General features: G+C 43.7%; 2 protein-coding genes and 1 long non-coding RNA gene across 16 annotated transcripts; 1 reads left to right on the forward strand and 2 right to left on the reverse strand.

The window, feature by feature from the left end:
- Positions 1-97,315: 97,315 nt before the first annotated feature.
- Positions 97,316-117,635, reverse strand: LOC120758126 (uncharacterized). 2 transcript variants are annotated; one of them, XR_005702779.1, is made up of 4 exons: positions 117,186-117,635; positions 114,783-114,862; positions 114,544-114,667; positions 113,336-113,570 (listed from the first exon to the last, which is right to left on the reverse strand). It is a non-coding gene; the product is annotated as an uncharacterized LOC120758126 (long non-coding RNA). The 2 variants fall into 2 exon arrangements; XR_005702778.1 differs by lacking the exons at positions 113,336-113,570; positions 114,544-114,667 and adding an exon at positions 97,316-98,326.
- Positions 117,636-150,965: 33,330 nt separating this feature from the next.
- Positions 150,966-209,010, forward strand: SLC6A6 (solute carrier family 6 member 6). 8 transcript variants are annotated; one of them, XM_040075995.2, is made up of 17 exons: positions 150,967-151,126; positions 155,665-155,700; positions 158,212-158,277; positions 162,660-162,716; positions 175,296-175,535; positions 176,128-176,262; positions 178,125-178,359; positions 184,209-184,341; positions 187,645-187,779; positions 189,699-189,802; positions 189,916-190,040; positions 194,774-194,886; positions 197,253-197,390; positions 198,426-198,528; positions 199,419-199,519; positions 200,213-200,383; positions 201,818-209,010. In XM_040075995.2, exons 3-17 carry the CDS (start codon positions 158,223-158,225, stop codon positions 201,956-201,958), a joined length of 1,986 nt encoding a protein of 661 aa, XP_039931929.1. In that variant the 5' UTR covers positions 150,967-151,126; positions 155,665-155,700; positions 158,212-158,222; the 3' UTR covers positions 201,959-209,010. The 8 variants fall into 8 exon arrangements, with proteins under 8 accessions (XP_039931930.1, XP_039931931.1, XP_039931932.1 ...); XM_040075993.2 differs by lacking the exon at positions 150,967-151,126 and adding an exon at positions 151,632-151,725; XM_040075996.2 differs by lacking the exon at positions 162,660-162,716 and having other exon boundaries at positions 150,966-151,126.
- A 2,115-nt stretch (positions 209,011-211,125) lies between these two features.
- GRIP2 (glutamate receptor interacting protein 2) lies at positions 211,126-479,090 on the reverse strand. 6 transcript variants are annotated; one of them, XM_040076226.1, is made up of 25 exons: positions 478,982-479,079; positions 272,566-272,594; positions 272,353-272,433; positions 268,702-268,837; positions 267,793-267,938; positions 264,919-265,005; positions 264,576-264,651; positions 263,836-263,981; positions 257,690-257,837; positions 255,359-255,528; positions 251,572-251,697; positions 250,764-250,916; positions 250,361-250,547; positions 244,593-244,738; positions 243,885-243,965; positions 235,442-235,508; positions 234,478-234,623; positions 234,050-234,194; positions 229,671-229,810; positions 227,207-227,383; positions 224,285-224,438; positions 221,293-221,413; positions 217,602-217,838; positions 215,780-215,926; positions 211,126-213,304 (listed from the first exon to the last, which is right to left on the reverse strand). In XM_040076226.1, exons 2-25 carry the CDS (start codon positions 272,579-272,581, stop codon positions 213,107-213,109), a joined length of 3,231 nt encoding a protein of 1,076 aa, XP_039932160.1. In that variant the 5' UTR covers positions 272,582-272,594; positions 478,982-479,079; the 3' UTR covers positions 211,126-213,106. The 6 variants fall into 6 exon arrangements, with proteins under 6 accessions (XP_039932160.1, XP_058278200.1, XP_039932157.1 ...); XM_058422217.1 differs by lacking the exon at positions 272,566-272,594 and having other exon boundaries at positions 268,702-268,834; positions 478,982-479,090; XM_040076223.1 differs by lacking the exon at positions 272,566-272,594 and having other exon boundaries at positions 478,982-479,090.
- Between the last annotated feature and the right edge of the window lie 8,553 nt (positions 479,091-487,643).

A 487,643-nucleotide genomic window follows, 5' to 3' on the forward strand; every position in this document is an offset into this window, starting at 1 on the left:
TATACTATCAGTGAGGTTGTTGCAGCTCTATTGTGTAAGCTAGTGCCATACAATTTTTAATGTTGTTCTCTAATGGCAGAGTTTTGCCCATTTGAACGGGCACCCAGACAGGGCACAAGCTTCTGAATGGCAATTTCTAGTCATAGGAGTGTAAATTGCCTGCAGCATTAATGTAACACCAACTAAAACATCTCCTTTGCAATGTTGTTAGGGTGGGAAATGGATTGTAAATGCAAGTCTGGAGGGAACAGAAGTGATGCTGTTTGAATGTGTAATTTTAAGGGGGAACAACGTTGTGCTAGACTAAGGTTATTGATAATAGCATTTTAAATGTGAAATTCTGTGGAAAGCTGTTCTGAAGAGAGGTGGCCTATGGACATCAACAGCATTATGATATGTGAGATGTAACAAGAAAATGATTTCAAGTCTGCAGGGAGAAGGAACAATGTCCCTTTACATGGAAAAGTAATTTCAGTGCAAGTCCACAGAGACCTGTAACAATACTGTTTGGGTGTGAGATTCTATGGGAAATGAATTTCAGTACCACTCTGTTAGGTCGAATAAGGTTATTAGATTATGATGAGAAAATTATTTGTTGAAGGCTCAAACAATAGCCACAGAACAGATCATCAGCATCAGTGAGCTTCCATTTGAGGCAGCAAAGATACCCAGCCTTTCCTGTTCCTTAAGAAATGGAGGCTCAGCTTCAGCTCCCAAAGTTTTAGTTCTTTAGTTTTTTAGTTCTTGGTGATCTCACCGGGCCTCTGGGATGGCTGAGGAGCAGGTACAGCACGGGACATTGACTTTTACTTTTTCTCCCCTGGCCTGCCCACTCCCCAAGCTCTGCCACGGGGGTGAGGAGTGCAAGAACCGATTCCAAGGATTCACAACTGTGCTCTTAGGCAGTGACTGTTCTGTTTTGCTCTGCAAAGCTCAGCCGGAAACAGTCCCAAATAGGGGCACAGGAGTGAGCACCTGTCGTGTCAGGAACATGTTTTTTCTTACTCACTTCCTGCAGATACGGTGGTAGCAGGCCCAGGTGGTCATGCTCGATCCAGATTTGTTTCAACAACTCCTGCTCTTATTACACAAGTCTGTTACTCTCCCTGTGTCCAAACATAATCACAGTTTAGGGAAATTTGAGCTCAAGTCATCCTATCTGTCTATTAACCTTGGGATTTCAACAGCCTATAATGTAGTTGGGGTTTGCATTCAAATCTAAATTTCACAGTTCCAGCCAAACTATCTCAGCATAAGAGTGCACCAAAACAAGATTCCCATTTTAAGAAAAGAAGGACAATTTCCAGGCAAATGATTCACCTTGAGTCTCATAAGCACAAATTCTTGGAATATTGCATTAAGTAACATCTTCAGCAGATGAGATTATGATGACACAACTTGAACATGCTTCTGTGTTTCTTATGTATTAAGTATACAGAAATAGCTTTTAACTGCCAAGGTCGTCAGCATCCAAGAAATACCATAGATAGGTGGGAAGAGGAGGTGTGAATGAGTAGCCTGATTCAGTTACATGTTTTGAGAATATGATAAGCCATATTTATATAACTTATAGGCAATAATTTCCATGATACAACTGTAAGAAGCTGTTGGAAAATGTAGTAATTATTGTACTAATATGAAGAAAATAGTTACTAACAGAACAATGATCTAAAGCATTACTGGCTTGCTAGTCAAAGTGGAACCTTTTCTGAAATTACAGCTCTGTGTGGTCCCACTGTATTCACCGAACCATGGTTGGTCTCTCTGATTGATGCAGTCTTCTTCATGGCAATTAATTTTTTTCTTCAGCTCTTTCCACTGTCATTCCAGAGACAGACCTAAACTACTTCCCATTTGTCATGAATTTCTGAAAACAATTAGCCGTATTCTGGGCAAATGTGATGTCCCTCTTCTAAGTGTTCACAGCAAAGACAAGGAATTGCTGTGATAGGGTCCAGAAAGCTATTTGTCTAAAAGGAAGAAATTGATATTTCTGAGCCAATTTGCCCCTCTCTTCAGGTCTGTGTCACAACCTGTCTCCCACATTTCTCTTGTAGCACAGGAAAATGTGTCCAGCAAATAGAAAGGGAGATTAATATCAGAGGGATGTTCAGATGCAAAATCAGTTTACATCCATCTCTAGTTCCCAGGATATGTTGGTATGAAATTTAAGGAAGGCTCTGTGCACTGGTTTGTGGGTTTTTTTCTGTAATGAACTGCAGAAGCAGTAAATCATATCCAGAAGCATGTAGTCATGGCAAATGACTCAGTTCTTTTTACTAATAAAAGCAGAGGCTTCAGTTCCTGTTTTACAGGGTAGCTGATTGATTTACAATATAACAGCTTCTCTTTCAGGTTTCCTAGTATTTGTGTTCAAATAGATTTGGAAATCGAACTGATGAAACCCAAAGATAGGGATCAGATTGTGATCTTAATTGCTTCTGAGAATGGATCTGTTCAGACTTTCTAGATTGTAAAGGAGGAAAAGCCAATTTATAAAATCTTGTAACAATCCAGTGGAATTTTTTATCGTTGTTTGAATTAATCATCTGCCTATTATTAATCTTAATCCTTTGGAGAACACAGACAGCCTGTGTCACATTATCTTCCATAATCCTTTGGAGAACACAGCCAGCCTGTGTCACATTATCTTCCAGCAGAGCTCCCTGGTCTTTCAAACTTTCTCTTAAAAGGGCGAAGGAAATCTTATCTGTTGCATTTCCTCACAGCCATGTTGGCAAAGGATCTTGAGGATGGTCACAGCATGGTTGGAAGCAACATAAAAGCAGAACCCCTTATTATTGTAGATGTTTTGGGTTTGGATGTATCTTCCCAAAATCTTGGAGCAGCCACAGCTTATTCTTGCTTTGATCAGCTTTGAGCTGATTTTTGCTTCTTGTGTATGGGAAAGCAGCAGCAAATCTGGTTTCCTTGGGGACGTATTTGGTGGATACTGCATGTGAGAACCCTGGGAGACTTTCCTCTCATGTACTATGAGCCACTGAACTTCATTCACACAAAGGGTCATTCCACACAGAGAAACTACAGAGACTTAATAAAATTATTTCCCAAATCCCTGCTGTAGATGGGTATATCCCTGTTACCTGGATTTACTTACACTCATTCGGCTTAACTGAGTAGCAGACCACTGCAGTGGGTAGAAACTTGCTGAAGAAACAAAGCTTCATTAAAAAAAAAAACCAACCAAATCTCTGTATTTTTTACAACAGTGTAGACTGCAATTCAGTTTCTCAGCCTGGCAAATCTTCGCCAGAGATTTCTTTGTAATTAATGGAGTCACTGAATTCACATTCAAAGAAGGGCAGAAACAGAATATAGTTCCTTTGGAATTCCTGAGTCTCTCCTACTTGATTTCCCAGTTTTTGCAGTGCACTAATTTAATTGCTTACCTTAAATTGTTTATTGCTCTTTATTTTAATACCCAGCCCATCATGTTACAACACAGTATATTGGGAAACAGTTTATGCAACCTTCTATTACTGCTCAGAGAAGGAAATGTAGCATCAGTTATATTTGTTAGCCAGAGAAGAAGGAACAGAAATAAATCAGCTTGGGCTGTAGCAAGGTAATTTAAGCAAAAGGTAAACTTTTATGTAGTGTACTTTAGCTGTGTATCAAGATGCCCAGGACCAGTATGGAATCAGCATATCAGGACATCAGAACTTGACCAGAGAGCTGCATCTCATGGAATAGTAGGAAATAGAGAAATCAGTTGTGCTGTGCTTGATTAAATACTTTGGACCAGATGACAAGCTAATATTTCAGTTCCCTTTAAATGACCTTATATCCATTCCTCTGTAAAATGAAGTATCCTTGGGTTAAAAAACACAATGGCTACACAGGGAATTGCACACACAGGAAATCAGGTGAACAGCAGAAATGACCAGATCTTCTCAGTGCCGGAAATGTCCCATTTCTCTTTCCCCCGAAGCAGACACATAAGAGCATCAGAGATATACACTTTGATGTCAACTCACATCTGTACATTCTATTGCACACACACAAATCCAGTAATCCTCTGTGAGTCTGAAACACAGATTCCTTCTCATTTCCCAGTGATAGAACAAAGAATCTTGATGGATGTCAGGGACCCATCACAATGGACCCTGCAGATCAGACTTGTTCTGTTCACTGGATACCACACACAGGCCATCACACTGGGAGCACATGCAGCCATTTCTTTCCTTTAAAAAGCCAGCATTATTTTATTATTTCAGAGTCTTACATAACTGCGTGGTGAAAATGAGAACACAGATCTGGGCCACAAAACATTCCAACAATTCTCATTGCAAAAGAAACATAAACTTCAGCATCCATCAAACAATTCTCCCTGCAAATGAATAGTGAACATACAAACCCACCATCTCAGCTTGAGTTCCTTTGCAAAAGAAAGCCCTCTGGAGTTATTAAAAATAATAATAAAATAATCCAGGCTCCCAACAGACAGCATTTGAACATCATGTCAAGTTCCTATAAAGTAATGCAGCAACACCTCCTTTTACTAATTTCCCTGAATCCCCAGTGGCTTTCCACTGCCACAAATTAAGCTTACATTCCTTTCTGTAAGCCTAGCAAAAATTGCAGACCCGACATCCCCTGTGCACAGCTCTTTGAGGTCGGATGCTTTGGGTTGTCTGGTTGTTACTCATGCCTCCCACTGTGAGGTCCAATATTTCCCTGCCCCATCATTTTCCTTTCACCCCCCAGCGTGTTACAAATCACTGTTCCTCTGCAGGGTGTCCTGGAGAACGACTTTGCCGGGACAATGCCGGGTCAGTGACAGCATCAGGCGCGTGTTGAGTGATCTCATAGGGAGCAGTGCTCTGCTGAAGGCACCAGTCTTCTGCCTTTCATTTTATCTGGATACTCATTCTGATGCCTTGGCAAAGCTCAATGATGTGTCTAGTGCAGATGTGGCCATCTGTGTCCAGTTTCTCTTTGTGTCTGTAGTTCTCCTTCCTTTTGATCTCAGTTTTATCTTCCTACTTGTTCAGAGCTCCCTCTTTATTTTGTTGTTGCCCTCTTCTCTGCATATTCCTGATCAGCTTATTCCCTTCCTTCCTTCGCTCAGAAGCACCACACTGCTTGGCTTGGCTCGGCTCACAGAACCCCAGCACGTGGCTGCTCAACATGTCCAAGGCAAGTCTCCGTGGCTGCTGAACCAGATCCAGAGAAAGCAGAGGAGCATGGCTAAAATGTGGGGGTACATGTCACTCCTCACCTCCAAGAGACACTAACTGCCCTGTGGATCAGCAGCTTAGTCCTGGAAGCACATGGGTTCTTAGGTGGCTTTTGGGGACCATAAAGCAGCTTCTTGGCAGGAAGGTCATTCCTGTGATCAGATAAAGGTCAGCCTTTCAGTTGTCCTAATTAAGGGCCTCACGCTTTTGATTAGGCTACAGACACAGCCACGGCACTGTTTGTACTCTTTATTTCAGTGACAGGAAGAGAACAGTGATGGTGTTGATATTCTCTTAAGAGAGCAGCACACTTTGAGCTTAGGTCTAGGGGCACCCATTTTGTATTTGTCAGCTGTAGTAGTCAGAGCCAGAGTCTGGCAGTGTTTCCCACTGAGCTCTGCTCCCTTGTCTCTACCAATGTCTTCTGCAGGAGATTCACCTTTTTATACTTCAATTTTTTCCACACTTAACTTCATAAACATAAATAAAATTTTCCCTCTTTGTGAAGCATTGTCAAGGCATTGGGTGAAAGACACAGTATTAGAATAAAGTGTTATTGTCATTTCTATTCATTCAGTGAGCAAGTTCAAGGGAAGTTTGTTTAAACTGTGCCACTTTGCCTAATTAAACAGTCAGCCGTGAATGAAGCCACTCGGAGATAGATCTTTGTCCTGGTGCCACAGTTACCAAAGGTCAAAGCAAGGGCAAGCAGGGCTCCTCTTTCCCCACATTGAACTACAGCACAGCAGTAAATATTCATAAAAAACTAGCATTCCATTCACAGGCACGTGGCAAATGTATGTAAGAAAGCCAGTTTCCAAACAGCATGGTTTTCAAAAACCCTTGATGACAGGAAAAATATTTAAAGTGGGAGGAAGAGTGATCAACACAAAATGTTAAAGGCATTAGCACAGGTAGAATTGGTGACAGAGTTGTGGCTGGCACCGCAGGCACAGAATAAATTTGCTCATATTTTCACATGAAAGAAACCTGTGAGTGAGAGTGTCCATACATGACTTCTCTTCCCTTATCTTCCCAACAACTTCATTTGCTTACCATCCATGTTTTTTTTTTCCCCAAGATCTGGGTAAGCCATGTGGAGTAGAGTTCTGGTGAACCACTGGTGAAATGGAGTCATGGGTGGGACAGAGGTGTGCAGACAAGTCAGGCCAGACCTTCCAGAAGCTATTAGGAAAGGAGATTGATACATCTGCTTGCTGGGAGGATTGGTCCAGTGAGTGCTTTCTGTGTGGTGTGCCCACCAGTAATCCATGGAAGGACAGTTTGGAAGAATATGCTCTGAGCCCAGGCTAGGATGGACAATGCATGGATGCAACATCACAGTGCCAGCAGCACAGGGGGCTTTGGTGGGATGAAGTAGTTCAGACCTTTCTCCCAAGCAGCTAGAATTTGCAGGGGCGGGGGCTGTCATCAGGAGAGGCCCTTTCTGGATGTCAAGTGGCGGCAGTAAAGCTTTGCCATCCCTCTGACCACCTCTGCTTAGGGCCCACAGACTCAACTGTGCTCCCAGCACACAAAGGTTCTGCTTTGTGTGCAGCAGCTATCACTTCATCTCTTGCTCTGAACCTCCAGGGACTTAAACACAGTTATTCTACAAGTGCATTCACTGCAAAAGGAGTCTGTAAGCCTCCTCTGTGTGCCTACTCCTCCACCCCTTCTCGCCCTTTTGACACAAGGCAGAACATATTTCATCCTATAGCCCCAAAGCTGATTTGCCATGCGCAGCAGCTCCAGTTAGATCTCTTTCTTGGACAGATTCCCTGGCATGACTTAGGTGCCCGGAATGTGTGTTGTAGGCTCAGCAGAACCCACCCAGGCAGTGATTTAATCTGACAGTTGTACTTATTCACGGTGACATCCCGGGCAGCAGCAGCACAGAATGTTCAGGCGGTGCAGGGAGGAGGAGGAGGGACGGGTGGGTGCCACCAGCACAGCCAGAGCCCGGCTGAGGGGAGCTGAGGCTGCCTCTGCGTTCATCCTGTACCAGTCCAGCTGCTCCCACAAGGAGCTTGTTACAGATACCCACTCGCCAGGCTCCCTCAAGCAGAGTAAATTATGTATCTGGAGAAAAAAGGGAGGGAAAAAAAAGAAGTGTAAAGCAGTCAGCATGATGGAGCTGTCCCCTGGCTGCTCTTTTTGGGGAGCACAAGCGTGCAATTAGCCTGGAGTAACAGAATGTTATTCTTTGCCATGAGACACCCACTAGAAGTTCCTGGTGGGAGCCTGGGCCTGTAACTTGTTTTCACACGTGTGGGTCTGTGGCAGGCTCACGTAACTGAGCTGTGGTAGGGCAGCACTGGCTGGGCTAAAAGACCTGAGGATCGTGTGCTCTTCCAAAGGCAGAAGCAGAGTATGCACACACGTGCCTGAAAATGGGGCTTTCATTGCAAGGTCTGAGCAACATCAGCATCTCCCTATTTCTTCAGGTCCCTGGTGCAGGCTTTTGGCATTAATGAGAGTTTGTGGTACTTACCATCCCTATGATTCTTCAGGGCTCTCCCTGAGCTGGGCATTCATTTATGGAAATACTGTAACCTGAAAAATTTAATGCAAAATGGTGCTGTAGACATGCTCTGGCACAGAAATAGGAATACTAAGCTGAAACAAAATGTCCAGCTGTGTATCTGCTGCGCACAGAAGCGCAGAGCTGCAGCTTCTGCTGGGGTGAGCAGTTGCTCACAAATGTCTCAGAGCAAAAATAAGGGTGTTAGCGTGTCCCCCCATAAATGCTGTTTGTTTCCAGCCTGTTTAATGCCACTCCCAGGATCTCAGTGTTCCTCCAGGATCCCAGACTGCTGGGTTGCACAAGTGCCCATGATGTGATGAATAAGTTGGCTTTTGTCTATCCAAGCAGATCCAAGCAGATCTGCAGAAATTTCTGTATTCCATCTGTAGCCTAAATTGTGAGAGGACAGGAGTGTTTTCCTCTTGAAGCACTTGCCAAAAGATCTGGCTATCAGAAATGTATTTTATGCTGCACTCTTGGTCTGAATATGTTATGTTAGAGTTGTTATGTTTCAATAAATTGGAACAGTTCTGATTTCTCATTTTGACCCATGTTTAAGGTAAATCCTAAACATCTGGATTTGTTGTCCTCTGCATCTGACAGCCTACAAAGATCAGATGGCTGTGAAGCTGGGACCTGGTCTCAACAAACTCGGTTTTGTTTTCTTTTTCAAGTTCCTGCTGGGATTTTTAAAGGGGTTGTGCTCTGTGAAAGCTGACTTAAAAATCAAAAGGAAAAAAAAGGGTAAAAAAAAAAAAAAAAAAGGAAAAGAAAAAGAAAAGGAAAAGAAAGTTCTTGTACAGACAGTGTCCTGAAGCTGCATCCATTTGTACATGTGATTTGACAACCCACTTCTTCTGCTTCTCTTAAAGCAAAGTCCAGGTGCATTTAGGACTTTTCTCTGTTATCTGTGCAAGTGTGCAAGGAGATTGGCTGCAAAGCAAACTTCTGAAGACACAGGCAAATGTTGTTAGGCACATTCTTTGTTCCAGCAAAGCATTTATGATTTAATCAGGATCCTGAAAGGGGATCTGTGCAGTGAAACAATCAAATGTTTGCTGTCTTCTTAGACGTGGAGAGAGGGAGTGAATATTTTCCCCTAAAATAGAAATTATATACAAGATAGTCAAGAAACACTGCAGGTTGGGATGGTTTTGCAAAAATTATTATGTCTGCTCTTTTAAAATTGTTACTAATTTTTAGAGCTGCTGATCTTCATAAGATATCACATAAAGTGTAGCATGTTTGGATGTGCCTCTCTTTCAGGTCAGAGTCAAGGCCAGGTTTTGCTGAGGGTCTGTTTTCAGGGGAGATGGATACCTTCACTTCCCTTCACCCCTTTTTTATCTGAGTGTCATGATGTTTGGGTGGCAGCCTCCTCCTCCTCCCATCTATGAGGGGGACTGTCCTGAGTGCTCCCTTCTTTCTTGAGAAGATCGCTCATGTTGTTGCTATTCAGATCCTCCCATGACTCACTTCACAGTTGACATCAGTAATTGGAAATATATAATCCCAGCCTGAGGATCGAACTTGGCCTGAAAGGCAAGGGGTAGGTGACAGGGAGGGTATTGGACACAGTGTGTGCATTCTCAGACAGCAGCAAGAAGGACACTTCTGCCCAAAAACTGCTCCTCCAAACCCCATCACCTCCCAGAAAAGTAGTTCCTGCCTGTAAACTTGAATTGAGAAATTAGCTAATTCAAGATGTGCAAGAAAACCTTGTTTGTCAGTAAGATGTTTGGGAAACAGCTTAATTCATTCAACTCCCAGCACTCGTGGCATCATGCATGGAGATCTAGACAATTTGAGATTTGCATTTGCATTTTAAAAATAAAGAGTTTTTACTTATTTTTATTTGTTGTCTGGTGTTCTGCCCTCCAGAGTTCATAACTTGAAGCAGCACTTTGCAATCAGGAGAGGTAAAATATTTTCTTCCTGTTTTACCCAAGCAGAATTTTTCAGTTTATCACATGAATTTAGAAGCTGGGGATTAGAAAAACTATCAAATATTAAGGAGGCTGTAGATAAAAGCCTGACATTTGGCGAGCTTCTATTCTGCAGCTGTAACCACTATCACTTTCAGAAGTGGGAAAGATCAAGGAGATTATAGAAATTGTTTCACAGGGGCAGTTTCCTAAGTTTGTGTGCTCTGGAACTGTTTGAAAGATTTGTATAAAATTTTTCACATCACAAAATGAGAGGATGCTTTCCCTAAATCATTCTGAATTCATAGAAATGGCATCTCTTTGCTAAGAACAATAAGAAGTTTGATAGAATACTTTTGGCTCAATAACGGGCTGATTTGGCAAAGAAAGTAGGTCAGTTCCAGACTTCTTTTTTCTATCCTTTCTTTTCTGGGTGTTAGAAAGAAAATATATTTTTGATATTAAAAATACAACATTGTGAAATCTTGCTCTGGCATAGGTCAGTTCCTCTTGATGTTTATTAAACAAGTGATCTAATTTCAGCTTCCAGCATTCATTATAAAACTACCAGCTTTAACTTTTCTGTCAAGGGAGCAGTTTTTATATCAATGAAAACTACTATTCCTAGTCCATTGGAAAGATACCATTTCTGATATTAAGGTGGTAATGCCTTATAAGGAGTGGATAGATAGATACCCTTGGAATTTTCCAAAAAGGACTTGTTACTGTGGGAAAAAAAATCAAACAGATGGTTAAGATGAGCTAAAAACCCATTGTAGAAGACAGAAAGATTTTTCTTATTTGTGTGTTAGCCAGCCAAGTACAGGCAGTTGGAGACTGGGCTGTGTCATGACTTGTTGATACGTGAGAATTTCAAACTGCCTTCTCCTCAGTAATATTTTTCATGTGAGAGGACTACATATGCCTTTATGGAGTAGTGAATGCACAGTGGACAACACAGACAGTATCTGTGTTAGACTGCTGGGATCTGAACGTGAGGTGTTCAGAGCAACGCCTGGCCCCACAGGAATTATCAGAAAAGGAGCTGAATAGTTCATGGTGGACTGATGGGATCCTCTGGATGCCACAAAATGTGACCACCATGCTTGTGATTTGTAATGGCAGCGTGTGCTTTCCTCTCTCCTCCAGTACCAGGTATCAGGGAATTTTTTCAGATCCCTTACGTTGGAAGTCTGGTGCCAGTCCTTGAACTGAGCTTGGGGACATCAGTCTAAGCGTGTTTTGGGGACGTCAGTTTCCACATGCCAGCAAACCCCATCTCACACTGCAGATTTCTCACGTGGTGCTACATGTGTGACTGCTTTGAAATCCTGAGTGTCCACATGAGCATTCCTGCTTGTCTGTGAGTGGAACCTGTGCCTGTGGACTTGGCTGGAGATCTAGAGTAAAGGATATGTTGCCCTTTCAGCTCCACTCCTTATTGCTGCTTAGAAACAGGGAGGCATGTGTGGAGCCAGCAGCTGTTCAGGCACTAAAATATATCCCTTTATTCATTATAAGAACAGGCTTTCTGGGCCAGGCTAAAAACCTTACTGCTTTGTATCCTGTCTTTAGGATACAGGGCAGCCACTGGTGAAGACAGATCAGATGAAGCACAGAGTGATCCTTTGACTGGTACGGCCTTCAGCCCTCCAGCAGTCTGAGATTAGAGATCTGCTGAGTCAGAAGTCAGGAAATGTTGGCCTTTCTTAACTTAGGGGTTTCAGGGAAGCAATATCCTCTTACCGCGGTGGTTATTTTTTTTCAGGATGGCTTGCAAAAGCTTTGAATATGCTCATGTGCAAATAGGGAGGAAACACATACCAGAGTGATGAGCATACCAAACTGCACCTTTGGCATAATACTGCAGGGAAATTGGAGAAGGGGTTTGTTTTGCCCCAGATGGAAAATCCTGGCTGACATCTCTTACCATGTGGCTCCAAACTGATCCATAGGAGGAATTTGAGGGACAGTGTGGTTGGGCAACGTGGTTTGTTTGCACCTGGTGCACGGTCTTGGTGGGAGCCATCCCAGTGACTATACCAGTGTTGGTAGGACTGTGCAGGGAGGGCATGCCCAGAGCCCAGGATCCAGCCCTCAGAACCCAAAGGCTCAGAAGTTAAAACAGTAAATGATAAAGCAGATCTCCAGATAAAGTGCTGTGCGTCACCATCCCTTCTGCCCAGCTGCTGAACTCACAGCTGCCCTCGTGCCAGCTGGTCCAGGGGACTTAGGGCAGAGCTGCTGCTGGCAGCCCACACATTTTGTGCCTTTGAGAGGTTTGGCTTATCCAGGCCGGGACTGGGTGAAACTGTGTGGGCTGACAAAGAGCGCTTGTCCCTTCCCCCATCCATGATCTGCCAGGAAATGAGTTTGTGAGACACTGGCTTCTGCCTCCAATCTGCTGCCATGTGGGAGCCTGGCACTCACAGCCACCAGCACACACACGTGTGCACACAGAGGGCACAAGGACTGGGGCACAGCTACTGGGGCAACTGTGATCTTACATGGACCAGGGCAAGCAAAAGCCACAGCAGGGCACGGAGCATCCTGGCTGTGCTGAGTGTGGGGTGGGGAGCTCCAGTCAGTGAGAGGCTGCTTGTGTTGTGGGTTTGGGTCTCTCATAGATGGGTCCCAGCCTGCAGAAATTCCTTGGGCAGATCATCAGGGAAGTTTTCTTACCCTGAGAGCAACTGGGGATGCTAGGCCACCTGGAGGCACAAGCAGCAGGGTTAGAGGAGGCTTCCCAGCTGGGAAGGCAGGGCAGGGGAAGTGACCCCAGCAGCCCTGAGCACGGACATCTGTCATCACAAGGACCACTGCAACTCGGCACAGAGCTGCCTGCACTCAGAGAGGGGAATGTCACCGTGCTTTGTTCCTCACATCTTAGCACCTGCTGAACGTTTGCAGTGCCTTAGGACTTGGGGTTAGGGAGGATCTTAAACTCCTGAGAGTCAGGAGATGTGGACTGTGTACACTGCTTGCTCGAGGTCTGTGTTGGCAACGCAGTAAACAAAGCACTTCCAGCCTGTATAAAATACAGCATGTTTCCCTGAAACTGAATTAGTGCAAATCAGATGGAGTCAAATACTTAAGTCCTTCCTTTATATTTCTGTAGTTTTTCTTGAGAATTAAAAGCGATCAGTTTTCATCCGGAGTTTTGCTGGGATTATTGGAAAAGACTATAGGACAAGACCTGTGTAGTTTGATTCAGAGACGGGTACTCCCCCATTAGCACATTGTCTAAAAAATGGCACACAAGTACCTCCAGGTACACATTTCAGGACAGATGATTTAAGATTATATAAAATCAGCTACTACAGAAAGAGTTAATACTGCGAGATGTGGAGGGGGAGGCTTTGGGGAAAGTCAGGGTATCAGGTTTTCCTCTGAGGGGCTCTCAAATGATTCTCAGCCCTGCCAGAAGTCAAACATCTCCTCCCAGTGAAGCCAAGGATGTCTGTCTTTTTGACTCAGCTGCCAGAGTCACATTGCAGAATTTGATCCTTCTGCAGTGCCCCTTCTCCTCCCTTCTGATCAGTCTCTGCCCACTGCTCTAGTGAAGCCTGAAGCGCTTCAGGACGGTGAAGGTGCAAGCGATCTCCTGCGGGCCGTGGGCAGTGCGGCAGGTTCTGTCTCCAGCCTCCACGTCCGATCCAGTGTCAGCCTCCGTGCTGTCCCCTGCTGTAATGCTAGACGGGCTGAACAGATGGGGAGGTCCTGTGGCAGGGCTCAGGCTGACAGCTGCTTTGCAATTATAAGTCTGGAATGCGATTTGAGGGGCGTAAGGTACTTAGTGCTGGGGCCTTAGTGCAGGAACACGTATCAAGTAGGTCAGGCTCTGCACCAGGGGAAGAGTGTGAGGAGGAGCTCGGCTGTGATCAGCAGCGCTGCTCCTTCTTTAGTAGGTTTACGTTTTCACGTAATTTTGATCGCTAAGATTTTACCTCCCCTTTTTTTACCATTTATTTATGTGTCTTATTCTTAGATTTATTATGAAGACTAAACAGTTGTGGAGTGGAACCGAATTTCTTACTGATTTTACAGCTTTTGGTGATTGGTGTCCATTGGGAGTGTAAGAGGGCTTACCAAGCTGGTCCCTCTCTGAGGAGAGGGAGCGTTTATACCCTGCTTTCTTATGTGAGACAACTTTGGCCCTACTAGAAATTCACCTGGAGTTCAGCAAAGCATCCTCCTCCTCCCTTTAAGCACACACTTTAGACTGACTTTAATCCATCTGAATCTGATTTTTCACTGCAATAGACTCTCTTCTGAGGAGAATTATGGCGTGTTGGGATAATGTCTTAGCTCTATCCTTGCCCTGCCCAGTCTCAGCCAGGTGAGAGGTCTCTGCATGGTTCCCCATCCCAAGGTGTGGGTATGGGGCCAAGCTGTGCTGCAAGAAGGTGCAGTGTGCACATGGGGGACCATGGAATGAGGATAGGATGAGTTTTAACTGTGGGCAAAAAAAGAGCTTAGCGTTCACAAAGCCAAAAAAACCATGCAAAATGGGCAAATAACCGACTCAAGCAAGTGAAAGCCATGCTAGAGAACATGATAGCCAAATACTTTTTTTTTCTATTTTCATGCAGCAGCTGAGATAATTTACTGCTGCTGCTGCTGCTGCTCCCTTTTTATGGCTCTCCAGCTTTGGCACAGTCATGTAATTAGGCCCTGGTTTGTCTGTGGACGTTTTTGTTTTGTTGATCTGTCTCATTACTGAGGAGAGGCAATCAGGGACTTACATACCCCAATGTGCAGTACACTCTTGACCTTTATGGGTAAAGTTCATCTATGTAAACCCAACTATGTATATATATATTTAGCTGACAGAGTTTTCATCTTCCATCCTTTTGTGTTCTGACAACCTGTGCCCCTGGGAACAGAATCAGATAGTCAGGAAAATGGCAGTGAGCAGCGCCTGAAAAAATCAGGGCGAAGTCAGCAAAAACAAGTGGTGTTGGCAAAGTCACTGGTACCAGGCCTTCTCACAGAGGGATCATTACTCACTCTTCTGATATTTTCTGACCTTGAAAAGCTCCTTTTACAGCTTCAGTCCAAAGAATTGGTGTGACTGCACTGTTTCCCAGCTTCCACAGGCAGCCATGAGGAATGGGGGATGATGCCCAATGAGGTGTCCTGGTGTAGGGCTGTGCTCAGAGATGCCTGGGAGGAAAAAATGGGGAAACTCTGTAGTTTGGATGTAAAAACTACTGGTAAAACATAGATCCAAAGAATGTTCATTGCCATTCTTAGACACAGAATACTCACAATGTCTGAGCTACTGCCTCTAGAGCACAGCAGAGCTATGTCTGTGAGAATCAGTGTGTGGAGCAGAAGCTCATTCTGTAAACTTTTGTGACAATAATCCTTAAATATTCCTCTTCCAAGATCTCTGAGAAGATGGACTTGTTTGGATCACCCAGAAGTGGAAGTACTCATTTTTTTATGTTTCCATCAGACCTAGAAATAATCCCATTTTTACTGGAGCAAAGTCCTTTTTCAAGCACCTATTTACGAAGTGTGTTTCCAATATTAATATGTCTGTCTAATTTCTGACCTTTTAACAATGATCAGCAAATTCAAATCTTGAGATTTTTTGCTTTTCCTTGTAAACATTTTGTCCTTTCAAATTATGGGAATCCTGTAGAATGGCAAGGCTTCCTGAGTCAGTGGAAAGTCTCCATTTTGTGTGTATAAATTTCAAGGGAATTGTGTGGGAGATTAATGTGGTCTAACTTACAGGGAGAAGTCAGTTTTTGCCCTTATCATACGTGGATAAATATTGCTGTCTCATAGTAATGGCACTGAACTATTACTAACATCAAGTACTTAAATCTTGCAGGTTGTGCCTTCAAAAATGTAATGAAGTGGACATAAAAACCACAAATTTGTTTTTAAGAACAAATGTGGGTTTTATTACTCTTATGACAACTCAATTTTATGTTGTATTTTCAAGCTTTTTACCCAATCTTTTGGGTAGAACTAGAAAATTGATTTTAAAAAATGTATTAATGTCTTCCCAAGGAACTGGAAACATTCACAGTGTAGAAACTTAATTTCTGTATTACCTCCAGTCATTTTATGCTTGATTGCTCCTTCCAGTAGCAGATGTGGAAAGTGCTTCCTTTGGTCCCTCAGTCTGAACCTCGTGTTCATGGGATTTCTTTAAAAGCTTGAAATCAGGTCAGGCTTCTGGTAAAATTATAGGACAAATACAAATTTTAGCATGTGGTGAGATACTGCATCAGAACATTGACCTCTTATTTTGAGGTGGGCAAAAAAATAATATTTGTTTCACAAGAGATACTGAGTGTTATGAAACGTGTATCCATGGCCTGGCTGACCGTGCCTGTCCCTGATGCAGCTCTGGGGTGCTCAGCAGGGTCACTGTGTCTAGTCCGTGTGATCAGCTCTGCTTTCCAAAGCCAATCTTTGCTCTACTTCAATATGTGGCGGGATCAATCTTGCAGTGACCTCTGGAATGGTGTCTGTGCTCCTCCAAACTGCGTGCTGAGTCCTGCTCCTGTCCAGTGTCGCTGCCAGGTGCTCCTTGTCCCCAGATCAGGACAAGTTTTTTGCAGCACAAATGCATAAACAGCTCTGAAAACTCAGCAGGATTTTTGCCATAAGGAACAGCAGATGGTGCCAGACTTTGCTGCACACGGACTTCCCAGCTCCTGTTTTGATTTTCAGGAGTTTAGCTTGAAAAATTTGCATCAGTTTTGCCATGGTGGTACTGATCATATACCTGATCGAAAGGGTTTACCTTGAGCAGTCAGGGACAGGGTAATGGTTGGAAAGGTTGAATATTAATTCATGAAGTTAAATAACTGTAGATTAAAGTGTTGGAAGCGTAGCAAGAGTAACAGCATAACCCCTGCTAGTGTAACAGACTGAGGTTTTTGGGAGGATATTTCCAGTGTCTCTGTGAACTGTATGAAACAGCAGCTGCCTGATCAGCTTTGGACACAGGATAGGAAGGTTTGCTTTCCAGGATCATGGGAGAAGTTTATCTCAGATTAGAATGTGTGCATTAGCCCGAGTGCAGGGTGACCAACCAGCTTCTAAGCCTTTGAGATGCCCCATTTCTGTACTTTCCCATACCCTTCCTCCCCTGTGCCAGCCTCGAGTTCTCACTGCACAAAGGCTCTGTGTGACTGGAGGGGGCACTGGCTGTGCCAGCCTCCATTTTGCCCTCTGCTTTAGAGAGCTGAGGTGCTGCAGGAAATGAGGCAGACCTGAGGTGATGGTTACTATTGCTGGAAGAGCTCTCCCTGTTTCATGTCTTGCCTCTGACATTTCTTCCATTTCCCTAGTAAGCAGCAGGCCAGGCCCTCTCAGTGTTGTGGCGGACACTGAAGAATTTGCTTATTCAGGTTGCCATTCCATCAGGCATTCCCTTCCCCTCCAGGAAGAGGCCACAGGGAGGCAACCTGAGGACTTGTTTCCAGCTCCCTCACCCCTACAAGACACGTCCTGCGAACAGCAGCACAAACTGGTCTTGTCCGCGATCCTTCTGTCGATTCTTTGACTCCATTCCCCACCATCCCTTATTCTCACAGTAAAAGCATGAATATGGCCTTTTCTCAGTGCAAGGGGGAAGCAGAACAATTCTTTGGGAACAGTAAAGCCTTCCATTGGTAATGGTCAGAAGTAGATCTGAGAATATCAGGTCGCCCCAAAGTCAAGTTCTCAGATTTTTTTGTACATTTGTTGCAAGATATTCTTCATCCTTTTCCTCCCTGCAATGATCAAAGAATTTTTCCCACTCTCAAGACATCACCACTTTCTTATATCAAATTCAGAGGGACTAAATCTGCTCTGTATCCTCCCTTGACCATGGAAATCTGGGGTAGCTCCATTACTTTCAATGAATTTGCTCATGATTTGCATTGATGCAAATGCAGAAACAAGTCTGGTCCAGAGATGTGAACTGCAGTTGCCACGGCAACAGGCAGCCATTTAGGAATCATAAGACAGAAGGTATGTTCAGTGTTAAAGTGGGGACTCCTGCATTTAGTTTTCAGCCATGGGATGAGAATGTCATCTGTATTTGGAGTCAAAGTCCAGGTCTCTATTTCTGACACTGCCAATGAGCCCTTGGGAAAATTGCCTCCCACTGCCTTGGTTCTGCTTCCAGTAAAATTGGGATAGTGTTACATAGGAGTGTTTTGAAAATTGATTCAGTGTCCTAAAATGCTTTGTGAGAGATCCTCAGATGAAAAGCGCAGTAGATCACAAACTATTAATAACGTCACTTTATGAGTGCATTAAAAAAAAATTAAAAAAAGAAAAAGGGGCTGTATTGTAAATGAGAGTAGGTTCTTATACAGCTGCAGACATCTCCACAGGACCACTGGGAATGCAGAGCATGAAATCTGCAGTGGAGCAGAGCTTTTGTCCAGGTGTGCTGACATATCTTGGGTTATTTCGGTCTGACCCAGTGGAAGGTTCTCACAGAGTTTAGTCCCAGCTCGGGTTCAGAAGCAGCCAGTAAGCAACCTAATTGAGCTCAAAATCCTCTTCTTAAATTGGATCGAGCTGTGAGTATTAACTGGGTCCTCTGAATCCTCGCCTAACACCAGGAAGGAAGAAGTAGGTTTGCAGAAGTATTAACAGCTGATGACTTAAATTCATTATGAGAAGAGTTTTAAAACCAATTCACTGAGGAAGGCCAGGTGTGACCTTGGTCTGAGCTGAAATAAAAAAAGTCTCAGTCCAGGATCTTGATTTGCATATTCACAAGAAGCAAATAGACAGGTTGCAGGGAAAAGGAAAAACCCTGACAAATCCACCTTGCCTTGCCCTGGGCATGCAAAACTCTGTTTCCATGGCTATAGGAAGGCACAGCTGAGGGATTTCAGAGCATGTGCTTTTCCTGTGTTTTAGTTACAGCAGAGATTTGTGGTAACAAAGGAAATTAAGTATTTGCAAAAGGAGGAAAAAAAAGTATCAGTAGTTTCCAATGAATTCAAGCAGCTTTTGTAGATTACTAAGTTTTAATATCAGAGGGGACTGTTTTGGCTGCCTGCAGAGCTTTCACCAGAGAGCTTTGCTGCTATACTTCTTCCACCAGTGCTAGAAACACATTTAAATATTTCCTGCCTTTGATGAGTTTAGCTGAGGTCTCCTTACCTTAGTGTTGAAAGCTTCTTGCAAACTTGCAAATTTGGTCACTCACTGTTTTCACGATGGGCTATATTATACTGACACTCCTCTGTGATACAAAGAGTAGGAATATACACTAGAATGAATTTTAAAAGACATCAGAAGGTTTATGATTTTCTCCCCATTTTGTTAGTGATTTTAAATTAAAAAACTGCTTCAATTCATTGTGAATGAAGAAACCCATTCTTTTCTTTTCTTTTCTTTTCTTTTCTTTTCTTTTCTTTTCTTTTCTTTTCTTTTCTTTTCTTTTCTTTTCTTTTCTTTTCTTTTCTTTTCTTTTCTTTTCTTTTCTTTTCTTTTCTTCCTCCCCCCAGCCAAGAAAAAGGCAGGTAATGGAACAAAATACTTTCCTTTTTCACCACCATAGGTTTTCCCAGAAAATCCAGAATCCTCTCATTATCCTTCTAATTAAAATACAACTTAACATTGAAAATTTTTATTGATTTATTTTTAAAAAATCATTTGGAAGTGCTTACTGAAAACAAGCTCACTATAAAAAAACACAAGGCCACTTTTCAAACACATTTTTGATCAGCCATAGTTGGATGACAAGTGCTGGTGCCAGACCATTTGCTCTAGGGTTCCCATTGTTAACACTGCTGGAACTGTACTGGTAACAATGGAGGAAAATATGTAGTAAATTTTGTTAATGAGAAGGCGACATTCTCACACAGTCATTTTTTAACATTTAAAAGAACATTCAAAAGCACAATATGTAAAGCAAATTCCAAAAAGATTTATCCTGGGAGAGAAGGCTGAAGCAGAGAAGAAAGCCTTTTCATTCCACCAATATTAATTCAGAGAAATGTGTTTGGCACCAGGATTAAAAGTCCTGATCACTGAAGGAGTGGAAGTTTTTTTTTTCCCAGGAGAAAACTGTCAGAGCAGCCAGACTAGTTAACTTTCCTTCTTTAGAGGATGTATACAGTATTTCTAAAAGCAAAAAGGATTATTTTGTATGGTCTCCCTATATTTCGAAGCTGCAAAGTGGGGTGAAACGCTCTCCTCCATCATCCTGGCCTGCACATTCCTCTGGAGCACCCTGGACTGCAGAGGTGACCAGTCCCTCTGGGACTGAGATTCCTACAGAGCCAGGAAGGTGAAGGGTTATTTGATGGGAGCATCTTGCCCTGCAGTATGGCAGCTAAATAAAGTAAGATTAATGGAGCTAAGTATAAGTGCCCTGGCTGGACAAGGTGATTAAAAGGTGACTTAAAACAATCTATAAATGTTTGAAAGGTATCAAAATCATTATCAGGAAGGGGAAGAGTTATCAAAAAAAGGAAAATAGAACTCAGGTCTTGATGCTGAGCAAAGGAAAACATACACTGGGCACTAACACCTTGTTTTCTGGACATAAATCCAGTGTAATTAGGGAAAACCATAAATAGTTACTGTGGAATTTTGAGTGCAAGAGTCAAGTCAATCAGTTTTTCCTCTGACACAGAAAGAACATGCAAAGAAGAATCTGCAGCTGATAAAAGCAGTACCATTGATGATCTTGAAAGCTTTTCCCCTCTGAAGCTCCAGCGGTTCATTCAGACACAAACGTCAGGGAATGCATAAGATCTGAAGATACATCTTTATGAATGCAGGTAAGTGTGCAGGGCTGAGGGACTACGAGTCCTCATCATTCAGAGGCCACTCCAAGCATGGGACACACCCTGGGAATGGTGTAAGATGCAGAATCTGGAACCTCTAGGCTTGGTATCAAGGACCTGAAACGCACACTGAGGTACCTGAGCATCCATCAAACCTGACCAGGAAGAGCAGTGCCTGGGTCTGAATGGCCAAAGCTTCTGGGAGCGATCACACATTTGCACAGAACCATCTCAAACTTCTTCCTACTATTTGCTTAATCTCAGAAATACCATTGATAGCATAGAATTCCAGGAAAAAGTAGTCCTTAAGTGTTGTATCAGTGTGGTAGGCTGTTTCCTGCCCTTGTCCTGGTTGTGTTATCCTAATAGGAAGATTAAGCAGGGACAGTGTGGTTCTTCCTAGCTGTTAAGTCCCATCATTTAATTCCACTTTCCAGTGGATTTGTAGATGAGGAACTGCTCCAGTAATTCTTCTAATGCTTTCAGGTGGAATCTTTCTGCACATCAGCTACACCCACAAAGTCCAAGGTTCTGTTTTTCCTGGGCATAGCTCCTCATAGTTTGTTTGGGAAGGTCCCTGTGGCAGTACTTGTGAGATGCAGAACAGTGGTGCTCCAAGAAAAAATTAAAAAATTAAAAACCCTTGCAACATCAGATGCTCAGGTAAGGTAAAGACATTTAAGTGCGGCTGCTTCAGCAAGTCATTTTATAGTGACAGGTGTAATTTAATTCTGGGTTCTGAAAATGTGTCAGTGCATTTGCTTTCAAATGCTGCCTTTGAATCTGCAGGTGCAAAAGAGCCTACACACATGAGGGCAGCAGCAGGTGAGGGCAAGGAAAGAGCAGCTGCAGAGAGGCTGCCAGCACCCCCTGAGGTGCACTGTTGGAGGGGTGCTCGCTGAAACTGGCATCCAAAAATCAGCACAGCATCCTGCCGTGTGTCCTTGCTGTGGGCTGTGATGGTGTCACAGTGGTACCCATCATCTGAAGGAGGCGCTCCTGGGACTGGAATTATTTCCCCTCTGCCTGTGGAGTTCCCTTGTGCCTAGAATAATTAGCAGGGCCAGTAGCATTTAAAAGCAAGCACACATGACTGTGCCTCTGATAATGACACTGGAAAAGTAACAGAATCTAATTATAATTAGAAAGCGGCCCCAGCAATGTTCCAGCATCACAACGACCATCCTGACTTTGCCACAACAAGTGTAAAAATACATCAGCATATTTATAGCTTGGCAACTCCGTCCACTTGCAGCCTGGTGACCAGCCCCCTCCTGCCCTATTCTGTGTTCCCTGCTGTGCTTCACAAACAGTAAATAACAGTGACTGATTGGCTACTGTTTATATGGTGTCTGCTGCCCAAAGATCCTGATTCTGTTTTTCATATTACTTGATCCACCTCTTATCCTAATCTTCCCAGCCTGAGAAACTGTAAATTGATGTAGATTATTAGCAATCCCTGAGTCTTGTAGGACACAGCAGCAAGCCAGGTGAGAGTGACAGCAGAAACTTGAAAGGTGCTTTAGACTAAAACTTGCAGCTTTTTAAGATTCCCTTATTATTGCTCACCTAATTTGATCAAGTAATTAATTCCTCATTTCATCTGCTACACTGAGATTCAAAAGGTAGTTTTCAGGACTATTCTGTGAGATCAGCTTGGGCAAGGCATGGTTTTGGGAAAGAAGTTGTGGTGAGAGTGGGATGTGAATTCGGTAGGTGAAAGTTCTGCCTGCAGGGTAGGAGGAGGGAGATGTTTTGCTGGAGTTTGTCTGAATGAGTTGCAACAGGACCAGATATTCCACCTTAGATAATTGTCCTTTATTATCTCTTAGCCTGCCCTGCGGTGTTGCCATAAGCCCCCACACAGCTGCCATGCTCCCTTTTGGAGGTGTCTGCATTCTGCAGGGGAGAATTGATGATCTATAGAAACACAGATTTGCACAGAGCCAGTGCAGGCATCACTCCTGAGCAGGAGGCAGGAGTGGAGGCACTGCAGCTCAGGGGTCAGCTTCTAGATATTTCCAGTGGAAGGCCCCAGAGCATCCCTTGAACCCACAGGTAGTTTGTTGATTCCTTATCTCCAGCTTTAGTTGTTCTCAGCTGTGCTCTAAGGCTCCTTTCAGCTGCTCTTCAGTGGTCAAGGTATCTCTGCACTTTTAGTTTCCTTACTGGTGACATGTTTGATTTTCTCACTGTTTTCATTTCACTGCTTGTTATAACAGATTAAACAAAATTCTAGCTAAAAGAGTAAATGACGAGCAACTCAAGACCTTCAATGCTTTCCCTCCTATATTTTTTTCCAACTGACAATTTTTTAAATTAGTTGCATGGAAAGAAAGGGTCAGTTCTGACACCCTTTCCTGTGTGAATGACTCCCCTGGAATCATTGCTGAAAGTCTGATGGCATGTTTTTCCTACAGTTCTTGGGAAAATTTCCTCTAAAGTCAGTGGTCAAGTTCTTTTTGTGGGTTAGAGCAAATGTTGTCTCATGGAAAAAACAGAATTATCCTGAACTTGTCAATGATATAACTGATACCTGAGTCTCATCTAGGAAATATTCCATATTTTACGGGGTTTTTTTTCTTGACCTAGTAAAGGTTTGACTGTCTGTGAAGCAATTCCCAACTTTTCCCAGCCAATTGTCTTTACAAACACTGTCAGTTGGGAAAGGTTGACTGGCTCCTAACGTACCTAAACCGGGCTGGGGGTGAGTTGGGTTGGTTCAGCGTCAGGCGTTTTTATTCCAAAATAGAAGTGATCACAGGGGGAATTAATCAGGAATAACTCCTCTGCTTTTAATCCATACTGCTTGAAACCAAATTAACCTCTCTGTGCACACAAGCCTGAAGGATTTAGCCGAAATTGCTGAAAAGCCTCCAGATTTGCATGATAATTTCAAAGAGGCTGCTCCTCTGAGTGAACACCCTGTAGAACTGAGCTACAAGTTGTCCCCCATCCCCAAATATCGGTTTCCCCTCTTGCACTTAATAGCTTTTTTTTTTTTTTTTTTGATGCTAAAGGCCATCACAGAACAGGTGTGTCCCAAAAATTTATTTTCTGCCTGTATAGCCTATGGGGTGAGCTTGAAGTTAGAGGCAGTGCTGGTTTGTGATAAATTAATACTAATGCAGTGACAGCTTGGGACTGGACACAGCTCTGGCAGATGGGATGGAGGCAGCTTCCTGACCTTCCTGCCTCAGGAGCAGCTGCTACTATGAGCCACTGACACCAGCTGATGACATCCCACCTGTGCTGCCCTGCCCTGTCCCTGCACCCCAGCCAGCACCCCTTCTCTCTCATCCTCAGTTTAGTTTCATTTCCCTACTGCTTGAAATTTCAGGGTGAGCACAGGTGTAAAGTGACTGCAGTGTTTGTGCTTGTGCTGTATTTTGGCAGCAGGAGAGCGTTTCTCCTCCTTCCTCCCCTGCCTCCTGCACCAGCTTCAGCTGGAACCTGGTGGGCGAGTGGACACTGCTCTGCCCAGGGCCAGGCTGCCATTCCCAGGTCACTTTGTGCAGCTGGCTCCAGACAAGAGGCACTGAACTCTCATGGCCCCTCCATCCACGCAGCAGAATGGGCTTGTGTTGAAGAACCACATAGGGAACACTTAATCAATATTGGCAGCAAACAGCTTTTGAGCACTGAAAGCAAGAATACCTGAAACATCAATCAATATGGGAGAAGCCTGAAATCCTTAAGCACTCAATTCACAATCTTATACAAGTAGAGGCAAATCTGGGTAGGCTTAAAGAGTGATTTACTTTGCTTGGTTCAGTCCCACCCAGCTTTCAGAAATGTTTCTATTAGCCAAGAGTTGGCTTGAGAGCAGCCTTCAGACACTGCTGCCTGCATGGCCCTGGGGTGAGGAGCAGGAAGGAGTATTGGTGTGAGGAAACACAAAAGCCAGGAACACTTGCAATTTTACTGTGATCTGTATTTTCCATGTAAGGCATTCCCCAGATTTTGAGGTTAGATGTTATGAAAAGCTCAATAATAAAAGTTCTTCATCTAAGCAATCAGGATCCTTGCCAAACAGGAACGATTCTGGGAAATAACCCTTTTATCTTTGGTACCTAACTGTATTAAAAAAAATTAAAAGCCTTTTTATTATGATTAATTTCTTGTGCTCAGGATGTTTATGCAGCTGTTCTTGATATGGGGTGCTTGTCCCTTGGTTTGTCAGGTCCTGCAAAGTCCAGCAGTCAAAGAAAAATGGCTTTCAAGCACAGCTTTTTTATTTCTCCTCTGGGTACCTTAACTCAGTGGCAGAATTAACTGAAAGAACTCACTGTGAGAAATACAGAATACTGTAAAGGGATTTAGAGGGATTTGGGAGATTTAAAGATTTTTCATCATCCTGATTTGCAATGATCGATTTATTTTTGTACATATTTTCCCATGTTAAGCTCATGAGGAATATGAAAATCCTGTTAGGAGGCTGGAGCAGATCCTAGCTGATGCAATAGTGTACCTCCTGTGAGGGCTGGGCTGTGAAGGGCTCCTCATTTCTCTTGTTTCACCCCTAGCACTGGAGTCCTTGGCTGCCATTGCACTGATCATCACATCTGTATCTGTGTCTTACTAAGGATCCAGCTTTGAAACTTGGCATGAAGCTGTTGTAGTGGGGGAAAAAGTGGTACAGATTGAAACGGTTCACCCAGGGACTGACCTCCTGTTGGTTCTCAAGCCATTGCTCTGTCCTCACATTGCAGAAGGCATTTCTTTTTTTTAATCCCTCTTCGTTTGTTCTGTGAGAAATAATCTATTTTATTATCTTTTCTTCATTATTTTCTACCTGCTATTATATTTATTACATCTATTATGTAATGTTTACCATCAGTTTTAATAGTGTGGATGCCATTTGACTCAAGGGTTTAAGAAATTCTTCAAACTGACCACACACAGCAGCCCAGGATATCTCCAAACCATCTTGATTTGAAATGGAAATTGCCAGTACTGGCTGTCTGCTTTCTGTGGGTAGGATAGAGCTGAGTCTGCCTCAGTTTTGTTTCCTTGTATGGGGAAGGTCCAGGAGAAACAGGATCTGAGGTGCAGATTTTGGAACTGTCTCCACCCATATCCTGAGGTTCTCCAGAAACAAACTCTGTTCTTTCTCACAGAGGAGAATATGGGAAACATAATGAACTAAAACTTTGAAATACTAAAATTGTCCCAGACCTGGCCTTGCTTTTACTTATCAAGAGACAGGTGGAGCAATGTGGAGCTGAAGAGAACTCATGAGCATGGCTGGAGCAGAGTCCAGGAATTAGTCACAGAAGTCATGGCCAGACTCAAAAGTAGCTGGTGAAGTAAGCATGAAACTCAGAAGCTGGGAGGGAATGAGTGACTCTGGACAAGGCAGCTGCTGGTCTGAGGGACACAGGGAGAAATAAGAGATGGAATTAAGGTAACGAGGGAATCAGGTAATGTGTTATTAAGTATTTCTGCCCAAAAATCTCCCTCTGGTTGAGCCATTGAAAGACCTGTAAGCTAAAATATGGTTTATTTCTTTAAAACCACAGATCTGGAGTTGATGAGCAGAAATGACAATGCAACCTGCTTTTCAAAGGATCCCCAGTCACCAGCAAGTACTGCCCTTCACATTCCAAGGATGTTCCTCTTCCAGCAGTGCAAGGTTCCGCGGGATTTCTAGTTTTAGCATCCAAAAACGCCACAGATTCTGTCTGTAACTTCAGTTCAAGAAGATACTGTGTTGGCATATGAAGGTGAAAACACTTCCATGTGAGAGGTTCCGTGGGCTGAATGCAGTGCTTTGAACCATTTAAATGGAAAGTGTGACACAAATTGTCATTTAGATCATCCCAGAAGGTCCTTTAAGAGAGGAATGCAGTTATGGGGTGACACAAAGGCAAAAACTGTTTGAGGGAACCTGTTTATTTGAAAAACGTGCCTTGCTGCTCCAGCCTGAATTGTTTGTCTTCCTTGGAATGAAAGAATGTAGGACATGGGGGGGAGCCTTGCCAGAAAAGCCTCTTGGAATTGCAATGAAATGGCTGTGTTTGTGCTCAGAAGGGTCTCAGGCTTGCGTTCACATCTGCTTTAAGTTATCCTGATGTTGGTTTTCTTTATTTTTTTTTAATTGAGTTTAACATACTGAGAAACACACAAAGCTCTCTGGCCCCCAGGCGCAAGAGGAAAAAACCTCAACAACATGCGCTGACCCTGCCACCATGTGCTCCCCAACAAACGCTCCCAAACAAACGCTGGCGATGACAAACCGGCCCAGGAGCAAGGGGATGGCGGGTGCCTAATGGAGCGCTCCAGCGCCCGGCGCCTCGGCCTGGCGAGGACGGGGGGCAGATAAAGAGGGTGGCGTTTGCTAACAGTGGCCATCGGCCACGCTTGGCAGGTTTGGGGAGCACAGAGCAAGACCATCATTGCGTTTTGCTGTGTGATGGACGCTCGGCTGAACCAGCCGGCTGCTGACCGGGGCCAGAGGGGAGCTCTTCTCAGGCCTTCCGTCTGACTTTTAAGCAAAGGTGGCTCTTAGCGACACCTGAATTCCTCCCTCATGCAGAGATTCTTCAGGTCTATAACATTTGTGGGATAAATTGCCTACAGGCTCCCTGTGGCACCCAGGCAGCTGAGGACGGCTGTGAAACACCACGGTGTGACCGTGTCTTTTCCTCCCTGCCTGCTGCATTCCCCATTCCCGAGGGGCAGGCAGGCAACCAGCCATGAGCCCTTCAGGGAGCTCAGCTCTGGCCTAAAAATACCAGAGGTTTTCACAGAGATGATTTCTACCCAGTTCAAAGAGGGAGAGCACAAAAGGGATTGGGCCCTGTGGGTGTTGGTTGGCCCAGACAACAATTCAGCTGGCATGGGCTTGGTCTGCAGGCAGCAGCTTTATCATGTGAGCCTAAAAGATGGCAAGGGCAAGCGTAGCACCTGGCTGTCCTGGAGGAAACTCGAGGTCTCCACCCTCTCCTTTTGCACCAGGGAACAGAAACTGGAGAGAGACCTCTGTGTGGGGCTCTTGGATCCAGCTTTGTGCATGCACTAACCCTGGAAAATTCAGGGCAAGGTGCAGTTCTCTTTTCATATACAAATGTGGGGTTTGCTCTCTCACTCACTGTGGGAGAGCCCCTAGATGCGTATCACAGAGCCCAGGGGGCTGGAAGAGGGACTGGAGCCTTCACTGAAAGGTGGATATAGTGTCTTCTCTTCCCAGCTTTGGGCAGGTGAACCAGAGCTGCCGTGTTTTAAGGAAAACTGTTTCTGAGCTTGTTTTCCTGAAAGCACCAGGTTGTAACCTCCAGAAGGAACTCCCTGGTAGCTCAGATGCCCAGGCAGCAGGCCCAGGGCAGAGAGCTGGAGGTGCCATGTGGATCACGGCGCGGCACGGCGTAAGGCAGCCCTGCCAAGCCAGCGCTCTGGGGACACGGGGCAGTGCCCCGTTGGCACTCCTGGCGTGTGTGGGCATCAGGGGCAGCTCTGCTGCTGTGTGCGTGGCTGTGCTGCTGTGGCTGCCTGCAGGAATCGCAGACACTGCTTTAATGATGTCAGCCTGGGCACAGCTGTGTACCCGGACAGGGGCGGGCAGAGCTGCCAGGGCGCCCATGTGAGAGGACTCCTTGTGCTGCACACACCTCCAGGTGTGTCTGTGCAGCTCCTCAGTGTGTCTAACGTGCCTCTAAAGGTTCCTCCTGCCCAGTTCTGCACATTATTGGACTCACTGGTCTGTTCTCAGGTACTGTTTGCCAAGGAAAGGGGCTGTCTAGACATGATGTCAAATTGACCAGCTTCAAATCTCACTCAGCCCTGGGGGTAATCACAAAACCAGGAGAAACATTATCAATAAAACATCTTCCCTGCAGGAGGGTAAAGAAAATATGTAGTGGGTAATTCAGGCTTGTGGGAGTGGGGGAGCTCTGTGTCTCTGTCCTGCTAGGATGGCCCTAATTTTCTGTGTCATGAAGGTGGCCAACGCTTGCTGTACCTTTTTTGCTGGATTATTTGTTGTTAATGATTGTTTGGGTTTAGACGGCAAATCTCAATCTGTCATGCTGTTTTGGTTTTGCTCGTCAGTGAGGCTTGCTTTCCTTCTGAAGAGGTTGCAATTCACCAGTAAGCTTTTTTGGTATCTGAGGGACAACTTCAGTGAAATACAAAAAAAAAAAAAAAAAAAAAAAATTCAATCAGCAAATAAAGCAGGATGTTATGTAAGAGGAATAATATTGACACGGGGCTCCCAAGCCTCAGTGCATCACCCCCTCCTTAGATGATTAAAGGTTTCAGCACTCCCAGGGTGGGGGCTGGCATTGCATAATTTGCAATTGCTTCAAAGCATTTCCCCCTTTTTTAAATCTAAGGGATCCAGTGGATTTATGACCAGACTGGGCTTTTTAAGCAGATGGCTGGCTGGGTTTGTTATCTTTTTTTTTTTAATTATTATTTTTTTATAATAATGATAACTCTGCAGGCTCAGAGGATTAATGCAAGAAATGGAAAGCACTAACACTTTTTTTCTGCCACGGTGTTTTCCCACACTAAAAGGGCAAAACACACAGCACCAAATCTTTGCCTGACTTAAAGCAAGGTGTCTGCTCTGACAAGTGCTACAGAGCTTGTGTGATTTTCCATAGGCTGGTTAAAGAAAAAAAGTCTGGACACTTTTTAACCTTTTATTCTTTATGGAGTCAAGTCACAGTGGGTTTTTTTATCAGTTTTTAGAATTTTTTTCAATATATACTCATGGCTTATGCTCTCCCTACTTTATATTTCACAAAAATAATGAGGACAACCTGTAGACAGAGAAAACCACGACCCTCAAGAGAGGAAGTGAGTTATATTCAGTATATATTTTCTAACTGCAGTAACATCTCCCTTTTGTAAGCATCTTTGTTGAGCTCAACAAAAATCTTTTCTTATTAAAGAATACTTCAATCTGCCATTGTGGGGAAAAAGAGCACACTCTCCTCATCTCTACTGCACACTGTTTAAAACATTGAAAATCTGCCCTCTTTGCTATGGGAAAATTGTGTTCAAAATACTGACATGGAAAAGAAGTGTTTCCATAAGCACAAGAACTAATGGAATCTGGTGGATTTTCACCTGTGTTCCACCATCTGATATGGTTTGAACCCTGCTACAACTTCCCCTCAGAGAGAACTAAATGTCCCTATCACTCAGCATCCGTTTATTTGCAAAAACTGTATGAAGTTCTTGCCTTTGAGACCTTTACAAGCCCTACTTCTTTAGACTAGCAGCCTCAGGACCTGGAGCTTTCTCTTTTTTTAAAATTTTCTCTCATTTTTGCCATTCAATCATCACATCTTTTTTCTACTATCATGCAGGATCAAAAGTAAAAGAAAGTGAAAATTTGTATTTATCACATTGCTCTGGTTGCTGGAGCTGTATGAAAACCAGATTTTAAAAACTTGTGACAAAACTGTGGCAGCTGCCAACACTTTCTGACTTTTGAGGTCCCCAGCCAATCTGCTATCTCAGAAAAGAGTAAACCAGCCATGCCACTGTGCTTCTGGAGGGAGATGGAAGATTTAAGGCAGGGATAAGTGCTGCAGAAAAAAAAAAAAAAAAAGATGAAGGGATGAGCTAGAGAAGTTAAATCACCAGTTAAACCCAGTTTCCAAGTGTGTCTCCTCTCCATGGGTTCTATGTTCTCCAGTGCTGCTGGACTGCAGCAAGGCCCCTGTGCCCCGAAGGGACCTTCACAGTGGCAAATGCTGCCAGAGAGTTTTGTGAGCAGAGGAGGGAGAGGGCATCCGAGCTGAGTTTGAGCTTCTCTGCTGAAATCTAGAATGTGAATTTGCTGGGAATTCCCTGACAAGATGTTTTCTTCATTGGAAAGCAATGATTAACTAAAAACAAACAACCCCTGTTTCATCTAAATGAATAAATTCCCTCTGAAATACAGGCTAAATTCCACTGGATCTGTGCCTTGTCACTACTATGACTGGCAGAAAGCCAGGCAGAGACTGAGGGTCTGCAGCTCCCAAATACCTCTGCTGTGCTGACCTGGGGCTCCCAGGGCTTCCATGGTCTCACCTGCACATCCAAGAGGCCAAGCAGATTTGGGAGTTCTGCAGCTTACAGCATGGGTTAGGGCTCCAAACTTCTCCCCTTCTGCCGGAGAGGCAGTTCATTGACACCAAATGCTGTGGTGCCCAAAAATAACTTGCAGTGTTTCCACTTCTTGTATAATGGGTGTTGGTTGCTCCTCATTCTCACATTGTCCTCCACCAGAGAGAAATTGTCTGGTCAATTTGAGCCATCAAACCTTGCTGGGAAAAAAGTTTTTCCTCTGCAGGACGTTCTAGGCACACATCACATCTTCTTTAGGATGAGGAAGATTTGAAGAAGCCAGGCCTTCGAATGAAGAATGTTGGGGGCAGCTGAACTCCAGAGCCAGGTCACTGTGGTAGCAGGGCAGCAGTGGTGCCAGAATTGTTACCTGGGGAAAGCCTGGCAGAGAGCAAGAACACTCTTATGCCAGATGATCTCCTAGTCTCTATCTTCCCTGAAGCTCTGGGGCATAGCTTGGGAGCAAACATCAGTTTAATGGGTTCACGGTACAGTTAGCAAAATGTAGCAGGAAAGCAATGACCCTCCTGTAGCAGAATCCAAAGGGGATGCATTCCCTTGTTTTGGAGGAGATGTGCTGCTCAGCAGCTGCACAGAGCCCGTTTATATAAACTGCTCTCCAGGAAACACATTTTCTGACTGAAGGGATCTCTGTAGAACCACCCTAAGCTTGGAAAAGGCTGTTAAAGGTGAGGTTTTTCCAAAGATCTGATGTAGGTTGTTATTCATCAGAAAGCCAATGCTATCCCCTTATACATGTACTCTTCCCAGTGTTAAAAGTTAAAAAAAAAAAAACCTCTTCACAGTGTTAAAGTTAAATGCTCTTACAAGGTTAAACCATAATTTACAAAATTTGTCCTTCATTGCTGTTAAAATGCTTGACATATTTAAAGCACTTTGAATTCCCATGCTGAAAGGTATTGTGAAAGCAGTGTTCATATTTATTATTAGAATGAGGTTAGAAAGCAATCTTAGCTGTGGAGACATCTGGCAACAACCTCACTGAACTGAGTGAAGGCCACTTACTGGTAAGGCTTCTAAGCAGGGAAAGGGACAGGGTGTTCTCAAAGATTCTGCAGCTGGAATTAAAACATGGAGATTGACCTTATCTGCATGATTTACACATCTCACTCCAGGACCCTTTCTGGACATTACTGCACATACAGCTGAAATTAAATAGTTGTCTAATATAACACTGGTTTCAACCTAGGGATCTAGAAATGAACTCCCTATGGACAGTCCAGAAGTGCTGCAGGGAGGCATTGTCAGCAGACAGAACGTTTCTTTCCTGTCAGAGTGGATAATCAGAATCAGTTTTTCCTGCTTGCTCTAGGAGTTACTCTGCTCTCTCTCAGTACAAATGTCAGGTGACCTGAGCACATACGAACAAACAGACAGCAAAGGAAGTTTGTTGGAGATACAGAGAGGTTTTTTCCTACATCTTCTTTTAAAAGCAGAGAGGAGGAAATACAAGGGAGGAGAAGGAGAAAGGAGTCTGGTTTGCAGACACAGTAACAATTATCTGCTATAGAAAATGGTGGGGGTACCCCAATTATTTTTCTTTAAGGAATTCAGGGATAACCCAAACTTGTAATAGGTACTTTTAAAAGATACTGAAAATGGTGGGGGTACCCCAATTATTTTTCTTTAAGGAATTCAGGGATAACCCAAACTTGTAATAGGTACTTTTAAAAGATACTGAATGTAGAAAAAATGCAGTGTGACCAATGGGAAAGAAAACACAAGGTGTTTAATAGACATGTGCAGGGAACCAAAATATCTTCCCTCTCAAAATCTGGGAGACCTGGCAAATGAAACTGCAAGTTTATAGAAGCTATTTTACTAATTCATCAAGTCAAAGGTAGTGCTGTATGGTTAGAGAATAGAAAATGTAGTATCTGTACTTAAGATGGAGAGAGGAAGCCATCTGGAAAATTATAAATGGATCATTCTGACTGCTGTACCATACAGGGGTATCAGAACAATTGTTGAAAGAAACAGTGATTAAATACAAGGAAGAAATAGAAAAATGAGATAAACCACAAGTGTTGATAAAGGATAAATCATGTCTGACTAACTTCATGGTTTTCTTTGATAGATAACTGATCTGGACAAAGGAGATGTGATAGACCACATCTGTCTAAATTTCAGTGAAACAATAAAGATATAAGGTCATGATGGGGAATTTTTAACAGAGCTTAAGAAATTTGGGATTATCACAAAAGTGGAAAAAAATGGGGAAGGAGCAGGCCAGAGGGGAGGTGAGAGACGGTAATGCTGAAAAAGTTTGAAGAGAAGTTGTCAGTTGCTGAAAAGATGAGGCTAAGATGTTCTGGCACACAGAACCAGGGTGTTAAAACCCATTTAAAGGAAAGATCAGCTTCAGCACAGAAATGGAAGGGCATGAACTGGTCAGTGGGATGGCTATATTCTACTGAAAATATCTGATTAGCCCAGGAATTAGAGAAGTTTTCAGGCTTCTGACAGAAAAGCCCAGTTCTGGAGTGACTATTCAAAAGTAAATCATCTGTTTCTGAGACATTTGATCATTTTATGGAAGGATTCTTTGTGATAAGTGAGGAATGTTCCTGCATAGTTGTCCATATTGTCTGTCCTTGCCTTGCCTTCCCTCCTAGGGAGGCTGAAATCCTGAGGAACTTTAGGTCACAGTAGGTCTGGAAACATTCTTTAATTTACTGGGGTGTGTTGGTTCACTTCTGACACTGTAGATATGAGTCACATGCACTGTGTCTGTGAGGAATGACGATCTGGTAAATAGAACCCTGGGACACGGGGAATCTGGGTTTCATTCCCATTTCAGCTTGTTTGCATACTCTCAATAACTCACTCAGGATCTAAGCAGCTGAAAGAGAATTTTAGTGAACTGAAGGCTCACTTCTGAACCCGCTGCCCTCAGTGAGGGGTCACCTAAGGCAGCAGTTAAACCTCCCTTTATTGTTTGTTCTGAAGATACCTGAGATACCCTACGCTCTTTCTAAATATGCTTCCATCAGAACATCTCAGCGTTCATTTTCCATCTCTGCCCAGCCACCAATTAAGTATTTGTCAATGTTCTCCACCAGCTCTCCCCGGGGAGTTTCAGCTAACATGCTGTTGGGAAAGTTTCTCATCTGCAGGCTGGAGGGAAGGAGAGAAGAGCCCCCAAAACTGTATACCACAGAGGCATGGCACGCTCTGCTTTGAGCCTCTGGGACATTTCCTTGCAGGAAACTGAAAGAATAATGCTGCAGCCTGATTTGGAAGAGCTCCAGCACCTTGGGGCTCTTCCCAGCTGTGAAGGCACTCACCTGGCATGGGGTCTCCTCTCAGTAAAGGATAAACTCATTTTCCAGGGAAGATTTACACATCTCATTTCATTCTAGTACAGCATAAAAACTGTTACTGAAACCTCACTTTTAAGATTATTTTTATTATTTATTTTTTTATTTTATTTTATTTTATTTTTTTATTTATTTACACCAACTTCGCCTAAGTTCCCTCAGGACTCCTCCCTACTAAGAGTTAATAACATGTAAGAGGGCTATCCTCTGTGCCAGTGAGAACAGGGGAAGCAACTTGCTTTGGTCTCCACCTGAGGGGTCAGGGAGGCTGAAGGAAGCAGCTGTTTTAGCTGTGGCTTTTCATTTTTCTCCCCACGTTTGAAACAGTGAGTCTGTGATTTCCTCCAAGTCCAGCCAAATGCTGGCTTTGTGTGACAAACCCTGCAAAGAACAGCAAGGTCGTGGGATGTTTTTGCAGTTTTCAGCCTTAACCTGAAGCAAAATCAGTGAGGCAGCTGCAATTTCTTGGCCCTGCAGCTACCCAAACTCCAGCATCCTTTCCTCTTCCAAAGCGGAAGGCTTGCATTGGCTCTGCTGGCTGTGCTGACTGCACAGCCTGTCTGATTTGCCTTGGCATTTTGGGAATCCTGCCATGTCACGGCACATATGGTCCCTGCAAGGCTCCATGGGCAGTGCAGCTCCTCATCTCGCTATCCTCAGAGTGGGTATTCTCTCAGTGCCCACAGCTGCCTCTTCCACTTGTCCTTTGATCAATATCATCATGATGGCCACGGTTACCATTGTGGTTGGTCACAAAGGCGTTTGCTGTTCCCCCTTTAAGGCTTCCAGTCTCCTGGTTAAGCCAGTGGTTTGGGATTATGGCTGAGGTCTAATTTTCTTTGTGAAACTTTGCATGATGTAAACAGTGTTGCAAATGGTGATGGGCACAGCAGCTGGCAAAGGCTCCCAGCAGCCCTGTGATATATGAACCTGCTTCTGTAGCTGGAGGACAGCACAGCAAGAATGGGATTCAGCTCAGGTGCTCAGCCAAGTGCAATATACAATGCTTACATGGGCACATTGGTACTAAGCTGAGAAGAAATACCAGGCTTTGTGATATTATGCTTCTCTAATCATTAGGCTACTCTGCAAGCCCTTAATGCATGGGGAATTTCAATGCAGGCCCTGGAAATAAACCAAGGGAATATCCTCTAGACCTTGATTATTAACTGACTGCTCTTCCTAAATACTTAAACATGGTCATTTAAAGTCATGGTCATTTAAAGTCACTGGTTATTCCTAATTGACTATAAGCTTGCCTCAGATATGATTCAGGACCCTAAGAGAGGCCAGGTAAAATTAACAAAAACAAATTCTTTTTTGTATGAATACTAAATGCTGTGGCAAGACCAGTACATTGATACAGTCCGTACATGCATTTCAGAGAGAAAATTCCGAGAGAATAACATTATGCAACATAATTCTGTCCTCCTAGAGTCAGGAATATTCATGAATTCTCTGAGTCAGGATTAGGGAAGGCCACCTGAAACCTCATAAAAAGACTCTGCAAAACATCTTTCTTTACAGATATTTTGTCTTGGATTCTATTGGTTTTCCCTTTTTTTGTTTTGTTTTGTTTCCCTTTTATCATTGATTTATATCTATCAAGATAAATCACCAGCAAGTGCAGCTTTGGTTTCATCCATCTAGTTCTTGCTGTTCATTACTCCTGGTAAAATCCCAGATATGAGCTGTATCCAGAGCAGAAGAACCAAGCAGCTGCTGCACACTTTAACCTGTTGTTTGCTAATGATGACCAACATTTTCAAAGGGGATAAGGATTCTGGGTGCTCTGACAGCAATGAAAGGTCTTGCATAGCTACACGGTGTTCCCAGAAATTGAGCTCCTTTCCAGAGGCTTCACTGGAGCACCAGAGATTAGAAAATTATTCTGAAAGGCAAGGAAGTCTTGCAATAAATAATTAATTTGCTTTTCACTGCTGAGACCACACGTATGCTTTTACCTGTTAAGGAGAAATGGAGAGAAAGTATATTTCCCCAGTTCATTAATAATCTCATGAATCTGCTTCTGAGTTTGTCTAAGTTTGAGTTTCCAGGTCTATGTGAACAGGACATCAGAGTGCCTTTCTTTATCCTTATGCAGAGAAATGTGTGCAGCAGAATGGAGGGAGTGTGGCATAAAGGTCCACCCACAGCACTTTGGGATGCAGTCTGATTTTCACCACTGTTTTTCTGGAGCACCCTGTGGACCCCCAGTTATCTCTCTGCATCAGTAACAAAAGAACCCAATTACAAGGCAAGAGTCTCTCACTGTGTCAATGGTTGTGAGGGCTCCTAAATGATGGTGTGCAAAGAGCTCAGAGGGCCTGAATGCTGGAGGCACGGAGAGCATTGGCCATGTGGTACTTATTAAGGAAGTCAGAGAAAGATTCTGTGTTTAGTGTTCATTTGTACCAGCTGAGATGAAGACAGGCAAGCTGACTGGAGCTGTGCACTGACCCATGAAAGTGCTGTGGCCTCTGAGGAAATGCTGGGAGCCCTGGGATAGTTTGTACCACGGAGGAGACAGGCTGGCTGTGCTCAGATATATTAAGGGATGTTCTGAGGAAGAGCACACATCAAACACTCTCATTAGTAAAATGACAGAAAATGCTGTTATGGCTTGAGGCTGCAGCAGGGAACGTTTAGTATAAATATTAGGAAAAAACCTCATCATTCCAAGAAGAGTTACAGCAATTGGAACAAACTATCAGGGGACACTGTGGAATCTCTTCTAAGCTTCCAGCCATTGCTTTGGGAAGATTAAATAAATCCCAGTCCATGACAGTAGTTGGGGTGGTCTGCATGATCCCCAGCACTCCCTTCAACCTCAAACAATCCTCTGAATGGGCGGGATGCCTTGTTCGGAGAGCCCGCACTTGGATAATGCACTGGCTGCTCTTTCAATTATACATGGCCCTCCAGGGCAGGGCCCATGTTTCTCTCTGCCTTTGGAATGCACCCAGAACATATTAGGCAGCACCACAACATAAATAATAACAACCCACTGTCCCCATCTCAGCAGTGGAACAGCCGCTCTCTTCAGCTCCCCTCCTGTGCTGTGAGCTGCAAGGCCAGACAGTAGCCCACTCCTGCTGAGCAGTCATTTGCGAGCCACCCCAAGGGCAAAATCCCATGGCCGCAGCGCATGGCACACGGAGCGGGTGTCAGAACAGCTCTGGCAACTCTCCACCCTCTTCCTCTTCCATCTTCTCAGGCAGGTAGGAGCGTCATGGGCAGGACTGGCACTATCCTTTAGCACCTGACCTGGGAGGAATGCTGTCCCGCCTGGCAGAGGCTGTGCTGGAGAAGATGGAATGGTCGGCGGTTAGACTGGCACGAACTTACTCACCTGGCCTGCAGCAGGGGGTAGGATGGGGCTGCAGCTGCTGTGGGTGGGAGCAGTAGTTAGTGGAGCAGACAGGCCTAGGAGAGGGCATTTTACAGCTTTTGGCACAGTGCTAATTATTGCTGCAGAGCTATTGTAGGTATTGCTGCCACTGTAACGCTGCCACCTGCTCTACGAGAGCTGTCCTCTGCAGCAGGCTGAATTGTACTGAATAAATTTGAGTTCCCCCTGCTGAAGCACCTCCCTTCCTGCCAGACTGCGGGGTTTTGGAAAGAGGCAGAATAGCATCTGAAGCCAGAGTTTCTCTCATTCACACCAAGCAGCAGAGCAGCCGGCTGAGAACCTGGGAGGGTGCCAAGAGAGAGCATCCCCGGGGTTCCCAGCTCTCTCCTGCAGTTGTTGCACAGATGGGAAGGTGGGTTTTGCAGCACTGCGAAGTCCCTTTGGCCCCATCAGCTTGGATTGATGTTCTCTTTGTTCTGCTCCATGAAGAGATTGTTTTTCCTGCAGTAAGTGGTCCTCCAGTGGGCTGCTACCCTCTCCATGCTTCAAAGGAAAGCCTGGGAGCTGATTTGGCAGGGGAGGAGAGGAAGACTGAGAAGACACAGACACCCCCAGTGACTGTCAGCTATACCTCTTTGGGCCTAGGTCCTAGAAGTACTAATATGCAACATCTCCTGTTTATTTTTCATTCATCTGCTGTACCATTTGAACAGAAAACAGTCATTTCAGTAGAGAGACATGCAGAAATCCCTCCCCAGTTACCAGGTTTTATCAGGTGTTCAGGATGTCATGTCTGTCTAGTTGTATTGCTCCAGCATGTGTTCCCAAACTGGAAGCAGAGCAGAGAACTCTGCAGTTTTTTGGCACTACACTCCTGCTGCAGAGTGTCTGCAGATTTATAGAGCTATAGCAATAGTGTTGGCCACATAACAATACTGGCTACAGGACACACTTATGATACCTAAATAAGAACAGCTTCAAGCCAGAGAGAACATTCCCAGGGATGTCAATAGAATCCAATTTCTTAGTTGGAGGGTGTAGAATGAATTACAGCTTCTGACTCAAGTGCCAGCAGATAATTCTTATAAACATAGGTTTACAAAGCACTGTCAAAACATGGTCCTCCTGCAGGGATGGATAACTGGGGACAATGGCTTTATGTTCAAAATGGCAACGATATTCCAGAGGAGAAGGTTGAGACATTAACTGATTTTCTCAGTGATACCAGAATGATACTTTAAGTTCAGTGAAGAGCATAGCAGAGCTTCATTCCCAGCACTGTGCTTAGGCCATAGGCCTGAGTTTCTTCCTGATATTTCCCGAGCTAATACCCGGTAGACTCTCTTGCCTACCTTAATGAAACTACAGGGCAGGAGCCACTTTTGATGACAGACAACATCTGTTTGATATGCTAATAACAGACAGGTGATAGTACTAATTAGAAGACAGAGAACCACAGTTTAATTCTGAGTTAGAGTTCACAGCTGATTAAGATTTAAAGCCAGGGTTTCCAAGATAAGAAATATTTTTCCCCAGAAGTCCCTCAACCAAGCTGGAAATAGTATACAGGCTCTTTCTGGTTTCTACTGTAGTTGTAAACCACAGAGCCTCGCAGAAGAGTTAGCTGTGGATGAAGAGTCCTCCCAGGATTTGTGAGGGGAGGCCAGAGCACACCTGACCAGCCCAGTGAGAGGCACCTTGGCAGCCTTGTTACTCTGATGAGGTGCAGCTTCAAGAGGCCTTGCTTCTATTTCCTCTCTCATGGCTGAGAGTTTTTTATTAGGAAGCTTGGCTTGACATCGGACATGCCATTAAATGAGGAGAGGTGGCTGTATTGTGAAGGGTGAGTGATACAGAGAATTTACTATGTATTTTTAATCATCATTGAAGTTATCTCATGGCTGGTAGCTGACTATTTGTTAATAGTGAGTACAAAAGACTAATTGCCTAGAAACTGGGGGATGGATGGTGGTCACGGTGAGGTCTCCAAAAGTTGTTTCTTGCTATTGCACCCTACAGGAGTTTTATCTATAAGCATCAGAGGTGTGGTGGTTCACTCTCCAGGTTTGAACTCATTGCTGTTTTCTAGGTGATATGAATGTGAGACTATAGTATTGGTGCACACTGTTTTAGTGCTAAGTGATCCCAGCCTTTACAGCTTCCAGATATTCAAAAAGCTTTTCTATCAAAATCCTTGCAAAAAGAAAGGGACCAAACTATGTTTTGTGACAAACTGTAAAGAAGGAATTGGATTTATGCTGCTGAAGAAGCAGATTTTGATAGGATTTCAAGGCAGTGAAGTTCTGGGACAGATAGTTTAGGAGGGTACAGAGCCCTCAGAAGTGCAAAATTCTAAGAGCAATTGGAAAAATGCTGACAAGGCATGACAAAGGTAGAGCTAATCCTGTGGCATGGAAATAGGATGAGCTGAGGTTTGGGATTGGGGTGGGTTTTTTATTGCTTTTGGAGCTGGAACATAAAATTGAGCTTTTCGTAAATTTATGTCACTTTTCACTGAAACCTATCTGTAGTTTGCCCCTAATGTCACTGGGAGCAGAGTTAAACTAGTTTTTCAAGTCCTGTACTTACTAGCCACTTCAAATGGCTACTGTCATGGTGAAGCTTTTTTGCCTGGGGTATATTTGTTCCCTCCAGAATGACTGAGTACTGCCCTGAACGGCAGATTAGTTTGTTTTCTTCCCTTCTTCCTCTTCTATTATTTTTGTGGTTCTGAAGGATGCCTTGTGACAGATGTTAAAGTCCATCTCTTGCTTATTAATATTCCCATACTACTCAGCAACACATTTCTACTGCTACAGTGCTGCCTGTCAGCTTACACTTGCAGTATGTCGAGCCAAAATGTGTAGAAGTCCTGTCTGGCTCTATTCCTTCCTTATGGCCTGATTCAGAGGGAGGTTAGCTTGGCAGGGGGAGGAGGAGAGAGGAATAATTATGCTCAGACAATATTTTTGGCAAGAGGCTTCTGTCTTCCTCCCATTAAAAAGTACATAAAATGTTTGTAAGTGAGCAGGAGCAAGTTTGGGTTGGGTTTCGGTTTTGGGGTGTTTTTTTGGGGGGTTTGTTTGTTTGGGGGTTTTTTTGTTTGTTTTTTGGGGTTTTTTTGGGGTGTTTTTTTTCCCCATATTCAGGCGTCTTCCTTTCTTTGGATCCTTTTCTGCAGTTGGGATTAAGCTAAGTGTGTTTTTCTGCTTCTCATCAGAAGCACCAAAGTTAAGACTTGTGTTTCCAAAATTAGTGCCTGTTTTTGAGAGGCAGGACACTGGCTGCAGAAAACCTGACAGAGCACAGCCAGCTGACTCAGATTTTCACCTTATGCCAGGCAGAATAGAAATAGCTGAAGTATCTGGACATTTTTCAGACATGCCAACCTTTTGAGTGACAGCTTGGAGCTGAACTGCATATGGGGAGCTGGGAGTGGAGGAAAGTCAGAGCACTGCTAAATATAGGAGTGAAAACAAAGCAGAAATAATAGATTCAGATGAGGCAAGCTGGGAAGGGGAGCGGAGGTGCAAATGAACTTTTCTCTTCACCCTCACTGGTGCTGGACCTGCCACCAGTGTGAAAATCATATTTGAGACTCTCCCCTAGTTCTCTGGGTACCCAGGGCTGGGAAGATGGCTTGGGGCCATCTGATCTAATTCTGGTACAGTTCTCAGGTTTTCTTTCCTTGGCTTCCCGAGTCTGTCAGGGGAGGCACACAGGCACATATTGACCCTGGGACAAGAGCTACTTGCCAGTCCCAGCTGTGCTTCTCCAGCAGAGCTCTCCAGACTGCTGAGCCTGGCAGCTGAGGAAATACCGGTGTGACAACACGACCCCACCTCCGGGTGCCTGGCCAGGCGAGAAATGGAAGTGTCACTGCAGCTGAGGCTGTGCCTTACACTGATCTGTTTGTTTGGCTCCCCTGACTCCAGGGCAGCGCCTTCTGGGTTAGCTGCTGTTTCTGATAAGCCCTAAAGAGGGAGAAAGACCTTGAGGCCTGGCTTCCTTCCAAGCTGACCCGTCTCTTCCAAGAAACAGGAATTTTCTGTGCTGTATAAAGCAACTGGCCCTCACCTTGTTTACAGGGTCTCTTGTGTAACTCCACGTGCTGGGTTTTACAGGACATAAATAAAAAGCAGGTAACAAGCTTTCATCTCCCATCTCCCTTAGCTATTGCTGTATCCACCTGTGTGGGGAATACCTGTTGTGTACAGCAGACAAGAGAGGAGAATTAAAGGGAATAGGACAAAATTAGAAGTGGTTTGAAGGGAAAGGTTATGAGGCTGGTTTTTTGGTTTTTTTTTTTTTTTTAACAAATTTCAGTCTTAATGTGCACTCTGAGAATGGGTCTTGCCATCCAACATGCAGATAAAGTATCATAGTCCTCCTTAATACAAACATATCTTATATCTGTATAATAAAGGGTGGATATGGAAGGAAGGGGGGCAGAAGAAGAAAATATATGGAAATGAGAAGAGGGAAAAGGGCTGAGTGTAAACAAATTAATGGGGAAAAAAGGAGATTAAGATAATTTCTTATTTAAAATGTTGCATTTTCCATCCTCCACTTCCTGCTTGAATTTTTCTGGAGAAAAAGTTGCTGCTGAAACCTGTGATCTAAAAGGTGTTTTATCACTGCCAAGTAAATGCAGATTTATTTTTCTTTATATTTGCAAATATCAACATTAAAATGATGCTATCACCCAGCCTGAAATAACTTCCCATGCCAGGCTGATATTCAAGGGATTGCAAGCCATTTAAACACTTGGTTGATAAAGAGATTTCTGCCAGAGTTGAAGGTGACCGATCTGTTTTTGGTAGGTGGTGGCAGGTGGGCCTGACATCTTTCTTGAAGAACAACCAGTTCCTTCCTTGTATAAAGCAGAAAGAGAAGACTGCCTGCCTCAGTAGCTGTAGCTGGCTGGAAACTGGAGAGGTGTGTTTATCTTTGGCTGCAAAATCCTTTTGGCCATTGCATGGGCAGTGCAGGGATTAGACAGTTCCTTGTTCTAGATGCCTGGATGACTGCAAGTACCTCCAGCCTTCCAAGTTTTGTCACCAACTCGGACTTTGCATGGGATGGGATCAGAGGAATTATAGGTCAGCACTCTGACAGCTGTTTAAAGGCCTGGGGAGATAGAAATGTTGGGTACAGTCCAGTTTCCAAAGGGTCATATGTCAGCCCTGCAGATCCTGCCATCCCAAATGACACTACTTGCACTCTTTTTGGCAGCCTCAGCAGAATGGACAGGGATGGGGGAAACCTTGAAGGTTAAAGTTGAGGTGTGCTGTCAGGTTGGCGTGGCAAAAGGTTAGAGTTGCTTCCTCTGCTGCAGTTATTTCTGTAGAAAGGAGTGCTCAGGCTCCCGTGTTGCTGCTCTGGGAGTGTCACCTTTGTTGGACTATGAGGTGTAGGCAGGTGGCTTGGTTGATGTCTTCTGTATCTGCTTTCTGGGGAGTGAAACAGGTAAAATACCTGGAGCAAAGCAGTGTAGTGCTTAGGTGTCCAGACTCAGGTGGGACAGTAGAGTGGAGGGCCCCAGTTAGAGGTGTAAAGCAGAGGTTTGCTTTACAGCCTTTTAAATGCTCAGGTTAGTTTGCTCAAGGTGTGTGATGGTAAAAGCGGGGCAGCTCCCCACAGGCTCCATAATTCATCCGTTTTCACCATGTCCTTAGCTTTGGAAACATCCTCTCTCCTGCACAGAGAAGCGCAATGAAGATTTAGTGTAGCTACACACTTTAACCTGTACAGAGAGCTTCCAGGACTTGGGAGCAAGTGGGAAGAGGCAATATGAATCACTAATTAAATTTAAAATGTTCTGGTAACTGGGTGGAGCAGATGACACATATGGTCTGTAAAAACCTTTGATCCAGGCATTTCTGCTACAGAGAACTGCAGAGCTGAGACGTTGCGAAGTTGTTGGTTTGGACATTGCAATGTTATAAGAGGAAAGATGATGGATGACAAAACTTGGGAGTATTTGTTGAGTGCAGAATGTGATTGTTTTCATAATGCAAATAGAGGCTTTCAAATGGGCAATGTGTGAAAGATATTTGTTTCCTGTTTTTATTTGCATGAAACTCATGGGAAGAGACCATACAAAGCTGTCTTTCATGGGGATGTTATTTATTTTCCCAAAAGATGCCATGAATGCAATAATTATCTGGGAGTGCCTATACTGTGAGATGCTTGGAGTTTAATCATAATCAATGGGATTCACATATAGCTTTATTCTAGAAGTCCTTAGGCTTCAAATTTGTAGCACTTAGGTGCTATTTTGTACAGGTATGTGTAGTCATATGTGTAAATTATGAGGTTCGGCATTGTTTGGTGGGGGTTGGTTGGTTTGTGGGAGTTTGGGGAGTGCAAGGGGACAGGTCGTCTTCCAGGGAACAGGGAAGTCCCTGTTCAACTCTTCCATTCCTTGTGTCTGAAATTTTCAGGTTGTTGTTTACAAATTGTTTCTGCTGAAAGGAGACGTTACTTTAAAAAGTATAAGTGTTCTGCTTCAGTGTTTTCAGAATCAAATATTACAGAAATGCTTAAACAGCTTAACATTTTTGCAATTCAGTGATGAATTGGTCTAAATTTAGAATGAGGAACAAACAGCTTCTCCTTTCTGCTATCCATTCCCATTTCCACCAAAATCCCCCCTAAAAAAAATCCAGCAAGCTTTCAATATGGTTAAATAACCTGAAGAGAGAACTTTTGGAGGCACTGGAGATATTTTTCACTTTAAAAAGCCATTGAACAATTGATCATTTTTAATAACATGTTTTGAGTCAATGCAAATGGCATTTCTCAGTTTTGTGCTGGACTTAAGACTTGGCTATTTGCCCAGCTGTGGTCATTGTCAGGTGGAAGTGAAACACTTGAGTCAAAGTTTTTGCAAGATTTGAGACTTGAATACTGTGAAACTCTGCTACTGGGAGTGGCACTGTTAAACCTGAGCAAGTTTTGTACTTATAGGCAGATGGAGTAAGATTTTGTAACTTGGGAAAGGAGCTTAAATGGGACTCTTTACAAATTTGGCATTTTATGCCAGTTCATTGCTTACCTTTAGAGATGGGTAGAAGGTTAGGCCTCAAATACCTTGTTTTCCTATTCATTGGCTGGAATAAAAGTGCCACACTGAAATAACTGTGGGCCCTAAAGTAAATACCTGAAGCTGCTATGCAAACCACTCTTAACAGGACTTATTTTGAACTTCCAAGCTCTAATAATATTTTTAACTCTCATCAAAAATATAATCCACTTCTTTTTTATTTTAAGATTAGGTACTTATGAACAACCCTACAGTAATAAACCTCTATGTGCAGCAAATATTAGTCAACAAAACACTCTGCTTCAGAATAGCTCCACAATAAAAAGCCAGTTCATCTGTAAAGTGTCATCTCAGTGATGAAGGGCAAACACCTTAGGAAGGAGGCAAATAATATTGTTGGTTTTGGCAGTAGCATGACTATTAGTAGTAGTATACCTTTTAAAATAATCATAATATGTTTTGGTGCTTGAGGGGGTGTAGCAAAGCCCACTGAAACACTGTCTGTCAGTGACTTCTTATTTCCCAGTCATCTCTGTACTCCTTTAACGATTGTCCAGCTCTTTAAATGCTCTGTCATTGTGCTCTATTACTTTTTTCTCTATCGTGTTAGTTCCAATGACATTTGTGACCTGCCATAGGGCTCCAAATCCAATACACTTAATGTGAGCCCCCTCAGAGTCATGCTATGCACAGGGCAGTGGGGTTTGATGGATGTGCTGCTATGAAACAAAATCTACCCACGCCCAGACTGCAAATATGGAACAGCGTGGTCATGCCTCAAAATAATGGTTATGATTATTTGTGTTGGAAATTTCCCACACCATACGATTCTCTTCCTCACCATAATGAACATCTTGAACCTCAGTTTGGGGATTTATTTTATCATGTCAACAGTTCAGAACCATAAAAGGGAGGAGATGCCAAAGTCTTACACAGCAGAAGATCCTAATATTCCCATCTAATGTGACACTTAGGCTCTAAATACTGAGCTTGTGGTGGTTTGCCTTACGTAAAGAATTGTTTCACTAAATGGGGACCAGAGGAGAAGGCTGTGCTGTCTGTCACCGATAAAATGCTGTCAGATGCCTCCTGGCTCTTGGTGCAAGTTCATGTCAAAACAGTAAATATTCCAGTGAGACAGAGACATGAGCACAGAGGAAAGAATGGAAGGGGTGGGAGTGAAGGTCCCCAGGTTGGGAGAAGGCTTTTTTTCTTTGACACGGAATACAGGCAGTGCCTTTTTGCCAAAAGCAAAAATTTTGACAGAAGCAGAAGTATCCTGCTGTGGGGCTGCCAGTAGCTGGGCTGGAGGACTATGTCCAGGTTGTTATACCTTCACCTCCTTCCTCACTAGTGTGCTCTGCCATGGAGCTGATTAAAATGGCTATTCTAGAGTGGATTCAGCAGCAGTTGCTGAGAATTCCAGCCTTGGGGAGCCCAGAATCTTAGCTGTGGTAGGCAGGGCCAGTTCATGAGCTGGGCTGGTGGGTAGATGCAGTCTCATGGGTTCTGCTGAGAGAGCTACAGTTGTGTTCCTTGCAGGTAACTCACTCTGGCTGCTGTACTTGGTGCCCTCTAGGATTCTGGTGGACTCTGGCAGAATCATCTCAAGACTTGGAATCCATTTTTTAAGAAAATAAATTTTGAAAGGATCATTCTAACATTAACAAAAGCAAGAAGAAATGCCGGTGATGGGGAAAATAACTGGTCTGAGGTCAAGATGTGCTGGTCTTCCAGGAAGAGTTTATGGCTGGATCCAGGGGAGCCCCTTGTGTTGATCCATGACTCAGGGAGGCTGTTTGTGGAGGCAGGGGCAAGGGGGGAGGCCGCAGCTCTGAAGCGGTGCCAGCGGCCCGGTATTTTCAGCTCCTGCTGATGAGGCTGCGATCTCTGCTGGAGCCACGTGTGGGTCGCTCTCCTCCCTCCTGCCTGCACAACAGGAAATTTCCTGCTGCAGTGTCCTGGGGATGGAGAGCCGTGGCAGCGGGAGTTTGCCCGGGCCTGTGTGGAGCGGCCGCTTCCTGCGGGCTGGCTCCAGCTCGGCACGGGAGGAGCTGCGGTGTTGCTCATGCCACTGCCAGCAGATTGATGGAGAGGACTGACCTTGGCTCTCAGGAAAAGATACCGTTTTCTTTTCTGAGTTTTCATTTTTCAGCCTGGCTGCAGTGGCACTGGTCCGACCGATAACCCGAGGGCTGCAGTTCCCACTCCCTGTGCCGTGACGCAGCTGCTCGGCCTCGGTGCGTGGAATGAGGGCCCATCAAAACCAGTCTGTGGAGACTGGTTGTGCTGGTGGCCAATCCCACCCGCAGTCACCGTGCACACAAGCCGTGCACGGTAGAGAGGGCTCGCTGCGTTTCCAGGCAAAATTAGAACCACGTTACAGACCATGCACTTCGGACTGAAATCAAGTCCGGTCTGAGTCTTCAAGCTGGAACAGAATGAATAGCCCACATCTTTGGGGAGTGTGGGCCAGCCAATGGTTTGAAAACCACAACCCAAAACATAGCCAAAGGACTCTAAAGCAACTCTGCTTTGTGTCCAGAGACTGAAACATAATTCGAAGTGACTTGCTCAAAATCCCTTCATGGTGTGGGCAGCTAAAGCCATTGGGTGTCTTGTTTACTTGTCTATAGAACACGTTTCTGTTGTGTCCTGGCACCGTGTGCTGCTGCTTGTTTAAACATGCCTGGGAGGAGAGCCAATGTGAAAACACTCTTTGAATCAATAAATGTAGTTGTAAAATTGAACAAACACTCCAGATAGAAACAGTTCAGGATCAAGATGTGATTTGGGTTTATTGTTTGTTTGCTGTGGGTCTTTTTGTTTGGGGTGGGGGGTTTTTTTGTGAACTGGGGACCTCTTTAGCTTCCATGGAGATCAGGAAAATATGCCTAACCACGGATGGAAACAAGCTGAGAGAAAATCCAGACTGAAGAACACATTTAGTGTCTTGGACCCGTTTTTATTTGATTCAGTGCTGCTGTTTGATAAATTAGTTAACTAGCAGAAGTATTACTACATTATCACTTTTTAAGTGGTTTTCAAATTCTTATTATGAACTTTCAAAGCTTCAGAGGAAAGAATAAATTAAAGATTTTATTTTGGTAAAAGTAGTTTGCACTCTTTCAAAATGAACTATTTTAAAACTGATTAATTTTTAGAGCATCCTGGAGTAAACTGTCTTGTGCCATTTTTACTGAAATTATTTTATTGATTACTTTTTATCTATTTGTTTATATACAGTCTTTGATAACAATTCTAATGTAAACTACTAATGTAGGATGAAGCTTCTTTCAAAGATTCTCCAATGTTTTTCAGGATGAAATTTCAAACCTCTGAAATATGGGTAACTTCATGTTTTACCAGTTCTGAATTAGGGAGATTGTTAAAAGGATTTTGAATCTGTGAAGCCTTCCATGGTGAAAAAATCACTTGTTAGACAAATCTGAAATTTTTTCCTGTATGTTTTATTTATTTATTTATTATTCCTCTTTCAAATCTGTTCTGATTTTTCCACTTGCTGTGGTACTTTCAGGTAACTGTGTTTGAAGCATTTTGTTCTGTGTTGAATTAATATTTTCCCATACTGAGCTTTAGATGTTAAAAAAAAATGCAAAGTAGAGGAAAAATCAGAAGGAGTGTGAAGTCTCTGCAAACAAGGTGCTATGTATGACACAGAGCTACCCAAATCCAAATACCAGTGCAAGACTTACAGCTGGATCACAAGGTTTTGGAGCTGCAAAATTCCCTGCAATTTTCTCTTACTTCATCCACAGGAAGGAGTTGGGAGTTGTGTGTTGTCACACCCATATGGGGAGAGCACAGGCCAGGTCTTTATGTGCAACATGAAGAAAAAACAAGCTGGGAAATGAAACAAGGAGTAAGTGAAGGAAAGTCTTACCTATATTTCTGGTAGTGAATTGTCATCTAAACACAAAATCCAGCCAGGCAACTTGATTTCCTCACAGCCAAGCATTCTCCTTTGCATTTTGCATAAATAAAGAAAAAATGTAAATTCCCTGCCCATAAAAACACCTGATTCTAAGAATGAGAACACCTTGGTCATCTGACAGTTGGGGCTGGAAGGTGTCCCACTAGATTGGTGCCTCTCCTGCTACAATACAGCATGGTTTGGAAATAGCTCTTGATTAACAGTGCTTGCTGGAGTGGAAGCAAAAATAATTAGAAAATATTTTGAAGCTCCCTCTGAATATAATCCATGGGCAATGATTTTAAACAACCGGTCAGCTTCAACCATCTCATAGTTGACTCAGACAAGGGTAAGTTCAAGGGTAGTGATATCAGTGCTACACCTGGTTGTGCTGTTAGAATGAGGAGGAGCTTGCTCCATCTTTAAACAAGCATGTACTTTTTCCTGGGAGATGTAACTTGTCTCTTCAGCTTGTTTTAAATGAGCACAAAGAGGCATTTAGCATGAAATCCTCAGGTGCTGAAAATAAAATCGTGCCTGTTCTGATTCATCTCAGCTACACCTGTACCCAGAGCATGGTTTGGGCTTTGCAGAAGCACTGCCATGAGCCAGGTGGTGTTTCTGTCTACACAGGTTTAGGCACTTGTGGACAGCTCTACGCATGTGTGCGTACAGCTCTGAAGTCGGAAGCTATATTTTGGAAAAAGTAAAGGTTTTATCCCTGAGCAATCACAGAGAGTGGTCAAAGCTGGTCTGTGTATTCTGGGAGAAGGAGGAGAAGCCCAAGAAACATTCATACTCGTGAGGGCCCTCAGCCACAACATTTGGATAGAACTCCATCTTTCTGCATCTTGATTGCTTCTAGGAGCAACTGGTGACTTATATAGCTTGAGTGTAGAAGGCTCTTATTATGCATCAGAAGTATGCTTTTCTCTCACACTGTTTCTACAGGCTGAGTAGCATTGGTTGATCCTGATCTGGTGAGTGTTGGCTTTTTCTGCTTCATTCCCCTTCTAAAAGATTCTGTGGGGGCAACTGTCAACAGACTGGTTGTGAGGGCCTGTGTGAGTGGATGCTGCACGCTGGTGCCTTTCAACACAAGCTTGAGAGTGCATAAGGGGAGATGCTCTTGTCATAAAACACTGACAGGAGACACGATGAGGCTGCTTGGGGAAACAGCTATCAGAGATATTGTGGTTGTGTCACTGACATCCAGTGTCAGATCTTGGGAGATGCTGAGCTCTCTAGCGTTTCCTCCTTGTGTCCATTTTCCACTTTCACTTGGTTTTATTTATGCATCCCATTTCAGAGTGGCTGCCACATAATAAAGGTTTAGTCTCCTGTTCTGTTCCTTGGTATTTGAAGTAATTTGATGCCTGCTCGTATTTTTATTTATTCCATTGATTAGCGTTTCTCAGAATCATGTGGACTGCAGTATTTGCCTAAACCCACCAAGTTATACTTGATTCAGTGGGCGTCCTGGTTTATTGTGTATGAGATTGCAAAAGGTCGGTGTATGGATCATGTATTGTTTGGTCTACAGAACAAACACTGTGCAATTATGGAAACAGATTAACTAATCTGCCTTTTCTCCTTGCATGGCTGTAACATTGTGCCAGTTCTTCCACTGTCTCATGCAATAACTCTGTAGTCTCTAACTACTGCCTGGTCAGAGAGAGCTTTAAACACAGAAATCTGCTCTTCCGACTAGCTTTTAGCAGCCTGGAGCATAGGATCACTTTCAAATATGCAGTGACTGTAATCAGTTACATGGCAGTTATAGATCTGCTTTTTATGCCTAAGCTGTGAGGAAAGGCTGGGAGGGAACTGCCAGCTGGTAATTCTATAAATAGTCCCAAGCACACCTTAGATGCTCCTGTTGTTAGCACCTGGCTGAAAATTAGGTGTCTTCACACAGTGACCTATGACTTGTATGCCCTGCCATATTTTTACCTTCAGAGACAAGTATAAGAAGTTGTGTCTAAAGGTTTCCAAGAGGGCTTAGTCACTTGAATGCTTGAATGGAGCCTCGCTGACATTTGTTCTGCTTTTTTTTCCAAGGCAGAAGGCATGTTACCTTCAGTCAAGCGAGCCTCTGGCTTATTTTCCTCCACCTGTTTCATTGCCATGTAAAGTAACTAACCACTTCAATAATGCTGGCGAAGCAGTCCAGGGGGAGTTAAGTTACTGAGAAAATGTGCCCTGAAGCTCCTCTCCATTTCTGGATCCTGCAGATACAAACACAAAGAATCTGTTAGAAAATGCGCAGGTTTGTGTCTGACTTCTCTAGTAAATATCCATATTAACATCCATGCTCTGATCTCTCTCTGAAAAAAATTAGAGACTCATTTCTCAGCCTCACTGCAATCTTCTGCTTGTCCTGTTCTTCCTCTCCCTGTTGCCAGTTTGCGCTGTAAGCATTTGAGGCACAGTTTGTCCACATGATGTTTGTGTAACACCCTGGCCTGTGGTTACATGTCCACATCTGTGCCCAATCTGCAGAGGATATTGGTCTGTTATAGCTCCCAGCTGCTGGCCTGGCTTCCCACCTCAAGCTGCAGAGAATCCTGCTTTTATTGCTCTGCTGGTCCCTGTTTCAACCCTGGTACTTGCCAAGATGGCATCTGCCATATTTGTGCAGAGCAGGACAAAACTGGCCCTGATAACTGCAAGAAATGTTACAGCAGTTAAAATAAGATGAAAAGTAGAAAGTGAGAGTCCAGCCTGGGAGGCCTGACTTTGCTATAAGTCAACAAAGGGAGTGTGCATCATCTGCTCTGCCAAGTGGTAGTTTTCCAGCATCCTTCGCTACTCCTTTTCTTCCCCCCTTATCAGCGTTACACTGCACTTATAGGAATTCCCTCCCCTTGCCTCTGATGCTTTCAGACATCAGCTCATCCCCAGCCCCTTCTGATGGGCAGCTCCTTTTATGTTTGCTCTCTCAGCCTTACCGTTTCAACAGAGCAGAATGCCGGTGTTGGTTTTCTCACTGGGAGTGACTCAGAAAGGGATTTGTGCGTGGCTGGGTGCCAGGGAAGAAAACACACTGTCAATGTACATTAGTACAGTGCCAAGCCCTTTCTGGGCACAGTAACTTTCCTCTCAAGGCTGCTGTGTGCCAGGAGGGGCAGACACACTGGACAGGGGAGAAGAAGAAAAATGGGAGCAGCTCATGCTAAAAACTGACCTGGCAAGCTTGGATAACTACCTGCCCAGCTTCTGGCACTTGGAAGGTGCTTCTCTAGAAAATAAATAAAGGTCTTTGGTGTTGTCTGATGATTGTTCATGTTCCACCTGGTTAAGGCCGTGCCTGCAGATTTCAAAAAAAATGCCCTTATTATCTTGTACACTTGTGTAACATCCTGGAATTGCTTTAGGTGGAAGATAGGTTAAATTACTCAGATGAGAAAAAGATATTTTATGATGATAAAAGGCTGTTTCTCCAAGTCCAGTTCTCTGCCCCTGCCTCACAGCCTTTGAAACTCCTGAGTGAGTGGATGGGAATAGGAGGAAGAGAATGAAGGCTGGAAGCAAAGTAATCTGCAGGACAAACAAAGCGTGGGAATTTTTCCTGGTGTGTGTGACAGGTTTTTACTCTCCCTGTGTGTAAGTTCCACATTCAGAACTCACTGCTGGGATGTTAATTATGTTCTAGTGTTGTGTAATGTAGTGTAGTTTCTTACTGGGAGATGTGTACTTAAAGAGCAAGCTAATTCATCTTGGAACCACCTGCTACCATTATATGGACACCTGGTCTGACCTGCTGGAGGACCTGAGATCAGTGAGTTATGGGAAGCATAGCTGAGTTTAACTCTGAGCTTTCTTTGGGGTTAGTCCATTCAAATTCAGGTCTCAGGTGCTTGGAACTCAGGGCCGAATTCAGGTACTCTTGTAAACACTGTTTAGTGCCTTCCCTTTTCAGGCAAGGGCGTGTTCTGTGTGTGTGACATGGCCAAGCCTCCCACCTGCACATAATATGCAGCAGGGACATCACTGACAGCCCCAAGTGAACAGTCATCAGGAAAAGGACTTGTTTCTGGAAGAGGATTAACCTGTGTTTCCAAAGGTATCATTTGTGGTGTTTACAGCTGTGAGAAAGACAAAGCCAGGAAAGAGAGGATGATATTTTTCACTGAGCCCTGCTGGGAAGGAGACAGGCAGGAAAGTGGGGCTGTTCATCGGTGCCTCATGGCTCACAGGCAGCAGAAGTGAGGCTGAGACTTGGGTTTTTTCTCACCTGCACCCTGAAGATGTATAACCTTGAACCGGTTGGTGAATCCGAGGTTGCATATCTTGAGAAAACCATATTCTAACATTTGCCAGCTTCAGGAATGAAGAAACTGAATTATGTTTTCAAAGTTCTGAAAAATCCTCAGGAGGGAAACTGCCATGAACATTCCTAAATAGAGAGTGCTTAGGTAGGGGAGCGTGTGCAAAATTGGTTTGCTTAGACTTCAAGCAAACATGATGACATGTAGTATGTTGTGTCCAGCAAATAGAGGAGTGGAGAAAGAAAGCAATTTTAGTACCAATGGATCTTAGTGGTGTAGGCTGTGAGCTACCAGTGTTGTCCATGTAGAAAGAGATCAGAAGAGAGGGATGACTTCACTTGCATACAGAGTTTTCAGGACTCTTCTGCAAGAATGGTAGGGAGGGAGTGTGTGCCAGCTTGGAGATGTCCTCGGGGGGAGACAGGGGATGCTCCACACTAAGCCAGCAGGCTGGGGACAGGAGTGGGACTGACAGGACAAAAGGAACCATGCATAAGCACCTCAGATTCTTACAGATCAAGAGAAGCATAATAATTGCAAATAGCAGATTCACAGTTGTTTCACACAGCTGTGAATACTTGTGTCTGAAACCAGCCATGAGATGAAAGTGTGTGAGAAACAAGAGTTTTCCAAAACTGTTCTCCAACTCATGCAGAGAGGAAATGCACAGTGTGTTTTAGAAGCTGGCTGAAGGAAATGTTCTTAACTTTTTCCTGCCTTTTCCCCTAGTGGCTTCTTTCCTTAACATCCCAGCCTTTTAAGAAAAATTCATGTTCTAATGTAAAAAATATAATTGCTCTCTATTTTTAGAACTTACATAAACAAGTCTAATAACCAGGGAATTATGGTGATCAGGAAGCTCAAATTGGCTTTGGATATCAAGCAGAAATAGATGTGGACTTAACCAACAAAAGATCCCATAAAGTGCATTTCTTTTTTCCTGGAACTATTATGATTTCAGGAGTTTGGGACCATGTAAAAATAAACCTGGCCAGCAGACTTGGCCAGCAGACTTGGCCAGAGGCTTGGAAAGACCATTTTTTGAAGAATTACTAAAATTAAGAATTAGAAGTTTTACTGATATCTGTAAAATATTAATGTGTGAAATATTTTATTATTTTGAAGCTTCCCAAATACAAAGCTAGGGTTCAGTAGTCATTGGCAAAACAAGTTCCACTCTGCGGAGAAAAAAAGAAAGCATTAAAAAAATAATCCTTGAGGGATAAACAATTGGAACAAGAGTAGTCAGATGATAAAAATGAGGCAAAAGAAATATGTGAGCTGGCTTTTGGTAAAGAGTTTCCTAATTGCTGGCTTCTTGGTCTATCTAAACTCAAGGAGCTTCAATGCTCGAGGCATTTAAAGCCAGACTGCCAAAGCACTGGAGAGCAGATAAATACTGTGCAGAGTTTAGAAGGAGGATAAATGCTGCAGGAGGTCAGAGAGGTTCCTCCATTTTTAAGTTGGCATCAGTGACCTGCTCCTTGGCACAGCTTTTCTCAATCTCAGCAAAAGGCTGGGGTGAGTGGGATGCTCACCAGCCAGGAGGCCTCTTGTCTTACCTGGTAAAAGAAAGGTCCTTTGAGTGCAATAACTCTTGTCTTGCAGGATATAGATTCTAGCTTGACTGGGGTACTGGTCTGTAGGAGGTAGTAAAGCATGTACTGTGTAAAAAGGCTCCTGTGTGGGCAGCCACAAATAAAATGTGAAGGAAGATACCAGCCAGCAGTGATCCCAAGAGCACCAGGAGGGCGTGGCTGCAGCAGGACCCAGGCTGTGTTATGCCAAGTGTATAAGCAGACACTGCAAAGCTCTGGTCCCAAACTAGGAAGCCCGGGGATGAATTCTGCTTTCCCACATCCTGTAATATGCTTTTGGCCACAAAATCACTGGCTGAAATAGGAACAGAAGCCAGTCAGTGCTCTGCCTATTGTCCTCTTAGCTGGTTTATTTTGTTGGAGGGTTTTTTTTGTGGTGGGCCCAACTTGAGAGGCTTTCACAGTATTTGATAGATGAGGTTTTATAGGTGGAATTTTTGGGCAAGCACATGCTTTTTAGGTTTTAAAAGAGCCTTGGAGGCTCATAGGTGGATCTATGGTGCAAGGATTTAAAGCATGTGTGACAGCAGAGACCTGTGTTCTTAAGGCAGTTGATGGCTACTAACACACACTGAGCTTCTGAGTCCTGCGTGGCACTGAGGTACAGTTCAACTGACCCCTAGACGAGGAAGAGACTATTTATACATATGCAGTGGAAAAGAAGAGATTGTACTGTATGGAACAGCTCGGCAAAATATTTGAGATATAATCATTCCATTGGGTCCTTCTTCCAAAATGACAGCTCCCTGCTGAAAGCTGTGTTCATGTCAGGGTCTGCAGATCAAAGACATATATAGAAAGGTTAGACCAAGGTTGCATTTGGAGAGAAAGTTCCTATGTGGACACTTTCAAAAAGGCCAAATCAGACAGAGGCTCCTTCTCTTTAGCTAGTATTCAGAAATACCTGGAGAGAAGTGTATTGTGTATATTCAATCAATTGGGACAAAAGGATAACACCAAAAGCATCTCTTTCTCTTTTTTACAAGTGGGCCTGGCCTGGCTGAAAGGATCCATTGGGAATGCAAATGACTTCACTTAAATGTCCCTCAGTGTTTCCACGTCTCTGGCCAGCTGATACATGTTCCCTCAAATGCAGACCCAGCCTTGAGTGATGGAGCAATTTCTTTAAAGATGCTCTGCTGGTAGGTAGGAAAGGACCTTATGGCAGTTGGTGCTCTTGAACTGGCCCTTTGTTGCAAAGGCATCCTCCGGTGAGGATTAGCTTCTGATACATCTTTTTTGCTTCCAGTATTCACTACGTTGTTTGTGCAAGGAGCTCATATGCCATGGAGTCAGCTCTGCCAAATACCCTCCAATGAATGGCTCTTCCTAGGTTTTTACTTTCTTTAAAACCCAAGTCCACTTTTGACACTTTTGCCCTCCCATGGAATTCCACCTTTCTTGGCACGGTTTTTAGCTGAGATCAGGAGTGATGAGTGGGCAGCAGTACCCAGTACCACTGGCTTCAGGACCAGTGTCTTGTTGGGCCATAGATACCCTCTAGAGGGCATTGGTCATACACCCCTCCACGTACCTGCCCACAGATGGAGAGACCCAAGCATGGCCTTCCAGATTCTGAAGTGGTTGGCAGGAAGTGGAAAAGAGAGGTTTTGTGGCTCACATGTCTTGAAAGGTGCCAGGCAAGCTCAATTTCGGCTCTTAACAGGTATAATATGGATCAAGTGTAAGGCTTTGGGACCTCTCAGTCCTTCTCCAAAAAGAAATTGCAAAGCCAATGAAGCACATCAGGTGATGTGGCTCTGTTAGGCTAGAAGCCAAGCTTTACAAGCACCTGTATTTTACTCCTGCAGTGTGTGTGAGTTGGACAGATGTCATCTGTGTGCTCTTCTTTATGCTAAGCAGAGCAAGGAGTCCCAGGGTGACCAGCACAGAACTGCTGAGTGCTGCTACAAATTTGAGTATCTCTTTAAAGTGTCTTTTGTACCTAGTTATAAGGAAATGATAGATTCCTTATGAACTCAGATGCTAAATTGCTGGAGAGGTTTTGAAGACCTTGGCATCCAAGATTAAGGAAAATGAATAGGTGCACGTTCCTAATAGCAGTAGGATCCATGGCCTCTGCTTTTGCTAGACAGTAGGACCATGGTGTATTTATACAATACCAGCATAAACAGTGTTTCAAACCCCGTAAAAGTCAGTAGGGATCCTTGCTTCCCTGAGTACTTTGGTGAGAGTGTGCTTTAATCAGTCCCCAGGTCAGAACACACCTGAATTTTCAGATGCTCTAATTGCAGCTTTCACTTTATTGAATTTCTGAACCTACCTTCCCTCTACATCTAACCAATGCAGCACAGGAATGTATTACAGGAAGTCCTAAACAAGACAGGCCAGTGACCAGAAGATGAGCATCCCCTCTCCAAAGCACTAATTTTGGAGATAGACACAAGGAATCCTGTAGATAACAGCAGTACAGCCAGGCTAAAGGTGGGATTATCTTTAAAAATCAAATTATTATTTGTAGGATCTAATGTATCCAAAGTTACAACCTCACTAACTTTTTCTGACATATATTGCTTATTTCTGAATTATTATCCATGTGTCTAACTCTTGGTTTTGGAGAAGATAATTTAATTTTTGACTGCAGACAAATGCTTGTGGAATAAGTAAAGACTTTGATTGTTCTTGCTTCCCTCATGGGTGCATGACACTATCAGCTTTCCCTGTGCTATTGTCCAGTCTGTGTAGCCCTCCCATATCCTCTGGGATTTGTCTTCACCTTGAAGTGTGCTGGCCTTTTCTTCATGCCTTTGTGTGTCGGAATGTCTCACATTTTCATTGCCTATTTCTAGACCCTTTCCAGGTTTGTCACAGGATTGAAACATGATGTTTTAGGCAGGATAAACTGTTGCTAAGAATAGAAGCTTCACTATTTAATACAGTGATGAATTGAACTAGAGTGCTGGGCAGCAAAGAGAGATGCCAGCAGTTTCAGTAGTTCTTATTATCTCTAATTACTGCTATCAGTTTATATCTAGATGGATCAATTTGGCCCCCAGGCCGAAACTATTCTTTGCATAATCCAGATGAAAGCAATGAAGTTGTGCCTTGGATGAATCTCACACCTCAGTGCAGACTGCTCTGCAGTTGGCAAGGTCTGTCTATTTGTCTTGCATGTTGGCTGTGTCTCTGTCAAACCACATGGCTAGATCCTGCTCATTTTTTTAATGGAGAAGGGTTGAAAATTCAGGGTGTACATTATGGACACCTGAGAATCCTGAAGAGAAGATTTGGTGGAAAGGGAAGGATTGCTCTTGTGGGAGTCATTGTTGTCTCACACAGGGAAAGCAGGGTGGGAGTGCACCTACTAGTGCTACTTGGTTCTGAAAGGGAGAAAGGAATGTGCAGTTGTGTGGTGGTTTGGGGCAATAGAGATGTATAATGATTGCTGATGACAGCAATTGCATTTTCCTAGCAGATAAGTCAGTTCCAGATTGCTGGCTGAGTGTACAAAGACAGTGTCTAGTCTGATTTTCGTTTCTCTAAATGTCTCTTGCTTCCTCTCCAAGTTTTATTCCATCTACCAAGTATGTATTTTGAAAGAGCCATCCCATTCAGAGGAAAAGTAGCTCTGCAACCTGTTGGAAGTCCTGGCAGAGCTTGCAAGGACACTTCTTTCTTACTTCTGACTTCACAGTCCTTCCACAGGGGTGGACCAGGAAAGCATTTGACCTCCATTCTCCTGCTAACAGTGGCTGTGCTCTGTTAATGTTCTCTTGAGTGACAGCCATTCCCTAAAGAGGACATTTTTGTGATTAAAGCCAACCTAATCTGGCTGTAGTTTGCTGCTCTAAAATATGAATATTTAAAATTTCAGATCCCTCACATTGTATAAGTTGACGTGGTAGTATCCAAGCCACACTGCTGATCTAGCCCATCTGTTTTAAGCAGCTGCCCCTTGGATTCACCTCCATTTACGAGAGTTCTATGAATTTTACTTTTTACTTTCAGAAGCTGGCTTTAGTTTCACAGAATGGGTGAGCTTGGAAGGGACCACAGGGCATCATCTGGACCCACCTTCCTGCTCAAGCAGTATCATTTTAGAGCACATAGCACAGGATTATGTTCAGACATTTCTGGAATATCTCCACTGAGGGAAACTCCACAACCCCTCTGGGCAATCTGCTACAGTGTACGGTAATCCCACAGTAAAGAAGTTCCTGCTCATGTTCGGGTGGGACTTCCTGTTCATCAGTTTCTGCCTCTTGTCCTGTTGCTTGGCACTATGGAGCAGAGCCTGGTCCATCCTCTTGACACCATCCCGGCAGACAGTGACAAATATTTGTGAGGTTCCCTTTATCATCTCTTCTCCAGGCTGAACAGGCCCTGCTCCTTCAGCCTTTCCTCATAAGAGAGTTGCTCTTGTCCCCTCATCATCTTTGTCACCTTCCACTTGTCTCAGCCCAGGAGCTCCATGTCGCTCTTGTACTGAGGAGCCCAGAGCTGGACACTCTGGCCGTGGCCTCCCCGGGACTGAGTGAAGGGGCCAGATCACCTTCCTTGGCCTGCTGCCAATGCTCTTGCTGATGCATCCCAGGATCCCATTGGCCTTCTTGACCCCCAGACCACTGCTAGCTCATGGACAGCTCTGTGTCCACCAGTCCTTTCTCCCCAGAGCTGCTTCCCAGCAGGTCAGCCCCAGCCTGTGCTGGTGCCTGGGAGTTTTCTTCCCCAGGTGCAGGAACTGCATTTGCCTTGGTTGAACTTCAGGCAGTTCTCCTCTGCCAGTCTCTCCAACCTGTCAAAGTCCTTCTGAAGGGTTGTACGGCAAACACCAACATCCTGCAATCACAGCAGTTGTTTTTTCATGATTTCTTTGTGATCCTACAAAGTTGACACACTTCTAGGAGCATCTATCAACAGCAGCTGTGAAATTAGAGTGGGAAAGGAGTCAGTCCCCTTGCTAAAAACTAGATCATCTTTCCCACACTTTCACTCTTGCTAAACACTGGGCTGTTCTATGCCTAGGATTTCATTTCTACTTGGCCTTTTGTAGTAAGTGTGGGCCAAAATAATTGAAGGTCATTCATTATTTCACTGGGCTTTAGAGGAAACCCTTGCTTGAGGACCAGATCCTATTTTTAGACAGCAGACCATGCTGTCTGTGGACAGGAGTGTTGGAAGTGGGGAGACACTTGGCTCCAGAACAGTACCTGACACCACTGCTGGATGTGGAAGTGCCTGTCTGCAAGAAAGGGAGGAATGACACCCATGGCTTATGGAGGGTGGCTCTTCCCTCCCTTGCCCACCTGGGTGATGCAAGATAACTTCTGAGGTGTGGGACAGTAATACTGGCTGAGTTCAGATAACTGGAAGAGCACTGGTCCTGTCCCACAAGACCTTTGGTGCTGAATTGCCATTTCCCTTTGGAAAAGTTCACCCCTTCATTCTTGGCTTGTGCCTGAATTATTTTTCTGTTTATACCCAACTTTCAGGGGATGAGAAGAGGGAAAAAAGCAGAGCTAATCACCAAACCAGCTCCTATCCCCATCTAACTACTTTTTGCTTTTAAGGGAATGAAGTCATTTATGTGCAGATGGAATCCAGAAGTGTGAGCTCCTGCAAAGACATTTATTTACACAAAGCTTAAAAGGAGGTGATATTTGTCTGTGCCCAAAGCTTGGGCAGCCACCTTACATTAGAAGGAAGGTGGGAAATGTTTCAATGCTGATAACATCAAGACAAAAGCTCATCACCAGCAAAACCAATATTCCTTGTCACCCTGAGAGCACACAGGGCAGTCTGTACTCACCCAGACTTGTTGCTGCAAGTAATGCTATGAATTGTTGTCCAGATGAGATGGAAAAGTATTTAAAAACACCTTTTGAACTGTTTCCTTTCTATTCTGGCTAGTTTTTTCAGTATGACTATTTTTGTTTTAAAGGGGTGGCGGGGGGGGACCAACAAAAACACAGGGGAGGAAAAAAAAAGAAAAGAAAAAAAAAAAAGAAGAGGGAGAAATCAAAACAAAGAGAAAGTTCTGTTGCACCGGAAGCATGAGCAGCACTGTTGACTTTCTGTCTGAGTCCTGTATTTTATAACCATGAGAAGTTGTTCCTTTTAACTATTGCTTGCCTTGATGTATGGGAGCATTGAAATAGGAACTGTGTTACGGTGCTTAACCAGATATTTGACATATTTCAGAGACTTTTGGTAACTTGCTGGAAATGTTTTGCTTTCTTTGGTTATATTTCTTTTTTTTTTTAAATTGGTAAATAACAGGAAAATGGGATCAACACACTTATAGTTGTTTTTACTGTTTTTTTAGTATTTTATCACTGTTGTAATCAGGGCCTGGAAAACCGATGTGTTTTAACATGTTTCTTGATCTTTATTAGCTGTTTTATTTGCCAGGTACTTTATTTGTTCAAGTACTTTACAACTGAACTTAAGAAATTATTGATGTCCTCCTAGTGTTACCATTGGGAGAGACAGTTATAATGTAGCATCAAAAACCTCGGGGTTAAGTTTTATGGGGTGCCACTGGCAAGTGAAAATCACTTAACCGAAAGTTTTGTTTCACCAGTCCCCTCAGTTTTAGTGGAATCCTGCATATCCTCTAGAGAAACTGCTGGAATTAAGGAATTCTTCAAAATGAGAAGATATTTGTGGTGGGCCTTACCTACTGCCTTTGTTTTCAGACACCACCTTTTGGGCTCAAGCAGTCAGTAAAGACCCAAGACCTTTGCCTGTTCAAGGAAAACAAAACAAAACTAGATGTAGCACTGAAGTGAGGAAAAACTGTGGCAGAAGTTTCCTCTGGATACTAAGACTTGGAAGACAAATTACACAGCAACCCTGAGGCAAAATTATTAACTATATTCCCTTGCTGACCTCAGCTTCTCGAAGTCATCTGTCTACATAAACAACTTCAGGAAAAGCCACTTGCCTAATAGGAGTCTGTGCTTACTAAATCAGCATCTGCCCTCGTGCCCATTGCTTCCTTTTTAGTAAATTGAGGAGCAAAACACTTTGGAAAAGGCGTTTTGCTGGAAGTTGAAGTTGCCTGGAAAAGGCAACAGAAGTTCATTCTCAAATGCTTGAGATGTGCAAGCTAGTCTGTACTTCATAAATGTAGCACACTAATTTCCAGTTCTTCCTTGTGTCAGGCTCATTTTCCTAGCTGATCTACATGACCCCATATCTGCAGATTCTGTAAAGGCAAAACCCATCATTTGGGAAATGGGATTTGCTTCTCTAAAGGAAGTAAGAGTTGATTTCATAACTTTAGTGTCACCCACGCTATAGTTTGTTGGCATATGAAGATGGCTGGAAAACACTGAAGTAGCCGTGCAAAAGATGGCATGGGAATGCTATTGCCGAAATATATTGTTACATCTCCAGACACTTTTCTTTAGGTTGAGTGGAGAGGAAGAATAAAGGCAGAAAAAAATAAATGTTTTCAATTTTTTTTTTCAAAATGTGCAGTATTTAATTGACTGTTATTCTGATTAAAAAAATGTCAACTATGTACTGTAGCACTTCATGAGAAAAGAATGGCACCAAAATCAGGGAATGTTCAGCAGACATTTTTAGCTGAAGAAAATTTTATTAATCAGGAAAAATTGTTTCTCATCAGAATAGAAAGCAAAAGTTGAATTCTTGAGCCATATTTTGAAGACGTTTTCAAATAAGAAACAGCATAAAACATCAACATTGCCTACCAAAATAAAGGTGTCCAATATGACAAAGCAATATTTTTCATTTTGAATTGACATTTTGAAGTGAAAAACATTTCCTGCTGAGATGCTGGGGTTCTTACTTCAAAGAGCTCTCAATTGAAAAATTTAATAAAAATTGATATTCTTCCTTTAGAAAAAATTTAGTTCAGCTGACCTTTGCTATCTTAGGAAACATGTTTTATTCTGAAACCTTCCACTAGTGTTAGTTAAGATGCAGTAAACCACATTTTCAGCTTGCTTTAATGTTTGTGTAAGTGGAGTTTTCTTCCTTTCTTACAGCATTCTGATTTTCTTAGTATTTGGAAATTATCTTCTATCCAGAGTTACCACAGCTTGTGACAAAGGAGTTTTGTTCAAGTGTTCTTGTGAAACTTTTGCTATTTTTCTTTCATTTGTCACAAACTAAATCAAGCTTTATTATAAGCTAAATGTCTATGCCTTGCTGCTCTTAAAACAAGCTGTTATAAAGTTTTTAAAAAGGAAATAGGGAACAGAATCTCCAGATGATAAATACAAGTAGTGCCTAGTGGAAAAAGTCAAGGGGGGTGGGGGGAAGAGGAAATAGCTGTAAAAACACTTTTTGAACAAATAGCTGCGCTTTAACTTTGTATTGCAAGGTTGCCTGGATACACTGAAAGAACAGGCATCCTTCTATATATATATTAGATAGTTTAATGTTTATTGCTGAAACTTGGAATGTAACTCCAAGCACTATTTACAAATGTTTGGGATGAAATAGTTCCAGAAAACCAAACAAAGAGAGGAGGGAGGGAAATTAACCCAAACTTGCTGTTTCTGTTTTCATCATCATGTTGCTATGTATAATCTAAAATAGCAGGTAGTAGGTTATGTAACAGAGTTGGAGGAAAGGGGAAAGTTTTGTAGGAGCTGTCATGGAGCTGGACTAGTGCAAGGAAGGCTCCATGGCAGGTGAACCTGAGGGAGGTTCTCAGAGGAGAGTGGGACAATGTAAGGGAGAGAGAGATTTTTGCTGGAAGACTCCTGCTCTGGTTTTTTGATGGGTTTATGGAAATACACACTGCTCTGGACTAGGACTTAGAAGCTCCTATCTGCTTCCGCTTGGCCATTCCCTCTATCCCAAGCACCAGTGATGTGACAAGTCCTGTTTGTCACGTGTCACCGCCTCTCCCTTTGTGCTCCTTGCAGGGATGGATTGCGTGGGCCATGTTAGAATTGAGGGATGTGCATGTAATGTGTATTTGTATAATCCTCTGTGCTTAGGGCTCTGCAAGCCACTGAAAGGGTTATGTTTTGGATCAGCAAGAGGGAGGTTTGTCAGCCTTTATTTCCTGGGAGGTTTATCTCCATTTCTGGTTTCAGAGTGTGCTCATGCTCTGTGGTGTAAAGAGGATATCCCAATTGATCCAGAAAGCAGATTGTACAATGCTTTGAAGGCAGAAGGGAACAGTTCTGCAATTTAGATCTAGGGCACTGTTCTTTGTTCTTTTTCTTTCTTTCTTTCTTTCTTTTTCTTATATGGATGCTTTGAATCTCTTTAGTTATGTTCTGCTGTGATTGTATCTACCCGTAGAGTAGGGAGGCATTTCTGAGATGAGAAAATCTTTGATCTTGACATCACTTAATATTTCATTTAATCTGATTTTATTGAGTGTTCTTCCTTGATCTGAAAAGGAACATGTTCTTCCATCTAGCTGTTAAATTCACATTCAAATTGAGATTCTGTGAAAAACATTTAAATAAAAAACGCCAAACTCCAGGGTAATGTGGGAGTGTTACAAATGGTTTGTGTTGTATGTCACAGCCATGTGTGATTTCCCAGTGGACAGAACTGTGAAGCAGAGTAATTCCTCATGCTCTGAAGCCACAGATCCCTAGCACCTCACCCATGATGAGTCACCATGTGCTTTCTTCCTGTCGTGGTGGATGACATGGGATGAAATATTCTAATTCTGCCCAGAATGGGGCAATGATACATCTTCACTGACTACTTCATTGTCGTTTTTTGTAAACCTTTGGGAAATGCTGTTTCAGGAGCCCCTAACAGCCAGATTTTAAAGTTTCTTTGCAAGACAAACTCAGTCAACACATATTTTAGTTCTGCCAGTCGTTTCTGTGATGCTGGGGCATATCTTGTACCTCTCTGACTTGAAGAGTTAGCAAGTGGTGTCAAACGCATTCAGTGCAGAGACAGCTCATTTCACCTGTCCCTGCTTGGCTGTGATACGCATTGAGATCTGAATATTATCCTCATAATGAGGTCTACTTGGTGCCAGGAGAAATTCACAGTGAATTTGTGCATGGGCCACGAGTTTTAGTTGGATTCCGTCCTCTTGTGCTTGCTGGAGAGGAGTTTGCTTTTGATCTACTTACGAGGACTGCTCATGGCTTAAGGGGTTGCTCACTGCCAGCCTGTGGAATAAAATCCACTAAAGGTCCGACACAGACCCTCAGACTGATCTTCAGATCATGCAGCTTCCACCACTGCCTCCAATTCTCTGGCTGTTTTGTGTGTAAAATGAAAGGCTTCATTTTTCAGACTCTTAAAAAATGTTTTTCATCAGTCCTTAAGCTAGAAAAATTGGTAGCCAGTGAAAGCCAAGTATTTGAGTTGTTAACCTCTGATGGGAAAGCACATGCTGTGAAAAGTGGCTCTTATCAGTGCTTTTTCTGTAAGAGCAGAACACGTCTTCTTGGGTTGTATAAGTATGTCTCGCCTACATCCCCCCAGCATATCTATGCCTGCCCACACTGCAGGCTGCAGCCTCAGGGGGAGATGTTCAGGATGTCTGGTTACAGTGGCAGGGCGTTTGCTGTGCCCTCATTTACCCTGCACAGTTTTCTGCAGATAGCTGTGGCTGAAGACCCTGGAGGGCTCTCAGAGGTCACAAACCAGGCAGCTCTGGACAGCTGGTGCACACAGCATCAGTCAGAGCTGTGGCATGGTAACCTCTCAGCTGGGCACAGTTCTGTTGGCAGGCACCTAAAAGGCAGGTGAAATTACCCTGACAGAAGTGCGCTTTTAATGGTAGCCCTTACAATGCTGCAGGACATAGGAAATGTAGGGAGAGGATGGGATGGTTTTAGCAGATCAATACCAAGTGTAGCTTTGCTGTCATCAGAGGGACATTAGCAGCTGCCACAGAGTGATGTCCTTCTGCCAGGTGTGTGTTTTACATCTGGCATCTTGACTGATATTGCTCTGGTAATGAAGTGTTTCTTTTTATTTTCATTTCCATGTGGATGTTTGTGGCATGTACTGTCCCAGCACTAGAAAAGACGATCAAATTAGAAAATACATCACAGAAAGCATTGAAGGGTCTTTATTCATTCACAGAGGCATTGAAACACTGCGGTTGGATTTATTTTGCCATAACTCAGTTTTTAGATGAAGGGATTTTGGACACTGGCGATACAGATTTGAAAGGCTGCAAGCAAGAAAAGAGTGAGCTGGTAGGAGGTAGAGCAAGTAGGCTTCTGTTCAATGCTTGGGGAATTACTTCAGTTATATTTTGGTCTTCAGATTAATTGTTTGTTCTGATCTGAACAGTTATTTGCCTTTCACTGTATCAGCTGAAGTGTTTGCCTGCCTCAAAGTTCATATCACCTTGTGAGCAAGTTCACCTAGAGAAAACATCAGCCTTAGCCAAGTCAGTACAAAAGGGAAAAAGGGGGGGAAGAAATGAAGAGAACAGAAAAGGAATGTGTTTGGGGGAAGTCAGTTCTGCATGTAAGCCAGTGAATCTTAAACAATATTAACTTCTTAGCAACAATGATTCTGTTTTGTTTAACTAACAAAGGATATTGTAAGCAGATATGTGCATCTCAGGCAGATAAGGTTTGTGTTGGACAGTTCTTTTATTGGTCCAACATTTGGTAATTCACTCAAATTCAGCTATGGAATAAGAATTATGCATATTTGCTTCTGAGGCAGAGGTTAGACATAAGGCTCCCAGGAATTTTCCAGTTCCTTGCTAAATTTAAATCTTAATAGAAGGGGGCCCAGCCTGTCATCTTTATGTTTTCATGCCAATCCCAATAGAGTGTCTTCCTCTCAATAGAAGAGTAGCACTTTTGTGTTTGCATTTCTTTTCCATCCAGGATCTCAAAGCATGTGAATATTCTCTTTATGTCAGTGGAAAACCAAGGCATGGAGCAATTCAGGCACTATTCAGCCCACGATGTCAATGCACAGGCTGGTGCATTGCAGCCCTCATAATGAATTGTAGGAACACATCCTCTGTGAAGTCCTGCATTTAAGTCCCATAACATCCTATAAAGAAGAATAAACTGAAGAAAAAGCTGTTGAGTGATTACCTCCTAGTTTCACAGGAGGCCAGTGGCAAGGCTGGGAACAGACCATGGGAATCCTGGATTCCATCCCCAAATCAAATTGCTTCCTTTGAACAATCATTTCTCTTGCTAAGGTAACATCTTTTAAAGTATTTGAATTTTCAGATGTCAAGTGTAGACCAAATTTATTTCATCTGGATGGATGAGGACTCCCTCAGTTCTACTGCACTAAACTGGGTCATAGCTGCCCCACTTCATTCCAAGCCACTGGATTTTGTAGGATTAGAGGCCAAACATCTTCTCTTGTGGCTTTCTGTCTGTCTCATAATTCAGGCAGGAAAGTTGGATAAAACTGGCCATGTTCTTGTTGCCAATGAAAACTTTTTCTATCAAAAAGGAAGAAAAAAGCCATTTCTCTGTTCTCACCAGCTCAAATAAGGAATGGAATTCATTCCTTAGTAATCAGGGAAATTAAATAAAGTGAGGAGACAGAAGGGTGTAAATTTAGTTATTGAAGTGCTGCATTAAATCCCTGGATTAGACACACAAGGAGGGTATGCCTTTCATGGGAAAATGCCTTTTAGCTTGTCAGTCTTAGTGCTGAGAATTCTCTAAATGAAGAATTTCTTTGATGTCTGTGTGGATGTAAATGCCATGTATGCAAATTTTACTGAGTCACACCTGGAAGAAACTCAAAATTTCCAAAGCTGAGCTGAAATGGCCAGCCTTTCTCTTAATTCCTTCTCCCAACCCTTTAAAACAGCTCCCATCCCATAATCCCAGCACAGATTTCCATTAAATGTTATGTCCCAGCTTGTCTGAGAGGGTTGGGCCATGCTTGGACCTTTAACATGATGCTGGTTATATTTTCTGATGACACTGAAGCCAATAGACTAGAGAAAGCTGGAAGATGTTTGACTGACCTACTCCAGTTCCTGAGTCGCTGACAAAGCATCCAGGCAGGTTCTGGACACTCTTGTTGTTTGTTTGCCTACATATAAATGGTTTATATTAACTTGTCTCAAGGGTTTCATGAGGATTAGTTAATATTTGCAAGTTATTCATGGACATGCAACATGTGAAGCATCGAGAGCCACTTCCTTCCTCCTTAACTTGTATGACCTGATAAAGGATGCTGGGTTTCCTCTCTAATCTACATCTTGTAACACAGAAACCTTCTTCTGTTTTCCTTCCCCTGTCTGCAGCTCTTGGACAGGAACAACAAAGTCTGAACTCTATTCTTCATGATTTGCTCTTTCAGAAGGCAGGGGTAAGGGGAAGTGTGTGATGCTGCTTAGGACTTGAGCAGAAAGTTGCCTACAAAAGAAAACAAGTACAGAACTTTCAAAAAGGTGGATTTCTAAGCATAAATATAAGCTCAGGCCTCCCTAGCCTCTGCTTAGTGTCAAGTTAGAGACTTCTGCCTTCGAGTTGAAGGGTTTGTTTGAAAGCTTGGTTGCTTTTCCACATATATCAAATGATCAGTTACTATCACTGCCCAAAAATCTGTTTGATTTCTACTATCTTTGTTTTGATAATCTCATTGAAGAATACCTGCCAGGGAAATGGATTTCAATAGTCCTTTTTATTTCCTCATTCACTGTAGAGTGCAGCATCGAAGGCTGAATTTGCTCCCCATTTAGCTTCTGCCCTGGTATTATAAAGGTTATTACTGATCTGTGCAATTTTTGCATGTAAAATACATTTCTTCTAATTAAATTTCTACTACCTTTTTTAAGCCAGGGTCTGATTTTATTTTTTTCATTTTTCTCTCCACCCCCCTTGTCTGGAATGGGGTGAATGCCCTTTTTCTGGGACAGCTGTGGTCAGGCCAGTCTCGTGAGGCTTCCACCTCCCCTGGCATGACCTCTGTTCTATATTGCTCACTGTGCTAATGCTTTTCAGAGCTTCCCAAAATCATTAACCCTGTGAAAAACCCATTGGTGGTGACCTAGGGCAAGTTAGGCACCACTGAAGGTGGAGGATGGTACTCTGGCCTAGTGAAAGGTCATTCAATTTTGCCTTCTGAAAATATGTGGAAAGGCTGGAATGGGGAGGGATGAGAGCTCTTTGCTGATATGAACTTAGGATGGGGGAGGAATTTTGGTGCAGAGGAGCAGTGGCAGATGCCACGTGCATCTGAGATGTGCAGATGCAAGAGAATCATCATCAGTGGCAGAACCAATGCTGACTTCATCTGGATCAGGGTTTCAGTCTGCTGTCTCCAGCCACTCAATACTGTTGACTTTCCAAAAAAAGTAAACAGAATATTGTCATGACTGGTCATGGCAATCCCTTCTGGGGCCATGTGAGTATGGTCCATTTCAAAGCACCACCTATGAAAATGATCCCAAAGAATCCATGCAGTAACATCTTTAGTTCTTTTATAAAAATCATCATTCCCCTAATTTATCATCTGTAATTAGAATTTACCCCTCTTTCACTATGGTGAGTTGAACACCAGAGTAAGAGAAGAACATTGTTAACAAAGAAAGAGGGAGAGGTTTTAAATGGATTCTGTTATTTTAGATGCTAAGTTAGGTTCTTTGACAAGTTATACAGGGGACTTTTTCTACAAAGAGCAGTGGAAGCAAGCAACCGCAGTCATTTTGCAGTTTGTCTGCTGGAGCAGTTATGGCTCACTGTAACAGCTAAAGACAGGATCAGACAATCCAAAAAGTCCTTTCAACCCTGTTTTCCTAAAGCATGTGTTGACTAACAAATATGAAGGGCAAGGGAACTCTGCTGGGTGGAGGCAGGGTTGATTACAGTTTGCAATCCAGCATGTGAATTATGATAGGTATGCCAGACCTTGGCTGGTGTAAACTGACAGACTTTGGTGCAGCTGTAGTGGCCTAGTCCAGCTGAGGATTTATCCTTTGCTGCTTAAAAAAATGTAGCTGTTTTATGCACAAAAAATAAATGTCTTTTTGTTTTTCTAGTGCCCTTTAGCCCATTCCCGATTTACATCAGTCATCATACTTACTTCCCTGGAGAATGTATTTTAGGTGAACAGATGTCTCAACTTCACCATTTTCTGAACAGTAACCCTGGACCCTCCTTTATTTCAAAGTCTGACTCTTTTTTTTTTTTTTTTTTTTTTTCCCCTAGCTGAGCCCCTTGAGCTTTTGCAAATTCCTTCCTTCCATGGTAGTTTTCCCAGCAGGTTCCTGACAATCTTTTTACTCCTCCCCATCCATTTGCCTGTACCACTCACATTTAGTCCTTAAGATCTATCCTTATAAATCATTTTTGGTTTTCCTCTCACACTTTGGCTTTTATGGTTGCAGTTGTGGCCTGTAGCAACCTGTGAGTAAATTGAATATAGAAATGTGTTCTGCCTCTGATGAAGGAAACTTCCCTAATCATGTGTTGTTTTCATTAATGCCATATTGTACTTCAAGCTTTGATCTGATTTACTTTCTACAATCCATTTAACATCAAAATTTTGCAATGATTCTGTTGTGAAAGTATCTTTCATGTTATTTCTCTTTACCCAAACATTTCTGTTTGCATTCTGAGAAATTTTTCCATTTAGTCCCAGGGGCTATGAATTCCTTTTGAACTGTGTTTTCCCTGCCTTCCCAGGCATTTGCAGCACCTCCTGATTTAGATTCAATATCTGAATTTAATTAGTATGCTCTCTGCCCTCACTCAGATCACTAAATCTGTCCACCAGGAGCAAAGGGAAAGGATGAGCCTGGAGCAATGTTTGCCATTGCAGAGGATCAGTGAATGGCAATAAGCATGAACAGAGGAATTGTTAATATCAATACACCACTTTCCTGGGGAGAGAATTGATGGGTTCTAAAGTCAGGCAAAATGATACATGAATGTTTAATCTCAGGTGACATCTTTTGCAGATAAATTTGAATTAAGCTACAATAAATTCATGGCCCTGCTTGTTAAAGCTGTCAGCAAAACATGTGAGGAGCCCAGCCAAGACGTAACACGAGAATGGATTAGGGACATCTCCCAATCTTCCTGGGATAAGGCAAATCCTAATCTAGCTGCATTCCTAGGATAGAAGTAGGACATCTGAATGACAGAATGCAGTTTGTCATCAATGCATAAATCTTGATTAAAGATAACTCAGAGGTTCTGGACAAACATAAATGAATGCACCAAAAACCCACTGAGTGAGAATGACAGAAGCAATGGAACCTAAAAGATTCTTGGCTAAGATTTGTCATATAGTTTGGTCTTTTAGCCCCTGGCCAGAGCAGTGCCAGTGCTAGGAGATCAGTTCCTATTGATTGGATCAGTTCCTTGATCCAATTCCATGAAAATCAATAGATTGCAAGGGCGTATTTTTTATCTTCAACAAATCAGCAGGTGCCACTTGGAGATGGATTGCTCTGCCCCTTCTATCCACATGTGCTTGGCATATGTTCCATTGTTTATATTCTCCCCAGATAGATCAATAGATCTATCGATCTACTGAACAGGCTAATTTTTTTCTCCCCATCACCGCCATAATCTGAGAGCTGACTGATGACTCCCTTACTTTGTTTTGCTTGCAACTTCTTTAACTTCACCCCAGAATTAAAACAAAGACTAATCCAAACACACCTGTTTTTCACCTGGAAGTTTGTGCACAAATGTTGTGAACAATGACATACTGACAGATAACCTCCCACCTCCTGATGAATACAGTAAATATTATCTCAACTGCAGCAAAAAGGCTCAGATGCCCATAGAATACTGAAGTCCAAGGCACAGGGAAATACTGACAGCATGCACATTGTGCCCTTGTCCTTTTGATACAGATCAGATAGTGAGTGACAACACGAGGTCATACGAGAAAAATATCAGTGTCCCAGTTTTGTAGCCACCAAGCTCCTTTACAGGAGCATCTGCTATACCAAAGTTACTGTTGGTTGGGAGCTACAAATCTCTGTGGGGTTTTGTGTCTGTTCTGGCTAAGTGCAGATGATGAGGCAGCAATCCCCTGGTCCTGGGTTAGCAGAGGGGAAGTATGGCTTGCTCTCTTGTGTTGGGGAGAGGAATGGTGGCGCTCAGAAAGACCCAGGGACTTGCTGAGGTAGCCAGTTATAGGCATTATTCAAAGTAATATAAGAGATCTACTGTGCTGATATGAGGAAAAATTAAATCAGGCTCTTTTGTATGATTGTTCAGTGGGCATGACTGAGGACTTCTTTCTGTGCTTCATGGAAGGCAGTAGTTAAGAAAGCCACTGTGGCTTGTTGGATGTTCAAATGAGGGAAGCAAAGGATTTTTTATTCAGTGGTTATGTCAGGGGAAGGATCTGGCAGCAGACAGGCATGCTGGAAAATTGTAAAATGCTGGAGACAAAGCTCTACTGACAACATAAAGTGAGTTGAAGGAAATTTTCCTTTAGGCTTACTGAAAAAAAAATAGAAAATAAGTTTGACAGTTATGTCTCTATTTGCTTCTTTCTAAAATATATTGATTTTTCATCCAGAAATTCTGCAAAAGATATAGGCATAAGCAGCAGACAGTTCAATTCACAAATTTGCAGGGCAATCTGTCTACCTTATGATTCTTATTCTAGATCCAGTGCCACAAAGTACCCATTTGCAGAAACATTTCAAATTTTTAGCACATCTTCTTTCAAAACTTACCATTGGAGAAAACTTTCCAGGCTCGGAGTTCAGTTTGCAGCACAACAGAGGAGTGGAGTAAGAGCTGAGGGGGGGAAAGCATGATATGTGTAGACAAGAAGAAACAAGCTGGAGGTTCTCCACCTGCCTGTTGTTAACTGACACGCTGAGCAAAACCAAACCACAAACAGCATCTAGAGACTTGAATCCTGCTGCACTACTTTTTTGTCCTCCCTAGAGTTTGGAGAGGCTGCACCTGACCTTTGTATGCACTGACTCTAGTTGTGCCAAGCAAGCAGTTCAGTAGCAAACTAAGTGGAAATAATTATTTTAATTAGTGTAATTGGATTACACTGAAGTGTTTTTGGGGACTGCTGTTCTGCTTCAGATGTTGTTCAAACTGTACATCATTTCTAAATCAACACATTACATAGGGGTTTAGGCAAAGAAAAGGGAATTGGCCAGAAAAAGGCTTGATTTACTTCAGATTTGATATTTGATAACACAAGGAATGTAGAGTGGATTGCATTAGGTTTTTACTAGGACAGCAGATATTTTTGTAAGCTGTCATCATGTGCACCTTATTTTCTCAGGAAGTCATGAGGTTACAGGTATTTTTTTAACTTTTGTTTCTTGCTTGTCATCAACAGCTAAAATCCCATCACCATCCACTTTTTGAACAGAAAAAAACAGGAAAAAAAGCCCTGTTTTCCACAGGACCTTACCTTTTAATGGGAGTAGGTCATCACTCAGCTACCCAAAGCACTGAAGGCTCTCAGTCAGTGTAAATTAGAGAGAAGTTGTGGTGATCAGATTGAGACATGCCCAAAAACTTGCGTATCATTGGCTATATAGTTGCATCTCAAAAGGTATTTGACTGCAGCTGATTACATCTGCTCTCAATTAGTAGAGGGAATGACAAGCAAATCATCAGCATTATTTCCCCCCACAGCAGCTTTTTTTGAGGCAGCCTTCCATAACCTTATGTACTTGACAGCATATTTTACCACTAACACTTGATATGGCTGTTTCTTCTCCTGAGAGAAACTGTGATTCTCACTAAGGAAACCCCTTGAATGCAATAAATCATTTACTGGAGCATAGTCCACTACATTTCAAGAGATCAGCATTTGGTACTGGGAATTAGTGGCTGAGATCAGACAGCATCAACGGTAAGGAAATTCAAATTCCAAATTTCAGCATTGGTTTCATTACTGGGCTTCTGCCTGTGTGTTGTGCAGGCTAAGACTGAACTGGACTTTCATGTAGACTCTTCTTTCATTCCTGTAGATCCTCTAAACGAGATTAAAAGGGATGATAGGGCCAATACCTCCTGCCTTCAGTGAGATCATAGCAGGCTTCTTGAACACTACCTGAAAGTCAGATTATGATGGCCAGAGTAAATGTTTGGTGAAGATAAGTAACTGGATGACAAAACTAAATGCCTGTGGGTTATCCAAGGAAACTGAAAGGGAAAACAGGCTGGGAGAAACTGTAAAAATAGTTTATTCACATGAACATCCAGTATTATATTAAACATGCTAAGTTTGGGATATACTAGAGCTTCTCTTTTTATTACATCCTTAACAGTCAAGTGAACATGGTTTTAGAAGAGTGGAATGTTTTAAGCAAACATTGCTGACCTAGATTTTCAAAATGGGTGAGCTTGAGGACACAGTCTTCATTTTATGCCTCATTAACTTAGCCTGTTCTTCAGAGTTTCCATGGAAACTACCTCTTTGGTGACAGATAGAAACTTTTGATGGGTCAAGTCAAAAAAAGGTAACAAGAGGTATTAGGGCAGAGAATATGTTACGGAGCCCTAATGGAAGAAGGCAGTGAATGAACTTTGAACATAAACAAAGGGATGATAGTAGAAGACCATAAATGTCAGTGAATTGACAGTGAGGATGATTCAAAGTTACTATGGGATGTGAAATACAAACTTAACAGAGCGTGACCTTGTTCTGATAGTTAATGAAGTTAAGCTGGGCTCAGGATAAAATAACAGAGATCAGTCTGACTTTGTCATTATGGATGAATAAGCACAGCTCCAACCCATAATTTCAAACGTGATGGTGCTGAGAGAGTCTTCAAAGAGCACCAAGCCTGATGCAGCTTTGTACTTAAGGCACCTGTGGTAAGAACACTTGTGGTAAAAACGCACTTCTGCCCTACAGATGTATTCCATCCAAACCATTTCTAGGCTACTGTACATCCTGCAATGTCCCTGTCACTATGGGAAGGTATAATTAATGTAACTACGTGAGTGTATTGCAGATTGAACTACTCTTTGCCAGTATTTTAAGTTAATTATAGGTTGGTGTTTTCTAAGGACTTCAGAAAATGCTATCAGCAGCTTAGCTAGTGGACCTATCTGTACAAGTGTGCTTTGTGATTGGAATTCAGTTATTAGCAATCTCTAGAGCCCCATAAGGAAGAGGCACAATAAAAATAAGTGCTCATCCTGGGTATAGGGTGAGGATCAACAGTCAAAGTTAAGAAATCCATTGTCAAGTTGAATGTGTCTACCTTGAATAAGAAGAACTTTCTTACAGTAAGCCCACCCCATCCATTCTGCTTTGAGAAAACTTTAAATTTGCACGCATTACATTGTCAGTTTTACATCTGACAATATGATCTCATAGTTTGTAAGTCAGAACTGATAAAAAGTGTTTAGATTCTTGTCACAACATAAGTTTTCAGCAGAACCAGACTAAGAAATATGCCGACAGTTGGACGTTAGAAAATGGAGAGCTGTAGGTGTGATTCTGGCTCTAGTTTTGTGGGATTCTGGCTCTAGTTTTGTGGGATTCTGGATGATTTTTCTGATATTTTTCCCAAGCCTGTGTTTTCCAGTCTCTAAAGTAATATGATGATATCTATATTTTCATAAGTATCTCTTCTAAGGTCTAGGAGTTGGAAGGTCTGCATATATACTGGGGGAACATATGCCTATTACTGTCCAAACAATAGTATTAACTACAAGTGCCTTTTTATTGCCCGAATACAAAATTCCTTGTAACCAGAGCTGAATTGGGCTCCTGAGAGAGGGACAGGGTGATGGATCTTGTCTTTCTCTTCCTTTTTGCTTGCAGGTTTAAGTTGGGGTCACGTAGTTGGTACATGAGAGATACAGAATGAAGGTGAGTCTGGCACAACAGCCTGTCTTGGACACAAGCATCTATTCCATGAGGCACAGTTGGTATGAAGAGTCAGTGCTCATCAAGTTGAATTAAAAATCTGGAGTGTAAATTTGGCAAGCTTCAGAACAGTGTCTCAAAGTTTAAAATAAGGCTAGTCCCCTGCCCTGTCATTGCTCTCTGTTGGGAGCCAGCAAAGCATGAGATGAATTGTGATGAGATGAGGCTTTAGATGGGTTGCTGGTGAGGCTCTGATTGGAATTCTGGACTAGAGTTATGGACCATCTCCAGTCCCAAGGAGCCCTCCCAAAACAAAGACCCCAAACCTGAAGACTAGCGTGCAGCAAGTCAGCTTTGTTCCTTGGGCTTTGTTTGTGACATGATGTTCATTGCTGAGAGCATCCTTGTGAACTCACCACCTGCCTTTTCACAGGACTTGGTCATGGTGACAAGGTAGACTGAGCTAGAGCTGAGGAATCCTGCCTGGCTTGGCTGGCTTGTGTGTGCATTTGTATATATACAGAGAGAGAGAGAGTAAGCACAGAAAGCAGAGACAATTTGTGTCATCTCAAACAACGACACTGCTCTCTTCACTTTCTATGATGTGGCCTTGCTGTTGTTTCCAGTGAAATGGTGAGCCCATCCCTCAGCTCCTTGGTTTGTGATGCCTGTGTGGGCTCTAGGCCCCGTCCATCCCTAAGCTTGACTGCACTAGAGCTGACTGAGACAGAGATCCAGGCTCCTTCGCTCCTCTCATTTCCCAGGCGTAGGAGTTTGGAGCTGGCTGCCGTTTGTGCCCATTGTGTCAGCAGACAGAAGCGAGGTAAGGCCATCGGGAAGGTGGCTGGCTGGACCTTCTGTCCCCCTGGCAGTAACCAGGCCTTGGAGCTTGCACTGGTGCATGGATTTACAAGGCTGTCTGAGACTTCATGAAAATGTACAATAAGGGAACTGAGGTGAGTCCATCCACACGTGAAGTGACGTGAAGAGGGTAGTGGGGGTGAACCTGCTTTGGGGAGAGGTTTCTTGCTGCTATGGACAATTTGACTGGCCTAACCCTGCAAGGGTTTTCCCTTTGCCTATTCTTTGATCTGTAGACAGGTCATTTCAGGGGACTCTTGTTTATCTCTGAACTTTCAAAAGGTCATGAAAGCACTGAGCAGAACAGACATAAAATAAAATAACATGCATTTGTTTAATGCAGTGAAGTATGTAGAACTGCAGAGTTACCTGGACAGCAAGGCCTCTTTCAATTCTTATTTTCATAATTATGTGGGTATGGTAATTTGTAGAAGTTCAATTGCCATACGCAGCCTTGAGCATCAAATTCTGCTCACAATCACATCAGCTTAATTAAAATAAAGTTATATGCTGATACATTGAAAGTATTGCTGGAGCTGCTCAAGTGCTGCAGCAACGTGCCTGGATGTAAAGAGCTGGACCCACCAAGGCACAGCAAAGGGAATTTCTGGGTCAGGAGTGCTACAAATGGCTCAGTTGTAACAGTGATCTCTTAGTGGCTGTGTTGCCACATGTTTTTCCAATGTTTTGGATCAGCCTTTCTGAAGAAATTACTGAACTTTTCTCTTGCATGAGCACAGGCCCATTGGCCTCCTCTTGTTGGTGGTCCTTCACCTTCTCAGCATCCTGCTCATTGTGGCATAAGACAGATATTTCCAAGGAATATTCTTCCTTCACAGGAGCGGGGAACTGCTGTTGCTCTTATTTCTCGGTAACTGGGCTTTTGCGTACCCAAGTATTGCGAAAAAGAGGCTGGAACATGCCTTTTTCTCAGACCTCCTCTGGTTTCAGTTGTCACATCTACAAGCAGAAGACATCATGTAACACGTGCCCTCTCAAATCTTGTCAGCTGGGGAATAGTGGGATCTTTCAAGAGCAGGAATTGGTCAGTCCCAACTTTACCACTTCACCAGCAATGCAAATGTCTGGCTATTTAGGAAGAAACCTGTCATGATAATGACTGGATATCCAAAACAATATCTTATGACCAAATATTATGAAATCATCAGATTAAACACAGAAAAAATAGCAGAAGTTGCTAGGGCAGATTCCTCTGTTGCTTTCATGTGACTATCCAATCTACCCTGACCTGTCAAGTTGCGTGAAAGGATGTTAGTGTCTGAGCTAGGGACATTGGTATTATAGCACCTCTCTGCATTTGCTAGCATGAGAACAGTAAGGAAAGCATGTACCAGAAGGAGATTGATGCTGGTAATGTAATTTACTGTTATGGCTCCTTAGAGACAGAATTCACTGTAATGATCGTGTCTAAATTTTGAGAAGATTAAATCGAGGAAACCTTTAGGATCTAGACAGGGGTTTTTATTATTACTTTTTCTGAGAAACAAATACCTCCTCTTAATGGGAGCTGCCTGACTTCATCACATCTGAAAAGGAAAGAGAGTACCTGACCTTCTTTGTAAGACACCTAAAGCAGAGATTATCCTTAATTATCCTCAATATTTGTCCTACAAATTGTCCTGTGGCAGTCAGAGACATGCCCTGGCTTTGGGAGCAGAGTGCCCTGGAGGCATACTTCCCTGGGGTGGCCTTGGGAGGCACTGTGTGCCTGTGCCAGCTGACTGAGAGGCACCGCCGGATTAAAATCCTTCCTCTGCTTCCCCCTTATTTTCAGAGATGAGTAAGCAAGTTGCTGAGCTTTACCACAAATAACCTTACTGTCACCTGAGGTTTTGCTCCGGGTGCTGCCGCTCCGGTCAAGAACAGGGTAGGATCCAAGTCTGCCCTTTGCTCTTGTGTGCCAGCAGGGAAGAGGGATGGGTTCTGTTCGTTTGCCCAAGGTCCAGGCAGCAGGGGTGAGGAGGGAGGCAGTGCTAGATTTCTCCAATTATCCCTTTCCTGGGTGGAGAGTCCAAGTTGCAACTGAGTAATCGCAGCCTCCTCAGACAACACCCTCCTTCCTGAAGCTCTGGCAAAGTGTGATTAATTACATGATAAGGATGGAGAATGGGTTGCAAGTGAGCAATAGCTTTGTGCAGGGGTTAACTGTGCCTGGGACCTTTGCATGGCCCAGTGCTGCTCATGCTCCCCAGCTGCCACAGACACGTGAACTCCAAGACCCTGCTGATACTGGGCCTCTTGAGATCTGTAAACCTTCGGACTTGTTATAATTCCCTGGAAGTGCACTGTAACTTGCTTTGCTTACTGAGGTTGTGGTGGGTTTAGAGTAAAATTGTTTTCATCTGCCACCACCAAACATCCACACTTTTGGTGCCCAACATGGATGGAAGGTGGGGGCCAGGCAACAAGAAGCAAATGTGTGACCACAGTCTAATGAGTTGTAATCATCAGTGTGATAACATCATCTTGATATTGATAATTAACGTTATGAAAATAGGCAGATTTGTTATCTTAAAAGGCATTTCAATCACTAGAAGGTTTGGTTTTACACATTTAATTTCTTTTGAGGTAGTGTTTCTCCTTATTGTAGAAGTGTCCTGACAAAACCTCTGTCTTCTCATACTTATGTGGATATTATGCAAATGTCATCTCCTAAACTATCATGAAAGTATCCTCCCTTTCGTGTCTGGAAATCAACCCTGTCCTGATGAAGCAGGAAGTCCCATTCTGCAGAGCCAGGGAACAACAGTTTTATTATAAGTTTATGTAACTTGAAATACGAAAGGGCCCTAAAATTTGCAGTGTGGAAAACTTCACAACATTATAAACCACCCAGGCTTCAGCACAGAGAACAATTTATCAATGTCATATGACTCCATAGAGCCAGGAAACAATGCACATCTCTTCAGCCTTTCATGAACTTATTGGTCAATGTGATGAGTTTCTTAAGAAATAAAATATCCCGTCATCACTCAGGAAGAGGTATTTTAGACCAGATGTAAGACACAAACTTAATCAGAATTTACCAACTTCCTTCTGCAAGTAGAGTTGTCTGGTAGGGAAGGGGTTTCCTTACCGAGTAGTTCCACCTAAGTTCTACTGAAGTCTGCATACTCTTAAAACATGCAAGTTGTACTCTTCAGGCCTAGAAACCAAAATCCAGTTGGCAGCCTGCAGTTGAAGGATAAGTTTTCAAGGGCAGAGGGAATTCCTTTTTATTTATGAAGTAATTGCTATGTGCCCTGAAGCATGAGGTAGTCTTACTAGGCTGCTCAATTTTTATGAAGGTCCAGTGAGTTAATTATACCAAGTTCCACTGTTTTCTTTATGAGGAATTTATTGAACAATTTCCCCAAAGTTTGCTAAAATCTACCTAGCTCAATGGGTAATGGCAATTGTAATCAGCTCCTCTCAGTCTTACCTGTCAAATTTATTTTGCAGATTGTCTCAACATGCAAGGTGTGGTAAAATCCACTTCTGCAAGGCCAGCTAGAAATTGCCTCAGGTTTTCATTATCAGGAAGAAAATACAATGTATAGGAACTCTTGAAAAATATAAGAAATGCATTTTATGCTTTCAGGTGCTCTGGGACAAACAGATGAGTTTGAGATCAGGGTCTCACCCTTTCAAGTAGCCACAATGTATAACTTAAGAGGCAATATTATTTACAGTAGATAAATACCACCCTCTAAGTATTTGCAAGATAAAAGCAGAGGCTAAAGAAAGGTGAATTATTCTCATAGTGCAGAGAAAGTGCACCCAGGACTCTGATGTATTCATCCAAGTCACCAGTTCAATCAATCCTAATACAGCACATTGTCATCACTGCTTCCCACAAAATAATTCTGCCACTTCTATACCACCCTGCTGCGCAACCCTCAGCTGTGCCAACACTGTGGGCTCAAAAGTAGACATCCCACAGGGTGACCAGTGCCTGTGAGAACCCACCTCGTCTGTGGCCCCTTGATCCACTGCCCCAGTGGATGCCAGAGGACAGGTTGTGTCCTTCAGAAGAGCAGATCTACCTGTCTTTGTCCTTCTGCTTCAAACTAAACCAACTCAAAGGAAAATGTGAGGGTCCTCATGAGGCATTCCTTGGGAGCAGGGACTGCAGCCCGAGCTCTCCTCTGTGTGAGCTAAGTCCCGGGTCAAGCCCCAGGACGCAGGCCCTTCGGATCAGCTCGATGTGCGTGCGCTGGCAAAGCATCATGGATGCTTAGGCAACTGTTATCAGATCTCTGTTTATAAATACAAGATTTTGAATTTGGCTTGAGTGCTTAAGCTTACTAGCAGGCAGGCTTCCCCCCCAACAAAAGCACAATAACAACCAGAACGAACAATCACTGTTTCACCTCTCCCACATTAGCTATTAATAATGTTAATTTACTTCCTTTGAGAGATACCATATGGTCCCCTTCCTGATCCCTCTACAGGCATAAGAAAAAACTAAGGAAATTAGAGAGACTCCATAACACTGATGGCCACATCCAATGTCTTATCAGGCTTCCTGTTGTTGGGAGTATTGTTTTCCTTTAAAGATTAATATTTACAATGGTTACTTAGTTATCTTAGTTCATTTGGTGACTATTAAAGATTCCAGCCCTGAATGCAATGAATGAACCTCCTTTTATTTGTCCTTGATGACTTATTTGTCTTGTGCCTTGTCTGGCTGAAAATCAAGGAAAATAATTATTGGGTTGGGTTTTTACTGCAATTTCATATGAGGGCTCAAAGTGCATATTTCTGTTTGTTTTAGAGTGGGAGCCCTTACCTAGTGTTTCTGCTGATGCATGCATATTTAAGAATATATGTTTTCTGATTAGAAGTGAAGTTTAAATAGTATTTTCACCAATTTTTCTTAAGCTGAATGCCTGGTTTAGGTACTCCTTGGGGGAAAAAAGAGGATGTTTCACATTTCATCCACAATAGGTTGTACAGCAGCGATAAAGGGTGTCACCAAAGGGGTCTTTGATGGGACAGAAAAGGCAGCATGTGCACAGGCTAAAGGAACAATAACCCAGTTCAGGGCCTGTCCATAGTTTTCCCCTGTGCGTCAGCTGAAGTTCAAGGGATTTCTCAGCAAGGGCTAAAGACAGAATTATTTTTCTCCTGTATTTTTTTTTTTAATAAAAGGCTAAAGGGAAAGAAGGAAGCACTTGCTCAGTGTGACACAGATGGGGATCTCAAGCTACAGAGGCATTCCTAGGCATGAGGGATTTTGAAGTCACCTTGAGTTGTCTTTGTTCCTGCTAAAGAGGAGTCCGAAAATATCCTTGTACTCACAGGGATACTAGACCCAGCCCAGTTCTCTGGAGAACACCATCAGAGGAAAATATGGTCCATACTGTCAGTTGTTCTAACTTTGTGCTATGTGCAGCATTAGTGCAGGGATGAACGTAGGTGCATGATCTTGCCCTGTTCTTCCCCTCAGCTTGGACTAGAGGAGCATCTTTCCTTCCCTGGAAGTGGAAGCTCCTACCAGCTCATCCTCAGCTGCCCTTAAAATGGATTCATTTCCATCTTTGTGAGCAGAGCCCCTGCAAGTATAATTCTGGTGGTAATCTCCATGCTGGCCACCTCTCCACGCATCCTTCCTACCCCAGCCCATTGGTGTTTTATTGAGTAATGTCCTCTGAACCACAAAGGCCAGGATTCAGCCAGGTCTGCTTATGATGTGATAATGATTTTGCAGCATGAACCACCAGACCCTCAGAAGTGAGCCAGTTCCCAGGCACAGTTGGCTCCTAGAGAAAGGATAATTTATAATCATGACACTTCTAAGGTCTCTCTCTTTTTCTCCCCCTTCCCCCTCCCAGTCCTTGCTCCCATCCCAACTGGTGAATATGGGACAGATCATCCCAGCATTTGCAGGGGGAGGCTGCTTTTCTGATTCCCTTGCAGTATGCTGTCTCATCCTGAAACCGCATATTTGATGCACTTTTATATTGAACTCATTTGCAAAATGACAGATGTTTCTGATACGATAAGAAACGTGGCCCAGCGGCACTGCAGAGCTGCTCGTGTTCCTCACCTGAATCGCAAATGAGATAATGCTTTCTTATCTGTTAAAAAACACGAGCAACTGCACATATAAATAACATGTCACCAAGTGCCAGCTGTTTGTGCCAATGACATTTTTCTTAAAAGAATAGCTCCCCCCATCATCTGCTTTCCCTCTTGCAGAAAATCTGGAGCTCTTTTGCAAGCACAGCAGAAAAGATTTTTTTTTTTCTTTTTTAAGCTGCAGTTATTTTAAAATAATTCTATATGAGAAAAAAAACAGCATTTATGACTCGGGTACTTTTTTTTTTTTTTTTTTTTTTTTGGTACTTCCTCATCCTTTTTCTGCATCTCTCTCTGAGTGCTGCTTTCTGTCTCTTAGGAAATCATTCTTGAAGACCCTGCTGGCTTTCCATGATTTCAGGGCTTCTGTTCTGAATGGTATGGAACAAAGTGACTTAGTGTTTAAAAAAATTTTTTTCTGATATTGAAAATGTGAAAGAAATCACTTTTCTTGAGGTTTGTAAAAGGCTTTTTTGATACCTTGAATTTAGATTGAAGATAAAGCCACATCTAGAATCCCAGACATAGAAACAAGTAGGTCTGCTCACTCAGTAACCTTTACTATTAATTCTTGCAGACAGCAGAACTTAAAAATCCTACCAGGTGAAGTTGTTCTGGTAATTGATCTGCTCGGTGTTTTATTAGGATAAAACTGAGCAACACTTTTCAGCATTTTGCCAGCTCAGACAGGGATGTATTTCTGTTACAAATGACCTTCTGGGAGAACTTGACTGCAGGGACATGATTCATTGGCAGCCTGCTGGTGACAGCCTTGCTTCTATTGTTCTAAAACTCTGGTTTCACATTTCTCCTGTTAGATAAGCTGCAAACATTAACTACACAGTGAGCTACAAATAAAGTGTGATGTAAGAATTAAGCCCATTATCTGATTGGCAGTGCAGGGCCACTCTTCCAGGTTAAGGGTTTGTGCACAGGTTTTGTTTGTTTGGTTTTTTTTTAAAGCAAAACTTTGGCTTCTTACATTACTGAAAGCATTGTCCTCCCAAAAGATAAAATATTCCTTTGGAAGCTGCAGTGTGTATATATAGAGTGAGCTATAAATAGTCTGGAGCTAGTTCTGCACAGTACTAGTGTACAGAGATATTAAGGACAGATTCTGATTTTTATGGCTACACTGGGATCAATGAGAAAAAACAGTCTGAAATGGTGGCTTTTAAATTTTATTCACTGTGTTCAGATTCACATCAAGATAAGAATCTTGCTGGGGCTTTCATATGTGTTTTAAAGAATAAAGGAGCTTGGTAGCCTCAGTTTAATCTTCATTTGAGTTGGAGATTACATATCAATTTCTGGTATTCTTATTTAGGACTAATATCAAGGCAAATGAATTCATTCTTAAATGAGGAATGGCTTGATTATCATGCTAGCTGAAAAATAGGTCTATATACTCCCACAGCTCAGCTGCTGTTAGTGGATGTGCATCAGGACTGAGAAATGGTTGCTATCCAGCTCCTTCTGATGTTAGGATGACTTTCAGCAATTGAATGATTTATGATAATGTTGATACTCATGCAGGCTATTCGACTGCCAGGATAAAGACCAAAATGCCTGATCAGTCTCTTTTTCTGCAGGTGTATGGTGGTTACAGGCTGACTTTGGAACCAAATTCTCTGGCTGAGGCAGTATCTTCCCTGCTGCAATGGGTTGGAGGCTGTGGGCAAGGGGACAAGAAGAAAAGTACCTGTTTATAATGGATTATTGACCATGTGTTATCTCTCCTGCTGTAAAATCTTAACAGGACGAAGCATAATAATGTTATTAAGGGGATATGAGGCAGGGTCAATGCCAGGGTACTAAGCTTACTTAGCAAATTTGTGATAAATATAATAGATCTCATGTTTCTTCAAGGACTTTTACAGCAGCTTCTGACCATGCATTAAAACTTGGTGCCCTCTATTGCATCCTTTCTTAGATTTGGACAGCAAGGGGAAGGGCTGCTTGTGCTGTTTGCTTGTCCCTTTTAACATCTGCACAGTTTTGAGGCATCATTCTGGGTTTCTAAATCTTTTTTTTTCAGTCAGGTACACCTGAAAGAATGAGTTAGGCCATCCACACAGAGATGCCTGATGGAGGAGGCTGCTGGGTCTCGGTGGTACATGATGGGCTCCCATGGAGCACTTTGGGGTTCAGTTCCATGGCAATTTGCTGTGCAGTGGATTGTGGGATTCAGTGGAGCAGCTTTTATTCAGACTGGTGATTTTCTGGAGACTTGTAGAGTGTTTGTTGAGGTCTGTGATGATCTTATGCATCATAACTGAAGTTGTGCAGTTTCCTTCCAAAGATGATCTGTTCTGTAAGACTTAATGCATCAGACTTCCTGGCCAGCTTTACCAACCAGTTTATTTAACAGACTTCTCAATCACTTCTGGAGCAGGACTTTACTCTTGCTTACACTTAGCCTCCTATATGCTGTCCTGGCCACTCTCAGGGGCTGTAGAACGGGGGCAGGAGAGACAAGAGCAACCTCTTTTGTGTGTTCCTTTCAGCTCATGACTCACTGCACAGGGACCCTGGAAATGGGCCAAGCTGAAGTGCACTGCAGGCAGGACCCATTGCAGACCCTGGGAAACATCTCAGAGCTGCCCTCAAGTGCTCTAGTGCATGCCAGAAAAAACAAAGGACCTGCAAGGACCCCAAAATCACTCCATCCCTCTAAAACGGCTGTGCCTCCTTCTGTCTGTGCCGTGTATATTCAGCTGGGACAGCTGGGAACAGGGAACTGTCTTTCTACAGATACGCTGATGTTCCCAGGCCAGTGACAAGTAAATATGAAAATTAGTAAAGCCCAAGCACTAAAAGCACACCAGTGCAGCTCACTCAAATCCCACTGCTGTGAGCTCCTTTCACACCCAAGGAAAGTCCCCATTGCTCTTCCCAAGCGGTGACAGAGCCCACCCAATAACCTCTGCCACCCTCTTGAGTTCAGCTCTGGCTCTGCCGGTCCCTCTTGGTGTTCTTATCTTCTTTCCTTCATCCCTGTCCCTGTCCATGTCTCTGTCTGTATGGTCAAACCAGTCTGTTACTTCTGCAGAGAAGCATTTATTTATACAACAGGAGCTGGCCAGATAAAATCCCAGCCTTCCTTTTCAATTCTGCACCCTCATGTGGTAAATGTCTTCACTTGTGTCATTCCACTGACCTTTTATATTGGTAGTTCTTGTTAGCAATAGCTCAAGAGCTCAAACTTACTGGTGAGCACCTTTTACTCCTTAGTCTTAGCTCTGGTGCTGACTGTGGAAACATCTCCCCCTATCTTCATCTGGTTCCAGGTAGAGAATGGAGTTTGTGACAGGCCTAGCTCTGTTATTTATCTAGGCTGGTCTGAGTATTTTCCCATAGAATTTGTGAAATGTTCTCTGAATGATCAAATGCACAAGCATATGACTCCAGGTCACTGGAGAGGAAGCTATTTAAAAAGCACTAATAAAAAGCAAATCTGAAAGACTATCTGTCACTAGAAAGCACTTAATTTAGAGAAGTGTCCATGTCATGAGTGAATGTCATGTCATTAGGCAATATTGCAGCATTCCTCAGGGCTAGCGCAGGTCCCGCTTTTGTGTGTGACACGTGGATAGTGCCATACTGAAAGTAAATGTGTCCACATACAGTTCAAATACCCTTGGCCTGCAGTCTTTTTGTCTTTTTTTCCTCCCATCTGTTTGACCCTTGCATCACTGGGCTATTTGTTTGATTCATATAATCTTGTGCACTATCAGTTTCAGCTTCCCTGATCTTGTTTCAGCATCTGTGCCTTTCAGCATCTTTGAAGAAAGCTATTGTAATTCCATGAGCCTCCACGTTTGTAGAATCATTGTCATTTCTCAGATGCAGATAAAATGTTTCTATCTTTGGGACTGAAGATTTAGTGTCTCAGATGAAATTGGTTTATCATCATATAATAGAGTTAAGCTTCTTACTTTGACAATTGGTGGAGTAAGGCTTGCTGCTCTCATGGCAATACTTACTTGCACTTATTTTCCACGTCTCTGTTTCTTGGTGGGCTGGTTTAGGGAATAATATTCTAATGAAGGGCAAAAAGAAACAAAGCGTGGTGAATTATTCCCTTTGCACTCTTTTTATTTGGAAGAGTTCATCTCCTTTCAAGGACTATGTGGATTTTTCAGTTTCACAAATAAAACCTTGTCTAGATCCTTTCCTTTGACAGGTACAGGATCACAGAAGAAGCCCTATGAACTTTCTGACAGTCATTCACACTTAGAATTACAGATTTTTCGTGAATTCCCTTGCTGCTTTATAGGATTATTTCACTAGCTATTTTATCCCCTCTACAGTTTGTATGGTTAATGGGCAAACATTCAGAATTGATAAATTATTAAAATGAGCAAACATGATTATCTTTCCTGTAATAAATTGAGCAGAGTGGGTCCTTTAGCATCATTTTGTGTACAGTCCTTGGCACTGGGAGACACTGAGATGTACCAGTTCAACTCTCCTCATTCAGCTCCCTGGGGAGGCTGTCAGAGTGGCCAGCAGAGTTCACTTTAGACTTTCTCTTCATCCCTTGCTCTGCAGCTGTTATGTGATTTGCAAGCAAAGTTTCTCTTTCTTCAAAAGCACTTTCATCTTTTGAAAACCTTCCCAAGAAAGGTCCCCTTCCCTAAATTATTCATATTTAGGGTAGGCCTTCTGGTACCCTGAGGTCTGCAATACATATGCTGATGATACCTGCTGGAATTTTGTCTGTGTTGGCAGTGGTAGGAGAGACCTGTGGACCTTTAATGACATGAAACACTGTGGTTATATGTGTCTTTCAAAGCCAGGATGGAGATGCAGCTGAACTCCACTCCTTTACCCTTTGATATCTACTTTTTCTGAAAAATATTTTCCAGTGTCATATTTCAATGGATCAGTAAAACATATGGCCTTTCTACTTAAAAAAAAACAACAGAAACCTGAAAGTACCTTTGACAAGATTAAACCCATGATCTTCCAACATTTCCATGTGCTGTTTGGTTTCTTTGGATCAGCAAGAATAGCCCAAATATCAATATTAGCTGAATAGTCTTGTCATCCCAAAGAGAAGAATTTTTCCTAGCGGAGGGAGTCGCTCTCTTAAAAGGGCCCTTTGTATTTTCTTGGATGTTTTACAAATGCTGCACCTGTACATGAGAGCTTCATCCAGATATGAAATACACACTTCAAAGTGTGCTCCCATACACTCCTGAAACGAGAGCCCCTGTACATTTGATAAATCAAATGGGAGTCTGATCTGATTATACACATATCATGTAGCTACAATGGCTGTGTTCTAATTAGTTTTTCAGCCATGAACCTTTGATAGCATCCCTTTTCTTCAAAAGGAGATTTTTATCTCCTATACTGGTCAAAATATTTTTAGTAGTCAACCTGTTCACGAAATTCCATCTAGTCCATGCATATTACAAATCCTTCTCTAATGTGCATTAACAAGATGAATAAGATTATTCTAATTTTGGAATCTCTTTTACATTTAACAGTACAGTTTTTCCTTTAGGTAGGACATTATTCATGAAGACATATTTTCTAAGCATGAGGTCGGATTAGTTTTTGTAAATCTCAGATCAGTCCAGTTCTCTGTCCTCTCTGGTAAAATTTTTAATTCCCTCCTAGCTGAAGCAAATCCAAATACATAAATTTAAAAAGAAGGAAAAAGCAAAATCCAACAACAACCAGACAATCGCCCACAAACCTTCAAAGTTCTGTCCATCTGAATCCCCCTGGCTGGATTTGGAGATGCCACAGGCAGAGATATTTCAGGTACACTCAACTCAGTAGCAATAATCACACCAGCTTCTCAAGTCCATGACTTAAGTCCATCACTTTGATATCTTCAGCAGCTTTCTATTTCATAAAATGAAGGCAGAAGGCAGACCTGACCTCTGTGCACTCTTGTAAGCACAGAGTGCCAACAAAAAATAGGAAGGAAATGAAAACCATTTGCAATTCAGCAAGGATCTGCAACACTTCTGCAAGTGTGGTACAGTGACAAAGAAGTGATGGTCTTGTGCACATCATTACAGGAATTTCACTGTGCTGATGATGTGCTCTGATGCTCACCAAGTCTCATTCTAACAAAGCGTGACTTTGTTTTTCCCCACCTGCTGGCCTGCACTGCCAGGCCATGGGGTTTGCCCTCATACTTGAAGAAGAGAGAAGCCCTGATGTTGGCTTCAGTGGTTGCCTTTCATGCTGAAACATTTTCAGCCTATTCTCTTTTATTAGCAGCATCCAAAGTCAGATGCTTAAACCTCATATGGAGACTGAATAATTACAAAACGGGATGGTATCCAACTGCCCCATGTACTCACGTGTGCCTGAGTGGTGAAAAGTCACAAATGCCTTCTTCTCTCTCCCTCCTTGAGTGATCTTAACTTTATCCCTCTCAAGTGCAGGGGTGGTGTTGTGTCCTTTCATACATTTTAATACACAATAACTGGTTTCCCTTAGTTAATACTCAGTATTACCTGGTTTCCCTTTGACTCAAGATTTATGTTTTCCCAAGGCAGGTATGAACGCTGGCTGCACCCAGGTGCTACTGCCACTGCTAAGCTTCCACTTGACATTCCCCAAATTCCAGCCTGGTGTGTCTAGGCAGACATCTCTTGACTGTTTAAATTGAAAAATACACTGAGGTTAAAGAAATACACTGAAATACACTGAGGTTAAAGAAAAAGCCAAACAACTGCTTTAAGCTTAGGGTAAGAGAGTACCAGGTGAGAGAGATTTTGTGGGCAGGAAAGCTAAAGGAACTAGTCTTTAATGCAGAAGCAGAACCACCTTTACAGACAGGTAGGCTGAATAAGCATATGATGTGAAAATGGAAGAAACAGGTAGTTGAAAAATGGCCAGTTTTTTTACTTCCAGGGAAATTCCAAAGCGGGACTTGCTGTAGCACATCCAAACTGCAAATGTTCTGACAGTTTGAGCATTTTTAGTGGTGTTTTCAAGATGTCTTCAAACCACTGTTGATTGTCTGCCTCCCACCACCCTTTTACCAGCAAGCAAAGATGACAAAGCAGAGTGGGAAATTAGAATATTACAATGTTTACTACCCACACAGTCTCGATGACCATAAAGAGAAAAACAACAAGACGTGCAGAAAACCAGCTGTGAGAATTCAGCTGCCTGCATGCGTGTGTACAGCAGAGAGGGTGCAGGGTGTGGGGGATGAAATCATGTCACTGCATGAGGAGTGGTTTAGGCACAGTAATTGTTATATTTGAATGATCGTGACATGCAAGCAGGGAAGACAATGATGTTTTCAGGCTCTGCAGAGAAGCAAAACCTTTGCTTCTTCCAAGTATGGCTGAACTTTGCGACCAAGAGCTTAATGCCATACCAGGTCAGTTGGGATATAATTGTCTCTAACCAGAACAGTCAAAAGTTGGAGTTTGCTATCAACTGGCTGAATGACACCCAGAAATTCTTTCCAAACTTACAAACAAGTAAAGAGACAAGTTTGAACCTGAACTCCAGGGTAATCACACCACTAAGGAGCATAAACAAGCATGGCACCAGCTAGAAAATTATTCTTGAGGCGTCACTTTTGACTGATCCAGATGAGAACTTTCCAAAGTTGGGGTCATGACCCCGAGGAGCACTGTTAGAAGGGAGGTCATGAGGCTGGAAATGAAGGTGGGAGCCGACAGGCTTGGGAACTTCTGATGGAGGCAGATGAATGGTCACGTCAAAGGGGTCCCCTTGGAATACCCTTTTTCCACTCTCCTGGCTTAGAAACAGTAACTAGTGAAGTTTAAAGCTGAGATTGCCTGTTTATGGCACGCTATGCTATTTTTACAAGTATCCCTGGAAATTAGCCCAAGAGGATTAGGGAGATGGGAGCAAGGAAAGCTCTTGAGGGAAGGATGTGGGACAAAGAGAAGGGGATGAGAGGCAGGTCTCTGGGAAACAGGATCTGCCAAGCAAAATAAGATTCATCAGTTTCAATGGGAAGAGAACAGAGGCTTTTTAATGTTGTAGTTAAGTTTTAAAGTCTAACTTGGAAGGTCAAATTCTTCTTCCTTAAGAAGTTTGAGGAATATTCCATTGCTCCTTCTCTGTGAGAAGTCCCTGGTGCTGAACTGGGTACCTTGATGTGGAAGTTAGCACAAGGTGGGATTAATGTGTGGCCAGAGTAAGGTAATATATACACAGAATGAGATAATTACCTCTAAGTGAGTCTCCAAATGGCCTCCTTTACTGTTTTCGTGTTTCAAAATCTACCAAAGCTAGGCCCTGCATTTATGTGTGTTGAGAGCGAGACACTGTTATTGGGACTTGGGTGGCTTTCGTACAATGGAAGAAAGTGGAACAGACCAGCAAATTATTGTAGGTTACTTTACTAATTTTGTATCATATCATTATTAAGAAAAGCATTTTAAGTTTTAGTAATGTCATCTTTTGTAATATCAAACTGGCTTCAATACAAGAGGAGCATCAGCCCCATGAAATGGATACCTTGAACAATCCCGAGGCATGGAGGAGACAAGCAATTTTTGGCAATTAGGAGGGAGTATAGCAATAGCACAGGCTCAAGTCGGGTGGGAAATGGGCCTGGAGGGGATAAGCCAGTAGAGGCCATCACTGAAAAGCAAACATTAGGTGTGTGTGGTGCAATAATGAGCTGCAGCTACGTGCTGGGTACAACGCAGAGGTAAAGTCAACACCACTGCATGCTATTTATTTAATAGTGTTATGTTGAGAGGTGTTCACTGACAGGAAGGTTTTTGTAACCATGCAGCTACAGGGTTTCCTGGGTGCTGTCTTTTAGGCTCAAAGATGGCTGGGATGAGTCCTGGTCAGGGCTGAACAAGATTCTGTGAGCCACAAGGCAAGGCAGAGCCAAGTCGCCTGTCTACCCCAACTGCTACTACAGAGACTGAAATAAATTCTGGAGAGAGAGGAAAGGTGAGTGAGACCCTGAGAAAAAGGAGATATAGGAGATCCACTGGCAGGGCAGACCTGGGGATTTCTGCACAGGGAAACTCTCTGCCTCTGCATGTTTCTAATAAGTTAAAGACTTTGTAGACCTTTTCATGATTAAATGAATTAATGTCAAGCATGTACAACTTCAAATAACACCTAATTGGTCAAGCAAGTAATGCCTAATCTTACATTCTCTGTTGAAGGCCTTGGGAGCTTTTTTCTTGAAGGCACGTATTTTAGCAGGATGGTCCAGACTGAATCTGCAGGTGAGATTCAGTTAAGCCTTTTACGTGAATATCTCCTCAGTGCCAGCCTTAGAGATTTTTCACAGATTCACTTCAGGTGTGGCCAGATGAGTGTGGAACCAGTCCATGTATCCAGTTCTGGTGAACCACCATGGACCAGTCTCCACAAGTTTCTTTTCAGGATTTAAACCAAACCTTTGGTTTGTTTGAGAAATTCAAAGTTTTATTTTCATAATTACCTTTAGTTTTGGGGCTGCTTTTAGGGCTATCTGGAATCTACTGAAACATGCTGAACTCTGAATCAAAGGTTTATGTATTTCATGTCAAATACACAGAAATCAAGTATGAGGTTTCTGCTCCAATCATGTGGAAGTTCATTTTAATTCCAAAGCATACTGTATTTTCTTTTAAGTAACTGATGAGTTCTGTTTAATGCTGAGGTCAGGATATATAATTTCAGGCTGGTTGTTTTTTCACATCAAAGCATGTGACTTCTGTTTCCAAAACATTTTTCCCCAAATATCTTTTTCCAGTCTGGAAAATAACCCATGGGAAAACAGTACAAATCTCATCATGATGCTTGAAATTGTCATGGCTTTCACATGTGACTGATGACCATGGAAAGTAAAGAAAGGGTCTAATGTTACAGGATATTTATGGTTAGTTTGTGTTGTGATTTAAGTGTTTGGTGCCTTTAGTGAAGTAATAATCTAGTCCTACAGCTGACCCAGTCCATCTCTTCAAGCACACCTAATCTCCAATGTGATTCAGTAAATAGGTTTGTTTGAGGTTTTTTTCCTTGATACTACCTGGAAGCAATTTAAGGTATATGGCATCCTGCTTGCAAGGAAATTTTTCAGGGGACTGTCAGGAATTTCTGATTCTCACATGCAGGCTGACTATTCCCATTCTTAATTCTTCCCGTTACTGCTGGTTATAGAGCTCATCTCTGTGATGGCACCCTTAAAATAAACTGTTATCAGGTTCATAAGTCAATTGCTGATACACAATGTAAAGGATCATCACTGTCCTCCTACTGGAGCTCCTAAATACCAACGGGAATTCTTCCTGAATAAAAAACCCAACAAAACAAAACTTAACTGGTTTCAGCCTATTAGGAATCTAAGCCTTCAGAATAAATCCTTTATCCAAAATATAATTCTCCCAATTGAAAGCCAGGCATGATAAAAATGTTAGATTTTTTTAAAAACAAAACAAACAAAAAAAATGAGGGGAAAACATTAAAACAGATAAATTATGGGCTTTTCTTGCTGGAGGGCAGAGGTCTAGAAATAGATCAATCCACTCAATGAAGGGCCTTTGGATTTTAAGTTTTCTGTTTGTAGAGAGCAGAATTTCTTTGTATTTCTGTATTAACAGGGTTTCTCCTAAGGAGCTGTGACCTTTAATCTCATTCTGTATGGATCTGTATATGCGAATGTGACATACGAATTTGTTACCAAGATACTATTTGAAGCAAACATCCTAAGGCCTTCCAAGCTGGCAAGTTGATGCTGATTTCTGAGTCATCCCAGCCTAAACTATTATTTTGTATTTTTGCAACATTTTGGACTGTAGAGGGAACATCAGCCATCTTACCTGACTGATGCTATCAGGTGCTTTGCATTATTTTCCTAATGTATGTCCTAGAGACAGCCAGACACACACATCAGCCTGGATACAAATGGCACTGCAATTGAATGGGATTCAGTTTATCAGAAAGGTGGATCAGCTCAATTAACTGTATCAACTTATCTATAGCAGGATAAGGACTTGACAGGTTCTTTCAAGCTTGATGGAATTTGCATCACCTCATATGTTGCTTTCCTCACCTTCCTTCTCCTTCCTTCTTCTCTGGACATTGCCATCTCTTCTTGGTTTCTACAAACACACAGTGCTACTGACAGCTTTTTCTGCTGTGCTGGTTCAGCAGTGGGGCTGGGCAGAGTTGTGGCTGATCCAGGCATGGGCAGCACAGAGACTATTTGTGAAATGGGCTGGGGGGCTCCAGTCTGTTCCACAGTGTCTGGGCTCCTGTTAGTCCCTTGGTTCTAATTTATATAGTAGTGACTACTAATTAACAACCTGTTAGCTAGTTCTGAGAGTTATTCTGGAATGTGGCCTTTGGTAATAGGGGATTGATAAATGGCAAGGGATTCACTTCCAGTCCTGCACTCATTCCAAGAATCCTTTAACAGTGAACAATATCTCTTGGTGCTGCATAATATCTATTTCTGAATTCTAGCTGCAGCTGAGGCTTTCTTTTTTTGTCCTGCCAGAGTTGCTGAGATTGTTTCATTTGTCAGGGGAGTATGTTCAAAGAAGAAATACTAAAATATGTTGAATATAAATATATTTCAAGTATTCTACCCTATCTGAAATATGATTTCTCAAGATCTTGCAGAGTGTCTGTAGCTTAGCCAGCTGCAATATTAACGGCTATTTATGAAAAAGTGCCAGAGCCCTATAACTTTTATATAATTAATGAATTATAGATACCACTCTCAGCACAAATAATTAGCAGGATTTATTCTGCGTTCCCTTCATGAAGAATGAGTCACTTCTCCCACACTCAAAGCATGCAGAAATTCTCAGGGAAAATGCAGCTAAGTACATTTAATTATTATAATTTCATTTAGCTATTTTTTGAGTTTGATGACAATGTCATCACAAATGAAACTAGGACATTTCATATCTTCATGCCAGAAAGCTATAACTTGTAAAGCGAGGACATAGCAGTTATAAATTAGTATAACCAATGAAAATTATTTCCATAATTTTTTTTGTAGAGCAAAGTTTACTCTACGGTTTTTGTAGAGCAAAAGTTTACTGAGTAATTTTTTTGCAGAGCAAAGGTTTACTGAGTAGCACCTCACTTTTATTTTCCAGCAATCCAAAAGTGAAAGTCTTAAACACGTTACAAGCAGAGGAGCTGATTTCAGGAATTCACATTATTCCCAGCAACACCCCATATATAGAACTGAGATAATGAAAGCAATGAAAAAGAACTTGCCATTACAAGTCTCCTGAAGCTGGCAGGTGTTATCTCTGTGTAGCCATGCTCCCATATGTGTGGCATAAGGCACCCTTCCCTTGTGTTCCAAGAATTTACATTACTAAATAGTTCAGAGAAGTCACAGTCCTGAATTTTAGGTGTGGTAGATGATACTGTGGGGACTTTGGAAACTCACAATTACTGTATCCAGTTGAACAAAATGTACACCCCCTGCCCCGCGCAGCTAACTTTTAATAGCAAAGTAAATAAGTAAACCTGGGGTAAATAATAGTGTAACACAAGTAACAAATTTACCAGGATCAAAAAAGTAGACTCTAGGAAAGGAAGGGTCTTCATGGGCTGAGATCCTTTTTCAGCTGCAATGAAATAGGTCAATTCCTCCAGCCTAATGTGTTCCTGCTGTCTCATCTTAACTTGTCCTTGCTGTCTCTGAGCCAGGTTATGTGTCCTGCGCTGCACGTGCCCTTTTTCTCTGGGTACCTATGAAAGCACTATGGAGGAGTTTGGGCAGCTCAGTTAGATTTATCTCTTTTGCTGTCTTGCTAGTATGGTTAAAGGAGAGTTTGGAAACTATGAATAGAATCATTATTTCAAATATGGTCCAAAAGTTTGTATTTTCACAACCATGTCTTTTCAGAGAAGAGAACTGAGCTGTCAGAATAAAAGAAATTGTGGGATTTTTGGAAGGGAGTAGATGGCACAGGGAAAGCAATGTGTTGCAAGTGGGTAGATCCAGCCCATGGGTACCATATGTTTTGTAATCCTTGTGGTCTGGATAGTGACCAGCTAGATTTTTCGGCCTGAGGCTTCCAGCTCCACCCCACTGAGGAAGGATTTCCTGCTGCTGTGGAGCCCAAAAAGTGCCTGAGCACCCTGAAGTCCCTCTGTCACTTATCAGCATAAATACAATTAAACCACCTTTGCAACAGAGTGTTTGCAAAGAGAACTGGAGATCACTGCTGTCTATACCATGCTTTTCTACAGGGTGCTGTCTTGATACATTTCTGTATCATGGAATTCCACCAAAATCCATATTTGAAGTGCAGATTTTCTCCAGACAAATTGTGGGCTGATGAGCTCTGCAGAGGAGGGAGCCTGGCCTATGCAAAAGTGTCAGCATTGACTGCTGGATGCCAAATGGGATCTGAAGTACAAGGGTCTGGAAGGCAGAAACTTTGTGTTATGTGGCCTTTCTGTTCTTATAATTAGGATATTATTACGGTTGAGCTCTTTCTTTCATAATACACTCCTGTGATGATTCCCAACCATACTCCTTCAGAGATGGTCTGCAGGCAGTTATCCAGATACTGAAGGGCAGGGAGAGGGAGGGGGAAGATTGCCCACAGCTAATGTGAAACATGTGCCAGTGAGACAGTAACTAGTCAGTGTGTCCATCTTTTAATATGCAGAAAATGCATCTCCTTAGAGCCACAGATAACCTGAGGCTCCTGGAAACCATAAGCAGGTGAGAGTCTCTGTTGGCCAAAGCTGTAGGGAAAAGACAGAATGGGCCAATCCATGGCTCAGGTAATCCATCTGTGGATAATCAAACACTGTGTCTGACATGGTTTGACTCTTCTCCTTGTTAAAGTTTCCATTGCCAGTCTGACATGATGAGATTCCTGCCATTTATATTGATAATTTTCCTTATTCTAATTAGTAACTCGACTTGGAGCACACCTTAAGATTAGCTGAGCTATATAATGTAATATAATGTAGTTTTTTTACAAAGCATACAGGAAGTGGAAAGACTGTACAAAACTGCAGAGTGCAGGGCAATACAGCTCAGTCATCTTTTGAAGATTACTTGACTTCAGTGAAAAAGGCTTATCAATTCCTCTGGGTAGAGACATTCTTCTACTGTGACATAATCTCACATTTTATCTTTTTTTCTCCTTTATCGTTTCTGGAAAAATTATAAGAGAAGGATAAAATACCCTCTGGTGACCCCTGCACCTCCAGACTCCTTATTGCCTTGTGTCTTTTGTGACAGGTAACTCTCTAATGAGTGTTGCTAGAGGAGTTTCACAGTTAAAATTATTTGTTGGCTTTAGGACTTCAATTTGCAAGATGGAATCCCTTACCATTGAAAAGATGCAGACCCTGCAAGTGTCATTTAGCATTACCTTCAGGATCAGCCCCTTGCTGCTTCATCCAGCACTGTTGATGCCAGTGGAAGTTTTACCCTGGATTTCAAACCTAATTGGCCCTGAGATCCTTTCATCCCTTGGGCACTTAAGATGCTTATGACCTTGCATAGGGTCTGCAGACACTGCAGTGGAGGGTGGGCTTCGTGCCACAAACGGTGGGAGCTTTGCCCTGAAGTACTGACACTTTTAAGCTTAGATGTGGTGCAATGAGTGGGAGTAATAAGCAAAAGTTGGGAGTAGGCACAGTGAAGGTCATGGCAGTGAGACCAAGGTTGCTCTGATTTGGCAGGTGAATATCCTGATGGCTGCACTGATTAAATACTGAATCACCAGCTGCAGGATGGAAGGAAGAAGTGAGACATTAGAAGGATGTGGCTGTGGGGAGACCTGGAGAGCAAACATTGGGAGGACAGTTCATGCCCAGAGGACTAAAATAGCTTGTCCACTAGCCTAATTGGTTTTTTGAGTTTAAAATACACTGGGTAAATCACTGACAAGAATGTCCAAAAGAACAATGTTACATCAGTTATCTTCCTGATCATTTGACTGGATTGATTTTTATTTATACTGGACAAAATAGGGTTGTGATGCTTCATCTTTAGTCTGAATGTCTTTAATTTGGGCATCCATTTAATTTGGAAGTTTTCCATGTGATGCCAGTGAGACTGTTGGATTGTAGTCATGACTTATAACCAAACATCTTTCTTGCTCCATGTTGCTGACCGCAGTTTTGGTTATGAAATGTGAAAGAATGTTAAAATCCAGAGTATTTTTCTCTGTGGATTTTGTTCACTTTTATTTTTAACAGTTTGATTGGACAATGAAAATTGTCAGTGATGCCAGTTGCAAGTCTTTAGGTATAAGTTTGCCTTTCAGCCATTGCATGGGAGTGATTATTTGCTTTTAAAAACTGACAGCTGTGGATTTTTTGTTCCTTTTTCTTAATATTCTCTGGGAAAATATGGCTTTCCATCTTTCCATAAAAGGCTGCCGTATGAAAATCTAAAACCATGGCCAGGTTGGGATGAAGACATCTTTTTCATGTGTTGCTAACTTTTTCAGAGAGCAGCAGCAACAAGCTGAGCAAAGTTTGGAAACAGCATCACTGCTGCTGTTTCCCTCGAATTCCTTTCATCAGTCCAGTGACTACACGAGTCCTGATGACACATTTCTGGGTCATATGTGCCAGAAAGATGGGCTATATGGAGATACATGGCATGGAAACTATTCCAGCTCCAGACTGGTTATGTACCCAAGTTTCACACGTGCTGTAAATGTGTATATTCCTCACATGGACTTTATTAATAGCGCAAAACTGAGACAAGGAGAGCCAGTTACATTGCTCCATATGTAAGTAAAGCAACAGAAATACAATCTTTCTTGTTCCTTATTGCATTAAAACTGCAAATGGCATATTAGACTCATAGAATGGCTTAGATTGGAAGGGACCTTAAAGATCATCCAGGTCCATGCCCCTGCCATGGTCAGAAACAGCTTCCACTATCCCAGTTTGCTCCAAACCCTGTCCAACCTGGCCTTGAACACTTCCAGGAATGGGGTATCCATAGCCTCTCTGGGTAATCAGTACCAGACCCTCACCACCCTCAGAGTAAAGAGTTTATTTCTAATATCTAATCTAATTCTCTCCTCTTTCAGTTAATTATCCTATAAGGCAGCTTAGACCAGCACAGGCCCATTAGGAAATGCAGAGCAGCACAAATCAGAGCACAGAGTACCCAAGCCCAGCTGGGGGGCTGCAGGAGAGAAGCAAAGGCATGAAGCTGCAGCATCCAGAGCTGAAGAAAGACTAGGAGGCCCAGATGAGTATTTAAAGAGCCAGTCTCATGCATGACCAAACTGAATGCTTGTTTTGCTTTTGGTCCAGTGGAAACTTTGCAATGGAAGAGTTAGTTTTCTCCCTTGGCTCTGCCATCGAAGGGGTGCTGCTGCCGTTGCCAGCCAACTTTCTCACATTCAGTGGGATCTAGATTTCTCTCTGCAGGATATTGCTCTGGTTAGGAGATCAGAGGGAAAAATGCTGGAACTGTAGCTTCTCTTTATTTGGATTTTTTCAGGTTTGTCAGTGGCTTCCACTGCAATTCTTTCAGCTAGTGGTAGTAGCAAGCTGTTGTCCTGGTACATGGATTAAATAGAGTTGGAGACACAAACTGGAGTGGTTGAAGATTGCATATCCAGTCCTCTGGGTTCCCACTAACAGGAAAAACTGAGAAATGCGTCTAGAGAAACTTGATCCAGGTATTCACATCCCTCAGACACTGAATAAAACCACCTGGAAGGAAAGAGCTTTCATTAATGACACTCCTGTGTTAATCACGACCAATTAATTTAATATTCAGCGACATGGAGAAGCATGGAAAGGTTAACCCAATTTGATACCTGTAATGAATATGAACTAAATTCCAAATTCCAAAATAATCATAGCCTGGGCTATGCTTTAAGTTCCTATTTATAGCTATAAAAGGGATACTCTGACATGCTTCAGAGATGTGGTGAGTTCAGATGAAAACACAGACATCAGGTGCTGACTATTGAGGAACTTAGGGTAAATTAAAAATGAGAGCTATTTTAAAATACAGGAGGGTGAAACTTATCTGCCAATGAAAGTATTACACAAATTATGTAATAATTCACACAATTTTCATTTGAAAAACAAGTAGAAATTCTTCAAATGTAAAAGCAAGGGGTTTCAAACCATTCTAAGAATGCAAGTGGTCTTGCATTCACCGCCTTTTATATGGATGGGACATCCCAATAATGTATTCCTAAATGCCAGCAAGGAAAAGAATACCAGCAAACTGGCAGAGATGACAATTAGGAACCTGGATCAGGATTTCTCTCCCCAGCTCTGTACCTAACATGCATTTTGACCCTGGTAACTTTCTGATTTTCAAGCCTCATTTTAACCATGTATTTAACACATAAAGCAAAATGTATCCTGTGAGGATACTCTAAAAGTTAGAGGGTTTGGAGGGGTGAGATACTGAGTGTAGTATAATTTGAGCTGTATTTTTACAGGGTTCACTCTCAGAAGTATGTATCATATGTACAATTCAAAACATTCCTGCATGTCCTTAGGTTCAAATGATGGACATAAATGAGAAAAACTGTATTTTAAGTGCAAAGCAGTATAGAGCAATAGGACTATTGCATTTCTATTTGCACTGCAAGCAAAGAATTCATCATAAATGTGCTAGGCCTGCATGGCTTTCTATCACATTTATTAGGATGATTTACCTTCTGCAGACAAAGTTAGCCACATTAGTGTCTAAGAATACTTACTAAGCTGTAGGGAAGACATCAGTTTTAAATTCTACTGGTTTCTTTTCATCTGTGTATCAATTAAACACTCTACATTGAATTCCTGAAATTTCTGTGCTGCTTGTAATGGGTCAGAAATGTCAGAGTATCCTTGAAGTGGAGCACTCCTCTCCAAGGCACTCTGCATAGCTTAATTAGCACATTTATTTCTTTCCCTGTGCCTTCTCTAAGGGCTTTCATTATGTCAGATGTTTCCAGTTATTAGAAATCAGAGCCAGAAGTCAACTGATGAGCTACTGATCGCTCAAGCTAAATGTAATTTAATGCAAGTTATCTAAGCAGTTTGCAAAGCCCCTCTAGGGACTGTATGTGCAGGGATGCTCCAGGATGTACATCCCTACAAACTCTGCGCAGTGCAGCACAAGACATGTGCACATCAAAGGACCTGATCCTTTAATGGCCCAAAGTCATCACTATGGTACTTTCTTTTATTTTGCTGTAGCAAGAAATCAAGCTAACAAGCTTTAAAACTGTCAAAAAATAGATGTTTTGTTGGCATGTAATTGGGGTTTTTCTCAACAGGCAGTGAGGGACCTTCCCAATTTCTTTGAGTAACTTTGTTGTCTGTTTGCCCCAGACTTGGCTGTGTGATTGCCATAGCTGGACAGTGAGGGAAATGGTCCTCATGTAAAGTCCTGGAGCCAGATCATGTCTCAGAGTCTCTGGCTGAATGTTTTTCATCCAACGTAACTGGCTAAGCAGAACTAGTTATTCTGGCTAATGATATGTCATTAATATACAAGTCCTCTAAAATGTTTGCCTATGGATTGTGAGACTTTGACCCCCAGATATCAGAAATCATTCCAATTATACTAAACACACATAATGCACATAGTTCAGTATATGGTGAGGTCTCTTACCAACCCTTTTCTGATCATAGCCATTGTGTGAATGACAGCATGTGGATGTCGTACTGGGATTTACCACTTGGCCTTTGTTCAGTACCAAGCTGATAATGGGATGAAAAGTGGACTTGAGGAATGCAGTTCAAAGGACTTGCACCATTGAACCTGTGTACCAAGCTGGCTATATGGGTCGTAGCAATGAATTGTGACGCTATCATAAACTGGAGACAGCCCATGCAGGGCCATGAAACAGAAGATATATAGCCCACAGGTGGGACAGTGAGGAGGAGGAGCCAGGCAAGGGCCACTTAGGGAGAGGAAGGCAGCCAAAGGATGCTACAGGAAATAACAGTCATGGCAGTACTGTTCTGACAGTCCTCCATTTCCCTGTAGAGGTCTTGCTAAGGTGAAATTCTCATTTTGGTTATCTCTGCCCTTGAAAAGGCTGCAGTTACATTTTTAAAGACCTGATGCTAAAATTGCTCCCAAATTCTGGAATGCAAAAGGAGTAAGGAATTACATAAGTAAAAAATCTATCCAGATTACTGGATCTTTTTATATTAGGAAGTATGAGGGTGCTGATACAATGCAATGTACAATAAGATTGGTCCTGGTTTATTTCCATATTTCATGCAGACACTGAAATAATTTTCTGAAGAACAGTCTTATGTCTTATGTGGTATCTGTTGGTATAGTTTACTCTACATGTTAACAGCGCAGTAAAACATTACTGCTGGCTGACATCTTATTAAAAACAAAAACCTACCTTCTCCAAAAAAACTTTTCAGTCCCCATCTGGGATGTTGTAAACTAACCCTTTTTGTTAAGGCAAACTTGATAGCCACATGTATTAATTCAGAGTCAAAGACACTTGACCACCTCTCTGTCTGTATTGTCTGCTCGCAGTAGTTCTCCTTTCATCAAATCCCACTGTACATGCTGCTGGACCCTCAAAGGTACTGTGGTTTTAAATGCCCAGCTTTTTATTGAGAAAATCAGTGCAGGTGAATAAACAATACAGTGACAGCCAACGAGGCTGGGATGTACTGCAGTATCTCAGGAAGGAGCAGCCAGATCTGGGATGCAGCACAGTAGGTGGTAGAATCTCATTGTTCCTGTAATACTTCTTGAGACTTCAGATATTATGATTTGTGAGGGTATTCCTACTTTAGCCAGCAGGCTGATCAAGGAAAAAAAACTATAGGTGCTGCTTTTTTTTTTTTTTTTTTTTTTTTCCATCCTTTTAGGGACAAAATACTGTGCAACTGTGAACACATCTAGTGATCTAGTTGTTCATATTCCACATATGCTCCTCTTGAACTGCCTATAGCAATATGCAATACTTCTCAGCTTGTCTGAGTTTGGGGATTTCAAAGGCCTTCCTGGCTCTAATGAAAGAGAAGGGCATTGTATGGGTTTTTTTCTGTAAGGTTGAACTCCATGCTGGAAATGCAGGGAACAACTTGTTCCATTGCCTTCGTTTAATATGTTGACAAACCAAGGCTTAGACAAGGCAAGTGTTTTGACCTAGTTCACCTAGAGAGTAATAAGGAAGTACGCTAAAAAATACCGAGGAAATCACCCAGGAAATTCTCCAACAAGGCAATAAAGTACAAATGAGTCTTTTTGCTGTGAATTGTCTGCAGTGCCCTCCACCTCCACTGGCTTTGCACAGAGCTGACTTTGTTACTTAGTGCTTTTTGGAACGAACAGCTTTTAAAATGTCCCTTTTCGGTGAGTCTAAGCAGAGGAAAGGTAATTGGTCACGTGCTGTGAGTGCTTCAGATGGGCTCTGGATGCTGTCTCAGGCAGCACATGACTTAACATGCTGAGCAGGTGAAGGGTGGGTGCGGCTCTGCCAGGGGTGCCTGGGCTTGTTGGAAGGATTGTTGCCATTCCTACCCACTTCTCTCCCTGTGGTCTTTCTGAAACAACATGTGTAGGTATTACAGGGTATGTAATTCATTTAGGGGGGAAAACTCCCTCATGAAGTTTGTGATGCTATTCTCTTTGAGACAAGACTTATGTGGGGAGATCAGCTGGTGAGCTGAAAATTCAGTGGGACACTGTCATCCATCCTGTGATCCAAGGTTCAAACAGATCTTCCACTGGAAGGTCCCGAGTCTTATCCATGTGCAAAAGCACAGACACTGTAGCAGCCTGCAGTGCCCTGGGCTGGCTGTGCACAGGCTGCAGGGTTGGCATGGCAACACCAGCTTCCAGTGGGTGCAGGAGCATCCCTGAATCACAGCTCTACCTGCCATCCCATTGCACTTCCCAAGTGCTGAAGGGGAGTGTCATGGGAGCCAGCAAAAGGCTTTCTCTCCCAAAAATAACTGCTGAGAATAGGGAATACTTATCTGACAGGGCCTGCTATTGAAAAACGGATCTTGGTTCATATAAGCAGGAAAACGACATTGAGGCTTATTTGTATTTCTGCCCCTGAGCACAAAGGGGTTGGAAAGCAGGCGGATCCCACCGATTGTGTGCTCCTCCTGTTTGGAGATGTAATCGGCGTCCACATACTGTGCCACAGCCTTTCCTCATCTCTAGGGGTTGGGTTGGGGCTGGGAATGATGTTTGGGGATACACCACCTCCAGGGTAAAGATGAAGATTCCAGCATCAGGGTGGAGGAGGGCTGGTCCCTGATGCAGAATCTCTCCCCATCTTCTGACATGTGGCACACACTGCTGGGAGCAGCATTTGTGAGGCATGGAAGAAAACACAGGGTCACCCTGTTAGCTGAATCCCAACTTACCAACTGGAGAAAAAGCCTCTGTGCAAACAGCTCAAATAAAACGGATGTTTCACTGCTACTGATAAGTTTATCAGCAAATCCAATGTGCACTGTGGACCCCAGGAAAATACAAAGAAAAAATGTTAAAGAAAGAGATGTAGAGGGTCCTCAGCTTACCTCCAGCTTACCACACCCTGGGGATCAGGGTGCTCTGGTCTGTGCTCTGGCACATGTCAATCATTGCTCAGCCAATGCGACTACAAGGCTGGGGCTTTGTCATTTGTAACCATGAGGTCCAGTCTTTTCCAGGCTTCAGCTGGTTTAGGTGCTATTGAGGTAAATGAACCAGGACTATGCAGAGGCTGTAGGGAAGATGGAAGAAGAGCAGGGACAGCCAGGGAACACAGCTGATGCTGGGGAGTACTGTGAAAGGCTCTGCTGGACCTTGGGTGAGAGGTGCAGCCATGGCCTCTCCAGCTGATATTGTCTGTGAATAGACCATTGTCCTCTGAAAGGAAACAAAGAGAAAAGTGTCTCTTCTGCTTCCTTGACTGTGGCTCTGAGCCAGTATTTCCTCACCAAGGGCCCGGCACCAGCTCCGAGGTCTCACAGCTCCAAAATGCCTCGCCCAAGTTGCCTCAAATGCCTGCTCCGGTGTCCTGTTACACATGGATCATTTTGGCTGACTGGATTTTGTTCCCTGCAAGTGAGTGGCTGGGAAGGAGATGTGTTTCACAGAGCTTATAATAGAACTCTTGCTTTGACCTCCACGACCGGGAGATTAACGCCATTCCAGAATGATAGGGTGCATGGTTTTTAAGGGTCCAAAGGCAATTCCTGTTTACAGAGCTGGTCTGGAAGAGCCTCATAGTACTCAGGCTGGGGCAGTGGCTGTGTAATTCTTTCCCTATCACTACTCTTTCAGGTGGACTTATGCCCTGCTGAAGGAAAACTTGAAACATCTTGTGGATGGCTGAGCCAGGCTGTTGGGGTTGGTGCAAAATCCCATTGCCTGTCTCTGAGACAAGAGAATGAGGAAATTCTTGTACCTATCCCTTCTCTTTAAGGGAAATCACTTCAGAGGTTCTTTGGGGTAATTCTTTCTGGGTTTGGACTTTAAAAATTTCTTTTAGGACCTATTTTGATGAGATCCAGAGAAAGGTTGCCAATACCAATGGAAAATTTTGTCATTGACAGTAAAAATGCATTTGCAATAGCCTTGGACTTCCTTCAGTTTTTCAGCTCTGCAGATACAGTCTTAAATGCTTTGATCTATTGAGGTCCAACCTGCTAATCCTAATTATGTGCTCATGCCCAGCATCTTTACCTCTAATAGGCACTGAGAGCTGGGTCTGTGGTACTGCTCCCACCGTGCCCACTTTTCCAATAAGTACGACACACTGAAAGCACTCTGAACGGGAAAAGTCTCCATCTGATAATAGCATCAACCCTTGTGTTTTCAGTTACATTTCCAGAAACCAGAGCATGCAAGATCTTCTTTCTGGGTAAATGTATTTTCACATCCATGAGGAGCTTGGTGCAAGTCAACCATGTGAGGCCCTGTGAGACAGTGAGCATTCAGAAGTGGTAGGAGCCTGGAATTCACTGTCTCCAGTGGCACAGTCCTAAAGAGAAAATTGTTTATATGTCTTTAGTCAAAGGAGTTGTACATTGACTCATTGTCATGGCCCAAAATTTAAGGTCCTTTTCGGGGAAAGTGTCCTTTAATAAGCTCTCATGTTTACTTATAAGGTGTAGACTGACACCATGACCCTCTAGGTCCTCTAGGTGGGACATATTTAGCTTGTTATTAACTATGACCTTATTGAAAGTCACACACTGGTAGGGAACAGCTAAGACTAGAGTCAGAGGCAGGGATTTTAGTTGGTTTTGGAAACTTAAATTTAGATTGTTAGGTTCCAGCAGCACCAAAATGAGGATATCTGGATGTGGAAATCCACCATTTAAGATATAAACAATACAGAGCTCTTCTTGAAGGAAAGGGCGAGGCACACTGAGCGCATGCAAAGCTGTATTTACTCCAGAAGGATCATGCTGTGAAGTGATGACATGCCTTCCTTCCCCTCTCTACTTCTCATTTTATCTCTGCATCAAGGGCCCCTGACCTTGGAAATTACTTACTTCTCCTCTGCAAACCATGACTCTCCTTTCTTCTCCCTCATGGACTCTTTTTGCGCAAAGCTTTTGATGTGTTTCAGCCAGTTGACTTCAGCCTCTCTGACCCACGCACACAAGCAGTGATGCTGCACATCCCTGCTGCCTTTACTGGCACCGGCCATATCCCAGTACAGCTGGTGTCTGCTGGGCTGGGATTTTCCTGCAGCGGAACAGGTTACAGACCGATTGAGACATGTTAGGTGGCTCAGCCACGTTTGCCACAAGGGGGGGCGAAGAACAGAAACTGTCTGTGGAAATTTACTGACTCTGAAGACCGCATGGCTTCTTGCTAAATCTGAAAATTCCCTGTACAATTGCTTCTAAACCACCTGTGCAACCTTTCATTAACTACCTCAATATTGCAGGGTCAGAGGTATTTTTTTGTCAGTGATAGCAGTCCATCATTTGCCATAGGGGTGATAGTTAAAGAATTAATTAGTCAAGGCACCAATTTCTAATACAAGGACTTCCACAGAGATGTTGAATTTCAATTTTTTTTTTTTTTTTTTTTTCCAACAAATCAGCATGGCAGTGTGCCATCTCTTGTGAAATACGGACTCATTAGGTGTATGAATGGGAGCAAGTAAGGTTGTAAGGAATCTTTCTGCAGCTTCTGTTTTCAAACAGTGGTTTCCAAAGAAGCCATTTTCTTTTCTTCTTTATTTGAAAGGTCAATATGTGCGAAGCTCTTAAAATCATCTGAGGTGGATCAGGGTTATGACTAAGAGATAAGGAGGGACTTGTCTGTCTGACCAACTTCCCCCCTGCTTATAGAGAAGGTTGGTATGTTCAAGAGTGGCAAAGTACCACTGAATGCAAAATACAGGGTGTAGTGTGAACTGGAATTTTGTCAGTTTATGGGCTGAGCAAAACCCATTGAAATGCAAGATGATGTGAGGCCCAGCTCTGTGTCCTGCACAAGAAAAGGCTCCAGTGTTACCCATAAGAAAAGTGCTCAGTCTCCAGACCACAATAGATCAATGTAATGCCTACTACAGAGCTGATAAGAATTTTACTGTTATGACAATTAACGTACTTAGTCATTTTTATACTGGATCATGTTGTCAGTATTAATGCTGCTTATTTTAACAACTGAGTAGGGAGAGGGGAATAAGACAAGAGAAAAAATTGCCCAGAGTCTCTGTTATGCCTTCAGGCAGGGCACAAAGTCAATCTGCAGTAATGTAATTTCTAAGCAAGCCATACCTAGGAGTAAAAACTGCAATGGTGATCAGAGATGACCAGTGCAGTAAACTCAAGCATGGCCAAAGGCAATGGCATCAGATCCTGCAAAGCTCATCCAGGGCACAATGCAAGACCCTGATAAGTGCCTGCAGTGCAGTACAGGCTGGTTTTGCTTTAATAGTTTATAGATAAAGACAATGGACTGGTTCAGGTGCAGCTGAAGTTATGTGAATAAAGATCTGTCTACTTAGGGTTTTAGCACTGAGGATGAAGGGACACAGTGTATGTTCCATATGATGTTCCTTATAGTGGGTCCAGTTTCTAAGCTGGCACTCTACTGTGTTAAAATCCTAATTCAAATAAAAGATACCTCTAGCAGTTTAGGGCAGAAATAAGATGTTTGCAGATGGATAACAATGATGATGTGTTCTTTGCAGCCAGAATCTTGATTTGGTACATTTAGTGTAAGACAAAATGTCTTGAGATTTGACATATTGTAAATTTTCTGCCTCTGTCCAGGAGAGGGTAAAGGAGATAATAAATAGATAATCCCAAAGACCCCAAGAAAATTCATAAAACACTTGAGATCAGAAAATGAAACCCATGGAGAAAAACAGATGCATAACAGGCAGCAAGACGGCAGATTGCACATCACATAAAATGAATGCAGTTCATCACATTAAATTGTTCATGCCCAGAGCATATATGTTCAGTTTTTGACAAAGTAATCTCTTTACAAAGATCCACAATGCAGCAGAGTCAGCTAAGAACAAGTTATAAAGAAAGAAGCTATTCAGCTGTCAAAGCAATTTTCAGCTATATTAAAGCAGAATGGGATGGAAGGAGTTCTGCCGAGCCTTCTGCTGTCCGGGGAGCCGGTGGCTGTGCATGTGTGTGCCTCGTGTGACGAGGGGACAGCGCGTGCGTGCAGGGCCAGCCGCCCACGCTCACACGTGCGCACACACGCGTGGGGCCATCACCCGTCGCCTTCCCCGGCTCGTGGCAGAAACTGCAAAGCGCTTATTTAAACCCTGTTTTCGGTCTGCACGTGGGAACGTCACCGAGTTCTGTCCATTCTGATGATGTGTTTTGTTCCCATAGAAACCGGTGTACTTTGGAGGGGGAAAGGCAGAAGGAGACAGAGGAAAGCAGAAAAATGAGGCAGACCAGAAATGTGCAGTGTGAATAGATTCAGGTTGTGGGGCTCTTTCACAAAGTGGCTAAAGCCTGAAGCCAGTGAGCTGCCTTATTTATTTGTGGATATGTCATTCAAGAATAATTCAAATCTTTTCAAATGTACGTCAGTTAAATGAACACAGCATCCTATTTCTTCATGTGCACTATCCCCCACCAGATAGGCTGTGTCAGTACTGCCGGGGCCAGGTTTCCAGGGTGCTTTCTACTGACACATGACTTTGATGTTTGCTGTGTCTCTGGTGTCATTAGCAGGTGTTTCCTATCTTCTTCCCCAAACTTGGGAAGGAGGCAGGGCCTGGGGAACCTACTGATTTCAACTAAGGTTCAATGAAATACCTGTCAAGTCTCCCATTAAAAAAGCTGTGCATGATCTGAACCTCCCAAAGGGTAGGCAGGACAGGCAGAGGCATGCTGGAGCTATTCTATTTTTTTTTTCTTTCGTGCCTTAAACCAGCCAACTTGCCATTGAATCATTTAACAACTAATTAAAAGTCCTGGATAAAACACACTGTCTACAGCTTTCTGGCAAACATCCCAATGACTTCAGTAGAGCCAAGATTTTACCCTTTCCTTGACTCCAGAGCTTGTTTGTTGTCACTTCTTTTTCTTTAGTTGCTTGTTGTAGTTTTCATCAGATGTGGGGGGATTTTTCCTTTTGTCAAATATTCTCACTTCAGCTCGAGAACACAGACTCAACACAATGGACCTCAAGAGTTAGTTCATGACCAGGTAGCTGTCTTTTGCCCATTTTCTTTTCTGCTGTGATCTAAGAGATGACAAAGGGTAGAGGAGAGGGCAGTAGAATTTTCAGTAGCTAAAGACCATCTCAAGCATTTGTGTGTAGGCATCAACTTGACTTGCAAGTCCTTGTTGCCAGAGCAATGTGGTGCTTACAGAGGTCCCTCAGCTACTATCTGACCAGCTGAGAAAAGGATGGACCACTATAAACTAGAGCATCAGCTGTTTCACCAGCCAGGGCTGAATGCCAGGAGGAGAAACAGAATCCTACACACGTGTATTCTATACGTGTAAAGGTTGTGGTGACAGGACGATGTTCCCATTCTGCCTGTGCATGTTCTTTGGTACGTGTTTCTCTGTCTTCCCCTTTTGTGTTTGCCACTTGTATCCTCTGTAATTTTGCTTTCAAGATCTTTCTTGGAAGAAATCATTTTTGCCTGAAGCTGAATAACCCCAAGATGCACCTCTGCTGCCTGCTTGCTTGAAGGTAATGGTGTGCCAACAAACCCTGCTTCCCAGGGACTTTTTGGCAGAGCATGCTCAAGTTTCTGCTAAGTTCTTCATGAGAAGTTGCTCTTGGTCACACGTGGCCCTTGTAGAAGGGATCTGAGCTGACAAAAATTGCCAGAACTTATTACACTGTTCAAAGTTTTGGGCTGAAATGACAGCAAACACCCTAAGCCCTCACCAATGCATCAGGTGGGAAAACTCGCAGCAGTTGCCTGTGGTGCTGGAATCATTCAAGCCCATGCTGTTCAATTTATTTTTGTGTACCTAAAGCCATGGCACCTAACAGTATCGATAGCTGAGAGTCTCATTTGTTAGTTTATTGACAAATTATAAGAAGAAAAAGACACTTTGTGAAAGGAGATAGGATTCTGTTGAACGGCTCTAATCTTGGTTGTTTTCCTAAGCTTTAAACTTTGAATTTTACCAGGCATATATTAAACACCCCGTTTCAGTCCTTTGTATCCAGACAGAAAGAAACAGATTGTAAAAAAATGTACTTTGTGGGTGATGTAGAATTTTTCTCTTCTGGTAATCCATCAGGGAGGATGTTTGCTATATATTTATGAGGTCCCTTGCAGATCTCTCAGATGTTCATTCTCTTGACCTTTTTATTGCTAACATTGATTTGTCTTTTAATGGTAAGCTCTCAGAACAATGCAGAGGGTTCAGTTCAAACTCCAAGCAAATCTGACATCAGTCTTGGCTTTCAACAGGGCTCCACACAGAACTCAGCAAGATTTCATTGAGACTTTTCTATAGTGTTGGTTATAGTTCTCTAGGGGAATACAGGGAAAATTACTTTGGGCTTTAATGTTCTGTATTCATTAGTCTGTGATTTGTTTGTTCCAGAGGCTGGTTATTATCTTTGATACTGTGTCATTCTGTAAAGCAGCACTGCCTATCAGAGAGTCACAGAGCATCTCTCGTGCTGCTGCTGATTCATGGCATGAACTTCTGCAGAGTGATGAAATACCTTGATCACGTCAAGACGGCTCATTTCTAGATAGTAGCTAATATCCAAATACTAGATGTTATGCAGCAAGGTTGAAGGCCAGAAGATACTGTTCAGGAGTGATGTCTGTACTCAAAAATGAAATCTGTTGGAAGCCAATGGAGCCTTACATGTGAGGGTGGAGAATACGCATGACTGTAAATTCAGGAACATGCTGTTATTCAAGTACAAGGTTGAATAAGAAAGGTTAAAAAACCTGTTTTAAAAAAAGCCTCTGAAATCCAAGTGTACTGTTAGTCATCTTGTTGTACCAAAACAAAATGTGTGCTTTGTGATGTACTGTGATGCACTGTGATGTACTTTTACTTGGAATTCATCAGTGTGGTGTTGGTTTTCATCTTTTTTCGTCTTGCTGTTTTCTGACTTCCTTTTCCAGGTTTTGAAATTTTTATCCTGAATTTCTTCTTTTGCTTATAATTAAATAAAAAAGATTAGTGTTTTGTCCTCAGAGTCTAGACTAGAGAATTTGAAATTCTCAGGTGAGAGTCAGCAGGAGATTATGATAGTCAGTTTAATTTCCTTAGAAATGTTGTAGCTGAAGTATTTATAATAATAAGGCCTTGTTCCTCGAACTGCTGAATGCTATAACTCTGAAACAGGTAACTGAACCAGAAAGTTCTGGAAATATTTCCTAGAGAGAGACATAGGAGGAAAAAGAAGAACAGGGACACCAGCAATGTAATCGTGTAACTCAGCATGCGATTTCAGCAAAAGAATTTCCTTGTCAAGTGTAATGTTTTTTCTTTTGACAAATTGCTTGTGTAGAAACTGAAGTTTTTCAGTTCCTCCACTATTCCAAATTCTGAGGTTTTGGTTTACTTGATGTGGTTACTTTTTGACATCACTTAGGGGTGATGAGTCGGTGTTCATGTAGTGTGACTGGTCAGCTCGGTCATACCTAATGCCTTAAGCCTTGTAAACTGCATTTCTCTCAGAAAAATATAATTTAGTTGCTGGAAAGAGAGGCTGCCACATTGCTCAGGGAAATTTACTTCTAATCAAAAGGTTTTGACATGGTAGGAATCAGCAAAACTCAAATGGTGTATGATTCTTCTGATATAACAGCCATAAACAAATTTTGGTCTCATGCTATTCCCAAAAATAATTAAAATTGGATGCAAAGGAAGTTCCATCTGATAATAATCTAACACATTCCCAATATTTTCTCACTATTTCTCTATCCCTTGTCAGTTCTCCCTTTTTTTCTTTTATTCCCTCCTACTTTTTCTTAGGTTTGTATTTTGATGATGCTTGGTTTGATCCAAGAATTCATCTTTGAATTTAGAGTAGATGTTTTTGAACATTGATGAATCTACATATACAAATGTAGATATATAAAGTGGTTTATTTTTTATGGAGGTTGACTTCTTTCGCAAAGCAAGAGAGCAGATCTGGTCAGAGACATTGCAAGTACATGTATGACCAGTCAATTGGTGCAGTTGCACCAAGCAACTTGACCATACAACTCGTGCTGTGAAATATTACTTGAAGCCTCAATTCTTACTGGGTAATAGTCGCTTGTATCATAATGGTGAGATATTTCCCTTTTTCTAAGAGATTTTAGGATATGTTCATTGATTTGTTTTGTTCTGGTTTTCCCTAAGATGTTCATCACTGAGTAGATTCACCTTCAAAAACCTGGTGCCCTCTCACGCGTTATGTCTGGAATATCTGGCAGCTGGATTAGAAGCAGGTCACAGTACAACTTGTCCTGTATAAACACTGTAAATCAGCCTTTGGGAAAAGTTCCCCTGAATACACAAAACCCGTGAGTTACAGGTTGTGTTTCATCAGGAGGTGTTTTTGTTAAAGAATAGCCGGAAACAATCCAAAAATTAATCTTGGTCATAGTATAGCCCTGGTACAAAATGCATCATTTCTTCTTGGCAACTGAAGTGTTTGGCATCATGAACTATTTACATTTGCATTGTACTCAAGCTTCTGCTGGAAGGTAGAGTGAAATATTTCCTAGATGGCCAGACTATTGCTAAGAAAAGATACCCAAGGGAGCAGAAATTCAAATGTTCTGTTTCAAAGGTTGTTACACAAGCAGTACAACTAGGCTGGAGTTTTACTAGATGTCCAGAGAACATCTTTCATTGGCTTTGCATAGGTTACACCTCGATTTTATTTCTTTTATGTCACAACATTCAAATTTTCTATTGTATCAGTAGCTGCATGAGTTACTTTCCTTGCGTTCCTGCTCTGACACATTCCTATTCATCCATGTTCATAAGGGATTCTTTTTCCTCAGTGTACAAGAAGTGCCAGAAGCTCCTGTTGGTTAACTCATTACACTGTGATTGCACACGTACCTTAGCTCAAATCACTAAGTAAATATAAATAATATGTGTCATACTTCTTCGTAAGTATATATGACTCTTACTTCCACTTTTCCTGGTACTTGAGCATGGAAAAATTGCTAAGCGCTGAGAGAATATTGCTGTATGTGAAATAAATTGCATGGACCTTGATTCCAGGAAGAGCATATACACATGCTGATAAATAGTTTCTTATCTAATAAATACTGAAGAGAGTGTTTCTTGAATGACAGTTCTTCTCTGAAATCAAGATTTTGATTGCTGGGTTGTTGGTTTGTTGTTTTGGGGTTTTTTTTTTTTAGTATTTCATCACCCTGCTGATAGTGTTGTGAAATTTTTGCTGGGCCTTAGCCAATTAACTGAATAACCTTTTACTTGCTTAATGGTTTTATATCACTTCTATTTGAGATAAACTTACCATTTGTTCATTTAACGTCTCTCCTGTATTTTGTGTGCAAATACTATCTAATCTCATGGAGATTCCAAGTCTCTGAGACTTAGGTTCTTGCAGAGTTGTCAAATACAGCAATCAGAACACATCTGGGCACTTAAAAAAGGTCTCTTATTATTTTTCACTGATAGTTTTAGTATTATTTAAGATAATTAGTGTTATGATTAACTACATTGAGCTCTCATATTCTGTGATAAATACTTTCATATTTACAGTTATTAGTACACATTCCATTTAATGTCATCTTTCATTGCTCAATGTGTGACATACTTCAAAAACTGAGATTTTCCAAATCTGCATCCCATAACCTGTCTGCAAAATACTCTTTCTTTCTAATGGCTAGCCAGCCCCCAAAACTTAACTGGAAGGTTAAGATCAGAAGTATGATAATGCCACTAAAGATACTAAATGATTGAGTAGAATTTCTTTAATTACAAAAGGATTGAAAAGAAAAGAAATATTCCCTACACACTGCAGATTTTCTTGCTCTGTGACTTATGGTATTGTATTTTATGTTTTTAAACATCCAAGTGTTGGACACAAAATTGGAAGCAGAAGGAAAGGTATAGACATCATTACCTGGAGGCAGTGAAAGAACGGAGATTTTTCATCCAGTATTGGAGAAATAAATTTGTGTCCACAGGGCATAGGCATTGAGAGGAAAATAACTTATATGAAACCAAGGCCTGTAACAGCCTAATTTTGTTCTCTGGACCCAGGTAAATTTCATCCTAACACTATTAAATAAATACGTAATATGAAGTGCAGTGGTATTTCCTGATTGATGATCTTGTTAGACTCCAAATAAACATATATTGTGCTCACACTGTAATAACACAAGGTTAGTACATATAGAGGGAATTGCATCCAGCTACTAAATATGAAGAAAATGTACTAAAAGAGAATGATTTGGAGGAGAATTAAATTTTCTTTTAGACTTCGGGATGATTCTGCTGAGCTTTCCCCTGGAAGATGGTCCTCAGGACTGTACAGACATTTTTACATAATTTGTTTCTCAAGCTAATTAAAAAAAAAAAAAAAAAAAGTCTTAGTGGTATAGAAACAGACTTCAGGCATTTAGCTTTATACTATCATTATGCTAGGAGAGCCCATATTTGTCAAACATTGTGGGAATAGGAGAAAGAATAATAACAGCAACAAATTACTTAATCACTACAGTTATCATTGCTATTATTGTTTGTTATTATGAATATAATTTGTTGTAACACCTGTGATGTGGCTGGCAGTTTTCAGACACTTCAGTGCTTTCATTTTTTTCTACAGAGTTCATAATCTAAGGACTGATGATGGGGCAGAAAATATCAATCAACAGTTTATGGACAGCACATCCATAAATCAGCAAGCTACCTTATAGCAACAGAATCACACTCTTAGGGGATTTATATGGAAGGCATGAAACAGATGAGCCCTGGATGACTGGACAGGGCATAGAGTTTGGACTATGGTGTGATGGCCTAAAGCACAGAAGGAGTGTGGTGCCGTGAAATGCAGAGCTTGGAGCAGGTGTCTGGAAGCCTCTCATGGTTGAGACGTGATAGTAAATGCATGGAAAGTGCACCAGAGTTTAGAAAGCTAAAATTTATTCCATGCAGAATGGGAGACCAGTTGAGGAATTCAGAACCCCACAAAGGGAGGTTCTTCATGAGCCTTTTTCAGTGAACCTCATGCAGATTTCAGCATCACTCAGCTGAAAATTTGACCAGCGATTTCCAAATCCCCAATGCTACCCATGTTGGAATCCCAAACAACTGCTCTTTCAGACTCTTGTGTAATTGTGAGTCTTAACCTTTCCTTGAGGATGATCCAGCTACCTAGTCAAGGAACTGCAACAAAATGGTGCATGTCAGCTGACTTAGTTATACAACCTGGAAAACAAATTCTCTCTGCTCGTGAGTGTCCCTAAGGCAATTTTTGGTGCCACATCCTGAGTTTCTCCCCGTAGAAAGGCCAGATATGTAAAATTACTCCTTACCCAAGCTTAAATCCCATTTAAGACCCCAGAATAGATTTGGGAGGATTGTGCTGAATGGGTGATTTTCACTTTTGATGACTGAATCACAGCAGCATATGCGTTGAACTATGGCACAGCTCAAACACTGAGGAACAAAGGTGAAAATAAGAAATGAGTAGCCAATACCTCTTTAGGAATCTACAGGAGTGAACTAATGAAAAATAAATACAATAACTAAGATAATAAAAACATTATCTTACAGATTTTGTAGAAACTTTGCCTTAGGGATGCCACCTGGATGTGTTCCACCGACACAGCTGTTCAGATTTTTCTCCCTTTGCTGCATAAAAAATAGAGGCATCTTAACAGCTGTTTGGGTTAATTTTTTAATGCCTTCAGTAAGTAAAAATAAAGGCAAATTACATTATTGAGCAAAGCGAAACTGCATCCACAGATGCTTTTAAAACTTTTCAGAATACTTCCTGGACCTCATCCACAGTAAATAAAGGTCTGCTGTCCATGGAAGGAGTTGAGTCAGAAGGGCAAGTGGGGCATTTCCATTAGTTTGCTGACCAGGTGTAGCATTATCTGTCCAGCTTCTCTTCGCTGTACAAAGGAAAGACACCTTTTGATCCGGGCAAATTGGCACACCTGGTCATATGGAAATCAGTCCCCATTGGCTTCACTGACATCACTAAGAATGTAATTAATTAAAACAAGCAAACAAACAAAAAAAAATCCTAATTTTGCTTAAATCCAGTCATCCATTCTGGAGCTGTCAGTTCCATTGCCTGCCAGGGAACTACTCCCTAAATAAGTAGCTGAAGGGACAGTGGGAACAGAGCTTGTAAGGGTGTCTGGATATACATCTTTTTCCAATGAAAAATGTCATTTTTTGTTATTTTCAAAATCACTGTGTGGGGGAAGGGGGCAGGCAGAGGAGTCTGTGCTGATTTGTGCTGCCCCTCCTGACACACAGCACACTGAAAGCATTCCAGGTTGAAAAGGAGTCAGGTTTAAAAGGGTGATGGAATGAAACAAGTGGGAGTCGTGTTGTTTTTTGTTACCCAGTGTTTCACACACCTCTAGCGGCAAACCCTCTTCGTTGCCAAGACAACCCCGAAGAAATACGAAATCCAGAACAATACCCTGTGTACAAGGAGCCTCGTATTCTCTGGTGCACGCGTTCGTTGTGAATGTCAAGGGAAACACTGCCCTACCCTCCACAGCGACCCAGGTAAGCCCAGGTAAAGTTATAGGTGATGTCTGTGAGATTATAATGACTTACATTTAGAGACTGTCGTTTGTCCTGGCAGCTACCAAAGCTCAAGGGCTGGCTCTGAGAGCCTGGGCACTGTATTCCTGCAGTGCAGCATTACCCGAGGCTGGCCAGGCAGCACCAGGATTCCTGAGGCTGTCACGCAAGTAAGTCTGGGCTGGGGCTCTGGCTATCCCCAGCCTGTGCTGCATGTGTCTGCAGCAAGCAGGGAATGCCAGGCTGTGGTGATCTGCCTTTACAGCAATTTCTAAAGATTTCTCAGGCAGCTGAATGCAAGGTTGTGCAGCCATAAAGGTCTTTTTGCTCCATAGCTGGGTTATACCGAGCTGTGCTCTGTCTCTAGGTCAAAGGAAATATAAATGTGACTTAAACCTCTTTGCTTAAGAACTTGGCTCAATGCAGGACAGTGGAAGATCTGGAGCCTTGGGTTTGTTAATGCGTATTTATTTAAACCCAATGAATGAACCTCGGACAAAGGTCCAGGAGGTCAGAATAAATATCTGCAGGGATGCTCTCGCAGGCAGAAGCCTCAGGAACTTTCTTGTTTCTCTGAGAAATGTTATGTGCACTTTGCAAATTATAAGTTTTGCTTTTCCAAATAATCTCCAAGTCATCTTTAAGATTCCCATTGTATTCCCAGTGACAGGTAATAAGTGATAACCTTTTTCTGAAGGAATGCTCTTTTTTTCTATGCTTGAAGTTGTCACTGACCTCCTTGTTAGGAATGGCTGTACCCTTAGGAAGCAATGTCAGCTCCCCATTTGGTTAAAGCTCTGTTAAATAGGGGAGCAGCACTTGGAGCAGAGGACACTGGATTCCACATAGCAATGCATCCATTTTGCTGTGCACCCAGTGTGAGGACAAACCCATTTTAGCCTGCATTGAATCATAGCAGCATCCCAAAAGTAAGCAGGAGAAATGTCTACATCTTTTGCATCCTTTCGTTCTTTGGCTCTCTGCTGCCTCAGTTCTGTCCTTTTGTATTAGCTGCCTGTCAGATGTTCCCAGCAGGAAACTTGGCAGTGTTACAGGTGTATCCTGGTGAACGTGGTCTTTATGTGGGCAGGAAACCCTGGGGGACTGCAGCTTCCTCTCTTCTGCTACACTTCTAGAACCACAGCACATTCCTCCTTTTGCTGAGATAGAGCAACTCTGGGACTTTGGGCTCTGAAAGACAGGTAGCAAGCAGTAGTAGTTTGGTATGACAGGAGCACCAAGCCAGCAGAACAAACCAGATGGTGTTGACAACTCCATGTCTATACTATTGACACTTGGGGCTTTTAAGCTGAGGCTAGTATGAGTTTAGTCTTGTAGGCTGAGCTCTGAAACTATGTGAAATTAAGTGAAGCACAGTCAGCCAGGGATTCACTTCAGAAACACTTACCTGTTCCAGAATAAGACACAGATGTAGGTTAGCATTTGTGGAGCAGAGGGTCAAACTAATCAGTGCTGAAAAACAAGTGTTGCATGTTTGAGCATCATAGCAGGACACTCTGAAGCAGAGCTGGTTCTGTTTTCATGGCTCCATCAGCATGTCCAGAGCTTCAGCTTCCATGTCCATGACAGTCTCTCCCTGGCTATGGGAGAAACCCCAGAAGCAACAGTTCTGCACTGTTTGTCTTTCTTTGTCTTCCTGAAGAACACTGTCCTTTGTCTTCTTGAAGAACAAACTCTACAGTGCACTGAGAACCATCACACCTTCATCCTGTTAAAAGACACATCCTGCTAGAGCTTCGAGTGAGGCATCCCTGAGCTCAGGCCACTCTGATCCTCTTTTAGCACCTTAGAAACAAACTGAAAACTCCTAGCTGCTCAGGAACAAAGGAGTATGTGAAAGAACTGCAATTTCATAAACTATCGAGTGGGAGTTGGACCTATTATAGAACATCCCGTTCCAAAAGGAAACAAATGACAGCCTGACGCTGCTGGGTAGTAGTGACGTGTGCAGCCACAGAGTGAGTCAGTCTGTGTGAGATTCAGATATGGACCTAGAGGGAAAACATTTGTGGCAGGAGGACCGATCACATGGTCATAGATAGAATTACCTCAGCTCATTTTTCATGCGTGTGTTAATGTATTTGCTGCACTTCTTCAGCAAAAGGCAAATGGTACAGAGGAAAAAGTCACGTGTAGGAGCTGCTCTGTCTCTTCTTGCAGCCTCCTGCTTCCCACCCACACTCCTGCACAGCCGGTGATAATGTATCACGAGCTGTGTTTTGGTATAGCACTGTTTCGTTCAGTAAGATGCAATGCGCTGCTGTTATTTTTGTTATTATTTGTGTGATCTGGAATCCCAAAACATTGGTCTAAAGGCATAGATGAATCAGACAATTAAGTGAACTATTGTGAAATTATCCGTGATGTCTTGCTTTAATAGAGCTCAGTTGAATGCTTGTATTCATTTAAAAATGAAAACTGAAGTCTAAGGATCCTTTTAAGGCCTGAAAGGAGTCTGCAGAGATGATTCTCTGGTACATGGGGGATGTGCAATGATGTAAAAATTATGAAATGAATTAGCTGCATACTGCAAAATTATAGTGATCTCCTGGTTGTGGTCCAAGATAAGAAACCTTGGCCATGGTTTAAGGGCAAGGAAGCTTTAGTAGTAATTCTACCTTGAGATTTTCCCATCTCAGCTTTTTTCCACACTGTTTTACTCCAGCTCAGCCTCTTCCCAGTCATATCTAAACAACTCTTCATGTGACTTTGCAGCAAGCCACATCAGGAACTGCTGGCAGTTAAGACTGTGAATAAAAAACCCTGTAAAATAGAAAAGGTTTTGCTTTTTTTCTTTTTTTTTGTGTATATGGTTTGGTTTGGTTTTCTGCTTTTTGCTTCAACTAGATGGGTGCCTGATCAGCATTGCCCCCGGGAACAACTGCTCTGGCCCAGCTGAAAGGCCTGAGTGTTGTGTGGCAGGGGGGACACTGGCAGGGGCTGATGGTGGGAACTCTGTGACAGCGCCGCCACCAAAATCTGCAAATCAGGAAACTGTAGCTGGTAAAACGTTGCTTCATTCAGCAGCAAAACAGAACAGCTGCTGTGTCTCCAGAAGTAAAAAAAAAAAAAAAAAAAAGGGGGGGGAATGTTATTTGGCTAGAGAATATGTAGCCAGGGTTGGAGGACAAACTGGAGGAAGGATTTGGGTTCAGGGTATAGAAGCCTCATGGATGAAAAATGCCTCAGAAAGCAATATCAGAGATATTTTCAGGTGTTTTCCATCTCTTGTGCTGAAATCCCATAAGTGTACATGACATTCCATGGAGTTTCAGCCAAATCTAAAGCAGAATTGCAGGTCTGAGTTGTAGCCTAACCCTCAAATGGCACCAAAGTAGAGAGCTGAGAGCAAAAGCAGAACTCTCCTTGCAGTGGAACTAAGAAATTTGGTTTTTCCTCTCTGTTTACAATTGCCTTATTCATGTTTCAAAGCAATGTTAGACTGGGGGAGTTCCACTGTCACCCCTCCCCACTAGACATGGAGGCTCTGTGCTGGTGTAGTTGAAGTCCATTGGTGAGCAAACTGCTCTGGGATGGCTCTGACCTCCAGCAGCACTAGAAGAAACTGGCTAGAAAAATACTTCATTAGACATTTTGTTTATAGTAAAGCCTTGGCAAACGAGGCTGGCTGCTTCTGCCACAGAAGGAAAGGGACTGGCCTGAAGTATGTGGGGTGCCTATCTCCCCAAAACGGCAAGCTGAGAGCTGGAGTTGTCACCCTGAGCCACCATTATCTGCTGCATCCTTACATGTCCCCCCCTCTACCCTGGCATGGGTACTCTCCCCTCTTATCAGTGAGGTGCCAGCATTTCATTTGCACAGCTGAGTGCTCTTGAACTGACTGTTCATCCATCAAGGTCATGAAGTCATTCAATCCCTTGCTGAAGTAGCCTCTGGTCAGGAATACAGGGCTGCCTGTGATGCTGCTGGGGCGGCTTACAACACCAGAGGGATAACTTTCCTGCAGTACTACAAGGTAGCTTTCCTGGAAGACGTAATGGTTCGCCAGTATTGCAGAATGGCAATTTTAAACCCATAAAGAGCTCTTATTGTAGTCTCAATGCAGACTTGAGAACCGGCCGCGCCCTCTTTGTCCTGGCTCAGATGCAGTGCCAACGCCATCAAAGAAAAAGGCGTTTGCAGCATGTGCCGTGTCCCGGGGTAGCTGGCACAGCTAGCGGCGGCCAGCAGCGCTTTAGCACCAGGCCGGCGATTCTAGGAGAGGGTCTGCCTGCTGGCAAGCGTGAGAAACAGGGCATCTGCAGCTGCTCCTCGGCGGCTCACGGATGGCATCCCCCACGACTGACCGCTTGATGCAGCCGCGCCGAGCGATGCTCCCACGACAGCCCCGGCCCTTTTCCTCAGCACACAGCCCCGCTCCCAGCGAATGCCAAGGGCGGCCCGAGGAGGCTGCGAGGGGCTGATGTCACTGCCCAGCCTGCGGGCGTGACTCATGAGGGCAACAGAGAGCTCTTCATGGGCCGCGGAAAACACGAGCCCGTGGGAGGGCCTTGCTCCAGGAGAGAAGGAGACAAAGGTGCGGGAATAACCCAGGGAGCTCGAGGAGGGGGCCACATCTCAGTCCCAGCACCGAGGGTCGGAATGAGGTCACCTCCTACTTCGGATTTCTTCCCTTGGGTTGTTTTGAAGAATTCTGCCCTTGCTTTAAGAAAGGATCAGGGCGGAGGAGGATGGATTTACTTGAGAGGAATTCCCTGCACCTTGAGCTGCCTGGATTAGTCAGGAGCAGGGACGATGGAGCAGAGGAGGACGGTGCGTGTCCTGAAAGGTGCGTGGGCAGGGAGCTCAGGCTCCCGCAGCAGCACGAGCAGTCGTGGCTGAGCCGTGTCCCTCAATAAGGTGCCTCTGTAGGATGTCTCGCTGCCCCTGATTCGCACTGCTGGAGGCGCACAGCAACAGGGCAGCGTTTTAGCAAGGCCCAGGTGAAGCAAATTCCGTGAGTGAGAACAGGAGGAACCAAACCTGCTGCCACCAGACAAGGGAGGGCAATCACCGTGCCTGCCAGTGGTGTTAGGATGGAGGGGAAAGGGAGTCAGCTGCAGAGCTGGTGCTGCTGCCGCACCGGGAACGGGCTCATGGCACTTCTCTGTTTGTAAAGTCGAATTTCTAAAAGTGAGAGCACTTGTGGTCATGGTAACATGGACAGTGGTTTCTGAGCACTTCCAAAAGTCTTAAGATTGCCTAAAGCAAAGGTTCAAGTACTGATGAAGATAGAATGTGTTGTATCAAATTATATGAGCCCTGAAACTGGCCATTTCCCCTTTCTTCTGTCATTCTGATATAACTGGGTTCAGGAACACACACAAAAGAAATACTGTTTCTGTGAACAGCCCCATGCAACCTATTTTTGCAGTTTTTCATTGAAGGTCCAGAAACAGCAAATTGAAATAATCCTACAAATTTATATAGAGTCTAAACTGGCCACTGCATCTGATTTTTCTAAATTGTTCTTTTATATCCACAAGGAACCGAGTGAAATCTTCAGATTTAAATACAATTGAACTGTAGGATTAGGGAAATACAGATTCTACTGTACATCAGCTTCTGAGCCTGAAATTAAGATTTGTTATTGTGACTGCACATGCTTGAAACCAGGATGAATAGCAAACATGCAAATTCAGTCCTTAATTATGAACCACATGGAATCAAAAATAGACAAGCCACTTCCATTAATGGAGAGGCAAGCAGAAGCACAGAGTGTGATTTCCTACGCACTTGAGGTCACACTTCAATGTGGATATGGTTGTCAGGATTTTGTAAAGATGGTCACAAACTGCAAGATTTCATGGATTTTCTCGTGACCAGAGATTTGCACTATGTTTACTATTTGCTATTCACTACTATCACTTTTCACTAATAGAGTCAGGAAAACAATGTCAGGTGACTGGTACAATTGATCAACATATCTAATGAATAGCCAGGACTGAATAGAGGGGTAAAGGGACAGTGAATCTGTTCAGGTGGGAAAGTGATGGCCCATGAGTTTTCTGGGGAACAAATACATTTTGAAAAGTATTAGCTTTAGTTTTTGAACTAAGATAGGGTCATGTGCTAAATTTGCAATTAATACTATTTTAAAGAATAGATCAAACAGCTCAAGCAGATTTCCTCTAACTGACAAGTTCCATTAAACAAGAAAGCTCATTCTTAGTAGGAGATTTTAATATAACACTGAGAACAGAGAACAAAACAATGAATGGAAACATATCAGCAGTCAATTTCCTGAGTATTCAAGCCTGCATTATACTTTGTTCTTTGCTACAGCCACGGCTCTGTAATTATCGAGCGTATTCATGGGACTTTTTCCTATTGACACTCAGCGTGAGCGTGGCTGGAAAGAGATTAAGCTTTTGTGGCAGCCATTTGAATTTGTCTAACTAAAAACAACCTGCAAGGCTGTGGGGAGTTGTGTGTCTCAGGGGATTTATGATGGTCTGCAGAAGCTGTGGGTCGCAGGTTCAGACCTGTGTGTTGGTGTGTGTAGGTCTTGTAGCACTGGACCCCTGTGGCTGCAGTCACTGGCACAGCCACGAAGCAGTGACTGATGATGGAGCAGATGCTTCAGGTTGTGCCTCTGTTATTTGACTAAGATATGTTTGTTGGACCATCCATGGCATCACTGGGTAAGCCACTGCCTATCGGTTTTTCCTCAGAAATGGAACCTTGTTCTTGCAGGACTTCGTCTAATCATTCTTGTAGACACTATCACTGCTTCTCAAGCGATACTCCAAAATAACTCTAGGACAGGTTATACCCTCTCCATGCTGCCAGTGGAGCCTCATTTTATTATCAACTATTGTCTTTGTGCCTCTCATGCACTCCTTGCCTGGGAATCCACTTCTCTGGGTATTCTGAGAACCAGCCTCTTGGCAGCTTTCTGTGCAGGTTTGCCTCTCTGCAGGTGATATGGAGAGATGTAGAGGTGAGTGAGGAGCAGTGTCTGGAGCCTGCTGCTGATGGCTGTGAGGAAGGAATAAGAATAGTATGTGGCAAGTGGACTGCAGGGACAGGGAACTATAAACTGGTAGCATCTTTAATCTAAGGAAATCCAGAATGTTCACGTTAACTCTTCTAGAGCCTTGATTTCATTTGTAGTAACCTGGAGTTTCCTTTCCACAGCTGGTCACAGCTGTGCCCATCCACTATCCAGGCAGGAAATATCTCTTCGAGGGAGCACCATATCTTTTTGCCGTTTTGTGCAAGTGCGGGCAGCAATTCAGCTCCTCAGCTTGTGGCCTTACTTCAGTCCTCAGATTTGGGCAGGCACCATGTCTTTTTACACAGTTCCCTGTTTCTGCATAAACAACCATTTCAGCCAAAGATGGAAAACCAGAATCTTGTTTACTTAGGCTCCTTTTCAGCCCCATAGAGCAGGAGCAGCAGTGCTGGTGTTGTGGCTCAGCTCCAAATCAGGTAAGTGCTGTGCATTCTGCCCTACTTACACACCCCCCATAGTTTCAATTAGAACAATTGTTTTCATTTTTCTTTCCTGCTCTGTCAAATATTAATATAGTTGCTGTTAAGCTGCTCGTGTGGTCCCTCACTTAGGTGTTGTGTTTCCATGGTAAAGACAGACATCCTCGTATGCATACCTGGAGCAAATCCCCATTGGCACAGACTGATGTAATTCCATAATAGAGCTGTGTGGATTTGTACCACATAAAGACACAGCTTTCCTATGCAGAGAACCACATCCCTCTCTCTAATTAAAGGCCCTGTATGAATGCCTATGATCTATTTATTTTTCTACTCGCTCTTCAGCTTTGCAAATAACATGAGTTTTGGGTAGTCGTTCACACTTCTGTGGTGGTCTCTGGAGAATATAACATGCCTCCTTTTAATGTGCTTCCCCCCAGCTGTTCAAGCGTGGATCTATAGGGATATATGAGCTCTTTCGCTCTTGGCTGTAGTGTGGTAGATAGAGTTCATGATGTGTGATATTTTATGTTATGAATTGCTGGAAAATGTGTTCTTTGGAAATAAATCTCTCTAAATTTATCAGGAGAATTAAGAACATGGAAGAACGCCTGAAAGGTACAAAGCTACAGAGCAACAGGAGATTACATGCTTACAGATTAAGCCACCTGGCATATTGAGCATTCATGTTCATAGCTGAGGGCTCCAGCACTTATTATGCTGTTTATGCGATCAGGAGAGCCTTCCTTGCAGCTGATAAAGAACTAGGCTTGAAATGGCACGTGTTTGGGCTGGTGGGCTCTGTGTCACACACTGGGGTGAGGTTTGCTGTCTGACTTCTAGTTTGTCATGTGGCCCATAAGATGGTAATCAGCATCAAATACATGTGCTGAAAGGATTGATGTTTGTGTACATGAAGGCTTGAGCAGATCATGGCTTGAGTTGCTCTGCTGCTCAAGGCTCTGGTGGCTGGCACGGAGACCTTTCTAGTGACTTTGCAGGGAATACAAGTAAGCTGTTATGTTTTGTATAAAATAAGCAGGCATTGCCTTTCTCAGCAATCCTTTTGGACAGTTTTCTGAAATGCACAGAATGCATTCATGGCTTGGTTCTCAGCAGACAAAGAAGCTGGGAACAGATCCTTCGCAAGCATTGAGTTGACTCACATAGGAGGCAGTTGAGTTGCCTACCTGTACGAAGCAAAGCAACACAGAGTCCTCAGGCAGTGCAAAGGAGAGTGGCTTTATTGCAAAAACCAGGCCTTTTAAAGCAGTTAGCCACTTATCAGTTTAGACAGTTTTAAGGCACAACAAGCCCAAGTGAACCAACCACCACGCACCACGATGTGGACGTGCGGCAGCCACGCAGCACATCTCACACATCTCTCGTCTATCACGTGTCTCTACCCTATTCTTCCTGCTGAGTCACTCTCCCATAGTTCCCTTCTACTTAGCCTAAGTAGCATGTCTGAGCCATGATTTTACAAGGGTAACAAGGTCCTTATTTTATAAGGCTTTACCAATATGCAACACCTACCCATATGTGTCTGGCACTCCACAGGATATGTGATATACTACAGTGCCTCTGTGTGTCCCACATGAGCTCCGTCTGTCCCTAAAACAGGATGTGAATCTCCTGTAGGCCCTGACTTTTACTTGCCTTAGGGGAGTCACAAACTTTTCAAATAGCCCTAGATGCCTCTATTCAGGTATGTAGAGCCCACCCACTGGTGAAGTGCTCCAGCTGAACAAATACTGATAAAATTTGTCTTTATTATTAACTGTTGGGAAATTAAAATATGTAAAATTTTCATTCTAGATTTAAGCTAAGGCTATACCTCAGTACTAGTGGGGCTTGGACTGGCACCTTCACAGTTTGGTTTGGAGAAACCTGGAAATTAAATGAATGGGCAACTGACAGGTGTCCACCAGCATCTCTCATAAGCAGCAGCATGCTCAAGGCAGCACTGAGGAAGGGCTTTATCAAAGTGCTGGGTTTACATTGTGGTAGCTCCTGCCCTTGAAGCTGCTCTCGGGGTGGCGCAGGCTGCAGTAATCCCAAAGCCCTTCTCACTTTATCTCCTGTGTTAAAATGGCCAAACATCTGGTCCACCAGGACATGGTTTATAAAAGTGGTACAAAAAGTTGCTATATACTTCTCAGTCCCATAGGTAATGCAGAACAGTATAGAACAAGGTGCAGAGACCATTTTATCTCAACTTCAAATTCTTATGATTTCAAGTAAACTTTGTCTGTTCTGTCACATTGCTGGGATTTTTTTCTTAAATTTTTTGTTTTATCCATATGAGGAAATATTTTTGTGCCTTCAGCTTCCCAAGGCTTCTGAATTTCTAAAATGATAGTGGCACTCTAGGTCTAAAATGACAGTCAGCATGCCCTGGATCTGACCACCAGTTGTACTTCCTTGTGCAGTAGCTGTTTGCAGAGTCAGGGCAATTCTTTATATACAGGTTTGTTCACCCCCTTCATGCAAAACAAAAGGGTTTGGTTGTTTTTCCAAAGCAAACAGTCTGTGTCAGCTGTCTTGCACTAACAGAAAAAACAACCAACCAAAACAGCATGAGCTTTTATATCCACGTCCATGAGTGGCAGGTCACAGGTTCCCTGCAGAAGTGATGGGGAAGGTAAACAGCTTAGAGCACACTGTGTTTGCCATGCCATTCCAGTGCACAGCAAAAGCTGTCCCCAGCCCTTCTCCCCCTTATGCAGCAAATCACATTCTGCTGTGTAAATAGCAGTTAATAAAAAGGGGCCAAATGATCATTCTTTACTAGATTTTAATTACAGCCCACCCAAGGTGTTTCCCTTGCACGAAAGGCCTGTAGGAGTTTAGGCACTATGAGCTAAATCGGGGAAGGTTTTAACTCTTAGGCACAATATGAAAACAAATCAAATGAGAAGGAATACATCTTTCATATCATGCTCTTCCAGAAAGGGAAAGTTCTAAAAAGACAAAAGCCCAAAACACCGGAAGGTTTTATTTGTGCTGGTCTGTATTAAGCCAGTTATTATCCTATGAATTGTTTGTGTAGCCACTGTTTACACAAAGTGGAAGATGGCACATAGGAACACGTACCAGCAGTCTGTGTTTTCTGATGAGACCCTGCAGTGCTAGAGCAGGAGCAGGGAGCTGGCTGCTGTCCACGTGTCCCCTTGGTGGCTCACAATGGGGTTGGGCTCACAATGGGCTCACAAAGTGCTTTAGTGATGTGCTGCATTTAGATGGCTGCCTCTGTGGGATAAGGTTGGCATTGCCATTTCTCCCCAGCCATGCCAGAGGAGGGCTATTGTTTGGTGCCTCATGCTTGGAGGCAGGTGGCCAGGAGCAGGTGTCTTTAGGCTGCAGTTTTGGTTAGGGCAGTTCACTAAGAGCAGCTCATCAATCCTTGACACTGTGATGTTTGCAAAGGGTGTAATTGCGGTATCCCACCCAGCTTTTGCACAGAATATAGAGTAGAATAAGCAGATGGAAATCAGGTTTATACTTCCCTCACTTTTTTGAAATGACTCCTCAGAGAATTATTTACTAGGTAGTGTGAGACTGGACCATAACGAATCACAATATTGCTGAGAGGGACCTGGTCTCAGCTGGGCACAGAGGGGAAAAGGATAGGTTTGAAATCAGTTTGCTGTCTAACCAGTTGCCAAGGTGGAGGTTTTAACAGAATGGATGATACTGTCCCTTCTTAACTCAAATCCTGCTGGCCATATTTCACACCATCTGGAGTTTGTGCAGACCCCCGTTTGGGAAGGCAGCCAATAAAGAATTACAATAATCTAATCTTGCAGTGATAAAAGTGTGAATAACCATTTCAGAGTCTGACTGGAAAACTACCACAACCTGTCAGTGCTCCTTAGATGGTGACCAAAAGGGCACCCGATGACACCCTGGAAAGTGTGGCTCAGGAGATAAGCAGGAGTTGGCTCATACCAGACACCAAGCTGAAAACAGTCGGATTTTCACCAGCTGAAACAAAGGATAGAAGGAGAATGTAACTGCTGGGCTTGGGAGAGGTGACTCCCCCATCCACACTGATTCCCATGGACATTAGGGCACTTGGCACTTTTTGGGAGGGCTGGGGCTATGTTTTACAGCAGTTGCTCCAGAGCCACTATCTTTTAAAGGCTTTGCAGCAGTCTCTGCTGGAAACCTTTGGTTTAATGTTTTTAATTGTTTCTCAGATGGAATGAAAGTTGGTCCGGTCTTTGTTTTCCAGGGTTGTGGAGTTCCTATTGGCATTTTTTTCATCCCACCCTGAAAAAGAATTTTCACATAGCTTTCCCCACATTGTTTGCCATCAATGATTCCGCTGTAATGGATACTAAAAATTTTAAATGGCAACTTTGGGGACTCACTTGTGCTTGGGAGACAAGAAATGTGCTTTAGTGATGTGCATGGCTTGACATAAACTTGCTTCTTAACACCACCTAGGAAGAATCCTAGGTTTCACTAGGTATTCTCTTTGTCATCACTTAAGTCTCCTTGCACCACATTTTGCCTTGGCTTAGTCTGGTGCATTATAGATGCTTCCAATTTCCGTCCATTCTCTTCTTTCAGTCTGGCTGCTACAGGGAGTGAGGATAACCACAGTAACCTCTGTCTAACTGTCTGAATAAAATCTGTATTTCACACTGCAGTACAGCAAAATTATGCTTCTTTTTTCAAGGGATGTTCCCAAAGTAGGCATAACTTGAGAAACAAAACCAAATTATTCCCCTTGGCAAACAGGTGCTTTTATGCTGCTCCACAGCACCAAAGAATGATGTTCTGTGGCCCTTTTACACATATTCACAGGTGAAAGAGTGGGATTAACTTACCCAAAATTCCCATCAGCAAAAGCTCCCCTAGCCTGGTTTCATCTTTATGCAAGTATTTAATTTACTTTAAAATTCTCCAACAGCCCATAGCAGGTGTTGCTGCTGGGTAAGTGTTGTGAAGGGGTCCCAGAGCAGGGCTTGCTGTGGCTCTCTGTTTAGGTGAAGGGGTTTTCCTGCTGTTACTGGCACTGAGATGTGTAGACTCTTCCAAAGTAGGCTGCTTGGTACATGAGAAGTGATGCAAGTTGTGGAATCATGCAGGAGCCTTGTTGTCACTCCCTAAGTGGACAAAAGGGACTAGTGGTCAACCTGTCTAACCAGCAGCCTGGTTTCTGCTTTGTCCTGGGAGTTGGTGCTTTGGCTACCTGGAAACTACTTTGGGGTAAGGTACAAGGATCTTGGTAGGATTTAGTCATTTACTTGAGTAATTTCAGCACTATTTTGCACCTCTCCCATTTTTATTTCTATCTCCATGGCCTTTTGGAACCATCTTTTAGGCAGCACGTTTATTAGGGATGTGACTTTTAGAAAACTTGTATTTGTTTCAAACCAGAACTAACTTCAGTTTTGCTAGTTCAGGTAAGTGGAGTTACAGCCCTAAATCACAGAGAAATAGGATAGAGGTAGCCCCTGTAGCACGTTCTCTCTGCAGTACCTTGCACAAAGACAAGAGTTATAAAATAAGTCAGGTGAAGTTTTTGGAGTGGTTATCTTCAAGTCACATACTGATGGGCTGATGGTTTAAATTCATTGCAAACTGTGGACTTCAGGGCAAACAGCCCCAGCATCACTGCCTGGGACTTTTAAAGAATGCCATTGCTTGATAACCAAAAGCCCAGTGACAAACTCTTCAGTCCCTTTATTGAGAGTCTGCAGAACAACTACCATCATTTAAATCACCATCTTAGGTTAATCAGTGCTTCAGAAAAGGGCAGTTTGCTTTCATTGCCCAGGGAAAGATGAGCCCTGATGTGCCATTCCAAAACATGTGTCTTTATGGACCCTGCTGTAGGCAAAGGCTGGGGTGAAGCATGTCGTGGGAAGGCAGATAACACAAACATGAAAGCAGCACAAAACATGAGAGCCTATAAATAGCAGGAAATAAAGAACAATACTGTGATAAAATCCATAAGACAATAAAGACCAATGTGGGAGAGACCATTTCCCCCCCACCCTCCTCCAGAGTTTCTCCTATTTCCCAAAGCTGCAGAGATCATCTGACTGTAGTGTGGTACATGCCAGTCAGCTAAGAACCAACTCAAGTGCTGGGAGCCTTGCACAAAGTATTTCAAAACTCTGTTCCTTTTTCTTTCTTGATGTCCTGCCATGACTATTGTGGTATTTAAAGCCATTCCCAACTCACCAGCTCATCAGAGCAAGGAGAAAAGAGGGAACAGGAAGGGGAGGAAAAGCCCTATGGAGATTTATGGTCATTAACAGCCTTTATAGGGTTTCAGACATTTTTGTGGTAATTCTTTGGAAAGGACACATCCATGATGAGCTGGGGTTTATTTTGCCACTGGCATAAGAAATTAGACTGTTTCCAAGAAAATATTTGCTGTTTACCAAGAAGAGGGCAAATGTAACTAGAAATGGCAATGGATATGAACTAGGAATCTTGTTTAAATTTTGGGTTGCTCCCACCTCCTGACCTGGCCCCTTTGAACTGGATCCTGCACAAAGCAAATCTCTGGAAGCTTCTCTGCAGAGTGAACCTATGGGTGTGCAGTGGCAACTGCAAATCTCCCTCCCTTCACTGGCAGCAGCAATTGAAAATGGTTAATTACCCTGAGAGATAGCCATCCCTCGTAAACCTGCATCTCACAGGAACATGTCCTGTCAGGAGTCAACCACATTGTAGGCCCAAAATGTCATGGGGACAGCTCACAAGCATATATATTCCTAGTCTGGAGTGTAAACTTCCCTGGGGAACAGATTTTCCTGGGTATTTTGGCATGGTCCTCTCCTGTGGTGCCCTAATTTCTGAACCAAATCTTCCAATGGGGTAACACTAACTTGTGTGAATGGCGTTAGGCTGATTTACAGCAGGGGAGGATTGAGGTCCTATTGTAAGGAACAAGAGGATTATATTGGCCTCAGAGTTCATGTTAGAGCTGGGACTGGAACTCAGGAATTACCAAGCAGTTTTCTCAATTGCTTCTGTTAGCTTTTAAGCGGGAGTTGTGTTGAGGAAAACCTCCAAGAATATCCGATTTAATGGCAAATCCACTCTCTTTTTTTCCATGACTGTTTCTAAGATGTCTGCCTACTAATGAACGTGGCTTTTTGTGCTCACACAATGGAGTTGCTCCCTCGTGGCCCACCCAATCCTCTTACAGGATCCCACCAGGGAGATGCGAGGACAAGTTTGGAGGTGACGCAGAGAGAGGTGCATTATGCAAAAGGTGACTTTTAATTCAGAGGATTCAGAGGCAATAGCAAGGTCTGAGAAGCTCTAGCTAAAATGTTGACTGGCTACCACTAGCACTATGTCACACTCCATCATGTGGCATGGCAAACAAATGGGAGATTTATATCCCTCCACAGCTAAGGGGCTGGATTTCTGCCTACAGGGAAGCCCGTCCCACAGTATGCTCTACAGCTTTAGGTCCCTTCATGCTCTGTTGCACAGTTTTCAACTCTGTTTTATGGAGGCAGAAAACCTCAGATGATCTCCCCTCAACCCCATGGGCTACCTCTTCCTTCTGAGATCATGTTTTGATCTTAACTAATGTTCACAATTTCCTCCTGTAGGGTAGTGGGTCAAATATTCATGTTCCACCTTTTTTTTCCCCTTTTTTTTGGTCAGATATGAACATTTTGTCCAGGGAGATGAAGCAATCCAGCCAATTCTTATCTTCTGACTCCTACTCAGTGCTTTAACCCATGTCCACCATCTTTCCTGGACTACTGCAGTGTTTATAGGACATTTGACTTCATTTGGTTTGTTAGATTTTGCTTATTCTGCCTTTCTTGATCATTAGCCCACAAGGCAGCTTGCACGCTTTTCTGTATCCAACATTTCTTTCTGCTTTTTTTTTCCTCATTTCCAGAAGGACTTGTTCCTTAGAACAGATGAACCACATACTGAGAAAATGAACAGGCCAGATTGTCTAGTGCTCCGCACCTACCGCTGAAGACAGATTTTCCGGAGAACTCAGTTTCCAAGGAGGCATCTAAATAAGTGACAGATATTCTGAAGTGGAAATGTGCCCGCTTCTTTTGGTCCTCAACTATTGCTAGAGCTGCTCTGAAAAAACTTGCTCTGATATGGCTGTTCTCCTTCACTTATGCCACAACCCTTCCATATCTCCTTTTTCTGCTCTCTACCATGCTTACCCTTATGCCATACTCCCTCCCATAAGTCTCACCTGACCTTCTCCTTGTTGCCATGTCCTTCTGCACCATTAAAAGGTCAGCATATATATATACACTCACGTTTCTGTCAAGGGGCCATCAGGGCTAATGCCCCCAAATGCAAAATATATGTGCAACATAAATTAATTGTTAAGGCTAATGCTGATTGAAGTTTGGTAATTCAACATGCAGGATATGCCATATGTTTGAAGTGTATTGTCCAAGTTTAGATTTTAAAATCCCAAGGGCAGGGACCACTCCTTCCTCTATGTTTACATAGCACCAATGAGACCAACAGTGCTTGGGTCTGATATACATTAACCTCAGCCAATACATTGTTAAGTTTAATAATGACTAGTTAACATTAAAGCACAATGGATAAAATATATAGACAAAGACTTTTCTTGGCAGAGATTTTTGTCATGTTTTTGATGTCAGGTTCCTACCCAAGTAAATAGTCCCTGGTCATCTGAATCATTGGCATTTTCTTGAAAAATTCACCCCTTATATTGCACCATCCTGGTTTTCCCTTGTTCAGCAATTGACACTAAGCCATGAATCACTATTTAGTGTAAATAAGCCAGAGCCCACCTAAGTGAAAAGTCTAGAATAGGAAGGCACCTAAATGACATGCCAGACAGTGAACTCAGGGAATCACAGTGCCAGGGTGTTAACCGGGCAAAGGAAAATAAAGGTTTTGAATGTAAGAATTTAATGTCATTTCGTATTATTTATCTCATTACTTTGTAGTTCCCAGAAACCACATTCAAAGGTTTCTTTACACAGGCCCTCCAGCGGGAGCATAAGAGAGCTATAGGAATAAATCCAAACTCCATCTGAACTGACAGGCTGTTTTTCAGTGCTAGTTATGCAACATGTTAGTACCTCTAGGTATTGGACCAGTGGGATTAAAACTTGTACAGCAGATGGTCCATGCATCATTGCTGGAATGCGCCTGCTGACCCTAGGGCAGAGCCTGAATGGACTTCAAAAGAGAGATAGAGCGTGCTTCAAAGTGTTATTGTTTAAATGTTCCACTAAATGGGGACTCCGGAACAAAATATCTAGCTGAGGTCAGTCTCAAAAATGTCAACACACATAATGAGAAAACAGTATGTTGTGTGAGAAAGAATATTTTATAGGGGTATTCTGGCTATTCTGAGCTGAAAAAAAACCCACTTTTTTCATGTGTGTCAGCAGATTGTCATAATCTAGGTGTCTTTCTTCATGAGCTTCATTTATTTTTGTTGGAAAGAACAAGGTCTGTATATGAAAGTCACAAATAGCTTTGGAAAATGTATTTTGTCCACAGACAGGTACACTGGGAGAACTGTCAACCACAGTTATGGCAAAGGTGTGCTGCAATACAGCTATATTGTTATAGCTCTGAAAGCCACCCTCCCACTCATTTCAGAGGACCTTGTGCTTGGTTTGAGAGTGTGATCCTATGATTTCTAATCATTACTGTGTTCTATTTTGTTCCTCCCAAAGCCCATAATGCCTTCTCATAGCATGTTCTTTCATTGGGGTAATCCATAAGTTTTGGCTTCTCCTAATGCCATTCAGGGAGGATTTCAGTAGGAAAGAGATTGGGCTTATGTCTAAATCGGTAGGTTTAACGTCATGAAGGAAGATTTCTTGGGCAAGTCAAGCTTAACAAGATCAAGACTTCAGTAGAAAATTCAAGATTCAGCCTTTGACTTGCTGGTCCCCGAGCTGCATCTTGGGCATTGCAAATATCAATGGTCTGGTAGCTTTTAGTTTACAAAAGTTTCCGTGTTGGCCACTGGCAATTCAACGTGGGTGGCTAAAACATTGTTTCCTCTGCTGGAAGCAAAGAGCAGCAACCTGAACTTTCATAGCATCTTGTCCTGCTGGGGCATGCCTCTATCTTGATGGAGACGCATTGCAGTAACACAGATTAAAAGCCAACCCTCCCTGCAGACGTAATAAAGATCCAATGCCAGGAAGAGCAAACAAGACTCATGTTAAATAAAGGGGAGGGTTGTTTCTTTCGCATATCAATATTCAGGAAGATCAGCCAACTTGGCATGCTTGGGTGAAAAGAAAGCCACCAGGCAAGGTAAAAAACTGAAGGGCTCTGAAGTGAGGTGTTGTTAAACCAAGAAGGTAACTTGGCCTTGTTTGTAGATTCTCTGTGTCTTTGTAACATGTTGTAACTGACATAAAACTTGAATAACAATCAATGTAAGTGGGTCAAAAATAGCATCCACACCCTCCCTGGAGTCCCGGTTTTTGCACCCAGTATCACTACTCAGCTGTTAGCTGTGGCTCAGATTAAGCAAAACCCTGTAACCTTACCTGAGTGTGAACTCAGCAAAGCTTTCAGGCTTTTGCTTATCTTCGGTGTATGCTTAACTTCAGAAAGTATAGAAACTCTTTGTTAAATAAGACTTATAAACCTGCAGAGAGCTGATAAAAACTGAGTTTCACCTTTTTTATCCTGTTTGCCAAGTGCTACACATAGCTGATACTCGATGTGTAGATTGTTGCAACTATTCAGTGGCCAAAACTCAAAAGTGTGTCAGTAAGTTAAAGGTGATCTGTTATCTCAGTGTTCCCAAAGCTAAGAAGTTACAACATATTTCTTATTAACATAATTTGTTTTAGGAATTCTGGTTCCCTGGAAATGTTGTTGCTCCAAAACAAATGTACTCTGCAAACATTCTGAACTTCAGCTTGTTAAACTGCTCGTGGAGAACAAAAGTTATGAGACAAGACAAAGTTATTTTGTGACAAAACTTTACACAACAGGGAAATAAACTCCAGTAAACCAAAGGAAAAATATTACATCTACTACTCAGCTTGCATTTTTACTCGAGTATAATAGGACTATAACCATTTTCTGTCAACAGCTTACAAAGAAACTTGGTCTGAAAGTGATGTAGGGTGAGAACTTGCATCTAAATCGAGTACATCTAAATTAGACTGAATACAGAACACTCCTAAAGGTGGCTTTTGGTTAGAGCTAACCAAGGAATACAGAAAAGAGTTCACAAATATTGAAAGAAAAATCACCACCAAACCACAGAGGCTCCTCCCTCCATATGCTTATTGTATGGGAGTATTTTGGGGGTAGCATGTTTATTTGGGTTTGCACTTTGGAGGCAAGTGGTACCCAGGTCTTGCTCAGAATGTGCTATTTGGTATTCTCCTCTTGGATTGCGAAACATGGCCAAGTGTTTTGCTGAACAAGGAAGGACTTATAAATGCACTGGGCAAGGCCTATAACACTGAAGCTCTGGCTTCAGTAGGTGGCAGGGATTCTTTAAATTCTCTTGCTCATTTACATTAAGCAAACAAACAAAAGTCCCAAACCATGAAGTCCACAAATTATGTATGTAGCCAGGCTGTGTAATCACAAGTTCCCCTTTTGGTTACTTTCATCTTCCCTCTCACTCAAGCTTTCCTCTGCGTATATTGCTGCTGGTCTTTATTAAGCCCCACATTCTACAAACATTTATGCTCATGATTTACTTCATGCTTTTAAGCAGTTGCAGAGTGGTCAATAGGCGTTAGATAGATAATGAGCTAGAACACAATAGAACTGCATATCTGCACAGGTCAAACTAAAGCTGGTGAAGTTACAGCTGTGCAGAAGGTTCAGTACATGGGGAAGAGTTCACAGCATCTTAGCTTGTAGGGTCTACCAGAGCTGACATTTGTGTTTGTGCAGCACCTGGCACAAAGGGACTCCAAAATTGATCAGGATCCCTAGATCCCAATACGCTGCAAGTAATGAACTGCTCCAGGGAGCATAATTGGGCACCAAACAGCAAGTACTCAGAGTTCACCAAGACTTTAGCATGTGGTATTGCCAATAAATCTGCTGCCATTCGCATCTGTAGATTGTTCATTCAAACACTGCCTGTTTTGGAATACTAAAACCTTCCTGCCACCCATCAGCTGCTACCTGACCTCTTTAAAATAAACTTTCTTAATGGGCCTGTGCCTGTATCACCAAAGCAACTATCAAACTTGGCACTGCAGAGGGAAAGCCAAGCTCGGTGCTAGTGATGGCTCTGCATTCTTCTTCTCAGACATCCTGTCATCAGATCAAGGTTGTGGCACAGTGACATGGGGCATGAGCACACTGCCTGCCTGCACACTGCTGTCCAACATTCAAATCATCATTATTCCAGGAATTTGTTGCACACTATGGTACAGGGGTACATATAATATCAGCTAAGGGAAAAGTGAATGACTATAAGCACTTTGTCATGGATTCAGTGGATATTCAGCAGTGACAACAGTGTGCCAGGCTGAGGGGCCCAGCTGGCAGCTGGCAAAGCATGTTTTATGTGGCTTTGTGAGCACAGACTATGCAAATGTATTCAAAGGATGTTCTCAAGGCAAATTGATTTGAGCTAAATTTGCCCAGATGCTCTTGAATCTGCTTATTAGAGTCCTTAGCTTGAAAATTAGCTGGAACTGATGAGTCAAACCAGAGCTGACTTTAGGATCCTTGTATGTTAAGGAAACAACAACCGGACTAAATGTGTGCATGTCTATGCAGCATGGAATTTCAGCTCTCAATGCCTGATCCTACTATTCCCAAGATGAGGACTTCACAATGCTTAATATGTGTAGAGATTCTGGAGAGCCCTGGGCAACTATTTTGCCTTGAGTTTTTGGTTAAGAGAAAATGAAAAAAATATTTTTCTCTTCCATCATGGCTTTTGATTTTTGTACTTGTATCTCATTTTGCCTGCAGAGGCACTCCTTGGCAGTGAACTCATGCCTTCCCACTCCTGTTACATGTTCCATTACCAAAGGTGAATAATCAAGACAAATATGAAGAATGAGTGAAGTATGTACTCATTTATTCAGATAATGAATGTGAAGGATGAAATCATCTTAATCCTGAACTAAAAACAACTACTTCAGGATCCTGTTATGGTAGTAAAAAATACTGGAAGGAGGTGGGATTGTGTTGTGTCAGTGACAGGGGTATTTCTCTTTCCTTGGACTTCTTTCCTATATAAGACTATTAAGGGAAATTATTGGAACCTTTCTTTCACCTGAGTATTGACTTTAAGAAAAAAAAAATGTGTCTTGAGCAGTGGTTTAAGCCAGTTTCTTCAAGACAACTGGTAGAAAGTATCTGCTTGCCCACAGGGCATTTTCACAGATTGACCATATGTTCTGCCCATTTGTGCCACCTCTGTAGTCACTGGCAGAGCCCCGGGGCAGCAGCTCTGCCATCCCCCTGCCTCTGTTACCCTGTGTCAGACACTAGTTTGGATCAGCCTTGCCCTTGTGGCAGCTACACTGTGTCTGACCCCTGCCTGGGTGTACAAAGGTGGGAAAAGGGTGGGCCATTTCCTGCGCTTAAACAACTGCACACTGTTAGCTCAGGGACAATTGAGCCTCTGGTGTTTATACTGTCTTTGTCTGGATAAACTGTATGGACACAGTTCCAATGCAGCCACCAGGAGATTTTCTTGCTGATATTCATGGTGCCAGTATTCCAGCCTTAAATGTGTGGTTTGGGCATCCCCATCTTGAATCAATACCTCGAGCCTCCTAAAATTTCATTGTGGTTACGTTTCGATTTATTCTTTAATATTTTTTTACTGAGGAAACCAAAGCTGAACACAGTTTTATGACATATGGTCTTCTCCATGCTCTGTAGAAGGTAAACGTCACCTCGCTGTGATGCATTTAGTCTACTCAATTATTCTCAAAGAATTTGACAGCAAGGATGTCCTAATGGATTGGCCTCCCAATGCCACCTTCTGGGATTTGAGCACTCAGCTCAATGTAAAATTCCAAATATTGCTGAGGCAGACAGAAATAATGAGTATCTCACATTTCACAGTACCTGAATACATTTTGCACACACTAGCTATCTGTGTAAGGAACTCAGGTTAAATTAGAGAATTTCTCTTCTTTCAGCCTCTACCTTTTCTACCTGTGTTGCAACGATAGGTCTCCAGCTGTGAGGAAATACAGAAAGCTTCCTAATTAATAAGTTTTGAGTAATCCTAAAGAAGCCAATTTCTCTGTCCCCAAAACAGCACAGTCTGTGTTCCTTCAGAAACGTCTTTGTAAATAACACCAGAACCTGAAAACACTTTTCTGGTCCCATAGGCTGGGATAGGACTTATAGTATAGTTGCACTGACATTCAGTCCATATATACTTGTCATTTCCTCCTGAATTCCTCTCTGCCTTCTTGATGGGGTGTTGGATCCACTAACAGTGGAGAAGGTCCTGTAGAGGTAAGACCATCTTGTGCCCAGGAGATACCAAGAGTTAAACATATTTGGATATTTTTCTTCCCTTTGCATTCAGTTTGTACAACATCCTGGGATAGCATGCAATTTTTTATCATGAAAAACATTTGGAAAAAAGCTTACAGAAAACTACGGATTTAAAATAAAAACAAAAATAAGCCCTACAAAAAAACCAACCCTTGTATTTGTCCATAGAGCTTACTGACTAAATGATAGTAGCATAGAAGGTTCCTGGATTTATAGCTCCTCAAAAATCTTTTTCTTCCTCAATGGCAATTATATTCCCAAGAAAAAGTCAGATGCCAGATATAGCCCTGGCATCTTTCAGTGGATTTTTCCTAAAATCAGGAGGCTTTTCCAAGCCTGATGATTTCAGATGTTATGATTGATGTTTATTGATTTGTCCTCTCTTCCCATGGAACTGGCAATGGCTGTTATTTCTGTATCCAATACCACTGTTATGTCTGTTGCTCTAATCTAGTTATATGGTCTCCACCATCGCAGTGTTTGAGCATATCCCAAGAATTAATTTTAAAAACCTACATAAACCCCTTAGAACAATAACAAACTCTCCTTCCTTCCAGCCTTATCCTAGGCAAGAGTCTTGAGTTTTTGACCTTGTATGTGTGTGAGTAACTTACTGAGGCAAAGCTGAATTGAAGAAATGGGTCCTGTCTTCAGCTGGGAAAACAGTGTGAAAGGCTGGCACAGGAGAGGCCACAGTGGTGACCTGAGCTGTTACAAGAGTTTGCCAGGGCTCAATGTGCTTTCCCTAGATTTTCTGCTCCTTGGCCCTGGCTCAGTAGAATTTTCTATGATTCCTGGAATCTGGCAAGTTGTAAAATTTTTGAGGGGCAGAGGGTAGACATGGGTTTTTCTTTTGACAAAGAGAAGTGCTAGTTCTGCCTGGAGATGAGCTGATCAGCTGTCACTGGAGATGTTCCTTCTATTTATTCTGACTGCATTTGGATCAAAATCAGTGTTTCTGTGTGTCCCTTCTCCATCTTTGTCTGGGGGTTGTTGTCTGTTATTGCTGTGGACACTGTAGTCCCCCAAGACAAAATTCATCCTGCAAATTCAGTCTCTGTTTTAGACAGCCTCTCCAGAGGCTGTGAGTAATTTTTAATGGCTTGTTGGGAGCCTGGTCTTACCTGTTACCCAGTTTCTGTGCTTTGGAAAGGCAGTCCAGGGGAAGGAAAGGTTGATGAGTCTGTGGGTTCAACAGCTTTGGGGAAGAGGGCAAATCCCATGTGCTTGAGATGGTCAAGGTGGTGGTGAAGATTTAAGTGCATTAAATCCTACGTGAATAAGAACAAGCTGAAGCTCTTGCCAAGAGCTCTGAATCCAAGAACAGCAAATGGAAGAATTACCAATGTATAAAAATATAAATAAACACATGCCAACATTAATTTCAGGAACATGTCCTTCACACTGACCTTAGCCCATGTGACTCTACCTTGGCTGTAAGGGACATGAGCCCTTGATTTCTCTGTAACCAATAGACATAACCCTTGTTTCCAGCTGAGGGATTAAACTGCACGTGAGGGAATAATTTAGTACTGGATGGCATTTTTCACACACCTCTTTTTAGACTGTATCAACAAAAAGAAATATCATTATATCTCATATTTGTGCTAGAAATGAAGTGATCTGCGTACTTGCAGGAATGAGATACAGTTGTCTCAGAAGTTTGTGTTGGCAATAGAACAGGCAGCTGTCAACGCTTCAGCCTAGAAGTAGATGCAGCTCATTAGGACAGTTGGATGTCATCAGATTAGCTGGGCTTGGAGATAGGGTGAGACAGGAAAACATATGACAAGAACTGGCATCGCAAAACCTCCCCCTTCAGAAATACTACCTCAAAACCAAGGAATGTTGTGGCTGATCACAGCCAATATCAATACAATATATCCTAATTTAAGGGCAGACTTGCCAAGTATTTCAGCATGGGTTTCAGTGCCCCTGGTACACATAAAAGTTATGGCATTGGTTCTGGATTATTTACTGGGACTCCAGTAATGATGTTCCTGGCATAGCACTCCTTGCAAACACGTACTTTGGAGGAGTTCCCATACATTTTTTTATTGTCCTCTAGAGCTGTGGTGGCAAGCTGTGTGAAATCTATCCAGAAAACTGGAAGAAATCAAAACTAAAGGGAAAAAAGCAACCAGACCCGATTAAAGATGTCAAAGCCTTTCTTGTGTAGACCTAAAACAAGGTCTGAAATCAAAAGGATATGTGTTGACTGTGTAAGAGTTGTGGGGGAGGGAGTTTTAGATTTTCTTTCAGTGCCCCTAGAGGATTGCCTGATATATTCTGTACAGTTCTGGGACCAGAAAGATGCTTTCAGACTGGAAACAGTTCAAAGATGACTAACAAACAAAAGCAACGGCAAAAAAATACCTGAATGGCAGCAGGGATTAATTTTGAAGAAAGCTTAAACAGACTTGTCGGTGACAGGTCAAGGTGACCAAGGCCCTCAGCAGTGCTCCATGGATATGTAAAAAATGTAAATGGCAACAGGCAGATGAAGCGTTTGTCAGCATGCATTGCCATGGTTTGTTTTTGTGTTCAAAAGCTCTTTGTTCCAAGCACACTTCTCTTTTCAGAGCATGAGCTTTAGCTTTGCAACCCAAGCAGCAGGGATGCCTTGTGTCTCTTCAGGACTTTTCGTCAGATGATCCCCAATTGCTTTAAAAGGGTGAGTTAAAGGAGCTTCACATTTAGAAAAAAAAATAGTAAAAGATTAATTTCTGTCTTCCAAAATGCAGTCAGCTCTGGTATAAAGTAAAAGAGGATCTGGATTCTCCAGTGGGTGAGATCCTTTTCCCTTTACATTGCTGCAGAGTCACAAAGGAGTCATTGCCCAACCTTAATTCCAATCTGGGGACACTTCGAGCAAAGGAAAGAAGGGCTCCCCAGTTAGGGAGAGTGTGCTGCAGCAAGCAGCACCAGGAATAGAAGTTGTATCAAATTAAAACATAGGGAAGGAATAAAAGAATTTCAATTTCCTTGAAGGGTATTAGGCTTGATCATCATAACTGCTGCCTCACTTCTTAATAGCAGTGAGGATGTACAGACATCTGTGTGATTTCTCTGCTGAGCAGCACCTCTGCTTACTCAGTGCTGATTTGGGGTTGCTAGAGCAACACCAAAACCACTTCCTATAGAGCTTGGATGTGCTCTGCAGGCCTCCTAGGCCTACATGGTTAGCAGAAGTTAGGAAACTTCACAGAGGAAATACAATGCAATACTAAGAGATGTGTAAACCTTAAATAGGGATGTAAATTTGACCATTATTTAGTCAATGCTAAGGGAAAATAGGAGCATGATGGCCTTGGAACCTCTTTAAGGTGGCTTTTAGCCTGTTAGTAATCGAGATTACTTTATAAAAAATATAAACCATTTCGGTTTTATTTGAACAGCTCCTTTCAAATATTATTTTTGTGCACACTAACATGTGACACCCATGTGAAATTGTTTTAAGCCTTATACTTGTATTCAACATTCATTTAGCTTTCATTACTGACAAAATTTCAAATGCCAGGGGATGTACAAAACCTGCTGGCTGATTTTCAAAATCTTCTGGTGTTGGAAAAATTTTAATGATTAAATACTTTATTAATTGTTTCTATTTTATCTGATTCCTGGATATTGCCACAGGAATCTTGAGGGTTTGCAATAAGGAAGATCTGTACTCCCTATATTATAATTTCTGGGATTATGCTAAAGCACAGTGAAAATACAAGTATTAATTATTATTCAGACAATTCTCTGTTACAAACATCTAATTGAGAAAAAACAAGGAATACATCTCTAGGCTGTTTACTAATAAAATACCCAAATCCTTCTGGAGAATTTGATTTGCTACTCAACTGGCGTGTTCCTGGGAAAGAAAGTTCAAGGTCTACCTAGCCTGGAGATTTTTCTCCAGCATACTTTCTACTGAATTGGGAATTGTTTGAGTAGTTTTTGTGCTAAAAGTATTCCAAATGCTTTTGATGTTGAGCTTTTGCTTGTTGGCTGTTGTGTCTCCTTGGCTGTAGCAATAATGCAGCAACTTCTCATTTCCCTCATATTCTCAGAACAATTGAGATTTCGGTCCATGCCCAGAGAATCATAAAACCATGGATCACAAGTTTAGGGGAGTGTTTCTACAGGCACTGGTGATGAAATTACTCCTGGAATATAGCAGTTATTTAAAATTTCACCTTGCTGGAAAGTACTGGCTGCCTAAAAGAAGGAAAAAAACACCAGACAGCTTGAGAGCCTCACACATAACAAAAGATTAGAAGAATGGATTTTGAGCCAAAAGACAAGTGGTGATTTTGACATGAGCACAAACACAAAGGTCAACGTGGATGTTAATAGAGAAACATGGGAGAGATCTCATCTACTTTGTAGCTGAATCAAGGGCTGTAGTTCCTATACATTTATTCCCTAATCTAGATGCAACACAGCTAAAATGATGTGTTGTGTAGCTGGGCTGCAGCCAGGTCAGAGTCTCACACAACCAGCCAGCGTGCCCTGGCCACAGCATCTCCTTGGGGAGCACCCCAGAGCAGTGGCAACCAATGTTTGGCAACTACAAGTGGTAACCATGTCCCCAGGCCACCAACACACACAGGGAGTGTTGGGCTAATGTATGACATTGTTGCAGAGAAAATGCCCTTTGACTATTAGACAACAAATTCCAGTAGTGTGACTGGCTAGGAGGCAGGTACCCACAACAGACCCACGGCCAACAGCTGGGGGGTGCCTAAATCTAGGTCGGGCAAAATATTAGAGACTATGCAGAGTCTGCAGTGGCCCAGCACAGGCAGGGAGACAGCTGACTTGTGGGATGTTGGAAGTCTGCAGAGATCTCAATAGGTCTTGGCCTTCTCTTCCATCTCTGATTGCTGTCCTGCCAGCCTTGGAGTACATTATTGTTTATTACCCAGAGGGAACAGCTGAATTCCTTCTACAGCAACAATATTTTTTTGTGATGCCAATGCCATGACCTTTATTCATGAAAAACAAAGTACAAATGGGGAAAGCAGGGTGGAGCTGTGTGAGAAATGTGATGTAAACAGCTACAAAGATGTGGCTGTGGTCCTCCAAAGCCATTTCCCACCAGGTAAGGATCAGAGCAACAGGCATTGCAAACAGCAGAGATCCTATCTGATATTGTGTTAAGCTAATTGCCTATACCTAACAGCAATAAAAATTGCCGAATTGAACTTTCGGTCAGATTAGACAACATCAACAACAATAGTTTCCAAAGGACTTATGGAAACAAATTCCTATTCCAGGTATCTGCTGACATTTAAAAAAGCCAGCCTCTTTTCTAGCACTCATGAAAGTAACATGAACAATTCAGTAGGAGAAGAGCTCCTGTTTTGTTGTGGAAACAGTCACTGCAGTACCCTTGAAAATTCATCCTGAGGCAAGTTTGAAATAATTCATGCTTTTGCTCTTACAAAAATATCTTCATGTTTAGAGCAAACAGCTGTTTTGCTGGTGGACAACAGCGGAAACATGACCTGTATTTAACCTGTATCTTACTGGAAGAACTGGGAGCTTAGTCTCCCAGCAGGGACGCAAAATTCAGGCAGTGACACATGCAAAGGCTTCTGGGTTGGCATGAATTCAGCTTGAGGGGAAACCTGAGTCGAAGCCAGGTGGAGTGGGCAGGTGGCAGCATCCTCTGCTCTGGCTGGAGACGGTGCATGTGTCCTGAGCTCCAGCAGGCCAGAGGATGTGCCTGATAGATGCTGTACTCCTCCCCACATGGCATCACAGGGTCTCCGGAGGCACTGGATGGAAAAGCTCTGAGGAGTCCATCACACTCTCCACTGTGTGCCTCTGCTCCATGACTTATTCAGCCCTGTCACCAGGCAGCCCCAGGCCCTGCTGCTCAGGATGATGCCTGGTCACTGCCACAGCCCAGCCTGGCCATGCAGCTCCTCCATGATGCCAATAGGCCAAAGAGATTTAGAGGCCTAAGTCTGGATAATTTGTGCTTCATGCTGAGCCTATTCCACCTCTCCCCTTTCCCCACCTTCTCATGTACAGAAAACAAAGCAGGATTGCTCCGGCTGGGAGAGACAGGCAGAAATCACTCTCTGCAAGGATGTACTGCTGGGTGGTGGTGTTGCTGCACCCAAATAGACTTTCCAAAACCGGTCTCTGCCCAGGTTGGGACATAAGCGTCAGGCATCCCAAAAGACAAGTGCAGGGATGCCGCAGCGAATATTGCTGAATTTATTTTAGGCCACGGAGATTCTGGCTGAAAGATCACTTGGGAGCTTGCCAAAGGTCCAGAAAAGGTAACTGCTTCGGGCGGCTCAAGGTCACCCACGCCTGGGAGCCACTGGCATCCCGTCGGTGACACTGCTGCCTTACGGAGCGACGTGCTGCCAGCGGAGGTGGAAGCCCAGGCATCTCCTCGGAGCACGCGGGCAATGCTTCAAGTGTTTGTGGCCCGGCTGTGCCAGGGGCTGGCGGGCAGCGATGTGCCCTCCGTGGTCAGCGTGGTGGATGCTGCTGTGTCACTCGGTCGGGCAAGCAGCTCTGCCTCCCTGCCACCAGATGCAAGCAATTTGTTTTGCGTTTGGACTGGTAGTCTGGAAAACCGAAGCGCTGTGTTTTTCGGTTTATATTATACGCTTGCTTTCCAGTTCTGTTAATTAAAATCATGATACTGGATGAGCAGTTGCTGGATAGATTGCAGGGTTAATTTTATATGTCTTCTTTTTTCTAAACGCTCAGGCATTCAGAGCCCTTTCTCTGCTTGCAGTGCATTAATTCACCTAGCTAGAAATCCTATCTGTCTGAACTCGTACATGCGTGCGTTTGGGAATGGTTTTGTTTTTTACAGTATTTTCTCCCAGTGTTTGCCTATATCTACCAATGTAATTTGTCAGAATAAATGAAGCAATTGAAAATTATCTACTCCTCATAACTGTTTCACCATCACTTTGAGAGGGAAGGGAGCAGAGGGACCCATAAGCAAACAGAAAGAAATATGAGCATGTATGAATATACTCAAGTGATCACTCTTCTTCTTTGGTGAGTTTAATCCGTCAGCTTTTCTGGAGCTGTTGTGTAAGTCACAAAGGCCCAACTGCCTCAGCAAGCTCTCCACTGTACATTTTGGGACTATTTTCCACTGTGTTGTCTACTGTTACTCGGGATGTGGTTAGGCCAAATCTGTCCAGCTCAATAATCAGCTCCAAATGGAAATGGAAGTGGTTCTGCAGGGCAGCCTCAGACTCTATTGACCTTTCACTGCTTTCAGAGTGGGTCTGCCACAACTTATTCCCTGTCTCGCAACTTACATCTCCTGTGGCTTCCCAGATTCTATATCACCTTTGCTGCACTCATGAAACCATCTTGACTCGGCAGGACCTGTTGTGCTTGTGAGGCCCAGGAAATCTCTGCAGGCTGTGCAGCAGCAGAATATTTAGCTGCAGCATGGCAGGTGTGTTACTAGCAGGGAAAGATGCATATTCAGCACACACATTATCTGCAAGGACAACTTGTGCTACTGGAGTAGTGCTAACAGAGGACTTGGTCCAGTGAGGGAACATCACTTAAACTGCGCAGATGTGAAGCTTTGCTTTCAGGCCTGAAAACGTTGAGTGGGGACATGTGCAAGGATGGGCCAACATCTGCAGGGTTTACTTTGGTCCGCAGACAAAGCTCCAAGTCACTCAGTAAAGCTCACACGAGCTTCTTCCATGCGTGAGCGAACATCACCTGAGCTCAGCAAAGCTTTTCTATGCAAATCCCAACTGCTCTGCATTGTGTCAAACAATGACTCCAGAATTAGATCCAACAAGATGTCTTTTTTTTTTTTTTTTTTTTCCCCCCAGCAAGTACATTCAGCAATGTAGCCTTTTCAGGGCTTATATCTCGGTTATTAATACTACCATTTGCATTCTTTTGGAAAATTGAACTCATGTGATAGAGGAACTTTATGTGTCAAATTCTGATACAGAAATTCTGGTATGAGTGCTTCTGTAAAATACAGAAGTGGTAAATGGAGGTTCTATGGTAGGAAATTATTTTCTTTGGTGGTTTTTGAAATAAATTTTATATGATTGAGCCAGCAAAGAACAACGACAATATAAAAAAAAAAATCCATTACCTGTTTTTGGCAAACTTAGGCAGGCAAGATTTTATAAGAACTGTTATGAAATAGCTAGTTCAGGCAAAAAAAAAAATCTTAAAAGAAATAAGTTACCATATATCTAGTACTAGGTAATCAGATTAAAAAGAAAAAAAAAAAAAGCAAACAACTAGGAAGTGCAATAACTGGATTTGCTAATGCCACATAAAGTAAAAAGATGAGCACATATTTGGATTTTTGCACAGGGCAAGTGCCACAGAATTTTCCCTAGGGAAGAATCCTCTATTGGCAAAGTGTGGTCAAATGCAACAAACAAATCTTTTTTGTCTTTAATTATTGTGATTGTGTTTAAAAGTTAGAAGATGTCAATTTTAGAATGTGGAATGCAATTGTGAAAGAAAATGGGTTTCCTGAATTTTCAGTGATTGACTAAAATTCACACACATACTAGTTATTTCAATTTAAGGAAAAAGGGATTTTGTTTCTTTATCCTGTTACATAACACTGGATCTATTCTCCCTTGAACACACAAGTATGATTATCATTAATCTTAAAGGGAAACAGTCGTCTTTCAAAATACTTTCTGAATTTCTGAATTTTTATCTTTTTTTTTTTTAAACTTAGATCCCAAATGACTGGATATGAATTGAAGATGAAAGCACATTGTTTATTTTTTAAATTAGATTACTTTAATCTCATTTATGCATAGTTCTTCTACTGTTCTTCCCAACAGCAATAGTGAAGAAAAAGCTCTTGTTTTAGAGTGACTTCCAAAATACAAAACATACGGTTCATACAGCATACAGCAGGAGACAGAGTACCTGTTATTACTTTTTTTAGCTCATTTTTATGAAGCTGGCTGGCTTTCAGTTCAGAGACATTCTTTAATAATACTTATATTTTTTCATTCTATAGTGCATTCCTTTCAAGGATTTTAAATTGCTCAGGAGATCTTGAAAATCCCAGTGAAAACCTTTGGATATATGAGAGGTTTTTATTTCCAGGTAGATGTCAGTTAACTTGAGACGCTCACTTTTTTCAAAAGTCAGTGTGACCACTTTGGTTCCAGGCTGTTTGGTTCCTCTGTGTTTGGCCCTCACTTTAGGAATCAGCCCCTGGAAAGCAACACGCGTTTCCAAGCTCAACCAGAGTTCAGAAAGGACCAGCTCTGGCCTCTCAGCCTTGCTAAGTGCCTCAAGTTAATTTGTAATTAGCTAGATGCAAGGAAAGGACCAGTGCATGCAATCCCGTAATTGCTAGGCAGTCTCAAATATAAGCAAAATAGGCCACCCAGAGCATTAAAGCAAGAGAATTTAATGGCAACTGGCTACTTTTCAAGAAGACCTGTGGTTTTTCACTGCCTTTGTGTTTGATTTGTAAACTGGGTGCAGGGCTCTATCACTAGCAGGTTCACATGATGGGGAGTGTACCAAAGACACAGGTCATGTTTTGATTTCTGTTTGATACCTTATTTATATATGATTTATATGGATAAATTAACAAAAATTAACTGTCCAGGCCATTATTTCGTCTAAAATAAACACAGACTAAAACTACAGCAACTTAGTGGATTGCGTGGATTAGTGAGATATCCTGGTATGTAACAGCAATAGCAACAATTTATTCCCCAATCTAGTAATGCTTAAAATCTGCAATCCAGAGTCACTCCATGATATGCAAATCCCTTACAAAATCTGCTTCCTCTTTTCAGGTTCAGGATCCTCTGCTATACAGAGGAACTCCAAAGACTGACCCCATATAACTTTGTATAGGAAATTCATGTGTAGAAAATGGTTAATGCAAAAGACTTATTCAGACCATCTTTTTGCCATTCTTGCTTACACAATCCTTTACAGACAGTGCTGTCCCTTTCTCTCTTACATTTCTGCTGGACTTTGTGCCTGGATGAACTTTGCTTTTTTAAAAATTTTAATGTTTATTTGTAAAATCTTCCCAATCCCTGCAAAATCTCCTCTTTGTCCATGCCCCATCTTGGTCCTGAATCCATGAAACATCATGTTCCCTCTAGCAGCCAAACAATGAAAACAAGGTTTCTCCCGAAAAATGAAGACATTTAATCAGTTACCATTTAAAAATTAATGAGAATTTGCTGACAAGCATATTTTAGGTCCTGGTATAATATCCCTCCCTACACCTCACCTTATGGAAACCTGAATTAGCTGTGCCATACCCTTGGGTTAATATTCATCCATCTGAAATCTGGCACTCACATCCCTGCCCCTTGAGACCTCTTTACCCAAGTGCAAATACAGTGAATCTCTCCTGACTTTCGTGCCATCACAGTAGATTTCCACACATTGTAGCCAAGCTGGGGATTTGGCCCAGTGTCTTTTTTAAACCCTGTGACCCAGACGTGGAGATTAAGAAAGAGTTGTTATCGGATTAAAGAGATACAAGAAGCACTCGCTGTATCAGCATCCAACACCTCGGAACTCCAACAAGAAGATCAGCATGGTAATGGCAAAAATAGTCTCTGAGAAAGAGGGAAAACTCAAAGGAATGTGATGGCTAACCCGTGCCTTGTGCTGGGGTACAAAAACCTGCCACTCTGACTGGTTGCCAAAGCAGCCACAGGGATATGGTGTTCTGCTTGCTATAGCATCTTGATACAGGATACAATTGAGGTATAAAAGTCATTTGAACTCACCTACCTGTAGCCAGAGTGATTTTGGCCTTAGTTAAGTTTGGGTTAATGTCTTCACAGTGGGGTTTTTAAGGGGTTAGGTTTGATTGCTTTATGAACTGCATCAGCAGACACTGAAATCAATAAAGCTGCAGAAGCAAAAAATTCTAATAGATTAAAAACAGACCTACATGAAAAGTATAGTAATTTCAGGCACCATTTGTATGCTTAATATTATACACATGCTTATGCTTTGTAAATTGGGCTCTACCTTGTGATTTCGGTTACGTAAGAGAATGGAGAAGCCAGAAGCATTAGTGCTGCCGTATGCCACTGCAGCTGAAGGCAGTTCCCCCAAATATTCATCAGGCACATTCTCAGAAGTTGTGCTGTCTCATAATGAAATAGCAGATAGCAATGTGCATATTTATGACATAAAAGGACTAATTATTATTACTATTAATATTATTATACTTAGTTCCAGGTACTGTCTACATGCCTCTGCCTTCAAAACAGCTTTGGCTGTAGGTCTTTTACCCCAATTTTATTTTTTTTTTTAAACACAGAGAGCAACCATGTGCTTTGTGTGGCTGACTTTTAATGAGCGAGGAGCAACAAAAGAAGAGAGAGCCAAAGACAAAATACAGACTTTGATTCCTCTAGAGAACTAGAGCAAAATATTCCACTGCTGTCACTGATACAGCTGTGCTGGCAGGATCCTTCACACAGACAAGGCTCCAGCCACTGCTTACATTTCACTGATGTGACTGCTGGTTCCTAATCTGCATCTAGGCATCCTCACTGCAACCAAACAAGTGGCTGAGCCAGTGAGAAACTTTTTGCTTCATTCCCTAGTGCAGCCAAAGCTGCCTGTTTGTGGTCCCTCGTGGAGCCTCACAAAATGTGAGCTGCTTTCTGCAAAGGATGCCTGTGAATCAAAGCTGCAGTACACAAGAAACCTGAATCAGAAGACGTAGGTGGCAGCATGGACTACATCGGTATGAGTTTAAACGAGGCTGTTCAGTGGAGATATGTCATAAATTAGCTGTGTATATCCTGTATCTCTATCTGGTTTTCTGCTAAAAACCTACTCACGTTCCAAATCAGCTCAGATACTGAAAATCACAGAACGCACTGGAGTAATGGAAAATCGGATGTGTGACTGTGGCACAGTGTTTTTTGCATCCTGTATTGCCATCAAAAAGTGTGCAGAATGGTGCAGCTTTTGCAAGGACCAGCTAAGGAAATCGACCTTTTCTGAGACCTCCCTGGAGTCTGCTGGGATGGCATTTGATCCCCCCAGCAGCCTATTGCATAGGTGATGGGTTCTGGAAGTGGTCTCCCGGTAACTGCTGTCCTAGTTCGTGGTGTAGAAAGGTAAGGTAGCATCTTGTATCCAGGGACACCTAGAGAGCAGAGGTGACAGGACTATTCATTCTCTTTTGGTCCATCCCTGCTGTTCCCAGTGCAAGGTTAGCACCACGGGACTTTCTGTGAAACACAGATGGCCCAAAATCTTCTTTCACCACAATTGTACTCCCACAATGCAAATGGTATTTTGCAGTACAGAGGATCTTACTAAGTCTTCAGCAGGGGTTATATGAAAATGCCTCTCGATCCTGTCTGCTGCTGTACCCTTTCATTAAGAGAACCAGAGGGGATGCAGGTAGGAGAGCAAGGACATGTTTGAGTCATGTACCCGTTCGCCTGCAGGGGAAGAGGACCGGCTTTCGGTTCTGTGAACCCCGACGCAAAACAAAACGGTGCCCGGCTCATTTTCCTCGCCGATGGCCCCGGCCGTACTTTGTTCTCCAGCTGCGATCGGGACTTTCCGATGCCGGGGATTGCGCTTTTGGGAGGCGGCAGGGCAGAGCAGGGACATCCCAGCCTCCCAGGCACCTGCCAGCCCACGCTCCCGTGTTGCCTCCTCCAGCAGCAGTCGGCTGCGGGACCAAACCTGTCCCCAAAGCCTGGAAGATCGCAGCGGGTCCAGAGTCCAGTCCCCGGGGGGCGGGGGAGAAAAGTGGCCGCGGAGGAGCAGAGCCGGGGCCCAGACACAAGGACGGGCAGCGGCGGTGACAGCGCCGTGGGATGCTTTTTCTGTGAGAAGGGCACTCTTTGTGTAAAGATTTAAAAAAAAATACTTAAAAAATGTACGAAAATAAAAAATACGGAGACGAGATCAGCGGCTGGGAGCCCTCGCTCCGCTTCCTGCCCGCCGCGGGCCGGGTCCCTCGGGCCAGCTCGGGGCGGCCCCGCTGCCGCTCCCGCCGCCCGCGGCAGCCGCGGGGGAGGGCGGGCGGCCCGGGGCGGCCCCCCCGAGGCGGCGGCCGCTGCCCCGCACCCGCCCGCCCCTCCCCGCCGGCCCGCGGCCGCCTGCCAGCCCGAGCTCCGCCGCCGTGTCTGCGGCATGGCCCCTCCTCCCCCACACCCCTTCCTTTAGGCTCCCCCCTCCCCAGCAAAGAAGAGGCCGTGCCGGTGTTTTTCCACTCAGCAGGATGGGTGATGCTCAAAGCTCCCTCATTAGACAACAGACACGAGAGGTCAGGAAGAAAGCGCTTATAAATTACCGTTTCCTCCTGCTCGGCGCTGCTAGTCGCGCCGCACCGCTCCGCCGGACGCGCCGCACCGCCGCAGGGGCTCAGCGGCGCGCAGGCACCGCGGCCAGCGGACACAGGTACCGGCACCTCCCGGGCGGGACGGCGGGCGGGCGGGCGGTGGGGCTGCCGCTGCCGCCGCCGCCGCCGCCGCTGCCGTTGCGGTGCTGGCGGTGGCGGGGCTGGCGCGGAGCGGCGCGGATCGCCCCTCGCTGCCGCGGCGAACAAAGGGGCGGCCGCTGCGCGGCCAGCGGAGCCGAACCGAGCCGGGCCGGTGGCGGCGGCATCGTCCTCCCTTTGTCCGCCTCGACTCGGGGTGCCCCCGGGCGCGCTTTCCCTTCCCCCCTTCCATTTATTTATTAATTCATCCTTCTCCTTAAAGCCCTCTCCTCCCCAGCTCTCGCATTACCCCGGCGGTGGTTTTCCTCCCCAGTGGTTATTTACCCCACACTCCCCCACACCTTGCGTTAACTTTTTTTGGCGATAACATTCTCAGCCATTCCCCGTTGGCGGCCCTCCAGCACATCAACGGCGCACGCTTCTCTCCCCGGCTATTTTTGCCCATTTTTTCTCTCCTTCCCACCCCTCCCCGCTGTGCTTTCTCTGTCTGTCGTGCGCTAACCTCGAGTGAAGAGACTGGTACAGGCAATGCTACATCTGATGCTAATGGGCCTACCTGGTGGGTAATACCGCTGCTGCTGCTTTCTTGTTATTTCCCTCATGTTTCTTTTTATTCCCTTCCTTTTCCTTTTATTTTTGGGGTTCTTGACATGCTAAAATCAAAGTAGTGAGGGGCTTGGAAATAAAACACAGGGACTGCATAGGGCAGGTTACCAAGCTCAGCGTGGTGCAAAGGGGTGATAATTCTGGGTTCTTCTGGGGGTAACTTGGATCCAAAATTCGCCCGCTGGCTTTAAGATAATGAATGCCCATTGCTGCCTGGTATTATAGCAGGAGGTATGTGGGAGGACTCACAAGCTTTCCTTATAAGAACATGGGAGAATTTATTTCACCCAGGCAAAGAAATGTGCAGAGTATGTGTTATTTATGACGCTGAAGGCAAGCTGTGTTGTCCTTAGGCAGCTCCAAGAGTGGCAAAACTTGGTATTTAGAAATTGTAAAAGCTGATTTCTGCTGTTTAATGAGAGCTATGTTTAAAGGAAAGCATGGATGAAAATAAAAAAAGGAAAAAGTAGTGGGAGAGGATCCAGATAAATACGAAGAAAAACAACCCCACGCTTATTCCAGCACAGTTTGTGCCAAGGTGTAAAGATGGAGGTTTTTGATTAGCTCCCATGTTTTTTAACCGTATTGGGAAAGGCATTAAGAAAATGTGCCGAGAGGAGCTGGTTACGTTGATAGTGCTATTTTGGTAACTGCTTTTTTTTTTTTTGCTTTTTTTTTTTTTTTTTTTTGGGTTTTTTTTGCCCCCCGGCGTGTTGTTTTTTTTTTTTTTTTTTTGTTTTTTTTTTAATTGCTTGCATGTGAAAGTGTTTTGAGTTTTGGACCAGCAAAACAATGAAGGCAGTCCTGACGGGGACACATGTCATCGGCTGTGTAATTCAGGGCTCGGATGACAGTTGCTACCGGTTTAGATTTTATGGCTTTAGGTTTGAGGGTGAATCAGCCCGTTAAAACCTGCTGCTGTGGAATTTAGATGGAGGAGACTTTGGTGAGAGCTCTGATGGTTGTTGACAGCCGGGTGCTTACCTCTGGGTCTGTGTTCAGCCAAGCTGACTGCTTTCTGGCATTGCCTACCTTTGCCACAAGTGTTACAGAAGGGTTTCCTTGAAGGTTATTGGGGCTTTTTTAAGCAAAATGTGTGAGCAGCTGAGGCAGCCAGCAGCATGACAAGTGACAGTGTTCGCTCACCCGCACCAAGTCAAATCTGAAGCACAAGTGTTGAAGTAGGATGTCGGTGTTGCCCTGGTTAAATTGACATTGGAAACTTTATTTTTGGTACTTTCACAGATAGTATCTTCCTGTTTCCCCTTCAACTGTCTCTTACCTGCTTTGCATGTTCTTCTTTTTTGTCTTTTTTTCTCTGTAATTGCCTTTCACCTCTGTCCCTTCCCACCTCGGACGCAGCTCCCGCTGGAGGGCGGCAGACACCTTTCCCCTGCCTGCTGCTGCCCAGGGGACCCCGACCCCTCGGCCCGGAGAGGAAAGGCCGCTTCTTACTGTCATTTATTAACCTGCTGCTTTCACTGCGTGCTCTGAGGGTTATTTTCTGTCATACTCTGCAAAAAGCAGGAGGTCGCAGGGGGCACCGTGATATCTGTAAGCCCCGAGAAGGTGGATGTGTGCTAGCAGGTGCTGCATCCAAAATGTGGGGCGTTTGGTTGGTTTGCGCAAGGAATCTTGGTCTGGAATCTGGTAGAAATTTGGAATCTTTCAAGTGCTGCCGATTTCTGTTTTATTTTCTTCTGCTGTAACCAGGAACAAAGTTTGGCGTACAGCTCTTGATTGGTAGTTTCAAATGTGGAGCTTTTGGGTGGGTTGCCTGGAGCTTTCATGTCAGAGGTGAAATCCTGGGGCAGTGGCAGAAGGCTTCAGTCGGTGTAAAATGCTGGCAGAAAAGAGGTGCCACATTGCCCTGGAAAACTAGGAAGACACTTTAGGTTGGCTTGCTCTTGCTGCAGAGATCTTGGGAAACCTCCCTTACCTGAGTGGACTTCTATTTGTAAAGCCTTGGTGAGGATCCTGTCGTACAGCTAAACATTGCCAATATTTTAAGTGAGGGGATTTTTAAAATCAGTACTCTTAGTGTATCTTAGTAGCTTCCAGCCAGGTCCTATGGGCTGGATGTTTCCAAAGAGACTCTTAGGCACTTTCCAGACAGCGATATTCCTAGGATTTTCCACAGTGCACAAGGCTTAGCAGCAGCCCCCTATTATTTTAATTTTGCTCCTTGTACATTTTCCAATGCCCCATATTTTTATCCCAGTGGGCAGTGGGACAACATTGCGCCAGTGCCCCCATGGCAGTGCTGCCAGTTCCACCTGTAAGGGGAGTCTCTGCAGTGGTGCCGTACCTGGGGTTTTAATCATGCTGGCAAACAGCTCTGAAAAGATGATGCTGATTAGTTTCTTTTAAATTTAACCATATTAAAACTCTTAAAAATGGATGGGAAAGCCATGGTAGTCACAGCCTTTTGTAAGTAATGTTTATTTGATTGGTCATATGAATAAACGGTAGAGCATTTAAGAAGTGAGGCTTTGAATAGATTACCCAGTCGGATTAGTGCCTTCAACTTCTTCTCATCACTAACTTAATTTACGTGACCAGAATGGATCAGGGCTATTTTTTAAAAAAGTAATCCTCTGTCTACTCCAGTAAGACCTCTATGCACAGAACTAAAATTTATTCTAATGGCACTCTAGGGGGGCTGCTTGCAGGATTGGGTCCTTGGCCCTTAGAAGAAAAGCATGAGGATGGAAATGCAGTGATTTAATATTTGTTGAATTTCTTCCATACATGCCTATTTAATTGAACCCTCAGCTGCTGTAGTGCCATGGATTTAATTGATTTGTGTGAGCTGAGTATCATCCCAAGGCACGTAAACTTCAGGAAAAACCCTTTAAATTGCTTACATTGCTTACCTGGATAAAAGGTAATACAGTAGAAATTAATAGAACATGCCACTCTTCACTGTCCTTTTTTCCCCAAAAACCTGCTCTCGGAAGGGCTGCTGTGCCACTAGTCCGTGGCTCTGAAACCATGGCTGGTGTCCTGCAGTGTCTTCTGTATTTGTCAGTCTTTTTTTTTTTTTCAATGTGTCCAGATTTACACCAGCAAAAAGCCATTTAGTGCCAGCCCTAAACCTTGTTCCAAGAGCATCCACCAAACCCACCAGCTTGGCTGGTGGGAGTGTGAATCAAATGCCAAGCAAGCTTCGGGTGGGTGGCAGCCGGGTGGCAGTGCCATGGCCACAGGAGGTGGCTGTTGGGAAGGTTCTGCATTTTAGCAGTTACTGGGTTTCCTGTTGTGGTTCTCTATCACTCAGAGTTGTCAGAGCCTCGAAGGACGCCTTCACTGCCGTGGCTGCCCAGCCTGGGCTTGAATGCCGTCAGTGCTTGAGCACTGGCATGGAAAAACAGCCCTGCTGCTCCAAAATGCAGCAGCAGGGCCCTGCTTCATGGTGTTGGTGTAAGTCCCATGTCCATAGGTAGGAGAACAACCCATACACTGAGCCACAGGGTTATCTCTGGGCTGGAATGTAGTTAAAAATTCTTTATTTTTTTTTCATTTTTTTCATCCATATCACATGGCATTTGTATTTTATTTCACTGCTGCAGTGAATTGTCCTGCTATTTAGAGGGATATAGTCATATCTACTGTGATGTTCTACATAGGATGAAGCGCACGAGAAAAGATCTGTTTTGGTATTGGTACTACATTCCATATCTTGGTGTTCTTCAAATAGGAGCTTTTACTGATGAAATTCAGAAAATGCGATGCATTATAGCATTGAAACATGTCTGACTTATATTGCTGGATCTGGTTTTAGTTTGGGGTTTTTTTTGGTGTTTTTTTTGGTTTTTGGTTTGTTTTTTTTTTTTCCCTTTAAAATGTTTTTCCCTTTTCTTTTTCTCTTTTTTTTTTTTTTTCCAAACAGGAAAAGAAAATACATTCAGCAGAGACTCTTCTTCATGTAAGTGTTGTTTATGCTTATTTATGAAATTACAAAAAGGCTTTAAAAGCTCATTAAAACATTCAAATACTGAACACTTACCATCTGTTTGTAGAAACCAAGTATAGAGCATGTAAAAATTTGCTGTAGTTATACAGTAATAATGGTCAGCAACTGATACCTTAAATCTGTCTGTGCAGTTCTGTGTCTGTCACCACAGAATTTAGAAAACATTGCAGAGCGCTTTGCAGACATTTAAGCAGCATGCCCATAAAGTTGGTGCGTAAATCCTGGAGGGATAACGTTAAAATGGTTTGCTCAAAGCAGAGGAGACACTTAAGTGAGAGCTTGGTTTCGCACCCCAGACTCCCTGATCGCCAAACGCTGTGACAAAGCCAGCTTTTCTGCCTTGGATCCTACAGAATCCAAGTTCTGTCCATAGAGCCATTTGTTGTGTGCAAGTGTGTGCATGTGTACGTATGGGTGAGAGAGAGTATCTGTACATGTACCTGGCCTCAAATAGCCTGTAGGTATTTCAGGCCTTCTCTATAACCTATGGTGATGCCCATTAAAGTAAGAGCAGGTGCCACCAGCCATTGGTGGATACTGTTGCGAATGTTTTGTGAAAGCATTTGGCTCCAGCCTGGCTCTCGGACTGGGGGAGCCTATTAAAGTACTCTTCGTGGGACTGAGGAAGCTGAATGTCATAAAAACACCACAGGTTTTTTTTCCACACCATCTAGCGACCTGTTTTGTTTTGGTTTTTCTCGCAGATCTCAGCTTTGAAAACCATTGACTAGTATAGAATGCTTTGCTCTGGTATTTCTTCCTAGTAAATAAATCTGATTAAATGTTTTATGGGGCCGCATAGATGAGGATTCTCATTGCCTTTATGCAAAATTAGCTTAGCAAGGAAAATGACTGCATTGTTCCCAATGCAGGGCCTGCTTTGCATAACTTCTGAGCATGTACTGTGTCCAGTGGCATGGCAAGTCCACGAGCACTCACCTCAGGCTGATTTCCCATAAGTCAATTTTTTTTTTTTTTTTTTAACATGTATCTCGGAATTGCAGCACTCCATTATGCTTGCGTAGCAACTTGCTGGTTAATATGTAGCAAAATGCCGTGTGGTAACAAATGTTTTTTTGCTATTGTTGAGCTGGAATGTTAGTTCAGCTTCTAGATAAAAGTGTCTTGCGCAAGGCGTCCCGGTAGACCATGATTTCTGTGGCTTGTACAGTAGTTCTGTAGGCAACCATGTTCTGCTCTTCCTCTCCTCTGTGCTTCCCTTCATCTTCCACTTGAGCGAGGGGTGGGCTGACGGAAAGGCAGGAGCTGGCAGCCCTTTGCATCCTGCAAAACACCAGCGTGGGGTTCATATTATGTCTGTTACCAGTCAAGCATCTGTTGAAAACACTCTTTGTTCTGGTTGCGTTGCTAGCAGAAACATTGTTAGATGCTTTATTTAATAGCTTTAAACCACAAGTGTTCTTTGGCTGGTTTTATGGATAAGAATCTTTAAAAAAAAATAAAAATAAAAAAATCCAGTACTAAGTGAAGGATACCCCCCAAAGGATTAAAGAATCCTCCTTTCCTGATGCTGGGAATCCTAGCTGAGACTAGGTTAAGTGTTTGTATCTTTGAGAACGTACATCATCATTTTAAAAAGGTAACAGAGACGAAAAAATCCAGAAGGTTTTTGAGTATGAACATTTTCCACATTTGTAGCTCATTATTATTATTTTGTTCTAGAATGGGAAATTCAAATCTCTTAAAAATCCTATGAAGCATATGCTTCCCAGAGATTATAAAGGGGAAATGGTGAAGCAAAAACCCCTTTAAGGGAAGACGCTCCCAAATAAAGAAGAACCCAAACAGACAAACCCTACAGCAGTGACTGCATGGTGTCTGGAAACTGCAGAATAACCACGCAGTGCAAATCTGGAGAGTTTTGCTTGGAGATTGCAGTACCCCAAAGAAAATTCCTAAGTCAAATACATATGCTCTAAAATGAGTAATGAAAAGTCAGTGGTCCTGAGGCCATTTGCAGTGCAGCCTTCCATCACCTGCTGTGGCTTTTCAACAGCTAACAGCAAGCTTTGAGCATCAGAGCCTCTCTCCTCTGGTTCTGTGCATGAAATATTATGACTTTGACTCGATAACTCTGTTTGTGCCTGTCTGTGCATTGGCTTCCCTTGGCTTCTACAATGGTGTGAGTTTCCAAAAGAGAGTTAAGCTCGACGGGTTAGGAGTATTGAGGTTCTAGTGAAATGGCAGGATGGTGAAACATCCAGGACAGGGATCTCTCCCAGGCCCCTGTCCAGAGAGAGTTGACTCCTGTGGCAGTGAATGCTTGGTGGGGATAAACCCCTCAGACCATGACTTGGGCTGGTCTCTGTGACAGGAGGTGACCACTTTGAGAAGGGGCTCTTTGTGATAGTAACCAGCCATAAGTAGTTGTAATAAGAAAGGGACCATCTTATTTTAGTCACTTTGCGACAAATACTACCACAATTCATTACTTTCCATCAGTGCCTCATCCTATGGAGGAATCACCACTGCCCATCTACATTGAGGAGGGGACAGAAGTCCCGATTGGTGAGTGCAGTTGGGATGGGATTTGTTTAAGGGAGGGTATTAAGGGTACTGGGGTTTTATATTCCTCACATTTGTGTGTACCCATTTGTCATTGAAAATGGAAAGGTCTGTTGCAAATGTTTTGGGGATTTTATTTTATATTCTTCTTTATTTTATATTTAGAGCTCCTGACAGTTATTAAACACTGCTAGCATTGGTTTTCAGCTAATCATAAAGTACATAAATTATGTAGTCACATTGAAAGCTTCTGTGCAGGATGTCTTAACACAAGGCTGAGGAAGACCACGAGTATCACAAGAGGTAGTTCCCACTTTGGCTTTTGACCTCAGTGTTGAGATACTCAGAATAATCTGAGGTCTGGGTCAGTGTTTTTGTTCTTGCTGACCCTCTCATGCCCAGCATCCAACAGACTCACAATGTCCACACCACTGCATAGCCAGAAGAGAGGCAGAGAGGTTTGCCATGCACCTTGGAGTGCTGCACACCGCCAGCTCTGTACTCTGGTGTAGATGTATTGTCACTACCTGGATGTATAGGTTGAGTGCTGTTGTGTTTTGTTTTGTTTTGTTTTTTAATAGAGAAGCAGTCTTGAAGATAACCCATAAAAGAACACAACTAAAAGATCAGTAAGTTGGACTGTGGTAGTGGTAGTGGTTTTGGACAGTAGAAAGTTGTGATGGCAAAATTTCTCAGAGCCCCATCCTTATACAATCTGTTCTGGACTGCATACAGTAAGTGTGCCTTTAGCTCTCACTTTGATAATCTGCCTTGTTGAGCAGATGTGTCTCTTCAAACAACTTTTTCTTTCTTGTATATCCTGAATTTTTCCATTCCTAAATTCAAGCAATTCCTTCTTGTCCTACTATCTTTTGAGCTAGATTAATTACCTTCCTCTACACACAGTACCTGGAAGGTATTTATAGCTGGATCTCAGCCCAGGAGTCTTCTCATTTATAGAACATATTAATTTTAGCTCTCTTGCTCTCTCCTTAGATCACTTTTGTTGTCTTTATTTGTATTCCCTTTAATTTCCCTATCTCCTTTCTAATCTGTAGAGACTTGAACAACTCATAATTTGTTCACTGTGGCTGTTTTGACATAGCATTATGCTTTAGATTTCCATATCATCCCTTCCCTTGTCCACATCCAGAAGTAGCTTAGCCTTTGAGCCCTCCGCATCACTCAGAAGCATCACACAGAGAAACTCTGTTATTTGGCTAATCTTACGTGCAGTCACCTTTTATGTCCTTCTGGGATTCATGGGTTTGCTAGCTGCTCCTCAGGCAATGTTACTGCTCTCCTGGGACGCTGGGCTTTATATTTCCTAACACTAAATCCCCATCCCATTGCATGCCACTGATTTTATCCGGGAATATTTTGAAACCGTATGCCATTGTTTATTTTAATGCCCTGGGATTTTATCATTTACATAGAAGTTGTCACTGTTTTACTATATGTATAGAAAAGTTAAAATTTTAATATTTTGATATCTATTACAGCTGTCTTTTGCTTGTTAGTCCAGATTCCTTTCCCAGCTTCATCGTTCTTGTTTGTATATCTTCCCTGATTTTCCTTCCTCTAGTTAAAAAAGTTCATAAGAACTGGCAGGTTTAGCCTCCTCCTTGTCTTCATTTTGTACCTTTCCTCATTATTGGAGAAGAATATTGCTTCTGTACCTCTTCTGTGCATGGCATGATGTGGTCTTTCCCACAGCAGATCATCTTTTCCTCCCCTCTCCTGGGGTTGTAGTTAGCTGAACATCTGCTGGACATTAGACCTCTCGTGTAGAACTGTTAAGGTTCTGTCCTGGCCCCAGGATTTCATCCTGTCTTTCCCACTGCACTGAGGAAACCTGGACAGCTGAGGTGGTGGCACCTACACCAAGAAAAATACTGTAAGGCTGATGAGTCACAGAACTGACCAACCAACCAGCCAAAAAAACCCCAACTATGGGTGGAAAGCTTTTTAGAGGATGTTTGTTCAGTGCTGTCATGAAGCAGGTTTGTTGGATCAGGCTCTGAAGTGCAGCACCAGCTGTGAAACAACCAAATTGGGTTGGAGAGGGCACCATGTTTACTTATTCTAAATAAGTGTCAGGACTGTCAATATAGCAAGCTGTGGTTGAGGGGCAATGAGTGGAAAAAGTAAATGATGCAGAGATGAGGGCAAACCACAAGCTCTGAGTTTGGTATCTGAATGTCTGACGTGAGCTAGGGCTTTTTGATGCAGCATAAATCCAGGTAGGAAGCAGCTGCAAAATTCTGGTCTGGATCTGGGTCTTGGTATTGATCCTGCTTTCCATTGAGCTCACGGGTGTGATTCACATCCAGGGTGCCCATTTGTACCTGTACAGACCAGAACAGGAATAAAATAAAGTCCTGTCTGCATTTGGGCTCGAGAAAAATAGCACACAGTACAGTTGTTAAAACAGTTCATTCAGTATAACCATAATTTACTTTTAAAAGATTGTTTGGAGAACTTAATCTATTTCCTCATCTGAAACACATTTTGTCTGCTATATGGCATACATACAATTCTGACCCAGGCCTGACTGGCAGTGGTAGATTGCTTTGTAGCTTCTGTAATGATTAAAAGAAAATAGAAAAATCAGTAGATTTTTTTTTTTTTTTCAGAGACCAAATTTAACAGCGCTAATTATTTCAAGCAAATTTAAAAGGAACATAGATCTCACTTCTTTATTATGGCTATTTCATGAAAACAGCAGCTACAAATAATACTCTTTAATGAAAATCTAGCTAACACTGTCATGAATTAGCCAACAAGAGAATGAATGTTTGGGATCTGGACAAGGGCAGCACTTCCTTCTCCGGCAGGAGTGTCACTGCATTGAGGAGAAGGTGGTTATTACCTAAAGGCTGGTTTTATCTCCTTGGGTGAAATTAAGACTTTGACATTACTGCATAGATGAATATGACTTTTGATTGGAAAAAGGCCTGAGCTCTGCTTAATTTTTATGTATTTTTGCCCTTTCTCAAATGCATTCCTTGAGCAAGGTAGCTGAGTGAGACGCAGCAAATATTTTAATAAATCAAAGATATTTATGAGGAGATGGGGAATATATTGTTACCATTAGCAAAGAACCTCCAGAGCAGTAACAAAAAAGTGAAGGTCAGTTGCTGGGAGTCTTGGTTCAGGTACAATTTCAACTATCTCCTACTCAACTAAACAGTTCAGGCGATTCAAGGTGAAGAAATAGGCAGACCAGGTCCTTATTCCCCATCACCATTCATGGTAAAGTCATGACCATATTCTTCCATCACTGTTGTGTTAAATACTAAAGAAAACACCTGAGAAGACACAGTCCAAATTGCCATTTTGTAAAGCAAAAACACAGGGAAAAGTATTTGTATTGGTAATCATTGCATTTGGTCTATACTGGAAACCACCGAAGAGATAATTGCATCCTTGGGGATCAGGAACAGTAGAGCTTTAGGCTGAAGTGTTTATGTTTCGCCTTCCAAGTGACATTTGAGATGTTAATGTTGTTTGATACCTGTGAAATTAGCTCAAAGACATACAAATTCAAGATATAATTCTCAACTGATTTATGCCAGCATAGTTTTGTTGATTCCAGAAGCATTGCTGCTGCTTTATGGTGTAAATTATGTCAAGTCAGGCGCCCTTTTTCAGGAATCAGCCCTGCTGACATTCAACCCCACTGCACTTCTGCTGTAGCTCGGAGTCCTTACAGGGACAAAATCTGAATTAGCCACTTCCGTCTTTCTGACCCACTTTTGCTATTGAATAGCACTGGCTTCAGTGCACTTTTGCCAAATGTATACAAGTGTTAAGTAGACCTTACCTCTACAGGATTCTTACCCCTGTGAAATCGTCTGGGTACGGTGGAAAGCTCCATTAGCACTCCTGAAGCCCTGTTTTCTTGATTGTACTCACAAGTCATGGTGCAGCCTGCACTCATTTGGGGCATCTTGATTACAGGAGAAGAATTTTCTTGTAATTACAGGAGAAGAATTTTCTTGTAATTGCACCCAGTTTCTTCTGCCACTACTCAGTCCCTGCTTTTAATCATCTCTGATGTTTTCTTCATGATAAAAACTGGATTTCAAGTCTACTGCTCTTGGGCAGATTCACTCAAAGACAGAAGCTTTGTTACATTTTATGTCTCCTTTTATAAGAGAAAATGCTCCTTTTCCAGCCCAGAAGAGTATTTGAGACCCTACAGGGAGCTGGCTCTGTGTCTCTCTAGGAGATTGCCCTCCCTTGCAAGAGAAGAGAACCTTTTCTGTTGCACGTGCTTCAAGGTTTACTCTTTCCTGGGGAGCTGGCACACAGAAAGCTTGATTTTTGCCAGGTACTGAGTGCCTTCTGCAAGGTATTGAGTGCCCTCCTATCCTTTGCAGCCAAAAAGGAGTTGATTGCTCTTGGCATCAGTCAAATCTGGACCCAGAAGACCACAGGTAGTATTTACCAATTATTTATGTGCTTTCGCATGCCAGAGTTTGTCTGAAGTGATTTTCATTGCATATGAGAGATTTGAGGCGTTAATGACACTTGCCACTAAAACCTTTTTTTTTAATATAATAATAATACAATAATAAGCATGACATTTATTGCATTTCCATGGGGAAATTAAAAACCCCCAAAATTAACTAGAGTCCAAGTAACTATTAGCTCTTCAGAGCTAATGTGTGAGTTATATACCCTGAATAAGCACCATATGCCAGTTCATTGTGGCACAGTGAGTCACAGGACACATTGTGGAAAGCAATAATTGCTTGGCATGCACTGAAGCACTCAGTAGGGCTTTTTGTTTGGTTTTCTTAAAGGAATATGTTTTACTCTGACAATAAAAAGGGTATTGTGTGATATGCTGCCACCAGGGACTGTTGCTTATTTTGTAGTTAACCTGGAGCTTACCCATTTGTCACTCACCACCCACCCCCTCAGTATCTTATGCTTTCCAACTGCTTGTATTGTATGTGTGCAGTACCAGAAGAGTGAAAACTGAGCCTTCCATTTGGTATCTTGTCCTTTTGTATTAATCCTCCTCACCCTTTTCTTCCTCATCTTCTTTCTTTGACCAACAGAGACATTCAGATTGTTTACAGATTCACAGAATCACTAGGTTGGAAGAGACCTCCAAGATCATGAAGTCCAACCCAGCCCTAACCTCAACTAAACCATGGCACCAAGTGCCACATCCAGTCTTTTCTTAAACACATCCAGAGATGGTGAATCCACCACCTCCCCAAGCAGACAATTCCAGGACTTTATCACCCTTTCTGTAAAAAACTTTTTCCTGATATCCAGCCTATATTTCCCTTGGCGCAGCTTAAGACTGTGTCCTCTCGTTCTGTTAGTTCCTGCCTGAAGAACAGGGAATAAATGTTCATCCTGAGCAGAGTGAAGCAGTGGGGCAAGATGCACAGGGATTGTGTGGTCTCCACTCTTGGCCAGAGCTTGACCAGATAAGGCCATCAGCAAGCCAGTCTGATTTTGATATTGGCCCTTCTTTGAGCAGGAGGCTGGGCTATGTGACCTCCAGAAATCCCTTCTAACCTGAATTACTTTATGGTTCTCTTTAATAGCAACTTCCTGTACTGATTCAGCCATAGTGCTGTGCATGTCATTAACTCCTCACTCCCTGTCATTATCACTCACTCATACCAGCATAGAACAGGAGCTATCAATATGTAAATGGTGACCTCAGATGAGATTAGTAGGTGAAATTTGGGTGTCTCTGAAATTATTTGAAATTTGTAACAGGATTTCACTTGAATTCTCTTCAAATCTTCAGTAAGTTCCAACTGAAGTTACCAGCGTGATTATATCAGGATGATAAGTATTTAAAAGTAAATATCATGTTTTTTTCCTTTTCAGTGACAAATCTCATCCTTTAGCAGCCTTGAAGAGAGCTTTGGGGTATTCAGGATTTAGTGAGTCACCAACTGCCCTTGCTGGGCCGTTACGTGCTGGTTTCCTCATGCGGCCGTAACCACGTGAGGGAGTTAATGCTGCACAGAGCATCTGCTCCTCTGCTCAAGGCCCTCCCAGCCCTGCAGCTGTCTGCCAGAAGGCTGGGACGTGCACAGGGGCATCTGCGAGCTCCATCGGGTAGCAAATTTTCATGGTTGGCCCATATGCTAGCCAAAAAACACGCTTGGTCAGAACAATGTTATTTTAGTTGTGCTGAGAAAAAGCAAGATCACACTCAGATTCACCGTATCGGCCTAGGGGATTTTGTACAATGCTGTAGCTATTCTAGGGCAAAAAAAACCCTTCAAAGACTCCCTTGGTGGGAAAAAGAAATGGGGATATTTCATAGGGTTTCTCTTTCAAGTCTGGCAAGATAAGGTGCTTTTTCTCCATCTCTCTACTTTATCAACGAGAAGTATATTACTTATGCAAACACCTGATTTCCCATCAGGTTCTATCAAAAGTAAAGTTTACAAATGGGGCTACCATAGTGAATTGAAGAAAAGACCAACCAAAGGGGTTTTTTGTCCCCTTTTATACTAGGCAGTATTCTAAAATCAAGATTTAACAGGATAGACTTGCTTTCCATTGCTGTCCTTCCTTTTCTGTAGCCACATAAATACTCTAACCTCATATAGATCCTGCTTAAATGATGCAGAGTACTGCTCTTTCAAGTGTGAAAAGGGTTTTGTGCCTGGTAGAGGGAATATAGTAATGGAAGACACTGTTGCTCAGTAGGGTTGAAGTTCCTTTCTCCTCTGCTCTTTGTTCAGTACACAAGCAATAGGTTACAAGTCAAATTTCATGGGCAGATAGTATCCAAATATGGAACTTCAAGCAGTACATCTGACTTTGAATCACCTAGGTGATTTCTCCTTCTGTAAAGTTCATATAGCAAGTTCATATAGCTCTTGTACAAAAATTCAAGACAAGTCAACCAAGGGAAGTCTCTCACTACCTACCATCAGTTTGCATGTGAAATGTTTTTGCTATCTCAGCTCTTTGTCAAGTGTCTGTTGTTTATAGTGGAACTGCAACTCCTGCCCATTATTAACTTTTGCATAAGAAAACCAAGTAGTGAAAAACAATTGTAGTCACGATGAAGACAGCTTTAGATACTAAAGTTAATGTGCCATATTGGTGTCCTATTTAAGTGTGTCCACAAAGATGACATTGCACGAAGAAAAATCCTCAGCTGGTTACAGGAGTAAGTTCAGCTTATAGTAATCAGGCCAGGACTATAAAAGCAACCTGCAGTGAAACCATCAGCTAGCACTTGTTTGAAAAGGTAAGAAGAGACGCAGAAAAATAGTCAGGCTCTTCGCATATTGTCATACTGTATTTGGGGAAGCTTACCTGCGAAAGCCAACAGAAAAACAAGCAAACAAGTACCTGCAGCCTGTGGGATTGACCCTGGTGTGAGGGTGGGACTGCAAATACCTGTGTCTTGTATTGGAGTCAGCCTTTGCTCTAACACAATTCCCTTCAGAGGCAGCAATTTGAGAGTGAGTTCTGTGGGGCTTTTGTCCAAGTAGTGTGTGGGCCCAGGGTTTTGTTCCTGTTTGGTGTGTGCTCTGCACTTTGCAGACCGTGGTATGCAGAAGTGGTTTATGTGTTAGCTTCCTTGGAAAAGTGGAGTATTTGTTCTGGCGCTGTTTGGTTTTCATATCTCTTGACATAAAAACGAGCGCAGCTCTCGGTCTGTGAAAGCAAATGTCAGAGACCCATGGCAAAACTGAACTGAAAACACACCTCTGGTGGGGAATCAGACTGAATCACACGGTATTTAAAAGCATGGTCATTTAGTGGTCAGTACAAAAGGTTCTATTTGAAACTCAGAACTTCAAAGCAGATGTGCAGTGATCAAATTAATGATTTTTTTTAAATCAAATAATGCCCATTGCAAGGCCTGTAGGACATAGTGGTATTCCTTCTCAAATGCCCTCCAGGAGCACAGCTAGTGGCTCTGGGCAGCCAGGGAAATTGAGAGAACGGGGCTGCAGCTGGAGACAGAGCCAAGGCTGTTCTGGGATTAAACAAAACATGCCATTGTCCGGCTGTGCAAGCCAGCACCTGGCACCAGCTGCATGAGAGCAAATAAATATCATGGTGTCTACAGAGCTTCACTTTTTTGTGTGTGTGAAAGTCTATGTTTCACTAACCTGTTTTGCAGAGTTGTACTCTCCCTGAGCTTGTTCATCAGCTTTGCCACTTCTTCTTTTTGCACGTCTCCTGCAGATCCGCCTGCACTGCTTCGCTGCCGTGTCAGTGGTTTCAATTTCATTTCCTGTGCGAAACTTCATACGCCTAAAGTTTTTGTTCCTTTTTTTTTTTTTTTTTTTTTTTTTTTTTTTCTTGAAGGAAAGAAAACAACAACAGTAAATTAAATCTCAGGGTACTTAGGAAATTTCTGTGGCTGAAGGCCTGTGAGCAGAGGTGCCCTAGCAGAACACCCCAGTCACCTGAGTACCCTGGCTCATCAGCAAAGGGTTGACACTCCACTTCTTAAAATTACAGGTCATTTCTGTCACTGAGTCGTATTTTTGCTGATGTTTACTGCCAGCATGGAGGAGAAGTCAAGGCTAAAATCAAAAGTAGCTCATTCTCACCATTAAGTTTCGGTGCTCATGGCCCAGCCCTGAGGGCTTTGTAACCTGCTCAGATTTTATAGCCCTGTAATGGGACTAACACTGCGGATCGCGTGCATGTAATAGTTGTTTTCCTGGTACAGGCTGGCTGGCTGCTTTCCACCCACACTGCCGTGTTGCACAACTTTTCCTTCCATTAATGTATTCTAGAAAAAAAAAAAATCAGGTGTTGGGCAGATGGGGCACAGGAACAAAGAAGAAGAAAGGATTGTTCCCTTCCACTGATGGTGTGGGGATCTAGATTTCTGGGAATAAGGTACTGTATGACATGTTTATACAGCTGCCACCGGTGGGATAAAAATCTGTCCTCACTTATTGTTTAAGGTGAATGGATAAAAGCAGTAAAAACACAACTCTGGCTTTGTGTGGAGGTGGCCTAGGCAGGTATGGCAACAGCGGATCGAAGCCATTGCTCGGTATAGAAGACTCTACTTGTTTCTCCAAAAATGTGTAGTGTTACACATCCATCTGGTTTTTACTTAGTTAGAAAACATAATGAAGAAGTACGGTACTCCTCAATTGCGAGAAAGCCCTGAACATTAGCATTAGTAAACTCAGTTAATTTAAGGCTAATTTTAGAATTAGTGTGAAAGAAAAAACAGGTGAGGGTGAAATGATTTATCACCAAGAAAAAATTACTTTGAAATAATGAATTCATATGTTTTATTGCACATTTGCCTCACTAAATGACTACTTTATTGTTTCTCTTCCCTGCACGGTGGCACTGCTTCATTATCATAGTGTGGAAATTGCTGTCTGACATTATCATGTGTTGCAAGTGCCTTGCAGAAGTGTCACATAGGATCAATACACTATTAATCACATGCAAAAAATTCAATAGGCACAGTGCACACCACTGACTGTTTGAGTTCATAAACTTTGTGAGCTTTAGGGGATTTGCCTTTTTTTTTTTTATAGCAGGATGAAGGACACCCCTCAGTTGATTTTGATGTGGTTCATTTCTGGCAATAGAACTTACTTAATTGACACGAAGGCTTGATGGAGAATTGCAATCCATTCAGAAGCAGATCTTCAGAATTGAAAGCAAAATACGACAATGCTTGTTCCCTTGGTCAAAAAGTGTATAAATTCAGGGTACAAGGATGCTGAAGAGTTGAGGATGTGCACAGCTTGTTGAATCTTCAGCAATGCTCGGAAAAGCTCGGAAAGCCATCAGCTTGCTACACCACATGGATAGAACGCATTTTGTTAAGAGCCCTCTCATAAGGAAAAAGGCCTCCAGAGGTGGTGTCACCCAGTAAAGTAATGGTTTTCCACTTTCACAGTGGGTGAGCTGGTAGAGCAGAGGAAGCAGGCAGGGCTGGCAGTGGGAAGCTGGTGCTTCTTTCCACCCTGTTGACAGTCAGGAGGCTGTGAGCTGGCACAACCAGAGGCATTAAATTGGGTCAGCAGTTGGCTTCACGTGAACAAATCCAAGAACTGGTTGTTCTCCTGCACGGAGTTACCAGCACAATGTGCAAAGGATGAGCGGTTTCCCCTCAGTCTCTCTGCCTCTGCCACCCCCCCGCTCCTTCCCCTTGGTTGTCTTTGCAAGAGCAACCCCTGGGCTTGCTTCTCTGAGGAGGGGACAGAGCAGGAGCACCATGGCTCTCCAGGCAGGACACTTGGTTTTGCGCTGGGATACAGGAGACACTGTGCCCACAGGAGATTTTGGTAGGACAGAGTCATAACGGGTGTGACAATGTGCCAGACCTCTGCTTCACTGCATCCCATGCTCTGCCCTACTGACTGCCACGACTGCCCTGTGCCAGCTCCCTGCAGAATCAGGCTCCATCCCTGAGGCTAGGGAGCATCATCCTTGCTTCAGCCCCTGCTTGGGGTCAGGGTCATACTCCTTCTGAAATCCTTTGGAATTTGTGGGTATTCATTTTCCCCCTTTCCACCCCTCACAATGGAAAAGCAGTTTTTCATTTCCTCCTATACTGGGTTTAGTTGTAACTGCTTTGTTCTTTGACACAAATAAGTAGAAAAAAATGAGCATCTAGAGTATTATGTGACTGCAGGTTTTCTGCTGCTGAAATCTGAGCAAAGATGCAGGATTTTATAACAGCTCGGTGCTGTGACATGGTGCCTATTTGAAGCATTTGAAGAGCATGAATGGAAACAGCAGCAAGAAAAAAAAAAAAAAAAAAAAAAAAAACCCAAAAAAAACATGTAGGGAAAAAAGATACCTTTTGTCCAGACCACAACTGATGAAAAAGAAATTGCATTAAGCCCTGGGCTTTTCTTTCAGAGTGGGCTTCAGCTTTATAAAGAAGTTCATTTTCCTCCTAGAAGATTTTCAGTAGCAGATTTTCCAGTCAATCTTAGAAGACTAAAAAAAGCATCACAGTGAAAGAAAAGGAAATAATGAAGAAGTGAGAAGGGAGATGGAGAAAACTGGAGTGAAAGCTGAGAAAGAAGAAAAGACAAATGGATTCTAGGGTTTAAATAACAAACCAAACCCAGGGAAAAGTATGCAGAAAAAGAGGAGTTCATTAAAGACAGAACAGTGAGCTGTAGTTCAGGGAAGTTTTAGAAGCACTTTTTAAGAGGCAGTGTGTACAGTAAAGGGAGTTGTATTGTTTTTTTAGAAATCATAGGTATCTTGTTCAATGAAGCAGAATGAACTTGGATATGAATTAGGAACAATAAGTGAAGTCAGGTGCTCCTTGGATACTAGTGGGGCTTTGAGGGCTGGGAGACATGAAGGGGGTTTTTTCCTCCAGATCAGAAAGACTTGCACTAAAGCCATGAATTTGATCAAGGGGCTGTTTATTTTAATCATGTATCGATTGGCTTAACCACACTGCCCTGGGAGGGAGGGAGGGAGAGCTGTCAACATCAAGAATTACAGCTTTTAAAGTTCCAAGTAATCCTAGGAAATGAGCCAAACATAATAAATGCAGTTTTATTTGGGACCTGATCCTACTACTGTTGAAATCAATAGCAGTTTTTCCATTGCTCTCAATGAAAATGGAAGCTGCTTATTTGAAGACTCAGCTCTGATCCAGCAATCAGGGCATCTAATTTTGAAATATTCATGAATGTGAATGTAAAATAATAATTTTTTTTTTAAAGAGCCAACCCACAAATAGATTGGCAGTTCTAGGAGAGCTCAGTTTTTAAAGGAGTGTTGACTTCAATTTGCAGGATACAAAATAAGTGACAGAAAAATAAGAGAGATGGCAATGTCTAAAAAGGCAGTGAGCTTAAACAGGGTTAGAAAAATTAATTATAATGTGGTAAACTGATGCCTTTCCAAAGTCATTGAGGCAGAAAAAACATGAGAGAGCACTGAAAAGCTCGAGATATACAGTCTGCACAGGCTGAACTTAGTAGAGAATGGTCCTTGAAAGCAGAAGTAATGATGATACACATCATACTGCTAAAATAGTCCATAAAATCAGTGGGATAGCCATACAGTCATTCTTCAACCAGCATTCCCATCAAGGTCAAAGACACTCTGAATGTGTACTTTGCTTTTAGTTTTCTAACAGAAGAAGAAGCTAGACAAAAACACATTCTAGTTACCATTCTAGTCAGCAATTCAGTATGCTGAATCTTTAATCAAAGTTTATATGCATTGGCCAAAAAAAGAAGTATCTGTTTTCCTGTGGTTTCTGGTGTTCAGATGCAAGACAGGGCACGCATTTTAGCATGTGTAAATATTTACAAACATATCTGTATGTACAGGCAGACTTTGATTTTCCCATTTCCATCAGCATTTGGAAAAACACTGTTTGAAAGGTTGGATTTTTAGTGACTATGAAATGAGGTGGCATCCGCGATGGATTTATCCTCAGGGCTCCTCTTGGAAGGTGTTGCTGTGCATTGGTCACTTGTCTTCAGCTGTAAGAAGCTTGGAGCGGATCATTACTGTAATCCCAAAGCAAAAACTGAACACAGTGTATTTTCAGATGTGTAATCCATGGGTTGTCTGTCAAAAAAAGTCAGTGGTTCATCAGTACTGGGAGTTGTGTCTGTTCTGACAAGCAGCAGGTCCTGGCTGTGCTGGCAGCCTTCTCTCATGGGCATCACTCACAGTCTGCCCCCTCTGTGCAGCGTCTCCCCCTTCCTCTACCCCTCACTTTTTTGCATGTTATGAGGGATTACATTTCAATGCCAGTATTTTTTTAAAGGGTATGGGTTATCTGAGGTGCAGGCTCTCTGTGGGAAGATCCGATAGCTGTAACCGAGGGGATGGTCCCAGCCGAGCTGGCTGTGAAAGTGCTCCTCTTATGGCCAGTCTTGTGGTATTTCACCCGTGCCCCAAAGACTGCTCAGTTGTGGAGGGCAGCAAGAGAGCCTGGGGTATTGCAGGGTATTTCACCTGAGGAAATTTGTGCAAGGGACAGACACGTGACTTTTCTGTGGAAGGGCCAAATGGCCACCCCAGCGAGCAGATACTTGAGAAGTGCAAAGTGCCCATGCTTGATCCCTTGTTTTATTTTCCCATATTTTACCAGCATCGATTTGATAATCGATTACTCCATCCTCAATTAATGAGGGTTTGTACCAGTGTATGTGAGAGCAGTTCTGGGCCTGGCCAAGTCTGGATTTTTTTCTCCCCTTGCTTTTGGATCAGGCTCTTGCAGTGTGACTGGGCTCAGCCTAGGGGCACACCATAAATAGCAGGCATGACTGCTGCTTTTTATTTATCCATATTGAGTTCATCAGATGAAGCCAAAGCTTCCTGGGGCATCTGAAGCTTCCTGGAGGGGGTACTCTCACAGTCAGATGTGGCTCCTGGAAGGCAGACGTGTCTGTGGGAGGCAGACATATGCCTCAGACTTAGATGGCTCCTTTTGGACTATGTGATTGTAAGAGCATTTTTTCACAATATATTTCCTTGGGGGAATCTGATGGACTTAGATCTCAGATACCATCCCCACTAAGTGATACAGTAAAAATAACCTATTATTCTCTGGTTCTGACCTGGGCGGTGACAACATATTGTTTCAGCATCTCTGTCAGACTATTTCCCCTAAGAGCCATTTTAGCCTCACCCAGTGGGACATAGCTAAAGGAAATGAAACTCCAACCCCATTAAGGAAAAAGACAATGCCTTTCACTAAACAAACTTACTTTTCTTGGCTTTTCTTCACCAGGGAGAATCGCCCGTACCCCCCACCCTTGCAGCCTTTGTAGACAGTTCCTGTAATTGGGAATGGCTGGGTGGACACCAATGGCTGGCAGCAAAGGGGGATAAATGCGACATCCCTTGAACGTGACTTGGGCTGGGACCACAGTCCCAGGTGGCTGCTTAGCGACTGTGGTACTGTTGGGCTGTACGTGCCTGCCAGCGACAGCTGCCGGCCCTCCAGACACAATCGGGATTTTAGCAAGTCTCTACACAGTAAAGCTGGGCTGTTACTAATTCTGGGCAAGGCTTGGATAGGTAGTGTGCCCCACTGTTGAGAGCTGGTGACTTGCACCAAAGTTGTGGTGGCTCATCTCCTGCCACCCTGTACAGTGAAACGACCCCAAAAGCAAGCATGACCTTGAGGGTTCATGGACTAAGGGACAGATCATACTCCGTCATCACGCTCCAGCTAAGGCTGAAGCAAAATTTGTGCTTACTAATCAGGTTTTCAAGCACAGCCATTAATTTGGGGTATCTTAAGACAAATTAGAGATCCCATTTTATAATGCAGTTCCACTCAGTTACAAAGAAAAGAGTCTGGAAAGGCACATTTCACATTTTGTGTGCAGGTAATTGGGAGAAACCACAGGATGATCGCCTTGTCCCAGGGCAAGTCAGGGTTTACAGAATGCAATCAACTGGTCAGCCTTGCAAACTCTGGGTAGAACTGACTAACACCTGGGTCAAAGTAAATCCACAGGCAAGAGGATTAGAGCTGGCAGAAAAATAAAGAACTCTGTGTCATGAGATAAAAGTAGATTGCAAAAAATTGCAATCATGAAGAGTTTTCAATCTTAGAGGTGGCTAATGCTGCAGACCCATTTAGGTTTTTTTATATAAGGGTTGCCTGTGTTCCCAGTGTTCTGTTTCGGGGTATTTCCAGTATCAGTCTCCATGGGGAGCAGTTAAGCTCCTATTTCAAACCTAATCCTGCAGGACTCTATAAATCTATGTATCTTTGTGCCCTCTTAAGCAGGTTTATGGCTGTCCCACCAGTTCACCAAAAAATTGTGTGAAAATAAGAGCATACCCTAAACACTAGCTGTGAGCCTCTCGCTTTAACACTTTCTCCCTCTGTTGATGTTTCAATAACCCCTTGTGAAGAACAGCTTCCATGAGGCGATCCAAATGCCCTCCATTCCTCAGCCCAGAATAGCCTGTTGCCTGATGGTTATGACATGCTCCTACAAGATCAAAGATAGGGATTCAAGCAGCACAAATAGCAAAAGGAAGCCAAAATGAGCTTTCTCCATACCTGGTAGCTGTTGCAGTGAGAGCAGGACATCAACCTCCTCTTTGAAGAAAAACAGTTACGTCCACTTATTTTTTTTTCTCCCTCAAGAGAAGAGGGGTTTATGCAGGATGATGCCTGTTTGGGGCTTGGTGTGAGATGCAGATGTCTCAGGGAGGTTGAGGTTGCTGTGAATCCCTTTTAGAGGCACCTCCGTTAATCTCTATTCCTGACGCTCAACTCAAGTTAGGTACTGTGAATTAAGCCCCAAAAGCAGCTAAGTGCCTAAGGGCTGTCACAGAGCTGGCCCTGCCATTTTTCATTCCGTTACTGCTTTCTCTCATACCATGTCCCTAACAGTGACCAACAGGAGATATCTTAGTGGAATATGTCCTGCCTTCATCCCCCTGCAGTGGTGATGGTCCATCACCCTGGGATTCACTTTCTCCTTCTGTGAGCTCTCTCTGCTGTTGATCACGAGGTATTGCAGTGCTCGTGTCACCCAGTGCCCTCACCAGTGGCCTTGTTTAAAAGCCAGTAGAAAGTCATAATGATTAACATTGTGGAGATTAAAGTCCCTCTTTAGATCACGGCCCGATAGGCAGCTGCTGTCACAGTGCCTGCTTTGCGAAGGCCACCAATGTGCCAGTGAGGCGAGTGTGGAGCTGCTGTGCTTTGTGGCAGCGTTAGCCCTCCGAAACTTTCCGTGGTGAATGGAAAGCATTACAGGTACAGTGATGCATATCTATCTCAAAATCATGTGCAGATTAAAAGCTTCCTGCAGAGCTAATGGCAGCTCAATCTTCGGGTCACTGCCACAAGCTCAGTCAGGTTAGAGAGCAAAACCAGTTCGCAGGTACAGGGGAGGTTGGCAGCTATCAAACAGGATAATCTGCAGCATGAGTTTTTTATGATTGTACTCATAATAACATGCATAAGCAGCGAGTGGTTGTGATCTGGAATAAACTCGCTGGTTTGCCTGGTTCTGGTAAAAATTTCAGTATCAATACCCTGTGCAAAAATAACTGGTCAGATCCAGCTGAAATCACTTGAGTTATGTGGGGAGTTGGCCACATATGCCTGAGACTTCAGTTAACGTAATAGCTACGAGTTACTCCTCAACTGTTTTCATCAGAAAATCTTGGTTAAAAAGGCACTTGTTAGAAAAATTATTTCTATCTTATTTTTGAAAGTCTATGAATTTGATAATTTATATATATATATATATATAAATTATAAATAATAAACCAGCTATGATTTAATATGACTCATGCCACTGACTTTTTAATTAACTAAGGAGCCATCATTTTCAGCAAACTGTTCCATTTCATAGGTGTGCATTTCACAATAATTGAATATAAAGCCTTATTTTTGTCCCTTTATTGTTGTCAAGGGAAAAGAGTGCAGTTATGAAAATGGAATAAACTGAAAAGATTCCTTCAGTTCCTGCAGGCTGATTAGAACAAATGACTTGCCATTGCAGTTTTTATGAATGTATAGTTTTCTGAAAGGTTTGTAGTTCTTCAGGGAATAGAAATTGCAGGCAGTAAATAATAAAGGATCGCTCGGGTTATTGGGTAGGAGAGGAATGGGTTTTATCTGGACAGGTGATATTTACTATTCTGTATTTCACATAAATGTTTTAGAAGGACCCAGACGCGGTGATTTGTACTTTATTTTGGGCACGGAAGCAGCATTAGACACTTGCCCAGGAGCCCCACGTGCAGTAGCCAGCACGGGAAATGCTCCTGGGTGCCCCTTCCCTGCAGGCAGCAGGTCAGCAGCGAGCAGTGCCAGAGCTTCACGGTGCTCTGCGCTGCTCTGGCTGCAGACAGGTGACCACACAGTCATGGGGATTTTGTCTGAAGTGAAGTCATCAGATGTATTTCCCTATCTCAGCTTCAAAAACAGCACTGTTTTGTATGGAATGAGTTTGGCTAAACAGTTCTTGCAGTGTTAGAGAGCTCAGGTGGAAGAGATTGTTTAATATTACCCCTCTTTTTTTTTTTTTTTTTTTTCTTCTTTTTCTGTGTAGAAAGCAGAAATATGGCAACAAAGGAAAAGCTTCAGTGCTTGAAAGATTTCCACAAGGACATCCTCAAACCTTCCCCCGGCAAGAGCCCGGGGACACGGCCTGAGGACGAGGCCGAGGGAAAGCCACCGCAGCGGGAGAAGTGGGCGAGCAAGATCGACTTCTTGCTGTCTGTGGCAGGTGGATTCATTGGTTTAGGCAACGTCTGGCGGTTCCCGTATCTCTGCTACAAGAATGGCGGAGGTGAGTTTTTATTCCATCCCCAGGAATCTGTCTGTCTGCCCTGCACCCACTAGTTTTCTGTGCCTTCATCCAGTTTTTAAGAGGATTGTTCATGCATCTGTTTTCTGCCTCCCTCACCAGTCTTCAGGAGAGGTTGTTTCATCGTTGAATCGTTTTTATTAAAACTTTATTAGGGAAAAAAATCCAGCAATTTCAAATGTTGTGCTAGTGAACCTTTCCTGCTCTTTACTTCTGCTACAACTAAGTTTGAGTTTTAACCAAAAGATATGCTATTAATATAGACCAGTAGGAATTCAGACCAGGGAATTTCAGAGTAAGAGCAGTCTGAGCCATGTGAAAGTATTGTGTGCCTAACAATCTGCCATTGTTGTTGGAGATACTCACTTTAAAGAGGTAAGAAAATGCCCTTTCCAGCCTATACTCATCCTTTTTGCAGAGAAAATAAGCAAAAATAACCCAGAATAAGATTATTGCACAGTGGTATTAAAGTATCAAATACCTTTGTTTATATGTGTCCGTTGCCACTTTTTTGATGATCTTGCGTAAGTTAATTCATTTCATCTCATTATGTACTATTGTATTTTCTCAACAGGTGCATTTCTTATACCTTATTTCATTTTCCTGTTTGGGGGAGGTCTTCCCGTGTTTTTCCTGGAGGTGGTGCTAGGACAGTATACCTCCGAAGGTGGAATTACCTGCTGGGAAAAGATCTGCCCTATTTTCACTGGTTAGTACATGTTGTTGTGCTTTACTGCTTAAAGACCCCTTTGTAAACCATATGAAGCGGCACCATTCCCCTCATGTCCATTAACTCAGCTATTTGCCATAGTAATTAAAGGTATGATATTGGTTCCTGGAAAGGTAGAAGTCAGAGAGTCTGAAGAACAAAGTGAGGTATTGATTCTGATGCTATCAGCTTGTTAACTGGCAAAACTGCCAATAACCAAGAAAGAAATGGCATATTATGCCTTTTAAGGCAATTGCACATTTTGTTTACAGGTATCAGAGAAAGTGTTGTCTTGGAAGGTTAGATGGCATTAATGAAATCATCTTTGAAATGTTATTTTGGTCTGGAAATCAAAATCCCTCTTCCATGTGCAAGCTTATCATTGGCATCATCCGTCTGCTACTGATACAGTCAAAACCTTGACAGCATTTTTTGGTGGGATTCAGGAATAGGGCGTTGATCATAACTGAGCAGGTCCAGGCAAATGTTGGCCTGATATTATCAAAGGGCCTTTGCCTGCTCAATGCTCACAGGAACAGTATGGAGGCTGCTCTGGAAGTTAACTAGAAGGAACAATGAAAGTTTAGAAAAATGACAGAGGATGCTTGTGTGTAGATTACCCTTTACAGCTGGACAGCACAAGCAGAATCATTTGAAATAACCACACTAAACATGTGGCCCTGTTCAAATTGCGTTTGGATGTGGGCGCTTCACACTGACATGTCTCTAGGTCTGCCACTGTTGCTTTTCTAGGCATCTCTCTCCCCTGATGTCACCCCAAGCAGAAGTGGGGGTTTTCTCTGAGGCTCACCCTCCCACCTGGTACTCAAAATGCTGCTGCAGCAGATGTAACTGTGCTGCTTTAGCTTAATTTTCTTCCTTCTCCTCCCACTTCTGTGAAAATTTTTTTGGAGGAGGAGGAGGAAGGAATATTCCTTGTTTAAATAGCAATCTCCCAGCCATCCATAAAGAGAAAGTGTAGCAAATGTGACTAGCTGCATATGCTGAAAGAAATGCGGATGTACAGAATAAATAGCACTTACTTTGCTTGTTTCCATCAGACATGAAAATAATCTTTGGTGATAAAGGCTCCTGCTGCAATAAGGTTTTAGATTGTAAGATATGAAGCAGGTATCCCAGGTGCTGGAATATCCATCAGAGTGATGTTTAAGGGAGCCTTAGAGGTTCTTGTGAGAGGCAGCTCTAAATTTTTAAGTTTTTATTTTGCCTGTGGTTCGTAACTGGCAAACTGTATAAGCAGAGATTGATCCAGGTAATCATAAGAGCCACAAATACCGTGCTTCCTTTGCACAAGTGAAATCGAGGCAGAAACAACCACTTTCACATTGATTCCTTTTTAACTCATCCAAGAAATGTATTTTTTTTTTTTTTTTTTTTTTTCATTTTTCCCACATAGGCTGAGCCCAGACGGTTGATAATTGAGTGGTGCAGGTGCTGTCCTGCTAGCTGCTGCCAGGAAAGTTGGCTTGGGGAACAGTGTGGCAAGAATGAGGTTGCCCACATAAGATACCTAAGAAGTGAGATGCTGCAGCAAACAAGCAAAGCCTGATGCCTTGACTTTTCTCTACTAAAACTTTAAATAGCTGGGTTAGTGTTAAGTTATGTAGATTCCTTCAGTCCTCCTCTCAGTGTCAGCAAACCATAGTCAGAAACTCAGCCCTGAGTGCCAGAGATGGTGGCAGGTCTGTGCTTATGTGTGGTGGAGCTGAGTTTCCATCAGCAGTAGGGTAGGGCAGGATACAAGCCCACAACGCAGTGGGAATGGCACCAGCCCCAGCAGATCACAGGGTGCAGCAGCTGTCACATCTGCACGTTCTTCTTTTCTCTTCCCTTCTTTCCAGGAATTGGTTATGCTTCCATAGTGATTGTGTCCCTTCTGAACGTGTACTACATTGTGATCCTGGCCTGGGGACTCTATTACCTGTTCCAGTCGTTCCAGAGCGTCCTGCCATGGGCACACTGCCACCAGAAGTGGAACACGCCGACCTGTGTGGAAGACACTCTCAGGAAGAACAAAACACTTTGGATATCGCTGAATGCCACTAACTTCACATCTCCTGTCACAGAGTTTTGGGAGTAAGTACCCCCTCTTCATGGTGACTTCAGGGAGCTTTTGGTGGCGTGCCAGAGGTCAGTCCTGAGATTTTTTGGAAGCCCAGTGGGGAGTGTGAGACAGGAAAAGAAAATTGCTCTGCATGTCAGTTTTTTGACTAGTGTTTGCTACTGGTTCTCACCTACCTTGGGACAGGCTGCTAAGTCTGGGCATGGTGGAGGCAGGTGATAGATGTGTAAGTGTATTTATCCTAGACCCTACAGGGAGCTTTAAAAGCCCAGTACAGCTGCTTCTTCGGAAGAAAACTTGTTTCCTTCTTGGCTGGATTCTCTAAGTGCGGTGGGAGAACACAAACAAGTCACTGCAGATGCCCTGATAGCAGGGATTTACAGTGGAAACAATGACAAATCATCGCCTTTGTGGTTGCCTCTTCACCAGCTGTTAGCATTTGCAGTACACTTTGTGAAACTAACACATCTCTCTTGAGTCTGACAGCAATGTAAGGCTTTTACCTCAGTAATAAATCTGACAGAGGTGCTGAATGTTGTCCTGTATTCTAGGTTTCTCAGGTCATCCCTATCACATTTTCCTCTGCAGTCTCTGAGGAGACTGTTTTGCCAGATGCCTGAATTTCATCAGTCATAAGCTTCTTATTCTCATTTCTCTGTTATTTTTCAAGTTTTAAATCGTATTGCATAATGTGATCTCTGAACAGGCATGACCTCAAAACTCTGTTTATGTAAGTGTCAAAACATAGCAGCAGAGGAAGACACCTGTAGGGAAACTTAAATTCAAAGTATCTTCAAATAGCTTACTAATAATTTTTTTGCTTGCTTGCTTGCTTGCTTGCTCAGATAGTCACTTATGGGTGGAATCAGTTTCTGGCACAGCTTGGCTTTTTCAGCATGTTTAAAGTGCAGTTTCATCTCTGATCAACTTGTACCTACTTCTCTATTTTTAAAAATAAGCATCAGCCAAAGCCCCAGCAGGAATCATGTTCATGCTGAAGATCTTTGGCATGCATTAGGTTTAGAAAAAAATAGTCTTAAGAACTGTGCTAAAATTTGTAACATGAGAGCCAAAATATAAAGGGACAGATTGAATCTTAGGTTGGTAGTTTGTCAAAAGGCTCTGGTGGCTGGTGTGAGAGAGACGGGGTGCAGGCTCTGAGAGCAGAATTTTCACCACGAACACTGCACTGCTGCTTTCCCAGGTGCCTTCCTCCCTTGTAAATATGGAAGTCGGAAAACAATTGTTGAATGGTACCTTGGGATAATTTGGGGGAACTGAGAGGCAAGTTGCAGTAGAAGAGAAAGCAGCTCTCGCTCCACTGGGCTCCCCCACAATGACTTGGGACTGAAGGCTTGAATCCAATTGAGTGGCTGGTTTCGTTATGTGTTCCACAGTCTTGTCAAGGCCTCCAAGGAAGCAGAGGTCCACAGTGCTGCCCCTGAAATAGTTGCTCCCCCAGACTCCCAAAGCACTGTGTTCATCGCTGCTTCTGTGCAGTAATTTTGCTGACAGTCCTCTTGTACCTGGGACAGCTGTAAGCTTGGCAGCTCCTGATGTGGCCATGGGATTGTCCTGCTGCTCTGGAAGCTCCTACTCCTGCACTACACAGACTTGTGGGCCAGGTTATCTCCCTGGAGGCCCCAGGCAGCATGTTCACTTTGGGAGACTGAAGATACCGCAGCAGAAAGGAAAAGGGCGGGGGGCTGGGAAAGGGATTGTAAAAGAGTGAGGTCTCCAGCACACTGGGGAACAGTATAGCTCTCAGTGGGTAACAACACAGCAGCCGTGTGATAAAGAGTTGTATGGCCATGTGTAAGGGGAATGATGTCCCTGTGGGAGCACGTTAGTGATGGAGCTTTTAGTTAACTTCCCTCTAAGTGAAACCTAGTCAGAAGGCTCTGCAAGCTGAGCCAATTCCTCCTGTAGATGGAGTCAGGCTGGATCAGCCTGAGGCTGGACGACAAATCCTTGATCCTCTCACACTTTGCTGTGTTCAGCTGTGCCCTCACTGTGTCTGTAGCAGAGTTGGAGCAAAGGTTGCTCAGCGATTAGGGCTTCTGGAGTAGCTCTCTCTGCACTTTGCAGCCCCTTTAGCCTGTGTCCTCAACAGTTTTAGACATCATAAGCTGAACTCTTCCCTGGAGTCTTGCTAGGGAGGAGTTTGGCTTTGTAATCCTACTAGGACAGACATACTGCCCATAATTCACTGTTTCATAATGGGCAAAACTGCCCTTAACAGAGCAAGCTGCCTTCAGGAGTCATGACACTTAGAGGAGTATTAAAAATAGCTGCTGTCTCTGCATAAATAACTATTGATGTCTTAAAGTAAGAGCAGAGATCATGCAGCACTCTTGTAATTAAAGTAGCATAGCTTTCACGTGGTACGAGGGCTGAATATCCCCTTATTTTTTTATTTTTTTTTCCCAGCCATGCTACTATTCTTTACAATTCTGAAATCAAAAATAGTTTTAAGAACTCTCAGGTACCATGCTGCCATAGACAATGCTGGCTGCCAGCCAGCCAGCTACCGACATTGAAAGGACAGGTAAATAATTAGTCTTTAACTGAAGATATCCATCTGCTTTGTGGCATAATTCATTCCAGTTTAATTCAGAGGTTTGTGAGTATTTGGTTTCTGAAACCCAATGCCATTTTTATTGTGTGACATTTATATAGGGTCCTCATGAGTACTGCTTTGTAAAACTCGTGCTGCCCAGGTATAATTGACCCCATAGGTGCATTAACCTCTTCACGCTGAACTTCTCAGCCTGGCTGGACGGACAGCGCAGCCTGACGTTTCAGTTCATTTGAATTAATGTTTTGTGCAAATCATATGCTTGCTTGAGCAGTAGTAAAAGAGGGTTAAGAAAATCAGGCTTTATATCAGGAGACTTATCTCTTGGTATCACATGCTTCAGGTCTTATTTCTGAAGGTTTTATTTTGAAGTTCAAAACCTTAAAGGCTTACACACATATTAATACATAAGGGATAAGTGTAATAGGGTAATTATGGTTGAACAAAACCTCTGATTGTCTGGTGCTGGCCAAGTGTTTATAAATATTTTGTAATCAGCAGACTTTATTCGTCCAAATCCTGAGAAAGACCATCACATGCTAATGGCATGTAATCCTAAAGGGAGCAACACACAAAAAAAAAAAAAAAAAGAAACAAAATCTAGAGCAGCTGTCTCTGCCTTTAAGAGCAAACTTGAGAGTTTTTAAAATTGTTTCATATTCTGCTTTTAATATTCTTCTGTACAAGCTCTTCAGTGTTAACACTTCTTGTCCATCCAACATGAAAGGGTGCTTCACCTTTCCTGGTTTGAAAGGTCTTGTCTGCATTCACTTGATTAATGAGCTGGAATATCCCCCAGGGATTGCATAACTCTCTTCATTTTATTTTTGTTTATGTTGTAGAGCCAGTTGCAGCTCCTGTTACATTTCCATATTGCACACACTAGAACATATTAGTGTTCAAGGGTCAAGAACTCCTGTTTACAACGAACTCAGACCCAGCCTGTTGTCCCATTGATTATATATGAGTGATAGCTAATGACAGCATCAGACTGTAAATCTGAATGAGTAACAGCTCCGTGTGTCAGTGGTGTGAAGGTAGCTGAGTGGGCTTGGCTGAATCTCAGTAGCATGGAGGTTAAGTAACAAAATTGAAGAGTTATCAGCACAGCCCAGCTCATGCTCCTTCCTGAACTTGAATTTACAGGGTCACAAATCCAGGTTGAGTGCTTCTGCAAAAATATGCAGGGCTAGAAGTTACAAAACAATTGTAATGCTGAAGTTCCCCTGGTAATTCTGAGGAATTGTTCCTTGAGGAAGTCAGTCTTGGTGAGATGGGATAGGCAAGAAAAGCATAGAAAAGCAAGATGTCTGGCTCTCAGTTGCCCGCTGGGATGTCCTCCAAAAAATCTTGAAAGAATTGCTGGGGCAAACTCTAGGAGAGATGGCCACTTACTTTTAGAACCACAGTAAAAAGCAAAGAAGTCTTAGCTGAATGCATTAAAAAAGCTCCCCGTTCCAAAAGGCATTTGCAGTTAATTATTCACGGTTTCCTGAGAGCCAACTCTAGAGACTGCCTTTTTAATATGGACTGCCCCTTTGACTGGAAAATTGCCGTTTATTTTTTAAAAGGCACAAAAGGTTGCAGCTGAACTTTGTCATCTTATAAATGTATTTTCTTCTTTTGTATATGTGCAGCAGGTTTTTCCTTTGTTTCTTTAGGCTCAGGTGAAGCAGGACTGCAGCTTTATGCCAAATATTCATTACTGAGGGGTTTCTCGTAACTATTGAATAGCTGTGCTGATTAGGGCAGGCTTACCCTGTCTGGTGCCATTAGTCCTTTTCCATAACAAAATACACACATGTTCAGAGAGAATAAAGCATTTGGTGTGAGAACACGGTCACACAGGTAATCCAAGTGAGTTTGGCAAACAGCGACTCAAAAACAGATGGGCGAGGGTTTGAGTCTTATTAAACTGGTCAATCCAGGGCTTTTTCCAAAAACTAATTGCAGATTTTCCATTAGTGACTTCATTCACTATTATTTCCATGGTAATAGCAAAAAAAAAAAAAAAAAAAAAAAAAAAAGAAAAAAAAATCATTAGTTCAGGGGAAAACCAAACCACCATGGTCTGTCTTGATCCCCACACAAAGCTGTGCATGCCATACACATGGGCCTGACCCAGTACAGCACCCAGACTCCTCTGGGCTCTGCTCTCCATGACTCTGGTGAATGAAAGTGGCTGACTTTTGCAGCTGTCTGAAAGTAAAATTTAACTAATGATTAATAAAAAAAATTATTAGGTAGCAAGTTCACTTCTGTAGTCTTGGGGCAAGGGATTTCTGTGGTAATTGAAGTCAAAACTTTTCCTTGACTCAAAAAACCTTGCAGAAACTCTTCAGAGTTTACTGGGTTTGTTTGCAGAGGAGTTTCAGCTCAGTGAACAGTAAGAAATAGTTTGTTCTTTTACATATTTGACAAATGAAGTGTTGAGCGTGACAAGGTCTGTGCAGTGTGTGAGGACAGTGTATGTTGCATGAAATTATTTGAAAAATAGTTTAAACTAAGTATTTAATGGTAAGCCATGGGAATTTTGAAAAGAGAGAAGCCTTAATGAGTATTTCCCCTCTGGATCAGAGTCTTTTAAAGGTCAGATGACGGTCCCTTAAAACACAGCTCAGGAATTACTTTTTATTTATTAACCTAAGTAAGGGAATCAAGTTTCCCAAATAATCTGGTGTTAGCTAAATGAGACCCCAGTGCTGGAGGTGCTTGAGAGCAGGCGGCAGCACTAGGGCAGTGTTTGTTTGGGGGCTTCAAGGGGAGAACAGATAATGCCTCCAGCCTTCACCCTGCAAAGCTGCATGCCCTGCCACTTCCCTGCACTGCTTTTTCCCTTTCCTCCTTGTGGCAGCCTTGCTAATAAACTGAAAAGGAGCAGAAACATGTGGATACAGATCAGCTGCCAGTGTCCATGCTGGGGACATGGTGTGTACTGCTGCCTGGCAGCTTCACTGGGGCAAGTTGGTCTTCGATTTTCAAAAAAGCAGATACTTTTTAATCTCATATTGGGGTGGTCATAGGCTGCTAAAAAGAGCTTAATTTTTTTAAATGTTGTTCAGTATATTGAATTAAGGAGTCCCACAGACGTAGGGGAGATGTAGGGTTCCAAAGCACAGCTTTGGTTACAAAAGCCACTGACTTAGCAAGTGTTTTGAGAGCAGAGATCTGTCTGTGCATCAGCTGCCCTGCACACCATCGTGTATTCTCAGCCATCACAGCCAGAGTCTGCATCAACTGAGCTCCTGCATTCCTCTCTTGTTTTGTTTCCTTTCACGTATTCAGGCGCAATGTGCTGAGCTTGTCCTCGGGAATTGAAGATATTGGTATTATCAAGTGGGATCTAGCACTGTGTCTCCTCCTTGTCTGGGTGATATGTTTCTTCTGCATTTGGAAAGGAGTCAAATCTACTGGGAAGGTAAGTGCTCTTTTACCCATTCTACAATCATTGCAGTTAGAGGTGTTAGGAATACTAAAGTAATGCTGTTCTTGAAGATATTCACCATTTCCTGGGAAAACTGTATTTTTCCATTGAGTAAGAGAGGAATTCATATTCAAGTGACTTTTGAAGGTCATTACCAATATTCAAAATGCCTCTGAGTCAAGTAGAATTTACTGGAAGGGCATCAAGAAGCAGATACAAGCACAGATTGTGCCCCACTTCTCATCTCAGCGGACGAACATGCCACTGATGTCCTGAGTGCAGGTCTCAGGCTTGTGATGGGTTGTGTTCTGCTCTGTGTGCCTGTGTTCTCACTCCAGTAAAGTGCAGCAGGATGGATGTTAACATAGCTGTGGTAGGGGCGTTGTGGATGCACATTTTCGAAATTTCTCTCGCTTAAGGAAGAGCTCTGTGTAGACACACAAGACAGAACTTAGGTGCTCGTTCAGGAGCATTATCACTAACAAAGATCCTGCATAGCTTGTGGGTTTGGTCCCGTCACACGCTCTTCAGAGTCATGTTTTCTTGTAAAGGATAACAGTTGCATCACTTCTGAACATCCTTCTCTATTGCAATTCTTGGTCAGTCACTTGTTGTGAAACATAATACTATTCCCCTAGCATTCAGTAGAGGTTTTATACCTATTTTCCTAGGTTTTGAAGCTGTTGTGTTTGTGTAATTCTTAGCTTTCAAACTTGTTGCTTGCGGCAGTGTTCAGATAAGTCTGACAGAGGAGGAGGGATCTCAAGGTACTAAGTTCCCCACATTTCTTCTCATCTAGGTGGAAGGAAGTGACCCCATTAGCGCCCTTCCTAAGAAAAAGGGCACAGTGTGAACTCATCTTTATGTCCCCAAAGAAGTCAGGGGAAGAAATTCCAAGTGCCTCAGCTGTAGAGAGAGCATCATTTAGCAGTTTTAGCTTGTTGCATACTGCAGAATCAGCCAGGAGATAAAACTTTGTAGGAAGCCAGACATCAGGAGTTCCACTGTTGACTAAACCACTTGCTTTACTGCAGTTTCTGCTTTGCTTTCTGTGATTTTTATCAATGAGCCTCATTTAAAAGCTGGTGCCTTACCCTGGATTCCTGCCGCCTTTCCCCTGAAGAGCAGCTTCCACACCTCTAAAGCTTGCATTGACAAAAATGTTTGTTTCTCTATTCCTTCCGACTGATGTGACTCAGTGAGGAGATTGTACAAGTTTTATAGTAAGGGTGGGTGCAGTAAATCTGCAGCAGCAGGGTGGAAGTGAACATTTCTGCAGCACCTTTGGCAACCCTGGTGTCTGCTCAGTAAAGGCTCCGGTAGCACAGAGCAGCATTCCAAGCTCCCTGTGGTACTATTTCCACCACCCATGAAGATAAAAGGTTGAAAACTGGCCTGTTAAGATTAGTTATCTAAAATTCTGTTGTTCTCTGCAAATGCTGCAAAATGGTCTCATGTCTAGAACAGGGTGGTTGGTAGGAATTCTCGCGCCGCTCTCTGCGGCGTCGGAGCTCGTGCGGGTGTGCAGCCAAAGACCAACAAAACCATTGGACGGTCTCCGGTTGACTCCATTAGCTTTGGGGTCAAACAAAAGTAAACTGTAAACTCTAATGGAGGACTTGAATTATTTGAGAAGTCTAGTTTACTTTACTAGAGGTTGTTTATAGCACTTCCCTGCTTTCCAGCGTGTTAATGGATCTTTGGAGAGCAGGGTGGAGATGCGGGGAAGATGTAGTTTTAAAATCTTTTAGTAAAGCATTGGACAAATAAGTATGAAATCATGATGAAAAATATTCAGTTATGCTTAAGCTTTAGATAATGTGCTTAAAAATTCCTGCGGCATTGTGAGAGAATCTCTACCTGAAGTGCAAAGACCTCTCTGTGAGTTTGTGTTCATTCAGTTCCTGCAAATATGTCAAAGTTTTTTTTTTTTCCTAAGAAAACTTTTATTTTTTCATAGTCCTGGCCTTTTTTCATAGTCCTGGCCTATTTAAAAAAAAAAAAAAAAAAAAAAGAAGATGCAGGAATCCCCCTTTTTTCCTGGTTCTGGTGAAACTAGGCTAATGTGCCATACAATTTATTTGTGGAAAATATACAGAAAATTCAAAGAGAGAATTTAAAAGGGCAAGTATGAAAAAAACTCCTTTCATTCTGTGAAATGAACCCAGCTCTGTGAATTTTTATGGCAATGCAGGCTTTGAGTTCTCCTCATTATTCTCAGAGGACACACTTATGAAGAAAAACAGAGCATCCTGGGAGCCTTGGAGTAGTTAAGCAAATTCTGGAAAACAAAAATACATTTTAACTCATGGCAGAGAGCTGTAATTACCTGGGGGAATCATCTGACTCCAAGAAAAATGCCCTTTCTTGGACAGTAGTGACCGTAGCACAGCAGTTATATAAAAAATGAGAAAGCACTGATGAGCAAAGAAAGCAAAATGTTAGAGGTCAAAAAGTGTGGGTCTAAAGATAGAACTGTCCAAATGCAAGCTCAATTAACCCTCGTGCTGGAGATGAAAGCAAAGGGCTCTTTCATCAAATGAATGAGGAGATAACAAGAAGAGAAGAAGTAGGCTGTTATTCAAAGAGAGTGGGAATAGAGGTTAAAGATAATGAAGACATATTTTCAAACTGGATGAATAGCGCCTTAGTTCCCAGTAATGATGTTGCTGAATAGGCAGCAAGGGCAAGAATGAAGTTACAGGACTGGGAATTACCACTTTTGAGGCTGATGCCAACCTGAAGGGCTTGATGTGTTCAAGGAGATGGGAAGGGGGACACAGGAGCCCAGACTAAATTACCTTTATCTCTGAACACAGTCCCTGGGGAAGCTGACTGTAGGAGCAGTAGTGGGGCTGCAGAGCAAGGTCAGAAGTAGCAGCAGAGCTTACGAAACAGTTTGTAGTTTGTAAGTTTTAAAGTTCCAATAGAGAATGAGGTAATAATGTTTCAGGGGCCCTCAGTGAGGAAACCTTTTCACTTTCCTGGCAGAGGTGCTCTTGTCATGTGAGGAGGACAAATGCAAAGGCAGAATTTGAACAAAAGTCATGAATTGTATAAAATCATGTCTGAGTGATGTGACCATTGACTGGCCCCTCTGGAGGGATTCATGCATTGCCTTCAGGCCTAAGGCAATAAGGTGTTAGAGACCATTAAACTAAAAGTAGACACAGAAACTCAGGTTGGACCGTTTTTAGGTATGAGGGGGCTTTGAATTCCCACTGTTAGACCTCTCTTGGTTCTGGAGCTTTGGCTACCACAGACTAAACATTCCTTTTTTTCTTTTCTTATTTTCAGGTAGTGTACATCACTGCCACATTCCCATTCATCATGCTCCTTGTTCTACTCATCCGTGGCGTGACCCTGCCTGGAGCTGCAGAAGGCATCAAATTTTATCTCTACCCTGATATCTCACGGTTAGCTGACCCACAGGTACAGAACCAGGAGTGGGGAGCGGGATGATTTCCTGTGCAAAGGGGGACTGTGGAGGGTGATGGTGCTGATGCAATGGCAATCAGGTTTTTTTCCACAGTCTTTAGAGGTCCAAATATAGCATGAACTTTAATGTTGGGTTATATTTTCCAGAGATCTGCTTGAGAAGGTCACTGTTAAATGTGTTAATGCATCTTTCCACATGTATGTTTGTGTGTGTATGCGTGTGTATTTTTTTTTGTGTCAAAGGACTCTGAGGCTGTAGACTCTGTCCCGTAATACAATCTCAGCTTTCTTGTTGGTAAGGTAAGAGAGATGCATTTTTTTAATGAGGATAGTCTTTAGTTTCAAAGGAGAGACACGTGAGCTTCACAGATGGAACAACAAGCGACAACTGTGAGTACCAGTGTCACTTACCTCCCACTGCTCAATAGGAGGAGATTGGGAGAGAAGTGAATGAAATTATAGAAGAATGAAAAGCCACGCAAAGGTGGAGAAAATGCTTTCTGAGGCACAGGAACTACTGTTTGCTGGCTAGTGGGAGCCAGGCTTCCTCTTTCTGTATAGATAGAAATTCTGTCTGTGCTCAGAGAGTGCGAGTATGGGACGTTTGAGCAGATCAGCATTGTTTCATCCGACAGTGTTCATGTGAGAAATGAAAAAAGAAAAAAAAAATAGAATACTCCCCCATGAAAAAAAGAAAAGAAAACAAGGGATCTTTGAAAATAGTAAAATGTTGGTCAGAGTGATAAGAAATAACATCTGTCTTGGCTATTTCTAATGAGTATTTGGCTAAAATAAAACTCTAATGGTTTCTAAAGAACTGAAGTAGGAAAAGGGTAATTGAAAGAAATATCATGAAAATCTGGTTTATTGTCTAGTCTTGTCCTCTTTTACAAGACACCCTTTTCACAGGAGACATTATATTTTATGATTTAATCTTACTTTATGGGAACCTATCATTTTTATGATCTACTGTTAGACCTAACCAGAGTGTCAGCAGATAATGTAGGAGAGGTTCATGTGAGCTGGCCAGCTCCCGCCCGCAGTCTAGCAAAAGCATCACTCTGAGGAGACAGGAGTCAGCAAGGTGCTGGGAAGTGATGGTGGGAGGGAGGAGGTAATGGTCCTCAGTCTACATTCTCACTTACTCAAATTCCTTGGTGGTTTCCACTAGTGTTAGCAGACTTGAATTTGCAGAAAGAAGAGAGCAGATGGGATTCAGAAGATGTGTTTTGATAGCTTGCTATGTATTTACTAGCCAAGAAGTTCATCGTGTACGGTTATTGCACTCTGTATGTGTTTTTTATAATGTAATCAAGACAAAGAATCATGAGACCAAGATCAGATATGTATCTTATAAAATGCATTGTATTTTGCTTGTTTTTCCCCCATCCCTTTGACTTTTTATCTCACATTTGAACAGGTACAAAAACCAACCAGAAAGCTAGAAAAATAAACAAACCAAATACACAAACCTGTTTCTCAAGCTTTTCACATCCTCAGTTTAAGGAATCTATCGGCTGACTCTAAGTGAAATGAGTTAAAAGAGAAATGAGCAATGTTATAAATACTTCTGCATTTCCTATTGCACTGAAACATGTTTATTGTTGTGCCAACAGGAAGGATCAGCTGAATGACTAAGAAACTAGAAATATTGAGCATCTCTGGGGAGGGGAAACAGAAACTATTGTAGAGATTATGTTCTTCTGGGTTCTGATGCTAACAATTTTATTTTCCTTGTGAAAGCCAAACTTGCAAATGTGTTGCTCTCTTTCTCTGTCTCCCTAATCCTTTAGCTCTCGCCCTCAATGGAAACAATTATTTTGTTGATTTTGCTTAGTTTGAATTGTGTGTTTGCATTGGTTGTTGCAATGCAACAATGCTGGTAATAACAGTGTTTCTATCTTTCCCTTTAGGTCTGGATAGACGCAGGGACACAAATCTTCTTCTCATATGCAATCTGCTTAGGAGCAATGACTTCCCTGGGGAGCTACAACAAGTACAAATACAACTGCTATAGGCAAGTTTCCGTCCAAGGGGGTTTAGTGTTTTAGCTAAATGATGTAAATAAAGTAGGGACAATGGGTTAATTTTTTTTTAATTAACTTGCTCCATGACATATGTGTGACTTAGGGACTGTTTGCTGCTGGGATGCCTGAACAGTGGTACCAGTTTTGTGTCTGGCTTCGCAATTTTTTCCGTCCTGGGCTTCATGGCACAAGAGCAAGGGGTGAACATTGCTGATGTGGCAGAGTCAGGTACGATGGTGTTGGTGGCAGTGGTGGTGGGCACTGCCGCCCAGCGTGTGAGCAAAGTTCTGCAGACCCAATCAGCTAACATCTAAGTGATAAAACAGAACAAGATTTCCCATAACTGCCAGAAACAATAAGCACATTGTTGATTTGGGCTTTAATCTAGAGCAGTGAGGGTTAGCTGGGGTTGTACTGTCTACTCTGTCTTGATTAACAGGACAGCAAACGCGTTTCCTAGAGTGTACTAATCAATTTGAGTTGAGATTAGAACAAAGATAACTACACCATTATCCAGGGTCCAGAATGTCATCGATTCAATAATTTATTCCATCCTTCTTTTCAGACTACCTTTATTTTCATTCAAATGCAAATTGCCAGTGTTTATGTATTTTTCATAGCTTAGCGTTGCTTGCTCACAGCACTAGAATAGGATTAGTATCTTGGCCTTTTGAAGGGACACACACACATACATTCCCAAATCTCACTGAAAGGCAAGAGAAGTTGGAGAACTCCATCTCCAGGATTTTGTGGACCATTTCACCTGCAGGAGTTCTAGGTGTTGCAGTCCTGATTTGTGCTCTGTAACTTCAGTGTGAGGTTGACAGGACTGTCAAAGTCCATTTTGAAACCTGATGTATACTTAAGTTCCTCCCCTGTTTCAGAAGTGTCCTTCCCATTAACATCCAGCTATGCACATGTAGAGGTAGAAGCTCAGTCCTCATAGCTTGTGACTGTATCTCAAACAAAACAGATGACAGTTTTCCTCTGGTCTATAGGGGCAGGTGTAACCATGTGTTTGCACATAGAACAGACAGATTAGTTGGGAATTACCATGGAAAAATAATGTATCAGGCCTTGACAGCCATGAGGCTTAAAGCTAATCAGATTCTAGTAATAACAGTGTCACCTGAGTGCACTTTTGATATTTCCTTCTAATTTTTCGAGCCCTTTTAATTCACCTGCGTAGTATTTGAAAGCTTTATTCTGCAAACATGCTATTAAAACGCAAAGGTCAATATATCTTCTAATCACATGGCTCTAGGAGTTAAGTCTTTAAGAAAAATGTCTCTCTTCACAAGGGCTAATGAAAAACTAATGACACTGATGGCACATTGATTCTTGGGTGGCTGCAATTGGCATAGCTCTTACAAGTGCAACTAGTAACAGTCTTGGCCATAATGCTTATTTTGATCGGAGGTTGATGACTTTGTTTGGAAACAGGAAGCAAGGGAATAATCCTATTGAATGAATCATAAATAGCCCTATTATTTTTATTTATATGTAGGTGGACCAACTCCAAGAGTAGTATTTTTAAGTATTTGTACATTACTTTTTTATCTGGGAAATATTTATTCTGATTTTTAATATTATATCTCTGATAGAGGCAGGTACATTCCTGTCACTTAACATTTCTAGAATTAAACAATTCTATAGTGACACTGGATTGTTAAGATCTTTAAACACAAATTAACTCACTTAGTGTTTAAATAGCCTTTTTCCAACACCTCCATAAGAATTTTTGTAAAGGAGGGTTTTAATAGCTTATTATAGGGACAGCAAGGGCAGGTATTAGCTTCTGAACTCAGCTTTTGATTTTTTTCCATATTTTGTTGTCTCCTCCTTTATTTATGTCCATGTCACCAATGGCCAGAGATTGCAACTGTCTCACCATTGCCGTGGGTGCCCATCGCTGCTGGTCCTTGGCTAAGTCCTAGGGAACTTTTTTACATGACAGTAAACACTACTGAAATTATCCAAAAGTATCCAAACCACTTCCCTTGTGTTTTCATGCTGCCTTTCTCAGAGAGAGAAGTGCAGAGCTACTAAAGACACTTGGTCCCCCTGGGATGAGTGTCCCCGGACCTGCACGGGGCTCTGGGAGAAGTTCTCGTTGCTTCTTCTCAGCACAGAAGGATTCAGCAGGTGCTTGAGCCTCTCTTTTCTGGCCCTGCCTTTTTTGGTTTCTTTTGATGCAAGGTCAGAGCTGCTCCCCTGGGTCAGGACAAAGCAAGCAGAGGTGCTGCCACTTGGCTGCAGCACTTGGCAGAAGATGTTGTCCGCAGGGCTGAGACCCCATCTCTGCCCAGCAAGTTAAATTCCTCCTGCCCTATCCATGACACCATTTGTTTACCCTCCTGAAAGCCACAGGAACATCAACAAATTTGCTGACAGCAGAATCTCATGGCCACATTTTTTCCCAGTGCCAAATTCAGTGTTGGTGCCATGTGCCTGGGACGCTCCTGTCAGCCAGGGCTGGCTCCTGCTGAAAGCACTGGTCACTGCTGGCCTTCACTGGCTTTAGCAGGTTACTCAACAGTAAACTCAGACTTCTCTGACTGCTCAGTGAAAACAGATTTTAAATAAATGGCTTTTTTTTTTTTTTTTTTTTTTTGTCTCAGAAATTCTTTTAAAGGTAGAGAGGAAAGCAGTGGGGGCTCAACGAAACCATAGTGAGTCCTGTCAAATCCATGTGACCTCTGTTTGGCTGGAAAAAACACTTTTCTACCCATGCAATTTGTAGCACTGTTACACCAGCACAAGATTTGCTGGGGGGGTGGTTTTTGTTGGTTTTTTTTGTTTGTTTTTTGGTTGTTTTGGTTTTTGGTTTTTGTTTTTTGGTTTTATTTTTTTAATTCCATCTGCAAACAAATTCAGATTAAGTATGTCTGACAGTAATGCTTTGGGTTTCCTGGTGCCTGCCTGGTGTCTGCCTCTGCAGCTCTCCAGCCATGCCACAGCACCCCATGGCAATCGGCCAGTGTGTGGGCTGGGATCATGGCAGTCCTCACTGGCTTTTAATAGCAGCCACAAGTGCTTCACTTTTGCAAAACACCCTTCAAAACAACAGGGTTTCAAATTAAATACAATTCTTAGATTATTTATGTTTCGGTTGAGGGCTTGCCAGGAACATTTTCTTTCACATGGATTTTTCTTTTTATATTTCAACACTTAGTTTCAAAGGAAAATCAAAATGAGCTCAGGGCTTAGGGTACTTGGTATTAGTTGATATCACAGTGCAAGAACAGTTTCACTGGCCAAAGCTTACAGAATTGCAGCAAATTTTGAAGAGAGCAGTTTTACATCTGTCTCATCAATTGCACAGATCAGCTGCAAATGCCATCTGTTAGCAGCTCTCCCTCAGAGAGGATCTACTGTATCCACTGATACAAGGGGGAAAAAAAGAAAAGCTCCCCGAAATTTGAGACATTCATCAATTTTTGGTATCTTTTGTCGTATAAAATCATAGTTGTGCTTAATTTAAAATAAAATTAGTTGTTTGATTGTTGGCTAATTTGTATTTATTTATGTTCAAATACTTCCAGTGACTTAAGGTTTTCTTTAGTTTGAAAAAAAGTCATCTCGTTATACCTTTTTCTCTTGCTTCTTTTTCCATCTTTCTTGTTGGAAAGGAAAAGTGGGAGGTAGGAAGAGCAGTGGTAGAGATTTTTCCATACAAATCAGAGATAAGAATGTTTGGCCACACACTGCAGCACCTTTAAAAAAATTCCTTTTCCCATTGAAAATTACATGAATCCACTTGAAAACTGGCACTTTGAAGGCTCCTCAAAGTAAACAAGCAGATGAGCCGGGCATTCCTGGTTTCAGTCTGAAGTGTAGTCTGCCCTTAGAATTTTTTGTCAGCCTCACCAAATTTCTTCATCGCCTCTGAGAGCTGCCATAAATGCCGGGTTGCCAGTGTTCCTGTCTCCCACTGGTGGAGGGCTCTTCCTCTCCCCACAAAAGCTCTCACAAAGGACAGCTGATAGCACCTGGCTCCGGGTGAGGGTGCCTCTGGAGACGAGCACTGCTCCTGTGCTCCGTTTTTGGGTACAAGTGAGGTGACACTTGGTCACAGGGCAGGCGAGACCCCCCTAGGGAGGAGCACTCCACACTTTGGGTTCCAGTGCAGAGAACCTGGGCACTCAGCCCCAAGCACTCAGCCCCGGCCCCACTGGTGCTCCTACACTTGCAGCCCATCCTGCAGTTGGGGGGGATGATGGTCATGCTCAGTGTCACCGTGGCAGGTCCATGTAAGCTGGCCTGGATAGGGACAGATGGTGTAAAAGCATGGGGAAGCAATTTTACACAGAGTGATTTTACACCCCAGCAGTTCCTAACAGCCGTTTTCTCAATTTTCAGTCGATAAATTTTAGAGTACCTGATCACTCAGTGCAGCAGGGAGAGTTTGCAGAAGAGAAGGAGGAAACTCCTTGGAGTGCAAACCCCAGTTTAGAAAAGCCGTGCAGGGTTTGGAGGTTGCATACAGAGGGAGGCAGTGGTTGCATTCGTGGAAATCCCAGGGAATGTTTGTAGCAGAGTCGCCTTCCCTGCATGCAAAAGAGTTTCATCATCATCATCTTCATCATGACCATGTGGGCTAGCAGTGGGATTCTGCCATTCCCTTGGGTCACCCCTGTCCCCCAGTCCCCAAGACTGTTCTGTGTCCATGCAGGGCAGGTGTAGGGCACCTCCATTACTGGCACGTTTGAGACAGATGTTAAAACTGGAGATCTGTTAGCACTGGCCTTGGGGGTTTGCCTGTGGTTTCTGCTGTAGTCATGCGTGCTTCGATTTCAGATAAAAGAGCCAAACTGTTTCATTTCTGGTATTTCCAGCTGCGTTTGGATTTATCTGAACGGAACCAGGCATTCCTGAAATTGAGGGTGGCTACCTTTACCAAAGAGCTGGTACTTATTACTTTTCTTCCCTTCCCCCCTCCCTATTTTCTCTTTCTCTAGGTCCAGGCCTGGCCTTCATTGCCTACCCAAAAGCAGTGTCCATGATGCCACTGCCCACCTTTTGGGCAATCCTTTTTTTTATTATGCTTCTGTTGCTTGGACTGGATAGCCAGGTTAGTACAATGGATAAGGGATGTGTGACTTACTGTGTCAGCACTGCTGACTGAAAGAAGCATTAATTAAGAAGAGGATAACTCTAATGCTGCTTGAGAGGAATTCATCTGGGTTACTTTTTAGTGTAGGGGCTGCACTTGATGAATCTACAACTGTTGATTCATAATATTGTGTTGTTCAGGAAGTCCTTGTCAAATCAAGTGATAGTGGGGTCTACCACGCTAGGGCAGTTCTCCCTAACCTAAATTTCAGTCCTAGTCTGGCCACAAAATACCACCATTTTGGTCACAGTATTTTCTTACTTTGGAAAAAAAAAAAGCCTAATCATTTTAAAACATAAAGGACTGCAGCAGTCTGTTCCACAGAGTACTTTGTGCCATTGCAAACACCTGCAGGGTGTATACACCATCATTAAAAAACTAACAATTAATAACTACTAGCAGTATGGGTTTTGATGGTTGCCAAGTGCCAAAAAAGAAAAGCAAAGTCAGCACGAGGTACAGAAAAGCACATTATGTTTTGTACAGTATGTCCAGGGTGGCTTCAAGAACAGTGAGAGGACAAAGCTGCAGCCTTTTTTGGTTGCCTTGGGCTTGGAGGTGCTGAGCAATGTGGGATCCTGCTGACTTGTACGTCAGCAGCATGCATTCAATACCTCCAAACAGGCCAGAAAGCATCTCAGATTCCAGCTGTACTAATTTTATAGCACACACTGCTATTAATTAGTGAGCATGAAAAAAATCAAAAAGTTCAGTCAGGAGTTAGGTTGTTTTTCCCAGTGCTTACTTGTAGGAATGTTGGACTAAATACTGCCGAGGAACCTCTTTATGGCTTAATCTTTGAACTCTAGCAAGCAACTCTCAATTGCTCCTAAGTAAATGTGAAAGTACCCAATGCTGTGGTTCAGCAACCCTATGCTTATGCAAATTGGAAGCTGTCTAGTAATTTTAAAAAGCTCCTCACTGCGCAGAATGATTAAAACTAATTGGAGCGCTTAATTTCTCTCCTCCACCCCTCTGGTTTTTTGGAGTGCAGTCAAGCAGGTTTCTGGAATGCCAAAGCAGTTTCAGATCAAATCAGCTCAAAGGAAAGCATTTAAAAAGAAAACCAGTTTTACAAAAGTCAAAGTAACAAGACAGGAGGCAATAAAATTTGGTGGAGGACAAAATCTGTTTGCAGGACAGTCTGTATTTCCAAAACAGAGCTTCAGGAAGAGGGTAGAGTTGTTACAGGACGTTTCTGGGCACTGTAAGAGCAAAGAGGTGCCAGGTAGGAAAATGCAGCTTTTTCTGAAATAATCTCTGTCTTAAGTTCTCCGTGATAAGTTATTTGTTAAGATGATGTGTCTACTTAAAGTGAAGATCTTTTCTACAGAGGCAGCCTTGTTGGATACCTCCAATCCATGTCCTCATGTCTTCAGTGAGATGGGTGCTTTTGTACCTTGCAATGTTGGAAGTACAGATCAGTCAAAAGATCCCTTCCATGGTTTTACTTGGGGAAGTTCAGTAGTTGCCTTCCTCCAGGTGCAGAAAGATCTGGTTTTAGATTAACTTTAAACTTTTATTCAAATCCAGTCTGGGTTATTTGCTTAACTCAAGTTACACAGTTGTATAGTTTTTCAAAGGCAGATAAGTATAAATACAGTTATCATGAAGTGAGATAAAGACTTTTAGCTCATTTATTCGGTTTCATTTTTGTTTTGCAAATGCAAATAGTCAGATCATTGAATGAAGACTGTATGAACAGCTCCATAATTGCTGCAGAAGTACCCAGAGCCTCAGCCAGAGATACTCCACTCACAGCTCCATAAAGGACATGTTCAGTCAAGCTGTTTCACATCACAGCCTGCTTTCCCTTGGCTGGATTTTCACTGACAAACCCAAGAGCAGAATTATATCAAATTGTGGAATTAACCTAACTAGTATCTCTGACGTTTCACTGGCACATCAGAAAAAGTCTGGGAGGTGCTCTCCTAGCTTGGACTTTTTTGAGTGTTTTCCCCTCTGCCTCTTCTCTAGCATACATCCTGTGTTCATCTGGAACAGTGACAGCAAAAAAGCTACATAAATGCCTTCCTGTCATCAGGCACATAAGTGCCTCCTTCATCCTTACGGCTTGCATTTACAGAGCCCCTTTTTAGCTCATAAGGCTTCTAGGTAATAAAAAGAAATTCTAAAATCTTGTTCTGAAAGCTAACCACACACTCCAACCTCGGGGTTACAAAGGAATGGCTTCTATTTCTTTACTGAGAGCAGCACAGAACATGGGGCTGGGGAGTTGCTGGGGAGGGTTTGTTCAAGCAGGAGCCTAGGTGAATTTCATGGCAGGTAACCTTTAAGTCATTGATGTTGTTTTCCCCCCGTAGTTTGTTGAAGTTGAAGGACAGATCACGTCATTAGTTGATCTGCACCCATCCTTCCTAAGGAAGGGTTACCGACGGGAAATCTTCATCGCTATAGTGTGTTTCCTTAGCTATCTTCTGGGACTAACTATGGTGACTGAGGTAAGTAGTACCAGTGATGCAAATTGCCTTCTTTTTTAGCCATTTTTCAGGCTAGTTTTAGCTATGATTGAGACTGCAAAGAGTTAGCCAGTCAGAAGAGAAGTGCTTTTCAGATGGACAGAGCGTCTTTCATCCCTAGATCTGAAAGCATTTTGAATGGGAGTTATATATCCCTTCCCTTTTCAGTCACAGGAACAGAAATGTGAAGTCTCATTAAAGTCAATCTGATCTCAGGTACCAGTCAACATGAGTCTTAATATTAACATCTAGTTCTAAATGATGAAACTTATAGGAAAGCTTCTGCAGGACACATTAAGAACCCATCCAGTGGCATGCAGGGAAAGAGATTTTTATCTTAGTTACACAGATTTGAATTAATTAAATACCACTGGATTTATTCTAGTATAAACAAGACAGGAATATGTTCCAGTGCCTGCACTGTTATGATATTTATCTTCAAAATAAAATCCAAGTCAGATTTTAAAAACAACTGGAAGAGCGTGACTGTGGGAGGTAAAATAGCACCTGCAACAAAGATGCCCAAACCCCACAGTTTTTCAAGGGAAAGTGCAGTATAGTAAATGCAGAGTCTAACAACAGAGTATAAATAGTTATAAAACGAAAAAATGAACTATTTTCATGAAAGTAGCCCTTTCACTCAATAAATAAATGAAGACCTTAATGATGAACTGACTTCAATTTTCAGTCTTTTTAAGGTGTTAATGTTAGGAGGCAACCATTTGTTTCTTTAAATGCCCATCCTAAAATGCTTGTAAGAAGGAAAGATTTAAGTGTTTCAGTAGTTATATTAAGTGGCTTAATTTTGTTTAATCATTTTCTTGTTTGAAGTGTAGTAAACATGCATATTCCCTGGGGAGGGTAATGCCAAATATTTACCTTACCTATTTGCTAGGTGCTGCATCTTGTTGGACAGGAGTCATTGGGATATGTTGGTAGATGTAACTGGGAGCTGGGCCTGAATTCTTGGGGGTTTTTTCCTGTTGGATCTTAACCAATTATGTCTGTCTTTTACAGGGTGGCATGTATGTTTTTCAACTCTTTGACTACTATGCAGCTAGTGGTGTATGCCTTTTGTGGGTTGCATTCTTTGAATGTATTGCTGTAGCCTGGGTTTATGGTAAGTGAGAATCCTTTCATCTGATACCTTTTGATGAGTCAGTGACAATTTTGCTAGCCAAATATTTAATCATCAGCCACCCCAGAGTCTTCTTCCCAGCAACAGACACATGCCATTAATATAAATTTGCCCTGACCTCTTGGAGACAAAATTGCATCTGGGATGAATCCAACCTCCAATGTTTTTTCCACAAAAAATGAGTATTTTTCCATTGCTAATTAATAAAGGCACAATTAAGCATTTTAGTGTGTTAAGTTTAGAGGTGAGAGTTGAAAGTGTGGCCAGCCATGAAAATTTCTGTTTGTCTCTCAGATAATTTCCTTTCAGACCTGCAATGTCTGCAGGGACAAGCCAACCAAACAGAAAATACAAAAGAGAGCTGAAAGTATATTCTACCCCATTACTTTTGACAATGCCAAGCACCATGGTCTGACAGTGGCCCCTGTAGCTGCCTGAGCTGTGGAATAATCAGATGTTTGTTGATTAGGACTGGTTATTTCTCTGATTTTCCATGTATTCCATCTCCTCAGAAAAGCAAAACAAACAAAGTCAGATTTCTGTAGAAGCAGGCGCACCATTTGCTGTCAAGTCTTTCCCGTGGTGATCCCTCTGGGAAGTTCAGAGAGAGTCTGGAGAGAGAGGGGGTGTGATGGGAGCAGGAGAGATTAGCATCACACTCCTGCAGCCAAATAATGAGGGGAGGATGGGACAAGAGGTTCCCCCAAACTTTGAGCTTTTCAAGAAAATCATCTTGGACTTCACAGCTGTGGGAAGCATTTGAAGAGTACATCTGACACCCTCATCTTCCCTTTAAATACCCCTTGGGAAGCCTAGGAAAGCAGCTTTAACCTACAGTGCTTACATGGCTTTTATTTGCTCAATTCTTACAGGCGCTGATAATATTTATGATGCCATTGAGGATATGATTGGATACAGACCTGGTCCCTGGATGAAATGGAGCTGGATTGTGATCACACCAGTTCTTTGCGTGGTGCGTACTGACCCGTGCTCTTTCAAGTCTTAGGCTTGGCAGTGCTGAGCCACCTCTTACTGCTTCTCTTCAGGGGAAGGCTGTTGCATTCAGAGGCCGATTTGCAAAGAGAAGCTGAAGGCTTGAACATACTCTCAAAGACATCATGTTCTCAGATGTCAGCTGTTAACGTGACATCTGTCTAGTCTCTATTGTGCCTGCACAAATTGTTGGCTGCGTTTAAGTGGATTTTTCTTAGGATTGGCAAAATTCTACATGCACAAAGAGAAAACTCACTCTCCAGAGAGCAGTCGCTTACTTTAAGACATAGGACTGCTAGGTGATTGTAATAAAAGGACTTGAGCAGTCTGAGGCAGACCTTGGCTTGAAGTATTTCATTGGGTGGGAAGAATATCCTGGTAATCTTGCAATGTACATCAAATAGTTGAGCCCTGAAGAAATTGGCAGCGTACTGCAGCTGTTCAGCACCATCTCTTAGGACTCTGTCATCACACAGCAGATGCTATAAGCAGATGTAGTTGCTCTTCCCGTGATTGAAATGGAAGAACAATTCCCCCATTGGTTTAAAATACATATGGTATCCATCAGCTCTGCCTTTCACTGCCTGTCTTCCTCGGGGCCAGTGGTTACACCAGAGCCCTACTGGTTTTAGCAGGTTTTGACCCTCACTTTGTTTTCCTTTCTCATCCACAGGGGTGCTTTATCTTTTCTTTGGCCAAGTATAAACCACTGACCTACAACAAGGTCTACACATACCCAGACTGGGCAATTGGCCTGGGCTGGGTTCTCGCCCTTTCCTCCATGATCTGCATCCCTATGGTGATGGTCATCCGCATCATTCAGTCAGATGGGTCACTCATTGAGGTAAGAACAACCAGTTGTCTCTCTAGAGAAGGGGAGCTTTAACCTGTTGTGTTTTATACAAAGTAATGCTTGGAAAACTGCCACCTTGCCCAGGTAAGGCAAATAAGACGGTTAAAGATCACCTGTCCTCTAGGCAAACAGTAGAAAGAGAACAAACACAGAGCCTTCTGTCCTCAGATAAACACCGAGTGATTTTACTCGTGTCCCACTTGTGCAGCTTCCCGCTTGGCCAATCATTACCTCCACGTGCAGACAAACATTCAAGGCCTGGGGTGTTTCTGAGCCTCAGGTTTCTCTTCTCCAGCCCCCAAGGACACAGAAGCACCATCCTGAAAATTGCTGGGAAAAAAAAATAGAGAGAGACCTGCATCAAACCTACTTGTGTGAAAACCTATTGGATTTCAAGGAAATTCAGATACACCTTTGAATTGTGTATCTCTCAGGCATGGCCTTCAGCCTTCACTGTGGGAGACTAAATAAAAGTCAGACCCTCTTGGCAGAGGGCTTCAATTTTTTGCTTTTTAAATTTGTGTTTATTTTATTTCAAACTGAAACAATGGATCCAGATTGCCCTGGTATTTGGAAAACTTCAGGTCTCATTTAGATTTGACAGTGCAAATTCCCTCAGGTTTGGATTTGCAGGAAATCTCTTGCCCTTTGCAGTTCAGTCTCAGCTCCTCTAACTTTTTTTCTTGAGGTGGAAAGGTTTTAGAGGCTGTGCAAGCATGAAACTTTGCAATTCTCTTCAAAGTTTTCAGATTCGTTTTTTTGCCTAACAAGTTGATCTTAAATGCAGCTCAGGGTATTCTTGGAGAAGAAAGTAGGACACTTTGGCTTAGGAAAAAAGAGAATAGAATCTAAAAAAACACCAAACCCAAACATTTCCCAGAGCACAAACACTTGCATTTGTTTTTGTCCAAGTGTTAATGGCCTTTTTCAGCTGCGGCCGGGGCATAAGTGTTAATTTTCCTGCCTACATTGTCACCATGAGAGACGAATCTAAAAGTAGCCAAAACACTGCTCAAAGGCCAAGTTAGGAAAGGAAAGAGAGTAAACACTGGTCAGATGCCATTCAGTTCTTCCTTTGTGAACTAAGATGTAGGATAGAAGTTGCAACTTGGCAGCGAAGGCTGGGCTGAGAGGCAGAGCTGTTTGTAAATGAGGAACGAGGGCGCACATCATCTGCAGCACGGAAAGCCCAACGTGCAGGGTGCTGCATGATGCTGGGACTTCCCTCCTGTCTGACTTCCCTGCCTCAAGTCAGGCTCTGCAGCTGAGCAGGAGCTGAAGGCTCCACAGATCCCCACATCCTTACAGAGACACGGGCACACATCTCCGACAGCCGCCGTCCCTGTCCTTGGAATGCCGCGTCCTGCGCGTGGAGACGCAGAGGCCTTCTGGTCATCTCACCTCTGCTTTCCTTCTCTCTTGCAGAGGATAAAGGCAGTGGCTGCCCCCAAGGAAGTGAATCGATGGTCCAAAGAAACGGAGAGTGGCACCCCCTTCTGCCCCAATGGAACTTCGAATGGCGGATTAATCAAGCCAACTCATATCATTGTGGAAACCATGATGTGAGCTCTCTCTGTGAGAGGATAAACCTGCTTTAACTGCCGTTTACTAACCATAGATTCTCATAGGACCAGGTTTACAGAGCTTTATATTTGCACTAGGATTTATTTTTATTTCTCACAGAGAAAGTTATTTTTTGTGTGTGTTTTTGTTTTTGTTTTTTTTTTTAATATTTTGTAAGGTAATCACAGCAGACGTCTCTCTGTAGAGGGAGAGCTTTCATATCAGACTAGACATATTACAAGAATTTACTATTATTGGGTTTTTTTAAATATATATATCTTTATCTCTAAATATTATACATCTTACCACTTGAATTGATTGTCTTGCCAGCAATACATTCAAGTCTCAGAAAGCAATTTTAGGTGCTGGTATGGTTGGGAGCAGGGTAACCTACAGAACACACAAAAGAAGCTCTGTCGAGAGATACATTTTTTTAAAAAATGCTGTTTCAAGAGAATTTTCAAAGGTGTAGTATTTCCACCCTCTGGTTCAACTGTGGTGAATAACAGGCATCAGGGTCCTTTAGGGAGTGTGGACAGTTTTGTTTAGTGCCGTCCCTGGCTAAGGGTATAGCCAAACAGCTGGAGTGGAGAGTTTGCAAGGGATGCAGAGAAGCTGGGTGTGAACAGTCTTGTGGCTCTCCCTCCCAGGGACAGCACTGGGACCCTGTCACACCAACCAAGGAGAATTTGAGGAAGGCATTTGTAGGATTTGGCGTGGTTCAGTCTTTTGTTGTTGTTGTATTTAAGATTTTTGAGGTTTTTTTTTACTTAAGTGAAATGCCTGCTGTTTGTGTGTGAGCAGGGAGGTTGAGTACCTGCTCCTGAGTTTTCCAGCAAACCGTATTTTGGTGTGGTGGCACTGGTGTAAACATGAATTCTGCAAACTGGGAGGGCAGCCTGTCCCCAGGGCAGCAGGGGTGAGCGCAGAGTAGCCAAGAGGGGAAAAGCAGTACCTACTCTCTGGGTGCTTTAGGTGTTCCCTTCCTCATCTGGACTTTGGGCAGGAAAATAAAGGAATCGCTTCTGGACTCTGACTGTCCAGGGCTGAACACCAAGCAGGTCATCTCTGACAGGAGAAACAAAACCACTCACCTGATGTAACTGGTATTGATAACAGACACGATGTTAATAATAATAGTAATGATGATAATAATATCACACAGCAAACAGGTGCTTTTCATCCCTCTCAAAAATGCTTTTCCAAGTTTGGTAACCAGGATTTGCTTTATTTATTTATTTGGGGAAGGGAGGTCATTGCTGTTGGAGGAGCAGACAAAAGGACTAAGTGAGTCCCTTGCCCTGTGTTACTAAATAGCAGTAGTGGACCTAGAGCCCCCAGTCTCCTTGCTCATCATTGGACTAAACCATGATTTGATTTTATTTTACTTTCTTTTATTCTATTTTACTTTATTTTTAGGGGGGCTGGAGGGTGGCAAACATATTTATGAATCTTATAAGAAACAGGGCTGTTTGGAATTTAAATTAAAGCAAAGGGAACATGTAACACTGAAATATTTTGTGTTGGTCAGATGGAATTGGGTACCATTCCAGGTGAGACTGGGAAGTGAAGAGAAATGACTACAAGGAGTATAGAAATGGGGGTTCCACTTCATGTAGTGAAGGTGAACATTTCTGTGGGGAATTGGATGCCTGAAAACTGTCCAAAACATGGACAAAAGACTTCTTTTCTTTTTTTTTTTTTTTTTTTTTTTTCTTTTTTTTTTTTTCCTCTCTTTTTTTAATTGAGCAGGTTGTGCTGGGAACAGGTTCTCTGGCAAAACTCAGCCTTGTCTTGTGGGCATTGTATTAGAGGGAGAGAGGTTTTTTCTTATGATATCACAGGTAGTCTATCCAAAGGTATTTAGAAGAAATGCTTGATAAAAGCAGAGTTTGTATCTGCTTATTCTGCTGTCAACTTAGTCTTTCAGGGCAGAGGTTGTCATTTAAACAGGAACATAAACAGTTCTTAACATTCCTACACAGTAGCTTTATTTCATTTTTTCTCGCCCTGTGTGCTAACGGGCTACAGCAGCACAAACATTTCTTAACTTGTTGGTTTCCTTGTAACAGAAACAGGGAGATTTAAAACCAAGAGATGGACCAAAATAATTACTAAATATTAATTATTAAAGAAAAACATCACTGCATCTATAACTTCCAAATCTTTTTAGTTTGAATTTGTAGATTCTTTTACAACAAAGAGCTGAGTTGCAGCAACAAAACCAGCCATGATAGAATTGTGTTTTCTTTTTTCTGGTTGCTGTATTATGAGAGTTCTGAAGGAAACTTTTGCACAGCTGGAGATGACAGATATCTTAATGACACCTGCTGGGCCAGTGGCAGAAACCATCCAAGGTCACAGGAGGAATTCTGAGAGCCAGTGGGTATCATCAAATGTGCCCAAAATAAAGAAATATGCATACAGCAATTTTATTTTTTAACAAGCAAAGGCAAGGAAATGTAACCAAAAATAACTCTCTTAGTGGGCTTCAGCTTGGACTCTCATTTTTAAGTTACAGTCAGAGTCTGCAGTAAACAGACACAGGTGAAGAGGAAGTAGAAGGTTAAGGGGGTCTAAATTAATGGTTTTTGTGAGTGCAGATGAAACACTGATGCTTCATTTATTTCTTTTTTTAATATACATATATTGTCATACAACTGTGTTTGAGCTTATATAGTTTGCATGTGACTTTTTTGCTACAGAGCTGAGATAAGCTTTAGTTAGGGGGAAAAATGGTTTGGCTACATCAAAGATGTCTCCAGCAAGTCAGCTGGGTGTTTAGGCATCTCCTGTGTTATGGAGCGTGTCTTAATGGGAAGAACCAGAGGGATAATACTACACCTTTCAAAATACAACTACCAGAGAATAGAACCCAGCCCCATTTCAATACGAACTGTGCCATTCAAATCAGTCGCTTCCATGTTCCAAGTGAAAAGGTCTCGCACATATGCAACAACCTCTTTGAAGATTCTCTCTGTCAGCTTCCCTGGCCCTGCTGTGCTCAGCATGACTGCAAGGGAGGGCTGGGACTCACCAAGAGCCAAGAAATCATTGTTTCTGGAAAACAGTTCCCCTATCCCCTGCTCCATTCCCGGACAGAAAAAAAAAGAAAAAAAAAAAAAAAAAAAAGAAAAGAAAAAGAAAAAAAAAAAAGTACTTAATTCTTCTTGGTTTGTCTGGGGTTTGAGTTCCAGTGAGCTCATTTGCATTTTTAAAGTTTGGGGTTTTTAACCTAACGATTTTATCAGATTTCTAAAGTTTTCTTGGTGATAAATTTGCATTTCAACATGATCCTCTGCCAAATTTATTAAAAAATAATTTTTAAAGAAAGTTTGTGTTTTCTACCTATTTTAACTGCAAAGACAACTGATTTTTTCCTATATTTACTTGTTTAAACTCTTATGACCTATTTTACCTGTTTTGTGTAAATGAGGAACTCTATGTTAAAGCATCATGACTAGTTGTAGATGAACGGGTTTGGATCTGGGGAAAACAGTGCAGTTTTGGCATGAGCTCTTTAGAACCAGATCCCTGAGATTTAAGCCAGCATAAACCAAGACAAAACGCACACTTTTTCATGTTTCATATACCTTTGTATTCATGGGGTCTTCTGGGCTTGCAAACAGCAGAGTTTCAGCAGCATTTATTTCCAGCTGAACTGAAATCAACAGATAGTAGAAATGTAAGGGGGAACATTTCCCCATAAGATTTTTCTGACCTGTTTCTTATTTTTCTCAATTTTCCAAACCTTTTCAGTTCACCTGTCACTAGTGATGATCTCTCTGAATGAGCATCAATTCTAAGGGACTTTACCAGTAGTCTGTATCTCAGTGTTTAAACAGTATGATTTCATAAATAGAACTGGTTTTTTATTGTTGTTGTTGTTATTATTCTATTTTTCCTTCTCATCTATAGCTTTCCTTTTCATCTGGTCCAAACAGATCCACACATTTAGAAAAGTCCTCTTTCAAGTTTGACATAATAGGTCCACAATGGGTTTGTTCTTGTGTTGTAAATGAAAATACAGAAGCCTGGCAGCTGTATTTGCCATCTAGAACAGTGCTGGTGGCCACCCCACAGCAGCAGTGCAGCTCCTGGAATTGGGGGTGCAGGGGAGTTCAGTATGAACTGATGAAACAGCTCAGCAAAATTGATTTTCACTGCTGTTCCTGGGGAGAGGAGGAAATGAGAAAAAGTAGCGGGGAGGGGGGAAAGATAGTGCAGCCTTAAAGTTGCTGTAACACCGAAAAAAGCCCAACAACATCAGCAGAGCTTTTATTGTCACCACCAGAACAGCACCTCCTGCATCTGTTTCCCGTCCTGTGTTCATCCTCCTTTTCCAACTGCAGATGCTCCTGGTTCCTCTTCTTTGTCTCAGTGTTAGATAACTCAAGTAGATCTGAAGACACATGGACATCTCCATTCAATAGATCTTTTCCAAGTCTCCTCCTGGTCTGTTTTTATTTGCTAAGGAGACTTCCAGTTTTGTTGAGGTTGTGCTTGTCACACTTGGGTTCAAAGCTCCCACTTGTTGAATCACTGGCAAACTTCCAGCTGTGGGAGAAGGATTTGAACACTTTTGAATAACTGATTATTAGCTTCCATGTCTTGTGGTCCCTGCAGGATCACTCATGGAAGCACAATGTATATAAAATGTTAAATAAGCTGTGCATTGAATGCAGTGGACAAGTTAGTTAAGCAGCTCAAGTACACTTGGAAGAAAGATGACCCTGACATCATTTCCAAGGAGAGTCAATGGAATTTGCTCACTTTCAGTAAAAAGAGTAAAAATAAATCTGTGTTTAAGTAGACTAGTAGATGAAATCTTCCACCCTCATATGCACGCACACAGTGGGGACATTGCTTCTATTCCTAGGCTGCAAATCACGTGTGTAAATCTTGCCAAGCTGTTCAGGATGAGGATTGAGGAGGTTTAGGCACCACTTGCCTGCAAAGAGCCAACCAAAGAGCCAGGGTGTCCAGATGGTCTTTCCTAAATGGGGATGGTGGAAGAGGGGAAGTAATAACAAACTCCTGGACCGTGGCCCCTCCACAGAAGCCTTAAGGTTTGATTTGTAAGCTCTCCTGGCTCCTTGTAGGCATCACATGTCTCCTGGCATGGGAGGTTGGGTGTGGTGTGGGTTCAGGCAGCTGCCCTGGACTTGTTTTCTCCGAAATCAGCATCCAAAGCCTTGTGGTTAGGATTGACGTGTAGTTGTGTATTTGTATATTTGCATGAGCAAAGGTCAGGAACTGTCAGACCCTGATAGCTTGTTTTATTTCTTATAATCAAAGATAAGCTTAAGAAACAAAGTATTAGTTGATTTGGTGACACTTGACATTTAAGAGACCATTGAATTGGTGCAAAAGAGGTGCCCTGAGCTCCATATTTTGGTCACAAAAATTTCCTTATGGTGTTAGCAGTCAATTTGAGTCTATGGGGAAGATTGCTCAAGTGAGACTTGAATATAACCAGCACCAGCACCCACTGGAAAACTGCCTGATCCAGCCCCACACCCTCCCCCAGATTGTGGCTCTTTTCTGCCAGCCCAAAAAAATGTGTACATGGACAATGCTTCTCTGAAAAAAAAAAAAAAAAAATCTCAATTTGTTCATTTCTATTAAAAAATAAACAGAAAAAGTCACATCCTTTGTGTGGTTTTTTTCCAGTTGTCATTGGAATTGGTAATTTCAATTTACCCATGCCCTATAACAAGAGCAGAAATAGCTTGAGTCACCATTTCATCAAAAATGGGGACAAGCTCAAAATTTTACAGGTTGAGAACTTTAAGAAAGCAAATCACCCACCCATCCTCATCAGAGGTGGAAAACTTTGGTGACAGGGTTTGTACCTGCAAAAGAGCCTGACCCTGCTGGTAATGTTGGGCAATTGAATGGCAGACACAGACAGCCTTTTTGTATTGCTGCTGTGTCCTCATTTGAAATAATCAGTGAAAGTGTCAGAATTTAATTACCACGAGCTTTAGGAGTAAAGTAAATTGAAGATAATTTCAAAGGGGCAAGTTTGGGAGGTTCGTTCCCCGTGGATCTGCAGTGCACAGCGGGGTGGTGCTGCTCACTTTCACATTTGCAGCACGGGGAAAAAACATGGCCTGACTTGAGAAATCAGAAGAAATAAGGGGAAAAAATAAAGCTATTAGAAAAAAAAAAGAAAAAAAAAAAAAAGTAAAACTCGATGATGCTAAGGAGCTGTGCACGTGCTCTGTAAGGCTTCAGCCCTGTAGCACAGTGAGCACGATACTGTTCCTCAATGTACCTGCTTCTGCAGCTGAGGTGGTAGAAAGGGTTGAATTTTTGTTCAATATATAAAGGAAAAAAAAAAAAAAAAAAAAAGAAGAAAAAAAAAAGAAAAAAACAAACAGTGGCAAAATTATGTTGAGAGGCTGATAAAAAAAACAAAACCTGAAGGGGCAAGTTGAGTTAGTTCATGATCTGCTCCTGTCCTGGAAGCCAGCGCTGGTCTCTCAGCATCACAGCATCCCAGTACTGTTCTGAAGTGCTCGTTGTTCAATAGGATGTTATTTTTTCTCCAGTGTAATGTTGTGATTGTTACCTGATAATGTTGCCAGGGACTTCACATTGTAAGAGGTGGTCCATCTTGTTTGATGTATTTGGCTAAAAAACAGTGGTGTTTTTTTAATTATTTAAATTCCTAGCAACTGTGACTACAGTAATGTGATAATGAGTAGCACATGCAGTGAGGAGGCGAGGGCGATGATAGCCTCCTTAAAAATGTCATCTGAACTTTTTTTAAAGAAAACAAAAAACCTTAAAAATATTTTTAAAACATTTTAAAACAGTTTTTGTGTGTTCCAAAACGGAACATTTGTATTTGAAAAAAATCCTGGAGTGTAATTTAATCCTAAAACCCCCTAGCCTTTGTGTATATGGTAAATGTTTGTATTTTGCAGTTTCTGTTTTGCTTTTTAGATAAATGAAATGTATATGGATATTTTTAAGTCATCTTTGCTTTTTTAGATGAGTTTGTAATCACCTTATAACTGAAAATAAAACTTTCCTTTATAAACCAACAATGCTCTCGGATGGTGGGTTTTTTTGGTTGTTTTTTTTTTTTTTTTTTTTTGGTCTTTGAGTAGCTTCATTTTTTCTTTAAGCTTATTACTTATTTTGGGGTTGTTGGTATGGGGGTTTTTTGCCCTTACAAAACACTATATATATAAAATATATGTAATCACTATCTAAGTTCACATCTGCCTTGGTTTCACCCTGGTTGGCAGCACAGCCCCACACACAGCCACTCACTCACCCCCTCATTCAGTGGGATGGGGAGAGAGTCAGAAGGGTAAAAGTGCAAAATTTCATGGGATACAAGTTAATAAGTAGCAAAAAAATGGGGTGAGGAAAAAAAAAAAATAACCACAACAAAACACATCAAAGAGGTAGAAAACAAAATAAAAACCCCCAAGTGTCGCAAAAGAAAGCCATTTCTCACCAGCCAGTGCCCAGCCCATGCATGGCACCACTACTGTGAGAGTTCAAATATATCAGAAAAGCCCAGTAGGAAGAAAAAGAAAGGAAAAAACCCACCCTAACACTTATTTTTCTAGTGTATGGGACTGGTTATTTCAAGCTTGCTGACAGCCTCTTCAGTCAAGCAGATGGAGGTTGAACCAGAGTGTCCATTCCTGAAGTCCTGATTTGAGGCAGGGAAAGAAAAAAACCGACATGTTTCACAAGGCTACTCCTTGTGAAAATAAAACATTCAAGTATCACTGCTGAGCCTCCAGCACCCCATGCCCAGGATCAGTCCCACAGCTGTCTTTAGTTGGGGGTTTTTTGGCTTAGTTGGTTATTTTACTGGGTGTGATTGGTGACTTTGTCAGGGGTTTCTCCTCTCATCAGCACAGCCCGCAATGGCTGGGCTAAGCAGCCTCCTAAGAGCACAGACAGCAAATGCAGTGTGTCCCAGGTTAAAATAAAATAAACAGGAAATTTAAAAAGCCACTGAGTGCCACAAGCTGCTGCTGAAGGGTTTCGGCTGCCTGCTCTGGTGGCCATCACCTGCCCAGGGCTGCAGCTGCTGGCCATCAGCCAAGGCCCATGGGATGAGAGGTGGCACCAGGAGGGGGATGTGGTGCCCACTGAGGCACATCCCAGGGAGCAGCTCCGTTCTGACCTTTTACCTGGGACACACAGAAGCCCTGGGCACACCCTGAGCCCCGAGGCTCGCATTTCACGGGCGCTCATTCAGCCTCCTGCAGCCCCCGCTGGCTCCAATGGTTTTGGCAAGGCCTCGGGCCGGGGCCTGTTCTGAAGGACAGCAGCCAGAGATGGCAGATAAGGGTTGTTTATGCGGCAGTGGTTCCCCCAATCTAACCAGGAGCATTCCTACACCCTGCTCAGTCTCTGAAAATTCCTGCATGACCCACCTGGCAAAGAAGGGTTGCCAAACGCAGCTCGTCCCCTCTGTGCTGGTAAGCAGATTCCCTGTGGCCTTATCCAGGGAGCATTCCAGCCTGTGCTGCCCACGCTGGGAGCACAGGGAAGAAATCCTCGATGCATGGACACAAGAACTGTGTTTTGGGCTCATGGCAGTCATTTCTTGGGGCGTCTGGTTTCAGAGGTGGGGTAATTTGGTTACCACAGTGCAGATCCCCAAGGCACCCCGCTGGAGCTGCAGGGTTCTGAGCGCCAGATGGGACATCTCCTGCCAGCACATCATTCTCCAGGAGTTTTCTAACCCATCCCCAGGGATCAACCACAGCTCTGCAAATGCTGCCACGTCACGGCTGCCATGTGCTTTGCTGCGTCAGTGTTTTGTCACGGAGCAGCCCAGCTTTAAGCCAAGATTCCCAGTGTGGAAAAGCTGCAAGCAGTGCTGGAACCACATGTATGAACATCTCCAGCCCTTCCTGTAAGCAGCTACAGAAAAATTGCCTCCAAGGGCACAGGGAGGGGAGCAACCCCAGTCCTGCTGCCTATAGTGGGGGGCAAGGGACAACCCCAGGCACACCCTGGTAGCCCTACAAACAGTGACCTCCCAGCAAAACCGTCTGCGTGATCTCCCCCTTGTCCTCCAAGGTGTCTTACAAACAGGGTCCCCTGGCAAGTTAAAATGTTGCTGGAAGCAAAGCATTGCCTCACTATCATCCTCCAGCAGAAAGCAACCAAACCCAAAACAAACACATTTCAATTGCTTTTATTTAATTTTAAAAAAAGTCAAAGTCATTCCAATCCCATTTAAATACAGAGATTTACAAATAGGTCCAAAACAGGACTAAAATAGTCTTTGAAATGCTGTACTTTTAAATATTGTGCTTTCATAGATACATAAGAAAATTAGCATATAAAAATACTTTACAAGGAATACACTCTAATATATGGATAAAAATACACATTTAAGTAATGCATTTCATCTTCATATCATTCAAAATGCATAGGAAGGGATACAAGGACCAAGTCTTTCTTCCTCCTTTTTTTTTTTTGTCGTTTTTTTTTAAAGCCTTTATTAAAAGTCTTCATTAAAAACCTATGAGAAGCCCCAGTGAGCTTCCACTACTCAGAATATTGCATATAAAAACACTTCCGGCTGCACTGTCAATGCTCCACAGTATCAATTATGGCACGTTATCTAGCTGTGGCAGCAATGGTATGGGATATTGCATACTCAAAGAGAAAATGGCTACAACGACAAAGAGCTGGATGGAGCCGTGCCTGGAAGAAACACCCAGGGTACACCCAGGATGCACCCAGGATACACCCAGGATGCACCCAGGGTACACCCAGGATGCACCCAGGATACACCCAGGATACACCATGCTGTCACAGGGGGCTGTCGAGCACAGACAGTGCGGGGACAAGTCCTGGCTCAGCAAAGCGACGCACACGTGCTGTACATCCACCCAAGCGTCTCCACTGGCGTGCAGGGCGGGATGGAGGAACGGGGAGGGCAAGCAGGGAACGGAGGCAGTGGGCTCCAGAGCTGCCGTGTCTGACTGAGTCAGCTCTTCAGCTCCATGGCCCAGGCCTTCCCGGGGAAAGCGAGCCCGGCCTCACGCTTCCACCAGGACACAAACATCATCAAAAAGTGCTGATATGGGAAACAGGGCAGGCGATGCGAACATCGCAGCCCCTCTGCCACGCGGGCCGGCGGCTCTCGGGCTGGAGGGGAGCGGCCGCAGAGCTACAAGAGGCCAGCAACAAGCAAAGGGGTGCACACCACCCAGGCCACAGGGACACACGACACAACCCCCACCCAAGGGCTTGTCATGCCTCAGAGGAGACAGCAAGGTCTCGTTGATCCAAAACATAAGGGGCAGTCCTGGGAATTTCGCTATTCTGCTATTTACTTCCAGGCACGGGCCAGGTTTGCAAGCAAGACATCTCCGTAAAGCTCAGACGAACAAGGGGAATTCAAGCAGGTACTCAAGGCCTTTAGCCTTGGGTAAGGCCTCTACTCTGTAGTCACTACTGAGCGCAGGTATCAACACTGCTCACAGGAATCAGCCACACAAGGTGCCTGATCCCACTACAGGATGAGCCAGACCTGGAGGGGAGTGCGGATAGGGCTGGTAGGAGACAGCTGCAAATACCAATTTTTGCACAAGAATTGCATTTAGCCACTCCCAAGCACATTTTGACTTGTTTTTTAACCGGCTCTCTCCACAGCCCTGCGCTGGGAGTGCAAGGGGCTGCAGGAATTGATTTGCCAGGAGTGTTGAAAGGATGGAGCTGGGCACAACATAAAAGGAAGGCATTTCAGTCCTGCTGTATGTGATTAACTGAGCAAACAAAGAACATAATAGCACCATGTGTGTTTGTAGGATGGCCAAGGCCTTTCAGGGTGAGGAGGATGTCTGAGGCAGGACCCTGCACACTCGATGGCAGGAGCACAGGGGGATGCCCTGCCACGGCAGATGGCTGTGGATGCTCCTTCCTCCTGTGGGCAGTCTGTCCCACTGCCATCACTGCCACAGCCTCAAATGCACATCCAGCTCTGACCTTTCCAGCAATACTTGGTGGTCTACAGGCTCACTGCAGACCCGTCTCCCCTCTTGTAGGTTATGGTACACAGAGCATTCACAAATACCAGTGCAAGAAAACAGGAAAAACACCCCAAATACCACAAGAGCTCAGCAGGGGCACCATCTGCTCTGCTCCTGCTGCTCAGAGCGTCTGGACACTCGCCTTGACCGCGGCGCTGCGGGGCACCTGCGCCAGGAGCTCTCTGTTCCCTTCCGAGGGAGCATTGGCAGCCAGTGCCAAGGGGTTCCGGCTAATCACCAGGTCCAGCTTATCTCCAGCCTCTGAAATCAAGGGAACGGCCAGACAGCAGTCAAAGTCTCTCGTTCGGATGCGGTTTACCTGCCGGGATGGATTTAGGACATGCCATGGGGAGGAACAACAGAAAGATCATGTTTGTTAGTCAGCAAATGCAAGATTAGTGCTAAACCCCAGTTGAAAAAAAATACACAACTCTTGAGGGTCCCTGATTCCAGGTTCACAATGGAGAAGAAGAGAAGCACCCCTTGAGAATGAGCATCCATGCGTAGCTGAGGAACGATGCAGTAACTGATAGAGGAAGGGAGAAAAAAGTCTGGACCAGGCATGAACCATGACCCTCAGTGTCTGGGCCAGTATTACAAGTTTTAAACACTGCAGGGCTCAAAACCAATTCTCCTGTTCAAGCCTGTAGAAAAAAAAATGTTGCTGTTTTCCATTCTTTTTTTGCCATAATGGCTTTTACTGGCCTTAAATTTGTGGTGCCAAGTATTCAGCACATAGAAAACAAATAAAGGCCTGAGGCTTCTGGCAACCATTTTCCAGCTCAGCCAGAGGTAAACCCAGACTATACCAACAGTTTCTGCTTCCCCTCTACCCATTTATATCCTTCATTTCACAGGAGTCTGGACGCATTTCATGTGGGCTCAGGAGGCAGCTGCAAACTCTCTCTGTAGGATTCAACAGTGAAAGCAGTTACTGCTGGCTCATGCAGATATCCAAGCACATTTCTAGGCTAGGTGATCTGGAGAAACCACCCCAGATCTCTTGCCTACAGCTACCAGAACACCTGGGCTTGGTGCCATGACAGCTCTGGGACAAAGTAGGCTGGAAAATGGCACAGGGATGGGAATTGTGGAAGGGGAAAAGGAATGTCCCATACACTTCAGAGTGAACCTAAGCCCTGGGGCCAAGTATTGCTTCCTTCTTACGGTAAGGGCTTGGTATTTGGCTCCATACAACCCTTGCATCCCAAGCCCCTCACCAGGATTAATGCATGCCCACAGTGCTGAGTCTGTGAAAGCAGTAGTATCCCCCCACCCTAGCTGGTGTCCACACAAAAACTCCAGTACTGCTCTTTACAGCAGAGGGACAATTTCTAGCCCACTTGTGGACAAGGAGAGATAAACCATGAGCTTGCTCTGGCCCTGCCCTGTGCCAGCCAGGCAGCTCCAGTGCAGAAGTGCCACTAGTGCAATGCCATGCTCCAGTTAATCCATGCAGCCAAGAGGCGGAGGGTCTGTGACGGCAGGGACGAGGTGTTTCGCTGGCTTTCAGGCAGATCATCATGCTCACAATCAGCAACACGGTGCAGCATCCTCAGCAATTCATCTCTGCACTTCTTGAGGGGAGTCACCTCTAGCACGTCTGCAATCCCTCATTCCCAACATGTCAGCGCCATGGCAGTCGCCTCGTGTGCCCGTAGGTGTGAGCTGTGCGGCACAGTGTGTGGAAAAAGGGTGTCCAAAGTCTCCATGCCGCTCCGTTTAGGATTTTGGGCACACCTCCCAGAGCACTTGGCACTCGCAAAAGGCAACGCATCCAACACTGTACAGAAAGGCAGCCCAGAGCCTAATTAGCTTCTTGTTCATTCTTGCACCATCTTTTATTTGAAGCTGAGAAGGAATAATTGTATAGCGGCCAACTGGCTAGAGACCATAACAAGCTTAAACAAGGTTCCCCACGGTGCTGCCAGTCCTCCAGTTACCTGATGTACATAAAGTATTGGCTCTAATCCGACTGCTAAGAACCCCCGCCTAGAAATTAGTAAAACTAAACATCTGAGTGTTTCCAAATATGGTCACAATATCTGATTTCCAAATGGTGGCGATTTTTCCACAGAAATTGCACTTCCTTCAGTTGCTGTTTCAGTTGCCTCAAAGTTAAAATAGTTGGTTTTCATCCACACAGAGCTTCTCTCCAATCTCCCAAATTCACCAGGCTTTTTCTGTCCCTCTGGTAGTCCAAAATGCCCAGGGCACATTTATTACATACTGTGCTTTTGACCAGAGTTTTTATTCTGTTTCTCCATCAGCTATTTCAGATGAAGCATTTTTCAAAGAAGAATATCCATTAAAAAAATACCTTGCTTGAAGGATGTGTTTCCTAGAAAACTCTTCTAGTTGTCAAAGGCATGCACAGAATTTCATGAACATCACTTAATTCCACAAGGGGCTTCACAGGAACAGATACTGGTCAATACAGTCTGGTTCATCCAAAAAACAGGAATAGTACTGAGGGTGAGGAAAGGAAGCAACACAGCTTTTTGCTTGTTTTGAGCTGTCCAAGCTCAAAAAGGCCAGTGCCAGAACAGGCTGTGCCCTAGACCAGTGTAACCTAGGAGTACCACCTGGCATACCACCTGAAGGTACTACCTAGTGATTTCTTATTATAAAACACAGGTCCCATTGAGAGTTGGTGGCTAAGAGCTCACCTAGTTGGCTAACTATTACCTTTCATTAAAGTTAGTGCTGCCATGGATGGGTCTCACTTCTCTCTTCCTCTCAGCCACTCATTCACTCCGTCCCAGCCTCCAGAACTGCATTTTGCATTTATTACCTGAAGCACTCTGTCATATGGCTTGAGGCCACACTGATCTGCTGGCCCATCCGGCCGGACCATATTTACATAGACACCTTTTTCTAACAGGCCATCCGACAAACTGAATCCAAAGTCTTCGCTCTCCGGGTCTTTATGGAGTGTCATCTGGAGAGGCAGAAAGAGAAGAAGCAGGTTTCAATGCAGCAGAGTAAGGAGGGGATGTACAGGGTTGCCAGAATGGGAGCACCACAAGTAATGTGTACAGACCTACAGCAATTCTGCTCTGGGTCTCCTGGGCAGGTTTTTCTGGGCAGGTAACACAGACTGAGCCTTATTTACCTGACACCATCATCACAGGAGAATTGCTTTGGTGACTGGCATAAAACCAACCCCCCGACAGTCCCTGGCTCTTGGATGTGGAAGGAAACACAAGCAGTGCAATACAGAGAGCACTCATGTTCCACCCAAAGAGTAGCAAACAAGTGTTTTTAATGGAGCATCACCTTCCCTGGCCCAGGTTATGCGGTGTGTCCTCTGTGTGTGCCAGACCAGCACATGAAAAATCAACATGTTTACTGGGAATTTTTAATGCAGTGAGTCAAATGCGAAGACAGCTCATTCTTAATACATCACTCAGCAGGAACATCAAAAATTCTCCATATTAATCACAAGTTATTTTCAGAAAATTCATATCAGTAAGTGCTGATGCTCTGAGTACAAGAAATGGGCAACCTCATCATCCTTCCCTTGGGCACGTCTCACTTTGGCCTCATCCAAAGGAGGAGAGCACTGCTGGAAGTGTGTCTTGCCATGGGATAACACTGGGAACCAGGGACAACTGATGCCCCAACACTACCAAAATCTCCCCTTTCCTCCCATGAGCTGGTAGTGAATCTCTACCAAGGCTCACAGTCCATGACTGTGCTCCTGGCTGGGTGAGCCTCACGGATCTGTGGTCCTGGGGAAGCACAATGCTCATGACAACACACAGGAGCATTCCACCTGGCCTCAACCTCATTTCCAAACACAGCCAACACCAGATGGTCCAGCAGAATAAAGAGTAACCCTATAACATGCTTAATTACACAGCTCTCCTCCTTCAGGTACCAAGGAGTTTTATTTAAAGACACATTTGCCATGCCCTGAAGAGCAAAAGTAGATCAAACATGAAAAAAGTTATTTTTTCCAGCTAGCATAACTGCAGGTTTCATTCTGAAGTCACAATAGGAAAGAAGAAGGCAATCAAATTTTTGAAACCTCTCCAGCTCCCTTCCCTGCTTGCATTCTACATCAGCAGCTTCTAAAGTTAATTACTTTTCCTAATTACCATTGCCTTGCACAATGGTTAAACTGACTACATTCAGCTGGATGCTGAAATCAAACCAGTATCCCATCACAGGAGTGGAAGTGGAGGGAAAACAAGTCATTTTTTATTTGAGAAGTGGCCTACTAAATGGAGTGTACCACAGGAAAAGAGCTGATGGGTCTCCAGGGGGGCATATTTTGAGCTCTCTCACTTTTATCTGTAGCACCAATTAACAAACTCCAGAACACAAGGACCTGAAAATCTCATATAAAGAGAAATAGCAAAGCCCAGGTTTGAATCTCACTGAATGATGGCAGCTAAATCCCATCACTCTTCTGAAGGGGCCCCTTCATCTTAATCTGACCTTCTGGAAACCTTTTATGCAGACCTTGGTGAAGGCCGGCTTTTACGAGGACCAATTTCTGGGGGTCCCTCAGAGCAAAGCAGATTTTTTACAAGGTTGCAAAGGTTCTACAGCTTTAACCATTGAGGCAGTGCAGTGCCACAGTTATACCCACCCTTGGCGACACAGACCTTGTGAAACTCAAGGGGGGTCGGGGACATGATTTCCTGCATCTCCTTCTCGATCTTCTTCATGTCCAGGTTCCTCTCGTTCTTCTTGGCAGGGGAGCCGCTGCCCTCAGTCTGTCCGTCGGTGCAGCTGGAGTTGGCTTTCCTCAGTGGGCTCATTCCTGAGGGGCTGACAGAGTCCAGGAGCAGCTTGCTGCCCTCCAGGCCCAGGTTGTGCACGCTCCCTGTCATGATGGACGCCTGCAGGGCAAAGGCACAACGTCACTCTGCTGAGTCAGCAGCAGGAAGAAATGGACCACGCGGCCGCTAAAGCGCCACGGACAACACGGTGGCACCGCTGCTCTCATTAATCAGAAAGGAAGTACTGAGAAGCTCTTCCTGTTGGCTGCAAGAACCATCCCCAGACCTCGAGAGCCTGCTTCCAGGTCTATGGCTGAGCCACTTCATGCTCTCCCCCCCCACCCCAACAGGGAGCTTAATCTCAGAAAGAAGCATTTGTTAAGCGCTGCCTTGTTTTTCCATGACCCTTTCTACACAGACAGGGCCAGGCAGGCCTCATCTTGTGCATGAACCATTTTGATAGTCAAGGAGGACGAATGTACCATTCTCAGGGAGCTCCCAGAAGAACCAGTGTCTGCCTGGTTCTCCAGCCTACCCCTGCAGGCTGCAGCTCCTCTCCAGCATCACACAGTGCTGGCAATGGCCCAGGAGGGTCAATGCGTTGGACCCCACTGAGGCCAATTCAGCACAAAAATTAGGATTCTATCTGTCAGTAAATAGGAGCTGTCACTGAGCAAAACTGCGTTAAAAATATGAAATTAAGTAGTATTTAAGCCTCACCATCCTTGATAGCATACATTAAAAGATGCCCCTAAGTAGATTCCACTCCATTTGGCAATGTTTTTCACTAATGAGATTACGTTGATCAAAGCTAATGAAGGGGTCAAGAATCCAATCTGTGGAACCTCAGCTGGCTCCAGGTCATGGAGTCCATTTAAACAGCGTAATGAAACCTATAATTTCAAAGTTCAAGTTCAAAGGGTCTGCAGCCCAAATAAATGTCAAAAGGTAGAAGAAATGAAAGGAAAGGTAGGGAGCAGACAGCAAGATTCTTCAACACTAAATGTGGCAAGTCAAAGAGCAATTGCTCCTGTGCACAGGGGAAATATCATCCAACTAATTCTCTAATCAAGACCCTCCAGCTCTTTGCACCAAGGTGGAACCAAGCCAAATAAAGTGAATTATGGTGGCAGTAGGAAAATGCCAGCACTACCAAAAAGGGTTGGACAAAATACAGAAAAGCTTTCAGCTTTGCACTTTTCAGGTCTTCACACGACTTTATCAGCTCAAGTTTGGGCAAAACTCAAATAACCTGCTACATGGAAGGACACTGACTTACCACATACTTGAAAGGCAGGCTAACAAACAACAGCACAGCCAACCAGGGTACATTTGGTCACTGCCCTCAGGTAGCCTCAGCCCCCAGGATGTTGTGCTGTGTGTCCCAGCACCAGCACTCCAGAGCCAGGGAGAACGGAATGGTCTGTGTATATCATGGCACTGCCCTCCCCCAAAAAGGCTGCAAATACCACAACCAACCAGGACCCAACAGCATTAGACCCCTTCTCCATCTTCACAGCATTTAAACCCTCCTTGAAGCACCATTAGCAATTTCCCAAAGTTTTTCCATAAGCTTTAGGTTTAGTGCAAGCAGCAAAAATTCCAGATTTCTCCAGCCTGTGGCAGCTCTGCATTATCTTTCCCATGTCTTGGCTGCCCTCAAAGCAAAGCAGAGGCACACACTTTACTGGAAAAAGACTTTTTCTTCCCATATTCATAGCCTGGATTCCGACTGTGTGTGAACCTGTTTCTAGGCTATCATGGGTCACCTTGCACAACTCTTCTTATTTAAAAGCAAAGTATGATGTGCCAATCTAAAAAAAAGAATACAAACAAATCAAATCCCTGACTGTCATAAAAACACAGGAGGCGGAGTGTTGGGGATAAGAAAGCTGAAATACAGCAAAGGCCCCAGTAAGCACTGCACATCCCACAGCACGCTTCACAAAGGCTGAGCACATGGAGAGAGAGGAATGGGTCAGTCGTATCTTGGATTCGATAAAAGGGGAGTTGAACCCAACAGATTCCTGCTAAAAACAGAGCACTTCCCTTCTGTCCCCAAAACTTTCAAAATATTCTAGAAATGTACTCAATACACAGAAACCCTGCAAGTGTTCAGCTTTCAGTAAGATTCATTTACACATTTAAAAACATTTCTGTAACTGTCAAAGCACCAAAGAGCAAAGAACAGCAATTACAGCACGGTTCCCTGGAAAACAAAAGAGAGTCCAGCAAATCCCTTCTTTAGCATTTAGATACCAGCAGAAAAGAAATATTTATGCATCATTTTAGAGAGGTACTTTCTCTTAAGCAGTCAACAACTGTTCAGAAAGGTTGCGAACAGCTGCCTGAACTCGTTCCTAATTGCATTCAGATCCAGGAAATAAGTGATTAAGAGAAAAAGTTATAGTCTGGGAGGGCTGGGGATTCGGGATTTTGAGTGTGTTGTGGGTTTTTTTTAAGTCAGCATTTTCTTAAGCAGTCAAGATAATAAAAACAGCATTCCATGCTTCAGCACAATAAATTTAATTGAGATTTCCTCCTCTACTTACAGTTGCTAAGAATCAAGGAGGAAAGGACTATTAGCAAGTCCCTTGTCACAATACAAACCAAAACAGGACCTTCCTCTCTGACCTTCAATTGGTCAGAAGACGCCTCTTTTTCTCTGAAGCCTCAGCAATATGCAACTGTACATAAAACCAGTCCCACTGGGAGTGATTATAGGGCATGACCCAGAGAGTTCTCCCCAGTCCACTGCACCTGGAGGACACAGGGAGAGATGGTCTTATGGGGTCATCCTCCTTCATTCAGGCTGTGGGAGTTGAACTAGGGAAGGGAGCAACACAGGCCCCATCCTGCCAGGCAGGTTTGCTTCCTGCTGCTCACAGTCTCAAGGGGGCCCTTTACTTGCATCCCATGACTTAGAAGTCCAGGCTCCTCATCCTATAACCGGACACAATAACATGACCTCCAAAGCATTTTGGATAAAGAAAAGAGAAAGTGGTTTGTGAAGAGAGGAAACACCTTTATTTCTGCAGGAAGCAATTACTTTCTCAAATTTTTCCATGGGGAAGGCTGGCTGAAGAGCTTCCAATTACCTATTTCACTAAAACAGTTGCCGGCAGAGTGACAGCTGCATGCAAGATTCGTGTGCCTGTCGGCTCTTGAGGCAAGCCAAGGCTTCAGTCCCAGTGGGGTTCTGTGGGGCTCCTTTTGCTTGGCCTTCAAGTGCTTTAGACAGACAATATCTTTCCAAGCAGAGGGTTTGTCACTGGATAGGGAAGGCTTGCCAAAAGTCATGTGAAGGTTATCGGCCAGCAATGGTTCATGAAAAGGGCGAAGAGTTCCTGGCAGGCAAGACATGGTCTCAGGGAAAGACCTGAGATGCAAGCAGCTGTCTAATGAGGCAGAGTTACCCGTTAGCACAAAGCCTGACAGGAATTAAACCCAAACCCTTCTTCACACCACCAGCAGCTCAGGGATGCTATGGGCAAGTAACATCTGGGGAAACGGTCTAACATTTATGATAAGAGCAAAACAGTCAGGTCAGCAGCAAATTCAGAAAGTGATTTACCTCAATCTCCCTCAAAAGTTCAGACTGGCCGCATGTTTCCAAATCTTCCAAAGCTTCTCCAAAAACACGCCAAAAATTGTCCTCGTGAGTGGTCTCAAGGCCATTTTGGCGGTTGGGGTATCTGTTGTAACGTAGGAACCAAATATTGTCAGCACTCTTCTGCAGCGGGGTGAAAGCTGCAAGGCTACAGCAAGTGTCTCACCAGTAAAAGCAGACTTGAAGAATCTTCATATACAAAAGCAAACAATATGAATTTTTCAAACAAGAGTCCACATACGAGACCTCCATGCATTTACTAACGGGGCAAGTGTCCTTCAAAGGAAGCATTAAGTTGGTGTAGTAATGTCAAAGTTCAAAGGGTAAATTAAGAAGTGCCTGTAGGAAGATTGTAGGTTTAGGAAGACTTTTTGGTGAAATAGAGAAGTGAAAGAAAAAAGGATGCGTTATGGGTAAACCAGGAGCCTCAGAGACTGTTAGTACAAAGGCTGATGGGATAGAGCTCAGATCTGAGACACAGAACACCTGAGAAGAGAGAGAAAAACACAGAGGGTAACAGACATGGTGAGAAAATGATAAATACATTTGGTCTCTATGAGAGTAAATAATGCAAAGATGTATATAAAAATGACTGCCTTGGGCTGGAAAAGCAAATGCACACTACAGCCAGCAGTATCAACAGTGTCATGTACAACCCATACAAACCAAGTTTCATTTGCTTAGGGATGGCCAGGGAACTGAGCTGTTACTTTCAGGAGGTCTCTCTTTTTTGCTGTATAGCAGTCTTGGCAATTACAGCTGTGTAAATTTTGCCATCAGTTCTGTCTACAACAGAGAGTAAGGTTAGAAAGAACCTCTCTCAAGCTGGTACAAACACATGTTAATGTGAACATCGTGTGCTGGGGATTCTGCAACTCCCCACCTTGGCAGATTCAGCACTTTTTATCTCTGACCACAAGCCAGGGTCAATTCTCATACCTCTAAATCAAACAGCAATTAAACATGGTGAAATCCTCTGAACAAAAAAGCTGGTGATGCTGGACACCACTTACTGAACATCCGACTGCAAAACTCAGACCACTGGTGCTCTGTTTAACAGAAGCCTCTTGAAGGAAACTCTCTGTGGTGTTAAATCAAGATCATAATAAACCCACTAATGTGTAATGGGAAGGGCCCCAAGGGGACAGTAATATTAGAGCAGACCTAGTGCATCTTATACATATCTTATAAGGAGCTGCATGGATGATGCTCCAGCTCTGCACCATCTGGTAGTATCTTGCATAGTTTAATGGTCTTCAGCTCCACAGACAGGAAGAAACACTTATTCACCAAAGCCACTCAGCAAAGTCAAAATATTTTACTTGAGTACATGTCACAGAAAGCTTGGTCTCCACTAAATATATAATGACCCCTTGGTCTTTTTTCAGATGTTTAACTGCAAAGACTTTAACACACACTTTCCCTTTGATCCATTGGTTTAAATGGGAGTCAATAGCAGGCAGAAACTCACTCACACACCCTTTTGCTCCTTGTGGGATCATGGACTTCCTGAAGAGAGCAGTACATGACACGGCTTATTGTATTTTAAATTCACCCCTATCTTTCGTCAGCTTTTAAAGGACAGTAGCCTTTACGCCAGGCAGAAAGGTCAAATAAACACCCAGCAAGACTTTATAAAAACAAACCAAAATTTCCCCCAAAAAGGAATTTTTGATTTTTTCCCCCTTACTCATTTCCTTCCTCTGCTCCCAGGTTCCCAAAGCGGCAAATGTTCCTTCTAGTTACCAGTGTCTTGCCTCTCAGAGCAGCAATACACAAACACATCCAGGACACAGATGAATCAGACTGAGCTCCCACATCACTGGGTCAGCAGGTTCTACCAGGCTAAAGGCTGTCAGGGTTTGTTTTTCTCTCTAATAAAGAGGGCATGAACCATCTCACTTGCACTTTGACATCAGGGCTCCGAGTCCTCATTAGGGACACAGGGGTTTCGAGGGGTCAGATTTGCCAACTTCAGCTGCCAGCAGCCTCACCAGGAGAGCCACGAGGGATCAGTGACCTCTGTGAGCTGGCTCTCGCTGAGAGGCAAAACAAGAACAATGTCTCCAGTGCTGCCAGCCTTCCTGCCAGCTTGATCATCTTTAAATAGGTGGAAATGGCCATGAGATGTTCTAAGGGTTTTGTTTGGACAAACAAAAGTTAAGGAAAAAAAATAGGAGAAAAAAGAACCGACAGTAACAACACGACACACACAACTATGGGGACTCTGGAGGATGTCGAGGGGAGGGGAAGTTTTGAAGCAATGGGGCTTTTCCATTACGTGTGGCTCAGTGAGGCACAGCCTCTGGCCAAGGCAGATCCAGCAGGATTTTCACCCAAAGCACAAGGCAGTTGCAGCTGCCCCCGTGGCCTCAGGAGGTGAGCTAGCATTTTCCCCATGCTGGCTGAGCTGGGGGATTAACTTGACCACATTCACTCAGTGTAGCTTTGTTTGAGGTGTTGGAAGGGCCAAAGTGTGATGGAGAGAGAATCCAGCCACATTTCTGGTAGATTTTAATATCGGTATGCAGCCTCACACTGGTCCTCCAAGGGTTTGGTTGGCCTCTTTGTGGCACTGAGCTGTTGTGAAGCTGCATCCTTACTCAAAAAAGGCTGGCCAACACACAGAGGGACAGCCCTGACCGTATCTATTTATTTCACCTAAACTACAAAAATACTGCAGCCTTTACATGGCAGGACTAAGAAACATGGTAGGAACTTGTGGTCCATGCAGTTGAGACCACCCTAACTCCGGTCACAAATGTCGCCTGGCCACTGCAGAGGTGTTACAGAGCTCCACTCAGGGTAACCTGGCAATGGGGAGGTGGCCCAACACAGCTGGTTGTTGATGGAGGGGACATTACTGGCCCTTCCATCACATTTCCATGCCCCTCTTGTCCCTGTGCAGTGACTCATACTTCCAAACACCTCCCTGCCTCCTCCCACCTCTCCGTACCTGCTGGGCTTGTCCCAGTCATCTTCACTGAAGCTTCCATCCATGTAGGGGTATTTTTTCCTGGGGTCTGCTGGAGGGGTGCTGCTCTTTTGCCTGCTGTGTCTCCACTCGTGTGGATGGAGGGCTATGCTGGCAGCCTGCGGTATGTACGTGCCTAGGGAAGGCAAGAAGGAGAGGAGGAAGAGAGAGGGCAATACCTGGTCAGAAATCCCAGATGGAGTAGGACACACAGAGACAAGGGACGCTGCTTCCTTAGGTCCCAAATGTGAGGTCACATGTATTGTACACTTTCCATCTCAGTCATGCAAAAGCAGTTCTTCCAATCTCTTCTGGCTTTAACCAAAGCAGCTTCTCAGGATGTTGACATGGAATGCTCCATTTCTCCTTTTCTCCCCTGCTTCTCAGTAGGTTTATGGTGTGGGTCTGGGATCTGCTCCTGGGAGTACACATACCCACACATGCAGATCCTGCCTCCAGCCAGTTCCAGCTGTGGTTAACAGCTCCTGACTCCACACTGTACCCAGCAGAAATAGTGTTGTTGCATCAGTCACCTTTAAATACAACAAGTTCTTCAAAGGGCAAAGTGAGGATCCTGAAAAGCTCCCCTCAGCGGTAGTAATGAGGAAGAGTCAGCTCTGATCCTAAGAGCTGCCAGCCAGTTCTCTCAGGATTCCCACACCTTTGGGATCAGCTGGTGCAGGTACAGGAAGCTGCTTCAAAGAGGTGTGTGTGTAAAAGGCAAGGAGTAGGATGAAAAACTCTGCTGGCTTGAGAGCAGAGGAGGCCCATCTATATCACATTTGACCAATACAGGAGATCAATACAGACTGTTAGTATGAAATCCAGCAAGTTTCACTACATCTGCCCCCATGGCCTTTTCCATACTGCAGTGTCTTACCCCAGAGATGAAAATCCATCACTATCAAGTCACAAGTCCCTCAAGTCTCATGAGAAGCTGCCTAAACAGAAAACTTCCAAAACAGACCATTCCTCAGCAGTGTCAGTGCCTTCTGCAGTAGAAATAAATCTCCTGAGTCCCCTGCCCACCTCTGAGTGCCCATTCAGTGTTTTGGAGAAATCCTCAGAGCCTTTCCAAGAAACATCATACACTCCCATCACTCTTTGCTGCGCCAAGCAAAGAGAAGAAAGTAATGGAGAAAAAGGTAATTAAAGGAGACTTGATGTCCTAAACAGCTAAGAGCACTGGAAATACCCAAAGACAATGCCAACACTTTTTCTGAAAATGCCAAGACCTGTTATTTCACTTAACTGATTGTTTCCTCTGTGTGTTTTTAAAGGTTAGACTTCTCTGGAAGAAGCCCCAGGAAAATTGCTTGCCAACATCTTACAGCAAGCACTCACTGCCTGCCAGAGCAGGACAAGGGCCCTGGATTCAGGTCCTTGCAGCAGGTGGGCAGCACATCTGGGCCAGGCACAGGGGCATGTGTCCAGAGCAGTCACTTGGCATCGTAACAGATTCACCTCCTCCTTCCAGAGAGAAGGGCTGGATCCCTGGGATTCAGAGCCACCTGGTGGCATGTTCCCACCCTGCCCAGCACAGCTTCCCTGCCAAAATCCTTCCTTGAGCCATCTCCTACTGCTGTGGATGAACCTAAAAGCCCACAAAGCTGCAGATCCTGATCTATAGTTCTCATTTGGGGTTTAACCCCTAATCTCCAGGCTCTTTGATTCTCAGGTTTCCCTGCACCCTGCCTTCCATGCCCATCCCATGGGCAACCCCCCATGCCCTACCTTCCAGTACCCCCTTTTCCAGCCAGCACCACTGCACCACCATGCAGCCAAATGCAATTACCAGGGAAGACAAGAGAGCCCCTGAAGCAAAGTTGCAGTGTGTGGATCTTGGGCAACTTGGCACCAGCCCTGCTCCCTGGGGTGCTGTGCTCAATTACTTGTTCTCAATTTACTAGCAAAGCAATCACTTCCCAGCGTCCAACTTGTGTTAACATTCAATTAGATGGAGAAGGATTGCAGCATTATGAAGGCCAGGGGATTCCTCCTTAATGAAGCCTCCAGTCCCAACTGTGCTCCCAAATTAAGACTTCAGACAAACAGAAGCTGAAGGAAGACACAGAGATGGGCAAGGAGACCCCCGGGCAGTGCTGTCCCTTGAACTTGGCCAGAATGCAGTGAGCACAACACACACACTTCGCAGCAGCACCCTGCAGCATCCCTCCCTGTTTTCACACTCTGTTCTGGACAGGAGTGTTTCCACACCAGTCTCCTCTTGCAGCATTGATTCAGGATTTTGGTTTGCTTCAACATGGGCTAATGATAGCTTACATCACTAAATCTGAACTGGTATAACTATTGTCCACTGCATTTCTCCAAGTAAAAATATATTCCCATGACTACAGTATCCTCCATTCCAGTTCCACATCTGCTAGAAGCCACAGCTGAATAAACCTGACCTCGAAGACATGTGTTCATCTGATCACTCACCAGAGAGTTAGAGATACTTTCTTGTAGTATTACCTTAATTATTTTGTTAAGCAAGTGCTTCTAGTCACAAGATATTCTTGTGGATTTTAAAATACCCTGAAGTGGATTATTTTGTCCTACAAGGTCTCTCTGGAGAAATAAAAGTGAGCTATGGGCCAAATACTCTGTAAAACATACAGCCAGTGAATACTGTCTCTGATTATGCGAATTATAAAGTGCTGTAATGGTTTTGAAAATGATGAGAACAGTATGATGCCATATAAGCCAGAACAAACGTGCCAATAAAAGCCTAAACAGATACACCAACTCAAAGCACCACATGAGTGCATTCTAAAATACATTTTGTTCCTTGCTGGAAGCAAGAGGCCATACAAATGTGATCAGGCCACAGGCTTTGGCTCACGTTCAGAGACAAGACCCAGAGAGAGCAGAGACACCTAAGAAAACACAGCCTTGGCTTACCTTGGCTTCCATACCCAGCATCAATGGCAGAGCCATCCCAGGACTCCACAGTGTTGTCCACACTCGGAATTGTGTTGGAGTATATCTCAGACAGCTTGCTAGTTTTCTGGGAGTCTGGCAGTTCATCTTCTGGGTCGCTTATTTCGTTTATGCTCCCCGACTTCTTGGGGTAGGATTCTGCAACAAGAACATCCTGCTTTAGCAGGCATGAAGAGCAAGCCTCAGGGAAAAGCCTATGCTGACACAGGAGCAAGCCCAGGTACTGTAAGTCTTTAAAGTACCTCTTTAGCTTTTCAAAAGTAGCTGAGAAAGGCATGTGCAATGAAGCTGAAAGGATTTAATGCATTACTCTTATCTCGAGCTGAATCAAGAAAAATGCCTGAGTTTTTAGCACATGGAATACAAGGAGCAGCCATGGGGATTTGAGGATTACCACATATGAGAGAGCTGGGACCTAAAGCAATTCACAAGCACATCTTCCTGTGTCTTTGGAAACTTCCTCGAAACAACCCCACCCAGAGAAGTGTTGGCTCCTGCAAGCAATACCCTGTAGCTTCTCTGGTCTCAGAGGGCCTCCTTTATACTCAGAGCAGCACCAGGGCAGGTGCTGGCTGCAGACTTGGCTACAGACAGATGTTTTAATTGGACTCCAATGACAACCACCACTGCTGAAGTTATAGCCCTTTTCCATGACTGTACAACCTCATAAGGACTCAAAGCTAACCACCACCGCTCCAGAGTCTCCCACACATGTGACAACAGTGGAATTCCTGGGTGTGGTATTTTGAGGCTGAATTTCCCCTGATCAGTGATCAGAAAATGGGAGCTGAATGCGAATGATGAAGCCCAGACCTTCCCTTTCATTATTTTAGTTATATTTAGCCCATTATTTAGGGCTAACAGGCCCTTATTATCATTATATCAAATTTCCTTTCAGGCAAAAGCTATGCAAAGAATGATTTCTCAGCACAAGCACTCTTTGTGCTGAATATTTTTAAGTCCTTGCTGACTAGATATCTTGCTAGCAGTCCACACCCTAGATCTCTGACCTGAGGGATAAAAAGCTCTCTGAAAGCCTGCATTTGTCAATGAAGACAGATTATTTTACCAAACAAAGCCCAGTGTCCTGAAAGTCCCTATTTTCCAAGCCTTCAGAAGATTGCTCACTATGATTAACTCTAGATTACCTTGAAATTTCAATTACACCTGCTTCATTCTCAGAATGATTAATGAGTCTCCAACAGGCACTTGCATGTCAATTACTTCACCAAGTGCTGTGACAATGCTAAGTGTCAGCAGGTGGAAAAAATGAGCATTTCAGACCAAAGACCAAGACATTTGGCTACAGGGGAAGACACTGGGGCTTCTTGAAAAGGAATCAATTCCCCAGTTCTACCTCTATGTGCTATGTAAGAGGTCCATTGCCACTCATCTGCAAACTGCTTTGAGGTCTATAGAAGTTCTATGTTTAAGAGTGATGCCACTTTTTCAGATGCAGGACAGGCATCCCAAGGGCTATGCTTGCTTGGAAAAGCTTTATCTCTTGATTTCTTCTGATTACCACAGCACTCTGGGCCACTGGCTGGGTAAGTCCAGCCAAATCTACAGACTGCAGCAGCATTGCACCAAAAAAAAAAAAAAAAAAAAATTATATATATATATAAAATAATGGGGATGAGAGACACTGGAATGAAGCCAGACTGCACCTGGTACTTTCTGAATGTAACGAAATTTTGTTTGGCTGTGGTCATGCAATTGGGGAGAAAAGTTTCAATGATCCTGCTTTTTTTCCAATTATCCTTCTGTCCCCAAAAAAACTGTGACCTGCCAGTACTAAGTATGCTTCTGCTTTTTTACACTGTGTCAACAACAGCTTCAGAGGCACAGGAAGTTTGGCAGGGAAACCAGCAGGGAATGCCTAGAATAAAGTTAGATACTTTGAAAGATGATCTTAGAACCCCAAGCCAGGAAAAGAGGTGTAACAGATTTATTGCCAATTGTTGTCAAAAAGTTGAATTAAAGATGGGGGGAGGGGTGGGAATTCATGGATTCTATCAACTCAGAATCTCCTTGCTCATTTCACAGGGTCTATTTTTAAAAGATCCCACATTCTTATACTTCCAAAAGTAACTTCTGCTTCACTTCTGTGTGAAATACCAACAGAGACAGGGAATGGCAACAACAGTACAAAGCATCAATCTGAATTAAAAATTGCCATTGTCAATCAACCTGCTGTTTCATCTCTTACCATCACCACAGAGAGGCTTTGGGTTGCCTTTTCATCATCTGTGAGTCCAAAGTTCAAGAAACTCACGTTTTCCCACAGTGCCCAGCCGTGCCCATGACCACACTGTCTCATCTCACCTTCCACAACATGACAGCAACCCCAGGAGTGCCTGCTCCATGGCCCAGGGTCCCTGCTGGGATGAGCCTTCCCCCTCCCCACCCCAGCTCCTCAACTCACTCTCTGTCTGCTTCTTGATCTTGAGGGTGACGGTCTCTCCCGCCATCTGCAGCAGGTGAATGGCCTCGCTCAGCGGTTTGCCCTTGAGGCTCACGTTGTTGATCGCTAAGATCCGGTCCCCGATGTGGATGGCTCCGGTTCTGGAGGGAAAAGGCACTGTCAGAAACTCCAGAGAAGCAATCCTCTGGAAGAGAGGACACTCAGCTGTCGCTTGAAGAAATTAACTCTCAGCACTTTAAAATATGTCTTTGTTGCCTCTTGGTACACTCTATTCCCGTGCAGTATACCCTTGGTACACTCTATACCACATACCAGGAATGTGGGTCCTCCCCAGCTTCCATGGGCACAGACATACAAATACACATCAGAACACATGAACTCCTCAAATCCCAGGCCCCTCAGGAAATGGGACTGCAGATGAGCTTAGAGACAAAACACTTCAAAGCAACAGGGTTAAAGCAAAAGCATTTTCAGTACATGGAGTCCAACACAGGGTTGAACTGAAGGACATGTTCACCCTGATGGAAAGAAATTATCCAACAAACCTAGAAACTTATTGGGAAAAAAAAAAAAAAAGAAACAAAATAGTTCAATAAAATTGCTTGTGTGTGCAAGCATGAGCTGAACCAGCTGCAGTTAATGATATGCTTAAAGCTCACCCTACTCAGCTACATCCCTGTGACTTTCTCCAGCAGCTCAGGAAGAGGTTGTGTTTTATTGCTCAGACACGTTCCAGCACTGGCTATTGCTCTCACCTAGATAAATCCTCAGGCTTCAGCAACAGGCATGAACAAACTAACAAGTCACGGCAATTCTGCCCTCGTCCATCCTTTCCCTCTGTCTGCTCACAGGCAAAGACTCACTTCACCTCTTCCCAGTGAAGCTCTGGGATGTGTCACAGCCACTGCCAAGGCTGGAGTTCATGCTAGCCACTGGCTGCGCTGAGCTTCCCAAACTCACACTACAGCTCCCAAAGTCCAGCACACAAGAACAGCAACCACCTCCTCCTCCAGTACTGTGGGAAGTTCTGCTATCAGGAACCTCTGTGATGGAGCCAGGAGGAGATGCAAATCTGGACTGCAATATCTTTTTGTCCATGGCAACTTGTCTCCCTCAGGTTGCATCTCCAAACAGGACTGCAGCTCCTGCAGAACTGGAATTTGATATACAAATGCAGGCAAAACAGCTGCTTGGCTTTCCCCAAAATATCAAAGTTCTGTAGACACACTGCTGTGAAACATCCACTATAAGTATATCAAATCAGGAAAAGCAGCCAAGTAGCAGGCAGGATTACTCAGGCTGTGGCTTCTGTTGCTGCTGAGGTACTCAGCAGTGCCATGATGGTCCCAGCAGCCACTAGATGTCCGTCTTGTCCCACCCAAATCATCCTGGAAAAGCTGTCAGGGAAACATTTGTGCGTTCAAACAAATTGCAGTTCAAACTGGGACTGGAGTATTTGTCTTAAAAATTTCACCTAATGTAGTCAAAAAAATCAAGCTAAACTGCTGGCAGTTTACAGTTGATCCTTTTCTCACTGCAGTGCTTCTGCATTCAAGGGTTTCCTGCTGTATCCCTGAACCCAGCATGGGGACACATCCATCTAAGACACCAGCCCAACCAGCCAGCCCTGAACAACATGACGGCTCTGCAGTAACTGTGAAAGTCTCTCAGCAGGGAAAAATGCAGAAAAAATTAAAGAGAGAGGTCACTTTTAGCCAGGTATTTTTCTTTAGGGGGGAGAAAGCAACCCAAGTCTGTTTCTCTCAGGGTCCCCCTGGGAGGCCAGGCACACAGAAGCTGAGCAGGACTGACAGAGAAAGCAGTTTCCAGCTAGTGACCCTTGTGCCTCTCTATTACTACCAACAGTCATTAATTCACCTCAAACACAAAGCAGCCCAAGGAGCCATGGGCTGCATGTCTCTTTTTGCTCAGAGGGGACACGCAAGAACAGAACTGAGTAACAGGTAAGTGGAAAGGTGTAAAAGGGGCTGCAGCCACTTCTCAGCAAGCACTGGGGAAGAGGTGGCTGCCTACATCTGGTAGGGATTAACTTGGTACATGGGCAGGGTCCCTGTCCCTTTTCCTCCCCGCCAATATTGCTTGGTGCTGGATACTTCTGGACCAGACTCTCCTGTAGCCACCCCTATCTACTTGAACAGGTGGCACTAAAGGAGGCTGGTCTGGCACTTTGAAATGTCAGCAACAGCCGAAAATTGCTCCTGGAGAATCATTGCACCTCAACCATAATTGAACAATATTGTTCAGGCACGCTCCCTTGGTCAAGAAGAAGGAAAACACAAGTCCTGTGGCACAGGCTTAAGCTATCTGCAGGCACTCAAGGAGGGGACACAGACAGCAACATCAGAGAATCACAGCTCAACACCAATCTAAGCCTGAGCTGCTTTTGTAGTTTTCTATAGGATCAAACATGAGGAAAAAAGAGTTCAAGTTCAAGATAAAACCTAAATCATCTGACTCTGAAGCCTTTTTGACTTAGGCAGCCTGTGACCCATAGACAGATGTGTGACTGATCCCTGCCTCCCCCACTGCCAGCAGCCCAAGATGCAGGGCAGACTTTCACCTGTGCCTCTGCAAGAATGGCCTGTGGATTGCTCTTATCAGACACTGGGATCAGGTCCATCCTATGTCAGTGCTGCCGAACCATGTCCTGTATTCCAGCAAGAGCATGGATTTGGATTTAAATCTCCATCCTTCAATGAGAGCCTGGCTAAGGGCCTCTGGGGCATGGATAAAGGTAGAGACGTCAGGAAAGGGACAATTTAGGATAATACTAGGAGCACCCTTCTTCCCTTGACAAGGTCGAATCACCCCCTTCTCTCACTTGCAGGAGAAAAAAAAAAATGCACCTTTCCTGCAAGCAGCCTTCATCCCAGTGCCCCTTGCCCTCCCCACAGGAGCCAAGGTTATCCCTGTGCTGCTCTGTCCCCATGGAGTTATCTGCTACTCAGCCACAGTGAACGTGCTGAACATCTCCATCACTCTTCTCACAAGGCTTTTCATTCCTCACTGCCTGCTCGCTCCTGATCAAAATTCAGCAGTACTGCAGCACTCGCCTGCACTACATTCCTGGCCGTAGCAGAATGTGCATCCGAGTTCAAAGGAGGACAGCTGTGGAATTGCAAAGGGAACTGAGATCAACAAAGGTACAAGACTGTCTTCTGACACCTGACAGCATTTGAGCTGGCTATTCTTAACCTCTCTCATGCTGGGTTGCAGGTACAGTAAAAAAGTGTTACATAAAAAAGCCTTGGATACTCTGTGACTATTATTTTATAAGAAAAAAGACCAAATCCTACAGTGGCAGGCAGTGATGTAAAATCCCCAAAGAGAAGAATCACTAATGACTAAGTCCATCCCCTCCTTTCCCAGGAGACACAGACCTTCTGCATTCTGCACCAAAGGGAAGCAATGGAAATGCACAGCAGTGTGCTGAGAGCTCTGGGAGCCCAATGCAGAAAATGACACAAAGCTGTTTCACAGACCAGCTAAGAGGAAGTGAGGTCTTGAAACAGAAAAAAACAAAGGCCAGATTTGCTGTCAAACATCCCCAAGGTCTTGCACTTTAAACCGGTTTGTTCAGGGTATTTTTGTGGCTGTTCTGCCTGTCAGGCAGCACAAAGTAAGGGACCCTTAGAGAAGCGTGAGTCAGGGCTGCCAAAATGATCTATTTACAAGTCACAGCTCCCATATAGAAAGATTAATTAAGATAGAGTGTATGACTCAGTTCCACCTTATACTCTCAGGAATGTCCTGATCCTTTAAATCCCACACATCCACATATATTCAGACCCAGGCACACAGTAACCTCCCTGGAGGCTGAAGGTAAATCTGCTCCTACATTTATTCACTATAAATGCCTGATGTTTTGGCACACCAACCTGCACTGAGATCCCACACATGTAACTGAGCAACAAGGAAGAAGAGGTCGCAAGACACCTGAGATCCCTGGTTTCAGCAGGACACACCACTGCAATGGCCATAAGCCAGTTTAGCAACAGAGGAGTCCTGAACAGAGTCTATGGTGGTTCCACAGGCAGGCTGGGCACTCTCCTGACACAGGGTGTGCATGGCAAATCCCAGACCAGGAAGCACCCCTGTGGAAGAGGGGAAAATATATATGTATTCCCAGCTGCAGAATTCACCTGACTCACTGGATCTGACTTTTCCTGATGTGCCTCTCTCATTGCCCCAGCAACACAGCGGCCACCATCCTGCTTCATGTCACTTGGTACCTTCAGAGCACCTTTCCTCCTTAGCAGACTAAGACACCAAAGGAGAGTTTATGACAGCAGAGGAAATTTGGCATGGTTCAAGACCCCTTCTGAAATCAATTCAGCTGCTCTGCCCCCAAACCTCACCTCTCTGCCAGCCCTCGTTTAGTCAAGCCCGAAATGACAATAGGATCAAAAGGTTCCTCTGTCCCAGAGATGGTTATTCCCAAAGGGCCCCCATATCGCTTCAGCTCCACCGTGTAGATAATTGCACCAGTTGTCTCCTGCTCATCTGAAAGAGAAAACAGGAATTCTTTTCATTTCCCAAATAAAAGTAGTCATAGGAAAGACTTGCAGCATCTAGAAGCATAAGCCAGAAGTCTTCAGTGACACTTGTACCAAATAGGATTTTAACCTTCCAGACATCACTTAAGGGCAGAATAACAAAAATAGACTATAATCAATTGGAAAGTGGTGACGGGGCAGCAGCAGCCCTTATCTTTGTTAGTTTGCACTACCTATTGAGAAATGTCATTACAGTGGACAGGCACCAGTTTGCATCAGGATTTCTGTACCAGAGTTATCTTCATCCTTCCTAATCTTCAATTTGACCAGGTCTTCACACTGCCTTAAAATCTGCACAGCATCCTCCATTGAGCAATTGTCGAGTCGGATGTTATCAATGGCTAACAGCTTGTCTCCCGGCTCCAAGGTGCCAGTTCTACATGGAGAGGAAAAGAAAACTAAGAGTACATTTATATTTGTCTTTCAGATGCCACAACACATTCATTTCTGCAGTGGAAATGACATTATTAACTTTTTACTGTCCTTGATCTTTTCTGGAAAACAACTGTGGCCTGAGTCTGGGACACCTGCAATTTTAGAGAGAGGAAGTTTATGTAAAGCATGTATCCAGACAGAACCAGCCAGGAAGATTAGATAAATATCCTGGGTAACATACAGCCCTGAAAATGCCTGATGTTTAACTGACAGATATTCTACCCCTTCTGGAAACTCCTGTGTGAGCACTCTTAGAAATAAGCCATGCAGCCACACTAAATTCCTCTGAACACCTTGCTATGAGGTATTGGGATCAGAGGGGAAGTCGATAAATGCTGAGTTATTTGCACAGTTCTCCATCAGTGCCCACAATTCACTCAATCTGTTCACCAAAGCAGGAGCTGAGACATGGCAAACTACCTGATGAGCCAGAGCACCTCCCAGGATATATGAAGCCCTTTACCACATGCTCTTAAATGCTAAAGATCCATCTCCTAGAGACTCAGCAGACATCTAAACCAGTACCCTGGTCACCTTCTCCATTAGCTCAATTCTCTTGGCTTCAATACAGATAACTTTTATTGCAAACCCTACTGTGGTCTAAGAAAAACCTCTAGTGCTGAGATCTCCTTGGATCCTGGAAATATCCAGGCACAAGTGTGACTGCTTTGGCTCCATTCAATTTCTCCAGTAGACATTCTAACTGTCATGGAGGGCCATTTTGCAGTGGGTTTGACAGATGGAAAATCCTGCACTCACCTGTGTGCTACACTCCCCTTTTTGATGTCAGAGATGATCAAAGGATCCCCAAGTTTTCTGCTTGTAGCTGCAAAAGAGACACATGGTACAAAGCCTGGTATTGAGTTTGCTGTCCAGGACAGGGATGGTGGATGGTTAATGGGGAGAAGCAGCCATAAGGAAAGAGGATTTATATTCCCATCACAAAATGATGCTTCACAGTTGAACTCCGGAAGCCTCTCCAGGAAGAAAGAAAGAAAAAAAACCATAAATCCCTGCAAAGTTTGTTGGTTCCCCTTTGCCCAGGTTAATTTTCTTTGTACTCCTGAAGGAGAGGACATGTGTCTAGCAGCAAGAGGCTTCCAGCAGCAAGAGGTGGCACTGCCAATCCCAGCACTGTCAAGCACCCCTCACCATCCCTCACACACAAGTCAAGGGAGCCAAAGCCCATGGCTGCAGTCAGAATTAGCAGTGCTGCCTGGAGAGCATCCAGCTCAGCCCCATGCTCCATACAAGCATTTCCATGTTCTTCAAGTAAAGCGGGCAGTGAAATTTTCCAGGTGGAAAACAACCCAAGGAAAAAGCATATTTTTCCAGCTGGTTCAGCTCTCCAGGGCACTTAATCATACAACCAGATGAATCAGGGGTGGTTTGTGCTAGAGCTGGAAGGGGTGAGTGGTTTCCAACTCTTATCTCCTGGCTGACCCTGATAACTTTTTCAGCCCATGAGATGTAAGTACACATCTCTGGGAGCATTTACATTTGCAAACTTGACTGCAAGACCTGCTGCTCTCCTGAGATACCCAAGAGAGATTCATGACTCAAACTCCTCCTGACCTCCTTGTCAATCGCATGCCAAACATACACCAAGAAAGAGCATCCATTCCACCCTGCATCTTTCCCTCCTGCCGTGCTATGGGAATTGCATTGCCTCATTTAAAGCTGACAGAGCTCCTCAGCTTCTCACAAAAACTGTGTGGGAAGAAAGAAACTCACAGCCTCTGAACATATCAGGTGCAGGGCAGAGATTAAAATATCTGTGAGGCACATGGCACCAAATACACAGAGATCCACCTGCCGGAACAGCAGTTAGAGAGCACCCAGAGTCAGACATAATGAGTGTTTACCAGCTTCTCTGCTCTAGATTTTTCTGTTGTTTACATTCATTTATGAGATTTAAAAATACATATCTAACCCAACAGCTTTAAGGATATCCTCTCCCTGAAATAACCAAACCTTCTGTACTAAGAAAGTGAAAAGACAGCCAATCTCAGTTGTGGCAGTGCTGAGAACCACAGTGAGGTCACATAGCATAGAGCAGATTTTATAATAGTCACAGCAATGTGGCTGCTGAATGGTACAGAGCCTGGAGGAGTTCTTTTCCCCGTGTCTTACTGGAGCCTGATACCAGACAGTTTGGGACTGGACACTCATGTTTTTCTTCTGTCCAAAGATCTAAGGGAAGGGGATGTGTTGTGGAGATTCCCAGAGGTCTTGTCCCTATATTCAACCTGTCCCCAGCATGGACCAGACTGCAGACAGGATGAGACACACTGGGCAGAGCTGAGCAGTGGGAATAAGGATGGGGTTCAGGGAAAAACAATGCAGAAATCCCCACCCTGACTGAGAAGGCCACGCACCATGGACTAACAGCACAGGGATTGAGATGTATCACTCTGATAATTATTACTGTTGCTCTGCTTTTCAGTATAGGACATAAGAGTTGCTGCTGACAGAGGTGTACAGAGTGGTGACCGAGCAGTGGTGAGGGGAGGCACTGTGAGCACACCCCTAGCCCTGGGTCAGGTGGCACTGCTGCATGTTCAATCACTCCCTAGCCTGGTTCTGTCAAAACAATCCAGGTTACCAGAAATACTTTTTGCTGCAAGGTTTGTTTACTAGTTTCAAAGCAGAGGCAGTGTGACAGAAAGGGGTTAGGAAGGATCCTAACCTGTCCTGTTGGTGGGCTGGGATGGCCATCTCTAACCTGACCAAGCCACAGCTGAACAACATGTCCAGAGACCCTGAACACCAAGAGAGCAAAGAGAGAGGGGGGAAAAGAAAAAAGAAAAAAAGAAAAGAAAAAAAAAAAAAAAAAAAAAAAAAAAGAAAGAAAAAAAAAGGAAGTATAGACGACAACATGCCTTGAGCTCTGCAGAATTTATGTGCATGCCATCATCCGCCTTGCAAGTCCTGTGACACGTGGGGGGATCCTGCACGCAGTCAGTCTCCGAGCAGAGAATGAGACCTTGTCCTTCTGAAGCTCCACAGTTGGTGTCAGCACTGAACACAGCACAAGCTTCCCATGACAGAAGCAAGGGTAACAAACCAAGTGCTTCATCCAAGTGCTTTAGAGAACAAAGCAAGTTTTAAGGAAAAATCATTCTGGGTTTTGTTTGCAGGTTTTTTTTAGAAGCTTTGCTCTCCGACCAGATTTTGTTGAGATCTGAGTTAAATGGAAGAGCCATATACTACTGCATACAACTGTTCCTACAACAGAGAACTTAAACTTTAATTAATGGCAGCCCTTGTAAATGTAAAATGTTCAAAATATCACAGAATCATCATAGAATTGCTTGGATTGGAAGGGATCTTAAAGATCATCTAGTTCCAGTCACGGAACAGGGACACCTTCCACTAGACAGGTTGCTTAAAGCCCCACTGAACCTGTCCTTGAACACTTCAAGGGATAGGAGATCATCACATTACATAATTACTTAATGTAAAATGCAAAGGCTTTATAAAACCATCAAATCTGAAGGGTAAGTTAGAGAGACTTAATGAATAACCATGTCCTCTCAAGAGGCATAAGAGACAAGGTTAAGATAATGAAATCTCACAGCACAGAACAGAGGCTTGCTGTTCATTCTATACACCTGTAGTTACTGAGTCCATTAATTAACATTTGGCATCCCAAAGCCCTTCCTGGCACCCCAGCAGAGTGTCCAGGTGGGCTTCCTGCCTGTCTGCTGGGATCAGCTTGCCCTGTGCACCCCTGAGATTCACATTTTTAACCATCCTGGGCTGTTCACGCAGGGTGACGATGTTTCTCTGTGCAACAGCTGCCTGACAGTGAGAGAGCTGCAATTTCACTGAAGAAGTGGCTCAGTTGAGGTCAGAGCCATTAGATACATGAATCCCTGAGATTTTGAATAGACCATTTCCAATTTGCCTGCAATTAAAACAGCACCAGCCTAAACTATGTTATCAGGGCTGTGGTCTTTGGCATTAAGACACTTGCACAGATGAGTAAAGCCTCCTTATCCATTCCTTTCTGCTGTAAATGTGGTTATTTCTCTTCAAAGGGCATTGTCTTGGGAACTCTGCTGCAGGAAGACACAGTTTAGACACTCAGCCTTGCCTCTGGGTTTTGCTTTCCTGTGTGTGAAATGGAGATGGCAGCAATGGAGGTCAAGGGAAGAAGTGGAGGCAGGAGCTGGAGTGCAGAAACCCACGCTCACTCTCAGCAGGCATCCTGGCTGTGTGGCCTCCATCTTCCAGAGCAAGCCACTTCATGTGGAAACAGAACCTTTTTCAGACACATTTGTATTTTGGGGGGATTTACCAGTGCAAAATATAGTTTAAATTTGCTCTAGTGGCCCAGAGAAAGCTCCATAAATCAACAGCTGGTGAAGGTAGAAGCATGCGGTGGGGGAGAAACTCAAAACGAAAACGCTGCTTGGCAGTGGTGACAGGGCAGTGATAAAAAGGTGAAATGATCAATACTGTTATTTACTTTTTATAAATTGCTTTCAGTCTCTCTGCTGGGATTGTGGCTCACTCAGTGTTTACACTGTGATGGATGATGAGGCCAGGAACACATGTCCAGTTTGTGTTTTTAATAGAATGCATAATGACTTGTACTGGTAAATTATTCCCCTCCAAAGAGCACCAGAACATATTTCACAGGCATCAACCCATTAAAAATGCCCTTTGTCATTGACCAAGCCAAAGCAACACTGCCAATGTGTAATTAAAGAAAATGTAACAATGTTATAAGAAGAAATTTTAAATTGGAAATAATAAAATCAGAAACCAGATAATCTCAGGATAGCTAAGGAATGAGAAGAGGAAAAAAAAAAGTGAATCAGAATTGATTACAAAGAGCAGCAGTGAAAATCAAATCCTCAGTACCCAACTTTTTCCTCTGTCATTCATTAAGTTTAGCAGCAGGTGCATAAATTATCAGTGCCTCCAGCAGATCCTTTTCCTTTCACGATCTCCAGGCAGCAAAACCAGATCAGGATATCCCACCAGGATAAAAGCACCAGAGTGAATCAGCTGTAGTGTGAGTGAGGGGGTAGGACAGGTGGCTGCTGAGCTTGCCCCACCTGCAGACATGCTCAGCTGGGCTGGTGGCAGGGCACAGGCTAATACAGAGACAGCAAAACTAGATTTGCTTGGCTCAGAGATCCATCTTCTCCCTAGGACAGTGATCACACTGCTTAAGCAACTTAATCGAAGTTATCTATCTACCCAAATTCCGGTTTTATCACCTGCAAGCAGATATACTGCCTACTCCTTATCTGCAGTACTTCACACCAAGGGCATAGGAATTGATTTGGTAAGATATATAAAGGTAATTTGATAAACAAGCTATATAAAGCATTAATGCATATCTAAAATTAATAGCAATTTCCGTATCCCTTTAAACAGCAACATCAACACACCTCTACCCTACAGTGAATGTCACAAACAGCCCTTGGCGAAGATATTGGCAACAGAAAATAAAAAAAGAAACTCTCAATACAAAAGGCAATCTTTTATGTAATCAACTATCATTTACCAGAGGGTAATAACAAATCCATATCTTATTTTAAGAGGTGAGGTATTGAACGTACAAGAATACGTGACTATTAGCTTCTCACAGCTGGAGATTTTAATTTGTAAGAGATTTTCAGAAAACCTACAAAGGCGTAACTGCGTCATTAGAACTGGATGCAGCCAGCAAGATCAGAACATTTGAGGCATGTGTTCTGCTAATGGAGGTGGGTAACTCAGGCTAACAAGGGTCAGATCTTCACACCCCTGTGTCAAAACTCTCAGTTTCCCTGTATTTGCATCCTCACCACTCACAGCCTCAGAGGTTGCTGCAAACAGGTAAGCTTAAGAGCCCTTGGAGCAGAAAGGACCATGCTCTGCTCTTCTTCAGGCAGAACAGCTGTTCTACAAGCAAATGCCCTTCTCTCTGAGACAGAGGCTGAGGTACTGGAGTATGGAGAAAATGAGAGTTTAGCTGGCTTCGTGTTCCTTCACCCCTGGACAAAATGTGTGGAGCAGCACACACATGGCAGCTTCAGTATGCTTCATTTGGCATATGGAGGAGACCGAAATGAAGCTTGAGGGCATAGAGATCTCTCAGGAGTATAATGCACTGTCAGTGAGAGGCTCACCCCTTGGATTTTGTACTCATCCTTTGGGGAATGGAAATAGGGCTATATGCACATATTTCCACCATGCATCTTGATTTGCTGTATCCCTTTGCACACTGTGTTTGAGCAGGGGGAAGAAACCCATCCATGCTCTCAGACCACAACTGGAGACTCACCCAGCCAAAGCCTTCTCTTTCTAGAAGACCCTGAGATCTCTGAGAAGATTAAATGCCCTCAGCAAACATCTGCCCCTCACCAGGAGCAAGTACAGCCCCTCTCTCTATGCTCATCCCAGAACCAGAAGCATCTGCCTTCCTCTTACACAAATCTCCTGGGTCTTCTGCCTTTTTATGAGCATTTCGAGCAGATTTATGGTTCCTCCTGCAGCCAGCTCCGTTACATGAATTCTTCTAACACATCCATCAAGAATCCTGCTCTCCCCCCACCCTTTACTTAGTCCATCTCCCAATTAGCTCTGAGAGCCACAGGACAGCAAGACCTCGATCACATTTACTTCTGTAGCGCTCCTCTGATGAGGTCGTAACACCTTCTGCCCACTTAAGAAGGCAGAGGCAAATCTTCCTAGGCAGAGGAATTAACTACAGAGAAGCCAGCTGAAGCCAAGAGGTAAAACTCAATGAAAGCAACTCATTTTACATCTGTTGGGCAGCTAGACTATAAAGTTCATGAATAAACCAAATTCTGTGGCCACGACAGCGCAGTGGGTCTTCTACTGACCCCTTCACCTTGTTACCTCCTTAAGCTGTTCCAGTTTTACAGAGCAGGGAACAAGAATCCAATGCAAGAGGATTCTTATAATCCAGTAAACCAAGTCATCTCCTTTAAAACAGTAGTTATATACTTTTCCATATCAGAAGGAAAGCTGTAAAAGCTGTTTCTAGATCTACACAAGCACTCAAGTCAGCAGAACTGAGAGGAAGGGAACTGAGCAAAACTGGGAAGGGTTATTTTTACCTCTTTTCTTTTGCTGCTTGCATCATACTCCTGCATGCACATCATGTCTCTGCAGGAAGGACTTAACATAAGGCTGCTGGCTTTGGTTTTAATGTTTAAAACTGGTAAATTTATTTGCCTGGTCAGAGGCAAAGTGAAAAAATTATGATCTAATTTGCTAAGGATCACGTGGACATAGGTTTATATAGACTAATATATGCAAACAAAATTGGGATTAAACTTGAATTTCATCCTTGCCACCACATTTTCTGAGTGCCTTTTTCTCCATTTGTAAATATCATTTTGGCTTTGACTGAGGAAACAACTGCAATATATTTTAGATTTATGCATGTGCGTTACTAAAACAATATCCTACAAACATATTCAGCAATCAAAAAGATCAAATCAATTATAGTGTTATAAAGCTGCTTTGTAGTTGGATAATGGGCATCTATTTAAAACCCAGGGGTCAGTTTCTTTCTACTAGCAGTGATTTCAAAAAAGTGTGTGAAATCACTTTTTTTAACAAATTTGAAAACCTTTCCAACATAAAAATATGTTTGAAGAGTAAATGCACATCAGAAGCAGATCCCATTCAAATAAGACTTCACAAATAAAACTTATGCTCTTGCCAACAGCTCCCACGTTCATTTTACTCTGCAACTCCAGACACAAACTAAACTGTGAAACTTAATAGGGCCTTGCTCAAGCCAGTTTTTGCTACCAGATCCATTATCCTGGGTTGCTCCCTGAGGCTGGGATGCCAAGGCAGTGGCAGGGCAGCAGGCTGGAACCCAGCACAGTCTGCACTATGCACTGCTCCCTGCCAGTGAAATGCCATTATAGACAGCCTGCTGCTTTCAGAAAGCATTTTGATGTCTTCAGACAGTAACTGCTACCAAGCCAAATGTTAAATACTGTGCTGTTATTTCTCAGGATTGTCCTTGTGGCACAAATAGGGGAAGCTGAGAGGAGGGAGAAGAAATATCACAAGGTGCAAAGGCATCATCCTGTCAATGTTCCAGTGACTCCTGAGAATCTCCCCACTTCGACCAGAACACCTCCAATTAACTCTCTAAGTAATTCTGTAAATGTCAAGAGGTAATTACCATAGCTTATCTCTTTTAATGAAACCTCGGTTTTCAAGTGTCCCTTGCTCTCCATTCCCCAGACACAGCTGGCTCCATGCTCCTGAGGGCTTAGACAAGAGGTCCCATTATTGCAGTTTCACAAGCTGCTTTGTTTCAGAGGGGTGGCAGTCTCGGGGCATGGCAAACCTGAGATGTTTCAGCTCACTTTACCCAGAATTGAAGGAGGGATGAGTGACCCAAGACTGGTATGTGTTTGCCATACAGGAAAAATTCACTGACACAAAGTGGAAGACCCCAAGTTAGCCAGAAATTTGGGATGAATCTGCCTATATCATCCCCATACAGCATCTTCTCCAAAGAGGCCAAAAGATCATTAAATAAAAAACTATGTTCAGAAGAGAAACAGAGATTAATAATTAATCAAGAGTGAGCAGAGAAGAGAGAAGAGAAAAAAGAAGGAAAAAGGTTTATGTTCTCTTCTTTCAGTGCACACCAAGTCCTGGCACATGCCTTTCCTTCTGCATGGCTTGAGTTTGCCAATGAAACAATTCCTGGCAAACCCTGGAATTTAAACTGCCCTCCCTTGTCTCTAAGACCCACCACCCTCCTCATGCTCCTTCTCTGGGCAGTTTCCTCTCTCTACCCTTCAAGCTGTGGCATTCACCTCTCACTTGCTCTCCTTCCTCCACCTCTTTTTGCAAGGGTCCCACCAGACCCAGGCAATTCTTTTTAAAAAGAACATAATAAAAGCATGATCACGGAAATAAAAATAATATTACTAATAATATAATATTCCTCTGCACTACAGATCAAGTGATCAGTTGAGACACATCCTTTGTCCCAACCTGGATGCAGCTGCTTTTCTCTGTGGCTGCCAGTTCACAGAGGCAGGAACCACAAATCTGATTCATTCTGGGATAAATCACAAGTACCGGAGTGCTCCAGAGACCCCACATGATCTTATCTCTCTCCATTGAGTCCTCTAAAATGCCTGTGTGAAAAGCAGAGGCTCTTGCAACTGCTACTGCAAGTCTGAGCAATACTTACAGCTGATTGTAATTCCAAGCTCTACACCTCTTTTCTTGGGCAATTTAACGTGGAAAGTACCGCTGCTGGGTATGACAGACTCTATAAAGTCAAAGACAAACAAAAAAGAAGAAAAGGAGAAAAAAGAGAGTTTTCAGTTGCATGTATGGTTTCTTTGGAACCAAGAAAACAAGCCCATAAAGCACTGCTTTACTGGTTCAAATAAGGTTATCTGAGGCCCTGTGGACTTCAGCTTGAAATTTGGATTCTCATTAAAAATACATGCTCTGAACATCAAGTTAAGTGCTCACATCACACTGTATTTCAAGACTGAAGCAGCTCTGTCAATGTAAAAGGAAAAATAAAAGTTCTTTTTTAACACAAAGGTGCACTTTACCCTTAGCCTATAGCTTTGGCTCCCTCCTGGCTTCAGGGCCATAAATGAATATAAATACTATTCCTATTAATGGGCAAATATTTAAAGTGTGCCCTCTTTATCTAATCCCTAGGCTTATCTCAGCCAAGCAATGAGCACAGAACATTTATGAAAGGATCAGAAGAACCCTCCACTCGGTGCACGTTAGAGAACAACAAGAAATGGAGAAGGTCCTCGCAGGGTTTCTCACTCCTCCCTCTGAGCCTTGTGAATATGCTCCCTCCTACAGGTTAGCAAAGGCACTGGCAGAGCCCTGCGGGCAGAGAGGAGCAGCAGCTCCTTTGGGAAGGTACCTGCGACATCAAATTCGATCTCGAGCACCACTTTGTTGGTGAGCGCCGCGTCCCGCAGGAGCTGGTTGGCTTCCTCCATGGTCCCGTCCTCCGTCGCGATGCCATTGATGGAAAGGACTCTGTCTCCTACTTGCAGCAGTCCACACCTGCAGTTCACAGTGGGAAAAGAGGGAACGGGAACAAGGAGACAAGGAAAAAGAGGAAAGGAGGAAAAAAACAACCCCATAACCAGCCATGAGTTACTTTTGCCAGGCAAATCTGTTACAAGACGCATAAAGTACTGATATATTCTGCAGAAGTGGCCCCAAAGAGAAAATAACTCATTTTGCTGTACCCGTCCGCATGTCCCTGGAAGGGCACAAGGAAGCACACCTTTGTGGGTTTCTAAAGTTCAAACACAGTTTGCTTCTAAATAACCATTTCTGGTCACATTTTTTGCAACAACCAAGGTGGGGAAAAAGTAACCCTCACCTTTCTAAAAATCAACACCGTGCCTGAGAGATGAGAATGATAAATACAAGGGAATGTGACTTCCTTCCTGATCTAACCACAAACGGCTCTTCCCATGCACTTGCACCCTCTAGAACACAAACTAATGGCATTGAATATTGCACAGATTCCTCTGCTAAGTTCATGGCAAATACTGAAGCTACAATCCAATAAATTCACCAAAATATCTCAGCAAATTAGATAATCATTTATCCCTTCTAATTACATTTCTGAAAGCCAAATGTACAGTGCTACTGTTTAACTGCCTTGAAAGGCCAATGTGATGGCCTGACAATATAACCACAACTGACACTTGAGGGGAATTGGTTTAGACCCACTTTTTCCAGGAACAGAGATCAGCACGATTTTTACTTTGGAAGGAGAACATGATAACATGGACATGTTGGAGATGTGCTGGTACAGTACAGTTTGCTCTTGGGACCCCCCAGCCTTTATAAGCAAGGTGTTTTTCACACATTCCTTCATTCAGTATCCACCCACAGTCCCTTCTTTTTTACATATATTGCAACACCAGCAAGATGATCCTCCAAGTTATCTCCCACATTATCTCAGTCAGTTCCCACCTGGGCTGGCCCATGGCTCTACAAAAACAAGACTGCAGTGTTCCCTGAAACCATGGGAAATTGCTCATTTTCCTTCTCCTCTATCAGTTGCTCACTTTAACAACATCTTTTTAGACTTTCCACTTATCACCTGGCTACCCATTAGACCAGACCTTCACCCATCACTAAGCAACAGAGTCATCTCCAAAAGAGATTTAGGGTTATGGCATCAAGCATAAGGTTCCCCTCAAAATGTGGAGTTATTTTACCAAAAAGATTTGCCAAAAGACATTAGTTATCCTGTTTTAAGCCTCCTCCAGAGAATCTTTATTCCCTTCCTATTAAATGATCAAACACATCTTTGTCTTCCCCTTTCTTTCTCAGATACCTCACAGAAGACAGCTCGTTTTTTACTCAACCTTCCAGTCACTCGTCATCACTCACACCCAATTCAGTTGTAAGAAAACACAGCACCACAGCTTCCAGGCACACAAAGGCATCAAAGGCAACAGACACTTGGCTGTATTATTCACATCCAAACAACAGGATATATATGAAAGGCCGAGTTATCAAGAAAAAGTACACACATCTGAATTCAAGAAAAATGAGCAAGCACAACAGTTTGTGCCAGTGGCCCACCAAAAGCTGAGATATGAACAAGTGTGGAGAGAGCCCAAGAAGGTTATTTTACTGGTAGGAAAGCATATTCACACTTTTGCCTGAGCTCATGCCATCCATGGAAAAACACTGGCTACTTTATGAGATGCAAATTCAGAGCTGTTTGTTCAAGGAGCCTTGGATTAGGACAGACAACTCCATGTTGTATATATAAATGAACACACTCTTGCAAATAAATTACATCAAGTTTAATTACAGTCCTTGACTGGACTTGTGGCTATGCAGCCACGTAGACACACTTCGAAATATCAGCTTATAAATACAAAGATGGCACTGAGTACAACAGTGATTACTCCTCTGTTATCTGGAGGTCTCTTGTTATGGCTGCAGTGCACCTTTTGCAAAGGAGGGACCAACAGCCCATCACTCAGACATCACTGCCATCTCAAGGTCACACAGGGCCACAGTCCACTTTGGCACCACTGTTTCAGCCACAAGGGCTGGGAAGATACTTTCATAGGATATTTTTACACTGCATCAAAGCAAACTTTGGTCACCTTTCCCACCAGAGCTCCTTCTCCCAAAACAGCCGTTTCTTGTGTTTCTTCACTCAAGGTGCATTTGCTTGAGTCTTTTACAGACAACAGCTCTGTTAGGTCAGAGGTATTTTATTTCTTTCATTATTAGCCTCACTCAATCACAGTTGTTTAAGCCCTGGTCTTGCAGGTTTGTAAAAATTTGTGGTGTTATGCCACAACATGTTTCCTCTACCAAGTACAAGGAGGCCTGACATGTCTTGTTAACACTTCAAAATCACTCCAGAGACATCCATTTCCAGCTGTTATGTGTCCTTGCATTGGGAGTGGAGCCTGGGGAGCCAAGGGTCCTGCAGAGCTCTCCTTGGCTCTGCCATGGGAACCTACAAGAATCTTCAGGAAGTTTTTCCCAAAGAGAAGGCATTCGTCTCAGAGATGCTTAGTTTAACATTAATGCCTAAAAAGTGCTTTCAGACTATGGGAGCAGAAGTCTGTTAAAATCAGAAAGAACAGGAGTACAGGCATCTCCTGGAGTGAAAGACAGCCCTATAGATATGTTGGAGTCCATGATGGGAATATCTCCCTGCGGCAGAACAGATTTGCATTTTGCCATGACTCATTCCCTCGGCTTAAAGACAGCAACAGAGCAGCGGAGGTGTTTTGCTTGATACAGAGCAGCACATACTCAAGCCTTAGGCAGGATACACACTGAAGAGCTCATCCACACTCAGCATCATCCACATCTGCGTGGTCAATCCAGCTGTGGGGGGAGCAGCTGTGACCGTGGCCACACTGCTGGATGCAGGAACTCATCTGTTGTGCCCTTACATGCCCCTGAGCTGGCCTGCACAGGTCAGACATGCACATCTCTGTGTGTGTGTGTGCACATCTGTGCCTGCACATTGGTGGGTGGGTCTCAGCCACTAATGGGTCAAAACTCTGCTGACAGCTTCAGCCAGCTGCTAAACTCTGCTTTTGCAAACTATTCATACCCGAAAAGCAGAAACACAATGATCAAACAACTGTGTCTGAGCAGAGCTAGAAAACATGTAGCTCAGCAGGAAGCATTGATTTTGGATACCGGGATGGAGAAGTCAGATACTCTCGCTCTGCTGCCAATGACAGCCGGGGGAGGAAGGACACAAAAGCTGTGTGCTTCAAGGCAGCCAAGAGGGGATGTTAGGCTTCTTCCCCTTCCACCCTCCCTGCTGATAACAGGGGCTGAATCACTGTCTCATTCAGAACCCAAAGGCTTCATCATGCACCCTGGAAACAAAACAACAGGTGAGGAGGGAGGTCTATTAGAGGCTATTTGCAGTAAAATAAATCACAAGTCAGATAGGTGAGAATTTTTGCATCAAATTGCTTCCCACAAGCTAGCACAAAGCAGACAATAAACGTGAGGCAGCCCGACATCCCTGAAAAGAGGGTGATGCCATGCTCCTCCCTGGAAGTACTCACACTTGCTGGGCACCCCAGAGGCAGCTCCTCCACAACAGTCCAGATGGACAAAGCCAGTGTGGATCATGCACTTGTACAACAGCATGTTCAGATCCACAGGCTCTGCAGAGTGTGTGAACATCCAGGTAGGATCCAGGCTGTTAAACCTGATCTCTGTATCCCCAGAGCTCACCTTTTTGGCAAAGAGCAAGAACTGCAGCACAAGAAAGAGCACAGCCCAGCCTCAGCTGGGAGCCCAGTCTGGTAAATGGGATGAGAAGGGCTCTAATGTCTTGGGCTGCAGCTACAGCAGAACCTCTGAAGAGCAGGGAATAACATATCTTGAATGATAGAGCAAAGAGCTCTGTGAAACAGCAAGAAACAAGAAGTGAAATGAAAACATAAAACTGCCTTTTCGACTTCACTGCAAACCCAGTGCACTTATTGCTTCAAGACTGGGAGGAAACACGGTGTTTTCTTGCCAGCCAGGAAGAGCAGTATAGGAAAGAACAAAATACACAGCAGAGATTTAATCGCCAAATCAAATCCAGGATGCAAATGCAGAGAGGATTGCTTCCGGTCTCAAGAAAGCCGCAGCCAGAAGAGCGTGAATGCTGCCAGGTGGGCAGCGCAAGGGCGAGCAGCGAGGGTAACACATCAGAGCCAGGCAAGGCTGCACCGCCAGTCACTGCTTTTCCTCCAGACTTGGCAAGAGGATAAAGCAAAGCCAGGCAGATTTCAGCACATCTCCCACATCCCCTGGGACAGCAGGTTTTGTTGCTGCCTGATTACGAAAGGAGTTTGGTGCTTTATAACATGAGCCAAGTTCACGCACAATAGAGAATTAAAAAAAACCGTAACACCATCACCTTAATTTTTAAACCCTGTTTGGAAACAATCAAACAAACAAAAAGCATAACAGGGTTTTGAAATCTTGCCTAACCTGTATCAAGACAGCTCTTTTTCCTGTGCCAGCCCCTTGTCACTGTCCTCCCACAGACACAAGCATCAGGTACTCCTGTTCCACCTTGCCTCTGCATCAGCTGACTGTAGAGGCTACAACACAGAAACTGGTCTGCACAGCAAGGACTTGCTTTTCATTTTGCAGACACTTCCCCTGCCATAGAAGTCTACAACTCCCCCATGTGCTCTTTCTTGGGCTGGCTTGGAGACACCAAACCTTCAGCACATGCTGATGGGGCCATCAGAGACTTCCAAGAAAGGGTCTACAGCAGGCACTGAGTACTGTCACATTGCTGCACCTTTGTCACCCTTAGGAAGGACAGACCACAGTGGTAGTCACAGGTGGGAAGAGAAATGAGCACAGGGACATTAAGTTCCAGCCTAATTAAATCAGCTCTCCTTTAAACCCCTCAAGAGATCAAGCCATGCTAGGACTTGACCTGTTTAGTAACAAAAGCCTTGCCAGAAGACACCTACATCATAGTGCACAGGCACTCAAGCAGGCTCTAAATTCCGCCAGCAAGGTATTGGGAACAGCTGAACTCCAGGACTGAGGCTCACCACTGGAGGAGTCACTGGTCCCAGTGTCCTTAGGGATGACAGAGAGCAGTTAATGCTGTTCCCGCCTTCTGCGCTTTTCCCGGTATTACACAGCCAAAAGCAGGAGGCATTACCCACAGCACCTACCTGCTTCTCAACTAGAGCCTCAACTCTGCAGTTCAAAGCCTTGCCTTTATAGCCACTTTACATAGCTGGGCTCTGCTACAATGAAATCAGTCAGAAAACATTTTGCAGGGGCCACTTATTTAGACCTTTCCCATTTTTGCACCTACATAAATTATTTATCTTTCAAAGAGCAATTAAAAAAAAAAAAAAGGGGGAATGGGAATGGCACTCTCACACAGACACACACTCCCTTCCTCCTCCTCCCAGACCAGCCGCAGCCTGGTGCCAAGACGTTCACCTGGGGTGCGAGGGAGGCCGCGGTCAGCCGACGAGTGCAGAAATGGCAGTGACAGTAAACCATGCCCAGTGAAGAATGGGAGATATTACAAGGATGATAGTAAATATCTAAATGAGCCTCTGAGGAGAGAAAACAAACCAAACCATGAAATGTTCAGCAGCAGCACCATCAGCATCCAAGGGCAAGGTCTCTAACCTCTCTGCCGGGCTGTCAGGCTCAATAAAACGGACGAGAGGTGGGGAAGACAGCGTTTCAGTAGCAAAGATGCCTCCCTGGAGCTGAAGTCCGAAGCCATTCAAAGGGTCTCCCCTGAGGACCACCTCTGTCGTCTCCGTGTGGACTATCTGCCCGCCAGGACCCACCGTGCTGGAGGCCAGCGACACTGAGAGGATGAGAGAGGCAGAAGGTCAGGGCAGCCACGGCCTACATAACAGCCTGGGTCATAGACCTTGGTCTGGTGGTGGTGGGGACAGTGACCAAGGAGGAGGGAGGCACTGACAGTGATGAGTGGTTCTACCCTGGCTAACAGTTGCAACAAGGACAGCAAGGCAAGCATGCATACCCCCTCCAACCCAGCCATGCCCAAGGCTGCTCTTACATGAGCTCTTGTGCTCCTTCTTCTTCTGCCTCCTCCTCAGCATGGTGGTGCGGGGGCTCATGGGGTGGGAGCTGCGAGGTAGCGTGTTCGAGTTCTGGCACGGGAATCCCTGCGCGTTCATGGTGGGAGATGAGAAGTTGGCAGCCACCAGAGCTGGGGAAACACAGAGGGCGTTAGGGACGTGCACAGGGGGCTGCAGCAGTGGGCTCACTCACCAACAGTGTCACCAAACACCTCACGGGTTTGGAGCAGCTCGCCCTTTCCAGCTCCGGGGCTCAAGACCCAAGGAATGTTTGCTTCCCACAGTCTGGACACAGTCCGGTGTGTCCTCTTCCCTATCTTACTGCCACAAGACAAGAAACCTGGGGAAGCACAGAGCCCACCCCTGACCAGAAGTGCATCTACCAGATTTTGAAGTAGCCATAACCATGTTGTTAACAAGCTGTATGGCACTAGGGCTGAGCTGGATGTGTTGCTGTATCACATGCCGACACAACACCAGAGACACCCTTCCCTGTCCCACAGCAACTCGTTTTTGCTGTAGGAAACCAGGCACAGGAACAGGGGGTTGGAGGATGGGTGCATGGGTCTGTCCAGCACACTGCTCCTGTCCCAGTTATCAGATCTGCGTGTGCTGGGCTGCAGATAATGATTTTGTACCTCAGCACTGGGCTGTGGAAACAGAACCAGATGACTGGGGAGGAAACAAGTGACAAGCCACACTATGGGCCTGAATATTAAGGAAATGGAGGGGTACAACAAGAATGAACACGGGCAGGATGAGGGCAATGCCATGCACTGAGGTTACATTTGCAGTAATCCTGCCCAGACGTCTGGTTCCAAGTGGGTGTCTTGCAGTGTCCAGGGTGGTGGGTGTGACAGTAGTTGACACAGGGGTCCCAGCAGTGATGGTGGTCACTCTTCTGCACCTTGACTGAAGGCATCCAGGGGAGCAGAAATCACCACAGGCAGGAAGGAGAAATGACAGAAAGAAAAGGTAAGAACCATAAACCAGGAGATTGTAGAAAAGGGACTTATTGACTCTGAACAAGGCAGGACCCAACCACAGCATGGCAAGCATCAGCAGCAAAAGCACAACCCCACGTAACCTCGCGACACTTGATGCAAAGTGGCAGAAATCCACCCCTTTCCACAAAAAACTCTGCATCCTGTGCCAGCGGCCTGACTCAGCCACGCTGGCAGTGCACACATCATTACCATTTGCAGTCTGTTGTGTGACGGGCAGAAGCTCCATCCAGCCATGAGTTTCCTGCAGAGGCCATTAGCACTCTCACACAGCAGCACGGAAGCCTCCTTGTGCTGTTTCCCACCTTGCTGCCAGAGCTGCCCTCCCTGTGACAAGGCTCAATGCTTTCCCCAGCTGCCAAGAACTGCTGTGAGCACTTTGCTTGGCTTCAGCATTTGGTTGTTTAGCAGCTGCTCTGGCACAGGAATGCACACATAGATGAAAGACACGAGTAGGAGAGAGCCACGTCCAGCTCACCACAACAAAAGGGGGTTTATACACCACTGCTTAAAGCCAATTAAGGAGGTCACCAGCACAGGAAATATGCCAGTGCTGTGGCAAACAGCAAATGAAAGCATAGCACCAATAAGGCAGAGCCTGTTCAAGGGCACACCACTATTTTAACCTCAACCCGAACCCCAACACATGCTGGCAGAAATCTGTTGCAGTGCAAAATCCACCATCTGGAAAACCCTTGTCCAGGAACTGCAGTTTTGCAATACCGAGTCACGAAGCCACAAGTCTCTTCTGAAGTGCCTCAAACAGTCCCCAGGCACATGTCCCTTGTCTGTTCTCGTTGACACTCCTTTTGCCCCTGGGCAGCACAGGGTCAGTTTGGTTTTCTTTGCCCAACACCAGGTGTTCTGTCCCAAATCTCTGCACCATGCTGCATGGATCTCTTTCCTTCCAAGAGGAATTTTGGGCTAACAAGTACGATTTCAAGCTTTTTTATTCAGCTAAGCATGGAGAGCATCCTGCAGCAGAGCATCACTGCAACCACACATTATCCCAGACTTCTTAACCTCACAGCCACTTGCATTGACAGGCCAGCACCTTCCCAGGATGACACCTCCTCCTGCCTCTGGGTCCTCTGAGCAGGCAGAAATGCCACCAGCACTGGCACTACCAGAACCTTCTGAGGGTGCAAACCTGGGAGAGGGACTTATTTTGTTTACTGAGCCCACCCAGAGATCTCTAAAGGTCGTCTGTTAGTGCCTTGAACAGCAGACATCCATTTTCTGTGCGTGCATCACAGGCATTAAATCATTTAGGTCAGATTTTATACAGACAATATAGTCATCATATTTAGTCTTTGCTAAACATTTAGTGAGTTTAGCACTTAGTCTATCAAATTTTTAAAAATACTCTTCCAGCTCTGGAGTTTCTATTTTGTGTATTTTCAAAAGTTAATTTTCAGCAAGGCAGCTTTTAAAAACAACAATCAAATTAGCCATAGCTAGACAAAATTACATACTTGAACATAAGGGACAGAGCTTATGGGCATATATACAAAATAATTTAATCCACTTACAACAACTAAAACTCTCCCATTTGTCTATTAATTCTTAGCTTACATCTGGCAGCAGAAAAAAATGAGCCTTTGAAACTCAGCTGTCAGCAAACTGGGGGAGAGAAAGCATTTTTGACAATTCTGTGAAAAAACTCCTACAACAGCCTTCTCCAATCTTTCACATATTTTTGCCTTTCCCTGCCTGAGGAAACCCATCCATCTCAGCACTGTTTCTGGGCACCATCTGCCCCCATTGATCCTGTGAGCAGGGCTCCAAGTGCCCCCAGAACCACAGAGAAAGCCAACTCAGTTTGACAAATCCCATGCTTCAGCATTAGGCCAAATTTTTGCATGGCCACTGATCCAGCTTCAGATCCCTCTCTCCTTCCTCCAACCAGATGCTGATTGCACAGGAAACCACTTTAAAAAAATATGACAAACACCATGCAGACACAGGCTGAAAGGACTCAGTAATGCAAATGCTGAATATGGATGGATCTGCATCATATCCTCTCCTTAGCTTCTTTCCCTGGGCTCCACTCTCTTGACAGCCACAACAGCTTGTTTTTGGAGGGTCCATGTTTCCTCAGTATCCCTGTTTGCTAAACTCAGAAAGAGCAGCATGTGGAGTTGGCACAGCATCCTTCCCTATGAACCCTCATGTGTTAGAGAGTTTAATCAAAAGTGGGAACAATTGTTAGATCCCTGAGTTTTCATACTCAAGTGTTAAAATTATTGTCCCATGTTTGTGTTCTATATTTCTGCCACAGCAAACTGATCTGTGAATGGCTTGAATAAACAGGTTTTGATCACATCGAGCTGTCCTTCCACAGAGCCTCCTTCTCCTGAGCAGCTGCTCAATGCACATATTCTCATCAAGATTAGGAACAGGGCACTAATGGAAGGAGGAGAATACTTCATTTCAACAGTTATTGAAAAAGGATTATAGCTTTCCATTTTTGCTTGGGCACAAAGGTCAAGTCATCCATTCACTTTGTTAAACTGCTTCAATTCTGCACAAACTGGACTGGACATGTAAGGAATTTATTTCTAGACATGGAGATGGTTTTAGGTTTTAGGTTTCACTGTATCAGTTTAAGGAAGACCAAAAGATATTTTCCTCCTTTCCCCAAATTGCCCTAGAAGAGAGTGGAAAGAACAGATGTGCCCAGGGTTACTGTGCATCAGTATTATTAAAATGCATGTCTCTGAGAGACAAGTGACTGAAAATGGGAAAAGGGACTGGCACTGAACAGTCACACCCAAAACACCTGAATTGCAAGACTGCCAGTACAGAGTGTAACAAAACTGTAGGCAAGATCTACAACAAATATATTGAGACCATGGTCACAGTGAATTTTATAGGAGAGCCTGAGACAGCTTCCCATGTGGAGGGAGGAACTAAAAGTGTGCAAAAAAAATGCTCACCAGGGTGAGTTCCTAATGACATTTTACAGGCATTTTGGGCTTGATCTTACTGGAGCCAGAATTTACTTCTTTGGTATTTCTTTTGTATGGGTGGTGGAAACCAGCAGCTACAGATGGATTCGCTCTAGCCCTGGCTGCCCAGACACAGCTGCCTCTCAAGCAGGCTGGTTTGAAAGATGAACACTTACATTCCAGCTTTGAAAGTCCATCAGAACCCTGTCCAGCTACTGAACACATCTTTTACAAAGCCATACAAAGCATCAGCAAATAAAAACTGAGCTTGGAAATATATTTGCCAGCAGCAAGGTTGTTTTCCTCCCTCTCAATTAAAGTCTCTTATGTGACGCACTAAGGAAGTGGCTTGCACAGCACTCATCACTGCAAAACCCTGGGATCCCCATCTCCAATTTCCCTATTCAAGCACAGATGTTCAGATGTTGCCTTTTTTTCCTTTTCACATGCTTGAAGAACATCATCTAATCACATGCATTTCATCAAAACATCCATTTTTTTTCCCTCTACAGATGTCTCTCTTTGGAATCTGTTGCCAGCACTCAAAAGCAAGAACCCCTTGTAGGGACCTAAAGTGAGTTTTGAGGGTGACCAGCAGCGTAGGCCCAGAAGACACACCTGTTTCTGGGGGCTTCAAAGGCAGCCTGCTTTGGTGAACAGGTAATATCTCCAGCTTGACATTTTCAGAAGTGGCAGCTAAAAGCTGAGTTGCCTCTAACAAGGAGCAGTGCTCTGTGCTTGTGCCATCAATGGAGAGAATGTGGTCACCAATGTGCAATGCGCCACATCTGCAAAGGAAACAGCAGGAGAGGTAATTACTCACACGGCCAAAATCCATGTCCTTGCAGTAAGGAGAACATACATAAAATCCAACTGCAAATTAGTGTTCAAATTCTTGCTAATTTCTCTTCATATATATTTTTTTTTTTTCATTCCAGTTTGAACCTCAGGTTCAAGCATTACCCAACTAGGACGGTGGTTGTGGTGGCTTGATGCTGGCCCAATGCCAGGCAACCATGATAGCCACTCACTTGCCCTCCCCTTCCACAGCTGGGCAGAGGAGAGAAAAAAAAATTAAACAAAGGATTCATGAGTTGAGATAAGAACTGGGAAAAAAAAACTCCAAGGACAAAACAGCCTCAACTTCAAGGTACAAAGTGAGTTTATTACTAAGAAAATCAGAGGAGAGTAATGAGAATTAAAATAAGCCCTTAAAGCACCTTTCCTCCCCCTAATCCCTCCCTCTTTCCCACCAGGGAGGGATTAGACAGGGAGGCAGGGGGTGGGGGTTTTGGTCAGTTCATCACTCGAGGTTTTCTTCCACTGCACAGGGAGAGGTATGCCGTGAGCTCCCTCCCATGGGACACACTTCCCTGTGAACTTCTCCAACATGGTTCCAATCTCATGAGCAGCAGTCCTCCCTAAACAGCTGCAATGTGTATCCCTCCCACAGGCACACAACCCTCCCAAAACTGCTGTGACATGGTTCCCTCTTCCCTGGGGTGCAGTCCTCCAAGGACAGGCTGCTCCGGACTGGAAGCAAGGGTCCTCTCTCTCCACCAGGATCACAGCCTCCTCCAGGCTGTGGGTGGATCTCTGCACCCTTTGTGGATCCCCATGGGCTGTGGGTGGATCTCTGCATCCCCCCTGGATCCCCAGGGGCTGTGGGTGGATCTCTGCACCCCTGTGGATCCCCAGGGGCTGTGGGTGGATCTCTGCATCCCTCTTGGATCCCTGGGGGCTGTGGGTGGATCTCTGCATCCTCCATGGATCCCCAGGGGCTGTGGGTGGATCTCTGCATCCCCTGTGGATCCCCAGGGGCTGTGGGTGGATCTCTGCACCCCTGTGGATCCCCAAGGGCTGCGGGTGGATCTCTGCATCCCTCTTGGATCCCTGGGGGCTGTGGGTGGATCTCTGCATCCTCCATGGATCCCCAGGGGCTGTGAGTGGATCTCTGCATCCCCCCTGGATCCCCATGGGCTGTGGGTGGATCTCTGCATCCTCCATGGATCCCCATGGGCTGGGAGTGGATCTCTGCATCCCCTGTGGATCCCCACGGGCTGCAGGGGCACAGCTGCTTCACCACGGCTGCAGAGGAATCTCGGCTCCAGTGCCTGGAGCACCTCCTCCCCCGCTTCTGCACTGACCATGGTGTCTCCATGTTGTTTCCCTCACATATTCTCACCTCCTCCTCTTCTCTAGCTGGAATTAACACTGTGCACAACACTTTGTTTTGGTTTTCTTCCTAAATCTGTTATCACAGAGGTGTTACCACCATCTCTAATTGGCCCAGCCTTGGCCAGCAGCCTGTCCATCCTCAGAGCCATTTGGTATGGGTTCTGCCAGACATGGTGGAAGCTTCCAGCAGCTTCACACAGAAGCCACCTCAGCACCCTTCCTGCTACCAAAAACCAGGCCGTGCAAAACCAATACATTCATGTTCAAGTCAGTGCTGTTGGTGGCTTGGCAAAAAACCTTTTAAGTTTGTAAGAGTGCCCCCACATAGCCAGCCTGGATGGCTAATGCTCACCCAGCAGTGTAGTAAAGTTCTGGGAGCCAGAAGCTCAGCTCAGCACCACAAGTGAACACAGCTCGTGCTGCACAGCCCCCTGTCTGTGAGTCCCCATGTAAAGGGTTTCCTGCCTTGTCCATCAGGAAGAGGCTCCTGCCAGGAGTTTTCTATTATAAGCTTTAGCCCATTTCACAGCTCCAAGGCAATCAGACCTAAAGTTTTTAAAGCTTAGCTTTCACATGCACCGAGTTACCTGCATTCCTGGTGAGGACTGTCCACTGTGGGTCAGATATTTTTAGTACAAACAGTGCTAAGAACATGTGGACATGAAGATTTCAAGGCAAGCCTGAGAAGAATGGATTTATAACTAACTAGAGGACAAAAAAGCAGCAGAAAATGGAAAAGCAGAGCTAGGAGCAGCCTGTTCAGATCTGTACCTGTCCACCACGCTAGCTGGCTTGATCTTGTCGATGACAATGACCTGCTTGTTCCGGTGCATGGCTGTGGTCAGTGTGATTCCCAGCGTAGATCCTGGAGTCTTTGCTATTTCAACTAGTAAAGGACCAGAAGCATTTGCTACAGTATCTGCAAAACAAGAGAGCACCTGAAGACACTCCTCATACAGCTTTTTCCATCTCTAAATGCAGGGGCTGGCCAACAGTGCTGACTTGCCATGTGAAGCAGCAAATCTTTAGCTTGGACACCTATGGTCCATGTCACATGGTGACTTAACAAAGAACACTCAAGAGGCAAAATTGCCTCTGCACAAAACCTACATGATAATGAAGAGTATTACAACAATTCACTGATGGAAAGAACTCTCCCCTCTTTTTGCTTTGGATTAAATAGCAATATCAAGGAATAGATTGTTCAAAGGCTCTGCGATAGTCACGTCAATGGTATTACAAGCACAAAAAAGGAAGATCATTAGGACATCACTGTTACTGCCTTTTCCCCAAACAAACCAAAAAGAAAAGGCACAAGGATACAGGATCCCACTTTCTGAAGTACTCAGAAGTCTTGTGGCTGATGAGAAGACAGTCAATCCCTCTGTGCTTCAGCACCAGCTTCAAAATACCACCTCAACTCCTTGTTTGAGCTCCTCCAGTGTGACAGTGGGAAGAGACACAGCACTGCCAACCCCCTGCTCACAACATCCTCCTCTCCCATCAGACAATACAGAGGCAGCTCATTTTTAAAATATGCATCTCTGCAATAAGCTTAATAAATGCTGTAAGTGAGACTATGAAACTCCTACAAAATTGCACCTGTTAGCATAAGCCTGCACCAAACCTATCCATCTCTTCTGAGGAAAGAGGAGGACAAAGAAAGCCTGTGTTTCTGGCTTATTAGACAGAAATTCCCTCCAGCTCTGTTACACACATTTGCTTCCAGATTACCTAAAGGCATCACAAAGAGGTGAGATTCAGAAATGCGTTACCACCATCAGACATCCAATAACCGGCACCCCCCATGTGCAGGTGACAGCCCCCACAAAAGCACTCATGAAGACTCAGCCATCCACTTCAAAGGAAAGGCCAGCAGAGCCCTCTAAGCACCTGATGCCTCCTCAACCCTTAATTATTCATTGTAAAGCTCTTCCTTTCCAAAGAAATGCTCCACTAAAAATGCTGACGCTACTTGGCTCCAAACCCGACGCATGGCTCATTCTTGCTCTCTGATAAACGGGAGCATTAATGCAGATCTGGGAAGCTAAGCTGCAGCAAAGTCTTTTCTGAGATTTGTTGAAGATGCTCAGTCTCTGGAGACAGAAATTTACCTTGGAAATTCCCCTTGGGGATCAGCCAAGGGATGTTCAGCTCTGGTCTACTCACTGTGACATTTTTCACAGGGGAGGAAGCAGGAGGAATGAGCCGCATTAAAGGTTATGCAGACTTCACATAAAACTTTGTTTATTCTCTGATGAAAAGGACCACTGGGGAGATTGGCAGGCCCTGGTAAAAAGCACAGTCCCAGTTTAATCAAAAGATACACAAAGCACCCAGCTAAAGCCTGCGGAAGGTGCACTTAAGCGTTTGTTAGCAAAGGAAGCACCAGGAGATTGAGGATCTCTTCCAACAGCAAACACCAGGTAGACGTCAGTTTTGTAACCTAGCAGATTTTCTCTGAAGGATATGGATTTATATCCCTTCAGCTGAACGGAAGAAGTTAAGGAAAATAAAAAGAGCTTGCTGGACCATCAGACCTTTCTTTGCAAGGAAATTACCTGCTTCTCTCCAGTTTACCCAGCATCCAAGCTTCTCAGCTTTGCCAGGTGCTTCCCAGGGGGTATCAGCACGATGGTGAGAAGGAAGAGCCCCAGCACCTCAGGACCAGGGTTATTAGTAAGACTGTCGGAAACCACAGTCCTGCCTCCAGCCCATGGTCACTCATCCTGCCACACACAGCGTGGACCACCTCCCTGTCCCTTTTAATTCTCATCTCCATCACAGACGAGAATTGCTCCAAATCCATTTTATAGAGGCATTTATTAAGGAAATACCAGCCAAGCCTCTATTAATTATTCTAGGAGAAGATTTGCCTCAAATCAAAGGTCAGCAGTCAGCAATCCAGCAATATTTGCGAGGTGTGATTAACATGTAGCTATTATACCCGAGCTAATTTTAAAAGAAACACGGGAGGGACAGAGCAGGCTATGCAGTAACTTTACTGTAAGGAGTCAATCGGCATTGTTGCACTGGCATCAGGAGCTGTTTCTGCACCATCATGCCCAGCTACAGCCTCACAGGAGGATACAAAGGGCTGTGCAACACCTGGTCACACCCATACACTTGCAGGATACTCAGCAACATAGTGATGGATACAAGGGAAACAAAGCCTGCTCCGGGTTCTCACTCATGCCACCACTGAAGCTGTGGGAAAGGCAATCACCCCACCACTCAAAACAGGGAGGTTTTCTAGAAGATCTTTCTCTCAGCAGCTTCTTTTTAAGGAAGTACTGCGGGGGCGTTTCATTCTTGCACCAGGTTTCTGAGCCTCACTTGGCTTTGCTCACCTCTCTAAGGAGGAATGGCTCTAATAACCAGCCTGGAAAGTGCAATTGCTTGGGGAATAACCCAAGTGTAATGGTAGGGAAAATTTTTTCCTGCTCTGATGCGCTTTGGGAGAGAGGAGGGAATAGAAAATTAAAAGATGGGAAAGGGAAAAGGAAAGGGAAAATGATGAGAAGGGAAGGGGAAATGGGGAAATGGGGAAAAGGGGGGAAATGGGGGAAAGGGGGGAAAAGGGGAAATGGGGAAATGGGGAAAAGGGGGAAAGGGGGAAAGGGGGAAAGGGGGAAAGGGGGAAAGGGGGAAAGGGGAAGGGACCTCCCTTGCAAATGCAAACAAAATAAACCAAAAACTCTTAGAAGAACCAAACTAGGGAGCTACCCCCTTCCTGACACAGCCCAGCAGCATTTGTCACCTGCAGCTTTACAAGCACATGGAGGCATTTGACTTCCTGGGCCCCCTCTTCAGGCTCCAGCCCCTGCCACTCCTCACTGACAAGCCACCCACTTGTGGGACACTGCCAGCCCTCCACGCAGCAAGAGAGCTCCACAGGCTTAAAAAGCTTCAGCATAAAACTGAATGGGTGGAGGGGCAACCAGGGGAAGGGAGAGGAGGAAAAGGACACAGCAAACCGCTTTGCTTCATCCATCACCTCCGGCAGCAACCTTCCCCTCTTCAGGAGGCAACCCTAAAGGCTTGCAGCCCAGATCCTTGGTACCTGGCACACACAGATTACTTACAAAGTAACTATTCAAATACCATTTTATTGCTAGTCAATTTATTTCAAATGGGTTTGGGTTTGTTGTTTTTTTGGTTTTTTTTCCCATCCTCCCCTGGGTTTTAAAAGGCCCATAAGATAATGTGCAGCCATGGGAAAGCATCTGTCCATTGCAAAGATCATCTGGCATCAGCAAAGGGCAGAGATTTTCCCACTGCCCCAGGAGTGTGCAGGCCCAGTTGGCACTCCTTTTAAAGGGAAATAGCAGATTATTTTAATTCCTTCAGTGGCTTTAAGAAATCTCAGCCAACCTGAAAAAAAGCCTGCCATGGTCCCATCCTATGCCAGCCTCCCTGGTGAAATCCCAACAGCTGGCAGATGCTTGGTGGCTATGGCAGGCAGCTGCCACATCCCTCACACCAAGAGCAGGGCTGGCCCCATGCAGATCATCCCCAGTGCACAATTTTGGCTGGAAAACCACAGAGACAGCTGGGGAATGCCATGATTCAATGCTCCCCCACAGCAACCCTGGTTTCTCACCAACAGACGCAGAAAAACAACTTTCCCTCCTCAAGGGTCAGCCCACACCACCCCAGCACATACAGCTGCAGAGAGTGAGCACCATGTAAAAACCTCTGTTTTCCTGAGGATGAACAGGACAAGCACCACTTCATTGTGGTGTCCCCAGCCCCTTCACCAGGTTTTCAAAATGGGAATTAAGAGTCCTTCTTTTAGGCTGAAAATATTACCAGACCACTTTCAGCACCAGCTCTTCCCTTCCGTCATCGTCTTCCAGGGGCTGTAATAGTTGTGAACCGGGGACAATGCACTCATCTCCCACTGCAATTATTGGCTGCTGCCTGGCAAAACTGTCTGCAGAGACTGTTGTAAGCTACATGTTCTGTATCATCTTGCCTTAAAAGAAAGCAGGACAAATACATTCCTTTATGGGGTTGTGGAGAGCACTCTCTAGGAAGAAATATAAGAAAGGAGCAGGTTTTACATTTTTGGGAAGTATCTAGTTCTGGCCCACAGATTAGCAATACAAAATGGAGAGTCACTGCATAAAACCCTGCTGTCCCCCCACGTTCACTCAACCCTCACAGTTTTAGGTGAGAGAGTTACCCAAGAAGAAACACCAAGACACCAAATCACCTTCATGGCTATTTTTGCTCCAAGTCAGGTTTTAAAACAAGCAGCTTTCTGCAACACAGACACCATGGACTGCAAAAACAATAAACCCTCCAAAGACCCATCTCCTATGCACAATTAATTGCTTACTATTGTTCAGACTTGACAGCTCCATGCAAAATCCCTCCTTACCTCCATTTGCCCCCCTCCCTGGAGCAGCTTGTAAAAAGAGGAATAGTCATCCCCTACTGCCCAGTTACCCCAAAAAGATCACAGAAAGGTAGAAAATAGGTTTTGGGTAGTATCTGTTTCCTCTTTATCATGAGCAGCAGCCAGTTTCCAAAGAGTAGCTGCTCCTGTGGTGCGGCAGCAGCCAGGCAGCATGCAGGCAACCACTGAGGCATCAGCTTTTCCTTCCAGCTCCTCCATGGAGACCTTGTCTGTGTGGCACACACTGCCCAGCTCCTGGGAGCCACCCCCCAGGAGAGAGCCACGGTGTCCATGCTTATGGAGCTTCTACCAAAAGGAAGGGGAAAGCTTGTGGTGAGGAGACTCAAAAGGAAGCAGAAACCCCTCAGGGCTGTCACAAGGAGCTCCTTTATCCTGGTGCACATTGCATGGGTCAGCTCTGGTGTTCTCAGCTCTCTTTCCTCAGGGCTGATCTGGCATCAAACTCTCTCAGTTTCAGATTCTTTTTATTTTCCTCCACACTGACAAATCAGAAAACAACCTGATATCATGGACTCCATTCCTAACTGAATCCTAGGCTCAAGCATGTTGGATTGCTTTGTGAGATTTGTGGAAAAGACTCCAACCTAGTCCAGCTCATGGCTCCAGGAAGGCAGAAACCCCTCTGGAGATGTGTATGAACTATCACAATCCACTACACAGCTCAACAAACTTCCAGAACCAACACAGCTTCAAATTCTGTGGTAACCTTAAACTCATTAACAATGCTCCCTGCATTAACAGCTGTATGTCACAAAGCTGGCTCAAAATGACTTTACAGTAGCTAATAATAAACCCTTTCCCTAGGCTTGAAACTTAAAATCAAATGAAAAAAAAGAAGAAAAAAAGAAAAAAAAAGAAAAAAAGAAAGAAAAAAGAAAAAAAGAAAAAAAAAAAAAAAAAAAAAAAAAAAACACCACCACCATCAACACACCAAACACCCTCAAACTGTGTAAAATGCCTTTTAGAAATACTCATCCTCCGCCTTCCAGTAAATTCTGTCTTATTTGGGGTCAAGCATTTGACCACCCCTCATTTATTTCAGAGGCAGATCTGAAGTAATATTTCTAAGAAAAGAAATTGCTCCAGAATTAAGCAGGGTCAAAATTCAGAACCAAAGCCACAGCAAGTCTCTGCCTGCATGCAGCTCACTCCTCTGCACATATTTAATAGCGCTATTTGCAGTGCTGGCAGAGCGCTCCAGCCCCCTTTAGCTCTGACTTCTCCTGTGCCCTCTCTGCCTGCATTACAAAGTCCCCTTTTGCCCTCTCCTCTAAAGCCACTCGTCATTCCTATCAAGACACATCACTGCATAAGGGCATTTCAAATGCATTTAACGAAGCCAGCTTTGAACTTTACCCCCTACATCCATGCTGCCAGCACATTGCTCAGCAATTTTTCCACTGAAACTGAGTATCTCAATTACTGTCTCTAGTCTCACATACTTGCCAGGCAATCAGAGAAAAAAATGCCATCACAACCATCTTGTCCTTACCCATGATGGTCACATCATACTCGATCTGGAAAAGTGCCTCCTGGCTGCACTGCCGCAGGATGTTGAGGGCATCAGCGTGGGTCATGCTGTGCAGAGGAATCCCATCCACACTCAGCAGTCTGTCCCCAATTTTCAAGGACCCTTCCCTGTAAGAAGCCAAAGGCAATTCTCTTTTTTATGTATATATATTTATTTATACTTAGATAATCTATATATCTTTATAGAAATATCTATATTTATATACATAAATTTGCTATATATCTATATTATCTATATGTAAATATATAAGCATATATTATTTGTGTGTGTGCACACCATGTATGTAGGTGTATATATATGCACACACATATTAGGAAGTCAATTATTTTCATCCTGTAGGATGGAAGAACACTCCTTGGACAATAGTCTGGACTATTTATAGTACCAGGCCCATCATATTAAATTATCAGCTCAAGAGTAGATAGACTGGCTCCTGCTTTCCACCACAGAATCAGTAATTCAGCAGCACAGGGCTAACAAAGGGGCTGCCTCTGCAAGAGCAGCTTCTGCCTTTAATCACAACATCTGCCCTGGGAGCACCACGCCCACCTCCCCACACAGCACAGGTGCCACACCACCAGCATCCACACCACCAGCACGAAGCCTCGGGGAGGCACCAGAAAGAGGACAGGAAGGGGACACATCCAGGAGCCAGGCACAGCGCTGGTGAAGGCAGATGTGGAGGTGTGGCTGAGCAGTACCTGTCTGCAGGGCCGCCCGGCCTCACGTAGGTGAGCACCAGGGGCCTGGACTTGTGCCAGTCTTCATGGGCTCCCCCTGTAATCAAACCAGGAGAGCCGTAAGTCACCGGGGCTTTGAAAGTCTGACTGAGAGCGCTGAGAAAGAGACATTTATCACATAACAGCTGACACAGCCTGCCAGCAAAATGACTGCCCTAGATTAGGCAGCCGGCAGTCCTTAGAGGCAGCAGGGGATGCTCTCCAGGACATGCTTTGACTGCTTAGCTGAGGTTTTTGTCATTCACCTTCTTACTTTTCCCACTCTCCACCTCTGTTTCTGCTTTTCACTGGAGAAGCTACTAACCTCTCATCACAAAACCAAAGCTGTTGCCTTCCTTGTAGAGGGACACTTCAATGGTCTTGGGAATAATGCCAGCACTGCTTTCTGGCACTAAAAGGAAGAGAGAAAGACCCAGTCACCCCAAATTAGCCTTTTCCAACCACAGTGCAAAACAGCATCAAAACAACACTGAAATTAAAGTCCTGCCCAAAGCCCATGTTTTATTTTCCCTGCTTGGAAGCAAAAAGAGCCCAACCTGGACACGTGAACCTTTATCGGGGCCAACCAGCAGGTCTTAGGATGATTTCACCAGCTCAGTGTTGTGCATCTCCCCTCAAATTTGTCTTGGTTAATACCCTGACATTCAAGTAAAACCATCTCGTTTATCAACTGGCTTTAATGCATTCAGCTTTTCTCAAAAGCTCCTGCCACAGATAGAAACTTATTAAAAAAAAAAAAAAAACAGCAGCAGCACAAGGAAGCAAGTCACCAGCTGACCTTAAAGAAAATGAAAATCCCAAATCCTCAATGCATAAAGTTGTTTTTTTTTCCCTTACCTCTCATATTTTGGATTTTAAAAAAGATTAAGCGAATCCTTTAAACTGATCCTAGGGGCAATTCAGTATTTTTATGTTAAATACACAGTACTATTTGTACAAAACACAAAACGTACAAAGTAAAGAGAAAAAGAAAGAATTTGTTTCCATCTTTTGACATCCCCTACTGTTTAGTGATTTATTGCACTACTGCACTGAATATGGGAAGATTTCCCAGTCTTCTTCACCCAGAAGTGCATGTGACAATTCAGCCTGGTCCACTCCAAAAATTCCTAATTTTCAAACTAAGTGCCATGAATGGCCACAAGGGTAATCAGGAAAAAAAGGCCAAGAACTTGACTTGGAGATGAAGGCTGCCCTAGGCACATCCATGCTGCCATTTCCCTTGGCTCAGCAGGGGAGTTTTGAAGCAAATCTCCCCACTGTCCTCACTGACCACACTCATCCTTTCTGCCAAGCACCCCTCAGGGTTTCCAACCTCCAGCCAAATTAGGCTTAGCCCATCCCTTAAGCTAACCCAAAAGACATACAATGGAGGCATGGTACTGCCTGCAGGCAGACAGCCCTGGGGACCAGCTACAGTGAGGCCAAATAAACCTCCAAACACTGTCCCCACTTTGCTCCTGCTGCTGTGCACAGGCAGCTAACAGGGACACAGCCTAGAAATACTCCAGAAGGGAGTGCTCAGGGCACAGGAAAGTTCCCAGTCAAGGGATGAGACTCAAATACCAAGAAAAAGGTATAAACTATCTAAAAATGAGTCCAGAAGCCGTCCAATTTCCGTCCTAAGCATTGAAGTATGAAGTGCTGCAACAGGCTCTCATAAGGTCAGTGAGAGCTGGGAAACTAAAGCCAGTGTTAACACAGGGCTTGGTTTATTTATGAAAGAGATGATATGACACAGAAGCCTGAAAACTAGACTTGGACTTGCAAGATCTCTTTCAAAGCAGGAAATTACAAAGTGAGGAGAAAAAGTCAAACCCACAAGCACAAGCTGTTGAATTGCACTGTATTTCTGCTCTTTGCCCAGAGAAAGTGGGGTGGGGGGGGGCAAGCATACACAGCAATAACAAACCCTCACAGCAGATAAAAGTCCACAATGAATTGGAATCAGGCAATAATTGACAATTACCTGTATTTTGCTAGGCTTCTTTGTTTGGACCATTCATAAACAGCCCCAATAATCTCACTGGAGGGAAGTCACTATCTCAGAGTGCTCTTCCTGCTCATTTAAAGCTGAGAACATCTCGCATTGCTGCTATTGATTGAGCTGGCATCTCTCCTTGGCTAGTAAGTACAGTTTAGCAGATTCCAGATAAGGAATATTACAGAGTATAAGGAATACCATGGAGAAAGGTTAAGAGTGGTCATCTCTAGGGAACATGAGAGCATGGAAGACTTGAACCACAGCTGGCTTTACCAGAGGTGTATGCAAAAGCTCACTAACATTTACAGCAGAAGAGAGGGGAAAGATGGATACAAATCCATCTATTCCAGATTAGATTTTACTCTTTTAGGCTTTACACCGTCATTTCTAAATTCAATATTTTTTTCATCTAAAGGCAGCAGCTACAGCAAAGCTCTGAAGTGTAAAATATCTTCCTATGTGGGGCAAAACTTTAGATTTCATTAATTTTGTTTTTCCCATAATTTTATTTTTAGTTGTTCTATTTCTTCTGCCCAACAATCATCTGATTGATCTGGGTAAACAAATGAGTAACTACTGGGGACATTGTATTCACAGCGGAAAGACTGTGATTAGAAACTGTACCAAAGAATTTGTTTTAACCAGAAACATCAAAATCATCAAAACAAATGGGGGCAAGAGCATATAGTCTCCCACAACAGGACACAAGTCCTGATAGTTGGGCTTGCCATCTTCTGCCAGGGCCCCTCAGCTGGAAGGCAGATTGCTTCAGTTTCCCCTCTAAAAAGACTTAACACTTCAAAGAATACGGAGGACTAACAGTACTTGCCACAGTTCAGGAAAGGGCATCTGGTAATACACGTTTAAGACTGAACTAAACCTCCCATAACCACACTCTAAAAGAGAAAATGAGAAGCTGAAGCAGCATGAGGAGGCAGATTGGCCTGTGCTGTTAAGTCACTCCGAGGCAAGACAGACCTAATCAGCCATCCCCTGCCGGTGTGCATGAGCAGGCACCCACTGCACTGGAAAAAGTGCTCTGCTCCAACTGCACACAGCTCAGCAGCCTCCACCGCCCGCGCGAGCAGATGAAGGAAACGACAGAACGCCCCCAGACACCCTCCCAGATCCGTCTGCAGCCCAGGACAAAGTGCAGCCAAGAAGAGAGAGCAGTGCTGTCCAAGAGGCACCCACCGGCTGGAGGGAGCTCGTACTCTACTTCCAGCACTACCCTCTCGCCCACGTTCTTCAGCAGGCTGATGATCTCGTCGTGCCGCAGCTTGGTCAGGTTAATGCCATTCACCGACTTGATGTAATCCCCCACGTTCAGCTGGTCACTCCTGAAAAGAAATAAAATAAAAAGCAGTGGTAGCACAGTCTCCAGCTGGCTAGTAACTGAAGGACTTTCTGAACAAGCCAGCAATGCTGGACGGATCTCTGCTGTCTGATGACATGTGTCTGCTATCAGAGGGAAGTGCTAAAATTGAAGCCATCTATCTTTCCCAGTGGCAAGTCTTCAGAGCCGTACATATAGCAACAATCGCAGCATATATGTTCACAACCTCTCTGCTGTTGCTCAATTTTCATTCACGCAGAGCAATCGGTCAAAGAAAATCACACCAAGAGCTGTCTGAAAAAAATCCAGCGGGGAAAGAGAAAACTTCTTTCCTTTTGCCTGTTTTCAGCAAAATTGTTCAATTATTCTTTCCTTTTTCCTGCTTCTTGGAGCCTTTCTTTGCCCATTCGTTTTCTGGGCCAATAATGTTACTTATACACTCGGTATTCAGAACAGATACAATATTAAACCACTTAGCTTGATCAAGATGTATTGTACCATGCAGCTCTCCTGACAAGGCTGCCTAATTTCATAGAATCCCAAATATCCCTACCCAAAATTTCAGAGCATAATTGCACAGAGCATAGGAAATAACTCAAAATAGAAGATGTTCTACTTCCTGAAGCAACAACTTTGCATTCTGGAGCACTTGAAAATAGGGTCTCGGGTGCCAACTATTTTAATTATAACTCCATTCAGTAGCTGGAACATGCAACTATTCCTCTCCATTCCTGCTGTGCTATCTGCACCCCATTTCCATTTCTCACCTTGCAGCCAGTCCTCCTGGCCTCAGATTGGAGACTCTTGGCTTTCCATCTTTGTCTGTGCCACCTGAAATGGTTAAACCAAGGGTGCTTCCTTCTTTCTTAATCAGCTCCACAATTGTGACCCCTCTGAACTCTTCTGAAAGATCAGGAATAAAGACAAACAACTTAGAGAAAGGAACATTCCTCCCAATCACAACAAAACATTTTTCCTACAGGTCGTGGGGAAGTAGAACTGGGATGATTTAAAAAACTAGCATGAAGAAAAAACCTCAAATTTTTTGAAGTTAAGTTGTAAAACAGAAGTGTGTCCTGGTAGACCCACAGCAGTGTTTGCATGCAGGTCTGGCAGGCAGGACCAAGGAAAACAGGCAGAGTAATAAGGGCTTATGAGCGAGAAAAAATCTTGTGTTTCAAGTTGCTGGAGGCAGTAAAAAAATTCAAAACCAGGCTGATGGGAGCTCAGCAATGGTCCAGGGAGGCCTCCTCAGGAACTATGTTTGATATATGGGGAGGGCATTAACAGAGCTATCAGGCGGTCACAGTTATACAGGAGGAGGATGCTCCTGCATCCAGGTCCAGGAGATGTGGACCTGCAGTAGTTGCTTGGATGGACCAAACTGGGTGGATCTCAAAATACAGTGATTAAAAAAACTATCATGAGACATCAATACAGTTGGGAGATACAGAACACAATGTGGAGAGGGGTGGGATCCTGCCATCATCAGGGAACAGAGAGGGAGCTTCCTTCCTTCACAGCAGTTTGCACCTAGTCCAAGTCAAACTCCCTACTACCACCTCATCTACAGCTGGAATTGAAGACACGAGTCACACTGGCACTGTGACTTGTTCCACTGCCTGCCATCAGACACAGGTCCAAGTCCAGGGGATGCCCACCCCACACCTGCTGCACCAGTACTGCTTCTCTGGGTGCTGCAGGCAGTGCACAATTTACCTTTTCTAGCCCAAGACAACATTCCTGTCTGTCCACCACCTACACATAAGCCCAGCCTGGCATCGGTTTTGATCTCCTCACAGATCATGCCTGGGTTTTACAACAACAGGGTACCTAAATTATTCCAGCTTTTGGATTTGGCATGGAAAGGTCAATAAGTGAGCAGGAGAGTCAGTCCTGGCCTAAGGAAAAGATCAAGAGGATCAAGAGTTCCAAAGACTTGGCAAAACACAGCTCTGTAATACTGCACACCACAGACCTCACACTGTGCTCAAAGGGGGACTAGCCCTGGGGCAAATAGGATGACATCCACACCTTGTCAGAGCCTCCTCTCAGTAGCTTTTACACAATTTGTCTATAGCATTATCCATCCATATCCACTATCTCAGGGTACTGAAATCTTCCATGATTTTACAGGAGGAAATCGGTCACCCTCATACAGGATTCCTTTCTCCAAGGCTGCGCAGGAGAAGGTGGTGATGGGCACTGGCAGCACACAACAAACAGCAGCCCCACAGATGTGGACAAAACCCCCATGTTGCAAATGGCCCGGGTGCTTGTTTGCACAGTAAACCTTACCAGGCTCAAATGAGATGCTCTGGAGAGAGAACATTTGAAACCTCTTGCACACTGACTTCCCAGAGCAAAGCAGGGCCCCTTAAACAGCATATTGACATAGATGATCCATGCTGGTGCAGGGCCTCCTCCACCCATGCAAAACACGGAGTCATTTGGCACTGTGATGCCTCATCACCAGCACTTTGCTCCTGTTCAAAGGCACCAGGACACCAGAAATTGCAGCTTACTTAGAACCCTGCCCTACCTGTTTTGAAAAGCACTTCCAATAATAATCTGTGCACTCGATTAATGTGAGTAGGGAACCTCTTTGCAATCTAACTCCAGTCTGGCAGGCATTTAGGCACTGCTGGGTATCCATTTAATGTGGCACTGGCAACTCCTCATAAAAATGTCAGCTCCATAATACTTCTGCTCTTCAAATTCAGCTTTGATCCCTTGCCAACTGCAGTAAGTTAATTTTCAATTCACCAACCTGGGAGCCCAGGGGCTGCCAGAAACTGGGGGGATCTCTCGACTGTGCTGGAGAGAACAACATCCGGCACCATCCTGCAAATTTCCTCTCAACTACTGACACAATTGATCAACACAGATGGTGCCACAAGGGGAGATTATTAACTTTTCGATGGGGTTTAATTTTGATCCTTGATAAGTGTTTAAAATGAGAACTCCCAGAATGCAATTATCCATTGTTATGGGTTCAAGGAGAAATTTCTCCAAAAAAGTCTAAGATAAAAGGCCTGAGATAAACCAATCAAGGTCAGTGATAAGGAATTCTGACCCATGCCTCTATAAATCTACTGCCATTGTCACAGGCCCACACAGTGTAAAAGTGAGCTGGTTAAGGAGGCTCTGGTCCTTCAAAACATAGTCTTTAAGCACCATATATGAGCAGTCTTGGATTTTTTCTACTGGCGTATATGATTGGATTTTGCATCCCAGGGTAGGAAGAGTACACCTGAATTTTTCCCTCCCCATTGAGATGCCTTGAGCTGGGGTTGCTGGACACACTGGCTCTTGTGAGCTTCTCCCCATCAGGGTTGCACTACAGTGGTAATGTGATGCAGAATATCCTCTGGAACAAGTGCTGAAGGATGAAGCAACAGCAAAAGGGCCCCACTTCCTCCCCACTACCTAGAACACACTAAACCAACCCTGTGACTGGGTCATTAGAAGCCAGCAGTCAAAATCAAGCCCCTGGCTTTCCTAGGAAGGAGATGAGCTGTGCCAGGCAGCCCACCCAGACTTGCTGGAATGCTGCTGGCACATGAAGTCCAAGACCAACACAGGAAAATGAACTACCACTTCTCCACTTCCTCTTCAGCCCCCAGGGTGTCTCTGCATGGGAAGGTTTATCTCACACAAAAAATTGCTGTGACTGACTAACTATCAAAACAAACTTAGTCAGACGTGGGAAATCTGAAGCTTGCCAGACACTGCCAGTCTCTCTCCCTGCCTGATGAGCTCAGCTATGGCAGTGTTTCTTCCCTTTCTCCTTTGCTGCTGTTTTCTTCTTTGTCAGTGTCAGTCCAGTGCCGGAGTAAGTCCATTCCTAGCTCCCTGTAACTACTGTCAAAAGCCCCACAACACCAGTAATACACCACTCACTGAGACCAGTAACCACCATCCATTTCTGTCCTCCAGCAAAAGCCCTGCTCGTTGTAATGCATTAACTGGGTTTATATTTCATCGGACTTGCAATGTTTTTTCCATGTACCTGTCCTTGCCCAGCAGTGCCCACCCCCCACAATGAAACGTAACCTAACTCTTCCCCTCCCACTTCTCCCGATTGGGTGGTGCCTCTGGGCCCTGCCTCTGGGCCCTGCCCCCTGGGGAAAAGCCACGACAAGGGATAGGGGGAGGTCTCTCTCGCATCGGTGAACCATTGGGACAGTCCAGCAAAGCAGGCAGGACTTGAGAATAAAAGCTGTAAAATCCCACCAGAAGCCAGAGAGCAGACTCTTTTACTTTTGCCATTGGCGGTCGTCCTCCTGGGGAAATACTACACCTGCTGATACATGCACCAAAATTAGTGTTTTGAGGGGTTTTACCCATTTTAGGGGTATCCAGGTAAAGTGTAATGGATGCCCCAATGTTTTGGAGCAGGAGATGATCTCCTTTACCTGGGATGCTTTGCCTCCTGGAGACCAGGGCTGTGTCCATCCCACCAGAGTCCTTGCTCCCCTTTGAGTAAGGGCCATCATCTGTGAGCAGAGCAAACACAGAAACTGAAATTAGTACCAAAAGCTACAAGCAGATGGACAAGAGCACCTTAAGAAGTTGTCCTGGTGACACCAAAATTGAAATCATATCTGTATCACAGACTGCAGCCCCACCTTTGCGCTGCGCCATGTGGGCTGTCACCCTGTAGAGAGGGAAACAGGAAGGCAGTAACATTATCTGATGTATTCTTCTTGGAGCTAATCTGCTAGGAGAGAACAAAATTCCCTTACTCCTGTAATTAGGTGACAGCTGAGGATAGAGGAAGCTGGGACTTCAGCCTCACAAGTTTCAAGCCCATCATTATGCTTATGAAGAAACTTATGGTCTTTGGAAATGTAGTTATACATCAGGACACTAACAGGGCACTAAATCACGATGCTTGAGTGAAATTGCCTATTCTTACAGATCCCATTATTTCAAAATCACATTTTTCTGCTGCAGTTTCAGCCTCTGTACAATATAGAGAGCACCTTCTTTTAAGTGATTAAAAGAAAAAAAAGTCAGAGAGAAGACAGAATAGCATTATACGCTGTAAATACACTGTCCAGCATAAGCTGAAATTTAAAGCATCTAAATATCTTTGTATTGTCCTATTGGAAGACTGCTACAGAGTTATCACACAGCTTATCTGCAGAGAAGGCAGCATGCTTCTACAGATCTCATTTCCATCCATCTAAAATGTCTATTTTTATGGCATTTCATAAAAAGCTGGCACTTTTCCAATCAATAATTTCCAGTAACCATGTAGTACCAAATAACACCCATTCTCAGTGACCATATCCTTGAATTTTTCAGCAGCTGTGAAGCTTTAGAAGTTGTACATGATAGTATATGATTGTACATGATAGTATAAATATAGGTTACTGAAAACCCCATCCATTTATTCCATCCACAGCCCTTAAGTTACATTTAAGTTACAAAGAGGTTTTTGTCCCACTCAATACAAAGTGAACAAAAATTTTAGTTCAGCCTCATTCAAGACAAGGGTCTGTACAGAGAGGACTCAATCCCAATGCTCAGTTTGTTGGCAGCCCACTTTCCCCATAAACAGAAAAAAGATGGTGTAAACCTTAAGTCTCTCTCACCAGGAGGTTTTTCCTAATATCCTGGTTTACCCTCTCTCTGTCACCTCCTCCCTGGCAGAACTGCAGAGTCAGATAACAGGGATGGTTTGGGAGTATAAAGGAAGGGGGCAATTCCCAGGGAAGCAGCAGGACAATGCCAATCCAACTGCTCCCTGCCCACATTCCCAACAGATACAACCACCCTTTATTTCTTTCCCAAATGCAGCAGCACGTTGGAAGTAGAACCCCAAAGCTCAGGAAACCCAGCACAAGGTTCCTTTGTCAACTCTGGAGGTAACTGTGCAAAAGGCACCTGCAACACACCCCAGGCCACCCAGGACTGGAGCTTCTCGCTGCCACTGGAGCATCAGTGTGCCTTGGGTGCCACAGGCCCCTGTGGATGGCAAGGGCCACCCCAGCATGCAGCTGCCTTCCACATGAGAGCAGTGCTGCCACCTCTGCCCCCAGGTAACGTGCTCGAGGCACCGGCGTTCTGCTGTGGATGGGATTCCTTCATTCCTGGGAAACCACGCAAGATGGTTCAAAGCCAGCTCCATAATCTGCTGGCAAACTGAAGCAGAGAACCATCTGTTTCACATAAACACACCACCCTGGACCAGGCAGCCACCAGCACCCTTCTGCGCTTCATTTCCCCATCACAACCCCAATCAATGCTGATAGGAAACCCCAATTCGCTACTGGTTGCCCTCCCTACCCCAACAGCTGTTGGTAAACATGCCTTGGCTTCCCTTTGAGCAAGAAACCGGGTTGCCTGTGCATTAACAACAGCTTCCAGCAGCAGCCAAGAGGCCAAGAGCAGTGACCTGAGCTACAGACCCTGCTGGCAATTAGCAACACCGCCCCGCGCCATCCCACTGCTCCTGACAGCCACGTCAGCCAGCAAATAATCAGCAGCATAGCCCCCCTTCTCCTATTGCTCCTCCCTTCCAAACTCAGTTGATTATGTGAAAAATGTTTGGGTTTTTCCCCTCATTATCTGGCTAAAATGTTTGAACAGGAAAGGAGGCTGCCACATGCTGTTTGCTGAAATGGGAACTGGCATTTCCTTGCAGGAGCACCCCTGTCGCGTGCACAGCTCTTTGTTCATTTGCAGCCAATTTCCTGCTCTGCCACTCAAGATGGTAATAATGGAACCACTTTTTATGAACTTTTTGTTGGTCTGTGCAAGGGGTTACATTGATTTTTTTTTTTTTTTTTTTTTTTTTTTTTAAAAAGGAACCCTTTGTGCTCTCAGTTATTTCCTCTGCCTAGCACAGCACCAGTCTGGAGATGAGGCTGGTAACCAGCCCAATTTCTCAGCTGGCCAAAATTGCTGCACAAACCCAAGCACTAAAAATCCATGAACCTCTCTTCTCCTTAAAATTGGGAAATTAATTCTCTTTTTTAACCCCATGCAGGTTCTTTTTGCAAGCAATCCGTGCTGGAGCTATTATAGTTGTACTTATCAAGCTTTTTCTCTCACACCAAGAGGGCCAGAAATCTTCCAAAAAAAGATTGTGTAATTGATGGTTTTCAAGCAGTGATGGAAATGCTGGCTCTAGACCTTTCAGAAAAGCTCACCAAGTACATAAGACCCTCAATAAAACTGAGATTGCAACACTTCCCATATATTGATCCCATGGGAATCTGTGGCAATATACAAAGTTCCTGTAAGTCTTTGACAATAGTTTTTACTATTTACATAACACCAGGGAGAGAAGAACTTCTGAGTCCCTACAGCTTCACACAGAGCCTTGAAGTCTCCTCCCCTGCAGAAGCAGTGCAGAACATCGACACACGTCAGGGTACAGTGTACCATGTACAGTGACAGTAAATAAGAGATAGTCCCCATCTCATTCCTTCAAAAACAAACTGGACAGATGAAGGAGCAGGAAAATCTCCATGCTTTAGCTGGGGGACAGGAATAAAGGGAGGTCAGGGCAGACTCCACTACCCTTGCAAGCACAGGCACCAGGATCTCTTGACATCAGTTATCTGCCAAGCCAAACTCCATTAAAATGAGGGGAAAAGGCTTCCTTTGAAAGAGCACTGATTTAGGAGGTCATTACCCCTGCGTGTGGGGGGAAAAAGGAAGGTTTGGTTTTGGTTTGTTTTTTTTTTTTGTCATTTAGAAGAGCTATTAGTCTCTGTTATTAGCAGAGATCACCTCTTAATGAAAATGAGCATTGGCTAAATCAGATTCTGTGACTATTAGGCTGCTGTCTGCAAGATTCCTGGATCATTTTAAGACAGTTCCTGCAGAGAATGTGCATTAATCTTATGGGAAGACCAAGAGGTAAAACCTCCCATTTGTTTAATGGAAAAAAGACAGTTGGAGACAGTTATTTTGCTACAGGGTAATTGCATTCCTTGTTTAGAGAAATGAATACCAAACCAGCATTAAGAACCAAAACTGTTCACACAAAGGCAAGCCGGTATTCTTTCTAAAATAAAAGCATGAGGCTGGAAGCAGAAATCCAAATGACTAAAACTAATTGTGATTTGATCCATTTTGAGGAGCATTATTTCTGTAAGTCTGGGGAGGTATTTATCTGTAGCCAGGCAAAGGACAGCCAGGGGTACACAAGCGTGGGTCAGGCAGCTAGTGATGATTCAAAATGCGGCCCTGGGAACAAACCTCCAGTGCCTGGGATTTTAAAGATCTCTGAGTCCCTGAAGATGCAGACGTACTTCAAAAACAGACTATAATCATCTAGTTGCATCTTTAGGAATCTCGTCACCTTTAAAAAGTTGATACGTTACCAGAAGGAGGGGAGGAGAAAAGTGATATATCCATGCACCCTCATTCAGAATCCAAAATTGGTTTTTAGCTCCCACATGACACAACCCCCACTACAGCATGGCCAGGGGCTGGACCATCATCAGAGGAGGACAGTAACACAATCCTTCCCACTCTCCCCAGGCTGGCATTTCAAATGGCAGCACACCAGGGGCATCTCATGCACCAATGATGGATTTGGGCTTGATTGCAAGACTGTACCCAACTGCCTCTCCAGCACAACTCCCCGAGGGCAGTTTGGGTGATTTCAGCACCACCACAGCAGATTGGAGACAGCGGTGTCAGTGTCAGCTCTGCACAAGGGCAGCACAGCGGTGGGCTCCCATCTTCAAAGCACGTAGCCTTTCACAAGGGAGACAAGTAGATCCAGAGAGCCCAGCACAGGAAAACAAAAAGCCCATTGAATATTGTTACAATCAGCATGATTTCCTGAAATGACTTAATTATGAACTTCCCTGCAGAGCGAAAGCTCCTCCCACACGTCTGCTTCAGAGAGGGGGCTGTTTGCATGAAGGATCCCACCCTCCCCAAGCCTTCCTCAATAGGTGGCTTGAATTTTCTCCTGCCCATCTAAATCCACAGCTCCTCAGACCCTTGGAAAATCTGTACATGAGTTCACTATAACCAGTACAGCTGCTCAGTTCTTTTCCCATCTCTAGAAATACAGTGCTCTGGCTCTGTATCATTAAACTTGAAGAAAATAAATAAATAGAGTCCCAAGAAACAGATGAAGCACATTTATCAGTGACTTCTAGACTGCCTTTCCTAGAATACTGCAAAAGTTGAGCTAAAGTATAATCCTGCCCTACATAAAACTAATCCAAGCATATAACAACAAATACACTAAATCCTTAGACAAGATAGTCCATGTTCCTGTGCTTTAAACAAGAAAACAGAAAGTCACTTTTGTTTTGCGATTCTGCACCACAATTTCATTTTCATTACACTGATTTTAGCTTGCTACATAAATAAATAATTTTTTTAAATAAATAAATAAATAAATAAATAAATAAATAAATAAAATATCCCAACCCTGAAAGGGCCCAGTGTTTCCTCACTTTCTAATCTCCAGAAGGTTGGGTAGGCTTTTGAAAGAATGCCAGTGAGAAACCCAGTGCCCACCGCAGCTCTACCCCTTTTCTCAGTCCAGGACTTCCATGTGACTCTCCAACAGCACTAATCCAAAGTCAACCAGCATTTTGAAACGCTTTCCCCTTTCTTTGTGCCACGAAGATTAAAAAAATTCTCCTTAACCAATGAGCTCAGGCTGGAACAGACCAAGTTATTTAGGGAGCAGCTCCTCCCTAATTTCATAAATACATGTATCAACAAATCTGACAAAAATTGCAGATGTTGCCTTTTGTGAAGAAAAGCTTCTTATTTATCCCTTTACTGGCAATAAATCCCCTCCCAGCTCATACTCAGGAGATACTCAGAGACAAATGGGAAGTTGGGGAAGTTTCCTCTTAACTTCTTTAATCAAAAATTTCGGAGTGAACAGCCCAGGAAAACAGTCATGCTATACAAGAACCATTCTTGTTGGAAACAAAGCTCTTGCCCCTAAAACAACAACTGAGCTTTATCCCATTTTCCCAGATAATTCTGGGGAAAAAATTGTTGTCAACCTGCTGCCAGTCTCTGTGCCAACCCTAGCCTGGGAACCTGTTCCATCAACTGCAGCTTCTTGTGCCACCAGAGGCTGATATGGCAGCTCTTCCATCCACTTGTGTAGTTGTTGCTCCTTGCTTTTGAGCCAGGAAGAACTCATCCAAACTTCGAGGGTATTCCAAGAGGAAGTTGTACTTCTTAATTTCTTCTGCTCAATAGACACAGCATGAAATTCATCTCCCCACACCCTCCAAGTCTCCTTCTTTTCTTCTGTATTCATTCACCTACCATCCCTTCTCAGGCATGTACAATTTCATAACACCTGCTGCTGTATTCACAGGAATCAGATCTAGGAAAATACAATAACCTATTGTTCAACAGAAACACTGTGCTTTGTTCTTCTGGGTTTTTTTCTTTTTAATAAGAAACCAAAATTACTTTTAAAGGAACGATTTGTTTCAAGCAATCATTTTCAGCTGAAATGCTGTAGATAATTATTTGCATTGCAGCGGCCTTTGTGGGACCAAGATATGAGCCAGAACATGTCTCTGTAACCAAGCAGGTTGGCCTCCAAGGGAGACAAGAGCATATTTCCTACCCCCTGCAAGACTGTAGCAGATAACACTGATGGAAGATTCCTGCTTCGCACGAAGATATGGGAAGAGTTTCTGCATTTAGTAAACAAGTTTTGTGTGAACAAAACCTATTTAAGTTGGCCCCGCAGAAAAGCCACACTTGGGTAAGGTTTAACTCACATCAACTTTCACAGGATATTAAACACCTCTCAAGGACTGATCCAAGTCCCATCTGATAAGAATGAATGCTGGACTCAGCTTGCAGCGCCAGCATCTGGTACTCCTCATGTTTCATTAAATACGTTACATTCCAGAAAAAGAGAAAAAAGAAAAAAAAAAAAAAAGGGGGGGGGGGGAGGAAAAAAAAAAAGAAAAAAAAAGGGGGAGTGGGGGCAGGAAGGTGGGGAAGAAAGGGAAAAACCCCCACAATTTAAGAATCTACAATCAACCTGCCATTACACTCATGTCTTATATATACCAGAGCCCTTGTTACAACGCTTTGTTTGTTCCCATTATTACTTTGGAAGCCAACACAGAGTGTCACTTTATCTAATCAGCACATCCAAGGGACTCTGCAATAGAGTAGCGGGAAGCAGTTCTTAATTTCCACTCAAGCTGTACTGAGAGATGGAAGAAAAAATACTTGAAAATGTGACTAATTTTTTTATTATTATTAAAGCCAGCTTTTTTTGTCTCTCCTGGCTCTGTATGAAAATTAAATTCCCATGCTGTTCATCTAATATCTTCTGCACCTCTGGAACCCAGTGGCCAATATCCATCAGCCTGGAGAGGAGAGAGAGAGTGCAGCCTGAAAGAGGTTTATAATCTTGTAACTTTCAATAAAAATGCATTTTGAGTAGAAAAGACTCAAGTTAATGCTCTCAGAAAAGCGAAGAGCTGTTATGCAAACCAGCTCTAGACCAACTTCACCACTCATTTTCCTCTGCATGGTAGGGAGGAGACCAAGGGATAGTGGCTGCAGAACTGCTGGAACGTCAGCATTCTTTTGGTCTCCTGTTCACAGAGGAGCTTATGTTGTTCTGCTGAAGTAGCCTGTGATTTAGTTTCTTTCATTCCAAAGTATCAGGGATGACTCCTTCCTTATTCTCTGATTTCGTGCATTAAGTTAGGTTTATTAAGAGCTGCCTGAGGGATTTCACAGGCTGGATCTTCAGCACAAATAGCTTTCCCCAAACAAAATCCAAGAATCCTCACTTCTTTCCATCTCATCCAAACATCTCTAACAACATCCACACCAAGAAGATCCCTCTTCACTCACTGAGCCCTCTCCAGTTCACCTTTCTTAAGCAGTCCCCAGCAAGATTGCATTTCTAGTGTTAAAAAATAGAGAGAAATGGAGAGAGACTTCCCTTCCTGCAATCCTTCTCATCCTCCAAGGCATTTTCAGACAGCTTCATCAGTTTATATTTGTGGCTGACCCAGTGGCAGAGGAACCCCTGCAGTGCCTCACCCCCTTGCAGGTCGTTTGCACGCACAGACTCACACAGAGCACTCACAGTAATTTTATGCACAAGAGACAAGAATAGCGCAGAAACCAACTCCATGAGATTATTATTTCTCAATGGTTCTAGTGCCTGAAATGATGTTATTAAAGTTACATTTTCCAGTCAATCTGGCAATTTCTCTTATTAAGCAGCATAGAGTGTTCTGGGGAGAGTCCAACACTAAGCTAGAAAGACGAAATATTGCTGATATACTGATTGTGTTATCTGAAGAAACTAACTTTCAAGAGTAAAAATGAAAGAGGAATAAGATACATTTTCAGACTGATCTTTCATGAAAGTTATCCAAGTTAGCAATTGTAATATGGTGAGAAATGACCAATAATGTCTAACATCATTCCCAAGGAAGAATGCCCCACTAGATACAACTGGATTTATTAATCTAAGCAGCAGGCAGCAGTAAATCCTAGCTGACAAGGGAATCAATTCTCCCTATTACCTCCATGTAAGCTTCCAAACTCTTTCTTAAATATGGAGGTGGAAAATAAATGCAGCCTGCTGGATTCAAGCCCTGAGGACTTACCTTCTTTCAAGCACCAAATGCCATGCTAAGTGATTGTGGAGTAAAAGCAAATTTAAAAAGACAGCTCTGTTGTTGGTTTTCAATCAAATGAAATTAAGTACTGTCAGTTTATTAGACTTTAGCACTCAAATCACCACCTAAGTCTAAAGGCCACAATCACTTACTTGTTTAAAAATGCTGGAGTTAGTCAAAAAAGGAAAATGAGCTTTGTTTCAAGGAAAGCCATCATGAATGTTTTCACAGCACAGGGTTTGGCTCCAAGCTGCCTTCCAACAAAGGCAGCTTGTCAAAAGGTTACACCCTAGCAGGCAAAAGCTTTTATTTGTGATATATCAATAGTTCAAGCCAAAAACATTATCAATGTCCATATTAAAAGATATTTCACCTTAGTGTTTTGTTGGGGTTTTTACTGTCTTACCTAATGCCAGGGTTGGACTCACAGAGGTCCATGGAGAAGGTGGGGACTCAGGACTCAAGAGCCATTGGTGGTGCCAAGAACTGGGCACCCTCATGGACAGCCTGGGTGGGAACATGAAGCACAAATCAACAGCTTGGGGGTGACAGAACAGGGGGAAGTCAGGACTTCCAACTTCTGAAATGGAGATCAATTTCCTGCAGTGATAATGATAGTAAATTTTTGCACCTATTTTGATTTTTACAAGCTTCCTTTTGATCCCTATTATGATTGCTTTAAAAACGGTACTCTTGTCTTTCATCCTCCAAGATCTTACAAAAGAACTGTTAAATCAAGAGGCTGTTAACTTTCCAAGGAGCAAAGGAATTTAAGAAGTACAAGGTGGCACTGTGCTGAAGAGAAGGGGGAAGGCAATCTGGTCTGGTGCGCAAGCCAGGCAGGAGAGCACAGAACCCTTCAGAGCAGAGGCAGAGAGCCAGAATTTGAGAAGGAAAGCTATAGATGCATCCTAGATGTTGGAACATGTGCATGTCCCCTCTTTCCACTGAATGCAAAGAATTAACCACCTGGACACTGCGTTACAGAATGTCTTGTCATGATGGATGGGCATCTTCCTCAGAAGCATTTGGCACCCCTTAGGCAATTCAGTTCACAGGAATTAAGCTCTTTGACCTGTATTATGCATTATTAGATGTTGAATGGCTCACTCTCAACCCAGTCTTACAAAAAAAAAACCAAAACAAAACAGGTGAAGGTACCATTTGGGATTAAATTGGCTGAAAAGAAATATCACTGTTCAGTGAAAGGGTAATTTTTGCCTGTAATAAGTCTTTTCTGCAGTTTTGACCGGCTCAAAGCTTGAGATCTCACCTCAAATGAAGCAGAAGGATACATCAATATTACTGCAGCAGAGACAAAAAAGCAGTGACTGACAGGGTTCCCTGAGCTACCTTTTTCTGGTGAAAAGATGTTTCAAGTAGAGGAAAACTGGAATACCCACTTCCCAATATATTCCTGGATAGGAAGTAAAAAAATAGAGCATGAGTTCTGAAATAGAAGCAGAAGTAATAAAAACTATCATTGGATATCCTTGAGTCTGTAAATTAGGGGCTTGAGAAAACATTCTAATTCTGGGCTTTGCTACAGACAGATAATTTTTCCCAGTTCAGCAGGTAAATTGTCAAGAGCAAATCTCTTGTGACAGGCAGTAGACAAAGCAAAGGAAAAACCATTGGATTCACCAGACAGGGAAGATGACGTGGCAAAAAGACATTATGCTAACATTTAGCCTCGTAATCCTTTACAAAGAGGGACTTAGCTACAGTTGTAATGCCTTTTTTTTTTTTTTTCATTTTATTTCTATAGTACTTTAAAGAGAGTCTTTGTTACAAAAGTAAATTATGTTCCCTAAAGAACACATGCAAAATTTTTGCAGCTCTAAACTTTCAGCAGTCCATACGAAACTAGCTAAAAAGAGGTAAACCAAGTTTAAGGAAACCTTTTAGAAAACACAGCGCCTTAGATGAGTTGGGAAAAGCCCCTTGTTACAGCAAATCACATCCTGCTTCCCTGCTGATCTCATCAGTCTGACAAAAGCAACACTTGTACCAGCAAGATATAACAAGGGGTGGGCAAAGGGAGCCCAGGAGGGCTTTTTCAAGGAGGTCACCCCCCACATGTCCAGGTCAGCACCCTCTCTCTGCTCCCATTACAAGTCTGTTCTGACTCAGGGTAAAGGCACAACAAATTAAATGAAGGATCAAATCTGGGAGATTTACAGTGCCAGTCCAAGAGGTGGCTGAGATTGATACAGGTCCGTGTGTGGTATGCATCAATCTCAGTGCCAACAGCAATAAGAAAATCCTTGCAAGCCACAGGAAAACAAGAACAGCAGGGAAAAAAAAACACAATAATAATCACCCACCGGCAAATCAGGCAAGATAAGAGACGCATTTCGGTGCAGTAACATTTAATATAAGCACAAGCCAGAGATCAAGGTTTGAAGTGAGCAAAGAGATTTAGGTAAAACTTATCTCCAACAGTTTTTTGCATCATCCCATGGGCCAGTGCACCAAGGCATCTCATAGGCAGGTTTGCCAGCAATGGGGTAATGCCCCAGCTGGAGCCCCCAGCTCACAGTGCAGCCCCCAGGGTTTGGGAACGCATTTTAGGGCTGCAAAGAGAGCTGGTGCTGCAGAAAGGTGACATCACAGAGGAAGATATTCAATGCAGAGGGTGGCAAATCAGGTGCTTTATCCCAGATTTGCACTGCATTTTGATGCAAAGCGCTTAAAAGCCAGTGGGAGTCAAAAAATAAGGAAAAAGTTCCAGACAGCATTAACTATTTTAAAAGAAAGATTTCTGAAACCCCATTTAGACTTGTCTCCAGCTTATCCACGAAGCTCTGCTAAACCTTACTAAGACTTAATTCCCATAAATGTGATTCTCTCTCAGTGTTCAGCTAAGTAGCAATGTTTCAAAAAAAGTAAATATCAAATAGTGGGAGTTGGATTATTCATTCATGTGGTAAAAGCCATTATATATGAAGACATACAGATGTTCCCACTTCATGGCTGATCTAAACAAATGTAGATTTTAGACTCTGACACACAAACCATCTCTTATGCAATGGCCCATGTACACGCCCAGGCTGCTTTTATCCTAGACTGTGTCAGGAAGATTCACAGGAGCTGAGTGAGAGATGGAATAAGCTTACAGCTAAAAGACTAAAGAAAGTTTAAGCAAGAGCCTCACTTAAAATGAAAGGAAGGAGGGAGAAGGAGAGAAATTGAAGAGTCAGGGAATAACAGATTTAGCAGGATAAGATGAAATATGAAAGTTTCAAAGCTCCAAGTTATTTGATGTTGGAACTGGTGCAGCCTGATCTCATAAAACCAGCTGTTAAAAATTTGCTTGAATTGCCCATTAAATCTTGCTTCCAACAACCTCAGTTCCTGTGTTTGCCCACTTCTTGCTTCCCATTAAGCCTTGACTTGGCTTCAGACTCTTCCCAGCCTCCAAACAGGCTGATGTCAAAGATCAGCACAGCACCACTTTGATGAAGGCAAACATCTGTTCAGTATGAAAGATGGATGCAACCCTGCTCCAGCAGAGTTATTAATGTATTCCAGCTGTTTCCCATGGATGCCTTAATGCAAACTGCTGTGCTGGTTTCCACTTGTTTTATATCACACAGGTGACACGAATCAGCTGTAAGAACCCAGTCTCAACTTCAGCCAGCACAAGAATTCACAAAAGACGTGGAAACTCCTGGTGAAATGGTGAATTTCAGAACAAAATGCTGCAAGCTGTGTTCTGTGACCCTCTGAAAGGCTCACAAAGATGCTTCTTGTGAGTATCTGTAAGCTGAGATGATCGAGATTTTCACATGGAAATCCTGCTCTGTGAAGAATTCAAGCCCCACAGTTCTGTGGTTCATTTTCCCTTGGCCTTTTTATAAACCCAAAACCATGGCAATCAAAGGATTAGCCAGGATCAAGGTGTCGGCCCCAAGGAGCCTCAGGCTGGGAAATAGGGACACTGGTTAAAACAGCACTTGTAGTTTGGTGAGAGTCTGAGCTCTCCCAACCATCACAAACGCCAGAGGGACAGGTAGATTCATTCCTATGACTGAGGGAAAAGTCAGTTTTGCATTGCCCTAGGCAGACATCTGCTCCCCTTTGAACGAGGGGAACCTGCATGAGAAAGGGAGAGGTGCAGGAGCTCTCCTGGGCTGGGTTGAGCAGCTCCAGTAGCACAACTCCACCTGCACCCCAAACCTGCCTTCTCCCCGTGTACCACAATCCAAGGCCAGGCAGGTTTACACCAGAATGAGGCCATACATCTGAAAAGATGCAACATACACCTGAAAGGTTGCAGCTGTGAGTTTTACAGCTTACAGATGATAGGAAGTAGCAATGAATTCAGAAAAATTCAGGTGTAGCTAAAGACCAAAGAGTTTTGGGAAGAGAGAAGATGCATGTGACAGCCTTTCTCCAGGCCATTAAATGTAATGCTTCACATTATGCTTCCGAATACCCACTTAGGTTTGATTCAACAAGGCACTTGTGCTAATAAAAATTAAAACCAGCAGGTTCTGTCGAGTATGTAATGGATGTGTGGAAGAGCAGCATGGGCAGGTATATCTAAAATTAACTATGAATACTAAACCTGACTCCTTCCCAAGTCTGGGGAAGTCTGGGGAGCACTGCAACCACTTGGATGCAAACCTTTGGCAGGGTGCTGTGCAAGTGCCACCCTGCCTCTCACCTCAGCAAGGGTACTCAGGATTGTGGGGGGGACATCCTTACACCAGGTATCTCCCATTCCCACCTCTTTAACCTCCAGATGGAGTCTGGATTCTCCAAGAGCAAATATTGCCAAAAGCTTACTCCTTGCCACTGCATGCCAGAACCAAAGGCAGCTGCTGATGCTACATTTCCACCAGTTTTGCACAAATATGGATGTCTGTGTGTCCATCCTGCTGCAAGAGAGCTGAGTGTGTGCTCAGGGAGATGAGAGAGATTGTCTCTGTGAACATCAGATACAGCAAGTCCATTTAATGACTAAACACACATGACTGTTTGCTTATAAAACACAGTGTCACATAAATCTGCTAGGAGCTAATTGCCTATTATAGCTCATGATGCTGCTGGAGTCAGCTGCTGAATTACAAAGGATCCTTTAGAAAGGAGGGAATGCCAGTGGAGCTCTGCTCGCCCACCTCCACCACAGTTTCAAAACATTTTGTTTTCCAGTTCCTGCAAGGTGAATGCTTACCCCCCTCTAAGCGATGGGGCCCCTCTGCCAAGCTCACTTGAGTGAGAAAGATTGGGGATAAATTGGAATACAAGGGGGAAGAGGAGTTTCTTTTATTCTTTTTTGAAATGATTATTATTATTATTATTAATAATAATAATAATAATAATAATAATAACAACAACAACAACAAAATTTTCTCTGTGGTCTCAAGCCTCTTGTCCAGCCTCACAAATCATGGCAGCTACCTCTCGACTGTCCCTGCAGCCAGCCTGCAGCTGGGTGGTATTTGCCATCGCCATAATGGCAGCAGTCACCTCCCATGGCCTGGCTACAGCAGTAAGGAGCAGGGAATGGCAGGGAAAACATCCACATGCTGCACAGGCCAGGACAGACAAGGGAACAATGGACCACAGAGTGACACCTGGGTTAGGAGGAAGATAGGAAGCAATGAGTGATGCATCCTTTGTCTCTGAGCTCTTCTAAATTCACCCTGACTTTAACTCCACGGGTACAAAGTTTACAAGTTACCTGGGCTGTCTGATCCAGATCTGCACATACCTAAGCATCTTCCCACTGATTCCAGGCATATCCCTGTGGCTCTGTCCCAGGACTCCATGTAGTCCATTCCTACCTCACACTTACATCCCCCTGATTCTCCTGTTCAGTTTTACTGCTGCAGAGGTGTCAGCTGAACCTGCAGAGATGGTGCCCCAAGATCCCCCCTGTTCCTGGGGGCTGCTGGGCTGCAGGTTGTGGCATTCTGGGAGCAGGAGCAGCAGAGCACAACGTCTCATGGCAGGAAGGAACAGGATATGTTTACACAGTGGCTTGCATGGGAAAGGCATTACATTACTGAAAAAAAAAAAAAAAAACCCCAAAAAAAAACACCACACCACCACACCACCCTTAGCAAAACACATACCTTCATCTGACGCCAAGAGTGTAATCCTACCCAAATGGCTCCACATTCCATAAAGAAATTATCCTCTATAAATCACCGGGGCAGGAGCAGGCCACTTCCCTCACAATTCAGGGTGAATGATCTCTGCAGTAAGGACCTTGTATGGATCAGCCATCATGCCCACAAGGGGAAAGAAGGGGATCTGAAATCTTATGGAGAAGCAGATTTATTGCTGTGACATCTCCACCATGTGGGCTGGTGGCATAACAGTGGGGATGGCTGGAGGTCTGACTTAGATCCTCATCATTTGTATGGTCATGCATGTGGCTGCTCAAAGACCGAGGAGAAGATCCATGACTTAAATCAGCTACTTGGCTGGAAAAGCTGATGTCTGAGCTGTGTCATTGCACCCTCAGCCTCAGGTGAGAGCTCCCACAGGGCAGGGGCTGAGTGTGTCAGACCTCTGCGCTCCCCAGGTACTGAGAGGGCTCTGAGGAGGGACAGAGGCTGGGAGGGAAGAATTATCTGGAACCTCAAACAAGTTAGTTTACTCAATCTGTGCAAACAACTTGGCACATGACCTCCAAAACAGAAGCACACACCAGATCAGGGACCTACATCCCTCCTTTGAGGAAGAGGAAGATGCAACAAGGCAGAAGGATGCAATAAATCCTGTTTTCATCCACACACCTGGCAGCAGGGAGCCAGATCATACTCTTTATAAGCACAAGTTCTTGCCTCCCAGGACAAAAGCATGTTTATGGTCTTTGAAACTGCTCCACAGTCCTTCTCACCAACGTCGCTCTCCCCAAACCTGAGTCAGTTCCCAGCTTACAGCTTCAGTACAATAAACCATTGAGACTGGAAGTTAGGGTACTGCTGGGAAGAAAACCACCTTGCTCACATGAACCTGCACTGTAAGAAACAGATGAGTTGTGACGAGTGATGAAGTAGATCATCTCCTCATCTCTCAGCTACACTAAATAATTTACAGGGCCATTTTGGGACTGACATGCAAAGCAGTTGAACAATGATTTAACAAAAAAGTATGAGATTCCATCTTTTCATGGTTTCCAGGTGTTGAGATCAATTTACTTCACAGCAATTTTAATTTCTGGGCCTTTCTTTTCCCTCCTCCCCACAAAACCTGCAGCTGCCAACTATGCTGGCATCTACAGCAGCTAGGAAACTAATTTCCCTGTGAAGCAAATTCTTCCAGGATGAATTGAATGAAGGCAGAGCTCATAATTGCACATTACTGAAAACATTCCTGATAAAAAAAATGGGGAGATATTTTTAACCACATCTCCAGTTGAAAATTGCTGGGAAAGATGCTTTTGAAAAGCCATCATCTCCAAGCATGTAATTATCAGATCCTTGAACAAAAACACACAGTCAAAGGAAAAAAAAAAAAAATACTTCCATTGAAATAAAAAAATTGGGGGTGGCAATTGTTAGGAATGGAGGGAGAGAAATTCTTCATCCTGTGTGATTTTGCACATTTCAAGTTACTAGACTGATTGGAAATCCATAGATTAATAAACCTGGCATCAAGCTCAGTTAGGAATTTTTGTTGTTGTTGTTATGAACAGAATAATAATAATATTATAAGAAAAACAAATCAGAAGCAGACTGGCAGTCAGACTGTCAGAGACCCAGAATTTCCTAACGCCCACACAAGCACGTTTGTCTTGAAACCGAATTCTGCCACCTTGAATAGACAGGCATACAATGACCTGGGGGCCCTGTCCTATCAAGGCTTAAGACCATGCCTACCCTGATGGGATTACTCACATGCTAAAAATTATGCAGTAGCTGAACCGACAGCTGAAAAGAGCCTTAAATGTTCTTATGCCTGGTAGCATTCCATTGACAATTGATGAACATCGCTAAATATTTATTTTTGCTCTACTTTTTCTTCTCCAGCTCTGCATTAGCACTTCTTTCTGATTATTATTACTTGTTAGATTTAATTGTTTCTTTTATTTGCAAGACCAACACGTGCATACGCACAAAAGCAGAGGTGTCCGTCCCTCCAAGTTGCTCAATACCTTTTTCTGACCTTTTGGGTAAAACTGTATGATTTCCATCCTTGAGCTGGGTGGATAATATCACAAGCATTAACATTGGCATCCTCACACAATCAATTTTAACCGTCCATTTTCAAAAGAAATCAAATCCTACATGCCCTAACACATGCAAACACTCTGGCAGTGCAGTTACCCTTGGCTTCCATGGATTAATAGAACAAACTTTAAAAAGAATAATGATCCTGGACATAAAGCCAAAAGCAAGACTTAACACACCACATGAAACTCAGTCCCCTTCTATGGGTCACTCTAAGCCAGAGCAAACCTCTTCCAGTAGCAATGAGCTTTTCCTCAGCAGAGTGGCAGGGAGGTTAATGCCTGGGCTGGAAACTAGACTCCAACATTCAATGCTGGAAAGAAAACCTCTATAGCAGTTGTTCAACTGACATTGTAGACCAACATTTGTATCAAATCTCCCTAGCCTTTGCACTGAAAAACATCCTTCTCTTAACAAATCTGTAGCAATAAGATGTGCTTAAACACAAGTTTTTGAGAGGAAAACTCAGTAACCTCCATGATGGAGGAGAAAAATTGAATAAAAAAAATTTTGCTTTTATAGGCCATGAAAAGCTGTGGGATATTACTTTCATCTGTTTTCTTCTATAAAAGAGCTATTTCAGTAGTATGGGTCATCTCTAGAAAAGAGCAAGAATTCATTTTGACTGCACAGATCAGCTCATTTATACTTAGAAGTTTAGTCAACAAAACTTTAGAGACCTGGTCACTAAAACCATCAGGAGGTATCTGTAAGAACCTAAGGAGGAGGGGTAAGACATCGCAAGGCTGAAGAATAAAATGCAATGTTCAGCTTAAAAAAATCAAAGCAAACCAAAACAACATGCTACCAGATTGGGGGTGAGAGAATGACAAATCTATCACCCTCTCTTTCAGTTCCTGGAGCTGACTATCTGTGTGTGAGCTGTTAACGTCAAATGAGGAGGACTAACTGCAAACCTGGATCTACCACAAATAAGTCATGCCCACTCAATTGCTTTCCATATGAGAGTAACATTTCTGGATAAACAGAAAATGCAAGTTGCTGTATCTCAATTTTAGAAACGCTTCTGACACTGTTTCACATGCTATTTTTGTAAGCATGTTTGGGAAGCAGGATACAGATGATTATGAAGTGTATGCAAAACTGATTGGAAAACCACACACTGAGAAAACTCATCAGTTGTTCACAATCAGGAGGGAAAGATATATTAAATGAAGTTCTGTAGGGACCCTCCACCATCCTGGTACAGCTCCAAGTTTTCACTAAATGATCTGGACGATTGCAGAGAGGTTGATCTTACTAAGATCACTGACAGCCACAAAGCATGAGGGACTGGAAGCAAGCTGGGAAGTAAATTTTCAACCCAGAATGACTCACATATGCTTGAAAAGACAGATGTACAATTTGGTAGAGGGGCATGCAAGCTACCAAACCAAGGCAGGAACAATCTAATGAATGGGGCTGGGGAAAAATGATCAAAGTGACAGCAAGGACTCTTCAGATACCGTGGGCTGCAAACCAAATGTAAATCCACAGTGCCATGTCATATGCAAAAAGAGCTAATACCCTGATCCATGCAAGGTGGGTATAGTGTACAGAATCTGGGAAATCAGCCTGTCATTTCACTCAACAGATAAAAGCCCTGGCTTGAATGCAGTCCCCAGGCTTGGGTACCACAGCTCAACAACGATGTGACCCAGCTGGAGTTCATTCAGGTTGAATCAGTGCAGGCTGGTCAGACAACTGCAAGACCACAACTTCTGAGGCTGGGGGGAGAGATGAGTTGTCTATGCTAAAAAGAAGAGAGGGAGGAGGAAAAAAGTATTATTTTATGCTCTCTTCAGATATTCAGACATGTGATTCACAGAGAGAAAGAAGTAATCGGTCATCTGTGTTAGGACAGAATGCAAAGGCACCAAAATTATAGATAAGCAAAGCTTTTCCTTAATATTTCAGAGTACTAAATTAATTTGAGCTGATGTGGTGTTCCCAGATTGGATATATTCAAACACAAGGTGGATGGATGATATCACAGATATGGCCGATATTATCTCAAGGCAGAGGAGTAGCACAAACTCTCTCTGCCCTGTTTCGGCTCAAGGAAATTAAGATCAGTGATTCAGACCCAGAGATGTTTGTCTTGGTACACACACCCCAGTTAGTTTTTCTCTTAATCTTTCATTTGGCTGAAACTGAGGCAAAGCTGACAAGTGACGTAAGCAGCCTGATGAGCAGGACTTATATTAAATAGCACTATTGTGATGAATTCTTCAATAAAAAAGATAAAATCTTTCTTCCTAGGAGATTTAGCTATTAAGAATTCCTCCTGTCTTATTCTAGCTCCTCACATTACTTTTCTATCCCTTTCAGGCATGTTTCTCTCTATTCTTCCTCCTGCTTATTTGGCAAGCAGAGAGAGAATAGGGGAGCTGATCCCTTGAAAACTGAGAGCAGGAAGGGACAGAGATCTATTAACAGGTCTCCTTTTCTGGCCATTCCCACCCTTCAATAAAAGATGCAGTTTACAAGTCTGGAAAAAGGACAGGAAATGCTGCTCTCCTTGGTCTGCATAGAGTCCATCTCATGCTGAAAACATGGCTTCTAACAGCAACAAAAAACCCCACACCTAAAACCAAATAGCAAACCCAAACAGGAAAGCACTGAACATCCTCACTCATCTACTGTCTTTATTCCTACTTTGCCTTCTATACAAATTGTATTTTAAAAAATCAAAGATAATTATGTCACCCAAATGGATACATCTGAAAGACAAATGGCCTTCTGAAGTTGTCTGTGCTGTTCTCAATTAACGTTTGACGTGGGCTGGTTTGGGATGGGATCTTCAGTGGGTCACTTGCAGCAGCACGAAGGAGTTTCAGTGAGTTCTGTTGCTCAGCCCATTCTTGCAATGATCCTGCAATAACAACTAACTGAATGTGAAGTTTCCTAGAGCAAAACATAGAGGATGTTCCTGGACTCCAGAAAGGTCATAAAGGATTTCAGGCAACAACTCCAACAGCTGGATTACAAAGACTCTTGTGGAAACACAATCACGCTGCTATCAGCAGAGCCACCCACTCTAAATAGAAAATAAACACCACCTCCCATAAAATATAACTGCTACTTTGCATTTTCTGTCCCTTCCATTCTGAAGGACACAAAAAAAAATATTATTAAAATGTCCCATCAAAAACTTCTGAAAGCAACTGAAGGTAAGAAAAGAAATCACTGATATCCTAATGGTGGTGGGCCCAAAAAGCACTTCTGAAATGTCTGGGTGCTTCTTTGAAACAATCCATTTAGTTTTGCCTATTCGACCTCAAATGCTAAAATGAGTGATAAGACTGCAATTCCCTTCATTGTTTCCATTCCAGATTTCCAGAAAGCATTCCCATGAAAGCATGGGCTTGGTCCTCAGGAGTACCACAAGCATAAGCTGTGAGGGTCTCATACCAGGGTAAAAAAGTCTTCTTCAACCACGCAGTGACTGCACCATTCCCTTGTACATGACACAACACTGGCCCAAGATTCTCAAGAAATATTTGGGGCTGACATCAGGAAATTTCTCCTTTGATCACCCAGCATCCACACAACATCACCATTTGCAACAACACAGCCATCTTGAAGCACCAGATGTCTCTGGTGTCACGTTGGAAGAGCTTCACAAATGACCCCCCTCAGTGGCTAGTGGCATCAAGGAGACCCCTCCAGCACACTCAGTGTCAGCCACCTCTAAACCAGGACCCAGTTCCTGGCTCAACCCCAAAAGCAGTGTGAGATTCTGCCAAGTTGTCTTTTGATCTTTCCATGGAACAAGTGCATTCCTGCCCTGTTAAGTCACACACCCAGGCTCCCTCAGCCTATCAGCACTCATCAACGTGTCTCTGGCAGCTTCAGATTAGGCCCCCAAAATGCTTCCTTGCTGCGCTGGTACAGTAGGTGGACATTGCCTCCAGTCACCATCCAGGCTAAAATGCTTTCCACCTGGTTCATCTTACCCCCAGATTTAGGGAGGGAAAACAATTTTCCAAAGTGAGGTTCACGCTTTAGGGCTTCTTGATGCCAAGGAGAGGACGAAGTCAGCCTCACTACATCACTTCAGGCAGCGCAAAATAATTCAGAAACCATAAATTCCTCTGTACTTCCAACTCCGTCGTCTTTGCTTTCAGAAGGGAAATGCTTGCATCAGAGCGGAAGACAAGCTCCATGCAGCACATTCAGCTGCAACAAGCGGAGCTACAGCATGCAACAAAGTACCAGGATATGGCACTCAGAAATATAAGAGCCTGTCCATCCTGGAAAGACTGGGGCTGGAATTTCATGTCTGCCCTTTTTAAAGGTGCCCTTCTACACTCATCTACCTATTCTTCTGCAGAAATGAAATGGATGATTTTTTTTTTTTTTTTTTTTTTTTTTTTTTTTTTTTTTTTTTTTTTTTTTTAACTCCACAGTAGCAGTGAACTGCTCACCCCAGATATCTAAAACAGGGGTAGCAGCTCATGGACATGGCAGATTTCTAGCAAAAGCTGAAATATTTATTAGACAAGATAATAGTGGATTATAGGGGGGACAGGGGGGCAATGGCAGTGATCCTGCCACATTCAGCAGAGTCCCTTCTTCCCTCTTCCTTCCCAGCCCCCTAATCACCATTGCTAAATGCGCAGACCATTCACACACTGATCCTGGAAAACAAGGAGCTGCATTTACATTTTGTTTTTTGAAAAGCCAGAACTGCTGTAAAGGCTCCACGATATCTGAGGTACCATAGGAACAGCCCCTGTGACTGCCAATCTCCCAGGTGGAGGGGAAGGCAGCCTGAAGGGTACTCTCCAGTGGTCACAGGGAGAAATTCGTTACAGAGAAGCAAAGATATATTTCACAAATCAAAGTAATTAAGTTTGCAGGCCACGGTTTGGATTTGTAAAACCACTTTGAAAGTATTACATGAAACTGTTAATGATATTAAAGACGCTTAAAGAAAATCAGATTAAACGAAAGTAAACTACTGGACAAGGGGAAAAAAAAAAAAAAATACAGACAAGGCTCACTCACCAAAGTCTGACTGCAAATCCTTTTTCAGTCCACAAAGCATGTCTGCTGTTATCTATCAAATCATTCAACTAACTGTAAGAGCCGCTCCGTTCTTTCTCCCTGCCCGCGCTGGAATCCCTGCCCAGGCAGCCCGGGCTGCCTCCCGCCGCCGAGCGCGGCTGCAGCGCACACGCGGCTCCCGCACTCTCCGGCAGCGAGATCGAACACAAATCCTCCTGGGCTCTCCAGTTTGCGAGGACTCAGAAATGTGACAGTCCTTTAGGAAGAAATATCTTTACACGGCTGTTTAACGTGCGGCTCGCCAGTCCTGTGTAGAAATAGGAAAATGAAGGCTATGTTTTGGGGGTTTTTTTATGAGGTCCTAAAAATCCCGTGCTAGTTCTCTCGGCTCCGCTGGCCATCAGGCATTGCCCAGCAAAAGTTAGAAGCGCAGTGATTAACCGGAACAGCTGGTTGAAGGGGAGGCAGCCACTGAACCCTGACGCTCCGGCAGACGCAGCAAATGTCGAGCGAGCACTTCATTCCCGGTGGAATTCCACCCCGCGCCCCGCCGGCGGAGAGCGGGCATCATCCCGCGGAGATGTGCTGGCCCCTTCCCGCCCGAGCCCCTTGGTGGCTTTCATGGGCATTTCAGGCGGGGGTGGGGGAATACAAAAAGGCATAGACGGGAGGAGGGCGGGCAGGCGGTGCTGCGGCGGAGCAGCGCTGCCCCCGCGCCGCGCTCAGCGCCAGAACTTGGCCGGCAGCGGAGCCGCGCAGCAGCCGCCGAGTTGCAGCAGCAGCAGCAGCAGCAGCAGCAGCGGGGCTGAGCACAAGAAGAGGCTGCGACTGCAGTGTTGCCTGACACACTTTCCTCTCCCCCACCCCCTCTTGGCAAGTGCTTGCAGAGCCTCCAGCACCTTTCAAGGCAATGTCAAACTGCTGTCAAAGCATTACACTGCCTCCCAAACACACACACACGGTGCTCGTAAGGGAATATGAGGCTGCAGTCTTGTGTCCTCCCTACGGCGTTTGCTGAAAACTCAGTTTAACCCTTTCTTAAGAAGGACAGAGGAATCAGCAGGGGCAAAAGGTGAGCAAGTCCCGTATTGAGATTTTGGTGAGAGGAGGCTTTGTGAGCAGTGCTGGGACCCAGCTGGTCACGGGGAGTTTGGCCCTCCAGGACAAGATGCTGCATGGCTTCCCTCGAAACTGCTGGCCCTGCACTGTGGGTGGGGAAAGGGCACTGGCCTGGGAAGAAATGGTTGCAGTAAAGCAGCGTCTCCTTCCTTTACTATTAAAATGGAAAAGTTGGCTGACTTGTGTTGAAGATCCAGAGCATGCAGCGTATGCCAACACCCTGGCTGTAAGGGTGTGCACAGGGTCAGATCCTCCCTCCAGCACTGTGCAGGTCTCCTTCTCAGCCAAGCTGTGAGATGCAAACTGTGCCAACCAGCTCATGGCAGCATTCTCCATAGTCACCCTATTGCCTTGAGAAATGCTGTCATCTATAACAGCAAGATTATACCTGCAAACGGTGAAGAGAGATCAAGATGAGCATGGACTAAGGCACAAAAGGCACCTACACTTTTGTATGAGGGTCCAGTCATGGCTGAGACTGCTACTAGATTTGTCTGAAAGTAGCCAAAAGGTCACAAATTTAGAAGGAAGGTCATGGAGAGGCAGCAAGGTTAAGTCTTATTTCCTTAAGAAAGAAATCGGGATAAATCAAAAGGAATTAAACACATCTGAATGTGCCAGCAGGAAATTTTTACAGACCTGGGAGCCCTAACTCTGTGTGGAGGAGGATAACTGGGTTTCAGCTGAATGCCAGAGTCCTTGTTCAGATTGAAATGCAGCAGCATCTCTTTTGTGGTTCAAACTCAGCTGTTTCATGAGAGGATAACTTATACAAAAGCAATAAAATCACTAAGTAATAAAAAACTACTTACAAAAGAGATATTTTGGTCCATAATTTGTTTAAAATAAGTTATTCAGTCTGACAATAGACTTAATTAGTAATTGAGGCAAAATTTATAATTAGAAATCTTTTCACACAGCTATTAATGCTTTTGCTGCAGAGAAATTTCATCTTAAAGGAAAAAAAAAACATTATCAGTCACACCACAAATACGAGAAGCTGCTAATTTGAGAATAGCCCATTGCTTTGGATGCCTTGAAATGGGTGTGTCCAAAATGGAGTTTTAAAGAAAAAATTAAAATAATGCTTTGTATTTACAGCACCATAAAAATTTTCCCAGGTTATCTGCTGCACAAAGAAAGCGTTTGAGAGGACGGGTCTAATACACAGTTGAAGGTGCTGGTTTTTGTGGATGAAAACTGGCTGAAGCTACCCCATTCCTCTCATGTTGGTGAGAAAGAAGATGCATTTGGGCTTTTGAAGCCCAGAATTGCTGGTGGCATTTGCTGAGCTGCTTGGCAAGACACCAGTGCACCAGGAGCCTGGAGAGGATAAAGATGTTTACTCTATGGTTTCTGGCCAAAATCCACAAACACACTTTCTTCATGTTTCAGGTGGCACTGCATTAAAACCAGTTGAAGTGAACAGCTTGAGTTTCTAATGGGGAAAGGAAAGGATATACCACACACCCCAACAAAACAAGGCAGTCCAAAAACATACGGCATGGCATCAAAATGTGTAAGTATCATAAAAGAGTGTGAGGCATCAACCTAAGCTATGGTGACCAACTCGAGGAGCAGTATGTAGAGCTTTGATGTTTCAGGAACAGTCTGTGCATTGTCCTGTACCTTCTTGACATGAACTTTAAGCTTGTGTTCTCAGACTTAGCAGCGTTCCAAAATGCTCTGGCAATATCAACTACATACAAGCCTCACCTACGAATGTAGGGTTTTTAAAATAAGTTAATTTTGCAGAGGTGGGATGTTAAAAATTTCTTGTTTTCTACAGGCAAAAAAAAAAAGAAAACAAAAAGGATCAGGGTTTTTTTGGCATATTCTGATCTTCTATTACCATTAAAGGTGGAAAGAAGGTTTAGGGAATGCTTTCTTGCACCCCCACTCAATGCTCAAGAGGACAGCACAGGCTGAAGACAGTCCATGAGCTTCTGGGTGGTCCCTACTGGAAGCATCCATCCGTGCAGGCTCATGGCTCTCATCCATACAACTGAATTGGTGATGCCAGTGAACAAGCACCCACTCTAGAGAAATGGGCATTTACTCTTCTCAGAAACAGGCTGCCCTTTGAGTAATGTTCATTTGTTTTAAGTAAGGAGTATGTACCCTTATGTGTGCAGACATGTAGTAGCGCTTGGTCTAGCACTTCTTGTACCCAACACATCCTGTCCTGCTTGTGAATCTCATACATATTTCCCCAAAGCTGACTTACAGATCCTCCCAGAACCTTGGTGAGAGTGATGCTGCAAACCTTACATGGCCTAAATTGGTTGGGATGACATTTACAAAATACACTCTTATGCAAACAAGACAGGGAGGACAGCAGAGGGAATATCATAGGCTATTCAGAATATCCATTATTTAGTCCAATGTTTGATGGGTGTTTGTAACCATTACTTATTTAACTACATCCAAAAGTATCCTTATCAGAAGCCACAGGACTGTGGAATGCTCACACAAGATCCTGATATGAACAATTTAGCACTGAACATGCTCTGAGCTGTGGAGAACACAGGGAGAATTTTACATCACTCCACATTAGAAAGTCTCAGGAGACTCTCTGAAGGCAGCTGAATGAACATAATGAACAGTGAGCTACAAGAAAACGATGAGGAAAAACCCCCAACCACATGCACTTAGAGAATGCAGAGAAACACCAAAGTTCCAACCGCATATAAAATGATATTAATAGCAACAGAAATTGCTTTGGGTTAGGGAAGGTTCAGAAGAGACTGACACTGATGCTTTCTACTTTTTTTTAGTTCAGATGTTAAATTAAGATTTTCTGTTGCCATCTCCTTCTTCTCATCCTACTTCTTCCATTTAATAATACACGCCTGCACATCAAAGTCCCCCTGGGGCCAGGGACTCATCTTCCTGCTCACCCACCCTCTCAAGGCTTGTTTCTGGCACAGCAGAGCCAGTGTTTCCAGTTGTCTTACTGGGAAAGACAGTTTTTTCCTGGGAATTCTAAGCATGTCTGCACAAAATCAAGAAGTCTGGAGAGCCTACACCCTTCTTGATTGATTTTTGGTTGCAACAGATAGGGAGGAGAAGGAGGGACAAAAGGAAGACCCATCACCCTCTTGGTGGAAGAGACTTCACAGCTGATTACCCAGCTACCCACTGGCTGCACATTTGCTCCATTTCATCTGCTCCAATTTTACATAGTTGTGCTTATTTAGAAACCCCAGACAACTGCATATCAGCCTCAGGCCTCATCTCTGGTCTAAGCAGATGCCCTGATTTTTACATACAATCCCAAAATGCAATGCACTGTTTCATCAATATATTTTTATGGCAAATGGAGAAGGGACTTGAAAAGAAAAAATCTTTAAGGGTATTTAAACAGCTTAATAATGAACCCAGAGGAAGAAGCCCTTGATTGTTCTTTTCTTTAAGTGCAAATTCCACCAGCCAGTCCTAAACATTAATTTATTATGGGTAATGAACACCGAAAGATAAATTGACCCATCCAGTAAGCAATTAGAACCCATGCTGCATGCACACATGCACTACACTGAGACAGAGTAGTTACCTTACAAAGCAAAGGTACTTCCAAAAGCCCCATCCATGCCCTCCACCACCAGGGCACAATAAAATGCTTCCTGCACATTTTTCTGGGTAATCTGAGTAGGACACACTGGGGTTGGGGACCCCAGTACTGATAAGAGAAATAGTGGAAGACAAATAGGCTGCAGCAAAGTACAAGGTCCTTTATTCCCCAGCCAGCTCTAATGATACAAAGGAGCTCATTTAGGGACCTTGTTAGCAAAGGTCATCCCAACAAAAGTGAATCTTGGCTTTACAATGATTTTTTTAAGCCAAATGGGGATGAGCTTGACAAGACACAGCAATAACCAATACAGCACAAGGTTAATGATACAGCAGCAACCACCAGCCAGGCCAGGGCAAGGTGGGAGTTTATGACCTGGTCCAAAAGCAGCAGAGCTCTGGAAGTTGCATGCACAGCATCTGAAAGTAGGTTCAACATTTTCAGTGCATATTTCTCCTATTTATCTCTACTTCTGTGGCCTTATATACAGAAAAAGTACTTTTTCTAGGCAAAATACATGCCTCTGGGGATTCTCCTAATTGGTTTTTTCTTTTTACCCCCCTCAAATCTCTCATAGCAATGTGGCTGGCTGGTATCCCACAGCCTTGTGACGCTGGTAAAATCCGCAAGCATGTGTGTGATTGGAGGAACCATGCAGACACATTCCATACCACTGGAGGAAACAAAATACCTAATACCTCCCATCTTCCCAGCTTTTAGTGATCCATACACTGGAATGACAGCAGTTTGTTGACAGAAAAAAAACTGGAGGGCAAGTAAGCATCTAAGCTTTTCAACGATGGGACTGATTACCAGTTTTAAGGTCATTAAACCACTCAAATCCACAGTGAGTGTGTGGCAGCTGCACTTGGCACTTCAATATCTGCACCAGTGGCTGCCCTGAAAGGGCCTGTTCGTGATCTCTCCTCTTCAGAAAAAATGCTGTTTCTTCTTTATATTTTATTCATGTCACCCAGAATGAAAATAGTGATGGGTCTGTTAGCAGCTGGCCAGCATCCACCTTCCTTCTTCACTATGCATGGGCAATTTAGGTGAAGCAAGCTCCAACACAATCAAGATACAGGTTGAGATGAGAGAAAATACATTCTGCTATAGACCTTTGGATATAGAGAGAAAATGGGAAACCAGCACTGCAGCCCTACAAGAACAGGACACAACCTTATTGCTCCATCAGCCCAAAGGACAGCAGGGAGCAGAGGTGTGAGCATGTGGATGGGGCTGCAAAGCACATCAGCAGCCCTCAACCCCTTACTACATTATGTGCCACAAGAGCTCAGGTCTTTGCAGTAGTAGGGACTGAAGATTCTTTCTCTTGATCCAAAAGGACGCAGTGCTTGAGCCCAAGCAGAGGATCCTTCTACCAGCAGGGATGTGGCCATGCCACATCTCACCCCAAAAGACAGAGAGAGAGGCAACACTACAACCTGTAGGACGCGTCTTAGTATCCAACTCCACTCCTGCCTGTGGGAAGAAAAACCTCTGCATCTTCCCCTCAAAGGATTTATCTTGGCACTGGTCTCTGCAGAGGCAATGCTGCCAATGCAGATGGAAAAATAAGCAAGTGGGTCATCAGTCTTAGCCGTTGTCACACAGTTTCTTTTCAATGAGTAGCAGTGTAACAATGCATTAACAATAAATGAAATGCCATGTTAACACTAATTTGCATAGTACAGAGCCACATTGCTCTGCTGCCTCTATTCTCTTTCCAAACTCTCCTGACCTGCATATGAAACGAGATGAAATTTAATTGCTGGGGCATTCAGGAGAATCACTGAATTCCTGCTTAATGAGGCTTCATTTGTACTCAGTTGCATCAGACACCTTCTCTCCAAGGTGCTGTATTAACAAGCTCAGATATAAAATATTTTCCAAGACGCGTTTTCCTATGCATTTCAACAAAGAAATAGCAGGAAAAGCACGGACTGCAAAAGATGATATTAGTATCAGCAGCATGATAAGGCCAGTGAAATCCCAAGAGCACCAGGTGGTATTCCTCCACCAAAAAAAGCTTTAATGGCTTTTATATATGCTCTAGCATGCTGCTATGCAGCATCTATGCTGTGCAACTTACTCTTCTAGAAGAGACAAGGCAAAGCTAGGTGAGACCTGGCCAAGGTCTTTATGGGAGACAGCCAAGACCTAGAAGCAATACCAATAATTTTGGTGACTCAGAAAAAGCACAGTCCACATTGCACCCAGGAGACAGAGCTCTGGATGGTTTTGCATTCAGATATCTCGGTGAGCTCACCTCATTCAGAAGTCCTTGGCTGAGGAGGTACCTCATGTGAGGCACCTCACGCTGCACGGCCCAGCAGCTCCCTGAAAGGTCAGTCTTCCTCCTCAGTTTTTGCTCAGACTGCCAGCAGCACAGGCATGGCTGTGCTTCAGAGTCGCACGTAGGGAGCAAAGCCACCAAAACAGGCGACATTAACTCGTGCTAGCAGCGATCACAGTGCAGTGCAGACAGGGGTGCCCAGCTGAGCGGGGACACAGCGCTGGACAAGGCCACGGGCTGGTGTCAGCTCCAGCCCCAGCTCTCCCTCACGCTGGGTGGGCAGCACAGACCACGCCGAGCCGCACCAGTGCCACGCTCAGCGGTGGCAGCAGCAGCACGGCGGGAGCCGATCACAGAAAGCAGACAGACGTGACCCAAAAGTCGCTGCCACGCCACGGGCAGCGCGGGGTGAAAGCAGGTCAGGCTCCCCTGCTGCCTCAGGAAGGCTCCCGGCTGTCCCCAGCTCAGAAGCGCTGGAACACGCCGACGCCTTTGGACAGGGGCGATGCGGACGCGTGTTCTGGGGCGAGGCGTTTCCAGCTGCCGGCTTGGCTCCCGCTCCAGCTTGTCGAGTTTTACCTCCCGAGCTGGGGCAAGGCAGAGCCACACACAGCTCCGGGTAACCCCCGAGTGCTGAGTGCAGTGATCTATGAAGTATTTTGGCTTTAGAACATGCAGAGCTCCCTGAGGGACTGCAAATTGCTTGTTACTGCAGGTTTGCAGCGCGGGATCAGCCTCCCTGCTCCCATCGCGGGAGCAGTTAGAGCACGCTGGCAGCAGTCTGTAAAGGTTTCTCCTTTCACTCGTGTGTTACTGTAACCTGTCAAATACTGCTTAGGCTCATCCCCAGCGCGGGTCCAGACAACACCAGTGGATCCATGATAGCTGCAACAGGCCAAGAGACCAAGCACAAAGTCAGATTCCCGTTTGCACTGCAAGGGGAGAGAGAGGGCATCAGGGTATGGCTTGAGGCAGTCCTAATCATCCCAGGGTAGCTAATTATAAAGGATGTAAATTGACAGAAATAAAGCCACATGGTCAATAATAGTATTTTTTTTAAAGCTGGAAATTTTAGCCCATTATCTTTCCAGCTGAAAAGCTTTAATTGAAAATGGCTGATCTTCCAGTGGGTTCAGGAAGGGTTTACAAGCTAATTGCTCTCTTTTCTTTAGGATTAACACTTTGTTCTGTGAATAGGGGAGGAGGGCAGCAGATGTGCAGCCTTTACTCTCTTTAATCCAAATACCGCACTGTCACAGATGTTCCCAATGCTGTGTAGGGGCATAATGGAATCTCTTTCTTGCACATAAAGTGCTTGTTCTGAAGTGAAATTACAGCTATCTATTAGGAAGAGAACAATAAATTTCCTCCACCACACATCCCATCAAGAAAGACACAACATTGGTCTGTAAAAATCCCTGATGGAAGTAAATCTTGCTGGAGAGAGAGCAGCTAACAGATGACTTTACCATTTTCCTTTTGTAACTGGTTGTCAGTGTCATTTGGATACAGGCAGAAAAATCATTATCCCACAGAAGTCAGAACATGATCCCACAAACCTCAGAGCGGCTGGGGCCTGGCTGCCAAGCTCTAGGCTGAGAGAAGATTTAAAGGAGCTGGTTGGGAGAACAACTGCCTTCCATTTAAAGAGAGGGTAATTAATTCTGCTAACTACAGTGACAGCTACGACCTATCACTCTCACAGACTGCCCATAAAGTCACTTGGGAATCTTGACTACCTGGACTAGATGGGATTTGTATTACATGAGAAAAAGGGGTTGGCTTGATCCTGTGATCTCTCTGGGAGAGATGTACTTAGAGGAGAGGAGGATCCCTAATAGCAAAGGCACAGTAAAGCCTGTTTCTCAGAAAGAGGGGAGGCAGAGAAAAAGTACATTCAAAAACATCTTAAATGAACAAAATGAGGTTGTGGCCATTCAGCGCTTGCTGTTGCAGGGCAAGGAAGACCAAGTCCTTCTTCACATGAAATCTGCACTCCTGCTGCTCAGAAAATCAAGCATCTGGCACCTCCTTAGAAGATCCTGATTACCAGTCCCAAAGGGGTAGCACACTAGTTAACAAAGCAACTTTTCCTGTTCCCATGATCAGATCAGGAAATGCCACACCATTAGGGGTAACAGTGTGCCAGCCCACCCTGCCCAGACTTGAGATGAGAAAAGCAACAGAGCACTTGGACCCAAAAGGTATGAGGAGAAGGAAGAAGCATTTAATGTTTAAATCAATGAGTCAAGCTAATGTTTTGTGTCATAATGTCTCAGCAGTGCTGTTCAGGAAAGCACTAGGGAAGGGATCCAGCCCCACCTGTATGAACTGTCTGACAGCATCACGACATGGCTTCCTCTAGAATGGCCCATGAGAAGGACATGTTTGCCTAGAGAACAGATCATCTCAAGTCCCTTGAATTAAGTACCTAACTTTAGCAATCTGTAATCTAGAGAGAAGATTTATCTCTTTTGACAGAACAGCAAATACAGTTCAGTAACTGTTTCCCCTATTCCTCCTCCCCCAAATGATGCCTTAAGTTTTCTCTAGCATCACTAAAACCTAGAATTTTCTGCTGAATCACTATCAAAAAGAATACACCCAAACCCAGGAAGGAAGCAGTGCAAACACTACCCGTACAAGAGTGTCTCAGTCAAACCCATGGAACCAGAAGACACAAGAGTCCAGAGAATGGGTACCAGACTAAGAAATTTCAAAAGCTCAGCCAGTTTTTAAAAACCAAATTTGTGTAAAGCACAGCTCAATATTGCCTTTTCAAACCCTTCCTGGAACAGTCACGAAGTTGCTATCCTAATTCAAGCCTTTCATTTGCTAGTGAATTGGAATATTTAGTGTTCAAATGAAGATGAATTGTTGCCAGTCACAGCATCATCCTGCATTCAGCAGTGATCTTGATCTTGCAAACTATTTCCTCAACTAAGGGAGAAAATCCTCAGAGCAAGCAGATGACAGACACACATATCATGAGCATATGACAGTATTAAAATCTAGATGGATGCTGAGATATTAAAGGCATGAGTTAGGAGAGCACATTTTCAAAACTCTATTAACCCAGTGATCCAGTTTGGAAAGATAGGAAAGATGTCTTATCATTTGTACCTTTTGATTACACATGAGAAGAGGCAGCAAGTGCACACTCTCTGCTACCTCAGCAGCTGTTCACATGCTGAAATGCGGTAGTTACTTGTGCAAGAAGGCATTAAAAGTTAGAGATTTGTTCATTATTGCTTTCCTGGGTGTTGTTTCTGGTACTCAAAGGCACAAAAATCCTGCAGAAGCTGACTCTCTAGAGCTACACCTCCTACTCCAGGAGTTCTGTGCAAGAGCCACTGGGAACTATGTTGAAAAAATTATTACTCCTCAAAAATAAACACAGAGAATCCAAGCCAGAATCAGCACTGGATAAATTATGGCCAAGAAAACCAAGTTTTAAAGCTGTGTATTTGGCAAAAAGATGCTTTGACTGTCTTCTTCTTTTCAAAGAAAAACAAAAAAGAGAAAATTATTTTCTGAAAGCTGTAAGAAGCACTGTGAAGGCCTAGTTCTGTAGTTTTGTGATCACCCACCTTCACATTAGCTGACATCCCTGACATGCAGTTACAGACCTACTGCAAAACAGAACTAGCATTACAGTAGAGTTTCCTAGTAAAAGCTTTTTGTAATAGAAATATTCTGTCCAATTACTTACAGAGTGATCACTTAAGAATATTTATTCTCCAAAATATACTGTACTGTAAACCCCTTTTACTCAACTATTAATTAACTTCTAAGAAGCTGTGCAAGGCTTAGTAGGATGTGGAGATTTGAGTGAAAATTATGGGATTGATTTCTTTATAGCTGAGAATTGATGCACATATGTCAGGGGACAGACAACAGGAAAACAGGTCTTGATCAAAATAATCAGACAGAGCAGTGAAGCCTACAGAGGCTCTGAACCAACAAGCAGTACCTGAGGGGCAGGTCACAATGGGGACATTAAAGATTCCTTGCAAGATTTCAGGCGTACCCCTGCAGTAACCACGCATTCCTGGAGACCACTGCATGTAGATGGTGCCCAGGTATGGCTGACTAACAATATTTTATGTGGTGTTCCGAAGTAATTAAAAGCTGGATTCTTTTAGAAATAGCATTACCTCAAGCCCATCAGGATGTTTTTTAGGCAGTAGTCACACCATCACAAAGGGTATTTGTGATCTGAATTGTAGCTACATTAAATACATTATTAAATATACAAAGCATCATGCAGCTGTAGTTATCCCCACAATGACTCACTCCTGGTGTACAGTGATTTTGCCAGAGGAGAAGGGTATTGGAGGAGGAAGGTACAAATGTTCTTCACAGGTCATTACTGTAGCTGCCACATCAGTCCTCTCTCCAAGCCACTCTCTCCTTTCCCTTCTTCATGGAATCACTTGGGTTGGGAGGAACCTCTCTGGAAGCGCTGCCATGAAGGAACCCCATGGACAAATAAAAATACTCCCCTTACTTGGGAAGCTTCCAACAACATAAATGTTTACACTGGGACCACATGGGTGAGGGAAGGTAGGTGCCTGTAGCTGTACCTGCTGTCCGTGGTGGAAAGGGACATGGGTAGAGCCACTCCAGCAGCATCCACATCTGCTCATCCTGCCCAAGGCTGGGAGCCTTGGCCTCAAGGCCAGGATCCTCCTCTCTGCAGAGGGCAACCCAAATGCACCAGCCTCCCTCGCTCTAAGAAGGTATTTGGCAGGATTTGATGATCGAGCATAATTCCAGATGAAAAATGCCAGATTGAACCATTTTTGCATAATTAGGGATATAATACTGTATTTAAAAATCTCCTAAATACCCGCAGTTAACAGAGGGCAGCATGCTCAGCGGAAACACATCTCGCGTCATCGGGGACTAAAGCTGGCACTAAGTGGATGCAGATCTTCATTTTCTTTAATACCTCAGCTGCCCAAATGTAGCAGCCAAAAATGTCCTTTCCAGAATGGGCCTAAGTCCACAGCATATCTCCTGGACTGGATGCCAGGATGGCTTAGAGATATCCAGTGTTCTCAAAACAGTAAAGTGGCTGTGCTGGTACACAGGCTTTGGGAAAGTTCGTGTAGCAACAAGACACAAAGAAAATTTAGGTGTTTACATGGTGCAGCTGATTTATGCCATCACAGCTGTGTTTAAGTCATTGAGGCCAAGGGAAAAGCCTGAAAAAGTAAGATGCAATTCCCCATCAGAGGAGTTTTTCCCTTTGTTTCATCCCTCCAACAGTTTTTAAGTCTCAGATTTTGTGTCGGTGGATCATTTTTCTGTTCCAAGGCCTATCCCTGGGTAGATGCTTTCTTTATAATTCAGCAGTTGAAAGGCCATAGAATCCCAAATTTTTCAGCTTTCAGAAAGACCCAGTCCAGACAGTACTGCAAGATACACTCTTCTCAAAGCAGCCGGTGCAAATATATTGGTTGTTTGCTGGGCAGTGTCATTTCATTTGGAGAAGAACAGGACAGCTCTAGGTGCACATTTTCTAAGTGTACATCCAGATTTTCTGCAAAGCTGCCAGGCAGCACTGGACAGAACCATCATCAGTTCCTCCTCCATGGGCCACTCTGGTGCACGGGGAGCTGCAGGGTGAACAAATCTCTGCAGTGAGACCAGGAACACACTGAACAGCAGCTCTATGCCATGAGGTCACAGATTTAAGGCTGCAGAGGACTTTCCCGTGTGTTTTCTCGCCAGCCCAAAGACACATCCCCGTGATTAGCTCATCCTCACACCACTGCAGAGGACACAGCTTCCCTGCCTAGCAGAAGCACCAGGACAGAAGTGTCACCTCAACAGGCTGATCTCAATGTTCAGAACAAATGCAAAGCCCTCCTGCCACTCCAGTCCCATGCTGCAGCAGCCACTCCTCAGTATCCTATTGCTCCCTCTGCTCCTGGATCGGCAGCCTCTGCTTTTCCAGAGGGATGAGTGCACAAGAGTGTGCTGCCCTCACACAACACACTACCACTATGGGAACACTCTCTGGGGTGAAATTTGAGGCTCTGCTGTCACTGATGCTTGCAGCCCTGCAGACTCCTGCCCCAGTACATTTCCTGTCCCTGAGTCCTGGGGTGACAGAGCAGATTTATGGGCTCAGAAATGTGATGCTCGTCGGTGTCACGGGATGGAGAAAGTGGCAGCTGCAAAGTTCAATGTGCCACTAGGACAGCTATGGCTTGTCCCAAGACAGTATCACTGCCCAGTTGTTGTCACAGATTTTCTCCCTATGCTTTTGCCTTCCTTGGACTTGAGCAAATCAGGGGTTTCACTTCAGTTTTGAAGTAGCAAAAGTTTAAAAGCAAATAAGAGGTGACCATTCAGTGTTTTCTCTCACCTTTCTTACAGGTGAAGAACTCCCAAAGGACAGTGCCACAAAGTCTTCCTCCCGCTGCTACCTCACACTACTCCATGAGAACACTTGCTGGAAGGCAGTTAAAACTTTAAAAAAAAAAATTAAATGGTGAAAAGGACAGGCAAGGAAGGGGAAGCATGGGGATTGAGCAGACAGCAGATTAATAGCCTGGCATTTGTGGCAGTTTAATAATAGAGCTGTCACAATAGGAGAGATTTACTAATTGCGGAGTCATTTGCCATGGATTCCCATCAAGCTGCCATTTAAATTGCTGTGCAGTTTTTAAGATGGCTTTTGAAACTGTGGAAGGGGGGAGAAGAGACAACACCCACAGTCTTTATGAAGCTAAATTTAGGAAAGCATTGTGTTTTCATAGAGATGACGAAGTTGATAAGGAAGCAAGGAAGGAGCCAGCAGTGCTGCGAGCCCAAAGAAGCTGGGGAGGAAGGGGGCAGGTGTTTGTGTCTGAGCCCTGCCACGCAATAAGCAGGTCTTACATCTGGGGACAAGGCTCTGACCTCAAACTAAGCCCTGGAGAGTTTTACATAGGTTTAATGATGACCTACTAATACCTCCAACATCTCCCCAGGCACTGAGCTGTAGCTCCAACATGTCTTTTTGCAGAATTAGTCAGCACTGTGTTTAGGGGCAAAACGTCATTTTACACCACAGATAGAAGAGTTGTAATCCCTTGGGTCTGTCAGCAGGGAGGATCAAGTTGGTCCTTCTTCTACTGACTCCAAAGCGAGCAGTAAGCTCCTAATTCATATGTTCTCATCACACAGAGCCTCAATCTGAGGCATGCACAGCTATTTTTGTCAGGGCATCCTGGTGACAGCATGCTGCAGTACTCTGCATGCCAACTCCACAACTTGGCATCTCTCCATCAGGTCCCTGAGGCCTCCAGTGCCAGGCCAGGGATTCACAGAGCTGTGAGTCCTTCTAGACTCAGGACACCAGGGTTATAGGAAAATTAAACAGGTTGAGAAATTTTTCCAACTAAATCCTCAAGTGACAGTTGTTGCCTGGTAAAAATACCTCATTCCAGTCTAACCTGATGTTCCTCAGCCTTGACCAGGAAGTTTCCACAACAGCCTGGGGAGAGTTAAAACCAACCCAAGTGCAAGCAAGAGACCTGGTGAATAAGGGGACCACAGAAGAGAAGATGATTCTCAATCAGGAAATAGAGCTTAGAGCTTTATTTACTTGAAGGGCACTCTTACCTTTTGGGAAAGAAAAAGGGCTCTCAGCACTATGAGGAGCAGTTCTGCACTCAGTAGTCCTTTGCCCCACACTCCCACCCTCCACAGCATCACTCTGGGGAGGGTGGGAGTGTTGGGCAAAGGACTCATTCATTTCCTCCAGAATAAAAGGGGTCCGCATTCCTTTGCACCTTAGTCCTTTCACCTGCAGAGGCACAGTAAACCATCACCATTACCAGGATGCTGAGAGAACCTCAGGCCACTCAGGTGGGCTCCACTTGGTGCCACGGAAGAGGTGGGGGAGAAGCTTTTTGGAGCCCCAGGGCAGTGATGCCATCCCGTCTCAACCGGCAGTCCGAGAGAGTCCACGCCTTCTCTGTCATACGTGTTCTCACAGCTCAGCTGAGAGGATGGAAAAAAGGCTATTTTATTCCTCTTTTCCTTTAGGGAAATAGAGCACTCTCAGAAGTTCAGCCAGGACATTGCAGATCATCAACAATTAGCAGCCAACAAGGGTGCATTGTTGGGGCCTTTGTGGCCTTTCAATTCTGCTGTCATTTAATAACCACCCATGACTCAGGCTTTCCTCCCACATGCTGTGGCCCAGCACTCCTGGTCTTTTTCATCCATTTGGATCCAGTGGTATATAAGATAAAAATGCCTCAAACAAGACTGCTTTGCCATTGCACCTGCAACTAATCTGGCACACCAAGAGCATGACTTGATCAGGTTATTACATTTTGTCCTGGTCTCCAGACTGTTGTTCAAATACATTTGCAAAAAGGATGCTGTATTAAGGCAACATAGAGCTCCTCCTGTACTTTGTCTGAGGACAGGATAAGGCAGCACCAGCCCCATCATCCAACTCTTGCTGCAGCTGTTTCTAAATGGTTTTGGCCTACCAGGAACACATTTATACACAGATGAGAAGTGTTACAAGGAATTTTCTTCTCAGAGGCACAATCAATCCCAATTTTACATTTAGCAGATATAAGATGGCTGAAGCATAATTGATTTTATTTTATGGGATGCTATACAATAAGCATCCTTAAACAGAATTCAGTTATAATTAACATACAGTACAAGATGAGTCTTCACTGAGGAAAATGTCATTGCCTAGGGACAAGTTCACATCTAAGTAACATCAGATTCATTACTCTGCATCTTAGATGAGGCTCTTCAGTCATGTTAAGTCAAATGTACCAACATTTATGTTCCCCACGCATTCCCATCAAGATGAGGACGATGTTTACCACCAGCTCCCCTGCTAATAGAATATCTCCCACTGTGCCTGTTTCACTTTGGAAAGTCCTTTTCTTTGTGTGTCTTCCTGTCAACTCATCCGTGGTACTTGGGAAATCTCTCCTCAGGCCTCGCAGTGAAATTTGGATCAATGGGAGAAGTTAGGGCCACTTTGCTTCTGCACAGCAACCTAAAGAGCCACTCCAGTGCCCAGGTTTTGGGATCCTTCTCACACTGCTCCAGTTTGGATGCCACGGCTGGCAGCCCCACCACCAGCCCCTCCTACACCACCATAGGCACCCATCTGCTCTGGAGGGGAGCATTTGCTTGTTTAGGCAGGTGCACCCTATCACCCTTGGCCCCAGGATTGGGCTCTGCTCTGGGAGCTATAGGGACACATCTTCCCACCCCCACTAGCACAGCCTACCGTAAGCACTGCTTTGTCTGCCACCAGGCACCACCTCTCTATGAATTACATGCCCAAGGAGTTAAGTCACCCAGCCAGCAAGCTGGAGAGCAAACACAATAAACCAGTGAAAAGGCTTTTTTTTTTCCCCCCTGTGAAAATGCTGGGCTCAGGTAGGGAAAAAAGAGGATTAAAGAAGTGTTTGAACTAAATGAGAGGTGGGGATGTAAATTTGGAAAGTCCCATTTAAAGCAACTCCCAAGACTCATGAGGCAAAAATTAAAAGGAAAATATGAAGACTAAGAAGGAAAATGTAGAAAATTACTAAGTGGAAGCACACACAAAAAGTGAGAGATCTTTGCAGCTTGCTTTTTCTTTAGTGTTAGTTTTTTGCCCCTATTCCCTCCTCAACCCATCTTCCAAGTCTGAGTTTCAGACTTACTTTCCTTGTGCATGGAGCAGGGGAATGAGGGAAGCAAAAAGAGGAGGCTAGTCTGGAGTCTGTAGAGCCTAAGATGCTCCAGCAACACTCTACTGAGTTCAGCCATCACAGATTAATACAAGCTGTGTCTGATCAGAAACTGAGTAATTAGAGCAGCATGGAAGGTTGATGGCATGCACCATCTACCATCACCTCATTAGAGGAGAATCCGTAATCCAGACACCAGTATTGCACATTAGTGCAGACTCACAGACTGATAGATGGCAGAGCTAACTCTGAAACCTAACAAAGCTGCACATGGGAGCTGCTCCCCACTCACAGAAGAGACTGCCAGCATGACTTGGATGAAGGTATGGCTCTGCCTTCAGTTTTACAACTTCAATTTTTCTTTCCCAGAAAGAATTGGAGGAGATGGCCAAAAATACCAGGTTATTCCCATACCCCAGGAGAAATTCCACAGAATGTACAGTTGTCCATTAATCATAACTTTACTGCTGGACTGCCTTGCATCAATGAAACACAGAAAACTCAAGTGAAGATTGTGTGGAGTCTCCCCTAAAAATCACACAGGTTGCACTTGTATTGATTGCCATACCTCAAACTGTTCAGTAGAATTGTGCCATAGATTTCTATTTTGACAAAAAACAGCCTAAATAACACACATTAAAGATTCCCTCCTGATAACTCCTTATCCAGAACATCAAGAACAACACAAAGCAAAAACCCTCCCCAGTCAAGCAAGTACCTGTGCAGTAAGTACATTACATTTGAGAAGGATAACACTGCTCAAACTGTTCACCATGTTCAAATATTGTCCAGTTAGGAAGAATTAAAAAAAAAAAAAAAAAAAAAAGTGAAGGAAAACATGCAACCCCACTAAGCCTGATAGGTTGGCACTGGTTGTTTCCCACTAAGTTATTCCACTACTGAAACGAGAAACTGAGAAACCTGTGTTTCCTTGGCACTGAAACAGCCAAGAGGAAAAGCTGTTGACAAGGAAATGGTTTAGGATTGTACTGTGCAGCTGGGAGGAGAGCTGAAATAAAGCAATTCAGCCCTGCCAGTTGTTTCTCTGCCATGCAGCTCCTAAAATCCTCTAAGTTTAAAGAAAAAAAGAAAAATCCCTTGAGGAAAAGAAGCTCCCAAGCTACAGAAGGGCAAAGGCAGTGTGACTCAGTCACTAATCTCCCAAGGACAAGATGTTTCTGCTGTGCTTCAGCTGCCTTTTAGAACTTTGATCTAATTGGACTCTCAGTGTGGGAAGCAGGGACTATCTTCCACCACAGTGCTGCGCAGCCCTGGGACCTCTGGCTGACCACACCTGTCCCTGTGACAGGGTGAAAACCAGTTGAAGTGAGCAGCACTCTTTCCTTTGTCCTGGCAATGGTCTACAAATCCGCTTATCTTAAAGGTGAGGGCAGCAGACAGCTTGTATGGCATCTCTTAACTCCACAGACCCTTCTCAAGAGGCTCTTGGGAGCCTGGATGCCAATCCATGTGACTGATGTCTGTAGTTGTGGACTGAGAGTGATGGCAGTGCAGGCAGGGAAGAATGACCTGTGGCTTTTCTTCAGCCAGACAATATGCTCAGAGACATGACAGAGACTTGGGCTGTTCCAGATTTTCAGTTTCAAGTTAATTCATGTCTCTGATGAACTTCCTTCACCATCTATGCTGTTTGCAGCCCAGATGCTCAGCACTGGTTTTGTCTCCAGTCAAGGATCAGGGACCTCGCTGTCTTCTGTGCAGGCGTTCGTGTTTTAGATCTGCTCTTGATCAGATGAAGTTAGAACAAAAGTCTCTCCCATCCCAGGATATTCTACGGGGAGCCAGAGCACCCCAGAGGGAGACGAGAGGCTCAGTCTCAGCAAGAAGGATTTCCAAAAAGTAGATGCACTCTGATACACTTCAGTCTTTAGGCAGGATCCCAGAGGCAGTGGCTGAACTTAATCCAAGTCATTGTTTCCCACTGGAACTGAAAGAGATGCTACAAGATTTTCTCCTCCTATCACTCTAAATCTAGAATTTCTTGAAAAGCCTTAAACTCTGCATTTCTGCATTACCTGAAAGTGCAAAGAGCAACCACCAACAGGTGACAAGGAGGCAGTCTCTCACCAAGATCATTCCAGCTCCTTCCAGGCAATGTCACAAAAGATAGGCTCAAAATGTGCCAGTATTATTAGCCTGCTAAGTATCTGCTCAGAAAATGTGTTCATTAGCAATGGTACCTCTGCTGTTTTAACTGCAGACAGGACTTGTGATCTGCATTTATGCTATTTGCAGAGTTCAGAGCAGGCAATGCTAGTGAAGCTGCCTCCATGCATTATTACCAGCACTGCTCGAGCCACAGTGCAGCTGCTAATTACCAATCAATTTATGTCTCCAATTCTAACATCAATATTGATATGAAGCTTTTATTAATGCTACAGAGAGATCACCCACAAGTGGAGCGTGGCTACTGCTGACCTTTCAAAGCAGCTAGAGAAGGGTCACAAGAGATATTCCTGTCTCATTTATATGCTCCCCCCAGGTAACACTGGTGCTGAAGGGCACAGTCAGGGGCACAGAGTCACATTTGTGCCGACAGCCCAGCAACTGCTGCTGCTCAGGCTGCCCCCGGTGCCAAGGGCAAGGCCAGCGCAGCTCGCCCGCACTGGGGACGTGAGCTGGAGGGGCTCTGGAGCCGTGAGCCAACTCTGCCCTCTCGCGATTACAGCCAGGCTTCCAACCTCTCCCCGCTCCCGTACATCAGCGGGGAAGAGGGCTCTTCTCCAGAAAATCACCTAATTCAGACACTCGTGTTAAATTCATAATTTAGTTATTGAATTTTCCAAGAGACAGAAGCTGCTGGATGACGGTAGGATTTAGCAGGTTCCTCAACAGATCAGGAGGCAGGCAGGGCAATTCCTCCTCCTCGGTGGGAACAGCCCAGAGCTCAGGTTTGCTCCACGCTGTGCAAAAGGGGTTTAGCCCCGTGTTTGGAGTGCCCAGCACTCTGCCTTTGCCTGCAGACACAGACACGGCTGCCTGTAGGGGCACGCTGGACATGCACACAAGCCTCTAATATCCTGGGTATGTATACAGGCTCTTCAGCTCGACTAATCCCTAAAAAAGGCTGGAGAAGCCTGTCCTCATCATGTCCTATCTCTCCTTACCACGCACCAAAACCAAGCCAGTTCCACAGCGTATTCCTGCATGTTCTATCCCAAGGCAGGGGCTGGCTGGAAAATAAAGACAGGAAAGCCATTCATCTCATCACCTGTAAAAATCTCATTTTCCCTTCCAGAAAGAAGCATCAGTCGTTTCAGAGGCTGCTACACCAGGGCTGAGCCTAAGGCTGCAAGGTGAAGCAGCGCTGTGCTCCAGCCTCGCCTGCAATGCGTGCAGCTCCACGAGGGAGCAGCATGTCCCTTCACTTGGAATCCACAGCTCGTCTAAAATGGCTAACGGAGAGCTGCAGGAGGACAGAAAGGGATGCAGGTTAATATTTTTATTCTAACACGAACACATACATACGGTCACAAGACCCTTTGCTTTCTGCAAGAAAGAAGGTGCTGCTGCGACGCACAGCGGATTTTTTTTTTCTTGCTTTGTTGCCTGTGTAAGCAGACCTACCATAGTAAATAACTGCTAGACAGTTTAAAAATAAATTATTAGAAAAGTTCAAACAACAAAAACAAACACCACCCCAACACCAAACAAAAACAGATGCGTCGGGGGAATTAGGCTTCAGAACAGATTTCAACCTGGTTACGCTAGTCTTTTTGGGATTCACAAGTCAGGTATTGAAGCCAGGAGGACCTGACTTGGCCATCCCAGTAACTTGTTGATAATACAGTCAAGTCCAACAGAAGCACAGGATACCCTTTTCCTTCTCCTTTCCCAGCATTTTGACAGAAATGAGACCCTCTTTTGACATTTGCCTTTGCTGCTTCCCCTTGTGTAAACTCAGCAAGACACAAAATTCATGTGCTAACTGGAATTAAGTCTCACAAAGAGTAAAGAAAGAAAAAAATTAACATATGTCAGCCCCTGAAGCCAGGACTTTTTGAAGGCACAGAGCAGCCAACTAGAAGGTGATGGGGAGTGGGTTAAGACAGTTTGGACAAGAGCTTTTTGCACCTTGGAATTGATATGTAAGGAGTAAGACTACACATTGTTATTTCCACTGACTTATGCATCCAGGACAGCCCAATCAGATCCCTACTGGATCAGCACCCATTCATTTTGTGGTGATGGACATACAAAAGGCCCTCACACAGTTGCAGCAGTAAAGCTTTACAGACTTCAGTAGGAAACAATGGAGTGGGAACTGCATAGTGCCACAGTGGGGAAGAGAACAACACAGCACAGAACGGGAGCAGTACAGGTTATTCATTGTCAAGATAATAATATCAAGAATATTTACTTGGGATATGTTGGAAAATGAACAGTGATATTTTATAAAAGACCTTCTAGCTCTGGTTGAGCATGAAAGTGGAATATAGCAGAAAGCTGCAACATGTCTGCCTGGGAGCTTGGGGATAACGCACAAAATCCCCACCACCAGTTGCTGTACCACCAAAGAAATGTGGGAGAAACTGGTAATACATTTAAGTGTTACCAAAATATTTATACATATATATTCCTACATATGTCTCTCCACAGAAGCTCGTTACATATGTCCCTGTCACATTATGTCACCACTGCATGTCAGACAAAATGACAAGGAAGGATTTGAGCAAGGGTTTGAAAGTTCTGTCAGGGATGGGGATAATGAGAGATGCCCTCATCAGTGTTATGAGGAAAAAGAAAGGAAGTAGCAATATCTCAAGGAAAAAGAAAAAAGAGGGGGGGGGGGGGGGGCGGCAGGGAAACAAAACAAAAAAAAAAAAACAAAACCAAAAAAAAAAAACAAAAAAAAAAACACTAATAAATATCAGCACTTGCCCTTCACAATGTTGTTTTACAAAGTTTCAAAAAAACCCACCGCCAGGAAAATCACTTGCTACAGGAATTACAATTTAGAGCAGAAAATTATTTCCAGCTAGGATGTTTCTCAGGGCTAACTTGTAGAAAAATTACTCTAAGGCTGCACAGTCCCACACTGTCGGGGCCTGGTCCAGAGTCCTGCTAGGAGTGGTCATAGAGATAGGTATTCTCTGAGAAGAACATTTTAGTTCTTGTCTAAATACCTTTTGTCAACTCCTGTGTTCTGTTTGGTTTGCTTGGTTGTTTTTTTCTGTGATGTTCACTAATCACACCTCGTTGTGTAAGGCCTCCCCCCAAAATTTACCCCCTCCCAGATACACCAGGCATAGACGGAGCAAGAACTCAGAGTGACAGATGATGATGACTTGCTGGCTGCCCCAACCCCTAAAGACACACAAACACACACTCTGGGTAGAACTGCTCCATGAATTAGCACTGAATCTTGGTCAAACTCAGTGAATGCTGATTGATATAACCTTTTAATTAATGTAATTTTTCACTAAAAGAAAGGAAAATTATAACACTGCCCAAACTACTTCAATGGTTGATGTGGACTGGGGGTTCAGCTTCCCCTGTCCCCTCACTCCCAAAGCCAGCCTCTTGCAAAGCCTTTCATCTACATTTTCTGATTTCAACCGCAGGAGTTTAAAAAATACAGAAAACACGACTGTGCCATCTCATTCAATCAAAACCTCTCTCCCAGAGCAACCAGTTGAAAGTCTGGTTGATGCTTACAGAAGAGTCTTACAGATCAAAGCACACCAAGCCTGCTGAGACACGCCTGCTGTCCAAAAGGCTTGTCTGGATACCTCCTGATTAGCTCCAAGTCCAGCGCAGGTCAACAGCAGATGAAAGGCAAGCATTTAGCAAGCACCAAAGTGCAAGACTGCACTCCCCAGCTTCTTACCCAGCCCTGTACTTGCAGCTGCCTTGCTCCAAACCTCCTTACTTGTGTCCCAGAAATCTGGATGTCAGCAGGTCAAGGGCAACAGTATTGTCTCCAGCTGAGACTCGCCCATGTTGGGCATCCTACATCTTTCTTCCTATGACACACAAGGTCAGCTAATTCCACATTATTAAGCCCATAATTTTTAATTTATTATTATCATTACTACTAAAAGAGTGGTTAACATTCCCAGGATTCCTGTTGGTCACCCTGAAGCCGCTGAAAACACACACACCAGCCTCACTCCCAACACCGAGCACTGAGCAGACAAGTTGCTCTTGGTAGCTGTGTCATGAAATGAATGAAAACCACAGTGGTGCAATTGCTTAACCAGTCAACCCAAAGCCAGCATTAACCCAAGCCAGCAGAGACATCTTGATCACAGCATCTTACAGGATTATTTTTTTTCCCTACCAACAGCAGCCTAATGGAAAATTCCAATCATATTTAAGGATTCTCCTTACCTACATACTCTAACTTTGATATCCAAGTAGAAATAGGGGACACAAAAATCCATCAAGGAATCCCTTTATGACTTGAAAAAGAGGAGAACTGTAGAGATCTTCAAAGTAAATTCTCTTCCTACAGAGGCCCACAATCAGGGACCTCAACGAGAGCCACGCACACACCGTGCACCATGTGTAGGTGCTCCATGGAGGGACATGTTTCCCTCATTAGATAGATCTCAGTCTCCCATGGGCTTTGGTATCCTCCAGAGTATATTCCTCTGGAGCATCACTCTCCTGGAGGGCAGCAGCACATCACACTTTAACCCCTGTAATGCAAAGATCGGGTCTAAAAGCCTGAAGATTTCTGAGCTGCCCAGGCAATTTGTACATAGAGTTGAACGACTGAGTGATACAACCCTGCAATACAACCACAAAGAATAAACCATAGACACAGAGGCAGCAAGTGCTGCTGGCAGAGTATGGGAGCTTTGCTATGAGTGCACTCAAAGGTATCTTGATCTTCTACAACAGTGTTGTTTAGGAGGTGTTTGGGAGATCTAAGGTCCATAGGAAAGCAGTAAGTTGTAATTAGCTGGATAACAGAAAGCCGTATGTAGTAATTAAGTGGATAACATGCTCATACATGTAGCTTGGGAACAAAAAAGCAAAGGATAAAGTTGTAATTGTCAGAAAATATGGGGAGAAGAAAAAATTTTAAAAAATACATCACTGCAGTTTGGCCAGATGCCTCAGGAAGTAAAAAGACTTAATTCCTACAGATTTTGAAAGAAGTAAAAACTTTGTTGTCTTTAGGGGATCCAGATTTGGATGAACTGGGTTACTAAATGTGATTTCTATTGTATAGAACTGCTGCATATTTGGATTCCGTGGCTTCTTGAAGGTAAACAATTTACTCAATAATCACTATGCAAAAGGCTTAGAAAACAACAAATAAAGCTTCAGCTGAGGCTTAGCAACACAATACCTGTTAGAACAGTGACCCAAGCCTCTGATCTCTTTGTCAATGCAAACTCCCTCTTATACTCACAAGGAAACATCTCCCTAGCCCTGTCCCTGCCTCTCACCCCAGAGGATGGGGATAACTGCAGTCCCTGCTGCAGCAGTGCTCTGTCCCCAGCCAATTCTTCTGTCAGGAAGAGGATGGGAACATGGAAAGCCTGAGAAATTTAGGTAAGTAGTAAAACATGCAGATGAAAAGATTATTCAATAGATGAAAATGTAATTATGGCCAGTTAGGAGGTTAAAGCATAAGGATCATAATTTTAAATCTCTAGAAGGCAGAGCAGTGGGTTTGGCTTTCGGCACAGCACATGGCTGCTGTCCATAAGGAGGACAGCACAGACAACTTTATAGAAGGATAGAGGAACATCCTAAGGTATTTGGCAGGGGTAATTGCTTCCAGTTATTTTGTTAAAACCTGCATAGTTTACGTCACCTATAAGTGCAATTTTGTTTCCCTCAGCCTTAAGAACAGCAGGAATCCAAGTCTTAAAAGAAAATAGAAAGAGCAACAGAAAACAGCCCACTGCCACAGCAGACCACTCACCACTGCATTGACTCACGCAGAGATTAGATACCAGGAGCAGTCTGCAACCCAAGTCAAGCAGAACACAAAGTCCTGCTGTTCCAAGAAAAAATAAAGCCAAATAAAATAACTACTTCTCAGGGATGACTCAAGTTCTCCCAACAATCACCCACCTTACTTACAATTTAGTCACTTCAGAAAAAGCCAGTGTGCCATCGTGCTCATGGTACACCACCATCTCCAAGCTGCTCCAGGTGTGCCCAAGGAGACAGCTTCCCACTGTGTTCTCCCACAAAGTCCTAGCTTCTGCAGCATATTAAGTTTTACTATGCTGCTGCTTTCAAAGCATCTAATCAAGACCATCACACTTCTGATACCCTTAGTCACCAACAAATAAGGCTTAAACCCACTGATTTTAACAGGCAAGCCCAAGATCTGGTTACAGGAATAAACCTCCAAAGGCAATCAGCTTTATAATTAGAAGCCCACAACTGGAGAAGGGGACAGACATGCCACCTCTTTTCCCCCATCCCAGCTCAAACCCAGGAACGCAGAGGCAGTCCGGGGATCGTGGAAATCGTGTTCAGTTATTGAAATATCAGCTGCAAGATCAGCAGAAGAGCTTAAACACAGACCTCAGACATGCATCTCACAACCCACCCTGCTCCCTCCTAGGGAGATTTGAAACAAAACAAAACAAATGATGAAAGGTTAATTAAGCCACAAAACAAATGAAGACTCCAGCTAGCAGTACAATTACCTCGGAGTGCCCTCCACCAGAGGAAGGTCTGCAAGAAGTGCATGCTCTTTTTCCTCAGTCCGGGAGGAGGTGGCAGCATTAGCAGGACCGGGGCTGCTCCACAGCTCGCTCACAACCACTCCAGCATCACCAGCCTCCTTCCAGCCCCAGCGCTAGCTCGGACCAGCCTGCGCAAAGTGCACCTGGTCTGCTCTGCTAATCACTCAGGGGGAGTCTGGGGCTTCTCTCTCATGCTCTCTCCCTCTCCAAATAAGCAATTAGCATGAATAATTACAGCTCTGATAATAATACCCAGCCACCTTTGAGCAAGAGGGAAAAGACTGTAATTAACTCTTTCTCAGGGATCAGAGGAAGTTGAAATAGCATGAGCCTAATTAACTTCTTCTGGGATGCCTCCTGGCTACCAAGAGGCTCTGGAATGCGTAGGAGGCAGGGGTCAAGTAGCATCCTTTCGGAAATTCCTCCATCCAACCCAATTTTACATGTTTGCTACCCAAATGATCATTAGATATGCAAATGTACACAAAGGGGAAGAGAACCCAGAGTTTCCCTAGACCATGTTAATCAGCACGGGGCTGTCCATTCAGAGACTGCCTGCAGCCTTATCCCATGATGAATCTTCAGCCACTGAGGACTTAGGAGCAGTTCCCCTCCTGAGGGATACCTTGTGGTAACGTGTGGCTCCTTCTGTGTGCAGAGCAGAGCCACACCAGCTCTCAGGAGACCAGACCCCAGGCTGGAGAGGGCGCCGATGGCCAGACAGGCTCCCACTGTAAACCCAGCACAAAGGCACTCCCACCCCAGAGTTTTCCCCTGCCCCATCCCCCAGGTGTCAAAGCTAGGGGGAAAACACATAAATGATGCAGGTAAGGGCTCCAGATCAGCTCAGCATGCTGAGCACGTTTAAAAGGTCTTTGCACTGAACAGGCTTTGCTCCCTTCCCAAAGCCTCTCCTGGCAGGCAGGTGGGATGGGCACACATGCATGTCCTGCTCCCAGTTCCTTCCAAGAAGCAACACACGCTATAGGCACCACCCCCCAAAGGAGTTCTAGTGAGTTCAGAGACTAAAAATAAATGGTGGCCCTCTGCAGTAACTGCCCCAAATTGCCCAAAGCTCTGGAAGGATGCATGGGTTTGGTGGCTGCTGTAACGTATCCTCTTCGTGTTACTAAAAAAATGTGATAAAACGAGTTATACAATTCTGTCATGCTTTATTGCTACTTTGGTATCTGGAGATGTTATTAGAGTGCTGCAGTAGAACAGCTGCCCTCCAAACATTCCAGTCTCTTATGAAAAAAGCACAGGTTTTGTTAACATCTCCTCTTATATTCCATTGCCCTGAAATATTTAAGAGTGGAAAAATTAACGTGTTTATGAACCCTTATCACTAGCCTTAGAAAACCTACTGAAATATTTATGTCTCTGAGCATTTAAGCATTAATTTTCTTATTATGAATATGCCACATAATTCTTTTATTTATGAAGTCAAGGTGCTCAGGGCACTGCAAAATATAATCAAGCATATTAAAAACCAGCATAATATAAATAAAATCATTTTGGTTATTTAATGATTTTGTGAGACTTTACCAAGTTGTTGTATATAATATGTATTTTAACTTTCTTTACTTTGACTGCTCTTTTACTACAGAACTACCTTCTATTTTGCTAATTTCTTGAAAACTGAGAAAGTAAACATGTTTCTATACACTGCCTGAATCCCACAAGTTATTATGTATATTAGTTTTCCTGTAACACGAATAGTTCCATAAGTACTAAGTAGATTAAGCAGTGGAATAAATTGAAGTCAATATATTAAAAGCCAGACCCTGAAGTTATTAATAAATAACATGATCAATATGGCTCAGTGGTTATAATACCAGGGTCTTTAAATGCTGTTTTGCTGAGAAAAAAACTGTAGCTGGTGTACCCACACTTACAGTGTGACCCAATGTAATTTCAAGAGTTGGTTAAGTTTGAAAAAAAAAATGCACATTTAGGGCTTGAATTTTAATTTTACTATGACCTAATTGCCAGGGCAGGCAGTCCAGCCTCTGCTCTGGATTCTTTCCAGCTTCTGTGTTACCCTCAGAATCTCTGACCCAGCAGGCTATTAATGTGCTATTAATGGACACTGGAGGTGGAGGCACACACAGGGATTCTCCCATTGGAAAAGTCTTTCCCACAAGCAGGATGTGCCCCCAGGGACAGGGAGGGCCTCGGTGACACTGCACAACACAACGGTGACAGCCCCCATCACGCTGTGGCAGGAGCCAGACCCCACAGGGATGCACTGTTGCAGGACTTCTCACCCTGACAACATCACCTGAGAGGTGTTTGAGGTCTTGGATCTGTCTGTGAAAGGGTTCTGATGAGGGCACCTGGGCAGAGGGCAGGAGCACCCACGACTCTGCACAGGCAGCCCCAAAGAGGGTTTTGCGCAGATCTACAGCAAAGTACAGCCTTGGGAAGTCAAGCGAAATATCCCCAGTGGATCTGTCAGGGATGGCGAATTCCAAAATTATAACCTATGGGGAAACTGCAGCACAGGCATTTGGAGACTCTAAATTGGTCTGCAAGGAGGAGCCTCAGCTTTAAAAACAGAAACGGGGACATCAGAGGACTGGGGCTGTTCAGAGGTCTGGGGATTTGTGGCTCCATCACCTGGCTCCAAGTCAAGGATGCTCTTTAGTTCACAAATTGTGGTTACTACTGATCTCCCTAAACGGGAGTGAGTGACGCAGGCTGTTGTAGTCTGCTCTACACACTCACGTACCAGCTGCCTTCAGGTGTTACATTGCTAAAATTTCCAATGCGTTCAATTCACACGTAGCAAAGCCATTAGTCATGTTGTCTTTCCAACAAATAATTGCTCTCCCTGGCTCCCTTCCACACCATTGTGAGTTTCCATTTAATTTATGGGCCCCAATAAAAGACAAAGAAGCCAAGACTAATGCTTCATCAGTTTCCTAAGCTTTTCCAAAATCTTTGGTGGGGAGGTGAGCTGGCACCTCACTGTTTTATGGCTCTGAGGGAAGAGTGGCTCACCTAGCAACAGACAGGGAGTTTGCAGCAGGGCAAAGGACAGATTCACACCCTCTGGGTTACATCTGGCCCATCGGCAGGGTGGGGACACGATCACCAGCTCCAGCCCCTGCTGCACTGGGATGCGCCCGCCTGGCCCTTGGCTGAGCCTCCCACGCATCCCATGGCTGCGCAAGGCACTTGCCACAGAGGCACGAGATGAAAGGAAAAGGATGCGAACATCAGAGGAAGGGGAGAGACTGTGTCATAAAGAAAACACAGCTAATTCCTTGCTAATTATTCAGACCCCAGGCTTTGCCTTATCCAGCAGCTTCACAGAGGAAGCACAGCCAAGGATGGCTGAGGAAGGAAGAAGGTGTTTTCCAGTGCTGACGGTTCCTGCTAGCCCTGCCTCGGCCACCAGTTGCACATGATCCATGGCCTTGATGCCCCAGAGAACAGGTTCAAGTGTTGCAAGCTCTCAGCTCACTGATTTTGAAACACAACCCCAGTAACAAACACGGCGCTCACTGGACCCAAATTCACCCTACGCCTGTCCACACGCATCCAGTGTGTAATCACAGACCAGTACACTCAGGGTCACCCCACACCTGCCCCATAATGGGCACAAGCCCCTGCCACACGCAGAAACGTGACAAACTTCTTTGCACAAATGACCAGAGACAGCAAATTTAGGCAACGAGCAACACCCCCAAAAACAAAAGACTGAAGAAGCAACGCTCGGGTGATTACAAAAACTTGAACTGAAGGCTGTTCAAAATGCATCCAAAAGAGAAAGGGAAGAGGGCTGCCATGACTGACTTCCCAAATAAAATCTCCCTGCTGACAAGTTCAGCTCCATTTGCAATTCTTGTGTCTGGCCGCACACGGAGTGGATGCCAGCCCTGTCTGATGTCTCCCCTCACACCAGAACCCCCTGGAGTGAGAGGCCACACTTGGAGGGACAGAGCACTCGGGGGCAGCTCTCCCACTGCTCCCCACGGACTTGGGCAGTGCAGGAGCTGGGGCTGATGGCCACCCACAGGCTGAGCCCCGGTGCTCTCCCAGCAGTGCCACAGGGCCAGCAGCAGCTCCGGGCCTGCCCGGCTCTTTAAGTGCTGCAGCCTGGACAGTCTTACTCTGAGCTACAAGGTGGTGTGAAAGGCTTAAAGGGAAAAGCAAAGAACTGTGAATCTCAGCAGAAATGGGGGTTGGGCTATTATACCCCAGTACCAAGGGAGAAGACTAAATAATTAATCACAAAAGCAACTGAGTGTTAACGAGCCGCACAGGATCAAACCGCATGGAAGATGCAAAGGCCCCCCGACCCTCTTCAGTTCGCTGACAAGCCTCATTTTCATAACTTGACTACCAAAGCTGAGAGGATATGCCACAAATAAATAAATGGATCCCAATATCCCGCTTGGGCTTCTGCTGGGGATCATCTTGACACCTTTGCCACCAAAGGAGCCAGTTTGGAGTATGTTTTGCAGGTGGGAGTCCTGAGAGAGAAAAGTGTCCCAGGCTTTGGGGTGGTCATTGAAGGCCTTCTGCACGTGTCACCTCACTCTTTCTGTAGCTTTAAGGAAAGGGGGGATATGCATTTCAAATAGCAAAACCAAACGCTTAATACTGCTTCAGTGCCATCCCTAAATTGCAGAGTCTGACTGTGCAGAACTGAGCAGCAACATCCAAGGAGCTGTCAGAGATAACACGAGGTGGGAAGGGAAATACATGGACGTGCCTCTCTTGGGTGCTCTGTCTAGTCAGCCATACTGAGGACAGATCATAGAATCATTCAAATTGTGTATCACCCTGCACACAGTTATATCCCTGTGCAGATTACAGGGCTATCATATACTCCTAATACTAGGACACAACCAGTAAAACACAATTTAGACAGTACCAGCATTAAACCACCTTCCTTCCCAGCACACCACACCGGACCCAGCTCACATCTCTGTTACTGCAGCTTGTGATGGAGATCTTAATTACTAACATTTGCATCAGAGTCCCTTGCATCAGGCTTTCTTCATCTTACAGTGAGAAAGGGTTGTGCCAAGTAGAGTGAAAGACCATGTGGATTCCATTTTGTCAAGAGCTACAGCAAAGTGAACTCTAAATAATTATCTGTTCTGCTTATCCAGCACCATGGCTTCCAAAAGGGTTTTGAGACGTTAAACTGATAGGCAGGCAACAGGCAGGGTTCTGCAATCCATCATTCAGATGCTACAATCTGACAGGAAATAAAGATCCTGCTTAATGGCCCAGAAGGAATATAGAGAACTTGAAGTGTTCACACACAGTGCAGCACACATGCACACAGCACCTTCAGAGATCTTGTACAGGAGCTTGTTTTGGCTCTAGTATCTTTATTCTGTAAAGTCTGAATAGGCTGATTTCTAGGCAGCTGAGCATGGGAAGACAATTCAAGTAAGACAGTGAGATGAGCTTTTCTACAGCTTCTGTGAGATTGCAGGGCACCAGCCTCATGAAAAGACCCATGTGATGACGTCAGAATGATGCTTCTGAATATTGCCTGTAATAAAACACAAAGCTTTCTCTCCTCCACCAAGATATCAACATCACAACTCTGATTAAATTAAGAAAAGTCATAATCTAAAACAATATACGCAATAGGAGCATTTCCAATATCCAAATGTAAACCTATGGGCACCAAAAGAACTTTAATCCTGTGTATTTTATCTGAAAAACACAATAGCCTATGGAATTACTTCCTCTGCCTACATCTCTTAGTAAGACTGGAAGAGAACAGAGTGAACTTTGTAGGCTTGCCCATCAAGGTGTGCCCACAAGACACCAGTGGGGTCAAGGTTTACCAGAGACAAAAACCCCACAAACAACAGGATGCTGCAGGACGTGTTTGAAATTATAAAGGCCAATCTCATAGCACAGGTGGGGCAAAGAACCGAGACTTGGTCAGCAATTTAGAATTTACGGAGGCACTCATTGGCTTGGGGAGGTTTTGCTGCAACACTTTAATGATACATGGGCTGAATATTTTGCATTTCTGCGCATAAAACCTCACTCAGCTGGAATGAGGTTGTGTCCCTTGCGGGACATCATTTACATCAAAATCTCCCCCGCTTCTCAGCAGGACTTTCATGTCCCCCCAGCATTTCGAAGGCAGAGGCATATCTGTGTGTGGGGATAGACATATCGTTTTTAAACATTCATTGAGCTGGAAGTGTGGAAGATGCCAGCATAGGAAGGGTTCAACTGATGTGTAAATGCAGCTCTTTGAAAAGAAGGAATTGAACACCAAAACTTGTTCAGTGCAGCTAAATTGGTCCCCTAAGGGCCAGTGGTAACAGAAACCTTCAGCCCAAATAAGAAGTGAAATATTCAGCAAACAGCATTTGATGCTTATGTGCAGGAGAAAAAAAAAAAAAGTGGTGCAACTGTTGGAAAAAGAAAATATCATGTTAGCCCAAGCTACACTAAAAGTAGCAGATAAATGTTTTTTTGGAAAGTACTCTGGGTGTGGCAAACCAGGGCTGGAAACTCCAATGCCCCAAGACCATGGGTGAAGCCAGCAATGGAAATTGTGCCACTGGTCCCAACACAACAACCCACTGCTCAGACCGGGCTCCCTCCAGGCACTACAGCTCTAAATGACATTCCCTGTGGCAGTGGTGGGGAGACAGGACAGCTGAAATGGGTCCCCAAGGAATGAACACCGAGGATATCCAGGCTCTGACCCATGTATGAGTACGACATGCATGAACAAACATCCTTCTGTGACACAAGGCCAGCTTTGGAGACCTTCAACTTTGATGGGATTTAAAGGCTGAAGCCTCCTGTTCTTGAGCTGAACTTCACCTGATGCCTAGGAGTAGGAACAGGGCCCAGCTCTTGTTTTCTCATTGGGTGTGTCCCTATGGACTGAGAGCATGAGCCCAACACTATAGCTAATCCATTAGTATTAACCACAGTAATGTGGATATGCTGAAGGCTCAGGTCTTGTGTAGGGTTTACTTCACCCCCCGAGGTTCCCAAAATCAGGGTGCACCTGCCATAGAGGCTTTAACCATCAGCATATCTCCTGTGCTGCCGGCAACCTGAAATCAGCCTGCTGCACTGACAGCAGGATGATAGCACCTCACACAGACAGACAAAGGCTGAACTTGCTCCACAAGAGCTCAGTTCTTGACTGTTTTTCAACAAAAATATATCAGAAACATCGCAACCATTTTAATTTCCCTGTGAGGGACGCTAGAATTGCTTTTTGCTGTTCAAATCAGTCTGTTTTATCCCCTCCCTATATTTCTTCCTGTTTTCTTCCCAGAAAGGAATGCATAAATTGGGTGCTCTAGTACCTGAATTTCTTGAGTCATTTTAATATCTATTACTACACTCATTGCTTGAAGACAAAACAGTAAGCAATAGCTCTTTCCAGGGCAGGAAGGGAGTTCATCAGAAAACATGACAATAGATCCAAAGAAAGAAAATTCATAAGAAATGAACTGCTCAGGGAAGCAATGCTTGCTTTACAGGTGGAACACAGACAGCGCATTATTACTATTTAAATTCCTTGCTTTCTGAGAAGTCTCTTCTTTGTGACCATTCAGCTACATATCATAGAAACAAAAAGGAGTTATTTCTTCCTGCTTTATTAATCGAGGATGATTTTATCAAAGAAAGGCCCTGCCAATACCTCTGGGATGTAAGACCACAGGTATTGCTAATATATGGCAACAGTAGCTGGTAAAATAAACTAACTGGACGTTATTTTATTTTCCAGCAGGGATCACTGAACAGATATCGGAAAAAACAATGCCTACCCTTGCGGCCCTCACTTAAAGGCAGAGGAAGAATTATTTCAGAAAGAGAGACCTGTGTTATTGGATTCATATATCTGTGCTTTTCCTGTTGCATTGCTAGTGAATCCAAGAGGGTAAGTATTTTTTTGTCTTGCAAAAACAGAACTTCTATTGCTGTTTCTATGATGATACAGAAACTGTACAAGTCATAGTTGATAACCTAAAATAACCTGAGATGTCAATTCCAACTGCAGATCTAAATCAGGCACATCAGGGATCTGAGCTGGGATCTCTCTGCTCATGTGAATATCTTGACCATCCAGTCATTACCTATTTCTCACGAAAAATGTCTCTCTTTTTATTCTGACTGGCTACAAAGCTCAACCTGAACTCTTGAAGGATTTTCTAATGGTGAGTACATCAAAACTCTGCAGGTCTCAAACATCTTGAGTTCTGACTCTCCCTTTTGATTAAAACCTGCCAACTACCTTCATTTCTTAGACTGGTTATATGGTTGCAATAGAGCTGGGAAGGAATTAGATGGAGTGAAAGATTCTGACTTCCTCACTGCCAGAGATATCAGCTACATTCCTAAATTCCCAAAACTTTTAAAGCAAAGCAAAATATAAGCAAGCAGAGAGGAGAGGGGGGAAAACCCCAAGAGTAATGTGCAAAGCCTTTAAGTGAAAAAGGCTGATACATCCTTTTGGTTACATGCCAGCCAGAAAAAGGCTACATCTTCACACAGGCAGCACTGAGCCTCTGCTAACTTCATGTTTAGTCTGAGGTACCTCGGTGAAAATTATGTTCACACAAAAATGCCTCAGCAACTGTTGGTTTGTAATCACTTCTATTCTCTAATTGGCATTTGGCCCCAGTGCAATGCATGCTGATCTCTCCAAGCAGCAGAGACACAGCAACAGCATGAACAACCCACTGCAAGATTCTGGACAAATGCCCAAAGCATTCATTTTCTGCTCAGGTCTGTTTTCTCAGTGGAAAAAAAGAGTGTGTATGAGGAGAAAACATTATCTCATGACTGTTCTGCCACACTCCAACGCACTCAGATGAGAAGGGGCGTATAGGTTGCAAAGACAGACCATTTATTTTAAAAGGCACTTAGTTTCCTTTTGGTTTGGGCTTCCTGAAATAGATTGTGAAAAAGGAAACACAGACATACATCTTGGGAATTGATATATCATGTGGCAATTTCGTAAAGAGCACAACCCTTCCCTTGTGCCCTCCCCACAGTCAGTTATCAAGCCCTGAATTACACACTGCTGTTGATTTCCATGGCTTGTATGATTACTCTGGCTGTACTCTGTAAAGCAAAAAGAGCAACTGGAACAGAGAGGAAAGGAAGTCTCTCACAAGAAACTAGGTTACAATAACCCTCAGGAGCTGAGTGAAACCAAGAAGAGGAGAAGAGTTCAGCACTAGGCTGCCAGCCTGAGCAAGGACACAACCTTAACTCCAGCATGTCAGACCCAGTGAGCCTCAAATGCACAACATAGCACATTTAGAGAAAACCTTTTATAAACCCATATTAAAAGAAAGCAATGGATTTTGGGGTTTTTTTCCCAAGGACTTAGACCCTAGGAGGAGGCACAGAGTGCTATTTTCTTTGCCCTGAGTAGAGTGGGGTGTAAGTAGCTCATGCAACAGAGTAAAAAATGAATAGAGGAATCCTGTTCAGACCTCCTCTCAACACATTCTACAGTGAGACAGATCACTCCTTTTAACTGAGCTAAATGAGCCAACACAGCATATCCAGGGGGGAAGAGAGAGCTGGGGAAACATTTCTTGTTATTAGCTAACAGTTGCACTAAGGGAACAGCTGGTGGCAACCAGATTTGTTGAAAGCAATTGAAAAATTACTGTAATTTCAGCCTACAGCAAAAGTCAGTACTGTTTAATTTTCTGTTAGTATCTGTAACTCATGGAAACATCTTCTTTGACCAGACTGCAAAAACATAAAACTAAAATACAGACCTTTATACCTTGCCAATATCTGGCCTTGTTATCATCTCAGGACTCCACCAGAGCTAGAATGCTGAAACATCACATCACATCACATTATTTTGCCCTCTTACTCTTCTGGAATGCATTGTTGAAATATTATGCTAGTTAATAAATTCATTTCATTTTATCCATTACCATTCAAAGTAATTCCTTCAAGTATGAAATAAAAACCTACTTGCTTACCAGATATTTACAATGAGATGGGATAGAAAGCCTAGATCTGCCAGCAAGTATATAAAATAACCCATATTAGTAACCTTAGTCTGTAGATAACTTCAGTTCCTGCCTTTCTAGCCATTTTAGAATATATATTCTATAGCTGATTATAGCAAAAGGAAGTTAAAGAAAAATATTCATTTTTACTGATATGTGATTATAATTTTGGCTTGTTCCAGATGTCACACTGGAGGCACAGATCAGCCTGGTAGGAGCTTGAATTTTAAGACTTTGACAAGGAGGGAAAACAGCATTACACAGAATTTATTGAGGGTGCCCATGGGGTGATTTTAGACTTTCAATTCTGTCAAATTTAGGTGGATTTTTACAATTAAAAGGAAAGTACTTTCTGCCACACTGAGAGAACAGAGAAGCCAATACAATCTCCTTGACATGGCCCTGAGGCACAGGAGCAGCTTGGCCTCCAGACAGACCCACTGCAGATTCCCTGTCAGCTCCAAAATAAATAAAGAACTGTGATTTGGCACATCCCCGTGAGTATGTGAAGTCAGACGCCTGTACACAAGGGTAGGAATACTATAGATAAAAAGTTGTACAGGTACAGGGGAATAGGAGATCAAGGTATTTCCTCACCTGCTTTAAATGCTGCCTGCCAAGCTGCTTTGTATTATCCACTGACTTAGAAGACTGTGACAAAAATGTCCCATAGCTGTATGTAAGGAACGCAGTCAAGAGGAAAGTGGCTCAGTGACAAACAGGGAAAACAACTTCCTTTAGATCCATGGTTTTAACAACCAAACCCTCTCTGGTGACACATACACATTGCAAAAAAGAAAAAGAAACTTCAGGCACATCTTATAAGCAGCAAGATGGTAATTCTGAAATATTATTTTTAAATCTTGTTTCTACTGACCCTGAACTCACTGCATCTTACAACTTTAGTGAACTGGGTTTTGTTTTAAAAATAGTTAAATGGCAAATACCAAATCACAGGACCATGTGCATTTGCATTTCCTTCACTCACACTAGGCCAGTGGTGACCTCATAGACCTCCTACAGCTTTCCAAATTCAAGGCCTGGTTTTCCTCTCTATGACAAAGCAGTTTAAATGTCATCTGAGTTAAGGAAACTATTCTTTGTTCTCCAAAAATGCCTGTATGAGCTTGCAAGTCAGAGATGCAAATCAGCAGCTCTTCCCAGCCCAGGGGCTGCCCCGTGTCACTGCGACACGTCCTTGTGCCAGGGGATCCGTGGGACAGAGGGTGATGGGTGATGCCCTGCAGCCAGTGGGCAAATCCACCCTCATAAACGAGCCTTGATCAATAACAGGCGCCTGCTCTCGCCATCCCAGACTTTTCTCAAGAGAGACAGCTGGAGAAGTTGTCACAGAGAAAACAAATGCCCAGTAAAACCACCTGCACAACAAATGGGTAATCACAGTAACATAAAGGGAAGGTATGGGACACAGTCCCAGCCCCTGTTTTTAGCTTTAACAACACCCCAAAAACCCCCACATAGTTCTGTATACAAAATAGGAAGGATCCATGGATACACACAAGGAGCACAAGGATTCCACCCCTTGTGATTTTTGCAGGGTCAAAATCAAGGCCCAGGTTTTCCAGACCAATCCCGAAGGAGCCTGGGACTCCCCATGCAGCACAGCAAAGGGCCAGTGCAACTGCTCTTGTGCAATATATCCACACCAGGGTAGGGTGGTCTTTCATTCCTGTTCCAACACAGGGGATCTGGGCAGGATTTGCACAGGATTCCAGCACATGCTGTATCTTTTCAGCAGGAAGGGTTAATGCCCAGCCTCAGACACGCTGTTTTGCACTCTGGCTTCCCTGCAAGGATTTATCATCTGCCTCTGGGCTGCTAGGGGCTTTTTTCATTCAATTACCCCCCTAAGAGATCAATATCCTCTGTGCTGCTGGAGCCTGGAGGAAGATGAGGCATGAGCCAGGGCTGAAGGAACCACACATTGTTCAGAGCAGGTGACAGTCACCTGGGATGCTAGAGCATCAGGATGAAAAATGGGCTTCATTTGGAGATATAAATAAAACATGCCCAATCATGAGTTATTAATGAGACGGGGAAAGGGCTGAAGCGTAGCCACACTGACGGAAAAGGAATCACAACCACTGCCAGCTCAGTGGTTTGGGCTGAGGGAGTTCCCTGTGTTCCCCACTGCCTGGTTTTCATTAGTGCAGCAGGAACAGCCCCATAAATATTCACAGCAGCTCCTCCAAGATGCCTTCTGCTTTGAAACAGCACGTGAGGATAAATCCTAGGAGGCATCAATCATCCTAAAGAAAAGGTGGCCTAAAGAAAAGTGAGGGCTGTAACACTGCACTTGGCCTCAGCTCATGAGACCGTGGGCTCAACCTCTGCACCACAGCTTCATTTTGGGGATCAGTCTGGTTTCCCTGTGTGTTGGTTGTCCATCTGCTTTGTTTTACTGGCTACTCTGGGCCTGGAGGAAAAATACAGGAATAACAGTGGTGTTCTCCTCCAGGAGTAGAGGCTCCACTGGACTTTTTACTCTCTCACATTGCTGTGCAGTGCTCTGGACTTGGCACCACACCACAGGATAGAAGCAGCTTACATGCTTGCCCCTTTTTTTTTTCTCTTTATTTCCTTTGCCAAGTAGAGGCCCAAACTTTTCTTGTTTTCCTGCACTGAGCAAATCTTTTTGTGACAGAAACCCAGTGGCAGCACCACTCCCTGCTATGAAACACAGCCAGGATACTTTACAACTCAATATTGGTGTACAGCAAATAAGGTGAAGCGGCACAAGAGCACGTTCCCAGTTCTTGGGATTGATTCCCATTACACTGTTCTCAATAAAAACATGGAAATAAAACCAAACATCTTCCTACACCAAACAGGATACTTTAACTTCCATCTAAGGGACAATGATGCCTACGTGCCCAAATGCGGCATCATTGAAAATCTGGGTCTCACTGTAAAAGCCGCTGTTCTAAACCTGGCTTTAATTGAAATTTTCACTCTATATGACAGTTTTTCTGAACATATTCTTCTATTTTATTCCTGGGGGTTTCAGGGTGCTTTTTCTTTGCTTATTTATTTTCTCAGTTCCCAGTCAAACACAAGAGAGGAAGAGCAAAATGCAAGAGAAAGCATCTAGTCCAAAAAAGAAAGTAGTAAACGTGACCCAGTGAAGCTTAAAAGGCTGAAAAGCCCAGGTATGTAAATGAAAAGCAGAGCATGTATTTCCTTTTACAGGATGTGATGCCTGGCATGTTCCACATGACAACTTTTGACAAAGGAACAGCAAAATTACTTTCATTACATCATTCACACCACACAAACAGGAGAAACTAGAGTGGACAAAAATAAAAATGTTTCAAGCTTGAATATCTCAAACCAAGTAACCAAGCTTTTCTTCTGCCATGGCAGCGGAGTCCAGACCCCTTGGTGTGTGCTGCTGTTTGTTCAGGCAGCTGCTGGTCTCACCAGCTCTTGCAGAGCATCCCCCTTCCCCTTGGGCTGCAGGCTTTGGGAAACAGTGAGGACACCTTTGAATTGCCTCATTTGCTACTTTTCAGTCCAACACATGTATCTGGTTAATTATTTAGGCTCTTCACTGCTTCTGTTTACTTATTTATAAAACACAGTTGATTTGCTGCAGTAATTGGGGGCAAGCAGGGCAGGCAACCACCGACAAACCCTTCCCACACAGTCCTGTTTGGGCTCAGATGAATGACAAACATTACCAGACAGAAATAATTTCGCTTTTCCAATTGAAAAACACACTTATACTGAGGAAGCTTTAATTATTGTATTGGACAAGTGACTGTATGTTCCTTGGGGTCTTCAGTAGCACCTTCTGCAGAGGATCAAGAGTCCTTGAAGAGGACTGAGGAGCCCTACAGCTGTATGAGCTGATATTGGCCAAAGACAGCTGAGAGCTGTGGGCAGGGAAGTGCTGCCAGCCCCAGCCAACCGGATGAATGCCTGGTGGATTAACTGTGAATGCTCCTCGTGCCAGGAAAAGCTCAAGGGCTCAGCGAAAGAAGGGAAGCAGGAATCCAAGAGGACTGACGGCAAGAATTTCTCCCCGAAGTGAGGGGATTAGCTGGGGAGGAGCAGGGAAAGTTTGAGGGATGGAAAAGAAAATAGCACAGAAGGCAGAAAGCTGGGGGAAGGGGTCTGTTTTGAAGCAGAGAGTAGCAATTAGTACAGGGAGATAAATCCTTATTTCCGTGAGGATGTTTAAAGTTAAAGCCACACAAAACTAACAACAGCCAGCATAGCTGAGATATAAACACTTAAAGTCACAATTAATTAAAATCAGCTTTAGCAGAGGAATATCCCCTCAGCAAGCACCCACCTGCAGAGCCAGGCAGAGCACGGTTTTGGGACACTGAGTCACATAAATGCCTGGACCAGAGGACAGACAGATACCTGGGCTGGGGTATCTGCCCCTCTCTTTGACACATCCCCTTTGCTATTTCTTCCTGTCTCTCTTCAAAAGGTGGTGGGAATTTTTAGTGCCAAATGATGGCCTGGCCACCTCCTAGGATGAAACATGTGAAATGCAGCAGAGTTTCATCACTCACTAACATCATTCATAAGAGCTCCCATCCTTGGTTGCTGCTCAGTCGTGATGGGCTCAGTCTGGTACCAAACTGCCCAAGCATTATTTATTTTTGATCTTCCTTCTGGATATGTTCCTTAAACATAGTCTGTCCCAAAATGCTGAAGACAAGTAACAATGTCTCTCTCTGGCTCTTCGTTTCAAGGCTCAAGTCCCAAAAGCCACTTCCAGCTCAATTTAATCCTTGATCAAAGCAGTAAAATTTAGCATTGGATTAGCAATTCTCTCATTTAAATCTGTCACTAAGAAATGCAGGTGATCTAAGTTAATTCTGAATATTTCAACTAAACCCATTAAAACTTTATCAGGTAGTACAGGGATAACTTTTTTTTTTTTTTTTTTTTTTTACCTTCATTACAATCTCAGGCTGTATATTGAGTGTTTTGCAGGCACAAATGCACTTATTCTGCCCTGTGTTCCTAACTTTCCTGGAAAACTGTAGAAGAAAAACCCATTATGTTCCAACACTACTGCAAATTCCTTAAGGATATGTAGCAAAAAAAGCATGCCATGAAAAAAGAACTGTAAAAACTAATAAGGCATCAGACCTTCTCCTGGCATCTGCCAACTAAAAAGGGACCCTAGGGCTGTGTTTGATCAAACACACCCAGGCATTGCTCTAGAAGGTGGAAATCCTGCCTGTTTGATTGCAAACATGAAACTCCTTCCAGTGCAGAGAGAAGCCCATGAAACCTCCAAGCCATGGAGGCAAAGAAACAAGGAATCATGAGGATAAACTGTCAAAGGTGAGTGATGCCAAATAGAAATTCATACATCTGAAAATAGTCCAGCTCCAAGGATGCCACCCAACCCCGGGGTGAATGTGCAAAGAGCACGAGAGAGCATCTCACTGCCTGTGCACACAGGAGGAAGGAGCACAGTGGGGCCATCACAACCCAGGTGCTCCCTTACTCTCTTAGCCCCCCAGTAACCAGTGTCAAGTGAAGCAGCCCACAGGCTCCTGCTCTCTATTCACATCTGTCCTTCAACCTTGATCTGAGTAAATACTTTTTCACTTACTAGGCAAGTCACACATAGGAATTGCACCCTAGACTTAAGGTCCAGTCCACATCAGGAACTCGTGCATTGTGTTCAGGCCTTTCTCTTTGCTACCAAAGTTTTGTACCTGCCAGTCCTGACAGAGTTTCTGTGCGTCAGCACAGAGATCCTTGCATCAGCATGTAAGTGTCTCTCCCCTTAAGTGAGGCTAAAAGCTGAGTTTATGCATTCATCTGGAATCAATAGCATCCGAGTTACACTGAGCCCCTAAAAGCTGTTTTGCTTTAGAGGTCCCTATAAAAATGCAGGTCATCTTCCTTAACAGCAAAGGGCTTTGATCTGCTGCAGCAGTGCCACCGGCTGGAAGGGCTTGCACAGGGGAGTCAAGTTCCCAGCAGTGAGATCTGCTCCAGGCTCCATTAAAATGCAAACCTCCCAGAAATCAAAGGCAACAGCAGCGGGACCGAGCCCCAGCTGCACCCACAGCCCTGAGCCGGGAGTGCAGAGACCTCCGAGCACTCACACAGCTGAACTGGGGCCGAGGGACCCTGGGATCACAGCCCAGCACAACAGAACAACTTCACTTCTGATCGCATGCAGCACTGCAGGATGGTGAATCCAGAAACTGTCCTGTCTCAGATTAACTTTGAAATAAAATACTACTGTTCCTCGGACCACCTCAAAGTTGATTTTTCTCCCCATTATCCTGCCTGGTTTCTCATCCTTTCAACCCAGTCCCCTTCTGGAAGGAGCGTAGGGAGGGACAGGGACCACGACTCCCTGACAGCCTGGTGGAGTCCAACAACCAGGGGCTTCTCCCTGCAGAGTAACAGCTCCCACACGGGAGGAGGGAAACCTTGTGAGACTCCGAGGCACACCTAAATCTACTTTACTGCAGTAACAGCCATGGCAGATGAACAGAGAAAAAACCCAGACAGTCAAGGGGAAAAAAAATTAAAAAAAAAAATCCGGCATCTGAAAAATATAGGACATGCAAGAAATTAAAATAATCCTACTCCCGCCTGTCAATGCACGGAGGGTGAAAAGCAATCACAGACCAAGTAGCTTTTTTCCTCTTGCCCAGCTAAGGAAAAGGAAATGCTCAAGGGAGTGCCCTCCAAGTCCCTCTCTCAGGCAGGAGCGAGCTGCTCCGCTCTGACCCTACCTTTGCTCCTCCGTCTCACCACCCCGAGCCGGCACTTGAGCGAGACAGCGAACATCTTCGTGCAGCCTCCAGCGCTGCGCTCACATGGCTCTGTGCCGCTGCTCCCTCCGCACCTCTGCCCGGCTCTGCGAGGGGCTGCCAGCTCGAAATTAACGGATGATTACTGGGAAATAGAGTCGAGCTTTAGGCAGTGGCAGATGGAGCGAGAGGGAAGGGGGTTTGGGGGGGAAGAACAGCAAAGGCTGAGCTAGAGGGGGCACAGACCCTTTTTGGTACTTTCAGCACGGGGCTGTTTTGTTATCTCATCCAGATGAATAAAATCACACACTGATGTTTTAAATCTATCACCAGCCTCCCACTGTTAAAGGCTGGGAATCTGGCACTACATTAACATATTAATTTGCAAAGTAAGATTATTCCTTCGCACACACGGGTGCATGCTCGCACTTCACCAGAAAGCTAATCCAGAGATTATCAGAGCAAAGGAGATAAAAGCCCTCAATTTTGTGGGAGCAGTTCACCAGAAACCCAGCACCCACACAAATACAGTGGGACTGTTCTGGTAACAGCCCCAGCAGGGCAAGTACTGCTAAAGAAATTTATCTGCAAAAAAGCTTTTTTTGTCCGTAGGAACCACTGACAGTGTCACGCAGACCAAAGAGGAGAGCCACTATCCCACAAACTACATGCTGAACATCAATTTCCCAAACTTCACACTATTTATTTTGTGGGAGAACTTTAGAGAGGGTTCATGATGGCCTCACTCCCTTCCTTGCCCAACCCTGCTCATCCCCACACTCTTGTGGGAGAACCACACCTGCTGAGGACTCTGCCTGACCAATATGTTACTATTCCCTTTCATCTGAATTTTAGACCAAATCACACTGGGAGTAGCACTTTACCTGACCTTTTCTGCTGAGCTGAGCCTCTCCCAGCAGCTGAATAAGCAAAATATTCCCTCTCTCTCTGAGAACTCAGACTACAGCAGTAGGGGTTCTCAGCTTCTTACTACCGTGGTCCCAGGGGAGCTCAGAGGTGCCTTCCAGGAACCCATTGGGAAACTCTGTAGAAGAAAGCTGCTTACTTACTATTATTTAATCGATACCTGAGGGCTAAAGGCTGCCCTCAATAGATGGACATCAGGGAGTTTAGCCAACATTTCTGCTGATCCCACAGATGACTTTGGAGATTGCAATTCACTGCCTGCAGCCATTGGTCTGTGGAAACAACACACTATGGTTTTCCAGGAGTCTCCTTAGAGACATGACTAGGTGAATAATTCACCTCCAGTGCCTGATCTCAGCAACGCTCTGCCACTGCGTTTCTGCACCTAGTCACCAGGGTTACCCTCCCACTCTTTAGGCTAGAAGGACACGTGAACCATTTGGCAAATTCAGACTCAGAGGCATAATTTCAGAACCAAAGGAAAATATAACACAGACTGACCCAGAAAGCTTTCCAGCAAGGAAAGGGCTGTGGAGAGCTGCTCTGAATGTGTGGAATTGTTAGCAGCACACACAAATGACAATCCCAGAGAGTTAATGCCCAGTTCCAAATTCAAGAATTCCCATTACAGACCCTCAAAACTTAATAAACCCCCAGTACTTTTGAGGTCAATCTCAATGTAAAAACACAATAGATTTTCCTCTTGTCTCCATCTTGTTGTCTTTAAAATTATATAGAGTTGATAGCATTGACAAGTGTATATGTGTGTATTAACCACAGATAAATTTAGATGTAAAGTATGTATTTAAAGTCTTGTACAGAAGATGAAAAACCTGAGCGCTTTGGGGCTGATTAGACCCCAAATGTTCAATTTCTGAGACAGCCTGAGAGCTGACTCCCAGCTCCTCATGCAGTTGCTTCTCTGTTCAGGCTGCTTTTTCTTCTCTCCCTTCTACTGAGCACACACATCTCCAATTAATTTCACTGGAGCTGTAGCAAAGGATCACTCTTTTTCCAATCAAAATGTCATTTTGCACCAGATCTTCCTTCCTTTCGTGATGCTGAAGTATCAGTCTACAAATAAGACTAGAGGACCCATGCCATTTCATCCTCTCTCTAGGTTCATCACTAGAGTTTAAGCATATTCTGATTTAAACCTGAATATTAAATCCAATATACCCTCCTCCAAGAGTCCCAGAGGACTTCTTTAGCCAGGGGAATTGCCTGAATGTCCCAAGACAATTGGTTTTAAAATAGAGGAAATTCCAGTTGAAAACAAAACACAGCTGTTTCTCTTCGATACTGAAACAAATGTGTTTTCTGCTCTCCCACATATAAATCTAATCCTCATTTCAGCTCAGGAAATTACTGTGGGGACACTGGTCATCAAGAGTGCACAATAGAATGAGTGAGAAATGCAGCAATTAAACTAAGAGGATAAAAAAGGCATTTGTATAATGGGAAATCTATTACCATTTATCATATCTAGTATTTGAAGTAGCTCTGCCAAGCCATAGAATTCATTGCAAATAATGCAAGAGGATAAGGAAAATATACACCAAGTTTCAGAAAAAAAAAAAGGCAAAACACAGTGTGATTAATGAATATATAGTATTCAGAATATATGTATGTACTGCTGCGTTTATCTGTCTGACAATACACTTTTTCTATAACAGCAACCAGCGGAGAAATGGCAAGGAGAAGAAACAGCCTTCTATTCAAGTAAACATTTAAAAATATGTATCAGAACAAAATTAAAGAAGCAGAAACTATTTAAAGTAGAGCTCACATTAAACTAGTTCATTTTTCCCTTGAAGTTGCCATACAGTTTGTTTCCTTCCTTGGGAATAATAAAGCAAAATCCTGTGTGTCCAATATGTATCCTGAAAATTACACACCATACTAAAATGCATTTCAGAAGGCAGTATTTCCTTACTAACAGGTGCTGTTATGGCTGAATGTATTAATGTTACAAATACTGATAATACTGCCTTTGTGAATTTGTTCTGATTATTTTCATCTTCTCTTCACCAGTTTAAAGGATGTTCCTACATTACTTTTTATGTGCTTCAATGACTATCAGTACAGTCAGTGGGCAGGCCCATCAAACAGGCTCTGGGGAGAAAAATGCAGATTTATATGGAAAGGCAGCATTTTCTTTTCTTCTTCTCTTTTGGCATTTGCACATTGTCTGCAAAAAATAAAACCAGGTATTTCCATATACTGGACTAACAGTCATTTTATCATCTCTATAGATCAGACCACATTAAACTGGCTAAACAGTGTACACCTTCCATTTAGGAAAAAAAAAAAAAAAATAAACAAAGATCGCCATAGGTAGTTTTTCCCTATAAATAGCATATTACTATATACAGTCATACAGATTTTGTGGGATTACTGTCCTGCAAAAATATGTCAAATAGATTGGCCAACAACAATCTGAAGGTATCTCACAAAAACATTCACACCATAGTGGATATTAAGATAATCTATTGCAATTAACAGACAACAGATCTCCCCCTAGGAGCCTGGGAGCTCTTTGAGAACCACAGAAGCAAATAACATTGGCCAACTGTGGCATTAAATCATTTGGAGACAAAAAGTCTGCCTTAGATAAAGCAAGTGGGATCAATGCTGAAACAACAAATCCAATACAGCAAGCCTTGAACCGAAGGCAGGATGAGCTGATCTATAAAATTCAGATATCCCACAGACTCACTGGCTGCTATCTGTTGGCAGTGGAGCCCCGCTTCCTGGCATATGAATTCCCACAGAAACACCCATATCCGCTGTGGAAAGCAGAGCAGCACCAGCGTAGCCAGAAGGGGCCCATCCCTCCCCCAGGCTCCAAGTTTATTGCCTCTTGGAGTCTGCTAAATCAAATATCCTGCTAACAAATGCTGGTGGTTCAGACTGGGGGGCTCAAACTGGCAGCTCAACAAAGCCAAACTGGAGTGGTTTCTCCTCATACATTGACACCGTCAATAACGGATGTTTGGAAGAAGATGTTCTGCCCACATTGACACCTGTACTGCTTTAACTGATTACCCTTAATAAATGATCCTGTGACAGCATGAACAATGAATCATTTCATTGCAACAATGCTCATTAGTAGACAATTCCCAAAAGGAAATGGTCTAAATTATGCTTTACAAGCACCTTTGCCTGATCCTAATTAGCATGGCTACAGCTTTCCCTGTGCAATGCCACAGCCTCCAACAGAGTAAAATGTGGGGTGGGATGTGTCAGGTGGCACTAGAAGGTGTAATTACCCTGACAATAACTTATGAAGGTGACTGTCTGCCATGAACTATTTTGATCAGAAAAAAAGACAAATAGGCTTCAGCCGTTAACACTCACCCCTGAGATTTTGAAAGTTCTTATTTTCTGCATCCACGGGCACCTTTTCTGACACACACTCTTAACATTCTGTGCAACTTTTTGCAAACTCACCAAAAGGAGACTCCATGAGAAATGCCATGTTTAATTTTCAGCTACATGCAATTATTTCCTCTGAATTAGAACTTCTCCAGACTCTCAACCCTCTGTAGCACCAAGTGCAAGAAACCAACAGGAGGCTCTTTGGAGAAATTCCTAGTTCTCCCCATTGCATTTGCTGAGACCAGGAATGCAGCCACGTGTAACCATCACACAATTGTGCTGACAGCGTCTTCACATTTTTCCTCTCCATAACTCACACCCCATATTAGCAGGAAGGCTGAATGCATAGGATTTTTCAGACACTTTTCTGCAATTGAAGTGGGTGAATGGCATTTGAATTATGTCCCAGAGCTAAGACTAGTTTAAGCATTCACCTCTATGTTCCTTTCTTGACATTCCAGCTTAAGGCATGTCAGTATTATTGTAGACACCTCTTCCTACTATCACTGTTTTATCAGCTGATATTTGAAAATAGGGTTAGCAGAGCTGTGTTATCCCAAAGAGTAGCAACCGAAGTGGTACCACCTATTGCCCACAGTAAGAGTGGTCCTGCAGGTGGAACACTCTTGCCAGGATTCAGCCCAGGACCACAGTTTATTTTGCCAGGAAATGCTGAAGCCATCCTTTAATAATTAAATGACACAGCACGTTTGTTCAATCCGTGAATCCATGGACAAGGCATCAGTTTTTCCAAGGAGGCAGCTGAGTCTCCTGAAGCAAGAAATTAAAATAGTCTTATCTCCGTGTGCTGTACTGCCACTCGCTCCGACTGCCAATTGACTTGGGAGAATGAACGGCTCTTGTGAATGCTGACTGCAGATGTCTGCCTAGACAGGGGTCATGCTCTGCCTTCATGTATGTACTCCCAACAGTCTCCTCACTCTATTTTGCATTGTTGTTGTGCTAATGAAGCAATTAGCCAGGGACAGCCCAGATGAGTTCGTAAGAAGGAGGCCAAAAGACGTCTCCCTTTTCAGCAGGTTCTTGTGCCCCAGTTTAAGTGCCAGCTGCAGTCCTTTACTGTGAGCACAGTTAAAGGTAACACACAAATCTGTTACTTACAGAGCACCACCAGCCCCAGAAAGGATGGTAGGAAAGCTGCGGTTGCTGCAACCCGCAGCTTAGCTTTGGAATTAAAACAGCCTCATTTTAGATGTTTTATAAAGGGAAAAATTAAACAACCATGCAGAATCAGTACTGCTCATGCTAGGATATCTATGTGCCTTTCAAAATAGTGTGTTTGTCCTGCAGACTTGCTGTTACTAATATTTAGCACCCAGTAAAAAACCTACTTTGTTTTTTAAGCAAAATATTGGAAGCTTCAAGTTAATTATTAATCAATAGCAGAATGTTCAAGAGGTTTTAAGGACTCATGAAACTGAATTTTATTATTCTCATTAAACACACTGCACCTATATTATTTTTGCTTAGAGAAACCTCATCTGGGGGTTCATTTTGCCTACAATGTACAGATGTTCCCATATCGCACTGAGTAGGGTTTAAGCAGAAGGGGTAAAGAAAGAATGGGCCAAGAGAAGTACAATTATCTTGACTTTAAAGTGTTATAGACAGATGCTTTTCCCAAAATAATACCAAAAAGGGGTGTTTTACCCGCAAGAACAAATTAATGAAGGCAACAGCACATTATCTGTATTCTGGTTTCCTTGAATCAAAACCAGATGTCTGCCTACCAGTAAATGACCCAGGTTTGCCTTGGTCTTGTCCAAGTTGCCAGGGATACATGACTGAAGGACTTGGCCTGAGTTTTCACAGAACATCAAGCTGAATTATCCTTGTCCACCATCAAATCTCATGACCAAATCCACTGCCACACATAACTGGCATTGTTTTTTCATCTGCAAAACAGCTTCCCCCATTTACTCTGGCAGAAAAATTGCCAGTAGACTGGAAGCCAACAGCAGAGTAGGTAAATAAACCCAGCCCTGAGTAAATCCATATATCCACTGGAAAATTCATCATTAATTTTACCTCTTTTAAGCATTTTTTTTGTTCACACAAGGCTTGAATTTCTCACCCCATCTGAGAGGTGCAGATTCACCAGCCCCTGTGGTTATCAGACCCAGGGCTGCACCTTCACAGAAGTGACCCAATCCTCACTTTTCCAAGAACTGACTGCACTGTTAATTAACTAGAGAATTGTTTGGGAAGTGTCTAAATTGTAACAATTATCGCTATGATGGCATAATTAATAATGGATTGAATCTGGCCAACAGATGTTACTTTGAAAAGCACTTACCAGCAATTTCATACTTCCTACTAAGTGAAATATTGGTTTTTGTAATCCAAGGGAGACTTTAAGAACTCCATCTCCCATGTCTGCTGACTTCACACTTAATTTATTATCCCTATCTCTGAAGTGTTTTCCTACCCCCACAGCCTGCATTTCCCCCATCTCAGAATTGCCAAATTGCCTTCTCTAATCAACAGTGCCAAACTCAGCCATTCACGAAGGCTGGAATTCAGTCTATACCTTATATTCTATGCTGATGTCTAAAAACAACATCAAAGCTTCATTTTATAGTCAGGGAGCCTGAAACCCTCACCCTCTATTTGCATTTCCTTATTAATGGGTTGATCCCATCATCAGGTGAATGAGGCAAAAACGCCTCGCTCCAAAGTCAGCGCTGATGCACCCTACAGGTGGGGCTTCAGATGGATTAGAGGAAAGATGGTGCCTGGATATTTCTAAGACTCTATGCTGCTTGGCTTTGCTTATTTATTTTTATTTTTCAACCGCAGAAAACCTGCCAAAGCAAGTGCTGCAGACTATTTTGAGATGCTAACTCAGTATGTGTCTCTGCTTCCCTAGAAAATCCAGCTGTTGGCCTCCAGGCTCACCTGCACTTGTCTCATCTGCAGAGAAATCCAAGATCTGACTGCAAAAAGGACTGAACAACACAGCTTCTGCAACTACTTTATAAGCAAACAAGGTGTGAATGCCACCTCTCATCATTTGAGCATTTATGTACTTGCTCTTCAAGAAGAAAAAGATCTGTCTCATCGGACATTTTCACTCATTTCCCCGGTATTTATTACAGCTGATTCCAAGATGAAAGGACTGGATTGAATCTGAACATTCCAGTCCTCTGAAAGCTGAAACCTGCAGGCCTTATTTACCCACTCTCAAGAATCTGGCATTATACGAAATGTGAGAAAGAAGCACACAAATTCATAGAATACTTAGCAATAAGAAAGTATATTTTTCCGAACAAGATTAAAGAGATTTAAGGAACTCATCTACTTTTCTTTTTCTTTTTGCAAACATTAGCCTTCAGCAAAGACATAAAAACATTTGTCTTCATTCTAAAGAGAATATTATCAGCTAATTAATTTCTAGCACCAAACAGTCCAAATGTAGAAGGGTTTAATTGCTGAAAATGTTAAAACAGAATATTTTCTCAGCAAAATTTATGTTTGGCTACAATGGACTGTAGCTGTTTGATCAAAAGCTTTCTCTATACAATTGTCTTTGCTGGAAGTTAAGAGAGACCATAACCATTTTAGCTTTTAATCACCTCTGAATCTCCAGTGAATGCCAGCAATTCCCTTTCCATGGGCACTGCAGGATGCGCAGGTGGGGTGCCCAGGAGGAGCTATAAATAATGCAGCTCCACAATGCCCCTAGCAAAGAGGGAGATCGGAGCTGCTGGGGCTTTGAAAGGGCACCCGACTCCAGTCAGGAAGCACAGCTTTCTCTTTCTGCTGCTCCCCACAAGGGAAATCACTTTGAAAGGTTAAAAAAGGGCAACTCTTTCTTGCTCAATAGACCAGTTTATATCTTGTGATATGAGCAGAGCTGCTAATAACTGCTTCATTTACAGTTCACTCACCACTGCAAGGCACCGGCGGAGAGAGGATTATTGGGGTCTCCAGCCTGCGGCATTCTTGGGATCCTTTGCCTTTATCTACAAATATCCCAGCCTCAATGCTATTAACCCTGATTTCTTCAGAGCCACACATTAATTCCTGCTCTAGGTTTTCTCCTTTCTACCAGCAGCAATACTGCCCTCACTAGCACAACACTTGATGCCAGGTCTCAGTGCCAGGACCTTTCAGAGGTTTAACGTCAGCTGCTTCACTGCTGCTTCCAGTGCTCCAGCACCATCCTCAGACCATGATTTTGACCAGATAGTACAGCACACATAGACCCAACCTTGTGCCAATACTATGCCAGAAATATCTCTTTCCCTTTCCTGTTTCTCCACCTCCCCTGGTGTAGAGTCTTGTCCAAATCATTTCACCTCTTCCAATACCATATAAAAATTTATTTAGAGGTTCTTCGCGCTATTTAAGTTACCACTGCTTTTACCAAACATCATCCTCACATCTAGGGGCATACAGAGCTCTATGAACAGCCACATTTGAAGAGCAGAGGCATAGGAATACACAAATCTTTTTCCAGCATTTGAATTTATGGCTGGACACAAAATTATCAGCTTTGCAATGATTTACCGCTATACAATGAGACCCATGAGATACAAACAGAAAAGACAACTCTGCAGGACAATAAATTGCCACAAACTAAACTGTCATCACAAAATGCATAAAAGCCTTGTGAAAACCACTCTGCTGATGAGACACAGAGGGTTTTATGGCAGCTGCACTTCTGCAGACGTGAGGAACAAGAGATGCCCATCCCTGGCCACCTGCAGCTCTTTCCGTCTGGGGTACCCTTTTCACGAGTTTTGCCTCTTGATTTCATACACCACACAAACCCTTTGGACAGCCTGGCCATGCAGTTTTGAACTCTCTTGTTGGTGCAGCCCACTTCTGAAGGGCAGCCACTCTGAAAGGCACCTCTCTGAAGATGTTTGTCTTCAACCCAGGGATCAGGTAGGACAAGACCAGCTCTGAGAGCTGCCCATCAGAGCAGCTTACGCTCTCCTTTGCCTGCCAGAGCTGCCCCTCTTTGGATCCTCATGTCCCTCCAAGCCCCAGTATTGTGAGCTTCAAAGCCACAAGAAATACACTAGCAATTCTGGCAAGCTCAGCCAGTGACTCTACAAGGATGGCTTGGTTTTAATCATGTGCCTGGGGGATCTCTTGTGGGAGGATGAAGCAACTAGGTCTGGCATCACTTAGGAATGAAAGGGTAGGAGTTTAACAGAGATGATCTGAAAGGCTGAGCAACATCCCTTTGACTTAATTTATATAACCCAGAAGTTCAGCAGCTCTGTATTTTTAAGGTGGCCAATTCTGGGTGAAAAATTATAAGAATAAATGTATCTTATCTTTCAGAGGGACCAGAGAGGGAAAAAATTTCCCCATAGCACTACACATGTTTTGGATGTAGGTTAATATTCAGAGCCTTAGACCAGTGCAAAAAGAGCTGTGATAGATGGCACATGCATTTAGGTCACTGACAATCGCCCCTCCCATACCAAATTTCTCTCTTTTTTGAGAAACACATGAGACTTTCCCAATCAGCGTCTCTGCTGAATCTGTCTTTCTGCTTAGACACCACAAAGCCAGGCAACTCAGTGCTGCTTTGCAATGGGAAAGGGGGGGGACACAAAACAAAGAAATCCCGAGAGACCGTCCGCAGGGAAATCCAAGGAGCTGCGAGAAGATGAAACAAGAGGCAAAGAAGAATCCTTATGAAAATGCATGAGATGTGAAAAACTGACAGGCCAATTAAATATGCCTAAATAGGATCAGAGATTATCCCAATGCCACTGTCGTGTCCTATTGTTCTTTACCCTCCCTTTGTTCCCCCTCCTCAGCCTCCAGAGAACCAGCTCACTGGCGACTCCCAGTCCCTCCTGCTCATCCCTCTGAGCAGTGACAGCCACACAGGGTACAGACCCATCACTCCCTGCCTTGTGCCTCTGCTTTTCTCCAGTCCTCAGCCAGCTGCTGGCATTCCTGCTCCCTGTGCACTGCTTCTGCAGAAAGAACACGAATGCTGAGAGCCTGCAGGGAGTGGGGGCTGGCTGACGCTTCTGTAAACACCACTCTAATCTGTTTCAGATATTAGACTCCCATATATGTGTTTTTAATAATAAAGGCAACATTTAGATGCTGCCAAGGTATCAGAGAGCCAGTAGCAGTCACAGAAGAGCTACCCTCACCAAATAAACAATGGAAAATGCTCGCTTATCTTTTCATACCAGTAGGCCTCCAGGCTCCAAAATAAATTATTGCATTCATTTACATTTTATTGTGGAGATATAACTGGCTGGAATAACTGCCAGCACAGAACCCAACTGCAGGAATGCACTATTTTTCTCCCCATTTGCCTTAACTGATGCTTTTCTTTTTTTTCTGCCAATCCATCTCTATCACTGTTGCCCGGATGGCAGAAGTGCATTAACCCATCATTATTTATTCACCTAAAGCCTACACAGGCAATAAAGCCCAAAAGTTCTTAGACAGTCACACATTCGTGTCCCAAAACCCCTACAAGCCATATAAAAGTCAGCCCACAAGTGACTTAGCCTTCAGTTTTACTTCCCTTACAATCAACAGAGAGGAACAGTCTCCAGAGAATTCATCATGCAAGTTTATGATGTTTTGGGTCAAGAAGCATCAGTTCTTCTCCCTTCCCTGCTAAGCAGTCTGAATCCATGGCTTAGAAGGAGAAGTCCACAGTGTACACCCAGCTGAGATGAACTCAGGTTGTCTAACTACTATTCCCCACGCAGCTTGGCATTAACTACAGGTTCAAAAAAATCTGTATCATTCTTTTCATCACAAGAGAAACCAAATAAATAAAAAAATAACCAAAGCATTTCATCTCTCAGGTCAAAACATTAGGGCTCACTAGATGAGATGGTTAGGAGGAAGTGGACTGAATATTAAATTCAGCCATGATGGGGCCACCTTCCCAGGCTGAGAAGCTCAGGGCTGGGGGTGAACCTTCTCAGTGACCACTTTCTATTAAAAAGAAAAAGTTAAATACACACAGGGTTAACAATAGAAATAACTGTCAAACTTTCAAAACGGGTTAATGTTTTCCACTGCCTCCTCGCATTCTGATACCTGAATATGTTCAGGTTTTAATTTCCTTTCTTATCTGTTGAGCAGTTTCTTACTAAAGGTAAGGCAGGAAATATAACAAAAACTTTAAGCAAAATTATTCAGCTATATTTCACTGGGAAAAAATGGTGGCAGAGACAATCTCAGACTCCTGAACTACCTAAAGAGGTAAGACAGGTGAAAGTCTTGACATCTGGAAGCTGAAGCCAAGAGCAGGACAGTCACCAATGGTGCTCATCATGACACTTTCTCAGGCCCCTAGCTCAGAGGCCAATGCCCACCCCTACCCCAGTGTGTGTAACCCTGGGCAAGTGCAGTAACATCTCTGTGCCCCAGGTCTCCAGCTGTAAGTGAAGCTGCCCAAGGTCCTGCAAGAATGGAGCCATTGGATGCTCCAGGACAGGGTCAGAAAAGCAGCTTAACAGAACTAGGTGCATGAGAAAGAAAAAGAGTGAGTCTGTAAAAACACACAAAAGCTACAACAATACTACTGCAAACAAACTACAAAATGTGACAGCAAGCAGAGCATTGACCTCCATTGAACCTGAGCATGGCTCTGTCCTAAATGTGGTTTCATATTCCTTGGACACAGGCAGTGCAAAAGGAAGGAAGCTGAGCCTGATGGCCGAGTGCACAGACCTACACGTTTTCTTCTGCTGGGTCAGAGCCTCCACAGAAAGTTCAAACATGCTGGGGATGTGTCAGTGAATGCTCTAAATGACCCTTTTTCACGTTCTTGGCATCTTTTGTTCTGCTGTTTCATAGAGAGACAAAAGACAAAATCATTTTCAATGATATTACAGCCACAGCATCGTTTGCTTGGAAGGTAAGGGTGGATCTGGATCCAGACCAACTTTGGTGGACAAAAACATCGCTCAGAAAAACAGCAACCTAAATTCATCCATTTCCCATTGCTTTTTCTGTTGCACAAATATACAGAAAAGCATTCAGGCTTAAATATCTGAACATCAATGAAATATCAAACAAAACTCTCAATGAGCTACACATCTCCCTACATTTTCACGAGCACCATTCTTCCAGGAAGAATATTCCCTTCTCTCCCTGCTTCACAAACGTGCAAAATGCCACCCACACAAGCAAGAGAAGGTTTATAAAAGGAAACCCAGGAGTTTCAGTTCCCTGCCTTTACCTCTTCTCCCACCAATATTTTTCACAAATGCAGAACAGCAGTGTCTGGCTGTAGGAAGCTCTCCTGTCACGCATAAGCAATGGATATCAAACGGGCACATTGTCCCAAGGTGAGAAGGAGCAATCCTGTTTCCTTACCGGCAGTACAGAGGTGCAGGTGGCACAAACCACACGGGTCACAGAGTTCCTGGCTCTCCCCTTCCTCCTCCACCCTCAGCTCCTCTCTCCATCTCTTCCTTCTCCTCGATGACTTCTTAAGGATCTTCAAAACCTTGTTCACTTTATTCATTTGGTCTCAAGGCTGCAGAGAGGGGATGGAATCTCCCCAACTCCAGTGCCTGAGCTCCTCCAGCTCTCAAGGAAGGAGGGACAGCTAGAAGCAGGCAGGTCGCTGGGGAAGAGCTTGTGTGTATGTGTGTGTGTGTTTCAAAAGCTTTTTTCCACCCAAAGAGAGAGTTTTGGGTGGTGATGGGAGAGGGGGGAGGAGGGAGAGGGATTTCTTTTGCCTCTGTCCATCCACAGCTCTTACAGGCAACAAGAGCAGGCATTTCTTCCTGACGACTTAGGAAAGCTCATAACTCACAGGGGCAGCAGATCCTGTATAGGGTTTTCAATTTCTGTTTTTGACAATACATGCATTCTGGCAGATTTCAAATACTCCTCAGGCAAAAGAGTCAGCATCAGCTCAGAAAAAGCAGTGACTCTTAAAGAATTCTGGCTTCTTTTCAAAGACTAGAAATAGCTAACACAGACAGCAAATAATATCTGCATCTATGAGAAATGCTAAATAACTCTGCAAGCTTGTAGGAAAGAACCTTGAATTTCCTGTGCTCACACAATTGCTTACCTTTCAGCACTTTCTCACCACCATCTTTGAGAAAAGACAAATAATTTTTCCAATTTCCTGCAGACACTCAGGCAATGCAAGGTGAAGTATCTGGTCAAGACATTTTTAGCAGAACCAATAAATACATCCCTGAAAATAGCTTCTCTTCCTGTTTCAAAAACTTAGACTCTCTTAACTTTCCAAATAATTTAGAGCCTTTAAATGTTTCTACGTGACCCTTTGGTATTTTTGTGAAGACTTTAATGGATAACAACACGCAGCCTATAGTGTCCACCCAGGGCCATAGCTGGTCTCAGACACCACCAAAACACTGAGAAGAACACAAGAACCCCGTATGCGAGACTCTGGCATGATCTCCTGTCAACGGCAATCTTCCGAGTCCCTTGCACTGATCTCCTCCTAGCCCAAACTTTTGGGCTTTAATGCCTGTGTAGGCTTTAGGTGAATAAATAATGATGGGTTAATGCACTTCTGCCATCCAGGCAACAGTGATCTCCTCCTAGCACTGCAAACCAAGGCATGGATGAGCAGTGAGGAGAGTGCTCCCTTTGAAAGAACGCATTTCATTTGTAAATAACAGTCTTGAGAGTCAAGAGGCTAAGTGGAAAACAACCCTATATGCTTGGGAATCACTGCCTGGAGTTAGGTGGGTGACAGGATGAGTGAGGCCCTGAGCAACTGAATATACCAGGTGGCATCCCTGCCCATGGCAGGCTGGGTCAGAACTAGATGATCTTTTGGGTTCCTTCTAACCCAAACCATTCTATGATTCCGTGACAAACACACATCTTTACTGCTGGCTTCGCAGATTTAAACCAGACCATGAGACATGACCTGAGACAGATTATTAGCAGATTTATTTTTAAAAAAAATAAATAAACAAAACAATAGCAGAAGTAGATTATCAGTTCCCTATAGTCAGGTAAATCCTCGGCCAACCCACAAAGTTATTTTTAGTTGCAGGAAGAGCTTGTCTTGGAAAATTTTGGGAACTGATGTAGCTCCTGGCCCAAAGATTCCCCTTGGTCTCTGCTCTGCAGAGAGAGTCAATACCATCCTATCTCCCACACTGATGCCAAGGAAATATCATTATTTTCTCCTGGCCATTTCAGGGAGGAATGATGGTTTTTGGGCAGTGACTGCCAGCTTGGAAGAGCCCTCCCCAACCAGGTCACTGGGGTTAGTGGAATGGAACTGACCTTCTCCAAGCAACCGTGTGCAGGGATTGGGCATGGCTGTGCCTGGCAGCAGGACCGAGAGCCTGTTAATATATCTAAAACTCCATTTAGAGTGATATAATTAAGTACAAACCCTGCAGTAGATAGTATTAATGGATGTACAAATTAAATTATCATGCACTTCATTTAAGACATTATAAATAGGGCCATCACTCTCTCTGCTGAGCAAGATGCAGCCTACACCCTGCAAAGGCCAGCACAGGGCACAGCACCGTCACCAGCCACAGCCACTGCCAGCCTTGGGTAACCCTTCGAGGCCTGAACTCTCAGCACCCAGATACAGCCACATCAGCAGTGCCACAGAGCAGACCCCAAGTGCAAGATCTGGCAGATGCTTCTCAGCTCATTAAAGCCCAGATTTTAATCAGTCACGTCTCCAGAAAAGCAGCATCATGCAAATTGCACCACCCCGGGAAATTGTGCTGCTCCCACGCATCACTCTGAGGCATAATTCTTCTCCTGCCCCCTTTCTCCAGGGCAGGAGATAATTTGCACTGCCTCCTCTCAGCAGTTTACCACTGTCAGACTTGGCTCACAATGCAGGAGCAAAGCCAGCTCTTGTGCTGAGCAGGGATCTCCCTGCCTCCCCTCCAGGGCTGCATGCATGCACCTGCTTCCCTTTCTTCCTGTCCACAGGCAGCATCCAAATCAGAGCCTGCTCCTGGCAAGAGCTTGTCCCAGTTTGCACTGGTCTCCACCATTTGGGATGTGCCTGCTCTTCCCAGGCATTAAGGCTCCCACAGGCTTCCTGGAGACCGGCAGGGTTCAGGTCCAGCCTCGCACAAGGGAGAAACCCTTGGCACTGGTTTCCAGATTGGATGTCAAGCCAGCAGCAGAGTCCCAAAGGGAAGTGGGAAGCACTAGATGGGTAGCCAGGCTCAAGGGCAATGGGACCCATATTTCCTGCTAACATGCAGGAAAACACAACCTTGTCCACCCAGGCAGCCACAGACTTTAGCCCTAGTCCTAGTCCCGGTCCCCCTGGCTCAGGCTCCTTCTTTGAACAATCTTCAGCATATTGCTATCCTTCCCTGAATTTTCTTCCACCTCCATCTCACTCCTGTTCCAGACTTACTCCCTTTCCTCTCTTTTCCTTTGAATAATGGGTGTAATCCTTCATGTGCTCCCAATCAGTAAGATTTATGAGTACAATTCTGTGTTATTTTGATGGTTAATTCTAGCACTAATGCGGCTGTCATGTCTCCATAATTAATAATGAGACTAATAATACAAAACCAATCTAAGAGTCACTTTATTGGTCTTCAGTGTCATTAGTTAGAACTGACATAACCAATTCAAGTTGTCATCCATACTGAGTCACCATTACCACTTCTATAGAAACAAAACACATGGATTTGGGGCTGCGCTGTAGCCCACACTCTCAGTCCAGCAAACGATGCTATAGAGGGTCATCTGAGGGCAATATCCTTCTCATCTCATTAATATTTTAGGGAACTGCAGCAATACAGTGAGCGGCGGGAAAGCAAGACAGTGTGGAGCAACACAAAAGATTTTGCTGAGATGGGCTCTCAGGGAGCAAAGATACAACTTGCACATCCCCTGTGACTGCAGATGCTCCCTGCACTCAGCCCATTCTGTATTTTCCCACCTGCCAGTATAAAAGGCAACAAGCCACCGTGAACCACCCAGGTCTTGTAGGTGATTTTTCATGATTAGGTAATCACAAGATCTCTCTGTTTTGTATGGATTTCTGCTTTATGGACTGGCTGTTAATCCTGCAGATTGCACTCACACTGCTTTCAAAATTTATTCCGCTGTCAGGGCAGCAAGTTGCTGTAGTCATTTGAAGGCCAAAATCGCTGCCTCAAAGCACTAAGGATTTAAGAGGTGAAAAAACCTTCAAAGCATCTCACTAACTACTGTGAGTACTGGGAACACTTTTCGTTTCCATTCAGGTAATCACACACTCTTTTCACGTCCTACTCCCACTTACTTTCACCTATTGCTTCTCGCAAATTTTCTGAAGCTGTTTGAATCGAGCCACGATTTCGGTAGAATTTAGGAAGGTTCAACAATAACAGGATAATATTGCTAAGTTAATGTAAACTATTTATGTGTCCCTCCTTTTGCAGTCAGAGTCCTACAGTTAAAGCATAGCTGCTATTAAATGTCTTCCAAAGCAAACTACACATGATTCAAATCGGTCTCAATTTAGCGGTTTTATTTTTGTGTTAAATGATAGGGAACAGCATTAGCACAAGGGTCATTATGTGAGTCAGCAGCACAGAGCAGCTGCCTCTTCCCAACATGACCGAGAACAGCCTCCTGCTGCCCTTCATCCAGGGCAATCCTCCTCCTCTTCCTGCTCCTGTCTAATCCCCCCCTGACTGCAGAGCCATTCTATGCCCCGAGGAAGAGCCTGCTCTCTAACCAGCAGCACTGCTCAGTATTTCTCAGCACTGGGACATGCCAAATGATTTTGAACAGGAGGAAGCCAATGCTATTGCCTTGAATTTTTATAAAGCATTCATATGGTGCCTCTGTCACAAACGCTAAAAGGAGAGAGGTTTTCAGCAGGGAGACCCCAAGGAGCAAGGGATGCAAAAGCACAGCCCTGTTTGCCTATGCCAGGCCACCCAAGTCACAGCTGACAGATCTGACAGATTTAAGCAGACCCAACCTGTGTTTTGGTAGGCAGCCCGCAGGCAAAACTGAAGGCACTGTTCTCCAGAGATGGCGTTTGGCACTAGGTTCCCAATGCCATCACTGCCATGCTTCCAGGAAATCACAGGAACACAGGGGTCTGCTGCAGCACAGAGACACCACGGGCACACCATGTCCTTGTTCCACCCTCAGCAAATGCCCCCAAACGAGGAGATGCTTCCTGCTCCAAATACTGCTCCACAGGTGAGTGCTTCCTTCATCCTTCCCTACCACATTACATTTTGCTTGCTGCATAACTCGGAGTTTCTGTGAGCCTGGAGACAGCACAACATGCTGCAGTTATTAATCACACCATGCAGCACTGCTGTTAGGCTTTATGCCATTAAGTCTTCACCTGCTTTAACTCCAGTCAGTGGCACTACCTTGTCTCCAAGTTTCTGCTGATGCCCTGCCACTTCATTCCCTTCCCTTCACTATTTTCCAGCTGTTTCCAAGACCATGAAAAACTTTTGATAAGACAACAGCTTGGTGTCCTGCAACTACTGCATTTCAAGGGAATTATTTGGGGCTTTTGGCTTTATTACAAAATAATAAACATGACAATAAATCAAGGCAAAAGAGAAAGAGGATAATGTTGGAGGTTTGCCACCTGTGTGCAGCGTCTTACCAGCTTAACTGCAGCTACAGAAATTAAAGTTGGGGATTTCAAAATCTTCAATAAATGAAAGAGCACAGGCCTGGCAGAGAAATTAAGGACTTACCCAGCTACTTCCAACCACTCATACTATGCTAATGCTTATTTCAAGGGAATGTGGTCCCAGAATTAAAACTGCCAAAGAAAAAAAAGGCTCAGATAGTTTTTAAAATCTTTACCATTTTAAAAGCATCAGGTGCATATTTGGCTTTTTGTTAATTTTTATGGGGCATGAAAACACTAGCTGTCCAAAACTACCCATAAAAGAATAAAGAGCTGTAATTGCTGTAGAGACAACAAAACCCACACCAACCACATAAATAAATTACAGTGCTTGACAGTGGCCGTGGTATTTTCACTGTAACAATAACAATACTGGGAACAAGGAACAGACTGTGGCCATTAATCATGGGAAATTATTAAAAATGCCTGGGTAAACTATGAGTTTATCTGACTCACAGATTTTCTTTTCCAGGTCCTTCCCTGCAATTACCTTAATTTCTCTCGCTTGTTTGATAGTAGTTCATAAGATATTCCAGCACCTGCAGTGCCCTTCTGGCCTCCAAAGGTTGCTGTGTGATCATAACAGCATCAATTAAATAGTAAGCCTCACTAGGCAGGACAAAAGCCACAAGCCTGGAAGAGTGGGTGACACATTTGGTGACAGTTGTTGACTGGCATGTAGTCCCTAGCACTCCGAGACACACGCTGCAGCCAAGCCCAGGAACACGTAGTAGACACTTTTCTGCTGGAAGGGAAAGGGGAGAGACCAATATGGAATTGTTAAAGCAAAACTCTGGGTTCTGTTTTGTGAAAGTTTGAGTGCTGCAAATTTCAGGTACCAGGTTTCTCAGCACTCCCATGTTATAGCTGCTCTGAAATTTTATTGTGGTTTGGCAAAGAAATCTGGAAAGGTGACAGCTCTGATCCTGTGCCAAATGCAGGCTGGCAGACAGCTGACAAAGAAAGTAAACTCAGAGAAACATGAAGTTTTTCAGGAGCATGAACTATGGCAGGTGACTCAGTATATCCGAGTCTAAAGGGACTGATACTGTAACCATGGTTTCTAGGTGGAGAATGGTCTCACAGAGGCAGAAAAGCACACAAGGGTCCACACTTCTACTTTTATATGAAGTCTTGTAAGTAAAGGACTAGAAAGAGAAAACAGTAGTGAGAGAGATAAGTTAGAAAGAGCAAGCAGAGACAAGTTACACACATGGCTTTTAAGACAGGATGGCTGGAGAAACGCTGGTGGAATGAAACTGGAAGCTGCCCTGCCAGTCTGAAATCAGCCCAAGGGTGCCATGCAGAAAGAGATACTAACTGACAAGGAGTTTGATTATGAGATGTGAGACTTAGTCCAAACCCTGGTGAAATACAGCCTATGTTCAGTGGGCACTCCTGATGGAGGTGGGGGATTCAGTAGCTCAGAAGGATTAGGGAGATATTTACTCTAGACCAAAGATGTCCTGACAGTGCAACGTTTCAGTGGGATGAGGTAAGCACAGTTTGCTCGTTTGCTCTCCTACCTCCAAAAATGTACCTGTTCTGCAGGCAAACAGACACCACCACACCTCACAGAGGGGCTCTGAGCTCACTGCCTCAACAAATGTTGTTTTTATTTTCCAGATCAGAAAGCAGTGTCATGTATAATCAGCTGTGAATAATCAGTTCCCCAAAGCCTACCTGCAGTCAGTGCAAGTTGAAATAGCCCTGGCTGTCTCACTGTAATCAAGAAATGGAGGCACAGGCAGCGTCCTGCAAACACAAGATAGCTGAGGTTGTAAGTGCCTCTGGCCAGATCATGGAGAGACCTCAGAGCTGCCAAATGGCCCCAAAAGACCCTTCCTTTCTTGGTAGGGGATCCATGATTTACCACTGGGAGAGGTGAAAGGTATTGCTTCAGTACTGAACGAGGTGATGGGCCACACCACACGGTGCCAAGCCAACCCCCTGAAATCAGCAGGACTTTGGCCTCAACCACCCAGCTAAAAGCAGGGATACAAGCACACACACTATCGAGATGCTCTGAGAATTCAAAAACATTCAAACACTCAGATGACACAGTAATCAGGGCTATACAAGGATCTGAGCTTATGTAGGAGGAAAAACAATGTCATTCTCTCTTTCAAATGAAGGGCTCCTATGGCCAGGGTTCAGCTTTGAGAGCTGCAAGAAGAAAGTTGTCCCCAAAGTTTTCACTGTCTTCCTTCTCTTCCCTTAGCTTCCATCCAGAATCTTGGCTCATGTGCCAGAGCATCCTGGCTGGCTCATTGTTCCCAGCAAGATCTGCTGACCCTTGAAGCTGCCATAGCCTGAGAATCAGCCAGCTCACTGCTTCTCCTAAATCTCACCACCTTCTTAAAGTCCTCAGGAGACCCCATTTGGAAATGAACTCATGGGCTCATTACAGCTGTTCAGAGACTCAGCTCTCCCACTGAGGTTCTGAGGGAATTGAAACAAAATGCTTTGAAAATATGGCACTGCCAAGCAAAGCAATTCACGGTGGTGCTTTTGGCACAAGATGTTGAGTTCCCTCACCATTACCTTAGTCAGTTAAGAAACAAAAGGAATGACACTTCTGGACCCAACTTCCTTCTTCCATTTATTTCTTTCTCCAGTGCCTAACCCAGGTCAAGTTTAAACATCAGTGTGATTTCAACTTGCTCTCTGCCATCAATCTTCCTTTGTTTCCACACTGAAGTCATGCATCAGCAAAACAGTTAAGGAGGGACATTTCCACACCACATTCTGTCACTACAGATTATTTCAGTCCCCTAAGCTCCTTGGGGGTGTAATTTGCAGGAAGCCCAAATGAGGCAGATGTCTAAAGCCGTAGGCTGATGGAGGCAGGTATTACTAAAGCCTGTCACCAGCAGCAGTGATGTTCAGCATATTCTCCCCAGACATTTAGGTTCACCCCTGTAATCACTACAGATATACTCAGGTGAAGTTGAAGCTCTTATTGAAAAATAATCACTGCACAGCAGCTCCAAACAAACAAGAGCTCTTGCTAAAGAACTTCATGGCAGTAAAAATTCCCTGGATTCTATTAGGACTAGCTTTCAGCCCTGTGGCTTCCACTGTTGCCCCAGAGAAGCTGCTTGCATTTTTCCAAAACTTGCTAAGTCTGGCTGCTGGCAAGGGGCTGGCAGCCCATAAAGCACTTGGTACCAGAACTTTGGGTTGGAAGTAGAGGAAAAGACAAAGACAAGCTTGGGAATGTGATTGAGGAAACAGATAAGTAGAGAGAGAAGGAACAGAAATAAAGATTTCTGATAAAATGTGTGCTTTTCCAAAGGACTAACAGTCTTTAAGAGAACTTTGATAGAAGCAGCTCCATTTTCATGAGCGCTCAGGGGCGCCTTGCTACTGGCTGGTTCTGCTGCGTTTCTCCAAGTTTTCCACGTCCACAGAAGCCACAGCATAGATAATGTTCAGAAACCAGCCAGTTTAGGGTCTGTAAGGAAAAACTCAGCGGGGAAATGAGAGGAGGGATGGATGAATATCAGGCTGTGCAAGGAATCTGGACCAAATGGCTGGAGGCCAAACGAGAAGGGCATGCAGTTGTGTTCTCTCTTCATATGCTACAAACACACACCACAATGGCCAAGCAGCCTGCTCAGCCCTGTCTGACACTTGCAAGTTCAGTCCTGGCCTGGAAGCACAGGGACCCATGGAGCTGCAGAGGCTGCAGGCCCCAGCAACTGCAAACTTGACTTGATAAGAATTTTCTCACTCTCCTACCACCTCCCCCTGGAGAACTCATATGAAACTGATAAGAATAATGCCAAGTTCAGTTCCCACAGAAATGCCAGGCAGCAATCTACTTTCCTGCAAATACATTTCACTGTTCTCATAAGGAATACACTAAAGTTTCAACTTCCTGGGAAAATTTTAAAGTTTAGATGCATTCTGATTTAGAATTCATTTTTGTCCCACAGACCTCAAGAATGATTATAGAAATCGGTTTCTCTGTGAGCCTTAACGTAAATAAGCAAATAAATGCAGTATCTCAAAAAAAATCCTAAATCTCACTTGTTTCCTTCAGAACTATCCATAGCAATGACCACTGCAGGAGAACAGGAGGTGCTGCCTCTGTTTCAAGGGACTCTGAAGAATGCCCTTGTTCTAATGAAGGAGAAAGCTCTAAACTTTTGAGGAAAAAAAGAATAAAAGTCCATGGCAGTTGAGACTCATTATCACCAACAAACAGTCCCAAATGGTGTATTTCAAGGTTTCTGGCTGACTCAGCTGTCAAAACCTACCATCCTAATCAATGCTGGTAAGAGCACTTACACACAGTGGGGCTTCATCCAAGTCAACAGTCCAGCTCTTGGTAATTAAACAGAACCATCCAGGATGTAAAAAATACCAGTATTATTTAAAGAAAGATGTGTTGGGTGCGTAAGACCTACACATGGAAATACTGTTCCCAAAAAATTCATCCACTGGAAATTATTCTGGAAAAGAATGGGGGAGTAGAAACAGATAAGTGAAGAGGGACAAAGAAATATTCATAAGTCTGGGATGAATCCAAAAGCTAATTTAACAGATGAGAGATTCCAAGGGAGAAATTGAAAAGGCAAAAGGAATAGCATTCAAAATGGCTTTTTTATGTTATTATTATTAGAGGCTTTGAAAAACAAATGCAGCATAATGATTTACCTGAGAGTGGGAGTTTTTTCTTATACTTTTTTGGTGGCTAAAATCCTTATTTAAACAGTTTGAAACCTACAAATCTCATCTGTCATGGGAAGAGGAGGATGTTCCTGTATCTCCCCATCACACAAGCCACCAACATACGCCAGGAAATGAGAGGGCTCCTGTTCCCTCACGGAGGGAGCAAAGCCAGCTCCTGATGCCAAGCCACCTCACTTTGCCTGGGGCACAACACCTCCGTTTGCTATGCCCCTCTCCAAAACAAATACGCAACGTGGAGGGGCCTCCTCAAGCCACGTTTATTAAACACCAGCCAAATTATTTAAAATACCTCAGCTGAAAATTGCTCTGTGAGTTGCTGGGAATGGCTGTAACCCATGACAACAGCTGATGGACAGAGCCCTGGGACAGACCACGAGAAATCCGTGAGCCCAGCACCCGCCCCACTGCAGCACAGCATGACAGCCTCACGCCTCCTCCCTGTGCTGCCAGCAAGGCATTAATTCCTGGTGGAACAGCAGGCTTATCCAGTAATCATGACAAAAAGCATTAATGACCTTGCCTTTACTCATGCCAAGACATTCTTAATGCGTATAACCACTGCGAGCGATCAACACGGCTAAAAACACAAGCAAGAAAACCCCAGTCAAGTGAATATCACTCTGTTATTCCAGAACTTCTGACAACGTCCCATTATGTCAGGCTGCATTGGGTAAGGTCATGTAATCCATCATAACCTGACTTAATGAGGCAATTAAAAACAAATGCATTTCGTGGGCAAACTGCTTCCCATGGAGCCCTTTTCTTATTCCACTTGGCTTCACAATTTCTTAGGGGTCAAGAGTCCAAGACAAACTAAAAGGAATAAAGGAGCTATTTATTTAACTTCCTTTCAAGTACATAAAGCATAAAAGCGAGTCTCCTTCAAACCACAGGTAAATAGCTATATACCTGAGGTGGGTGATACCAGAAAGGTTTCCTCAGAGCCGAACAGATCAAAAAGCACACAACAAAGGCATTTTGATTCCCTTTTTTTCTTTTTTTTCATATAACATAAGGGCAGGATGACAGCTAGGATCTGCAGAAGGACTGAAACAGAACATAAATTCCAAAAGCCACACCACAGATTGATACTGCAAACCCACAGTTCTCTGTCACCACAGCAGGAGTACCCCAGCCTAAAGCCACGACGTGTTCTGGAAATGCAAGGGCTTGTTATTTTTTTCTTCAGTAAACATCCCACAAGAGGCTCCTCACTTCTACAGAAGTTGCTCCTGCACCTACCTGTTACAAAAGACACAGCTCCAGCTAGAAACAATTTGGCTACTTGGATCCAGAGAACAGCTTCCCTTCATATACCACCCCTGTGTGTTGGTACATCAGCAAGTAATTTATTTCTCCTGTAATGGATTATTAGTCAGAAATGGCAGCAAACTCTTTGAGTTGACCACCTGGGACTCAAGGTGCTTTTCCTCTTCTTCCTTAAAACCCACCCCACTTGTTGGATCCTGCTCCATTGCCTTACATTGGACTCAAGCAGAATAGCCCTCGCTGCTTGTGACTTTTGGATAAACACAAACAGCAGCACAACTGCTCAGCTTGTCTAACTTAGCACAAGTCTTGTTTCAGGAGATTACAAGGGGATGATTTAACTTGTCACTGAGGAAGATGCAGCCCCTGCATTTATCCATCACTTCAGTGGGGCACAGCAGCAGAAAAGCCCCTGAGGCACAGATACCTCTTTGTGCACTGCTGTGTAATCGCTGTTGAGTGCTCCCAGATGGTTTTCCTGGGTCATTTACCAGAGGGGACACTGATGCACTTCACCCGTTGGAGAGATCCCCATCTTCTTCCTCATCCTAAGTAGCTTGGAAGGAGCAAACCTGGCACTTCCAGCAGCCAGTGCCACACAGATATAGGCTCTGAAGTGACCCCAGGGCATGCACAGCATTCATACACGAGCAGCATGGACACCACAGGTCACACGAACAGGGGCTACACAGCCACAAAGAAACGCTGCTCTCCAAAAGGTGAACTGGACAACTCTGTGCTGATACAGCTGGGAACAAACTGGTTTGCTTTTTAAGGGCTGAGGCATCGTCTAACATTTTCTACTAGCCCTGGTCATTTTTTCTTTCAGAATCTGAGGCATCCCTGACAAATGGCTGACCAAACCCAGGTTGAACAAAAGGGGCTGCTTTGGCCACGAATGACTGTGGGGTATCCACTGCCTCAAGACACACAAAGGACACTTTTGGTGGGAGGAGAGATGGATTTGCTCATCCTGCAGAAAAGTCAAGCACTTTGTAACAATTTGAGCAAATGAAGTTTAGTTCGCCTTGATCAGGGAGACAGAAGAGATGAAATGGAAGCTTTACTCCCCTCCTGCAGGCAGATCAAGGCTGTGCCCCTCCCCACTGGGAACCACGAGGAGGGTGGAAGGTCAGTCTGTGCATTGCAAAAGGGGGAAAGAGCTGCAGCCTGGCACTCAGCGCTGCATATTTCCATGGATGTACAACAATGGGGCTGGCACAGTTGCACATGCAGCATACAGGGACTATTAGCAGAACAAACGGTGGAAGAAATGTGTTCCTTTTCCTAGCAAAGTAGTTAATGCATTTATTTTGCTCAAAAAAAGAAAACTACAGAACTTCAAATGAGCAAGAATTCCTGAGTCCTCAAATATGCTCATAGTTATTGAATTGTGTGACCTGAAAACCACTGCCCACTCAATGGAGTAATGGGATTTTTATAAATACATGTATCAGCAAATGAATATTTAATGTTTCTGTGCATATCAATGTTCCGGGTCTGCAATATTTAAGCTATCAGACTTGTCAGAAAATGTAGTAGCCATGAGATAATTACATCTCTGGGGTGTTTAGATGCATAAAGGGCAGTGAAGTGCTTGTATTACCTCAAGATTGTGATTACGTCACAATTACAACATCATACAGAAATAAGTTACAGCCAGTAAAAAAAATCCTACGGGATGGCCACTCTATATCTTCCTTGATTCAAAATAATAGTATGTTGTTTCATTATCAAAAATAATTATACCACTGTTGTCATTGCAACTAACACAATATTTGCATTAGAAGCTATTTTCCACCGTAAAATACATTACTTAAAATAAAAGAAATGTTCAGCCTAAGACATGTTTTCTATTGTTTATCCCCAAATTTAGAGCCAATTATACTTCTAGTCAGAAGGAAGCCATTTCTAAAGTGTTCTTCCTTGTCCTTTCTGATATTTCTGAATAAAAATAAACATCCCCTGTCAGCAAAATGCTAACATATGAGCTTTAGGAAGAATTCAGCCATACTTAAGTCCTTTGATGAATCAGGACCTAAGACTTTTTTAGATATCATAAGCCTAATTCTGCCCTCTCCTTTTATGCCAGTGTCAGTCTAGACTAACCTTATTCCCTTTAAGACAGCTAAATCCACACTGACATCAGCACAGTCAGACCCAGCCTCCTGCGCTTCCTAAAGGCCTTCTCACTGCAAAACCTAAATAAAATTTGTTGAAATGGCAAATATCTCCTTTTAAACTCCTTGCCCAGCAAAGTCCTACCTTGCAGGTCCACCCTGAATACCTGCCAAGACATCACCCCCACACAGGTTTGCCAGCGCCGTGGGCTGTTGGAAAATATTTCACAATTTAGGATTGCCACTAAGCTGAGTTATGTGTGAGGTTTATTTGTACGCAAGGGGAAAGCAGCAGCGATGCCAAAGCTTTGCCAAGCCTTTTTTCCATGGTGGATCTAGAGGGGAGGGTCTGCACACAGCGGGCAATGGACCCCCTGCTCCGCCCTTTGGTGCCCCAGGGGTTTGGAGGGACACAATCCCACGCCAGGGGAGAGCAAGGCAATCCCCACCACTGCTGAGCCACGAGCAGGGGGACGCTCATCAAGAGACCCGGAGCTGTGATTTCCACGAGAGTTTCTCCCAGCCTTTATAAATAAATGGCTTACAGCAAATTGATACTTCCCATCCCTTTCAGGATGATTTTCACGAACCTCCTACGAGTCACAACTCACACCCTGAGAAAGGGAGAAAAGATTTACGGGAGCTGTGTAGGGAAAGAAGCAAACAAACAAACCATTTATAGCTTCCTATAGCAACAGGATGGATTGCAAGTAGCAAAAAAGACCAGCCAGAGCGTCACCCTGAGATGGTTTGGAGATCATTTTCCGAAGCCAGGAGACTAGGACAAATCATCCTGGAAACTGAGACTGTAATCTCAGAGGGTTTCTACCCAGATAAATAAAACTAATAAAATGGACGAAGCAGAATCCAGGAAATTTTGCAGATTAACAAAATTTGCTGCTATCTCATAATCTCTCAGTTATGCCCTGTTCCTTTACCATTGATTCAGGATCAATTCTCAAGAGCATCTTGTGCAAAGAATAATAATTATTTTTTAAAATCCTATGCTATGAGCAGAATCCTATCCTATGAGCAGAATTCACAGCAACACATTGTTGCTGTGAGGAAGCACCACAGAAAAATAATCAATCAATTGCACAAAAATGCTCACTCTCTTTGAGTTATTTTGTGTGGGCAAGGCCTAAGATGACTTGGTTTCAAAAAAAAAACCAAAAAACTAAACAACCAAACATCCCCATTTGCAGTTTGCTCAATGCTGCTGTTGAGCGAACAAGCTGGGGGCTCATCCTGCAAGATGCTGAGCAGCTCCTGTGATACACCAGGCATTATGTGTTAACACCTCACACCACTAATTAATGACTAATTAGAATACTAAAGCATTCTGCCCTGTCCAGTGAAGAGAGTCCAGCTGAGATTCAGCTGGACAAGTGATATGCACTCAACTTGCTGGAAAAACCTGCCTTATGTGGAGAGGGCTCAGAGCATAATTTAGCAAGGCACCACCGTGCCAGGACACCGAGAACCTGATCTGCTGGCAGACAGGCTGGCCCCAGGCAGCTCCAGGCTGCCAGCTCCCACATCTCTGTGCTCAGAAACCATGGGCAAAAAACACTGCCGCTGCCTGCACCGGCCCTGACCGCTCCAGACAGATTGCTCATAAAAACCACATGAAACAGAACCAGGTGCAAGAATATTAAAACTGTAAACTGCATGATGAAAGCCTTATGAAATGCACATTTAAGGGGTTTTATTACTTTAATTCAGCCTCTGAGTACGTAAATATGAAAGTGCACATTTTTAATTATAGGATATGTACTATTTTTAACCCAGAGTTTCATCTCCTTTCTATTCAGTGGTTTAATGGTGATAACCAAAAGGCAGCAGCCCTTCCACACACCAATGAATCTACAGATCCAGGGGCCTCTCAGAGCCCAATTCACCTCATCCCAAACAAAGGCTGCTCTAAATCCAGAGTCCAATGGTGTCCTAGGGTAACTTTATGATGCCTGTATCCCCAATCGTCTGTTCGGTTTGTGCTGTACATTGAGTCCTGTGCCTTTAAGACTGGTTCTAAGAGCAAGGAGAAGCGCAGAGTTTGTTTTGAGAAAACTGCCCGACTCCTCCACATTCTTCTGCGGACAGCGTGTTCGACGGAGGCTTGGAGAGACTGCAGGACAGAGATCTTTTTTTTGCTTTTAGTTAGTTTCAGCTAGCTAAGGCAGAGAAGTTCCCTGGACTGTTTTTTTCCTTTTTCTTGGCACTGTTTAAACCTGCTCTGGACTGAAAACCCAGGGGAGCACCGGGGGCTGCACCTGCGGCCCACCGGGGCCTGGATCTCGGCATTTTCCAGCAGCGCCGGAGGGACTGGGACTGGAGACGCTGAGAGAGAGCCGAGCTACACCCACGGCAAGGACTTTCTCAATCTGCCATCTCACTTCAGAAGGAAAGATTTTATTGTTTCATACTATTCATTCTTTATACTTGTATGCACTTCATTTGTTTAGTAAAATAGTTTTTTCCACTTTTCTCCAAAGAAGGCTTTGGTTTTTTTTCCGGACCAGTTGGAGGGAGGGGCCACGTGAGTTTGCTTCCTTGGAGGGATCCTATACAAGGGTTTTCTCCCAAATTTGTCCCAAACCAGGACAAATGGTCATACTTCCTCTACAGCAGTAAATCACTGTAGCATCCGAGTGCTTCACAACTATTATGAAAATTGAACTTTCTCCTCAGAAGTTAGGGGGTTTCTGGTCTCCAACAAGGTCCTGCCACAAACGGCCAGAAAAGATGCTTCTTCTTCAAAGTCCCATTCCCAATTTTTAAGAAAATACATGACTTTACTCTTGTTTTGGCCAGCAGCGCTGCAAAGAGTCTGCAAGAAACAGCTGCATGGGAAACGGAACAGGTTTGGAGGTCCTGCACTTGATCAACACAGAGATCATACAGTCTAAGATACCTTGGTTCTGCGCATACAACTAAACAAGTTTTTCCCTCTGATGGAATATAGGCCAACACGTTCCCCTTGCTCGCTTCCCCAAGAGGCACAAAACATTAATTCAGTTGTTTCATTAATTCAGACTTCCCACATCAAAGTGAATTGCTCTGGGTTTGCTTCTGGATGGGACCAAAGATGTTCCAAACACCAGAGCCCAATGGGAGAGGACATGTGAGTCCAATGTGAGTCCAGACACCCGCATGGACAAGGACTGCTTGAAGATGGCAAAGGCTGCTCAGGTGTAGGCAAGAGCATAGGGGGCATTGAGGAAACTACCCTTTAAAGAGAACAAGTATAAATTCACATCACTATCTTCTTTTCAAAATTCACCTTTTTTTTTTTTTTTTTTGATAATGTCATGCTAGAGGCTCCTTGAGCCCTGCCATGCAGCTCTCAGCTACTGTAGATGCTGTCTAGTTTCCTGCCTCTATGAAAATACTACAACAGTAAATGCACACACCACTATCCCTGCCCCTCCTCCCAAATTGGGAGCTCCCTGTGTGCTGGGAGATACTGCATGAAGAAGAGCTCTACTACTGCTGGGTTGCCCCAGTGGGACAGGGGAGATTCAGGAAATGCAAGGGTTAGGGGAAGACACACAGTTCTGGAAAGCAGGGAAATCCAAGTACAGGAAATTCATTTATCACAGAAAAGATGCCAAGTATGAAAAAATACAACACATCTCACTTCTGTACTCTCAACAGGCTCCACGCACAGGCTACACAGGCTGTGCTCTGCAACAACTGCACAGCTCAGTGCTTGGATGGTACAAAAAAACCAGGAAAAGCTGGAAAAGACCGATAAATATGGAGTTTCTTCTTCCAGGAGACCTCTGAGCTCACCATCTCCTTCTTGTCTGCAAGAGGAGAAACCACATTGCCCATGTTGCAGGAAGGTGGCTGCTCTCACTGGTGCAAGCCCCAGGCAGTGGTAGCACAGCACTGAGGCAGCATTGCAGGCACAGCAGCTGCCCCACCTGTAGGAGCAGCACTGTGTGAGTTACCTTCAGTGTCCCCACAGCTGTCTCAGTTCCCAAAAGCCCTCTTGGTTTCTGCAGCCCTCCTTCCCCTGCCTTCCACCCTTTGGGATATGTAAAGCTTCTGCTGGTGGTAAAGCTCTCAACCTCTGCATATAAAGCTCTCCAAGAGGTAAAATACAGCTCCTGGAAATAGCACCAGCCTAAGAGCCTTTATCCAAATCTCGACTGTGTATTCAAATCCTCACTGCTGTCCTCCTGAATAGTTACACACCCAATGCTGTGTCTTTGTAGGGCAGGATTTTTTATCCTTTAAGAATAATAATGACTTCATAAATGCACATTTGTCCCACCACAAAACTCATCTGAATTCATCACTAGACCAACAGTAAAACATAGCAAGGAGAAACAGAGGTCCTCCCAGAATAGCCTTACAGACGATGCACTCACCTTTGCTATGGGAAGAGTTTTAAGCTTGTACCCTGACCAGCTTTACTTCAGTGAGCAGAACCTGAATTTTGCACACAACATGCACATTCCTGTGACAGGTTTTTGCTCATTTCAGACTCCCATCATCTCAGTTTGACCTGTAATTTCACTTAGAAGCACATACTCATTCTTAAGCACATCTACTCTCAAGTTTGATCACATCACCACCACACTCTCTGCAACTCACTCTCATGGAATAAAGTGAGTGGTAGAAATACAGCCAAAGAGATAAGGTGCAAAAATCCACTGGAGAGATGAGGAACAAAAAGCAGAAATAAAACTTCAAACCCCCAAAACAATTCTATAGAAGGAAGGTGACCGTGAAACTGAGAACAAAAGCTGCAAGGACTAGGTGAAATGATCACATTCTTCCAAGCTCCCTCAGCTGAGTTTCTCAGCTTCCTGTAGGAACAAGAAGTTCCATTCCAGAGGGCTGAACCAAGGGTTGAATCAGGAAAGATACTTCACACTGAAAAAGAGGAATTTTCAGCAAACATGGGAGGAAGAAAAAAATAAGTAGGCTTTAGAGAAGTAATTGAGCATTTTCCATCAAACTTGACATTTGGCATCTGCTCAGGTGTCTGCTGAGACTTGCTTTGTTTCCAGTTAATATGTATGACATAACGTGATTTAGCCTTTGGCTAAATAATTCTCGAGGGCCCACATTCAGGGAGAGAGACAGGCAGGCTTAGGGTGGGAGGGGGGAGATGGACAGCATCTTATTTACTTTGCTTTTAACAGTGCAGGGTGTCTGGCTGCATAGCATCACATGCCAGACAGACGTGTCAAAGAAGCAATACAACCTCATCTGAACTGGATTAAACAGCATGGCTGCAAGTGAGGGCAGATGAAGAGATTATTCTGCACACAAGACTCGAAAAGCCATGCTGTTACTGGGGATGTTTCTGTGCTATGGGATGGCTGAAAGAAAGAAATGGTCCCACAAGTGACTACATACATCTTAAAGTGCACAGTCCTCTTTGCCTTGTAAAGCTCAACATTTTTCAGATTCTAGCACTGAGCTTTGCAAACCCAAGGAAACACAAACTAAGGCCCCAGTTTAGTGTGGAAAGGAAAGGAACCATGCTGATCATTTCCAAAGCACCTAAGAAAGCACAAGTTCTGGCACCTGCCCCATAGATCATGACCTTCTCTGCATTCTCAGTTTGGTAGGTTGAGCCAACCCTGCTGCATCAGCAGCAAGCAGTGCCTCCCAAGAGCCCAGCCCACCTCCCAAGTACCCAGCAGGTACTTGCAGAGATCAGGGCTTCCCACAGGAGGATGAACAGGTGTTTTGTGGTGCAAATACAGTGATACTGACATGTTATGTCCTCCCAAGGCCCCTAGATGAAGAAAAACTACCAGCCAAGAAGACTGCAATTAAGACTCTTGTCACGAGGAATAAAGATGAGCCGTTGGAAGTGGCCTTCATTGCATTCACAGGATACACATCTGGAGCAGAGCCTGGTGGTCCAGGCTTATTTTGCCAAGGTGTAAATTAGCTGCCAGTCCCTGTGCTTCCAGTTTGTGGATGGAGATGCAGGACTTTGGTGCCATTCCAGTCCCCAGCTGTACTCAACCTGGTTCCATTCACTGCGCCTCCTGCCCATACTGTTGGCTTTGCAGGTGGCTGTTCCTTATCCCTGCTCACAGCAGGGAGGTAATGAAGCATCCCACGTCCTCCTCTCTCACTGCTGACACATGGGGTGCCTGTCCCCCAACACAGAGATAGCTAATTAAAGCAGTTTTCCTTCATCTTTACCCCCCTCCTTGCTCATGCCAACAAACTGCCATGCATATTTATGACTCCAGTTTTTCAAACACAAGGGCTTCTGGAACAGCACAAAAGTATTTTTTCTGTGGCCCACAACTATGTAAAAGGGGCCAGCCACAGACTCAAGGTAGACTTGAGGCACAAGTGCCCAAAACAAATATGCATCTTGGAACAACAGCATTCACCAGTGGCTGAGATGTGAAGTAGAAAGGAATAAATCACGATAAAAGGGAGAAGAGCAGGATTTTCTCAGAGGTGCTCACTGCAGGCTAAACTGACAGCATCTGCCCCAAGCCCTCCTGAAAGTGTCTTTCATCTGGGTTTCAGTTAAATGCGTGATTCTATTTACATACATCCAACTAATTCGATCAAAACTGAACTCTAAATTGGTCCTCAAGGGAATCCTTAAAAACACTTTTTATCTTCATGCAGAAATAAAGATTAGAAGGAAAACTGGGTTGAAGAACTGTCTTCCCAAGCAGCTCAGAAATACTGCAAAATTGCTAGCAGCAGAACCCAGCTTGGTTTTAGGCAGGGTCACAGCTCAGTACACAAACACTGAGCACCAGCAAGGGAAGGACAAGGGCTTGGACACTTGAGGGCTGAAGTGATGAGTGGCAACAGCCATCTTCATACTTGTGAGGTCCTGATGCAGAGGGCTCCAGGCAGGACACCTCTCCTGGCTTTCAAGATACCATTCTGTCTCTCACCTGACAGAGCTACAAGACAAAGAATTTGAAAAGCCACAGAAGTACTAAAAAAGGAGATCAACCAGCGAATGAAATCCCACCTCTTATCCTTCATGAAGCTTTGCTCCTCTTAAGAAGTGCTGAGCTTCCCCAGCCCTTCTCAAAGTGCAGAGCATGATATTTTCCTTTCATGTGCAGCATGCTAAGTTACACAAAGAACCACCCTCCCCTGACTGCTCTTTTTTAACACTGAACTACACTTCAGCATGCAGTAACTCCACTGGTCTGGCAGCATGGAGAGATAAATATACTGTGGCACATGTGGCAGTAGCAGCAGCAAGACAAACCCTTGGTGCCTCACCTGCTATAGCCAAGGCTGGCTTCAGGACCAAAATCCCACCTGCTCCCAGTCCTTTGCCTCTGTCCAGTATGTCCAGTTAACATATATACATTTATCCATGCAGGAACAAATGGAGACTACTACCATAACACTTCATAAAAAACACTCAACAGCCACATTATTGTGAGGACTTTTTCCCTGTGAGTAAGCTGGTGATCCAGACTGAAAAGGCAGCAATTTGGCTACAAATCTCTTGAAACAGTGATTATAGTATTCAGTTAAATTTGTGTTACAACATTGTCAATTTTTGATGCAGATTTGCATCCTTGTACAGATATATCCTTAGCAATTCAGTCTGCCTTCACAAAAAACAACCTCTGGATCACAGGATAATTTTGGGGCAATTTTGTATAGCAACAACGGCATTTCCAATGAAAGAAACACAGGAGTATTAATGCTAGAAAAACCTCAGTTAAAAAGAGGTTGCTACGCTAAGCAGCATGGTATTTGGGCCAGCTGGAAAACAACAGGATGAAAACTTTGCAACAGAAAGGAAAGACAATACTGGATGAAAATAGTTCATACAGGGAAAAATACGCTGCTTTTTTTCTGACTGGCTTAGTGTAGGGTTTTCTGTTTAAGATGCTGATGAAAACTGCTATTGACTGACACAAATTCTGCCTTTTTCACATTTCCTCCTAAGAACAACAAATTAAAAAGGACTTGACATCCAAACAACAGCTTAATCCTCTGTTGAATAAATCAGTGCATGTCCAACACTGAGATTAACTGAACTTTGCTACCTTCAGCATTTGGCACAAGAGGGTATCAAGACCAGGAAAAGCGCAGGTACATATGACTCTTGCAAGAAATCTCCCAAGTTTTAAACTATCTTCTTGTATGTGTTCTTCTCAGCCTGAACTTGACCAGCATATCACTCCACCAGTCACTTCTCCCAGCTATAAGGAAAGGTCTGTGAAGGTCTGTACAAATCTCCTGCATTTTTAGAAGTCTGGAGAATGGAATTCTACAAGCTCACTGTGAACCCCCTCCATTGGTAGAATTTGGCCCACTACCACCATAAAGCATGTATGGGTTGAGATGCAATATTCTGTAACGGCCTTATACAAGAGTGGTTATGAAACAGAAGTCAGAGTCAAATAAAATTTGCAATGCTAAAACTCTAAAGGAAAAGACAAATGCATTTAATGAAGTACAACTGTATCCCCACTACCATTAAATTTTATTGCATTTTTTTTGAAAGTTAGGCTGACACAAAGCAGCTGACTTCTGCAGAAAAAAACTGTCATATGAAGGAATTTTGGGACTGAAACCTTATAATGCACAACTTCTAGTCATTAGCTAAATAAAAGTATATTGAATTCCTTAATCGCTATGAAGAAGTGCAATAAAGACAACAAATTGTGACAGATCTTGTCAGCTGGATCCAAAAAACTACAATAAACCAAACCCACCACATTTGCAGCTGGCAGCTCCTCTGGGAGCTAAACAACTCCTGTGTTACCTCCTTGGAATTCAAAAGAAAAACTAAATTTGGTAGGATCACAGCAAGAGTAAAGCATTTCACTGCTGTGTGGCCAAGGCTAAAATACCCCACCCCTGGAAGGGTTCAAAGCCAGGCTGGATGGGGCTTTGAGCAGCCTGGTCTAGGGAATGGCAGCCTTGCCCACGGCAGAGAGGTTAGAACTGGATGCTCTTTAATGTCCCTTCCAGCCCAAACTATTTTATGATGAAGATGCTCTTATCACTGACTAAGAGGACCCCTTACCTGTCCTTTGTTGGCTCTTGCAACAGAGTTGTCCTCAAGTCTACCTCATTTCTGCAGCTACTGACCTATTTAGGACTCTGATTATGACTAGACCCAGCCAGAACTTGCAGCCAACACAAGCACCTCATGACACTCCAGAAGTCTTGGTTTCAACCAACATCGGCAGTGATTATGGGGGCCTGTCTGACATTGCTACTTGTGTCTGATATCGTCTGTTGAATCTATCCCCTGGTGGTGTCAAATCATCTGGGAGATTACACAGAACACTCAGCATGGTGATTTCTGAATGCAGCAGAACAGAATGTGAGTCCTGAAACCAGCCTGAAGGAAACTGGTGAATAATGCAGCTGACATCTCCCCGTGCTCAGCATCGCTTCCCTCCCCATCCCCTTCTTGTTGGCCTGTCCTTCTACCTGCAGGGCTTCTTGCTGTCCATACCCAACCCACCAGCATTGCAGCCCCATCGCTTTCCACTCACTTCAAACCAGGAAAGGCTCCCAGGCTGAGCTTTAAAGAAGGGAATATGCATTGGTAATGATACACCCTCCCTAAGAAGTTTCCTGCAGGGAATAGTGCATGTCCTTAGTCCCACAAGTGGGAAGCTGCAGGCAGAAAATGTTACCTCTTATCTCATTTGGTCTTTGCACTTTGTTCTGTACCCCTGCACCCTGTAGGAATTTAATACTGAGCCCAAGGGTTTAATGATCATTTTTGCTTGCAGGGTAAAGAATATCCTTGGCACATTAAGGGAAAATAGTCAGACACTTCGGCTTACCTCCAAAATGGAGGTAACTCAGATTTCCAATGAGTTGTTCCTAAGATACAATGCTCCCTTTGACAACCACCTGTCTGTTCCAAGCACCAGTTCCTACAGAGCTGTCATAGCGTTCAGACAGCTGTCATTGCAACAAGGACAAAGGAAAACCAAGCTAATCATTACATATTTATACCACATTTCCAGAGAGAGATCAAATAATATCTTTTGTTCCCTGTTTCTAAAAATCAGAATTGATCAGAGAAACTTCTCAGAGATCTACCAGGTGATTTGCCAAACCCAGACACACCATGCCCTGGTGGTGTTTCAGTGTTCATCCTCAACACAGCCCCACGAGTATTTAATTTCAAATTTTTACAATCAACATCTTCCACAAAACTAATGAATAAAAATAACTCAAAAAAACCCACTCCAAAACCCAGTTTCTTGACTTAGCACAATAATTTAACTGACCAGTACTGCGTGGAAGCTTTAAATTGATTCTACTTTAAAACTAAGGCATTCAATTTCTACTGTCAAACACACATCTTAAGAAATATAAAAAGCCCACATGAAGGTCTAGAGGAGATGGCAATCATGTTATTTTACTTAATCCAATCTCTATCTGAACACAGCTCAGAGACCACAGTCTCAATCTAACATGGCAGGCACTGGGAAAGTGGATTGCTTCTGCTGTGTCTTCAGTCAAGTTTGTTGCTGAACGGTTGTATACAAACAGAGAATAATTGGTAATGATTTTTATTTCACTTTTTATTTTTCATAAGACAAATGAACAGAAAGTAAAATGATCTCTATTTAGAAGGTCAATTAGATCAGGCTGGAAAAAAGAAAAATATACCAAATTGAGATATTATTTTAACAGTATCCCTTTATGTTTTCTGTTTGTCTCTGCACAAATTGCTGCCTTTGAATCTGTTCTCCTGGCCCCTCTTTCCAGCACAAGTTACTTTACTAATCCGGTACCCAGCACACATATCATGATATTGCTGCTCTGCACCTTAATGGGCCCATCACTGTTTCATGTGTTTGGAAACCTTTTCTCTTTCAGAACATCTGGTTTCAGCTTAAAACCATGTTCTGAAATAGGCTGAATTGAATTACTGGGGAAGTAAGCAGAAGCCAAATCCACTGCACTCCTCCATCCATCCTCATCCTGGGCTGGAACACAACACCCCTCTCCCAGCACTCTACTTCCCAGGAGCAGACCCACTCCACAGCTAATTGCCCATACTTAAAGTTTCAGTTTGAAACCTGCTCTGGCCACATGAAGATGACCTCCTTTTACTGGGAGTTAGATATCACAGCTGTAACTCTCTGAGCTCCCCTCTTCCATCACTGCAATTGGGCTATTCACACAGTTATTTTCCCCTCCTTCGAGTAAAGTTACCCAACTGCTATTATATCAATATTGAGACCCTCTGACTTTTATATTACACTTGTATTGTGGCTATTATTTGCATGTTTATGCATTCCTGTGGGTATAGTTACCTGATACTATTATCTGTGTAGTTAGTTATATCTTCCTAAGGGTGTACTTACTTCACCAGCTGTATTTAAGTCATCTTCCACAGCTGTAGTTATAATGTCAGATTTATATAAATAGTGTGGTTACAGTCAAGCAGGCAATGCTTGCAGAGCTGCAGTTATTTATACAGCACAAGGATCCCATGGTATAAATATCTCACTCAGAGGCTGTTGCACTACTCTGTGTATACATAATTGGTGGGAAGGTGGCTCTGATCACATGACTCCCATTTCAGAGTAAAGCACAGCACAGAGAAGGGAGACAGCAAGGTATTGGCCCCTGTGCCTGCACACCCACAAGCGATGTGTTGGCTTCAGAACCACGAATTTCTCAACATTTCTTTTTTCTGACAGAAGATTTCTCACTTTGTTCAGTATCATAATTTTCCAGGTGAGCTGCTGTACCTGCCTAAAGGACTTGTACTATTTCCATCATTGAAATATCTCAGTGCCAAGTCTCATAAGACAAAAATCCACTAACATACAGGCTTAACTAGCAGCAATGAGGTATAGTGCAACAGCCAGGCAACACCAAGCACACTAAGAAGAGAAAACCAATAATTTCCTCCTAAAGGATGAGGAGTTTCACTGCTACTGTGCCACCAATTCATCAATGGAAATGATTATGTTGATGCAGCAGGATAATACAGGGCAGATCAGATCAAAGGTCCACCTAAGCTCATAATTTCTTCTTATACAGCAACTACACATTGCACCATGAGAAAAAAAAAAAATATGAAAACAGAACAAATCAAGAAACTAGTTCTCTCCATCTCTACCTTCAGTTCTAGTCACTCTTCCCCAGCCCATATTCATGTATTCACCTCAATTAATACCTGCCCTACAGTGCTGTAAGAGAGCTGTGTTTGCATGGACGTCTGGGATAAGGCTCCACCAGCAAATCTCTCCTCACTTTCTTCAGGCACCAAGCTCTCTTTGGCTTCCATGGGGAAGATTACACTGAGCAACACCTGCTGCTCTGTCAGAAGCATTTTGCACTAACATGAATCACTGTCCTTCCTGACAGTGTTCAGATCCACACACATCCTAAGAATTGGCAGAAGGGATTGCTACAGCATGCAAAGGCAGGAGCTCTGCAGAGATTTGATAATTTGACAGGGAATCTCCTCAAGGAAGCATCTCAGGGAAAAACATACAGGAGTTCAATGTGATGGGTCTCAGAAGAGAGACACTTAAATGCTCCACTTTAAAATTGCATGTGAAACAGTTTGGAAGTGGCATCCTTGGAGCAGAAGTGGCAAGAGACTCTCTATAAACCTACAAAAGGGCTCACCTCCACTGATGATGTCATCAGAAGGGTTCTTGGCACAAGGAAGGAATATTTACATCTCTCCTCCAGTGCTACGGTGAAATAAAAGCCCTTTTCTGAATAGTGATGGTATAGAAAAAAAACAACCTTGTTTCTGTGTAAGTGTAAAATTCCAGTAGTAGTCAAACATCCAATACTTTTTTGTTTCTTGTTTCACTGCAGCTTTCCACTGAAACATCCCAGGGAACACATACTACATGTTGTGAGAGATGAGATTTTTTTTTAACCATGTAGCATTTCACCTTTGTGACACCTTCTGCCTATATAAGATTTTCCTATTATACAATTTCCTAGTTGTCCTAGGGTGACTTTATGATGCTTGTATCCCCAATCGTTTGTTCTGTTTGTGCTGTATGTTGAGTTCTGTGCCTTTAAAACTGGTTCTGGGAGCAAAGGGGGAGCAAGAAGAAGCACAGAGTTTGTTTTGAGAAATCTTTAGTCTCACTGATGAAGAGGAACAAGAGCAAGTGACACATGCTGAAGAAGCTCCACCACATCTTTTTTGAAAAATCTCCCACACAGAGCTTTCAAGGTGGTTTTTAACAGTCCATTGTATCTCTCCACTTTCCCTGAAGCTGGTGCATGGTAGGGGATATGGTGCACCTGCTCAATGCATGTTCCCTAGCCCAGTTGTTGATGAGGATGTGTGGGCCTGACATTTCTAAGTCTGAAGGGATTTTAGCCTGCTAGCAGTGCTGTTTCCCAAGGGAAAAGTTCTCAAGAAAGCCTCTTCTCAAAACAATCTTGGCAAAACAACTACCCTTTCCCAAAACAATCTTTCTCCAGGTGGTGTTTTGCTGTTTCTCTAATTTCACCAATGGAATTAGAGAGGTGTTGTTCCTATTCACCAATGTTGAGTCTGTATCAGAACACCTTACAAAAGGTGGTAAGACTTAGACAATAAAGCCTTCTATACTCTTTGCCTTCTGAAATACTTGGAGTCTTTTGTCTTTCTTTCTTGTCCTACAGCGACAAGGCTGTTCTTGAAATGGGTCCCATTGTCTGACTCAATCCTCTCAGGGGTACCATGTCTCCAAAGAACTTGCTTTTCAAGGCCTAGAATAGTGTTATGGGCTGTAGCATGAGGCACAGGGTAGGTCTCCAGCCACCCCGTGGTGGCTTCCACCATGGTCAGCACATAGCGCTTGCCTTGGCGGGTTTGGGGAAGGGTGATGTAGTCAATCTCCCAGGCCTCCCCATACTTATACTTGGACCATCGCCCGCCATACCATAGCGGCTTCACCCGCTTGGCCTGCTTGATTGCAGCACACATCTCACAGTCATGGATAACCTGAGAAATACTGTCCATAGTTAGATCCACCCCTCAGTCTCATGCCCACTTATAGGTGGCATCTCTGCCCTGATGACCTGAGGCATCATGGGCCCATTGAGCTAGGAACAACTCTCCCTTGTGTTGCCAATCTAAGTCTATCTTTGACACCTCTATCTTTGCAGCCTGATCTACCTGCTCGTTGTTTTGGTGCTCCTCCTTAACCCGACTCTTGGGGACATGGGCATCTACATGATGGACTTCAGGTAGCTTCTCTACCCAAGTGGCAATGTCCTTCCACTCATCTGCAGCCCAGATTGGCTTTCCCCTATGCTGCCAGTTGGCCTTTTTCCACTTCTCCAGCCGTCCTGATAGAGCATTGGCTGCCATCCATGAATAAGTGTAGAGGTAGAGCTTTGGCCATTTCTCTCTTTCAGCAATGTCCAGAGCCAATTAAACAGCTTTGAGCTCAGCGAGTTGGCTTGACCCACCTTCTCCTTCAGTAGCTTGGGCAACCCGTCATGTGGGGCACCATAATTTACCCCAGAGAAGTCCGGTTAAAAATGTCCACTTCCTCAATTCCTCTGCCCAATAATATTATCAGTTTTTTCACTCTTACTCCACTGACTTCATGCAGTGTCTTTTCTATGTACACTCTTTCTCTTTCTTCTCTCTCTCAGGGAAGGGTTAGGCCTTGGAAGCTTCATGTTACCAGGAAAGGGTCATCAGGGCTGCCATAAGGCTGCTTTCAACTTTCATTTCATCCCTACAATGCAATAAGAACCATCTGTAAAAAGAGCATAGTGTGTTTCTTCTGCTGGCAGTTGGTTGTACGGTGGAGCTTCTTCAGTACATGTCACTTGCACTCTTGTTCCTCCTCATCAGTGAGACTAAAAATTTCTCAAAACAAACTCCCTGCTTCTTCTTGCTCCCCCTTTGCTCCCAGAACCAGTTTTAAAGGCACAGAACTCAACATACAGCACAAACAGAACAGACAATTGGGGATATAAGCATCATAAAGTCAGCCTAGGACACTAGTAAAGCACCAAACCTTTAAAATATTTTTTAATTGCAAAATTAAGTCTTAATAAAATAGGTGATCTCAAAAACTGTCCTCCAATTACAAAATAGTCATAAATTATGATATAATTTATATTTGAAGTGAGACATCAGCATAACTGTTTAGTCCAGGCTCATCAAATTGATAGGGTTCTTTGATATGATAAAAATTACTCATTCTTCAGTGTTATCTCTGTACTTTTAGTCCATACAGAAGTCCTGGAAACATTAAAAGAAAATGTGTTTCCCACCACCACCTACCAAGTCCTCAACTGCTTCAGTTCATAACATCTGAAGCCAGGAGACACCATTTGATAACCAGTGACACCTCTCTCCTAACACAGACCATTATCTTTTGCCCAGTTTTCTTTATACTGAGCTCAGCAGTGCATAATTTCCTGAAAAATATCTTCCAGAAAGGCATTCAATCATGATCTGAAGGTATTGAGAAATGTTAACTCTCCTCTATTCTTTACCTCCTTAATCTCAACGATTATCTAAAATTACTCCTTAAAACATTCATCACTCTACTGCTGTAGATTCATCTGGCTCGATCTTTCAGCCATTAATTCCTGTTATGCATCTCTCTGCTAAATTCAAGAACTTTTTAATAGTCAGTATTTTACCATAGTAGGGATATTTATTTATAACCTGTAACTAAGCCACAGCAAAACTGAGTTGATAAGCAAACCAAACACACAGATAATACTTCGAGGTGTACCTAACCATCTAGGAGCTTTTCTGCCTTTGGTAAAACAAAGTTTGAAGCTCAGCCATCACTAGGGATAAAAAAAGGACTTTTCTTGTACCTCTGCTGCAGGCTAAGACACTAGCTAATATAACCCATCTAAAATCCAAATCAGAAAATCTCTCAATCTCCACCTCTCTCTAACACATTCATGACAAACGGCCAGGTGAGAGATTTCTCTATATGAAGAGTTCTGATTCCTTGATACCAAGTGACTTTTTCTTCTTTCACACAGGCATATATGACACCTTGAGCTTATCAAGAGGATCCCCTTAGATTTGGATTCCCCTTAATATCCTTGGAATAAAACAGAATATTACCTGAATTTATTAGATCTCACCCATCAGATAAATGCTTTTTATGCCTATAGATTTTGTGATCCCCAGGTAAACGACTGAAACAGTCTCTCTGCACATCTTACAAAAATCAAAGGCTTCCTCAAGAAAAAAATAAATTTCTTTTTTCAGAAAACCGTCATACACCATGATGGAAACACCAAGACACTGTTCTCCCAGGTCTCTGTCCTTACAAGGCATCACAGGGGCAATCACTTGGACAATTCGATGAATCACTACACTCATGACCTTCAGGACAAAGTATTCATGGTAAATTTGAGGCATAGTGAATAGAGACTGACCAGAACTTTGGCCTTGCAGGCTAGTCTGATCTTTGAGGCATAGAATGTGTCAAGGGGCTTTTCACAGGCAAAACTTGCTTGAGGGCCTTTGTACAATAAATGCTACAGTTTTCTTTCTTTGTTTAAATACTTGGCTACAGGCTGTGCTTCCCCAATCACCAAGATTAAGCCTCAAAACATCTGTAAATGGGTACAAAATTTTATACACCTGAAACAGTTTTCACGTGTCGTGTTTGCAGGAACAGATATTTTAAAATCCCAGACATACATCTTTTATTATTATAAAAGTTTTGTCCAAATGTCGAGATTATTTCAAATGATACTGCAAGGTCATACTTAAATACCAAGTAATTTTAAAACCTGTACCTTTTACCATTTTCTAAACTTATTCAAGGAAAAAATGCAATTATGGAACAACTAGTTGGGGGAATGAGGTTAGATAGTAACAACAGTAATTAGCAGATAGAATACAGTCTCCTAACTGTTCAGGCAAAACCTGTGTACCTCAGTAGCCTACATACAGATGTAAGAAGCAAGTACTGAAAATGAGTTGCACTTCAGCTCTGTCCTCTTCTTACAGAGTGTCCATGCCCTGATTTATCCAATTGTGAATAACAGCCAGGCTGGGCATGGCTGGTAGAGGACAGGGAGTGTTTTGACTGCCAGCTTTTTGGTCAGTTTGGGTGAGTAGGCAGCTGCATGATCCACAGAAAAGTCAGTATTGCAAACTGAGTAAAAAAACTTCAGGTCAACCACAGGTTCTTGCTCCTCCAACTCACATCTGCTCTTTGCATTCCTCAGCAGCAGCAAACATGACAAAACCAATTACACCCAGGCAATCACCCACCTTTCTCCACCAAATACCAAAACCCCGTAGCTTTCCAGGCCATAAAAATACAGCTACAGCCTCCTCTGTTAACCAGTTAAATATGCTTATCTGCTAAGAGCAAGTTTAACCTTTCTGGCCACACAGCAAGGGCTGCCCCACAAGCAGCAGGGTACCACAGGACTGGCAAGTCTCTAACAGGAGCCCTGGGGTTGCCTCTTACAGTGTCAATCACCGTGGTGTCCACATACTGCTAAAATCAGCAGGACTGCTCTCAGCACGACTAAGCAGCTGATTTTGCACAAATTAAATTTGGCAAAGATGTTAAATGTCATGGAGCAAGACACTGAGATGGCAGCATTAGCAAAATGGGGGGAAAAGCTCTCTTTCCATCTCACTGGGAAGAGGTAGGCTTTGAGGAGATTTGCATGCAATTTGAAGCAGCTGATGATAATACAACATGATTCTGATTGTAATAGCTTGCTATAAGTGCTAAATGTGCCCCATTAGAAAGAAAAAAATTGGCTTGCTACAGGTTATTTTCCCCCTATTTGTAATTAATCTGGGCACTTCTGCTGATACCCAAGCCTGGCCAGGTGTGTAGCTCTAACAGGGGTTGGCCTGTACAGGTTTCTCAGGTTTGCACACATTCTGTGCCAGATTCAGCCCAAATTCAGAAGTCTATCTTGTTCAGGCTGCACATGCAAGAAACATTAGATGTAGCACATGTGCTAGACATTATGCTTAAGAGAAATTTTCTTTGTGTCCATCTCCTTCACATTTCAATACCAGTTTTCTAATTTCTTCCTCTGCTCTTCAACTGAATTTAAGCCACACCATGAAGCTGACATGGGAAAAATACCAAAATCCTACCCCAACTTACGACAACTTTTAGAGCAATTCCATCTTATCATCCATGAGCTATCAGTTTGGTTTTTCCTCCTATGCAATGTCTCCTACTCTGACGATAATAAGAATAAATTATCACTGATATTTTTTCTTTTTTGTAAACGCTAGAGATGGGATAAAATTGGCTATTTGATTCAGAGTTTCTTTGCAGAACTGAGATTTCACTTTCAAATTTCCAGATCCCAGCTGGAAATATAGTTCAAGTTCCTGGTCACTTTAAATTTCAACAAGATTTAAATGATGCAAGGAAAATACTTCTATTCCATTATTTTCCACATTCCTACACCCACAAAAATCTGGATGGCAGTAGCTCTGACCTCCCCAGTTCTGATACACACACAGGCATATGTATAGCACAGTTAAGTGTTATTAGCATCTCACTTAAGTCTTCCTGAGTGTCTCACTGCAGTAAATGAGCTTTTCTTTCGCTGCATCCAAAACCTAGATGGTTTAATCTCTGCCCACCTGCAAAGAGATTTCTCATAGAAATTAGGAAAAGCAAAAAGAGGGAATGACCCAACAGGCTGGTGCACAGCAAGGTTCAGCACTTCAGGCAGTGGGGTTAATATTCAGGAACATAACACAAAGAGATTTATTTTCTTTATACCAACTTTCATAGAAGAGAGAGAACTTCTCTGAGGATTAAGAACAAGAGTTTCATAAAAGCTTCTCAAGCCAAGAACTAACAAAAACATGATTTATCCCAAATGAAGCTCCCATTATGGAGGTCCAAAGGCCCAGACATGAGATCAGTGCCACTGCAGGGCATGCTCTGCAGCACAGAGGCTGCTTGGTGGACGGGACAGATCCCAAAAGCACACAGAGCTCCCAGAGGTGATAAAACGCTCCTTGCTTAAACCACAGCAGTTTGATCACACACCGAATGTTCAGTTCAAACTGATGTGTCCTAAGCACAGCCATTGCCACCTCTGATAGCAGATGACAGAGTGAGAAATGTGATGTCATCTGTGCTGAAGGCAGCAGATGTTGATAAGTGACCTAATATGAGGCAACTGAAAATAAACAAGCAGAGGGGAAGCTGTCAACAGAGTCTCTGTATTTAGGTCCTCCCCCTTGACGTCTTGTGACTGAAACTAGTTATGGGGGCAGAACTAATAGGGGGAAAAACCCAAACCAATTTTACAAAGCCTCTGACAATAGGTCTGATTCTGGTCTCTGTTCAACATCAAGGAAAGCAGTTCCTGACGCAGAGCTTGAGTATTCTTACATAAGAAATGCAGAGGCAGCAGACAAGGTTGACATCTGTGCCCCAGCAATGCCCAAAGGGATTCTGTCAGCGACTAAGATGGAACAACAACCGCCCCCAGAAGTAATAATGATTGCAAGGAACAACTTCTCAATATTCAAACCGTGCAGACCAGCTGTGAGTGTATTCACAGGTTGCTTCCTAGCTTGGATTTGTTTCTCTCTCTCTTGCTGATTGGACACACCTTTCCTGCGTGAGAGCTTATATTCTGCAAGCCTCAGTGCTCAATTTTGGAAAAAAATTCACCAGAAGCCTCTTAAAATTAATTCCTGTTGGATGAAATAAACCATTCAGAAGATTGTTGGCATTTAACCTGTCAAATTAAAAATCTGAGGTTATTCCCAGAGTGGCCAAACCTTATGATTTTACTGCAAGTCTCCATGCTCGTATTTCTTTTAAATCTGCAGTTCCTGAAGGCAAATGTGGGAATATCAGTTTTCATTTTTGAAAAAGCCACACTTGTAAACTTTGCAATTACCAACAAAAAGGCTCTGAAAATATAAACTCACTGTGGCTTAAAGGCTAAGGAATCATAACTCACATTAAGGACCCTAAATGTATTTATAAAGAAAAAATTAATTTAACATCTAAACTCATATTTTGAGACATTAGGGACAGCAAGTATAGCTAAAGAGATTAATTCAGTACTAGAAAATGAAAGGTGGAAGAAGGGTCAAAAACAACAATTTTGCTCAGCTGAACAGATCAAAAAACATAATACAAAATATTTTCCAAGTTTTAAATGTAACAATAAACAGAAAAATATTAGGGAGACACAAGGCAGCACAGCACATCAACAAGCGCAGAGGAAAGACACAGACACACCACATGCCTCTAATTCAGCACCACATAACCCAAAAGGATTGTTGTTCTAGGCAGGGGTAAAGAGGCAAAGATGGGTTTAAAGCATTTCTGCATCTACACTACCATTACCTGAGCCAGGAAAAGCTACTGAGGGATTTCAGTAACTACATCTCCAGAATACTGATAAGATCTAATTCCTGATTATTACTTTGCTGTTCTTGCACACAAGGGGCTGATTGGCACCGGCTGAAGATGAGAGGATTTCTCACTTTTGAGCACACCACACCATCACTGCCTGTGAAACAGTTCCACTGTTCCACAGCTTGGAGCAACACCCCATACTTGCACAGTTCTGTCCTGCTTACAGGTCTGCAGGGCAGGAGAGCCCTCAGCCACCACTGACTTTGGACACCAGTGCTTTCTGGATCCTCAGTTCAATGGGCCAAAGACCCAACTCCTGCAACACAGCACTTTTCACAAAGCATCTGCTAACCTACATGCTCAAAAGTGGTTTCCCCTTCTACAATTACTGGCGGGATCCTCGAGTACATTTTCATTTATAGCCAGAGGATAAAACATGCCAAAAGCTGTAAAATAACTTTGGTACCCGCAGCCACTCTGTGCCACATAGGTTCATAAATCACTTCTGCAAATATTGCCTTTAAATCAGGATTTGAGGTGAGGTTGGTGTCCTGGTTTGGGACAAATTTGGGAGAAAACCCCTGTATAGGATCCCTCTAAAGAAGCAAACCCAAGTGGCCCCTCCCTCCAACCGGTCCAGTAAAAAAAAAAAAAAAAAACCCTTTGGAGAAAAGTGGAAAAAACTATTTTACTAAACAAATGAAGTACATACAAGTATAAAGAATGAATAGTATGAAACAATAAAACCTCTCCTTCTGAAGTGAGATGGCAGATTGAGAAAGTCCTTGCCGTGGGTGTAGCTCGGCTCTCTCTCAGTCTCTCCTCAGTCCCAGTCCCTCCGGCGCTGCTGGAAAATGCCGAGGTCCAGGCCCCGGTAGGCCGCAGGTGCAGCCCCCAGTGCTCCCCTGGGTTTTCAGTCCAGAGCAGGTTTAAACAGTTCCAAGAAAAAGGAAAAAAAAAAACAGTCCAGGGAACTTCTCTGCCTTAGCTAGCTGAAACTAACTAAAAGCAAAACAAGATCTCTGTCCTGCAGTCTCTCCAAGCCTCTGCTGAACACCCTGTCCGCAGCAGAATGTGGAGGAGTCAGGCAGTTTTCTCAAAACAAACTCCACGCTTCTCCTTGCTCTTAGAACCAGTCTTAAAGGCACAGGACTCAATATACAGCACAAACAGAACAGACGATTGGGGATACAAGCATCATAAAGTTACCCTAGGACAGTTGGAAACACAGCAATAACCCTTCAAGCCATCCATTTGCAGGAGAGCCACTGAGGTGCTCATCCCATGGACACTTAGAGCACCACTTCAGCAGGAAGAACCTCTTCAAGTGTCCAGCTTCTTCTGGAAGAAGCACAAAGAGGCTGTTTTCAGTTTCAAAATATGCTGTTGAGAATGCAGGCAACCACCTTGTCAACCTGAAAGGAGCTCTTGAAGTAATGAATGACTCCTGTTGTTCCCACAAAAACAGGGTATCACTCATCCTGACAGCATAATGTATGGGTTCCCCACAGCTATGCAACACGTGGAGCCACCCGTGCAATTCTGAGCCACTTTACAGTAGGGCGCTCCAAGGTTCATATCTTCACATAGTTAAACAAATTCTCTATTTCTTTATTGTTCATTCAACACACAAAGTTTTAGCCATTACCCAGGCCCACTTGCTTGTCACCAAAGGAAAAAGAAAAAATATATATGTATACATATAAACTATATTTAGCCTCCTAGGCTCCTTTTCCTCCTGAAGAATTTGAAACGTGCACAAGCCAACAGAGCAGGAGAAGGAAAGCTGCTTCATTAGTTAATTTTCAAGGTGAAAATTTAAGGGCAAAATTAAGGAGTCAAGTCTCACCCAGATCTAAGGCCCCTCCATACTTCATCCAACTATAATAATTAGCAGGTTTCTACCTCTAAGCCCCCATTTCACACTGTGAGCTTACAGGAATCTAGAGGTGGCAACATAAAAACCTACAACATCCAAGTGCACTTCAGCTTCCCTGGGGCCCCAAATCCCAGGAGTTTCCATAACCTCCAGGGTCAGCTTTCCCAAACTAGGGCTTGACTATTACAGGGTTGGTTGCCAGAAGTAAAGTAAATAAAGAATAATTAGTAATAGTTTCTCTACAACAGGGTAAAAGCAGCAGCTGAGACACCATCTCCAGAGCTGCAAAAACTTGCACAGAGAGGTGGGCTGCCTGAGTGGGAATTCACTCAAACCTCATGCATTCCTTGGCCAGACTGTGTTGTCTGGAATTATGGCAGGAATAAGGGAGTATGGGAGACATGAAAAACCCCACTGAAACCGAGCTGATTTGGTTGCTTTATCTTCTTTTTCACCTCCTCTGCTGCTCCTGATTTCCCTTCAGCAAATACTGTGACTGACAGGTACACATCAGCTTTCCTGCTACCATATCCAGGACCATGGAATTGTGAAAAAATTGCAAAGAGAATTATGAAATAAATAACCTTCTATCTGATCTACTACAGCTCTCACATGACTGCTGCTGCTGCTTTCCAGGCTCCTCTTTATCCTTCTGGCTATGAAGATTAAAGAAGCATCCTGGAAATTAAAGGCAGCTGAGAGAGACTTTGCACAGCTGGAAAGAAGCCTATGGCAAACACAATCCCAAGGAAACCAGAGAGCAATGGTAGCACAAAAATCTGGCTGGTACATGAGCTGCACAGCCAGCCCTTCCAATCCCATTGCTTTGGTCCTTCAGCATCTACACTGCTACCACTGCAGAAAAGGAACAGGAGTGCCACCGTGTCCCTTTGGTGAGCTAAACCAACTCCCTGAGCACATTTGTTTATCAAAGAAATTAAAAACTGTGTCATTTGCCATCACTGCTCTGTTTGCACCACATTCAGAACATTAGGCCCTTTTGTTTATCCAGCGCCATATGATTATGGGATTGCTCTGAGGAGAGGCGGGTGGAGAGAGCCAGAGCATGGGGAAAAGAGCAAGGAGGCACAATTGCATTTTTTTTCACAATTCCTCTTGGACAGAAACTCATTAAAGTTTAACTCACATCCTTCCAAGCAACCATAGCATATAAACAGAGTGTAATATATAGTGCAAAGGAACTTCTCTGGGGGGAAAGTAGCCCAGCCTTAGTACAAAGTGGGTGGCACCGTGCCCACGGTTCCCACGAAGCTCTTTGGTCTGTGTGGGGCTGCTCCACCTTTCCCTCTTTCCAGAAGGCATGAGGCCTGAGACTCATCTCCCAATAAAACAGTTTGACCTTGTCCTTGATCATTTTAGATTGTCTAAGTAGATGACCCTCCACATTTCACAGACTGAAGCCTTTGCTGTTAAAAGCCAGACTCTCACTACAATGAGGGTAGGAGAATGGGGTGTCCCAGGCAAACCTGAACACAGGCAATACTGCATTGCTCCTTGAAACTGCTCTAGCTTCCATGTAAAACCAGATGCAATGTAAGTTTGCCCCAGGCTCAGCAAGGCATTAACCTGTTGAAAGATGAAGGCAGAAGGGGAATTCACATCTGAGTGTTTTTAGTTATTACACAGAGAAAGGAAGAAAGGGCAGGAAAGGAGAGCAGTCACAGGGAACTGTGCCTGCCAAGGGAAAATCTGAGCATCTCAATAAAAACCAACAATCCCCAGAGGCACCATTTTACTTTCTTCTGACTCCAGAAAAGTCGGGGGACATCTTCAATTTTGACACTAAGGAGAACAGGTGCAGAACAAAAGTGCTTATGGGCCACTCAAGGTATTTTCTTTCATTTTTACTGCTGAAAGAATGCAAGAGAAGGCAAGGCAAAGCCTCAGTAAAACAGACTCCCAGACCTGGGCTTGGACCCTCTAAATTGTGCAGAGGTAACTGCAAAAACAGGATGGAAATTAGAGCACTCGGGCTCACAGTGCTGCTGATAGTATTCTGAATGTATCTTTACTAGACTTGCTGTCAGAGAGGCTAAAATGGTAGAACAAAGCCCAGCCTCATCCCAGAACTTTGCTCCTCCATTTAAGGCAGGAACAGCCAGGGGAAATGCTCAAAGAGACCTCCACACTTCAACCCAGAATCAGATCCTAGGTCTTGCTACTGCAACTTGCATGCATCTTAAAGCTATTGGAAAATTGATTCAATTGTCCTCCTATTGAAGCTGTTAGGATTTTTTAATTTATTTATCCCTCTCTGTCACTAAACAGTTCATTAAACCCAAGTCTCGGAGGGCACAACTTTAATTAGCCCTTTGCAGTCTCTAGGTGAAAAGGAAACCCTCAGAAGTTGACAGGGACAGTTGCTTGGCCCTGTGCATGCTGAGTCACAGAATAATTGATGTTGGAAACTCTGGAACAATTATTCTCCTCCCTCTCTAACCTCAGGCTATGTGGGGAACTTTTAGGAGTGAATCTGCTGTGGATGTGGGGACACTATCTCAATCAGGAACGTAGAAATGAAGATCTGTCCTTTGTCTCCCTTGCTGGACACAACCTACCTTGGCTGCCACAGGGGTAAAGGAAACCAGCTACCTCTATTGAGAAAGTTTGGTGGTTTTCCTAGCCCTAAAGCTCTCTCCTAACCTCCCCATTTGCTATTTTAAGCCACTTCCTTTTGAACATGGGGGATTGTCCAGAGCCACTCATTTGCCTTCTGCAAACCAGACCTGATGTGTCTAAAAGATTATGCAGCCATGAACAGGGGGCAAATTCAAAATTTAACTGGAAAATTTCATTTTGCATGGACTTACAGCAGCTCTGTTCCAGTCTAACAAATGCATACAAAGACAGACATCATCGTCATCTAGTGAATAAAGACATCCTATCCATTACTAAGTAAAAATATCAGAGCACATGGAGAAAAGCTCCCTTCAAACTGTAATGAGCACCCTTTCCTGGCTGGAGAGAGTGCCTGCCATGACCATACCAAACACAAATCTCACCAGGGAACATTTATAAAACTGCACCTTTATAAATGAAATCTTGCTCAGTAACACAGAATAGAATAAAACATTAGAAGCCTTTAATTTAATCCTTACTCATTATGGATGTAAGATCCGGATCTCGTAGTACTCAGACCCCTCATTCCCCAAGGCATTTCCCAAGCAGGTAGCTGAGGTCCTGCAGCCCTGGAGAAGAAACAGCCTTAACTGCTCATTGCTCTGCTGAGCTTCGTGTACTGTTTGCTCTAAATCTCTCTCTGTTTCTGCTGGTGACACTTACGTGTTTCTTCAACACTATCTTTAAAGCATTTCAGCTTGTTGGACAGCACAAAGAACTGTAAAAGCAATTACCTTCAAGTTTTAAGGAAAAAAAAAAGAGAATTCAGCTACCACAGTGCAAAAGCTTTCATTAGGCTACGTGTAAATTTTGCTGCCAGTTCAGCTCAGATTTTCTTCTTTGTATTCCAGATCTTTCATTTCAGACAGCTGAACCTGAATGCCTTGGCCTCAAATTCCTTGCAGGAGCATACTGACCCCCTCACACAGCTAATAATCTCTTCTCTCCTGTTCCATCTCACCTTGAAGTATAAGCATCTGTCATTATCCAGAAATCAGCAGCATTGAAAAAATAAGCAGCCTTTCAAGTCAGGCAGTCGGCTGCTCCTCATGTCCTTCCATGAACTCAACCTACTTTCACCTCTTTAATTGCCTGCAAAGATTGAAACACGTTTACCGTGCGCTGACTTTGCAAACCACGCACTGAAATGGGAACACTTTGGAATAAATTACACTGAGAACTAAACGGCAGACAAAGAACTCAGAAAGCAACCTACAAACATATGAACAGATTTGCAGTGCCAGGATGTCATGGCTCCTGAGTTAAAGAGGCACATTGCCCCTTGAGCATCACAGTGCTGGGCTCTGCCCCTTTGTAATTTGCAAGGCAGGAGTTGCTCTTCCCCTGACAAATACCACATACAACAGCCACAGATGGTGAGTTGTGTTGCTGCTATGCCCAGGAGACAGATGCCACCAGAGGATAGAAGCAAAGCTACTGTATTCAGCCTGGTGGCAGTAAGAAAACAAAAATAAATGTTGTCCTGTTCCCTTCAACACTGAAATGTATTATTTGCAATTCTCCTAGTCCATGTTCTACAATTTCTGCCTTGTTCCCTGCAAGCAACACCTACCAAAACCCCAGCCTATTAACTGAAGTTCTCCAAAACTCAAAGGCCAAGCAGGGAGTGCAGGGCCCAGAACTATGAACTTATTTCACTTACTACTGAACTATCACAACATAAAGACAGTGAGAGATGCCAAATCAGCTCCCCAAACCTGGCTAGTTACAGGGGCTCTTTTAACCAAAGATAACATATACACACACAAAAAACCAGCATGTTAGTGAAACAGAGTTGTCCTTGAGTTGATTTGTAGTTAGTTTCTGAACAGGGTCCATTTTTCTATGCCCCTAGTCCAACTTTGAGTTGCTGGGACAGAAGGAGAAATCTGGTCCCACACTTAACAGATGGCTTTTGTTTTTTCCCAGATGCTAAGTACATACAGTACTCTTTAAAATCTCCTCGAAGTGCAGGAATGCAGAGCTAGACAATAAATTCTATCTCCCAGCTTCCTCCATGTCTAGCTTAGTTATGATGTGGTTTATGTTGTTGCAATATTGACCTGAAATAATAATTGCAAAAATAAATCACTATGGCTGAGCAGTGCATTCAATCTCATTCCTGCTCCGTGCTCAGACCAGCTTTGATGCTCCTGAGTTTTGCTTAAGCTTAAGCACCCTTAAGCTGCACTGTTCTATCAGAGCATCTTGAAAAAGAACTAGCAATAGGAGTTTCCACAAACCTCCTCTCTTACTGCCTCAGCAGGATTGCTCTTTGTTCTGCAAAGGTGTGCTGCTTTTCCCTTTAAGAGGAGAAACTTCAATCAAAGAAGTTAACCCAGGCTTGGAGGAAGCTTGAAGATTGTCTAAGAAAACCAAAAGCAAAGGGGCTGGGGCAGATGCAGGAAGGAGGAACTAGGTAGGTTATATACAGCTTGTAAGGCGACTCCTCTGCCTGAAAGAAAAGATAAAGCAACTAAGAAGACACTTGATTGCTAGTGACTGACCCTGAACCAGCCTCCTGTAGATATGGGACCCAACCTATGGCACCAGGGTAAAATCCTTCTGAGGGATTCTGCAGAGAAGCACCAACTATCTCCCACAGCCACGTGGAAGATTCAACCCCTCTCATTCCTGTATCAGGCAGGGACTTCAGGGGACACGCTGCCCTAAATCAGTTTGCATAAGGACAGTTTTTATCTCCCCCATATATCTTTATCTAAAAACAAGAGTACATTTGAATAAGGGCATGGCTGCAGCCACTGCAGTCATGCAGGCAAATGCTGATCTGCTCATCTGAGTTGTTCTCAGCGGCTTTGGACACCCATTTGTCAGGCCTGTTCATCTGCTGTTAATATGCACCCAAGAGAGGTACATGGACAATTTAACAGAGGAAGAAAATGGTAGAAGACAAAGAACAAGAAGCAAAAACACATCGCTTGATATTAAATAATAGAAACTATTTGCTACATTAAAATAAAAAATCATTACAATACTCAGAGCATACCTGGACAGCAGCAATCACGTTTCACTTGCACATATAACACAGCTGAAGGGTTTAATCAGACAGAGTCAAATGTCTAATAATTGCCATTTCCAAAAACCAGCTAGTGTCTCTTGTGAGATCTGGAGCACATCATTAGTCCCTGCTGCAGAAAGAAACACACTGACACCCTCCATCCAACCCAGCTGTCCTACTGTCTGGCCTGACTCCCCATGATTATACCAAAAGCCAGCCAGCAAAGGAAGAAGGGGGAAAAAAATTAAGTCCGTTTCATGATTGGTGGGAATTCATGATTTACCGCCATCAAAACCTATCAGAGCGGAGTGATGTGATGCCAACACTTGGCTAGGGAGAAGTAAGAAATTTGCTGAAAAGCAGGAGCACTCAGATATAGCTTCATCCATGCCCTCTTTTCCTCATTACCCACTAAAATAAAAGATTCAGGAGTTTGTGCTTCCTCTGTTGCGGACTGAAAGCACGAATAGTCCCCAAGGGTTTCACAGTTTTCTGTCAAGTTAATAGAGTGGATGTGGAACAATTTTTTTGGAATACAGAATTTCCATTATAATTTTCAAAAAATATTATTAAACTACTCTCTAAAAAAAAAAAAAAAAAAATCCTGATATCCTCTTTCCCAAAAAATGAATAGCTACCAGAATAGTGCACTTGTTATTGCACTAGTTGTTTCCATCAGCTCAGTGCCCAAGGCATAAAAGTATCTGTAATTCCCCAAGCATAAATATTTCTCTGTATGTGGGCTCCAAGCAGAAACCTACTGACTTCATGGCAATCGTGAAAGTCAGCCCAAGTTAAGACTTGTCCACATCAGGATCACTGACATGAAAGAGCACACACTGATACCTCCATCTGCAGTTTTAGTGCCTCCAACAGTTTCATGAATCCAGGTAGTTCCTGGATTATTAATCTTTGGCATCTTCTTTAAGATTTAACCCAATCTACTGCTGCATGCCTTACACTCAGAATGCTTGGACTGAAACAGATGAGAATGTGAGTCCTTCAAGGCACCACTGTAATTCTGGTCTGCAGAGATAATGAGTCTCTGGGACCCCCTAATAGCCTTCCAGGATGTGCTCCTGCATCACACAGACAACCCCCAGTCTATGCACACACAGCCTCAGGGTCGTGTTGGGCCACACTTGCCACAGCCTGACCCTTAACAACCATTTTGACGGTGCACAGAGCCAGTCTGAGTCCATAAACATCGCCTCTCTGCAACCTGAAACCAAGACTGGTTTTCCAAAGGTTGACTTGAATCAAACTGAACTCCTTCTCAAAATAGCATGTCCAGAGGGAAGCAATCACATTTTTTATTTCCAGCAGTGAGAAAAGGTCATTCCCAACCCACAACTCCTGTGCCGTCACTGTTACCTGTGGGTACTCTGCCAAATGCAGAGCAGCTACTCACTCAGATACGCTGAGTGCTTGCTTCACGGTTTCCTGCTTGCTGCTTCTTTCTCCCAGCGCTCCTTGGAGATTTCTCAAAAGCTGCCAGCTCATCAAGGAACCCAGGCTGCAAGAAGACTCCATAGGACTGGCTGCCTAACCCACATCAACATTCTAAAAGTCTAACATGATATCCAAAATATGCCATATTAGATCTCAGCAAGCAATTAATGGGATGTCCTCTAATAGCAGCCTGCACAAAAAGGTGAGACGTAGACCAAGAGCAGGCTTTGGAACTAAACACATCACCTCCATGAGTTGCTCAAGCATCCCAGCACAGGATGTGTTTTAAGACGTGGATACAGTCTTTCAAATCATCCTGTCATTCCTGCTAGAGTGCAAGTCAGACAAGGAACTCTTTGGAATATGTCCGCTCCTGTCACTATACTGAAACAAGAAACCAAGGCAGGGACAAATCAGAGATTTGTTCAGCATCATCTAGAATGTGTAGGATAAATGACCACTCCGATGTGACTCATCTGTTTTTCTTTGGCTGCTGCTGGAAGACAGCAATGTCACACCACACACCTCAGGGTGTTCAAAGGCATTGTTTCCACCAGGTCTTCTTTAACTGTGTACATCTCTGTTTATCCTGATTTCTGCTTCCACAGGCATTTGCAAGATCTGAGCTCCTCACAAGTGATACAGAAATGAGCAGACCTTGATGAATGATTTGCCTGTCATCTGCCAGCCTACTCTCCCCTTCTCTGTATCTTCACATCAAGCTCCAGCCTGGCTTGCACCAAAACGCAGGAAGCACCCAGAGGTGCCATGTCACTTCACCTATTCCCAAGCACCTGAGGAGTGAGAGCAGACCTCAAACAAGATCAAGCTTTCCTTAATATTAGTTCCTGACAATTTGCATGGAAAAAGACATCATTGCATGACTTTTCTGGCTTCCATCAGACATTAGCAAAGATCCACAGGTACCTTCAGTTGCTGTTGCTTTCCAAGCTCTAAATGACTGGCAATCCCAGAGCAAAATTTACACTAATTCAGTAATCATCCTGTATTTATTCAAAGGCTTATAATCTCCTGAGCAAAGACATTCAAAAGGCTTAAAGGAGGGAAAAGCTGCTGACAGTAGGGCATGCAAAGAGTCACTCATAATGGCATCTTAAGAGGGTCTGTAATCAACAGGATACACATGGCACAAGGAGTCAGATTAGCTGTCTTGCTAAAATGATTTGAACTGTGATGTGGGCATGAAAATGAGGCAGGCAAATAAAAGCATGTAAAAAAGTGGGATAAAGATGAAGACAGGTCTGCATTATGATACTATACCAGGTCACCAATGAACATTTTGAGGCTGAGAGTCAAGCTGTCAGTTTCACGGAGGTTCTTTGGATGTTTCGGCTAAATGGGAATTTTCTTGTCATCTGTCGACATTTGGATCTGACTCACTCTTCTTTCTCTTCTCCTCATATGCACTGTGCACTCTTTCGTGTGTATACGCCTGCACAGAGGTTCATTTACTTCACACAAATGTACCCAGGTATTCTTGGCATACTCTGGTTATTCTAAGCCAAGAAAAGAGCATTTTAGCCACAAAGTAGCTCCAGAGTGTGCCCTGGCAATGCAGTCTTTTCCCTCCATGTCCTATCAAGGTGCCTTATATTTGATATGCTGAAATCACAAGCCATCATTGCCTCTAGAACTGACAGGGGAGCAGTCTTCACAGTCCATTTAACCTCTCTATTCAAATGGCAAATCGATTTTTCATGACGCAGACATCTGTCCCAGTAGGGGCTAAACCAACACTCACCAAATTTTTCTTCCCAGATTACAGAGCAGCTATCAGATAGTAAAGACTTCTCTGACAGTGACTCAAGTTTTATTTGAATCACTGCTGGAAAGATGAAAGCCTTCTCACTTTGTGAGACAAATGTGAGAAAAATCATCCCCTTGTGAAGAGCAGAGCACACAAAATGTCTTGTTCCCAGAGCACAGCGAACATCTGTGCCCTGGGAGCTGAAGCGCTGCTCAGGCACACTTAGATCACTCCTGACGTTCACTCCCAGTATCCAAAGATCTGGGACCATCAGGGTGTGTAGTGGTTTCACGTTTACTAAATTCTGGTCTTAGTACTTAATCTTTCGGTGGGAGAGAGACTAGGAAAAAAAGCAGGCTCAACCTTAAAATTAACAAATAGTTTATTAACATAGGCCAAAAGAATAGGAAAAAGAAAGTTGGAAAAAACTAAAACAGAATGAAACTTCAAAAACACTCTTCCCTCTTCTTACAAACTGTTCACTTTCTTATAAAACAACACAGAGACAAAACTTCTAATTTTCAGTCAGTTTCACTATCTGACAATAGCCTTTCATCAATTCTTTAGGGAATGAGTATCTTTTAGAGTCATGGATCCCACTGACAACTAAGAACAGTTCTCTTGTGGGTTTTAAACTGTCACAAAAACAACTGCCCGGAGAAACCTGCCTTTGTGACCCTCCCAGGAGCAGTTTCCCAAGCTGCTTATGGGTCATGGGTCTTAGACTTTTGCATACTGGGGTGTCACCTTTTAAAGATGAATAACTCCTAAAGCAAAGAATTCTTCATCTTAAAGTACAGAGATATCTTCTCACTTCTTCACTGGCGCAGGGGGCTTCTCATCTTTATCTCTGTTCAAGAGATAATAATTTTATAGTAATAATATCTTATAGGATAGTACTTAGTTCATCACAAACACCTTTGCTTAAATCTACACACAAATCTAAACAATCATCTCCCCAAATGCATATCGTTCCCATGATTTAAAGGAATGATCTAAATAGAGAGTTCATTTCCATGGCTCAAGTAAGAATGGAGCAACCAACTCTTCAACCCTCTGTCCCAATAGTCTTTTCCCTCTTGCTTTACTGACTTCATGCTGTTTTTCTTTATGTTCACTCTGTCCTTTCTTACTCTCTCAGAGAAGGGCTAAGCTCTGGAAGCTTCATGTTGCCAGGAAAGAGTTAAATCTGCTCAGAGTCTTTGTCTCTCCCTCTGTAGCTTGTGGTGTTAGATGTTCAAGGCCTCGCTGGTGAGGGAGGAAGAACTCACACAGAAACATCAGAGATCAGAGCACCCGGGCAGTCCAGAATCACAAAAAAACAGGCAGGATCATAAATGCCTTCTCAGCCCACCCCTCGGTGTAAATCGGGGCAGCCTCAGCCCAAATGGCACCTATAGCTCTTATCAGGGGCCCGGCAGAGATCTTTCCCTGCGCCAGGGAAGTTTGGAGAAAGTGGTTGTTGTAAAGCAGCAGCCTCTCCTTCCCCCTCCCACCCGGGAGCTGATAGAATCCAGCCAGGCCTCAGGCCAGCTCCCCCCAAAAGGGGACAGCAGCAGGCCCAGCTCGAGGTTACCTCTCTTTGGCCAAAGGAAAGAAGAAAAAGGACCCACCTACCGGAAATCAAGGGGTTTTATATGGTACTTCCCAAAGTCGTAGCTAACAATTTTTAGTGGTTAGGACAGATGCCAATATTCCAACTAACCCTCTGATAGGTCCTTGTCTTTTCTAAAGCAATTCTCCGGTCCTGACCTGGGGAATCATTCTACATTCCTCTATAACTAAAAAACCAAACTGTACTAAGCCATGACAGGTTGTTGAAATAACACGGGAGATTCACTCAGGCTTGCGGAACTCAGCCACAGAGCAGAATTTTATCCTTGCTACACCTGGAGAATGAAAGCCAAAGCAAGATTTCCTGTGGAGTACATTTGACCAGGCCTACATTAAAAACATCATTGTTCAGAAAGGAAAGGCCAAGGAGCCTCTCACCCCCAGGTGAACAAGCACATTGCAATACTCTGTGGTAGCCAACACAAAGACAATCAAATCATCTGTAGAGAAACTGCCTGCAACTTTTCACTACCTTTTGGGGGCTCCTTTGCAGGAGTTTAAATTCCCTGGCATTCAGGTGGTTTTAGAGTCTTTTTTGCCCTCTGCAAAGCTCTGAGCCAAACGGATGAAAGAGACGGAGTCTTCAAGGTTGCATGCTTCGAGTTTATTGTTTCTTATCTTACAATTTTCTCAGTGTCGAAAAGATGTTTGCCGCAGCTCGGACATCTGACGACTCCTCCCGTCCCAGGGCTGTCCTTATCTTTTATACTAATTGCTACGTATTCTTTGTTTACTATTTCTTACCAATGTCTATCACTATTACTAAAAAGGTCATCTTTACTCTAACTACTCACTAACTACTTTGTGCCAACATCACTGCAGAAATGGAGTGAGGGAACAAGAAGGAAGAAGAAGGAGACAACGCCCCAAATTCTCCATCTTGCCCCATTCACTTCAATGCCAGAAATCCCAAACCACTGTTTTTTCACCCTGTGATATGCTAAACTACTATTTTTCACACTTTTGTGGTCTGTAGACCCTCTTGCAGTGCAAGAAGCCTTTCCCATGGACTGAAATCAAAGCCAGTGTCTCTCTGAGCTCTGGGCTGGGGTCCCAGACCCCCCTCCCAGGTCCCTGACCCTCCAGGGCAACCAAAGGAATGCCCCGGGCTCCAACAACTACCCAGAGCTCCCCAGTTACCAAAAGCCTCAGAACAACCTTCTCCAAGCACTTCCAGCACCAACAGCAAGGCATACACGTGGCATCAACCACACATTAAATGCACTGAACAGTTTCTGGACTCTATCTTATGCAACACATAGTCAGGATGACCAGAAAAGTCAGACCAAGCTGCAACCTCTTCCAGCACCTTAAAAAGCTCACTGATGCCTAAGGTAGGCACAGTGCCTTTTAGTCACACACTGTTTGTAGGAAAAGCCTCTTACCCTGACAAGCATCTCAGCTAGACATTTTAACTACTTGCCCTCTGCAAAGAGTCCAGATTTATCTAAGCTATTGCTCTTACATAGAAAAAGACAAAACAAACCAAAAGAGCACTTGTGTTTTGAAAGGATTACAAAAAAATTGCCCAGACTCAATACTTTTAACAATAGGAAGAACTTTATGGCACCTTAACTACTTAAACCACCTACCAAAGAGCAGCACCTTCAGGCTCGGTTTAGACAGAAGGCTGAGGCATAATTTCATGCCACAGCATAGAAGAGAGTGGCAGTGGTTTAGCAGACACTGCTGAGAGCAGAGAACTACCACGATTCTTCACAATGTCCTCTGTGAGATTTTTAGAGCAGCCTCCAAGGCCATGCAAAAAACACTCATTAAAAATAAGGAGCCATGCATGGCCTGGGTGGGAAGGGAGAGCTATTTAAACAGATTGGCTGCATTTATGGCCTTCCTGCTTTTGATTAGGATTTTAAAAAGACAAAATGGAAGGCATGAGGAAGAAATGGTTGCAGGAGCTTGAACACAAGAAGAGAATTCAGACTGGTTTGGGCAGCCAGCACTCCCAGCCCTGCTCAGCACACCAGCCCCACACACCACTGCTGCTCAGCCAGGGCTTAAAGTGTCTCCAGCACTTTCCTCCAGTCACTTTCCTGCCTCAGAATCAGAAACGACCACTGAGTCATGTGCAGTGACTGGAGGAGATAATTCTGCAGTTATGAGCAAAAGCAGGCTGGTCTGTCTGATCACAGCAAAGAGAAGAAATAATCTACAAGCAAATGTCTCCATTAATATATGCCCCATATTTTCAACTTCTGCCTTAACCTTAAAACTGTTTTTCTGGCATTCTTCTAGTTCTCTCCTATTAATTCTTTATTCTCTGCAGCAACATCTTTCTGTACTCCATATTTAATTTATCCTCACAGCATTCCCAAGGTGTTAGCTGTTAGCTGCCACCCTTATGTTAAAAAAAGTAATGAAGCACAGATGCTAAGATCTGGTTTCAGGCCTACAAGTTCACACATCGTGCTTTCATGTGGGCTGTATGTGTCCAGAGATGCAGCCCAAGCCAGGAATCATCTCTGGGTGCAAATTCTCAGGTGGGGCTGATTGTTTCTCTTGGTGATTTGTCCAAAGTCTGAAAGAACTTGTGATAGAGAATAGAATTAAACCAAAATCTCTCAAATACCAATCAAGAAATGCCTCTAACAGACCCATCTTTTTATTACATTTCATACAGTTGCTGCTTATTTAATGTAACAGTGACCACTAGTGTCCCCTCTTGTCTCCTGATACCGCAGGATGCACTAACAGAGCCAGGACCCAGCTTGATCCTCTGCTACCCCTCAGAAATCAAACACCTCCTGGTAGAAAATTTCGTGTTTTACCACTGCACGCAGCTGTGCTGGCACTGGAGCCTCCTGGATATATTTTTATAGTGTCAGGTGATGTTAATTTTTGCTCAGAGCACAGTCCTGCCTACAAAGGGAAGGCAGAGCAGCATTCATCAAGTCCCACTTACCTGAGAGAACCTGTGTGGTTTCATTTCTGAAACGATTCAGCCAAAAGCAGTCAGCATTATCATCACTGTTGAGCCACACTGTCATTTGTCACCCAGCAGATACACATTTTCATGAGCTACTTTTTTCCTTCTTTTTCCCCTTCTAATTTAAGCTTTTAAGTAATAGAAATATTAGTACCAGCTAACACAGCTTGAAAAAACATTTGGTAACAGGACTTCACTGGTAGACAGAGAGACATCACAAATATGAACCAAAAATGTCCCTTACCATTGTTTTCATTATTGTTGGGAGAAAATGTCAGACACTCAGTCAAATGTCAAAGATCTACACCAAAAGAGATAATGACAGTAATTCAGTCGTCTCTGAAAAGCAACAGATCCCAAAAGCTGTTATTTTGACACTTTTTTCCCTCCCTTGGAAGCATAAATACCTCAAACAGAGGTGGTCTTCGAAGATTGCAGCATGTATTTTGAACTGAAAGCAGGGGCACAAGATTTGCTGAATCCACAGACAAGGGCACAGACAAGTCTACTGACAAGGGCATTGCCTGCTTTTTTACTGCTGTTTCCTATCATACACACTTGAAAGAAAATAAACAGAACTAGATTTAAGGACAAAAATTACACTGATGCTTTCGACACTGAGGCAAATACTTCCCTCCAGTGGAGCAGTACAGGATTGCTCTTTTTTTGTCATAAACCCTTCTCTGGCTATTTTAACTCAAACCATGCAAGCTGGTTTTTCTGGAGAAGGTGGAATCTCACTTGTGCTGGAAGAAGGAGCTACGAAAGAACTAGGAGTGTCCAATTACTAAAAGGGAAAAGCAGTCACAGGTTTATTTCACAAATTAAAACACTAAAATAAAAAGCCAGCTAACTAATCCAAGAACCTTATTACAACTTCACTGTCATAAATGTAGTAACTTCAACCAGTGCCCTTCAATTTATGCTGGAGAAGATGACATTTGCCTACTTTCATGCTGAAAAGAGAGCATGTCCAGCCAAAATGTCCAGAAACGGTTCTTCCTTTTTCAGTTTTGCTTTTCTCTCTCCTAAGTGCTTTACTTCAGAAACTGAGGTGCAGGTGCCAGATAAGTCCAGTAGAGACAGTCACTCTGCAGTGTCTTTACCCAAGGAAAAGGAATGTACCCTCCCTAAGAAGTCTCCTCTCACATTCATTCCCAAGGAAACAGACAGTTCAGAAACCACAACCCAACCCTAACAGTTAGAGTGTGCAGTCCTCAGCTGAGCTCAAGACAGCCAGAATGTTAAAACACAGAAAAGATTAAAAGAGAGTTAATCTTACTTTTTCCTGAAATTATTGCCACTTTTAAGGAAAATTTTAAGAAGGTAAAGGTGTCAGCAGCACGGACTATTGGTAAAAAGGGGTTAGACCTTTGGTGAAGATTAGATCCTCGTTTATGTCAAATGCATAAGCTCCTGTGGTGTTCTAGCACCATGAATAAATGCATACATCCTCAGTGTGATCTAGGAAACATGGATCTAAACCTACAAGCAGGTGTTCATCTATCATTTCCAGAGAAATCTGAAGGCAGAGAAACCATACTCCCCCACCAGCTTTGAACTCCAGAGGTCACCAAGTATCCCTACACATTGCTGTGCCCATTCCCCAATGCACCATCAGCTCGACTGCTTCACCTATGCATTAGTCCTTAGGGGTTCCTATGTAAATATTGTCACATTTACAGAACCGGTCCAGGCTCTTCCCCTACTTCTTATTCTTCTGGATCACCCCTCTGGCTGTCAGCAGCATCCTATTGTTGTCAGAACAACTGGAACATCAACAATTTATTGTGACTTCAGGTGGAAATGAGAGAAAATGAACGTTACTTGAGACATGCTTTCCATACAGTCTGACTAAACTCAGTCTGGCAATCCATAAACACAAGACTCTGCATCTCAATACTAGTGCCTAACAACGCCCATTGCTCCTAAATAAAATAATGTCCTTTTCTAATTTATTTTAAGTCATTACTAAGCACATTTTAAAGTTTATGAAGTTTTGTGGTCTCCCTTTACAGTGAATATATTTGGTTACAACTAGTCTAGTATTACAGATTGAAAAACAGGGTTAAACACAGAAACTCAAAAAAGCTTCCAAATACTCAAGACAGTGACCATTGCTGACTTTAGAGGAAGATGAGAAAATGCAGGGCTGTCCTTGGGCCAGACATCACTACAAAACTAGAGGATAATGATTTCCATTTCCACTAGAAACATGGTCGATTACCCGCTGCTGTCCTCCACACAAAGGCCCCAGGGGAAAAGGGATGATTTCCCAAGGGACCATGCTGCGCTGGCAGCCCATGTCTCTATGTCACCTGTCCCAGAAATCGCATGAAGGGTCAAGTTCCCTATGATAATGCAAAGTCATTATCACAAGAGGATGCAAGTCCAGACTCTTAGAAACCTGCCCTGTAAAGGAAATCCCAGCCGGAGCAGCAGCCCTCAACTTCTTGCCCAGGGTAGGTTGTGCCACAGCCTCGCTGTTACATCATTATGGATTTTGCAGTCAGTGTAGCCTCTAAGCAGAGGTGCCCTTTGCTTGTATAAACTAATTGAGCACATGTGTGCTTGACATTTCACGTGGCATTACCACCTTATTCCCTGTTCCCGGTGACAGTGTCAAAAGGGCAATCAATGCAGGCAAGGAGTAGGAAGTGCTGTATCCAATAGGTTAGGCCTTTCAGCTGCCAAAATGTGCTTTGCCATATCAAGTGATAGTGAATGAAACCAAGTTAACAAGCTGGTACAAGAATGAACTGATATCTCTGCTGCCTATGTCCTTCTAAATTAAAAAAGTTTCCCAAGTCAGAAAACATAAAATGATGACATTTCAGGTATGACCTCCATGAAACACTAACAAAGAAGTTCTGAATACCTCTTAGAAGTTTTTAATGGCCATACATTGAAAAGAGCGCCTGGGAGAGAAGTTGTGTTCGTTTCAGAGGCTGATGATCTAATAACAAACGAAAATTAGACTTATTGGGATTGGTGGGTTCTCACGTACTGCCAACCACGCTGTGCTCCTGAGAGTACTATTGGTTTGGTCAAGGACCAGCTGGTTCTGTATATGCCTGCTCACAGCAGCACAAACGCTGTGGGGAAGACTGCAAAGCATTGCTAATCATGGTGGCTCCTATATCAAGCATTAAACTGATATCCCAGCACTGCTTCTAGGCCCCCGGTTTCTAGACTTGTCAGTCTGAGTGAGCTTTGCCAGATGTTTGCCTGATCAGAAGATGTGGATTTGAGCCTTGAACCATCCTGAGCTTGGATCCTTGCTGCTCAGGAACTACTTTTCTCTTGGATAGTAACAGAGCTCTCAAGATTGATTTGAGATCTCAGTACCTCCTTCACCAGTTCAGGAAACATTGGGAGATAGAGCAGTGCCAGCAAGTGGTCTTTAGTCTGCAGTTGTCTCCCTGATTTCCAGGCCAAGCAGAAAAGAACATTGCTCCTGCATTGAACAGTTCAGTCCCACCTTGTTGAGACTGAAATCACATCAGCATCATTACAGTTGCCACCTCCAGCTCCTGCAGTGTTTCCCATCCAGTACTAACCACATCTGATAAGCCATCACACCCCTGTACAACTCTAAGACCAAACTCCAACTTCTACATCATTTCTTACTTTTTTCCTTTTCTAATGATTCTCTCATCCTATTTGCTCCATTTAAAGTCTCAGCATGATTTTTCCTGAGCTGACAGCATGCAAAACAGCTAAGGCTAGTTGTTGGGGTGAAGGGGGAAAGGGAAATCAACTTCCTTTCTGTTTCATGCATCATTACCAAACATCATGGGTTTTTTGGTTGTTTTTTTTGTTTGTTTGTTTTGTTTGTTTGTTTTTTTTTTAAAAAAAAAATCAGAACCATGCTGGCTTTGGCTTTAATAATATAGAAAGCAAAAAGAAGCCAACCCACTTCCCCACAGCTCCAAGACACCAGCCCCATGGCACCAATGAGCTTGGATAACAATGCCTGTAATTTTGCCTTAGACTAGCTGGATGTTCCTTTGAAGTTCAAAACTAGCTTAAGACTATTGGTTTTCTTGCTGATGTCTGTGCTTTGTCTTTCTTTGCATTTCCTGTGACTCTCTAGGAAAGGAAATGCAAACTTACGGTGTACAATCTCCCTAGCTAATCCTTCACTGCTCATCAGGATCGGTTTTCCACTCCACTTTTCCTCCATAGCTGCCAATTCTTAAAACCAATCATCCATGCCAAGACAGCTCTGCCACGTGGCACTGCAGGGTTGTTCAGAGAGGTCAGCAGCCAGAGACGTTCCACAGCTGTGGGTTGAATGTCACACACACAAAAAATCAGCAATAGTGAACTGAAATGACCAAATCCTCCTGGCAGAGCTAAATGTAACAACAGATTAGAGCTCACACACTTCACCTATCTTCAAAGAACACACAGGCTGCTGAAGCAAAGCCATCTTTTGATGCTCTGTGAGGAGGATGGGACACCCTCAGATGGGAAAAAGACATGCAAAAGTCCTCACCACTGGAGCTGGTTGCTCCACTGCTAAAATCCAACACCATCAAAGACACTACAGCATGTTGTGTACTCAGAGGACACATCACCTCAGTTTCTCAAGAGCATGACATCTCTGTGTCACGGAAACTGTTGTCATATTCAACTCCTTTCCTCAACACGCCTCCTTGCAAAAAGGGGATAATATTTTGCTTTTGCTATTTTTAGAAATATGGATTTGGAAGGACAGACCAGAGTAGTTCAATTCAGTGCTGCTGGGCTACTCCAGAGGCTGCACAACCAAGTGGGCTGGAAGGACAACCCTTAGTTGGGGAGAGAAAGGGGAAAATTCATAAAGCACAACACTGACACCAGCATGTAGCAATGTAAGCACAGTGACAAAGCTCTTAGCAAGCTCTTCTGTTGTGGAAGCAAATGCAGCCCCTCTTGGAGAAAAGGGTATAAAATAATGTAGAATTTTAGAAACAAGTAGGCAAAACTCTCCTTCCTTTCTTTGGGAAGTCTTATGGCACCTGCAGGCTACAGAAATACAAACTGTCTGTTAAAGAAAAGGCCAGTAACGGCAAGGTGACAATTTGCCACAGTTCCCAAAGCCTTCAGCGATGATGTTTTGTGTTAGGTAAGGCACAGGAACAAGGAGACAATGACAGAGGGAAGAAAACAATATCATCCAGCTATCCTAAAGCTTCAGTGCAAGAGTCAAAGCAATTATTTCCACAGCTTCACAAACCTTTGCACCTTTATGTTAATGTGTCAGACTTCATTATATTAACTGTACCTTATTTTGCCCTGGGAAAAGAACATACATATAAACATATATCTATATCACATATGTATACACACACATAACGAGAGCAATTTGTTTAGAGAGAGGAAAATGAAACTATATTCTTATTTATTTTTACTCTTCATCTTCCTGTTCTACTATTCCTTGTATTTTACTCTTTGACCAAAAATGCTCCTGCATTGACATTTCCTACTCCATATACCCTCTTCCCTCCAGAGGCTCACAGAGACAGGACCATTTTTATTATTTTCACAAATGCCTTGTAGATGATGCCAAAACACATCCTAAAAGTAGAATCAACATTTGTATCCATCATGGGGAAAATGAGGCACAGGGAAAGACCTGTCCAAGGATGCTCAAGAAACCATTGACAGTCTCTGCTTTCACCACACAGTAGCACAGACATGCAGGTTCGTATGAAAGCATCCTTATTAAAAGGACAGAAATCATCCCCAATGAGTGGATATAAGTGCCAGAGATCCAACTCAACAGCTTCGTAAATTTAGTAATGTTATCAGTCCTTGAGGCCTTTCCAGCCTTTTCCTTCCATCTTCTGCTTTCCAGCTCTGTGCTACTGGAGCGGCTAAAACCAAGCTGCTCCCACAGCACTCATCTGCTCCACAATGCAATTTTGTACTCTGCTAAAATACAATGCACATGACTAAAAGCAAAACAGTCACCACAGTTAAGGGCTGCCACAGCTTCCTATGGTTTTACTGATCTCGTGCACTCTTCTCACCCACCACAGACAGGAGCACAGACACCCCCAGTGTGAGCAGGAAGTGATAGCCCAGCCAGTCAGAGGAGTGCAGAAACTCCAAACCTCTCCATCATCTCCGCAGGCTCAGCCTCTTCCTTCTGCTAGATCAGCCCTCAGCAACTGCTGATCTGGCTGAAGTCCATTCTCCTCTTCCTACACACCCTTATTTCCTCAACAACATCCTCACACTTCCCCCTCTTGTCCTCAAGTACAGCAATGCTCTCAGCAGTGGATATTCCCAGTGACTGATCTGAACCATCTTCCTCCTCGCTGTCCTTCCTTCAAACTTTGTTTTTTCCCACAGTACCAGCTCTGATACTTAAGCTTTACAGGTGTGAACATGCAGGCAAAAGCAAATTTTATACTCAGACATTCAAATATTTGCAGGCCACACGTTTCCAGCCATCCATCTGCAAACAATATGTGCAAATACACTGTTGCAAATTCACGCTGCTGTGGTCACATACAGGGAAAGTGCAGCATCGCCAGCTGATGTACACACTGAGTTGCCACAACATGAATTGCAAACAGCTTGAAGGAATTGTTCAATTAACAGCTTCAGGCCAAGAACTACAGACTGAAAAAAGGTTGTTATTAAATGCAAACACTGAATAAATATGTGAATTTTGCTATTTCTTTCCAGAGGAAAGAACAGAAGGAAAAGCTTGGAATAAATTCTGCACTATAATTATTTCCTCCCTTTCTCCTCCCACATCTTCTCTCCTGTTCCTTGCTGAGACACAAAATTTGTGGGTTTGGTCACTTCACCCTTCCAGAGTTCTCCCAAACTCCTAAAATTAGTTTTTTGCTGAATGTCTGCAATACAATTTCATTTAGGGAACATCACAGAAGTTGAACTGAGCCATCTGTTTCCTAAGAGAAAAAGAAAATTATTTCTTTTATGCTTCTGCCTATGGTTTGTGGGTCACCAAATTAAGATTATTCAGGCACAAAAGCGTGTAAGGACTTGTTATTTTTAGAAGAACACACACAGATTTCCTTTTTAGGATAATTAACAAGCTAACATTAAAACAAACAAACAGAAGCAACAACCAAAGTCCAGCCGCAAGCTTTCATGCTGATGGAGATATTCCTCCAGGAGGGGCTGTCCTTGCTCAGAAATCCTGGTGGCACTCTGCTCATCACTGTGAGTGCTGTGCAGCTGGTGAGGCTTGGAGCATCACAGGACATGGTGGTAACCTGCACCTCCCCTGTAGCTGCGTTCTCCTGTGTCTCTGCTGAAAGGGAGGAGCATGGGTGCAACACAAACACATAAAAGGTTGATAATATGTCTAGGGGCCCTAGTCCTCAAAAGGATCACTCATGCTACAAATAATCTCAAACACCGAAAAACACAGTCCAGTCAGTGTCCAAGTTACAGTCTGTGCAACACCCTTGGCCTTTCATAGGGAGGAGTATGGGCCTGTCTGTCAAAATATCCGTTACAGACTAAAGCAGGATGTAAAACAGAAGAGCTCACGCATTTGGGGCTTTTCTCCTTTGATAGAGTCAGATTTTTCATCCAAATTCTCATTTCTCCATTAGGAAAATGAGAGCAAATCCCCAGGATCTGCCTCTGTTGCTCTGCAATCAGTGCCACCTTTGGGTTCCCCAGCAATAGCACTGGGTGTCTCCATGCTCAGTCACAAACCCAGATCCTTAAAAGACAGGACCACTGTGCAAAACCAGGACAAGTAGCCACAATCCTTCAGCTCAAAGAGAGCAAGGAGACAGTCTGTGGAGTTGCTGCATCACCAGCGCAAATCGCTGAAACCTCTCTGCTAACCTTTTCCCACAGCACTCAAGCTTTGGTCAAGGGCACTCACAAGCAAGTGCCTTGTGCTGAGGGCTGCTGTAGGGCAAAGGCTCACCCAAAGGCTTGGCCACTACGACCAGACACAGAGCTGGGACACGGCGCTTTCCCTTCCCATTTCCCAAAAGGATATTTAATGGACCGGAAAGCTTTATTTTTCACAACAGAGCCAGAAATAAAAGCACGGGACCGAGACACGCTCCTGCTCAGACCTCCCCTCCTGGATGCTATCGCAGCTGTCAGGAAGCATCAGAGCAGCTGGGCGTGGAGGCCGGCGGCGCCTGGCAGCGCGTCCCTGCACGCCGGGAGGGCAGCCCTGGCACGGGGCAGCCCTGGCAGGGGGCAGCCCTGGCAGGGGGCAGCCCTGGCAGGGGGCAGCCCTGGCACGGGGCAGCCCTGGCAGAGGGCAGCCCTGGCAGAGGGCAGCCCTGGCAGAGGGCAGCCCTGGCACGGGGCAGCCCTGGCAGGGGGCAGCCCTGGCAGGGGGCAGCCCGAGAGCCACCGCCACATAGCTGCACCTGAAGAGTCACCCACACGGGAAAGGATCAATCCCAATTCAGCATCCAAAGAGCAGAAAGGGGGAAAATCATAAAAAAATACACAGAAAGGGGAAAAGCAAAGAACAAAGCAGAGCAGCATTCAGCGTTCCTGTGCAATTGCCTCAAACAGAACAAGGATCGGTAACGGGTTGCAATTAAGCAACAAAATGTGCCCTCTGCATCGATGGATCATAAGGGAAGGAGAATTTTGCACACAAACACGTGCACGCACAGGAAGGTGGTCACACACAGAGGTTCCTGGGAACAGAACCCAACCTCAGCTCTGTCAGTAAATATAAAGTATGTTTACAAATATGGAAAGCTGTCAATGAAAGCAGAATGTGGCCCAAAAAGACCACAAGGCTCAGCTGAACAGTTTCCTTTTTCCTTTGTGCACACAGGCACGTCCTAGGTAGTGAAAAGAAATACAACCAAAGCAATCCTTCAAACATAAGGATGAGTCTCCAGCAATTTTCTAGAGTTAAAAGTTCTGCTGAAAATTACTATCAGGTATCATCATGCAATAGCACAGCTTGAAAACATTCAGCAAAGACCAGAGTTGCAAAAAAAATTTTAAGAGAATTGAAAATGCTCTTACAGTGTTTTGAAAAGCAGTGATTCTCTTACAGTCATGTGAAAACATTCATGGCTAGTCAAGCTCACATACTTCAATAAGTACTTTGTTCACTTTTTAATGATTAATAAATAGTAATTAATGAGTTCCACTCCATGTATCACCATTTTCCCTTCTCCTTATTATTATTTATATGCTTTGCCCATATGAGCCAGCTAACTAAGCACTTGTAAAGGACATGCCTCCTTCAGCTTATAGTGCAAAGCAGTAAAATATTAATATGTATTACTACCCTAATCAAATCAGATGATAATGTGCTTATATCCAGGAATTAGCTGTTTCAGAGGGGTTATCCAGCATCTGTACAAACCACAAGATCATGCCTTATGTGTGCATGTGTAATGTACTGCACAAAGGAACTTTGTTATCCTCCCTCTCTTCCTTGCATATCTTGCCTGGAGCAGCCTACAGTGAGGCACTGAGTGGGCTTGTGCTTATTGCCTCCAGGATCCTGTCCCAGGAGCTGACCCACTTGCTGCCCATCCACCTCCCTCCATGTGCTCCAGTGAATCCATCCCTGATCTCCTTCCAAGCTGAACTGCATAATGGAGAAAAAAATTAATGACAGGAGAAGGAGGGGAAGAGGATTCAATGATATAGGATATAAGCTCAGTGGCTCAAACTTCGAGAAGATCCTTTTCAATAATGATCTTACAACTCAAGTTCTTTAACCTCACCCTGACAGCAACACATTCTGGACACTGAAACACCTTGGCATGTACCTGTGTTCCCTTTAGCATCCCTTGTCAAAGGCTCCAAGACAGACAACGCATTAGACAAAGTATAGCCTACAGTACTGCTCTGCTCTGCTTGGGCAGAGCCAGAGGAGCAACACAAGAGGATGTCTTCAGTCCTGCAAAGATGAGAAGCCATGTTCAGGTAGGAGTGCTACTGCCTCCAGGCAAGGTGGGCTCAAGGCTCCCAGGACCACATGGAAGCAAACACATTGAGGCAGAGAATGGTACAAATATAATTGAACAGTTGACCAAGAATTCAAAACCTCTTTCTCCAAAAGCCTCCTTGAAAAGGGCTGTAATAGGTCACATATGTCCAACACTAATACCTCCCTGACTACTTGCACGTTTTGCCTGCTCCACCTTGCATTCCCCTTTCAGACCCTCAAAGTCAGCCCTGACATAAAACACTTATATTCAGATTTGATGCTATTACAGCGGCAGTGTGAAAGCTTTCAAGCCATTAAAACCTGCCCTGCTGATCTCTATCATTTTATATACTACGCCATGCTAACAACTGGATGGTAGTGTCACGTTCACTGGGAAATTTGCATTTTTCCTTCCCAGCACATATGCATCATGCAGATCCCAAAAGCCTGCAGAAGGAAGGTGGTAGGATGTTCTGCCCCCAAAAAGCCCAATGCAATTGGATTCTTGCATCTGCAACAAGATAGAGTGAAACCAAAGACAAGAAAAACATAGAGGAAAAGCAGTCAAGGAATGCAACAGAGATTTTTCTGTGATGATATGCTTGAAGAGTCTTTGTGCCTCATTTGCTCTCTGCTTGGTGGAAGGAGGAGACTCTGCCAGGAAAGCCCACTACAAATGGGAGCCAGCTTGAAGGCCAGATGTGGAGCTCAGCTCACTGGCCCAAAGACCATACTGGGTCAGGCTGGAAGAAACAATCCAAAGAGCACAGCACTGCAGTGGGGAAAAAAAAAAAAAAAATCCATCCTTTCATTCTTCGAAGAAATGAAGATTCTTGATTTCATTTTTTGATTTGTCCTCATATTTGAAGCATGTCCAAGACAAGTACTATCTTCTCCCTTAAGCGAGCAAATCTGCACCATCATCTCTGTGCCCGGCTCCCTGCCTCGCAAGAAGGCATCTGGAAGCAAGACAGGCAGGACATGTCCTGTAAGAGGGTCATTTCCCTGCCCCCTGTCAATGATAACCAAGGCCCTGGTGTGCAGAGTAAGGCTGTCATCTAGTGGCAAGCAAGCAGCCCGCAATTAAATCTCATTAAGAGTCCAGCAAACCCAGACCTGTGCAATGTTATGAAGGTCCACGAGCTTTTGCCATCCTCACCCCTCTCCTCTCCCTGCAGACCTGTGCATGGCAAAGACAGTATTTCTTTGTGGCATCACTTCTGCAAAGAGAATTAATCTTTTAGTACTGTCTGATAGTAAAAATTTAGACTCATCTCCAAATTTGTCAATGCCCTTGAAAATGTCTGGCTGCCACACAGAACTTTGGTTTGTATTTAAAGCTCCTTTGCCCCCTCCATGGAGGGGCAAACTGCCAATCCAGCCAAGAGCATCCTAGGTCAGTTATTTGTAAAATAACTAAAACAAAGGGAGGAAATAGGGAATTTTTTCTCATCCCAGTTCCTGCTCACCCCACAGGCAATACTCCAGTCATTAAATCAGTGTCTAGCGCTGCATCTTAGTGCAGTAACAATTCCTTGCTTGCCTTCACCTGTGGAGCAACAGCCAGCACTCACTTGGCAAAACCCAGTGCTTCCAAATTCACACCAACTACTTTAGAGGCTGGTGTTGCTCCACAAGACAAGTTCTTTGAGCGGATGCTTTATTTGCAGTAATTCTTTGTCACTGTTTCCTGTCTCTGGCGCAGGCAAATTACCACTGCCTTAAGTACAGGAGGGACATGCAACATCCTCTCCCATTTTATACAGTCAGATATGTCTAGAAGCACTCCAGAATCATCTCCCTACCCTTGCAGGTCATACAATGGTTATAACATGAGTTCAGGATGCCACACAGCTGGTTTGGGTTTTTGCACAGCCTCTCTCTTAACATCCATCTCAAGAAACTGATTATTTACAAACTTAAAATTTTTACTTCCTATATTATTAACCAGTCAGGAGCTTTGCTGAAGAGCACCTGAGTGCAGTCTCCCTGCATGTTTCCTACTCAGACATCCAGCCTAGCAACATTTTTAAGACTGGGCAAAAATTCTCAAGCAGCACCATTTTTCTTTCTCCCAAAATAAAGCAATTTGCCTCTCTTCTCAAAAAAAAAACCAAAAAATCCTACCACCCACAAGCAAAAAACTTTGCATTCAGACTCATGAAAGCAATGAAAAAAAAAAAAGAAGTGTACCCCTTCTGTGTAAAATACCAACCAATCCATATCTCCCTGATCTACCACTGTCATTCTCTTTGGAAGAGAATTACTATCCAGCTCCAGTCATTTTGTCCCTGTCAGGTCAAATTGGATCAGCTCAATGAGCGCTGCTTTTATTTGCAGTCATGTCTGAAACAGATAAATCAGGCCAGACATCAATGGAAAAATCCCAATCAAGTGAGTGTCTCAGAAGAAAAGTGTGTGTTATTACAGGGCAGCAGCATTTGAACAGATTAGCAGGTTTCTTGCTTCTTACACAGAACAGTCGATGTGTGTTCACTGAAGTGGGAGCAGTGTCATGTCCTCTTAGCCTTGGGAGGGAGGGATCTTCAGCTCTCCACCACAGGAATCCTGAGCAGCAATAACTGCAGGAAGAGTTTGCCAGTCCCTCCACATGGCACAACTCAGCAAGTCATCAGATCTTCACAAGGGAGCAAATAACATTTAACTTTATTCTTGTACCACCTGAGACACTTCTGGACCTTACAGGACACATTGGAGTCCATAACACACAATCAGAACAAGGGCCAGCGTGGTCCCTGCTCTCCTGGCAAAGCTCAGCTCACACCAATTCCTGTATGCTTCTCTTCAGAGCCAGGAGCAATCCCAACAGATAATGTGGAAGCTGTAGAAACAGGTACTTCAACAATCAACAAGATTGACCTCAAACTACACACCAGGAGAAGACACTAACTCTGCTTTCACACTTGCCCCTGACTTAAGGGACTGCAGCTCTCTCTATGGAAAGCACACTGCGCATTATGGAGCAAGGTCCCTGTGGCTCTGTGTGCAACAAAGAACAAGAACTGATTCCAGTTGATGACTGGTGATTTGATACGTTTTCTTATCAAATAGCCTCTTGTGCCTAGGCATTCTGTTCTCAATCAAATTAAGAGACAATGGACTAAAAAAAAACCCATAAAGTTAAAAGAGCATTTTTCAGAGAAACACAATTTTCCTGGTGAATCAATCTATGAAGCTCAATAGTGTCCAACACCACAGAGTGGAATGTTTCATAGATTCTTTCACCTCAGAGTTTCAAATGACAGATTTATCTGCTTTATCTCCTAGGACAGGAAAATCACATCAGGCTCTCAGTGCAGAACAGTTGGTGACCACTCGCTGGAGAGAGGCTGACATTCTCTCTACAATAGGCAAAATCATTTACAAGGTGATTGTAAAGACCTCTGCAACTCCACGAAGAAAGAGTTTTCAAGCTCTTCTGGACATCACCTGACCAGCTAAACCATGAGTCCAGAGAGCTCTGGTAGATCACCTTCTGTGTGCACTTCCAGCATTAAAAACAAAAACACATTTCCTAACCCAATGTGACTCGAGCAGGCCAAGCTACACGCTATTTCTGGAAACATGCCTTGAGCAACACTTTCATTAATCTACAGCTGTTTGAGCAAATTATTAAGGCTACAAAGCTACAGATCTTTTCCCTTTAAATCAGACATTATTGTAACTGAATATTTCTTGTGGGCTTTGAAAGTCTGCTTCTGGAGCAGGAAATATGTAACAGCCACTGAAAGTACAATTTATGGTTGGTTTTTAAACATAAGTAAACAATGCAGGCATCGAACATGCAAACATAACTGTAGCATCAGCCTTAGACACTCAACAGATAGTCTTCTCCATACCTTTGCACTTAAACACCTGCAGTATAGCACTCCAGCCAGCTCTAAACCCCACTAGGTTCTCCTCCAGGGTCTTCCCTTGTACCAAACTTGTTGATGTTGATATCCATGAGAAGCTGCACCAATCTCTCTTTCTTTGGGACTGGTTCGTTGTTTTGTCTTTTCCAGACATGGTAGAAAAAGACTCCCCAGGGCAAAAAATACCCCTTATTACATTTTAATGTAGGACTTGGCACCATGAAGACTTAGTCTGAAACTTCTGGGTACCTCAGATGTGAGGTGACTAGAGATTCCTTTAAGTGGCAGGAGGTTTTCCAGGGAGCTGATAAAAAGAGGCACTTGGGGAATCCAGAAATGCACCCAGAAGCAGAAAGCCACTAACACCCAATTCCTGAAGAGTAAGAAAGCCCTACAATTCACCCTGACTCTGAAGCATCCTGCACCACTCCAACCTTTGGGGCTGACTGCTGTTCTGGTAAGCCTTATACTACTTGCTTCCAAGAGCTGGAAGGATAGGAATCTCCAGGAGAAGTTTGAGGTTTAGGAATGATCCCAGGTCCATCCTGCAGATCCTTCAGCCCTTGCACCTTCACTACAATGTACCTATGATCCACAGTCTCCAAGTCTTGTCATCTTACACTACTCATGTTTCACCCAGAGGAGGACTCCTTCCTCCTGTATCACACCCCTTCCAACTTAATCCCCTTTTTTTCTCCTGCTTCACACCCAATCTTGCTTGCTTAGGCTGACTAATCTCTCCCACACAATGTCACACACAGGCAGCAATCCTTGCTCTTCCATATCAAACACTGTGGGTGTAATCCTCTGTTCCATATTTCTGCAGAACTTCCGTCTTTCTCCTGCACCCGTCCTTTTCCCTGTCCTCCCACAGTCACACAGTCGTAGACTCTTGTGCTGAAGGGCTCAGAGAGACTGGCACACCACTCTGATAGGCACGTGGGATATCTACCCTACCCTGCACACTTGCTACAGGCAAGCCCTGTATAAGTTTAGCTCATTCTAAATTCACTGACAACCCCACCCAAAGAAAGCTGAGACCTCCTGTGAACTGGATGCGCAAAATTAAATTAACAAAAATTCATTTTCAAAAGCACCATAAACATTTGCTCGTGGTCACATATTGACTGCTCGTTGCTGTGACTGCTGTTCTGCAGAAGCCCTCAAAGCTTCTCCCCCCTTTCCTACCAGCAATGCCTGGGAGCAACATGGCATCAAATAGGATTTCTGTGGCAGTGAATATGCTTTCTCATTGCTTTTTATATTTTTGTCCCTTAGTGCTTGCTCCATCAGAAGTTTTTCCTCTTATGGCATTTCAGTTCAGCAAGCTGCACATCATCCAACCAGTGATCAATGCAGCTGCTTCCCAGCCCTCCCACGGCACTGCTCAAACAGGGGCTGGAGACGCACAGTGAGACACCCACCAAGGGCTGACAGGACTTTGATGATGTGGGTACAATTCTCTCCCTGCTCTTTTGCAAACCCAGATGACTAATGAAGTATATTACATTCTCAGCAAGTGTTTTATGCTTTCTGTGGCCTACCCGAGCTAACTGCTTGCTGCTTAATGAACTGGATGAAAAATACGTCTTTGGAGACCTTGATCCAAGCTTCACTGAATTTGGTGAAGTCATATCAGCAGAAGTTTTGGGCAAAAGCTAGTAAATATCCTAATAGTCAAGAAAAAGAAGGTATTTATTCTGATTCCAGGCATGCTATCTTAAATCCAGATTGTTTCCACTGGATTAATTCTGTAAGGTGGAGGGGAATAAATGTTCTTAGTGTTTTCTGCAGTCACTCTCAATTAGGCAGTGGACAACATTTGTCCCTGTCACAAAGGAAAGTATTCTCTGCCTTACTAACCCTTTGAGCTCCCCAGTGTCGCTGATTATGGTGTGGACAAACACATCCAAGTTCTCAAGTCTTGTGCATTGCCAGTGGCAACAGCCCATCACTCTGATCACCTCTCACTGCTGAAAAGAAACTCTGAACCTAAGACCCCTGACATCACTAGAAATAGTCCCTTGATATCTCAGCTCAAGAACCTCTCTCTTGACCCTTTGGGACTAAAACAAGATGTATAAGGCCAAGAAGAAATCACCTAACTTCTGTTTTCATTACCACCCCAGCCAGCTGGGTTCAAGCCTGTGCATTTCCCCAGCCAGTCTTCCAGTTCTACAAAACAAAGGATTTAAGGCTTCCAGTAACACCTCACTGCTAAAACCTCCTGACTGAGTAATCTCCTTGTCCCAGGAGTTGCTCAGCAAGGCCGAAACTGGCGTCATACCGTTAAATCAGTTTCAGTTCAGATGAGGCTTCCACTGGTATGCTACTGTGAGGTGTGATCATGGAAACAAGGTTGGTAGGATCAAGTGAAGATCTTCAGCCAGGTTCCAGACTCTTGTTACTTGTTTTTCCCCTAGATAAGCTCAGACAAGGGTGAAACATTTTCAGAAGCACATTGCTGAAGCAGCAGGAACTTTCTTGACAAATGGTCTTTCCACACTTAATCAAGAACATTGTACAGCACCTGGATGCTCTGAATGAGGAAAATAAGCAGCAATTAGGTGCTCATGAAACCCTTTAAGATGAGAGAGAATGAAGATGCCAAGAGAATCTCCTCTCAGGTAGGTACCACACAGAAAATCATGAATACAATCTACTTAGATATAAAGGTTCTTTCCATTACTCCTCCGTCCTCACTTGCTGGCTGCTGCTGGTGGGAAGAATGGCTAAAAGATTCCTTTATAGCCCAGGAAGAGCTGAGAGAATTTTTCATTATTCTGAACCTTTACCCTTGAGCACTTCAGCATTGCAGATGAGAGATACAACCCTTACAATTAAAGATTCATTAATTGGTTTTGCTTTCTTAAAAAAAAAATAAAATAAAAAATTACTACAAGGTTCCAACTTGTACCACCTGGGCCTGAATGGATCCATGCACATGAGTAATCAAAGACCAACCCCAGGACCCTGACTTCCACCTTAATTGTCCTCCTTTTCCTCCTCCATCTATCTACTCCCTCCCACTGCACTGGTGGCAACACTAAACACAGCAAAAAGAAAATTATAATTCTAAGTAGCTTGCCAGTCTCAGCATTAGTCTCTTCACTGTAAGATTCAGAGTATAAAACTGCAGCCTACTCCTTCTCTCCATGATTTTACATGCTGCCTCCAACACACTTCCTATCCTCCTCCACCAGTGACTCCATCATCTCTGTTTCCTGGGAACTCCCTCACAGCGACCCAAGCACTATTTAAAAGCAAGACTTCATGGGTGGTACCAGACATGACTTGCAGCTTGCTCCCCAGGCAGTGCACTGAGGGTGTGTGGGCTTCAAACACAGCTCCTTCCTGCAATGTGGCCCATTAATAAATCAAACAGGACTGACAGTGCTGCAGTGTCTCCCTGCTTTGTCTGAACCCTGAGTGCTCCTCAGGAAGGCTCTGCTCAAACCCTTCATCACTCCTGCCTAAGATACTCTTCCCTTCCTGCTGAGGAATGAGGGGTTAAGGCAGCATCTTCTTCAGTGAAGCAAAAGACACTTTTTTTTTTTTTCCTGATAGAATCAGCATCTGCTAATGAGGTACCATTGTTTCAGAAAAGTTCTGTCAGCCTCTTGAAAATGCCATTTTGATCCTTCCTGAGCCTCTACATGCAGCTTTAAAATTGCATGCATGGTTAAACAGAATCCACTTTCATCCACGTTGGAAGAAAAAGGAGGTGCCTTCCTTCCTCAGTGCACTGGCTTTTTCAAACTTAATTTCTCTTTCTAGTATATTTCTTGAAAATCTGACACATCCTCTACATGTTCCTAATAGACAGCCGCTTTTTATGTCCCGGGGAAATGTTCTTCCGTTTTCCCAAAGTATAATCATCAGCAGAGATGTTCTCTAAAACACATCAGACAGGCACAACATACTGTCCACCCTGCTTTTAGGGATTACACTCTCACTGGGGAGTGGGACTTTATCTATTTCATTCCACTAGGACAGTAGGATCACAACTAAGCAGCCCCAGATATATTACCAATATTATTAGTAAAAGGGTATTAATATTTAACACAGCCATTAGTGCCACCAGTGTGGGAAGGTACCCAATTAATATTATAAGGACTGTAAAAAGCAATTCAGAAAGAACCACAGGGCACATGGCTAAATACCATTAGACTACTCAAAGGATGAAGGAGGACTCAAGCAGAAGAGTATAGGTTGCAAATTATCCCAACAGGCTAAATTGGGATTATCTCTAAAAGTTTGTGTTTAGCTCAAATTTTTCACAGGGAAGAGGAGGGGAAAAGTAGTCCCACAATCTTAAAGTGAATAATAGAGTAGTGTTTTGGTTGTTGCTGCAAGGAGAAACAGTATTTGGTAAAAGCTAGTTCATCTTCCTCTTCACACAGTTGCAGTGAGGCCATACAGGGGAATATACATGAATTTTATCTACCCCCTCCTGTACCCACCCAGCCTTGTTCCCTTGGCTGTATTCATGAAACCACCACCCTTCTCTACTCTCCCGCAAAACACTGGCATAATTCAAATGCCTAAAAGGTTTTTAAATCCTAAGACTTCTGTTGCTGTGCACTACACAAGGAAGTCCCAAGTCAGCATGCCTTTAACTCTCTTGTTAGTTCTGTGATAAGAATCACAGAATACTTTTTATTTGGTGAAAACCACAGAATGAGTTAAGTTGGAGGAGACCTTAGAGATCATCAAGTCCAGCCTTTAACCAGACACCACCTTGTCAACTAGATCATGACACCAAGTGTCATTTCCAGTCTTTCCTTAAACACTTCCAGGGATAGTGACTCTACCACCTCTCTGGGAAACCCGTTCCAATGCTTTGACAACCCTTTGTGTGAAGAGATTCCCCCTAATGCCCGATCTGGACCTCCCCTGACACAGCTTGAGCCCTTTTCTCTTGTCCTGTCACAAGAGAAGGCAAAACACAAAGCAAGGCATGTTGCTGCCTATGTTCCACCTTGGTTATTATAGAGTCAGGTAACAGGTTATCTATCATATGTTGTTTATGTACCATGAGATGGGGAGAAATAAATCACCCGCTGTACTCATCAAACCACCTATGTTAAGCCATCCCCTTACCCTTTGGCAGAAAGTGATTTTCCCATGCTAGGAGTGTGATTTATCAGCTCCTCAGTGACTTTCTCAGCCCATACACCCTACTTGCCTTGGTACCTGCATGAGAATCTGCCTTTTTTCCCATGCACACATCCTACACAAAAAGTCAAACATGTCTGCTGCCTTACTGTTAACCCTGGCCACAGCCTGTTATATTGTAACTACTTTTCTGCAACAAGGGCCAGGACTGGTCTCCCTCCATTAGAGAAAATATAATAATAATTGGGGGGTTATGGCTCTCCCTCCAACACAAGTGAAGCTGCAGTCTTAGGTGGAAGCAACTACACACAGAACAAAGCATCTCGCTTTGGGGGTTTAAGCCCCCTTGGGCCCCTGAATTGTTGCATTTGACTACGCATCCGCTTACAGATCCACCAGCAATCCAGCACTTAGGGAACACTGATGCCTAAAATCCTACATGGCATCCACTGGCCAGCCTTGACAGACTCTGGGCCATGCAAAACTGCTGCTCAAAGCCATGCACATGAGTCTCTTCTTTAGTGCCACTTCTAAACCTGGCTGCATTTGAAGAACACACCAGAACCTGACTGTCACAATTCAGAAGAAGTCATCAAAAAGCTTGCCAGAAAAAAAAGAGCAGAGAGGTTTTGTTTGCTTAATTAAAACTGGCTTCATACTGGAAATTATCATGGTTCATCTCAAATAGCAATTAAGAAAGCAGGATGTGACTGCTGGCTTTGCTCAAAACATGAGCTAAGCCTTTTCTGGACTCCAACAAATCCAAATAATGATGACTTAGCCCAGTATGGAGTAACAACAGCCCAGCACTGTCAGTCTAATTTTATCCCAAGTCACACCCCATTTACATTTTCTCCGTGGTCCTAAATTTATGCTCACACACAGATAGTGTCTAGTTTTGCAACAGAAATGACAGAAAAATCTTGAAAATGTGATTGAGCTGCAGAGGAAAATCTCAAAACCACTGGTAAATGAAAAGAGAAGCACTTTTTTTCCTTTCAATTTCCTCATTTTTGATGCTGTGTCTTGAATTTTTAATGCTCCAGCCACGAGTTTTGAACTGGCAGCCCAGGGAATGATGCCAGACATAAGGACAGAGGGCAGGACTCTGGCACCCCATGCTCATTCCATTAGCAAGAGCTTTGGCCTGAGCCACAGTAATCACCAAAGCCTCTCTCTCTCAGGCTCCTGAACTAAGCTGATTTACACCAGGCAAAATCCAACCATGGATACTTCCCTCTGCTCAGCCTCTGAGGGGACCAACAGGGATTGCTCATCTCCTGGAAACAGTGCCCTCAGTGATCCATTCAGCATAGCTCAATCCATGATATGTTCAATACGTGACCCATTCAACGAGGCTCAAGAGGCATTCGCCTCAATTTGCTGGACTCTGCATTGTGCTGGGAGCACTCCGTTTTCCATTATAAGACCCTGTCTTTTGCTGCTTAAATCTCCACCAAATTTGAGTGGATTTGGATGACATTCTCCATGTCAGGTTACATACACACTGGCACATATATATCTGTGCATAGATACAATTTGGGAGGAAGGGTGAGCATTTCATGTGCACAGTTCAGCTGTTTCCCAGGCTGATGGAAGGACTGAGCTCAACCACATCCAAAATGTCCTCGTCACCCCAAACAGCTGCAGTCTCCTGACATACCCACAAACTTCAGTGTTGCACCCAGTCACTTTGGGTCACTTTGCTCTCTGACTGTCACACATTGCAGTGCAACATTTTATGCACTGTCTATACACAGCATTCTCCCTGTCCCAAGAACTAGTTTGGCTAGCTGTAATTTTTGGGGTGCAACTGAGATCTTTGTTTCTATCAGCAACAACTCTGTGGATCTATGCATCATTCCCCATGACCCAGATGAAACATGAAAAGTGTTACAGCTGTGGCACAAGACTGGTGACAGATCACAGGTCTTTGCTGAAGACAGGAAGGAAGGACAGCACAGAGGTATAAAACACTTTGATAAAGCCTAATGTTAATTCAGTTGGCTCTGTAAACTTTTAACGAGGACATAAAGTCTTTTCCAGGACATCACAACACCCTTTCTCATCTTCCTCATGTAGTCACTAGGACATGTGGCAGCACCTCCCAGACTCTGTTTATTATTTTCATTACTTCAAACTGCAGCCCTAATAAGAAAGTGTTTACTCCCACCTCACTTCTCCTTGCTCCATCCTGTATGTTTGTGCACGGGAACAGGGTGCATCCCAGTAGCAGCAGATTTCAGACACGGATATTAAGAAGAGATAAGATAAATTTCTTAAAGAAATAGAAAAAACAGGCGATAGCTTTTGATGTGATTAGATTGGAAATTAAAATCTTGAGCTTTGAAACGCGTGGGTACAGAAGCAGTTGCTCACATGGGTCAGCCAGGAGCTGAACTAGATGCAGGGATGCAACCAATGGTAAATGTAGATGGACAGAGCTGAGCCCTCTCCCATTCCAGACCACGTAAATCTTGTCTCCAACAGAGCACAGAAGAGGTGGGCACATTTGCCCTGACACTGCTGAATCAATGGCCACAGGATGCCTGTTCTCACCATGCTGTGGTCCTGGCAGTGCTGGCCAGTCCCACACCTTCCTCCTGAACACAGCACCCTCCTTCCCTCAGTACAGTACAGACACAGTACCAAGGTGATTCATGAAGTTCATTATTGAGTCTTAGTGCCTTGATCTCAGAAGCTGGACTAGCGTACAAAAGCAGCCATAAAACACACCAAATGTGACCATACACTATGTTAGGAAAAAAATCCACGAGTCAGAAAATGACCAACCAATGTTAAACATCCAGAAACCGAGACACGTAAACAGCAAACAGAAAGAGGAGCTTCATGTAAACTGAAGTAAAGACTCCCCACAGACTACAGAAGGCAATGAAAGAAATAAAAAGGAGACTCAGTCTGGCTTTGAATTTTATTTTCTCCTTTTAAGCTGCTACTGATCTTCCCCCCCCTCCCCAATATTCAAATATTCACTGGCACAGCTTTCTATGCAAATAACCAATGGGCAACCTAAGAAGTGTGGCACAGTTCTGTTTCACAGCTCATATAAAATATCGCTACTTCAAAAATCTATGACTTACTGGGATGTGTTAGAACTTGCCAGTCTTATGACACTGCACCATAGGAAAGCACATCCCAGTAAGTTGAAGAGAAACAAATGCACACATTCTTACTGCAGTCTGGTATGTTGGTGAAAAGTTTCTGAGAGAGTTACATCATTTCTACACAACAGAGAACAGAACAGACTTTCAGCTCTACTGTTTTCACTCTGCCTCTCTCAGTAGCACTGCACACAGTCAGATGAAAAAATAATTTTGCTTAAGGACCCTCTTACCTCCCAATGCTTGCAATCAAGAACTGTGAGGCTGACACCAGATTGGAGTGAAATAGTTTATAAGTGCTCAAGTTAAGTCAGAGAAGGTCACATGTACCAGACTACTTCTCAGATCAATGAAAACACAGAGTAAAATGAAAGGAAAAGATGAAAATAATTAGTTGATCTCTCTCTTGGTTTAACAAAGAGGGGAAAGAGCATCTATACACATTCTGACTTTAGAAAAGCTCATTACTTGTCTCAGCTTCAGAGTGCCTACACCAAGGGATCACCCCAACCTACATTCCATGTATCTCTTCCTACCATCCTGTTGTGGGATATCAGCAGCACAAGCTGCAACATCTCCTTCCCAGACACCATCTATAACAACACTCTTTTCCTGGGTCCATGCTTCTGGGTCTCTATTTCTATCAAAAATACCCATTATTAACCATATCAGGCAGAAATCTCACAAATTTAAAGGAAGGCACCTCATGTTCTTCCTTCATCTTCCCTTCCTATGTCAAAAATATGATGTGAGAAATGGAAGTCATTGGATAACATTTTTCAGACCCTTCAAAAACCACATGAGAAATTCATCCATCACTCACTTGAAATCACCAAAACAAAAAAGTCTGAAACAAAGCTGCAGCACAGGGGAGTCCTGTCAGCTCTCTCCCAAACACCACAGGCTGGCAGTTCAGGGATTGCACCACAGTTGATGCCACATACCAGCTATCTGTCTGAGATCCTTCTCACCTGAGGGCTGCAGTGGTCTAGGGCAGAGCAGGGCAGGGCTCAGCAGCTCAGCAAGCACTTGTGGGCATTTGGAAAGGTCACACATTTCATTAAGGGACTATCAAAACCTGTGACAAGCCTCTCCTCCACTCCCTGCAAATCTGTTAGTTCACGCTTTACTGTTAATTATGCTGAGCCTGAAGCGATGCTTGCGAGGCTTTGCCTCCCTCGCACGCTATCCTAAGGGGTCTGAGCCCAGGGCCCTTTGATCAGAACTGAGCTGGGAACCGTGACTCTGCTTCCACAGGAGATCCCCATAACATCCATCACCAGGCTATACACAGGACACATTAATAAATCAGAGACAGAGTTGGATTTTAGTTCGTGGTCTGGAAATTGGTTCCAACAGCTTATCTGAGGTCTGTTCAATCTTTGCTCTACCCATTTCAAGGTTAAATAAGTGACCTGCCTCTGTCCTCTGATCTCTTGGGAATCTTACAGAAGATAACCCTTTGTCTAGTACTGATGTCCTATTGCGACTGCTTAGGCTTCTCCCCGTGAAAAGATCAGGAGAGACTGAACAGGGGTAACCAACAAAAATAACCACAGTCACTGAGAGGGTGCATTGCAGCAGGTCATGTCTCAGCTGCCCATTGAACTATATCTGGAAATAAATCTGAGGCACTCTAAGCATAACAGTCCCCAAACAGAATATAACCCTAATCCTGTTCTACTCCTTCAGCCACAAAAAGAAAGTTTGCAGCTGCGTTGCTCCAGTAAAGGGTAAATGAGATTGAAACACACTGGCAAGACATCCCAATACTCTCTTTGAGTATGGATAGATATAAGTACATTTCCACAAATGTTATGGACACAGAAAATCAAAACATCTAAATACTACAAAGAGATCAAGGATTCAGCAGCATCTTCCATATACAGCTACCCTATCCCTCCATCTCAGCAACAAAACTTTGCACATCCAATGAAAGGCACTGTTTTAGGAGAATATGGTTTTTGTTGATGATATATTTTGAATATCCTCTTCATTAAAAATAAAACACAATAAGCTTCCATAATAACAGCAGCACTAAAGGAATCTCCCACCACTAACCCTCAAAGTAATTCTGCAATACAGATTTTCCCCCCCCCCCCCAATCAGTACTGCTTTTCTTTTTGGAAGGATTAAATCTTCAATTTAATGCTGTTTTTATGGGAAAATAATTGCATCATTATTATTTCCACCTAAATATGCTCTTGCAGGGGAACAGGGCAGCTCTAGCCCTCTTCTATCTTCTTCTTTCAGGTATAGAGCAATCTCACAGGTAGGACCTGCACTGAGGCAGGGCTTCACTTCCTTCCTCTGGTTTTGCTTTGTTTTTCAGCAGAATTGCTTATTGAAAAAAAAAAATCTTTCTTATTATTTTTGCTAGTTCATATAAAGAGTGAATTTCTCTAGACACGGATAAGGAACCACTAAAAAAAGAATGGACATATTCTATTCCAAAACCAAAGTCTGGAATGTTTGACATTTTTCACAGATTACCTAAAAACATGAATAAGCAACAAAAATGTGTTCCAGCAAAATATTAAAACTGAAATAGCAAGTATTTTCAGTACCATTTTGCTTCCTTTGAAAAACCATTTCTCCTAGAAAACAAATTGTGATGAAAATATTTTAACGAGGCACATGGCCTTTCTATGAGATACAAGCCATGCAGTACATGAAAGGAGACTGCTTCCTGGCTTTCTCACTGGGGCTTTCTACAATTTTCTTTTGCTTTCATTTCAAACAAAGGTCAACATAAAGGGAAAAATACTGGAGCTGCTCTCTGCATGTGGGAAAATGAAAAAGGAAAAAGCACAACTGTCAAGGTTCTGGCAGAACAATCAATGAATTAAACAATGTTTCTGTGTCTGACAAGTGCTTAACAGTCTTGGTCTACAATCTGGTCTCCTGTGGAATACACACAAAAATATACAAGTTATAATACCCCTACTATAACAGCCTTCTGAATCTGAATCCTTTACCTCTGAATCTCTATTGCAGATGAGTTGTCATCAGTGCAGTGTGTAAGCTGCTGTTAACAAAATCCCCACGCCTGCCACTGGGATATCCCACCCTGGACGTGCCCAAGTCGGCCGTGTCAGGAAAGCCAAAGCATGAGCAGCACTGGCCAAGGCAGCTGCTCTCCTCGGCTGCCAACAGAGGGAAGAGGCAATCCCACAATCCTGGAAGAACTGGGAGATCTCAGCTCAACATCATCCTCCCCCTCATTCTGGGGGCCATCCCTGTTCAAGGCAACATCCCACCACCAGCACATGTAGGGCTTGCAAGGGTTTGCATTTTGAGTGGCAGAGAGATTTGATTTGCCCCCAGTCAAGTAAATTTTTGTCTAACACGGAAACATCGCTGGATGAAAACAACATCAGCAGCCTTAGCAAGCCAGCCCCACTGAGCTGGCTTGGACTGTCACTGGGCAGATCACTACCTGTGCCTCTTTAATGAGCAGAGAGGCAAAGAGTTGAGGTGGCAAAGTTTGGAAGACATACATGTCTCTTACATAAGCTCTGCTCTAGACAAAATCCAATAATTAATTTCCACCTGGCAAACAGAACCCTTTGCAATTCCATCCCACTGAAGGTCAATATCACTTTCCATTTAATTTCCTCTGCGTCCAGGATGTCCCTCACTTTCTTCAGGCCCCAGTTAATTACTGTAATACATTCCCTTGTTCTGCAGCTTTGATTTTTTTTTTTTTTCCAGCCACAACAAATCACTGCAAGTGAAATGCAAGTGGATCCCTCATGTCTAGTTCTCAAACACCAGTTTTTAAGATGTGTCAAAATTGTCCATGAAAGTTTCCAAGCACTGTACTGGGGCATTTACCTTCTCTCTACCAAGGAACTGGAGCTCCTCCATCACTAGTTTTCCCAGAGTCATCAATTCCCTACCAGACAAACCACAGGCAACAGGCACAGCTAGATATGGGATGCCTGTCTCACAAGCTGGGTGAGGAGCCCACTGATTTCCTACCAGCAGCAGCACAGTCAGGTCACAATGAATCTTCCTCCTTTTGGCACCCACACTGACAAGCACCTGAGCACAAAGGGACACGAGTGCTCCAGCTGGGTCTGCAGCACCTTTCACCCTCACCTGCACTGCCCGAGCCCCACAGAGCCTGTCTGCAGCTGTAACCCCCTCAGGGAAGGTGCTGAGGCACCACAGCTTTGCCACTACAGCAGCATTTTATCTCCTCCAGCCCAGCTTAGTGCTGGTTTCCCAGGTCTCCAAGAACTGGCAACTTAGCTCTGCCTGCAGCAGCTCCAGGGAGGATTAACCCTTCTGGCAAGACTGACCCCTGCTATTCCCTGTGGTGCCCTTACACCATCTCAGCCCTGCAAGAAGTAATGGATCACACTCATCCATTCAGGTGGGTTTTGTAACTTTACAGATCCAGCTTTACTCAGCAGATTTGCTGCTCTTACAAATGTGAAAGGGAAACTGCCTTGCCTAACCTCTCATCTGTAACTCACCCTCTATGTGACATATTAGGGAATGGTGATTTTTGAGGAGGATTTCAGCTCAGCCCTGGCCAGGTGAGATGGTTACTGCCTGCCTTTTCCCAGCTCTGACTTTTTTCCTCATCTCCACTCCTTGGCTTCCCTTCTTGGGCTACCTCTCCTTCCTGCACCAGCTCATGTCCACTTCCCCTTACTTAAGACTTTTCAACAGCCCAAAGCTGAACAAAAAAATAAAAAAAAAAGAAGGAAATTAAGCTCAGCTGTCCACTGAGAGAATGCTCTCTGCATCCCTGACCACACTGCTTTCTGGCCTGGGGGTGGCAGGGGTCCCCGCACTCCGCTCTAGCCCACAGAACAGACATCCCACGTTACACTTCTTGCACTGCCACGTTGGATGTGTGTAAGGAAGTGCAGAGTTCAGCTCAGTACACCCATTAGTCACACGAGAAAATACCCAACTCCATCCTCTTCTCAAATTCAAGCAAACCTGGGGTAACTCAGCCAATGCTAAAAGGCTGAGGGGTTTTGGGTTTTTTCCCCCAGTCTCATATTGATTTGGCATACACACAACTTCACCAAGTCCAGCAGTTACATTAGCACAGAGAAAACCAGAAGGAAAGAGGAGCTAACCTCAAATTCCATTTTTAAATGGGAGAAATACACCAGTATGTGGGTCCAACCTTAAAACTAATCCAAACCACCCACATCTCAATTCCCCAGCCAAAGATTTGTGACACCTTTGGCACTTCTGCACTAGATCAAGGTGAACTCCTAGGAGCCAGATAGGGATAAAAGGGCTCTGCCCAATGGCTCCTGAGCATTTCATCACTCTCTCCACAATACTTCTAGCTAGCATGTAGTTTTAAATATAATCCATCAACTCTAAGTATTAGATGTCCAGAATTTAATTAAACTCAATACAAAGCAGCAAGGAATAATACCCAGAGAACAAAGAGATAGTATCTGTCTCTTCTGTTGTGCTGGCAAAAGAGGAACACTTTATTATTTTTGTCCCAAAACCCCTGCAATGACATCCATATATATATATATATATAAAAATATATATAGGAAAATAACTGACACCTTTGCAGGAATATAGTACTTATCCTGTAGATTAAATGATATTTGTTAAACATTTATTTTGTGATTCTTGTATGGCATCAGCAAAAGCAATTTTTTCTGTATTTTTGTGTCCAAGCAGCACAGATGGGCCAGTGTGTTAAAAAGCCTTATGGATGGGGAAATGAGCAGTTCTCAGAAAAAGACCAAGTGTTTCCCCATGGGCAAGTGGAGCAGGGAGCTAGCAGTGCTGTCTGAGCAGAGCACAGCCTTATCCACAAAGGCAGGTGATGCTCCCACACAGGACACACAGCTGCAACACGGCAGTGCAGAGATCAAAATTCCAAGCCACCTTTGACTCTTCCAGGTGAGAAATTTCTGCCCAGCACAGCTCCCAGTCTTAGCTTCAGCATGGCATTTAATAACTGCTGTCTGTGTCAGGGAACTCCTGGGAATCTCCATGGCACAGTACTCCCACTGTACCTGGGATTTCCTTTTACAGCGGTGCTTGTGGAGGAGGGAACGACACCTCCGCAGGCACAGCCCCAGCCAGAGTCCCTGGCTGCAGATCTATCAGCTGCAGCCCAGCAGTGCAGCAGACTCAAACCCTTCTGAGAGGGATTTGAATTGCTACAGACTCACTCAGCAGCTGTGAGTCAAAGGACAAGACATCAGAGGAATGGGTTTACTCAGCTACAGAGAGAGGCAAACCTGCACAGCAAGAACAGGCAGCAAATACACCACCCCAACAGGGTACAAGCTCCTCACCTTTTCCACCCAAGGCAGTCTCCAATACATAATCCTGTTACATCTAGATGTAAAATCAGTCAAAAAAGATAGTTAAACTGTCAAATTAACCAGCAGAGGGAGTTAAAGCAATTCAACAACACAACACTTAACTAACAATACAAAAATAAAATTAAGCGTTGTAGATATTAAGATATGAATTCAGGCGAGGCATCTTCCTTTTCCCCCTGCACCAATCCTTCCAAACATATAGATAACAGCAGGACAGCCATCCTGCTGCTGTATAGGTGCACAGAGATAAGGCACCCCCATAGCCACAGAGGCTGTGCACGCTGCCATGAACACACTTGTCTGCAAATAAAGCCCTACAAGAGCAAGTCCAGGTAATAGGAATGCAGCATCAGATTAAAGTCTGTGACTCTCTTCAGTGATCCATTTAGCAAAAGATCTTTATCAGAAACATGACAAAAAAGAAGCTGATGCCACCAGAAACATGCTGTGTTTAGCAGCTCCTTCCTCTGTCATTACATACCTCATCTTTCTGACCCTTCAGCCACGGCCACCCTCTTCTTCCTCATACTCCTGATTTATCATCCCAAAGGAATTCTCTGAGCCATGCTTAGCACAGTGTAAACCTGATCAGAGGCCTCTGGACACTGCTGTGATAGTGTTGATAAATTATTAGATCATTTGAAGGGGGGTAGAGGATAAGACAGAGGAAACATGAGTTTCCCACCACCCTATCTGTGAAGCAACACTCAACAGTCCATGTTCAGTGCCAGTCTATCGTATCTATCCCCATGATCTACCCCAGAATAGCTGCTGGTTTAGAGTATAAAGACAAGGGTAGCCACTGCCCTCAGGGAGGAAAAGGGGACAGAAATCCCATTACATGCAACTGGAAAAAGTTGGACTGAGCTTGAAGCGGGGAGTTGTCTGCAGGACTATTCTAGGTCTCATAGTGAAAAACATGGAAAAAATTATAGATGACATTTTGGTTGCTTATTTCTGTTCCTAAGGGAAAAACAACTATATTCTGATAGCAATTAAAGTAACACATTTTTCATGTATTTATTTCAGTTTGAATAATAAAAAGGACACAGATACCAGGCTGGAAGCAAGCCATTGGGAAGCCTTCTGAGGAAACACCAGCTCTGCTGAGTAACTAAGCCCAAAGCAATCTTGCTCGAGGCAGGGTGTCAGGGGACAAACACAGACATCCCCATGAAAGGTATAATCAGCAGGAAAATGAGGGGGAAGAATGGACAAGTGGCTCCTTGGAGCACATGAGCAACCTCAGGAAATCTTGCTCCTCCAAGGATGGTCTGGGACAGGCTGAGCCAGGGTTTGGCCCTGGGTGGTCAGTGAGGTCAGCCCTGGGAGCCCCTGTCAACTGCAAGAAATGTTCCTCTCATTCAGGGCTGCTCATTAAAATCACCATCCACGACCTCGCACAGCAAAGCACAGCAGCAAAATAACACCCAGCGATCTGTGCCAGAGCTGCTGATTCACATCAGGCTGATGGGGTTTGATACATTTGCAGAATGCTTTCCCAGGTCAGCAGGCAATTGCTCATCAAAATAATTGAGCACCTCTGTGACTCAACGGGCTGGATGCTTGCTGGAGATGGGGCATGAGCAGGATCAGGTCCTCTCTGTGCCTGGCTTGGAGCTGGCAGGAGAGAACCACAAGGGACACTCCAACCCAGCTCTGTGTCCCTCAAGAGGGCTTTCTTCCCAGCGGGGACAGCATCTCCTGCCTTGGCACTTCAAGCCCTAACATGCTGTGAAGGCTCCCAGTTTTAGCTTGCACTGGAATGAGCAGTCCTAAACTTATTCCTCCCACCAATGAAAATTCTGTTTTCAAGACAGAGGGATGGGGGAAAAATAATTACAGCATTCTTGATATAAAATGTCAATATAAAGATTTAAACCACAAAAATTATATATAGCTACAGCTATAGTAACTGTATCTTCCAATCTTCTTTTTCCATCTAAAATTCTGGGACAAAAAAACCCCAAGTGTTTCTTCCAGGTTTTTCCCTGGAAGATCATCATTTGGTGCCTCCCAGGTTTAGCAGCTGCCCACTCAACTGTTTAAATTCATTTTGCATGTCCAATATTGAGAAGAGAAAAAGGGTGATGTAGAATGGCAAGAAGGGAAGAAAGAAGAAATATAATCGTGTGCGGTGGCACCACAACAAACCTTGCAAGATATTCTGCAATTACTTAGCATAACAAATCAAAACACACAACCCTCCAGTTAAAATCTAGAAGAAACACATTCATCTCCAGGTATCATCAGATGAAAGAGTATTTGCATCCACAGTCTGTATCTTTATCAGCAAAAGGACTTTAAATCAAATTTAAAAGACCATTTACCCCACACCATTGCAATGCAAGGGTTTAAAAACACTGTGCTGCCCCCTGACATTCCCTGATGCACTCATTAGTGACAGGGCATTCTCATTTCAGAAGAGGCTTTGTCAGAGAGAAGATTTCTCCCATATGGGATTGTGCTCCTGGAAAACCATAAATGTACCCTCCATTGTTATGAAAGCAGCAGGATTCAGTGCTCCTCACTGGCAGGAGGAGACTGTTTCAATGGACTTTGCCCCCAAAGCCTAGAGGGTGGCCCTTTTACCCTTTCCTTTCATCCCTACCTTGGGGCAAGGAGGCCAGAGCTCTACAGCTGCTCATCCCCACAGCAACAATGGAAAGACCCCAGCTCTTTGCTGTCAGTGCAGACACACAAATTTGGACAAGACAAATTCCAGTGAGTGTCAACAAAAGCTGATGCCTTGCACTGGAGTGCCTCCATCCAGCAGCATCTCCCAGAGGAGCACATCTCAGAGGCAAGGAAGCTGTCTGTACCCCTGCCAGATGATTAACCCTGGCCATGATGCCTATCCCTCGATACCCATTCCCCCCACTCCACTATCCTCCTACCACACCACCCCAGCCTGTTTTGCACTGGTCTCATACATCTGACAGAGCTTCCATTGCAATTCTCACCCCTCCTCCAAAGAGACAATGCAAAGCCACTTAAATCAACTTCAAATCCCCGTGGCAGGGGAGCGATGCAGTATTAACGAGGCAGCGCCAACGGCAACAAACACTTCTATCCAGCAGTGCCATCAAAAACAGCACGAGGCTTTCACTGAACACTGAAAGCAATCCATTTATTTGAAGGACTCTCTATGGATTTGTGGAGGAGAAGCTTCTGCATACCTTGTGATTCCAAAGTCTGGCACGGAGATGGTGCTGTTCATTGCTAGGCCCCTGGGGACACATCAAACTCTTGACACCACAGGACTGCAGCACATTTAAAGCAATCTGGTATCTTACACTCTGCCATCTGAATTACAACACTGCCTTCCACGCTGAGATACAGCAAACACCTCTTCCACATCTTCCTCTGTATCTCCTCTACTCCTCTTGCTAACCAATATGATTTATCAGTAGCTTGGGACCAACCTTATTGCACTGCAATAAGAAAATAATCTCCTACTTGCAATCTACTACTAACCTTCAAAATCCCTTGACATAAGCCACAGAGATGTCTGATAGCAGTAACTGTTTTTAGCAAATCAAGCAGGCACAAGACTTTTCCAGGCAACATCATTTTTAGCAGCCACCTGTGTTTTGGATTTTTTGGAAGGCTGGAGTGGTTTCACATGACTACTCAACCACACCATCTTTAAGCCATTGGGAGATATTTGTGTTCAAAGCAGCAAAGTACAAAATAAGCTCTGATTAACACAGTGATTGTTGGATGTGAGGAGCAGGGAGTTGGACTCAATGATCCTTATGGGTCCCTTCCAATTTGAGATATTCTGTGATCCTGGTGCCTTGAGTACTCCAGCTGCAAAGCAAGAGAGAAGTGGGAATGTATTTCCATCTCTGAGGGAGGAAGCACTTCAGATTGAGGAACCCACGCATTTACAAAACTGTCCATGGAGCAATTCAGCTCAGAGATGAAGGATAGCCCAAAGGTCAGAGAATTTGGGTTTCAATCTCTCCTCAGCATTTAGCATGACTGGAAGTAAGTCACCACCAGCTTTATCTGCAACAGAGAAACAACCTATTCTATCTGTAGAAGGTGTACATGGGAGGACACTCCACAGTTTTAAAGGTCAGATTGAAAGGCCATCAGGCAGGTGGACAGACAGATCAAGGTTTTCATTGCCCTGAGGGAAAAGCACCAGGCACCATCTTCACCCATAAGAATGGCTTCATCAAAATGAGCACCTGGATGCATCACATTGCCAAAATGGCACACCAGAGACAGAGCACATGTGCATGGCAAACCTTAAGTACCTTTCCAGGAAAAATCAGTTTGTAAAATGTATCTTAGAGAGGCTGGCAGCTTCACCTAAAAACTTTCCACAGGTGCTGGCTTATATGTTCCTTAGGTTTAGCTGTAACCAGATTTTCAGTGTGTTTCCATTTCTTTCCTAAAACTCTTTTTGCAGACAAACAGCATGAGTATGTGCACGTGAGAAAAATGCTGAAGAGTCCACAACATTTGTGTTTCCAGTTTAATCCCCACAAGCATCCCACCCCAAATCTGAGCTGACCACAGCACAGAAAAAGACTAAATATTATGCCACCCAAGCCACCATTCACAGTTTGGATCTGCAGACTAAAGAAGCCACAGAGAAAAGGAGACTGTAATTAACTAATGGGATTAATTCTGAGACAGTGCATTCTGTTTAGCAGAAATAAGCAGAGGGGAACAACCAAGGGATTACTGGCTAAAAGCTAGCAAAGCTCATTTGCAATAGACAATCCTACCCATCAAAGGCACATATAAATCAATGAATTGTTGATCCATCACCTCAGTTTTCCTGATTACTTCTTACAATGCTTCAAAGCACCCTTGGAACTAGAACTCCCACTCTGAGTTCCCCAGAGATCATCTGCTGTTCAAAGCAATCAGATCCACAGAGGACTTGGAGTTTGCCTGCTTTGTTTTTAATGATGTACATCACTGTTCAGATAAATTATAAACCAGTTTCACCATTATCAATCATAACAGTGACTTATTCAGTCCAGCAAAGAAACATCAGGCTCTTTTGTTTGGTTTTGTTACACTTGAAGGAAAAAGCCACTGAAGTGTTCTCAAGAAGCACTTGACAGAGAGAGAGATAAATTAAACTGTAAATAGAAATGGAAATGCAATAGCAGAGTCATCAGTCACTGCAGCTTGTATAGAAGTTTATCAGTCAGTCCCAAGTTGGGAGAAGCCAGCAACTGAATTTGGCAGCCTTTTCAGACAATGGCAAGGGCATCGAGCAAAACCACATGGAAACAGGGCACTTCATGAGCCATCTCACACTTTTCTGTCACCAGAGCACTTCTACAGGAAAAATTTTGAACTTAAAAAAGAATACATACACAAGAAGGAGAAACCAAACCAGCAAAAATGCAGACATCCCAATTTGAATTGCACTACCCAAGGATTCCAGATTAATTGGTTGCTACACCCTTCCAGAATGTGCCAAATATTTGGGAATTGCCAACTATGAATCATATTATATTTATGATAATATCACAAATCTTGAAAGATTATCACTGTGTGTCACATTCTTGATTAACAGAATCAGGTTGGTTTCTAAACGTGAACCAAGATCTAAGCTCATTCCTAAGCTTTATTAAATGTTCCCTGGTAGGCCAAAGAACTGGTAACCATGAGATGCAGTACAGGGCAAAAATAAAGAGAGGAGAAGCCATGAAATACAGCCCCCTGGAGCTCAATTACTTCTGACTCATCCTCTCAAATGAGTTCTTTGCCTCCATAAATCAGGGGGAACAGAAACAGTCGTACTGCTGAGAGAGAATAATTATTCTTGCACTGTGTGAAGGGAAAACACGTATGCTAATAGTGCCAGCTCATGAGTCTGTGCTGCTGTCAGTAGGGAGGAAAACATGCTTTAAAACACAGAGGGGCCCACTGCAGCCTGTGTGACAGCACAGACCCATCCACACGCTCTGAGCTCAGGAGAGCCACGGTAGTCCCTCCAGTCTGTAACCCAAGAGCCTCAGGACAACACAGAGGATGGGGACCTCCACAAGAGCAAGGTGGCTCATACCTCATTTACATTCATCAGGGTTCATTGTGCTCACTTTCACCTGCCTGTACCAGGAGGGTCTTCACTTTGGCTGTTCATCAGAAAATTAGTGGAGCATCCCAGAAAAAGGCCACAACTTCAGATGTCATTAATGTTTTCAGGGCTTTTCTTTCAAAGCAGAAAGCTTAGCAAAATCCAGGACCTTTTCTAACACACATAGGTTTTCATTTAGGAAACACTGCTTGTCCACAAGCAGCAGCACACAAGAGGGAACGTGACTTTGCTGGTGCAAATTTCCTATCAAGCATTTAAGAGCACATTGTTAAATATCTTCCTTTGTAGTATCCTATACACATCACCAGGCCAGTGGGTTATTATAAGATATTGCAAATCTTACTTGTCTCGACTCTTTTGTCCTGGATTTATTAATTCTTAGATTTAGAGAAAATTTATTCAACCTATAATTATCAGCTTATTTTCCCCATTACATTTTTTCATTACAACAATTCAGAAAAAGCCAATAGCATACAAACCTTTGAACAATTAAAAAAAAAAAGGTTCCAGTTTACAAATTTGGCCTGACAAAGAAAGTTATATTGTGGTTTTTCTCAGAGAGCAGAAGCCAAATTACTTTGAGAGTATTGTGACTACAATTCTCCCACCAGCTGCCCCACCTACTCCTTTTGACTGGCCAAGGATAAATTTTTTTGCTTGCAGTTAACAGCAGGACCTCATAGGAAGTAATAGATGAGAAAGGGTGGAGAGTAACATGTGCATTTCTAACAGACCAGTACTTAAAATTACCCAAAATTTCAAGGCTGGAAAAACAGAGGCAAACTATTGACAAAAAGTGGTAGATTCAAGTCTGAATACAGGTTGTGCATTGAAAAACAATCCAGGATCTAAAGAAGGGCTGATGTTTTGAAAAAGTGTGTCACAAAAGCACAGGTTGAGTCCTCCTGCTCACCCCTTCTCAAACCACCAACATAATTCTGGGGGAGAGAAAGTTAACAGCCACCAGGGGTAAATCCAAAGAGCTGAAGCCTAATGGGAGAGCAGTCGCAGTCTCAACCTTGTACAAAGCTAGAAGCACTGAACATACATTCAGTCTAATGTTTAGGTGAGCAGACAAACTCTGCTCATTAAAATTCTCATTTATTCTCAGGGCAGCCATACGTCCTTTAGCACATTCAAGAAGCAATGCAGATGTCTCCAATCGCCAAACACCAGCAAAACCACAGGTAGGGTGTTCTAAATAAGACCTAGCATCTAACTGGTGAGGTTTGAGCCAACTCAACTCTACTTGACCCTCACTGTCAAGAAATCACTCCATGGTAGAGAGAGCAGGACCTGTACCTGGGTGAGCAGCAGCCAAAATAGCACACCCAGGGTGTAGCCCAGTAATGCTACTAGAGTAGTAACCTCAGAGATATTTTGTGAAATGCAGACAACTATATTAGAAATAAAAGAAACTTAAAGAGAAAAAAAAAAAAAAAAAAAAAAAAAAAAAAAAAAAAAAAAAAAAAAAAAAAAAAAAAAAAAAAAAAGCCTGACAGGGTCCACAGCCCTGTTACTGGCAGGCAGTCAGATCCCAGAAACATTTCATTCTGACAAGATAACACTTGCCCTGAGCAAGGAGGAAGATCTCGGCTTGATGCAACAAACACTGAGATCTTCAAGAAATCTGTCCAGATTGAAAATGAAATTAATTTGAAGGTTGTTTCCCCTTCCAGAGTGTCTTTTTAACTTTTTTGCTTTCTATTAACAGAGATAAAACCCAGATGTTGTGCTTGGAAGCATATCTCATCTGCTTTGCTTCCTCAGTGTAGGCATGCCATAGCTTGGGTGGTGACAAGAAGCAAAGCCAGAGAAGTTCACTGCTTCCCAGCCCCACTCTGAACAGATTTCAACAAGGTTATTATCTCCTACAAGCTGGGTCTGCAAGACATTCGGGTCTCCCAGGGAATGCTTCTCCCAAGACCTATGTGCTCTATTGGGCTGAAGTTCCAGTCTCAAACCAAGCCAAAGGAATGGCACATGTTGCCAAATGGCACCTACGGCACAACAGCCAGACAGCCATGGGCTGAACAGCAGCATTGCAATTTCAGTACGCACCAGCCAGGGGAACAACGTGATTTACCACCCTACAGGGGTACACAGAAATCAAATTAATTTTGTCTCCAGTCATGCACTCACCATTTTCTCTCCCAGAATATCTGTCTTTCTCCCAGTCCACCACTCAATTAATCTTTCATTAAAGGCTTCCTTTATGACATTTACAAAAAGGCCACAGCACTCATGATTAGAAGTTTATTTCGCATACTGTACAGTGCTAGAACTACACTCCAGCCCTTGCAATCAAAACTTGCAATCTTGCCCCTCACCTAACGGAGATGGACCACCAGAAATCACTCCCTATTACCCTTCACCATCTCTGGTAGTTTTTACAGACTGCTGCTGTATTTCACACCTTAGCCATTCTCTTTCATAGTCTAAGGAACCCTGGTTTCATTGAAAATTCCTGGCAGAAAAGCAACCCAATACCTCTGATTTAACTCTGCTCTGAGCCACTTTCCAGTTCTCTTGGTTTGTTCCAGAGCCAGGAGATAAAGAGCAGGAGGTAGTGCAAATGCAAGCTTACACAGCTGCAATGTTTTCTTCCCACTGCCTTTGCTAATAACTTGTAATGTTCAATTTGGTTTTGATCAGTGCTGAACACTGAGCCAATACTACCAGTGAGTTTCTACTTTATAACCCAGAACCTCAAGCCCTCAGAGCCTGTTGGCAACTCAGCTCATTCCCTTACGTACATGCAGAATTACTTTTATGTGCATCATTTCACATATTCCTACCCTGAAATTCAACCGCCATTTTAGCATCCCATCATTCTGTTTCAGAATATCCTTCTGCACATCCTTGCACTTTGCCTGTCTTAACTACTCCAAATAGTTTGCTGTGCTGCCAAAAGTTATTTCTTTTCTTTTTTGTTCCTTTTTCAAGTCTCTGATTAATATTTGAAAGATACAAGGTCTCAGCATGAGACCTTGCAGTCTGTTGGTGACTTCTCTCCACCAGGAAAATGCATTATTTGCTTATACTGTCTGTTCATCATTTACCCACTGTTCTTCTAAAACCCTCCCTGTCTTTTCCACTGCTGTTTCATTTCCTTAAACATTTTCTATGAGGAACCTGGATTAATATCTTTGAAAAAATCCAAGCAGGCTTTACCAACACAGCACTCTGCTCCACAAGCTTGTTAACTCCATCAAAGAAGCATTTTGCACTCTCCTACTCCATGTGTATTTGCAGCTGTTTTCACTTGAAAGCAAATTCTGAGTTTCATGGGATACTATTGAGGGCAAAGCTTTTCTAGCTTTCAGTGTTTTGAAAATTCATGCAAAAGGAAAAATTATGCCCCAAGCGTCTCTTTTGTCATCTCACAGACACCTCCTGGACTCATTTTCCCTTTATGTAAGGCCGAAAAAAAAGCCCTTGCCCAAACATAGCTACCAATACTAATGCAAACCTTTTATCTTGAGTCTTTCTCCCTCGCTGTCTCAGGCAGTACAGGGTGACTTAAGTCTAGGTTTAATAAAGGCTTATGAATGTCTTATTGAAAATATTTGTTTGGGCACTGACCCCTGAAACAAATCCAATTCATCCAGTTGCTGATTCAGACAGCATTTCAGCTCCTAAGTGCACAGATCCCTTTCTGCAAAGCCTCCCATCCCTCACTGGGCTTTTCAAACTCCTTTATCACACTTCTCTTCACAAAACTGTAATCGATTCGCATTTGCAGGGTAGGGCTTCCCAAGTATCCCTGGAGGGAACTAAATACCACCATTTACTGTGATTTAAGTATGTCATTTCCATGGAGCCCACTGGAAATCACAGACTTCGTGTTAACATTCACTTCTTTAGCACAGCCAGTAAAAGTCCTGCTTTCGGGCGCCTCCAGCAAGATGATCTTGGTGGGCGAAATAAATGCATCAAGCCAATACCACTCATACAATTCAGCACTACAGACTCTGTGCCTTCCCATCTGGGTGCTGAAGTTTCAACTCCACAACATTCTGTGTTCCTTGTTCGCCTGTTTCACCCAAATACAAGACCCTTCAGGCTCAGTTCTTGGAGAGGGACTACCAGTTCTGCAAATATCCCAGGCTGAGCCCCAGCACTCAGTAGGACAAAGCACTTCAGCATCTCCTGTGCCATGTGAGAACTATCATGGGTTGGCACAATTTTGTTTCCTGGTTATAGAGAAATGTGAGATGTTTTTCCCTGCCCTGACGGTGGAGTGGGTTGCGGGGCGAGGACAGAGACCTATCAAAAAGCTGGCCGGGATATTGGCAGCTAGTTTGACCAATGGGAAATGTCGATGCGACTTTGGAGGGGACATTTAAAACTAATCTGCTGCTGAGCGCTCTGTCTCTCACTTTGGAAATCAGCCATGAGGTAACATCGGGGGTGACCGGGCTGGGCCCAGGTCAGGCCATGCTGTCCCTCAGGGCGGCCGGGCCCAGCCGGGCTTCTGAGGGCCGCTGCCCACACAGGGAGGGCCTGGGCCGGCTGAGCCCCTTCCCCTTGTCTGCTGGCAGGGGAGAGGGGCAGCTGCAGCTCGGCAGTGTGGGGCCGTGTGCTCAGACCGCCACAGAAGGGGCCAAAACACGGCCCAGTTTAATCACCGCTGGCAGCGGAGAAAGAAAGCCTGCAGCTCCATAACAACTTTGAGCCAAGCCGCTTTAGACGAGACCAAGGGGTGGAAAAAGGACAGCTACCAGCCTCCACCATCAGCATAGCTTTGCACTTTTCTTCAGCTCCTGCAGCCCGGGGCGCACGTGGCCCTTGCAGGCCTAAGCAGATATAATCCTTCTCTAACAACACAGAATTTTTAAAGTACAATTCTTCCTTGAGAGAAAGAAGAAAGAAAACCAGAACGTACATATAAATAGACATTACATGAAGTCAGTCAGATTGGAAGTAAAAGAACTAATAATATTAGAATAGGATTGAAGAAATGGATATTTTTAACCGGACTTTTCTAAGGTAAATTATGAAGAAATGAACTGTCCTTTGCAGCCATCTTAGTATTGTTGGGTAGAATACTATTCTAATCAAAATTAAGGACTGATGTAATTGAGATTTATTTGGGAAATTTAAAGCCCCCTGCTCTTGGGTTAAAAGGAGGTCCCAGCCTTTGAGACAAAGATAATTTTAGACTAGAAGAAGTATCCGTAAATTGTACCCAAATACACTGAGAAGCTTTGCTAATAAAACATCACAGTCTGCAGTAGCAAACATCTTCATAAACAATCTTAGAAAGACTCTTCTCCTAGAGTAACAAGTAGTTATGTCTAAATAGTGAAACTGATGAAAAATCCTAAGTTGTATCTTTCTATGTTGTTCAATTAGAAAGTTAATAATTTGTAAGACGAAAGAAGGGTGTTTTAAAGTGTCATTCTGTTTCAGTTGAAGTTTTTTTCCTTTTTCTCAATTTTTTTCTTTTTCATTCTTTTAGTATATGTTAAAAAATTATTTTTGTTCATTTTTAAAATTAAGCCACTTTAGTTTTTTTTTCTCCTAATCTCTCCCTCCCACAAAAAAGAATAAATGCTAAAACCCCCACATTAATTGGTGTTTCTGCCCAGTTTTATTAAATTAAAACTATTACAAGAACACACATCACAACAAAGCTATAAAAAATAAAAGGAGCCCAGAGAAGGGGATGTAGGTGAGAAGCAAGGAAACCACAAGAAGAATCTAGTGCTGATAAAACAGGTCCAAGATAAGAGTCCAACAGGGAGAGGAAGAAAACCACCAGAACTCTACCACACCTAAGGGAGCTGTGGTAGAGCTCACCAGGATGGTCACACACTGAGCTGATGTTTCTGCTGCTCCTACAGAAAGGCTCATGGATGCCACAGAGAACAGAGGGGGCAGATGGATGGGGAAAGGTACTTGAAGTTCTATGCATGTCCCAAATCCCACCTTAAATGCAAATCATTTGAACTAATTGTCTTTAACTTGAGAAAATGTCTGTTGATACAAAATGCTGGCCACTTAATTTCTGCTTGTTTTCCCTTACAATCATTGTACACTCCAATCCTTCTGTAGAAATTGCCATTTTTCCTTAGAGTCACATAAAAGCTTTAATCCAGACCTCCATTCCAGAACCATTTGCAAGAAAACATTTCACTACAGGATACACAGTAGGGACAAAATCTTTTCAGAAATATTTACAGTGCAGGGCAGGAATCTTTATGTTAGAAACACATCTGAAGCTGACAAAATAGAAACACGCTTCTATAGCAGCAACACAGAACAGCTGGGAGCAACAGTTGGTGTCAAATCTGGGATTATAGCACCAATCTATACAAAGACTTTTCACACACATTCTCCAACAGGCTGACAAGGAACCAGGGTTCAGAGATGATCATAGGTTACATAGTATCACCCTTCATTACATTTCTCAGGGAAAATAATGCAGAGGGGGAAACAAGGTTTTCGGTATTTAAAGATTTCTTCAGCAAACTTCTATCTTTGACAGTTTCACACTTGGTGTGTTGCCACACATTCAGGATTGAGTAATTACAGTGCTCCCCCTGCTTCTCTCCTGCTTTTTTAAACTAACTGAATAAACCCTAAAAGCAAGCATAAAATCTGCAATTTTAGCAAAGTTGTCCTAAATGTGCCCTTCAGACTGCTCTCAATGAAGAACTATGATAATTTGCATGTTCACATGTCCAAGTTTAGCCCACAACTTCACATTGTCTTCTGTGCCAGGTGCCTCACAACCACTACCAGCAGAACCACAAGCGTGGCAGGAAACTCCAAGGAAAGCAAAAGCTCTCTGTATGTGAACTGAAGCTCAAAACTTCACCCACATCTAAAAACATTAGAAAGGAGAAGCAAAGCATCTCATCACAGACTCTCATCAAATGAATTCCTTGAAATTCTCTTCTGATGTATGACCTTTAGCACTTCAACCATCACTTTCAGAAAGTTGATGTATTTCACATGCTTTCACCAACAATTAAAAAAAAAAAAAAAAAAAAAAAAATAAAGGCAGCATGATGTTGTTATTTGATGTTGGTATTCAGCCATAATGTCAACTTTACTAACTTCGCAAATTGTCAGAAATGATCAGACATGGGGATCTTTCTAAATTTGGAAGCAAATATCATGATTCAAAGTGGCTTCAAAAATATACAAGTATATGTAGTTCTCAGACTGAGACAAGGGGGCTTTTACCTTGTACCAGCATCTGCCAAGTGTTAGGATCAAGATGAATAAAAGGCATCCAGAGTATGGGAATTAAATCCCAGACTAGAGCTTTACAGACCTCACCATACAGCTTCAGAAACCAATGTTTCATCTTGCAGAAGTACAAAAAGCCCACTAGTTCTGCATCAAGATGAAAAGTACACCTAAACTTCCTTCCCAAAAAAGTGACAATTCCAGGACTTCCCCCAAGAAGTGATGTTTCCCAGGCTGTGAATGCAGATTACAATCAATGAAGATGATGGCAATCTAAGGAAAGAAGGGCAGCTCATCTCCCAGACCATGAAATTGCAGACTGCCATCAGAAGCTATTTCCTTCAATTCAGAATATTCCCTCCCTTCTTCCCATTTAACAATGGGTCCAGAAAAAGCCAGCGACATCTGTCAAACCCAGATGGCTCACTTGGAGAGTGTGTGTCTGTTTATAGGGAAAGCAGTAGAACCAACAGAGAAGGAGTGGATATTTGTGTATGTTGGAAGCTGCTCATCTCTGCAATGACAACTTGAACTTGCTCCCAGCTCCACCACAGGTGGGACCTGAGAGATGTTGCTCCACTGTGGAACCTTATTTGCAATGGGCCACACTTAAGAAATATGATACACAGTGGTTGAATTGCTCCACCCTGCATTGCTAAGATCTCACAACCCTCTAACCAGGAAATTCCCCTTGGAAAAAGAATATCTAGAGGATTATTCTGTGATTCAGCCTGCAGAAGCAGTAAACTACAAGTCCTGGGCCTAGCTGTAAATAAAATGTAATTCTGCCTTTTAGAAGAAAGGTGGGGGGGAATAAAAAGGAAACATAACCCCATACTGAAAAGAATAATTTCCAGAGGATTAAGTTATCCTGTTATTTGCTTGTGTCTATTATAGCTGCTGCTCAAGTTGTTAACCTCACTACTCCCAGTGAAGCAATGAAAACAGCTATTATGCTGGCACTGGGATTTGCAGCTGAGAAGATATGCATGTTAAGGAAGGAGAGAGGAGTCTTACTAGGAATAACTTCTTCCAGTCCCAGCAGCATTCCATAACCAGCAAAAATGTATTGGGCCTTGCACACAGTGCATCAGCCTGGGTGAGCAGGCAGACACTCATAAGAAGAATTTATCTGCCAAACCACCAAACCCACAGAGAACACAGCTTGGATGTCACAGCAAGGAGAGACTCTTAAAAGAAAATCGGATTGAGGACACCTGCTTTTGCTCAGAGACCTTAACTTCTACTGGCAGATGTTACCAAATTATATCACCCAGAGAAGAGTTTAAAGCCCTTAGGAGTGTCACTGTATGCCTAGAAGTTCCTTTTTTCCTAACCAAAACTTGTTCATTTTGTTGGAAGCTGGGGAAGAGAATCAAAAGCTTCATGTGATTGTGGTGGGAGACTCTGATCATGACAGTGGGATATAAACACTGATATGCTGGCTGCAGACACCACACAGTCAGGAAAAGTGGGGATCTGAGTTAAACACAGCCCAACGGCTTCTCAAAAGCCCTTGTGCTGTCAGTCAGTGACACCAAGTATCCACACTCAATGCCATTGCAAATTAAGTTAATTTAGTTCTTGCAAAAGGTGTCACACTGAAAGCGCTCAAGAAGTGAAGCAGCTTCTGTAAAGACAGAAAAATACAAAAAATACTGTTTCTTTCCTGCTCTATCCAACTGTTGGGCACCTCCCTAGCTCTCTGCTGGTAAGAAGATACCAGGACAAATACTTCTTAACTCACACTATTTGCTCTTTAACTTAAAGAGAGAGGCAGCTTTTGCCACTTTCACAAAGTAAAAGGTGACCCTCCACCAAGATCCAGTGCCACTACAGGATTAGCAGCAGCCACAGAATACCAGAAACCCTCACTCAGCACAGCCCCCAGCAGGCACAGGGACCCTGCCATCCCCAGCACATCTTCAGACTCTGCATGTTCCACCAGCACAGACTGTCACACCAAGCCAGTGACAGACAGGCAGGGACCTTTCATTACATCTCGCCTGTTTCCTTGCTGATTACAAAAAGGAGTCACAGCAAAGACATTTCAGCAGCTGTGCAGCTCTGCACAACTTTGCAGCTCCCCATCAAGATTTGAAGGCTGCTCTAACTCACTTTGGCACTGCTATTTTTGCTGCCTGTGCTGGACATTGCTAAGGCAATGTGCATGACATTGTCTCTATAAAAAAAATAATATTTCACAATATCCTCTCCCCCCTAGTTTGACAAAGAAACAAGTACTACTGTATTTCCAGAAATCTGTCTACTTTGAAATGAGAGCATCAACCCGCTAGAGTTGGCTATCAGGTACCCGCTCCATCCTTCCTCTTTCTCAGTACCAGAACAAAGGATTGAGCTGCTCAGAGCACAAAACAAACATTTTAAAGTGTGTTGCAACAGAAGCTATTTCTTCTGCCCCCTCTGCTTCTGCACTGAGGTACAGGACCTGTGGCATAGGCATTTGCTCTGTACTTCTATCCCAGCTACATTCACTGAGGGCAGGAGAGAACCACTAAGTCCCCTTGGGGCCACCCCACAAACACCAACAAAGAGCACTGCAGAGCTTTCTCTCCCAGCACCAAGTTACTTCTAGGTCCCCTAGCGTGAGGTTGCCCAAAAGCCACCGTCCAACCAAGCCCACAGAGTTCTGATCCTGAACATTAACTTCTCAGAGGTCCAAAGAGTTCAGACCTGCAGGGTCAGGTCAAATCCAACTCAAAGAAACCTTTATTTTTTAAGTAAACTAAAGAGTCACGGTTCAGAATTACATTAAACTGAGAAGATGAGAATTCCATTAGCTAATCTAATTTAACCTGATCTGTTTGAATTTCATTATATGTTGCTGCACTAGAGACTCAGTAATGAGACTCCAGTATATTGGGATCTTGACAGCTTCTAACTCAATCTCCCAACCTGATGCAGACAGCTGTAATCGTGTTAATTAGCTGAAGAACCTGTGATGTACTTCAGCTGAGCTTGGGGTGAAGCAAGAAAGATTGAAATGAAGCCAAATGAATGAGAAAGCACCACCCTACTTGCATACAATTTACAGGATAGGAGTAACACAGCCTGTGTGTGCAAGATGTCTTCCCTTGACTCAGATGGGGGAGGGCATGGCATAGGAACAAAGTGTCCCTGGGTAAGATCTGTTAATTAGCTTGATAAATTAAAGGATGAGACTACTAAAGGTAAAAAAAAGAACTTTCTTATTTAAATAACCCCCCTGCAAAGTCCTGTCAGCCATTGGAAGTTGCACACCAAAGGTATTTTGGAAAAAATCAGATCATTGTTAATTCTAAAATTAGCTTATTTGGGTGATTTTCATATAAAGAAATCATTGCTCTTACATTTGTCAGCACTCCCACAGAGATCAAGAGGATGCCAGTTTGAATAAGCAGTGAGAGAGCCTGGATGACAGCTTTTGGTTCCAATCCCTGCTCAGAGGAGAAGGGTCTGTGCTGCCCTCCGCTTACACCGCAGGCTCACAAACCAGGCACAAGCTCTTGATCACAGCATGTGTCATCGTAGATTTTTCTGTCAAAAAGAACCTTTGAACTTCAGCACCACAAAGGTAATCTGCAAAATAAGTAATATTTGTTGCTGTGCCCATAACTGCAGTTATACTGGAACAGAGGAAGCACAGGCATACAGAGCATCCAAGCTGCCAGCTCTCACACCCTCACACCTGAGGGGGGCTGACTCAGAAGCTGCCATGCACCTGAGCTGCTTCAGGTGATAAGGATGAAAGTCCTCCAGCCAACAAGGCAGAAAACAGGACTACACACACCAGTGGTAATTAATAAGACTCTTTGGATTCAATGCTTATGAGTTGGGGTTTTTTTGGTGGGGGGTGGTGGTTTGCCAAGCTACAGCAGTTAGGAAAGAGGGTGGGATGTTACAAAACTACCTAGACTCTCCCAAAACAGAAATTCTAAGGCTAGAGTCAGCCTGATTTCCTGATGAAATACATATTTGCAAGACATACATAACAACCCCTTCAACTCTCTGCACTGTGGTTGCCTTTCCAGGTCTCCCACATCTTCTCAGGGAAACCCACCAGGACTGCCCAGAGAGCCTCTCCAACCCCACTGAGGCCCAAGGCATTAATTCAGGCCAAGTTTTCTACAACACAGTGACACCTGCAGCACAAACAGACATCTCTGAAGGATCCAGCTATCCCAGTTAGCCTCTTGGCTAGTCTGCAAATGCATTACGGAAGCTTTAATGACTCGAGACAAAACAGAGCATTGCAATGCTTTTCCAACTTAAGACCTTGTACTTTACCTTCACTGCAGCCCCCATAAGCCCCAGAGGAGCCCATTCCTGATGAGCTCATCAGGAAGACAGAAGTACAAATCACCCCAGCACACTCCTGCCTTAATTAATTATCTCCTTTGGAGCCTGCAGCAGTGGAGATATAGAGCTTGGAAAGCAGTGCAGGATCATGTTTCATTGAGAAGAAATGGGATTTAGTCAGTGAGAAGTTTTGTAACTTCTTCTGGCCTCTCCCCTCTCCCACAGCCCTACCGGCATTCAGATGCAACCTGTGGGACAAGGAAAAAAACAGAGTAGCATCTGAAGCCATTGAGAAATACAATCTCAAACAACTTACACACCTTAAATACACCCTTATGTGTAGGAAAGACCTTATTTATAGCTAGGGGGGGAAAATGGATAGAATTAATCCTGATGTCTCATGGAACAGTGGGTCCCACTTTAATACTGAACTGTTTGTGGCTGAACCAACTCCAGGCTTTCCTGCTCTGTAAAAAAAAAAAAAAAAAAAAAAAAATTGATTTCAGAATTGCTTTCAAATTACAAGTTCTAGCAATAAAATTAACTGCATGAATTTCAAGCATTACATTTCTCTTGCAATTTCAATTATCGATTAAGTACCATGGCTGAAGCATTAAACCCTGAAATGTTAACAGTGATTATTACTTTGCTGCTATGGGATTTAGGGATCTTTTTTTATTGGTGGTTCCTTGGCTTGTTAGTGTTTTTCTGAATTTTTGGAGTACAGCTTATTCTAGATACTCTGGGAGCTGTAGTTCGAATGTCATCATATTCAGTGTAAGCTGAGAAAGAAATTGTTATCCATTCATGCAAATACAGTGAGTTTTGAAAGCAAAGAGTAGATAAAACATCATCATTTACTGGACTGGCAGAAATAGTTTTGTCATTAACAATGGATGGCCTTTCTGCTTTTAGCATCCATGATCAGTATTTATAGGAAGAAGCTGCACACCACTCTGGGGGATTCAGTGAAATGAGGTGTCAGGGGTTTATTCACAGAGAAGCAAAGAGATTTTCCAATCAGCCTTCCATGCCAAGTATGTTGCTGGCATAACTCCACTGGATGCCCTGGATTTTTTCTAGAGAAAAGTGGCTCTGGATTGTAAACCATAAAAAAAGCAGATTGAACATCATCTTTGCTATCTGCAGAACACCCATGTAATTCACAACCTGTACTGACAGAGTGAGAGCAACAGGAAAAACAACAGACATGTTCCATAGAAAGAATGCGGCCCAGTGACCTGAGGGCTGATCAGGCTGGGGACCACACTCCCTTTGCAGAGGTGCTGCAGCTGCTTGCACTCACCTCCTGACACTGCCATCACAAACATCCAGCAACTTTCAGCTTGGACACCTGCAGCTCCATAACTAACACAGCAGAAACTAATCCCAGGTGGGGAGCAATCACAGCACGGGTGATCCACATTCCTGTTTGTCTTTCTGGAGAAGGTTTGGAGCTACCTCAAGTGGGAAAGTTGCGATACAGATGTGCTTACCGAGAGGGAGTGTGTGTATGTGCCTGCCGACACACACCCATGTGAGAGGATGGACACAGTCAGCAGAGTTGAGCTTTTGTTTATCTGCAGAAAGCTACTGCAAGCCGGAGCCTTAAGGATTTCCACAGTCTTGCTCCACTGCGTGCAAGTCACATAAAGCTCTGCTTGGCAGCTGCCTTCTCTGACAAAGCTGGTCTCTGAAGGTTGGCCTCCATCAGTCTCTAATTTCTAGTTCCTCCTAAATTAAGCTGACAAGCTGTTCTGAATGTCACTTCTGAAATCACTCAGCAAAATCTCACAGTGGGGCAGTTTCAAAATTATCTCCATGACTTAGATTTCCCTCTTCCTTTCCCTTGTGCTGCATTGAAAACATTTCCACAAAAATCAAGAGCCCATTTCCTCAGATCCATTCACAGTGTAAGTCTAACAAATGCCAGCTTGCTCACTGACTGCAAGAGCTGCCCCACATATGCTCTAGGCAATAGAACCCACACAGGGAGAGCAGTATCATGCCCCTAAGCGCATACAAGTGGCTGTAGCTCCAGCAGAGCAAACCAGTGCTTTTCTCAAGAGTTTAACAATGCACTTTTTACTTTGTGTTTGTAGGGTAAGAGACCCCAGATGCACATCAGGGCTCTAATGTGTTTTTATGCATTAAAAAAATACACAAGGAAACTGGAGCAGCTTACAAAAGCATCCCCTCTGAAGACAGGATGCTTTTGGACATGAAACCCCCACGGCATGTCTCCAGCCAATCAACCATCACAGCTGGGAGCCAGGATGTTTCAGCAGCTAGACCTGAAGTCAGCACACCAGGAGATGGTGCCACTGCTAACAAGACCAGAAAGCATTACAACTTCCTCACAGTGATAAAGTGAGATATGACATCCCAGAAGAAGGCCACTTACAGGCAAGGACTTGGGTGATAACACTGCAGCATGGATAAAAGGCAGTGCCCAGTCTCAGGTTCAGGAGAGAACCTGGGCTCACTCCTGGTGTATGCCTTCCATTTGCTCCAGCAGGGAAGAACTGCAGACCATGCCAGAACCCCCTCCTTCTACACTGTCTCTCTGGGTGGATGATTTGACTCTAATCCATGAAACCTCGTCTGTTTCTTAGTGATAAATCCAGTTTGGAAAACTAGCACTTCAGAAATTAGCAACATTAGATCTCAAGGGTAAACTGCAAATCTCAGAAGAGCAGCAGCACACAGCACATCCCTACACAGGCACACAGCAAGTATGACAGCATTCCTTTAAAAGCTGAGTGCTACATCATGGGTCAGATCTGAACCCACATTCCCCTCTTGTTGCCTTGGGTTTGTATTTTACCTACTCCACAACCTGACCATTCATGCCCCCACAATATTTCCATCCTCCCTCAGCATTTGGCCTTGTAGCAGGAGACACAGGTACCCTGGTGATTTAGGGCACACACAAGGGCAAATCATTTCAACCAAATGAAGCAGGGCTGTTGTTCCTGCACCATTTACAGCAGCACTGTGGAACTCGCAGCTGAAGGATGAGGCTGAAATCACAGTTGGGATTCAATAGAGTATCACCAACTTGCAGCCAGTTCTCAAGGAGCAGAACACCCAGGCAGGACTAGGAGGTAGGAGCAGGGGAAGGACTGCACACGAGGAAGGAGCACCCACTGTACACATTGACACTGTCCCCTTTTCTCTGGCCATCCTTTGGTTCTAGCAGGGATCAGATAACTGAGCTAGATGGTCTGACACTATCTTTTTCCTAGAAGTGAGACCATAATTCAAGAACATTCGAGTTCCCTGAAGACAGCAACTGACCTTCTGAACACAGTGTGGCTGATAAGTGAGCAACCAACTCAAAACTGAAAAACCAACTGAAATAATCCCAAATAACGTTAGAACTAATATGAAGGTCTACCTTATAGCTAAGCCTAGCAGGGGATTTCAATTTGATTTATCTCAGGAACATTAATGCACCAATTATCTCTGTTTCTCTGGGGAGAAGTCACCTCGTCATTTACATATTTTGTTTGTATAGTAGGGAGGGGAAAAGTTATGAAAACACATGTGAAACATTTGGATGTACCCAACTACCAAAGATTTCATAATGAATACATTAGATTAGTGTTTCTTGATGCAAAGAGGATTTTGTTTTAACTAGAAGCATAACAAGGAATTATAACAGCTGTGCCTGTCATTATTCTGCTTAGCCTGTTAATGGAATTAGTTTGCTAGAACCAAATTGGTTCAAAAGATTAATTAAAAACAGGTGCTTCTGTGCAGTAAATTCTCCACACCACACTGAGTACTTCCTGTGGCTAAACACCTCCACTCTTCCTTCTGACCTGCAGAAATTCCCTTTGCTCTTCCCTGGGACCAATAAAACAGTAATAAAATCAAATTCAGAACACTGCCTGTGTGACAGAGCATGTTGCAAGGACCACCTTAAGAGTAAAGCCATGTCCAATGGAACAAGGGAGGCTGGTGCTCAGGGGCCTTCTCCAGAGGACTCTCGTCCCTCGGGAATGCCCTCTGTGTCTCTGTACAGCTCAAGAGGTATAGTCTCTGCATAAGACATCTCCAATGAGATGTAGAAATCAATGTGCTAGTCAACAAGGGCTAAAGTTCATTAGCCTCAAAAAAGGAGAGGGTAGGTTGAAGAAGCTTTCCAACAGTAAGCAGAGAGGTTTTCTGTTTAGAGGGCTTGTCACCATCTCCGCTGGTCACATGTAGCCAAGAATCAAGACTCCAGTCTGTGTCAGAGCCATGCTGGCTAAACTTCTGCAGGCAAGGACTTGGAATACTGCTCACACAGCAAAACCCTGTCATGCCAAAAAGGGTTGTCTATTAATTGAGAAAAACAAAAATTTTTTGGCCCAAGAATGGTCTAGGAAGCAGAGTCTTATTAAAAATAGACAAAATTTCACAAAAGACCAGTTGAGAGTCACACAGCTAGGGATGCTTCATCGACACGTGACTCTATTTAAAGAGCAAATCAAAAATCCCTGGCCTATGATCCTTCAAACCCTGCTCAGTCACAAGCAGTTAGGATTATAGCAGGGCCAGACTCAGCAAAGAAAGCAGTATTTTATATCCAGCTCAGTATTTTTTCACGTCCACTCTCTTTTCAACTCCTAGAGGAGCAGAGGAAAGTAGAAAGAAAGCACATTTGAAGAGCTGTTTTAATTTTATTTCTAATTTGGGTCACAAGCAAGTTCCTTTTCTATCAAATAGTTATCAGGTTACCTCACAGCTGATTCCGATGCTTATTCCTGCTTCACCGTGTTTTGTTTCAGCCTCTTTGTGGATTGATATAGAATCCTGAGCAACAGCAATGTTTGGAGGGGGTGCAGAAGTAGACAACAACTGCAAATTCCTTAAACAGCTGCTAAACCAAAGTGCTATCACATGCCTAAAAGACACCCCACAAACCACAAGCCAAATGCAGTAGTTCCAGAAGTGACTCAGTGGTTTGGTTTTCTCCATGGGTCAGCAGGACAGGACCTGCCATCACAGAGGGAAATCCTAAGGGACAACAGTGCCCTGGGGTTCACTTCCCTCCTATTACCAGCATGGAAATATAAAATTTATAATACTACCAAATCGCTTTTTCTCTTCTTTTCTAAGAGGTAACTCTAAAACCATAAAAATGTGGTGCTTCAGTTTTACTTTACACCAACAGCTGGGAATCAACAGCTATTGACTTTGCAGCATAAGCCAAACAACAAAGCACCTATGGACTGAAAGATCCGACTAAACTCCTTTCCCCAGTGTTCCCTGGGCCTCAGGCATGAGCTGAGTGAGGGTGCCCAGCACCAAGCTGGAGTGGTACACTGGGGAGCAACACAACCCTGGCAGCCCCCACCTCTGTACCTCAGCCTGCTGCTTCCATGTGTCTCATGTCCTGCAGGGTCACCTGTCCCCAAAGCAATTACATCCCCTAATACAAATCATACTGGTTCCACAACCCCTCTGGGATGTAAAATTAACCCTTCCTTTGGCAGCAGCCTTGGCTAGGGGAAGCCATCCTTCACGGCCAAGCTTCAGGCCTGAAGTTTAAACAGCAACTGTGCAGGTGCTGGCAATTCTCATTTCAACAGGGAGGTGAGAAATGCTGCTGCTGTCACCCACCTGCCACCCTGAGGCCAGAGAAGCAGGACACCCTTGTTAAGGCAGGCAGCAGGATCCTCATAGCTCCTAATGACAGACACAGTCCCCCATGGCCAGGCTGCAGCCCAGCTCCAGTGCAGACAGAGCTTGCAAGATGTTCAAACCAATCAGTCCTCTTGGTTTGCTAATGTATTGTCAGTAAATCTGACTTTTAAGGCCATGGGAATACCTTTTTCCCAGAAGAGCCTTCATGCTAAGGCAATTTTTCCCCAGTGCAGGTTTCTTTACCAGGCTGAACACAATGTACAAGGCTCTAGATTTGCCCAAATTACCTTGCTGAAGCAGTACTGCTGCAAGAAAGCTGCATCTCTCCAGAGAGGAGCTGCAGATGTGCTGCAACAGCCACATTCAACCAATTTCCCTTTCACACCACACAGTCTGGGAGGGGAATTTTGAACACATGTGTACAGCAAACCCTGTGCTTAATGAGTCTTTATCAGTGGGCTGCATTAATCAGACCCACCCTGCAAAACACCTTAGTATAACATCAAGGAAATATGGGGTCCTTGGGTGAGAGGGCGTCTCCTAGCTTAGAAATCTATAAAAGAAACTAGTGACTATTATAAAAACGCAGTCTAACCTGAAAGCAAAAATACAGCTTTAAAGAGCAGAATCTGTGCATGGGGCAGATGGGACTTCCAGAGCTCTAGAACAAGCTAGGGCAAAGACAAGCTTTTTACTTATACCTATATTTGGAGCACATTCTCTGAAGAAATCCTACAAATTCAGGTCTGGCAGTAGAGAACACACGAAACCACCAACAACCAGCACTCACACAGTGCCTGTGCCTCAGTTTCTACACTGCTCAGTCCCCATCAAATCCAACAGAATCCTGCAGCCTGTTCTATGGCGGAGCAGGACCTTCCCCTAAAGAGACTGCACAAATCTCCCAAGGCTTTTGTTTTAGCTTTAAAACCAGTCTTATGAATCTTGGGAGCATAAAGAAAGGAAATAAATTTCTGCCCAAGAACATCACAGTGGTGCTGGGAATATATATTTGCTCCTGCTCCACAGGGAATGTAGAGGTCAAGTTAAAAATAATTAATAATAACAAATATTAGTGAGAATCAGGCGGATTCTGTGTCAGGAACAGAGCACTGTAACTAAGTACATTTCACAGTCTACACCAGCAAAACACAAGGATGCTTGTGGCAGGATCTGTGTGGCTGAGAAAGAGAGCCTGAAAAGCACTGAAGTTTAATGAAATGCAACTACATTTCAAAACCCACCCAACTCCTCTTGCATGACCCAATGGCTCCCTTCCCACATGGGTATGCTCACCTTCTGCATGTATGTGATCTGTGTTCCATCTCCTGCCCTGTCTGGGAATTCCTGTTGTTTTGCAGATCCCTGAGTAAGATACTTATTAACATTCCACATTCCCCTTCTTTCTTGTCATTAGCAATCCACACATGATGGCAGGAAGATGGCTCTCATTGCTCCCAGGATCCCACCTCCAGGTTACCAAGTCCCTCTGTCCTTCCCAAATCAAACAGGTTAATTTGCAACCAAAAGAAAAAAATAAAACACATTGTATTAAACATCTGAAAACAACATCTCAAGAGACAATTTTCATAAAAAAGCTCAGGTTCAAGCTGAGTGTTTACTACCCAGCAGCAGATGAGCAGTTCACACACAGCCAGGTCAGTGTTAGTGATTTCATTCACTTCTTTCATTTAATCATCTCTTCATGAAATGCAGAGTTGTTAACTACATTAATGTCAGTATGGAAAGCTCACATCCTATCGCTCTCCTCAAAACCATTCTAGCAGAGAACTCCTCCTGGAAAATACCATAGGATAAAAAATAAATTAAGTACTGCACCAGCACTAGTTACTTTATTCCTCGTTTTTCCCTTCATTTCTTTTTTTCTGTAGTCAAGTCTCTCCATCCTTTTCTCCCTTCCTTCTCCACATCTTCACCGCTAAAATAGGAAATATCTATAGAGTGCACTCCTTAAAATGCAGTCACTGATTTCCCTGATCTTTTCCCTCCATAGGTTAGAACCATTTTCCAAGTAATTAGAAATGCACTTACACTGACAAGAGGGTGCTGTGATGACTTTTTTAAACAACAACAAAAAAAACCCCACTACCTCTTTTTCATACAAGATGACAATTTTCAAGCTTAAAGTTTCTTTCCTCCTACCCATTAGAACACCTTGGCCCAACATCCCAAGGAAACTCCCTTGTGGGGTGTTTTGGTGGCAAAATTATGCTATTGGTTTTCTAGGGGGTTTTAGCTAAACGAAACAGCAATAAAAAATTCAGGGAGTTAAGTCTTCAAGACATGAAAAAAGTTTCAATTAAGGGATTCGGTAACACCCATGTTTCATACTTACATTCAGCAGGCTCTGCACTCATTGTTGGAGGTTCTTACCCCCCTTCCCTTTATCCCTACCTATTTTTCTCTGGGCTGAACCTGCTGTAAGGGTTTTGTCCTAAATGCTCAGGATATCTTACATCACATCCCCACACCAGCAGCCCCCCTGCTCTTTCCATGTTTGTAGCATTCTCATGCTGTTTTCATTATTTAAGTGGGCTTTTGGCTTGCATATAGGTGGCTACATACACCTCACATGGATACGTACTGCATGTGGCATAGGCTCCTCTCATGTCACACCATCTCTGCTCTTCTTCCTTCCTCTGCCTTGATGGTGGTTGGCAACACATTTGTGATCCTCATGTACAAAAACACTCCCTGGTGCTAGAGGGAGGGCTGAGAACATTATAAATATCCTTTTTTCTTTCCTTCATTAACTTCTCCACAAGTACTTCTCCTTCAACAACATCAAAATAATCACTTCCCAATTTTTTTCACTCATTGAAAATCTAGATGCATTTTAAGGGTGAGTAGAGCCCGCCAAATTGGATTTTTAACAAACAAAATTCAGTGTTTTGAATTCACTCATTCTTCACTATAGCATTTCCAGAAGCAAAACCTATTTTTAGGTGTGAATTGTTTTATCTGCTCCACCTAACATCCAAACATCTGGGCTGTCCCTTAAGGCTTCTTTTTTCCCCCCACTCAAATTCCACAGATTGAGAAAGATTGTATCAAATTCACTTTTACCTTTATTGTCTTTCAGGGTACCTTCCCTCCCTCACTCCCAAAGGCTTTCAGTAGCCTTGAGTCTGCTGGTTCATTGGTTCAACCCTTCCTTGCTCAGCTTTCCTCAGCTGTTCTGCAAGATGTCAGCTTCACTTCAGCCATCCCGCCTGGCCCATTTCCAACGCTTTTTTGAAATATGTCAGCCAAAGGCTGCCCTGTCTCTTCTGACACACTGCTCTGAGATGTGGACCTTACCAGTCTTCAGACAGCTAGATTTTACAATCAGCCGTTTTAAGATGACCTCAGTTTCCACCAGCAACTCCATCCTAGAAAAGTGGTTTGGGCATGTCTACCACACCCCCCTACAAATAACCACACAAAAGTTTTGTGGGGGGGTTTTAAAGCCAGTCACTTCCCTTTATGCCCACAAATCTCCTCCCACTGATGCTCTTGAAGTTCTGCTGGCTCCCACCTTTCTATTCCTTAGCCATGGATGCACCTCAGAACTCCCTGCACATGGGGTTTCTCCTTAGCCACTTTCCTCTTTTGTTGCCTCTTGGGCCACTGATGTTGTTCAGCTCACTAAGCCCAAGTGCCACTCTCCCACTGCTTCTGCAGGCATGACACAGCTGCAAAGAGAGAATGGGGCACAATAAAGATTCAGGGTTGCTCCAGGCTGAAAGAGGTAGATGACAGAGGGAAAAAGGAGCCTAGAAGCCCTTGGCAAGGTGGACCCTGTGAAGGTTTGACAGCCTTTGAAAAAGAACCTATCACACATGTATCTGGCAGCAGAAGCAGTGACAGAGCCCTCTCTGGGTCCTCAGGGCCCAAAGATCATTTCTGAAGTCCCTTAAAGACAAGAATCAGAAGCAGAGAGAGTAAACTGTTAACAACTTTCTCTTAGGGGCTCGTGGGATCAACCTTGAATACCAAGGCATGAACAGTCCCACAAGTCCCTGTGGGCTTGTCACTGAGTGGCACATCTGCCCATGGTACCTCAGCTCATTGAGAGAGTGCTCCCATTAGGAAGGACGTAAACAGAGCATGAAACTATCATCAGAGGCTATTAATGTTTTCTTAATACGTGAATTAAGATAGAAACAGAGCAGGAAAAAACGTTAAAAGCTTGTGTGGTCATAAATTGTGCCCTTGCTCATCCTCTGCTACCCAGACTTTTGGGGACATTAGTAGCAGGGGGTAGAAGAAGAATACTCCTCTTTGTCTTTGCTGCTGTCACTGCAGTTAGTCCATGAAATGCCAGCAGGGTCGGGGGAAAAGGATGCTACAGCCTGCTCTGGCTGCTCTCCCATCTGGTCCTTTCTTCTATCATTCAAATCCAGAGAAATTCGTGTTAACACAGGACCTTTGCTCCCTTAAATGGCAAGACTCCTTGCTGGAAAGCGACAAGCAGCCCTTGGGGCATGGGACCTGGATGGTTTTTGGAAGATTACATCATTACAGATCATTGCCTCTAGTTTGAGGCCTAGAACAAAAAGCAATGCATTTCTAGGCAAAAGTATTAAGAATGACAGAATTCATAGTGACCGACTTCATAATAGTGACTTCATAGTGACTGACCACCTGAGCAGGTTATTATTTATCTAGGGCAGCAAACAAGCCAGTGCCACAGCCAGTGCCACTGTCCACCAGGCTGTGGGCACATGGTCACTCAAGGAAGGGATGGCAGCAGTGGGGCAGAGCCATGAGACTGAGCCACCAGCGATGGAGCTCATTGTAAACACAAGGCACAGCCCAACACTGCCAAGTTCTGCTCTGGGACAAGGATCAGAGGCAAAGATGGTAAACTGTGAGCAAACTCTTTGTAGGGGCTAATGGGAACACGAGATGGGATTTCCTGAACCCCCTCAGGGCTTGTCTTTATATAAAAGCTGCTTGCATTTAATTACAATCAGTTACATTAGCTACATCAGTCGATTTAATTAAATTGTAAGGACACTCATAAGTTGATTTAACTCTGTCTCAAATGGATTTAGCAAAAGCTGGCAAGAAACTAAATCAACATAAACCAAGATTAAATCAACTGAAGAGCATCCACACAGGATTTTGCAGCAATTTAGCAAAAACTGAATTGAAGACCCATTTTAAATGAAGCAGAGTAACTCAGGCACAGAGAAAGATGAACTTCTGGGATGAAAGCAAACTGTCTAGCTCTTCAGCAGCCCTGTCTAATAGACTTGAGCTGTGAGGAAAAAAACCCCAAACACTCCTTTTCCTCCACATCCTGAAGTTGGCATGTTATTTTAATCCACAAATGATTTACTTAAATCCATGATCTTCAGACAGGTTTGCCCAACAGAAACAACATCAACAACAGCAGCAAGCAGCTGCCATTTCTGGGCCAGGCCAGGTCAGAAGTCACAAATCATCCCCTATACAACAGAAGGCTGAATAGAGAGAATGATAGCATTTGTTAAGACAATTTTAAAAGGCTGTGAATTTGTGAGCATAAAATCATCTACTTCAAATTACTTTACAACGCTGAACACACCATTTGTCTAACTGGTAGCCTTTAGCACTGAAATTTTCAGTACTAAAGGGTCACACAGAGCTGACAGATAACAAGAGAGTCCTGTTGCAGGCAAGTTGCACAGCACCGCTCAGTCCTGCAGCAGTGGCTCCAGGAGATGTGATGAACTCTGCACATCAACAGCATGCACCTGAAACATCTTGTTCTGTACCAAAGTAGGGATAGGAGTGTAGAAATGCAGTTTTGTACATGGAATAGATCAAGTGGCCACTGAAGCACACTGTTCCATGCAGGCAGCAGCAGGCGATTTACCCTGCTCCTGGCAGAAGTCACCCCAGAGACACCCAGAAAGAGTAAAGCCCAGCAAAGATTCATAAAAGCATCCACTTTGATTAAATTGCTTTTTTTCAGCTCCAGGTTTGCCAGGACTGACCCCTCCCAGGCAACACCAACATCTTGCTTGCATTGCACTGGCTTTTTTTATTCACAGCTGCTTTTAAACTTGTCATCACAAACCAAGCACCTCTTCTGTGGAACCAGAATGGTCCTAAACAGTTTTCCCAGCAAACCAAGTGATTTATGATAGGGTTAATGACACTTTTTATACTGCTGTAAAACTAGGATTAAAGTTCAGGGACTAGTAGGAGTTAAAGTAAAGTGAAGTTGCCACAGTTTTCCTTAGTGCTTTGATGACTATTGTAGTAGTCATACTCTGAGAAATGATGAGCCTGCCATAAAGTTTCAAGATCACCTTTTATTTCAGTGAGGAGACATGCCCAAGCTCTATAAAAGGGGAAGAAAAAGAAAACTTACAGCTTGAAAACAGCAGTTTAGAAAAGAACGAGTCTCCACACCACCTCAAGCTACTCCAGACAAAACCTGCTCCCAGAGAATAAAAACAGCAAAACCTCCTCGCACAAAAATCCCAGAAGCTGCAAAGCTTCTGGTGGTAAAGGGGGTGTCTCACCCCTGCAAATAAGGCCACGTGGTCTACTAAACCATCCAAAATCAGGTCCTGTTACAGCTTTGCAACCTGGACAAATCTCTCCAGCTCCCCACATCCTACCTATAGGTAGGATGCTTTGAAAAATTTTTTGGTAATAGGACACAGCAGAAATACTGGGAAGCAAGCAATCTTGGAAATTAGACTCAGTATGATGGGTAGATTCAATTCAGTTTAAACATAAAGAATGCTTAAATTCTAGTATTTACACGCACATATTTACATTAGATGTCATGCTTCCATATTTACTTTCCTGAGTTTTTGTTTTGGGGGTTTTTTTTCCTTCTTTTATAATTTACAGTAAAACTAGCACCCAGAAATTTTGAATTAATTTACCATGAAAACATAATTTCTGTCTCTGGCCACACTATCACTATGTAAAATCAGGTGTGCAGAAGACAGCAGCCATGATGCACTTTTCAGCCACACACTGCATGGCTCAGTAGCTGGCTCTTTTGTCAATCCAAATGCATAGTAATGACAAACCCACCACTCCTCAGAAGGTACTTCCAATAATATTTGGTTTGCAGCACACTCCTTATTTATCCTGATGTCTTTTTCTCTCCTAGAAGGAGATTCACTTAACTACATGCAGGAAAAAAAAAAAAAAAAAAAAAAAAAAAAAAACCTACCTAAACAAAGAGCACAGAATTTTTTTCTTTTCTACCTGGGCCCAGGCATGGATCAGTTCAATGGATTGAACGTTGTGTGAACCTCTCAGCCACAGAGGTCAGGCTTGACTTGCTATCACATATCTATCACCTGAAGCCATTTCACTGGTTTTCATGGAAGATTTACCAGGCTCTGAAGGATGAAGACCTTTCATGCTGCTGATGGAGGAAGTTTGTTCCCTATTTGGAACAAAAAGCTCTATCTTTCCTTCCTCATTGCAGATATCATTAAAAGAGGAAAGACAAAGATGAGCATAGAAACACTCTGTTGCCATATATAGCAACGCCATTTCTTAGCATCTCTATTACTGCAAGCAGCTCACCCCCAAATAGCAGGGGATGATGCACTGCACTGAACAGGCTGGTGGCAGCTCTGTGTAGTGTCACATCTCAGCTCATGGGCATCAAGAATGGCAACAATGGAAACAAAAATAGAATGACTGAACACTCCAATTTGTTCTTCCCCAGACTGGCTGTTGTAGTACACATTTACTGATATCTTTTCTTCTTTATCTCCTTTTTAGGGTAGGTTCCCCTGTCTTTTCTTTCTTTCACATCAGAAAAGCTTTAGCATATCATTAACTCTTCTTCCATCCTCTGAATACTCACTAATTCTGAAATACATTTTCTGGTATGGAGTGACCATCATTCACTAGTCCAAATAAGAGATTCAACAGATGGACACAGTACGTATCTTGACATAACTAGATTAGCTATTTCAGATACCACCTACCACGGGTTGTTGTGTTTAACACCCCAGAAGCCTGATCTGGTAAAGCATATCTTTCAGGAAATCCTGGCAAGCCACAACTAGAGGACCAGACTGCTGCAATTCACGGCAATTTCATTCCCGCAGTGTCGCCGGGGTTGTGCTCACAGTCACTGCAAAGGCACCCAACAGGGTGATAGAGGCAGCCAGCACATGACCCAGGCTTCTTCAGCATCCTTTTCTGTGTGGGCCTCGTGCCTGGCATCTTCCCAAGGGGCTTCATTTTTTTCATGCCCTCCTTGTGCAATCAAGCCTTAAATATCAAACAGCGGCCTTCCTACCTCTTTCCCCAGGGGCTTATTTCATTGTTTAAGCAATCCTCCAGCACAAAATGCAAGGAGCTGTCAGCAGCACAGCTAATACAGTCATCACCGAAAAGCCAGCAGACCAGTTCAATGCAGGTATTTATATGTTATTTAATAATCTTTGACAGGATGTGAAGGCGGCAAGGAACTGAGATGTGAGCAAAAAAAACCTCCACCAAAACTTGAAAAGCAAAAAAACTACATCCAAAAATACCTGAAAAGAGGGAAATTCATTATTAACAGTCACAAAACCGCCAAACAGCAATGAAAAACTGCTTCCATGCCATACTAAGGATGGGAAGCACCAGAACTGACTGTCCCTTCAAGGCTGCTGCCCCTTCAGGAGGATCCATTACTGGGTCATTTATCCTGGGACATTTGGCTTGCACTTTCCTCAACAGCTAATCTTGACTGCAAAGTGAATGCTCTGCTAGCAAATTCTACCCCAGTCTTGCTTCCTCCGCTTCCAATGAGGCTTTTCTGCTGTTGGCTCAGGGCAACAAATCTCAATCACAAGCCCAAAGGCATCCCTTGCTCCCACATTAACCCCTACAGAAGGGATTCAGTGGCACAGGGCTGAAGGACAAGCCCTTTATAAATGCCAGGCATCAACACATGCACTTAGCAGGGCAAACCAACCCCAGGGCTGGGTACAGGCACTGGCACTCACGTGCCAAAACCCTGGGCACTCTCCCCCATCCCCACCCATGCAGAGCTGGGCACCTCCACCAGTGAGCTCAGAAACACTATAGCCCATCCTACTTGTAACTACACTTCCTAGGATTTAGGAGCAACCCTTACCAGGCAATATGTCCAGCACCACAGCACCCTGACCATCAATGGGGCATCCATGAGGAGAAACACCATGAGCTTTTTTTAGAGCCAGCACAGCAGCAACAGTTATGGTCCTCCTGCTATTAACCATGGAGGAGCCAGCCAGTGCATGACAGAGCTTGTTTCTCCTCACGGATGGGTCCGTTTTCAGATAAATTTCCCTGAAAATATACTAACACAGACAAACTTACTACCCTTACAGAGATTCAGTATACTAACAAAAGAATAAAAAAGGTTCCTATCTGCCTCCCAGCTGATCCCATGCAACAAATTCCTGAGCTCTCTAACCTTCTCCTTTCACACACAGACTTTGCTGGGGCATAAAGACCACAGAAATATATTCACTCTTCATTTCAAGGGGGATTAAAGCTATGGCTTACAAGCTAAGAAACAAAAACAACCCAACAACAACCAAAAAACTCAAACCAAAAACCCCACAAAAGCAACAACCACCAGCCCAAACTCTGCTACTTTTCAGTGCTTGGTCACAGATTTCCAACATAAGACGGAGGGATCACACTGTTATTGCACACAGTGTTTTAGGGTCAGCCCCTGACTCAGCTGGCACTGCCTGGGAGAAGCATCCAGCTAAAGGCTCCCAAAAGCCAGCACTTCTTGAGAAAAGAGGTTCTGTAGCCTCTGTGTGCACAGCAAAGAGAACACACAATACGAGACCTACTAAACTGTGGACACCTGGATATATACCAAGCAACCCAGACTTGAAAACCCCCCCTGATATCTTGTTGCCTTAATCAGCTTTTATCACAAAGGAAAAGCCAAGCTCAGCTTTCAGGAGAGGACAGAGGTGACAAGGAAAGGAAATACATGACAGAGGTGGCTGTTTACTGGGCATCCCTTCTGACCTCCTGCTGACAAGATGAGCTGTATGATAGCATTTGATGCCATATACCAGTGAAGAGGGACTGGGTCTGGTTTGTGGGCACATTTCTTCCTTAGGCAAGGTCCTCATCACCTCACCACAGCTTGCCTGCCCATCTCATTTAATAGCAGAAATATATTCTGCTATAGCTGAGGGGGAACTAGCAAAGCACAGGGACTTTTGTGAATGAAGAGCAACAGAAAAGGATGACAAGGACTGGAGCCACTTGTAGACACATTGCTTTTCCCAGTCAGCCAATAATAAACCCATTTATCACAAACCAACTAAATACAATACTGGAATGAGCTAAAGAAAACCTACTTGGTGCAGGTGTCAGCCTGTCTGCATCCACTACAGTGGGAATTATGCCTAGGAGATACACTGTACGCTTTCCCTAAGCAAATACAGAACATTGACACATGCTAGATCTGTTCAGCCACAGCACCATTTACAGCTTCCACCAGGTGCTAAACAGAGGGGACTCCCATAATCCAAACCCATAAGCACGACTGTAGGGAAAGTTGTTAGAGAAAAAAGGTTAAAATACAAGATGGGACCGAGAATAAACTTTCTTGTCCCAGACAGTGAGCTGTTTTCCCAGCCTCCTCGAGAAGTGCCACCCACGTGCCCTTGGACAGAGCTGGCTCCTCTTCTGTTCAGGAGGCTCAGATCAATACCCAGGAATAGCACTGATCAATTTTTAAGAGGAATAACAGCCATCTCACCCCCTCACTAAACAGCTGTACACACATTATTTGCAGCTGCTGCCAAACCCTGAAAGATTCACAAGAGACCACACTAATCAATTTTTATTTCTATTAAACTGGTGCCTGCAGCATGCTGGAGGAAACATGGGTAGAAGGGACTACCCTAAATGAAGATCTTTACAAGTCAGCACAGCAGGGATCTACACCAGCTAGCTGGTCTTTTGAGTAGGTCAACAAAGATGAAAGAGGCAATCTGCTGGTCAGCCAAGACACTGCTCCAACTTGGGACACCAAACGTTTCCATCATTCTTTTCTCTCCGCCCTTAGCCACCATCACAGGCCTTCTGCTTCGAAAAGGAGATCTCTGTAGACTTCATAAGCAAAGTTAAGATTCAATGGACTGACTGGCATATCTGAATCACTCATCACAGCCTCCACTGAAGAACAACTCAAATTTCACTTCTACCCAAATCTCTAGTTCCATTCGAATTCCATTCTCCTGCCTCAAAGTCAGCAAAGGGGATTCCTGGCTGGAGACATCCAGCCTCTCTGGATGTCTTCACCTGCCTCATTAAAGCACATTAGTCTTACAGAGGGCTTGGGCCTATTTGTTCCACCCATCACTTACTACCAACCCTGTCTGGCTGGAGCTCTGGACTTGGCAGTGAGGGTGTCTCCACTTCAGGTGGTCACCCCAGCTCCCCTTCACAGCCAAAGGGGGAAGCAGCCCCTGCAGACGTGCTGCCCATGGATATACCAGGTATCTGGAAGGAGTAAAAGGAGATAAACCACTGCCTTCCCTTCCACAATGAGGAATAAGGGCCGACAGGCAAAATTAGGCAAACAAATCCCATCCAACAGCATTTTCACTTGCAGCTTGCCAACAAGGAGAGCCTCCAACCATCTGCTTAAAATGAAGTGTTGAGAAAATATAAAAGAAGAACCCAAGAAGTAAATGATGCTGACAGCAAATGAAAACCGACAATACTGTAGCTACACGTGTGTGATGGGCTATAAGGATGCTGGTGCACATGACATCTCAATGTTGCACCAAAAAAATTCCCCAGTAAGATGGAAAGTGCTGTCAAAGGGGTGGCAGAGGACTGAGGTCCAGATGATGCCTTGGAGTGGCTACCTAGAACAGAGGCTAGACAGAGTTAGAGAATAAAGTAGGTATTTATTAAAAGGCCTTCAAAGGATACACCTTGGAGAGTCCAAAAGCCTTGCAGAGGGCACACCCAAGATGGACAGTGGTCATGAGTTTTTCAAACTGATATAAATTTGGTCTGTTTGTATACCAGGGTTTAATTCTCTAATTACCTCTTCAGGTAATGAAGTCATATTCCCCCAGTTTGCTCCCTCCCGATTCACCTCTGTTTATACTTTTCAGGGCCTGAGGCAGAAGATGTCCTTAGTTCTCAGGCCCAGAAGGATTGTTTTGTCTGACCAAAATGTGAAGAGAGCTTCCTAACACTCCATATGGTGTTCCAAGTTATATACTAGTGCAGTACAGGATCTGATAAAAGAGAAAAGCTAAAAATTTAAATCATCACAGACAATAAGTTCAGGCTGGCTGGCAATGCTCAACAGTCAGATACAAGTACAATCCTACACATTTCTTTCTGCTTGCCTCTGACCCGAGCTGTAACTATTTCTCAACAGCTTAAGAATTTTACAATTCTTATTTGGGTAAGGAGGCAGGGCAGGGTGGTACAATTTGGAGGCCAGAATAACTAAATCATCTCTTTCACAAAGTTTTACTACCAAGCTGTAACAATATTTCTAAAAGGTATTCCTACATCTCTTCATCATGAGACAAAGCCAGCCGTTTTCATTTATCTTTTTGTATTCCATTCAGACTTGGTCCTCTGTTGCCTCATTTCTACAAGACACATCCTTGAAGCTCTAGAGAAAGCTATACCGCCTCTTCTTTCAGGTCACAGTGTCCATCAGAGGTTTGGGACACCAATAAAGATAAAAGTGCTTAGCAGACAAGAAACCATAAAGATGAAAAATTTCCCCAGAAGAGGACCATTACCAACCTTGAGAATAATATGAAGTGAGTCACATTAGATACTCCAACATCACCATGCCAAGAGCAGAAAGTAGGTGAGCTTTCAAATCCATTGGGAGCTGCCAAAACCTTGGAGAAAGTGCATAGGCAGATCAGTGAGACAATCTGGCTGGCAACTATCTTGGGTCACAGTGGCTCTAGACAGGGAAAGGCTCGATCTGCACTGTGGGCTGCCAGTATCTGGTACTGACCTCAGAGATGACAAATGCTCCTGTGATGGGCTAGATGAAACTGTGGACAGAGAGGACTGAAACACCCACTGGAAGATGAGTCCAAGGTGGTACCAGGGCACAAAAGGGACAACGGCCCTGAGAACTGTTTGCAACTTCATGTCAAGGAGAGACATTGCCCCACTCAGTCTCCCAGCTAATTCAAACAGCCTCAAACTGTTATTTCCCTCTTTTTACACCAAAATCTTCCTACCAGACTTAAGTAGTTTGCTGCAAAAGAACTCACATAGTGGGGAAAGTCTGCTTCAAGGTTTTTAACGCTTAAATCTTGTTTCACTCCTTCCCCAAAACCCAAACATCACCAGCCTGAGAACTAATGAGCTGTTGCTGAGCTTCTTGCAAGGATTTATTTTGCATTTCAGAGCTTATTTCAGTACTCAGGTGCTCTCCTGTTTGCTTTGGTTTTTGCGATGCAGTGATTTGTGCTGCTGGAAACTGTATCCACTGCAGAGGCAGCACTTGGAGCAGTTTGGAGGTGCTTTACTATTCCCTTTTTTCTCAGGTTTTTTTTGGTTGTGGTTTTTGTAGTTGTTGGCCATGATGTTGTGTTTGTTTGTTTGCTTTTGGGGGAGTTTGGGGGGGGGGGGGGGGGGGGGGGTGTTGTTGTTGGGTTTTTTTGTTTGTTTGGGGTTTTTTAGAGGTTTTTTTAATAGATTTCTAGCGCTTTGCCTGAAACAGCCTACGCAAATAGATCATGTAAAATGATGGCTTCCAGAGGCTCCCTGCTACAGGTGTTCAGGATTGGGTAAGGGAAGGTAGGGATTCACAGAGCAAAGTTGTCTATCTGACCGCATATCCCTCCATTAGGTTCAGCTTCTGAGTTTCTCTCTGCTCAGGAGCTCTTACAAGTGCATTGCCCTTAAGTCCATCTGCCAGTCTTTCTCCTCCGAAAGCACTTCAGCATTCCTCCTCCAGATGTCTTGAGATTTCCCTCATTGCTCACTGACAACAGCAATTTGCCTAGTGCAGCTTCTGGTCCTAGCCAAGACCGGCAGCAGTACTTCTGCTCATTTCATTTGCTATGGTCTCTTATCCAGCACTGATATTTACCCCTCTCACACAAATATTTGCAACACTCAGGCGGCCACTGTCATTCTGGAATTCCATTGTGAGTTTTTTGGTGACAACTCCTCCTGCAGGTTAGAGAAACTCAGGACATCTCAGCCCATGACCATGCTGCCAATTTGAAGAGCAGTTGCATGCAGAGAGATCTGTAGCAGCAATGGCATTCCAGGGTGTGGGTGGTTAAAACAGAGATACACTTATGCTTGCTGTGTCCCTTGGGATAAAGGCTGTAATGGCAGCCGTCACTGTTGGCAGAGAGAGTGGATTTCAGGATTCCATCTGAAATCTAGCAGTACTCACACAGGTAACACAGTGCCCACGCCAGCACTGCACCACTGGGAAAAGCCAGCAGGTAGCAGCTATGCTGCTCACAGAAATGCTTTAATGTTACCATTACATATAATTTTATATATACCCCACTATCAGTTTTTGAGAGGGAAAAGCAGCAGCCCTCACAGAGAACCCAGTAGGCTGAGAAGAAGCAACAGATCTGTTCGGCTCTACACATAAATGCAAGACTACAGCCTGAATAATGCAATGCTTTAGGACCTAAAATACTTACACCAGAAGATTTGCTAAAAGTTCCTTGGTTCCATACCATAGAGATTTGTATCCTGGGGGCTTTAGAGACATGGAAACTCTATGTCCACAGAGGAGCCCTGGGCAAGCCCTCACCCTCCCCTCCAGGAGCATTGTTTCCCTTTGCTCTGCTTCAGCTCCAGACATACCACAAGCTCCCTAGACTGATTTGAGACTGAGTGGCTGTAACAACCAGCCACTGAAAATTAGAGAAAATGGGGTTTACTAACATTAGGAAGAACTGATAAAGCAGACCCTCCTAGCTTATTATATGAGCTTCTTGTAGCAGCTGGAATACTCCTGCAGAATGGGAAATCAAGACAGGATGGGGGAGAAACTGGAGAGGGATTTGCAGAAACAGCTGGCAGACCTACACCAGCACCCTCCTGTCTCTCCTGTCCACAGGGATGACCACATAAAAGAGAGCAAAGTACACTGCACTGCTTCTACTTCCATTGGCCTCCATCTAATCACACTGCTGCCAATAAATTTGGCACCGGTGACAGTAAGATGACTCCTACATCAGGCACAGCAGACAAGGAGACAGTCTCTCATTCAAGTGACAGCTGCTTCTGCAAACACAGATGTCTGCAGGCCAGATTTTAAAACACACACCCATATATGGGGGGAAAAAAAAAAAAACCCACAACCATACAAATAACCACAAACACATAACATCAATTCCTCCTTCACACCATGCAACACTTGGATGCATCAGAAAAGCTGTCCTCACATAGTTCAGTTACTATCAGGGCAGGTATTTCTTCAGTACTTCTGATTCTGTAGCAACCACATACAGCAATCACTCCTAGAAAAAAACATGTTGGCACTTTTACAAGGAAGGTAGTTTTTGTAAAGAAGGATTTTTTTTTTTTTCCCTCTAAGGAAAAAGAAATGCCACACAATTTTTGCTTTCAATTTAGTAACAAAAAAAACCCTGAAAGCTAAATTTCTCACACCAAAATTAACTTCACACAGACTGCTTCATGTCAATATGCCACAGAATATTACACACAAATTGGGCAGGCAAGAGTTAGGACTAAATGTTTTCCTGACAAGACAAATAGATGGGGTAAGAGGGGAAGTGGCTCATTTATATTTATATCATCACAGGTAGCATTACGGAAATTTTGTATGATACTTTGTTTCACTTTGAAAAACAACAGTAAGAAAAATGTCAGTCAAGCAAAGAGGAAAAATTATAAGGTGCGCTCACAACTAGATTTGAGGATATGTCCTATTTTAAAATGTGTTAAGCTTTTGGAGGGGAAAAAAAAAAAAACAAACCAAAACACACACACACACACACCAAAAAAAAAAAAAAAAAAAAAAAAAAAAAAAACAAAAAAAAAAAAAAAAAAAAAAAAAAAAACACCCACCAAAAATCATTGCATTAAAAAATCCAACATCAACCTTAAAAGAAACATACACCAAAGCCAAGGGTTTAAATTCCAGATTCAGATGAGTAGTTGATTCCTGTGGAACAGTAAACATGGAAAAATAATCACAGAACATGCAAAAAAAAAAGGGTGGCACAGAAGGTACAAATAGCCTGTCTAAATTTAGGTCTAAATTTAAACCTTCAAAGGATAAGTACAGTTTCAAAACAAAGTACTAAGTAAATCAAATTTCATCAAATTTCTTCTCTTGATGGCTGCAATGCCAAGCAGCACAGAAGTGTTTTCTCCCTTCATTCCCCTTTTTTTCTAAATAAAAGAAGTTCTAATTGATACAAGGAACAAATGCAGTCCTCATGTATCCTCCACACTCTGCTTTTCCTATAAAGTCATGGAAATTACAGAATTTTCCTGAGGATGTCTCAAGAGATCAAGCCCATGTTCTCCAAACCAGTGTTTTTGTAACATTTTTCTATTTGCTGCCATCTTAAAAATTCAATGAGCATATTGTCTGTCTCTTCAAGAGGTTATTAAAGTAAGAGTTGACTTTTACGAAACCCTCAAAAGATGCCAGAGGAATCTCACTCAATCTGTTTGTGGATAGTGACAATTCATCACTATCAAAGTAAAACAAGTACAGTCTTCCAGCCACCACATAATAGCTTCATCTAATCTGTCTTTCTGCAGCTCATCTTCCCTAATTCTTCAAAGGAAGTTAAAGACATTAACACAAGAACCAGCTCATGCTGAGAATATTTCTGGTAATTTATAATCCCAGTTTTGCTTCTAGCAAATTGGTCAATACTTAATATACAACCTCATCTGAGCACCTCTGCAGCAGAGCTTCATAAAAACACTGAGAGATAACAATCATTGAATTTTGAAAACATAAATTACAGACCTAAAATGGAAGGTTTAGGCCTCCAATTCCCTTGGAGAAGAGAAGCTATAAATTAGATGAAATAAAAGCTGCAGAAGAATACCTCTGTGCAAGACTTCACTTCCTATACCCAGAATAAATTTCCATTTAAGACAGGGGGAGATCTGTTTACTTTCCTGAAAAATGAATGCTACAGAATAGATCTGTCTAGATCCTGACGTATTGTTTCTTCGTATATCTTACTGGATGGCAAGAAGACTAGAATTAGCTGTAAGGCCAAGATATAAAACGCAAACACACTGGAAGTTGTCCCACAGGCTTTTTGCTAAGGGCATGGGTAACAACTTCATAAGAAATCTTGGCAAACAAATATAAAGATCCAGATTCCTTGGGACTATTTAGCTAAATTCTATTGGAAGTCTCCATTACTACCTGGACCTACAAAGCCACAACTCCATGATCCATGTAGAAATTCATTGCCTTGAAATGCATGTACTTTTAAAGCAACTAAATGGTTCAAACTACCAGCATCTGAAGAGAAAAAGTCATTATTTTATAGTGATCAGAGGTGTCCAAGGTGCTTCTGAGAATACAAAGAAAAGCACAATCCCTGTGGACCTTACAATCCAATTAATTTAATTAACCATGTTATTCCCCTAGTTCCTGGTAACTCTTTAAATCAATGAACTAAGACTTAATAGCACAGTACATCACTAGCAGCTTTATTGATCATATCTGCACACAACACTGACTGAATTCCTAAAGTCAAGACTTGGCACAAAACAGAGAAGATATTTCAGTACCAGACTTCCACTTTATTAAGCCAAAGCCCTGTGCAGGTACCAGAGATAGGAAAGAAGTGATCAAGGGACTGACAGTTAAATAATGAGTGAGCAAGTAACCATGGGCTCAGTGTTGGTCTACCATGCAAGAAGCAAAACAATCCGTTACAGTATTATTCAGTTTTAAAATTACAGTTTTACATTTCATTCATCAGCTCTCAAGGATGAATCCCAGAATATTTTATGAAGGAGACCAGACCTCAGTTCTCCACATCCCCATACCTCCTGTGGCAACCTAAATGCCAGAACAAGCCCTCCTCAGCCTGGGCAGAGGGAATCGAAGAAGGCAGGCATGAGTTTGCCAATAAGAAATCTTGCAGGTAAATTCTCGGCTGTTTAATTCAGACATCCCCATGCAAGGTGATATCTAATGGGAGAGGTGCCTTACATCAGCTCCAACTGCACTATGCACCACTGCCACATCTCCTCAGCAAGGACATAACACCCTTTCCTTGTCTGTAACAATTACAGCAGGACTAATAGGGATTAGACTTAAATTTCAATTACACTCACAAGAAGCAGTTGGCTTTTTATACATATAGTGTGTTGCTTCTTTACCCATAAAAAAAAAAATTGAGTGAAACAGCAGCCACACACAAAGGAGAGCAACAGCAGGCACAAGGAGACCCCTTAATCCCCTTTTACCAGCTCTTGTCCAGGATGATCTATTACCAGCTCCTAATGGCACTGAGGAGGTTGTTAATTTTCGAATAGGTCAGTGACTCATCATTTTAACTCACTTCCCTCGCTAAAAATCAATGAGCTCCTGAAACAGTATTATCCTGGATGATTGGTGTTTTAACGTCTCACTTACAGGGAAAATAGACCCCAGTGGTCCCTCCCAGTGCTGGGTCACCACAGTCAGCCAGGAAGATGGACTTATTCTCTTGGTTGGAAACAAATACCTTCCAGAAAGAGGACACCTTTCCACAAAGACATTTTGTGGAGGATGGGTAGATTTGTGTCTCCTTTTGCAGTGAAGCGTGAACATTATACGTTAGAGGAGAGTTGTACTTCCCAGTACCTCCATCCAATCATGGCACGGTCTACCTCCATTCTCTTGCTTACTTAGCTGCATAAATTAGTTTTGGTACTCCCCCTGTCGACCCCCAAATTGTTGTTTTTCATTCAATTTCAAATTTTTATGACTAAAAAAAAAAAGAGGGAAGTATATTAAAAAAAAAAATCTCTTCATGGACCGCTGCTCCTTTACTCACGTAATATTCCCCAAAACACCATCAGCAATATTCTCACAGCACAAATCAAAGTTTGTGTGTTGTCTGATAAAGTCTATTTCAACTCTCACTTGTGAGCCTGACTAATTCATTGTGTTAAAATGAGTTAAACATCTTGCCAGTGGCTAACCCACCCAGCTGGTTAGTGGCAGGCTGAGGAGGTGACAGGTAGACAGGAGTCACACACCGACTGTCACATTGGCTCAGAGCACTGACTCATCACAGGAAATCTGCTGAGCTTCAGCAGGAAACTGAATGAGAAAAGCTGTAGAAGGGGAAGAGCTTGCAGTGGAATACAGTGCCCAGACATGAGTTTGAAAAGCTGTCACAACTTTAGGGGTGTCTTCCTGGTTGTCACTCACTTGGTGTTGAAGTCCAACGGGTCAAATGTGACCCACTGTACAGGGTCACAGCTAATAAAAATATTACATCATTCTACTGTACTGAGGAGCTATGAAAACCCTCTAGAGCCAATTCACTCTAGAGTTAGAGTCACATTAAAAAACTTGCACGCTGTCATATACATAGGGAATTCCTCAGCTGCTTTGAAACTGCAGAGGCTGCTGTCATCACCTGCTCCTCCAGTGCAAGGGCTGCTCAGTCAGTGCTTTTGCTTTACACGATGCTGAACAGGCCTCCCCCTTCTCCATGGGGGCTTTGCCAGCACGCCCATCACACCTGAGCATGAGGGATCTGCCTGCAGAGCAATTCAGCACTGATCTCCCTGCATACTGCTGAGCAGCAGCTCCAGCCTACACCTTACACCTGGAGCTGGATTTCTATAAGCTCACAGCTGCAGAGGGAGATAAGAGTGAAACAAGCCCCCTCACTCCACACTCCTCCAGTCCCCATCCCTCACTCCCACCTCTGTGCTCTCCACCACAGCACTGAAACCAAGAACTACCACTGCAGCTTGCAATTAAAAAACATGGCGTGAATTTGCACAAAAGAGAAGCACAGGAAAACAGCACCCCAAGGACTTAAAGCTCACTAAGTATGTCAGTGGCAAGACAATGAAGGGTAGTCAGGAATCTGCACCCCCTTGCCCTGCCCAGAAGCCCCTGGAGACAAGCAGCTGCTCCAAGCAACAGTCAGGGAAGCAGATGGGTGGAAGAGGATGGCACTCCCTGGCCAAAAGCCACACTCTCCCTCTCTAATTATTCAGAGGCAGAGATTGGATGGCATTCACTGCAGTATTGCCGCCTGCAACTAAATCTCTCCAGGCGATTTGTGACCCTCGGCAAGGGGCAGCCCCAAAGAGCAGAGGAGGGCCAGCTGCCACGGCAGCACAGGGCTCACCACAGAGCTGGCCTGGCTCTGGGAGCCAAAGGCATGCACTGCTGTACAGCTCATCCCCAGGCAAGGACACCCTACAGCCAGCAAGCCCTAGAGAAACCAGCATCCCAGCCTGGTCTGCACACATTTTGCTTCCTGATCCCCCACCTACTTACTAACAAGTCCCTGTATAAGCACAGCAACAGTGAAGGAATTATATTAAAGTAGGACGGGATATGCCAAAAAGCCAATTACAATGGATATTCCAAGAAAACAACCCAGGAGCCATCTCTAGACATGACCAAACAGCCTTGGCAGGTGGTGGGTGGAGGAAAAGCAGAATAAATACAATTAAAGAAGCAAGACAGTTCAGCTTTGTGTTACATGTGAAATGCAGTCTCCAGAGGCTGAGGAAGCAGCATGACTGACTAGGGCAAATTTTGAAATTCCTCAAAGGCAGGTTGCCTAGATGTGCAGCCAGAGCCAGGCTGACAGAAATGCTGCTAAGAGCACCTAATTTGCTAGAGGATTATCACTTGGTGTAACGGATGGAAACTAGATTAGATAGCTGGTAAACTCACAACACAGTTCATTACTGTAGAAGGAAATTTTTATCCACATAAACAGATCTTCTTGTTCTGCCCAGCTTTATGCTGCAATAGATTTGCAAGCCTGTGCCAGAAAGACATTTTCTACCTCATTTTTGTTCAAATATTTGGCACAATTGGTATAATCGTGAATATGAAGATACTAAGCAGAAGACAGCCATGAAGTTACACTTAGTAACTGCACTTTCATATCCATTTTGATCTGAGCATCAAAACCTTTTAAAGTATAGTCATTATCCATGTTCCACAGACATGAAGACTGCGGCATGCAGAGGTTTTCAGAGTGGCACAGAACCCCTCAGTCCCACTAATCTCAAATGACAGAGAAAACACCCCATCACTCTGAGAAACTAAACAATAAAATTATTTTGCTGTGAGCCCTATGCTCAGTCAGGAACACAGGCACAGGACCAAAAGGCCTGTGGCTCAATTGCCAATACCAACCAATTTATTAGTAAGTGCCAGCCACACTGGAACTGCTGCAGTTACCACTGGGCTGCAGCCTGATCTGCTGGGGAACATGGCAGCTATTTCATGCAGCCAGGTGCTACTGCACAAGGTGCTTGGATAGGATGCAAAGGACACAAGTCCGTGGAAGATTCGGGAGTAGCAAAGCATGGCCAGTGAGTTGGAGCATGCTCACAGCATCCATTCATCTAAATGCCTGCCATGGGATCTGCAGTGTGCCTGAACTTTGCTTTTGTTGGAAACAGCTTGGAGGCAGCACACCAGGCTCAGCTCCCTGTGGGGGCAGAGCCCAAGCATTTTACCTCTAGCTACCTTCCAGCTGAGAAGGAACCTCCACAACATGAAGGGGAGAACCAGAGATGGAGGAAGATTGAAAAGATGACACTCCTAAGAGGAATAAGACTGAGACAGCACTGCCACACCTCACACAGCTCTACCTGGCCTCTAACCTCAAAAGGGAAATTTGTGAGGGTGTTTTTACAGACATGACTGCATGTACAGTATTGAGATTGACTGCCTCCTATTTCAAGATGAAAGAAAACAAAAGAATATTTAATCTAGAAACAAAATATTCATTCCCAACAGTGCCCTCTGTTCAGGATTAACACATAGCCCTGAGACAAAGCTGCTATGAATACTAACATATCCTCACAGCTCAATAATCAGAAGCTATGGATCTGGGCAAGAGAGTTTTAATGAGGGAGTCTCCACTCTTGGAAACATCATTTCCTGAGCACACACAGAAAAACTGAACCAGAAAAGCACATTGGTACCGAGTAAGAAGAGAGCAACTTAGCATCACTAATTTCTACAAAACTGTCACACTGCCTGACAGTTTGCCTTATTATCTTATTTTTCTCCTTGTTTCTTTGCATCTCATTTATTGCTAAATCTTCAAGGCCTCTGCTGCAAGGGGATGCAAATGAGCACAAGCCCTCCACCCCCAACTCTACAGTCTACATCCAGCTCCTGTGGTTGCTGCTCTCATCAAACCGGGACCAAAGATAAGACTGGAGTCCTCTGTGCACAGACTGTACATTCAACTCAACTCAGCCTTGAGAGCAGAGAAGAGATTTGAATTTTTTTTTTTTAATCAAAGACAGAATAAAAAAATTCCAGCCACTAATCTCAGCTCCATCCCATGGGATCCAAGTGAGATTTCTCAGGCTTTATGCAAGTAGCAGCTCCCCTCTTGGGCTGTATGAGGCAATACTCAGATGTGACCTGGGACCTTTATTTCTTTGTATAGATGAATGAAGTGTCACCAGAACAACTAATAGTATCACATGTACCAGAAAAGGCAACAACACCTATAATCCAAATAAATACCTTGAAATGCCTCTGACTGGCAATAAAGTAGCAGCCAATGTTAATATAATTGTTAAAAAGCTCTGTACTGCTTTGTTAACAGCAGAAATGGAGTCCTTAAGCAAAAAACGGTATTACTTCACAGACAGTTGGAAGAATGTAGCATTGAATTTATTTTGTGGCCTCAGCAAGAGGTTTCTTCTCCTCAAGACACAGCAGCTTTGCTGGCAGGGTCACTGACACCTCCACTTAATGCAGGTAAGGCATGGATCTAACCCCATCCTAATGCACTGCATTTCCTTGAGCTCAAATACCATGATAAACCCCTTTTCCTTAAAAGTAGAGTGGTTTTGATGCCACATACCTGAAGCTGTCAGAGGAAAATGTTTGAACTAATTTCCTAGTGGAAAGCGGCTCTCTCAATGCTATCACTGAAATCAGCAAACTTTGCTGAAGCCAGAAAATAGTTTTGGCTGAAAAGTGAAAGCTAGTAATTACTAGATGCCAAGTTCATCAAATATTAATGAGGGGGAGTCAGTAGCAGAGAAATCACCATAATTCCTAAAACAAATAAATTTTACAAACTTATTTGAATTCCTTTATTTTCCAAAGACAAAGAGGGAGAGGAAAATCTGAGAAAATAAAAAGGTAATTTGTTCTTTTGATAAAACAAGCAGACTGAATAAAAATTCTACTTAGAATTTGAATGGAAAGTTTAATTACATTTTTCTCTCAATGCACAGAGCACACATCAAGACCAAGAATCACTGGACAAAACGCATCCAAGAGGGAATGTTCCATTCCACTGCGTGGTTCACCCAGGCAAAGCGCTGCAGAAGAGATGCTCCCATTTCCAACAGAGACCATCAGCATGGGATTTATTTTCTCAATCAAATGCTGCCCATGTTCCACTCCCAGTTACACCAGTGTCAGTGCACAGTAGCTATACTCATTTCAGGAACACAAGCAGACATGATATGACTGCCTTTGGTATAAGATATGAATGCAGGAGCAGGTCCCGCACACGGGACCATCATAATTCATTGGAATATGAGACATGGCCTTTCTGGGAAAAGGGATAATCTTGTGAAACAAAGTTTTCATCATCCTCTAGAAACGAGAGGTTTTCTCTAGAAAATCTAAGCACATAGATCACTGCTCTGAACGTCAAGGGTTAGGGCTGGCTTTTAAAAGAAATGGCTCCATTTATGTGATGCAGAGCTCCAGAAATGCCTGATTCACTGTCTTGGGACTTGTCTACAAAGAGGTAATTTCAATAGAGCTTTACCCCTATAATTATGTTACTATATTTATGCCTCTAAATTCACTTGCTGTTCAAAATAAATACTTTTATTCCATTATAATGAGGTCTAATAATTAACAAAACAGTCAATAAAATGGGACACTCATAGGAAGGCCTACACAGTCTTAACCATGGAAAGAGAACCTGACATAGAGCTCATGCCCAGGTGGACTGCCTTCTTTTGTCTACCACTAAGCACCTCTGCCACTTGTGTCTACCTAGAAGAGACAAACAAATGAAAAAAAGGCACAGTAAATCATTCACCTCAGACTGGCCACACACTTTGGTTTAACCTAAGCAATCTTCCTCTCAGTACAACCCAGAGCATCACAAGATCTCTGGGTCAGTAGCTGCAATCACAGCTCAAGACTGGAACAGTTTCAAAGACCACATCCATCTCCTGGGAATTGCCCATGTGTTTTGCCACTAGACTTGGCATGAGTCCATAGAAACACCAACAGGTTTGGAGAACATCAAGCATGGCCTGATTCCAGACAGATCTGGCAATCCTTCTCACTCTGAAATTTTCCTGGCTACCACAATTCATGGTTTCCATCAAGGTCTTCAGCATCCTGAAGGGTTTCCCCCAGCAATTTCCAACCTTGGCAGCTCTAAAGGAAAAGCATGCCAAACCACTGCAGCTGATGCTTTTGTCAGCACTGAGCATCATCACTCAGTATTGTTAATAAAACTTCTTCACAAGAGTCCCCACAGAGTAATAACATAAACAAGAGAGCAGAAGCCACAATATCCATACAGTTTCATAAAGCCAAAGTTTGCAGATATGGGAGCACATTCAGCTTGTAAAATTTGGCAGATCACTTCAAAAAGCAAAATATCAATCAATCTCTGTCTTTAATCAAATTTCAATGAAGCTTTGGAGTCATTCTGTAAAACCTTTGTGGCTTCATCCCCAAGTTGTGTAGGACTTCTTAATCAGAGCTAAATTTTCTGACTGCTGAAGTACTGGATCCAAAGCAGCAGCCCAAACTCAGACCAGTGTGACAGGCAGCAAGGGGAGGAGCAGTGAGCACAGTGCTTGGGTGCAGTTATTACTCACTCAATGGGTGTCAAATCCCCATGAACATATTAAAAAAACAAAACCACATCAAAGTCTAACAGGATTTCCTCTGGCTGTTCCATCAGGTTGATAAGTGAGCATTATCCTTAAGCATTACCATCACAGCCTTCATGCAGTCCTAATTCCCCACCACACTTCATTGGAGGGTCAGAAACTCTATCTTTATATTTTGTTTAAAAGCAGTGGCCTGTATAATGAGTATTACCAACAAACAGCAGCCTATAAATCCCTGAGCTCTGTGTGAGCAAGTCCTGATCTCTGATAAAGCTTGAACACACTGTGAAGCAAGAGTATCACATGCAAAAATACATTAATACATCACATACAGTGGACAGATGTAACAGCCCTTCAGTTGTAACATTTCAATTGCACACTACCTAAGTGATTGCTACACAGCCAAATTTCTTTACTGAAAATTAAGTCCAGGTATAATAGATCGTGTCATTGTAGGTTTGGACAAAAAGACTCCCTAATAAAATGGAACAGGCTCAACCTGGCACTGAAAAATGGTCCTAAGGCAACTTGATAAAAACAAACAAACAAACAAAACTTTCTGAATGACTGAATTATTTCTGATGTGGCAAGCACAAGGAAAAAAAAATTTAAACAGCAGAATTGTTCAACTGATTATTTAAAGTTAAGCACACCATACCTTTTGCAAGATCAAAATGTTTATGGGTAAGTGAACAACAGACAAAGTTCTTTTTAGCTGTTATTCTATTTTAGTTATTCTACACATCACATGCATATCACAAACAACATGGAACACACTGGAAGATCTAATTTTCTGCTAATCATGCAAAGCCAGCAAATTTCCATCTTGGTGGGATGTTTCTTCCTGATGCATGTAAATAAGTAAAGAAGAATCCCATTTCTAGTCATGGACATAGTTTCAAAGCTATTGAGCAAAACATCCCAGCACATTGTTCTGTACATAAAAATCTGATGTCCATAGCCCAGCTGTTATAAGCCTCCTCAGAACAGATTGTTGAGATATTTTTACCTTCCTATTATAAAAATTTAAACAGCTCTGCCTAAACCATTAAAATCCACCCCCTGCTACATTTTTCTCAGGGTCCCACTCCTGCCAAACTGTACCTGCAGCAAGACAGGACAGCCAAGAAAGGGAGATCTTGCAATGGGTTTTTACTCAGTTGCCCTCACTCTGCAAATCAACCTGCACCACCAAAGAATTTCCTTTCCATGCACCACAGGACACCTCTGCCCACGGCTGCACAGCAGCAAAATGCCCCTATATGCTCCTACAGCTGTTTCCAAGGTAACAAGCACAGAGCTGTATACAAGGAAAGGAAGCAAATAGCAGCAACAAAATCCTGCTACATCGTCACTTTTTAAAGCAGGTCTGACTTGTCCCTTTCCCCTTCCCCTCCTTTTCCCACCTGCCTCATGATTCAAGCAAGGGTTGGATAATTCACTTCACATTTTATAACCCCATTACCTCAGTCTTTCATAAGGTTTGGTTTTGGTTTTTATTTTTATAAGGTATCATATTGGAGTTATAAAGGCAAGAGGCAAATTTTCTGCTTTTACTCAAGAAAAACCATCTGGGAGAGGAAGGGGAAATTTACACTCAAACTCCGTATTCCCTCCTCCTAGACGCAGAAAAACATCTCAGGCTCAGCAAAGGGTGTCTGCCCACAACCATGGCCCATCTTACACAAGTCCCGTATATCTAGCTAACACTGTTTCACCAGTTTGGATAAAAGTATCTCCACTTCTCAGTCTGCAGATACAGTTTATCCTTTCTAGACACACAGTTTCCACATCCACTCAGATGTGCCAAAAACACAGAGACTTTCCCACCTGCCCACATACTTCCTTGCTACCAAAGCAGAAACCAGTCTTCGCTGCTTCTGCTACTGAAAACCTTGGAGCAGCAAGAATGTAATTCAAATCCTTGTCTTCACATAAAGGACAGCAATGTGAGGGGCAGAAACTGATGGAAAAGGGTCTGGCATGGCCAACTAGATCTCATCACTGCCACAAAAGAGCATGAGTTATCAGGGAAAGAAACCAGCAAGAAGATCTGGCCGCACAGCTCTGCACACACAGTGAGGGACAGAAAGCCAGACTGTTTGCTTTAACCTCTTCTTTCAGGTCTGAGACAACACCACAGTAATGCAGGGAGGAGCTGATCAGCTCCTTAATTTGGAGTAACAGGTCTGGTCTGTTATCAATGCAGGCTGGAGGAAACATTTTCCACCAAATATTTCCATGTCATTGACATCAACACTTTTTTTCCTTGCATGAAACAGAATAAGCAGTAGGAGATCCCATGGACAAGTCTCTTTGTGGCAGAGAAAACCAACACATTATATAATGAAACATTTCTGCATACTGGCCAGAAGTCACTCCCATCTTCCAAGAGACAGAAATTTTAAGGCAAAACATGCATGAAAAGACTCACTGGGGATAGTATTTTGAAATGGCAATCATACTTCAGCACAGTTCATGTATATCTTGCATTTCCCTATGTGACTTACCATAGCTACCTTTTCTACCAACTATGATTAATGAAGCTTCCAATCCATCTCTGAACAGCTACAAATTGCAAAAGGTGCTCAGCACATTAATATTCAGTAACCAAAATATACCTTTCTTCTGATTACAATTGTGCATCTGCTGAAAACCAGGACATTTCCTTTGGAAGCTTAAGTACTGTGGTCCCCAGAGGAAGTGAACAAATTGATGGGCCAGAGTACACATGCCTAGGGGAAAGTTCCCCAGCTTGGGCATTTAAAAAAAAAACCCAGATCTATCACAACCACATAGGCATAGAGATGCCAACAAGGCAGATATAACTTGCTCTGAATAAAGAAAAAACAGAAGTCAATATTTCTTCATATACCTGCTGGAGGTTGGTTTGCCAAATAAAAATTCAAACTGAGCAGACATTTCTTGCAGTGTTGTTATAGAATGGTTTGTGTTGGGAGGAACCTTAAAGATCATCTAGTTCCAATCCTCCTACCACAGACAGGGACATGTCATGATGCAAAACCTTCTCTCACATACCTGTTAACACTGCAGTGCTACAAAAACATTACCAAATACTTCCTCTGCTGCCCCTGCAGAGTTATATGCTATAACATAACCATCAAACTGGTGGCCTTGAGGAAAAGAGAAAGAAGTTCCCTACAAGCTCAACTAATCTTCCTCTACACAGCATATCAGCTCACGCCTGCAAGATTTATCCATCCAGATAAGCCATTCTGCCATTAAATGGCACCTTCCTAAGACTGACTACTCTTTGAACCACCCACAGAAATAAATGCAATGTACTCAAAGGGATGCACACCAGCCACAGACTCACTGCAGTGCTGGGACTGAAGTCAGAGGGAAGGGGGATGAGAAGGAAACGCATTACAAGCCAGACACAAGAGCCAATACATACACATATGAAGTCACAGAGAAAGTAACCCAGCAAACACTAACCCAGTACAGCTGTACATCAAGAAGTCCCTGCTGTGAATGTTTAATAAGGTTTCCAAAGCCACCCCAATCCAATGATGCAAGAGCATTCGTGCCAGCTGCAGCAAGGCAGCATTACAAAGCACTGCACCATAACCGGGCTGAATTCATGCCAACAGGTCTCGGTGTGTTGAGCAGGGGATTAATTCACTCTTCTACAGGACAAGATTTTTGAGAGCTCTGTCTCAGGTGGATGAAGGTTCCAAGGGGAAGACACGGTCCTAAAGCAATCCAGCAGAAGAAATAGATGGCGTTCTCCCAAAGCAGTGGGAGCCAGGAATCAGCATCAGAAAGGCACAACAGCTTAATGACTCTGTCCTAACACCTTGCAGGGGATCTAACAGCACAATTTTGCTCTGTGCTTATTAACCAGCAGGTTCAGAGAAATCCACGATTCTTGTATTACTCACACAAAATACCACAACAGTGCCATTTCATATATTAGTTAAGTCTGTTTACAGACTAGAACAGTCTAGAGAGGTAGTCCGAGAAGGGGCCCAGAGGAAAAGCCTGCCATTAGCTATTTCGCACCAAAGCAGCAGAGTTTCATAAAATGCACATTCCTTCTTGTTTCTGCCTATCCCGGGTCAGCTCCTGCATCTGAGCCCCATGAGAGCACAGGAGAAATGCACTTCATTTCAGAGACATAAACTTTCCCCACCACTCTCGTCCCTGATCACCTACAAAGGCAGGAGCCGGGGTGCAGCGTTTAAACCTCCCTTATGCTGTGCCACCTTGTGGATGTCTTCTCACGACTTGTATGAGCCGCAGGTCCAGCATTTATTTAACATCACACTCTTGAGCATGTAAACAAAATAATTCGGTCACTGTGAGCAACAGTAAGCGTCACAATAGGAATCAGATTACCGTGACACGTCCTCTGTGTAATTTGGAAACCCTTTATTCCCCAGGTGGAGTTGGCATTGGGAAAAATCACCAGCTGGAAACTGCATCACCAGTAGCTTTAGAAAGTTGGGGCTCAGATACTGCAAGCCCCTCTAAATATCCAAAAAGGACCGCGCAGCCACCTCGCGCTCAGGTTTGCCCCCACCACTTGAAGAAGAAGAAAACACAAAAGCAAAAACAAAGCGAGCCCAGGGATGGAAGGGAAGATCGGCTGCGGCAAAGTTTATCGGTACAAAGAGCATCCCCCCTCCAGTCCCTTCATCCGCGGAGCTCCACGCCAGCAGAGGACCGTCTCCCTCCCAGAGGGACACGCATCACCGCCACCACCCAAAGAGTAAGGGAAAAGGGAAGGCGGAGGGTCGTTCCGAGCACCTCCGGCTCTCCTTTCCCCCCGCCGCGCTCACCGTCCTCTTGCATCCGCTGCAGGCACAGGGCGAGGCTCTTCCTCCAGCCCGGCATCGCGGCAGGGGCAGCGCTGCCGCCCCCCGGGGCAGCGGCGCGGCTGGAGGGGCCCGGGGGGGCCGGCGGGAGCGGCGGGCGCTGCCGAGCGCGGCCGGGCTCCCCGGCGCTTTTATGGCCGGGCGGTGCATGCGGCGGCGGGGCCGGGGCCGGGCGGGGGAGCGCTGCCCGCCCCCGCCTGCGCACAGCCCCGGGCCGCCCGCCGCGCAGGTGCGCTCTCCGCGCCGCGGAGGGCGGGGAACGGCAAACTCGGGGAAGGGGGGAGGTAGAACATTTGTGTCAATACGTATATATTGTATATTTTTCCCCCCCGGAGAGGGGGTCCGCTTAGACAGGATGGGCCTCGCCTGCAAGCAAGAGCCGGGCTCCGACCCACACCGGCGCCCTGCGGGTCCCAAATCTCCGGCTGATGCTGGACGGTTAAATGTCCAGGAAAGATACGGAGAGCACACTGTTCCCGTTCTACATTCTCGTTACAGCTGTAGCCTGCCTTTTCCCTTCAGCGAGCGGCAGCTGCCTGGCAGCCCCACACAGGTGCGTGCATTGACGCGTGTGTTTATCCTGAAGGTGGGTTCTCTGGTAAATAAAGTTGCACAGCAGCCAGGCTGATCTACTTCATTTTCTTCACTACTACTTGTAAGCAGCTGAAGTGTATGGGGAAGACTTAAAAGCATCTTTTCAATTTCTTAGTAGTCCAGAGGTTTCAGCACTTCTACATAGACACAAAGGAGATACTTATTGCATGTGCCAGGACATTCGTGTTTTTAATTTCCTGAGGGCAACGTATCTCTGCAATCACTAGCAGCTTTTTTTGTTCTTCATGAGGCCTTTTATTAGCTATCTGGTAGGTCTCATTCTGCATCTCTGCCTCCCTTTGTGAGAGTTATTATATTATGTGCAACATCTGCTATAATCTAAAATATTAGGGACTAAGCTCTCCCTGGGATAGCTTGAGCTAATTCCAGTTTCAGAGGCTGGTGTCTCACACTACCGAAGTGGAATAGGACAACTATAATAGCAAGAGAATACATCCATCTCAACACATGCATATGGACCTTAGCTTTTCAGTTCAGCTTTTCTGTCCCTACCTGCATGAAAAACAGCTGTTGTAGGACAGTCTAGCAGCAGCTTCACCCTCTGTGCTTTGCTCGAATCTGAGAAGCATTTGCCCTTTAGGGAGCTGCCAGCCAAGTGTGGCATATGCCACAGATAGGCAGCAGGAGTCTGGAAACCTTTTCAGTGCCTGGTGAAAATGGAAGTGGCTCAACACAGAGGTACTTGGGAATCTTCTTGAAACAACCTCCTAAAGCTCTGAGCATGCCAAGGGAGAAAATCAGTTTCTGCAGGAAGGGGCAAAAGCAGAAACCCATGACTTTAGAGCAGTCTGGGGGATGAGAATTCTAACTGAGGTACTTGAGTTAAAGGCCTACAATTAAATTAGCTTCTCCCCCTTGCCCCCCCAGCAAGTTCTTCAAGAGCAATGTCAGAGCTGGGCTGTAGAGGGTCTTTTGAAGTTACTATTGTAGCATGCTTTTCCAGTGAGTAAAGCTGGGATAATCATAAACTCATGAGAACAGACAGCCCTCTTCATTTGAGCATGAGAGTTTGCAACACTGCAGAGGCAGACAGCAGTATGCAATGCCCTAAGACTGCATGAGAGGTTCCCATCACAGCAGAGAGCAGCACTGCACAGGCTGATTCCCCTCCATGTTTCTAACCAGAATTACCCATCAGTTTAAAGGACAGTAATGGGAGTGATGGCACCTGAAGGCTTATTCCAGCCAGCTGGAGCAATCACTTCTAAGAGAGATTTCCTGAGGACTATTGGCAGCAGGAGCACAGATATAGCTCTGACCTGCTATACCCCACTAGCAGCACAGAAAAAAATGACAGACATAAAAATATATTTATGCCCACATTTACCTTCAGACTAGAAACATAAGAAGGGATTGACTCTCCAGCCAGCTACAACTTCTTAAAGAGCTCCTTTCCTTGTGCTAAATACAGCATATTTGCACAGCTTGCTCCCTGGAGGAAAACACACCACCACCCCTTCACTGCAATTTCTTTGTACTTTTGAGACTCATGACAAATCACAACTCCACAGCTGGAATGGAGCAGGGCACACCATGCTAATTTATAGAAAGTTTGTGATATGCCCCAAATACTCTGATAGCACAACTCAGAAGCTTTTTTCAAGAAGGACTAATCTAAAGCCAGGATGTATCCTGGGGAAAAGGAACTATGCTTCTTCAATAGTTAAAATGCAGCACATGGAGACAAATGCTGTTGAATTATATGACTAACTCAACCACGCACACAGGCAAATCACCTGCTCTTTCTGTGCCTTGATTTCCTCAGCTGTATTTTATAATTGCATGAGGATATCCCGATTCTGGGAATTAGAAAACGAGTTCCAGAAAAGTGATGGTTAACTGATCTAATATCACTCTCAGAAAAAGAAATGAGAATCTGAAACAAACATGATAGAGGACGGGGCTCTTAAAGTAAGGTTAAATTGACACTTTTTTGTACCTAAAATCTCATCTGGTTTTGCCATTTACACTGGTTGTTCTCACAAAAGACTCTTTCCCTGAAGTATCTTTAGACTGTCATGGCTACAACAATACTGCTTTTTAAAGGACACTGATACCACAGAAATAAATAAACATGAAAATAGCAAGCATATTACTAGATGAAAAAGCAGCTCAGAGGTCTTAAGAATTGAATCTGACATATCCATTATTGTAGAAAGAGCCAAAGCTAGAGGGGTGAGATTTTCTCAAGCACTAACTTCAGTACTTGTATGGGTTAGAGAAAATTAAACATACCTAAAAGTACCAGTAGGGAATTCAAAAGCAGAATCAGTGTAAGACAGATGCTATGCTACTTCTCTGGATGGAAGCCATGGAGGGATATTTCAAGCAGCAAAAAAAAATCCATAGAAAACTTCATAAATTAATAGCCATGTCACTGAGCAATGTCTAATTTGTCTGCATAACTGAAATGTCCAGCTGCAGGATTTTAGGCACCACTGTGACATAGATACTGCCACAACTTTAGGAGGCACTGCTGTCCTTCCCCATCCTGCAAAAATGGTTGTCAAACCAAATTTGTGAGGCAGAGATTCCCCTTTGGCCACATGCCCCAGGAGAGGATGACCTGGTTTGATCAACTGAGGACTTTTCTGTGCTCTGAGCATTGGCTGTTTCAGCAGCTTGTGGGCCTTGCCCCACTGAGGAACACAGAGCACAACAAGACTAAAGTCCCAGCTGCTCCTAAGCTGGGTGAAAGGAAAGGTCTCTGCCCTGCAGTGTGTGCAGCCTAAATGGGCAGCATGTGTCAGTACAAAAACCAAATTTTCCTTGCATGTGTATTGGGGTATCTCTCTAGGACTGGAGGAATGATGGGTAGTCTTGAATTACAAGTTTGCTCTTAATGGATTATAGAGATGGTCCTGGGTAGCTCCAAACTCTGCCCCTCCCTCCCAGCAGTTTTCAGTGGGACATGAGAGGGGACAGTTGGCTCCACTGTGCTTTAAATACCACTATAGCTGTAAGAAAAAAAAATATGAGGGCACCAAGTTTTCCAGTCTCAGGAGCTGCCTACTGAGCAATGGTTCAGGCCTAACAGAAGCCTTCAAACCAGGATTTGCAAATGGGATGGATCTCACCTCTCCTGCACGCTGCATTCACATGGTGGATGATAGACAGTGATGCCACTTGTGCAGTGAAAGGAGGCTCCCACGCAAAAGTCCCATTTTCGTGCAAGGGTTAAGGGAGAATGTCCAGGCTTTTTAGCTTCCATTTTGTCCTTGAACTCTTTGCATCTAGACAGCTTCAGCTCAAACTCTCCTGTCATGTGACCCTCACTCTGAGGGTCACTCATTTCATCATCTCACGAGAGTAAGCTGGCTTCCTGCAACAAGGAAAGTCACTGAAACAAGTCACTCTTCACTTTCGGCCCCAAACCAAGGGAGTTAAGAGCTTCTCTCTTGACATTTCTGAATCCATAAGGATCTGGCACCTGTGAGACCCTTATGAGTGGTGTCCTATCTGCCCACCATTCCCAGCAGCTTGAGTGAAGATGAGTGAAGAAGTGAGGTGGAACCCTCAAGGCTGCATTATTTCAACAGTGATCTGGAGGCATCATGAAACCCTCTGGGGAAACAGAGGGGACTGCGGGCTCCTTCCCCTTCACACTGACCTGGTGCTACGCCAGGCAGCATTCAATAGTTAAGATCAAGATAGAAATTACTTTGACCTAAGTAGTCCTACACAAAGGAAATCCATTTAGGTGTCCAGAATAATCTTTTCCTTTCTCACTCCCACTCCTAGATTTAATTAAGTAAAAGATAAATTTTCTTTCTCTGCCAAGGCTGGGCTACTTTGCTGAGTGTTGTAGCAGTGCACTCTGTATCCTTACAGCTGTACATGGAGAAGGCAGGGACTACAGGAGATTTATTTCCATCCAACCATGATATGTAAATAGCACATGGTTACATTAATGCAGATCCAGTCTCCACATTCACCTCTCAGGCACATGGAAGAGTAGTGGGGATACAGAGCACCAATCTCTGTCATAACACAGCATCGTGATGGGTTTGTCTCACTGGCTGCTATGCTCACTTTTATACCCATACACAGCAGTGAGATCATGGAATTTAATAATGATCCTGTCATGGTAGAAGGTTAAAGGCAATTTTAAAATGCATTCTCTTCACTTTGTTACCACCAGAGGTTGATAAATAGCAACTTTATTTATTAATCCAACTTGATTCTGTTTCTACCTTAAATTCAGGCAGTGCAAACAGTTTACTTTTTTTGTTGCCTGCTTCTTGTCAGGCACTTCATACTATGGATTTCCACAGAAGTGTTCATGTCCAACTAGGCTCCGAAGGCTGGAAGCAATCTGTCATTTTGCCTCTTCTGGGTGATACTCATCTCTCTGAATGGCTGAATACCTTTTATCCAGATGTCTTTGGATTTCACTGACACAAGTATACTCCCCACTTACAGCCTCCATGAGGATATAGTCACCTCTGTATTCTGTTTGTGATGGAAGGGAGCTGAAGTGCTCCTTGTTTCTGTCCCAAAGGCATACTTGGAGTCAGTCAGGAACTGGTTCTTCACCTCCTCCCTTGGAAATCACAGCATAAGCACAAAGGGGCTCAGACCCACTCCTCACCTCCTTCCAAAGTCATCTTCCTTCTACAGGAACCTTAAAGTACATGTGCAACAAGCTCTGAGTGCTGAAGCAGTGAGGCTGCCTGTGGCCAGCCAACCCAGGGGTTTCTCTGCTTGATTCTCCACTTCCTGCAACACCACTGCCCGTAGATCTCTTTCTCCTGGGCACAAGACCTGTCTTTGCTGACCTGACTTCTGGGCTGATACTAGTGCTGAAGCTTTGGTTTTGCTTCCCTTGAGGATTCTTAGCTTACAGATGCTGCTTAGAACAAGTCACAGACACCAGTCACATTTCCTGCCAACAAGACATCAGCTGTCCACCTTGTTCCTAAACTTAATGTCACTTACTGCCAACCACAGAGATTATCCCCATTTACCTACCAGTGACCCAGCAACTCACAGTGTGGTGCTGGAGGACTACAGTGTAGAAAGACAGAGAAGCTTTGCATCTTCCTCACTTCATGCCCCAAACCATCACTGTTGAGGCATGACTCTGAGGTCTGTGCCTCTTCCCCTGCTAACAGCAGCGTTTAGGGCCCTGCAGTGCCCCCAGCTCCATTGCATCTGCTGCCGATTGATTTCCAGGCTAAGAAACATGTCAGCAATTCAAAATCCAAGGTGGCCATGCATGTTACATGTTGCTCTGTGTACTACCCTCCACATGGAAGTAGACAGCAGAGTCTGAAGCATTAGCAGCTGATACAACTGCTTAATACTGTTAAAAACAGTGCAACATAATAGACAATACTTTTGTGTAAAGCTTTTGGGTCCCCCCTGCGTGAAAATCTCCTCAATTCAGCCAGTAGACAGCTTTGTCTGAGTCACTGTGAAGCTGCTGTGTGATCTGGAGTATTACTTTGGAAGACCGGAGAATTTAAAAACGAGATTGAATTTGGTCACAGCAATGAAGAGCCATTTTCTAACTTTTGATTGAAGATGGAGTTGCTGGAAACATGTTCTTTCTCTTTCAAGACTGCTTTCAGGACACCCTCTTTCCCTTTATCATATTAGTTTTTCCCCTGAAGACACCACCATGCTTTGCCTTTGATATACATACACCATCACTAATAAAATGTCACCATTTGCACCATGTCCATGTGTTTACCTTCATAAAGCCACATAACCCTCTCAGCGAAGAACTGTGCTTACCACCATTTACCCACAGCAGAAATCTTCACACCATCCCACTGCTACATAGTGGTTTTCATTCCAGGCATCCACTTAGCAGCAAGATTTTCCTCTGGCTATATAAGGTTTTATCTCTGCTCCTCATTGCAGATGTGCCCCAGGGAAATTTTACAGATCACTTAAGTGAAAGAGCTATCATGTATAGGATAGTTGGCTCTGCACCACCCACCAGAATGCCGGGTACCAGACAGCCTGGGAAGGTTTCCCATTAGGACACGCTCTACATTTTCCTTTGTTTTCCTGATTGACAAATTGTTCTTTATGGGAAAGGATTTTTAAGATGCTCCTGCACTCACAAATTGCATTTTTCTTGGTTACCCAGCTGGGCAAATAAAAAAAAAAAATTGATCATCAGGGTTTTGTCATTTCTTCCAGGAATAGCTCAGTTTCTTTTAATGACCATGAAAGAAATACACAATGGAAGTACTTCAGTGCCTTCTATTAACATGACTGAAGTATCTGCCATACCCAGAAGCCCATTCAGAATTACAGTGGAAGGGAAGGACACTGGACAGTCAGACTCAGGGTAGCAGCTGGCAGGTTTGACTCTCAATAGTTTGGCCCTGCTGATCCAACAGTATCCAGAATCCTATGAACCAGAAGTTGTGGCAAAGGAATTTGTGAGGTGAATTACTGCTGTACATCATAGGCAGATGGCTCGGGACATAAAGACATGCTTGGACCCAGCCTTCACTCATGCCACAGTCTCAGGCTCCCTCCTTAACCAGAGTTGGCATTAAGCATTTATCTATTCCTCCAAATCCCACTGCACTAGATAGTAAGCAGAGAAACACTATCCATCCATCTCAGTAAAGCACATGACAGTTTGAATCTCATGAAAACTAACTTCAATATTGCCATTAGAAAAAATTAGGTGGTTTTCTTTTTTCTGGTTGATGAACAGAAGCAGTTCAAGCAAAGAGCAGGGTACAGAGAGCAACACTACATCTCTGCCATCATATGTTAAAAGTCACTACTATAACTGTCTTGCCTCCTCATCCCTCTCATTGTAACCCAGCTCCAGCCATCAGTAGCACATTAATGACTGCAGTCTATTTCAGATCAGAGAAGGAGGCAGGACAGTTGCAAATCATTGATATTGACTGTGGGTCTTAATGGAAACACTCCGTAATTTTGCATGTACATTCAAAAGGGATAGAAAAATACAATAAATGCCATTTCAGTGTTCTGATCTCTCCCAAATCGACTGGCAAGGAAACAAGCACTTTGGGCAAGAGCTAAAAAATGTAAAGCCCTCTTCATTTCCTTGCAGTGTGGGTTCTGTCCTCCAGTGTTTCATAAAATACTGGAATTCACATTTTGTATGGCTCCTTGGTATAGCTGAGGAGTTGCTTGGTGCTCATCAAGGCCTTAATAAAGAAATCATTGGACTTTTGCCTGATGTAGTTATTCATTTTGAAGTATTATTCAAAATCTCATTCCACTTGTCTATATTTGACTAATAGCAGCAGTGTCACACACACTTTCAATTCAAGCTCTCTCTATGCACAGAGACTCAATATTTCTTTTCTCAATTATTGCTAAAATAACATCTACAATCACTCTAAGCTTTCATGGCACATATAGCAACAGTTTGGTGCCTTCTGGGCTTCTATTTTAAGTAACATTTTTATGGGAAGGCTATATGAGAAGTAGCCTTTGTATTAGGGGCTAAAGGCCTGTTCAACAATAGGACAGGGATCACTCAAGCAAAAGGAACATGGATTTCCTTCAGATGTGTGTTTTGGTATCCCTGGAAAACTAACAACCCTTTTGGAGAACTCCTTACCTATTTAATCTTCAATCTCATCCCTTGCAAAGCCATCAGCTAGGAGAGTGAAAGGATGGCTGCTGTTTCACGCCACTTAACATACAAGTGCTTGTCCGACTTTTATTGCAGAGAGCTGGCCAAAGTAGAACCCAAAACTCGAGTCCCACTAATTCTCACTGAATTTAAATTGGCAGCTGGAAATCTGGGGCCAGCTCTTGCAGTTCCGGGCTCTCTGCTTATTTCTCACCTAACTTTACATGTAGGAGAGGATTGGGGAGAAGAAACCAATCTACCCCCTCGGTGCTGGCGAGATGACAGGGAAGCGCAGGAGAAACGCTAATTTATGCGAGGTCACCTCTGCCAAGCGCTCAGGGTCTCGCTGAGACGGGAATTACACAGCAGTGTAATTCAATAACAGTCTCGCAGTGCCATCTACCGCCCTGAGGTCCCTCTAGCGAGGGT

Source organism: Hirundo rustica, chromosome 12 (genome assembly GCF_015227805.2).
Source record: "Hirundo rustica isolate bHirRus1 chromosome 12, bHirRus1.pri.v3, whole genome shotgun sequence".
Taxonomy (NCBI): Eukaryota; Metazoa; Chordata; class Aves; order Passeriformes; family Hirundinidae; genus Hirundo; species Hirundo rustica.

Bases quoted from the DNA above. Each gene is read 5' to 3' on its own strand.
- GRIP2 (XM_040076223.1), bottom strand. From the start codon at position 479,036: ATGCCGGGCTGGAGGAAGAGCCTCGCCCTGTGCCTGCAGCGGATGCAA. The intron at 263,982-264,575 runs GTACTGCTCAGC...GGCTTCTTACAG, and splicing joins CCGGGCGGCCCTGCAGACAG to GGAAGGGTCCTTGAAAATTG. The intron at 224,439-227,206 runs GTAAGCCAAGGC...TGCCTTCCCTAG, and splicing joins TGCTGGGTATGGAAGCCAAG to GCACGTACATACCGCAGGCT.
- SLC6A6 (XM_040075993.2), top strand. From the start codon at position 151,695: ATGCTACATCTGATGCTAATGGGCCTACCTG. The intron at 178,360-184,208 runs GTAAGTACCCCC...TCACGTATTCAG, and splicing joins CCTGTCACAGAGTTTTGGGA to GCGCAATGTGCTGAGCTTGT. The intron at 189,803-189,915 runs GCAAGTTTCCGT...TGTGTGACTTAG, and splicing joins TACAAATACAACTGCTATAG to GGACTGTTTGCTGCTGGGAT.